General features: G+C 36.6%; 2 protein-coding genes across 12 annotated transcripts; both read left to right on the top strand.

Annotated features, from left to right (window-relative positions):
* The first annotated feature begins 80,208 nt into the window (after nt 1–80,208).
* On the top strand, nt 80,209–430,159 carry DGKB (diacylglycerol kinase beta). 8 transcript variants are annotated; one of them, XM_071805088.1, is made up of 27 exons: nt 80,209–80,351; nt 113,768–114,028; nt 147,358–147,434; nt 152,969–152,989; nt 167,767–167,920; nt 170,766–170,801; nt 172,431–172,571; nt 173,926–173,975; nt 175,301–175,375; nt 175,915–176,034; nt 185,389–185,506; nt 188,249–188,337; nt 188,418–188,534; nt 192,749–192,847; nt 201,303–201,335; nt 205,050–205,166; nt 208,312–208,385; nt 215,628–215,702; nt 229,415–229,500; nt 231,745–231,834; nt 234,269–234,429; nt 291,425–291,489; nt 347,722–347,812; nt 353,446–353,641; nt 416,401–416,521; nt 418,443–418,503; nt 427,731–430,159. In XM_071805088.1, exons 2-27 carry the CDS (start codon nt 113,959–113,961, stop codon nt 427,836–427,838), a joined length of 2,445 nt encoding a protein of 814 aa, XP_071661189.1. In that variant the 5' UTR covers nt 80,209–80,351; nt 113,768–113,958; the 3' UTR covers nt 427,839–430,159. The 8 variants fall into 8 exon arrangements, with proteins under 8 accessions (XP_071661189.1, XP_071661188.1, XP_071661191.1 ...); XM_071805087.1 differs by lacking the exon at nt 80,209–80,351 and adding an exon at nt 80,797–80,934; XM_071805090.1 differs by lacking the exons at nt 80,209–80,351; nt 201,303–201,335 and adding an exon at nt 80,797–80,934.
* Nucleotides 430,160–482,608: 52,449 nt separating this feature from the next.
* On the top strand, nt 482,609–549,350 carry ETV1 (ETS variant transcription factor 1). 4 transcript variants are annotated; one of them, XM_071805095.1, is made up of 13 exons: nt 482,610–482,779; nt 483,289–483,422; nt 484,213–484,300; nt 486,097–486,144; nt 496,068–496,121; nt 516,004–516,133; nt 517,702–517,890; nt 521,733–521,980; nt 533,948–534,014; nt 536,796–536,866; nt 539,908–540,077; nt 543,829–543,930; nt 546,508–549,350. In XM_071805095.1, exons 2-13 carry the CDS (start codon nt 483,378–483,380, stop codon nt 546,727–546,729), a joined length of 1,434 nt encoding a protein of 477 aa, XP_071661196.1. In that variant the 5' UTR covers nt 482,610–482,779; nt 483,289–483,377; the 3' UTR covers nt 546,730–549,350. The 4 variants fall into 4 exon arrangements, with proteins under 4 accessions (XP_065687571.1, XP_071661196.1, XP_071661197.1 ...); XM_071805096.1 differs by lacking the exon at nt 482,610–482,779 and adding an exon at nt 483,009–483,150; XM_065831499.2 differs by lacking the exon at nt 533,948–534,014 and having other exon boundaries at nt 482,609–482,779; nt 536,798–536,866.
* Nucleotides 549,351–576,716: the final 27,366 nt, after the last annotated feature.

A 576,716-nucleotide genomic window follows, 5' to 3' on the forward strand; every position in this document is an offset into this window, starting at 1 on the left:
GTCTACCAGAGCACTTATCTCCTTTAGATAAATTAATAGCATGCCTCATATTTCTTTCTGTGTCTGCAGAGTGCAAGTGCAACTTGACACAAACTATCAGAGTTCTGCTTGGTTTCTACAGGTTGCTCGTGTTTCCAGCCTGTAGTAAGAAACAGCCTGCAGTGAGGGGAAGGAAGTGGGAAAGGCACTGTCTTAATTAGAGTAAGATTTTATCTCTGTCACCTTGGCTGTCAGCAGCTGAACTTTCTTGTGAAACAGGGAAGTGTATCCTCCTGTTATTTTAAACTGGTACATGTGTCTGCCAGCTTGTTAAAAGGCATTTCATGCTGAGAGGACATGATGCAAATGCTCATAAAATTAACTGGCTTACTGGGTAGAGTGAAGATGTTAACTTTAACCTACCTGAAATCTTCAATGCTTCGGAAGTCTAAAATACCAGCAGAGGTAAATGGTGACCTTAAGCAGTGTTAGGAGAACTCATCTTTTAAGTTGTCTAGCTTCATTATACATCTGTATAACTTTAACATAGCAATACTTCCCATGAAAATTGTGGATAGTTCCTCAGGAAAAAACCTAAAGTAGCTTTTAAGCTACCAGTTATCTTCAACATCATGCATGCAGCTGGTCAGAAAGACATAATGCTGATTTAATTTTTTTTTTTCTTCTTCAATGTATCTGCCTCTGAAATGTCTAACTTCTGTAACATTTAGCAGCCTGATTTGTGACTGTCAGGGTGGGAGGTAGGCAGGCTTTGGTGCGAGACTAATGAAATCAAATGTGTCCTTTGAAAATGTACTAGAAGTCAGCAAATTTATAATCTAACAATTTGTGACTCTATTAAAGGCTCATCAAGACTCCTGACCATTTTCTAGAATTCTAAGTGGATTAATATCTGTTTAAATTCTATAGAATGGTTAAAAAGCAAAGTTGTAAACATAGAGGTCACTGTTTTCTTTAGGGATTTCTCAAAGGAGAGTAAAAATCCAATCTATTCTATTCCTTTTTTTACAGGGTAGTTGGTTACCTGCTAGTAAATGAAATTTCACCTACTTTGAGCAGCCCAAGAGAAATTATTTATTTTAACTGTGGTCCTGGTTTGGCTTTTATTATGTTGGGTTTTTTGTTTGTTTGTTTGTTTCCATTATTGGCAATTCTTTTCCCCTTAAGTGCTCCAGAAAAATGGCTAAAAGAGAAAAAAGCAAAAGCATAAAGACAAAGCAAAAGATGATGAAACATAGGGCAAAGCAATGAGTATTTTCCAACACTCAAGGACTGTAAACTATGAAATATGGTTTTTTTCATGCACCAAATACTACAAACACTGGATTTTTAAGTATTTAATAAGGGGTGCTAACAATGTAAAAGATTCTCATGTTCACTAGGTATACATGATGAAGAAATTGAAAGAAAAAAAAAGGTATAAAAATTAAGCTTATCAGGGAGCATAAAAAGTCCAGGAAGTATAAAAGTGAAACTTTATAAAATAGTGACTTGCTTACTATTTTTGTTACAGATCCTCATTATCAACATCTCAGTAATTATGCATTCTCTACAGACACAGAGTTAATAAACATGCAAGATATTGTACCGGAGAGGATTCCCTGCAGCTATGGAGTTAGTTGCATGGGTCACACTTGCCCAATCAAAATAGAATTTTGAGGTTTTGCTTGTTCATTTAAATGGATATTTGGATAAAGGGGGAGGGAGGGTAGAGCTTTTCCTCCCTGATGCTTCTCTGTGAGAAAACATGTGACACCAACAACAGCAGATTCAGTGATGAACTTGATTGGAAAGGAGTGAGATATGTGGCAATAAAGTCTTAAAGGAAACCTGATTATTGTTTTATTACTTTTTAAATGGGAGTGGCCCCTTGGGAATAAGGTATTTACTAGCAGGATTGGTTTTCATATATACTATCTGGACCCTGGATATGATCTTTCCTTTATAGTCATTGCCCCTGTAAAAAGCTTCAGTCAAGTGGGTATAATTAGGCTGCCAGCAAGAGTTTATTTATGTTCTTTTTTTTTCTGTGAAACACCTATATACAGAGATTCATAAAAGGTAATCCTCTAAAATCACCCAGGTAAAGTATGAATCCTAAAAAGCAATTTTTTCATGCTTTCATACCCCTTACTAAGTTACGCTTGTTCCTAAGATGATTAAGTTTGCAATTTTTGTTGTTTGGAAAAGTAATGGTGTCTTTCCCCTCTGCCTATATTTTGAGGTTAATGTCAAGTCAAATTTTAGTTGGAAAGTGGGGTCAACTTATTGTCAAAAGCAAATCTGATTTCTTATTCTTTGCTGCCAAAATCTTTCACTAGAAATGTTTCTCTTTGTTTTCTAAAGTTATAGTTGTGCCACGTCTACATACTCCTACTCCCTAGCCCTCACTCCTGGGATCTAATGACATTAATTTCTGTTAAAATGGAAAGAAATCTTGATGATGAAAAATCGTGCGGTGTCCACAGACAATGTTTAGCTTGATTGAAAATTACACAATAATCCCCTTGGCCTCTATTTTAAAAGTTGCTGGTTTGATGTCAGTGTAGTGTTTACTTTCTGGAAAGCAGAAAGCAGAGTTGTTTTTACTAATGTTTGGCTTTACTGAGGTTGCTGTTAGGGGCTATCATTCTGCAGAACGTAAATTGTGTGTGTGGCTACAGAATGACAAAATTACTTTCATTCATTAGATTACAAATCTCTCAGAAGAAATAGCTCTATTTTCCAGCAACTACAATTCAAATTATGCTTAGTTTTCACTGGTCCGATAGTACAACTTTAGCCTTAGGCTTGATTTCTGCTGGGAGTGGTTCTCTAAGGTGATTGCACTAAATAGGAGAAGTAGGAATTTGTTATCCTTTGATATACATGACCAATAATTATCCTGAAAGGAGGCATATTGGGGAAAATTCTATTTAGCAGAAATTTCAGGGGCAGAAAGGTAGGAAAAATAAATACCACTTACGTTAAATTTGATTTACTGAAGTACTTGGTGTACAAAACTGTGTAAAACATTCAAATCATTTTGAGTATCAGAGAGTCCATGAAGATAAACCTTAAAATTCTGGTTCAGCAGACTGCAGGCAAGAACAGCATCTACTTTATTGGATTAACCTAGAAATGTTTATATACTGTTAGATAGGTCATAACCACAGTTAACGAGAGATGAAGCAGACATTGTTTTTATATTCTAGAGATTTCAATGTGACTTCTGGTCTAAATATACATTAAATTACCTAAAAGGTGAAGAAGAGGCTATGTAGTCATCTAACTGTGTTCTATTTTTCTTTTTTTTTTTTTCTCTGCACAGAGCAGCAGCAGTTATACCTGTATTTCCATTAATTCCTTGAACTGCATGATACAGCTGGTCTCTTGACTACAGTAGATGTTAAAAATTTCATTAATTCAAAAAAGCAACTAAACAAATTCATAGAAGACGAGTTTTGCATTAACTGTTTAATTAAGGGTTCCTAAAGATGTATGTCTCTTCCTCACAGCATTCCTGAATGTCAAATAACTGGAGACTGGAAGAGTTATTTAGATATTGTTGCCATATAAGTGATACGCTGATGTAACTTACTGTAATAAACGCCAAATCTCTTACTGAGCTGATGCAAAATGTCGAAACAATGCTGAAAACAGTTTACTTCATCCTAGAAAGAAGGTATGAAGCAGTTGTGATTAACGAAGGGACAACTCTTGATTCTCTTTTATAAATCCAACAGCTGGTAGGTTTCAGACAATTCAATGTACAGTTATTGCAGAGTTCAAATCAAACTGCCACTGGGTTAAATTCAAGAACAATATATAGAATTCCCCTTCACTGTAAAACTTTGTGGCATAGTGTGAAGATAACTAATTGTCTTTATGTTCATTAACATACTTGATTATTTTCACAAATTGTTTACATTAAACTCACCAGAAAAGGCATCACAGAATCACAGAATGTCAGGGATTGGAAGGGATCTCGAAAGATCATCTAGTCCAATCCCCCTGCTGGAGCAGGAACACCTAGATGAGGTTACACAGGAAGGCGTCCAGGCGGATTTTGAATGTCTCCAGAGTAGGAAGCTTCACAACCCCCCTGAGCAGCCTGTTCCAGTGCTCTGTCACCCTCACTGTGAAGAAGTTTCTTCTCAAATTTAAGTGGAACCTTTTGTGTTCCAGTTTGTACCCATCATTGGTTGTCACCGAGAAGAGCCTGGCTCCATCCTTGACCCCTCTCATCAGGTTTAAATCTAAGGAGGCCTTAGCTTTCCTAGTTGCCTCCCTACACCCTCTGACAACAGCCTTATATTCTCCGCAAGTGTCCAGCCCCTCCTTCCATGATCTATAGACGCTTCTCTTCCACTTGAGCATACCCAGCAGCTCCCTGTTTAACCACACAGGTCTCCTGGCTCCCTTCTTTGACTTCCTATGTGTCGGGATGCTCTGATCTTGTGCCTGGTAGAAACAGTCCCTGAACACTAACCAACTATCTTGGGCCCCTTTACCTTCAGGCAGCCTTGCCCATGGGATTTCCCCTAACAATTGCCTGAAAAGGCCAAAGTTTGCCTTGCTGAAATCCATGGTTACAATTCTGCTTGCTATCCTGCTCCTGCCACATGAGATCCTGAACTCCACCATCTCATGGTCGCTGCAACCAAGGCAGCCCTCAACCTTTACCACTTCAACCAGATCCTCCTTGTTAGTGAAGATGAGGTCCAGCAGCGCACCTCTTCTAGTCAGCTCCTCCACCCTTTGCATCAGAAAGTTATTGTAAAGGCACTGGAAGAACCTCATAGACTGTGGCTGGCCAGCCGAGTAGTCCTTCCAACAAACATCACGGAAGTTAAAATACCCCACCACAACCAGGGCCTTTGATTGTGAGGCTGCACTCAGCTGTCTGTAGAAGGCCTCATCGAGTTCCTCACCCTGATCTGGTGTCGGTTCATTGAAGGTGGACCTGGAGAATTTATCAAAAGTAACTTGCCACAGACAAGTTAATTTGTTATCTTTAAGGTTATTTTGAAAACTCCATGGGATCATAAAAGACCAGAATAAAATTGGGATGTAGGTGTAGAAAACTTGTCATTTTTCATTTAACGGACAACAAAGCCATGGGGAATTCTGGGCTGCAGCATGTAGCAGCTAGCTTGGCTTCTGTTCAGACCAAAAGACATGCCTATGACTTTAACCATGGTGTGTGCATGTGTGGGAATGACACCTGCTTTGTACTGTCAAAATATGAGGATGAAACTTTATAAACAAGCTCCTATCTTCAGTGAAAATATGCATGGCAGAATCTGAGAAACAACAAACCATGGAGTTAGCATGACAAAGCTACGTAAGTTCTCCTCTTTGGATAGCAGTTTATCTCAGGTTTGCTGATCCTACTTGCCAAGTATGTGAAGACACTATCCAGTGGAAACATACTTGAATCCCATGAACATCTACGATTTGAAATGCCTTTTCAATACTGAGACCATGACCATTTGTCATGTTGCATTGCTACTTAGACAGTTACTGCACACTTCTTATATTCGTGTGCTTAAGTTTGGGGTTTTAAGGCAGAAATATGCATAATAATTTGTTGTATAAGCTAACTGTAGTTGCTGTGGAATCCTAATGAAGAGAAACATTGCTGATTCTTCTTGCTCTCTTCACCTGCCTGTTTCTTTGTGTAATTCACATGTGATTCTTTCCGTATCCTGAGATGGAGAGGAATAAATGATCATTGTGGTGTTACTATCCAGCTTAGTGTGCAGCATGGTAGATAAAATTATGACCTGAAATAGGAAAAAGGAAAGGTAAAATAAGTCAAATCTTTTTCCATTTCCCCCCATTGCTTCCCGCCATTGCATCCTCCCATTTCCTTGATGTTAATATAGGCTAAATATAAGCCTGTTTTCACCTTGTTATCATTATGGATAAAAGAAATGAAAAGCAACTGACATCCATTTTTGTGAAGAAGGAATGGTATTCACTGGGGAAAAATATTACTCTAATGTAATAATTTATTGCTTCATCTTTGGGTTTGCCAATAGTTCTGCTTATACAGAGTGGAGAATCCAATTATTTGAGCCCTGTGAGATACATAATTTTATAAGCAGCTTTCACTGGGTGTTGTAGGAACTCTGCTGTTTACTGCTGTGCTAGTATTTGTGTTGGCCAGCAACAGTGGGTACTACTGCATTTGTTAAACATTATACTAGGCCACAGCTTTTTGTGAATTATAACCCTCAAAGGAAGCGTTTATTCATATGTGCAGATAGTCATGTGTTCTTTAAAGTTCTTTGGAGTCTTAAAATAATCATGTCTCATACACTGAAACAATAAAGAATAAAATGACAAGGATGTTTTCCCATGGTATATCTGTAAGGAAGTCTTGGCTTCCATAAAAATAAAAACAAACTCTAAGGGGTTTGTTTGTTTCTTTTTGTTTGTTTTGTTTTGTTTTGTTTTTGTTTTCTGCTATTCCTTGGCCTGCCATAGGATTTGGGCAAATCCTTACTAAAACATCTCTGTCATCAAAATGAGATTCTGTCACTTGACTGGAGATTAATAATGTGAAGTTCAAATGCAAGAGCAGCCAGATAAATACCTTCTCTTTTTGATCTTTGGTATCTTGTAAATCCAACTTACTGTCTTACTTATGATGCAACCAAAATAGAACACATTTCATGTATTAAGTTAAAGTTGCTAGAACAACAGATAAATAGTTCTTTACTCACAAGGAAGGAGGAAAGAATTATATTTTTAGTCTTTAGTCATGAGAAAAAGGAATTGTTTGGGTTTTTTTACTTCTAAACTGACTTGCTTTATTGGCAATAAAGCTCATTTTTTCTTTTAAAGTGGTTACAAAGGCTTTCATCTCTTAATTCAATTTCCATATTTTCTTAATAGGCTATAAACCATCAACTAAAACAAATTGTTGCTGCCTGCAGTATTCAGTCTATCTTCACTGTCATTCAATTATACATTTTTCAGCAGTATTACGTTCTAAATATTTATCTAATTCTGTTTCCTTAAGGAGAGACTCATCTAATTATTTATGCTGCAGGGGATTTGGTCCCATGCACTTGCCATTTATTGTTCTGTTAGTATATAGGTGATGTTTTTTCCAGAGGCAAGAGAACTTTCTCTGTCATAAGAACTTGAATCAAATTCAAGTTACTCAGTAGTTGTTTTTTTAGAAGTGAAGAGTAGGAGTCCAGGTATTAAAAACCCTGACACATTTTGATTTATGTTTCCAGTTTATCAAAAGTTTGGCTTATCTGTTGCCTAATGTTAATAGGTTAATGCATTAACAAGTATTTAACTGCTTTCTGAAATATTTTTAGTCACTTCTGGCTGTATATTTTGTTCTTCATTGGAACTTCTGTTTAATTTCAGGATTTACCTACCTGTTTCTCAGAGATCATTTATTCAGAGCTTAGATACACAAGATGGAAGTTTAGAGATCCATTATTAATAATTAATACATTTATTGCTTCTCATCTCAACTTGCATAAAGGACGTTCTCCCATTTTTTTTTTTTTTCGTCATTCTTTCCCCCATAGCTCAGGCATATAGACCAGACTTTTAAATAAAGAATCTCTCATCTACTTCTTCATGAATGTTGGCAGAAGTACCACCATAAGTGGGCCTTAATCTATTTTGGGCTTTAGGAGGGAGATCCAAATGAGAACAAGTACAGATCTTTATTCCTGTTATAAATTCACGCTTTCTTACATTTTATCTGTAATCTTCACTGATCTCTCAGTCTGCTTGTGTGACTTTCTGCAACTCTCTCATCTTGCATTGACTGGGACACCTATGATCTGCAGTACCAGATGCTTCTGAAGATTTCAGCACAAAGATACTAGTGAAGCAAACCTGCAGTTTCTCAGCTTTCCTAAGCTTATTAGATGGTTGAGTACAGAATTTCCTCTGAAAATATGGAATATTGTGAAAACATTCAGACAGCTGCATACTGACTATGCTTTCAAATATATACAAATAATATTATTTCTAGTCAGGATAGATTAACATTATGGAATCTGATTTGTGTATTGTTGCTTTAGTAGTTCTTTTTGATTCATAGGCAGCTAATTGTTGTCTTATGTGGGGCCATTTTCAAGGCACGAGCAAAACGTAAATACTGTCAATTTTTGTTTGGATCCTTAATCTGCCCTCTGCACTGCAGTGGTCTGGTTTTCTGATTTGGAGCTACGCTTATACAAAAAGTACCTGCCCCAGATAGAGCTGCTTCACCGTTTAAAATAAATTTATTCAGGATTTATTCTATAAACTTCACAAAAATGTCATTTTTAAAAGGCAAAAATAATCTTTGCATGGTAAAGCTGTAGCCTTCAACATTAACTTTTGATTAAATATTGAATTTAAAGGCCAGAGGACCACATTCTGAGAAGAGTTAGATGGTTTGTTTTCATTTACTTTAGGGACAGATCAATGATGCAGGATGACACACTGTGGATTAATCTCAGTTTTTTGAGAACTATGAATATTCAGAGTAAGTCTAATAAGGAGAAAATAAAGCATGTGGCTCAGCACCTCTAATATGCTTTGGCACTGAAGCCTCAAATTAAAATGCGTGAAATGAGAGAAAAATATTCTTTGGCAAATTCTCTAGTTTTTTGTTACTGTATCTTCAGTAATTGTTTTAGCTATTAATTTTTTAATCTCAACTGACTACTGATGCAATTAAGATCATAAAATAGACACGCCTGATAAACACTTATTTTGTACTCTTTAATCAAGGTGAGCAAGCGTGCATTTTAAAATACCTCAATGTAGTCCATTGCTTTCCTTCAGGATTCAGATATAGATTTTAATACTGGGCACACAGTTGCAGGTGGGAAGCTGATTGTGTGGAGGGGGCTGGAACATAAAATTCACAGGGCTTGATTTCTCTGAGTGAGGGAGCTAAGTGAACATCTCTTCAGAACATGGAGAAAGTGAAATATGGAATAATATGGGAACTAAAATATGTCAATAAACAATCCATTAACAGTAGAAATGAAAGATGCCATCCACACAACTATGTGGTTACTAACCTGACTTAACAGAAAGAAAATTCAGGTAACAAACTTTGAAAGAAGAATAACCAAATAAATAAATGTAGTTTAGAAGCTTATGGATATATACTTTATTTCAGCCAAAGCAAGGTATGTCCAATGTATCTTATAGACTTCCCTGATCATTTGGGCAAAATAAATATTTGCAAATTTAACAGCAACGATTAAGCTGATTGAATTGCCTAGTAGACTGTGAACCTAAATTAGGAAAATAGATTCATCATGAGGTAATGGAGAGAGGCTTACAAATGGCAACCATAGGTTGCCATGTCTTTTTGCTGCTTAAAACAAGCAACAGCAACAACAACAACAACGACAACAAAAAAAATAAACAAAACCCCACAGAAACAACCTCTGGAAAACGACTTGGTGTGTCCAGAAGAGATGCATACTCAATCTGCCTAGTAGAGAACAGCAGTTATAAAAGGTTGCCTCACTAGATACCTCTCAGGGCTTCCCTTTCCAAGACTCTGCTTGAGTCTAAAAATGGAGGTATCTTTTGAGAATGCAACAGAGGAGGAAATACTTCATGCTTTTTATGCGATAATCTTAGATTGTGTCATTCACAAAGCAAAGGCTCCTGTTTTAGATGTCTCTAACTTCATGGGGTTTGAACCTAGAGATCCTATAGCCGAAGAATTTCCTTAACCAAAGGGCAAGATTAGGTGAAGGTTTTGCTTTGTTCTTGTTGAAGTGAGGACACAGTCCAGCAAGCCATCCAAATTTATTTGGCTTAGTGGGAAAGCAAGCATTTTCTTCTCTAATCCAGTCCTCCTAACTGCACTATAGTTTCAGGCCAAGGGCTCTTGTGGTTTGTGATATTTGTGTGGGTTTTATTGATTGATTTTTTTTTTTTTTTTTCGTCCCTCCCCCATCCTTACTCTAAAGGAAAATGCAAATACATTTTGCACTGCAGCATGACCAGAAATCAAAACTGCATTGGAAACAAACTTGCTTTGCCTTTCATATTCTTAGAATACAGAGGTTCAGCTTCAACTGGAGGGGAAAAAAAAAAAAAAAAAAGAAAAGAAAAGTTGCTTTAATTCAGAATATTTCAGAGGCTCGAAAATAAGAAACTCTGGGATGTGGAAAACATGGGTTTATAATCTGCAAGTACATCTTAAAATTCAAGACTATTTCTTGTGAAAATCTTTAACCTCTGTCCCTGTTGTGGTCTAACCCCAAGTGTAAACTAAGCCTCACACAGCCGCTCACTCATCTTCCCCTGCAATTTCTTGCCCTTTGGAATGTGGGAGAGAATCAGAAGGCTAAAAGTGAGAAAATTCATGGGTTGGGATAAAGGCAGTTTAATAAGTGAAGCAAAAGCCATGTGCTGAAGCAAAACACAAGGAATTCATTCACTACTTCCTGTGGGCTGGCCCATGTTCAGCCACGTCCAGGACAGCAGGACTCCATCACATGTAATGGTTAATTGGGAAGACAACTCTGTCACTCTAAATGTCCTCCCCTTCCTTCTTCATTCAGTTTTATATATTGAGTGTGACACCATATGTTATGGAATACCCCTTTGGTCGGTTGGGATCAGCTGTCCCAGCTGTTTCCCCTCCTAACTTTTTGTGCACCCCCAGCCTAGTCACTGGTGAGGTGGTATGAGAACCCAAAAAGACCCTGACTCTGTGTAAGCGCTGCTCAGCAGTAACTAAAACATCCCTGAATTATCTACACTGTTTCCAGCACAGATCCAAAACATAGCCCCATAGTAGCTACTATGAAGATAATTATCCCAGCCAAAACCAGCGCACCTGTGTTTATTCAAAATATGTATTGAAACTCTGTTTTGTATAGTTTTAATGATGGAGGTCAGGATTTGTTCTCTTACAAATGCCAAGGAAAGGAAAAAGTATATATGTTGCCATCATCAAACATTTACCACCAAATATATTCTATATCTTAGAGAGTGAGTTGTGTTTGAGTCATCTGAATGAAAAATTAGGGGAATAAGGCTGGTTCTCCATTAGTCTCAGTTAGTGATGATGTATAACAGAATTCCATGTCTCAACTTCCTCTATTATTTTCTCTTCCTAACATGACACGGGGCTACTGTTTTTTGTGAGTGGACTTGACAGTTAAAGAATAGTTTGTCACTTATGAAATTAATAAGAGGGGTTTAAAATATATGTGGATGTTAAATAATGCTGCTTGTATTGTTTCTAATTACACTTCATTTTACTTCTGTCCTTCTAATTGCTTGCATATACAAATATTGCATGCCAAATAAGCTGAGAAATTTAACACGAAGATAAAGTCAGACAAGTGGCTTCTCAGGTTCATGTTTATTTTGTCCGAGCTGTATGTGAATGACGCTGGAGAATTAGGTTTCATGTTTCTTTTTGCAGTTGCATATTTAATTAATTACTTAATACATTAAGTCCTGTGCATATTAGTTCATGTTCCCTTTTGGAGTCAGTTGCCATAGTGTTGCAGTGGAACTTACTGGTGGTATGTTCCTGGATGCCGGTACACTGATAGAAAAATGGCAGGGAGAGTATACATTTACCTTTTGCCAGTTGAGATGCCTGTGGCTGTTCCCTCTCTCTGGCAGGCAATGTAAATCATTAAAAGTAATGTGCCTAACTGTCACAGCTTCCACTTCACCCTTACTTTCTGCACAAATAACTTGGCAGTAGCAAGGAGCTAGTATACATCAAATACTCATGTCTTAAAATGGCAATAATGGTATTTATGCTCATCCTTTAAGTAGTCTTAGTGTCTGTATGTGCTTTAGAAGAAAAGTAAATATTGTTTGATTGCTACAGTACGTAGTTTCTGAATAAAAAAAAAAAACCACAATAAAATATAGATTACAAAAATGTTTTTCTATGGAATTGTGATGCTGAGTTTTTTACAAAGCAGATGCTCTTCAACCATTGTTTTCATAGGTACTACATTCAGTACTTCAGAAATATTTCAAGCACATCACTATCTGATCATACTTTTAATGTTGTGAACTAGTATCTTCTAAAAAAAATAATGCTCAACATGTCTTACTAAAGGGAAGCTTCTTGGGTAGATTCCTACTGTGTTGAAAAGTCTACAAGGTTTCAGATTGCTATAGATGACAAACAATTCCCTCTGAAACTTATGCTGTTACCAAAGCATATCACATTTCCCTTAGTGTATTCCTTTTAACAAAATAGGAATTTATCACAGACAATTTTCACAAAAAGAAATTTAGCTTGTCATAGGGCATTAGATATTTATTGAAGATAAAAGACGAAGTGATCTAGGAGATTATTTATATAGAAAATTCCTGTTAGAAAGCCTTCTAACCCTAGTGGGCAAAGGTATTAAAAAAGGCAATTGAAGTAAGATGAACTCTCAGTAGTAGTAAGGCTGTTCTGGTTTTTAAATTTTAATGAGTATAATTGTATATTTAAAATAATTTGCAAGGGATATGATAGACTATATTACATAAGGCCTTTAAATTGTGATTAAATATGATAAATGGTATTGCAGCTCACAAGTTTTTCTCATGATACTAGGTAGGCTGAAGAAGTGAAATAGTGGAGTCTGCTGTATAAATTGTAAATAAACCCAAAACATCACAGTGTCAGAATTGATGTCTGGAAAGCAGAGAGAAAGCACATTAAAATGCATGTAATCTGAAGAGTTCTGAAAATCAAGCAACTTATCTCCCTTGGTCAGGATTTAAGGTTTTGCATGGCTCTGTATCCTTATAGAGTTTGTTTCATCTACCTTATAATCCTATGACAAGTGAGAATGCTGACATCACATGCAATGTTTTCTATACAGAAAATCCCTTTGAAGCAAGGAAGGAGATAGGAATTGAATTCTATAAAGGCAGACGATGAAAGATGAGTATGGAATTTGGAGGAACTGGAGACCTGTCCTAGGTTGGACATGACATTGGGTAATCCCGTAATCAGTAAATTTGTTTTACTCTTAAAAGTCAATTATTGTCCTCTTTCTGTGATCCTAGTATTTTTGTTTCTCCTTTTATTTCTTTTTTTTTTTTTTCCCTCAGAATATGGCCTTTAGTTAACTAAAATTTCTATTCAGTGACTTCTTGTTAGCAGTTATTGTTTTCTATGAGAGATTTCCTGTACAGTCACGAAAGTTTCATCTTGCTGTGTTCTAAGCTTTACCCTTATTTTCCCCCTTTCTCTATAAGGGAGTCCTTAGAAGGAAGAGCAAAGCATACCCTACTGTAAGCATTTTCCAAGGCTTGCAGTCAAAATGCCTGAAGATTCCTGTACCTGCTTTTGTAGTAAGACGGTGAAGCTGTGTGTAGCATACTAGGTGGCTTTGACTTTCCCAGTGTCACTTCAGTCTCTCACTGGTATCGTAGGATCACAGAATGCTTAGGGTTGTGTCACGGGGGAGTGATTTTAGGGTTCTGCTTGCTACAGAACAATGTCTAGACTTCTTAAAGAGAAGCGTGACTTAAAAGAGTTCAGTGGCAGGTTCACTCTGTTATTTACTGCACAGGGGAAATATGCCAAGCTGAATGCTGCTTACCTTCTCTCCAGGTGCCTGTACCCATTCACGAAGCAAACTTCCAGGTGCCTTCCCTCCCTGATAACTGTTCACTCCAGGGGGCTGTGTCTTGGAGGTCTGGAGACAAACTTTCAGGTGAGGCCTTATGTGTCATGGTGCAAACTATCAGGATTGCTTTTTCCCTGATAACTGTTTGCTCTGGAATCTGTATTTTAGAACTCCAGAGGCAAACTTTCAGGTGAGGTCTTATGACCCTATGCAGAGCAGACTTTCAGGAGACAAAATTCTCAGAAAATAAAAAATGTAATGGAGTAGAATAGCAGAAGGGCTGGCTCAAGATGGCTACCTACGCAGAGATCTGCCCAAGCATAGAAAACTACAAACTTTTATTTCTTTAGAGATCATTCACACCAAGATCCAGTCCAATAGCAAAATTTCACCACCAGGTCCTTTGCTCCCCATTGGACCCCTTTTCTCTGACTCCATGTGGGGCCTTTGTTTTGTTCGGTTGTAGCCATTGTTCTTGGTCCACATCCTTGAAGGTGCTGTTTTGTCTGGATAAGTCCGTCCTTCTCAGTGGAGTGCAAAATAGACCCCACAATGCAGATATTTGTAATGTCTCTGTGTTAGCCTTGTATCGTTCTTTTGCCAGCCAGTTCCATTTTTCCCAGCAAAGTGCAAGCTAGACTATCTTGCAGGCGTTTAATGTAGTTTGCTGTTGCTTTGGTAAATACGAGCTTAAAATTTTAGCAGATCTAGTCTACTAAGTAATATGAATCAAAGAGTATATTAAAAATCATACAACCTTATATCTATAAATAATCCATTACATTTGGTGTGCATCTACTTAAGCTAAATGGCTAATATTGAACTTGATTGGGCTCATCCACTGACATCTGAGTAGTAAAACTACTGCCATACAGCTCACTTATTTAGCAGGGAGAGCTCAAAATGGGCTCATCCAGGCTGTCCTATTTATAGAATGAAGTGGTTGACTCATAGTCAAATTGCATACAGTAGGAAAAGTATGCACGAGACTCCCTGCACCCACAAACCACTGGCATTCAGTGTGCCGTTCTGCTTCCCTGTGGGTCTCCTGGAAGGAGTTCTTAGCCTGGCTAAGGCTCAGGCCCTTATCTCCTCTGGAGCCTGGACCAAACTGCTACCGGTTTGGCTGGCGAAGGGTCGAGTGCATCCACCACAGGTTGGAAGGGATGTCTGGAGATCATCTAGTCCAACCCACCTGCTAAAGCAGGTTCACCTAGAGTAGATTGCACAGGAATGCACCTGGGTAGGTCTTGAATGTCTCCAGAGAAGGACACTCCACGACTTCTCTGAGCAGCCTGTTCCAGTGCTCTGACACCCTCAAAGTAAAGATGTTTTTCCTCATATTCAGATGAAACGTTCTATGCTTCAGCCTGTGCCTTTTGCTCCTCATCCTATCATTGGGCACCACTGAAAGGAGTCTGGTCCCATCCTCTTGACACCCATCCTTGAAATATTTATAAACATTAATGAGGTCCCCTCCCAGCCTTCTCTTCTCCTGGCTGAACAAACCCAGCTCTCTCAGTCTCTCCTTGTAAGAAAGATGCTCCAGACCCCTAATCATCTTCATAGCTCGCCACTGGACTCTCTGCAGTAATTCCTTGTCCTTCTAGCTCCTTGTATCTCTAGCTCCAGTCTGACATGCTTTTTTTTTTTTTTGGTCTGCCAAGCGAGGCAACACTTGAGGCCATTCTACCTAGTTCTTCAAATACTGCCTGGACATACCAGGTAGGGCTATTAATATCTTTGGTATGCTCTTTCTAGAGATGCATGGTTGTAGGTACTCTGTCTATGGTTGCTCCTCCATTGATACTGGATAAGTATTTATATAGGATAAATACAGTTCACAAAGACCAGATGCTATAGAGATTTGTCCATTTGGTGTAAAATAAGAGCAATAGTGTCCACATGCACATGAAAAACTGAAGCTGAGGTTAACATGCCAAACACTAGCCTAATATTACTAGTCCATTAGATGTCAGTCAACAAATACTTCAAATGAATGATGTATTGGTCAACTTCTGCACCCTTTGAAAGTTGTCAGACCAAAACATACTCAGACAAACTTGTGAATTTCTAAAGTCTTCTTTTAAATGCCAGATACTTTAGGGGTTTGCTAATAGATTTGTTTATGTATGTATAGAATTCACAGAATCATAGAATGTCCTGAACTGGAAGGGATCCACAAGGATCATCAAGTCCAGCCCCCGTCCCTGCGTATGACAACTCTAAAATTCACATCATGTGTCTGAGGGCATTGTCCAATCATTGTCCAATCCCAGGCTTGGGGCTGTGCCTGCCTCCCTGGGAAGGCTCCACCACCCTCTGGAAGAAGAACTTTTCCCTAATGTCCAACCTAAACCTCCCGTGATACATCTCAATGCCATTCCCTTGGATTCTATTATTGGTCACCAGAGAGAAGAAATCAGTGCCTACCCTTCCTCCTCCCCTTGTGAGGAAGCTGTAGGCCACAATGAGGTCTCCCCTTAGTCTCCTCCAGGCTTAACAAACCGAGTGACTTTAGCTGCTCCTCACACAGCTTGCCCTCTAAATCCTTCACCAACTTCATAGCCTTCTTCTGGACGCTCTCCAGTAGCTTTCTATCTTTTTTATACTGTGGCGCCCAGAGCTGTACACAGTGTTCCAGGTGAGGCCGCACCAGTGCAGAGCAGAGCAGGACAATCACCGCCTTCAAGCAGCTGGCAATGCTGTGCTTGATGCACCCAGGACACAGTTGGCCCTCTTGGCTGCCAGTGCACACTGTCAGCTCATGTTCAACTTGCTATTGACCAGAAGCCCCAGATCTTTCTCCAAGGAGCTACTCTTCAGCATTTCATTCCCTGGTCTGTAGGTACAACCAGGGTTGCTGTGTCCCAGGTGCAAAATCTGGCACTTGCCCTTGTTAAACTTCATGCAGTTGGTGATTTCCCAGTTCTTCGATTTGTCTAGATCCCTCTGCAGGGCCTCTCTGCCCTTGAGAGTGTCAACAGCTCCTCCCAGTTTTGTTCAGCGAACTTACCTAATGTTCCATCAGTTCCTGTGTCCAAGTCATTTATTAAGACATTGAAGAGTGCTCGCCATAAGATGGATCCCTGCAGAAACCTGCTAGTAACTGGTCACCAGCCTTACATACCCTCATTTACTAGAACCCTTTGAGCCCAACTCATCAGCCAATTGTTCACTCGCTGCATAATGTGTTTATCCAGCTGTATGCTGGACATCTTGTCTAGGAGAATACTGTGAGAGACAGTAACAAAGTCTTTACTGAAATCCAGAAATATCAAATTGTCAGGCTTCCCTTAGTCAACTAGGTGGGTAATCTTGTTATAGGAAAAAGTTAAGTCAGTCAAGCAAGACTTTCCCCTCATGAACCCATGCTGGCTGGGACCAATGACTGTGTTGTCATTCAAGTGTTTTTCAATAACTCCCAGAATGATGTTCTCCATAATTTTGCCAGTCACAGAAGTGAGGGGGACAGGCCTGGTCATCCTCATTGCCCTTCTTGTAGACTGGGACATTCGCCACTTCCAGTCTTCCAGGACCTCTCCAGATTCCAAGGAGCATTGAAAAATCATGGATAGAGCTCTCCCTATGACATTAGCCAGCTCTTTAAGTACACTTGGGTGAATACCATCAAGCCCCATCAACTTTTAGGGATCTAGCTGGAATAGCAAATCCCTCACAACTTCCGGATTGATTTGGATTTGTATGAAATGTTACACAAAATTCCGTTTCCCTTGCTATGCTTTTCCCTTTTCTGTCCCTTTTTCTGCTTCTTTCATTCTCCTTCATTGTTATAGCTCATTTAATTTTTCCCCTTTTGCTTCTTTCTCTACATTGTTTTTCTTCCTCTTCCATTGCCTGAACCAGTATGAACATAGAGATATATTCAGTGTAAGTAACACTAATTACATGCTACTTATAATGCCGCCATAGATTTCTTTTGTATTTCAGCACTGAGTATAAGTAAATTATATCAGTTATATAACACCCTAAACAGAAAACTATTAATTTAAAAATTATTCTCTGAAGAACCCAGTACCATATTGTTAAAAGTCTGAAACTTATATTGCGTTTGTGCAGCAATATGTTCAGACATCTGCACAGGCAAATGCTTCATAAACCCTAAAGTACTAAACAAAAATATAATACCATGAGTCACGCTTAGATAAATAAGAGGCTGATCATGAAAACATGAGGAAAACAAAACATATACAGAAATAGAATTTCAGGGTGAAAGTTATAGTACACATTTGAATCACTTATATAGCAAATTTAATGAGAAAAAAATTTAATCCATATTCTGCTTGGACATGGAGCATAGTGATACACATGAAGACTAAGTCAGTTAAAAGAGATGTCTTGAAGAAAGCACTAAAGAATGCTTGGTGTTAGAGAATTAGGAATTAGCCTAAATGAAACAGTATTGAGATATTTTCTAGTTACCTTTTAAATTCCTTTTGAAACAACACTTTTAGGAATTTGGAATCTGACCAAACCATAGTAAAGGTGCGTTGAATGTACTGGAATGCATTAGAGGCAACTAGTCCAGACACATTTTTTTTGACGATTGAAGTAGTTAGAACTACATTCAAATCTTCAAATGAAAACTGTTACAAAAGTAGAATGCTGCTCTGTTTATTAAATAACGTGGCTTAACTTAATTTCTGAATATTCCTGTGCTGATCATTGTCTTACATATTTTGGTTTAGATTATAAGGTCAGATTCAACAAGTCTACAAGAAAGAAGAATAACTCAGCAAGAAATAGCAACACTCAAGGTTGTATGACTGAAAGGAGCACTCCATTAGTAAAACAAAAAGGGTCATTTAATTATATTTTCTTTTTAATAGCCTCAAGAGAGTATCAAATTTTTTCTTCCCCTTAAGTTTTCTAAACTCAGGAAAATAGTAATTCTGAATTGCAGTTTAGTGGCTAGTGGTTTGCTTTGCTTAAATCTTATCTTCCAGTTTCCATTCACCAAAGTTCTTGCATTCAGCTTTCTCTTTCCTCTGGAGTGATTCTTACTCTGAAATTTGATTCCAAAGAGCTGAATAAGAAAGGATGAAGTATTTGCATTGTAAGAGCAATGTTTGTCAGAAAGCCCGGGACACGCTGAAGCGTCCTTCACTGTGGCAGAAGCATTTTTTCAGTGCTGGATGACGCAGCACAGAGACATCAACATGAATTCTGTTGGCAGCAAAATGAATAAACATGGTTTCATAAAAACCTGTCTCCTAGTTGAATTCTCTCACACTTAATGTAGTGCAAACTACCATTAAAGGTTTCTGTCTCTGTTCCTCTCCCTGCCCCATGGTTGGAGTTTTCATACTCTTTCTTTCTGTTTTCTAATGGGAATTGAGCTCCGTGGGAGCCATTACTGAGTTTTTCCTCTAACCAACCATGTATTTCACAAACCTTTTAAATATATAATGCTGTTAGAGTTTGTAATTCTTTCAAAAATTGGTGGAAATCAAACTAAATATTCAGTTGGAGATGAAGGAAAAAATCTATGTGTATTTATGCATTACAGTACAAACCTCACTTTCTTAGGAAACCAAGCTAAAAAGTGTTTCTGTTAACATGTTAGGATGCTAAAATTCACACATTATAGAGGTCAGACAACAATACGCTGCTAACAGCAAGCTGTGGACTGAGATGTAGGCAAAAGGAATGTAGTGAATAGGGGGAACAGCTTTAATAAAAGATCCTCAGCTACATTCTTCTGCCTGCAGGCAGCTATAGCCATTCTTCATCTATTGACAAATTGTCTGACATTTCTAGGATATAAACTGATTCTGCTTTGAGGATAGTGTCATACTCCTCGGGTCTGGTGTGGACTCCAGCTGAGGGATGTTTTCAGTTCTGTAATACCCCTCTCTATTTTATCAGTGCTTTTTTTAGAATTAACTTTCTGAAAATAAAGCTATTTCATTGCTATTGACAGCATGGGGGGGGCAGGGAGTGAAAAAAAAGCATTCAGCATGCAAGCAGCATTACACTGATAGAACACAAAGGAAGGCTTCAATCCCCACAGCTTTGTCTCTGTAGCTGCTCACAAGCTTTTAACACTTCAACCAGATTAACAATGCGCAGCCTTGCTGAGCATATACACAGAAGCTGCTCCTTGACTAAGCTCCTTGGAGGCAGAAAGATGGCAGGAACTCTGCCCTAATTTCTCTGAAGGCTTTGTAGCTGGAGTGTTGCAGTTAAGGAATGGCTTCACGTCTTTTTCAAATAAAGCAGGAATCACCTTCAACTTCTTACTACCAGACACAGGGTATTGATGATGATTTTAGATAGGAAGACAAGATAGTGCCTGGTGAACCTTCAGTGGGTGATCTGAGCTTCAGACGCCTGCACTGCCACTGATTCAGATGGGCAGGCAAACAAACATGATAAGTATTTTGGACACGTCTTTGATAGGATGTTGAAGCTGGAGAAATCTAGTTACTCCAGTCAGAGAAGGGCAGAGATACTGATGAAAACAAAGTGCATGATGACCGTGGAGAACAGGCACGAAAGGAAAAACCTGACAGAAAAGATTTGTAAATTGTGCTGACGTTGAGGAAAAGAGGATAGGAAAGGGGCACAAACCAGGCCTGGTTTGTTCCTGTGTCATTTTAATAAGCTCTCAGATCCTAGATCTTGTGAATAAAAGGGCTGAAAATGAGGTTTGTTATATGAAGGTTTTCAGAATTGCCACACCTGGCTTGAAAAATGCAGTTATCTGTTGGGGATTATTATTATTATTATTATTATTATTATTATTATTAGTGTAGATGAACAACAAATTTTGAAGTGAAAGGAATAATTTCTGTAGCATGAGTTTTAATACCTCTGTGCTTCATTTGTTAATGAAAACCCAAGGTGATCTGGTGGTAGAACCCAATCCAGATTTTTGTGTACCCAAAGTAGAAGCCATTTAACTTCATACTCTATGACTTTAAAGTCTTATTTATGTGAATTTCTATGAGGGTGTTTAGATCCTACAAATTTTCTTTTAAATATTTGGGTAGGTACTAGAACTTAGTATGTCAATTCGCAGCTAAGAGTAAACCTTCAGTATATTTAGGTTTTTATTCACTGTTTCTTGCTGTGATTTTTGAGTGATGCATAAAATATTGTGACTTAAGTCTTGTGAACTTTCTTTTTCCATTCATCTGCTCTATATTTCTGCTTTTTACACTTCTAAGACATCTTCTATTGTTAACACAATTATACTGCTTTGAATGTAATATTTGTTCAACAGAATGTACAGAAGGTATTGTTTTTTAAAAAAATCTGGTGTATGTTTTTGAGCATTCTCAGAATCATGCTAATTTCTGTTAACTTCAGCTTTATAATCCAATATACCAACAAAAATAAGCAAGGACTCATACCTGTTTTCAGCCTCCAGGTGATTTAGTTCCCATAATGGAAATATTGAGCTGGCATTGCTTTTTTTTTTTTTTTTTCTTCCCTTACCTGGGAACTCCACTATAAGAAAACTTAGTAGGAACTCAACTGAATCAAGTGCCTCATCCAGTTAGTGGATCTGGGCTAAAAGTACAGGTAGTAAAACTGGTTATCTAAAATCGGGATTTTTTGGTAGTGTGCTTAAGGTAGCAAATCCCCCATTATATTATCCAGATTAGCTAGTAGCCATTTCTGTTTCCATGCTAATATGCTAAGCATGCTATTTCAACAGCACAGAATATCCCTGAGCTGTGTGTGGGTAAGCTGGAGCTACCTCGATGGCTCCAAGGGGAAAGCAAGTGTAAGTATTTCCTTTTGGGAGTTCACTAGTTCACATGTACTTTATGCTTTTGCTGAAAATATAGATGTTGATAATTTTAATTAATATATATATTAGAGCAAATTCTTCTTCCACTTCAGTTTCTCTCAAAGGCTGTGACAGAACACAGCTATTACTAAAACTCAAAAAATGTTTTCCACATTTGTTTTTATGTATTCCTCTAACATTAATAGCTTTGCATTGTTCTTTAAATACAATTATGGGTTTATTATTGTAACTTAGGCTTGTAAGAAGTGGACTCCTTTTAACTGAACGTACCAGTATGTATAATTCCTAGATGGAAAAATGGATTTGCCTAGAGGATCTTGTCAGAAGGAGGGGGGAAAAAGCTAACAGTAGCTGAACAAGCCTAGAATGAGTTTCTGGAACAGAAGAATAACAGGATTCAGCCTGTACTGGACATCTACTAGAAACTCATAGCTGATAGAAACAGAGAAGACAACCAAAAGAGTATTTTGCCTTCCTAGGGATGAAGATAGACATTTCTGTTTAAATGGGAGACAAAAAACTGTTACACCACCTTTTTCTAGCTGGTCTTGAAACTAAAGATTTTTATATTTCCATTTCCACTAAGTGTGCAATCCTAGAGTGTTCTACAGAGTTGCAATATCATGATACTAGAAGGACACAGGTTTTTCATAGACAATGCTCATAGGCATGCCATTTGTGTGTAATTTATGCTTTGAATAAGTCAGCAGTAGTGTTAACATCAGAGGGATTGTAATTTACATATTTCCTGAGTAGCTTCAAGTTTAAGCTTATAGCTTGGCGTGAGTGGATGGTCCAGAAGTCTTGCAAGAAACTAGAAAATCAAGCTCATCCAATATTATTGTCTCCAAGCTCTACCACATAGGGATTTGCCACACTAAACTTGCTTACTCTATGAGTTTTGACAAGACCACAGCCTATTGCAGTTTGGTTACAAGCTGTGACTTTGCATCACAAGACACACAAAGAAACATGCAAGAAGCGGTAAATTCAAGTAGTACTGATGTATTACCACTCTTTCAGCAGGCAAGATATAGCAAAGGCATCACCTTTCCAACCGCCATTGGTAAAGCACATACAGCCTGAGCAACTTCTGCAAGTCATAAATTAGGAAATCCTCAGGGGGGGAAAAAAAGTCCTTCCCAATCTCTAAGGCAATTGATATTCTGTAGTAGACCAGAGCAATAATTGTCATATAAGCTAATTCATTAGAAAGAGTTTTGGTTAAATGCTTTCTCATTTACAATTAGAGTTGTTAATCCAATGGCTAAAGGTCAAGAATTACTCATTGCTAGAACTGTGTCTCAGAAGCACATTCAGGAAATGGTCATCAGCACCAATCAGAGGTGTTAATATGCAATTAAAGGTCACATTGGCTGTTGCAGAATGAAATTAGCTGTGTCCCAGAACAACTCTTTCTGGTGGATGGCTGCTTAGTTTAACTGAATATGCCTTCACAGAAACATTCCAGTTAAGCATTCGCATTTTAGAGGACCCAAAGCCTGTGGTGAGACACAGTTTTTGTACCAGCTTGGTATGCTTTTAAGTGTTTCTCCCTCTTATGGATAAAGAGGAATTGAAAAAGGAGAAAAGTAAGTGAATTCACTTTCATGGTTCTTAATGCCGAATAGTTGAAAGAAGGTAAACTTTATATAGATCAGAATTAAAAGTAAACAAAAGAAAGCATGCTTACCTTAAGCTGTGGCTTGTATGTCTACTTCCAGTGCATTTCATACTGATGTTCTGTTAATTAATTTCTTGTTAGTTCAAAACTTCTGTTTGACCTAGTGAATACCACAGCTGTTGAAAATATGCAGAATTACCTTATCAGTTGTTTCCTGTACTGTGTCTGGGCAGAAATGTAAGTGTTCAGAGTTTTCTTAAGCTGATTATGTTATTTTAGACAGCTTCTGCAAAGTTTTTTACTCTCTTTTTGAAGTCTGAGGCAGGTCTTAGGCATTTCTTAGCATAGTGTTGTCTGCAAATTCAAGAAAACTAATTTTTCCATTCTGTCAACCAAGCCATTGGGTGAGGCTGAGATTCTTGTCACTGCTAAATATCATCGGTAAAAATACTGAGCAGAATGAAAGCTAGGACATTTCAACCAGAAACGTGATTCAATGAAGCTTTCCAGCTTAACAATGAACCTGGTAACTACCAAGATGAGTTTCACAACCAGTTCTGAAGTATTATCTGCTAAATTCATCCATACTAGACTGTGTGTTGCTGAATACATAGATACATCTTCACAACTGATTGCAACCAATTCAAATACACCGATGAGGAGAAAACATATAAAGAATCTCAATGACTAAGCATGGCTTAGTAAACAACCATGCTGCATGCTTCAAACAAACAAAAATTGAGCTGCAGTAATCTGCTATGTGTATAGGCTATGAGTCTGTCACCTCATTCTGTAAGAGTCACTTTACTTTGGGTTTGGAGAAGGCAAGGTAGCACATGTAACCAGTCAGAAATTGTGTTTCTGAACCTTCAGATCTACTATGGATTTTTTTTAATACTACTAGGTGCAGCCCTATTTAACTTTGCTTTTCTCTTCAAATTATCAAACATGGTTGAAAACTACCTCTAAGTTCACTGACTTTAAAGGTCACATGTATGACTGAAACCTCTGTGTTACTGTTGCAGCTGCTCACAAACCATATGTTTGACTTGCATACACACAGTGAAGACAGCATTTTTACTCCTCAGTACTTAGGTGTGCTAGTATCACAATCTCTGCATGAAAAAGCATGTTCTCATCAGAAATGCTACTTTGGTACCAAGAAGAGTCTTCAGGGCAGAACTCATCTGCATTTTTCCTCCTCAAAATACTCTTCCTTCCATGTTGTATTTCTGCATCTAGAAGTGTCACAAGTATACATTGTTGCATACTTAACAAAGCATACAAAGATGCTGGAAGTTACTGATTGTTATTAAACTTTCCAAGACCCGAGGGAGTAACCTCCCAGCAGAACAGTCAGACTGTTCTGGCCATCTGCTGTTTCCCACTAGCACCCCTCAGCACTCACTAGATGGCCGTGTATGCTTGTGTTTCCTTGCATGTGAAGTCTAGCAGAGTGGTAGTAATCCCCATGCCTTTTGAGGATGTTTCTAGGTAGTGTAAATTCCAATATATGGCTTGTTTACCTCTCTATCTAGGTGATCTTTCTTCTACTTTGGCTAAAGTGACCCAAGTTAACCTAGACTTTTCTACTATGAAAACATGACAGTCTCTCTGTACCAAGCTTTGTGATGCTTCCTCTACCAACCTCAAACTTTTCCTTTATCAACACAATTGAGTTCAATGGTTTCTCAGTGAGAGTGTTCTGTTCACACATCCATTGTTTGGTAGAGAAAAATAGGTATAATTATAGCTTTTGTTCTCTAATATATCTGTTGTGGTTGTTTTATCAGTCATGAGGAAGAACACAAAATGAGGCATTCTTCAAACAAACAAAAACTTCTTGAAAGCAAACTGATAATATGAGCTCACAAGTTGTGTACTGAAAGAGTCCTTAGGTAACCACGTAAGTCTCAATCATGCTGTGGTTGAGTTAGGCAGTGCAACCTAATGCAGTTTGGAACCACGCTTGTCAACTAAGCAGCTACATTAGCTGAAAGCAGTTAATACTTGATCAGACACAAGATAAATGCATTTTATTATTGTATATATCAGTCTATTTTTTTGTTGTTTTTCCTTCTCATAAGGCCATATATTGCAGTATATATTGAATTTAGGTGGGGGGAATGAGTGTTTCTCCTTCTTGTTTCTTTTAAGCACCTACATCTGTTATGCAACAGTAAGAGACAACTTTCAATCTTTTTATACAATTTATTTTGTCTTTCTTCCATCCTGTTATGTCTTACCTTTCTAAAGCAAACAATCCAAATATATTTAGTCCACTCCTAATGTAAAAGGATTTTTTTCTACTTCTATTAATAATTGTAGTCTATCTGGAATAATTTTTTAGAATGATATTTGTTGAAAATCAAGTCATAAAAACATATTATACAGGGTGACTGAGTAGTGTAGCTTTGACTAAAATCATATTAATCTTAGTTTTATTTCATATTCCTCATTTTATATCTTAATATCTAGCTTGTTTTCATCCTTGTGGTAGGATATTATGTTGACTTTGGGGTCTAAATATCTCCATCACTCACAGCTGTGAAGTTGTTTAAGATACTCAGCCTCAGTCCAGCACACTTGACTTTGAATATACCGCCCCAAATACTATCTACCATCATTCTGTCTAATTACCTTGGTAGGCTGAGGCTCTCTACAGATTGATGATTTTTTTTTTTAATTGACTTAGATGGATTTCCAAATGTTCATATTTTTCTGCAGAAATGCAAATTTCATTTTAAAATAAAGTTGATATAGGGCATAAAGACTAATTATCTTGTGAAATAAATTGGGAAGAAGAGAAAAATCACAACCTAAATTTCTTTTCATATGCATGTGAAAAAAATCAACACTGAGAATGGAAGCCTCAAAATTGTAAAAACAATGAAAATCCAAATGCGAGATTTGAATTTATTGAGAACAAATGAATAAAATTCTACACAAGCAGGAAAGAAAATATGTCCTGGGGTAGCTGAAGTCAGAAGGAGTCATCAGAATATTAAAAAGAGGTTGACTTTTTAAATTTAGTTCCACTTGTGTTAGTGCGTGCATTGCAGTGAGTACAATTAAGGCCGGAATTGGAGGCAAAGCTGTCGTGGGTGACAAGCTGGAGTATAATCAAAAGAATGGAGTGATATGTTAGAATCAGTGCTTACAGCAGGAAAAGCAATCACCAGTGTGATTTGCACGTGTTAATACTTTAAGCTTTAACAAAACAGCAGGGAAACACCGCTGACTTTCTCGAGCACACTACATACAACTTTTCAGTAGGAAATGTATGCTTGACTATCAGTCTGAATGCTGGCAAGTCAAACTGAACAAAAGGATCCTGGCTTTCAGTCCTCTGTGTAGAAGATGGTGCTTCAGGATGATGTCTTACGCTGTCTGTCAGTCACGTCTCTTTCCAGTTTCTGAAGTTCCCTCCACACATAATGTTTTGTCTGCACGAACTGTTGTCAGGATGATCTTTACAGTCTGAGATAGATGTCCTGAACTCTCACATTGCCTTATACACAAAGTACTTGGCAGTGTATTCATCAATCCGTGAAAGACGGCAACCAAGCTGAGAGCATCATCAAGGATAAAGAACTAGTGCTGGACTCTGAAGTAGTATTAGTTACTCATATCTTTCTTTTGTTCTAGAAATGGTAGACATAGTGAGCACTAAAGACAGTATAGCACGAAAAACAATCCAAAAGTACTAGGACTGCAAGGAATCCAAGTGTTTGTCGATTGTATTTTATTGCAACTCAGCAACAAAAACCTGAAAATCTTAGTCTTGTAATGTCCAGATTATCATTCAATGTGAATCACAAGTAAAAAAATGTTAGTTTAGAATAAATTACTCATTTCAGATATGGGCACTGAATTAAAGATAAACACTTGAAAAAGTCTGTTAATCCAGTTACTAAGCAGCAATATCAGTAATGGAAATACATAAGTAGATGCCTAAGAGCATTTAGTCATTTTAAGAGACCTGGAATAGTCTGCTTTAAACCTGTAGTTACTAGAAGCAGCTGGACATATCTTGGTGTAAGAATCCCATGGACTCATCCCCTCCCCTATAAGTTTTTCTATCTACTATTTACATTCTTTATGCTTATAATTCCAGTTAAACATCTGATTGGAGAATTCCCTATTATTTTCTGTGAAGCCAATTATATAGGAGACATTGCATTCAAGTTAGCTGGTTGATGTCAGAGACTTCCAGAAGGTAGGTTAGGGATTTGAAGACACCTGTGTATCTTCATGACACCTTTTCACTGAGCTTGAGAAAGCATCAGTGTGTGTGTGGTGGGGGAAGGACAATTAAAAATAAATTAAAAACTACATGTAAGTCAGACATATTTATCACAGTGTCATGGGTAGAAATTCACTACAAGGAACAGTCTAAAACAGGTTATGCACCTAGCATATAAAAGCAGTAGTGCATTAAGAAGCTACATGCACCCTGTAAGTATTGTTTGTTATGGTATGGCATCTGGAGCAACTGGTGAGAGACACTGTTCAGCATCCTTCTCAACAATATCTATGCAGCCTGCCATGTTTGAACTATTTTGCCATGGGTTAATAAGGTATTTCTCTAAAACAAATTTATTCTGGCTGTTCTGTATATGCCCTGAGTGTTGAATTAAACTATGGTACAGTAAGCAATTTCTTTCTGTATGGAAATGTTTTGCAGTGGGCAAAAAAACAAGAGCATTTTCACCACTTTAAAAATAAAAGACTGGCCTCTGATAGCTGTTATAAACTCCAAGCAGATAGCTTCTCTTCTTCAGTACATCACCCCTAGCGCTGCATGTTTGGTTTATAGTTGTAGTGCAAAATAATTAAAAAAAAAAAAAAAGTGTTATTCAGGATCTATGGATTCAGATTGATGCACAGTACCAGCTTCCAATATTAGACGGCTATAAATTCACAGAAATTCTTAAGGATCAGTGATGTTCAATGGTACTTTATCAGATTGGTGGGGAAATTTTGATGAAACAGAATTGACTTCTACAGTGGTTTGTTCATTTGTTTTCTTTTTCCATTTCTTTCTGCCCTCTGAGATTTCTTAACTGGAACTGTTTTGGTTAATTTATTTCAGGTCTAACATTTTCAATGATATTAGTTCTTTGTAAGAAGTTTTAATATGAAGTTTTTTATTAATATTGCATAAGACTTACAAGGTCATGAATTGAAGGGTTATTGACTCAGGCCATGATCATAAAGCTCCATATTCTCTATCTGTTCTTTAATTACAAAGATTGTGAGGTATGTCCTCTACCCTGATCCATGATTCCATATTACAGAAATCTGATGTTTAATTTCAGTTTTTTTATATATATATAGAGATATATATATATATAAAACCAAACAAACTTACCAATTTTATTATTTGCAAGTGCAGTCAGTTTTATATAACCAAAATACATACTCATTCACAAATCTCAGCTTGAAAAACTGTGAATTTAAACCAAAGTTCAATTAACAACACAAAATAAGTGTAACTGCACTTTTTAATGTGAAGATCTATTTTATTTTATTCTTAACACAAGTAAACTAAAATTCTATATATATTATCACATATTTATTTGTTGCAAAACTACCCTGAATTAGTGATCCTCGGGGGATTTTTTTTCTTTCAGAGATTAAAATTTTGGTGGTTTAGAATTAAAGCTCATAAACCTTGGATAAATATTTTCTACTTTATCCAAAAAAATAATTAGCAGTAATGCCAAACAGGACTAGTAGGAGGACTGCTTTATGATTAGAGAATAAGAGCTCTGTTCCATCATTCTTACTTTTAATATAAAACTTGATCATGATCTTCATTTACCATAGTGATGCCCAAACTAATCATATGGACAGAAAGAGCCGAAATATCCCCTGTGATGAAAACCTGGGCATTTGTGGGTTTAGCGCAATGGAAGATACCACATACATTTCTGCAATGATGGATTCTGTTATTTTAACACCTCTCTAACTAATCTGTATGTTGGGCTGAATTGTAACAATGCTTTATAAAGTGGTTTTTTTTTTTTTTTCTGCATTGTTCTAGCTAGAAGGCACAGTGTCTGCTATTTCTGTCTACTCTTGAAATCAAATTTTCTTGTGCACTCACTAATATGATTTATTCTGAACAAATCCATTTAGATGTGCTTGTTGCATAGAAAGTAAGTGATTTCAGTGAGGAAGACATGCTAAAGATTTAAATATTAAGGTACCATTGAAAAATCAAGTTTTCTTGTATTTTTTAAGCTTGATGTTGTTTTGACAATTGTTCATATTACTTTGGAGAAAAAATATTTCAAATATCACCATGGTGTTTAAAATAAACTCATCTGACTTTTAAAGCAGTCAGTCAAAATGATTTCAGGTCAGTGCTGAACCTTTGTCTTGTATTCTGCGAAGAGACAACATCTTATACAGGGATATCAAGGAAGAATTCAGTGTCAGATGACTAAGTGGAGCAGCTGGTAGATGTTGTCTTTCTGGCCTTTTGGATGAGTAATCCACTAATAAAGATATCAGCTATGAAGAACAACTTTAAAAAATCACTACTAAAATATTCCATTATTTATGATACTATTTGCAATACTTTCCAACTTGGGAATTTTAAACCTGTTAAGTAATTTCTTTTTTCATTTAAGCTTACTTTATAAGGAAACAAATCATGCTTTCTTTGTTTTGAGTTGTTAATGTACCAGAGACTAGAGTACTTATTCCCAATTTGGAAGGTTCAATCAGTAAGGCTGCTGTTCTACTTAGTCTATGCATACTACAATATAAGTGCACTTGACTTTGTGCCAAGTATCACCTCACAGGACAAATGACTCTTTCATCTGTTGCTCATCCTTTTAAATATAGTTCTGTTCAAACTTTTCAAAGCCTATAATATAATAATTTAGAGATAGTTATAAAATGCCTGAGGCAGTCAGGCTTCCCATTAACTGTTGCTGACAGTGAAAAGCCTAAGTCTTGTTTTTCACATAGTCCAGTAATTGCATTTCAAAATAAAAGGTGGCCTTTCTGGTGAGTATAATCTTAAAATAAGATGTGGCAACCTAAGCACTGCAACTCAAATTATTCTGTGAATTTTTTATTTAGGGACTTAATGAGAAAGAGGCTGTGATTTTACCACTTAAGAGTAACCATCGATGAACCTCATTCCTTTGTGAACCATCTTATATTCTGAGTTTCAAAACCCTTTATTTATTTATTTATTTAATTAATTACGAAGTGTTTTGTTATAAGTATTTGGCTAATTATGGATAGCAACAGTTTTGGGATTTTTTTTCCTAAACCTACTACCTGATCATTTCTTTGGATAAAACATATATGAATCCATATTTTTTATATGCCAGGATTCAACAGCCTTTTAAGAGACCCAGGCTAAGCAATGTGTCTATTCTGAAATAACTATACATTACAGTAGACATGAGCAATGTAGACAGTAGTTAATGGGGAGAGAGAAGCACCTTTGGAGGATGAGTGATCCCAGTTAACAATGTTGAAGTGGCTGAGTGAATTGCTTTGGCAGGTTGCATGCAGCATAGGTGACTAGTTTCAACTGCAGACCTAATGTGGTTAATATTAAGTGATAAGAAACTTAGCTCATTTCTAAATGTTATCCCATTTATCTGTATTTCTCTTTATTAAACTACAACTTTTATTTCAAATATTTCGGAGTACAAATACAGTGAATGTTCAAGATAGGAGAACATATTGGATTTATTTGTTGGTACAGTGATATTTCCTTTTTATTTAGAAACTGTATTTGGTTAATTGTCACTTAATGCACTGAATAAACAGGAACAAAGAGGTAGTCTGGTTCAGGATTGACGCTATTGTCAGTATGTGAGTGTTAACATCAGAAAACATTTTAAGTGATACTATTTGAAGGAAACATTTGAAATCAACACCGAAGATTGTCAGCTGTAGTCTGAAAATTAGTTCTATTATCAATAGAGAACACCACAACTAGCACTAATTTGTTGCCTTGACAGATTTCATGTAGCACAAAGATCAGATGGGTAAGAGGGAAACTGAAGCCTTCACCTACTTTTAGGAACAGAGTTCCCAGACAAAAACCAAGGAATATACATTTTCTGTTTCAGGAACTTCATGTGATCGTATGTCAGGTAGAAATCACCAAGTGAAAATCTGAATAGTTTCAGGAAGGTGACAAGTTGTAGGTTGAAGCCAAGTGCTATAATGATGTGAAGAATGACCATGAAACTGTGTGGTTTTAGCAGACATACAGTATTGCCTAGCAAAATATACCTGAGATTGAGAATATATCACCTATTTCTAGGGGGCCGTTTTCTACTCCTTTTATTGTGTGTATCTGCGTATTCTACTTTATACTGTAAGCAACTCCGCATCCTATTTTAAAAAAGGATTATGAATGCAGAGTCACAGAATCAGACCTAGGAGGTGTCTTTTATGCTAACAAATAATCAAGATTTTAATTCATATAAATAAACTTTATAGCCAAACTTTTTTTGCTTCTTATTATTCCAGTTTTGTTTTGGTGTATTTTTGGTTTGGGGTTGTTTTTGTTTGGTTTCGTTTGGCTGCTTACAACCAGAAGAATTAGCACAATCACATTTGAATTAAGGAACAGTGCAAAAATTAAATAATCTGATGAGACTTGAAAAGGAAATCAATACAAAATACACGCAGGAATCAACGCTGATGTTTTCTCCAGATAAATTGCTGGACTGATTGTCATGAAGTATATTGATGTCACTGTCACTATGACAACATTGTGACAAGAACTAGTCACTCTAGGCTACCTTGTAAAAGGATCTGTCATCTATATTTTTTTGTATAAAAAGTAATAGAAATGAAAGCCTCTCCCCCAGCACAAGGTTTCATTTAAGGTTAGACGATTTGATATAGACATCGAATCAAGGTATTCTTGAACAAATGACAAGCTAGCTTTTCAAGACAGGTAAGAACAATATATTATTCAATATGCTTTTACTTTTCAACTAGTAAAAACAAGAAGAAAAAAATTCCATTCTCTGAAACACAAGTATTTGTATGCAGAAAACTAATGTTCTGGTATATTTCTTAAAAGTATGACAAGATTTTATATCTGAGGAAGTAAGAAATATTTGGAAATGGAATGTGTGTAATTTAACTTATAAGAGGATGGGGGGGTTCTGTATGCAATTGTTTCTGCCCTTTTAATTTAAAACAATCTCTCCACTTTATATATTTCTGGTTCTGTGCTTTTTCAGATAAACCACAAAACTGACGATGTACTGCACTTTTTCTTTTTTTTTTTTTTTTTTAGCCATATTTTACCATCACTAGACCTAGATAATTTTCTCTTTGTGTATCTACCTGATTTCTACTGTCTCATAGATTTTAATGTTTGTATTTTCCCACAACGGAAACACTACACTGGTGTTGGTAAAATAGCTTGTGAAAACTGTAGTCTCTAGAAATATCATAATATTAACAAAAACCATGCTTTCTGTATTGTGCTTATTTTTTTATATTAACTGTTTAGAAACACAGAGTACTAACATGATATCAGCATGGAAATACACCTAAATAAAATTTTCCCAGAGGTATTTGTATTCCAAATAAACCTTAACCAGATCTAAAACTCCTATGGGGAATCCTTAGCATTTTTCCTTTGCTACCTTGTAACTATGGAAGTCAAAGTGAGCAGATTCATTAAGCCTCAGCTCTCTTGACCTTAATTTCAGTTAAAATGAATTTAACTGGTGCTGATTTCTAAACATGTGCAAACATTTTTTTTAAAGTGACTATTACTTTAAAAAATAATTTTAGTAATTTATCAAATACAATATTCGAGCAATAATCAGAGCAATGATGACTTTATAAGACTTTATAAGTTCTGTTCTTCAATTGTTCACCGAGTGAGACCAATTCAATGGGAAAGCTGGATAATCCAAAAGGTTATCATTCAGTTAATATTTTTTGTTGAGACATAATTAAAAAACCACAATATAGAGGCAGGATTTTAACATATAGAGTTTAGGACAGGCAGAAGTGTTTAGGAGTTAAAAAGAAGTCCTGTCTGAGGGGGGAAAAACATCAGGGTAACTGTACTACCCATTGCACCATCAGTACTCGGTATACAGAGATCAAAAAATTAGAACAAGCTCTTTTTCCTCTAAATACAAGCTTGAGAACTTCCTCTCATGCTATGGAGCTCAATGTACATTATCTTAATGAATATATGAATAAACAAACAAAAACAAGACAAAAACAAAAAACCACTTCCTTCCTGCACATCCATCAAAAGCTAATAGGATATCTGTTTTTAAAATAAATGTCCTGAGGTCCTGAGTGTGTTATAATAGTTGCTTTCCTCCAAGTCAACTGTATTTAAGTTTTCTCCATTACAATGTGTTAGAATACTTATTTTAAAAGTATTTTAAGCTTGAATTAAAATTCTCTTTCATATGAATGTTGAAAAACTTTAAATGATCATACTGGAATCTCTATTAACAGGCAGAAATGAAGTCACCTGAACATAAAACCTTTGTATAAAGGGTAGTAGTAGCAACAACCAAGGGAGATGGTATGGGGTTTTGGCTCTCTTTCACTCTGTACCATGTGAGATCATTCTAAGGGTGCCTTGTCTTTGTCTAGATGTGAGTTATAAGAAAACTATTCCTTCTCTTCCCAAATGGATTCAATGCTCGTCTTTAGCTAAGACCTTACTCTGGTGCACTAATGGCACAAGATGGGCAGTCGCTCTGTGGGTGAATCCTAGGTACAGGTGAGGTAGGAAGATACCAGGATATTAGACTGGAGAAGGTGGCTTTTCCCATGGAGGAAGCTGAGGAAAAACCTCGCTGTGTATGGTGAAGGTGGGAGGTAGAGTAGGAAGGGCAGAGAGGCTGTTCCCTCTGGTAGCACAAGTTGCCATTGTTTCCGTGCATCCCTGTTGGCTTCAGAAAGATGCAAGTCCAGCTCCTCTGGGCTCCGGCCCAGCTCCAGGCTTTTCCTTTCCAGATCTGTTCAGTCTCAGGCTTGTGTCCTTTAGACGGGAAAATTTAGTTTTGACCACATTACTGAGAAACCCAGAGCTGGTTCTGTCACTCCATTGGTTTTACTTCTGATAGAGTTTAATTTAACTCTGACCTTGCTTTATGGTATAAGAATTGACAAATCACCTTTGGTTACTACTGACAGGTAGTGAGGCCTCATTTAGTTTAAAATGCTGTTTTTAAAACTGCTTAGATAGTTGAGCACTAAAAAGATAAATCATTAGCTTTGTTGTAATTAGTAAAAATGAGTATACCCATGTGCAAGCAAAACTTCTGATTTTGAAATATTTTAGAAAAATAACGACATTAATTAAATGACTATATATTATACAAACATACTATCTCGGATTCTTTGCATGTTTTGCCTCCTAATAAGGTATGTAAATACAGAACATAAAGTTTACAGCATTTTCATGGGCTTAATACTAGAATTTTCAGTTTCTTAGTAAAGCATAAAAAGCAAATGAGGATAGGCAAAGTAAAAAATTCTCATTTTCAGATCCAGGTTTAACTAATTAAACTTGCCAATTTAAAGTGGTATAAGCAATAATCTGTTTCAGAATGTAGAAAAACAAGTAGCAGTTAGTGCTCATGCTGATATATTTTTATGGTTCCATTGTATGTTATATTAATGAAATATATTTCTTAAGTAACAGAGAAAGGATTCATAATCAGACTGATTAATATTAGCTGTGATGTACTTTTACAGTGTAGCGCAAATATGTGAAGCTAAATCTCTCATTAGTGTTTCAAATTAAGCTGATTTTGTGTTGTTTAGAATGAACTTTCTGCATTTCCTCAGTTCTTCCAGCGGTATGATTTTGTAGTGTTCTCAATATATAAAAATACAATTTTAGAGATAGATAGATAGATAGATAGATTTTTTTTTTATTTTACTTAAAGACATAAACTGAGAGCTGAGGGGTTGTGTTTGCTCAAATAAAATATTAGAAAACTTTAGAAATACTGCCATTTTCATTCCAGTGAAGTCTTGCCGTTTGCCAATTTTTGAAAATTTACGGTGGTTCTAATATGGTAATATCTAGTTGGAATAAGAAATCTATGATCACCTCACTCTCTTCAGAAAGATCCAGACAAATTGAAGTATATAGCAGAGCAAGAAGAATTATACACTTCAAAAATTTGACTGATCATGAAAATCTGAAGAAAGTGTTTAACACCCTTCTATGAAAGAAAAATTATTAATTAAACAGGATAGTAATGAAATGTTTCCTACATTATGAGACAAAAGAGTATATTTTACAACGAAGAAAGGTATTAGAGAAAATTTGTTACCCCTAAGGACAAAAAACTGGACACGTAAAGTCTCTCATGGGAAACTTTTGCTCAACAAGCAGCTGTTAAGGGAGTCAGAGTTTTAAAAATATTTAGAACAAATTGAAGTTTATATTGCATATTTCCTAAATCATGTTAAGAGGTGTGAGTCTGTAAAACAGCATAATTCTGAAATAGTTGTGTCCCAGCAGTGCCTTTTTAATAAGCATTTTTACCTGCTGAGTATATTCTAAGTTCCTCTCAGAACAGATGATTTACTATTTTTAATCATGCAAGTGAACACACATGAGGGAATGGAATTGATTTTGTTCTTTCTTTGACTCTTCAGGAGAACTACTGAAGCCCTGTATATGTGTAAAATCAATAAACAGCAGCGTTTTAAGCAAGGGCATCATACAGATTCTGTAGTTACTATTGTGAATGGTGATACACAGGTTATAAAGAAATCAGTCTGAGCCTCAGTTTCCTATAGGTATACATTTAACATAATAATATTTAAAGAAAAAAAAAAAAAAGAAGAAGAATCTCAATACATGAACTACAAAGTAAAAGCATTGTTTTCAAAATCACAAAACTGTAATAAGAATGGACATGTTTTAACTTCAGTCATTTTCCTGCATTTCTAGTTGTGTGACTATACAGCCAGCCCACATTATTTACATGAATGGGAAGTGATGCTGGTTTTATTTGTCACACAGAAATAATCATTTCACTTATGGGGGGAAAAAAATTAAAAGGAAGGGGCTGGAATATTTAAAGTTTCATATAATTAAAATTGTCCACAAAATACGTGAAATACTTTTATATGCATTTTTCCTTAAGTGACTATTTTCAGACTTTTTCATGCCTAGAGATTATTTAGAAGTACAGTTTTATTTGGAGTTTATTTTTTAACGGTAGCAACTTCGCATTAAAAATAATTGCATCTTGGCATTAGTTCAAATCAATTCTCACATAAGAATAATCCACAAAGGAGAAATTGCAAGTCCCTTTCAAATTGCTTTTAATACTCTTCCATGATTGTGTCTTCACAAATTAATGGTAAAGTGATTGTCTATTTTGATTCCCCACTCAACTCAAGAGCAATTTTTTTTACATGCTCAATATTTCATATAAATCTGCCTTTAGTTTTTCAGAGAACTACTTAAGAAATAAATCTGACCACATTTCTTTTACAGATTTCAGATTTTCTCCAGTGTTCTGAAAAATATAAATGACTATAAAAGAAAGTATTTTATTTCCTTGTTTTAATTAAGTCTTTGACTTGATATCTTTTCCATTATGAGATGGAGGCAAGTAAAAATGACATTTTTTTAGTATGAATACTAGGTTTCTATAAAACATGCAACATGTAATGGAAAAACTGCAAAAACACTAATAATGGATAAATTATCTGTTGTTCTGGTTACCAACAAAGGTCTTTGTGACACAAATGCCCTATACTTTGTGTTGTTACAGGAATATTGAATCTGCTGCTGAATGCTGGTAAGTACATACAGTTGGGATCAAACAGAAGATTGCAATGAACTTTGCACTTAATCAGAATCTGGATGCTTGTTATTTTTAAGCAATATTTCCTCATAAGGAAAGAATAATCCCAGGTGTTGATGCATTAGTAATTACCAGAAAGTCTGAGAGCAAATGGGTATTAGTAGCAATGAAACATAGCAATGAGAAATGTATTTCATATCAGACTGTGTTTTGAAAATCTCTGATAACTTCAAATTGATATAGTGCTATGCATGTTTAAAGCACTGTATAAGCACTGATAGTTTTCACCCCTAGTTTGCAGCTAAGCATTACACCAATGTTAAGATCTGAAAAAGTGAGAGAAGAATTAACAATGTAGTGAAAGGCTTAAAGTAGATGTGAAACATTCTAGATAAGATGTATTCCCAAACTCTTAATTAGTTAGATTACAGTTTTGACTATAGTCTTGCTATAAAGCAAATAAATAGAAACACGTATATAATGTTTAGCAATCATGTTAGAAAATGTTAGTTGCAGGGGAACATTTGTAATGTATTCTGTATTGTCAGTGATTTTTTAAATTTTTTTTTGGCTGTGTTTCTGTTTGCTTTTGTGACTGTTAAACTACTATAATTTCACTAGTTTCATCAATGGCATCTTTTGATCTTACATAAATAATAAGAGATACCAGGATTGCTTTCCAAGTACATACAATGGCTTTAGATGTTCTAAATGCTATAAATATGAACAACTTTATGCTTATCAATTTCTGGCAATGGTTAAGGAGAATATTTTATAACTTAAGCTACAAGTAGTTTTTTAATCTGTGAAAACCTTCTCACAGGGCTGTTGCAGAAATAAACCATAATTTAACTACCTTTTTTTTTTTTTAATGGAAAGCCATTTCAGCTATAATTTCCGTGTTGTTCTTTCTCTTAATATTTATTTATTTATTTGATTTGTTTTTGGCCAGAGATACATTTCTTTTGCACTGTATTTCAGCCTGGTTATCTAAAAGCAACAACCTGGTAATTACTGAATAGTAAATATCAGGTAAATTATTAAATTATCTCATTGCTAATAGCAGACTCATTATGTGTATATTTTATTTTCCTTCTCCACTCAACAAGCTATATGAGGAACTAGAGTTTTCCAAACTGGTCAGTGATGGATGTCCCAATTAGTGATCGAACAGGTTGGAACAGACCCAGCCTTTGGCCCTTTTTTCCCCTCTCACAGGAGCATGTTGCCACAGTCTTTCCCACTCTGTACTGAAGCTGCATAGTGGGAGCTGCTGTCAGCTAGATACTTATTTTCTATACTTCATTATATTCATATATTCTTGTGTAAATGATGTTGTAATACAGTCAATTATCTTACATATTTAAGTATATTAATTTAATATTAGCATAAGTGCCATGCTAAATAAACACCTGGAATCTTAATGAAAGTGTCAGGGAATTACATGCTCAATGTTTCCAGTTTTTCCTACGTTTCATTACAGTTGATGTATGAAATTCCCAAGAAGAGTTAATATTTCTATTTTTCTGTAATACTTGCATTATCACAGAATACCAGTTTGGAAGGTACCATGAGGACCACCTGTTGTGTTTCAATATCTTTTCATTGTAATAAAGAAGTTTATCTCAGCAACTTCTATGACAAAATGATGTCATTTTATCCTATATGTAACCTGTGGGCAAAGAAATAATAAAATGTAATGAAATACAGTAAAGTCTGTATTTGAAACAAGTAAATACTGGTAACAGCTGATCTGGGTCTGCATCCCTCCTGCTTGCTACAGGGATTACTGCTGGAAGGTTTCCTGATCTTTTAAGGTGGTACAACACAGAGTAGAGTCTCCTTGGAGAACTGTACTGTGCTAAGGGAATATCCAGTTACTTCAGATGTTAGTTGTATTGCCCTTGTGTGCCGTTTGGCTGAAAAAATGGGCGGTTGTAGCTCCAACAGCATGCTGCGTTGGAGTGGCTTTGTTGTACTTAATGGGAGCACATACAGAACTTGTTTCAAGCAGACCTCTGCAAAAGCAGGGATCTAGGAAAGACTGTGAGATTGCAATGCTCTGTGTATCTTGATGTCCTTGACAATGCTATTTCATGAAATTTTAGTGAAAACCAAAAATAAATTTGTAGGAAAGTCTGTTTTGAGATGGGAGTTTCGACTGGAGTGTAACTTTTATCTGAACTGTCAGGTGTCTTTCAGAAGGGGGAACTCTGAGCTTTCCTCTTCTGCTAGAAAAGTGGAGAGAATATTAGTGGATTGACTGTGTATTAATGTGGCATGTAGTACATTCTTTGGGACAGAAGAATGTAAATGTTTAGAGATGAAAGTAAAGTACCAAAAATTGGGTGGAAGTATGCAGCTGGATTAAGTAAACTCATTAAGAAAAGAGCTCGGGTAGGTAAATAAAATATTTGTCACATATGAAAAAGAAAAAATGCACTGCTAAAGCACTGGATAAATAATTTTAACTTTAAAGTGAAAGGTTTTTAAAATATCTCAAAAATATGGAGTGGTCATTAAAAATTCTATGGGGGTTTCAAAGTAGAAATTATTCTTGTATATGCATGAGTAAATATCCTTTCAGTTAGAAAATGGAAAAGTAAACCTTATAAAGATTAGGGCTACCTCATGACAAGGTCAATATATCTTGTCTAAAACCATTATGAGAGCTTTGCACTGACAGACAAAAATCCCAGCAACAAAATGAAAATTTAAGTGAAAGATTTGAACCACAGTTCATGTAGAAATAAAACCAAGTTTGCCATTGCAGATCACAAGAACCCACAAAGATAAGGTACCGAATGAGATATGGCACACATGATAACTTTGGTATCACTTTCAATTCTGCGTCGCAAAAGGAAAAACTAGGACTTACCTGGTGCTCTGAGACAAATTAAAAAAAAAAAAAGCTCTGATATTAAATACATGCTTTATGGCATTTCATTATCAAGGCTCACAAATCAAGGTTAAAGGAAATTGAGACATTAATTTGTGCAAAATTGTGCAAAAATTTCTTGTGCGCAGGTTTCTTGTGCACAAGAATTTGCGAAACTTCAAAACATGTTTGTAAGAAGAAAAAAAAGGTAGAAGTAGTATCAGATTGAGATTTTTACCTTTTATTTTATCTTCTTCTTTTAGAAATATACTTGCTTAGACATTTGAGGATGAGGCCAATCATCAATTGCATCGACTCTGATATAAAAAATAATTTTTAGGGACTGACACTCAAATAACACAAATATTAAATGCCACTATAAGAATACCAATTTTTAACTAGGTAAGAATGCACCTCAAGTAGTATTGTACATTTTTATTTCTACCTTTCCCCTGAGAATTGTTAAAATCTTAGGAATATCAATATAAACTTTATATTTACATTCATTTCCTTGAGGGTAATGATCACTGAAGGAACATTCAAGTTCTGTTATATTTCTTAGAAGGAATAAATAGCTTAGCCTGCTGTTATTTATGTAAAGTAATCTTTGCTTGTCTATATATACAATAGTGGAGAAAGACTGTTGGAGGAATCTCTCAAATGTAAGCAAATAAAAAAGATATAATTTAAATATGGAGTATAAAATTAATGAAAACATAAAACATTCCATTTTAATTCAGACTGTAATGCTTGCACAAAAAATACAAGATCTTGATATAATATATGGGCTCTTCAATAAATATAGCATCTTAAGGACAATAATAAAACCACCATATTGTCAAAATGTCAACTGTCTCCCAGGAAAAGTAAAATAAATCTGATTGACTTATGTAAGATTATATTTTAGTGATTGCTAAAATTTGAGGGGGTTTTGTTTTATAAAATTGATAAAAGTAAGAACATGCTTACTTTATTTTTATTTAGGAGGTTATATTGATCAAATAGTCACATGAGATGAAAAATAGTAAAAACAGATCTCGAAAAAACCCTTCAATTCACAGAGAAAGGAAAGCGCGCAACATCCTCCTTCATAGTTAGTTTTGGAGTATCTTCAGGTGTTGCTGTCTGTGAGCATGAATAGTTAATATCTTGACAGCTTAAATCATGAAGCGTGAAAAAATTAAAGTAAGCAAAACTTGAGTGAACTTGAGAAAACAGTGTTCATCATAGGCACTTCTGTCAGATCCAGTCAGTTGTTTTCCCTCATACGTTTTGCATTGCTATTCATTTCATGATGAGAAAATATGTGGATTGATGTAAGCAACCTGGATTCTGCAATTAGTAAATTTTGCTGATGCTCTAGGCTTGCTAGCTAGAAGTTCAACCAGTATGCAAAGTAAAGATAATATTACATGTCCAGCAATACAAAAGATAAAAAAGGAAACCACAGAAAAAGAGTGGTTTTCTCAGCTGATCGTTGTAAAGTTTGAAGTAACTTCATCAAGGCCAAACCATGCTCAGTACACCTCTAAGGGACTTAATTACAGTTTTTAGATCCTAAACAGCTTCAGGATATAACCTTCCTAACTTCTTTTAAGTGAAGGTACAATGGACATGACTGAAATACCAGAAATTCTGTTTAAACATAAGACACTTCTTTATTGTAAGGATGGTAAAACACTCGAAGGGCTTGCCCAGGGAGTTTGTGGAGTCTCCATCTTTGCAGGTAGTCAAAACACAACTGGCAACAGCCCTGAGCAACCTGCTGTACCATACACAGATTTGAGCAGGATTTTGGACTAGGTGATCTCCAGAGCTGCCTTTCTATCCCAGCCACCTTGTCATTCTGTGTTTTGGGTTTCCTTGGGCTCTTAGAATACACACAAGTTGCAAATTTAACTGTTTATAATGAAAAAGTAAGAAACATGTCTAACAAGAACTTTAGATCTGCCATGATGTCTGTGAAAGGTGGTATTAAAGGTAAACCAATCACATATTTGAGAAATTTTAGTCAATGTATTTGTTCAGAGAAAAATTCTGTAAATCAGAAGAAAAGAAAAAAAATGCAACAGGAAGAAGGACTGTAGAACCTTAGTCATATTTAGAGATAAGTTTAAATGTTGTATTCTACTTCAAAGGCATAGAGGTAATGTTTTCTTATAAGAGGTAATCCAAAATGATATCTATTGAATTTTCTTCAAGTATTTCAATTAAAAAACTCCAGAAACTTGGACTGAAAAACTATTCGTAAAAACTAGAGGGTTTGCAAGAACATTTTGTTAGAAGTGTATTAATTTCTAGAAATGGTATTGTTGAATATTTAGAAAAAGTTCAATATTTTTATAGCACATGGGGACTCATAGTTAAAGCAGGTAAATGACACAAGACCTCATTCATCAATATTCCCTTAGGTTTTAAGGTTTCTTTACAAACCTGGGGATGGGGGGGGTAAGTATGCAATATTATTGGTCCACCACTAGCTTTACAAAGTGAATTGCTTAATTAAGCACAAAGAGCTGCGAAAGACAGCCTGAAATGAGATTCAGTATTAATTGTTGTATAGCACTGTGTGCCACTTTTCTCCAGGTATCAACGAGAGAAAATTTAAGGGCTCTAAATCTAAATACTGTGTGTTAACCACAGTAACGTGCAGCCCTCTCGTCCTGCACTGAGGCTCCATCGGAGGGATAAACTGGCATAATAAATCAAGAGGTTTTTCTGTCCGAAGTTCTGCTAATGTGAGTTTAAGCTACTGTGAATCAGCAATTAATAATTTGCTTTGAGTGTGCCTGTGACTTTTTAAACCTATACATTTATCTGTATGTATACATACCTCAAATAGATATGACTTCACTAGTTCTGCCATACAATGGAGCCTGGATGTACCCAGCATTAAACAGGAATTGTAAAGGAAAAAGTATTGCTCTTCTTTTAGCTTCAACTATGCTATTGAACAGGAAATTGAAGACCTGAGTACTGTCATGTAAGTACATGGAATTAAAATGTCTCACTTCAGTGTAGTAAAAACATCTGTTCTTTTAGTTGTAAATTTTGGCATGGTGTGTAATCCTCCGAATCAAATGAAGTACTCTCTGGCAAAACATATGAAGTATTCCTCAAAAGTACCCACTGATACTTATCTAAGTAAATCTTGCAATAGAGAAAGTCTGTATGTGAAAATTTTTTGTTGTTGAAACTAAGTTGGTAGTCAAAATAATCTGGCTGCTTATAGCAGCTACATGTCACTGTAAGTATGAGTAGAGTCAAATAAAGGGATTTCCTTGAAAGTTCTGAGTCAAAACCCAACATATTTGGCCTGCTTTTTGTGCTGCTCAGATGTCTCAGACCTAGGGGACAGAGCTGCTGCTCCCCAAGACATGGCTGCTTGCTTAGCAAGTTTATTGAGTCTCCCCACAAAAGATGACCTCTGTGTACAGGGGTCCATTTCAAAAGGAGGACCCATAACAGCCAGCATCTGGTACTGAGAACAGGAAGAATAAACTTGCCTCTTCCCGGGTCTTTGGTAGCAGTGCAGAGAGGAGCTCAGAGAGCACCGGCTGTTTGGTCGCACTCCTTGGTGTCAGCACTGCTGGCAGTAGAGAATTAGACTCCTGAACACCTAGTGGAAGAGGGAAGCATTATTCAAGGGTAACAGAGGAATAAAGCTTTTCTTTTTTTTTTTTTTTTCAGAGATGAGCTGGGAAAAGTTGTAACTCCAACTGGTTGGTTACACCTTCAGACACATGGTGTGAATTTTGGGATTGTTCTATGCAGGGACAGGAGTTGGACTCAATGATCCTTGTGGGTCCCTTCCAACTCAGGACATTATATGATTCTGTGGTTTTATGAAGAGTAAGAAATATTCAAAATATGCATAGCATCAAGTTTTCTTCAATCTACCTGTTTTCTTCAGCTGGCTTTTGTCTCTGGGTCTCAGAACATATAGGAACTTTAGCTGCCTGTAACATCTTACTTTATACTTAAGAACTTTAATCTTACTGCCGGTGTTTAATATTTTATACTTGATGCTAAATTAAGTGTTTGAGAAACAGTCAGGTTTAAATTATGAGGGGCAAAAGAGATTAGGAAGATGGAGAGACAACAAAGAGAAAGACAAAGCAATGGTGAACACCTCAAAGTCCATGAGGAGAACATCATGGCACCTTGGTTTTAATGTCAGCAGGTTCTCTGTCTTAGGCTATATTCTCCCAGCAAGAAATGTTTCTCATTTGAGAGGTACACCTTGCTGAAGAAAAAGTTGAATCGTATGTTCTAAATAGCAGAAAAAGCAAGGTACATAGTGAGCTCTGTTTAAAATTATCCAGGTATCGAACCATTTCAGTCAAAGTAAGGAAATAAGGCCCTCATACAATAGAAAAGTCAATTTATGATGATTCCTGTCACTGGAGTTGTTTTTCAGGGTTGACAGGTCTCAGAGATATTACATTCTGTCTGAAACCTTGTCAGAGAAAACCAATGAAATGAAGGAAAACACTACCAGTGGAATACTAATGTTTTCTTTGCTTAAATTAACTTTATGCTTCCTTAAAATTTCTGAAGATGCATGGCAGTTAGTTCTTCATTTTCCAGAAGCCTTCACACCTTCGGCTAAATATTTCTCTCTTCTTTATCAAACTGATACACTCCTTCAAGAAGGTAGACTTTATTTTTTTTTTAAAGATATTTAAATTTGTGGTTGATATAAACCACATGAAGTTTGTGCTTGATAGCATCAACAAAAACATCTCCACAGAAGCTTATGAAAGCTTCCAAGGCTGTTTCTGCTTTTGTGTCCCGAAGTTATTTTGAAGAGCATATCTTGGGAGCTGTGTTTTCTTGTTTTATTAAAATTAATTAAATTACTCTGCTAATAATGCTGATGAAAACTCTTTTGATATTGCAGAGGGAGTAGTATCTCCTAGTTAAAAACTATTTTGACACTCTCAACTGTCTTTTGTAGACAAAAAAATGGTTGAATGTTATGTAACTGGTTAAAAACCAAACCAATGATTGGTAAGCAAAACAAAATGGTCTCAATCCCGAAGAACTTTGATTGCGGTACTTAATTATTTCACCTTTCAAAAGCTGAAATTTTGAGAACTACAAATCCTTGACACATTTATTTAATTACCCTCATTTTTGAGAATTTTTTTTTTTCCAGTATTATGCAAGCTATTCTCCCCTGTGCTGCTTAATACTATGCAAAATATTTTTCCCTCCGCACTCTAACTACAGCATATGTAGTGAAACACAGTGGGAAGGGAGGAAGGAAGGAAATGTGTCAATACTACACTAACTTTAAAACTCATTAGAATGAGCTTGGTTGTTGAGTGTAATTATAGCTATCCCTTTCTTTCTACATGACTATCTTGATCAAGTTTCTTTCTGTCAAATTATAGAACTTTTAACAGACATTTGGCTGAGGGGCTTCTGTAAAATATGGATGAACTGTTTCAAGTGAACAGAGGTAAAAGGAATTCTCATTTCCATTTCTAGAGTTAAAATTCTTGAGCTAACAAAGAATTGTCACATTATGTCACTACGTGGTATAGCTCTAATATAAAAATTCTTTTTCAAGTAGAGAACAGTGGAGAAGACTCCAGTGAGTTGTCTTTCATGTAGAAATTTTTGATTAATTGATTTTATGATCTTTATTTTGACAGTTAGTCTTACCCAGCATTACAGCAGTGCTTGCAAAAAAAAAAAAAAAAAAAAAAAAAAGTGGGTTTTATACTTGCTGGAATATATCTATAATCATTCACTCTCACTAAGTGTATTTTTAGGTTAAACTAAAGGATATATTCATATTCTAATTTGGTTATATTTTTAATTAATGATAATGGATAATAGAAAGGGGTTTGAGCACATTTATTCTCTATGGCATCTCTTAAAATTTCAAAAAGGCACGTAAGTGCCTTTAAAATAATTGCATAGTATCTGAGTCATCAAATTAATCTTGACACATAGGTATTTGCCACTACTGTAAAGAAATTGCCTGATTACAGGTAGTCAGCTGAAATTCAGAAAAAAAAGTAGCTGATATCCTTGTTCCTCACGTTACAGTAATTATTACTTAAGGTTCCAAGACAGACTTAAATAATATCTTGTATGATACCATATGTCTTGTGTTCAAACCTGAAATGCTTACAAAAAATACTATTTATTTACTGTTAAAAACAAAGCAATGTGAACTGATTTTGAACATTTTTTTCTGAAAAAGAGAAACTATTTTTATACATATTTAGTCATATTTTTCTTGTAATGTTAATTAATTGCAGCATCAGACTTATAGACTAAGCATCAAACTTAAACTCTTTAGTTCCTGACTTCTGTAAGCATTTGCAGGATATAACGTTGTTACAAGATCATAGCTCCAGATGAAATCTTGTAATAAATGTTTGTGGAGGGTTCTTTTATGAGCATTTGAGACCGTGCCCCACACTTTTACACAGAATCACAGAATGTAAGTGATTGGAATGGACCTCAAGAGATCATCTAGTCCAATCCCCCTGCCAGAGCAGGAACACTTAGATGAGGCTACACAGGAAGGTGTCTGGGCGGGTCTTGAACATCTCCAGAGTAGGAGACTCCACAATCCCCCTGGGCAGCCTGTTCCAGTGTTCTGTTACCCTCACTGCGAAGAAGTTTCTTCTCAAATTTAAGTGGAACCTCTTGTGTTCAAATTTGAAGCCATTACCCCTTGTATTTCTTTTCCTTTTTTCTCAAGGTGTAGTCATATTCTCATGGTTTAATTAGCATGTTGAAAAGACAGGTATTTCCATACATCATACATTACTCAAGGAAGACAAAAGTGCAACCCGTGAGGACAGCTCGTACCATCCTGAGAAAGGTCAGATGACTCACTCCCTGTCATTATCTGTAACTTGCCAATAATTGTGAAAGAAGTTCAGCAGACAGCTTTTTAAAATGCTTATCAAAATACAAACTTACACATGGTAGTGTAGTTTGTTTCAGGAGCATTAAACACAATCTCAAGGTAAAGAAGTCTAAATTACTGAACAAGCAGGTTAAACAAGCAGGTTAAATAAGCAGTTTGGACTGTGAGGAAAATGACAAACAGATGGACTTCAGGTCAAGCAGACAAGTGATGAAAAGAATTTCTAATAGTCAGAATTATATCATACTTTTTAATTTAAACTAGCTGTTTAAATAATGCCTAAAAATGTGACAAACCTGTTGTTGCAAGGTTCTCTCTTACCAAAATCAAAGCTTTTTTGGTTGATTTGCAATAACAGTTTGAATGGTTATGAAATTGCCAAAGGGCTACATTGCGCGAAACTTATTTACACTGAGGAGAATTTTCTTATGTGAGCTGCCTGACTGATGTCAGTGGAATTCCTCATACAAACACATTTTACCATGTGAAAAACTGTATAGTCCAGTCTTCGAGTTCAAATGTAGATTGACTCAGAGAAATGAACTGATTTTATAAATTCTTGACAATTTGGTCATGCCACTAGAAATTCCTCAAGATAGTGATTTAGCTTCTTGTAATTACCTGATACCTAGAATATTGTGGACGTCAGAACTAATATATTTTTCCTTTTACAAAGACCACCTGAAGATTACAAGTTTCTTGAAAAATATTTTGCATTTGTAATATTGTTGCTTTTCTTAAGAAACCAGGTGTAGAAATCTTGTCAGCTTTCCCATGTAATAACACCTACATTACATGATATTATATCTCATGTATGTTATCATTCCTGCCAAGCCGGCCAGTATTAGAAATCATAATGCTGTCCTGGTATCAGATTGGGAAGACCTCTCTTCAGAAAACCACTGATTGTCCTCTGTATTTCGTGCTAACATCGCTGAATTAAAACAAATGAAGGCTAAATTGCTAATATATATATACACACAAATATATGTATAATATATGCACACATTTAGTTCTGAACTGAGAACAGATGCATGTATTCCTTGTCACATCACAGTTACAGCTCAGTGAGTCTATTGGAAATACACTTATGCCATGAGTTGATAATTTCATACAGCTAACACCTTTCCACCTAAAGTTTAGGGATGGCTGGGACTATCAAAGAGCGATTTGATTCAGTCTATGGGGTTACTCTCGGGCAGTCATTTAAAGACACTTATATTCAGCATAAAAGGGCTATAGCTGTTAGCTCATTGAAGATGGTGACAGTTTCAATAACATCGTGGAATGTAGGAGTGACTGAATTTCAAAACCAGTTCTCAGTGTTTGAAATGGTGGTGAGATATCTGCAATAGCAGACATGTAGCAATCTGCACTCAGTTTGGGGATGGGAGGGCAACTTTAGATCTTCCTATTTCATTTATTTTAGGATAGATATAAGGCTAATTTAAAGAACTATGATGAAGATTATGTTGAAGATTAAGAATATAATGGAATTGAAGTATAAATTTTAGTTTTTCACTTAGAGGAAATAATTGTTCTGAAGTGCAGGGTACCTCATTCCATACTTTGCCAGAGCAATTCAAAAAATGATCCTGTAGTGTAATTTAGCTTTGTGAAGCCTTGGAAGGAATCCAGAACAAAAATCACTTTACTTCCGTCTCAGCTGATGCTGAGACCTATCAATGCTAGGCACAAGAATGCAAATGTTTTGCAGAGTTTTGTCTGCCCATTGCAATTATGTTATGTAGATAATGTTGCAAAAGCTCTTGCCTTCCAGAGCTTTTTATTCTTCTGCAGAACCTGGTCCCAGTTTTGCTCATGTGAAATTGAGATTTATCATGTTCCTGGACCTATAATTATTTATCTCACATTTGATGTCTTGTCTATGCATTTTTTTTTCCTAGATAAGATGTAAATTAGCACCTGAATTTAATATTGCAATCGGTTGACTTTGGAATTGCAGAATTTACCTCTTTTCCTTCCTAGTTGTTATCCAAAGTGTAGCTTCTTATTAAAAAGATATGTTGTTGGTATACTGACAGAAAGACAAAAAATTGCACATAAGGCAAAGGGCTTTTCAGATTTGTGTTGGTTTTTTGAGAGTTTTTTGGTGTTTTGTTTTTTGGGGGTTTTTGGTTTTTTTTTTTTGTTGTTTTTTATGAATATTTAAGTATGGTAGTTTTATTTACTGTGACAATGAAATGTTACTCATACTAAGGGTGACTCACTTAGTGTTTTGCTGAGTCTCTGTGATTAACAAAATACAATAATGGTACAAAATTGCTGTAATTTGGGGCTTGGATCTATGACACAACTCCACTTTTCTGTTTGCTTTTCTTTGGGGCTGAAAAGGTTAGATGTCTATAAATAGGACATGATCCAATAATCTGTAGAATTGTCTGTCCTTTGCTTTTGAGAGTCTGTGACATTTTCTGTTGATGATACTGGGTTCAATAGCTTTAGAGAAGTACAATTGTGCTGGAAGGAAATGGTACCAAGACTGATTTCAGCTCCATTCCCCTTTTTTTGTTAATACTTGCAATTTTTTTTATATTATCATTTCCAGGAGCCAGTTTCCAGATGGCATATTGTTTGCTGGGGAGTAGGGGGAAATATTAAGTCTAATGGCACAATCATAGTCCTCTTCTACATGCAAGATATTGTAACACTACCCTAATAATAACTGAAGAACTTTCCTATGCTTCTGAGAATGGGATTCATAACATTTATCTAATTATCTCAATGAGGGGATTTTTCTTTGATCTAGTTTTTTTTTTTTTTTAACCTGGCAACTTCCACTAAAATCAAGACAAAGTTTAAAATGCTGATCATTACATAGTGTTAATTTTCTTAGTGGCCATCACTTTAACTACAATAACTGATTTTCTACAGAGTGTCTACAGAGGATTAGTTACTTTCAGTGCATTGCTTCTTTTTTTCAGATTGAAGTGTGGTATTTTGTACCTCAAAATTAAAGGATAACTTATATATTACACATTTTCATAATTTGCCCTTGGTTTTATAGTGTTCAGTGTACAACATGGAAAAGTACATATTCCATTGTGAAGACTTTCTGTATTGCAAACCATAGGCAGTAAAGATGTCAATAAATGTTTGATACTCTAAAATGTGCTTCCAGTTCCTATGTGTACAAGCATATTGAATATCAATCCATTTTGGCTGATATAGGCAGTTTGGCAGAACCAAAATGCTGACACTTGTCTGTCTACAGGCAAACGTCTAATTCCATGTTTAGGCATAGAAGTTTCAGTGAAATAATTTTCAGTGGTTTTGAGCATTGGCAGGTGCTTTAGGCTTGTGGAGAATCTTTGGTTATTTGCTATTTCCAGAATTATTAATGATGGTAAATGGCAGTGAGTGCGCTATATCAATTGTAACTTTTTAAAAGAAAAAAAAAATGAAAGAGGAAATATAGGGATTTAATAATAGAATCATTTTGGTTGGAAGAGATGTGAAGATCATAGAGTCCAACCGTTAATTCTGGCACTAAAACGTGTCCCTAACAACCTCATCTATTTGTCTTTTAAATACCTTCTGGGATGGTGACTCAACAACTTCCCTGGGCAGCCTGTTCCAATGCTGTTTCAGTCACAATTTGTAATAACTGGAATCTCATTTGTGTATTCTACAAATAACTGTTGCCATGAATAGATCATACTCTTTACCATATTAACATCTGGGCAAAAAGTCAGGAGGTGCATTTACTTCAGTTCATTTACATACAGAAGAATAACTTGCATTGGAGGCACTGTGGTGATTAAGGGAAGTTTAAAGCATTGATAGGTGAAGGTCACCTATCAGAGTATGCTAATCCCTGTATTGGATACATACTGTGTTCCAGGTACTCCACTATCATATATCTCAGGAAAAAGCAGCTATAAGAACTTTTAAAAGACTGGTATGGTTTGAGGGCAAAACACTATGGAAAAAGAACAAGGCAAAAGTTAAGTTATTTCAAAAAGAGTGTTTTTTTAAGATAGAATCCTCAAGAAAATGTCAGCTTTTTACTCCTTTTGACTTCACTTTGTCCATATTTAATGTAGAAAGACCTCTATAATCAGTGTCATTCAGAAAGTAATGGAAGGAAAGAATGTCTTTCATCCTACATCTGAGTTCCTTTACAGGACTTGTATACTTAGGTTTATTTTTTTTTCTTTTTTTTATAACCAGCGTCCTTTGTTATACATATTTTGAATAAAATACTCTACAAAAACATCAAGTGCAAATGGAAAATAGTAAATTCTGAAAAAAAAATCATTAACATCAATTTTTTGTTTTACAAAGCAAGTTCTGCTCTGGTGCATTACTTCTGAGATATGAGCTGCCTTATGATGACTTCTCTGTATTTAACTACTTCCAGGATAAGTTTGCATTACTCTTATTTACATCTCATGTATCAATAGCAATTTAAAAATACAAGTGGCTAAAGTCTGATGTGAAGGCAGAAGAGAAGTTCCCTACTACCGTTATAAGTAACTGTGTCAAAAAGACCTGGTTGTCCCATGACTTCTCTATTAAGTCTGAATCAGTCTGGATCTCAAGAGAACAGCAGAAGTTCTCTTGAAGAAGTTCTGAGTAGTTCTCAGTAGTTAAATGGAGTCTGGAGACCTTTACTGTCTGTCTTAGAATATATGAAATTAGTTCTAAGATTACCATGCCTTATTCACTAGCAGGCACCAACAAACCTCATCCTGACAACAAGTTTAGAAGATTAAAGCAGTACTTCATAGAATGTACAACTAAATTTCTCTAATTCATTTGAGTAAACGACCATGAATAATAGAATTTTCAACAGTGCCTCACTGTAGCAAGTGATATATGTTTATTTTATGAAAAGGCAAATATACTGAATATATAATGTTTTAACCAGTGTTTTTAAATAAAGTCATTTAAATAATGAAATTATATTTTCTTAATTAAGAAATTACAACAATTTAAGTGTTTTGGCAAGATTTCTGTCTCTCGCTGCATTTTCTGCTAGACAAGAAGCTCTTGTTTCTGAATTACTTTCTCTTTCGGGAAGCATCAGAAAGACATAAGATTTTTTATTTACTATTACTGGTGAAATCAAGAGAAGCTTTTTAAAATTTAAGTCACTTCCTTGACTTTCTTTCTTATTATTATGATTACCATTAAAATTGAATTCAGATGTTTCTATACTGAATCATGCTTTACTCCTAGACTAACTCTGTTAAAATCACCACATTTGCCTGAAAGAAAACTAGTGCTATTTATCTAGTACTATGTATGTTTTGCTCTTTTCTGTTTCTAATATCAACATAATTACAAGATCGACACCTGTTCATGGCATTCTGACTTAGGTCCACACCTTACAGGTAGCAAGGTTTAAGGGGTAGACTTCAAACCCATATAAGCATAGGTGGTGTAATTAATTTGGAATGATGATTATAATGGCTCCAAAATCAGCTGGATTAAACATGTGCCTTCACCCAGTGTCACTATTTATAACCGCTTATCGGAATATGTCTTCCATTACTCACTACACATGATAATACACTTAATGTTGCAGAGATGAAATACAAATCATATGAATAATAGCTCACAAAAATCTGAATTCATGCACTATTTCAGGAGACTGCTCTTGATGGCATTTAAATCATCAGTGGTGGTCAAAGGTAAGACAATATCCAGTTTTAAAGTCTAGAAAGTAATTATGCAGAGCATAAATCATGAAGGTCTAACTGAAATGGAAACTAAATTCTGTTAAAAAGACATAAAATCAGTCCTATCTGAATTCTGCAAAGATGCACTAGGCATGTGCCATTATGAGCTAAACAAGCAAGCTTGTTTCAGGATAACAGAGTAGTATTAAACCTTCCATTTTTGTTCCTTTAGTTAAAACAATTATAGAATAGTATGCTAATTAAACTGATGGAATGAACTATATGCTTCCTTACATTCCACAGCACTGCCTGTACATCACAAATCACTGATCAACAAGTGTGCATTTATTTTGTCTAATTTCATTCCCCAAGCAAGATGAAATTACAATAAATAAATAAATAAATAAATAAGTAGTTTAGATAGTGATGGGTAAAGTGTATTTTAATAAACCTAAAGATGCCAGGAGCTTCATTTGTTCTGACATATCTTTAGATGATGTATAAAAATAACCAAAGTTTTAGTAATTATCTGAAAATTTACTGACTTTTTGTAATAGTCGAATTATTTTGCCCATGAAGATAACTTCTGATCTGATCAGTCAGATCCTTTATGAACATGTTCTATGTACACGTGGAAGTAGGAACAGTGATGGCTATGAAGAATGTTGTTGAATATTGCATGGAATAATTACTCCATGTTTCCTATGTAAATTCTGCTTATGTATGTTGCAATGTATGACATTTTTCATTCATGAGCTCTTAAAAGGAAAGGCATTACCCTCCCTGAATCTCCAAAGTAGCTGATTGTTCCCCATCTTGTACTTTCCCCATTGAAAAATACATGCTGAACCTATCTTATGCAAAGGATAATAGTAAAGGAAGATGATTGCTGCTATGAATCCATAAATATTAACAATGTATATCAGTAGTGTGAATGATAAGTATAATACACATTAAAAATACATATCATGGATGCAGAATACAAAAAAAAACCCAAACCAAAACAACAACAAAAACCCTTCCTAACTAAATCAGAATGTAACTTCCATTATTCAAACATGTCTACTGTTTATAGCTTTTTCAGTACAGAATTCCCCGCTGTGGTTCATGCTTAATGAAAAACTGTCATCTTTGTGGTCAACTGTTTTTTCTGTTCTTCAACATTCACAACTGAGTTTGTAGCATACTTGTCCTACCTGAAAATATAGCAGTTCTGTAAATTTGAAGCCAACAGGGACAGAAAATCATTGCAGCAGAGAAGGCTGTGGTTTAAAATTCTGCATATTATGAAGCAAATACTAGTTCTGATTTTTAAGCAGTCCAAAATACACCTTTCTTATTACCCCCGTTAAATATTTCTGATGTAGCTAAAATTCATGCAGCACCCTATCTGAACAGGCTGCTTTGACCACGGCAAGTGTTGAGACTGAACTGCACTAGTATAAAATAAGATTAGTTCACATTTCCTGTATAACATGGTCTTGCATATATAGTATTATAAAATGTTTTTGACTCTTAGTGTCTCTGTGGTGCATTACCCTCTGTAAAACTGAAGCGTAGTCAGTTGTTCCTCCTCTTGTATTTTTCCAGCCAGAGATTATTCCTATGTGTGATACTTTGTACTTTTCTTTATTGAATTTCTTCTCTTTCTCTTTTTTTTTTGGATCACTTTTTCAATTTGTCAAGGTTACTTTCAATTCAAATCCTATTCACTAAAGTGCTTGCAGACGCTTTCAGCTTGGTATTGTCTGCAAATTTAATAAGTGTACTCTCTATTCCATCATTCAGGTCATTAATGAAAATATTGAATAATACTGGTTCAGGACAGGACCTATGAAACCCCACTCAGTATTTCCTTCTAGCTTGACAGCTGGCAACTGCCTTAAGTGTAGCTTCACATTTGTTGTGCATGCTGTTACAATAGTGTCATCTGGATTACTTAATTCTTTATTTATGAGAATGGTACATAAGACTGGCAAATCCTTTGAAACAATATGCATGTGACGTATCTACTGCTTCTACCTATCAGTAGGGCCCATTACTAGTCACAAGGAGAAAGTAGCTGGGATTGATGGTTTCTCTCGATAAGTGGATGTTTGCCCTAGTTTGTCTGTAGTCTTTAACCAGACAGATATTCCAGCATTTTTGTGAGAAATGAAATCAGATGGACTAATTTATTATTCTGTGGATCCTCCCATTCAATCTTTTCAAAGTTAAGTACAGCTGTTTTCCTTTTTTGATCCTACTGTCCTCCATATTCTCGGGGGAAAGATAAATGCTGAGATTATTTCAGTTTCATTCCTGTATTGGATCCTGTAGCCTGTAGCTTGCTAATTACTCAGTTTAGCCATTCCTTTTGAATAAAAGCTGAAACTAAAATCTCCAGTAATAAGTTGGTAGCTTCCCTTTTTTTTTTTTTCCCCCTAATCAGATTTTGACATTTTCTTATTATATTCATATGCTTTGTACAAAGAAGTTCTTATTCATGTACACATCTTTATGCTTAAGTGTGTAAAGGTTTTCTTTTTTTCTGGTTTGGTCAGTTTTTACAGGTACTTTTGCAATTCCTTGTAATAAGCTTTTCACTTTACAGCTAGGACTAATTTAACACCAGCAACTTTGTCATTTTACTGTCGAGCCTTTTCTGCTGGCAACCTCTCCCTGCTTTTTTGTCTTAAATAGTGTCCTCCTCACTTTTAGTTATATGAATTAGTTTCCACTCTTTGTAAAATTCCTTCTTGAATTTTTGAACAAGTGTTATTTACCCAACCCTACCCCACTTCATAATTTCAGGGGTTTTTTTAGAAATATAGTTCATGTTGCTCTTTCATATTTTTAAGAAACCAAGTCTCCTGTTCTCTTTTATTAAAATGAAAATTAATGACGTGCCCACAAGTACAGTGTAGGCCAGTGGCTGAGGTACAAATAAAAGACTTCAGGTTGCTAAGATGCATTATTTGTTTAGTTTTAGCTGACTGTGGAGTATTTGAGACATTCCTGCCACAGTCCCAGTAAGGCCATGGAATATGGCTCCATGGCACCCTGTAAAACACAGGGGGAGATTTACAGTAAAAAAATGATCTAAATCTGTTCATGTTCAAGGAGATTGCAATAAGTGCATGAAGTTTAGCGAGAACAAAATTAAATAATTATGAGTGCCGAAGTATGTATTAACAAATGTATTTGCAAATTATATTTTATTTTCATCATCCAGAGAACAGCAAATACAATTTAATTTAAGAGCTCTTATCTTCAGCCACTAAATGACATTTCTTGATTAAAACAACTTGCAATGAATTAGAAAATTTTACTGTCTCTAAAAATATAGGAAGGAGTTGGAAAAAAAATACTCAAAATCTCAGACTGAGTTTAACTCATCAACATACATGGGATCTTCATTTACTTAAACATTAGATTCTGTACTGCAGGCTAAAGAGCAAAACAGTCCAAGAAAATGTCAACAGAAATTTTCTTGATAAACATTCTCAAAAAAATGTATTTCATTGGCATACGATACAGCAACTCCTGATGGAATGAAAAATTCATGTTGAAAGAGTATATGATGTAAATGAGTAGACTCTTAACATCTGATTTCAGTAGGTATAATCAATCACAAAAGTACTTGTCAGACCAAATAATTTCAAGGATGCATGAAAAAAAATCATCTTTGATATTCTCAAAAGAAATTTTGGAAAACATGTTTGCTACCAAGCTGTTTTCAGCTAAATAATGAATCAACCACGAAAATAAAACTCCAATTCCTTTGGCAGATTCCCCATTTATAAAAGCCTTACGCTAATGCCAAAATCTGTTCCACTGCTCTCAAGTTCTATTTTAGTTATGGGAATGATGTAAAATGATACCTACCAAAATTCTGTTAAGCAGAACATACACTCTGATTAGCAATGCATACACACCATCTAATTAGTTTTCAATAAATAATCTAAAGTTACAAAAATTGTACTTCTCTGCATGAAGCTGTCTTCAATAAGGATAGTATTTTGCCATTAATTTCTATGGATTCAAGTTTTTAAAATATTCTTAAGTCTCAAAATGAGTCCAAAAAAGTGCTGTGTAGAACAATGTCGCGTAGGCTGCCGTAAGGGAAAGGCAAATATGTCAGTCTTACCCTTATTCCATGGTAGCAAAATTCTTCGAGCAACGTAAGGGGTTTGTATTTGTATTATTTTTCTTTATATTTCTCTGGGATCTAAAGATTGAACTGAAGGGGTTGATCTTTGGCTATGTATTTCCTCTTTACATTTTAAAAGCTTTCTTGGTTATGGTAAGGTCAGCTGGGAAAGCCAGGGAAAAAAAGCAAATCTTCAGTGGCAAGACCCTCATCTGAAATTTTATTACAGTAAGACTGTGCTAGTGAAACCTTGCTTAACAAGTCTATCAAAACTAATTTCTGATTCTCATTTATATAGGTTATTTCCAGGATAGTGTTTGATTATATTAATGAAAAATATGCAAGTACACAGACTCCATGTTTACACAGAAGTAAAATTAAGGTTCTCAGCATATCTCAGAATCTATTTGTAAAAATTTGTGCATCCTAGCTATCCATATGTGAATATGACTAGTGCAAAACCACTTCCCTCTTCACTTGGGAATACACCAAATCTCTTCCATAACCCTTGACTCTGATGTTCTGTCCTGGTTTTGTTAAAAAAAAAAAAAATTTCTTTTAGTGAATTTTCCTGTCAGCTAAAGCCTTCATATTAGCTGCATTTTCCTGGAGAACCAGACACATGTTTTGGTAAACCTAGCAATGGAATGCAAACTTATTGATAAGCACGGATGGACATCTTGCAAGGGGCAACAAGAAACAGGTGACCAAGAAACCGACCAACTGTGTAATACATTCCATTCACGTGAATACTTCATCTAAAAGTGGGAGATCATGAGGATCTCGTCCCTTTCCCCTTTTTCCTTGTGGCTGACATTAGGAGAGGACCTTGCTGGTCGTCCCTGTGAACTGAGGCCTAGTGACAGACTGAATCCAGCTCCGGTTGGCTGCAGAGTCCAATCCAGGACTTTGGGTGCCGGCTCTGCAGCTGCTGAGACTTTCAAGATTGGTTTTGTGTGTTTTGTATTATATTCTCTATTCTTATTAGTAGCATTAGTAAAACATTGTTAATTTTTCCAACTCTCTTCTCTCTGTCCTTCTTTTCCCTCCCGATCGCCTGTCCTTAGTAGGAAGAGGGGAGAGGGAGGGGCAAACGGGGGAAGGGGGTGGAGAGAGGAGGTTAACAATACATCTGCGAGGGTTTTATTGTCATCCTGCAATCTTAACCCTTGACATGTTCACACCCCAAAAGTGAGCCAGACAGAGACAGTCTTCTCATACCTCTGGAACTGTTTGCTCTGATTGCCATGGATTCTGCTTTTATAGGCTTTGAGCATGCAGCCTTGGTGCATGTGGCTTTGCCTGCCTACAATGGGAAACTGAAAACCCTTGAATTTCTCTTTTGGAGAAAACTCAGTCTTTTACTTTTATTTCAGCACTGTATAGTCATTTGACATTAGCAATGATACTAAATCTATTGCAATACAACATTAATAAATATGTTGTTTTTATCAGACCTGCAATGCATTTTTGTTTGCTAAATAGCAGCTGTCATAGTCATATTAATTGTGGGCCATAAAAAATGAAACATACCTTCTGAAGCCAATATTTATGCATGGAAAACTGGTACTGTTGCCAGTATTGTGGCATTTCTCCTCCAAAGAGCAAGCAGATAGCACCGTCAAAAAGCCTACTTACAAACATGTGTATATTCCAAGTGTTCATTTCTTATTTTATACTTCCAATTTCATTCTCCTTCTGAAGCTGCAAACTACAGTCCCAGAAGGCTTTTAACATCTAGAAGGTCTGTCCTTAAACATGTTATGCTGAGCTTAAGTGGGTTACACTAAGGAGAGATTTCTACAGCAGCTATGAATCAAGATTTAAAAGACTGATGAGCTAAACATAGCCCCTGCTCCTTTATGCATGTGAAATATTAGTAACTGGATTTTGAATACATTATTCACACTTAATCCAGAAATGAGGTGGTTGTCAATTAGGCATGTGCAGGTTTTTTCAGTTGTGGGATTATTGTCTTATGTGCGTGTAGACATTCAGACTCTGCAGATACTGACCAAGATCAACAGTACTGTTCTTCCAGTTGAAACACATGGGAGTTGATTCCTAGGTAAAGAATATCAACAGGCAACACGGGAGAGGATGTGCAGGGAAGATAAGAAATAAATGAACAGGTAGAGGATAAATCCTGAACAGACACCGCTCTTGGATTACCCTGAGGCTCATTTATTCATAGAATCATAGAATCATTTTGATTGGAAGAGGCCCTCAGGATCATTGAGTCCAACCATAACCTAACTCTAACACTAAACCATGTCCCTAAGAACCTCATCTAAACACCTTTTAAATACCTGGTGACTCCACCACTTACCTGGGCAGCCTGTTCCAATGCCTGACAACCATTTCCATGAAGAATTTTTACCTAATATCCAAATTTTTCCTAATATCCAATTTAAACCTCCCCTAGTGCAACTTGAGACCATTTTCTCTTGTCCTATCACTTGCTATTCTAAAGATTACGTCCTAGAAATATTTTTCAAACTGAATTTCCACAGCAGTTTATTTTGATCAAGTAACAAAAGTAAAGTGCTAATTTTTTTATTGTGTGTCTAAGTCTGCTTAGCAAAAATGTTGAAAATTTCTTATTTTTAATTCAAATTTGCCATCAACTTATTACATATACTAATTTCATTTAAAAAAAAAAAAAAAAAAAGCTCCTGTATACCCCTGTGAAAATAGATAAAACAAATTATATTGAATACTGTGTTTAGATTTGGACCCCTCATAATAAGAAAGACATTGAGGTGCTGGAGAGAGTGCAGAGGGCTGGTGAAAGACCTGAAGCACAAGTCTGATGAGGAGCAGCTGAGAGAACCGGGGCTCTTCAGCCTGGAGAAAAGGAGGCTGAGGGGAGACCTTATCGCTGTCTACAACTACCTGAAAGGAGGTTGTAGCAGGGAGGGTGTTGGTCTCTTCTCCCAAGTAACAAGTGATAAGATGAGAGGAAATGGCCTGAAGTTGCACCAGGTTTACATCGGAGATTAGGAAAAAATTCTTCATGGAAAGGGTTGTCAGGCACTGGAACAGACTGCCCAGGGAAGTGGTGGAGTCACCATCCCTAGAGGTGTTTAAAAGGTGTTTAGACAAGGTTCTTAGGGACATGATTTAGTGCTAGAGTTAGGTTATGGTTGGACTTGATGATTCTGTGATATTCTGAAAGAACAATGTAGCAGAAAGGGTTTTCAACCATTATGCAAAGCTTAACTTAAAAATAAATCCCTTTCTCATCATGCATACTTCTGCTCAAGAAATTTATCCTGCCACCTACTTCACCATATGGAATTTTAATATGTGTCTGTAAGCATCTGTGACAGCACTGAATGTGTGCCTAAGTCAGCGAAGAGGTTGAACCTGTAGGTTCATAGCATAGCTGGTTTGATTGCTACTTTATTTTGGAGTCTATTTGCTCTTTGCACGCCTTAGATTTCTCTAACACAGTGTCCTGATGTAATTATTCTTGTGAGGTTCAGACTATCCTTCCTACAGTGCAAGGTTTGATTTTCCTGTTGTTGTTCCAAAACATATTAATGTAACATTACCATTTTTGAGTACCCTGGAAGAAAACATTTTGTGCATATGTTTGAGATGCTGTTATCTTTCAGCTGATTGATCCTCTAAATTTACACATGGGGGATAATCATAGTTGTAATGATATAAAGTGATACTATTTCACTGTGGTAAAACCATTCCCGTTTTTCAAAAGCTATTTTTAAAAAACCCTACAAACAACAAAAAAAATAGCAATAATTATTTATAATTGCTGTAATTCATGTTTGGAACCTTTAATGATTGACTGCATTATTTTCTGCCCTATAAGTAAATATTCCTCTTTGTTCAAAGTACTAGAAGAAGACAACAAACAAGAAATGACATTCCATGCTACATCAGTTTTCACTCTTTTTATTAAATACAGTTTGATCTTTTAGCTGCAGAAAGTAGTATTTGTTACTGACCATTTCAATAGCCATTGTCAAAAGTTTATCTGCAGAGTCCTAATTTTAGCCAGGCATGCTGGCTGTAACTTGCTCCCTTTGCTACGAAAGACATGAAATCGTTTGCTAATAAAAAGTTTTACATGCACAAGCCTGGATTTTCTCAGTTCCAAAGAATATGGTTATTTTTAGTCAAAATGTAAGCTTTTTGCTACACATCAATAACGTAATCCTAAAGATGCTCTAGGTGGTACTATTATAATGTCCATGCTGATTCCAACAGTATTTATTTTTTTATGTTAATAGTTTTCATGTATAGAAGTTCAATAATTTCCCATTCCACTGATATCCTTAAACATTTTAATAGAATAAATAAATCTGTCAAATACTTACTAGTAGCAAGTGAAAAGATGAAGAGTTACACATTATTCTTATAGAAGTTAATATTAGTTTCTTCTTTAACAAAACCCTTTCATTTGTGTTCTTAGTCTTTAGTTCAGCTGGATACATTTGAAAATCTATCGATGACCAAAGAATTATTAAGTGAAAAGGAATTAATTATATGTGAATCAATAGGAAATATGTTTTGATAACATCAGTAAAATAGATTTAGCATTACAGATATATAACCTCTGTCTGATCTTTCTGTGCTTTTTATGCTTCAGTTAGCAATTTAAACAAAGGTTTTCACTCTTGCAGCAAGTTCACCTTCATAGAATAAACTTTCTTAACGAGAAGCAAAAACGTGTGCATTTAGTTAAAATGAATTTTCCAGAAGCGTTCGAATGAACAGGGAGATTCTGAGTCAGCTTCTAGCAAAAGGCTTTTCTAATGCCCCATGTGAATGCTCAAAGTATTGTTTTGATTAAAGCTTGAATAGAAAACTGCTGATCTGAGGTAGTACATGTTATCCAAGATGCAGACAAAGCCGTTTTCAGCTGTGTAAACTGCAAAAGTGTTAGTGGCAGAATAACATAAATTGTGTGCCATTCAGTGGGTGTACAATATGGGTTTGGATTGCTATTCTATGGTGATTAGATATAACACTAAGTACATATAAATAAAGTTACTACTAAATTTATTTGCATATATGTCTTATTTGCGAAGATTGAGTTTAGCAGGAATATCAAAGGATATGTGGGATAAGGAAAATAATGATCAGAGAAACTGTCATCTTTGACTTTTTTGCTGTATCCTCTTTTCACTTCTACAGTCTTTCACCATATACCAACTAGTTTAGTTTACTGTGACTTCACAGTGATTCAGTTTCCTGTAGTTTACACACTTCCATCTCTTTTATAACCAGCCTAGAGTGCTAATTCCACCAATCTTGGTTATTACAATGCACAGCTGGGTTTTGGGCTTTATTTTGTTCGGGTTATTTTTGGCTTAGAACATCGCCCCAAAATGCAGACTTATTAAAAAGAAAAAAAACTTTGTTGAGAAAAACACACTGATTCAGTGATGGAAATACCTTGATTTCAAAGAAACTACATTACAGGTTGAAGTAACTAATTTTTTTTAACAAGGGTACAATTGCTCTCACTGTTATATATCATTATACTCCATATGCAAATGCATTTCAAATGTTTTAACTTGCAGATTAAAGGAGACTGAATCCAGAAACAAAGACGGTTTTAGAAGTCATGCACTGCCCAGCTCAAGTCTGTCAGGTAATTAAATTGTTCTGTTCTCCTCCTGATGTTCCACAGTTATAAATAAATGGAAGATATGCAGAGGCATGAGTGATAAGCGCATTTGGAATAAACAATAGCCTATGGTAGTTATTCTTGCTGCCGAGTGCTCTTGTTCAGATGGTCATCTTAAATCAGAACACACTAGTAAATCAAATATTTGATAAAACTACTGAATTGATAATTCTCTGCATCATGCAGTTTCTTTATTTAGCTACCTGGTTTACATTTTTATGGTAATATATTTTCTTCTTTCCTTTTTGTTTTTGTTTTTGTTTTTAAAGCAAGTATTAAATTTAATTACTTTTTTCTAAAAGTGTTTCAAACAATTTATTCCCTAACTGATGAAACTCCAGGAGGATGCATGCTGTTGTCTCTATACTGCTGTGGAGAAGCAACCTCATGATAAGGCTATAATGGTACATTTTCTGCCTACTGAAAATATTTATCTTCTGGAAAATTCTTTGCAGTATCTCTGATATATCAGAGTGGGTATTTATAATGGCTTTATGAAAGTCTCATGGTTCAGATCATGTCACAGAAAATTCACACTCATCACATCTGGCTGTGGTACTTCATCTATGCCTGCTGCTCTTGAGGTTTACCAAAGGGCAAAGGCAACCAGAGATGATCTCATAACGGCCCTGTTGTCTGTACCAAAGGTGGGTGGCCTTAACAGGCATTCTGAAGTCAAATCAAACTGCCTGCTTGTAAGAAAAATGTGAATATGAAATACCAAGTTCCTGAGATACCTATGCCTCGAGGCCCTACTGAGATCTCTCAGGGCAGAGAATTGCATGTGTATGCATGACATCTGCAAAAAAGGTATATTGTTCACAAAAACTGGACTGGAAAAAGTACTTTTGTCCTGGCAGAGGTTTAGAAACTAGAAGTTTTCCAGTATCAGAGATACCACAGAGACAGAACAACCCCATTGATTGCAACTGATTTGCAAACAAAAGTTAATTACAGGGAGGTCAAGGCTGCATACTCCATTTTAATTAAATACACTCTGAACATTATTTAAAAAGGGCAGTCAAATAGTTCTGTAAAATACAAAAAAAAAAAAAAAAACCACCCACAACTCTCTCTTACTTTCCTCTATTTTAAACACAATTTGAAAGAAGCGTTCAGTGACAGCGAGCAGCAACATTCAGTTTGCAGAGTGAGACACTGGAATTTTTATGCCCATATATAAGTGCAAAAAAATACACACCCCTTATAGCTGGTAAGGATCTGGTTGATACAGCCGAGGCAGATGTCTAGCTCACTGCAAAGTGGGCATGTAAACTGGGGCTGATGAACATGTCTAGGTTCTATATCCTGCACTGGTTCTGTTTTCACTGTCTATAATGGAAAACCAGTAATCTTAAACTGTGAGCTAAATTCCACTTAAGGAATCCTTAAGGTCTATGTTATAGGCTTCTTGTGGGTTTTCAGACCCATTTCCTATGATATTGTGGGGCATGGACAAACCTTTTTTTCAACTTCAGTGCAAGTTCCAGAATTTACTATAAATACGCAAAAATGTGGGATAAATTAATATTGGAAAAAATGAGATCTGTTTCAATAAATTCTAGTCTAATGGGATAATGATGCATTTTCTCTTTTTAAATGATCTTTAAGGAGGAGTATGTCTATCTGGAGGCAAGTTTCTCAACAAATTAATTAATAGTTTTAGTTCTGCTTTTGTTCCTGACTTTTTTTTTTTTCCAAAACTTGAGTCTTCTTGCATTAATTCCATATGGCTATAAACTATTTTGATTGAATAACTTCAATGTTATTGTGTGTTCATGAGCTTTCACTTCAACTTGGTGTGCAATCCCCATGTTTTGTATTTTATTTCAATTTTTGGATAAACAGTATGCTTTAAAAAAGATCAGACTTTTAGAGGTAAATAGGTATGTAATTCATAAAATTTTGAACAGTGTGCAATTATCTTAATGCCTCTAAGTAATGTAACTTCACAAATTACGGTAGTTTAATTGGGTGCCTTTATATATACATAAAATACAAAATACGTAGTCAGTCAAGGTCTACTGAAAATATATAGAAGTGGAATGAAACCCATACAAGATATATATACAAATAGTAGAAGAATCCTTCAATAAGAATCTCCCTGTTTAGAAACAAATTTAAAATAAGAAAATATATACTGACTGGTACCCAGAAGGATGTTAACTACTAGCAATGCAGGAAGTGTTTCTTTAAGACTAGGCTGTACATGTAGTGAAGTAGGAGAACTTTATATCCGTATCTCATGGGTGCTTGCATGTTTCTTTTCAGACTGTGTGTAGCATTTCTGATGTATGAATTAGCTGCCATAAGATATAATTTTGATAATGACATGCACATTTAAAATGGAATGTTTGAAATTACTTTTTAATTAAGGTGGACATTGTTTCCCCTAGTTACAAATAATTTTTATTGTTAGTTCATGAATAATAAAACTAGGCTTTCACTTTTGTATCAAGGCTGAGGATTCATTTTGCAAGACAAATTATTTTGGTATAGCTATCAAGAAATAATGAGGCAGCACTGAAGCTGATTATGGAACATACTGTGGTATAATAATCTAATATAAAATACACGTTACTTTATGTTCACTTCCTCAAAGCAATTTTATTGCTTGAATTCTCAGCAGCCTAGCAGTCTATTGCAGATCTTGCACTAGAAGTCTGTAGTTAAACCTGTGTACTGTGCTTAGTATTTTTCTGTGTTGCTTATAGCTAAAACTTCAAAACAATAAGGACAACTAAAGAGAGCATTCCATATACTGTCCAAGGAAGAAGGGGACTCTTACTCTGTTTAACTATTCTTCCCATTTTCTCTCTCCTCAGTTATGTGTGGCAATTGGCCTAATGCAGAAAGTCTACTCATTGCTCATAAGCTATACTGAAATAGATCTGATTTCTACTTATAAGAATTAGGGCAAAATGTAAATATTAAAGGCAGCGTGTGATGAAACAAAATGAAAAAAACCTACATAGACAAAAATCTTCCCGTATTTTTGAGTAGTTTGCTCAGCCTGGTTTGTAATGTTTCTGTGGAAGGAAATTTCAGTATAATCCAATAGAAATGTAGTTAATGGGTTTAAGTATGTGGTTTCATACTTGCTATTTTCAGTGTTTCTACTTTCATAAAGAGAAAACCAGGAAGAACTTAGAGACCATCCTCTCTGGCTTATGTGGCAGTATACACTTCCAAAAGCTAGATTTAGTTATTTAAGTGCTGTTACCAGAATGTGTCTCAGTTGTCTCACCAGATTTTTCATAAGCCTACAGTGAATTGTACTGCATGTATGCTAGGTGCTACACAGAAAGAAACAGTTCCAACTAATTCGCATTTATACCAGACAAATGAGTGGAAAAGCAGAACTCAGGTAACAGAAACAGGAATCTCAGTTATCCTGCAAGCCAGCATCGGGACCAGGATGTGAAAAGATCTTGTGATTCTCACTGTAATATCCTGGTTTTTAGATCACAAAATCTTTGTGATTCTTAATAAAATAATAACTAATTTAATTAAACAAGCACCTTGAAAGCTTCCAATTGTTTTGCAACCCACCTATTTTTTATTTTTAAAGCAGCAGCTGATTCTTCCACAGAAACCAAGTATCTACACTCGTTTGGTCAACACTGAGTGTCTGAGGAAAGGCAAAATATTCCATGACTGTGCAGTGTTTTTCATTGTTAATCAGTGTCCAGTGTGCTTTTCCCAGGATACATTTTCTCAACAGGAATCACTTGAATATTTGCAGCGGAGCACAGCTTTGCTAGTTGCACAAAAACACGAAGAATCTTTTAGCTGTTGTTACACAGCACCAAATTTGCACATGGAGATAGACCTGTAAAATCTGCTGTAAATTCAGGGAACTCTTTGCCTGGACATTATCTCTGTTAGTAACTGTAAATTTCAGGAAGGGCTTACTATTACATGAATAAAAATCTCAACATTTCAATAAGACCATTAAACTTGCTTTCATCTGCTTTTCTCTTAGCTGGCTTAGTAGAATATACTTGCCCTTAGCTATCTGTTCTAACTATTGCAAGGAAAAGCTGCTGCTCTTCCTTTTCTTCGTTTTCTTTGCTTTGGAAAATATATGAATTTAAGGAGAACATAATTATAATGAAACAATTAAATAATTTTCTTTCTGCATTACAAGTATTAAATTCTGGATTCTACTTCTTTTCTGCAACATATTGAGTCCTATTCTTTCTTATATATTATTTTGCCAGGGCCACAGCTTTGGTTCTGATGTTATGGGCTGATTCCAAATATCAGTTGAAGTGACTGAGATGCTACTTTTTCTCCAGTTGGTACTGGATTATATTTTAATAGCCCAGTGGGGAATTAGAAAAGTAATTACTTTTATTAAGAAGCTTAATTCAATGAAAAGACCCCTTCAAATAACTTAATCTCAATTGGCAGCTCATTGTGCCATTAAAGAGCAATACAGGACTAAGGCATCAGCAAACCGAAGTGTTGCTTCCTTGCAAGTGATTTTAGAGTCAGTGCTAGTGAGTTAGTTCTTTTGTGAATTATGCAAGTTTTTTGAATTTTTCATCTATTATATCAGTTCAGCTGGGAAAACTGTAATGCTTCAAACTGCAGCATCACTTGCTACTACAGTTCCATAGCCTTGACAATTATTTTGAATGCCTTTTAGCAAGAAGATGATTTTCAAAGTTGTTTTTCTTAATAACTAACATGAAACACTTCTTATTAAGGTGTATAATGTTTATGCAGATGCAATATCTATGATTTTGTCCCATTACTATAGTTTACAGCTTCTCAGCACTGTTCATCTCAGGATGAGTAACATCTCATTGCCTGCTTCCTGAAGACTGTATCTTCACTTCTTCCGTTGTTTTGCTGCACTAGTATCTAATGTCAACCATTACTATTACTAAAATTACTCCTAATGGGCCTAATTTATATTTAAAACAAAGTATATACCAAACCCACTGCTTTGTTTGAGTTGGGTTTTTTTGTTTTGTTTTGTTTTGTTTTTGTTTGTTAGTTGGTTTTTATTTGTTTTTGGTTTCGGGTTTTGGTTTTTTTTTCTAGCTGAAACATGACTATTAAGAAAATGGATTGCAGACTGACAGAGCATTCTAACTTGAGGAATTTCTTCATGTCCTTATCTTCCTTTCTGTTTCACAATTCTCCTTAATGTACAGCTCATGAAACAAGCTTTCCATTTCTCTGGTGTCTTCAGGCTATTTTTCTCTTTCCTTTCATTATTTAGTTTCTTAAAAATACGGAAAGTTAACACAAGTCATTTCATTTGGTTGCATCCCTCAGCTTTTCCTCTGACCTCTTAATAAGTCATCTTTCATTACTCTTTGCATATAGTTTGTTGGATTCATTTTTTTTTCTAAAAATGAGGTTAAGTACATTTCTATAATACTAGCTAACAAAGATCTCTCCATTTTCATGTATCTAGGATCTCATCTGTAGCCTCTAATGACGAAAAAAAAACCCAAAACACACCACCCTTCTTAATGAGTATTCAGTAAAATGGATTAATTTCTCCCAATGTATCATGAATGATATAATTTAATAACTTCTACTTGATTAGTGATATCTAATTAAAAAGTTTAAAACAGTAGGAAGTGAAGGATTTTTAAACTATAACTATTTGCTGTTGTTTGCAGTCTAATCAAAGCTCAGCATCACTTCTAAATATAGGGTGCTTTCTCTTTAAGAAGGGGAGAATCAACTCTTAAGTGCTTTCTCTTCTGATAAAATTTGCAAATTTGGCTATTGTGGGAATAGTTTGGTCCCTCAGGCTGAGAAAGTAGCTCAGTTATTTAAGTAGCAGCTTTAAGCAATTGATGGTTGTCTTTGCATATTAAAATTGTTTTGCTGTAACATTTCCATTTAAAATGTAAGTGTGTCATTGCATGGCCAGCTTTGCCACAAGCCCTTAGTGGTATCTTGAAAAAACTGAGAAGATTTGTGAGTCTCTGGCAAGCCTGTGCTGTAACTCTACAATACCACGATGAGCCCTTACAGGAGTAGAGTGCTTGTACAGCATCAATCTCACAAATTCTCCTCTCCATTTCCAAATGCTTCATGCCAGGCATTACCTCTCTAGCACTTCCAGTCTCAAACATACCTTGCACTGGGTCTGTGAATATTAGAATCCTTATTCTTATACAGCAATAACCCAAATTCTCCCTGCTTCCCACTGTGTGCATGTGGGTCAGCTGACAGACTGAACATAATAGACCGAAAGACTGAAACTGCTTCGCTCATGCTGAAACCTTTTTCCCGTTCAAGGTGATAAACTGAGTATCTCTTACTTGCTTGGCTATTGGCTTTTGTAAAATTTATAAGATTTTATCATCCCTGAGATTTCTGTTCTTCTGCTCTTCCTAACTGTTTATCAAATTTAGTTAAAACTGACCACCATATTAAAACAGTATTCAAAGACAGATCCAACATGAAGTAGGACCACATAAACCCCTTTTGTTGTTGTTGTTGTTTCTGTTGTTGTTTTAAAGAATCCTGAACCTGGCTAAAGACAAGTTGAACCAAACCCCTCCCTAGTCATGATGGTATTGGATCATATGTTTTGAAGAGTTTTATACATGAGGAACACATTTTTCTAACTGGTATTTTTAGAGAAGACTTCCAGCTTCAGTTAGTCCTCTTGGCAATGTATACAACACTACACTACTTAACGCTGTTCTTCCAGAAGTGCTCTTGAACATATTTAAAAATTGTAATATATCAAGACCATCATAGCCTACTTCCTGGTCTTTCCAAGTGTCCTACTTCATTTATTTCCCTGTACCTAACTAGAGTACTTTCCTTGTTATTCCTGCTTTCTAATTTCTATACTTGCTACTTGTATCACTGCTGAACTCTGTGTTGTGTGTGAATGTTTTCACTGCAACATATTATGATTCTGGTATCTTAAAATAACTTAATAGCAAGCAGATATGAATAGTATCTACATCTATATTTCCCTGCTAATCTGTTCCTGAGGACTACTCTACTAAGGATTCTCTGTATGAAGCGCCACTGCTCTCATCAATGTCTAAATTCCTCAGTCTCCAGATCGCCCTTGCTGCGCTGACCTTGCATCACAGATAGAATCTAGAGGGTGCAACAGCAAGACCCTACAGCAGGCCTACAAAACTACATTTTCCATTTGATTTTCCTCCTTTGCCTTTTTTTCCTGCATTCTGCACTTCTCATAGGATGAAGTCCCTGGTGAGGAACCCATCTGGGTCTTTTCTTCTCTGCCAGTGGCTTCTAGTAGGTGCAACAGGAAGGACAGCATGGAGTGGCCAAGAGTATTAAAGCCAATGTTGCCCTTCTTGTGTGCAAAGTTCAGTACTACGTTAAGTCCGAAAAAAGTGAATTCTAAAGAGGGACCATAACAGAGAGACATACACAAATACAAATCAACAACTGTTTCATTGTCATTAAGGAAAATGGTACAAAGCAGCAGGGATGCATTTGTAACAATACTTCAGTTATTTTAAGTTCAGCATTTCCACTAAATCAAATGGGGATTAGTTAATAAGATGCTGTTACACGTCTTAGTCTTTCTAACTTTAAAAACAGCTTTGAGAATAATGAATTTTTCATGAAATATTCTATCACTTTTGTTAAAAGCAAACTGAAAGCTATTTCTAAAAGCACAGTACCATTTGAATAAAACCTGAGTTTACACTCATCTCTAAAAAAGTTGTGTTGTACCTTTAAGATGACCATCACAGAATTATAACAAAAAAAAAATAAAAGAAGGAGGAAGTTGGACTTTGGTAATTGCAAGCCGTGTTTACATTTTCTGAAGGTAATGCAGGTGAGGAGCTGGAGAAGTTCCCGTCTATACCTTACCTCAGAGCCACATACATCACAGCAGCTCTGGTGGCTGCAGCACTATATGGAATTGTCAAGCAGGATGATACCTCTCTTTCCACCAGGCCTACTTTCCTCAGTATCTATGTCAGGTGAAACCTCCTACAGAAGGATTAGGGACCAATCAATAGAGGAAAAAAGTGGTGGATAAGGTCTGAAATTCCTACTCACAAGAGCTAAAACACTGCACCAAGGATAACTGTATGCAGGTGGATGACTATTCATACATATGCAAATGTACAATATCAAGGAGATAGTTTCCAGATAAAAAGCCTGAATATATAACTGGTAGAAATAAGCAAATTTTTCAGCATCAGGACTGGCTTGTTTTTTTTTTTTGTTCTGAGATGGGCTGTGCATGTTTATTCATATTAGCAGACAGGCAGCAATAATTTCATTCAAGACAGAGAAACTAGTCTTGAAAATAAGGGCTCATCAAAGTGTTTGTTATACATTGAAACAGACTCAGCATTGCAAAGATATTAAAACTAAAATATAATAAAAACTGCTAAAGCAATTACAGAAAATGGAGGAAGCATTAAATTAGTTGATATAGTCAAAGTCTGAGTATACAATAATTACTCTAAAGGGTGTAATTATGATTTGCATTCAGGCAGTAGCAAATGCATGTATTGTATTTATTGTTTGGTTACCTGATTTTGGTCTCATTTAGCTTTTAGAAGCAAACATTTCCTTTGCCACATAGCTATAAGGTTGGAATTTATATAAGCTGGATGAATATACACAGTGCCATGGACTCAGCTTATATTAGAGACCAAACCAGATTTGATACTCCACTGTGATGGCTACCATGTTAGTATTCACATCACAGAAACTCTCTGCTCCAGATAATTTCAGTCTAGCGAAGTAAAACACATATAAGGAGAAAAAAAAAAGGCTTGCTTTAAAAATAGTGTAAATGATGGATTAGATGATGTAGGCAAACATTTAGAATCTAATTCCAAGAATGTGGTTCTTGCATCTTGCTGCTTAATGCTGAATTCAATGCCTCTTGCTCTTTAAAACTTCTTAGAAACATAGAGTTGCACATATTCACATATCCATAATGGTGCTAGTCTTCATACTTGAGAGAGTTCATACAAAAGTTGAACTAGAGCTAAAAGCAGATTCATACATAGTCCTTCAAACCTCTTTGTCTGATAGACCTTTCAGAGCATATCCAGCAGGTATTCACATCATCTGCAAAAGTGTCACCATTTCTTTTTTAAAATTGTCAAGAGAATGAGAAAGTGACAAAATAAAAATCAGAAGAATTTGTTTCAAACCTTTTCTGAAGGGGTTCAAAGCCTCCGCCTCCCGCTAAAGCAGAATTTTAACATTCAGTCTGGTCTTGATGGCATCTGTTTCTGTCACTTCTTTTGAGTTAAAGAACAGAGAATTTGTTGTATCAAAATTCAGTTCAAAACATGGTTTTACAGACCCCCTAGGTGGAAAACCATCCTACACCCCAGAAAAAAAAAAAAAAAGAAAATACAATCAAGTTCTTGGCCCTTCTGGAGGAATAGTGGTACAGTATCATTGCTGGGGGTTTGGTCAAATTTATCTTTTTTTTGTTGGTTGGTGTTCACAGGCAGTGAAGGTGATTCATTATCTTCTTGTGAGGTAAGATTTGCAAGTTTGTGTTGCTTCAGGATGAGAAGTCTGAACGGGGACACTCAGATCGTATACTTGAACTGCCAGGCAACCTGCTCTTAATGACACTGTTTGAGCCAGGAGGGTTTTTTTTTTTTCAGACTGAATATTTGAGGTTTGTAGTATTAAGGGAGGATTTACAAATTTGCAGTCTTAAATCACAGTGCTAGTTTTATGTGCCTAGATCCTAGATGTCAAAGTCAAGTAATGGGGCAACATCAGAACTAAGTATACAACACAAGTATCTGAGCATGCCACTGACTGCTCTACTCACAGGATGCTGCTGCTCTCAAAAACTACTCCCTTTATTTTCATACTATTTGTATGGTGTGAATCTAGAATAAACTATGTTGGTAGCTGTGACCGTACAAGTAGAACAGAACTTAGCTTTTAAATAGCATGTACTGTAAAACAAAATACAGGGACAAAAGATGTCTCGATAAATTGCTAAATTTTTCCCTGGAATTTGCATGTGAATCTATTTACAGAGAAGTGAGTGCAATATGATTTTTGTTACATACTTTCAAGTGCCTGTTGAAAACATATTAAAAATGTGAGCATAGAAGAAATAATTAAAAAATAAAAAGTTTATTAACTTTTAACCAAACATGTATATAAAAACGCAGTTACTTGAAGTATCTGCAATGTAACACTGATGTGTGTATTTCATATAAGTACTTCTAACAAAGATATCAGTGGGGAAAACAAGCAGTACAAGGTACATTAAAGTAAAAGGTATGTTTCTTTAGGGACCTAATCTATTTTAGATATAGCGAAATATCCATTATTACGTTATAATAAAAAGTGTTGCGTAACTGATTTAAATAGATCCCCAACCTCTCAACAAAACACAACTTCAGAAGGAGAAAAAAATATTCATAAATTCCACAAAAAACTATAAAAGAATCTGAGATTTAAGCGCCATAACTAGAGCAGGTGCTACCTAGCCACTATTTGCTACTATTGCTTTCTCTTCTTTCTCTAATTGCCTTGAATATACCAAAAGTTTCTTTTTGAAGACTGCTGGTGGCTTCCTTGTTACTAACTTCAGAGGAAAAAAAAAGGAACAAAACCTCTTTTTTTTAAAAATTGTTAAGCCCACCTTTTCTGCTTTTCCTACTTAATTTTCACTGATATAAACCATCTTTGGAGACGTTCTTTGACTTCATTCTGTCAGGCCTCTGAAAAACCTTTCTTAAAGTAATTAAATGTAATTAGTTCTTTCTTCTTCTCTGCTATTTATTTTATTTCAATTTCCTTTTACAGATAAGTCGTCTTAACTTTCCCTAATTTATTTCAGCTTTCTAAGTTTGAACCCTCTATCTTGCTTTTAAGTTCTGTTCACTTTCAGTTATAATCATATATGTATTCCTTGAATATGTACCCCAAACCTTAAGTCTTGATGCTGATGGTGTTGTTATTAATTGTTTTCTGCAGTCAGGTATACTGAAGTTAGTACTGATATACGTGTCTGGCATACTAACACAGTATATCTCCTTCTCTGTATTGCTTTTTTAAAAAAATTATCTCCTAAACACATTTAATGAAAATGACGCAGGCCTAATTAGTTAGATCTAATTAGTTAAGAGATACAGGTTTTGAATTCTTGTAGTTCACTTGATTGTTTTATGACAAGTTATGCTCAAATATAGTGAGTGACAGGCATATGTGTGGCTTTTAGTTTCAGCTATACTTTAAAATAATTTCTTACTGGTTTTGTTCTTTTTCTGATGCTCTTTTTATGGGGTATTTTTTTTAAGCTAAGGAAAACTAATACCATTAGCTCTCTATGTATTTATTTTCTTCTCTGCTCTTTACCTTGTGCTGCACCAACCAGGAAAATGTTTCCATTTTATTTTATGGTTTACACGGTGCATATTTTAATGGAAATTCTTAGATTAAATTCACACCATGAATGCTTCCTCCCTTTTGTTATTTATTATTGACTCCTTTGTTCTTTAGTCAACTGTTGTCCTTCTCTCTCGTCTTTGTAAGCCTGCATCTTTGTTCTCTGTCATAAACCACTTCGTATCAATCCATGTTTAATAAAAATCTGTAAAAGTTCTATACCACTGCTGTAGTATATTCTGTTCCAAGCTACCTCTGTCCTTTGCATAAATCAATGCAAGTGTAGCTGTTCCCAGTTCCATTTTGTTTTGTTCCTCTCATCAGAAATAGTGTAGGGAGATGATTCTTACAATTTTCTTCTAAGTATTTACGTTTTAAGACATGACATTTACTGCTGGCCCTTCATTGATCTACCAGCAAGAAGCACATATGCAGGCATGATATTAAATATAAGCAACATAAGCAAAGGGAAATTTAAAGAATATTTACAAAACAGAGGAAGACAAAAAACCAATAATTCCTTAGTATGCCTTTCATTTTAGTTGTGGTTTAACCCAGCAATCAGCTAAGCATCACACCCAGCCGTTCACTCATCATCCCACCCTCCTCAGTGCAATGGGGGAGAGAACTGGAAAACAGATAAATCTTCTGGGTTAAGATAAAGATGGTTTAATAGAAAGGAATAATAATAACAATGATAATAATAGTAATATCAATAATAAAATAATATATGAAACAAGAGATGCACAATGCAATTGCTCATCATCTGTTGGCCAATAACCAGGTAGTTCCTGAGAGCAGTTCCCCTGGCCAGCATCACCCAAGATAAATACTGAGCATGACATCTTATGGTATGGAATATCCCTTTGGCCAGTGTGGGTCAGCTGTCCTGGCTGTGGCCCCTTGCAGCTTCTTGTGCACGTGGCACAGCATGAGAAGCTGAAAAGTCCTTGACTACTTAACAACAACTGAAACATCAGTGTTTTATTAACAGTCTTCTCAAATGAAATCCAAAATACAGCACTATACCAGCTATTAGGAAGAAAATTAACTCTATCTCAGACAAAACCAGGGTAATTTTGTATTTTAGTAATAGGAATGATCTTTCCACAAGATGCATACAATGAACTAAAAGCATCTAAATTTAATACTTTAGGCCATCAGTTTTTTTTTTTTTAATTATTACCATTCAACAGATAATGTATTACACTTGGATTCCTGTTAGATTAAGTTTAAAAGAAAAAGCCTTCTTATAACAAATTACATTGGTTGTTGAAAAAGTGATTCTGCAATATGTGATAAGATTCAGCAAATGTTTAAGGACATGCCATATCTCTTCACACACTTGAGACAGTTCAGTAAACATACAGATGGTAATTAACGTATTAAAAACATATTTTAAAATATAAAGCCATATTTGAGACACTTCATATAAATATATCTATTTTTTTTAACATCTGGTAGTCATATGCTTCTTTTTTTATACGCTGCATATATATATAGAGAAATGTAGTGAAAAAATATGCATGTCACTGCTATAATGCTACATCAAGAAATATGTAGTAAATGGATTTTGCCTATAACCTCCTGCCCAGTATAGTACTAAAGAATTTGTATATTGTCTAATAGTCTTAGAGTTTCAGAATGAGTGAGATATCAGACATCTGCTTCTTAGATAGTCTTTAAGTAAATAGTATACTTTCAGACTGAACAAACACTTCTCATTTAGTACGACTAAAGGCTCATTCCTGCATCCAGCCAAGATCACTGGTATCTTTCATGTCAATTGTATCAGCTTGCCAGCCCATTGCCCTCTGATATATCTGAAAATCTTCCCACTGAGTAAGGTAAAGATGACAGTAAGTTGTAAAGAAAAAAATTATTATAAATTCACTGAAAGATATTCCACTATAACACATTTGTCTTTGCTTCTTTATACTTGTCATTATTTCCTTTGAAGTACTAGAGATAATAGTATAAAACCAGAGTACAGACAAATCCGTTAGTAATTCAAGCATTGTTACACTCATACAACAACCTATATAATGACTGGCTCATCTAGGCTTGTCCAGCCTGGCAAAAGGCAGGCTGTGGGAACACCTAATAGTAGCTTCCCAATACCTGTGAGGAGTCTGTCAAGAAGACAGAGTTATGTATGGTGGGAAGATGAGAGGTAACAGAAGTGAGCTGAAATGAGAGGTTCAGAATGCATACAGAAAAAACTTCTTCCCCAGGAGGACTGGACAGCACTGGATCAGGCTGCCCACAGAGGTCATGCTGTTCTGTCCTTTGAGGGTTTCAAGATCCAGCTGAATAAAGCCCATTGGTCTGATCTCATGTTTGATCCTTGCTAGAGATGTCCTAGGAGCCTTTTCAGTCATAATTATGCTATGAACCAGTATTCAAGGTATGATCTATAACATACTGATTGTAGGGAGATGATAACACCCCTTGAGCTACTTTCTGGCTGTGCTCCTGTTCACATAGCCCAGGATCGGGTTGGCTTTCTCTGCTGCCAGGGCTCACTGCAGGCTCATGCTCACCTTGCTGTCTGCCAAAGCCCCCGTGGCTTTTTTGACAGAGTTGCTCCCCAGACAGCCAGTACCCATCACCGCAGGTTGGGGGGGTTTTTGTTTGTTTTATTTTTTGTGTGTATGTTTTTGGTGTTTTTTGTTGTTTTTTTTTTCTCCCTGTGCAGTGCTTTGCATTTGTTTTTGTCAAAATTCATAATGTTCCTGTCAGTCCATTCCTCTAGCATGTCTTGGTCCCTCTTGATAGCAGTTCTGCCCTTGAGCACGTCAATTAGTCCTCCCCATTTGTGTGTCTCACCAGCAGACTTGAAGAATGTGTACTCCTTTGTGTCCTCCAGGTCACTGATAAAGATGTGAGGACAGATCTTTTATATGCACAGATGTAAGGATAGATTTCTGGGAAATGCCACTTGCTGTCGGGAACTAGACAGAGTACAGCCCAGTGACCACCACCCTCTGAGCTCAAGTGTCAAACCAGTTACTTACTCATCTAGTTTCCACCCATTCAGTCTGTAACATCCCGACTTAGAAGAACGTTGTGGGAGAAAGTGTATAGGGCCTAGCAGAAGTCAAAACAATTACCGTCCCCTGTTCTCCCCTCATCCATATGTTCAGTCAGTTCATCAGAGAGGACAGTCAGACTGATCAGGTTAGATTTACCCTTGGTAAATCCATGTCAAGTGTTCTTACTCACCCTGTTCTCCTTCATGTGCCTCAAAAAGTGCTACAAGAAGACTCACCCTAGTATTCTCCCAGGGGCAGAAGTGAGACTGAATGATGTGTAGCAGTTAGGGAATCAAGGAAATGTATATCAGTGTTAATCCAATGAGGCAGTGATATCCTTATCATTACAATAATTAATATAAAGTAATGTAAGCATGATCTATGAAAGATATTATTTCTGACAAAAAATGTTTGATTCCTTTTTGGATCCTTATTGCCGATTTCCTGTGACTTTGGTATTTCTGTGAGAGAGTAGTACAGTTCTACTGTATATTGACATTTCCTGATGAAAATACACAAAGCATAGATATACTGTGTGAAAGAGGTTTATCACTATATTTCATTGCTTTCACAAAAACCCTCATAAAGTGCAAGAATTGCCTAAATTAGATGAATTAGGTTTTGAGAGGATTTTTTTTTTTCTTTAACAAATTGGGTGTGCTGTATTTGCTTCTGATAACCATGTATTCTGACTCAGAATTTCTTTATATATAGCTTGCTGTTATCTCAGTTGAATTCATGTGGACTTAGACTACTTTTCAACAGTTTGTACCTGCGACTTTGTATAGTCATGTGGCCACTGAAGTCAGATTTGGAAGACCGAACCCTGTTTATCCCAAAAGTACTAATATACAATGACTGCAGATGATTGATATTGTTGCAACTTCTCAATAACAAGTAAAAAATCTTGGAGACTGTGAATTGTTTTTGCTGTCAAGGTTCTTCAGTTTGGTGCTTTTTTCCTTCATAAATTATATAAAAATTTAGGGCCCTGAGTTCATAATAAAGACTTGTTAAATGAGCAACCTAAAGTTGTGCTTAGCAACACAACTTATTTAAATATCCAAACACAGATCTAAGAATATAGTATAATAAATTTAATATTTTAAATTCTGGCTGTGGATTCTAGACATCTGTTATTTTGTTTGCTGTGAGGGAGTGAGCTGTTAAGAGACAAACTTTCTGCATATTTTAATCTGCTTATAGTAGGAGCTTGATTAAAGGAGGAGAGGACAGGAGCATGTTCCGTTTCGGCAGCATTCTGGTTCTAGAACAGGACACAGCTTTGCATTGAAACCAGAACAAAGCTGCTTACGTGAATGTGTGACTCCCAAACACTGTCACCGGGCTCTGTGCTGAGGAAGCAGCTTTTAGCCATCACCCATATTTTATCTATCCCCCACCCTTGACTTACGCTCAAAACTGCATGTCCTACATCCATGTTTCTAAGGCTAGACATGTGGATAGTGGTCTACCTAAGTATTTTCCAGTGCAAATAAACAAACAAACAAATCTTAATTGTAATGTCCCTTTAGTGTAACATATTTTACATTGATCTTTCAGGGAAGAGCTGTAGCAAGCTGGCTTTGGCCTGTGTGAGGGTTGCTGCTTTTCCAAAGCAAATCAAATGTTTAATGAAAAGGTTAATGGTCCTACTCATGTCACAAGACCTCCAATTTAACTTCTGAGTTTTAAAGCTATAAATGTCAGTGGAATTGACATTCCACACTGCACATAAACTTGCTAGACCTCTTCCATTTCAGTAGGAACCGAAGTTGGACACTTCAATATTGTACCAGAAAAGAACAATAAAGGCCCAACTTACGTATGTGAAAGCTATGTAAAATATTAAAAATTATTGTAATTGTGGACATAATTTCACCTAGCAATTTTTACTTTATTATGACCTTATCTAACTGAGAATGCTTGAAACCAAGTTTTAAGGCAATATGGTCATTTAAAACGAGGTCCCTCTCCCCGAACCACTAGATCAACCATATTATTGGAAAGCCTATAAAATTTTTGTGTTCTGCTGGAATGATTTATCACAACTAAGTAACTACTTACTGTACTTCAGTGTTTTGATCCATATTTAGTAACCTGAGGCTCAAATATACTGAGACTGAATTATTTTCCTGGGAGAAAAAGAATCTCCTGAAATCACTGTTTTAAAGTGAAACTGTGTATTAAACATGGGAGAGTAAAGCCAAGTACTCATCATGTGCTACTATGAAGCAGCCATTTGGAAAAATAAGGTTGACTACTGGATCGGAATTCAAAGGCTAATGTGTTTTATACTACACCTCATAGAACACATTTTTCCAAATATATATTTATATATAAATTTTGGGTTTGTGTGCATATAAAGGGAGATGAACAGATTTTGTTTTTATAGGTAGTGAGGTTATTACAGATAACCAAAGCTATATCACACTGAAATTTTAGTTGTGAATGCCTTTATATCACTTGGTGTATGGTATAAATATGTATTTATTGCATTATATAATATAAAAATACATTTTATTTTACACTTGAAGCTAATCTCTATATCCAAACTGCTTGTTAAAGAAGAGCTGGAATGTTAATGACTTTTGGAAACGTGCTGATTGTAAATGGTTACATTTCTTTCACTGTGTTATGTAGAAGCTAATTCATGGACAGTAGGTACTATGTAGTCTGAGGAAGCCACTTACAGTATCCTCAGTGAATTAAAAAATTCTCCTTAAAAAACCCAAAAAAACTTTATAAACAAAATCTGGCTGGTAAGGCTTTACATAGTTACTAAAATAAAAAGGATTCAAAAAATTTCTAGCACTTCTGTGATAAACAAACGCTTTAAATACAGATTTCAGAAAGGAAAATTGGATGCAGTTACAAAATAAAAAATCTTGGTAACTTTTTTTTTTTTTGTATTTTCATACTTCTATGGTCTTATCATTATTATATAATATCTTAGCAGTGTGCTAAATTTCATCTAGGTCGCCTTAAACACTCTTCAAAGCTGAAGCCATTCTAATGTCATACATTAACAAAGTCAATTTAGATAGGAATTAGTGGTCATTATAGTTAACCAAACCACAGGCATCCCAGATGATCTTCTGAGGCTGATGTTAGGGTCCTGAAACTCGATGAAAATGGAAGTTTGGCAACGCTTGTACTGCTCAGAAGTCTGACAGTGTGTCGAGGCAATTGCTTTTGGTCAAGACAAATCGCCATCAAACACACTGGGAACCTGTCAGCGAAAGTTTGATCTGCTCCTTTGTTCTGTGTCTTGCTAAGCGGAAGGCACTGGTATAAATACATTGATTTTCATGCCATTGTTGCTCAGTTTCCTTTTTTTTTTCCTTTTCCGAGTAGATCTGCAAATTGGTACGGGCCCTAGCTCTGTTGTTGAGATTCCCAAACACGTGCTGGCGGAAAGGGGGGGAACAGGGCAGCGTTTCGAGCAGCGAGATTCGTGAAGGTCCCTCAGCAGGGACGGCCAGATGGAGGCTCCCGAGCCGGGCACGGCTGGCGGCCGCTGAAGCGGCTCCTGGACGCGGAACTGGTCACCGGGCCGGCCTCGCCCGGGGACAACGGCTGTCGCGGACCGGCCGGAGTCGCGGCGGTGCGGGAGCAGCCTGCCCCGGCGCTCTTGAGCCGCGGACCCGGGCGGCGCAGAGCCCGCTCAGTGCCCGCGCACCTGCGTGGGAGCCGCTCCTCGGCCGCCTCCCCCTCCCGCCGCAGCGCGCTCAGCCGCGAGCGGCAGGTACGCGAGGGCGGGCGAGCGCAGGTGCGCAGGGCGGGCCTCGCACAGCCTTTCAGCGCCGCGGCGGCTGCGCGGGCGCGGCCGTTGTGTTACAGCTTCGCTGCCTCGTAGCGGGCGGGAGGGCGGCTGGCAGCTCTGCGCGGCCACCGCCGGCGGGGAGACTGGGTAAACTTTGGGTAAGTGTTGCGCGGCTGCGGGGACAACGTCTCTCGGCGCTGGGGTGGGGGAAGGGGGTGCGGAGCTGTGCGCGCGTCTTGCCGCACCACTGCCCGAGCGCGGAGCGGGCGCGGGGCCGCGGGGTCGGCGGGCGGTGCCCGGGGGATGCAGGCGCCGGACAACAGGTATCGCAGCTGCGCGGGGGGCGGGAGGGGCTGCGTGCGGGAGTGTGTGTGTATGTGTGTGTGTCGCCAGTCCCCTCCCCCCTGCCGCCCGGCCAGAAAGGGGGTGGGAGATGAGCTGGCGCACAGCCGCTTAAAACCGGGCGGCCCGGCAGTGGCTGCCTGTTCGCGGGAGGAGGACGGCTACTGGGCTCCGCGCTGCGCCGCGGACGGCGGCGGGGAGTGGGGCGGAGGGCGGCAGTGGCCCCGCGGGGCCGGGCGCGCTGGGCTGCGGCAGTCGGCGCGGGGGTGGGGGGACTGGCGGCGGTGCCGCCGTCGCTGGCGGTCGCCCGGCTGGATGGCCGGTTCCCGTGGCTGCCCAGGGCGCCGGGCTCGCTCGCATCCTAGGGCCGTGCGTTTTCTCTGCCTGCATCGCACTGCAGTAAGTTGCGAGTCGCTGGGCGGCTGAACGGGTTGCATTCGCGGAACTGGGGGGGGCTGTGTATCTATGTGCGTGTGTGGACGTCGTGGAGAGGCTGGGCAGAAAGTTGTCGCTAACCGCGTTGTATCGAATTTGTCACGACTCGTGGCTTTGGTTTCCAGTTAATGCCAATTTGCCTCGTTGACCGACATCACTTTGCTCAACCCCAATCGGTGTCCTGATGCCGCCCGGGCTTTCATTGATAGCCGGGTCCGAATCGGTGAATTGCTGAAGCATGCAGTGGGGGTGAGAACAGGGCGTGCAGGAAATAAAAGATGCGGCCGCAAACTTACGCTTAAAAGGCTGGTCTGCTGAAACTTTGGGTGTTGATGTGACAGACTGACTGTCCAAGGGTCTTTTCAAGAGGGAATTAAAAATCCTGTACTAATTGACAAAACTTTTGCATGTCTGAAGTCAATTCAGATAGAGCTTATTCTTGTTTTATGTGGTCCAGTGTTGTTCTGATTAATTTTGTTGCAAAGAGTTTTATTTGCCGGGAGTACATGTAATTACATTTTTCATTGTGAGTATCCTGTTTTTGAAATGGATGAAAGGCTTTCTCAGAAGATTACTGGATCAGTATTTTTTTTTCCCCAGCTAAACAAGCAGATTAAAGGGTCTTCAATTAATTTTTCTTTCTGTCTGCTTTTCTACAAATTTAGTGAGAACTCTATTAATTTTCAAAAGCAGTTTTGTCTGGTTGGTGTAACTTTAAAAAACAGATGATATAAGCTTATAAAATCTATATTATAAAATTAAAAAAAGGCAAAACAACAGAATGGGGAAAACTAATATTTCTTGCAGGAGAATTAGTCTTTTCAGTTTCTTTTTAAAGCCACTGTATGTTTCTTCTACTGCCCTTTAGGTCCAATGGCCTAATGTAGCAAGGTAATAGTTTTTATTATTTGCATTTGAATGATATAATACTTCCAAATGTATTAAAAAGCCATTATACATCCAAAAAAACACCCAAACCAAAAACATACCAAGAACCTGTGCTATGCTTTATGGATAAAATGACAGGAAATAAGGTTGTTTCTCCCCTAAGTGATAATCCAGTGTTGCTCAGAGTTTGAAGTGCGTGTCTGGTACAAAATGAAAACAAGTATCAAGAAACATGGTGCATCAGGAAGCAGTGCTTTCCTCCTGGGGCGTGTGTCGTCCCTTGTTCATTTGTAAAGGCAAACAGACTTTGTTATTTGTTGTGGCAGGGAAGTCCTGAAACAGTTATTCAACAATCTGAAACGTATGTGAAGTGCGATATTTTATGCCATGGATTTGAAATATTTGGACTCAAATCTGTTAATCTAATTAAGGTGCCTACAAACTACTGAAGCTGCTGCTCTTAAGCAGGTTTAGGAAAATATAAATTTTTATATTTGTTTAAGGAGAAGAAATATGTATGAACTGTAACTTGCAAACGGAAATAATCTTTTGTAAACACCTGTAGGTGTCTCAAACATTCAAAGAACAGTGTTTAGTAGCAATGCATAAATGAACAGAAGTTACTTTTTGAAGAGTTTACAAAGGTTGGAATTAATAAAGTTAATATCTGTTTTGGAGAGTACTAGACATCAGCTTTTTATTTTTTCTGCACTGTTTCTGCTCTGGAACTAAGTGTTATTCAGGTGATAGATTACTGGGACAGGTCTAGGTACTTCTTGCCAACGGAATGAGATCACTGGAACGGGAATGAAGAGAATGGTAAAAGAGTTGTAGGAAACCTGTTAGAGCAACATTTTGATAAAGCATAGTGTAAATAGAGCACATTTGGGAATAGGTTTAGTAATAGGTCAGCATTAGAAAACTTAGAAGTCAGTTGGCTGGCTAGCTGGACTGGACTTTTGCTTTGTGCTTGTATGACAGTAGCACTGAGCTCTTGAAAATAGCACCTATAGAATGAAAGATAATGGATTTAAGTCATGCCTTGTAATTAATCTAACAAATATTAGCACCATATATCATAGAATCATAGAATATCTCAAGTTGGAAGGGACCCATAAGGATAGAGTCCAACTCCCTGCTCCTTGTAGGACTACCTGTAACTAAACCATATGACTGACAGCATCGTCCAGACTCTCGTGTAATGCTCCTTGAATATAGATAATACACGATGTTTCATTCTCTTTGAATTATTATGACCCGTATTAGATCAATGATAAGTCCTCTGCACACATTTTTAACAAGACCTTTTCAAGTCTTGATTGTTTCTGATGTTTCCTTTGTTAAAGTCAGCTTTGTCACAAAGGGCACTTCACAGGATGATATCTCTATCCTTAGTGTCTTTTCTCATCTCTTGTCATGGTGAGGGTTGTGGACTGTTATGAGAAGTGTGTGATGAAATGTTCCCATCTGTATCTAGAATTATGGAAGTGTGACAACAATCAGGAGGGAGAGCGATACCAGAAGATCTTGTTTTGTGGTTTGGTGTGGAGGAGCAAAAGAATTTCAGCCAGACTTTTACCTGTGGAAAGGAGAAGGTACATGGGGAAAGATATCTGTGTTTATTTTAAAGTTAAGTTGTGAAATCTGGGAGACGTGAACAGAGCACAATGCAATTGAAGAACAGGATGCTGTCCTCCTGCAAGCATTATTTTGGCTTCCAGCTTTCTACTTCTTGTTGCTATGGAGTAAAGTTTGCAACCTACTTCAGGAGTTGCCAGTTCAGCTTTGCATTATTGTCTCAAGCAAAAAATAAATCAATAAAATGTACTAGGCCTTGTTCTGGATATCATTCACTTTTTTTTTTTTTTCCTTATACCAGTACAGAATGAGTTTTAAATTTTATTCTGTAGGAATTACAGCATTTCACAGCCAGTTTAATCAACAGGAGATGGTATAAAAAGGAAAAAAAAATATTCTTTCTGTGACAAGAATTCCACATAAAGAATGTGTTGACCTTCAGTTGTGAGTTTCTTCAGTCAGAGAGCTCTTGTGCATTGTTTCCTGGTGCACTTACGAAACAATTAGTAACAGTAGTAGTAGACTTGGGACAATTACTTGTCCGTAACTGTAGTTTTTCATGACAGTATTTTATTAATAATTTTCTCTTTGGGGACTAGCTTTATAGCTGAAACAGCAATTTATAGTACTGGAGGAAAGCTTAAGAAGAGACATGTAGGGTCTCGCTGAAAAGAGTTCAATGTTTGTAGTTATTTTTAATACCTTGTCTACAAGAGTGGAAAAAGTTATACATTTGGGCTTTGAAGCTGTTATAATCAGTTTGTCAACCTGACCTAATTTTTGTTCCACTAGTGATGCTCTTACTATGGATAGAAATGATATGATGTAGGTATTTAGGCCATTTTAGGAAGTCAAGAGGTAAATTTTTATTTATTTATTGAAATCAAGATGACTAACTGTTCACCAGTAGAACAGCTTTATGCAATGTAGAACACATTTTCCTTTTTTAATTGTTTCTGAACAAAATAGAACTTTTCTCTGAATAATGTTTAGCCCTGAGGGGATATAGTCTTGTTTAGTTAGTTTGCCACAAGTTTAAAAGCTTAACAAATGTAAGTATTTGGAGGCTAGTTATTTCTTGTCCGACCTCTTAATACCAGTTTGGAATGTAAATGTACAACTCTGATGCCATTGTGCTGCCCTAAAGTAGTTTTTAAAAAATAAATAAATAAAAGAAAGAAAAACAAATTGCAACACATTTGTCAGTTCAGTGTTACTAATTGAAGTTCTAATTGCTGGGACAGATGAACTTTTTATTTTTAGATTATGTATGTTACTTACTATAATAAAGCATGAATAAAATGACCTCTTAGATATTTCTTTTCTGTCTGTTAATGATTTAATTTTCAGGAATAGACCTTTTATAAATGCTGGTAGAAATATTTAATGCAAATGCCGTTATGGTTTTTTTAGTTGGTTTTCAGCCGCCATTTGATTATTTGGTTTGAAATTGTTGTGATTTTTTTTTTTTATCATATGTTCAATGGTGTGTCTAGTGCTCAGTAGTAGTAATTAGTAGTTGACTCTCTAGTCCTTACAGTAGGAGGAATCTCAACAGATACATATGCATTTTTCACGGAAGTCCATGTTGTGCTTTGTACATCAAGCTCTGCAAGTCTTCTGCTGTGAAATGGTGCTTTGCTTCTCTTTTGGATTGTCATGTGAGATATTACAAAGGATTCTGATGTAGTGGTGCTTTTATTCAGGGAGAACTTGCAAGAATAATGGAAACTTGATTCTTTCTTTCTTTGTCTTGTAAAACATGTTACATAAAGGAAAAATGACTAGTCAAATTTATTCTGTTTGGTCTGAGTGTGTCTCCAGGTGGGCACTTCGATGCTTACACTGGTTCAAGTCTGGAAATTACCTGAAGTCATTCCTGAACACTAATGAAGCATTACACATGTGGCTTTTTCATGCAGTTACACATTTGCATGTTTGTGGTCCTAGATGTTTGGCAAGCTAAATATAAGCAACAGATAGAATTGGCAAATAGGGAGCTGTATCAGCCCAGGAAAGAATTCTGGATGATGTGAAGTCAGCAGACTTTCCTGTCTTGCCTTGTGAAAGGAAAATAAGTGGTGTCTTGTAAATCTGGTGTGTAGAGGATATGGCCTAGACATAAGCGGTATGAACCACTGCATTCCAAGAATCAAGAGTCCGCTGCTTTTTTCTTCTGGCATCTTTTGCCTCTTTATTTGTGAATTTTCTCATATTTCCTGCATGAATGGTTGCACTTATCAACTGAATGGGAGATGATATTAGGATAAGGCCAGAAAGATGTTTTTAAGAAGGGAGGAAAGAAGAAAGAAAAAAAACAGGGAGGTAACACTAAATACCTAAAAAATTGGTATTGAAGTAAGTGAAAACAGACAAATATATGATTACAGGCAGGAATAAATATACAAAAGAAGATTTAATAGTTACTGATATTATTTTTTTTCTTTCACCAGTTAAGTCCTCAAAGAAAAACTTTTTCTGAATTTTAAAAGAACTGAAGCCTGAGAATTCCATGAAAAGGTTTTAGGATTAGAAATGTAAAACTTAGATGAATCCCTTTTATAAAGCCAGGGTACTGCTTCCTTCTACTCTAGAATTTTTTTACTCAAGATTTTTACTTTAGCTATTTCTTCATATTTTGATGATTTAATCATCATTTAGAGTTGAAAGTTTTGATAAAGTTAAAAATACACATAAATTTGCCTAATCTGAACTATATAGGGTATGTAAACACCATCTGGTTACCTTATGTGTCTCTTGTGATTGCTAATGGAAAGACAAAAGCACCTGCTGAGGGAAATTTTAATTTTAAGATGAGCATCCTATATAGGTCAATTGAAGTACATTCTGGATGTATCCAGGTCTCTCAGTTCATTATAAAGGGTGCTGGGCTGGGATGACTTTTTCGCAGTTTAAGGTCTAATTTTAAAGCATCTGTCTTCGGGTGAGATAAATTGTACCCTTGGGTATTTTCTCAGCCAGAAGAAAAAGTGTGAGGAAGAACTGAACCCCGAAGAATGTATCAAATCTTTGTGCATTACTGAAAGTAAACACAAAGTAGAATAGCCTTGAAAAAAGTAGTTGCTTAGAATGGGCCATGTACCAGAAATTAAATATCAAAGGACCTATTTTTAAATATATCTAAATAAACAAGTACTTTGGAATGTTTCTGGTTTTTTTTTCATGTCCTGAAAAAATGGCCATGATGTGCTTCTATTAAAAAAAGCCTCGGTCTTAATTAATTATTGATAGAAAATATTCCAATGACACTTCTTCATGGAAAGTTATGGGATTTTCTGAAAATTCTGGATTTACTTTGAAAATGCAAAGGCTTGCTCAAACATTTAGTTTTACTTTGTTCAACGTGTCACACACATGGAAAAACTACTGTGTCTGTTCCCAGATTTATCTTCATATGCTGTTGTAAATTTAAAATTTTATAGTAGTACAATGACTTCTGCTCAGGTGGCGCAGTGGGTCATTTTGCCTTTGTTTTTACTTTAAAAGCACTCATGAAAAGGTTTGTGTTTAAACAGCTTTACAACTTCTGTGTCAAATAATTCAAACCTAAACAACGTAATTTTTTGTATAACACAGAGATAAAACTTTGTACTGCCATTTGTTGGGCTTAGCGCTGTTGACACAACAGTTTCTTCATGAAAGTGGAATGGCTGGAGGAATTCTGGGGAAACCTCCCATCTTTGAAGATTAGGTGTTGTTTATCGCAGTAGATTACTCTGATAAAAATACTGATTTTCTTCCTCTTTGAATTTAAAATGCCAAGTGGTTATTTTATGTTCCTTACATAGTAAAATACCGTATTCAGTTACAAAATTTTTTTGCCTTTGTGAATTCAAAATAATGACTCATAGAAAAGCTTTATATTCTGTCAAAGGCTGTTTTCTATAAATAATTTAGGCATCCAGAAACTGGTGATGTTACTTTTATGAGTGATCCGGATATTTTTCTACACTGTATTACACAGTCTTTTTTTACATGTCTGTTGGTGTTGAGAAGAATAATCCTGATGGATGATTCGATAATTATATCTAGTTGTATCTCTAATGAACAAGAGGAAATTCAAGTCTCTATGAAGGATTTCTGTGTGTTCTTATTCAGGTCTGGTGAGCCGGTGGTCAGGGTTTTTCATTTGGCAATGACAGAAGAATTTCTAGAATCATACAAATACATTTTTCCCCAATAACAGTGACATATTAAGTAGTATTTCAGTGGAGTTTAAGAAACAGATAACACTAGAGGCATCTAATAAGAATATATGAGCTATATAAAAGATCTCTACACTTTTGAAGAGCACTCCTTTAGGATTTGGGCCATGTTCCCTCTGATCTTTTTTCAGTTTAGGGCGCATTCCTGATCAACTCTGGTCACTTATTGAAGCCTTTTCATTTCAGGTCCTATATTAGTGACACTCAAAATGCTGTCCAGCTGAAGGAAGAGAGGACCCATTACCCTTTCAGTGTCCTTACACCATGATGTATTGAGATAGTGAATTCTGCATGATTAGTCCAGGACCCAAACTAAAAGGCTAACCACTGCTGTGGGGTTGGAGTAATGTGTTCATAATCTAGAAACATTGAAAACTTCTGTAATTCATCCTTAGTTCATCTACCATCTTAAGGTAAAATTAAATACAAGCATTATTTGCAAAATCCAAAATAAACTACTGTGAAACATGGATTTATAATGACCGTAATTACAGAACTGAAAGATATTCTTGATTTGTTTACTTGTACTAAAATAAAATCTAAATCTTCGATGTATCCTGACAAGGTGTACAACTCCTTAGATTTGCTGTGAGGTCAAGGTCTGGTTTGTCTTGCATTATTTATGTTCTTGGCCAGCTTTCACTGGAGAGCATCACAAACAGGAAAAGTTTGCCAATTCTTGTGTGTATTTCTTGGCATGTTCTACAGTTTTCATTCAGATTCAAATGCTTCATCCCTTCCCCTTAGAGATTATTAATCTTTAATTTATTCAGGAAAAGTTTCAGCACTCCTCCCCTTGTCTTGTTTACTGCTCTCCTTCTTTGGAAATGCAAATGTGTGTTAGCCAGAGCAGGTGCTGTCTCTTTCAAATGATGAGCAAATTATTAACCCGTGGAGGAATAAAATGCCATTTCTTTACAGGGAAGTTGATACAAGTATCCCAGTATGAAGACCATCTGTACTTGCTGAACCTTGTATTTCCATATCAACATATACATTGATAACCATGCTTGATACAGACACATGAATATGAATCGTATGTGGCTCGTTATTGCATGTTGATATAAAAACTGATTTTCATCCTTCTTAGACTGAGTCCCAGCTCCATGTTTGAGGGATGTGTGGACACTTAAAAAGTGTATAGAACATCTACTTCCTCCATAGAACCTAAGTGTCTCGAACTCTTAAAACCAGTATCTACTACATCAATCTAAATGTTTTAGGAATAATGCAAAAATGGTAATGCTGTTTAAAGAGTGATTCCTTGTGCAAAGCTCTGGTGATGATTTTCAACCTGTGGGTGTTCTAAAAGGGAAGATAATACTTAGTCTTACCTTGTCTTCAACAATGTTCCCATTGTTTCTGCAAATTTAACACAGATCTCACTGAATATTTATTTTTTGGATAACCTAACGGAACAGGGAAGGGAAAGAAAGGCAGTTCATGACAACATATCCTTTCTGCCTTAATATTTTAAATGCCCCATAATACCCTTAAACACCTTAAAATGCTTGTAAACAGTATGATGTGAAGATCTTAAATATTGTTGTTGAGTTTTTTGGGGAAAAAAATTGGATGTATAGTAGATGGATTCTTCTGAAGAGTTGATAATGCAGATTACATTGCTCAGTATGGTTGCAGTGGAATTCCATAAATGCCTGCAAACACAGCTAGAACTTAAAGGGTTAGTTATTATCTAGTTATTAGTTATTATCTAGTTATTTTTGAAAACTATACTTATTGCCAGTAAAACCTTTTGTTTGTATGCCCCAGTGTTTGTGGCAAGTAAGTGCCATTTATGTGGAAAGTGAACATGCACACTAGAGAGTGTAGTAAATGTTGTAGCGTTTACTTTTTTTTTTTCTCAGAGAAAAATAATTACTATTACTTAGTTTGTCTGGACTTTTAGTTTTTGTGGAATCATATTCTAAACATTGTCCTTAAACTTCTCTGTGACCATTCATATTCATGTCAAGGCAAGGCACTATTGCTGGGGCAGGTGAATGGGATCATTCTTCATCTCTCTTCCTAGAAGCATAAGGCTGGCTTTACTGGGTCAGACTACAAGTCTGTCTGGACTAGCATGCTGTCTCCTAACAGTGATTAACAAGGGAAGAATATAAGAGTAGGATAAGCATCTCCAGAGCCTTCCTCCAGGCGCCAACTCTCTATACACATTTATTATTTTATAGATCTCTGCCATAGCCCATTGCATCTTTTTTGAAGCTGAAAGAATTCTAGTTTAGGCCCTTGTTTCTTGTGAGCAGGTTGCTCCATCTTTTTCTTTTTTTGTCTTTCCCTTTTTGCAGTTTTGCTCTAATCGTTTTGAAAATCCAAAAGCTTTATATGTTATTCAAAATGCAGGGATCTATACAATGGAATAAATTGTTTTATTCTGTTCCTTTCTGAATAATTTTTTTTTGAACTCTGCTGAGCCCTGATCTGATGTTTTCTGATTATAATTCCAAAATTTCATTTGAGTGATAACTCATCACTGATGAGATCACTGCTCATCACTTTCAGTGTGCTGCTAGGACTTTTCTTCTATGTGCATTACTTTATATTCATCAATGCTGAGGCATATGAGACTATTCCAGCAGAAAGTGAAGAGTAACATCAGCAAGAAAGAGAGAGTCAGGCTATTGGGGGAGTTAGTGCCTATATTAAACCTAAATTCTGTTTGAACTCTCTAAATCTTTTCCTGTATCTAGCCTTAAAAATATTGTGATATCTACATTAAAAGTTTCATTGGTATGGGTATAATAGCAAGTGGCAATATTCTTTATGAATAAAATATATAGTGAACTTTAAATGATTTAAAAGATATTATCAGTCTAATGAGTCATACCTCCTGTGTAAACTTACTAATTTAAAGAATTATTAGATATAAAAATGTGTTTTAAGTTATTCTGAAAATTCTGAAATGTGTTTTTTTTTGTTGTTTTTCTGCGTTTGCAAGTCTTCTGACCATAACTTAATACAAAATATTCTGCAGCATAATAAATAGTTTATCAATTTAGAACATGGATGTGTGTGTACAAGTATGCATACATTCTCTATAAATGTATATTGACTACAGGCTGAATATGCCAGCAAATATCAGTTTTGCACACCCTTACCACAAGTCACAGAATGTCTCCATTTAAGATTTGTAATACAAGGTGAAGTGATTAAAACACTAATGCTATAAGAAGAGGACAAAATACTTTGATAATTTTAGTTTAGAATAAAACATAATACTGTGGTTATGCTTGTGTGCCTCCTGTGCTTATCTGTAAAGATGCAAAACAGTTACTGTCACAATTCTTCCCAGTCTGCCATTTTCAATTTAAATATTGAAGCAGGTGGGACAATATTATGTCTAAATTTTTATATGTGACTATTCTCACTGGGAGTCTGTTTCCAAGAATTGTGCTTCTGTGAAACTGCTGGTCACGCTTAATTGAAAAAAAATACATATCCCATAAATTATTCTGTATGAACTACTCATCATTATAAATATTGCTTGTAAATAATAGTGCTTATAAATAATAAAGTATATAGCCTTGCAGTACATAATTTGTTTAATCCTTTTAGTAGGAGTTGCAGTTCTGTGACGTTATATGAATCTAAGAGAAACATTGTCTGCTATTTCATAGGTAGTCTTAACTAATGATAGAGACTGGTGTCACTCTGGTAGGTGTACAGTAAAAGAATTTACATTACAAAGAAATCCAAGCAATTTTACCTCAGTAAGCTGTATTTAATAATAACCACTGCAATGTTCTGGGGTAGTAAAATTAATGAATACTGAACACTGTTAAATGATAGTGTGTTATTCTGTGGATCTGAACTTGCAAAGGTGAATATGATAAAGCAAGGGAATAGTAAATGAGGAAGGCTGATGCTGTCAGACTCCAGTTACTACTCCTTTTAAAGTTGACTTATTCTGAAAATATCGAGGTAGATTGAGCAATGTGTCCTATACTTGGAAGTTTTGAAGAAAAAATGATGTATAGTATTAAATCAATGCATCATAATGCCAACTATTGAGATGTGACCTCCAGTATTGTGGGTATCTTGGCAAAATTTATCGAGTTTATTTTCTGTGTATTTCCCTGAGCTATATTTGTGTTATGGCTTTCATAGCAGATGCACAGAAAGCACATGCAGGCAACTTCTAACCTACTGATGCTCTGAAGGAGTTACTTTAGGATTTAGACCACAACAAATTCATGCCTCTGGAACGGTCCATGTCTTTCCTTCCACGTGTGGAGTGTCTGCTGACGTACATGGGAATTTCACTCGTGCAGAGCAGTTGTGGTACGCAGTCCCTGAGACGCTTCAGTGAACTGGTTTGCAGTCAGTAACGTAGGAGTTGGTAGTGAACCATGTTTGAAATGCCCTCCTCCAATCATTTCTTAATTTGCTTTGGAGAGTGGAAACCAGAAGATGTGTTGAGTAGTTTTATAAACTTCAGATCTTTAGGCGATTTTTCTTTTTCCTCATAATGAACTTGTGCATTTAAAAGAAAGTGCATGTGGAGATGTGAAAACAATATGATTAAAAAAAATAATAGAAGAAAAATATTATTGAACTATTTTTAAAATTATTATTTTTCTTTTCAGCTGGATCTCACTATATTGGAACAGTACTTGCAATTCTGCTTTCTAGGAATATATAAAATATATACATTAATGCTTAAAAATCAATATTTCAGTTATCAGTCTCCAGATACGGCCCTTTGTTCTAGATCACTGTTGTTCCTCTACTGTATGTTATTTATCAACTATGCTTTATACAATAGGCTTTTCTGTTGCATTGGTGCCATGTTGGTAAGAATCTTAGAAAGATGGAAACATATGAATATAATCTAGGGAATTCTTTAGAAGCAATTATGTTGTTTGTGTGCTACATGGAAATATATATTCAGTTATACGTAGAAGTAAGTCTTGTAAAATAAAAATGTTCATCTATGTGTGTAAGCCTCTTCCTGCACCATTATTGTAGAGTCAGTGAAATGTGTGACAGAAGGTGAGCTCACCTAAGAGTTACGCCCCATGTTACCCACCTTTTTTAAGAGCATTTTGGAAAAAAATTCCTGTTATATTTCCTAAAACAAACCACAAAACAGCAGCTGAGGAAAATTCCAACTGTGTCTTTCTCATACTGCCTGACTTAAATCCTCTGACTGCTGGTGCAGTGCTGTTTTTATATCTCTGCTGCTGCCTCCTCACTTCCCATGTCCTTGAGCTGTTCCTGCTTTTTCTTTTCCAGTGGATGTTGATAGTGCTGTCCAGGGATTAGGAAACACGTTTGTTTTTATTTTTTTTTTTACTCCTCTTTTCCTAAAGAACAGGGAGAACTGGTGTGTATGCAAAATTAAGGGGAAAAAAAGGAGGGAGAATTATAAAATGCATTTATTTATTTTCAAATACTTATTGCCTTGAATAAATGGTGAGGGCATAAGCTCCAGGCTTGTCTTAACTCTGCATCTTTTCCTTCAGTTTCTGTGAACGTCAGGTTTGGCTCATACAGGCACAGTAGAGGGAAAAGTGATTTGCTAGCGTCCGATTACCGGTGAGCAGGCACTGACAGGATTGTTATATGCACAGTCACGCTTGGTTTGTGTTTTGTTTCAGAGTGTTTTGGGTGTATTTCCATTTCAAAATATTTACTTTTCTACTTGGGATGATTACAGCAGTTAGTGATATGCAAACAATCAATCTGTGCTCCTATTTACCAAGTGCTGGGGCTAAAATTTCAGCGTTGTGTAAAAGCAAGCAGGTCTTAGGCCAAGATGCTCAGGTTTGAGTGAGTCTTTGCTTTTTAAATGAAGGAATGGACTGTATTATTTTGTGGAAATTGCACTCTGTGAGGATTGCTTCTTCAGAGAGCCAAAGCGCTACTGTTAAAGATAGTTTGCGAGAGCAGACAACAGACTGAATTCCAGAGCAAAGTGGCAGGAAAAGTTGGTAGGAACAACCACATGCAATCAGATAAAATCTGTCACTGGCTTGTCTCCTCTGCTCATCCCCTGCTCTTCTCCTTTTTTTTCTCTTTTTTTTTTTTTTTTAATTTTTGAGAGACATGCTAAGAATCGTAGTGGGGAATTGTTGTGTGGGTTTGAGAGACACTGTGGAAATGCCATCTTGCTTTTGGGAAGACCTGTTGATCTGAGTGGAAGCTTTGTGACCATGTCCTGCACAGGTAGAGCAGGGAAACTGCAGCTGCTGTTGGGTCCTCTTGTGCTGTGGAGGGAGGTGGAAGGATGGGAGAACAGGAGGTGAAAGATTCCAGATGAGCACATTCTTCCTCAAGGGTGAGAGGAGCCAAGACAGCTCTCAGTCTGCAAGTGAGGTGATGTACTGTGGCTTTGGAATGGGTAGAGCAAGGAATTTTTTGTTTGAGGGCATAAACTAAGCTTTCAGTGAATTCCAGAGCACAAGAGGAGCAAACAAAATGTTGTGGTGAGGTTTTGAGCAACATCCAATTACAGAGATGTGAAATGGTGCTCAGAAGAAAGTAGCACACTTGGATCACGGTTAAGTTGGAGGCTGGGATGTCTGGGAGGTATAAAGGGAAAAGTTCTTTGACAAGGGAAAGAAAGATGTGTCTTCATGGTGATGTTACAATTGCTGTGATTTCATATAATGTTGCTAGAAACTTGTTATGATGTTTTGCCTGTCACTTTTTTTTTTTTCTTTTTTTTCTGACTAATATTCCAGTTTGGACCTATTTTGACAGGGGTATCATCTGCATGGCTAAAGCAATTCTGAATATGAAATAAAAATACTGCCTACTTCATTGATACTCAGACAAACCCAAACCAATCCAACCTCAAACCCAGAACGCACATATGAAGTGTGTATCGCAAGCCCAGTTATATCTCTGTGTGATGTGTGGAGGGTGGGGGTTAGATTCAATATTCCTCTTATGTGTGTTAGAACTGTTACCTATATTTATAAAATTGAAGCAGTTTGTGGAACTAGTAAAATGAATATCAAAGTTCTATGATAATGCTCTTATTGTCATCTGGCTACGTTACTGCTGTCTGGACAATTGCATAAAAGGATACAGTACCTTTTGAACTAGACCATTTGGCCAAAATATACTAATAATCTAAGGGCATTGGTTATGCTATGAAAACATAGCATATGCTATGAAAACATAGGAATTCTTAGATAATAGCTGTTTAATGAAGTTAATGGAAGCTTTTTTCCTAATTGTAAGTTGGACGTGAGTTAATGTGAAGCTGTACTGATGCAGAAGGTTATTGTTGTTTTCAAAGGAGTTTCAGGTGATTTCACCAGGGGATTTCTGTGGATGTTTCCCTGTGTATCTGTTGTAAAATAACATCTCTGGTGCTGTATAAATAAGGAGAGTATGCCTCTTAATATAAACTATTTATTTTGGACTTAAATCAGAACTTTGTGATTACTTTGGTATTTTACAGAGATCTCATTTTCAAAAGCAAGCAAACAAGGGAATTCACAGTATGTTTGTGGAATTAAAATTTATAGTTACATTTTGTGTCAGAGAAATAGTCATGAAAGAAAGTAGACAATAACAAGACATGACAGTATTTTCTTCCTTTCTTGATGTTCCATAGAGCAGGTGAAGTGCATCTAAGGTATTTGGCATAATGAAATTTGTTCACTGAGTGATGCAGAGTAAAATAAAGGCTCACCTGGCTCCTCCACCGTGGTCCTTTCTGTGGCTGTGGCATCTGCAGTGTTTGGCCTGTATCCTGTGGAAGGGCTGAGGTGACACCAGTCAAATATGAGGGTGTCACGTCCCGCCTAGAGCTATGACTGGGTGGGAGAAGTGACTCACGTTAGTGGGTCTCCTTGATTGGAAGACAGTACACACAGTACTTAAAGTCTGTAAACAAAAGGCTTTTATTTTGCAGCTTGGCCCAAATGGTATATGACTTGGTGACAGAAGGATTTAAGTTATTGTAGATTCAATTGGTAAACATAGAAAGTTTGTGATATATGCAGGGCTGTAGATCTTATGTTACTATGTTACTTACGAAAAGGAAAGCAGAAAAGATAGAAGCATGGGAAAGAAAGGAGAGAGAAAGATTTCATCATCCTTATTGCTCCTCTTTATGCGTGATGGAGTTTGCAGTCTCGGATCCAGTGATGTGCGGCGTCCTCTGATGTCTTGTTTATGTTCATGTGGTGAGACTGGAGAGTGGTCCTCAGGATGGCGGGTGGGCGCCACCAGTGCTTGCACAAGGTGAGCCTTCAGAGCCCTCCGGATTGCCTGCTTGCATAACTTTTGGTCTTTTGTGGAGGTCTTCTTGTGAAAGAGAGAAAAGTCCAGGGGGAAGGGGTGATTGCAAAAGATTGACAAGTCTCTCGCCATGTTGAAGGGTGTCAGCTTTTTCCTTTGTGCCACACTGTGCGTACCAGAAGGTGGAGCTATGTGCCCTCTGGCACGTCCCTCACCTCCTGTTTGGGCCAGCCTGCCTGGTCTGTGGCTTGTTAGTTTGTCGTTGATATGTAAATTACAATTCACCCTATACTGAATGTATCGTCTCCTGTGGCTGGATGAACTGGTTTTGCCACAATATTTCAGCCGTTATCCTTATCAGACTCTGACAGAGGATCATGTTAGACTGTCAGATCTCCAGCGTTTTCACTCATGGCTATCTGGCCTCTCCAGGTCCGTGTCCCTATGCCTGCTTATTTTGCTGGTATGGATGATGCCATTGGCTGTTCTGCTGCTGCTGCAGTGTTTGTGGGTACCTGTGGCACAGGGTGTTCTGCTGGAGGTGTGAGTGGAAGGGGAGCCAGCAGGACTCGCCTCCAGGGAGACCTGGGGCTCCTCATGCAACCCGAGTGTTGTGGGAATCCTCACCCACCTCTGCAGCCGTGGAGCTGCCCCACGCATCACCTTCAGTCCATGTATGAGTTCACCCATTTGGGAATAGATAAAGATTAAGGGGATAACTTAGTGGTGATGCTACAGCGTTCTGAATTTTTCAGAATCTTTTTCATCAAAAGTATTTAAGCTAGGTAACAAAAAAAACAAACAAACAAACAAAACACTTTGGGACATCTTGTTTCATTTATTTTTGAAGACTGTGCTTCACAGAAATCACTGGAGAGTTCTTAAAACAGATGACACAATGTGGGCCATTGTAATGCAATTTTCTTTGTAAAATGCTGTGTCCCAGGGCAAATTCACCACAAATGGAGAAATCGTGATGTCCCATAAAAGAGAAGACATGTGTTTTTGCAACTTTTGATATATCTAAAAAATATGCATAACTCTGCTGACTCTGCCAAGCAAGCAAAGCTTGCTATTTTCAGTAAAGCATTTTTGGACTTTTGGAGTATTTTGAAGATGCTACTACAGTAACTGCTTTGACTGTTCAGGAAAACTTTCTGCATCCAAAATTTTAAACATCAATAAGTACAGTATTATCTGTAATTATGACTAGCAAGAATGCATGTTAGGTCTCTCTCCCATTGAACTTCTTGGCAGAAAAATAATGCACCTTTATTTGTTAATATTATTTACTGGAACTTTTTCAGTTAATATGTATGGGTTTTAAAGCCATAAAAAAATACTGTATAGGTATCAAAATAGAAATACTTGAGAGTCATAGTTCTGGTTCACAACTAATCAGTGTAAGTATCTAATCTATTATCTGTGCCAACTTGGACTTAGTAATTAATTAAGCAATACTGTTGTGAGCAGTCTGCCACCATTATTGGTGAACCTATTATTAAAAGGTTTACTTAATAATTTCATTATTAAGTAAAATAGGGGAGAAATGTGCAAAACAATATGAAAGGTTATTTATTTTCATCAGAATATTCTGATGTATCTATACCGAAATATATATGTTCATAACTTCACTTTTATCAAAGGTAGGTTTCTAAAATACTAACAAGATATAGTAGCAGTAATGTTCAATATACTTATCCTGAAGAAAAATGAAAGTAGGAAACAAAATTATGTTTCACATATATTTACATCATGATATTTTTACTGTGGATTTTGTAGGTATACTAAGTCTATGTTTTTCATTCTGCTAAGATGCCAAAAGAAATAACTTGCTTATTTTAGTTGTGCCAATTTAGGAAATGTAAGCTAAATCTAGTGATGCAATTGGTGCCTGGGAACTTTGAGAACTGGAAACTACTAGTAAATGTTAGAGAGCTATAATAATCTCTTGAATAATCTTTTAGTTTGTGTATCTGAGAAGCCCAGAGTCTGAAAAAGCCTGATGCACTGAATCCTCACTTCTGAAAGCAGAGTATTCGGCACTTCGCAGTTTTAAATTCCAAGTAGCACCAGCTTTTTCTTAATTCCTCTTTGCTTAAGGTCTCTACCTTTGCCCCGCTCGAGGGGGGCAGTGCAGCAGTTAAGATTGGAGGCTGGGTGATCTTCATTAGGTTTATACCCTAAGGCACCTTGCTCAGAATCTCCACCTTCCTTTTATTTAGGGTGCTTTTACAAAGAAATGGATACATCAGGAGCAGTCTTTGGCCTTTGGAGTGTAGGCCAGGCCCTGCCAGCATTGTTTTGGGTGGGACTTGGGCTGTCCTACCTCTGTGTAAGAGGAGTGGAGCTGCTGGAACTGGATGGGAGCCATGACATTTTCCAACCAGGTCCCCAGTGGGGGTGACTGGAAAACCAGGACCCTGGGACAAACCACAGCACACATGCTCAAGTAATTTAAAAACAGCCACAGTTTTCTGAAATGGTGACATTATTGGATATATATAGTTAAATCTGTTAGTGATAATGTTACCTCAGCAGTATCTACTTCCTTTGAACTACTTCTTGTTTTAATTAATGGTGTATTAACTAAAGCTAGGGAATTTTAATTAAAATTCTGTGGTTTGGATAATTAGATATCAACGAGAATTTTTATAATATACAGCTTTCTTCTGAGTTAAATACTTTTTAAGCATTTAGACTTAAATTTACCAATTGATAGGATAGACAAAAATAAAGCTGTTAAGAAATAGGACCATTTTATTGACTTACATAAATTAGCACTGTTCATGTCTTTAAATATATTCAATTATAGATCTCAATTCAGTTCCTGACTTTTCCACACACTTCCTGTGTGATAGCGAGCAAATTATTTGAGAACAAATGTTTTGGTGTGTCTAGTGAATTTAAAATACAGTAATTAAAGCCAGCTGAGATCTAGCTACTTTTTAAAATTGAGCACTAGGTCTGTATTCATTTTTAGGAATTTCAGTTCTTTACTTAGTTTCTGTAAAATGGGATATTTGTCTTCCTCTTATTTTCTAGTCCTTAAAGTAAGCAGATCTGTCCCTTGTGTATGTTGTACTGTCAGTGATATAGTCAATTGTATCCCAATTTCTGCTTTTATAGTACAAGCACATAATAATTATGTAATTAGTAGTTACTTGACATTTTTCATCTGCTCCATGGACCAAGCCAACTTGTAAAGAATGAGCAGAAAAATGAAGTGTTCATAGGCACTGTTGGGCATCAAAGTGCAGATGCTCCACTTAGGTCAGAAAAGCAACACCGTGCCCAGGCTACATAGTCCCAGTTGCCCAGTTCAGCTCAGCTCTGTGATTTCTGCCTGTGTAGTCTAAACAGCTAAGTCTAAACAATGGTATCCCAAAATTCTGAATTGCAGATTTGTGTGGATGCACATGAGCTGATATGGATGACCTTTCTCTGTGGTGTTAGTTTGTTGGCTTTTTCTTCTTGTGACTAATAGTCATCCTTTGGTCTTGGGTAAAACAACACACGTTACTTGACGTGCCTCAAATGATAAAACAAAACAGAGGTGCTGACTTTCTTTTGATTAGTGCAAATATGAGCAAAAAGAAATAATTCTTTAAGTTACTGGAGTACAGCAAAACCACTTCTGTCAATTTCCGTTGGAAGTTATAAACATGTTAATTTTAAATGCATTTTATGTTTTTGAGGATGGAGGGTTTATGATATCTTATCTGGTCTTTGTTGAATTTTCTCAGAAGTTAAGCTTCTGTTCCATTATAAAGTATAACTTTATAATTAGAAATATAAGATTGGAATAAAGAACTCCTCATGGAACAGTTTTAAGTAACAAATATTTTTTTCTCTCTTTTTATTTTAAAATGTCATGAGCTCTACCAAAATAGGATGAACTTAGTAAACTGAGTGACTTACAGGTCACATAGCTGTGATATTCTTGTGATATAAGGAGACTGCAAGTGGAGCAAACTTTTTTTATGCATATTTCATATGTGGAAGAATTCGGTTGTGCATGTTTTAATACAGAACAGGTGAAAAGAATGACTCATTTAGTAAAGTTAAACACTATTATTTCTATTAGCATAACTGTTTTTAAAAATTCACAAGTTCTGTAGTTGATGAAAGTGAACTTTACATGGGTGGCTTCTGGGTAGAGTGTTATACATGTAGATCCTATGCCTGTTGGTAAGAGTAGACCACACAAAGGACTTTGGAAAATGTCTTTGTCTGAAAACTTTCATGGATCAGTTCAAGATGCAACAATATAGAATAATTCTTAACCCTGAAAAAAAATCTACCTTTTTTTTTTTAGTTTGCATTTATATTCTGTCTTGCAAGATTTAAATGGAATCCAAACCTGTAATATATGAGTTTCATATACAGTCTTCTCATAAACCATCCAGACTTTAGTGATGACTTTGTACAGGTAGATGGAAGAAGAATTACTACAGTGGTTACTAACTAAAGACTGAGCTATGTAAAACAATTATGGGATAAAAATATTGAAAAACAATGAAACATGAAATCTGACTTAATAAACTTGTGCCTATTCATAAGTAACAAGGTGTTCTTCACAGTTTCTCATAATGAAAAGCTGAGCATAAGCCTTGTAGGTAATTTTGACATTTGCATGATCATTGGGAAGGTCTGTGGGGCCATTTTTTTTTAATTTTTTTTTGGTAATTATCGGTATAAATGGAATTTTAAGCATTTCTGTGACACCTTTGGTTTAGTAGAGTAGACCTTTAGTTGGCTCAAGACAGTTATACATCAAGTTCTAAATGTTAAGTTGTGGGATTATGAAGTTTGAAGTAAAGGAAACAATTTAAGAAGACTTGAGGTCCTCACATATAACATGTCATGTGCAGTGTGTACATCCCAGTGCTTCACCTGAGAAACTAACAAAACCAGCAAAACAGATTGCAGCTTGAAAGCAGAAGGACTTCTGTGGATATGAAATAAAGTAATATATACAGGTTTGCAGTCATTTGTGGTTAGTGCTGCTGCTATAAAACAATATATACTCATGGAGGCAGTACATGTGTAATTAGTATTGCCAGCAGTGGTAGCACTCTTATCTGATACCTCTGTTCTGTGTGGGAGTGGAGTTCAGAAGACTGAATTATGTAATTATTCCACTTACAGAAGAGTAAATGAAGGCTTAAAATATTGTCAGAATGGACTAAGCTTTTTTCTTTTTTTCCTAATCAGAGATATGTGTGTATATATGTGTATATATATATATATATATATATGTATATATACACACATATACATATTTACTTTTTTTTTTTTTAAAGGGAAACAAGGGAGTACATCAAACATTGAGTATCTTTTGCCTTTTAAAGCCCTGGTAAAAATGCATTGCACAGAAAATGATTAATTGTTTAAGTGACAGTGTTTATGATTTAGAAGTATACATATCGTGAACTTTTAGTTTATGACAAATATAATAATAGCAAAAGCAGGATGACCTACACTAGAAGATGTCCAGTGCTGTGAAAGGTGTTCCAATATGGAGATGCAGATTATTTAATACTAGTTTGACTCTTGACTACAGTTTGTGGATACCATTAAAACTTTCTTGGGCAAAATCCTATGAGTCCCCAGTGGAATTGCAGAGGATGAAGAAAAATAAGCATCAACATTCAGCAAAGTCAGGGGAAATTGTTTAGAATTTCAAGCTATGGTCTTGTAAACTGAGTTGAGTTTTGTAGCCAACAGTGCATATGCAAGGTAAATTGCTCACTGTAGTATCATAAGGACTTCACATGCATTAATCCTGTGTCTCTTTTTGGGTAATTCAGTGCATGTTTTATTGCTATATCCTAAGCAGGCTGTTCCCAAGATTGTCAGTAGTATAGGCAAAAAGAACTGGAAGATGGCGAAACCAGACATTTGTCTTCACAGGCTGGTGAGGACAGTTGATGCTGTCACCCTCAAGTCAGGAGGCGCAAAGTGCCAGCAGTGGCCGCTCCAGCAGTATATTCAACAGTCTATAGACAAACTGAGCAAAACCGAAACCAAATCCTGCAGGATGTGTGTGTGGTCCAGACTCACAATAGGAGATCAACTACCCTTTCTCTTAAAGTATAAAATAAGTAAGTTAATCTCAGAGTAATTTATTGTAACCTGTGCTTAGCTTGAAGGTTCTTTCATGTGTTCTCAGACTTGGGGAAAGGCTTGTGTGTCTGAAAGCTTCCTGTGTTGGAAAATATTTTACTTCTTTCTACCAGTCCCACACTTCTCCTATCTTTAGATAATTGTACTTACAATAGCAATAAAGTTGAGTGCCAAGGACTACTGTGTAAAAACATAAGCTGAGTGTGAGGAGAATTAATTGCAACATTTAAAGAGAGAAAATAATTAGGTAGAACTCCAGAGAAAAACATACTAGAAAAACATAACAGAAATGCAAAGCCTTTCCTCAGAGGAAAAATATTGTAAAAATGCAAGCATAATATAAGCTAGCTCAGCCAAAAAAATACCCAAGGGGAAGAGGAGACAGGATCAACCATTTTTTCTTCTTCCCTTTTAAGTGAGAAAAGCACAGGGAAATGCAAATTAACAAAAGTAAGATTTCATATTGAAAACCGAGCACCATGGAAAAAGAAAACAAACTGAAGTTGCATGAAAATGCAGTTTTGTCAATTAAAAGCACAACTAAATACCAATTTTTAGTTGTTGAAAAAATCCATGGGAAAAAAATAGCATTTTTTAACTACAAAGTATTCTGGAGACAGCTTAACATGTTTAAAATGATGGGGTTTAGGATGAAGTCTTTGGATCAGAGGCTGAACATTTACAACATAACAACTTAGTATCTTGTAATCAGTAAGTGGAGGCCAGAAATTTCATTGTCATTTTCTCATAATCCTCTGAAAAAAATGGGCACAGTTAGCCGTGAGGATGAGGTGGTGTCCCATCTGAAAGATGGGTTAGTGTGTTAAAATTCTGTCTTCGTGACTGTAAGTCTGTCTGAGGGGGACAGACAGACAAACAAAGGACCTTCAGTCAGAAAATGCACGTCCATCCATGACCAGATATCTTGTGTGATGTTCACAAATGCCAGTTCTCTGTCTCAGTCAATAGCAGTATATCACAGTATTACAGTATGTTTGGGATTGGAAGGGACCTCAAAAGATCATCTAGTCCAATCCCCCTGCTGGAGCAGGAACGCCTAGGTGAGGTCGCACAGGAATGTGTCCAGGCGGGCTTTGAGTATCTCCAGGGAAGGAGACTCCACAACCTCCCTGGGCAGCCTGTTCCAGTGCTCTGTCACCCTCACTGAGTTCTTTCTCAAATTTAAGTGGAACCTCTTGTGTTCCAGCTTGATCCCATTACCCCTTGTCCTATCATTGTTTGCCACTGAGAAGAGCCTGGCTCTATCCTCATGGCACTGACCCTTTATATATTTATAAACATTAATAAGGTCACCCCTCAGTCTCCTCCAAACTAAAGAGACCCAGCTCCCGCAGCCTTTCTTCATAAGGGAGGTGCTCCACTCCCTTAATCATCTTTGTTGCCCTACGCTGGACCCTCTCCAGCAGTTCCCTGTCCTTCTTGAACTGAGGGGCCCAGAACTAGACACAGTATTCCAGATGGGGTCTCACCAGGGCGGAGTAGAGGGGAAGGAGGACCTTTCTCGATCTACTGACCACCCCGCTTGTAATACACCCAAGGATGCCATTAGCCTTCCTGGCCACAAGGGCACAGTGCTGGCTCATGGTCATCCTGTGTTCCACCAGTAGCCCCAGGTCCCTTTCCCCTACACTGCTCTCTAATATGTAATTTCCCAACCTATACTGGAACCTGGGGTTGTTCCTGCCCAGATGCAGGACTCTATGCTTTCCCTTGTTAAATTTCGTCAGGTTATTTCCCGCCCAACTGTCCAGCCTGTCCAGGTCCCGCTGGATGGCAGCACAGCCTTCTGGCGTGTCAACCACTCCTCCCAGCTTAGTGTCATCAGCAAACTTACTGATAATACACTCAATTCCCTCGTCTAAATCGTTAATGAATATATTGAATAATATTGACCATAGGAAACGAATCAGTATATAACATGAGATGAGAGACTTGGGTATGTTCATGCTGTTGAAAGAGATGAGGCCAAGCTTCCCTTAGTCAGTAGTTGCAGGTACTGAGAGCTGTGAAACTGTGGCAGTGTGGACTTCAGCATTGCTTGGACTCATGCACAGGAGGCTGGGCAGAAATGCAGCGCTCACCCTGGTGGTCCTGGTACTTGGGCACCTTGGCCATTCCGTGCCAGCTTTGCTTCAGCAAAACTGCAACACTCACGCTCTGCTTGCGCATCCACGCCTATGGTGGCAGTGTGCATGTGCCATCAGAGCAAGTGCTGGGAACACGCAAGTGGTTATGTTCACAGAGCCTTCACAAACCTAAAAGTTATCATTTCCTTGGAGGTGAATTGGAAGAGGTCAGGAATTGTGTGGGTGAACAGGGAATAGTAGTTTGAGATGCAGCGGCCTTTGGCTGCAGATATGCATTCCTATAGGCAAGGGTCCATCCTAATTTATGATATTCCTTTTAGTAGCTCATTGTCACTGAACTCTTTTATAGTGGCACTAATGAATATGCATGAAACCGTTTGTAGTTGTCTAGAGGACTCCGCACTGTCCCAGTGGACAGTGACATAGTGACGGCTGTATCCTAGGACTCCAATAGTTGCATCAACTTCTGCACGTAACTCTCTCCCTAGGGCAAAAAGAAAAAAATTCCACCTAGTAGAAAACAACTTAGCATGAACTTCTGCTATGAAATCTTTTAACCTGCCTGCTAACATGATCTCTATTCTCTGTACAAATTTCCTATTGAAGATTAAGTTAGGTTTATATTTTCTCAAGTTATTTAAAAGAAACTCCAGTGCCTTGTTCCCACTTTATTTAAAAAGTGCATGAAGCTTTGGAATGAGGACAGTGGTTAACAAATCTTTTCCTCGAGCGCAGTGGAACATTTTTGTCACAAGACTAAAGCACATCTCTTCAAAGGCTTATTTCTGAGCATGAAGTAGGCATTTCTGCCCCAGGAAATTAAGCATCATCAGAAATCTTCCCCACTTGTAAATTACAGTTTTCAGCTTTGCCTTCCTCTAATGTAATCACCCCTAGAGCACCTAAATAGGGAGAGATTAATTAAACCCAACTATTAAAAAAAAAATAAAATCCCTGTAGCTTATTACCAACAAAAGTTAATTGTTATACAGAATTTACAGTTCATCCCATGAGAAGGAATGGAAAGAAAGAGGCAGAACACAATATTCGATGAGGTTAACATGCTGCTAAGTGCTCAGGTATTTCTGGTGCCAGTTGTAGGGAGTTCTGTGTAGAGTTCACATTAAGGGGGCACGTCTGGAGCTGGCTTTCTTGGGGAAGTGGCAGATGCAGAGTTTGGAAGGCAGAGGTTGCCCCTAAGATGTTTATTCTGTTTTGGTTCTCATTTTGGAGGAGGTTTTGGTGAACATATAGAAATTATAGTGGTCAACGTGGAAAGATTTGTGATTAATCCTCTCTGCAGAGTGATTTTTCCAGTGGACAGCCAAACATGCTGAATTGCAGAGAACTTACAAGAATCACAGAATCATTTTGGTGGGAAAAGACCTTCAAGATCATAGGGTCCAACTGTTAACCTAGCACTGCCAAGTCTACCTCTAAACCATGTCCCTAAGCATGATATCTACATGTCTTTCAAGTACCTCCGGATATGATGAGTCAACCACTTCCTTGAGCAGCCTGTTCCAATGCCTGACAACCCTTTCCATGAAGAATTTTTTTCTAATATCCAATCTAAACCTCCCCTGGTGCAACTTGAGACCATTTCCCCTTGTCCTATCACTTCTTACTTGAGAGAAAAGGCCAACACCCTCCATGCTACAACCTCCTTTCAGGTAGCTGTAGACAGCAATAAGGTCTCCCCTCAGCCTCCTTTTCTCCAGGCTAAACAGCCCCAGTTCCCTCAGCCGCTCCTCATCAGACTTGTGGTCCAGGCCCCTCACCAGCTTCACTGCCCTTGTCTGAACTCTCTCCAGTGCCTCAATGTCTTGCTTATAGTGAGGGCCCCAAAACTGAACACAGGATTTGAGGTGCAGCTAGTTATCAAATCCTCTGCTGTCGTGTCCAGATTGCTTTGTTCCATTTATTGAAGAACAGCAGTCGTAAGACTTAATGATTCAGCCTTCTTTTAGGGCTTTTAATTTTCAAATAATATGTTTTTGATATTCATCAATTTCAAAATACTAACAACTGCATGGAAATGTTTCTGTCTGAACAGTTTATTGTCTATTTTCTTGGTGCGGTGATATTTTTTTTTTGACCTTTCTGTTTCAGTATGTTTATAATCAATTACTTATACATTCAAACTATCATACAGTGGTGATCATTTAGTCATAAAAGACATGGTACCAAATTTTAATGGCCCTGTTGATGAGTTTGCTAGTTTAGTCATTCATGTAAAATGATAAGAAGGATGACTAACTCCTCCAATATCCTTTTTAAGCTTTCACTTTTAAAAATCTGTTTTCATAAAATTGTTTTTGAAAAGCTTTTAATGTTGGGAGCAGCTCCATGATTCTCACTTAGAGAAGATTTTTTAAATTATGTACTGTTTCTCTCATAACCGTAAAATAAATTCCAGTCTTAAAAGGTGTCGGTTTAGTTTATTCAGTTATATTATTTAAAGCAAGAAGAAAGCCTTTATAAACCTATGATGCATCAGCACATATATATTCTGGCATTTCCTTGTCCCAGGTTCTCCTTAGGTTTCTTTTACTTTGATATTTCTTTTAGTGAAGAAAACACTGAGAATTTTGAATGTAGTTCTTCTGACTTGTTAGGTAATTAGTGTAGTAGCTTGGAAATAGCTAGCCTAGGAGCTGGAAAAATTTAAGGTCTCTCTGAAGTTGCTTTTAAAGTAGTCATGTGATGAAGTTAAGGTACATGTAGAGCAAAGTAAAAAATAGAATTAAAAAATTATGCCTGTGTTTTAAATGTAAGTAAATGCATTTGGTGAAGTTGCTGTCTTCCATTCTGATCAGTTATTATCGGTGCTCTGGTTTTGTTGCTATCATTTCTCACTATCATAAACTGTAGTATTGGTGAGATGTTCTCTCAAAGATTCAATTCTTCTGCTTATCCTATCACAAAGGTTTTTATGCTGCATGTATTCCCAGTGTTTACTGATATATTCCATGTAAATATTTTGAGGAAGTGAATTTGAATAATTGCTTCCCGGAGGAATGCAGTCCATATCTTTGTATTAAAATTTAAATAGGTGTTTTTACATGCCCCAGACTAGTACACCTGAGGATAAAGAAATAATGAAAACATGCATGCATTTGAATTGTGTTGAAGTCACTCCTTTAAAGGAGTGACTGATTTTCAGCTTCGTAAGCAAATTTTCACTGATTTCAGTGTATCAGTGTTTAAAGTTTGTATTTCAGGGTTATGTTAATTTACATCAGTAAGCATCCTTTGCTAAATTGAAAAAGTACTACTAAAATGACTTCATTTATGCTAAATAATGCGAAAAACAAGAGGATGTTGTTACGTAAGACATGGAATTTATGTAGGGAAAAGCTGTTTTGTTGTGGGGGTTCTTTTTTTTTTCCACCCACGCTGTTAATCCAACAGCAATTCTAATATTTCTGTATTTGAGAGTGAAGAAGTTGGAATGCCAGAATACCTACACAAATTGTCTTGTATATCTGTAGATAATGCCTGCATTTCCAAGAAATCAGAGATTGTTAGACTATTTTTTTTGAGGTTCAGCTGTTTTGACAATAGCAACCTTAGTGGAGAGAATATCCTGTGGGTTCAATAGCAAGTGTGGTCCTCCAGTGCCCAGGAAATATTATGTATTTTGATCTTAACAGCTTAATGAAGAGAGAATAAATAGTGCATCATAATCTCTTACATATTAATGTTACATAGATTTTAAAATATGATAACAAAATAATATATTTTACACATGAAGGATAAGTTGGTCTCTTACAGGGGTTGATGAAATGTTCACTTTTTCATTGTTTGCTAAACCCACAAATGACACCAAGTTTTTCAGAGGAAAGATGCTTTGGTCTTGTCAGTAAAAAGAACGTACTTGCTTTCTGAACTGGTTTCAGTGAAAAAACTCGTGTGTATGTGTCAGGATGTATTGATGTAAAAATTCTCCTTTGGAAAATCCATGTCACCTACACTGAAATCACAGGATCCAGCTGACTGTGGTGAAGGTGTAGGATTCAACTGAAGGAAATACCAAGTACACTCTGTACAGAAAAGCTTCTGAAAAGCATAATTGCTTCAGCCTCCATAGCAATTAAGGTATAAAATATTCTGTGTTATTTATTCCTACTATTCAGGCAAAAATTACTAATCACTCATATTGTGGAGAACTGTAGTTTCCCTGGAAGGAAACTTTTTTCCTTAGGGTTTATAGTCATTCTTTCTCTCTCTTTTTTTTTTTTTTTCCATTAAGCATACTAAACCAGGGAAATGAGAGAAAAGGACTTGAAGGTCTCAGTCTTGTATAGCATGGAAGATGCTTAGTTACGATGTTTTTGTCACCTGCACCCCATCTTGCCATCAGCCTTACCCTCTGGCATGTTTATGGAGCAAGTGGTAATTAATGGTGAAATTGTGAGATGCATATTATGAAAGGGCTGGTAGAAAGCAGAAAATGGTTGAGTAATTCCAAAAGCTGGTACTGCATCCAGTTCTGGGCTCCTCAGTTTAAGAAGGATGAGTAATTACTGGAGGGAGTCCTGCGGCAGGCTATGAAGGTGATCAGGGGCTTAGAGTACCTTTCTTATGAGGAGAGACTGAGAGAGCTGGGTCTGCTCAGCCTGGAGAAGGCTGAGAGGGGATCTCATCAGTGTTTATAAATATCTCAAGGGTGGGTGTCAAGAGGATGAGACCAGACTCCTTTAAGTGGTGCTGAACGATAGGATGAGAGGCAATGGACACAGACTGAAGCACAGGAGGTTCCATCTGAATATGAGGAAAAACTGCTTTGAGGGTGCCAGAGCAATGGAACCCGGAGAGGCTGTGAAGTTTCCTTCTCTGAAGACATTAAAAACCCAGCTGGATGCATTCCTGTGCGATCTACTCTAGGTGAACCTGCTTTAGCATGTGGGTTGGACTAGATAATCTCCAGAGGTCCTTTCCAACTCTAGCCATTCTATGATTCTGCGATGAGTTTTCCCTGTTGTGGTGAACAGAAGGCACGTGTGAAGAAGAGCATCATGCTTTCAGTCGTGATGGTGAGGATGGACCCCAGAAGCAGCCCTCCTGTCTTTCAGGAGGAAGCAGAGGGAGCTGGCTTGGTTAAGAATCTGGATGTGTTTCCACAGTCCTCCTCTGGAATTGAAGTTTGAAGCTGAACCCAGTATTGTTTGGAGGACTGAATGTATTTCAATCCCCCTACTTTCCAAAACCTTCTCTTTTCTTGCAGTGAGGGCTTTATGAGGTGTAATGAGATGATTTGAATGTTGAGGTTGGCCTGTAGAGGATATGCCTTTATATTTGCTTTTTTCCTTCATTGTATATTCCTTTCTCTGCTCCTCAGTCTGGTTTATGCAGAGCAACTGAGGATTTCAGTGGCATGTGAAATTCCTGGAAATCTAAGTTTGTTAACGTTGTTGACTGAATGCTGAGTAATTTGATTTGCAGAGCTTTTAACAAAGTTTTGCTTCCTAGTTTGGATATGTGGCCTGGTAGGAATCCTGACAGAAAACTTAATAAACTCTCAAATCCAGAAAGAAAAACATATTATAAAGCGGAGACTGGCATTATAAGGCTTGTTATAGTTAGTGGATAGAGGAGGAAGAATTAAGATTTTTTTTTTTCTAATTATTTTTGTGATAAAATGGCTTATTATTGTAGTGTTTCTCACTTGTGAAGCCTGCTTTGTGACTCATTGAGAGGACCATGAATCTTGCCTAAGCAACAAAATATGTGCGCAGATCTGAGTTTCCTGCAATAGGTCAGACTCTTAGAGGACTGGAGGAAGAGTTCCTACCTCACATCCTATGTGTTTTAACTATATACTGTAGTGTGTCCTTCAAAGTAACTAACATCTGAATGGAGGGGTAAAATCGTTGTCTGTTTAGTGCTGCTGATAGTTATTTTGCTTGCTAGCAAGCACATTTGATTATTGTTTTAGTTCAAGATTGTATCTTTTTACCACCCCCCCTCCCCCCCCCCCCCGCGATAGTGTTGTCCCTGTTACTGCTTTTCTCTTCATGTACTTATGTATAGGTTTCTCACTGCATGACTTTCCTGAAGTATATAGAGAAAGAGCACTAAAATAAATTGCAAATGAATGCATTTGAGCCAACAGCATGCCCAGGTGCCCCAAAAGGCAAGTAACGTCCTGGCTTGTAACAGAAATAGTGTGGCCAGCAGGAGTAGGCAAGTGATTGTCCTCCTGCACTTGAATAGTGTGTTCAGTTTTGGGCCCCTCAGTACAAGAAAGACATTGAGGTGCTGGAGTGTGTCCAAAGAAGAGCAGTGAAGCTGGTGAGGGGTCTGGAGCACAAGTCTGATGAGGAACAGCTGAGAGAACTGGGGCTGTTTGACCTGAAGAAGAGAAGGCTAAGGGGAGACCTTATCACTGTCTACAACTACCTGAAAGGAGGTTATAGCATGGAACGTGTTGGTCTCTTCTCCCAAGTAAGAAGTGATAGAACATGAGGAAATGGCCTCAAGTTGCACCAGGGAAGGTTTAGATTGGATATTAGAAAAAAATTCTTCATGGAAAGAGTTGTCAGGCATTGGAACAGGCTGCCCAGGGAAGTGGTAGAGTCACCATCACTGGAGGTGTTTAAAAGATGGGGCACTTAGGGACGTGGTTCAGAGGTGGCCTTGGCCGTGTTAGGGTAACAGTTGGACTCGATGATCTTGAAGGGCTTTTCCAACCAAAATTATTCTATGATTTAAATTAAATGCTACTGAAAAAGATAATGTAAATTAATATTTTCTTCTACACAAAGGAAGATATGTTTATAAGATACAGGTGATCTTGAAATGTTTACCTTAACAAATGGCACACATCATATAACACAAATATGCTTTGGTGGCTTTTGTCCTCAGCATCTCTGTAATGTGCTTGATTTTTTTATTTATTTATTTTTTTTAAGCTACATTACTATCCAGATAAAATGGGGAAATACCACTGCTAAAGGTTTAACTATGAAAACTAAAGGATGCAGGGAGCAGTGACCTATTCTTTATTTAGGGCTCCGCTGCAGGAGAACTTAATAGGAAACTAGAAAAAGGAATCTCTGTAAGTTCCCTTTTTGCTGAGATTTTCACTGTTGTTTCTGCATATTCCCACATCACACGCACTGAGATGGTGTGCAGGACCTGGCTGCAGTTCAGACACCAGCTGGGCATCGTCAGGGGAGTGCCTGCCTCCCTGTTACTGTGCCTGAATTAAACTTGGCAAACTAGTTCCACTACAGCCCCACCAGTCTTTGCTTTCAAAGAAAGGAATTTGCATTTGGAGAGTTTTCCAAGATAACGTAGGCTTAAACTCTGTTGTATCTTTCATGATAACTCTGCTGACTTACACACAGACTACATCTTCTTTCCTGTGGGCAGTCATGCCCATACTAAACTTTTCCATTGCTTTCATTCAGGTTATGTACTTTTTCTTGCATCACTGTCTGCAGCTAGCAGAGCCTGGGTGTCTGGTAAAGAGGAAAGGATATCAGAGGCGGTGATTTAGGTCTGTAGCTGGAGAATGGCAAATCAATGAGAAAACATCAGTTTTCACTGCTCATATACTGTGTGTACATCAAATCCTATAGATGGTGGCCAGCTGAAAGTATTGCATGTGAATAGATTGAGTTTAGAGTGCACAGTAGTTATGACCTTGCTAGAGATAGCAATTCTAATGGTAAGATGCTTATCACAAATATTCATATTGAATAATTGAGATCATCTCTAACTGCACAGCATTCAGCAATGTTAGCTTTTGCAGCTAATGAAGCTAATGTAGTTAAGATTTAAAAAAAAGTAATACTGGGTGAAATGGTGGTAGAAAATTTTGGTTGTATTAAATCGGTTATGTAAATAAAAAAACATTTTCAATAAAACCTAATCAGCTGTCAAGCATATGAGGAAAAAAATATATGTCTTTGAGGAAATAAAACTGTCTTCAATACAATCTAATCAAATGCCAGAAATGAAACATCTCTAATTTGATTGAAGTGTCCCAACTGACCATAGTTATTTTCTCTTGTCATAAATAAGAGGACTGAGATTCTCAAGACAGAATTATAGCTTTTCTTACTGAATATCACTTCTAGCTTTTGAAGTTTTGAAGCTCTGACGATGACATTGATTCACTGATGTTTGAGGGATGATGTGCCTTGCACTTGGCCAACATTATCCACATTGATCTTGCATTTTCCATCCCAGTCTCCATGTTACCATTAGTTTTTGTTATTTGTTCACTCAGCATTCTGGATCTTGCCTCTTCCACCTTATTGCGGTTTTATTCTGACTTGAGAAGATAAAGAGCGTAGGAATTTCAGTTCAAATTTTTTTGAAAAAACAAGGCAGATGCCAAGTAATCTGTTGTTGCATTTAGATAGCCTTACTTGCTCATAATATGGGTCCATATGCTTCAGTCATTCACTGAGAAGGGCCTGAGCACCATTGCTCTGGGACTACTGTATCTTTTTCATATGCTTCTGTTCCTAGCTACTCCGTTTCTTTTTTTTTTTTTTTTTTTTTTTAATTCCGCTTCATGACATCTCAATCCATTTTCTCTGCTCTCCCTGCTGCCAACGTCTTCCTCCATAGCACTCTTTCCATTACTGTGTCAGTCTCTTCTCTCCTGAACTTTTCCTTTGCTCTTTCTGTAATTTGACCCTTGTAAATGATACATTGCTAGGCATATAAAGAGATTCCAGTTGTGGTCTAAAATTAGCTTTCTAGTCTAAACTTGTCATCTAGGCAACCTCTGTAATCACCAGCGAAAGATAAATACCGCAAGAAGGCAATTCATAATATTTTAAGATTATGTTTAAACTGGAGGGATTAATTGTTGTCTAGGCCACCTGTCTCTTTGTGCTGATTAAAGAGAGAGCCCCAGGTGACAATCTCAGCTGAGCTACTTGACTTCCAGATGGCTAAAATTAGACAAAAAATGCCCTACCTGTTGTGCAAGGAGTGGTGCTGGTAATGCATTGCCTTTGTAGGATCTGTCCTAATGAGGTAAAAACTGCATAAAATTGGAATGAGATGGCACCCACAGTTTGTTCTTTTTTTTGTTTTTTTCCTGAACTGATTTGCAGTGGTGCCAACAGTTATGTTTGATTTTCAGTAGTGACTTCAGCAATGCTGTGACATTTTTAAAATCAAACCCCTACTATTTTGTTAGAATAGTTAATATTTATATAGCTTGTGTGTGAATTTCTCACCAAACTGTAGAATCTATTTTGTTTTTGGCAAGGGGAGTTAGAAGCTTCAGAGCATTTCTGACAAGGCCACACAGCACTGTGCAATGATGTAACTGGGTACAAACCCAATTACTTGGATCCCGTTTTAAAATCATAGGGAACTAAGTTTACTAATAGATAGTATCTAGTATTGCAGTGGTTTTTACTAAAACAGAAGAATCCCACACAAGGTGTCCAGGTAGAATTTGATTGTAAACAGTTGATATTTTTTTTATTATCAGTGCTGCATATGAGCATTTGGAAGGATCAAGTCTGGAAATACATATAAAACTCTTTATGGACAAATATTTTATGGAAAGATTTTGAGCAAAACTGTGTATAAGAAAATATTTAGAAGTTACATTTATTTCAGTAATAAAATGGATATTTATGCTTCCAATGTTTGATCTTCTTTTAACAGGGCTGTAACTCGCCACTGAACCAACATCTTGGGAACAGTTCATAGCATCAAAAACTTCATCCACACTGACTGATGCCATCCCTCCAGTCTCCAAGCACTGTGAACTGAAGATAAGAATCCTTAGGGAGATTGTGTCACTTGGGTCGAAGGGAATGTTTTTCTGATATTTAACAAGGACCCTTGCTGCCAGGATGACGAGCCAAGAGAAGTGGGTTAACCTTAGTCCGGGAGAGTTTTCTCAGCTTCAGAAATATGCAGAATGTGAGTAAATTTTTAAATATGTGATTTTTATGGATTATTAAGAATACTTTGAATGCAGAATGTAATATGATTGTTATTGATACTATTAATTGTCAAATAAGAGGTTAAATTATGGTTTATGCTTATTTTTTTAATCCAAAAGATAAATTCTCTGGAAGGGAAGAAAAATCTGTTAGTGTCTGTAAGTTCTTTTATTTTTATTGTTACCCAGTATAGTACCACGTAGTGTGACTATGGGTATTTGGAGAGTATATTTTTATGGCCTTGCTGCTTTAAATTCACCGTAAGAATTTGTAGGCCGCTGGAATGGGGTTTTTAGTTAAAAAGAAGACTTCCTCAGTCATGGAGGAAACATGGAGATTCCAGCAGAAACACATCTCAAGATGTTTCTACTATTATAAGCAATGTGAAGGAGGAGTTGTCCTGTGAAAGAGCAGGAAACAAAAATCCTACTGAGCTGAAGATCCTTTTTTTTTTTTTTTAGTTAATTTAAGTGGCTCAGAGTTATGTGCTTAGAGAACAGATATGGAACATGAGAAGTTAGATTTAAGAGACAGTTTATGAAGCCTGGTAAGAACTGAGCTGGAAAAGATGAAGAACATTTAGGATGTTTTCCTATGTAATAAGTAAACTAAATTTGTATTTTTTAAAATGGAGAAAATCTCATGACGTATTACTGTTGCTCATTTATTACTAGAGGAAACATTTGCATATAAGATAAAATGAAGAGTGGTGATTGTGTTTTTTGTGCCCATGACATCACAGCATATACTTAATTGTATTTCAGTGTAGTCATCTAATGGAATAATCATAAAATGATTATTAGAGTTAACTTTAATTGTACATTCCACTGGAATATGATTGAGTTTCTTAATATCTTCATGATATCACGTGAAATAATGAATGATACTTTATATAATGCTATGTCATTGAACAAAAAAAAAATTGGCCAGAAATATTCACATGATGCTTTCTGGAATAGGTCTAGTTACAGTTCTCTACAATTGCGCTATAAAGGATCCTAATTATTAGCAAAGTATGTTTCCTCCCCATGACACCTTCTTGTTTCAAAGGATTAGCTATAGGAATGAAGGAAACTTGCTCTATATACTGCTTTAAATCCTTAATGATTTTACCAAGCAAGGAGCTATTTTGTTTCATAGTGGAATATAAGACATTGGTACCCACCTGGTATTTAATCCATAAAAGAAGACATTAAAGATCTGGTAGGAGTCTGAGAAATAAAAATATCCATGCTTTTTAGTAGTTCTTTTATTTGTATGTAACACACAGAAACATTAAATAAAGGGAATCAAGGTGCAGTTACACAGAGCTTAGAAAGAGCATTGCAAACAAAATTTTGTTTTTCATGTTTGGTGTGAACAAGCTTGTTTCTTTCGAATTATGTCACCAAATGGATACTAAACATAGCGTAGCAGTTTAAAGAAAATATTTATGTCTGAAAACATTTACTTCTTCCTGGGAAAATATTTAAAAATGATTCTTCATTCCTTTTTTCAATACCAGAATTTGAAGACTTCTAACAGAGAGAGAGACCGAGCAGTTATGTGGGTTTTTTTCTATGGATTCTGTCAATTTAAGCCTTCAGTGCGGCATTTACCAAAATATTTGTTATCTTCATTATGGGAAAAAAGGCATTTAATATATTCCTTTTCTTTCTGCTTCCCTTTACTCCTCCAGCACTTCTTGCATGCACCGTAGTTCAGAGCCATTGCTTTAATAGAACTGTTGGTGTCAGGATAAAGTATTGGGTGAAATCGGTTGTATTGGTTTGTGTTCAGATTTGTGTGTGTACATAAACTAAAGACATGGTATCTTTCAAGCTTACTCTGCTTTACTGGAATAGAAGGATGTTAGTTGTTCAAAAATGTGAAATGTGATGTCTTTGTCTAAATAGTACAATTTCTGATGCAATTAGAAAAAAAAATTGTTACTGGTATACAGACTTTAACATATAATACCAAGGGAATATAACATAGATATAGGTCTTATTTTGAATTTCTGAGCTACCAAATTTAATTTTGCTAAATGACTCAATAGCAGTGTCTTTCGATTGTGTGATTTAAGACTTTAAAATGCAATTAAAAAAAAATTTACTTGGAGCCAACATTTTTGTATTTGATAGATTTTTATCTAACATGTAGAGATATGAAATGTTGTGACAGTAGATGCGTTTATCCATTGCTATATAGTAATTAAATTATGTGGAATTTTATGAAGTTTCAATATATAATTGCTTTGGTATTTCATTATTTTTATTCAACATGGCAAGGTAGTGAACTGAAAATTCACCAAATTTCTAGTAGAATTTCTAGCAGAGTTTGGCTGGCTTGGTAGCATTTGATTTATTTAAAAAAAGAAAAAAAAACAGGCATTGCACACTTCTCTCCAGCATGTGACTTGAGGTACTAGTGGGGCTCCTGCAGGAAGGAGTGATGATCTGGGTGTCAGAAGACAACACTGTAAGGAGGTTTGACTTTGTGGCAGTTGCCCACCAACAAGTGTTGGTGATGAGCCCCCAGCCTTGCCTTGTGCTGAGGAGTGGGTTTCACTGAAGGATTCTGGAATACGGCAGGGAGTTTATAGCAAGGTGATTTGGTTTTCACTCACCTGCTCATGTGTGGGGCTGTTTGCTCTGCCTTTCATTCAGTTTGGTGTATAGACTTCATAAATCTTGCCTAAATTACGTTATTTTGACTATGGAAATTTTTAAGAGATACATTTTCTTAAACATACAGAGTATAGTATTTATAATACCTATTTTATTTTGAATCTGGCATAAAATGAGTACTGGAACAAAAAGCATAGTCTCCCAAAAACCTGTCTACCTTGGATGTCAGTGACTTTGGATCATACTCTTAATGGCTGATAGTCACATCTACTTAATGAGCTCACTGGAATCACAATTACTTCTGTAGAATTATGCTAACTTGACCTTGGCTGGATGCCAGCTGCCCATCAATCTACTCTGTCACTTTTTACTTTCTTCCACTGCTCCAGCGTGGGGTACCACCCACAAGCGACAGTCCTCCATGAACTGCTCCAGTGTGGGTCTTTCCCACAGGGTATAGTCCTTCAGGAACAGACTGTTCCAGCCTGGGTCCCCTGTGGGATCACAGGTTCTGCCAGTAGCCTGCTCCAGCGTGGGCTGCCTGTGGGGTCACAGCCTTCTTCAGGTGCATCCACCTGCTCCAGCATGGGGTCCTCCCCAGGCTGCAGGTGGATCTCTACTCCACCATGGACCTCCATGGCTGCAGGGGAACAGCTCAGCCGGCCTCACCATGGCCTGCACTACAGGCTGCATGGGAATCTCCTCTCTGGCACCTGGAGCATCTGCTCTCTTTTGCTGACCATGGAGTCTTTAGAGCTGTTTCTCTCACATATTCTTGCTCTCCACTCTTGGCTGTTGCAGTGCAGCCGTTTCCCCCCCCCCTCTTCTTAACCGTGTTATCCTAGAGGTGCTACCACCATCACTGTTGGGCTCAGCCTTTGTCAGCAGCGGGTCTGTCTTGGAGCCAACTGGCATTGGCTCTGTCAGACATGGGGGAAACTTACGGCATCTTCTCACAGAAGCCACCCCTGTAGGCCACTTGCTACCAAAACGTTACGATGCAAACCCAATGCAACAATAAGCTGAAATGTGAAAAGAACTGTTCTTTTAAGCTCAGTATGCAAACATACATTGATTTATTTTTAATTTTGAATCAATTTATGAAGGTATTTGATAACAAGCTGTGCATAAGCCTGAAAGAAAGTAGTAAAGCACTTCAAACAGTAAGACCTACAGAAAGAGTGTTTTTCTAATGTATTAGTGTACACAGATTTTGGTGTGCAAATAAAAAGTAATTATACAGAATGGTAAAGACTTAATTGAAAGAAAACAAAGTCTTAAACTTTTAGGGAAGCAGTGTACTTGACTCAGAGTTCACGCTTATATGTCTATATCATATTGCCATGCTCAAATACACAAGAATTATGCAACAAACAGATACCTTTAGGAGGTGAGCCCAAAGAGAAGGTGTGCTGTGTTGCTTTGTGCTACCCAGTAGGAAGCTTTAAGCACAGGATATATTTCAGTTTCTCCTTCTCTTTGGAGCCTAAGTAAATTTGGTTAAGAAAGCTTCCTCATTTATTTTCAGGAGAGGAGTTGATGTTCTGCATTTCGTGTGTCTGTCCACCCAGAAAATATTCTTTTTAAAATGCATTTGCTGGTGTTTTGCATATTTGCTTGATGGTCAGACAAAACCCTCATAGTTTCCTTCTCAGGCTGAATCCCTTCAACTTAAGCTGACCACAGAGTGAGACAGTGTTTTGCTTGTGACACCCACAGCTGCTGCCCTCCACACAAGCACACAGCGCTTCTCTGCTCTGATAGCCTTAGTTTTGATCCAGTATTGGAAGGGATGGTACCCCCGACTATTTAGCTGTGTAGCAGACAAGGCATACCTGTAGCAGTTGAGATATTTCAGTTTGAGTCTTTTGAGGTCGAACCTCAGTTTGAACCCATATCCTCATTCTTTCTGCTAACTAGAAGTCAAGCCTGTCTCACTTCTATTTTATGAAGATGTCTGTTGCTGTCAGACTTTGCTGAAATCAGTCATGTCTGCAACCATTATGATAGCAAAGGAATTGATCCATCCAGGTTCTAAGAGAGAAATTAAGTGTCTCTTGTTATCTTTAGACTTCAACAGGACTTAGCAGGAACCTAGATGAGTTGCTTTACTTCTGCATCAGCTGACTTCAGTAATGTAAAGAAATTTTCAAACTATATTGAAAGACAGACTGCAGAGATAGTAAGCTTGAAGTGCTTCCAGGGTTAGGTTTTACGTGCAGAATTGCATCTTATTGACTGTGGATGTCATGGAGGCACCCCAGAAGTCAATTGTAGGCAGACAAGAAGTTCGAAAACAGGCTTCATTCTAACTGGAAGAGTGTAGCAAATAAACTGACTAGAAACAGTGTTTATACAATTATTTAGCACTCCAACAACATAGAATACAGATTTGGATATCAGTTGAGGAGATTGTTGGGGTACGACAACCTAAGAATGGTGAGGATCTGCAACATGCACGCATTCACAAGAAAAAAACAGAGGCCTCTCACTCAAGGGGTTAGGCGAGGGCTCATACTTGCCTGGGCTAGGACTTACTCAAAGGTATATCCAGCAGATAAAAAAACAACCACTCAACAGATGAGGAGGTGAGGCACACTCAATCCTGGGAAGTTTAAGGGGAGGGCTCCAGTTCGCAGACTTGCTGCTCTGAGAAGACCACTCAAAGGGGGTCTTCGGTAGGGACCCCATTTTCTAGCCTGCTCAGATCTGTCTGTGATTGGTACAGTATGGTCCAGAAGCTTCTCAGCTTCTCTGGGCACCTGCTTTGTTGAGGACCCTGTCAACTGACTGAGGGTCCCACCCTCATGCCCCCAGATTGGGGGGGACATGACCGCCAGCACTATCCTAGGTGTGTACAAGTGAACAGGCACACAAAAGGTGCTAAAGAACCATCAACTTCCCTGTTGAAAACTCTGGATCTCATCAGGGAGATGTGCAGTTGCCACAGTGGACATCACAGATCTGGCTGTCCTGTGCTTAGAGGTCTGAATTCAGCCAAAATCCCCTTTTCAGTCACCATGGTAGGTGTATGAATCTTTCACTATAAAGCCTGTTAAACTCCTCCCATGATTTTTAGTGCTTGGACTGGAACATGTGCTTTCCACTTTCTGACTGAAAGACACTGCTTCAGTTTGGTGTAGTTCCACTTTTAATTTATTATATACCAGCTTGATGATAGCCTGTCTGCTCTTGCAAGTGTAGTTAAACATGAACAGCCTGCTCCTAGCACTGTGTGCAAGATACAGGCCTGCATACCCCATTGAGAAGTTGCTACAGCATCTTGTCTGCCGATCTTCATCACATATTTATAGTGTGATTCTTAGCTTGATCCGAATGTATTGTGTGGTGAACACAAACCCTGAATGTAAAATATCTTTCCTGAATACACACCAGCTTTTCCCGATTTCCACAAATGTAACTGAACAACAAAGGAGAACAAGTTGTCCACCACTTGTTTCTAACCATGAAACATTTCCCTTCAAGGACACTCAGAACTTAACAGTGAGTGAATACCTTGCATTAAATTAATCCAAGGAATACCCATAATTTTGTTTTGCTGAATTGTTTTCAAGGTCAATTCAAGGCAACTTTATACTTAAAATTTAAGACCTTTCTTCATCTGCTTGCCATACTTAAATAATTTGGGGCTTCAGATGAATTTTTTGAACACTTTAAATATTACTTTAAAAAGAAGAAAAGTGTATTTCTACAATTCAAAGAGCATATTGCCTAATACTTGGCTTTTTGTAGTTAATGTGCTTATGTGTGGTTTTTGGAATAATAATTATTTCCAGAGACAGTTCCTCTGTGTCTTCCTTGCTGGTCAAATTAAAAATCTCCTCTCTCCTCTAGTTTTGAAGAGAGAATAGTAGAAAATATTTTGCATTAGATCTTTGCCTGGTTTTAAACTGCTTCAGAAGAACACATGAAAATAAAGATAAATAAGTGGTGTCCTCATTATATAATAGTATTATTAAAAACAATAAGAGCAACAACACTTTTATAACCTATTTCTAGGGAAATGTACCAAAGAGAAGAAAATTAGTGTGTTGTTTGTTTGTTTTTTTTTCTTTAGTTTTCATGATCAATACTGGCTGCAGGAAAGAAAGACAAAAAGATGCAGGGGGGTTTCTGCATAGAAATGTCACTTTAGTGCACAGAGCAATGTACATACAGGACTTTTCAGGCAGACACTGTTTCTTCTAAACTGTATAGTACCAGGTATATTCATAGTTCTGTGCTACTCCTAACAGCAGCCTGAATTGTAAGGATGTTAGAGCGAAACAATATAAATAACTTCATTGTGATTATTATCAGTATGATAAATTTGATTAGTTTGGACAGGGGTTTTTGTATCTTTTTTACTAAATGAATTGTGTGTGTCCTTTTTATTTGATGAAGTTTTATGGCTGTTGTAGTCCAAATGATTCGTTAAGGGAAGTTCAGAGGATCCTTCTCTGAAAGCAAGTGTGAAAATACTGAAGGGATTTGAAACAGTTAAAGCAAGACTGTTGCATGATTCAGCTAGGCTTTAAAAGAAAGAGAGAAGGTCTGCCCTTCATTTAGCAGGCAGAGAGAGGTGGAGGCCTCTGAGCTCTGGCAGCATGTGCACTCTGGGGAAACAGATTGGTTTTGTGTTGTCCTTTTGAGTTTGTCAACAAAATGTGCCCTGAGGAAAAAGCCTGAAAAAGACTTTTTGCAAAACTTTTGGCAGTGATTTTTTTTTTTTTTCCCAGGCTGGTGGAGAACTCGGGCAGACTGTTACAGTCTGAAGATAGAAATAGATGTTGGGGTGATACTGAAATGGCTTTGAGAACAGGAACAGCATCAGCAACTGTAGCATCTTTTGCTGTAGCATCAATAGCTACTGGAAGAACTAGACAGAATTTTATAGGTGAACAGGAAGGAGGAGCTTGTGAAAAGGATCTCTGAAGAGAAATGGAAAGGTCAGCACAAGTTTCAGTCCAGAGTTAAATTGCCAGAGACTTTTGGGTGGGTTTGATTCTGTGACCCTCACACATGGAAAAGATTTTTCTTTTACGAAGAGTTTAAATGATAACCTGTGGGGAACTTCATTCAAGTGGCAGCTGGTGACCAGCAGCTATGGACCGTTATGCAATCCCTCATAGGGTCCCAGGCTTCCAGTGCCACATGGCATTGTGCTAATTCTAAAGAGGGAATGGGCCTCGTCAAAGAATACAGAGTGCTAAAACCAGCTATTTTTGGCTGTTTGGAAGGGGGAGAGAGAAAATTGCTTATGATTGCTGACAATAGTTTTACTCCAAGTATTGGATTTTAGGAGCATGCTATCTCTGCTGTTAGTAAAGATGGAGGAAATTAAGTCTCATAAAGTCTGTCTAGGGTAAAGAGTGTCATGTTGACTCACAACTGTGAGTAAGGAGTAACGTTCTCGTGGCAGTCAGGTGGGGTACTCAGGTGTATGCAGAACTTGTTGCCTGCTCCCATGCCCATACTGAAGAAGGGCATCCCACTTGCTTAAGGTACAATAGGTACAATTTAGGGAAAGGGACAATGCAGAAGGGATCACTGACCTTACTTTGAGTAAAGCACCTATCGAATTATTCAAGCGTTACTTTGTTTCATGACAAAGGCAAATGCATTTGAGTCCTTTCAGTCCCTCTCAGGCTCCTATGTAGTCTAATTTAAAACAATATTTTAGGAGCTAATGGCTTTGCTAGAACTTTATTTCAATTGTACACAGTGAATGGCACAAAGTAAAATCACATTGAATGTCTTTTTGGTTATACTAAAAGTGATCTTATTACAGTGCTATGTTCACGTCTTAGCTAATTTTAGGGATCCTCCTCTGTCTGCTGACTGCAAGAAACTTTATACACCAGCTGCAGGGACACAAGTTTTAAGAAAGGAAAATAGTGAATTTATATGTGTTTGTGACTATCAGATGGCAGAACTGGGGAATGCTCTGCTGTTTATAAGATACTCTATTCCTCTGAAAAACAGAGGACGCTCCCAGAAATATATGACTTGTTCAGGTGTTCTCTGAGCATAGAGAGTCATGGCCATGCTTGGTGTGTGATGAATAGGACACTGTCTAATCATTAAGAGCACTTGGTGGCCTCACTGTGAGGTGGTAGTTTACTTGCAACCATCTTGCATATCTGCTTCATCTGGAAGAATGAGGGAGAGAAGGTGATCACAACACTTTGAGCAGATTGTAACAATTCGTCCATCTCACTGAGCAGTGAAACACAATAGTTCAATACAACACAGATATAGAATTAGTTGTGCTAAGACCGGATAGTGTTTGACCTTTATTTTTAGGATAATTGTATTATTTTCTAGATTAGGCTACCAAGTTTCCAGTGTTTTACTGAGGACATACTGCTTAGGTATCTGGGAAAGATTAAGTTAGTCAGAGCTCTAGCACTGTGTTGAAGTTTAGATTGCGGGGTGACAAAAAACTGTGGCAGATGTATTGTTAACCCCTTCTCCCCCCTGCTTCCTCCGTCAGCCCCTCCCTCTCCCCCCTTCCCATGAAGGACAGGCTATCGGGAGGGAAAGAAGGACAGAAGAGAGTTGGAAAAATTAAAAATGTTTTACTAATGCTACTGGTAAGAATGGAGAAAATAATACAAAATATACAAAACCAATCTTGAAAGTCCCAGCAACTGCAGAGCCGGCACCCGAAGTCCTGGATTGGACTCTGCAGCCAACTGGAGCTGGATTCGGTCTCTCACTAGGCCTCAGTTCGCAGGGACGACGAGCAAGGTCCTCTCCTAATGTCAGCCATAAGCAGAAGGAAAGAGGGCCGAGATCCTCGTGATCTCCCAATTTTATATGAAGTATTCACGTGAATGGGATGTTATACTCACTTCGTCAGTTTCTTGGTCACCTGTTTCTTGTTGTCCCTCTCACTAGAGGTACATCCATGCTTATCAATAATTTCACATTCTATTGCTATGTTTACCAAAACATGTATCTGATTTTCCATGAAAATGCAGCTAATATGAAAGCTTTAGCTGACAGGCAAATTCACTAAAAGACAAACTTGTTTTTAACAAAACCAGGACACCCTGCCAAATAGTATCAAGGCTTGTGTTAACTTTTAGACATGCAGTTAGATCCACGATTCTTCATATTAATAATATAGTCAGGCTCCCAAATGGTGCACCTTTGTTGCAACAGAAAAGAATTATAAGTAAGTCTTCAGGGGAAAAGTCAATGACTATACATTTCCATTTTCAAGGATATCACTGCAAGAAGCAAATCTGAAGAGTTCCTAAGAAGTCCGAAATAGAAACCATAGCTCTCAAGTTTCTGTAGCTGTAGGATCCGTAGTGTGCAGTGACTGGCAGCGATACCTCCTGTCTTAGACTTCTGAAAGGCAAATGATGTCATCTCATCTTGACTTCTGTTTCCTTGTCAAAAATAATGATTGCTTTCTAGAATTGAAGCTGCATTAATGTACACTGCCAGTCATTAACTCCTCGTGTTGCAGCATCACCTGTTACTGGCATTGAACACATATTGCGGTTATTAAAAACCTGATGTACAGTCATAAAATTACTGAATGTGTGTTTATACACTGTAAAATGTATAAACATTGATTATGCCTTTGATACATTTCCTATGTTTCTATGTATCTTCCGTATATTTTTTTTCTTTGTTGTTTGGTTGTTTCTATGGACATTTACATGTAAACAGTGAGAAGCTTTTGTTTCTTAAGAGTTCATCTGTTCCTGTTGCTTATTTGCTATTATAAAGGTTTGGGGGATAATTCAATTGGTTGCCATGGAAATGAGCCTGATGTCACAAACAGAGAATTACAGTTCACCAAGCCTTGAAGAAACAAAATGAAGGGAGAGTGGACTAATTGGGGAGTCACGTGACTGTGGCAGAATCTCAACTCTCATTAAAAGCATGTATTTTTAGTCCTTATGTTTCTATAGAAGAGCTTGAAAGTGTAATTCAAATGATGACAATCCATGACTCATCAGACAAACTGAAAAAAATAGCTTTGAGAGACAGGATGATCTCTCTTTGCTTTTATGGGATTTGAACTCAAAGAACCAGTAGCTCATGGTGGGTCGTCTCAGCCCAGCAAAGCTTCATATGCCTGAAGTGAGAAGGGGAAAGCCACTTGTCCAACTCGTCCACTGAATAAATATACTTTGCTATTCGAGTTACTGCTTACGTTGTTCTGCCTCTCCTGGATTTCTGAAGAAAGGAGAACCAAAGCTACATTCTTTGTTGCTATTGAGAACAGGAGATAGGTTGCTCTTGATGGTTGAAATCTAGAATTGGAGGCCTTTGTTTTAAAAAAAGTGGGCTTAGGGCTGCCTGGTGGTGTTAGAAGGCCTCTCTCCCTCTGCCATTTGTCGGGCTTGAAGGACCCTGCATTGCCTTCCTTTCCATTGTTTTCTGCCAATTAAAAGAAGCAAAAATTTTAAATGTGCTTGTAATTATGTATGTTTTCATTGTTTTTTCAAGCACTAAAAATATATTGCTTTTTCTGTGGCTTTGGAAGGTTTTTAGCGGGTGTTATGAAGTGTCACTGCATAGTTTGTTGGCTGCATTGCAAAATGCAGTGGGTTTTTGAGGACACTACTGATTGCTAATTTTTTTTTTTAGAACTGTCAGATTTTATGTGGTTTATAATTTTACTAAAACCAGTATGAAATACTGAGGAAAGAACCTGTGATTGAATTCCCGTATATTATTTTCTTGCGTAGTTTCTAAAAACAGAAATTCTTTGTTTTAAAAATAAAACCTTATAAATAATTTTCATTATTTAGACACTCAATTGTAGCAGTAATTATAGTTATTGATAATGAATTTGTTATGAATAATGTATTTCCCAGGATTACCTGACCTAGCAATAGATATTTTCATTCCCGAAGGCATACAAAATAGCTTTAAAATGCTGTGTTAGCTGTTTGTTTGTTTGTTGCTTGTTTTGGTTTTGTGGTTTTTTTTGTTTGTTCTTCTTTTTGGTGTTGTTGTTGTTTTTAATAGAGGGCCCTCCATTTCTACTTTTAATAAGTTATTTATGATTGAAATTCAGTACAGAGATGGGACAGAGTCTAGCATCCTTATTCATAACAGAATAGATTAATTAAAGACCTTGGGAGTCATTATGGACATCATTGCTTTGGAAAAAAACATAGGCTGTATATTGTATAAGAACCTATGTGTTGTAGAAGTTAAAATGAATGGAAGGAAACAGTGAAACAGTTATGAAATGAGGATGGGAAGACAGTTTGTATACTAAGCATGGGTCTGAGTGCTTTATTGAACAGAGACACTTCAGTACTGTGTACACTCTAAGAGCTTGAGAAATTATTGAAATGATACTAGAAATGATGAAAGCAGATTGAAGAGATGCAACAAAAAAGAGTGAGTGGCAAGATAAGTACATTACTCTACTTTTGAACTAAGGTTACAAATAGGCGGTAAATGTATCATTTTAGCAGCATGAATATAGGTGATTTAGAGTTTCTGGGATGAAGAGGATGAAAGTTCTGAAGGGGAAAAAAATTATAAAAGTAATTCAAGGTTCTGCCAGGAGAAAAAAAAAAACAAACAGATGGCTCCAAATAAAGTTGGAGTCTACCAGCTTTTGGTAGAGCAAAATTCGTGGATCTGTCCTATTTTTATAGCTTACAGGTAGTGTATTGAGTAATTTAAAGAAACTGAGAGAAGAACAAATCTCGGAAAGAGATGATTAGGACAAAGTCAAAGTAGGCTTTTAAAGGGTCAGAACAGCAGACAGGAACCAAAACAGAGCTCAGTACCTAAAGGTTGATTTTTGGAAATTCTTATTTGATTCTAAAGCTTGACTACTTATTGAGCTAGTTTTGGCAGAGTGTAAATCCAAACATGTACTCAAACTGAAATTTGAAATAAGCCACTTGCCTTCCTTTTGGAGGTGTTCTTATTCTAGAATAAATCAGAAATGATTATTTGTTTGGGATTAATTTAGTGGACAAGATGGCAATTAGGAATTAGTTAATAGTTAAAGGAATACTGGCCCATTTCATATTCCTTTGTGTTGTTTTAAGTATAGAACCATATTTTTATATTTTGCTTCAGACACAATGAATCTTGTCATGTTGCTCATCCTGTGATAGCTCCAAAAAGGACCATGGTATTTCCAAACAGTGTATGACACTATCATGTAATTTTAAATTATCAGTCGTTTAAGAGGACTCCGGGAGCTTAAGGGAACCACAGAAATAAAGACAAAATATAATTAAGTTGCCCCAAATGGTACAAAAGCACATTCTGAAGTATTTCCTGGTGTAACTCTGTGTTTCAGTTAAAACATGCGTTGAAATTTTTCTGGATTAGGTTTCCAGGAGCAAATGCTAGAGTAGTACTTCCTTCTAATAGTGTTCTAGAGGTGTAATGACTGATTATTTAGAAGGACTACTAAGCTGCTCTTCCAATTGCAAACTCTCCAAGACAGGCTCTACTCTTGAGATAAATACTTTGTAGCTCAGTGTACGCATTGGAACTTAATTTCATATTTTTAAAAATAACCTGAGTAAGTTTACTCTAAATTCTCTGATTTTTCTACCACTAACAGCCTTCATAAGAAACAGAGTGGTTTTTTTTCCCCTTACTTTTTTCGTCTCCATTTTGTTATCTAGCCATAGAACCTGCGTAGCACCTGTGGTTAACAATACTCCCTTCCCTCCCACCCCCTAAACAAAACAAACCAAAAATCCCTGAACAAATCCAGTCATTTCTATGGCTTAACATCCTGTCCCTGGGAGGCATGCATCTGAAATTTTTTGTAAGGGTTCCAGGCACAAGTATGTTAAACTTTATTTGGGGTCTTGACACAAGAAGCAATATCAAATTTTACATAATTATTCACAATGGGTTATAATCATGTCTCCATTTAATTATTTTAGTGGAAACTAGCAGTATGGTCTAAAACTACAGAAGTTCTTTGGCTTGAAACTGAGTCAGACCTCACTGAGTGCTGTGTCACTGTCAAGGTTTAAGGCAAGGCGGCAATAAACCATGGCAGACGCTCCCTGTTATCCCGTCATTTCCCACCACCTCTTTCCTTTATATTGAAAAGATAAGGGAAAAGGAAGAAAGACTTAGACTTCAAATTGGAAAGTTTTAAAGGGGTTTTACTAATGCTACTAATAAATAGAGAATATATATACAAAATATACAAAACCAATCTTGGATGCTCGATGTGGAGTTGGTGTCACTCCAGCAGCAGGACCTGGGTGTGCGGAGCTGGTGGCTCCAGCAGCTGCAGCTCAGGCCCCCCGAAGTCACAGGCGGGACTTCACAGCAAACCGGAACCTGGTTGCAGGATGCAGGGCCTGAGGCCTGTAGATCACAGGCAGACAGACAGGGTCCTCTCTAGATGCCGGCCATGGTCGAAGAGAGCTTGACCCTCGTGATCACCCTCTTATATAGGGGGTATGACAATTATGGGATGGAATACTTCAGTTGGTCAGTTCTAGTCACCTGTTCCATCCACCCCTCCTCAAACACGCCCCTCTCACAATGGAGTGTGGGAAAACTTATCAGTCTTTCTTGGCTACCATAGTAATAAATCTAAACACGAGCTTCTTCAGCATTCCGTTGGTCTTATCAGCACCGAGTACAGCATCCTAGGAAAAAATATGCAGGCTAAAACTCAGAAAAGTACAGCAACCTAGAATAACTTATCTGAAAGAAAAATCACTAAAAGAGAACCGGTCTTGTTTTTAACAAAACCAGGACAATCACTTCTAGTGAATAAAGCTGCATAAACTGCTCTTAATAGTTTGGATTAATGAGTTGGGAACATATCATGTTGCTGCATTTTTGTTTATTAATCTTGCTAGTTGATGTGTACTTCAGCGTTTATCCTGAAAGATGTTATTTAATGCAAGGAATTACATACATTTATTGGATAGGAATGCCCAGCTGAGATACTGTATGTACAGAAAGTTGTTCTGTCCCATGTAGAGATAATTTGTCATGTCCTGTTTGTCCCCTGCAGGACTTGTGTGGTAGCAACCAGGGGTACACAAGAGCTCTGGTCCTGTGGGTTCACTGTTCCAGCTCCCAGTGGCACAGAAGTTCTGTTCTCTGGCTGCTGGACAAATTATAGTGTAGTGTTGTGTTCTGAGGTGGTGATTAAGGCAAACTCTGTTAGGGTTTTTAATTGTGATTAGTTTTGTTCATAACAGCAGGTGAGTTTTTATAAGCGCTTCTCTTATTCAGACTGCTAATGTATCACTATGAGATCTAACAGATTTCTAGTTGTTTTAGACCAAGCTTCTTATGGACCACATCAAACTAATAGAGAGGTAATAAGAAAAAACATACACCCACAGCTCTCAATTAGTTTTAGCTCAGAAGAGTTGATCATCTGCTTTGTTTTAAAGGTTGCGAAGCGTTTCTAAGGATTTGATTTCTGCATTCTTTTACTAAAGGCACGTTTAACTGCTCAGTCTTTTCTGTAAGTGTTGCTCAGTGACCTATTCCGTTTTAAGGAGTGGATTCTACTGCATTTTCTTTCTCCTACTGTGACATTAAAATGCTTCCCATTTCTCCAACCTGTTTAATTATTACAAACCAATAATTGTTGTGTAAAAATGAAGCAGATGGGAGAAATGGGAAACATTGTTCTCCTCTCCTTTTGTGAAAGGAATAAAAAAGTCCTTTGTAATAGCAGGTTTTTATTATTCTCATTATACATTTTTTTTCTTAATCAGTTTTTAGTGTTAATATTTATGCAGAATGATCAGTCTTTTCCTGATCTTTTGTGAAACAACACTTCACCAGGAGATTCCCACTTTTACTGATGCTGGCTTTCAGTTTAGTGTAAGTAATAGTCTTCCATACAATTCTGAAAAAATTATTTTCTTTACATGCATTTTTTAGTGTGTTTTTTTGTTTTGTTTTGTTTTTTATTCTCCCCCACTGCACACATTTAGTCTTAGATAAAAGTCTTGTAGCTTATGTTGCATAACTTCAGTGATCAGTGGAGCTTTGTAAAAGTGGGTATTCCCAGCCCTTGCCAAATTACCCTCAGTAGATAGCTTTGAAGGTTGCTATCAGAGCTGAGATTTTTTCAAACTGATATTTTGGTTGACATCCAGTTGCATTTTGAAATGTTATCCAGTAATGCAGTTGAACTAGTCATTCTAATAAGTCATATTAGGGGAATGTCGAATGTTCTGCTCTGTTCCCATTTGCAGGGCTGGAAATTCAAATAGCATCTTAAAATTTTGAAGGGTTTTTTAGCAATCTGCTTTTGGAGTTTTGAAAAAAATGAGAAAACAAATTTCAGTAACTGATCTTTTACAGGGTATGCATCACTTTTCTCTTTCAAATTAACTCTTTATCAGTATTTCTTCTGAAAAGACCATTCCATTTCATTTTATCATGGTGTCTCTATTTTTAATCATTATCAGAGCATCATAGATTTTTGAAATTACGTTAATCCTTTGCCTTAAGAAATTGTACAGGTGAAGTACAAACATGGAGTGAACAAGGGGGAAGATAAGCTCTGATTTTCATCAACTAGTTATTTTAATTAAAAATAATTGCAGGCATGTAGCCATCAAGGATAAAACATGAATAGTTAAGCACAGTTGAAGAAACCTGTAGCAATTAAGATCGGAGAAATTTTGGATTAAATAAAATAAAAATAAAGACAAAGAGAAAAGAAAGCTTAATGGGAAGCAAGGTAGTATACGAGAAACGATCAACAGTTTACGTGAAGCTTGGAATAAAGAGAGAAGCTACACATGTGGGAAGAAGCTAAGATGAGAATAAAAATACAACATTCCTCTTGAGGAATTATTTCATTGTGTTTTCAGAAAAGTAAGAAGTAATACTTTATAAAAATGTATTTGTTTTTCTGTATTTTAATTATCTACTGGATCATATGCAAACTTTTAAACAACTTCAATTATAGCTGTTCTGTTTAAAATTGGACAGAAGTCAATTCTTGATCTTTGTGAAGTGTTCGATGTCTTCCCAGGACACACAGCAGGCTCAATAGGAAGCTTTCATTCTGATTTTCCTGCTTTTATGTGGTTGCAATTAACTCCATATGGTCCAGCACCAGCAACCATGTTGCTTTGTTGAGCTTTTGAGATGCTCCGATTGCCCACAGGCTCTCCTCATCCTCCTCCTCCTCCTTCCTCACGCTCTCAGCAGCGGTTAGCAACTCTCTCCATACCCTTCTCAGATGGGTTTCCTCATTTCCACCACTTCCCTGCTGGGATTCACATCCTCTCTGCTTCATCTCTTCTCTGTCCTCTTGCAACAGTGCCGTGCCCAGTGCCCACACAAGCAGCTCTCCATTGCTGCTTCAGGACATCCTTATGACCCAGTTTGTGCAGAAGGGGCTCACAGGTGAGACTCAGAGCCTGCAGGGAACCAAAAGAGGATCTGCCTGCGTACCTGTATCATCATAGAATAGTTTGGGTTGAAAGGGACCTTCAAAGGTCATCTAGTCCAACCCTCTGCACTGAGCAGGGACATCTTCAACTAGATCAGGTTGCTCAGAACCCTGTCCAGTCTGGCCTTGAATGTCTCCAGGGATGGGGCATCTACCACCTCTCTGGGCAACATTCAGTGTTTTACCACCCTCATTGTAAAAAAATTTCTTATATCTTCTTACAGGAATAAAAGGCTGTGATGCTTGGGAATTTCCCAGAGAAGCAGCATGTTTGTGCTGTACTTTGCAGTGCAGTGGAAAGATTCCTAAGCTAGAAATGAGCAGTAAACTGGTGCAGCAGCACAGCTGGAGTCTATTTTCAGTTTATTTCAGGAGCTCTAAAATTCCTCCAGTCCCTGATTCAGGCTAATCAGAGTGTCTTTACATAATAGTGCCATTTGCAGGCACACAGAACAACAAATTCTTTTGATGAAACAAAACATTGTGGTGTTCCTTTTGAAACATTTGGATGCTTGCAGAGTTAAATATTTCAATATTTTACTTGAAGAGAAAAAAAAAAGTGAAAGCTGTCAAAGAATATGAATATTGATCTTATTGGATATGTTATCTACTGAAACATTCGGTTTTCTATTTAACGAGAAATTTCTACTAAAAATTCTGTCAGGTTGTTTTAGTGGAACAAAAGTAAATAGTTTGCACAGACTTATGTTAAATGTAACATTTAACTGTAAGTAAAATAATTGAAGAGGGATTTCTGTATTGTCTTCGCATGTTGATTTGGGTGATCTGATTTCTGAAGGCAGCTTCAAAAATTTAAATCTTTAATTTTTCTCTAAAATGAGTTATCCCCCTGTCTAGTCATTTTATTTATGTTCATATCCATACCTTATATTGGGTGATGGGTTTCTTTCTGGATTTAGAGTTTGGTAGAAGATGCAGAAAAGGGATGTAAATCATAGATTCTTTATTTTACTGTGACTTATATGAATACATTCTCTGGTTTGCAATCTGTGAGTGACACTGAGCCTGAGATATTCTGACAAGGGTCTGGCATATTGCTTAATGGTGCAGAGGATTGTGCGTCACTGCTTTCAGGAGACTGGGTCTTTATTATGTGACTTATCTTGAAGCCATGATCTCATACATATTGAAAGCTAGTAAGTCATTTGTTCACTGTCATTTTTTTTTAATGCACAGTCTGGGATAAGCTGTCTTTTACTCAGCACACAGAACGTTAGAAAAAGATTAGAACCAAGCTAAGTCATTGCTCTGTGAGAAACTTGAGTGTAAATGTGGCTACAGTTTTCTTATGTGCCTAATCAGAGGCACATCCATGCTTAAGAAGTTACCTTTGAAGAGTATTTACCTTGTGAGAGAATGAAAAAGAGCATATGGGGCTGAGGCTGCAAGAGGAGTGGAGCAGCCTGCTTGGATCATTCTAATTGCCAAGTAAAAATGACATAACTTTATTTTTAATTGTATTTCTTAGGGAAGCAGGTTACCTGCTAAATAGTATTCACTAAATTCTGCTTTTATGGTATTTAGAACATGTGACAGGCTGGTACCATTGCTTAAGGAAAACCATGCTGGTCAGTTTATCCCCATAGACATTAGAGTTTATCTTTCCTTGAGATGAAATGTCTTAGATCTTTTCATAAGATACTGCGTATTGTATTTACTTCATGCCTGGCAGGCTGCAGGACTGCCAACGTCTTTTTTCAAGAACAGATTCCTTGTGTTAAAATGTTCTAGAGCAGTGTTTTTATAACGGAAGTATTAAAATGTTTTGCTTTTTCTAATTGTGAAACAGATTATAATATAAGAAAGGAAGAGTCCAGCTTGAAAAGGAAGGACCAAGTCTAAAATGTTGCCTTTACCATCATTTGACAAATCTCTGGTCTAGTTTACTTTTTATTTGCAATATCTAATGTTTTGCAGTGAATAAACCACTTCTCCTCTTCCTCAGCTTTTCCTGAACCAAGGCAGTTTATGCTTAGTAAATCTGATCTCCAATAGCAGTTGAGTCAAAAAGTTCACAGATGGTTTACTCTTCCATTTACTTGGAATGTAGCTCCTTCTCAGCTAGTCTGTTCCCCAGGTTAAGTGAATCTGTTTCCAGTCATCCCCTCACCTCTTCTTTGCTTAAAATCAAGCTATTTTATTAACATGTTGCTACATTCAAATACTTTTAATAATCGGACTTCTGGAACATTTGGAATATTTGGCTACAAGTTGATGATGAACGGAAAAATTTTGGAAAAGTTGAGGTTCTGTTTATGACTATAATTTCCTATTTCTGAATGCTCTAATATTAACTTGTAATATGTGTGTTATGGTGTTTTTTGTTTGTTGTTGTGTTTTGGTTTGTTTTTTTTCCCTTATGTAAAGTGCATTTGATGGAGAATCTTTGTTCTGAAAAGGAAGTCATCCTTTTAGGTCATCGTAAAGTTAAGGTCTCTGTAAACTTGGAAAATTATGAGATCATACTTTTTGATTCTTTAAGGTCTTTGTAAGTGATAAAGCATTTCTGACAGGTTTTTCTCTTTAAAACACATTAGTTACAACTTGGGAAATAGAAGTACGGAGGAGCAAAAGAAGAGAAAGCTGAAAGAAGGGATGAAGATCACAAGAATCAACTCTTCTGTTTTGTTGCTGTTTTTGAAATCTGATCTGCCTCTTCTTGTCTTTCCTTCTCCCCATCTTTGTCATCTCTTGTTTCTTTTATCCTTTTTGGTGATTAACTCTTTATCCTTCTTTCCTTTTCACGTCTTTTCTGCTTGCTTTTACTCTGTCAGGTCATCTTTGCAGAAATTATCCTGATCTTAGAGGCTCTGGTCAGTATCATTGTTAATCTTCCTGACTGAACCATATAAAATTAAATAAACAAACTTGTCCTGTGTGAGCATACTGAGGTAGAAGTGGATGAATTAAGAAGGGATATAAATATGAATCCTGGGACCTGGGGATCTTTTTAGTTCAATTACTGTTACATTGCCTTTTGTCTGTGGCAATATTAGGTTGATGAATGCTGGTGTCTTGTTACTGGTGCTTTGCTACTATGTTAGGTAACTTAATGTGGTTACAATACCTGTATTTTAGAGCTACATGTGCATAAGGCATTTCAATAAGCTTATGTAAATTATTAAGCTTACAGTAAGTAGACATTTTTCTTTTCCTTCTAAATATATGTTGAGTTTAGCTTAGGGACATATCTTCGTAGTTTGATATGAAGGTGACAGATGTTTTAGTTGATTGGTTTATTTCCTTCCTAATTTTTTTCCCTAACCTGTAGTATTATGGATTGGCAAGATCAATGATTCTTCCCCCAAAGGTTATTGATTGTTGACAGGGATTTTGTCAGGGATGATTTAAGGAAAGGCCAAACCAAAGGTGGGGAACTCATTTGTGATTTGGAAACTGATTTTGGTGAGGAAATTCTTGTTGAACTTGCCAGAAATGGCTAAAATATTTTCTGATCATAACAACAGATAAATGGCAAAATTACATTGTTAAAATTAATGATTTAATCGGCAGTGTACTTAGAGTAACTGTCCATGTTGGGCGCTCACCTGTAATAGACCTTTACATGGAATTAATCAGTGCCATGTATGCTCTTTAAGATCTTTCTATATGTACTGTGCCATTTTATAATAGACCTGATATAGGGCTGCATGAAACAAAATGCATAAAACAAGTGATGCACAATGCAATTTCTCACAACCCATTGACTGATACCCAGCCAGTTACTGAGCGGCAGTTCTCCTGTCCAGCTTCCCCAAAAATATGTATGCTGAGCATGACATCGTATGGTATGGAATATGCCTTTAGACAATGTGGCTCAGCTGACATGGCTGTGCCCCCTTTGAGCTTCTTGTGTACCTGGCATGGTGTGAAAAGCTGAAAAGTCCTAAATGCTTAACAACTAAAATACCAATGTGATACCACCAGTCTTCTCAGCCTAAATCCAAAACACAGCACTATACCAGCTACAAGGAAGAAAATTAACTATTCCATCCAAAATGAGGACAGTAATGGAAGAAGGTGCTGGTACTGGTGTATTGGGTGTGCCACTAGTAAAGTCTCTAAGGTAACTGTTTCAAGGATGTTCATAGCAATAGTTACTACTTGAATGGAATCTGCTGTGCCCTGTTGTTAAAGAGAGACATTGCTATGTTTTATTGTAAAGATTCCTGTCCTACTAGGCCATGGAAAATGTCCTAAAGTCTTGTGTTCATCATTGTAGCAACTTCCATAGCTTTGTATTTTCAGTGGATTTTTGTAGATGTGAGCATGTTGTGCAATAGTATTCAGAACAAACATAATAGAAATATTTTGAATAAAACATTTTTTATAATATAATTTGCTTCTCTTGAATCAGGGACTAGTTCCTCTCCTGATCCAAACTGTTGGTTAAATATCAGTCTAAATTACATAGATCGCTAATTGATGGCTAAAAAGCCCATTGTGAATGTTAGAAATGCATTTAAGATGTTTTACTGTTTTGGAAATATCAAGAATAAACCCCAAGTTAATACAGCTTAACTCTTCACATTTTATACTTATTTTAAAAGATGTTTAACTTACTTGGCATAGTTCTTGCTATTCTTGTAGGTAAGAAGCACTCTTAGTATGTATGTAATCACAGTTTGTAGAACTTTGTTTAACCCTTCACTCACTTTGTTATATGCATTTTTAGTATAAGCTGCATTTTTTCCAGTTTATTTGATGGAGTCTTTGTTTTGTTGGGTGGTAGGTTATTTAATGATGTCATTGTGTATATATTTTTTCTATACGCTCAATGAATAAACTTGTTTAGTAAGTAACAGTCACTTGGCTTCCCTCCTCTTCACATGATGCCTTCGTAATTACATCCCCATTCATTCATTCTAGTACATTTATCCAACAGTCCGTCATCTGTGTTTTGAGGCAAAAATCAGTCTAGGTCTGTAGTACTTCTCATTCCTTTCTCAAGACAATTCCCTTTGAATAACGGTCTGACTTCCCTATGACTCAGATTTGCTGAAAGCAATCCATTTTGCATTCCCTATAGTGAAAAACGGTGATACTTTGAAAGACAAGGAGTTAAGTTCATAGGGCTGGACGGGCAAGTTTTAAAACACAGATACCTGTGTACTACTATATCCATCACATAAAAGCTGTTAGCTGGTGGTAGCACACAAAAGAGCAAACATCTGTCCTGAGAAACAAGATAGGAGAGAAATGGGAAAATATGAAGAACAGATTGATGGGATAAAACCATGGAAAACTGATTATAGGATAATTTTAGGATTAAAGATATATCTGAGAGACTAGAACAAAGATGGCTGAGAATATATATATTCTTTTTTATTTGTTTTATTATCTGAAAAGAGAATTCCAGAAAGTGATAACAGAGAAAGAAATAAAGCTTCAGAGGACAAATGGGTTTTGGCTTCTAAGCCTGTAGAGGGCAACTAACCTAAGTGTATAAAACTCTTTATATTATCTAGCACATATTGTTTAGGATGATTAGAGGGCTCTATAAACTTGCTTGAGGGAGCTACTTATCTGAACAATGTTATTATCTTGCCAGGTAAATTTTGATGAAAATGCTGTCTTCCTTGGACTGTCCCTCTCTGAGGACTATATTTGACATTAAAATGTCATTAGACAAAGTCATAAATAGTCCTGGTAATGGGGTTTAATCCTGCTTTTATCAGTGGACTATATTACAATGTTTACTCTTGCTTACTGTCTCCTTAGTGCCTTGGAATGAGCAAAGAATTATCCTATTCCAGCTTCAATATTAAATTGAATATTGGATGATTAAATCCCTGTGAACTAAGACAGAGATTTCAGTTCTAATGTATTTGTAGTGAAATGGAAAGAATTTGAGATGCACCAAACAAATGTCAGTAGAACTTGGCTCCGCAGGAGCATAAACTGATTTTATGAACTTTCCTTTCCTTGATGTCCATGCATAGTACCTCTCTCTGTTTCTCAAGTATTGTCTGTTATGGTCAATATTGTCTGTAAAGTCTCTTAAGAAATCAGTGAGATAAAGAAGTTTATAGATAGGACAAAGTATTTAATGCTAACAAAATTAAGGACTTGATATACCAATGCTGTAAAAGACCTATGTAACTTGTAATTTGGACACAGAGCTGGCTTAGGTGGAAACAGAATTTTTTAAATCTTGAACTCCACAGCTGGAAAATTTATGAAAGTAGTACTTGAAACATATTTGTTTCTCAGAGCAGTGAACATAAACAGACTTCCCAGAATAGGTCTGCAATCATTAAGATAAATAAATATATATTAACCTTAGCTAATGTGTGAATGTATAATATAAATACTGCTTTGTTTTGCAGTAGTAATGGAAATAGGAAAAATCTCATTCCTCCTGATATGCTATTAAGACAAACTTTTAGCCTCTTACCAGTCCTTTATTTAATTAAACTTCCTGGGCACTGGGAGAACAATATTATCCTGAAAGTTAGATCCTGACCTGGAATTTAGACTTATTGATTTTTACCACTCAGTCTGTAACTTTTTTTCTTTGTGTTTTATTTTTTAATTCGATCTATTTAGCAGTACACTTTTTCAGTGGCCTTGTAAGGTGGCTTAATGTGTAAATACCACAGTGGAAACAATCTCTGCATCCGACTGTGCCTTTGTAATTACGCAGTGATTGGGAGCCTGTGACTTCTAGGCAGACATGTACTTAGCAGCTTATTCCTATGGACAACACAGCTCTTATTTTTTCAGTGACTGTCTCTAAACTTTCTATGATATTAATGTTTCCGTGGACCCAACATCTGTAATACTACAAGTCCTCATATGTCCAAAATGAAATTATGACAAGATTCTCAGCAGAAATAGTAGAAAGTTAGAAATGCTGTTGCAGTGTCAACACTTTCAACGCACAAACGTAAAAACCCTCTACATAGGAAATACAAATTGGAGAGACTTTATATAAGCAATATGATTGATATATATGTATTTTATCAGGAGTATTGAGTCATGAAATTTCAGGCAGTTTTTTATTATTTAACTGTAACATAATTTTAACAAATATGAAATATTGTGTAATACCTCAAGTGGCCAAATCTGCTTAGACTGTCTGAAGATGTATAGAATGTAGAGGAGACTTTTTCTCTTTCTCTTCCTCAGGTCATATATGGCAAGCTTGAGCTAATTTTTATGGAGACTTGATAGAGGTTAGATCAGGTAATATTATACCGAATGCAAAAGTTGATCTGGATTCACCAAATTGAACATATATGTATGTGTGCATGTATACATAAACTAAAATGCAAGTGCTTGGCAACATTCTTAGCAGCATTTTATGTATGCAGTGTATATATATCATGTGGAGGCTGCACATCCATTTCTAGTCAGGCTACAGAATTTTGGGTATGCCAGAATAACAGTATACAATAACAGAAATACAGTGCTTGATAGAGTTTTTGATAGTTTTGATTGCCACCAAATGTTGAAAAAAATTTCATACGGGTTGTGCAGGCTTGTTTCTCTGAGTTCTTGGGAGAACAGGTTGTAGTGAACACTTTTTCAGCTACTGTTCACTACTATACCAAGCATGTGATCACAAAGAACAAAAATTTAGGGATTGTATTTAGAACAGACAAAGGGTAAAATAGCTTAATTCTAGTACATATCCTCAGCAAGTGCAGGAACCTTCATCATTTGTAGTTCAAGATCCAGAGCAATGTGTACTTGTGTTGCTAATTCTTTTCGGTTTGTGGTCTATGTAATTATTTGACTTTAAAGACTTTGCTCCCAAGATAAACTATAATAGACACTCGTGTTTGCAAGTGCAGATTTCGTTTTTAAATAACATTTCCTTGCAACAGGAAGTACATCCTGAAATGGAAGACACCTGTATCTTAATGGATCAGAAACCCATAGAGCAAATAAAACCAAATTGAGTTGGATTTTTAGTTTTAAAAATAGTCCCTTGATTCAACATTTATATTCCCGTATTCGTAAGAATAAAATTATTGTGTGTTAAGAAAATTGTCTGGTAAAAGCCAAAAGCATTGCCTCCAATGTCAAGAGAGCTAAAATTTCATCCCTGACAACATAGGTTGTCAAGAGCTGTCACTGTATGAACCTTTAAAACTTTCTAAGAGGAAGAGTAAAAAGAATATGATACTTTGGAAGAAAGAATTATGATAAAGCAATATGGAAAAAAATATCTTCCTGCTTCAAGATTACAAAAGCATTTCAAGAATTGTCCATAACGCATGGAAGAATAGAAGAACAAGATTTTCCTTTATGTCTTGTAACGAAACAGGGGCTTAAAGACAGCCTACTCATAGAAGAAATGGGGAAAGAGGGAAGACAAAGAAATAGAACAAAACAAACCCCCAACTGCACAGGGCAGCTGATGCCACCTGAGGATCTTCTCCCAAGCTCTTTAAAATCAAGACAGGCAATCAAAAGAAGCCGGGGTATCCTGTTAAAATGTGTTCCCAGTTTTGACTCACCCTCATGGTGAACTGGTAAAATGTGTTTAGCTTGAACTCCTTCACAGTTTTCCTTTGCACAGTTATTGTGTTTCATATAATGTGTGATCATTTAAGTGGTTCTGTAAATTCAAATCCACAAGTTTTTAACATTTTTTATATGCCTTTGTATTGCATGATCCCTTTGGCAATTTCATATTTGGGATATATGTGGAAACTTGAAAAACTTGGGTACCACTTTTTAGTAAATATATGTTGAAGCAATGCACAGGAGGGCTGAAGTTTGACAACTGAAAAAGATCAGGCGTAAGAATAACGTGTTAGGTAGAAATGAAGTATCTTAGGCCTAACTGTAGTCTTGGAAAGGTGACATTGTAATGCTTCCACAGTTCCACTTCTAGCTTTTTTTTTTTTTTTTTTTGTGGAATTGTATAAAATATTAATAGGTATCTAATTCCATGTTTGAATGTCTCGAAGTATTTCTAGTTTATGATGTAGAGTATGCAAAATATTCAATTGTAGTCATGTGAGCAATTCTGTGCCATTTTTACTTTACTACTTTGAGCTACTTGTTTTTGTAATAGCTGCAGAAATTTACTTTTTTATATAGACTTATGTTTAAGAACATAGATAAGAGTATACTGTATGTTCATATATCTTGTTCAATAAGTTTTAAAGCCATAGTTAAATAGGTAATGAGTTCAAAGTATACATATTAAAAACTATGAAGGATAATATTGGTGAAAATAGAAGCAAGCAACTACTCTATCTTTTTAAATGTAGATTTCAAAACCAGTACCAATATCTTCAGACCTAAAAGCCCTTTCCCTGTTTCGTCTTAAAATCAGAAAGAATAAACGCTTAATTTCAAACCAAACTGATTTGATTCTTTGCCATTAGAAAGTTAGTGCTTAACGTTTGAGGTGGAATGTGTTGTCAATAGCATTACTTCATTTAATAGCGAGTAGTTTCATCATCGTTCCAACTGGAAAGGTTATGAGCTGGCAGCCTGTATCAGATATTATGACTGGCTATAAATAAGCAGGAAATGAGAAAAGAGAATGAAGGAGCCACAAAGTTACTTGCTAGAAGTTTGTATTAGTTTTCTGACTGAAGCTGGCTAATGGTCTCTGAGGGCTGGAGAGGTCTTCTGAGGTGTCTCTACCTTTGTGAACTCAGGGCAAGCTGTTTCTGAAGTATTGCCCCCCAGGGGCACTTGTGGGCTGACAGCCTTGGCCTTGCCCCATCCCCGGGGATGTGCCTGGGGCTGCCCCCAGGACTCCCTGTGGGAATGTGGCAGGTCCTGGCTGCCAGGCATTGCCCTGCAGCCCCAGGGAGCTGTGGGGTCCACAGAGAACCTTGCAGCACCCTGAACCTTGCTCTCAGAGATGCGTGCTGAGGATCTTTCAAACTGTTTCAGCCTTGATTTTCTGAATGTCAGGAGTCAAGAGTCCAAAAGAAGCTAAGTTAGCTGTAGTCACTTTAAAATGTAGAAGATGAATATTTTTTAAATACACACAGGAATTACCTGCGGTTCCTCTCGAGTCCTGGAGTACATTTTTGTCCTTTACTTATTTCTTCCTCTCAAAGCTCATCACACTAACAGACAAAAATTAAGCTTCTATCTACTCCTCCACAAATCCCTGTTGTTTGTTGTGCACTTTCATTTGAACATCTGCTGCAGGGAGGTGGGATTTGGTGAGCATTTTTTATTAATGTGGACTAATGATGTGTTGACACATGCCATCAATATTATTTTTTTTTTTTTCTCAAAAAGTCCTGGATTGTCTGTGTACATAGCAATGGGTAAATGGGTCAGTCTTTCTCCTGTGATGATGGGCCCCAGCAGGGAGGACAGGTGGAAGAGACAGCTGCTGCATGGGCTGTCAGGAGGGAGAAGTTGTCCTGTGCAGCAGGAGTTGCAGAAGCCACTCACCACCATGTTGATTTAGGCAGCATCATCCAATTCTGCTTGTGGTTCTAAGAAGCTTATTCTTAATTAATTGTCACAGAATCACAGAATGTTAGGGATTGGAAGGGTCCTCGAAAGATCATCTAGTCCAATTTGCCTGCCAGAGAAGGAACACCTAGATGAAGTTACACACGAATGTGTCCAGACAGGTTTGAATGTCTCCAGAGGAGGAGACTCCACAGCCTCCCTGGGCAGCCTGTTCCAGGCTCTGTCACCCTCACTGTGAAGAAGTTTCTTCTCATATTTATGTGGAATCTCCTGTGTTCCAGTTTGTACCCATTGCCCTTTGTCCTATCATTGGTTGTCACCAAGAAGAGCCTGGCTCCATCCTTGTGACACTCATCCTTTACATATTTATAAGTATTAATGAGGTCACCCCTCAGTCTCCTCCAAGCTAAAGAGACCCAGCTCCCTCAGCCTTTCCTCATAAGGGAGATGCTCCACTCCCTTAATCATCTTTGTGGCTCTGCGCTGGACTCTCTCAAGCAGTTACACTTTCAGTGGGAATGTGATTTGCTGGAGGGTGTAGTCACTCAAATTCTGCAGTCTGTAGAGTGTTAGCTAAACTATTGGTAGCAACTAGTTGCGGAGAGGTCTCCTTCAAACCACTTGAAAATAATTGGCTTCCCAGCCTGGCCACTCTTTTCAAGGCTACAATAGGTTTTAAATTCTAAATGTAAGAGAACCAAAATTGAGTGTTTATCCCACTTAAGGTGTTTTTTTTTTTTTTTTTTCTTTTGTGAAATTTGCATCAAAAGGCTTCTTATAAGTCATAAATCAAAACCTAGGTGTGACCTTGCCAGTGAGACTGCAGCCATAAGTATGGAAAGCGTAGGACTTGTAAGCTGCTGCATTGTACTGGGTCAGTGTTAACCATCAGACATCCTTTACCAACACAGACCTACTGCAAGACTCAGCCATGCTGGGTAAATCATATTTTTATTGGAACAACCTGTTTTGTTGGAAGTTGAACAGTTTTTACCCTTTGGTGCTGCATACAGGTTTGGTGGCAGACTTGACCTTTTTAACACACAGGTATTGCTAGACCAGCAAATCTTTAGATTAAGCAGAGCTAGAGCTTGAGCAAAAGCATCTTCCGGTTCTCTGATTAAAATAAATATGCAAAAGGAAAAAAGAAAAAAAAGCTATGTATATAAATTTATATACATACACACAGTTTTTTGTATGGATACATCCACAAAAGAAAAAAGAGTCCATAGAAGAGTAAGAAGCCATACAAAAATTGTGATGTCAACTGAGTGCTGGGTTTTTCCCCATGCTTCTCATCAAGCAAGGTTTTCAGGTTTTAGCTGGGCTTTGGTGACATACAGAAAATACCATATTGAAGCTTGCACTTTTTTTTTTCTCAATCATAATGAGATGCATAGAAAATATCCCTGGAACTTCTATATTTAAATTCTGACCTTCACCATGGTAGGTCTTGGGATGCCTGTGATATTTCACAAATTGTATAAAGTTTACAAAAGTGAAATTGAGATAGAAAGTAGTTGTTACTCTACTTTCTGTGTGGGTGTTAAAGTTAGTTATGGTCTGATAATATGCAGATAATCATGAATTTCTGTTGAAAATGAAAAGCATATCTGGATTTGTAAGGGAATTACTCGTAATCCAGTAATTGCTTTCTAGTACATATTTTCGCTTTAAATTGTAAGTCTGTTTTGTGTATATAGCATGTGATTTATGCTGAATTTTAGGTAGGTTGTCTTGTAAGTGTGTCTTCTTATTTACTTCCTTTTTTTGTTGAGAAAAAAATAATTTTCAAAGATTTTTCTGGTACAATGGGGAGAAAATATAGACGAAGTGTGAGATCTGGGGAAGCTTTCCTTCTGTCTTGTGTTTTCTGATTATGGGAGAAATGGTGCACCAAATTCTGGTTTCAATTGAGTGCTCGATCTTCTTGATCTAAAGTTGAGTCATTTAAAAAAAAAAATCATAATTTTTAATGTGGACTTAAATGGTTTTGAACTTAGTATGTAAATTTGTCTTCAGTGATAAAAAGTATCTTTCTTAGGACTGAAGGACAGTGTAGAAAAAGTCAGAAACTTTGACACTTTTACTGTTACATATGCAGGTTTCTTTTTTTCTGATGTCATTATTTTAATTGTTTTGCCTTTATTCTGGAACAGTACAACATTAGCCCAAGTCTCATCTATGTAACTGTTGTTTTGGAGTCTTTATTTTAAAATAGAATTTCTGCAGCACTGTGGGATCTGGCTGCTCTTCTCCCATGTTTTAGTGATAGCTTTTCAGTTAGCAGTCTTACACACCACGCCTAGCCTGTTTGTTCTGCCCCAAACTCACTGGGGCATGAGGTGGGAAACCGCATCTCACCTCATCCAAGGAAAGGTCCGATTCCTGGACCACAGTTTTCCTTTTTCTCCTTCTACCCCTTTGGCTAGATGAACACTGTTGCATTCTATCCACATTGCGACAGGAGATGTGTTGGATGATAAGAATTTAAATCCATTTAGGCAGAGGAGTGAATTGAAAATCTTCCATGCCTGAAAAACAGTGCAAGTGGGTAATGAAAATGATAAAATTGTGAGAACAAAAAAAAGAAAAATGTTTCATGAAACAAACATTATATTCAAAGCTGTGTGAAATTCATACTATGTCAGCTATAGCTTTGCAGATAAGATGGGATTTAATCACTGAAGTTGACAGGCTATGGGCCATATCTACACCGGTCTAGAAACTCTCTCTCTTAAGAAGAGCTTGGAATACAGAGACTTGAACAAGAAGGAATTTGTCCTTGATTTGGAGTGGTGCTTATGAATTTACTGTGTCTGCTCACAAAGGAGTAAGATGCTTAGTTATGCAGAACATCTGTACTTGTAGGTACCACTGAGAACAGAGGTCTGTTTTGACACTTGTGTTTGCACCACCATGTTCCAGTGCGTATGTAGATTATTTGGATCAGACTAAATAACCGTAATGGAATTCGTAGCATTATTGCTATTTCCTAGTTAGCAAACTTAACAAAAAAGTTACTTCTGTGTATATCTTCTGGATTTTTTTTTTCTATTTGTCACAGAAATCGTGTACTTTTTAAATTAGAATTGAGAACATTTTATTGGAATTTCTCATTCATTTCTTTTTAATGTGATCCTCAATTAAGAGTGAAACTTGAAAAATATGCTATTTTTCATATCCTTTTAGGTCAACTTATTAAAAATGGAACATATGCCTAATAACAGTTTGCCTAGTATAGACTGAGGAAAGAAAATTAATTTTTCTGAGGCATGTCAGCACTGTTGAAGAGCACACATGCAGAAGATTGTCGCTTGCTGTTTGACTTAAGATATCGATATGTCATTTTGAGCATTTTAAAAGACCTCTCTTCATGTTGTTTTGGATACTGTCACATGAACTGATAAAATGATTGAATGACTTTGAATAAAATGGTTTGTGAAAAATGAGTCTGCCTTGGCTGTGAAATGTATGTCATGGTGCTTGTAGTAAATACAACTCCTGTCCAGAATGTGGACGTCTCTTGAAGAGTTTTGCTGGGACAACCAGAGCAGAATTTTCATCCACAGACTCTTTTGCGTGGCAGTTATTTCAAGCATGAAATTAGCTGTGCTTTTTGGATGTCTCTGCTTTAAGCTCAGACATGAAAAAGGTGGATAGTTGTATTGTTGCTGGAATACAGAATGTTTTATTCTTAATTCTACTTGACTCAGAAGAGTATGAACAAAATTAAAAGCAAAGATTTGATTTATTTTTAATATGTAACATAGCACAGGTTTGGGTTTTAATTACAGTTGCATAGGCATAATACTCATTTAAAGATGAATAGGCTTTATCTGGCAAAATATGAATGAAAGAAGCATGGTCATTGCTGGGAGAAAACCTCAAGACACTGTTTTAGGACTGCTAGAAAGTGAGCCATTTCTATGTTATTTATTTATGATTTTTTGGGGCTAGTAAAAGGTGTGTAAGGAGACCTTGCTGTCATTCTGTTTTGGTGTGTATTTAACCTCCTTCCAAAGTTCAGAAAAATCCTTTCTTAGGATGAAGTTGAGTCATTTCTGTCATATATTGACTGATCTCATGCTGCTGCTTTCATCGTTATTGACTTCATTATCATAAAATGCAGTGATTTTTATATACAACTGTACATGACAACTGAAAAACATATTGAAATAATAGAGACAAAGTAAAAAAAGAAATTTTTGTCAGTCATCGATTTGTGTACTTGTGCTGATAAATATCTAATTCATCAGCTTCTTATTACAGTTCTTAATAAAATTGATTTCTTAACGATTCATTCTTTTTTTGTCTTTTATATAAAGCTATAATTATTTCCTGTATTTCAAATGACACAGCAATAAGACTATAGATGACTTTATCAATTAAATATTTGCTATGACTGCTCATGAGACCAGCTAAACTTCACTGCTTGCAGTTGACAGTAACATTGAAATGCATCCAATTGATGAAATTAAGCTGTTTTATTGAGGCCGCACATTGTTTGGGGTGTTTTCATTTAAAAAAAAAAAAAATCATAAAATGGCAAACATTGGGAAAATACATTCTTACTACAATTATGAGGATCTGGGGAAAACAACTTCTTAAACAACCTCTTAAAATGGAATTTTACTGGTGTGTCTTGGTTATAGCTGTTATGAACTGATACAAAGCTATTTTTCAAATCCGTTACCACTGCATGTTCTCCTTCCTTGTCATATAATTTATTAAATGTATTTTTTAGAGTCAGGTTTAAGTGCTGAATTTCTTTATCTTTTAAGAACTATTATGATGCTGTATTTTGTTGGTATAATGAATAAATCCTTAAGACTAGGTCCTAATGTTTGTAGTTGTGTCTAACTAAATGTTCATGTGATAGTCCTGTTCTGGATGCACCCTTTGCTTCTCTCCTTTCCTTCCACATTTGTTTTAGAAATAAATGTGCAGTCATCAAGTTTACCTGTTTTCTTCTTTAATGCATCTGCTACTCTTCACTGCTTGATGGTTTACTCCAGTATTGTGGCCATTATGCACATTGACCATTATGGACTCAACTACTGCATTTTAAAGAAAAAAAATGAGTTACATTAGGAATACTGTAAAAATAATTGTATTTAAGGTAGAAAAGTTTTATGCATGAGGTATTCTAAGAGAGTCTGAGTTTAAAGCTTTTACATAGTGGCTGCTTATTGAAATAACTAGTTTTGTTATTCTGTGTGTAGACAAAAAACAATTTAAACTGTTAAACGTATGTGCTTCTGAACTTCAGGGATTTTCCACATTTCTGTAAGACGAAAGTTGTTCTGAAGTTACTGTAGCTGGCAGTGGTTAGAACATCTGAGGTCTGCAGAAACTGAGGTTTCAATAGCAACATTTGTTTTCTGTGACATGACCACAGGAAAAGATTATTTTTCTTCAAGTTTCCACTTCATCTTGATATTGTCTGGCTCCTCTGACAGTTCCTCTACTCACTGGCAGCTGTGCCAGAGGAGATTTAGTAGCGCTGTTGGGAATGACCATGTTCCGTACATGACTCAGGTCTCAAGGACGAGAAAAGTGACTTAAAATAGTCCTTGCAAACAACTCCTTCAGAAATATGCTACTCAACAGTAGTTAAGGGCTGAGTCAAATAATGTTTGTTTCTGAGCTGATTTTTACAGTACTTGGTAGAGAGGGTATAGTATGTTCTCATTTTCTTTCTGCCCACAGCTCTCATACAGCTAGAGGAAATAACTAATGCGAATTGAGAAAAGCTATTAGCAGTTTGGTTGTTTTTTCTTTAATTACAGTTCATATTATGTAAATAAATTTTCTGTATTTTCATTTTCTCTCTCTTTATTCTTCATCCAGATTCCACCAAGAAAATTAAGGATGTCTTAGAAGAATTCCATGGCAGTGGTGTGTTAGCAAAATATAATCCTGAAGGGGTAATTCTTTTTCTTTCTTCAATGGTCAGAAATGGTGGGGAGAAATATTTACGAATGTTGTAGCAAATCTAAACATCTGAAATAGAAGATTATTTATAAGTCTGCTGTTTGGGGTATTTGAAACTGTTTGGAAAACAAAAATATGAGTATTTTGAAAAGCTAAAAATTTATAAACATTATTTTAGACAGGCCTGCTTAATAGTTTACATAAAACCACGTTTTCTTTTCTAAGATTTAAACAGACAGCCACACAAAAGTAAAGCAAACCACCCTTATGGTAAGGTTAACGTGCTTCCCAATTATTTTTAAGGATTGGAAATATTAAGTATGATTTCTAAAGTTAGAAAAGTAAAATCTGTTCAGGTACGATTTCTTTTAAAGTTCTGTTTCTCTTGTGTTGTTTCTCGTAGTGGGATCCCCATTTTGTTTTAAGACAGTTCAGCTGAAAAAAAACTTTGTGTGTATGCGTGTGCGTTGTCACTACAGATTCACTACAAGACAAAATATTCTGGTTTGGCTGGTAGAAAAAGACAGATTGTTTTGTTACCCTGAACTGCAATTTGTATCTGCTTAGCATATCTCAATAGCGTTATTCAAAACGTAGTTAACCAAAAACGTGTTTCAGTAATGTTTCTAATAGTAATGTCTTTAACTGTGCTTGCATTATGTGGAATTCAGGACAGAAAAATACTCAAACAGTTATGAATATGATTTGATGTTACATTTCAGGATATAAAAGGCAAGAATGATTGTGAATTAAAGTCACTATAACTCATTAAGTATTGAAAAATTATTGGACACTTTGAAGTTTGCAGAGCATAATGTTGATTAATTTTTGTCAGTTTCTAAAGAAAATATTTAATAATTCAGTAAAATAGTATAAGTTGATTTTGTAAATGATAATCTTGAATTCCCATTATTTCAGTTAATTAGAATCTTAGATTATAAAGGGAAGGATGGGAATGCTATGATCATCTAATTTATTCTCCAGTGTAACATTGGCTGTAGGACCTCCCTTAATTGATTTTTGTTAGATGTAGACATGTGTGTTATTTTTTTATTCTTCACTTTCAACTTTTGCAGGGTATTTTTGTGCTCCTAGTGTATGTGATACAATGGTCTTAATTTATTATCCATAGTTTTTCTTAAAATTCTTCACTTTCAGTCATCATACAATATTTCAGTTTTGTGAAATGTAACCTTTTAAAGTACAAAATAATTGTGTGTTTTATGCATATTTAAATAACATACTGCCATGTAGGTAACTCATTATCAAGTTATCAGTGTGTGTGACGTTGTGAAATTTGTCTCTTTTAACAAAGTCATTCCTCCAATTTGGGGCTGTGTAGAGGTTGAGTCATGGCAAAAAGTGATGGGATGACTGCTCTGACTGAAGCCAGGCGAACTGGCAAAATTTGTGAAAAGCTGTAATTAATAAACACAGTTGGTCCTGAGCTGAGACTGTGATTCTGTGTAGCATTTCCCAGACTTCTTAATTGCACGGTTATTTGTCACAGAATCCTACCAGTGTACTGAAGCATCCAGGGCTTACAAAGCTGCAGAGCTCCCAAGCCAGTGAGCAGGATGGGAGGGGAGGAAGGAATGCAAGTCAGACACACTGTGGTGGCTTCAGTGTCTTCAGCAGGGATGGTTCTTCACTACAACTGGGTCAATGTTGGACCTAGGCTGACTAACCCTGACAGCTTTTGTACTTCGACTTCAGGAAGTGCAACATAAAGAAAACACAGTTAGCAGTGAAGCTACTTTGTATCTAGTAGCTGAAGTTTCATGCTATACACTGCTAAACTGGAAGCAAAGAGGATGAGTTGGACTTCAGTTGAGTGAATATACCAAGTCAGGCGGAACTCCCTTTGCACAGGGGTTCCTCTATTTTCGGCATGCATTCAACCGCCTCTGTGGATAAACTCTTTACAGAATGCTTTGCAAGTTGATTGTATCTCGTCAGATGAGGACTCCTGGAGTTGGATGTACTATTTAAGTAATTAATTGGTGTTTGTAAATAAGATGACAAAAACTGACTGATCCAGCTGAAGTCAGTCATAGTGCAGTTTTTTAGTTCCACATATTATAGGTGGCTCTTCTATTTTGTTGCTGTATTTTGTAGGGGACACCATCATGTTTCCGTTTTAGCTCTTTATTTATTTCCTAGATCGTTGTCTCATAAGCACTCCAAGTATTTTTCAAATCTTGTCAATATTCTACCAAAAGGTGGTGCCAGTTTTTTACTACAAACATGGGGCATAGAGCTATGGCAGACTTAGCCGTGCGATGTATTTATGTACTTAAGAAAAAGCCTGAAGAACTTCCTGTTTCAAGTTTCTCCCTGCTTAAAGGGTTCAGGAATTCATTCTACTCCATTGCTTCTATATTGCAGTTTTTTATCACAAGCCAATTTAATGAGACAGAAATAGCAAAAGAAAAGCTATTGGTATTCGAAGCTTGTTACCTGAAGTCATCTGGTTTGTTTTTCCATTATCTTATATCTTGTCTAGTGAGTGGGTTTTGGGCTTAGTGGAAATGATGTATCTGATTATCAGAAGGTCATCCAGTATAGGGAGTTTATTTATGGAGCTTTTACTCTCTGTTTTCAATGTAAGGGAGATGACTGAAACATATACAAATGCTACTAAACCTCTGCCCTTCCACCTTCTTCTCTAAGTCAGTGTCAAATATGTAATTAGGAATAGATTTTATACCTGATGTAAGACACACAGGTAAATTAAGATCAGCCTCCTGGAAAGCTGTGATTTATAAATTTTCTTTTTATCAGTTGAGATTTATTTTAGTTAATTCATTTCAGCCATTTGTCTTTGAGGGGAGCACTGATTAGGCCAGCGAGAGTTAGGAAAGCAGATGGACCTAAAGGCTGTATCTAAATGGGCACTAAGTACACATCATTGTCTGCTTGTGGTCCTACTGTCATCACTTTTGAGGGATCTGTTTGAGTGCACCATAATATCTTGTTTACCTGCTTACCTACTTACTGTCTAGAACTCTTAGAGTTTATCAGTGCATGAAGAGCAAGAGTGGAAGGTGAGTGGAGGTGTCTCAGCCAGACAAGCAGAGTGCAGCTGGGGTCTGCAAGTGGAGCAGGGCAGTGCTCCGAAGTTCCACAGTTTGGTTGTGGATAAAAAGAATAAATGTGCATATGCACAAAGACCAGGAAAGTTATGACACAAGGCACATTCAATGGTCTGATCTGCTTAGAGGGGTGACGCCCTAAGTTTTGCAGAATGTTTGCAGTCAGGTTGCAATCACCTACCTTCTCCAAAGGATTTTTCCATTTTTTGAAGTAGTGCTGATACTTCTAAGAAGCTTTCTCTAGGTTCCTTCTGATTTCCCGGTGTCTTAAAGTTTTTCTAATTTAACTCTGTCAACATATCAAAGGATAAGTCTGGTGACTCTAGTTTAGCAAAAGGCTGGCACAATCAGTGTAATTTATGCAGACAATACAGCTGTATTTGTAATTTAAAGGTAGTACCTCTTACTGGGAAATAGTGATAGGAGTTTTGATTAAGGTAGAAAATTAATACAGCACCCACCTTAATTCAAAAGAAAAGAAATTATTAGAAACTAAAGCGACATATAATGATGACTTTTGCAACAGTGCTTGTTAGTGTTTATAGAATCATTTAGGTTGGAAAAGACCCTTAAGATCATTAAGTCCAACTGTTAACCTAACACTGCAAAGTCCACCGCTAAACCAAGTCTGTGAGCACCACGTATTTTAAACACCTACAGGGACTGTGACTCAGCCACTTCTCTGGGCAGCCTGTTCCAATGCCTGACAATGCTTTCTGTGAAGAAGTTTTTCCTAATATCCAATGTAAACCTTCCCTGTTGCAACTTGAGACCATTTCCTCTTGTCCTATTGCTTATTACTTGAGAGAAGAGACCAACACCCTCCATGCTACAACCTGCTTTCAGGTAGTTTTAGAAAGCCATAAGGTCTCACCTCAGCCTTCTTTTCTCCAGGCTAAACAGCCCCAGTCCTCATCAGACTTGTGCTGCAGACCCTTCACCAGTTTCATTGCTCTTCTTTGGACACATTCCAGCACCACCATGTCTCTCTTGAAGTGAGAGGCCCAAAACTGAACACAGGATTCGAGGTGCAGCCTCAGCATACTCGTGCTGAGTAGAAGGGCATGATCACTTGCTTAGTCTTGCTGGCCACACTATTTCTGTTACGAACCGGGATGCTGTTGGTCTTTTTTGCCACCTGGGCACACTGCTGGCTCATGTTCAGCTGGCTGTCGACCAGCACGCCCAGGTCCCTTTCCACCAGGCAGCTTTCCAGCCACTCTTCCCCAGTCCTGTAACACTGCCTGGGGTTGTTGTGAACCAAAGGCAGGACCCGACATCTGGCCTTGTTGAACCTCATACAACTGGCCTCAGCCCATCGATCCAGCTGGTTCAGATCCCTCTGTATGGCCATCCTACCCTCCAGCAGATCAACACTTCCACCCAACTTGGTGTTGTCTGCATACTTACTGAGAGTGCGCTCAATCCCCTCATCCAGATCATTGATAAAGAGATTAAACAGAACTGGGCCCAATACTGATTCCTGGAGAACACAACTCATGACCAGCCACCAGCTGGATTCGACTCCATTCACCACAACTCTTTGGACCTGGCCATCCAGCCAGTTTATTACCCTGTGAAGAGTACATCTGTCCAAACCATGAGCAGCCAGTTTCTCTGGGAGAATGCTGTGGGAAACTGTCAAAAGCTTTACAAAAGTCCAGGTAAACAGCATTCACAGCCTTTCCCTTGTCCGCTAAGTGGGTCACTTTGTCATAGAAGGAGATCAGGTTAGTCGAGAACCTCTGCCAGCTCCCTCAGTACCCTTGGGTGGATCCCGTGTGGCCCCATAGACTTTTGTGTGTCCAAGTGGTTAGCAGGTTGCCAACCATTTCCCCTTGCATTATGGGGGCTTCGTTCTACTCCCCATCCCTGTCTTCTAGCTCAGCTGCCTGAGTACCCAGAGAACAAATGGTCTTGCTGTTGAAGACTGAGGCAAAGAGGCATTGAGTACCTCAGCCTTGTCCTCATCCTTTCTCAGTGTGTTTCCACTCGTATCCAGTAAAGGATGGAGAGTATCCTTAGCCCTCCTTTTATTGTTAATGTATTTATGGAATTTATCATTGTTTTCACTTCTGCTAAGTTGTTTCATTAACAACTACTCTTGGCAACAAGTAATTTGTTATTTTTTTTTAAGTAAACAGAGATGAAAGATAGGCATTGTATTGATTTTTTTCCTTGGTTATCTGTCATTGCATGGTTAAAAATAAATTGCTTGTGCTCTCTAATCAAGACTAGAATGCTGACTTAGAACCATTTTCTTGTCTTATGTGCTAATGCAAGAAAATGGGATATTCTGTCTAATGTCTTAAACCTGTTCATCTACATCACTAACCTTCCATCAAAAATAGTTCTATTATGAAAGCAGAGCCTGAGTGTTACGACACTTCACTAATGTACATGTGTTCTTTCTTTCCTTGCATGCATTACAGAAACAAGATATACTTAATCAAGTAAGTAATCTTAATTTTATTTTTTATTTTTTTTATTCATAGGAGTAGTGTCTTTTATAGGCTTCCTTTGAGATGTCACTTACTAATAAATGCTGCATGTGTCTATTCTGTCAGATAATAAACAAATATTTAAAGCTGAGAGCAAAGCGCACTCTTTTTCTGCTGGCAGACTTTTTCACCAGGTCAATTCCATTTTGGTCATTCACAGTACATAGTTTTGCTAACATTAATTCAGAGAAATAATTTAAGAGCAAACATTTAACTGGTTTCATACTTATCACAGAAATTTCAGCTTACTAAAGAGACATAAAATACTGTTTCTATAATCATATAACACTATTTATAGGTAGCAGACTTAAAAATGCAGATTTAATCATTTGAATAAGTTTTATGGTGTGCTTTAAGTGAGTGAGACTTTATAGCAATTGCAAGAGAAATGGTTAAAGAGCTGAGCATCAATCCAAGACTTCCTGAGAAGCTTTAGGAGCCTGAAAGCAGGTATAAAAATACAATGATCAAAAAGAACAAAAAAAAAAAAAAAGAGCTAGGGAAGAAGGACTAATCAAATGAACTAGTTTTTTAAATGACCTAGTTATTCTTCCTTTGTAGCACAGAGGTATTAAAAAACCTCTGCTTTGCTGTTCTGGGAAGAAGCAGGTGGAACTTGAGAAGAAAGAAAAAGTCAAGAGACTAAAAGGATTATTTTTGTAGGAACCCCTCAGTTTCTGGGGTCAAAGGCCAGTTGAGCTTTTGGAGGTGTGTTACTGAAAGCAGTCCTGTCTGTTCATAGAAGGGCTCAGTTTTCTTCAGATGACCAACATTACTTTTTTTAGTAAGCTAACAGAGTTGACTGCAATGGGTCCTGAAAGAGAAGGTATTCAGGTTAAAGCAGTGTGTCTAGGACTAGTCTTGAGACTAATCTCAGTATTTTTGCTAATAACCTTGTCAAAAATAGATGGATACTAATAGAATGAACTCGCTAAACCAAATTCGGGAATTATTGCTAAAATGGAGAAAAACCTGAATACTATGCTGGAAAAGCTTGATGACATTATGGACTATAGTAAATGGAAATGGAACAAAATGCAGTAGTGCAGATTACAGTGTGGTTTACCCTGGGACTAGTGGCATTGTTAGATAAATTTCTGTGTATGGTAGTAGATCACAAGATAATTACAAAACATTGTTGTGGTTTGATCACAAAGAGGAATATATTGCTGGGTCATCGTGGTGGTATTCCTGTGACCATGGTGGTCTGAGAACAAGACAAGAAAAGGTAGTGTCTTAAGCCCATTGGCATAAGTGGAAAACTATTTAAAATTTCAAGCATACATAAGTAAGTGTGGGTTGAAAGAAGGATTCTTGTGCTGTTTCCCTCTGCTACATTCTTTGATCTGACAGAAGATAGTAATTTACTGTAAAGACTTTGCCTTATTATAATATATAAAGTGAAGTATTTCTACTACACGTAGGAAGATTTGATTTTCTATAAAAAGGTACTGCAGAAACCACATCTTTCTGCTTTCAACCGAATGATGAGACAAAATTAACTGAAATTGTAACTAATTTGCAGAAGCGTTAGTAGGATGTGGAGAATTATAGTGTATTTATTACGAAGGAGAAGCCTATCCCTCACATGTTGATAAGTGAGGACCAAGAAAGGATGTTGAATCTTTGTAGCTACATAAGTGAAAAAATTAGCAACTTTTGAGTGTCTCCAGCCAAAAACTCTGCCTGTCAGACACTGTGCACTCTGTTTTTCTGGGTCTCCGGGCAGAATTTCTAGGGAAAGAGCTTCCTGGATAGCTGGAGAGTTGGGAAGCCTGCCAGGCTGGCAGTCTGGCTGTGAGCCTGCTTTCTGTGGGAAGTGTTGAGGGCACTGAGATGTAAGATGTTCCAGATAGTCAACTTCTGCTGCAAAACCATTCAGTTTTGAATGTTTTTAATGATCTTTAGTGGTCCCTCTGTCTCCTTCAGTCAGTGCTAACATCTCTCCATCCTTGTTATCTTTCTTCCCTTGTGACACCTCCCTTCTCTGCATTAAGATCCCATTTTTGTACTTTTTTCGCTCTACTTTTTTGTATTGCTCAGTACCTTATGTTTAAGCTTTGTGAGCCTCATACTGCTTTTATTTACCTGTTACCTATTCCCATAATGGGTTAAATGCCTAAATTAAGGACTATTTTCCTTCTCTGATGTACACTGGATACCATTTCAAAGTATTTTAAAAGGAAAAGAGATTATTTGTTGCTCTTGTTAGGGTACCACTATCAATATTTAGATAGAAGTTGTTAGAGAATTTTAAGCTGTCTTGACATTAAGGCCAGAGGAGTATGCTGCTTAAAGCTACACCATTTTTAAAAGAAAAAAAAAGTGGAGGGTTGCACTGATGGCGCTTGTTGAAGAGTAAAACACTACTCTGACAATAATTTAGCTCCTCTAACAGTATGAAAACAGTGTAAATATGGTACCAATTATGATACTGACTTACAAAGTATGGAAAATGCTATAATCATATTTTCATATTAATTTATCAACTAAGTTGTTCTCAAAGTGAAATAAACACAGAAATAAATTCCTTCAGAAAGGGTGCCTTTAGTGTATTTCTTTATTTTTATATTGCCATCAATAAATATTTAAAATTGATGCATTTCAGGTCAAGTATACATGCAATGGTACAATGTGTATGCAAAATTATGAGTGGCAACTATTTTTCTGCTAGTCATTGATGATAGATTTTTCAATGCTTAACTACGAAGATGTGTTCAACATCAATGGAAAAGTATCTGTCTGTGGTTTTAAATAATTGTAATTTTAATTGTATTATGCTGTACCTTCATTTGATCACTATGTGTCTGAATTAATGCTGTGAAAGAAATCGCAGGTGAGGGGTATTTGGCTAATGGGCATTTGGAATCTGTGAAACAAAACCAGATGAAGACATTTTCTTAAGAGAACCGCATATAATGTTGAAATCCTGTTGAATTTCTAACAGGGGGAACTCTGAAGCCATGGAGTCAGTGCTGTGTTGGTGCTATAGTGTTCTTAGGTTTACATCCTTTTTATAACAGTTTGGTAATTAAGGACTATGTGGTTCTTGTAAACAGTTCTGCAGGTGTTTATGTTGCCTGGTCAGAAACAGGGCAGGGGTATTTTATTTACCTACAAAGGATATTATCTAGAAATTGCAGGCAGTGACAAAGCTCTAGAACAGCCTGATTTTTGTTAGTTTTGTTAGTTTCTGGTTTACATTTCTAAACATGTTTAACTTACTGTAGGTTTACTCAGGTTGAATCAGGAAACACAGGTTAAAGTTGCCTCACCCAGAGTATTTAATTATGACTGGGTGTGGTTTGGTGGTGGTTTTATATATATATATATATATCTATGTATGTATTTTAATTTCATTTTTCTGAAAAACAATATATTCTTACACATCTATATAATCATGTACTAAAGAAAATCTGCCAGTAGTAAATTTTTGTTTTTTCTTGCCCAGAAACAAGACTGGGATGAGACTACGGTGATTGGTGAATACATTCCAGATTTATTTTTGTATTTAGCATCAATTTATTACAATAACATGAGAAGATAGTACAAGATTATGCTTAAAAATCTAAATTGCATAAAAATTGAGTCTTCTCATTTCCATTTTGGATGCTTTGTTGAGTTTGCCTCTTTGAAGATACATGCTAGCTGAGGGAAAATTTTGGCAGTTCTATATGTCTGTATTATTGATAATATCCAAATACTATTTGGCCATATGGAATATTTGGTAGGAGCAGCCTGTGAGAGCATGTGATTTTATTTTTTTTCCCCCTTGTAGACTTTTATCTCAGTTTATGAGAATTTAGATGCTGCTTTATCTAAGAAATAACTGTACTTGTTTACTAGGACTTTCAAAATGAATTATGTACAAATTTGATTAAATCAAATTCTTAGATCAGAAAATTCTAATGACTTTCAATTTTAACCAAGCTTCACCCTGATGTACAATGACAATCTCCATGTGGAATTCAAAATTTAATTTGAATTTTTGCCATATAAATATTAGAAATACATTTTAAAGACCAAAAACCTATGCATTCTTATGTAATTCATGTTTTCGAGTTAATTAACCCTCAATATGGTCTCTGCTTTTTTTCCACGTATTTTGGAAAAAGTCAGCTTTTGCAACATTGTCAGAATCAATGAATCTTCAAAACTTGGACTTTTACTGGGGGTGCTTTAACATTGCTTTTCACAGCTAGTCATATAATTGGCACTAATGCACTAGCATTGATGTGTGTGATTGTTGTTGTAGCATTATGTGTGAATAAAGGCCCTCTAACATAAATTCCTTCTCAACAGCTCATTTTTCAGATATTCGGTCAATATAAATTGTTTAAAAGAAAATAATCAATTAAGTGGACCTACCCACAAACAAAAATAACCCTGAGCTATTACTGTCAGTAGATTAAAGCTGATTATACTCTACATTTTTGGCACCATTTGGAGATCAGCAACATAATTTAAAAAGTAATTAACTGACAATTGTATTTCAACATAATTCTCTTTCCATTATCTCTGAACTGTTCTTTTTAGTAAGTAAAAACCATATTTCATGGAAGTCTGCGGGAATGAACAATTTACTTTATTTTTCCCCTCTCTTATATTCTTTTTTTTCAGGATGGCAAAAACAGTGGCTTCTGTTGAAATATTTTGTACCAATTTAAAAAGAAAAAGACCAAAGAGAATGTGGGATTTTAAAAGAATTTATGGGTGGAGATTAATTCCAAACACAGGATCATGTCTTGTTCCCATTTAATGTGGCCAGTGTGGTGGGGAGGAATAAAAGGAGTTATTATTTTACCCCTCCCTGCCCAGACCCACCCACAATAACAACTCTTTTGTCAAGACACTATTAATAAGTTGCTTTTTTGCATCTTGTGAGGAGAAAGAAAGTGGAATGATACAGCTTCTTTTCCTTCCTTCTTCATGTCATCCAGCAGAACTGGTTGTTGCTCTTACACCAGCTTGGAAAATAGAGGAGGCAGTTAGACCTCTTCTTCTGCAGTTTGGTGTTAAGGGTGCCATGTTGAGTCAAAAGCTGTAAATTTTTTTCTGTCTAAATATTTGTTCTCTTCAAACATCTTAATATGGTAGGAGTTAAAATATAACATAGCATAGTTAAAACCTCTGAATAGTTTTCTTTATAATATAATAAGCATAATTAAAGCTTTTGAACAGTTGTCTTCACAGTACAGTAAAGGATGCAGAATTTGCATTACTGATATACATCCTATTTGTAACTGAGAAACTATGTTTTGTGTATTCTCAATATCAGGATATACTGAGTTGTGATGTCTATACTGCATAGAGTTCTGTATATGTTGGCACGGAACACACACATGAATGTATACATCCTCACAATATGCATACTTGGGTTTTTCTTGATCTTACATTCCTGTGTGCCATCGGTGAAGCAGAAGAACAGCTTATAAAATGGCACAGCTTAACTGCAGTAGGAGAAAGGAAGAAGTCAAATATTCACAGTGTAGTATTTCCTTTTTTCAGTCACTTCTTTACCCACCCCATGTGTCAGTTCTGCTCTGTGAGATGGAGGAACAAGGGATGAGTTCCTGGAGCTGGCTTATTTTACCTATAATCACACTCCTAGCCAGGGACACCACAACCTGAAATGCATAATTTAAGGAATATTAACTTCTGCTTAGCACAGAGAGGGGGAAAGCTTAATTGGTTTGGGGAATCCAATAGCTCTATGAATGCTTCATATCTTGCAAGAAGAGTCCAGTGAAAGCTGCCAACAGTGTCTCAAATTGTTGGTTTATAGTTTCCTGTGTGTTCTTTCTTGTGATTCCTGTGGGTCTCATGTACATGATTCATCAGCTCTTGCCAATGCAGATTTTCACTACAAAAAAGATAAAATGTGGGAAATGTTATGACATAACCCATTTGAAGAAAGTAGAAATCAACATTGTTGTGTATGACCAGTCACCTGAGATTGGTCCTATTCAATATGTGGTAGAGGATGAGCAGAACATAGTACGTTTGCTCTGGTTTCTGTTCTCTGCAAAGACACGGGAATTTGTAGAGGTGATCCTGTGCTTTCAGTTAGCCATGACAGATCTTTTAAGGCAGATTTTATAACCTACAAACGTGTTAACGCGGGTGGAGTTCAGCCTCTTTCTCCCTGGCATGCAAGGCGTTAGAAGCCATTCTGCTGTCTGGACAGAATCAGGTATTTTAAGGCACTTCCACAGTAAGAAGATCAGAGACCTGAGCAGACCCTGTATTTTTAGTTGAGTATTGGTCTATATGTAGAATCATTTCAGTTGAAAGAGACCATCAAGGTCATCGAGTCCAACCATAACCTAACTCTAGCACTAAACCAGGTTCATAAGAACCTCATCTGAATGCCCTTTAAACACCTTCAGGGATGGTGACTCAACCACTTCCCTGCAAAGCCTGTTCCAATGCCTGACAACCCTTTACGTGAGGAATTTTTTCCTAATATCCAGTGTAAACCTTCCCTGGTGCAACTTGAGGCCATTTCCTCTTGTCCTGTCACTTGCTACTTGGGAGAAGAGACCAACACCCTCCATGCTACAATGTCCTTTCAGGTAGCTGTAGACAGCAATAAGTCTCCCCTCAGCCTTCTTTTCTCCAGGATAAACAGCCCCAGTTCCCTAAGCTGCTGATACAAAATTAGAAGACACCTGAAGCTGTCGGTTGTTTTGCCAAGCATAGTCACAGCTGGTACTTGGAAACCAGTCTTTCAGTTCCTGTCTTTTCTGAGGCTGGGAGACTCACCTTCTATGAACTAGCACTAAATTAGTGTGATGCACTTATCAGTGACTGCCTGAGAAGAAACAGAACTCTTATCATAGCAACTGGCGATTTTTTCAAGCATATTAAGCATAGACTGACCTCCATTTCTTTTCCTTGGAGTCAGTCTTATATATTCTGGGAATCTGGGATTCAAAAGAAACTGGTGAGTGGGAAGTAAGAGCTCTGCTGGTGTAGAGGAGAAAGAGAAATAAGATATATGCATTCTTTAGTGGTATTAGTAGGTTAAAAGCTTCCCATGATAATTCTATGAGATACATGGGGTAAGTGCAAAGAAATGTGCATACAGTCATGATAGTGGTATCAAAAGTAGTAGTTGTGTTATTGTCAGTTTTGTAGTATTCTGGACAGTAACAGGAGAAGAAAATTCCACACTACTTCTTTAACTGTGAATAAAGTGAGATTTTTAATACCTATAAAAATCCCAAGCTACTTTTAATATTTTTATTTCTTCAGAGTTGAGAATTCTGTAATCAGTGTGATCGGTGTCATCCTGGAAACTCTTGAAAAATGTAGTTTATCCTGAAAATTGTAATTTGTTTATCTTTTAAGCTGACAGAACTTTAATCTCTTGGTGACTTTCAACTCTTGACAGTCAAGATTCCTTAGTAACATTTTTTCCTAGTTCAATGATTGTCATTTGTTTGTGTCTTTTTATGTGTACTTGTTTTGTCATAGGATTTCTTGTGGTACGTTGAGAAGAATACACTAGTGATCAGATTCCTGAGACAGAGCAGAAAAATAAAAGCCCAGGCTAAAGAATTTTCTGCAGAATTGGCTTTGAAAATGTATTGTTATAAAAAAATAGGAAAGCATATCAGAATGCTTGGTTAAAGCCATTAAGGAATTTCCCAAGAGCTTTTAGCAGCTGAGGAAGAGGGAAATATAGTGTTCCATGGAGGGACATTCTTCTAGATCTTAACTCAGTTGTTTGACTAGAGTGCAGATTATTTCTTATAACATTGCCTTCAGATGTGGTTGAAATCTCTCAAGAGTCCAAATCTGGGGTCTGTAGCTCATTTCCAGCCTTCCTCTCCACCCCATACACACTGACGCAGTGATGCCTCATTGCCTACTTCTGGAATGGAGGAAAAGAATTCAGAAGTAGGGATTATGAGTTTGGAAGAAGGATCAGTAGTTGCTGCTGTTTCCCCCTGTGCCTGCCTGGCTCAGTTTTTACCTCCCCACATACTCCCATCTGTGGATCACTGGCATTGTCTCTCTCCCTTCAGATTTTTAGTTTAGATGAAAAAGGTGCTATATGGCATTACCTTGTGCAGGTGCCACTTTGTATATCCATATAGCTAGTGTTGGTTTGGTTTATATTCTTATATTTTACAATATAAGACATTGTAACTGAGTTTCTTGAGTAACTGGTTTTTGTTATTTCAAGAACATTATTATGAATATAATTCTTGGCCTACGTATTTCTGTTTTATCCTGGTTCTTAAAGGGCTCTTTGAGGGAATTTTCTTCAAAGTAATGGGAGTTGGCAGAGCAAATCATAATTGTGTTTGTAGCTTTCTTGTAAAGTGAAGGATGCCATAAGCTTCAGAAAAATTTCTATCACAAGACGTTGGTTGGGTATGGGTTCTCAAACAAGACAAATTTGGCTGAAACTGAAGGTCTGTGCAAATCTGTCTGTTTTTGCTTAGTCAGACATCACAACAGGAACGTTCTTGTAGTGTCTGGAAATAAGACAGATTAGTCTGTCTTGTTTCACTGTTATAAAAACTGCTTCTGCCATTCTTAAAGAGAAGAAAGTAATAGTGAGTTATTTGCAGTGATGAAACTTTTTGTATGTCATATGTTCATGGCATTAATATTAAAAAAGCCCATCAAGTGTTTTGGATTAATGGATATTTGCCAAAATTTAATTGTAAAATAAATGGAGCATGTGAGATGGCATACTAGAGTCCCAGAAGCACTGAATGACCTCTCTGAACAATCTGTAATTGCTGTTTGCTGCTTCATTTAATAAATAACACTGTATATAATAGGTTGTATACATTAACATTTATGTATGTATATGCAGTACATAAATTTGATCTCTTTTAGCATGTACTTAGATCCAAAATGGATTGCTTCCACTCTGAGTGAAGTTAGCACCCAACTGTGGTATGGCAATTTAAAAAAGAAAAGAAATAAAAAAGTTGTCTCAGCCATTTTCTGGAAGATTTACCTAAGCACCTTAAATTCTTTGCTGTGTTCAGAAGTACTGCCTTAACAGGTGCAATGTTTTGGTATCCGTTTTGATATGTTCCCCTGACTAGCCTGATTTCTTAAAGATGTTCAGATCACCTCATTCAAAGGATTATTTCAGTAATTTGTTCAGCAGCATCTTTACAAGTAAATATTTAATCGTTTTGTTGGCATAGGCATACAGAAACTTATTTTTCCCTCAGTGAATCTTCAGCTCTTTTCTGATACTTGGATACTCCCTAGAGAAAGAGATACAGGTTTAAATTTCCCCAGGCAAACAAGGGAATTCAGCCAAGGTAACCCCCACTGGGGAGGTGTCTTTACAGGAGATTTTTTTTTCCCCAAAGGTGGGAATATCCGTTGTTTTTTCTGTGCCTTTACAAGGCCATGAAGGACTTAATTGCACTTGATCACTTGATGCACAGTGCCTTTTTTTTTCTCCCATGAACATGTATAGTGCGACCTGGTTATACAGATTTATCTACCCTAATTGCATTAGATGTGATGAAATCTTCAACCCAGTGAAGACTGTAAATTTTTATTTATGTTCAGAAACACGTCTGTGAACACCATAGGAAGCAAAAGTAAAAAGCATAAAGGGTTTATAAAGTATAAGTGCTTTATGGATTAGTAGCACTTGAGAGAGTCCTTTAAAGTCCCAGTATGAATAAGGCCATCAATACAATACCAATGTCCAGCTTTAGGCTGAAATCAAATAACAGGTTTCTTAGTCTGCACAGTGTTGTCAAGTGAAAGTCCTGCCTTATCGCAGGGTATTCAGGGATGGGCACACTTAGTAAAGGCGTACAAGACACCTTAGGATGCTTTTTTCTGTAAACCTTTTGTGTTATGTATAGTACTTGGATGCAGTGGGGCAAATCCAGAACCTTCTTTCTGTGGTCAGTTAATAATTTAGAAGTCATAAATTTTGGTGTGCTTCTTCTTTTTCACTTTGTTGTATGGAATTGTTTGGGGTGAGCTTACAGAAAAAAAATAGTTATGGATTAAATTCTTGTTGGCAGTTTTGTACTGGGATTAATTTTAAAATTTGGGGGATGGTTAATTAAATGTTATGGATTTTCCCTGACAAATTGTCACCAAAAAAAGGATGCATATTTCTTTATTTTCCTCTGCATTGAGTCATAGTGAGTCCAGTTTCATGTTTATTTTCAGAAAAGCTAAAAAATATTTAATGGTTGTCACATTTTATTTGCTAAAAAGAAATTAAAAGCTAAAACCGTACAGTTTTGCTTCTGGTTTCTGTCCTTTCTCCTTTGCTTTTCTCCAAGGTGGATATATATATATATATATATGGGATTATATCAAAATATTTCAATACTAAACAAAGTTTTATTAATAATATGGATGATTTTAAAGATTTATGAAGTTTTATATTGTAAACTTTATGTTTGTAAGACATAAGAAAATGAGCTTTAGTAAGCTTGGTGAATTAGTTGCTTGTCATATAAAAAGAGGAATCCAGTGGTATATGATTAATGTAGAAACACCTACCTTTTTGTGACCTACAGGCAAGGCTTTTTGGGACCTTTTTTATTTGAATCAAAGCTTAAACTGCACAGATTTTTGTTCTTCCCTCTACCCCTCTCTCCTCAGAACATTTAGGCCAAATGATTTGAAATGTCTTTCATGTTCCTCTGAATAACTAGTGGCTGCTACAACTATGTCCCTTTATACCTCCCTGTAATGTTGAAAAATTTCCTGAGATCCCTAACCTTGTGATCATAATCTCCCTATGCCCTGGATAGTCTCTTGTGAAAGGGAATTAATTCATGTGTCAGGTTAATTGTAGTCAGTGTGGTACATCCTCTCACGCTCTCATCCCCTCACTCGGGAAACGTCATGGAAAATGCCTTCTGAAATGCTAAATCCTTCTTTCTCAAGTTCATTTTAATTCAACTGGAGCTTCTGGAAACCAAGCAACTGTTGAAAATTAAGCACTTAGCCTGCATACTTAAGAAAACAACATCAACCATTATAAATTATTCTAATATTATTGATCTGAACGGTTAAATTAATGCTTGCGAATTCATTAACAGAAATAAATTATTTTCAAACCCTACCAAAAGTTATTGAACTTTTCATCTAGAAATTCTGATATGACAGTGAGATTTAAGGGGTTTACGTAGCAGAGTGAGCATGATTCCTGTTAGTCTGGAAAATTGAAGTCCTCTGCTTTCCTCTTATAGTCTTTTTGGTTACCAAAACATTGTGTGGTTCCTTTGAAGAGTAGCTGGAGCTGAGGGGAAATGCTACTAATAACAGGAAGGATAGTTACTTCCTGAAGAATTTTCATATTCTAGGAGGATAAAGTTCCATAAGGAAAAAATAAAAATACTGCAGGATTGCAGAATTGAGAACTGCTTATAATATTGTGTGTGTTTCTCTCTTCTGTGAAAGACATTTTGAATTAAGCTGAGCAAATGTTTTACATCTCTGAATGTTTTGTTTTAAATGTAACTCAATACTAAAACCTCTACTTTGTGATAATGCTGTAACACCAATAAGTATTCTACAGTGGTTCTCACAGTATGTCTTTTAAGAAGTCACTATTTTTCTACAGTTGTGTAATGGCTTATGTATTTTACAATGAGAGGTGATAGATAAAGCACTGAAAGTAATTTGAAGAGAGCTGTTCTTTTAAAGCTCACCCCTTTTTCATTGAAAGCTAGATTGATAATGTAAACTGCTCCTAGATCTGCTATGGTCTAGCTCAGTTCTGTTGTTTACTGTATATGCACTCAGAAAACCAAATTAGTACATTATTTTAGAGGTCAGTTCTAATCTACAGCAAGTATGGTAGGTCCCCTTGAAAATGTTTTTCATCTATGAAGTATTAATATCACAGATACTGTGGGGTTTTTCATATAGACAAAAGCCTCATCACAGGACTCCATGCATAGATCTCCTTTAGGCAGGACTGTTGCACGTCCTTTGGCTACAGCATGTGGTTTTGCCTCTGCATTTTGGGCTATTATAAACATTTTTGATGTGTATTCAAGTCACTTACCAGCCGCTAACCAACTTTCAGCATCATTTGGAAGCTTTTGGATGTGCAGCATCTGAACTCTGGTCGTATGAATGTTGCTGCTTTCCCAGGGGAATACAGGTCACGGAGCACGTTAGAGCAGAGAATGAAGCACTTTCAGCAGAAGAAATTCGACTGTAGAACAAGCTTATAGTACAACCACCCACTTTCTTCTTTCCTTTGCTGAGCACGCTAATCAGTCGCAGTCAGGGTGTCAAATATAGTAAATGGACACGGCAGCCAAGTCATGTGTTACTTTGATGTCTGTTGTCTTTCCTGGACAGAAAATATGAGGCAATTTGGAACACTTGCTTTGGAGGACACTGGGGTAAATTATAATGTGACCAATTTTAGGAAATATGGTAAAGTTTGAGCATCTTTGAGAAAGAGAATCTTCTGGAAGAAACACATAATTGTGACCTTATTTATTAATCAAAACCTCTGCCCAGGCATAATTCTAAACCCATAAATGGAAAAGATGTAGCATTAAGAGTTTAGTTATTGCTGGCAGTTTGGTGGACCAGTCTCACTCAGGCAACAGTTTAAAAGTTTAAGCTGTAAACTCAAGGAATATTTTTAGCAGTATATACGTAAAATCCACAGGCAAGGTAAATTTAAAAAAAAAAAAAAAGTTTTATGTAGTAGAGATATTTTACGTGTCTTTACATGATTTTTCTTCTGTTTCTCTTTTTCACTTGATCATTCCTCTTTGTATGTAATTTAGCAAAATAGCTAAAACACTTTTTATGCCCAGCTTGAGACTTGTGGAGGCAATTTTCTTCAGTCTCTGCTATTTTTGTGTTCAGTAGGTGAGAGCTTTATTGGTTTCACTGAACCTGTTTCTCAAACGAGGTGTTCCGGATTAGAAGCTCAGCATAATGACTTGCACAAGATCAACCACATTTTGCAATCTGTGTTGTTGGTCACTTGTAGGGACAGTGATACACATTTGAAACATCACCTCGGGTCACTTAGGTCTCAACCTTAGTGAGCAACAGCTTATTTCATGTGGACATAAAATTTCTACATCTCATAAATATATATAAAAAAGAAACAATACAGAGAAGGCAGGGGGAGATAAATCCCTGCTCCAAAGTGTTGAAATGATATTAAAGTTGTTGTAAAAATTATTTATACTGTGACTCAGATTCCAAAGTCATTGAGGCATTTTGAAAATCAAATTTCCATTTTCTTTTTCTGGCATGATTTCAAGCTGATTTCTTGCTAGTTTGTTCCCTCCAAATGCTGCATTCACTGTGCTGAACTAAAGGAGTTGTATTAGAGTTTTCTATGGAGAAATGGAATCTTCCTGAAGCATTGGGGTACTTTCTTCGGGTTGATTTTGTGGTATAATGTGGCTTTATCCCTTAATTTTTAATGGTGAAAACTTGCTGTCCTGTTTCATCTAGAAGCAAAGACAGCAACAGTGTGTTTTACATAGCATTGACCAATAAGCTGTTTTAAAATCCTGTACATAACTGAGTAACATCATTGATAAGTATGCAGTTGTGTCACAGTTATTTCTGAGATAAAAATGAAATTGTCTTAAGCTCTCTTGATATGTTTCATAACATTTTTCTGTTTAGTGGTTAGCAGGATAAAATGGGATCTTAATGTTTTACATTGCTGTGACCTCATGGCAGCCCATACCTTCTGTAAGGAGGCAGCACAGGAGAAGGTGCAGATCTCCTCTCTGGTGACCAGCAATAGGACACAAGGCAATGGAAAGAAGTTGGGTCAGGGGAAGTTGAGGAAATGGTTCTTCACTGAGAGGGGAGTTGGTCATTGGAACAGGCTCCTGAGGGAAGTGGTCACGGCACCAAACCTGTCAGAGTTCAAGGAGCATCTGGAAAACACTCTTAGTCAATACGATTTGGTCCTGCAAGAAGCAGGGACTTGGACTCGATATGAGTCCCTTCCAACTTGAGATATTCTATGATTCTATGGTCCATTTTATTACTTAAAAGTAGTAATTACTTAAAAAGTAGTAATTACTTAAAAGTAATTAAATTACTTCTTTCTTACCAGGAGAAATAATCAATGAAGTTTCATTAATCAGCTCTTGCCTTGCTGGCAAAAGCAAAACCAAATTAACCTAAATGACAAATGTTTCAAATCAACAACGTTTTTTCCCTGTAAGTAACGTTGTGCATCTCAACCCTCTCATTTGACTATTAGAACCTATTTAAGACAGGGTGATCTGTTTCTCTTTGACAAATGCCACCTATGAATAGACAAGTGGCCTTCAATTCTCTGAATTCCAAAAATCCCCTGCTTGTTGTCTGCCTGATTATGGGAAAACCTAAGACTTGTTATGTGTGTTCCTCTGAGCCCCATAGGTGCCTTTGGTTGCAGTTTTATATGTCCTGTTAAGCCATTATCCAATTAATAAACTAGAGAGCATGAAATTTCATTTTGGGGTCCTGATACATGTGCTCTGAATTTACTCTGGGCTGTCTTACACTGTGCTCTGGGCTATTGTAGCAATACTGTGAGTTTTCAAAGTAATACTTAATTCAATAATCAGTCACTTTCAAGAATAGGTATGCCAGCCTATATCGTCAGAAATCAATATTTTTAAAGACAGTCTGAAGTTTTTGTTAACAGAATATTATCTGATGGATTAGTATGAAAGTTTTTGTGAAATATTTTTCTTTTTTTTTTTTTTCTTTCACTTCAGACAATAGATTTAGAAGGGTTCAAGCTGTTCATGAAGACTTTTCTGGAGGCAGAGCTACCAGATGATTTCGTTGAGCATCTTTTTACATCATTTAGCAACAAAATCTCTCACTGCAGCCCATTAATAAAAAACAAACCCCAGCACCTCTCTGGAGGTAAGCATTAAGAACACAGTAATGTAAGTCCTGAAGGTTCCATCCCCCTCCTATTTCAGTTGTAATAACTGTCACTGTATGGAATTCTAAACTGTATGTATTTCTTTTTTGCTCTGATACTTGTGAAACTGGAAAACCAAATCATGAGCAAGAAATATGGTGAGAAGAAATGGAAATTAAATGCTTTCCTTTATTTAATTCACAATAATGATGCAGCTGAGACACCAAGTGGACAACCTTTGTCATGTTAATGCTAATCAGATTGCTATGGTTACATGATCTTGCTGCCTACTCTACTGTATAAACACTTTGAAACCTTCAGAGCATCATGCAGGGGGCTCCTGCTGGTACTGTACAGTTTCTGTACCCGGTTACTGCTGCTTCTCTTAACTGTCTAGGTGTGATGCTGCTATTAATAATCCTAAACACTTATCAGCTATTGATATTTTCAGTGTCCTAGAAGTGTTAGCAGTATTTCTTTTCTCAGTGTAAGGATCTTCAATGCAGTTTGAAATTTTCATGCTAAACTGAACATTTTGATTAAAAGTGATTTTGAGTTCAGAGGATGTAACAGGTTAAAATATTTCCATGAAAAATAGTGTTAAAGACTGTCAACTTACAACATTTTATAAAACTTTTAAAGCAAATTTGGAGAAGAAATTTAAGGTTACCTTCCTAACTTGATATATTTGGTTTGACACATTAGCAATTTGGGAACTCTATAAACCTCCAGTATCTAAAAGCAGATGCCAGACTAATTTATTGAAATAAATTGCATGTTTTGAACAGCTGGGATAATCAAGCACTTAGAGCAAGTTACCGAATGGTTTGATGGGTATTTAGTTGCTTGAATTCTTTATGTGAACATTAAGTGTCTTCAAATTGCAAGTCATCCAGAAATGGTGAATTTGGTACAAGTGCTACTTGCTGAAATGTTAGCTTCTCTTGCACATGCCAAGCACTAGTTTTCCATAGATGCCCCAGTGTACAATACTGATTACAGACTTTCAGATATCGCTGGGTGTGACCTGTTTTTTGTTTTCAGTGGATGCCATTCTCCACTATGTTAAATATCTAAGTTTATTTAAGTTTAAAATACATGTTTTTTTCTCCTTCTTAGCTTTTTATTTCCTGGCAAAAACCACCAAAGGAACAAAATAACCCAAACCACCACATTACATTATCATCTTCTATTATTTGCGAGGTGTATATACTGTAATGATCGTTAAGTGTAGTTAGGCTCCACTGAAAAAGCTTTTTTTCAGCTTGCAGAGCTTGCTTATCACATTAATTGTATGATTTTTTCATATACCTTTTTTTTTTTTTTTTTTTTCCATTTGAATTAAATTCTTTAGCTATCTCGTTTTGTCCTTTCCAGTCAGAACTGCCATGGACGCATCTCCTTCCACAAATATCTGCTCTGTAGACAGTACATCTTCAACTTCTTGGACTTTTGTTATTAGTTATCTAGGTTAGTTCCATGTGCAGAGCAGCAAGCTTAGTAGACTGTAGTGTAATTGTTGTGTGGAGTATTCAAAACCTTCTGTTGCTAGTTGCAGCTCTGATAGTGATTCACTTATAGGTTTGAGGAAGTCATTTAGACCAGTGATTCAGTCCCTTGCCCTTAAAGATGTTTGCCATGGATTATCTAAGGGCATGTCTAAATGTATTCTTCGTTGTATGCTGCAGTGTATAATTTGGATGTCATAAATATTCAGCATTGAATTTTTTTCTGCTGTGAATATAGATTCTGTTTCCTATGAAGTCTTAGCAGCACAATTTCATTTCCACTTCCATTACTTTTAATTTTTCCTTGGTGTTTTTGTCATATTTTCATCAATGAGTAGCACCAGCAATAAACATGCAGTGTACCAGCCACCAAAATTTGTAATCTTTTACCCTTAATGCTTTTTACTTGAAACTCCAATAGCAGCTGTCACTTAGTAATGCATATTTATTTATTATACCACGGTTTTGCATATGATATCTGAGTACTATTGTTTTTAAAAAATAATATTTTATCATTCTGTTATTTTATTTCTATGGGTCTGACACTTCACGTGTAGAAATAACAACTGTTTTTAGGTCATTGTCAGATATACATATCTAAATTCTGCCCAATATAGTCCATGCTCAGCTTTCTTCACTTTCACTATAATTCTCTCAGATTTTATTCTAATGTGTGGTAAAATATAATAATAATAATAATAGTTGTTATTTAAACTGTATGCTGAGTTTCTTACTCTAACTCCTACAGTTTTTTCTTCTTCACTCGCTTTTTCAAGTTTGTAGTTAATTTTCATCTTTTTCTGTTAGTAAGGACTTCAGAAATCATGTAATGTGAGAGCAGTTTAGTAGTCTTTCATATGTATTTAGTGTAGGACCAGAAGGACTGTTTGATAAATTGTTGCATCCAAAGTATATTCAGAGAGGTAATTCAATTCACTTCATGCAAGGGTTCTTGGTTATTTCTGCCTGAAAATATGCTGTTTATTTTGTGATTCAATTGCATGAGGTTTAAACGAGATGTAACATCTTTATAATTGGTAGCATTTAAAGGGAAAAAGTGCATTGGTAGATTTTAATGTACAAATGAAAATTATGGAAAACTTCACATTAGGATATTTAGTAATTTAAAAATGTAACTAATAGTGAAAAAGCTGACCATATCGGGAAATAAATTTGTCAGAAACATTTAACATTCTTCTGGAATGTGGAAAGGTACACAAGAACTAGAGAAAATCCCGAGGAAAGTAGCAGGGTTCATAAATCTCTCTGGCATGTGACTGTTTTTTAGTTAATGTCTCTTGGTCCACTCATGTCTGTTTATAAATTATATTTTCAGTTAAGGTGTCTGAAGAAAGGTGGAAACAGATGCCAGGTAAGCAGCAGCGCTATCAGTCATCTGTAAGTCAGCACATTGCAGTCACCTCTCTCACACCCCTGATTAAGCTGTACTGCTTTAACCTTCAGCTTGTAGCTGGTGATGAGCTATAAGATACCTTAAACTTTGTATGCCTTTTCATTTGAATTTCAGTGAAATCCAGGACTATACTTTTTTGGGATCTGTTAGCTCAAGTTTTATAATTCCTTTTATTATGTGCATAGGCTTCACATAAGACTGGAATGTGAACTATTTGTGTCAATTGTATGACTGAAGCTGGCATCTTGATTGATTAACATTTTATACTGTCTTAATTTTAAGGACACTTACTGACACGCAAACTCATTTAGGAGAACATTGCCCTGTTAAATCTTTTTATTCATTTTTATTCATTTATTCAGTGTTAATTATCTACCTGAAATCATGGACATGAACCTGATTAAAAGATATGTTTTCTGCACACCAAATCGCTCTATTTACTGATTTTTATTTCTGTTTAATGTTTGTAACTCAGTAGACCTTTGAAAATGTCTTTGGTTCTAATGAAGTTTTTCAAGATAAAAAATGGGGTGGGGAGGAAGCCACCAGAATTGTTTTCATTTGCTGCAATAATTAACATGTCCAAGACAAATGGATGAGAGAAATTGTGTATGCAATGATGAATCTGTTCTGAATTAATTATAGAAAATATTTAAAGATAGTAAATCCTTTTGTAAAGATTTATGTTTGGAGTGGGAACTGTAACAATCTTTTCCCATCTTTACAGTGGGAAATGTAACAAACTTGTAAAGAAGGTTTGAAGGTTTTATTGCTGCTTTCTCTCTGTATTCCTGTCCTTCCTTTTATTTTTATTTTTATTTTTTTTCCCCCTCTGTTTATTTGTTCCTGCAGATTTCAGTAATATCATCAGAACTACTCATCAATGTTCTCTTGAAACAGAGTTTGGCAATGTTGAAACTTCTGTTCCAAGTGGCACACTGGAACTGCTTTTGGTCACAATGTTTGAGCAATTATTATGACTTCATTTAAATTATTTGTTTATTTGTCCATTTTCTATTTATATTCTGTGGCTAAGGCTTCCATGTTTTAAATATGTGTTACTATGATACACATCTGGCTGTGTTTATGGGAAGACAAGACATTTGGGTATTATCATTGTTCTTTTACACTAAAACATCTTCAATTGGTGTAGCAAGTGTAAATCTGGAATTTAGACAAAATTCCTACAAGCACAGAGAAGTGGATGCAGCATTGGGCAGGGATTGTTTAAATACTTAAACTAACATGGAATGCAGTAGAATAAAATTTTTCACCGAATTGTTTGTAATCAAATGACACCGGATCAACACAAGTGAAAAAAATATTTGTGCCATTCCCACAATTGATTTTCTTTTTACAATAATTTGCTATGTTGGTGTAATATTTTAAAACCTTACCATCCATTTTAGTTCTGCCTTTGCTGCATAAACTATGAACATAAATTGTTTAAAACTTCTCATTTATATTTAAATTAAAAAGTCATCTGAGATTCAAATAAAACAAAGATGCATGTATCAAGGAGTTCTGCTTTTCATTTTCTGCTTATACCATATATTAAGATTAACAAAGGCTGTGTGTTATTTTCAGGTCTGAGACTTAACAAAGGTACCTCTACATCCCGACCTCCTACTCCTGCCAACTTAAATTCGCCAGACATGATCCAGCTGAAGGATATTGTTTGCTATTTGTCACTGCTAGAAAGAGGAAGACCTGAAGACAAGCTAGAATGTATGTACTTTTTTTTAAGGTCTTTTTATTATTATTTTTTTTTAATTTATTTTCAGGGAAATAAAAAATGTCATGAAAACTCTGTTTCTAAATTTTGTGAGTTTACAATTCAGATCATAGTAGTTGCATTATAAAAATATGATCCTAGGTGACTGTTATTGCAGGAATGATCTTTTATTCTTTAGAATATATTAATTTGATGAAATTTTAACTGAATTCTTCCTATCTAGCATGTGCTAAGATGAGGAGTAAATATCATGCATTCTGCAGTGAAAATAATTCTTTCTATACTATTGTCTGTCGACTAGAATAAGACCTGTGAAAAACAAGTGAAATATACCGAGAATGCTTAGAAATATTTAGAAGTGGTAAATAATCTGCAGATAACCAGTTAATGCCAACAAAGAATAGTTGTTAATATAGGCCATGGACTCTGTAATATTAGTGACAAAAAAAAAGCCAAGAATGACCCAAGTCTCCACCACTGTTGGGAATGAATGTTTGAAGCCAAAACCGATCAATTTCTTTCTGAATTTTTCTTTCTAATTGATAAGAATTTCCTCTCACTTCTCATATTGTTTCCTGAAAACCGCGATAAACTTTGCTTGCAGAATTTATTTGACTGTAACAGCATTTGATGTGGGTCCGATGTGGTGGGATTGTTCACTGTTGACAAGGTTGTATGCTGTGTGTCCAAAGACACCTGATAAAACAGTTTGTAAGCAGACTGCTTTGCTTTTGCTGTCACTCAAGATACTACAGCGTCCGGGACCCACCTGTACATGGACTCTCTTCTTACTCCTTGGAAAATTGATCTGAGGGGAAAAAATTAGCGTTTTGAAGGAGTAGTCTTCAGATTTCAGAGCTCTGACAAACTGTCCCGGATCTATTGAGTTGTGATAGCTGCAACCAAGGCAGTAGAGTAGCATTGTAACTTAAGTAGGCTTAGCAATATTTGCCTGACCAACTGTGTGTGATCCTGTGTTTGGTGAGATGACAAAAGGGCTTTTTGATGGTACTCCTCATGAATACAGACCATCTCTAGGAGAAACCAGAATTAAGTTCACAGACCAAATTAGCTGTTGGAGTGTTTATGTGGAAAAGTGCAATTGCACTGTCCTGCTAAAATGTCTCATTGGAGGCACTGTGGGCAGGGTAGTCACTGAGTGAACTGCTCACACAACATGAAGTGTTTGGTGGGTCTGCAGTTAGTGTGAAAATGTTAACGTTTGTCCTTTCTTTAGAACTCAGGCCTGGCTGTTTTGTGTTTCAGTTTAGGTTTTGTTTTTTTGTGAAACAATGTTGTTACTGTGGTTTCTGACTGAGTTTTCTCCTCTTTTTGTTTTGTTTTTAGTTATGTTTCGCTTATATGATACGGATGGGAATGGATACCTGGATAGTTCGGTAATGTTATTTATGTATTTTAATGGATTGTAAGAGTATGTCATAATGACATACCTATACAAAACTGCATTAATCCAAATCGAGCTTATATCTATCCTGAATTAATAGAAGTAGTATAAACTACAGTCAATAAAAAGTCACCTATATTTAAAGTAACTCTTGAGTTTTCTACAACTGTATGCATTTTCAAATGTTGACATTGCTACAGTGGAGTCCTATTCTATAGTCTTTTGATTTTTAATCGTATTACTGTAGGGGACACATTAATATGATTCCTGAAATTGTAGTATGCTGCTGGTAGATGTGTATGAAAGCACCATTTCTGAAGATTTCATTAAAAGGGGAAAGTATGAGAGTCACACAGTGGATATACATGGAGAGATGTCAGAACTCCCAGGTTGTTATTCAGAATGGAGGAACAGTATTAAAGACAAAGTTTTGAGGAGTAACCAACCAAACATTTGAAGCAAAATCAGAGATCTAGCAATCACTTAAAAATGTAACTATTTTTTCTGTTACCTAACAGAAAGAACAGGAAAAAGTATTTTATTGGCAGCTTTCTTGTTCCTTTTTTTTTTACCCATTTTGTATCTCCCTGAAGTAAGACAGCATCGAAAGGAATGGTAAAGAAGAGGTGATTCCCATAAGTTACAGAGGAATACAGAAGCTAAGTTATATAGAGATATAAAGTAAATACTGAATAACTGTTTTAGACAATAAAAATATTAATTAGGTAACTAGTGCAAAATAAATACACATGAGAATTCAGAACGGTTCTAGATAAGAATTTGATCATGTTTACAAACCAAATTGTGTAAAGGAATATGGAGAAGCGCTAATGGTGTGTGATCAAGGGAAGTTACAACACTGTAATGGTGAGAAAATATCTCTGTATTAGTTTATACCATCCTCTTTATGCCAAATTGGGCATTGTACAATGACTGTCAAAAAGCAACTTTGTTAGGTTTATGGAATTTAAAGGACCTTACATCGTCATATCACAGGGCGGACTTCAGATCATGAAACCAATGCTCAATGATCAACTAGGAAGGAAGAATCTCTTACTACTTTCAAGCCAGAGGCGTTCCTTCAGTTGTGGGGCTGTATTTTACCTCCCTGCGTGCTTTGTGGTCTGTGCCTGATGTTTTGCTAGTGAAATGGATTCACATAGGGTGGACAGGTTCCAGTGTAAAGGACATTTTATTAGGAACATTGATGAAGAAGTGTCATCGAAGGCAGTATGTTTGAATTATAAGTTACTTGCAATAGACTTTTTCATTATAATATTGTATTAAGTATTATAATTCTTCTTCTTTCATCTGTAGGAGCTGGAAAATATAATCGCTCAAATGATGCATGTTGCAGAGTATCTTGAATGGGATGTTACTGAACTGAATCCAGTAAGTACCCATTTTATCACAAGTTTTTAATGTTGCTAGAGATGGTGTTTAATCATTTTGTGGTACTTCTTGTCAACACGTGATTCTATACGTTAATAACATAAAAATAATAATAGAATGTGCTCCACTATGACGCTGTCAATTAGTGCTTTTATGAGTCTTGTTCTGATTAAATCTGATCTCTGAAACATTCTTACTAGAATTTAAGGTTTTCTTTAGTGCATGTAGTAATCAACATTTATAACACAACTAATTTGTCTCTGAATATTTCCTAAAAGTAAGTACGTCTTACTTGTATTGTATATGGTAAGTAAACAAGGGGACACAACTTAGTTTGGGAACTTTAGATGATAATAAAATGTAAATAGGAATATGACACTTTTCTGAACTGTGAGTACTCATTTTACTACAGGTGCCATACAGATAATATTTTCCTTACTTTTTGCATGCAGCTGAGGGAATTAGAGATCTGGACATGTTCTAATTAGAAACTCCTATATTAGAAGAGAATTTATGAGATTTTTCATTAAACTTTGTAGATCCTTCATGAAATGATGGAAGAAATTGACTACGATCATGATGGCACTGTCTCTCTAGAGGAATGGATTCAAGGAGGAATGACTACAATCCCACTCTTGGTCCTCCTTGGATTAGAGAATGTAAGTATTAGCATATGAACCATACTGAAGGACAGAACAATATAGGTTGGAAGGAACTTTTGGAGATCATCTGGTTCGACCTTTTATTAAAGGCAGGACCACAGACTGAATAATCTAGGGCCCTGTCAAGCCCAGTCCTGAATAATTCCAGTGGGGTGGTGTTAGTTGTTCTCAAGGGAATGAGCCTTTTTCCTTAGGCACAGATGGAATTTCCTCTGCAGCAATTACTGCTTGTTGGCTCTTGTCCTGTCATGATACATCCCTGTGACTGTAGTTCTTCTGTCTCTGTAACTACCTTAATAAACTACGCTAAGTAGCAATATCAAAGAGAACACTTACACCAAAGGATAGAGTGTTTCGAAAGAAGAGCTTATGTTCTGTGCATTTACAACTTCACATTAAAGATAAGACAGATGTAATATGATCAGTTTTATACCAGTCCAACACAGCTATTTTAACACTGGCATGTTGCCAGTGCCACCTGCTGTCCTGTATTTGAGCTAATTTTTAGCACAAGTATTTTAGCATATGTTTCAAATGCTTTTCTGTTATTGGAGAGAAAACATTTTTATTCTTCTTTTTTTTTCTGAAGTATTTTTCAGATATTGAGGTGAAATAATAAATATTACTTACTTTCCGTGTATACTGCTATGACCTGAATTAAGCCTAGATTGCTGTAGTTGCTCTATGGTGTTTTAGTTGCACAAAAAATGGTAAGACTTAGACTTTCCATAGGGAAATACGCAATGAAACGACACATTTAGCAGAAGATGCACAATTAGTGCCAAATCTTATTAATCAAATCACCAGCTAAATAGTTGAATTGAGGATAACTTTCAGTACATGTGGATTACTGGAAGTACAAATTCTAATTCTGTATGTGTGACTGAATAACAAAAATGTTGAATTTCTTTCTTGTCATCAAACAACAGATCTTTGTCAGGCTGAATTCCATTATTTCCACAGAATTACTATAAACAAAGGGCAGCAAATGCTGTCAAGCGATCAGTATATAGCGGATAACGTAGTCATTCTCAGTACAGATTTTCCTTTAGTGACAGGTAGTGTAGATGTTCTGGGAGCGTTTTTCAGTGTCTATACTTCATTCTTTCTAAATTTAAAACTCTATAAATTCCATGATAAATTAGTGCAGATCCTTCTGTAAAGGTTTATTTTCATATTAAAGCAAAAGCTATTGGAAAGAAGCTCTGTAAATGTATGTTATCAGACCTTTTATCCTTTTGAGTGTTTTTACTAGTTACTAGATAATTTATCTTTCTGTGTTTAGCTTTAAGATGGAAATAATAAAACCACGTCAATAGCGATCAAAATTCTATGGCCTGCAATCAACATGGGTCAGTGTTTTGGTCATTAAGAGTATTCCCAGTACTTTATGTGTTGAAGAGACATAAATGCACAGTTGTGAAAAAATACTATAATGGTATGTGAAATATATTTTTGATCAATAAGTATAGTTTTATTAGTTGAAAATTGGAGTAAAATTGATGGGGTGGCTTTTAATACTTTTTTAATATTTTACTTTACTGTGAATGAAGTCCATTATCTACAGAACTGTACAAGCTGAATTGCTAGTAATTTGCTAATGATTTACTCAGAAATTATGCCATCCTCTAAAAGGTCTCCAATTTTTTCTTTTCATATTTAAAACTGCTCTATATTTCTTAAACCATTCTCATAGTGTGTAGAGGAAAGCCAGATTTTTAAATTTTCCATCAAACCTGCAAAAACTCACTACTTCTGTTTGTACACAGTCCTAAATGATCAAATCTAAATGTATTTTAGGACATTGAAAAGTTAAATCAAGAAAGTTAAAACTGTAATGCTTGTCCGTTGTTATTTTGTGTAAACTGATAGCATGGTTTTGTTGGTTTTACAGCATCTAATGTATTACCAAAGCAGTGCATCATTCCCGTTAGTGGAATGTTTTTATTCCTTTTTATGTGCTGCTGTTAGATTTTGCCAGCCTAGCTTCCCAGGACTCTGCTTTTTGGCTGGTTTCTGTCTCCTTTTAGTTATGGTAAAGAAAAGTAACATACCTCTTTTGGACTCAGTAAACCAATAATAAAGTTCTGATATGTTAAAGTTTCCTACAGGCTGATTGGGCTGTGAAAATAAAGGGCATAACCTACTTATGGCTTATGCTGCTTAGACCTGTCCAGGTAGTCTTCACATGTTGAAAATAAACAAGAAAACCCTCCAAACCAACCAACCAGTCTCTCACATTCTGTTAACGTGAGCTTTGGATCTTACGCTGAACTCAGGCAATGATGACATTTTAAATCCAAGACATCAATTTCAGAGCTTGTCCAGGATGATAGTGACAGAATTTATTTAAAAACAAAACCAACAAAAAACCAGTGAGGTCTATGTGTTGGGTTGGAATCCATTAACTTACTGTGATACACTTAATTCTTGCACGGAGATAGTGCAACCGATACAAGATTCTCAGCTGGTGTAATTTTTATGCTAATATCAGTGAAATTATGATAATTTATAATATTTGTAATAGTACTTTCAGAATTCAGCTGCATTGTTTATAGTGAATCTTTAGTTTAAGAGCTATGTCAAAAGATCAGATATCATGTAAAAGTTAAGTTTTTATGACATACTATAATAGATACTTTAGTTACAATAACTGAAAAAAATCAGAGAAGCATTTGAGTGAAATATGGAACTATATTATTCAAAAATGAAAGAATAAACAAGTTACTATATATAAACAATGAAGTTGAGATAGCCTAATCTCTCACAGATTTGTGGTGTTTGCCCTCTGACCTCATCAGTAATCCCCTTCTGAGAGACAGGAGTATTAGGTTGTTATTACAAATATTAGTCAGCCAGCTGTTGCCAAGTTAAAAGAAGTAACTGGGAAATCTGCCTGACTTCTGATCTCTCTTTCCCTCTCTCTTTCTCTCTCTCTCTCTCTCTGCTCCCTCCTCCTCCCTTTTTTCTAGACTTCCATGAAACTTCTAGTGCCCTCTCAAATCTAGTTGAGATGACTAAATTAATTTAAAAATTTCTGGAGCAGTTTAGAGTCATGGAGATAAAGGGACAAAGAGCATAAATAAGTCTAATTTCTCTAGGAAATCAGCCTAAATATCCAGTTTATTTTATCCTACTGGGTTTTATGCTGTTTCCTCCTGAAACTTTATCTTAGAGTTACTGTGAAAGTAGAATTTAGAAATACAGAGAGATTTAGCTCTGTGAATGTTCCAAAATGGAAGCAAGATATTCTTAGTTTGGTGCTTTTCAAGGCAATTGATGTGATAATTGTAGTACAAGATAAGGAACTTGAGTAAGAACTTAATTGGTTCTTATTCTATAGGGGTGCTGTGATACACATACTGTTTGGAAATTTGTCTTGCAAGAAAAGACCTTCTAGTTGTATTATGTGTATAATACATTTGTACTTGGGTGACTACAATTTTCCACTTAGCAGAAGCTGAATGTATACTGCATCTACTGAAACCTTTAAGACCCATAATTCTTACTCTGAGGTTTAGTTGTGCCAATTTCATGGAAAATGTTCCAAGAAATAATCTCTTGAAAAGTGAGAATTTCATGTAGGAAAAAAAAGCATCTGGTAACTATAGAGGATTTTTAATTTTTGTGGTACAATTTTTAATAATAGATGTATGATGTAGAGTTTTTTGCGGAGTGTCACACTTCAGCCTGCAATTTTCTCAGTCCTCATCAACTTTCCAAATTTATTTTTCCTTCTTAAGGCAATAGTTTTTCTCCAACCCAAACACAGACTGGACAGAGATGTCCCTGTGTTACTTCTTCTCATTGATAATTACAGTTTTGGGAAGTAGCCTATTGCATACTCGTGACCACTAGACTATTTTACTCCTCCACAGTAGAAACATCATAGTTTCTGAACTTTTTATTTCATTCTGCGTTAATTTAAGTAGATCAACATTGTCAGTGTAGCCTGTAATTTACCCCATTGAGTCGCGTAGCATTGCTTAAAGTGTCTGCTGTAATCTGAGCACAAAATACCTCTTAATGACGGTTTACTCCTAAGGTTTGTTGTCATCCACAAACATAATACTTTTCTCTTCCCTAGGAGTTCCTTACTTGTACAATATATTCCACACCGTTCTGATAAAAGTACTTGATTTATCTTCTGTAGTAATTCCATGCTAGGTATTTTGGTCTCACATGTCTTGTAATGCTTGTAATGGATCATTACTACCACCTCTGTCATAGATTGTACAAAAAGGAGGTATGAACTGCAAGTTCAGAAGTGCTAGTGTTTAAAAAAAATCCCTTGTTTTAGGAGTGGAAGGTATTTTATTATTTTTTCAGTGGCCACTAGATGTCGGAGTTGCACCGTGTCTGGTGCTGTATGGTTGCTGAAAAGCTGCCCTAAGGTGGGCGAGAACTTGAAAAAGAGTAAATGCTTCGTAAGGTCATCAGTAATCTGAAAGCAGGCCACTATGCCTTTCTTTTAAGTCACCAATTGTAACTATCAACCCATTTCACGTTTTAAATCAAGGTAAATCTCAATGGAATAAACACATTTGTGTTGAAGTGTGACTGCTTCAATTAAATCAGAAGCAAATACTCTTACAATTTTATTTTTGAATCCTCAAGGAGCAAATATATAATAATAATATAATATTATATAGAGCTGTTATGCTATTACACTAACTCCTTTTTAACCTTTTTTATTAAATATGGGATGGAATACTCAGGTGTGAATCCACACTTGGGAAATACTGCTTCTTACATTGTATATTACATTATTGTTGGCTTACTTTTTGAGCTCTGAGTATGTGAAAGTGGAACCAAACTGGGGAACTGCAAACATTTGCAAGTCTGGTGTGGGATCTTTTGCACCATGAGAAGTCCCTCTTGGGCCGAAGTCTGAAATGACTGTTTGATACCTGGGCAGTTTTGTATTTCTTTCATTCAGTGAGGAATGAGGGTGATCTGGCCTTTTATTGTCCCCAGGGATATTTTTATAAGTCCTGTCTGAAGTCTGACAGGTGAGTTTTGTAGAAGGCTGAAGTGCCAATGGATCATACGCTGTTTCCATATGTACGGGGGCAAAACCAAGCCCCTGCCAGAGGCAGCAGGGGCTCAGCTTCTTTGGGCCAGCTCCTTGCCAGCTGGGAAGCAGATTCACCTGAAGTGGTAACAGGCACTTTTTTACCTTTATCATTTCACAGCATTGCCAGCAGAGGGGGGAATGTTAATGCTTTGTGAGACTTTGTAGCAGGAGCTGCTGAAAAAGTGCTCATCTCTTTTCTTGACAATGCCGTCTGCTTTTATGTTGCGCTCGCTCCCACTTCTTTGCAGGGAGTTTATAAATGACATTCCTTTCCACAGTCCGCCTTCTCCTGTTGCCTGGAGGTTGGTAAAAGCCCAGCAGATGTCAGGAGTAACCAGAACCTTTTCTGTGTCTAAGGTGTAAAATAAATGCTATTTCATGCAAGTATACAAATTTGCCATTATTTAAAATGGAATTTCTGCAGCATTTTCAGTCTCTGCGGATGACAGGTGACTGGCAATGTAGGGACAGGGAAACTTTGAAGTGTGGCTAATATTGAAGCTTGTTTAAACAAATTCGTTTCCCCTCTTGTGCTCACTTTTCTATGCTGTTGTTTTCTCATGTTCACATTAATACTTAAGCATTTCTGGATGATCAGTATAGTACACTCGTGAGTGCGTGGATAAAGGCTGAGGAAGTTATTTTTTTTTCACTTTTCTCCAGCACACTCAGACACAAAATATCTTGGAAAGCAGAAGCGAGAAGCCCTCCCTAATGCATGTCTCTTGAATGATGGTTCTCCCCCTCCAGTTGAACCAGGACAGCATTAGAACCCACGTTCCCCAAACCAAATGAAACAAAACCCAACATGAATTCTTTTCTGAGAACCACCAAAGGATTATGGAACTTCACTTCATTTGTATTAAAAGGAGGTGGTGCATGGTTTAATGGACGGTCTTCTCACCTTCCCACTGACTGAACATTACACAAAGATCAGTTGTAAAAGTGTCAAGTCATATAAATATTTTTAAAATAAATGAAAATAAAAGTAGGCAGTGAAAGAATGATTTAACAGACTCACTAACATCCTTTTCCCTCGGTTGCTTGTTACTGACTCTTCTTAGAAAAGACTGAGCGTGCTGGTATTTCAGACACTCTGTAGCTATTCTAAGAGCTGATACTTGCTAGGATGAAAATTTATCAGTGATTTCATTACCATTTTTTAAGTCTCAGAATCATGAATTTTGTGCTTGAAACCTTCAGATCTCTTTGCTTACTTTTATTTACAAATGTAAAAAGCTGAGTTAAGTTAATATTACACCAGATTAGGGATGTCTAGCTAAATTCTGTGACTGAATAAAATTTTTCACCAATTCTGAGGCTGGCTCTTTCACAGTTGACTTGCTTATTAAGGTCAGGTCCTTTTGACAATCAAAGCTGTGGTACAAGGGTCAGGACCATAAGTTGAGAGAACCATTGTTGTTAACAAAATAAATGTTACTATTGTCATTATATGCTGAAGTCTGCGTATGGCGTATAGAGACTTCATTTTCAGTGATATATAATGAAGTGAGGAAGATATTTTTACTGTACCTGCCTTGCTTTGAGATCTTCTTAATGACTCTGTTTTTAAACTGTTTTTCAGGATATGGAAGCAAAATGAGTGAACGTCAGTAAAATGCACTGATGTGTCAGAATTGTGGATTTTATTCATACTTAAAGACTTGCATTGAGGGGGCTTTGTTTCATATTATGTCTTTTTTTTTTTTCTTGGCAGTGTTTTAAAAAGTTATATGCATGCATAATCATATGCAGCACTTTATTGCTTATTTTTGGCAGTGCACAAGAGCAAAAATTTAATTTGCTATTTTCCAAAAGTGCATTGTGTTTATGTAATGGATTTGCATCAGTTGCAGCCTGTAACACAGTTAAGTGTTTTAATTGGCAGAACACCCACATCAAGACTTGTTTGTTTTTCTGATAAGGAAAATGCCAGCTAAGTTAGTCCATATGTTCTGTTCAAATAAGAAGCCACATATTCACATGTAATGGCCATTCTTTAAAAATAAAATCAAAATGAAAAAGTAACACAGAAGTAATGTGGAAGAGGGGCAAGTTTATGCATAATTATGAATGTTTGTTAATTTTCAGAAATAGCAAATATTGTAAGGAAAGCTGGTCAGCATGCATTTTAATTGCTTTTGATTCATGACTCTGTCTGTTGATGACCTAAGTAATGTTAAAATTAAAGAGTACATTGTTTACTGTTTTTTCTCAGATGGGTTTACATGGTCTTTATTGTCTAGTGAATAATTGTCTGCTTCCAGAAGGCCTGAAATTCACACACTATATTGCAGTTTAACGATGCTTTTAAAATGTGTGGAATGTGGTAGTAAGATGGAAAGAAAAATAGAAGTTGCAGAGCTCCATTTAATGAAATACATCCTCTTCAGATGCCAGTCATGAAGGAACTTGACAGACTTCTAGTGCTCCACAGCTGCAGAATCTACTTCTGCTTCTTCAGAGAAAATTGGAAAACTTCCACACTTTTTGCCAGGCTGAGAATCCCATATTAGGCATCTGCTCTGCTCTTTCTGCAGCAAGGGGACCCTGACATTGCCCAGATGTCAGAGATGGCATTTGAACTCCTGCTGATAATATCGGGGGAACTCCACTTAGGCTCTGATCCTGATATCTCAATAGTGAAAAAAAAAAAAATCAACTGACTTCAGTTCCTTTTGTTTCTAGGTAATTTGTAGGAATTATTCAAAGTTGGCTTCTGGCTAGGGCCTGGCTTTGAACCAAACATTTTTAATTTCTTGGAGTGATGGTCGTCCTTCAGGACTTTTTTTCTCCCCACAAGGATGAAGATGTCTTCATCTTTGACTTGTTAATGGCTGATTCTTAGCATAGAGAAATACTGATATTTAAGGGCATGAGTCATGCAGTATATGCTAATATAGGACAAAACTGAATTTGTATTCAAATTTATGTTTGCTGACTTACATTGTCCTTATAATTGAAAATTGTCATATTCTTGAAGATGTAGCCGGGAGTATTGTATATACATGACGACAAGTAGTAGTAGTAGCTTGAAGTGAGAAATCAGAAACTGCTTGAGAAATAGCTGTTGATGAGAACCAGAGACTTTCTTCTAGCCATGTCACAATTTCTTTTTGGTAAAGATGACCAAGAAGACTACAGTGTTTTAGCAATACACAATGAAGAATCAAACGGCTGCAGCCCATTTTCAGCTGAGAGTCATTAACTGCCTTTGTTCCTTTGGTTGTTATATTTGGTAAAAAATAAAATATGCTTAAAAAAAAAATCAAATTATATTACATTAGATTAATCGTTTTTTTTTTTTTTTTTTTTTTTTTTTTAAATCAAAACATCTAATGATTGCAAAAAGGAAAAAGTCTGACAGCCAGACTTGCCAAGAAACCTGGAATTTATAGAATTAATTTAACATTGCACCAAGTTCACATCATTGTAAAAACCTTCTAATAACAGTGAGGTCTCAGAATGATTCCATTAAGGAGGAGGAAGAGAATCTTGCAACTAAAAAAGCTTACTTCTGTAAATGTAAATGATTTGATAATATTTTAGTTGTACGCTTAAGTGACAGTAGGCCCCTGAGTTGTAGGTGCTGATGAGTTAATCAGTCTGTTCACACAACATTTGAGTCAAGTGCTACAGCTACCTGAAACCGTGACCTTAAATACAAGGAATTCAGTTTTTGGAGAAAAGGTCCAGAATGTAAGTCTCACCCTTAAATACTTGTTTTTTTGATAAGCTGTCAGCAGTAGATTAACATAAATTAAAGTTGGCCGTAGGTATTATTGTGGGGTGGTTAAATTTCCCACTGCACATATGTTGATACATGGTCCTAATTCTAAGGATCATTAGGAAGGTCTCTGTAGTTTTTAAAAAAATCCTTTCTGTTGTTTGTTTTGGGTGGTTTTACTTTCTAACCTGCAGCACCTTTATTTTTAGAATTAACCTAGAATAAATTTTAGTTAGTTTTAATACTAGTTGTAATTTTATATCAGCCTAGTTTTATTGCTAGCATTGTGTTGCAGTGATGACAGCAGCCTGGTGTCTTTTCTGAGTCATTTTTGAAACACATGGATGTCCGTGAGGTTCTGAAGAATTTTTTATTTTATCACTGCCTGTGTATTTAGGATGATTATACTGTGATCTGGTGCAGAGTATTAAACAAAGAAACAGCTTGTCTTTTATGTTCTTGAGTCAATCTCCAATTTTTATTGGTACTTATATATTTTATTGTTTATTTTATTAAGTCAAATCTGTTTCTTTTATGTCCTGTGCAGAATGTGAAAGATGATGGGCAGCATGTATGGAGACTCAAACACTTTAACAAGCCTGCCTACTGTAATCTTTGTTTGAACATGCTAATCGGAGTAGGCAAGCAAGGTCTCTGCTGTTCTTGTGAGTATCAGCATTTCAGTGTCCATTTGCATTACATGTCTATTCCTAGAAACGTACTCGCTAAATAACAAAGAACTAGTAGCTTCTCATTACAAAACCTTTGCCAACACAATGGTGTCTCCCCCTTTGTCTTCTATGCTTGACTGCTCAAGGTTCCATATTTATTTTTTGAGGATATTGGGCTTTCAAAGCTGTTGTTTGAGGGAGTTTTCTGTATTAGAATAACTCTCAGTGTTAGTTTTCTTTGGAGTCTACCTTTTTTTTTTCTTCTTATAGTTCTTAAGTTTCAACCTTATATTTTTGTTATTCTTCTTTTGTACTATTCATAATTATTCATATTCTTTGATAGGTACCCGCTTGACTAGCATTTAAGTCCCATATTTGTTTATTCAATTTTTCCACAGAATTCTTGTTTTGTTAATTGTGAAGGTGAAAATTCCAGCTTCCCAGAAATCAGGTTTCTATAACGCTTCTAAAGTTTTGTAGGTTTATTTGGTTTGTAATCATAAATCTCAGTTTTGGCAGCCTTTCACATATAAACTGATCATGATGCGAAGGAACACAGAAAAACTACTGCATTTTTGACCTTTATTAGACTATTAGATGCAGTTACTACAGTTCAATTCCTTCAGTTGTATCTATGTATCTCCCAATAATCTGTGTTTGACCAGCTCATAGCCTGTATCTTGAGAAACCAAATCTTGCTGAAAGATACCTCATCTCTGTTTGAATGTTTCAAGAGATGGATGATCCGTATCTTTCGTTTGTGGTGTGTTGCAATGATTAATCATCTTTTTTTAAGACATATTTTCTGATTTCAGTATGTCTGGTAGATGGTTCCAATGATTGGTTCGTGTTATGCTGTGTTCCATTAGATTAATGAGATCTTTAGTACCCACTGTAGTCTTCTCACGATGGTATCAAGTCACCTTTCATTGTTCTTTTTGATAAATTAATCAGTTTCTTAGTGTAACTTACTTTCTCTGGTTTTGGTATGAAAGATAGCCCGTCACAGCTGATCAGAACCTTTCTGTGTGCATACTTTTATTGATTTAATTTGAGATTAGTCTGAATAAATGAGGGTTTTGGAATCAACCATTTCTCTCTCCTCACTGGGCACAGTTCTCTTTAAAACATAATTCAGATGTAAATCTTCCATGTATGCATTTTCTCATCATGTAATTTAATTCAGAATACTATGGAGTGAGAGAGATACATTTATTAAAATTCAATCAAATAGAAATTGCATAACTTCAGATTAATAAATGCTAATGACAGTACCCAGAAAATATATATATATAAAATGCTGAATTGACTATTAGATCTTGAAATGTTACATTATTTAATATTATTTTATGTCAGACTGATGTAAACTCAATCCTTGTGAGGAAATATAAGAATCATATATGTTTGAAAGATAAAATTCTACTGAGCAAATAACATAGATCATCATCCTCAGCAGTTATCAGGAACGTGTAGGTGAGTTACATACAATAAACTGCCCCAGAAAAAACCACCTTACAAGAGCTGCAATTTTCTCTGCTGCAAGGTACCTCTTAAAAATTTATTTGTTGTTGTCTTTGGCATTTATTTGGTGAGAACAATTGTCCCAGAGTATCTGAAGAACATCCACATGCTCCTTTTAGTTACTTCGTGCAGCAAGGGGCATGAGTCTACTTACAAAACCGTTAGACTATTTTCTTATCTCACTAAACGTCTTCTCCAATATATTTTCAAAGCATTGCTATAGATTTTATTATTTGCATTTTAGATTGTGTGGGAGGAAAAAAAAGGAAAGAGAAGACTGCAGGGGGCCTCACCATCCCTCCATGGTCCAATCAACAATGTTACTCCCTGCAGTTTGTCTGATTAATGGCTGCGCCTCCCACTGGGTTTGTGTAATAGGTGCAAGCAAGGTGTTTAGAAGTACTTTGTGCTTAATTGCTCTCGAGGTCAAAAGCGTGAGACATAGACCATACAGGGAGAAATTCATTCTCGGTTTTTAATAGTTGACTATTGAATGCAGGTATAAGCTGTTGCATAATTTCCTTGCCTAAGCACAGTTGTGTAGTCGAAGTCAGGAGAGCTTTGCATTGTACTCTGACATTTATATGCTTTCTAAATGCAGCTAGTGCCATCTTTACAGACCTGGTCAGCAACAGCAGTTACCTAAAATTGGTGTGGAAGGATTTGGTGGAAAAAAAGCTTCTCAGGAGTTAGTGTTTGGAAGAGTTAAAGTTGGGATGATTACATGGAACGCATGGAAACAATTGCTATCTGAAAATGGACTAATCAGCCATTTAAGATTTATATGTCACTAGAAGGAGCAATGTAAATTCATTGGCTTTTATTTTTGTGCTTGCCAGCTGCTCTCATGCCTATAGTTTGTAAAATACAGATTTCTTTCTATAAGCAAATGACACCAAACCCTTTGGCAGTCATCAATTTTTGTTTAATATTTTTGTCATTTGGAAATTATTGTGAAAAAGTTTACTGAGCTCTGATTTAATTAAGCATTTCCTGTTATGCAATAGTAGTGCATTCTTGGATTTCTCACTTGCATAATATTTCCTGTTCTAATTGGCCTTTTATATTCCATGGAAAAAGCAGTCTAGTTCGAGTTTTCATTGACTGGTGGGATTGATTATATAGAGATGGCATGCCGGTAACGTTATTTGTTTCATAAAAATGTAGTCAGAAACACCATTGCCTCAACATCTATTTATGTGTTTCTTTTTTCAGTTTGCAAGTATACAGTCCATGAACGTTGTGTCGCAAGAGCTCCTGCATCTTGCATCAAAACATATGTGAAATCCAAAAAGAATACTGATGTAAGTTTGGGGTAGCATTAACTTTGTCATGTATCTGTTAATTTAGTAACTCTATGTATATCCACTCTTTTCTTTTGCAGGTAATGCACCATTTCTGGGTAGAAGGAAATTGTCCAACAAAATGTGATAAGTGTCACAAAACTATAAAATGTTACCAAGGCTTGACTGGACTTCACTGTGTTTGGTGTCAGATCACAGTGAGTATACTATTGTAAAACCTTTGGCACAGGTTAGAGAGACAAAAATCTGCATATCTTTTTCATAGCCTCATAATTCAAAAGGTCTCGTTCGGTTTCGTCATCAGAGATGGATAGTGTGTGTTTAAGAAACAGTATATGTAGAATATTGGCAGGAGTCCTAAATTGTCGCAAGCAGATACGCTTAAAGGTGTACTCTGCTTCTAGACTATGAATGAAAAGAATATATGTCACTCTGAAGAGCAGAATTCCAAATCTACGTTACAGAAAGATTATAAGTTTTCAATGCTGGTGGAAGTCAAGGTCACTATGACACTGGGGCGAAATCCTAATTTGTGGTGTACTGACAGGCAAATGAAATTGAGGACATGTGGTAGGATACAGTGATTACAAGTATCTGGGCATAATAGCGGAGACATCTTGATAATATACTAATCTGTGCACCAAGTCTAATATATACAACTTTTGTGTGCTCCTTATTCAGCAGAAACCAATAGCTGGAACTAATGACATTCAAGGAACACTGCCTTTATAAGTGAGATCTTCATGCTAGAAGGAGCAATGCCAGTATTTCTGTTCCTAGCCAGAGCAGGATTTAAATCTAAATGGGGAGAGATTCAGCCTTCTTGTAGGGTTTTTGCTTTTTTTGCTGGTATCATTATTATCATTGTTATTGCTGTGGAACACCAGTCGTTTGTTCAGTGTTTTAAATAATGAGACTGAGGCATTAGTGAATGTTTGTTTTCAACACACAAGTTCGGATGTTTTATGACATATTTTCTTAACAGAAGAATGCAAAATATGAAACACCATAAAATAAAATAGATCCAGGATACTTTCACTGATAAGCTGTTATGATTACTTATAAACCAATATTTTAGAAGAAAACAAGTATGTAGTCCAGATTGCTGTCAAAATTTGGATAATTTATGTAGAGAGTGAAACACCCAATCCAAAATTTCACATGCAGATAATTAAATTTAGGCAATGGCTATCTGTGTTTAGACAGATAAACAAGAGTGTTCCACTCTAAATATGAAAGTGTTTACATCTGTATAATATGTGTATATCATTCAAGAACTATGTTTTATGTAAGGCTTCTTCTTAAAGTCAAAGGAAGTTGCAAATTCTGTAGCTCCTCAGAAAAAATATTTTCCCATTATTTCATGCAAATCTGGACCAGATTTGTAAAGGCCTTTTTCTTCTTGATGCATGTAAGCATGTAGAGGACTTCCAGAAGAACTGGTATTCACTGAGGAAATACTGAGGAATGGTTTGTCTTTGGAATTACTGTGAAAGAACTGGTTAAATTTTTTTGAAGATATCCTACGTGATTTTACGCATATTTAAATGCTTAAATACTATAAAAATTTCAATGGAAAAAGGGTCTGATTTTTTTTTACAGCCAAAATTGAAAATGCTGGCACTGAGGTTTAGAATTTTGCAATTGTGTTTGCATCAGTAATTTAAATATTTTTGTTTTCTGTTACATTACTATCATATTTTCAAAATATCTTTAGTCATCTTTTTATTTAATTTTTATGGCTTCACATAAGTGAAAAACGAATATTTTAAAAGTTCTAAAAATACTGCAAATTACTTGTTTTTCCATCACCTATTCACTTTTCTTGCAATTCCATGTATTCTGTATTTTCTATTGCAATAACTTCCTTTGCTAATAGCAGTAACTTTATTAATGAAAAAAGAGTGGCTTACATTTCTAACAGATGCATGGTTTTTGAATGGATATTCTGAGGTCACATAATTATCATCACATCCATCATACATTTTCAATTCCTTGTAAAACAACACATTTAGGGCTTGTTGCTGACATCTTTTTATAATGTAAAAGGGTGTGTTGTGTAAGAGTTCTTACACAACTAATTCTGATCCTCTTTTGTGCATTTTATATATGTCTCTTTTAACAACTTAATCGAGTCACTTCTAATGCCAAATAAGTGAATCAAATCCCCAAATGTAGAGATGTTTTTTCACTAAGGAGGCTTGTTATACTGAGTTCTCAGCCAGACCTGTGACTTCCTCTTCTGTATACTCTGTATTTCACTACTACGGTCTTGTAAATGTTTTTTTGGTTTGGTTGTTTGTTTGTTTTCCTTGTTTTATCTCCGGTAAATATGGTTTTTCATACTTTGCAGGCATCTGGTTGTGAGGGAGGTAGTATTCTACAGGAGCTAGGTTTGGGGTAAGGGAATTTTGGGGAACTGTATTTAAAACCTGCTAAAACATTTCTTTTGAGAAGAAATGCATATTAATTTATTTTGTTGTGTCCAAGTGTTATTTTCATTAAAGCTATGTATCTTCTACCATTTCTCTTGTTTGGTATGCACCATTTCTGTTGTCAAAGATCAGCAGAGACTAATAAGAAGATTAAGCTATTTTTTTTCATAGATAAGTTTGCATGCCACCGAGTAGCAAAGCTGCTAATTACCACCGAATGTGTGAAGATACTTTTATTTGATGTAACATGGCCTGGTGTGCATTAATTATGGTACAAGTAGCTTTACTACTGAGGCAGCGAATTAGCATGACAAATGATTTAGATTACAGGGCTACCAAAATACCCTCACAATACGGCTTTAATACTCAGAGTAAATCGAAACTCGTTAGACTTTTATTTTCTGTTGCTAAGTAACTGCCTGAAAAGGTAACTTTGCAGGATAAATGAATATGGACAAGGCTAATATTAGGTGCCATTCAGTTCAAAATTCAGAAATGTTATGTCAACATTAACTGTACCAGATAACTTTATGAACATCAAATTGCTGGTAAAACTTATGTACATCAGCACCTGGTACAATTTTAGTGTAATTTTAATAGGGTTCATACTGACATAGTTAAATTGTCTAAGGGAAAATGAGTCAGTCATTGGAAAAATGTGATTTATAGACACAGACATTGAACTACGGATTTTGTAACAGCTATTGAACCTGTTGAACTCATGCTGTATGCTACCGATTATATTAGTTAAATCATTTGTTAAATAAGATATGTACTTCAAAACTTCTGATATTTATTATCTTGATTATTTTTCTTTAATGCAAATATACCTATCTTCTCAAAAAAATATTCATCTCAATGGGAATGCAGTTTATTGAATCAATGCACATACATAATCACAGAATCACTTAGTTTGGAAAAGACCTTTAAGATCATTGAGTCCAAAATAATAAACTTTCACCAAATTTCACAATATGATTTTTTTTTTTTTTTTGGTGGCTATCTCTAATAATATTGTGAAGCGCACTAGTTTACTAATTAAATGTGAATGATCCAGACACATAAATTTGCCTTTGTACTGTTTGGCTGGATATATACATTGAAACATTGTGTTTAGAGACATTTGAATTAAATATTAAAATGTCAACAAGAACTCTTGATTATTAATGTAAAATATTTCAATAAATATATCATTATTTGTTGATGTTCTATGTTGATGTTATACACACATTTTCCCTTCCACCTTTTTAACAATAAAGAAGTAAGCCAATGGTCTTTCAGTCAGCAGACCTGAGGATATTCTTTCCATGTTCTCAGAGTAGAACTTTTCTCATTGCTTTCAGGAAAACTGGATGAATGCTAAGAATAAAGGGGGAAAAGGAAAGTAATTCAGGTTCCTCAGCAGTCAATGGAAGCCTGAACACTGATTCAATCAAGCCCAAAATTTCCCCAATATGGCTTAAAGCTCTTAGATATTCCTACATTATTCTCTTATATTTCAGATATATTTTCACAGATATTGATTGCAGTATCACAATTGAATTGGTGTTGACTTTATCAGCTTCAGCTAGGAAGCAGAGCTATACCAATAATGTCAAAGGCTTCCTTGAATTACCCCAGATTACCAACTAGTAGTAGGACAGAAGTTTCTGGCTCAGTGCAAGAAATGAAGGTTTTGATGACACATAACCCTATGCTGGTGTTACTGTACTGCCATGCAGTGTTCTCATTTTGTGTGCTGGACCGACCACATGTGCAATTTCCAAACTGGAAAATATTTTGATCCACTGTTCTTTTCCTCGATAAAAATTAATTGGTTTGGTCAATCCTAAGAGGTTTTCCACTGCAGTGTGTTTCTTTTTTCTTGTAATAACTATTAGATTAATTAAACTCACCCCATTCTAGGATGTCCTTATTCTTAGGCTGAAGTAGAAAAACGTCTAAGTTTGAATCTTTATTTTTTTGTCTATCTGTAGTTGCATAATAAATGTGCTTCACATCTAAAACCTGAATGTGACTGTGGACCTTTGAAGGACCATATTTTACCACCCACATCAATCTGCCCAGTAGTATTGGTGAGTTGTTCTTATCTTTATTTCAGCTGTAATCCTCTGTCATGGGTAACGGCTAAAACGATGTTGGGCTTGACTGCCAGAGTGTTTGTTACGTTCATGGAACTGTGTGAACCTTAAACACGATGGGTAATCCTGGCTGATGAGTTTATAGGCAGAAGCGTGTTGCATTTTCCTTCATGTGAGAATGAACTTTCTGCAGGGCATATTGTAACTGAAGCTGACTCAGGTTTTATCACTTACTCAGACTGTACTTACCAGAAACGGTATAGGCAGAACACTTGTACGTTTTACATCTTTTATAGATCCAGCTTCCCAGAATAATGAAGTTATTCTTATGGACAGTTTTTGCTTGGGATGCATATTGTATATCTGCAATGCTGAGGTCTCTGATCTAAGCCGGAGGTTACATAGAATGATGACACTGGTCTTGCAGTAAGCTATGCATCAACATTATGGTATATTTTATTCTGCAGTCATGAACGGTAAATTTCTCTGTCCACAAAAACAATAACTCAATTCAAGGAAAATAAAAATGCATGCTATGTGTAGGTTGTATAGAAAAGAGCTGACCAGCTTATCATGAAAAAAGAGCTTTGAAATTAACTTATGCATTCACATATTAGATTGGATGGTTTATGCTGATGAAAGTCATAGCCTCATCATTTTCATAACAGAGCAGACATGTGGTCCTCTTTAAATATATTTCATAATAAGAGTAAGAAATGCTTGAACTTGAAAATGAATGTTTGATTGCAGAGAGGACAAACAAGAGAATTATACCTTCTAATCTTAAACCTGTTTCTGATCATTAAAAATAATATTCATGCCTAGTGTAAATTACTTATCTTCGGATTAAGCCTTTCGACTGTTTGTTTATAAATCTACTAAGGGATGAATGTAGACTTTGGCCCTCTACTTGACTAAACTGGGCCTATTCCATTGCTGTCAATAAAGATAAAGCAATGGAAAGCTGGCTTTAATATTTATGTAATTTTTTTTAAATTTTATTTGAAAAGTCAGTAGTTTTGTAGTTTGTTTGTAGTGTTATTTTGATATTATTTGGATGAGTTCTGAATAATAATTGTAAAATATTATTTTAAGTTTGGATGATCACATGCTGCATTGCATTATTTAATTTTTAGCATTTTAGGTCATACTTTAAAAGTTAACATGTAGAAATTATGATTTGTTATTGGAGTGTTTTTGTTTTATTTTTATTTATTGTTTGCCATTCTTATAAACTGAATAAAGCCTAAGCATGAAATTTCATCTTCAATTATATTTGCGTAACTCCATTTTCTTTTCAGAAGAGGAAGAGGGATAGAGGAATTAAGATTTTAATTCCACAGTTGGAGTTTAGTTAAGTTGTTTAGAGGATATATAAAACCACTCTAGAGTCAAATCACCCTTGAATAGGTTTGTTTTATCTGCGAATTTTGAAGGCATAAGCAGAAGTAAATATGTTTTCCTGTATCAGAATCCTGTTTCAATATTACATACTAATAATGTAACACTAAACATGTATTTCAACACAATGTATGTTGTTAGGAATGGAAAATACATTTTACTGTGATTTAATGGGAACTTTATAGTTTTGTAGTATATTTGTTCATCTAGTAGTTTCTTCCAAAATGCATTAAAATCCTGAGTATACTTAAATTACAAATAATATATTGGTGACCTAGCTAATACAAATTCCTCATAGAAACTATTGATTACTATTGATTATTAATTAGTTTCTCCTATTTCCTGTTATGGGGACTCCTTTTGAGAAACATGATGCTTCCATGTATGTGAAATCTGCACTCTCAATAATGACAGTGGAAACAGTGAATATATCCATGTTAGAATTGTCTAAATATAGAATGGTAAGTGTTTGTTAATAAAAATGTTTCACCTGACAGTGAAAGGGTCTTTCACCTATGACATGCATTTTGGGGGCTGATGTTGTCCATCTGTCAGAGAAGGGGAAGAGCATTTCTTTGGTCATAGACTTGCCAAGCTGGTGAAGAGGCTTTTAAACTAAAGTTGCTAGGGGTAGGGGAACCTCAATCCATCCCAGTCCTACCAGTTGGATGCCAGTGCCAGCAACAGATGCCCAGGGCCCGGAGAAGGATCACAGGTCAGCAGGAGAGCATCTGAAGATCAACACAAAGGAATTCCAGCCACTCCAACCAGTAAGTCAGCTCCTCGGGGGCCCAGTTGAAATGCCTCTATGCCAACACACATAGCATGGGAACAAGAGGAGCTAGAGAAGTGCACATGACTGCAGGGCTATTATCTTACTGGCCTCATGGAGATGTGGTGGGATGGCTCCCATACCTGGAATGTTGCAATGGAAGCATACAGGCTCTTTCGGGAAAAAAGGGCAGGGAAGTTATCGCGCTTTATGTCACTGACTGACTGAAGTGCATGGAACTCTGTGCAGAGATGGAAGAGGAGTCACTTGAAAGCTTATGGGTCAGGATTAAAGGAAGGGTTGGGACAATGGGGATCTGCTTACAGGCTACCTGACCGGGAAGACCAAGCTGAGTGGTTGAGACTCTCCATGAAGAGGCAGAAGCAACCTCACATTCAAAAGCTGTGGTCTTCAGGGGTGACTTCAACCACCCGAATATCTGTTGGTGGGACAACATACCAGCATACCAAGCAAGCCAGGAGGTTCCTGGAATGTGTTGATGGTAAGGTCTTTCTCCAAGTGATAGAGCAGACAATGAGTACAGGTGCTATGCTGGACCTTGTTGTCAACAACAAGGAGGGGCTGATACAGAATGTGAAACTCAAGGGCAGCCTTGGCTGCAGTGAACATGAAATGGTGGAAGTCAAGATCTTTAGGGCAGCAAGGAGGGCACACAGCAAGCTCAATACCCTGGACTTCAGCAGAGCAGACTTTGGCCTCTTCAGGGCTGCTTAGTGAAATACCATAGGATAAAGCCCGATACAGCTGGTTAATATTCAAAGATCACCTCCTCCAAGCTCAGGAGTGATGTATCCCAGCAAAGAGGAAGTCAGGCAAGAACACCAGGAAGCCTGCAGGGATGGACATGGAGCTCCTGATCAAACCCAAACAAAACAAGGAAGGTTACAGAGGGTGGAAGCAAGAACAGGTATCCTGGGAGGAATACAGAGAAATTGTGCAAGCAACCAGGAGTCACGTTAGGAAAGCTAAAGCCTGGCTAGAACTAAGTCTCACCAGGGACGTCAAGGGCAACAAGAAAAGCTTCTATAGATATGTCAGTACTAAAAGGAAGACTACGAGAATGTGGGCCCTCTCCAGAAGGAAACAGGAGACCTGGTTACCTGGGAGATGGAGAAAGCTGAGGTACTCAATGACTTTTTTGCCTCGCTGTAGGAGTTCTGGTTTGATACCATCTAAGGAACCCAGTCCATGGGACCTGATAAGATGCGGGACCTGAGGGAACTGGAAGATGAAGCTGCAATCCACTATCCATCTTATTTGAGAAGTCATAGAATCATAGAACCAAACTGGTCTCTCCACTGCAATCTGTTGTTCAGGTCCATACCCTCTCAGTTGTTCCATTTTCTAGGTGTCCATTGATGCCCCAAATAACTGCTGCAACTATGAAGAATAAATAAAAAAGTATCCTTCCTGTTTGAGCATCACAAAGGATGACATTTCTTCCTGCACACAGCCATCTTAGCTAAGGCGACTGTTCTGAATTACTTATTTAGGGTTTCTTTTGAGTTAAAAGATATTCCTCTAAAATAGAATAATTGACATGATCCTCCCATACTGTCCCTTCTCTTAATGGCTAGAGAAAGAGCATAAATGCGTGGTCATATGAAAGTTAGATGGCTGATCTAAGTTAAATAAGAGGACTCCATCTTCAAAATGTCACAAAATGGAACTTGCCAAATGTTTTTCCTAGATAGGACAAGCTACATTCTGAGCTGAAAAAGAAACCAATTGATACTGTGTGTGTGATGAAAGAATCACATATCTGACTAGGCTCAATGCTATATGAAGATTTTTAATATATTTTTAATATATCTTTTAGTAAAGTCTGTCAACTTTAAAACTAGTCCTTTTTACTTTTCTGTTTGCCATCTACAACGCTTGTTGTATGGGGAAGTTTTTTGTTCAAGTTAAATGAGTTTTGTTGTAAACTGTGTGTGCAGATCTCAAGTGATAGTCTTTTAATAGATGTCAGATACACTTTAATGTTACTCTATTTTATTTCAGTAATGTTTTAATTAATTCATACTGATTGAATAAATGTACATTGAGACTTGTTTCCTAATGAGGGCACATTTAGAGGAAAGGTTTTGCATCATTCTGATATCCTGTGGGTAATTATATTCTAATTATATGGTGGGGGGAAAAAGTCTATAACTCAGTGCTGATATTGTTCATTGGACCCAATTAATTACATGCACATAATGAAAGTTCATGATAAGGTTGACTGGCAGTGAGTTTAAAAATCTTTAACTCAATTGAATCCTTGCCTACCAAGAGTACAGAATTAGATCATAACCAGGTTAAAAACTGGGTATTGGAATGAGATGAGTGAGTAGTGAAGAAAAGAGATTTGTCTCTCCTTATGATACAGTTTCTCTCCCCCACTCCTTTGTAAGACAAAAAGGGAAAAACGCAAACATACATTTTATTATAGCTTCTTCATTTCATGCCTTCCTTTACTTTGCTCCATTTATTGATGAACACACATAGGATGTTCTAATTTGTATTTAAGTTTGTAGAAAAGTAATTAGTTTTCTGTTTCCCACCAAAATAGATATAGCCTTGGGTAATGACAAATCAACCAATAAAAGTCTACTATTTAATAAGTATATATGTAGTTCATAATGTATGATGATTTTGAGTCTCCTGTTTATGTGAGTTTTAGAATGAATTATTTTGTACTTAATTATGGTCTTCAAAATCAATGTTAAAAATTAAAACTGTAAAGCATGGAATAAAAAGAAAATTATGGAATAAATTGTAAAACATAAGGTACCCTGGTTATGGTGAGTGTTACTATATGGCAGTTATCACTGTCTCCATAGTAACCAGTTCATTTGAAAGTAGGAGGGTCTTCTGTAATACTGAAGACAAGAAGTGAAAGAAAAAAAAAATATACCTTTCCTTGCATTTGATTTTCAACTTCATTGTTCAGCATTCTGGGGCAAATTGGTAATAATGATAAAAAGTTTGGAGCAACTCGCTTTATGTTTCTTTTTTCTTAGGAATCAATTTGACTTTTATCTAGTAAAGATTCTTCTAAGTTTTTAGAACAAAATCATTTAAGCATAAGTTCTGTTCATAAAAATATAGAATATATATAGAGAGAATTTGGTATATGTAAAATATATCTAGAATTTTTATACATCATAGAGTAAATTTGTTTATGTACATCTGATATAAAATGCCATTGTAAGTCAAATTCACTTGAACTCTTATTTTAAAATGGTGGAGGAAACAGATGCATCTGATACAGACTGGGTTTGGGTTGGTTTGGCATTTTATTGTGCAAGAACATAAGTGTTCAAAACTCTTTTATAATGAGTTCTAGTTAACCATGTAAAACAATATGCACAGCAGATTATGAATGTTTTATCTAAGCAATGTGCCCTGTGCAACTAAACAATTTATGTTATGATCTGTAACTTCAAACTTCTGTGTAAATATTGCAAGTGTGTTGAGATGTTGACAGAAAGTAATGCAGAATTAGACTTGGAAATAACGTACAAGAATTTTCTTTGGCTATCAGAATTTTGAGAGACTAGATAGAGTAGCTAATGGCTGTGTTATAATTGCAACATAGTTCAATAGATATTTTTCCATGTCTGATAACATGTCTTACTAATACTGTTTTCCTGTGAGGTAGATAAATGTTACATTGGAAAGCAGATGTAGAGAGAGAAAAAGGGAATTAGCAGATTCTGGTTGAAGAATGATCTTTTTTTAATCCCTTTTCCAGTGTTTAATCCTAAAATGATTCTTCTGGTTTTATTATAGTAGAGATCAGTTTTAACTCAGTTGAATTCAAGCTCAACATAGAGTGCAGAAAGTCTGTGCAGTGTTTAAGCATCTTTATGAGCAACTCGATCCTTTGAAGATGACTACTAGCCTTATTCTGAGTTTTTGAACAAAAATACTAACTCCCTCTCCCCCCGTTATATGAATATATATTCTTCTATGGGGAGGGAAATTTTAAAAAAATGAAACAAAACACTTTTTTCCTTTTCAATTGCATATCATATTGCAGATTCAGTTCTCTGAGAATCTAAACTGGACTTGAAATATAATGGTGTGCTTATCTACACTAAGATTTCTTTGAAGTCAGAAGGAAATTAATAATTGCCCTGGAGGAAAATGTATCTTCCTAACTAATTATCTGTTCGGCAAACACAGTTCAATGTTAAAATAATAAGATGCTGATAAACTGGAATGGCAGCCATTCAATCATTTTAAGTTATATCTAGTTGCCTGCCCACAACTTATCACTACTGTCTGTCCCTAAGTTTATTCCTTACATCCTCTCCTGTGGGAGTTTAATGTGTTTTGATTTTCAGAATTCTTTTCCAACTCTTTTGTCTTTCTTGGACAATGTATATAATTGCCTGCTATAGCCCAAGTTCATTTTAGGTTGCAAATGGAAGTCTTGGGCACTACAGCTGGTGCATGTTGATAAATATATTGAATGAGTGCAAGTTGTAAGGCCAACTAGATGAGCTAAGACTGACATGCTTAATGAGAAATACTTGATTGTGATTTTGATGTGTAATTCTTTATATCTTTATTAAGACATATTAAACAATCATCATCAAGTATTTTTTGCTAGTGAATTGGTTGCTGATCTTGTCAACAGGATGACTTATGGCTTCAACTCATGGATGTAGAGCCTGGGTATTGTGCTAAACTCTATGAGCTATCAAGGCAGTATGATATGATGTCCTAATATTGGCCCTTCTGATTAGTATGTACAAAGGGTTAGATCTGGAAAGGTGGAAAAAAAATCATGAAGTAAATTTTGAAAATATTTAAGCACATGTAAATCATAGTTATTTGGATGTGATATCTAGTAGGTATTACAGATACATTGCTCCCCAGGGTTTTGAGGTAGTGATGGTGGGTTGGTTTTTTTTTTTTTTTTGCAGTTTTGAGGGTTTCTGAATCTTTGATTCTCTTTGGTTGTTGTGTAACTATGGACAGAAATTGCATAGAATGGAATTTTTGTAAGCAAGCTCTTGAATACCACATGGGTTTACAAAATGACAGTCTATGAGTGCTTATTCTATTATTTCATTGCATATTAAAGCACAGTTTTTGCATCCCTTGGAGATTCCCGTGTCATTAAACAAAATAGCTTTAATGAATCATGGAGCAATCTTCCTCCATGATTCTCAAAAAACCCAAAGCGTCAGTTTGGTATTCAAGTCACATATATAAACTTCGAAGACCTTCATCATGCAAACATTTGATGATACCTTTACACACTGTTCTGTGCGTTCCATCTGATCTTCCATGAGCAGGTTCCCCTTATCAGTGTCTTTCAAGTTTCAGAGTTCTACAGTAAGATATTTTTTAATAAACATTTCAATTTATGCATATTAATATAGAATTTGGTTCTTGCCTTATGCACCCCCATCCCAAGGTTAGGCTTTAGGGTATGTGCCTCATCTGAAGGTATAGAGTATAAAATAAGTAATAATCATTCAGGACTTTTAAGTTTTGAGTAGCTACTTGACAAACTGTGTAATGTTATTAACCATTCACTAATGGCTTTACAATCCTATTTAATGTATAAATTCTTGTTTAATGTATAAAATAAACTTTTAAATAATCTCTGTGCTGAGAGAAAATCCAGAAAAATATATTAGCGTTTACTGATTAAGAGACATGGTGAGAAAAAACATTTTTTGCTGCATTGGCACTGGATTCTGTGTCAGCAGTTAAAATGTAAAGGAGTAACTAGTTAGTAAGCCATTAGTTACTTAATCTGTTTCCTTATAACAGTTACATTAGAGTATGGTATTTCTAAGTGTCAGTGTTTTGGTAAAATAAAAAGACTGTACCTCTACGTAAAGCAATACTTTTTGAGGATGCATGTTGTATAGCTTGTCAATTGTAGTAGAAGAAAGCTCTTTAAATAAGCTTCCTTGCTTTGGATGAGGATTCAAAGACTTGGAAGAAAAAATAAAAACAATACTCCCCAGGTACCAAGTAATTCTTATTACTATTCAAAATAGTATAGTCCTCAGGTATTTTTTTAGCTGGTGATAAAATGATCCCAAACATACTTACTGGAGTATAAATTATATAATATGACAGCCAGAACACTGGGGGAGCACAGTTGTACAAATGTGTAAAAAAAGCACTGTGTATGTTTGTTAAGTACAAGAGCTGCAAGGTAATGTTCCCCAGGAGCGCACTCCGCCCACCTTCCTGTCCCAGCTGTTGCTGCTGCAGCCTAACGTTCTCTTTTCCCAACAGACGCTCCCCGCTTTAGGAGGTTTGCTCCCTGAGGTGCGTAACAGGAGGCATCCATGTACGCACGAGTACTAATGGATCATGATATCATACATTCTTCTTGCTATAAAAGTGCATTTTGGGGCTGAACTAAAAATGTAGGCATGGTAATCTGTGTTGTCATTTGAAAGGCCCAGTCTTATTTACCAATTCTATTTTCTTATTTGGGTGAATAAGAGATAGATACAATTTAATAGTTCTTATCTGATGGCAATCTCTTTGGAGCAATACTACATGGTAGAAGCTCCAGATAATGGATATTGACTTCAAAGTGGGAGTTCAAGGGGAGAAAAGGTGACATGGGAAGTGCAAAAATGGATGGAAGAAATTTTTGTTGCAGTGATTACTATTTTGAAAGATATGTGCTCTGTCACATACCAAAAGAACAGAAAAGCTTCATTTTTTTGAGCCATCAAAATGTACAATAGCTTTTAAAATGCTGTATTTAGTAGCTCTTTCAACCTCATGCATGTCCACTAAACCAGCTGGTTCACAGATACATTTATCATTTTGAATGCTTTGATTAACAAGATATTAAATACAGCACAACTGTTGTAGAAACATTTCTTAGCTTGAAAAATAAGTTTTTGCATTTTGTAAAGTGATTTATTCAGTGCATGTCAAATTTGTCTTAACATTGCTAGAATTTGTAGGTTATTATCCACAGGTGATTTTATTAAACTGTTATTCTCTCATAAAAAATGACACTGTTTAGTTCGTGACGCTCTTGGATAGCTTAGTAATGTTGTAGTTCCTGAAAGAAAGTTATTTAAAGGGTCACGTACAACTATAGATTAGAAAGACAGCTTACTATTTCATATATAAAATAAAATATCTCTTCAAGAATATTTAAAAGATTCTTTTAATAAAGTGGTAAATCTTTTTCTGTTCCATTGATAGATTTATTCAGTAGAATTAGGATACGTATTATTATATGATTTCATACAAAGTCGTATCCTCACTAGTATGACATATATCTGAAAATTATAGTATATATAGCTCTAGAAAATGTAGAATCTTCTGTCAGCTTCTTCAGAAACATTTCAGAGAGCACTGTTGGTATATGTCATGGTATGTATTGTGATATATGCATATCAGATGGACAATACAAAATAAATTTCTACTTTCTTCAAAAATAATTGCTGAAGCAAGCAGACCTTCAGTAATAATGAAATCAAGTATTCGTATTTAATTTTTTTAATAACACTCATTAACATAGGTGGGTTTTTTTATATTGTGTAAGGTGTATGGCCTGATCTTGTGTAGTCATTGCTTAGGAGAAACTGTCTTTGTGAGTCCAGCAGTTGTTTTGCTTATGGAACAGGTGATATAAATTGGAGCAGGAATGTTGCTGATGCAGCAGTCATAGGGTCGGGGTATTTCCTGCTATCTGCATCATGCTGGAACAAAAATAAACAATATCCAAAACTTTGCTTGAGGTAATTTTTACTGCATTTTGTTTGTGAATGATTGATAACAGCAGGCTTGGGCACTGTGGTAAGCATCCTTTATGTAAAGACAGTTCTCAGCAGTTTATAAATACTTTTCCTCTAAGTAATAGCATGATATACGCAAGAAGATTTTTAGTGCCACGCTTTATAAGGAAGCCTCTTTTGAACAGGGTATTTTTAACCTCTCTTAATGCACATACACAGTGTGCTGGATCTGTTCCTTTCTGTTACCTTTTCTTCGAAGTATCACGAATATGTTGTTTGGCTTAGCATTTTTCTAGACTTCTTAAAATTTGCTCTCCATCTCTGATTTTTGTTGGAAATCAGGGATTTTTTACTAGCTGTGTGTCTGCATTACTGACATATGATTTTTTTTTTTTTTTAAGAAGTTACAATATCCAAAAGCCAGATTTGGTCATAATACAAAATCCTGTTTAACATGGTATGCTTACTTCATATGAAATGTAGTGGCTTTTAAGGGTAGTTATCCACAAAGTTTTTCAAAACCCCAAAGCTGCTGTAATGAAATATGAAGCTTCCTTGATACTGGTTTCTTACTCTCTGTCCTTGTCACTAACCAGTGCCATTGTGCATTAATGTTTTGTGTTAGTTACTCTGTTTGGATGCCTTGTTCTAGTTTCTAAAAAAATCATCAAATAAATAAGTGCAAAGTCAGTAGTTTCTTAGGCAATGATATCGACAATGCTTTTCTGTGTTTTGAAGGTTAGGGCTGAGATGAATAGCTCTAATTGGTTTTACTGTATTCTGTTTGAAGCAATGATATTGTAGTCTAGACTCCTGGACCTCCTTTTGAACTGATCAGGTTACTCTAAGCATCCAGAAGTTCAGTTCACTAACCTCTTAGGAATCTCACTGCATGCGGGAAACAGTCCAGACTGCCCTGTGTTGTGTTTTTTTTTTTCCTCTGTGGCATGGGTTTGTCAGATCTTTTATAGGAAATGTCATCAGACTGCCAGAGTTCCCCAAAGCACTTGGCTACTCAAAGGAAGCTGGGATGACTTGGACCATGATTTGCAGCAGGGCAAGACTGAGGCTGTGTCAGTTTGCAAATTTAAGGAAACCAAAGATGGTATAAAACCAGTGATGGTCCACATCTGTGTTACAGTAATACTAGGAAAGCACTCTATTAAACTGGGAGTTTTTCCCTTCCTGCCAGACAATGTGTCAATGTTTCTTACCAGTTTAAACTGCTCCAAGCTTTATCAGAGGTACCACAGAGATGGATTTGGCCTGGTATGGAAAATAAATGGCGGCATGTAATGAATTTCTTCCTGAGCGCAGTTGCAGCAGGGGGTTGCACCAGTGTCCTTCACGCTCCTTTCTAGTGCAGCAGATTCATGCCAGCCAGTTCCTCTGGCCAGCTGAAAGTCTTCTTGCGCTTGTGAAGTGAGGAAAGTGGCTGGGGTGCAGTCGGGATTGGAGACACTGATTCTGTTTGATAAACATCTGCTGCCTGATTTTGTGGTGCATTTTTGGACAACATATAAGGACATGCTGGGTGAAGCCTATAAATAGGATAAGTAAGATATAAAGAGCAAGGACTTTTTTTTTTTTTTAATTCCCCTTCAGAGTTCTCTGAAATGACCTGACAACAATTGAAAATCTGATTGCAGTAACATACTGTTGAGCTTTCCTCTTTGAAATAATCATCTGATTGTGCTGCATGTCAGCATAAAAAGTTACCAGTAGCTTAGAATCTGATGTAGATTCTCTTTGCTTTCTGATATAAAATACATACTTTATAAAAAGCCACTCAGCCAATTGCTTATGATACATTTAGAACAGGTATATTTTGGCAGAGTGATACAGTCCTCTTGAAGCATCCAACCTTTACTAGGAGTTAGGATGAGATTGTGATAAATTACTGATCTCTTATCAATGTGCTTATTAAATGATCAGGTATTTTGTATGATTGGCTTTCAAGTTTCAAAATGCTATCCTGGCAATGTCAGATTATCTTTTCGCATCATTGCATTAATTTGTGTTGTGATTGCACACTTTTCATCCATCTATTGCCTTGTCACTATGGAATGTCCAGGCACACAGGTAGATGTTATGTGAAGTGGCCAGACATGGTGTAATAGTTTGACTGAGATCTCATTTCCATTAAAGCAGAATCTGACCTATCTGTGTAGTAAAAAAAAATCTTTGTGGAGGCACAGTCTCAGTTACTATTGTATAGCATTATGTCTTGTGTTAAAATGTTCCATTTTCTCCTTTTCTCTTCTTTTTTTTCAAGGAAAGACAGGCAACAGTGAAAAAAGAAAAGACTTGTCCCCAGCAAATGAACAAACTGGGAGAACGGAACAAAATGCAAAGAGCAAATTCTGTCACCATAGATGGACAAGGTCTTCAGGTGTGATTATTGTTATTTTAATTTTAAGGAGATGCTTGTAGATATGAAGGCAATGATAGAATGTGTAATCTTTACGGTGAAATATTTCCTATACATTCACTAGTCTCCATTTCACTTTTACATATTTTAAAAACACAATAAGTAAATTTTTCTATCTGTACAGGAATCCTGTGGTGCAAGTCTGCTTCTCATGTGTTTGGTAGGATTTCCTAAGACATTAAAGGGGAGGGAAGACTAGCTCTAAAACACTTATATTGTGGCTTGAAGCTGAATTCAATTGTTTTAGTATCTGTTGTGCAGCATTGTGTGAATTTATGTCATAAATCTGAGTCTATGTCTTGATAACAGTTCACTATTCTCATTTGGACCTGTTAATTAATAGCTGGATGGAGTAAACTTCAAGGATGTTATTTGTCCAGGTGTTTCCAAGTAGAGTATTTGACACATCAAAATGAAAAGTTGAGAGAAGCAAGATGGTTTCAGTAATAGCGATGTTATACTATGGTATTTGTTTTTCTCTGGTGCATAAATTGGTTTAGAGTAAAAAGAATCTATCTTAGCACCAACTATTAAATTTTTGGTCAGTATCAATAATAATAACCTGATCATCGTGAAAGCTGAGTGGATCTCGAAGGATACCATAGTGAAAGTTTAGCATCAGTGATATAGAGAGGTTTTTTTTTTTCAATCACATATGGTATAATTTTGGAACTATTTCCACAAAGATGTAAGAGTCCGTAAATATTAGTATTTAGCCTAAAGATGATCTGGAGCAAAAAAAAAATTCTGTAGCAGATCAAAATATACTACTCTAATTCTCCCATATCTGGTCAAAGCATGCTTCTCTGATTCTAATACTCGAATTTTGCTGGCATGGTCTCATTTTGACATGAACTTTAGTGAACAAGAAAGTTTTTTTTTTGACTTTGTTTTGAACCTTTATAATTCAAAAAAATGATTGTTATGTTAATTGCATTTGTTTATAAGTTTCCACGATAATGTATCTTTATACTACTCCTTTTAGAACCTATATTCAATGTGGGAGAAGGTATATATAATTGGTCCACCACTTTTTTTTTTTTTAATTTTATTTTAAGTCACTTATCTAATAACCAAGTAGAGATTGCCTTTAAATCACACTAGATGAAGGCTTGAAAATATTAACCAATTTAGTCAAAATCTTTATTTGCATCATTTGTTATATGGAAATTATATGTTATCCAGAAAAGTAATTTGGAAAATTTGTAAGAAATTAATTGAAAGAGAACTTATTTTGGAATTGAATGGAATACAAACTGATTATTAGATTTTTTTTTATGGTCCTAAACCATCTGCTTGTGATAATATGTTTAAGTTTCGAAATAAAGGATTTAAAATAGAAATAAGTTCATCAAATAGCTTTTGTTGAGAAAAGCATCAAGACCAAACATTCCTTCCATCAGACAGCCGTGAGCAGATAACTTAGTGGCAGTGGAGATCTGCACGACTTAAAGATTATTAATCATAGTTAAGCACATTCATCTTGCTTCTTTCTAGCTAACCAGCTTAATGATCAGGATTATTATTTCTAATTAGAGGAAGTAATAGATCATGTATAACCTTAAGATGAGTCTCATTAATTAACCTGCGTGCTAAGGAATTTCAGTAGGTAGTCCATCTCTGTCACAATGAATACCGTTGGTTTACACTTAGTTCACAGGAACAAACATCATGGAAATTGGCTAAATAACTAAAATTGATTAAAACAGTAGATAAAAATTAAATATATGATAAACTTTGCTGTATCCTGAAATTTGATATATGTTTCAACATACAGCATTTTACTGTAACAACGTACTATGCCAGAATGTGATGCTGGGTTTGTTTTATCCTAGGCTTAATTCAACGAAGTTTGCTGGAGTTTTTCATTATTTGTTGTATATATTGGAATGGATTTGGATCTGTTTGTGATGTTAGGGCTGGAGCTGACACACTAGTGCTTAACACTTTCTACTAGAAGAAAAGTGCTTTTAGATACTTATAGGGTTATATGCATATGTCTGTAGGATACCTGTAAGACTCTTTCGCTATCGTGTGTCTTGGGTTCTACCTTAAATTAAATTTTATGAAATCTGCAACTGAAAAGATTTTGTTATTTCAGGTATTATGAATAAGGATTCAGAGCAGGAACTTTCAATGTATCATTTTGAAATGGAGACAGTCTAAGCTTCATCTCTGAAGTTGTTAGTGCATGACTTTGGAGGTCTAGACTTCGAACTCTTCATATGCTTTTAAACGTTCTAGAATTGATATTATATGTGCCTAAAAGTGATAATTTGAAATATGAATAGTCTAACTTTGTGGTTTAAAACCAGACATTAGAGAAAAATAATCCGATGTAATTTTTTTTATGTTGAAATCTTTAGAGCAAAGGCAGTGATCACTCACATCTTAAAGTATCTGAAAGTGCAAACTCTATTACTTTGAAAGGTATTAGTTTGTAAAGCTGAACACTAATGGAAACATGTAAAATTTTCCATGCACAAAATAATTAAAATATAGACTAGAATTTGTTGTTCCCTTCAGTATATCCTGCTCTCCGTTCTTTTCCTCAGACTTGTCCTTCTTCCACATTTTCTCTCTACTTTTTACAGTTTTGCAGCTTTCTAAGTTGTCTAAAGGGACTGATTATTGTTATGTTTGGTGCATTTTAAGAGGTGTGTGATTTCATATCATGTCAAATGTTCCAGGTTTCTGTCATAAAAAAACTGACAAATTAGAAATTTCATGTATCTATATTTGACCCTTATATAGTGTAGTGTTATTTCTCACTACAAAAATACAGTTTATTCATAGACTTTTCCATAAGAAATTACCATCAGAATTAGTTGTGCATTTCTACCATTTAAAATATCAATATTTCAATGGAATTATAGGTTAAAATGGCATCGCAGCTGTAAGACAGCTAGCATAAAAAAAAAATTCACCTTGCAATTTGTGGCAAATTAATGAAGTGAGGATTATTGCAAATTATGGTATTGCTTCCAGCTGGATTACATAGCATAACATAGAGTTTGCATTAAGCTTTTTGTTTTCTGTCTACTATAGGAAAAAATGAATGCAACACACAGCATTAATGAGTGGCTGTGTTATTCCCTTCTTTTAGATCACTCCAGTTCCAGGCACTCATCCACTTTTAGTTTTTGTCAATCCTAAAAGTGGTGGGAAACAAGGAGAAAGGTAAGGTTTATTTTCTCTGTTTATTCCTCTCTTTCTCTACTTTGATCTCTGTGATATGTTTAAAAATGAACATTGAAAGTTTTTATTTGAAAAGAAACCTAATGTTTTTATACTGTTATGCCTCACATTTGAACATCCCATTGCCCTGTTTAGAAGAAGTACAAACTAGCATATAGTTAAAAATTCTGTGGTTAAAAACCAGAATGAGCTCTGTAGGACAGTTTCATATCACATAAGAAAAAGTAGATATATTCAGTATATGGGTTTGTGACTTGCATGAAGGTGTGAATTGCTGTATTTTGCATTGAAGCTTTGAAGTTACAGCAGTTTTCTTTTACTCTCTGTAATAATATACAGGGAGGCCAATTTTAATTGGAAACAGTATTCGATTTTCTAATGTATGACTTGCCTTTCAAAGATTTAGGGAGTTAGACTCTCCAGTCTCTCTGTCAGATTTCCTACAGTGAAGAAACCTTTTGATTTCTGTAGATAGGAAGCATTCTAGCAATCCAGTTAAGTATTAAAGTCCAATCACACAAACTTTAAAGACATACTTAATTTTATATACATCATTAATTATACTGATTTAAATTCAAAGTGCCTAAGTTTATGTTTAAATGTCAGTGTATCAGAGCCAGGATAAAACAGAGGTAAGGAGTGTTCCCTTTCTGATATGTCCATCAAACTCAGGCAGAAATGCTGAATCAGTTACCTCTGGGCAGATTTTTTCAGTATCTACTTCAGAAACACAAGTGCTAACAATGTGGCCCTTTTTGATCATCACATAAATCCCCGATTTTTTTATAGACTAGCTTACCTTGTCAATGCTGTAATTTATGCTTCAAGTTTTGAAAAGAGTTACGATCTTTTGACCAAGATCAGGCTGAAGATGACACCTGTGGATACTCAATTGATGTGGGTACCAAAAAGCACAGAAGGAGGGATCCAGTGGGATTCTAAATCTTGGAACCAAGCAAGTAAACTGCAAGTGGGTCAGCTTTCCCTACCTCCCCATTACCTCCATTAGGTCCCTTTTTAAAAACAGTGTCCCTGAAACTGACAAAAGGGAGAAATTCTGCAGAGTAGGTGTTAGGGAAATTTTCAGAGCTGAAGAGCATTTAACCAAAAATGCATTTTAAGACCTCTGGGAGAACAGGGTTATCATTTAAGAGCCGATAGTTTAATCCCTGGGCTGGTAGTATGTAGATGTCGGCAATGCCAACAATGCTACTTTTGTTAAAGGCAGTTAATGATCAAAAAGGTTCATTCTAAGCAGTTTCACGAGCATGCCTTTGCGATCACAGCAAAACAACATGAGCTGTCCTGAGCATTCATGTTTCAGACACACAGTAGTGTGAGGTAGCCCTGGTCGTCTGTGCCTCGGAGCATGTGAAACACAGTGCACTGACACTAAGCTTGGCTTTTTTGTAGTGCTAGAATGAAGGGAGTGGATCAGGGATCCAGTCTGGAATTCTGTAGGCGAGAGGCAGGTTAGAGACCTGCACTTATGTAGTTAGTTGTAACGCAGAAACAATTTAATGAGATGCTGTTTCACGGCTTTTAGTTCATGGCTGATAATTGGTCTCAAGTGTTACTATCTGAATGGGCTTAATGCATGAGGGATGTCATATAATGTTAGATATTCTCCAGGGTAAAAGCAAGTTTAAAACCTGATCCCTTTCTCAAGCACCTGTTCCCGTTCACATATTGCAGTCTGACACTTCCCAGTTTATGTTAACACAACTGTTGCTGAGACCAAGCAGATTGCAGGAATTATTTGGATTTAAAAAATGAAATCCTTATACACATGTCATTCACTAACACCATTACCTATGAATCTCATTACACACTGAAGTGTATAGCATGGGGGCAGCCACCAGCGACTAAGTATAGTGAAGTATGAGAAGCTCTTAAACGGGCTTTGCTGCCACACAAAAGAAAATGTTAAATTGCATACTAGTGAGTCAAGATTGCACTCCATATTTCTGTGTTAGGAGGAGCATGTCAAAAGGTTGACTGCATAGTCATGTAGACATATCTCAAGTCATTCACCAGCAGGAGATAATATCTTGTGGTTAGATCTAAAACTAGATCCAAAAGGTTTAAAGAAGTCCACATATGGAGTGTTTGAGAAGGGATTTGCCCTCTGCCTTTTAGATGTTAATGTTTCATGTCAATACCAGTATCATAATAAAATTATAAAATGAGGGTGTTAAGAGCACATATTAGCTTGAAGATTAAATCTAAGGGAAGAAAATGTTTTCAGGAAGCAATAATATTGAACTTTCTTACTTTTCCTGGTTTTAATCTGGCTGCTCTACGGTCAGTAACCAGAAAGAAAAGAACCCCATGTTTCTGTCCACGTCCCACCTTCGTCCAATTTTGTGGCAGTTATATGTTGTGAAAAGTAAAATGACAGGACATTTGAAGATATAAATAGATTTGCAAAATGCACAGTTATGGTCGGGCTTTTTGATTATAATGATGTTATAATCTGATCAGGTATTGAGAGGTTAGGAGTAGAGAACAGGCTATAACAGAAGTAAGATTTCCACGGCAGGGGAGGGGGTTGGGGGGATGGAACCAAAACCTACTAATTTTTGGAGATGAGAATTTCATTATCTTGACTCATTTAGATTTAGGTTCTCTTTTACTGAAAGCTGTTCTTCAGTCTTTACTTAGGATTTTCTGTATTTGAGAGATCACAATGAGTGAAGTTATGATTTCAAATTGACTTTCATTGAACACGGAAAGGTTATTGCAGATACTGTCAAGACTCCAGTGCTCCCACAGTTCCCCATATGAGATTTTATGCCTTGCCATATGGTGACCCAGCCCATTTCATTGCCCTCAGACTTGGAGAGAGGAGTGTATGCATCCATCTGACAACCAGTTGAATAAATGCATTCCCCCAGTGATACTCTGTTGTTTCCTTTTTTTATTTTGCATTTTTTTTCAAATCTCTCAAATGCAAAGGAAAAGAACCGAGGATCACTTTAAGGCAGAAAAAGTTAGGTACTTTAGTTTTGGTTTTTGAATGTTGGAACAGAGCAGTGGTGGGAAACAAATGGATAATGTAGAAAAAGTGTATTCAGAACACAAAAATACTTTCTCTACAACTATATCCTTATTGATACATTTTAAAAATTCAATTTTGGTAGAAAGCTAGCATTTTATAAAATGTGTAGTGACAAATATGTTCTTCTTGAATAGATTTCTCTTTTAAAAAACAGTGCTATGACTTTCAGATATAATTGCAAGATGAAGTATGAAAACGACCCAGTTATATTTTTTCTCACTTTTTTTTTTTCTCAAGACTAATACTTATTGCCCATCACAAGTACATTTACAGCCGTTTGGACTTAATATAGTCCAATGGGTAATACATAGGGTTAAAATAAAATAGAACAATATAATTTGATGTTTATTAAGAAGATGTTAGCAAATTAGAATTAAAGTTCATGAGTTTAAGCCTTTCACACACCAAGAAATAGTTTTTAATTAAGGATGAGATAAGATAGGAGTTAAGTAAACCCACTCAGGTGAATTCCTTAGGCTGTATCACACTGTAACATGTTTTCAGTGATTATGCATGAAGTGAACAGGTATCATTGACTTCATCAGAAAAAAGAATGGTAGTACACCCATTTCATCTTAGAGCTCACAGTTCAGTATGTTGGCGTTTAATGTCTTCACTAATCAAGACAACAGCTTTCAGTAATCTCTGAATAGAATATTTAATATATCATTAACAAAATAATTTCTTTAAACAGAAAGAATATAGAACAAGAATGTAATGCTTCCAAAGACTTTTATTGTTAAGGGTAGTGCTTGTCACATGAGAGTCCTTCTAAATCATGCTGTTGTTTTGTTATACTCATTACTTTGTTTTCTACTTCCCTATTCTCCAATTTATTTGCCTGACCAGCAGGTGAGTTTAAACAATTGTTTCCTTGACAAATGTGCGGTTGGATGCACTGGAGATCAGCTTCCGTACACTGACGTTTCCTGCTGACTCCACGTTCAGTGTCTATGCAGCACAGGCTGATGATATCTTTGACCTTTGTTGTGTGCAAATAACTTTAGTTCATAGTATCTCTCCCCTCCTACTCTTTTATTAATCTGGTTTTCTAAGCTTTCATTTAGCATTGAGACTAAATGTAGAAGCAATTTCAAATTATCTTTTTCTAATGTTGCATGTCTAGGAGAGAAGATCACTAGCATTCTTTCGCTTTTGGGAAGGAGTCCTTGGCTTCTTTCTTTTCTGCCATTAGGGTTAAATTAAGCCTATACTGTTCACATCTTGAGTAGTCACCTCCTAAATGCCTGAAGATGCACCCCCCAGTTGGCACAAGACACTTGTATGGCCAGCTTCTTCACCAGTGTAGTTAACTTTAGTGCTAGTTTTTCTGTCTGTCTTTTCTCTTTCTAAACTAATGCTCTTATGAGTTCAGAAGATAGCTTAGTCTAATTCAGCTGAAGGTGCGTTCAAGAGTATTTTCTTCAGCAACAGAGCTGTTTAAAGATGATCACAGCCCTCTTGGACACTCCTGCTGTGATTTTTCTGCCTCCTCAGTCGTGCTAGTGCAGCAGTTTTGAGATTCATATAAGATCACAGGCATGATTTAAGTGAAGGGAAAAAATGACAATAGAGCAACTTTCTGAGGATTTGTATTTCAAACTGGATCTTCTTAGTTTTCCAGATCACAGAACAACCCTGCAAACAGATACAGAAGCATGGAGAACTGTTTGTTGAAAAACTGTGTCATAGGATAGGAACCAGCTGGAGGTGGTGCTGACAGGTGGTAGTTTCATGAACTGGCTTTGTTCATAAAATTGCACTCCATCATAAAAAAACTGTCTTTTGGGGCATTAATCATAGAATACCAGGTTGGAAGGGACCTCAAGGATCATATGATCCAACTCTTCTTGGTGAAACCATGGTCTAGACAAGATGGCCCAGCACCCGGTCCAGCTGTGCTGCCCCATGGCTTTGTCTGCACAAATTTCCAGTCACAAGGAAACCATGTCCAATTCCTTCCTTACATGCCAAAGCAAGACGTTCAGAGGCACATCAGTGTCAGTGAGCTGCTGGTACTGTAGATATAAAACTGGAATACTAAACTACTGTCCATTTCCTCCTCTTGCATGTGTTGTGCTGTTAGTTCTAGTTACAGTTCAGCGTGAAGGTAAGCATTTGTAGACAGCATTTTCCTCTTCTTTGGAAAACGTGTGAGTGGAAATGAACCATCAAGTTATGAAGTTTACACAGACTAGCATACATTAATATGTTATAATAACTTAAATCATGATGTATCATTTCCAGTGAGTCATTACAGTGTGATTATCTGATATTGATGTTCAACTACTACCTATGAATGGCATGCACTGAATCAAGTAGGATTCAATGTAATCTCTTCATTATTGCAGGTGGGCTTCTGGGTTTTAACTAGAGATACCTAGCTCCCTCTTAATTTCTTAATTAAGAGCCTTCTTAGGCTTTTATAGCATTTCACTTATACCTGACAACACTATCATGAGTGTAGGTAATGGCTAGGATGTTTTCTAGCACCAAACCTTTAGGCAAATAGCTCTTAAGCCTTTGAGACCTCATAACAATATATGACTTTCTTCTGGTCAGCTATACAGATTAAATTATCTGCACCTTTGACCAGGTTAAATCCTTTATATTGCTGTGAAGCAACTTACACTTTAGCAACTAGAAAATCAAAAATAAGATCCTTTTACCTTGGTAAGATGCTGCAAATCAAATGGAAATATACTGTGTTGTAAATCCACTGTCAAATGTCTGATTTAGTCATCATTACAACCACTGACAATGATATGTGCATGCTTGTAAAGTGAAACCAGTCATTTCACAATGACTTTTACTGTCAGGAACGGCATAATGAAGAGATTGTGTGAGTATGTTTGAATACAATGCTTTATGAGGAACCTGATAGCACTGAAAAATTGAGAAGTTAAGAAAATGTTCAAATTTGCCAATTTTAGTGTTTTTTTTTTTTTTAATTTTTGTATTCAGTATTCTTACACCCTTGTCTTCCACCTTGCCTGATAAATTATGCATTACAATTAAGAAAAAAAAAAATCTCTCAGTGTGCTTATAAATTGTGTCTAGACTTTTTTATTTATCTGAATTTGAAAATGTGGACATCTTAACTTAAAATTTAGCTATTATTGTGCTTCTGTTTTATTTAAGGCAGTAAAAAGAAGTGAAGAGTTATGTCAATGGGAAAAAATAAGTGCTTTCTTAAAAACATTAAAATATTGATTAGCTTGAGGAAATAAACATTAAAATTAAAAGCAAGAAACAGAGGTTTATAATTCAAACTATTGTCATATATCTTAGGTATATATTTATTAATTCTGAGCTCCAACATCTTCATGTACTGACTTGTTTCTATATAGAAATGAAACAGGTACCTCAGTGTAGTCAATGTAGGAAGTTATATTTTTAATATTTATAATAAAAAACCAAAATGTTTGTCTTACTTTTAGGGCAAGTAACCTCAAATACATAAAGTTGAAGTTTTTGAAATATTCTGCCATTTGAAGAAATATTTGCTGGGGGTGGGACAGAGAATGAGGTCCTTTATGAAACAGTATAATCATTTTCATGCTGCATCAATAAATTGGGTCCTGTTATTCAGATAATTTAACAATATGTGTAATTTAAGTAAAACAATGGTTTTGAATCTTTTGGTTTCTTCCCATTCAAGTATAATCCAAAGGAGATGTAGTTGACAACAGATTTGCTTTCCCAGAATGTTTTTCAGTCTATGGGGACATTTTTGGTGGATGACAAAGTCGATTTGCTGTTGCAATTAATTATACTTGTAATTTTGTGTTAGCAATAACTTTCAGGCATAAATCTTTGCTTTACCGTGGGGTTACTTTAATAGGAAACAATGTGCTCTTCCAGATTATTTTTTTACCTTTTCTTCTGTCATTATTCCTCCTTACCCCACTTTTATTTTCTGTTTATATGCAGCATTTGAATTATGGATAGCTTGTAGCATTTCTTTCTCAATTTTATGCCCACAATGCTCTGTATGTATGAATTATAATTACTGTGTTCAAATATTTGACTTTTTATATAAATGAGATAGTATGTGTTAAACTCTTGAATTCTCTCATTGATAGCTTTAAAATAACAAACGAAACAAACAAAAAAACCCCATACATGTAACTATTTTCTCCTTGTCTCTTTTACCCCTTCAGAATTTATAGAAAATTTCAGTACCTTTTAAATCCTCGTCAAGTTTATAGTCTTTCTGGAAATGGACCAATGCCAGGGTAAGTCTACAGTTAATATTATTACCAGGAACTCATTTAATAAAATGCTACATAATCACATGAACAGCCTCAGGCACATATAGCATATTTTGAATGTATCAACACTACAGACCTCTGACTGGCTGCAGAAATTTATAGGTGTCATTTGTTTACATGTACTAGTACAACAACGTATCATATGTTTTACTTATAACCATGCAGTACTCTTTAAGAACTGTGTGATAAATTTCTTTCTATTCACAGCTTTTACTGCTATATCAGCCACCCAAGTTCAGGCAGGGGTTACTTTCATTATAAATATCAAGAAGCCTCAAAGACTGACTCGCAAGACAAACATTTCTTTTATGTAAACACACATATGTACATGCTTACTTGTCTGTCTAATACATATATAGCGTACATATATATTTTTATGCATGTCAGATATAGGGTGTTTCAAATTACAGTGGCTGTGTGCTTCTTATCAATTCTGTGATTGGGGGGGACAGGTAGGGAACAGAAAATGACTGGACAGGCTTGATTATGCTGTCAGTGACTTTTTACGGGGACTGAAGTGTTCTGTGAACCCGGCTTTGTTGTAATCACTCCCCTAATGTGCTGCTTCCGTGCATTTTGCATTCATTCATTTGAAGGCAGGAGAATTACAGATTTTTCCAAATTCCAAATTTTTCCAACTCTCTCCTTTTTAAGTAGTGGGTACTTTTGTAGAAGAAAACAGGAAGACGAGCATTGAACATCTGGTCTGTGTATCATTTTGAATGTATTGGATGTTATTTAGTTATGTCGCTGATAACATGAAATTTTAGATCAGTGAGAAGAGTGGGAGAAAGATAAGAGGGGATATATATTCACTAACATGAAGTTTACACTGTTGTTTGAATACTTTTTTTTTTCTTAATCTGGGGAGTTTTTATTAGTTTAGAACATCTTTTCATTTAAGTTGGAGGAAAATAAGGTGAAGGTGCAAACGTGCATGGCTTATGCCTTGCAAAGTTATATTTCAGTTATCAGATATATTACTGGAAAGACTATGTTCTGAGAGTTTCTGCCAGTACTGCTGATTTTAAGGCCAAACACACAGGAAACTATTCTCTATTACAACCATTATACAACTGTCCATTTATTTATTGTGTTACTCAGGATGGGTATAGCATTAATGAAAGTGAAAAGCTGAACAGACCCAATTCTTCTTGAAGTTTAGATTCTCAGCATACATTGTACTACGGAGTAGCTAACATGCCACCTGCAGAACAGTATAAAACCCACTCAAAAAGTGAAATAATGACATACATGATTTCTTTCTTGCCTGTAATTTTATCCTGTACCTGAACGTTAGTCCTCTTTTATTTCCCAAATTATATTTGTTGTCTATGTTTTGTTATGCTAATCTTGACACATATGGAAAATTTAAGTAAACTTAGTCCAAAGAATAAGTAGACTAGAAAAATTGCAGAAACATAGCTCAGGAATTAATAAAAAAATTTACCTGAGACAAAACTAGTAACCAATACTGTTTTATATACGTTAAAATGGAAACACCATGCTGGAGATTGAGATGATGACTTAAAATAACTGAAATGTTTTTGTTCAAATACATTGTGTTTCATTGAACTTTAAAAAAACAAACAAACAAACAAACAAAACAAAACCAAAAAAATAAGAAAAAGTAGGACCTCACTGGCTGCATTTCTGTCTGTTACTGACTTCTAGTTTTCGTGTATCTCGTGATGTAAAGGAAAATGTATTTTAAGGGAGAAGCACAAGAGGGCAGTGTTAAGTTCAAACTGAAACCCTGCGCTGAAGTGATTTAAACTTTAGTCTTTTGAACCAGGACAGTGTTTTTTAGAAAATATTTTCAATTTCTTTTCCTATTAGGAATCAAAATAGTTTTACTTCAGAGTCACTTTGAAGAAATTTCTAATTAATTTTCAAACAGACACTATATTTTATTAAACTTGTTTTGGAATATTTTTTATTCATTCCACAGAAATGAATAAACCTAAATTTCCAGTTTATCTCCTGCCATCACTTCTTGCCCCTGGCAATACTGTGTAGACTGCATATAATTTGTCCCTGAAACGAGCAGTTGAATAAACTATGTATTTCACTTACCAGTCCTTGTTACCCTTTCTGCAAGGGCTGAATTGCCTCATAAAACCTGCCCATCCATCCATCTGTCCATTCACTCATCCATCTCTATAATGCCAGTTATACTAGATTGTCAATCAAAGTGTTACATTTATGTAATATTGTCATGTGTGTCATTTGGATTGAAAGGGAACAGCGTGGGGGATTGTATAGCACAGATAAAAACAAATGTACATTCTTTGTGCAAGTTACTGTTATTGAGTGGAAAGGGATAAAGATAGATAATGTATATTTATTTTAAAGCATTTATGATTATTGTAATACATTTTAATTGAGTCTATTTTGCGATTTTTAAAAAATTTTATTTTGAATACTAATATCCATCATGTTTACTCAACCTATAGAATGTTTGTAGTATTAGGGGAGAATTTACATGTTTTTGGTAGAACCAGACTCTCTGCTTTAACTTACATGTTAATGTTTTAAGTTTATGATGGTATTTTTCTCCTGGGCTGCTGTCATCAAACAAGAAGATAATATTCACAAGTTTTCTATCTCGACATCCAAACATATGTGGCTAACGTGAATTAATAGTCCCAATTCATTTCTGTCAAAAATCTGAGAGTCTCTTGTTAAGGCAACAGGGAGAAAGACAAGAGAACTATGACACCAGTAAAATTTTAGGTCCTAGGAGGACTGTGGAACTTCTGTATAAATAAAGAAGTCAACAGCTCAATCACTTCTTCCTGTTCAGTGGGATAACCATGTTCTTGCACAGAAATGTGTTGAAATAAAGGGCCTGAGCTGGAATAGGGTTAAAATAATCTTTGTTCAGAGGAAGAAGGACCATTACTCTAGTCTTATATTTGAATTTCTTTGAAAACTAGGAATAAGACATTTCATTTTCCCTTTCAGTCCTCTCCCTTAAAAAAAAGAAGAAAAAACAGCAACAACAAAAAAAGCACACAAACCTGTGCCCACATTTCCTTGTATCAGTAATTATGCGGTTTTTTCTAAACATGCTGGCTTGTAGCAGGTCAACAGAAAAATATTTTGAACAAGTTGAATTTTAGTATTTCTATCTGTATGTGCAGTTACTCAAGAGAATGTCACCTACTTTCATAATAGATGGGACGGTCCTTGGAGAACTGCAGGGAGAGCAACAAAGACATTTCTTGTAGCTTCTTAGCATGCCTAAGCTAAGGTTTTCAGAGCTGTTTATGTCAAGACTTGTGTACATAATCTATATAAAAATATGTATGTGGTGCAAATAAATTGCATGGCAGTTACTCTCTGGCATTGATTCCATTCCAACAATGGAAAACGACCTGCTGGGAGGCCTGAAAATCAAGGAACTCTCAGCCAAACGGCAGCAGTACACTTGAAACATGGGTATGATAATTAATGGTTTAGACATTCTTTCTTTGGGAGTAGAGAGATATGGGTGAGCTGGAAAAACCGTGTAGGCTCTGCAGCTGAACACAGGCATAAGAGGTACTGTGCAGTTATAGACTGCCAGAGTTAACAAAGTGACGTGAAAATTGCCAGGCTTATACGTTGTGTAATTTGTGCCTAGCACCTGTGTTTTCAGCTTTGAAAAGAGTTTCCCTCTTTGGTTGTTACATCTCTATAGGAGTCTTCTACTTCTGACAACAACTGTTATTGTGGATTTAATGATCTTGAAGAATCTGAAATTCAGTTATTGTTCACTTCACAGAGAGGTAAATAATAGCTGGATGAATAGCAGTCAAGCCACAGACACACATGACTCTGTAGAGAGGTCACTGTTTCACAAAGGCTTTGTCCCTCTAAAAACGGTCTCGTTCTCTTCAGTCTATTATTTAAAATGCCTAATTTATGTTATTTTTATACTCTATAATAGAAATTATATCCACAAAAGTTGTATTTCTTTCTAACTCCCTTAAGCATTTAGTTTAGAGACCACGTATTTTTAAAAATTCTATCCGCAAGTTTACCTCAACAAGCCTGTTAAATTCTGTCCACTTTAAAGATGTCCAAGGCAGCCAAACTGAATCCCTACAGTTTACTCTGTAATCTACAGCACCTGGGCCTTTATAACTTCACAAAGCAATAGACCTTTTTTGAAAATTACACTATTTTTCCTTATTATTGGAATTGATTGCTAGAGCATTTCTTTACTGTGGGACATTTGGAATATACAGAGTATTCTGGGAAGACATATACGCCAAGAATATTTTAGAAGATAATAACTGCATAGTTATTTTCACCTGAACAAAACCTTGAATCTCGTCCTTTTTTCTTTAGAAGAATTACGTTTTTGCCAAAGAAGGGCAAAGCAAGCCATGGTGAGTTGGTTTTACTCTAATGATTAAAATTACAGATGTGCACGATAAAGCAGTAGTACTTAGAACACAGTAAGTTTTCATATGTGAAACTTCAACCTTGGGTTTAAAGATATATTTAAAACAGCTATTTAACAGTATTTTTACTTGTATGACATCTGTGGTGTTTGCTGCATACGCATCACAATCTTTAAGTATTGTAAATATCAGTAATTTCCACTCTTATCTCAGTCTAGACTTCCAAAGTTGTGCGACAGATACATTCACCTCTCTCTTAATCGTTGTAGTTGTTCAGTAGTGAGTTTGCCACACACAGCCTTTGTAAATCTTAGGAAAACTTACACGCACAGGAGCAGGTTGTCCCCGTGTACCAGAAGATGAGCCAACAGGGAAGAAGGGTGGCCTGGCTGAATAGAGAACTTCGGTTGGATCTTGGGAATAAAAGAATTTATAACCTTTGGAGGAAGGGGAAGGCTACTCAAGAGGACTATAAGGATGTTGTGAAGTTATGCAAGGAGAAAATTAGAAAAGCCAAAGGCCAACTAGATCTGAGCCCAGCTATTGCTGTAAAAGGGAAAAAAAATTGTTTCTATAAGTACATCAACAACAAATGGATGGCTAAGGAGAATCTCTGTCCTCTGATGGGTGTAGGGGGAAACATAGTGACAAAAGGTGAAGGAAAGGCTGAGGTACTAAATGCTTCTTTGCCTTATTCTTTATAAGACCAGTTGTGCTCCAGGGACCCAGCTCCTGAGCTGGTAGACAGGGACAGGGAGGCAGAATGAAGCCCCGATAATCCAAGGGGAAATGGCTGACAACCTGCTGCACAAGACACACACAAGTCTATGGGGCCAGATGGGATCCATCCAAGCGTAGTGATGGAGCTGGCAGAGGTCATCACTGAGCCACTTTCAATTATTTATCAGCAGTCCTGGCTGACCAGGAAGGTCCCAGTTGACTGGAAGTTAGCAAATGTGACACCCATCTACAAGAAGGGCCTAAGGAGGACCCAGGGAACTACAGACCTGTCAGTCTGACCTCAGTGCCTGGGAAGGTCATGGAACAGATCATATTGAGTGCCATCATGTGACACGTATGAGACAACAAAGTGATCAGGCCCAGTCAACATGGATTTGTAAAGACAGGTCCTGTTTGACCAACCTGATCTTCTTCTATGACAAGGTGACCTGCTTAGCGGATGATGGAAAGGCTGTGGATACTGTGTACTTAGACGTCAGTAAAGCTTTGATGCTGTTTCCCACAGCATTCTCCTGGAGATACTGGCTGCACATGGCTTGAATGGATGTACTCTTCGCAGGGTAATAAACTGCTGGATGGCTTGGCCCAAAGAGTTGTGGTGATCACAGTCAAATCCAGTTGGCGACCAGTCACAAGTTGTGTTCCTCAGGGCTCAGCACTGGGGTCAGTTCTGTTTAATCCCTTTATCAATGATCTGGACAAGGGGACCGAGTGTACCCTCAGTAAGTTTGCAGATGACACCAAGCTGGGTGGGAGTGTTAGTTGGCTGGAGGGTAGGAAGGCCATACAGAGGGATCTGGACCAGCTGGATCAATGCGTCAAGGCTGATTGTACGAGGGTTAACAAGGCCAAGTGCCGGGTCCTGCACTTGGGTCACAACAACCCCAGGCACCGTTACAGGCTTGGAAAGCCAGCTTGGCAGAAGAGGACTTGGCGGTATTGGTCAACCGCTGGCTGAACATGAGCCAGCAGTTTGCCCAAAAAAGCCACCAGCATCCTGGCATGCAAGAAGAATAGTGTGGCCAGCAGGACAAGCGAAGGGATCATCCCACTGTACTTGGCACTGGAGAGGCTGCACCTCAAATACTGTAGTAAGTTTTGGGCCCTTCACTACAAGAAAGACATTTCAGTGCTGGAGCGTGTCCAAGGAATGCAAAGAAGCTGGTGAAGGATCTAGAGCACAGGTCTCATGAGGAGCAGCTGAGAAATCTGGAGCTGTTTAGCCTGGAGAAAGGGAAGCTGAGGAGAGACTTTATCACTTTCTACAACTGCCTGAAAGGAGTTTGTAGCATGGAGGGTGTTGGTCTCTTCTCCCAAGTAGCAAATGATAGGACAAGAGGAAATGCCCTCAAGTTGTACCAGGGAAGGTTCAGATTGGATATTGGGAATTGTTTTTTCACAGAAAGTGTTGTAAAGCAGTAGAACAGGCTGCCCAGGAGAGTGGTTGAGTTGCCATCCCTGGGGGTGTTTAAAAGATGTATAGATGAGGCTCTTAGGGACATGGTTTAGTGTTAAAGTTTGATTATGGTTGGATTTTATGATTTTGAGGGTGTCTTCCAACCAAAATGATTCTATGATTTGTCTGGAATCCATTTTAAAAGCCTCTGCCTCATCCTTTGGTTCGCTTACTAGTTTGGTCTTCTTGCATTCTTAAACTGGTTCTCTTTTTCAGTCACCCCAAGATAAGCTTTTGACTGTCACAGTTAAGTTACTTCTGAATGTATGACATCCAGCATCTTTACCCACTACCTGCATATATTGATTCACTCTTCCCACAAATGATTCTGTATTTCTTCTTGTGACTGGCATACATCTCTCTCAAATCTTCAAGGCTGCTATCCATTATGCAGATAAAGCTAATTTCATTCTTGCAGGGAACATAGATTTGATGCTAATCATTATTGTTTAGTACCTGTATCAGAATGATTTGGGACCATCTACTGACACTAATGCTATATTGAAAAATAAGTTGGGTTACATCTTAAGCAGTAGTTAAGGAAAACTTAAGTTTTGGTTGGACAGGGCTCTGAGCAATAAGATCTAGTGAAAAATGTCCCTCCTCATGGCAGGTGAGTCAGACTAGATGATCTTTAAAGGTCTCTTCCAACCTGAACCATTATATGATTCTATGATATTAATGTTATTTTTGAGTGTGAAGCATACCATATGGACCAGTGTTTTCAGTGTTGCATACCTGACTGTTAAATGTCCCCTATGTTCATGGGGTCCCTCAATATCCAATGTGATCACAGACTGAAGGACTGGGTTTTTTGTTTATTAAATATGTTGTCATGGGGTTTTTTTGCAAGCCTTTGATTTTAAGTTGACAGCTGCCTTTATCTTTAGATAATCAATATTTTCAGCTGCCATATATGCATCTACCAACAAACTTTTTCACATTAAAATGCTATTCCAGGAGGGTAATATATTGCCTCATGCAATGAGAAACTGAATTTATTGAAACTTTTTTTATTAGAGTGATTTACTGAAATTACTCTTATGTTAATAGTGTCATTACAGTGTACAGAAAACTGTAACTCAGAGTTGTAATGAGGTTGAATTGTATACATTGTCCAGTTACGTGGCCAGCTCAGCCTGGCAGTCTAGAAGAGGAAAAACTGGTTTTAGTTTTCATTCATAGGCTCCAGTAAATAACCATTTGTCAAGGAGTGTATTTGCTTTGTTTAGTAAAATGACTACAATGAGGTCATTACAATAAAGGTGTAAACATTGCAACAATGCAGTTGCTTTGTCTTTGAACTTGGTGGTTTCTTCTGGACAGTTAGTTTAAGAAGACTCAGCAGTGAGTTAGACATCTAAATTAGTGAAATTACTAGATTAAACTCAGCATTGTGAATCCACTAGAGGATGGAGTTTCTATGTGATAGGGTTCACCTGGAAGTGTGAGGTATCTATCAGATCAGTCCTGTGTCAACATGAATCTGTTAATGAAGATTTAACAGGCTCTGCTTTGCTTTGAGTTCATAATATTTAGGGTGAACGTTTATCTTTCATTCACTTCTGTTCACACACAGCATAAATTCTGTTCCGATATGCAAATGTCATACTAGTGAACTTGTAATTATCAAACTGATAAGTTACACATGCCATTCAAGAAATTTTTTATAATATGACTATATTTTATTTCTACCATATTTTATGAATTAATGATTTTACATATTTTTTGGTTCAGTATTATTGTCCCAATACCTTTAAGGCCAGCATACTTTATTACTGCAAATATAGAAGTTTTGAAACATAAATAATAACAGATAACTTTTAATACAGTATCTCTGTAAATCATAATACAGAGTTTCTGAAGTCTTGCAGCTTATTACAATTAAATGCAAGTATAGTAATTGGCAAAGTTCATGTACTGTGTATAATAAATACCTTCTGAGAAGCTATGAGGCAAAAGTATTTGCAAATTTTACTAATCATCTATTTCTAAGTAATTCTCCTTTACCAAAAACTGAATCCACATTACTCAGGGGTAACTGTAAAAGCCGCTGAGGAAAAACATGGGTTTAAGCCACAAGAACTGAATTAGCTTTAATGCTATGTAGGGTCTTTAAGAGAAAATTTCTCTGATGTAGAGAGATTTTTTATTTTTCCACTTTATTCTTCTCTGCAGTGGAGAAATATACCAAGTTGAATAGTATTTTTCTGTCCACTGGTAATTTGCAATGCACCTCACATTTAGCCAATACTTATGCTGAGATACCAGTATATAGTGGATTATTTTATGCTTGGGCACTTGATAGTTTTGACTTTTGCTTCCACTGTAAGTGAAAACAACTGGCTGAACGAGGTCACACAGGGCTGTTGTTATTCTACCTTGTGTGGCTGAGCACCTGAGATCTCAATGTAGTGCACTGCTTCTGGGCGTGAGGGAAAAAGTCATGTGCAGTCACCTGAATGGAAAGCATTCCAGCTTCTCTTTTAAAATAGTTTTAATGTGAGTGAGACTGGGTTTTCTAAAACTATACTATAAGAGTAAGGGGTGGAGTATGTGTTATCTGTGAATAAATCAATTAAATGGATGATTTGACAGCAAACAGTTCAGTCCTATACTGTTGGTGGTTTTTTTTCATAGTTTCTCTGCATTTGTATGGATTTGATGAGATGATTACAAGAAACTGAATTAGAGTAGTATAGGTAATTGAAAGAGTTGCCATGTTTCAAGTAGAAATTACTGATTTATCAGCAGAAACTCAGTAATTGCTTGTGTGTGTGATCCGTGTGTCTGACAAAATAAAATAAAAATAGGTTGGTATCAGACACCTTGAGTGGTTTATTTGTTTTACTTCTAGCAGATAGGAAACCAGATTAGTTAAGACTAAAACAGGTCAATATACAAGGGAACTATCAAGATGAAGATCTCTATTGATAGGTTTTCCAACTCAGTCTTATGACTGAGACCATTAACTATATTCACAGTTGACCATGGACTAAGAACAATGTGTATGCTTATGAAATTTATTGGAAGTGGAAAGTTGGGAGACATTGTAAAAAAAGGGAAGCTGCATTTTAATGATAAAAGAACTTGATCATCAGGGAAGAATTAGATGATCTTGTCGATTTTGATGATAGAAATACAATCAAGTGTAATAATCTCTTGTAATCCAAATTTAGGGATTGGTTGTATTGACCTTTCTTAGTACAAAGAAAAAGTGGTTAACTCTCCAGAATCATCTAACAATTCATCTAGCAAATATCCTGCTCTTTTAAGGTCTTAGTGTGCAACCATGCATTTTTGTTCTCTTCTTGTGGATTATTACAGTTGTACCTTTTCATCTTTTATTCCCAAATGTATCAAGAGTTTTGTTTGTCCTGTGGTAGGAGGTGGTAGCAGAAGTTCTGCTGATCTTTCTTGTTGCCTTTTCGCCAGTGACTGAAGAATAGGTGTAACTTGGATTACAGACTGTACCAGCCTAATGTTCTTATGTACCATTCCAGCTCTACTGACTTCTGTTAAGTGATGTAGGAAAGCTTTTTACTATAATGTATACAAAAATTAAATCTAAATAAAAGAATATCTACCTATTCTAATATTCATAAGTAAAAGGGGAATTTTTGTTAGTGGCAATATTTTTCCTAATTGAAAAAAAAAGTCAAAATTACGTGTAGTTGTTTAAATGATTCTGTGTGAATTGTAGTACAAATTATTTGATACAAATAAAATACATGTTTTGAAGTATCATTTACATGTTACTCATAACCTAATTAATATCTCTCAAGGTCATTGATGTAATTTTTGTAAAGATTATTGATATAATGAACACCTGTCCTGAATGTCATACTTGTCATAAGATTCTTATCTGCATTGTGCTGTGTAAAGAGTAATTGTTGAAATTGTTTAATAATAATAGTAATAATTTGTTAAAAAGTAGACCTAAAACCTTAGAGGAATAAACCCATTGTAAGTACTGGTGTATATTTTTCTCTTATTTGATTATTATTACATATACTTCGAATACTTGTAAAATTTTATAAATCACTTCAAGAAAATAAGACTGCATCTTCTATTGTGGTCCTTTGCCTTAGTCTGACAGTGCACAAAGCCTTTACAATTACTTCCGTTTTTTAAATTCCCATTTCACACCACTTTCCAGTCCAACAGTTTTTTTCTTTTCAAACCATATAAAATGTTCTGTGGCTAAGAGATAACAGGTGCTATTAAAACACTAATTGACTAAAGCTGTCTTCATAGGCAATACATATGCTTTACCTTCAGTTCTATTAAGAAATCTGTCAAATTCTTTGTTTACAGTTATAACACTTACTGAGTTTGAATGGAACCTTATACATAGAAAATCATGTTCCCTTACCAACTGCACATTCTAATTCAGTGAATGAGATTTATTTACATATATAATTATATAGCTATATTTAATTTTATAAATTAATTTGATTTTATAAATATTTATATTTGTTATAGTATATTTGTATACACTATCTATATATATGCAAATATGCAATGTATGGTACATTATACTCTATTTTTATATGATATATAATCTATGTATAATATTAATATTTAAATGTATAAAAAGAGAACGACATATGAACTTAATGCTGTGCTATGAAAATGTTCGGAAAATTCACTGTGTATGAATATGAAATGCTCCAGGGGAAAGAGGAGACTGAGGGGTGACCTCAGTAATGTTTACAGATATATAAAGGTTGAGCGTCACGAGGATGGAGCCGGGCTCTTCTCGGTGACAACCAATGGTAGGACAAGGGGTAATGGGTTCAAACTGGAACACAAAAGGTTCCATTTAAATTTGAGAAGAAACTTCTTCTCAGTAAGGGTGACAGAACACTGGAACAGGCTGCCCAGAGAGGTTGTGGAGTCTCCTACTCTGGAGACATTCAGAGCACGCCTGGATGCCTTCCTGTGTAACCTCATCTAGGTGTTCCTACTCTGGCAGGGGATTGGACTAGATGATCTTTCGAGGTCCCTTCCAATCCCTAACATTCTGTGAAATGTGAATGAAACTTATTGAGAATTTTTTTGGCAATATGGTTTCGTCACATTCTTCAATCCCCAACTCTCTTGGAAAGTTACAGTTTTTTTGCTGAAGATGAAATATACAGTCAAAATTAATTTTGATATGGTGGGGGTGCTTGCTTATAAAAAGGGAGATGGAGGTTTAGGTCTATGTTCTCGCTATCTGGATTAATGCTAGCATCAACCCTGGACTTTTGGTGTTGGTTTTTGTGTGTTTATTTTTTCCAGGCTTTCTTTTGACGTCGGTTACATGTGGTGGAAATGCTTAGATATTTATAGAAGTTAGTACCCTACCATCACTTCTGGGCTATAATTCAATTTTAAATTAATCTGAAATACCCTCAGTACTGGAAGCAATATAATTAGATCTGCTAACATTCTACAGCCCCATCACATTGGGTCTAAGTGGGAATGCGGATGATGGGAGGCACTTGTCTCTTTGTAGGGGGTGGTGAAGTGAGAGAGATGCACACCTGTGGGCCAGGGCATATCTCAGTGGCAGGACATGACTTCCAGCAGAGGGTCTTCCAGCACATGTGCATATTAGAAGATATGTTTCCCCAAGTGTACTCAGTCAGATTTGCCACATGATGTTTTGGATCACAAGGGGTCCTATAGTGCTTGTCCTGCAGATGTGGAAACTAAAACATAAAAGGTGAGAAGGGCAAACAAGGGTTTAATATAGAATGAGTAAGCATCTTTCAGACATTGTACTTGACACTTGAAATTGTCTAAGAACTCTTCTGAGCAGAGAATATCAGAGGGAGTGGGATCAACAATGTGATGGGCTAAATTCTGTGTAGCCTTGCTAACCCTGAAATTCTGGTCTAAAACTAATAAAACAAAAAGTTATCCTGTTGTCTTTTACATCTTAAATAACATTTTTTGACCTCTGTACTTTCCCTTGTTGTATGCTCTTTCTTTAACTCTCTGGTTTTGTGTTTGTTCTTGATTTTATCAAGAAACCTAAAACAATTTTTAAAACTTTCTATGGACAGGAACACCATTCTCTGTGCAGCATTGAAGTTTCGTATGGAAAATAGCTTGAATTAAACACCCGCTAGTTATTGTGTATTTGAGAATTTGTGCACCTTTTTTACAAGATTGCAAACTGCAAATCAGATCTGGTCACTGTCATATAGAACATGCATTAAGATGTCCACAACACCAGTGACTAGAACATGTATGATTTTGCATACCCACACACACGGACTGTCCAATCACAATGTATGTGTAAGGACTAATTTCAGTATGTGTCAAAAGCTATCCTGAAAAAATACTTTTAAGTTAAAAATATTGCAACTTAGAATTGTTCTAATATATCCTCACTTTTCAGCATTATGAAACATTGGTATTGAATGAAGTGGATAATGATATGATAATACTGTCCAGTACTCAATGGAAATGGAAGCAGAAATAGCCAGGCAAATATTACCAAGATGTTACACATGTAAAATACAGTTTGTAGGTTGATGGAATGACTGAATGCTATTTGATACTTACTCATTTTGTATTAAACCATGGTGCAAAATTGTTTTTATCAACCATAAGATGCTCAGCTTATTACGTATTAGTGTACTATCAGAAACATGCTTTTTTTCATATGCTTTTATAGCCAGCACCTCACAAGGAAATGTTGTGGCTAATGCATTTATCCACCTTAGACTTTTCTGTCTAGAGAGACTACATACCCATTTACAACTATGTAAACAGAGAATGTTTTCTGGCAATAGTTTCAAACAGCATTTGGACTGAGACAAAAATTTGGGTTAACAATGAGGTCCAAGTTATTCTAGTATTAGCGTACCATAATAACCCTTGAATTAATGATTTCATATTAATTTTTTCAGATAATAGAATGTTGGAATGTTTTTGTCTAAAAATGAATGCATGAGCAGAGGTGATGATTATTTCGAGTGTTCGCTTGCCATTTACTATTAAATAAAATACCTTAAACCATAAAATGTATGCATAACGCACAGTGCATTTATGTTAATTAAATAGATATCTTCATTTACTGTTTTTAGGTTAAATTTTTTCCGAGATGTTCCTGAGTTCAGAGTGCTTGCATGTGGTGGAGATGGAACAGTAGGCTGGATTTTGGATTGCATAGGTAATCAATAGTGTTTACACAGTTTTTCTTGACTCATGTTTTTAATTTTACTACTCCTCCGTATTTACCAGCTTATGAGTACAGGTATTTCAAACAAGATATTGTTAATATTTTTTCTTTTTTTTGTATGTGTTAGTTTGGGACATGAGTATTTTTAAGGTTATTCAAATTACAAGGGATATTCAAAATTTCTAGACAAGCCCAGTGTTCAGAGTCCTCTGTATTCCCAGAAATCAAGACTTTTGAATCAATCTGTTTTGATTTAAATTAGAAGTCTGTTGCCCAAACTGAATAAAATCTAAGTTGTTTCTCTTAAGACCATTTACCTTTGCTCATTTGCTTTTACAGTTTCCAAATTTTTGTTTATGCTCCATTATCTCATAATGGAGATAATGGGATAACAGTCCTTTGAAAAGGACTGTTCTGACAGCTGTGTAGGTACCTGTGCAGTGGGGTATGTATGTCATTTGAGTTTTGGAGTTCTTTTAGTCAGTCGACTGTAAAGTCCTCTTTACAAATCATTAGGAAGGCCCAAAAGTCAAGATATTACAGACTTAAACTTCCTCAGGCTTATTAGGGAGAATATCTACCACCCCATGTGATCATTTATTTGGCATAAGAAAGGCTGCAGAGAATAAAAAAAAGGGAACATATGAGAATGGAAATTAGGAAGAAGATTAAGAGAGGCTGAAAGAATCAACAGGAAGTTTGAATGAAGAATATTTAGAAGTGTGTGTTTTGTAGGAGTTGTGGACTAGGAAACCTTCTAAAGTTCAGTGAGAAGTAAAAATGGTGTCATGGAGGAGTGAATGACAACAAAGGCATATTTTTAGTCTTGGTTTGAAAGAAAAGAAAACAACGAACTTTTTGCAAATACAAACTATTGATTGTAACTCTCAAATAGCTTTCAAAGTTGTAAATCCATGAAGTTTTGCAGCTGTTAATTGTGTCATCACTTTTTTCCTGAAGTTTAAGATGCTATACTGTTATTTTTAATGGTATGATTTGAACTAAAGACTGCATTTTGTCTTATATAAGATAATGTCTTCTGCAACAAATTTTGTGGTACAGAACTAAGAAATAATTTACAGATCCAGGATCCATTTGTTTCATAGGTGCAGGAATTAGATTTTTGAATGCTGTCTTTTAGTGAACAAACCCTTTGGCACAAGTAGCACATACAAAGTGTAAGAAATCACCTGTTTTGAGAAATAAACAGTTTCTACTGGTTCTTACTTTTACTTTTTAAATATTAATTCTACTAAATGTTATATTCTCTATTGTAAATGCTAAGTCTTCCTAAAGAATTGAAGGGAGAAATTGACAAATAACAAAACGTCCCTGCTACATCCATTGGGTATAAAACCTCCTGCTGAGAGTTTTGTATGAACAAAATAGCTGATTGTTTAACTATTCAAGTATAACTTTTAAGCTAGACATGCTACTAATTCCAATTAAATGGGGAATTTGACAAATTTTATATTTTAAATATTATAGCTGGGCGATATCTACCCCACTTCCAGCTTTCAGAAAGGCTGTATTTCTTGACAAAGTTTTTCCCACCGGATTTTGAGCAGAGATCCTTTGGCGTGAAATGCTAGAAGAGTACTGGTAAAGAGTCAAAAGTCACTGCAAGTTCATACATTTCAAAATATTACTTATTAAATACAAAATGCTGACTAAGAGGCTTGATCAGATAGACTAAGGCTCATTTTGAATAGCAGGTTTAATTCCTGATGGCCAAACTCCTGGTGTTAGTTCCAGTGAGTTCCTGGTAATGGTGCTCATGTGTAGACGTGAATCCAAGTGAGTACACAGTTAGACACAAATTTGGTCACCCAGATGAAAAAGTACAAGATTCTTTCTAATTGTTCATGCCCTTAACTTCTTTGTGTTTGTAGCTGGGAATGGCAGAGCTGAAAGCAACAGAGAGCACGACGTGTTCAGTTTTGGAAAGATCTTGAGTATCGTTGTTTATAAATGTTTATCACATTTATGGATTGCAAAAGTCCTTGTGATAACAGTCGAGTAAATTAGGATTAAGAACTGAATGTTGCCTGAGGAAGGGGCTGCATAGTAGAGTGACTTGGTAAAATGCCTGTTGCTGAGCAGGCAGCGTAATCTCATACACAAAACATGTATCACTGTCTTTCATGGAAACAAAACCTAACACAGTTACTGCATTAGTACCGTATGATTAGATCTTTTTGTTTCTTAGTTATGTTTTTCCTCCTTTATTCACAGAGAAAGCAAACTTAATTAAGCATCCTCCAGTTGCTATCCTGCCTCTTGGGACTGGCAACGACTTAGCAAGGTGTCTAAGATGGGGAGGAGGTAAGCACAAATTAAAATACAATGCATTATGTAATTAAAAATAATAATAAAAAAATTTTGCAGTAAAATATACTCTCAGTATTTGGATTTCTTTGTTATGATGTATGTAAAGAACTGTTATTACCTTACCTTTTTGTGGAATTAGCTGTTGTAAATGTTATATGAACAATTTTATAAATTTTAAAGGTTACAATCACACTTCATATCTTATTTGTAGTTTCTGCTAACACCTCCAAGATGCAGTGCATAGCAGCAGTATATAGCTATTTGGTTGGCTTTTTACCATCTATATTGCTGTTATTTCTTCAATCAATACCTTATAAAGGGAGTATTTTTAAATGGATTTTAATTGGGGTGTTCTGAAAGGTTTACTGAAAACAGCTAATAATGGGTTTGGAGTGGTTTAATCTTTTTTAATATTCATAAATATTAAATGAAAAATTTGTCTCAGCCTCAGACTAGTTCCTTTGATGCACTCCCCTTCTCCTACAGAGGATTCCAGACAATAAGTACTATTTATCAGGAAATGAGAAGACAAAATAATGCTGGAAGGAGAAGTCAAACCTTTAATAGCCTTTGCATCCTTTCCTGGATGTATGGAGCCTTACTCTCAGCTCCTCCAATAACTGATTGCCATTCAGAATTTGTATTACAGGATAACTTGAAGGGGACATGAAGCAAGTCTTAGTCAAGACTGTCTCTGGTGAAAGCACTTGAATTTATGGTCTCACAGTTCTAGTTCAGGATTCAGTTGATCATTTCCATCAAGATGTTGTGTATTGGGACCTTGACTGTTTATTGGAACTTCTCAGCTTTTGTAGATAGCTCTTCCTTCTGTCTCATCATAGCAAGTTTCCTTTCCAAATTTCTGTCCTTGTGACCAGATAGTCTTTAGCAAATTCTCAATATTTTCCGTGCTATAGAACTTTTTGTTAACCGTAATGTTCCGTCAGATCATTTGAGGACCTCCTTTATTTTCTCTGTCATGACTGGTGATTGTTTATTCACGTAGTGTTAGGAAAGAAAATAAGATAAACCAACCCAAAAGCCAATGAAATCAGCCTTGCTTCACTTTATGAACAGTTCATAGAGTAGAGTCATAGAATAATTCAGGTTGGAAGAGGTTACATGAAGTCGGTAGTCCTATCTCCTGCTCTAATTAGGGTCAGCTGTGAGAGCATTTGATTACCTTAGTCAGGACCTGGCTTTCCATTCTGTTTATTAACCTTCTGTTTCGAGTGGTTCCACCTGAACTAAAGTAGAAAAAGACAATATTAAAATATTCTGGCTTGGATCGTTCTTTAACTAGTTGCTTTGTGGTAGATAATGCCGTAACACAGTTTGTCTGGAACTTCCGTAGATGGGAGAGGAGGCAGGGCTTCCAGAAACTAAATTGCTGGGAAGTGATCTCAAGGATGCAGACAAATGGAATTGTGCAGGGTGCTGTTACATAACTAACAATAGCTAACAAAACCATACTATACAATCATAAAGAAATAGATCAGCAATGACTTTACTTGCTAAAACTGTTAGTGACCCAGGAAGTACATTTTGCTTGAATATGAAAATTAATTTCTAAATTGAAAAAGGAATGAGTCCACAGGTCTTAGTTATCTATTATAAAGTCATTTAGTCTGAATAGTATTCAGAGTTGATAATGTCACTTAGCTAAATCCCCATACTTTTTATGCATGTACACACGCATACTATATAGTATTTACGCGCTTCTGAGTATGCATAAGTTTTCTACTGAGTTTAATGTACAGTGTAGTGAACTACTACAAGTGAATTACCTAAAGACATGTGGGCGGGCAAGATCTCTCTACAGGGTGGGATGAAGCTTATAAAGACATTACTGAAAGATGGAAACCTGTTCTTATAGTTCTGCTGATAAGTTAACAGTTATAGATTTTAAATTTTGGATTCGTTATGATTAACCACATTGAAACAATCAACAAAAAAATAATAGACAGCATTTAACCTTGTCTGACATGAATCAGAAAAATCTACTGTATGTCTTTTTTCCAGAAATTTTGAAATCAAAGGAATTTAAGCATTAAGATTACCTTCATAACAAGAACATTTTGCAAAGTATAACTGTAGCTTCTTGGATAACTGCCATAATTGTTTGAAAAATTCAAGAGATTGGCAGATATTGAACATCAAATTATCTTCTCCAGTATAAATCTGATGCCTAGTGAAATCTGCGGAGTTAATCTAAGTTTACATTAAATGAGCTGAGCGCAGAAATTAGCTTTGTATTTGTACTCCTTTTAATGAGAGGTGCTGGAAAGTTGTCAATACTTAAAACAAAAACCTGGTTTTCAGGTCTTATGTGCATACTTTTTGTTTTTCCAGTCGTCTAGAAAAAAAAAAGAAAATTGAATGAAACTTTATTGTATTTGATTAAATAACCATTTTCACGTTTTGCTAGGCTATGAAGGTGAGAATTTGATGAAGATCTTAAAAGACATTGAGAACAGCTCAGAGATTTTGCTGGACAGGTGGAAATTTGAAGTAATACCCAATGATAAAGATGAAAAAGGAGACCCAGTGCCTTACAACATCATCAATAACTACTTTTCTATTGGCGTGGTAAGACTTATGCTTATCCTTAAGCTATTTTCTTTTTCTGTTTTGAATAAATATTTTCATTGCATGTCTTCAAGTGAAGAATTGTTGGCTACAGACCATTTGTAATGTTATTTTGCCAGTGAAATGAATACTTAGATGACTGACAGCAATTTACATAAATTTACTTTCACACATTCAAACCAGAATTATTTTTCGGGACCTTCTACCTTCCCATCTATAAAGAAGATATTTGTGTTGTTCCTAATGGTTTATGAGCAGTCATAGCACTAAATTTACGTTGTCATTATGAAGAACCTATAAAAATATAAAGAAAAACTAATCAGTTAGTAAGAACTCTAGGTAACCTTTTCCATTTAAAAGAACAGTGGCATAATTTATTTCATCAGGGCAGTTTTAGATCATAAAATAAAATAATATAAAAATAATCCACAAGTATCTTCTTGGTTCTGTCTTATGGGAATATTCACAGTTTGAATGAAGCTCTTGTGTCCTTTAAACTGCATCTCTGGCTTATGCTTCACTTTGGTTTCCTGTTGTATCTGCTATCCACACTGCACATACGAGGGGAATTGGGCATGTCCAGTCTGACTCTTCAGCTTTTTGCTATGGATGGGCTGTCAGACACAAGCAGAACGGGGACCATGATGAGGTCTGGATTTCACAGATTTAATAGTTCGTAAATAAGATTTTTAACTCAGACACAAATGAAGTCTAATTAGCTTGGGAACATGCCCTGCAATAGCTACACTCGTCATTCTGAAATCAGCTTGTTCCACATGAGTCTGTATATAAATTTTTTACAAAAGTCAAAATCCACTTGTACAGGATATCTAATTCTGCAACTCAGTGCTTCAAAACGCTACAGAAAAGTGTTTTAGTGGGAAGTACAACATACAGCATTGTAAAATCCAGGGAAATTAAGGATGTGTTCTTATTTTATTCAGTCACTGTGCTTCAGCATTAACAAGGTTCTTCCCCAGCTTTAAGTGGTTGATGAAATTTTTACGTTTTAATTGCAATTCTTAATTTTGATAATGCCTAGGAGCAACACACAGAGACAGTCTATTCCTTAAAAACTTTCCTTCATTTCCTGTACTGCATAGTCCTAAATGCTGGAAAAACAATTCATCAGGTCTCCCCAAGGTTAAGATATTTAAGTAATAAGAAATTGCTGTTAAGTTTGATTTTTTTCCTGAATAATTTGGATTTTAGCCTCTTGTTCAGAGTGAGTGCAGAGAACAACTAGATCCAACATAAATAACAGAAATTAGTATATAAAAGTACATAAATGCAGAGTATATGCACCAAAACCAGTGCAAAATTGAATTCATAAATAGGAGAGAAAGTACAAAGGAAAAAACTTTGGTTGCTGTAAAAAAATACCATGATAACAGAAAATGTCCAGCACAGGGGGAAATATTCATTGACTTTGTCAAAAGGAATTATTGATGCTAAAGCTCACAGATGAAGAAAGAAAATAAATGTGTTATACTAAGAAATCAAACAAGAAGTGAGAGGGAGGAGAGATAAGATTTTACACCTATATATTAATACAGTGCAATTTAGTTTCTAAAATGTAGAGTACTACTACATGTAAAGACACACCACAGAAATGGGAAATTGAATGCCAAGTAGATACCTGGACATCTGTGAACATGCTAAGCTTCAAAGAAGCCATTAGCATTTTTAAAGGGAAGAAAACAGAATTGAAAAGTTGAACTGAAATTATAGTGGAAAGATCATAATACTATTAAGGATACTGTAAATTATTTGTAGAATGCTGCAGGAAAATAGCAGGCTCCATGGACAACTGGAAGACTCAGCTTTTAGTTAAAAACTTTCAATCCATGAATTTAATAACACAGAAATTCTGATTATTCACATAATAGAAATGTGAGCACCCAAAAATTATACCAGGAATGGACAATGCAATATGTTGCATTGAGAAAAGCTTCTAAAATTGTAAAATCATGTTTTTGAAGGAGTAAGATCTGCCAAGTTTGTCATGCGTGGAACTAAATGTATGCTTCTTGATTTTGTTCAATAAGAGAAAGTGAATGGTGAACATCAGAAATTGGATTTTAGACTTGCTAAAATTGTGTAGTTCATATATTAGGTAGCATTCATAATAACTTTTGAAAAGCCAGGGAAAATTTTTATCTGTGTAAATAGGCTAAGTACTCAAACTTGGGTACAACTAAAGTAAATCTAATTCATGAAAGCAGCATTGTTTTCAATACTTGAAGCCTAATACAAACTTTGGCAAGTACTGAATTGGGAAAGAAACAATCTACCACTATGTTACACACCAGTCCATAGCTGCTGGTACCCAAGACCTTAACTGGAGTCAAGCCTATAGCAGAAAAATACTAATGCTGCCTACAATGTTATATTAAGAGAAACCAAAAGGATTGATATCATATCATAGAACCATAGAAAATCATTGACTCACTTATCCATTCCTCTCCATAAGGTAGTGTCCATGGCTCTTGACTAGTTCCTGACAGATGTTTGTCCAGTTTGTTTCTAGACATTCCTAATAAAGCAGATTTACCTGTGGTGACCTACTGTATTACTTTTTTGTCTGTACTCTGAAATATCTTTGTCATATCTAACCTGAATAGTCTTGGTATAGTCTGGCTCCAGGTCTTTTTGTCTTGTACAGAGTGGACAAGGAAAACAAATTATTCCATTCCTCTGTTAAACTACTTATTACCTACTAGAAGGTCTATCAGATCATCCCCTAGTCTTGTGCTCTGTAAGCTTTCTATATCCAATTTCTTCAGCCTCACAGAAAGTGTTTTCTAGACATCTGATCATATGTGTCGCTTTTATCTGTGTTCAAATAAAACAGGAGAATTCAATCCAATTACTCCCTTTGGACCGTATCTCTCTGGAACCATAGTGCTTCCAATTAAACACAATGCTGCAGTTGGTGTCTTATCAGCACTGAGTGGAGAAGAGGAATTAATTCATGTCTTGTAGAGGATATCTTTATTAAGAAAAAATAACCTTCTTAATATTAGCATGAATTTCGTTATTCATATTTGACTCGTGGTTCATTGTTAATTTCAGATACTCTTCTGAAGAACCACTACTTCAAATCTCACTTGGCTTTTTCATAGGTGATTCTTCCTGCCTACATGCAGAAACTTACACTTAATTGAATTACACCATCTTCTCATTTTTACTGTTTCTCCAAGGCCCTGTGAAAATTAATGGTAACCTACAACATATTGCATATTGTGTCATAGATTCATACCAAATAATAAGCACAGCCTCTAATCTGATAAGAATAGAACCTGCTGTATGAATTTTGAAACAGTACAGCAGAAATTGTATTCGACAACAAACAATCCCAATATATATTTAGAAATGCCAGGGGAGTAAAACTCAGTTAAATGGTTCTTGTGGTGGGGCTCTTTCTTACTGCTTTAGGACCATAATTCAAGTTGGAATAGACCACAGGAAGTCATCAGTCCAGTCTCCTGTTCTAAACAAGGTCAGCTGTGAGAAAAGGTCACATTGCTCAAGACTTTATCCAGTTGGGTCTTAAAAACCTCCAAGGATGGAAATGGCATAACCTCTCTGGGCAACCTGTCCTGGTGCTCGACTGTCCTTATGATGATGTTTTTCCTAATATTCATTCTGAATCTCTCCTGTTTCAACTTACGTTCTTTGTCTCCCATCCTCCCATTATGTGCCACTATGAAGAGCCTGGCTTTGTCATCCTGATAACTTCCTCACAGGTACTTGAAGGCTGCTGTGAGATCTCCCCAAAACCTTTTATTGTGGCATGTCAGCCAGGTCATCCAGCCAGTCTTTTTTTTTTTTTTTTTAACTTATTTTCCACCAATCAAGACCATAGTATCCCAACTTGGATACAAGAATGCTGGGTTGGACAGTGTTCAAAACGTTGCTGAAGTCGTGCATGGCATCCACTGCTCTCTCCTTGTCTGCAGTCTACTTTGTTTTATCATAAGCAGCAATCAGAAGGCAATTTATCCATTGAAAAGAGAATGGTGCACTAAGTTGAAAAGGAATGTTTTACAGTAGTAAGTGTAGGTGAAAACTTCGATTAGTGTGTTCAAGGCAAAAAAGGGCATATTGGTACAGCAGTCTCAGAGCTCTAATATGTATGTAAGTATATGTATATTTATATATACATATATTTATATATACATATACCTATGTATATATACTATGCATAAGTACAGGGAAAAAAGAAACAAAGTGAGATGCAGTAGTTGAATGTGTAGCATATATGCGATGTTCAACCTAATGAAAGCACAAAGCACAGAAGAACCATATAAAGCATAAGCCAAGCCATGTGTCACTTTCAAAAAAACAGGAGCTAGAAAACCTCTAAGAGCAATGTAGAATAAGATAAAGATTTTTCAAGTGCTCACATCCATCATTCTGTCAGGATGGCAAGATACCAGGAGAGAAGTTCCATCTGCTTCCCAATAATACTGGAGTCACTGAAACAAGCTAAATATCCAAGAAAAATGCTTATTAAAGCAGTCAAATCATATTTGCTTTAAAAAAAAAAATTCCCTCCTCAAGAATATAGTAGGACCATTCGAAAATGGAAGCTTGTCTTAGAAGTTCTCAGATTCAGTGAGCTGGACAAACATAACTGGTAATATTAGAGGACAGATAAGCAGGCATACTAGAGACAGAAAACATTACGCCAACTGTCAGACAGTAGCAAGTAAAATCAATGACATATTTTTGAGAAAATAAAAAATTATTTTCCCCATAATCTATACAACCTGCTTTAATAGTCATAATATCAGTGTTGTGCATGAATGTATCGCAGTGATCATTGAAGACAGAACTCAGTAATGTTAGTATTGGCGTGTTATCCCAGACTGTATTCTAGACAGTGGGCTTGCAGTGCATTCCTGCAAGTGCTGCAGTAATGGAATTTCAGTCATGTCACATCATTTAGCTAACTTGCTGAGGTTATAAACAATTTACTTAGAGGGAGTGTGTGTGTAGATAGAGTGTCAACTTGTGCATAGTGTTTGTCATGGTTGTCTTTTCCCTATGGATAAAACAACATAACTTATGCTACTTTCTTCAAGCATTCAGCTGCTCACCAATAGTGGGTCAACATGTATATGTGGATGGTGACTTCACGTAAGTTTGTGTACTGTAATAGCACATCTGGTTTATTTTATTCTAGCTGTTTTCCCTATCTATTTCCCAGGCCTGTATAAAACAAACAAGCAAAAACGAACCACAACAACAAAACAAACAAACCGCACTTCACTAATCAATTGCATAACATGCTATCTTAGCATAGAGAAATATGTTCACAAAATTCAGTCATAAGTAATAAATCATCAGTTCAATGCCTGAACTTAAAAACAAACAAACAAACCCCACCACCACCAAAAGAACCAACCAAAAATGCCTCCAAACTAAACCCATATATGCTCATGACTGAATGCCAGCATTACTCTAAGTGGCAAAAATAAGAGGAAATAAGTGGATACAGATGCCCACAAAACTAAACCATGTTTTCATAAACAGTTGCTCACAAGTCTAATCCCAGATCTTTCCAGGATGAGATCGCTTTCACCAAACCATCATGCAATCACAACAAAACATAGATACACATTGTTAATTACAAAATATACTAGTAGATGGACCTATATTCCATGAAATTCAAAAAAAGTGCGCTCAATTCAAGTACATGCAAGACATATAAACATTGAAGATGATTGTGAAATAATAATTTGTTGAGTGAGACCTGAACAGTAGGACATGGAGAATGAAGGACCAACAGTCAGCAAAGCAAACTCTCACATAAAGCCGAAAAACACAAAAAACGTCCAGGACAGTCTTCGTTACCTTGAGAAGGACTTGTGTCTGCACCATCATCAGGCCGCATAACAGCATGGTCAGATATTTTACATAATGCGAAGATGTGAAGAAACAATCCTTTTAAGCTTGGGGAAAAGTAGCTTAGTTTTCGAGCAATTTTACTTAGATAATAATCATTAATTAAATTGGAATGACTGTCAAGGCTATGCATCTTTTATGGGGAAGCTGTTAAAGAAAGTTAAATATGGAGGGAAGTTACAATGCTTGTTTTTAATGTTTTCAAGTGATTGTCTCAAATTGAGACAAAATGCCTATTTTGATAAAAGCTTTCTCGAAGAATGCCTCATTAAATGTTCAGTTGTGATTAAACATTAGAAACCTCGATGTTCACTAAATGCCTAGTTGAAAAGAGCATGTGGAAAGGGGGAGAAGCTATCTTATATACTTAGGGGTAGGAAAAATGTGAGAGAGAACAAGAAACCTCTGCTACTTAGGCTTGCTGTGCTTTCTCTTCAAGGTGGATACTCTGGAGAAATGACTCAGTGTTTCTCTCTACTTGGGCTTGCTTCTAATTCCTAGGAGGAGCAGGAGAACCACAGGAGTTCTAGGAATCATCCATAGATATGCAAGATGCAGGATGGAGGCAGAGTTGTATAGGCAAAATTACTGTGAAGGTGTTGGGTTTGAATTAGTTGATGAAAAGCTCAGAAGTAATATTGGCTAAGCAAAGTCTGGTCACTGATATGATTATAAAGAATAGGAAACTCCTATTCTGTGTTAAATTCTTTTTGTAAGGCACTTGCACTTGGATTGCCACTGAATTAGAGTTTAGCATTTATGGAGCTAAAATTAGGTCAGCATGAATCAGTACTGAAAATCTTTTACCATAAACATTTTCTTCCTTTGTTTTCTTTCTTTTTTTTAACTTTGAAATAAATAATAAATTTGTCTGATGTTAATAGGAGATAAACTTAACAATACTGTTTAAGTTTCATTCAGATTTCTGTATACTGCATAGGTTATTACAGAGCATATGCTACTAAGCCACTTGCTTTAGTTAGAGTGTTGGACCATAAGCAACTTAACTTGCAAACATCTTCCTTGTCTTTTAGTACAAGTTTGTATAGAAAGATATATTGCTGAGGTAGATTTCAAGGCAAATTATACTAGCTGAAGTGTGGCACAGTGCAACCTTCCCTATGTTAAAACAGTAGATACCACTCTGATATGAAAGCCATTCTCATTGCTGTCAGTGCAGTGTTCAAGGTCCAAGAGTAAATCAAATGCTATAGTAATGATCGGTATTTGCAGAGAGCAACTGTGAAGATTATACTAGCAACCATTGTATATCCTTGTGTTTAATTAAAAATGTTCTGTAATAATAACTGGTTAAGTAATGCTGATTTTCATCTCAATTTTGTTCCTCCTGGGCCAGATTCCATTCAAATTTTAAACTGACTCATATTTTTGACAAAATTATGTAGCTGTTATGTATATAAAGAACATACATATTATCTCAGTTCGCACTTAGGTGGATTGTTTGATGGTCTGGCCAGAAGGACTTCAAGGGATGTTGTCTCTTAGGATAACAGCAGAGTCTCTTAGAGTAGGGATGTCAAATTCATTTTCACCTGGGGCCACATCAGCATCGTGGTTGCCTTCAAAGGGCCAAATGTAATTTTAGGACTGTAGAAATGTAGGAGAAGTTACATTGAGAAATTTTGAATTGCTTCTCCCTGGTGTAGGCTGATCGGCTGAGTGCATGCTTAGGTTTGAGCCTACTTGGGATCTTTACTATTGGTGCTCTTCTGCATGTATAATCTAGAGAGTCATTGTCAGCAGAATCAAGCTCCTTAGCAAGCTTAAAGCTATACCTACTATTACTCAAACTATTTCATTTGCACAAGATAATTGAGATGTGGAAAACATCCTGTCTAGTTACCGAGAGAGGATTTAAATAAGAATCTTCCAACATCCCTTCAGCTGAGACTTTGAATACATGTGCGAACACATACCCCAGAACATATTGGAGGGAAAAAATGAGTGGAACGCTCTAGGACAATAATTAAGACAGTAACATGGAAAAGAACTGTGATATGCAGATTTCTGTTCCATCTGTTGTTTTTGTCCATTTGATTAACTTGTCCACGGCAGTTCAGAAACTTCCACTACTATGAATGACTGCTTTTCTAACATCAATAGATACAGAATTTTAATGCCAAAACAGAACTTAGACAAGTAGAACACCTCAGTCTTTCATTCAGTTGTTACAGCATTTGATGATTGACTTCATAGCAATACGGTGATATTCTCACTTGGATGATCTTAAACAACAGTATTTTTTGCAAGTGTATTTAGTACAGGCAATAAAGGTATCTGAATGTGCCTCGAAATGTATATGCTGTTAAAAAAAATCAGTTATGAAGTAGAAGGAAAACTTCTTTAACACTAGTAAGTAATACTACAATCAGGATGTGTTCTCTGTGAAATTATTATCACAAAGTAGTAAAGGTCTATGACAAAGACAAGTGTACTTTTATGACACCTAATATGTTACTATCCAAATGCACTATCAAATAGATATTTGTATGGTCGTGATTTAATATCCTTCAGCCTTAACCAGTCACTAAGAGCCTCTTATTCTGCCAGTGGGGAAAAATATGACTGCTTAATTCTCATAATCATAAATTTGAACTTGTTACGGATCTTCTTCATCATCACTATATTCTAAGTCATCAACCTCCACTTCCATTACATCTCCTTAATTATTTTTTTTTTCAAAAATGCAAAAAAAAAAAAAGTGTAAGAAAAATCTCACATAGAAACTATATTTTTAGCTTCTCTCATGAAGGAACATTTCATTAGCATCAATAGAAACTTTAGCTATCAGAAATTTTAGTCACAAATACCAGAGTCTAAGTAGGGTTGTTTCTCTAACCGACAATGTGATCCCATAATCTTTTTTTTTTAATCTATGTTATTTCAGGATGTATGTATTACTAAAAAAAAAGTATTTATTATGGTATATAGCATTTACAAAAGGGAATGAATTTTAGTTTTGCTGTAGCCGTGCATTTTGAAATTTCAAAACCTCATAGCATTTTACTGGTTGTGGTGGTTAGAGGGATTTTTTTTTTCCATAGGACATTTGCTGTTTAGACTCTGATTCAATGCAGAATTTAAGCACATTCGCATCTTAACACCAATTCAATGTGACATTTGAGTAAGTGTTTAAATTTTGCTGGTCTAGCAAAGCAGTTAAATACTTGGTTAATTTTTTAACCATTTTCTGCAGTTACATTAAAATGAGTAAAAAAAATGTACCTCTTGAATCCCGGAGTATATATATATGAGTATAAGCACATGCTTAAGTGATTTCTGAATCACAGTAATCACTTGCAATGTATTAATGGAATGCTGTGATATACTGGATTATTTCTGGGCCAGCAAGGGAGAGAACATTTCATAATAAACAGTATTATTGCTTCGTAATTCACATCACCTTTTTTCTTGAAAAAGGGCTAAGAGAATGAGCAATTCATCTGTATGTGAATGTAAATATAGTTATAAAAGAACCATATTGATATTGGCTATATCATAGCCTCAGTCTTGTAGCCAAATCCGTAGAAGTGATTGCTCTATCTGTGGAAAGAATTCTGCTGTCTTTCAGAAGAAGCATGTAATTGGTAGTACAATCTATAGCTAGCTTGTTTATTCTCCAAACACTATTAGTATTTTACAAATTATTCTTACATGCTTTTGTCATTTACACATTTGAACAATTTTTACTCTTTTCAGCTTTTGTTGCTATTGGAATTCTGCAGAAATTTTGAACGTAATATCTAGCAATTAGAGGTGATGCGGGTTTTTTGGTGCAGGTTTGGTTTTGTTTTGTTTTGTTTTGTTTTTCCATGTGGCAGAAGACCACAAGCACGTACCACATACCATGGAAAGCTGGATCTGTAGAATAAGTCATAGATAAACAGCAATAGGAGCCACTCTGAAGGCTTCTCATCACTGCTGTGCAGCAATATTTCCCTGGACTTGCAGAAGGTGAATTCCATAGTTCGAAACACTAAGCCTTAGAGTTCCTAATATCTGTATTGCAACACTGCTGTTGTGTTTTCTGCTGGCTAGTTTCCTCCTACCACTGTGGATCAGGTTTACCTTGTAAATCCCTCTTGCCATTATAACCTCCTGTCATTCATAAGGTGTATCAGGGTATCCTAATGAGCGATCTGCACTTCATGCATGTGTAAGGTATGTTCATGCAGAGAACCAGAGCTTACTGTACTACTTAATGAATACTACTAAAAATTATAGTTTTCTATTATAAAATTTCGTGTCTTTCATAAAAGTATAAAGAAATTCAAAGAATTTAGGTTATTCCTACTGTTTGGTTATTTATTTATTTTAATTCTAACACTAAAATGTGAATGTACACCAGTCTGTGCTGGAACTTCCTGAAAATATGTAGGTATATCATATAGATAGATTGAGAGTTGTGTTTATGATTTCCCTTATAACACAGTGAAGATATTGAGGAATGTGCTGAATTCACTGAAGCTTTTTGTCAGATTCAGTGAAAATACAGTTCTGTGGGCTATATTTACATTAGCAAGTAATTTTGCTCAGTAGGAGTTCAGCAAGTGATGCTGAGTCCCTTCTGTCTACAAAACATGCAGTTTGGGAGTCTTAATTCAAACTGGATATAGTCTGTTCCCCTGCCATGAACTCTTCTGGCACGTGCTTGTCCTAAAGTGACCTAAAAAGACTGCTCATCAGTTTGGCCCCTGTGTCCCCATAATAAGGGAGGAGCACATCAGCAGCGTGAAAGGTGCTTCCATCCAAAAGTATCTGGCTGAGATACACCAGTCTTCACTTCAAACCAGATCACAAGAGGTGGGGATGATTAAGAGATTTGCTTTAAAATTTCATTGCTGCTCCAACAGTTTCTCAATAAACCTGAAAAAGTCATACAGGAGTGTAGTATATCTAACTTTGACCTTCCTTCTTCCCCTTGTATTTTCCCACATAGATTTTTTTGTTTTGTTTTGGAATTTTAGTTATTTGAGACTCTCTTTAACGTTTCATGATGAGGTTAGAACAGTGCTGAATACCTTCAACAAAGAAAAAGACTCCATTGTTGCAGATTTATGAGTAGCTCATGCACTTCGAATCACTTATTACCCATTCTTGTCATGTAAAATTATTCTTCCGTTGAGAAACAAAGGCTAGAAAGTGACTTATTTCCTATTGTTTCCTATAGTCAGTAAAAACTTTAAGAAGAATTGTTGGGAGAGTCTTCAACAGATACCTAAATTCTTCTCTTTAATTTATAAGGGATTTGGAAAATAGAACAATTTATAGAATTGAGAAGATGTTAAATTTCATTATTGAAAAAGCTAGTTAAATAAAATGCAATGAGGCACTATAGTTTTACTAAAGAGATACTATAAAGGGTGTTTTGTGAAGTAAAATGAAACATGCAGTCCTCCAATATTTTGCCTTTGCTTACCTGAGACAGTAGAGCTTTTGAGTCTTGTGTGTTCCGGGATTTTGCTGGGGCTTTTTGTTTGTTTTGTTGTTTTGGGGGTTCATTCATCTTAATAAAGGAAGGATCTACAAAGCAGCCTAGCCAACAGCTACTACTGCAAGTGACAGTTATAAATGAGAGTATATGCTTAAAGACATAATTAATCTGCATTGAGCTCAGAACAGCTCCTTAGCTAAATGCAACTAAATCAGCTACATGGTGTGTAATTAACTTACAACAGTATTAGTCCTGGTACAATATTATTCACTATATATGTAAGTTATTATTTTCTCCATGGGAAATTTGTAGTATACTAAGTAATGATTAAGAGCTCATTATAGTATTTCATTCATATTATCATAATATAATTGTGATGTATGTTCATCTTGTTAATGCTGTTATTCTTAGTTCTTAAAAGAAATGTCAAGGATATCAGGAAAATACGATGTGGCTTTTTTGCACACAGACTGAGAAGCATCTGTATTCAAATGAAATTGAAATTTTAGTCCTTGTCTTGATTTCTTATTTCTGCTTGTTAGTGATTACAGTAATGTATTGAGGAATGACAGCAGCCAACAATGCTTTCTGTTGAAGTCAGGAGTAAGGTGAATAAGCTTGAAGTTTGGTCATAAGACTCATGATGAGCTTGAAGTGGGAAGAAGCTTAGAGAAGGGAGAAAATGACTTGAAGAAAAAAGGCCAGAATTTTGAAGGCATATGAGGCTAGCCATAGAGGTAAACTTCATCTGGAAAAGGAGTTTTTGAAATACAGGAGTTGTATAGAGCATAAGGTGGGCTGAGTGTACACTGATACCTTAACCTGACTAAGCTACAAAACATGCGTCTCTGTGTACGCATGTAAAACTATCCAAAAAATAGCTCAGATTGAAATTCTAATCATTTTGTTTTCAAGTGAAAGTTAATCCTGATATGTGTAAACCAGTTTATGTAAATGAGCTGCTTTAACATCTTCTCCCTGACAACATTATTTACGTCTTTCCCGTGCCATTAAAGATCCTGTCTCGGAACTTTACTTTCACAGGTCTACCGGAGTCCTACTGGGTCTTTACAGGTTGCCGTCCGTAGCTGAGGGTGACCAAAGAAATCATGATCATGCTGACTCAGGTACTCACTGAGGACATCCAGTAGTTATTTCTGAGAACGTAGTATAAAACCCAGTCTATTACAGGTAACAAAGAGGGAGATCCATTTTATATGCATTTTGTATCAAATTAAAGTTAGAGATATTCAATTATATACATTTAAGAAATAAATTCTTAAATGAATGAATTGGTTAGAATTACTTGGTGGTTAGAAAATGAACAGCGTGATAGCCAATGGAAATTTTTTTCTCTGCCTTGGGCTTAGTTTAGAAGAACAGTCTACTTGTTGACTGCATTCAAAATTACAGTTTAAACTAGAAAATTCATCTGAGAAATTGATCCTTTGAGTGCATTATGAGTATGATACTATTTTAGCATGTGTTATGTAGTCATAGCTGTTGTGTTCTTGATGTGATAAAGAAGAAAGATAAATCAAAAAAGAATAAGAGAGGCATTCTGGCCACAGACACAAGGATGAACAGGATAAACAAAGACCGTTATAATGCTGAGATTTAAAGTGGGCCTCTCTGCAGATTTAAAAGAGAAACCTGATGTGTGAATTGGGTGTTAAACAAGAACAGGGATTTTTTGTTTTGACATCTGCCATATGTACAGTACATGTCTGTGCTCCATCTTGAGCCCACATAGCAGGGACATTATTCTTTTAAAAATCCAACGAGCACTATGTAGGAAGAAGTTTTTTGTTCTGAGAGACTTGTATAGATCTGAAAAGAGTTCACATTACAAAATGTATAAAAATAACAATGGTATATCAGCTATTTAAATTATGTGCATTATTAATTTTATGTTGTATGTTATATGGGGGGGAATATTATTGGGGAAATATGTAAAAATCTCAGAGACCTGGAGTTGGCTGCCATTTAGCATTATTTACTTATCTAGAGATTTGATAGCTTAATAGACATTCCAGTGCTACAAAACTATTCTTTATATTTCCAGATCTGCGTGTTTTCTACATTTTTATGGCAGAGTCCCAAAAGGAACATGATTTAACTAAACTGAAAGTGGGTGGATTTAGCCAAGAAACACTTAGTCTTATGTTACCATCCGAACCAGGTGGAACTAGAGGCAAATTACTGAACATAAGTTATTCCATGTCCTTACTGGAACAATTTGTACTAAAGAGCCTCTACAGACACATAGCCAAGGAACTCTCTATTTGCTATTTGTGATTTTAGTGTTTCTTCATTTAAACTGGAGTTCCGAAAGTAAAACATAACATATTCTTTGTTTCTCTGACAATCCCAAGAGTACTTAGGCTTATAACATGCCAAAGAATGGATCAAAATTTTTGCCTTTATGCTGTCATTTTATATAACTGCTGGTAGTGTCACCAAGGCTGAATGGGCTGATGTGGCATATCAGAGTAAAAGTCATAGGACCACACATTTCAGTCAGTGCTTTCCAGTGCACCCTGCTCAACCGTCTCACCATAAAGGATGCTCTCATCAAGAACCATGCAAGTACATCAACACATATTACCCAGTAGTACTACACATGGTAGGCCATGCACCCGCTTGCACCTGCACCTTAGTTTAACATCACCAAGCCGCATACACGCTCTTCAATAGCTGTATAGTGTAGACAGGGCACCCGTGGTACTGCCATGATGGAAAGACTGGTCATGCAGCCATTCCGGTCCCTGTGGTAATGAAGGAGAAGCTCCTTATTTGCTGGCTTGTCTAGGGTGTTCACATGCACCTTCCATACTTTTCTGCTCAGGCTTTTCATGGTTTCATTTTCCCTATACTCTGTAACTCATAATGTTACGCTTCATAAATCATAATACCAGTAACTAAGCATCAGAATTGGCGCTCGTCATTTCAGAACTGATTGTGGTATTAGCTCTTTACAGTTGCTGTGTAGAGCTGTTACCCTAAATTCTTTGCCACATTTGTCCTACATTTAAAAAGTAATTAATCCATATTTATTGGATGTTACTGCATTACTTCTTTCTTATTTATACCCCTGGTACTCAAACAAATCGGATAATCCAGAATGTTAGAGGAAATAAATAGCAGAAATCCTGGTGTTGTCTGGAGAAGCAGGTGCAAATTTGGATTATATGGAATTTTAAGCAACTAATACTCAGGAACAGCAAGGTACAACAGATCATGTAGATCTAGCCTTGCCAGTCTTGGCCAAAGGGGAAAAAAAAAAAAAAAAATCAGTGAAACACACAGCCTGGGAAGTCACTTCTAACCCCTACAGGGCTTGTCTATGTTGCTGCAGCATTTTGATCCCCTTAGAGACTATCAGGGAAAAGGTCTGCTGCTTTCATCTATAAAATCCCAGAGTTTGTGACTAAGATAACTCCTTTTCCCATTATTCCATCTCCATGTCATGGGGATGGTGTCAGATGTTCATTGCCATATTTCCCTGTTTGTAAAGGTTGTCTGTCACCTGGCATATCCAACCGATATATCACCTACCTGAAATATCCACCCACATTCGCTACTGCTAGAGTTACAGAGAAGAAAGCATCCCCACTTCACCAACAGCAGTGGCTGAAGAATCTTCAGGGGAGTGAATATACCCAGCCATAAGCATTGATGCCTGGGTAGAAGTTGAATAATGCTAAAAATAATTTATCTTTGGACGCTGGGTTGCTCTTTTCCTCTCTTGACTTCAATGAGAGTTTCACTGTTGTGATCCTATTTCTTTTGTTCTGTCACTTTTACGCTGAGTATGAGACTGAGAGGAGGAAAGGCCCTGCTAATGTCTAGAAAAATCCTGTGTTAAGCCAAAAAGAAACACGGTGACAGGAGGGTTCTTTGATAATTCCTTAGTTCAGGAAGATAAGTATCACGTCAAATGATGACTATTTTCTGCTTTCATTGCAAAATATCTCTGAGAAAAGTTAAGCATTTTTTAAGGAAAAAAACTAAACAAGAGGGATCTAATAAGAAAAAAAGTCATTTTCTATGATCATTTTTTAAGTTATTAGATTAATAAGCACAGCCTTAGTTAAATGACATTTCTCTTCTTAGTAGTGTTATTGACACTTTGATATGAGACAGAGAGACCTTTAATGAGATCTCAATCAAAGATAATGTTTATATAATGATACATGAATTCGTAAATGCTAGTCAAATAAAAATGCTGTAGTCCATTTTGGCCTTCACCTTGTGGAAATCTGTACAGGTCATGAGATGAAAAAGCTCAGTGAATGACGACTAATACTGTCTCACTTGACTGTTTAATTATGTCTGGCTAATTGTGTGAGTTAATGTTTGAAGCTGGATCTTGCAATGTAACTTAATCCATCACCCAGACAAAATGCATGGAAAAAGATATTGAAATTTTCTCCTTTGTTAGACGTATGACCTTTTCATGAAAATACAAGAGGTGTTAGTCAAAAAAATAAAATAAAAAGGCAAATTTTATGTAAACTGTATGTTAACTACCAAAGAAATCATCAGACAAGTGGACAATTCCTTAAAATTCCTGTTTCAGACCTTTGTTTATACTAATGTTTTTTCTTAGGAAATGCTTTGTTTTACTAGTTGAAATTAGGGTCTGTTACATTTTGTTGTGGCTTCAGAGGGCAAAAACATATTAAAAAATAAGCACAGTGAATTTATTTCTTCACTGCTTGAAAAGGAGGAAAGACGTGTGAGCTGCTGTTTCACCTCTGCTTCAACAGAGAATAAAGTTTGACTGGTAGAAACTCTCTCTGTTAGTTCAGCTGTTTTTAGGAATAGAACATAGACACCAAATTAACATCCTCAGTGATCTGAAGCCATGACAATATTGAAGCCTGAGTCCAGTTATAAGCAGTGTGGCACCAGTGCCAGAGAGGGAAAAAATGCAGGTCACTTGCCTGTTTGCTTCTAGGCACTGCCAACAGTAGCACTTACTAGTACTTTACGCCCTCAGAGCACTTGCAGAAGAAGCAGGTTTCATTATCTCTGTTTTATTCATACTAAAGTGACTTTTAAGAGGCCATTCAGGAAGCCATGGGTAGAACTGGGAACAGAATCAGATCTGTGGAGTTTTAGACAAATTTTCTCTAGAAGTGAACTGTCTCCAGAGTACTTTTATCTCAGACTCTTAAGTCCACTCCTCATATGTGGAATAAAATTATTTTTCTGCCATAACTTTCTTTGCATGGTTTGAATTTTCGCTATTAAGTATAGATAAAATAGTGATGTTATTTTGGACTTTTGATCACCTGCAAATTATCTGTGCTCTGGATTTTCCGTTACAACGATAAAGATGTACATCATGCTGTCTGAGCGTGAACCCAGAATCAGAGCAGCCCTCTTCATGCGATACTGTTCTATCTGTGCATAGCAGATCAGGTCAGAGATAGTTTAGGGATGCACAGTCATAGCATCACTGGCTTTTTTTCTTCGTGACGTCTTTTTTCTCTATGTTTATAGCTTAACTGATGTATGATTTAATTCGGTTCTGTGTTAAGTGATCTGAAGTTCAGATCTTTCAAAAAAAAAAAAAAAACTTATAAATTTTGACCTAAAAATTTATTTACTTTGTTGTATGATATATAACCATGTAATCCTTCTATTCTCACAATGGCTTCAAAATCTAAAGCAAATAAATAGCTTAACATATTTCTTGACAGGGCAAGGAAGAATATCGTATTTGGAATTTTTCAATTTATAGGCTAGACAACTTTCAGAGATGAAATCAAGAGAGAGTAAATGGGTTGTGGTTGTATTTTTGAAACCCTGTTTTCAGATGACTTGTTACTCAATCTAGCTTTTTCTGCTTGAATGAGAGGTACTACCTAGGCCTCAAGAGGAAATTTTCCTTTTCAGGACTTCTGAAAAGCTTTGGGCCACTTCAGTCTAGTCAGATTTATCTGTCTAATTTTAGCATTTAATTCTGATAATTTCATGCTACCACAGCCGCATTCTTTTTGTGGTGTTGTGGGATCTTTCCCCCTCCCCAGGATTTCAGAGGTGAAAAAATGTCCATGCCAGAAAATGGTATGAACAGCAAATAAGAAGGAGAATCAATATTTCTGGATTGTCAGAGGAGATTTTAAAATGAAGCTTACAATGCAAAACAGCACTTAATCTTGTGTGCACAACATTAGATCTCAGTTTTTCCTATATGGCACCAACATGTGTGTATACAAGGAAAACTTAAAAAAAATCATGGAGCTAATGAATTTGGGTTCTTGTAACTTGTTGCCACAGTATACCTGCATTTCATAAGCAATTGTCAAAAATTAAAGTAACTGCCTTACCTCATTTAATTTTGTAACCCCAGAAGTACACTTGATGTCACTTGATTCACAACTACATTCATGTTACTGGTTATCCCTTAAAAATGGTTCTCATGAATAATGAAAATAAATCTCCTTTCTACTCCCATAGCAAGAGGTTTTAAGTGCTACCACCTGGCATCTTAGCAAAAGATCATAATAAGCATGTTTTCTTACAATAGTTCATTGAGATAGTACATGGCAAGAATGAACAAATTTCCACTCTTAGAGCCAAATTAGAGGCTCAGTCTCTACTCAGGCAAAAATCAATAGCAGCTTTGCCAGACCAAGACATAGGTGGTTGTTCTTAGAAGCGTGATTTATAAAATCATTATTTTGTCTTCTGTTCTTGTTTGTTCTGCAAGAGGTTTAAAGTCAAACCTCTCTTCTTTCTCCACCGTGTGTTTGGCCTTCTTTTCTATTTTATCTATATATCTTATCTGTTCTGTCTTCATTTGTATTCAGCCCTTCACTCTTTTCCCCTCTTCATGGTTCATTCATTTATCCTGTAATACCCATTTATTATTACCTCATCTTCACCACTCTCTGTTTATAACTCTGTCACTTATCTGTCACTTTTGTGTGACAGGAATTGTTCCTGCTTAACAAAATCGGTTTCTAATTCCATTTAGCTAAGTAGGTTCAACTGCTTTGTGTGGACATTGAAGCAGTTTAAAAGTGGCTAGAACAGTTTTAGCTTAACCCAATTAAACTAAATCAATTTTGACCACTCTTTACCGCTTTAAAGGCAACCACACAAATGACTCCATCAATTTTGTCTAAATTAATTTAGATAAATCAGCACATTTCACAACTGTAAGCCCTTAGAATCCCTTTTCCCATTCTTTCTCATCAGAACACAGTGTTCCATACATTTGGTTTCAGTACTTTAATCTCTGGACCATGCTGATTCTGGAATACCTCTGAAAATTATTTCAGATGAACAGACTGCAAAATACAAAATTTCAGAATAAAAAAAACATGGTTTCAGATGAGCTCTGTCTTGCACAACACTGTGATTAACTCAATATTATGTCACAGAATGCATTCTTGGAGATTAAACTCACTGTCATTAATTAGTGTACACTTCAGCCTGTCAGAAAGGTTTGCAGGTCTTCTCAGATACCTAATATTGGAAATTACTAGGGCAAATCTCGAATAATAAATTAATTGGCAATATGTTATCTGGATCAGCCTCTGTTTTTCCCCTCTTCTGATTTCTTGGGTGGTAATAGCTATTCTTAACAGCCAAGATTAAGGATTTTCTGTTATAACACTGTCAGATATCTAGAAATGAAGCACGGAAATTACAGTTAGAAGGCTGCATGCTCTGAAGGAGAAACTCTGAACCATTAACTGGCCATGTTCGGTAATCACTTGAATATAAGTTGTTGCTAGAAAGGCAAATACGATCCTTGAATTTCTTTTGAGGGGAACACCGAGTAAACGTAGCACGCACTGGATAGTCTTGGTAAATTTGTCCAGCTGTAGCATCCATATTTCAAAAAGGATGTTGAAAGATTCAAGGAGGTTCAGAAAAGTGTGACAAGAGTGATTTGGAAGGTTTAAGAGCTTTATTGCAAAAGAGCAGTGAAGAGACAACTTCATCAGTCTAAATGTACCTTAAATGGGAAGAAAATATGTGGTAGTCAGCAGTCTGTTAAGATAGCAAAGATCCTCAAGATATAAGCTGAACCTAGACAAATCAAGGTTGGGCATGAGTCACTGAAATGTAAAAATGAAGCTAATTTATCAGGGAGACAATCTGCTTACTTTCATCACTTCAGCTTTCAAGTCAAGACAGTACTGTCTCTAGAAAAAAAAATGTATATAGCTCAGGAAGAAATGGTATTTATTTATTTAGGAACAGCAGTATTGAATGTTTTTCCTGTTTAGGCAGGAAATCGTAATGAACTCTGGATAAGCAGTGAATCCTTGGTCAGTGAGACCTTTCCCACGTACTTCAGTGATGCCAGGAATTCCTGTTCCAAAGGAAATGAGGGGCAGTGGCAGCGCACAGGTGGGCTGTTGCTGGTCCTTCCCCTTCCAGCTTGCTGGAGCTCCTCTGACTTCTCAGGTCTTCTGTCTGTCTAGAGTCATTCGGTGCTCCAGCACACATACTGCTCTACTGCTGCATATGTACAGCAAAGGACATTTGAAATGCAGGGTAGATACACAATGCAAAGGAGGCATAATCTTTTGAAAGCAACAGAATTGAAAAATATTGCAGCAAGTATAATAATAAGATTTAAGTTTGTAATAGTATAAAATAAGATGTAATATTATGATGATAGGATCACAATGACTACAGTACTTATTAAGCAACCTTTTTTTTTTAATACGTAATACTGTGAGCTTCTGTTTTATCTGCCAGTTATCATGAGAAGGAATTTTTTATGTAAAGGAAAATGTGTGGAAAACTAGTAGGCAAATTTCTCATTTCTTGCAAAGCTACGATATATAGTGATTTGATGTTAAACAAGCTAGCCTACTTGATTTGAACCTTATTACATATTTTTTCATGGGATGGTTCGTAATGTTCCCATAGTACTGTCAAAGCAAATACTTCAATTAAACACATTCCATTCTTTGAATGTCCTCCTTGATCACATCATCTCAGTCAATCTCTTCAGCCTTTACTCCCTTTTCTGTTTGAAATCTCAAAAAGTGATTGGAGTTGATACGTGCCATTTGGGGCTTCACTGAAGCTATTTAAAGACGACAGTTTTAAAAGGTCCAATTGATTCATATGACAATTTAGAAGTGGGGTTAATGGCAAGAATAATTTTTTAGTTCAGAGAAAAAGAATAATTGAAAATGCTGCAGAAAAAGAGCATGTACATATGTGAAATTCAGTTGAAATGCAGCATGGAATAATTATAAGTTCATCCTCACCCTTGGCTCACTGCTTAAACTGTGTGGAGCTGTGTCGTTTTGTGTACCATTTCTCTTTAACTATATTTGAAGTTAAACAGCATGTATGGTGTCTTTTTTCTGTCAAGAAGAGTGACAGCTTCTATAATTCCCTTGTTTCACAGAGTATAAATATTCCAATGACTGTTTTGATGGCTACAGTCATTGAGTTTTAACATGTATATTTATTGATTGCCTTGTTCTGATAATTTATGGTCAGCTGCCAAGAACAACTAAGCCTTGCAGTTAAAGATGTTTTTTCAAGTTAGACTAAAAAAATAAGGGTTCTAAATGTAAAACATGTGTAAAATAACACAGATTGCTTGTATTTGGGTGATAAAAGCAGACTGGGCAATTGATAATCCCCAAGATGTGACTTTCTGGAAGCCCCTGCCTGCCATTAATTTGCATAAAATTTCAAATGCAGACAGCAAACATTTATGAAAGTGCTGCTAAGTAGTCTGTAGCTCCAGGATGTATTATAGAGCTTGGCTGGTCAGGTCAAGCTGGAAGATTGCATACGGGGCCCTATATTTCTGAAAATGTGTAGACATTTACCCCTTGTGGGCAGAATATAAAATCCCTCTGGATGGATGGCTGTAAAATTCTGCATTTTCTACTAACTCGGTTACACACATATATATGGAGCAGCTAGCCAGTTAGAAATGCCAGGTAGATTTAGGATTCTTATCTTCGGGAAAGTTTTATTGCACTTCCATTCCTGATCTAGCTCATAGCAGCATAAGCAAAAATTTGTATTGTTAGTTGAAGTACTGTGACAGCTACAGGACTTCAAGGTCAAACTGATAGCTAGTGTCTCAAATGGATGCAAAATGCATGGTAATCACAATAAATAATAATAAAAATTTAAAAAAATAGACTACAGTTTTAGCTTTGTAACTCAGTATATAAAGATGTCTTGTGTCATGCCAAATTTAGTGAAATGGTTAATAGGTCTATAGCCCTTTTTTTTTCCAGTGCTGTGCCCAGAGCAATGCATATCTTAATCTTTCTGGTAGTCAGCAATTTCAATATCACAGAAATTTGAATATAAAATCTTGTGTGTAAAAGCTGGTGATGAAATTGTACATTAGTTTGTCCTGGCTTAGAACAGGAATGAAAATTTGTCATCTTCTAGATAAATACCTAACTTCATTACCACACTTGACAAGGATAGCATTATTATGCAATATTATTTATGTCATCTGTAGGCCAAAGAACTGGAGCATCCAGCTTATGGCCCAATCAGATAGAGGAGAGAGTCAAAATGTTCCTCTCCTGATTGCTTTTCGAGCCAGTTGGCTGAAACCTTATGCTCTGCTTTGTCCACTAAGTACCACCCTAGAAAGAGAGTGGCTCAAAAGCTTGATAGAAGGGAGAACCAGGGTTTGTTTTCTCAAGTTCGGGTCAAGCTGCAACCTCTTTGGAAATAGGCACTTTTATGCTACAAAGGGTAATATGGCTTACAATTTTGTCATGAAACTTGCTCATGAATTTGCACTGTTGTCTTAGGCTCTGTTTAAGCTATTGCTTGCAAACACATTACTGTGAGGATCATACAGAATTTCCTTGGGTTTTTTAAGGGTTTTCACAATAATTCTTTCTTTGGACCCAATTGTATATGTTTTGTTTGTTAAAAAGTAAAAGAAACCCCCAAAAGATATTATCACAGTTCTGTTTTCTGTGGTGTGTACCTATATTTAGCTCTCACAAAGTCAGCCAGGTGAAGTCAATGTTCCCTAGAAAAGCCAGGGGAACCTTTTTCCACCCAGACTTTCTAATGAACTAAAGGCTTGTCCCTTTACCAGGCCAGAGTGCTTTTAACTGTGCTTTTGAATTTGCACTGATATAAGAAACCTTTATATACTGACTGAATTACAAAGAGCCTCACTTCAAGTAAAACTATAGTCTACATTTTTTTTTCATTACCATTAGCAAAGTACCTGCCAATAGTAATTACAACATTGATTAATTAGTAGTCACTAACAAGTCATAAGTAGTTAGCCCTTAGTCAATGTTTTTTTCTGCATAAGGGATCTGATTGTGAAGTTTTCAGGCACATGATCAAGGTCTTCCTGGTTTCATAGGTCTGATGAAAAGACATGGTCCCATGGAATCCTTAATGAATCATGTGTTTAAATTCTAGCTATCTTGGTCATCAATCTGACTACTGGTTAAACTACTGAAGGTAATTCTACTGGTTGGTGCTATTTTAATATTAATTGTGAACGATGAATACGTCATTACAAAAAAAAATCTGAGATTTACTGTTTTCCTCTTGCACATGATCAAGTTTTAAATAACATTTTTGCAAGCATCTAAGTACAATACCACATTGAACCTGGATGGAGTACATCCAAGTATCAAAGGGTACCAAACAGCACTGCCAGTGTGCCATCTAGACATTAATTTCCCACATAAAGGGTTTACTAGCACTTTGCATGTGAGTTGTATAACTTGTGACCAGCTGCTTCCATGTGCGGTGCGTAACTGATGGGAACATATGGCTTTAATTAAGTAGCCTATTCTAGCTGATTTTTAGGCATCTATCCACATGGCATACAATATTTGTTGAATCCAAATCAAGTTTCACAGCTGTCTCTCGAGATAAACTGATTGACTGGCATGAGCTGCTTTTTAACACTGTCAAGTTAGTTCCCATAACCTCAGGAGATTCAAACAATGGGAAAAAATGGCCCAACCATAAGCATTAAAGCTCATATGACTAGGCCAAATAATATAGATGTATATATGTTTAACATTTCAGGCTAACCTTAATGTATTTCTGTAGCTACTGATGCTGGCAGGCAGCAACAGAGAGCCCAAGTGATCAAGAAATCTCGCTATTTTTCTTTTTGACCGTATTATGTACAGTGGCTCGACACCAGTCTGAAATTTAAGGACATGCACAGCAATTACGAAGTGGAAAAGGATATTTATCGAAGTGCAGAACTGATGCTTTGCTAGTTCACATCAGTGCAGAACTGGCTGGTGTTAGCTATGAGGAAAAACAGTAAAAAAGCCACCCACCAAATACAACTCTCATTGTTTTAAATGAGAGTTTATTTATTGAGTGCATTGCACAGCAGCTGAATGAATCTGCATATGATATACTCTGATTGTGGGATGTACTTGTAAAGGGAAGAGTATGAAAATCAAGGTTATGAAATATGAAGAAATATTTATAGAGCTTATGAAAGTGGAAGTGTATTTTCAGTAGTCTTTGGGAGTCATCCATGCTGAAAGGGAAGACAGATAATCAGAGCTGATCTCACGTAATACAGTAACCATCAATTTTACTAAAGGTTTCAGATGTAAAATTAGAAGTTTTGTATTCTGTTGGCAGGGCTGGGGAATACCTTATGTACCTGAGTGAAATCTCTACGTTTGTTTCAGAAGTTTGTGTGTTATTACACATGTAGAAAGTGAAATATGGGCTAAAAAGGATTACGAAAATAATTTTAGAGGCCATGAAATTCTTCTTGGGTAAATTAAGCACTTGGAAAACTGATTGAATCTTATAATGAATTCTGATTTACTGATTTTCTATAGTATAGTGGTGATGGCAAGAGCCCAAAACTGACAAGTGCTGTGAGGAAAGGGTGAGAGCACTCTAAATGCCAAGTTTGAAGCTCTGTAATTAATAAACTGTGTCTGGTCTCCGTGAAGATATGAAGATGATAAACTAAAGACTGGGAATTTGAGAAGATGTAGTAGTAGTGATAACTTGTTACAGTTTGTGATTTATACATCTATGCTAGACCTGTGTTCTGTGACTTGTAACACTTCTGAAAATATTGTGGTGACCTGGAATATTATTTAAGCCAGAAGAAATAAGCTTAGTCAAAGGATGGAAGTGGAAGATACCTTTCTTGACACATCTGTACTGAATAGTAATATAAGCCAGACTGAGAGGAAAATGGGTATAGGACCTTTAAACAAAAGAATAAAGAAAGTGGATGTAACCCGTAAACCCCTCAAGGCTTAGTTGTGGGGATTAGGGGTGGAGAAGTTTCCTCATCTTTCCTAAACCAGACAACATCATATAACAGAAAAGATCTTTAATTCTAAAAATAGTCTTGAAATGTGTTTTATTGTTATTTCTTGTTTTATTCCTCTCTTGTAATGACTTCTAAAATCTTTTTTTTTTTTGCTAAAATAAATTTATCTTCACATTTAAGCTTATTTAGTATTTAGCGTGAACTGTGAAATACATAAATTTCAAATGCCAAATTTACCCAGAACTATTAAATCCAAAGAAATGATGTTTCAGATAAAGCTTTTAATGGCTCTGAATGAGGACAGTCGTGACAAGAACTGACCCTTTCATTATTCTGTGTTTGTATAGCTCTTCTTTGTGCTGGGAATCATTAAAATCATTCCTAAATACTGTGTTAATACAAGTAATAAATAACTGCATCCTGGCACAGGGGAATGGGAAGAACTTTCATGGAGGCAGTCACAGTATTTTCAGCCACAGGAGGCAGTATTTTTGTAGAGCAGGTAATACTGCATTCTGTGTTCACACCAACATTTCTAACCAAAGAGATTTATTCTTTTAGAATTAATCTCTATGTAATTAGGTTCAGCAGCCTGGGGACTCAGAGTGTGTGTGTCAAACTGCTTTGCTCAGGGGTTTTCTATTTTAGAGATGTTTGGAATAACATATACCTGCAGACTTTATGTTTCTGTCATTAGAAGCCATCTTGCCATCTGGAAATGGTGGCAGAGAGATATGATGATGTCAATGAGAAAATGATGACGTGTCAGAGTGACACTAATAATGGTTAATAAACTGAAGACAGTAATTTTTTAGAGAATTAAATAATATTGAAACCTCGTATTAGAAGTACTTTTGATCTGTGATCAGGGATTCTGAACTGCTGAATTTGACTTATGTAATTATGTGTAAGTAACTGAGTGCTGCCTATTTTCCAGTAGGAGTGTGTGATAGGAACTTCACATCAGAAGATCAAATTAAAAAATCAGTATGATGACAGAAGAAAGATTTATATCTTTCTTTAAAAATTGTTAGTTTTAATCTAAAATTGGCCTGAAAGTGTTCTTTAAGCAATGACTTTTAGTGCTGATTTACCCCACAGAGCAAAGAGGAAAGCTGAGTGACAGCACAAATGTGATTTTAAAACTTGCCTTTTCCTTGAAATCCCTTGTACACTGTAGGTTGCTGAGAAAAATCCCTGTATGGTTTTACCTGTGATTATTTGGCTGTGCTCTCTACAGTTCTAGTTTTCCATAGCTCATGGACTAGAAATGTTGTTTCACTGAGGAAAGCTGTATATCACCTGCCACCATGAGATAGGAAGGTTTGTTTGGAGGTTGGCTTTTTGTGTGGGTTGGTTTGTTTTATTGTTTGGGGTTTTTTTGTTTTGTTTGTTTATTTTCTGGGTTTGTGTGTTTGTTTGTTTTAGTTGTTGTTTGGGTGTTCTTGTTTTGTTTTAGGTTCTGGGGTTTGGGCAGGGAGGGGAGAGGGACGGGGACCGTTCTTTCCTGTACAGTCCACACTTGGCTGTGAGTTGAGTCCGAGGTACTTTTGCTTGTTCTGTTTTGGCTCTCAGTAGGTGCATCTGTGTCAGCAGCCCTGTCAGTGTGAGTGAGGGGTCTGCTTCCCTTTCTGCTGTCCCATGCTATCTGCTTCACATGCCACTGGGACTGAACCAGCCTAAGCCACTTTTGTGTCATGCTTATGGAGGAGGGGTGCAAATTCAAGCCAGGCCCTAGTATGCTTCCTGAATGTCAGTGATGGTTTTCTTTACCTTGGACCAGGAGAAGCTGAAGTAAGAACAAACAGACAGGTGGTGCAAGTGGAAAATAATCTGAGATCAAGGTAGCAGAATGATGTAGAAAAACACTAGGCAACTTTAGGACACTGGTCAGTGTACCAAGTCCCCCTACGAGACAAGGAGGCTAATACTTAATAAATATTGTCGTGCACTTTAGCCCTATTAGAGTCATAGAGAGTGTTCCCGTAGACTTTAATAGAGTCCACAGAGAGACTTTGAGATTTTAGGTAAAAGTATTGGACAAGGAACCCATTAGTGTTGCCATTACCACTGTTATTGTTTTATTAAAGAATAAAAGTCAAAAACAAGCAGAAACAACAAACAGTACCATTTAGTCAACACATCTGAGGTAGTATTTTGACTGCTTACAGACTCGTTTATATTTCTGGTGGTTTCCTCTGACAGTGAATTCCTGACAGAAGGGAAAAAAAACAAATAGCAAATAGACTTAAAGGAGTCACTTAAAAAAGAAACAGTAACTGCAATATTATTGAGAGTATAAAAGATTCTATATCTCTTTTTAAGGGTAATAGATATTTTACACTCCTGATTATTTGCTTATATGTACACACAATTATGTATAAAATAACTTTTCTGAATTCTTAGAATCATTGAATTGTTTAGGTTGGAAAAGACCTTAAAGATCATCAAGTCCAACCATTAACCTAACACTGCCAAGTCCACCACTAAACCATGTCCCTAAGCAACATATCTACACTTCTTAAACACCTCCAGGGATGGTGACTCAACTACTTCCCTGGAGAGCCCATTTCAGTGTCTGGTAACCCTTTCACAGTGAAGAAATTTTTCCCAATATCCAATCTAAACCTCCCCTGGCTCAACTTGAGGCCATTTCCTCTTGTCCTGTCACTTGCTACTTGGGAGAAGAGACCAACACCCTCTACGCTACAACCTCCATTCAGGTAGTTGTTGAGACCATTGAGGTCTCCTCGCAGCCTCCTTTTCTACAGGCCAAACAGCCCCAGTTCCCCCAGCCACTCCTCATCAGATTTGTGCTCCAAACCCTTCACCAGCTTTGTTGCTCTTCTCTGAACTCTCCCCAGCACCCCCATGTCTGTCCTGTAGTGAGGGGCCCAAAACTGAACACGGTATTTGAAGTGCAGCCTCAGCAATGCCAAGTACAGGGGGCAATCCCTTCCCTAGTCCTCCTGGCTACACTATTTCTGATACAAGCCAGGATGCTGTTGGCCTGTTGGAAGTAGTGTCAAAAGCTTCGCTACAGTTTAGGTAAACAACATCCACAGCCTTTCCCTCATCCACTAAGCAGATCACTTTGTCATAGAAGGAGATCAGGTTAGTCAAGTAGGACCATTACTACATTAAGTTTGATCATGTTAATATGTGACTATATGCTCCATTATTCAGTGCATTCTCAGCACTGAACCTCTGTTTTCTAATGATGGGGTGAAAAATATGTATTTCATACATGCTTAAGAAACAAGAATAAGTATCATATGATAAAAAGGGATGTGTTGTATAACTAGTTCATATCAAAAACAGAATTTCAGTGTGATGAAGAATTATTTTCATTACAATTGTAGTGATAAAAGTAGTATTCACTTAATGTGTAGGGATTTTTCAATCATTAATTCCACCAGCATTGAATGTTGTGTATTTAAAAATCCAAATATAGAGAGAAGAGTAGGCTTCGGATGAATCACTCACACTTCAAACACTTGTGTAGTCAAAAAGACACAGAAAAATAATGAGAAAATGCTTTTGTTGCTAAGGATTGAATGTGTGTGTGTTGGAGTAAAAGAATTGTTCCAGAAATACAGATGTATTTACATGTATGTACGTGATGTACAAAACGGTGATTTTCACTACAGTAGCTTCACAATAATTTCATATTTACTGAAGTGTGCAGGTAGTTGTGTTCAGAGTACTTTTACCACTATGAAAGCTTTTACAGTCTACTGCTTTGGGGTTTTTTCCACAAGTAAAGGCCTCTTCTCTTTGAAGTTGTTAAAATAAACTAAGCTGCTAAGTGTCTATGTCTTTTGTTACAATAATAATCTAGCATAACTGAAAATGGAAACCTGAGTGAAAGGAAATTTGTCTGTAAAGATCAGAAAAATTGATCAAGTCATCAATGGATATGAATATTTTCAGTAACAGTCTTCATTTCATTCTCAGGAGCACTTTCTACCATATTACTGGTGATAACCTGAAGTAGAAAAGTGGTCAACTCTTCTCCAGGCAGGGTGAGGAAAGCATGGCAGCAAGTTAATTATTGAAGAGAACATTGCTCTGATTTTGTTACTCATATATTTTTAGGATGGTGTTTAGTGTGAAAAGAATGCCCAAAAAAAGAGTTTTTATTTGTAACAATCAGAAATTTTCCCTTAATCAGTAGCACTAAAGCTATCTGATTCTAAGTGACATAGGTTGAAGTTGCAGCACTGGATGATTCTTTTTAGGTAAATAAGGCAGCCATCTATTTGTTGATAGCACTGAGGCCAAATCTGTAAAAGGCAGAACTAAAATTAATTTTATTCTTCTAATGTCTTGCAGTATTTTTTCTGTGACACGTAAGATACTTCCTGTATGTGTTGTCTCATGTTTCTTCCTTTACAGTTGCTTGAAAGCACTCTATTGATCTAATCAAGGGGTTTTAACAATTCTTTATTAGTTATATTCTATAATACATTAGGTAGCAAATAAGAAAACAGTTAAAATGCTGTACATGTGGTTGTCCTAAGTTGGATGTTATGAAATCAGTGTTGCCCAGTCATTTTTTGGTGTACCTGTATTCTCTGATGTATTAATTGGAAAATAAACTATTACATCAACACGTTTGTAACATCTGCTGACATTGGCTTTCATAAACTCCGCTGCAGAGGCTTTCAGGAAAATACATGAATTCTGCACTCACTAACACTATTGAGCTTTGGGAACATTCATATATCCGTGGTTTGTCTCCGTGAACATAGTTGCAAGTAGCGATGGTTTGTCACTATTTACTTATTTTCAGATGTTTCAATATGGAGTCCTCTTTTGTACAACTGACTATCAGGTGGTAATGGGAGTGAAGGAGGGGGAAATAAATGCAGAGAAATGCAGTTTCCTAGGAACTGAGGTAAATTTTGAAACATCAGTCTACTATGATTCAGTTGCTGAATTACTAGAGCAGGAAGTCTAAATTAATGTTTCTCTCTTTGCCTTGCTGGCTGGGTTTCTAGCAGGTTAATCATCCTTTTTCAATCTACATTTTCTGTTTTACTTGTATTATTTATCCTAGTGCTTTTAAAGATATATATATATTTAAATTGATTAAGAGTCTGAATTGGCAGTACTAATCTAGTAGGTTAGAGTGCGAACATATGCTGAGTGTAGAAAAGCCTTTAGTAGCTTTTAAGATTGATTAGTTAAAATAAATAACTATTCTGTATTCTCCAGTAGCCAGAGAAGGTTTTACTACACAGCATTTTACTGTGGATATTTCATATGATTTAATAAATTGAACTTTTAGTCATGTTTAAAAGAGAAGCAAGAGTAATTTGTATGCGTTGGCTACTGATTGTAAATTATAAATCTGTGGGATTGAGTTCAAATTTCTAATTGGTGGGGAAAAAAATCAGTAATTAACTGGGAGGACAGAAACGATTTTCTATCAAAGCTGTCTTCCACAGAGAATTCTACTAAAGCTGTTCACTATTGTAAGGGTTATGATACATGGAAACACTGTAATTTGTATATAAATGTCAGCATGGTATAATCTGATTATAGAATGCTTTTGGAAATTTGAATGTTCTGATTGGGTAAAATAGTTGAATGCACAACTGTCTGCACAAAAGCAAAGAAAAAAATTTTTGCATTCTCTGTAGTTGTAATCTGAAGGGTGCCTACAGAACCGTAAATGCCAACCATCACATCACCCACCGTCCTCTATTCACAAACAACTGGTCCAGTGAGGCACCTTCCCTAGTTGAGTTGGCTCACTGACCAGCAGTATCAGGAATTTGTCTTCCATACACTCCAGGAACCCCCTGGACTGTTTCCTCTCCTCTGTAATGTATTTCCAGCAGATATCTGGTAAGTTGAAGTTCCCCACGAGAATGAGACTTCTCCGAGTTGCTTAAAGAATATTTCATCTGCCTCTTTGTCATGGCTAAGTGGTCTGTAACAGACTCTCACCAGGATATCTGCCTTATTTGATTTTTACCCATAAACACTCAAATTCTATCATCAACATCATCAAGCTCTAATACACTCAAAACACTTCCTAACATACAGGGGTACGCCACCTCTTCTCCTTCCTCGCTGGTCTCTTCTGAAGAGTTTATAGCCATCCATTGCAGCACTCCAGTCATGTGAGTCATGCCACCATGTTTTTGTGATGGCAACTGTATCATAGGTTTCCCACTGCACAGTGGCTTCCAGCTCCTCCTGTTTGTTGTCCATGCTGCATGCATTTGTATAGATGCACTTCAGCCGGGCTACTGATCCCACCGCCTTTTTGAGGGGAGAGGCTCTCATTCCTACATGACCATTTTCAGATGCTTCCATGGTTTCTAACACATTTATAACCCTTGGAAGGAAGGAAGGAAATATTATGGTAAAAACAAACCTTTTCTTCTAACATCAAGTTGTTAAGAAAATACAACTACCTAGATTTCTTCTCCTCTTTAAACTGTATATTTCTGTGTTCAGTACCATGAATTTTACAAAAATATCTATACAGATGTGGACACATATAATTCCTGAATATGTGGAAGTATTGGTTTGAATGAGGTCCGGGACCCAGAATCTGGTTGTTCTGATGGACAAATGAAGAAACAACATTAACTGTGACAAAATTATAACTCTAACATCTGGTTTCTTTATGAAAACAGTAATGTAGGAGGATTCCATTTCTTTATAGTCCTGTGTTGTGCTGCATTAAAACTTCAATTGAGAAGTAGTTGCTAAGGGATCTGGAAAATAATAATCCACATATCTCAAACTATTGCAAGAAGGTCTGTAAGAGCTTCATTGTGCTTTTCATTGTGCTTGAAAAATGTAAGATATACTCCTATGGAAACTCCATGAACAAAATCTATTGATATGATGGTAAATTTATTTTTAGAGAAAAGCAATAGTCCTAAGAATTAACAACTTAGTGAAAAAAAACCCCAGTGCTAATAGGCAGAGCAAAGGTAGAAGACAATTACACAGTAAATAGAAATCCCCAAATTCTTCTCTTGCCCCCTTCAAAAATGCTTTTGAGATGTAGGGATTTGGTCTGGTGTTAAAGGAAAACGCAAACAGTTGTAGCTTTGAGCTACCATGTTTATTTAAACAGCAAATGAACAACGGAATGGTTAATATGTCAGTAGCAATTTCTTTTAGTTTCAGTAGCAGTACTCAGCTGGGCAAGGTGGGTTTCAACACAGATTCATAATCCCTGCTGGGCCACTTGAAGTTGGGCTTGGCACTAGAAACAGACCTACGAATGACAACAGGGTCACGAATGGTGGAAGACAAATGTATCTTTCCTTACTTCTCTTGCTTTGTTGTTAATTCACTGCATTTTTTCGCTCCTCTCTCTCTGCATGGTGTTCCTGAAGGCAGAACTGACTACCTTGTCCACCTTGTCACTCTGAGGAATCTGGGTGCAGGGGGAGAGCTTGAGGAGAGAGCAGGAACAAGTGCATGGGTGGGAGCAGAGAGTATCATACCTCTTAAAAACAGGTATGAAAGCACAGACGTAGAATGTCACAATACCTAGGAGAGACACCTTGCTAAAGCCTCAAGGGTGGCAGGAGGTAAATCACAGATAAACATCAGGTGAAAATTTTACCTGACAAGAATTCATGGCTTGTTTTTCCTTACCTGAATCTATGTGTGCTGTTATCACCTTCAGCTACAGAGACCAGGGGACTATACGTGAGCTGAATCAGTCCTTGTACCATTTTGAGTATCTCAAACTAATTTATTTGTCTCTGCACATTCTTGTACAGAAGATAAACATATGGGCTTTTATCCTTTGAGCTTCCAAACATATTTTTTGAAGCAGAGTTGCAATCTAGTGTGGGCAAGTATTCACAGAATAAATGGGATTTACAGTGTAGTTTATTTATAGACTTTTATATGCCTCTCTTTGCAGTAGAAATGGTTGCAAATGAAGATAATTTCACAGTGCGTTTTGATACAAAAAGAAAAAAATAGTATTCCCATTTTACAGAACCCAAGGCCTGAGAACAAGAATTTAACTGCATTTAAATCTTCAGAAAATCATGTTCTGTGGTGAATGCGTTTAAAGAAACACAGGAAAGATTAGATAATGCTCTAGAAAAATTTTCTTTATTTTAGTTGTTATGTCGGCATTCTGCAGAAGAACTTGCTATGTAAGGTTGTGTATCTAATTGTACTTTCTTTAGAAACTGCTGTGCTACCAGAGAGTTACAGAGATACAGAAAGCTGATGTGCTAGTCTGTGTCAGTCTGAGTCCAAAGAGTGTCTTGAAGTATTGCTGGTTTTAGCAAGACCATTGTTGTATGAATGTGACAGGTTCATTTTAGTATGGGAGTTGATCTAAAATCTATTAAGAAAGTATCTTTAACAGCTTTTCTACTGTCAATTTTGTTGAGTATGAAATTCTTAGACAAAATATTTACTTTCAGGAGGTCTTTTGTCTGAGGTTTTTTTGTGCTAGTTTTTTGTTTGGTTTTTGTTGCTGTTTTAATTAAAGGGATAAAGTACACCTACTGAGGCTTTTCAAATAGGCTGAAAGCAAGGTTTCCAGGACGTAAGATCTTAAACTCATTTTAGTAGTCCCCCATTCATTGGAAAATATATGAGTGATATGCTCTTAAATTACTTGGGAATTTTTTTAAGTCCAGTTCTTTGTCTGAGCACCTCTGCTGGGGAAAAAAAACCAACTCTTTTATTTACATTAAACAATGTTCTGTCTATTGGTATGATATTAGTGTAATTTTCCTGAAACTATTGTACATTTTTGTAGAAAAAAATCGAAGAATTCAAAATAAAATTGTATTAATTCTGACTGTAAGCAATCAATTAAACAAAGAAAGTCATTGTAGAAAATCTAGCATAATCATAAGTAATAATTCTTATACTTGATATGAATGAGAAAAATTAACTTTTGCTTTTAATTAAATATAATGCCAAAAGGTATTCAAGCCATTCTGACATATCTAGAAGATAGAATAATAAAGTACAGAACCAGTCTTAATCACTGTGCATTATTAAACATTAATATACTGTCATTAACAGTACCTGTTATAATCCATGTCATTTTGTGCCTTGCAAGAGCAGCACTCATCTCCTTTCAAATACTAATCACAAAAGCAGATGCCTAAGCTACTTAAATAACCCTTTTATTGCCATGCTTTGCACATGTGATTCCAAACAGAGTCCAAGAAGTGACAGTGAAGTATATTATAAAAAAAAAAAAAAAAAAGGTTATGCTTTGGCTGTGGTTTGGAGGACTTCTTTAATTATATTGTAGGTTGATTCCAATAGTAGATTCCAATTTGGATCCATCTCAAAAGCACAGTTTGTCCTATACTGTTGGTCAAGGTCCCTAGAAATTTGATGACTTGCAGTTCTGAAAGAGATCTGATTTTTTTTAAATTGTTTTTCTACTTTTCTATTGTTTTTTCACTTGAGAATTGAGGTTTCTATATACTGCCATATTTTCTATTAGTGAACTGAAGTTGATACACTGCTTTCTTGGTGTGAACGAAACTAGTAGATATTGTAAAATTGCCTAGTTGACTTAAGTGAAATAAGTTACTATGCAATAGAGCTGAGACAGTGTCCTGCTCTTCAAACTACATAAACCTTATTGCTTGTATGTAAGGATTGCAACAGAATAGTACTTTTTTCTCTACCTTTCCCTCTGTGATGTTAAATCATTTAACATTAAGCCTTATATATCTGTAAGTTGACCCCTTGTTGTGAATGGATAAAGTTAGCTTCAGAGTACAAAAAGTGTGCAGTTAAATCCAAATCTAGGCTATTTGAAATACAGATGTTCACGTGGTCTCAATCATTACACCTCTACTTATATCTCCTACAGTAATTCTTAAGGATTGTGGAAGATAAGTGGTCTTCATTTTTTTAGGTATTTATTCCTTTTACTGTCCTCCATTGCTGTCGTAACACACTCATTCCCGAGGACAGAAATTACACATGTAAATACCAAAATACAGGAAAAGACTTCTGAAGTTCATAATATTAGCAAAGTGGAAAATGGAGAATGTTACTTTTCATATACATCTTAATGGTAGTAGATTCATGCATACTAATACTGGGTGAATCATAATAACAGGAGTTAAGTCATTTTGAGGTAGAAGTGTATGAATTGCTTCTTGTTTTTGGTTGACATTTCCTCTGTAAGTGACTTGGGCAAGATCACAAGGACACACCAGTACTTTGTAACCCCCAGAAGGTGCTAAATGACCATAAAACACCCTGCCCTTCACTGTAAGCGCATCTTGGATTTCAGCATAGAAATTTTTGATCCGCTTCTGGTAGAAGCTGCTGCTTTGGTTTTAGGACTTGGTAGGAATGTGGTTTTGCCAAATGTCCAACTGAAACCCAAGGGCTACATAGGTTCCTTATTATTATGGGAAGACATGTAGTATTTGGATTTTTTTTCCTGGGTTATCAGTTCCAATTCCTTATCATTTTTTTTCCACATTTAGATTCACCACTGGAAAAGGAATAGTGCTTAACATTATTCTCTACCCTTGGATAAGCTGAAGAGATATTACTCTGGAATGCAATTCCATCACTCCATCCCTGTTTTCGGTCCTCAGCCATCTTTTCAACTTCATTGTTTTCAGATGTGTTCTCTAATGAAATAAAACGTACATGACCATATTCTGTATCTGTGTGAGCATCAGGCTGATTCCAACAAAGTTAAAGATATGTGAAGATCTCAGTAATCCGTGGAAATCAGTAGCTGGTGTAGGAGAGAGGCTGCCTTTGAAAGAAAAGCAGATAGAATTCAGCTCTCAATTTAATTCATAGTAGTAGTGCATTAACTACCATACATTTAGTTTTGAAAGAGCTACAATAGGCACACTTTATTGGCCAGCAGGGTTGTCTTGGGAGTTAGAGATACGTAAGCATAACAACTGTGTAAACATAACAGACATACATTAGTAAGAAACCAGATTTTGTCAGCTCTGCTGCTTGGAAAACAGTTTCTTGAAGTTCATTAATCTATACCATTTTTTATGTGTTTTGTTGAATACATCATTGGCATAATCTCATACAAAGAGTGATTTTGATTTTTATCTTAATGTCTTCAACCTTATAGCTCTTGCCAGCTTTAGTGCAGCAATGGCTATTTAAGTTCCTTCTTGACATCTTCATAGTTGGTATTCTTCAACACTTGGTCTCCTAAGTCTGTGGTTTTCTGAGTAGTACCAGCTTTTTTGTCTTAAACTTTTGGTCTCTTCCTCAGATATAATATTCTGTCATTGGAGGTTTCTCATGGGTCCTTATTCTGAATTTTTCTCTTTCTCATTTTAATCAGTGCTTTTGTTTGCAGGTCCTCAGTGAGCCTGGAAAGATATGTTTCGTTCATGAATCTCTTTTTTCACTCTCCTCCTACACAGGACAAATCTTCCAGTTTCACCTTATAATGTCAAATCCATTATGGCTTCCAGGACTAAATAGGGCAATTTTGGGAGAAATGTGCTTTCTTTTGGATTCCTGAACCATATTATACAATCTGCTGTTGTTACAGCTGCCCTAGACAAACAGAAAATTTGAAAGGCTTTTACTTTCACAGCCATTATAAGTATTATAGTGGACAGATGGATGCCATCACCAAATATTTATCCCTCTGCTCAACACGCAACATCCCTGTCATCTGCATAGACAGGTAATTTGTTCTCTCTTTTGTGCCTGATCAGTTTAACAATCCAGGCAATAATCTATGTTTCTGCTGCCAGTTCCTAAGCCAAACTTCTTTTTCAAGGTGTAGTTGGAAGAGAAGGTTTAACTGATTGTACATATATGGTTTACTAAAAACTATTTGAAACTTTTAGCTCTGTGGGTAAAAATATTTTTCACTCATGTAAACTTCATCTCTGCTAGCCTATTTTACATGTAGTTGTACTGTTAAATCCTTTTAAGAACAGCAATGTCCTTCCTGTAAGGTTAAAGGTAAACTATAATCACAGTTTTTTCTCCAAAAATATTCCTACAGTTCTTTGTGATTCCATATATAAAAAACTTGATAATCTGGAATGTTTGCAGGCCATTTCTTGACCCTGTTGAAATTATTAGGCTTTCTGTTGTTGTTCTTGTTTCAAGGGCACCAAATTTGTCTTCTTGTTTGCCAGATTCTTTGGCATATGCAAGAGGAATCCATCAAGAAATGTCTTGAGAGACTATAGTTGATGGTCTTTTGTGTATTCTATTGAACATTGGTAGGTACAATATTGAATCAGCCCAAGTTATCTGCAGAGGGTCAACTTATTTACACTGATGAGTTTGGAAGGATGGATCGTTTAGTACAACTAAATAAATTGCAGCTGGTAACATTTTCCCTAAAACATTATAGTACTAAATGTTGTATAAGCAAAAAGATCTTTGGATGGATGCTGATATAGAACACAGTAATGTTGCTTGAAAATAAAAGTTTAGTAAGCATCAGGAGATTGGTTTGATAAAATAAGTGAAAGGTTGGTTTTATTTTTCAGATAGTCAATTCTCTTTACAGAATAATATCTGTCTTTTGTTATGTGGATTTTTGTCCCAGCATTCAGAAAGATAAAAATGATAAGTAATAGTAATGTTTTTGTGGCATGGATGAACATTTACTAGCAGGAAACATTTTTAAGGAAAAAAAAAAAAAGTTTTTTGCAATATTTCATTTGGAACAAAAGTTTGTGTCAAAACCTTAATTGTAAGAATTTCTGTTCATGCAAACAGGGTAAAACCGTTGTCACTAAGTTTTGTGTACAGTCAACTCAGCTCTAACTTCTAAATATAGATAATGAAAATCTGTGGAGATTTAAGGATAAGAACTAACCACTGAAATGACATGGAAAATAATTTCAAGTAACTAACAAGTAGAAAGATAACTTAGTCTGTCTTGGGACAGTTTGTAAGCAGAAAAGGATTCATTCTGTTGAAAAAAATAGCTGGATAGTAATTATTAGCTGTGCTTGAGTACTGAAGAATTTGAATGAAATTTGCCAAAGCAAAATCATTGCTTTGGATCTTCACATGTAGCTGAGACATGCTGTTTGTAAAGATGCCAGGGAAAGTTGAATTAGAGCTGTTTTGTAGTTCCATGATTACAGGATAGATAAGGTTTGTAAAGCTCCAGGTACAGCTGATTGTACCCAGCCATGGGTGTGTTCATAGTGCTTTGAATAATTCCTGTGAAGCTCCAGAGCAGAAGAACAGTTTGGTCTTTTATTTCATGGGAACAGTTGAATAATTTGGGAACAAGAAGAAAGAGGAGGATATTTGCACCATGTGCAGTTTTGCAGCACAGGCATTCCTTTACCCAAAGGCTAATTCTCTGCACTTTGAATCAAGCTCTTTGGCTGCAGAGTGTTACCACAGCAGCAAGCAACAAGTAGAATGAGTTTGGGAACCCAGGACCTCTTTCCATAGCTGTACCTTTTTTAATAATAATAATAATAATAATAATAATAATAATAATAATAATAATAATAATAATAATAATAAAATGTAATAGTAATAAGGCTCTTTCCCATAGGATTTCCTCTAAGAATCAAAAGCTAGTCAGTATTACTTATGTGAAACTCCGAGGAAGGGCTTTGGCAACACCACCAGATTATAATCAGCAAAATATCATACCTCCCACTAACCAATATATGGAAACTCACCCACATAAATTATATCATCCTGATTCAACTAAGCATGCTCAAACTGAGAAGTGACATTCATGCACAGGGAGAAGTAAATAATAATAATAATAATAATAATAATAATAATAATAATAATAATAATAATAATAATAAAATGAAGTAATAAATTAATACAATAATTTTTTTGAAACTCAACTTTCTGCCATTCTCAGCCCCAGGAACTTTTTTATTGGAAAGATAATTTAGTACAAAGCTGTATTATTGATGACAATTCTCTGTAAACATGAACTTGTAAGATCAGGATGGACAACTGTAGACCTTCATGGCTGGGAATCATGCCATTACTACCCACAGTCGATGCACATACATGGCTATTTGGCTGTGTACCTCATGCCATCTGTTCAGATGGCATTTTGCCTGTTCACAAATTGGCTAAACCTGTGCCAAGAGCAATTGCTCTAGATGGTTACACTGCAAAACACTGCAAGTGGCTCCTATTTTGTACAAAGTCTCTCTTTTGGACACCACTTTAATGCTTTGTTATATCCTGTAGACATACCTGTATGCTGCAGTGATTTGAAACAGAAAAAGATCATGTACTCATCCTCTCTTTTGCTGCTGAAGATATTTCTTCTAAACCCGAAGAGAGGAAAACAAAGTACATGTAATTTGAGTTTAAACTATTTCTACTTATTTTGCAAATGAAAAGTACTTGTTCCTTTTAAGTTGGTAAAATCTAATCAAAAGTTCACAGAAGTTACTAGGAATATTTGACTGATAGGAGTTTTTAGCTGGAGTTGTAAATTATAGTAAATTGTGTGCTTACTAGTGGACAAAAACAGGTCAACTGACAGTTTCTACATGTGGCTGATTGATTGTTTTCTGGAATAAGTTTCTGAGAGATCTGATGGGTTACAGAACTTTTCCTTTCTAGATCAGTTATTTAAATTCAGCTGAGGTATACAGTAACCAAAAGTTATCACCAAGTGACATTTATACAACCTATAGAATAATTTTGCTGAGTCTTCTCTATTGAGTAGATATCCATGTCATTCGGTTGGCACATTTGTTGACAGCCTCAACTGTGAACCATGGAAGTGAACTTATTGCTTGCCAGCAGAAGTAGCTCCCGTAGGTAAAAGCCAAAGGATATTGTCAAGGAAACATAAGCTCAGTGGATAAATATAGGATTTTATGTAGAAAATGCTGTCATCTTGCCAGTTTTCGTAGCCATTAAAATTATTTCACAATCAAAACTCAAATAATATTTTTGTTACTAGCGAGAGCTACAATGTAGAATTCAGGGTATGTGCAAGTCTAAACGAATTATTTTCCTGTTTCTCTTTGAGTGTAATTAACTGTAGGAGTATTGTTATTTTCCTTCTCTGAACTTCTCCCTGTGCATGAATGTCACTTCTCAGTTTGAGCATGCTTAGTTGAATCAGGATGATATAATTTATGTGGGTGAGTTTCCATATATTGGTTAGTGGGAGGTATGATATTTTGCTGATTATAATCTGGTGGTGTTGCCAAAGCCCTTCCTCGGAGTTTCACATAAGTAATACTGACTAGCTTTTGATTCTTAGAGGAAATCCTATGGGAAAGAGCCTTAAAAAGGAAAGTAAAGAGATCAAAAGTCAGAACTTCTTGAGGGGAAGGATGTAGTTTGTTTGTAATTTGAGCAGGTTTTTTCTTGTTTGTGTAAATCACTATAAAGATAAGATGAAGTCTTTATATATAAGGACTATAAGGTCCTTTTAAGTCAGTTATAAATTGTACATTGTTCAGCTTCTGTGTTGTGAGGTGACTCATAAAGCTGATGACCAAATCCTGACCAACTGAATATCTGTGAAGAAAATTTTCCTTAATTTAAAAGAGGCTCAGTTGTTTTACTGCTGTTGTTTCTCACTGAAATCTTCACTAGTAGAGCAGTTGCTGCTTATTTCCATGATTGAAACCATTTGCTTCCGTTACTCGTAACAGCTGAAATTTTGTCTAAGGACTGTATCAGTTCTGAAGAATGTGGAGAATGCTTCATGAGGTCTATCACTGCACATTCGTACTAGGCTGATACAACCTTTAATCACATTTTAGTATCTCAAGCAAGCACCATTGCATGTTCCATGTTCCAGTATGATTTGAGAATTCAATTTTTGTTCAGTAAAATAAATGATGAAAACTATAGAGACGAAAAATATACTAGTTATGATTTTGTAAAAATTGACACATTTTGTACGTTGGATTTATCTATAGGAAAGACAGTTAATACTGAAATCTGTTGTGTTTACACTGAAGCTCGCATAGTGCTGTTCGGCTAAAAAAGAATATTTTACATTTATTTGTATTTCCATGGTAGAAAATAGTCTTCTTGTGGAAGTGGTGAAACCTCACCATTTTATGTCACATAAGCATACTAGCAATTCGATGGGCAAAGTAAACACTGGTAAATTCTCACAGGTCTAGTGTGCACTGCATTCTAAGCTGAAAATTGGACATGGCTGAATACTTAGTGACCCTTTAGCTGAGGCATTCTGAAGTAATCTGAATAGCAGTATTCTTCAAAAATCCCTGAAACATTGGGAACTGATTTGTTTTACTTCCATGCAGATGAATGGGAATTTCCCTTTCACTTCACTGGGAGTATGATTGGACATTTCTTGAGTTGACCAGGACAAAGTAACGTTTATAGGCAGAAAAAAGGGAGATTTTTTCAGCTCCAACAAGTTCATTTTTAAAAGGCACTTTGCTGTAACCATGTAAACCTATGTAACCCCACAGTTTGTTAACACTGAACTTTAATGAGTCCTGATAAGAAGCCAGTCACTGGATATCCATTTAGCTGGTGATGATCTGAACTCCAGCTGATTGTCCTAGCAGCTGTGTGACTTCATTACCATTAGAAAGGCAGGCAGCCAAGCCAGCTGGAATCCAAAGAGGCTACTCAATTCACATAGCATGTCAGTTTTTTGGTTTACGTATCCAAATTACTCCTTTTTAAAAGAAAACTATAAGAAAGATTCTTAATGAAGATGTAGTTTAAAGTCTAAGTTTAAAATCATTATTATACGAAATGGAGGCTACTTTGTCATATGGATGTTTTATTTTTTGTGCCATGTTATAGCTGATTATATCTCTTCATTTAATGAAAACTAGGCAGAACATTTGTACTGTTGGTTACAAACACAGCCCTATCCTATAATTCCTAATTTCTTAGTTAAGAAAACAACATTTTATTGTGTTTTGTATTAATGTTTTGAGAATACATTATTAGTGTATTTTATTGTTTTCAAGGAAAAGAACTGTGAAAAAGAACAAGCTATAGCTGTTGTAATGAATAGTATCTGACTGCTAGAGACAATACCCCTGAGGAACATTTCTACCTATGCCCATGGGTATTTTTGAAGTGTAGAATGGTACAGAGTGAATGCAGAGGCCTTAGCTCTGGTTTGTACATAGTACCATATAATAATCCTCTGTCCAAAAAACAAAACAACAACAAAACCCCAAACAAACAAAAACAACAAACAAAACAACAAACAAAAAAACCCCAAACACACACAAGGGAAGCAAATTCCGAATTCCAATTTACAGGAAGGGCATGAGGGAAGACCCAGGAAACTATAGAGCTGTTCTTAGTGTTGGTGCAGACTCAGACACACCTTGAGTACTGTGTGCAGTTCTTGGCCCCACGATTTAAGAAGAATGTTAAGGTACTTGAATGCATCCAGAGAAGGGCAGCAGAACTGGTGAAAGGGCTGGAAGGAATCTCCTAGGAGTGGTTGAGGACACTGGGTATGTCTAGTTTGGAGAAAAGGAGGCTGCGGAGTAACCTCATTAGTCTCTACAGCTTCCTGCGGAGGAAGATATGGAGAGGGAGGTGCTGAGCTCTTCTCCATGGTATCCAGTGACAGGATGTGTGGTGATGGTTCAAAGCTGCACTGGGAGAGGTTTAGACTGGACATTAGGAAGCATTTCTTTACCAAGAGGGTGGTCAAACACTGGAAGAGGCTTCCTAGAGTGTTGGTCAATTCCTGAAGCCTGTCAGTGTTTAAGAGGCATTTGGACAGTGTCCATAATAGTATGCTTTAACTTCTGGTCAGCCCTGAAATGGTCAGGCAGTTGTACTAGATGATTGTTGTAGGTCCCTTCCAACTATTATCCTATCCTATCCTATCCTATCCTATCCTATCCTATCCTATCCTATCCTATCCTATCCTATCCTATCCCATGCTACCCTGTTCTACTCTACTCATCACATTTGGTTGAAATTAAGGACGTTTCCATCAGTCCAGTTTCTGAGCCAAAAAGTTTTTGGAGGCTGAATATTCTGAGTAAGTATCACTTTGTGCTTGCCTTTCTAAATTTTGCCTGAAGCATGCCCTTTTAACTCCAAAAGGAAGCAAGAGACTAGACTAGATGGAGTTATTTTATAAACTTTGGTAGACTCTTTTAAAGAATAGACATTAGTACCTCTTTGCAGGTCTCTGGATACTGAGTGAGTGGAGGAACTTTGCTGAAGGCTCCAGTGAAGAGGACACAGTGGTATGGCCAGATATATTTGACCTATAAAATGTACTGTATTTTGAGTCAACTTTTGAAGTACCTGATTAAATAGAGGTTTGGGTATAGTTCTGGGGATTGGGTTCTACTCTTGGGCTAAGCATCTGAAAGCTAGGTATTGTGGATTTTTTTATGTAATCTAAGTTCCTCAAAGAAAACAATATTTCAGAGATCTTTAAAGCAGAAATCAAAATTTGCCCTGCATAGATGTTTAAAAACTTGTGTCAGTTTGGCAACAGCTTCACTTTCGGCTCTGAGCTGTGTCTTCAACTTGTGTGTCTCTAGTGTTTAGATAGTTTTATCATTGGCTTTGGAGTCAGACAAACTTGAATATTTTCAAATTTGTTACTGTGTTTTTTTGTTTGGCTTGGTTTGGTTTTTAATATATGTTGCAGGAGTAGTTGTGAAGTAGAAGAAAAATAGTGCCTGTAAAAAAATTTATTCTTCTTTCCCCCCAAAATAAATCAATAGCAGTATTTGTAAAATAATGAGAATATTCTTCTTGAACAAAAGTTGAGAACCAAACTCGTGATCAAGTGCAAGAAGCAAAGCACTTTTCAAGATGACTTCGACATGACAAAACCAAACAAATAAATAAACAAAAAGCCCACGCACCAACAAACCCTATCAATTTTGCAGTATTACATTGACCTTCACAGGAATTAAATCATCTATGTCATTAAAATGTTAACTTTAAGTTATATAATTGTGTCTAGAGTAGGAGGAAAATGGCACAGCCAGAAAAATTTGAAATCACACTTTTGCACAAAACTGAAAGATTGCAAAGTTGTCAGAAATTTGTAAGGTAGATATGCTTAAAGGCATCTAATATTTCATCCATGCCAAGAGTAATTAAAAAAAAAAAAGCCTTTCATGTAAATATTCTAAGTAGACATCATGACTTTTGTATTAGAAATTTTTCTTTCTTGTGTATTATGCCTCCAAAGATGATTGATATTAGACATTACAAAAATCTGGTTTATGTTGCAGTTGATAGTAGACCATCGTTATTAAAGGTGAAATAAGAAAAATGCTGTTTCAAAAGGAGGAAAAAAAAAAAGCAAAGCATTAGGTTAAATATTAATTTGAATGTCTACAATAATGGGTACATACGCTATTTAAGGAAGTCATTATTCCACTGTGTAGTCAACAAGAATATTGATTAGAATTAATTCACTACAAAAAGTCTCCAATCATTTTTAACATAAGTTTTTCCTCTTTAACAGTACCCTGAAGCTTGTCTTTTTCGTGGTCAATTTAGCAACAAATTTGCAATTAATCATTTGTTGATTGCAATGAATGGTCTGTCGATAATATGCAGCTTACATTGCTAAAAGGGTTATACAGAGCTTTATTGTTTTCCTTTTGTCTTGGGAACACTTTGTCTAGCTGTGTTTCCTAGAATGGATTTTGAATAGATGTTTTGAAGTAACGCATGCCAGTTTTAAAGAGACACCATGGACTGCTCTGAGAGTATTAATCAAGATATGCCCTAACTTTCTTCTGGCATTACAGTATTTGGACATCTGTTCTGACTCCTTATATGTGAAGTAGGACACATTGGCATAAATGAAGGGTTTCATTATCTTAAATGTCATAACATTTGTTTGAATTACTTTGTGTAGATTTTAAATGCTGAAATTGTAATCTTGGTTTTTTATAGATTTCATTGTCCTTTCACAAGACTATAAAAATGGAAGCCTTTTAAAAATTCCATCCATAATTCAGAAAGCATAATTTACAATTTGTGCAATAACAGTGAAATTGCTGTAGATGATACTTTAGTAATTTCAAACAATGTAAGTATTTTTACTGAAAGAAAACTAAGGGCAAAAAATGCTTCTTATCCCAGAAACAGTGTTATTGTCACAGATAATGCATAAATGAAGGGCATTATGAAATGCCTTTTTGAGGAATGTTAACATGGATTAATTTCTTTGAAAAGTCATGGCAACTCGACCTGCAACTTCGATTTTGTCAGAAAGAAATATCTTTTATGCTCCAAGTTGTCCTTAAAGGAGTGTCTCAATAGTATATTTTATGCATCTGGATAAGAAATGGCTTTGAATACAATGTACATGGCTGAAACTAAAAGAAAAAATTAAATTCTGGTGTTGAACTTTTCGAAAAGTTTGAAAACATTTCATTTGCACTGATCTTTAAATTACATTTGGTTTTGTAGTTTTTGATTGTTCATTAGCAAAACTAAAACATTAATAAGTGTAGGATTTAACTGATTTACATTGCCCTTTTTAATGCTATTATTATACAAAAGTTATAACCATTAAAACATTGTTGCTCCTAGATAACTTCTGATGTTATATGGATGTGATATTTATGCTCAAGTAAAAGTTAATATTAACTACATTTGTCTTCACTGTAATTACAAGGATAACTTATTACAAACATTGGGAAGACAAGTGTCTTCTTACTGTGCAGCAAATTTGTCATTTGTATTGGTTACATTATTTAAGTAGCTGATCAAAGCAGCACTTTACCAACAGGTGCTCTTTGATTTGCAAATTTTTAAAAAACTAGGAGCAGCTTTCAGCCTACTGGATGGTTGGTTTTTAAGTTGAAAGTTGAAGGGTGACTTGAATATGCTTTCATATAGACCAAAGATTTATTTAGGACTTCTGGCTCATGAAGCAAATTGAGTTATTTTTATCAAAAAATCAGTGTGGTTCTCTATCTGTAAAATATGCTTATATCTAACTGGGCTGGATTTCAGAGAAACTGTCCCACTCAAGTTGTTTGTAGTGAAATTTTTTGGACCTGACTTTGACCATGCAAATAGAAAAGCATAGTTCGTCGTTCCTGCATACTTACAATACATCTTATATATATGTGGCTGCATATTTGTCCTGATTTCAGCTGGGATAGAGTTAATTTTCTTCCTAGTAGCTTGTATAATGCTGTGTTTTGGATTTAGTATGAGAATAATATTGATAACACACTGATGTTTTAGTGATTGTTAGGCAGTGTTTCTACTAAGCCAAGGACTTTTCAGCTTCCCGTGCTCTGCCAGTGAAGAGGTGCACAAGAAGCTGGGAGGGGGCACAAGCCAGGACAGCTGACCTAAACTGGCCAAAGTGATATCAGTATATAAACTAGAGAAAAGTTAGCCAAGAGGCTGTGATCACTGCTCAGAGACAGGCTGGGTATCTGGGCATCAGTCAGTGGGTGGTGAGCAATTGCGTTGTACACCACTTGTTTTCCATATTCTTTTAGCATTAATATTATCATTATTTTGTCATCCTTTCCTGTCCTATTAAACTGTCTTTATCTTAACTCACTAGTTTTTTTTTTTTCCCCATTCTTGTTCCCTGTCTCACTAAGGGGGCAGGGGTTAAGCAAGTGGCTGCATGGTGCTTAGTTGCCGTCTGGGATCAAACCGAAATAATATTCTATGGTTTATTTCAAACTAAGAGCATTATTTTAATGGGTACTGGCTTCAGAGAAAAAAAAAAAAAAAAAACACCACACAACTAAATAATTTATTTTCTTATTCTGCTTGTTCCTGCTTTTACACTACAGCTTACTGCACCCTAAGCTGATAGTTTTGGGAGTAACTCAGTAAACTAGTTAATTAATTTGCAGAATTGTACCCCAATGCTTAGTGAAAACAACTTAGCCTGCTTGAAAACCTCGTCTCTGTTGGAAATCCTGAGTAAATGGGACTTATGCAAGGAGGTTTTATGCAGATATAGTATCCTCCCAAACAATTTGAGGCTGAGAATAGGATACTGGTATAATATATTCAAAGCTACCATGAAAGCCAGAAGTTGCTAAACAACCATGACGCACTGAGCCTGTCCAGATGGTTAAGCAAAAAGCATTATGCAAGTGCACAATTGGGAGGGGAATTTTTGGGGGGAGAAAATTTAAGGAATTTCTAAGTTCTACTCATCATGCATTTCTCTAGACTTTTTCACCAGTCTTCTGCAAACTTGGATCAATGTCATGTGAAAGGCAACCAAAACGTTCCTTTAGCCCTCTCTGAAGGATCAGTTAGCACTTTGAAAATAATTTGGATATTTTGATTTATTTTTTGATTTCTGCATGTGTGACATCATAATAATGGACTTTATTGCAGTTACCAGGATTTCTGACCACATCAAGAACCAAATTTGTTATGTTGCTGTGAGGTTGCTTAATTCTTGGAGGCTTCTCAGTTGTCCAGTTATTTTCAAGCTACCTGTTAGATAGATTTTTCTCCATTTAATGCAAAACTCTTCTGCCATTTTTCCTATGACCTCGCACTGCTGTAAGGCAATCTGGGTCTTTTACATTAGCAGTGAGCACTAAGGAGTACCAAGCCATGTGTAGGTGCTTCCATTAGTCTTCTGCTACTTTGTCAGAAATTGGAAGCCCTTAAAGGCTGTACATATATTTAACATGCTTAGACAACTGAATAGAGTAGGATGCCTCTCACTCTTCCTTCACAAAGACAGCATTACCTGGGGCCTACAAGCATGCTCTGCAGTTGTTGTTGTTACCTTCCCACAGCTTTGTCGTACTTGGACAGATCCTTAAGGTCTGAACTGGATCCTAAGGGCTTACAGGTGCAACAGTGTGGCCTAGATCAGTGGAGGAGAAAGGACTAAGTAAGCTTGAAGGAACCTCCATAGAATCCTGTGTGGGAATTAGGAAGCTTATACACTTTGCCAGGACAGCAAGCCAAGACTTACCACCAAATGATGGCAAGAATTGAAGGCCAAAGGACAAAAAGTCTTTGCAACCATCACCTACTCAAACTGTGGACAAAAGAGTTTGCCCTCATATATATGGCCCTGATCTATAGTCCTTTAGAAGTTACATGAGGCATTTGGAGTAAGGACTTTATTTTCTTTCCAAATTGGAGTATTATGCAGCTGATCCCTTAACAAGAAGTTTATGGTATAGGTAAGATTAAGACTGCATGAAAGACTGGCAACATAAAATTGTTGCGAGCTATAACTCAAAAAAAAAAAAAAAAGAAAAAGAAAAAAAGGCTATGCTTGAGTTAACTGTGCTTCAGGACCAACAGTATGTGAGCCTAAGCAGTCTTGAATTCTATGAGAGAAAACAGTGCTTGTTCTGCAGTTCCAGGTATTTTGCAACAAGTTTTTAAATAACAAGCTGCAGAAGTAAAATATATGAAGAAAAAACTAAGCAGGAAAAGCAAGGGGGAAAATGAATATAGTAATCATGCAAGCAGTATCAAATGAACATATTTTTTTGAGTGGAGGGGGAGTGAAATCGTAAGTAACAAAGGCCTCTGGGTCAGTACATTGTTGGTAGGTGGATATCACATGTGAATATCTAGCTTTATGACCCAGGTAAATTTGGAGATGGTGGAAAAAGTAAGTCTGAGGAAGGTGTTTTCTTAGACATGATGCTTATGATGAATACAATAAATAAATATCTTAGTCATCCACAGATTCTCTGAACTCATCACTTAATCACTTGAGATACTCTGTAGTCATATGTAGGCCAGTGGATTGGCAGGGGCTCTTTTCCTGTAGGGCAGACAAACTGTGGTGAATTTATCAGCTCAGGGAAAAAATGGGGGGTGGAAAAGAAGAAAAGAGTACTGACGCTGCTCCTGGAATATGGTGTCAGAGAGGGAAGTTCTGGAACAAGATTCTGGAAGAAATTACTGGAAGGGAGAGAAGTGGTGTTAGTGATAAAGAGCTGCTTGTCCAATAGTACAACTATCATTTTTTAGGAAAAAAACAAAACCAAAACCAAACCAAAACAGAAGCTTGACTCATTGACCACAAATAAAATGGAGAAAATTAAGAATGACAATGATAGTGCAATTAGAACAGGTGAACAGAGCAGTCCTGAAATCTTTCGAAGTAATAAGTGTGACACAAATTAAAACTACTTTAAATTGAAAGTCTGACTCATGAGGAAACGAAGAAAACCTGTCTGATAGCTGTATGTCTCCTTAGTTTGGAATAGCACAGGTGAAGATAAAAACAAGAAAACAAAGTAAAAGGATTCAGAAAATATTTTGATCAATGCAACACAAGAACAAGTGCAGATATGGAGCAAAAGTCAGGGAAGTTGTTTTTAGGCCTATAAGAAAGAGAAAAGAGGCTATATAAAAGATGGTTGTCGTGAGTCAATGGAGACAGAACATCTGCAGCTAAATAATCTAACATCTAGCCCTAACTTATGAGTATGTTGTTGTTTGTTTTTTTCTAAATTAATGTTGGTGCAATAGGGAAGATAATAAATAATATTCTAATGCAAAAATTTAAATTTCAAATTGAAAACATAATGAATGAGGAAAACAGTGACCTTTTTCAATTAAGAGAAAAATATTCTTTCAGACTGTAAATCAATGGGAGATGTTTCAGTGGTTTGCATACTTCTTATAAAAATAAATATCTGCTATGAATATATAAATATGTATTAAAATTATAAGGCTCTGTTGCCAAGGCTTTGACTAGCAAGTTATGGGAAGTTGCTAAGGAGAAGTCAGGTGAACATTTATTATTTGATCCCTATCAAGCAAATGAGCATATAAAATGAGTGGTGAGACAAGATTTGGCTTGAACCCCAGTGAAGGTTTCAAGAAGACAGCTCAGACTGTTCCATTTCAGGCATAGCTTCATAAAGTTAAGAAGCTAGATGCACTCAGATTCTCGTGTGATTACTAACAAAATATTTACAAACAATGATTCAGAACAGAAACTTGTCAATAGGCCTTTTGGAAAAATCTTTCCAAAGAGCTTTATTCTTGCTGTTGAGCGTGCTGGGAGGATAGAGAGTTTATCCTGCCAATTTAGGCACCTAAAGTAAGGGCCTAAATTTAGCCCCTGAGAATAGTACTATAATGCCCGAAGTTCAAATTGAAAATACCCAGAGGTTTGTTCTTGTGGGGTATTTTTTGTGTTTTTGTTGTTGTTTGGTTTGGTTTGGTTTTGTGTGGGGGTTTATGTTGAGAAGTTTTGGGGTTTTAAAAGGACTGTGTTTGAAAACCCTGAGTAAGTTGAGTTTAATTTTTCAAGACTCTGCACAGGCAATTATTCCTTACCCCAAATACAAATTACTCTTTATCTTAGGTTTTTAGTGTGATGACAATAATTATTTCACCAAAAAAAAAAAAAAAAAATTTAAAAAAAGCTTAGAAATTGTTTTTTGGGGGAGAATTACTCCTCTCGCGTCAGAACTGCATAAGTGCTGCGCATGAAAGTCTAGGCGTTCATTTCAAGCTAGACAGGCTCTTAGTGTGAACTTTCTTCTGTGCTTTTTACTGAAAATATCTGTGGGTTTCTGAAGAACAGCTAACGTAACAGCCAATTGTACTGTATTGCATTGCTTATATTGACTTTCAGTCTGAGCTGTGTCCTTGATTGTGTTATGCTCAAATTCATTCTGCAGAATAATTTGGACAGTTCCAACATAGTTCTTCATCAGCAGTTATCAGAAATGCGTCTGAAGGTTTACCACAGAGATCTTCTTAATATACAAGATATTTAATACACCCTCTATATGGCTGTGTTGGCTAATTGCCATGTGATCACTTTTCTTCTTTTCTTTTTAGTGACCACATAAACACTCAGCATGGATCTAGAAGAACTCTTCTCTAGTTACAGTAAATTTAGGGTGACCAAATATAAAGAAAGGAGGACGTGCTCAGTAACACAGTGTGTCCTCAGCAGAGCTCATCTTACAGGGTACGTGTCCTCTGCGTCGTATCGAGGCATGGGCACAATATGTGTTTTAGTCATCTAGTCTGATAATGACCAAACTGCCTTATCTCCCAGTCTTCTTTGATGGCCCTTTAATTTGATTAGTGACTTAAAATTTAAATACTAGAGATTTAGTGTCAGTTTCTGAAAACCAAAATAGCTTCTCAAAGAAGGTCCTTGAAATAGCGGTACGAAGACTTGTCTTACAGGACTGAGCCCTGGACTGTGCCCTACACAGCTGGGACATGTGATCACCCTATATGAACTGATCGATAGTAAATTCTGACAAATCTATTTGTTGTATATGTCCGTTAGTTGTATGTTGTAGAGTTATGCATAGACAGAACATAGATGTTGTTTGGGTTTTTTTGTCCACAAACACATCTTTTCCTGCAAAATAGATTCCACTTTGTGTGAAACATTTCTAGTACCAAATTGTTTATATATAGTGTCAGAAGCTCAACAGACTTCAAATGAAAAGGGAGAGGGAATATGCTTACATTTGAAGGCCTCTTCCAAACATTTTATTACAATTTCCAGATATACCATCCTCTTGTCTTTTGCCTATCATTTATAAATGCTGCGGTTACTGATGTGTCATCTTGGGTTTAGAGATATTGCCTATTTGAATGAGTGCTTAAAACATGAACTGTCACTTGACTTAGTATTACATGTACAGATGAAATGTATTTAAACATGACCAACAGGGGCTGACTGTCAAGAATATCACTGACAAAATGGATAGCATTATCTTGACCGTTTATCTGTTTTTCTCGGAAAGCCAGAAACACAGGTTTCTCAGATTTTTTTTCTTAGGAAAGTGAATTATCTTTTACTGGAACTGTATCAGAAACAGCTTGAGATCTCTTCTTACGCTGACCTTCTCATACTCTCAAATGTACTGTCTCATAATATCAGTGAAAACTAAGACAATTACATTAACCAGTGTTTCACCACAAACTAATGAATTAATGAATTTTTTGGAAGATCTCTTACTTTATGTCTCAGGTTAACACATTTAATTTAATCAAAAGTACCTGGGAGTCAAATATGAAATGACAGCTTGATTCAAACAAGGCAGGACCTGAAGCTTCTTGGGTATCTTTTTCTAGACTTGGATAATTGAGTGGTTCAGTACTAGACAGGTCATTTGCTTTTCTGAGACTGCTGATTATTATGGGGTGGGAAGTGTTGAAAACAAAGGATGGATCTATGGCTTTTGCTCTTTGTGTATATGGGCAGAAAGTGGAATGCATAAGCATAAGGAGGTTTGTTTATCAAAAAATAATTTTTAGTCTTAAGCCACTACTTCAAACTTTTCTTAATTTATTTTCAATTATATTTTTTGTACATCTGTACTATTCCACATTAATAACCAATGTGATCTAACTGGTGATTCAGGTTAGATTTGCAGTCTGATCCAAAGATTACAGGTTGCTGAATTATCCCTTAAGCCTCCTAGCCTTGTGGATCCATTAGGCCTTAATTAAAGAAGCATCTTAGAAAAAATAATCAGGCCATTTATATCCAAAGAAGATGCGTATTGGTCATTTGTTTGTTCACCAGCAAAAAAATTATTATTTAATGGAAATTTTAATCACAGCAAGCTTATAGATAGACATATATTAAATGCATTAATCTTTCTATAAGGTTATTCACAATGTATAAGGTTACTCCTCTGAAAAGACTGCTTCAGATTGCTTTCCGGTAATGCTAATACCCATTAAAAAGATGAATATATATGTGTGTGAGTCAATCATAAGGTATTAAAGAGGTGTAGCAACTTAAGCTTCTTTTCTTCTTGGCAGGTCACTTTGAGAAATGTCCTAGTTCAATTAAAATATTTTTTCCATTTCCTAGGAGTGGATTCAGATATGCTCTGTCTGTTCTCTATCTTATCTTCACTGTCAGGATTTAAAACAAACCTGAGTGAGATATAAGAAGGGTAGTCCAGCTGCTTCAGACTCTGAACAGGTTCAAATTAAGGGTATATATATGAGTATATGTCTTCATGTTCATCACACATATGTCCAGCTTGAATATTTGGGAGATATAGAGGTACTTTTTTAAAGAGTCTGTTTGCAATTTTGTAGAATTTAAACTGGGATGAACTGTGTCTTTCATTCTCCAAACACCCATTCTTTCACTTCTCCTTTCAAAATGCTACAGTAGTGAGTAGAAACCATCTAAACTAGAGAGGCATATGAAAGAGAATAAGGGGTGGTATTTTTTATCAGATGAGTTTGGTGATATTATGAAATGGAAGTTCAGAGAAGTTATCATAATCTAGGCTGTTGTTATCTATTGCATATGGCATGTTACATGACTGTAAAAATCTGTATATCTTAAAACAAGAAACGAAGTCTTTTAGAACAGTAGCACAGAACTCAAGTAGTCATATACTGAACACTGAATTGTCTAATTATAATAGTTACTTCTGTTCTTAAATGCTCTGTATTCAGCATTACTTCATGCACTATTATTGATTCTGATGCAAAAGTGTTCCTGAAAAAAATCTCCATTCTTGGATGATTTGGTGAAAAATATTACAGTGCTTTAGGTATAAAATGGGCTTTGTGACTGAAGCACAGGTGTAGTGCAATGTGCTAGTTTCATATTACAGTGATCCTGTAAGACCTTCCTCCTCCTTTCACCTTGCAACAAGCCTGACAGCATTGTGTTTCCTCAGATTATTATTAATAATAAAGCTCCTGTGCTTGTTAGGCATGTTTGTGTGAACTTACGCTGTGACTTTTAAAAATAGAAAATATTTAGATTCAGGTATAGTACTGCTGGAAAACGGTATTTCAGACTAGCCTACCTATCAATTTATTAATAAAAATGAATAAATAATGCCCACAGGTGATCCTAATTATAGACCAGTATCTGACTTTCAAATGACCTTTCTGCTCACTTCTTACCTTGCTAGGTAATACAATGAAGCATGTGAGCTTGGTTTAGTGACTCCTGGGTTTTCTGTTTTACATCAGTTTTATTATCAAATACAAAAATATTTTCTCTCATTTTACTGGCCGTGCACAATATCAGGTACCAGGAAAGGTCAGCATATTAAAGCAACAATATGCAAACAATATTCAACTTACCATGCATGTGGTTATTGCTCTGTTTCTCAGTCTAGTTAATTAGGTGATTTTAGCATAGTTTGTAACACAGAAATTCATTCTCCGTTGGTCCAACAACAGTTGCATGCGTTAAATAGGTCAGACTAAATGCCTCTTTTTGAAATATCTGAATGAAGTCTGCTAAAATGAATCCTATTTCAAACATAGCCAAAGCAGCTCACAATGAATGACCCTTTCTTCTCCTCATCCAGCAATCCAAAACTTTTTGTGGTTGTTCCTCAGGATTCAAGGTTGGCATCTGGTAATTCCTGTAGCTCTTAGGAGACAGAACTCAGTGTAGTCTTTCTTTTTTTTCCCCTAAAGCAAAAGATTATTTTGCTAACATGCAACTGGTGTGGGCTGGTTATGGGGTGGTTTCAGATTTTCCTGTAGTGTGGAGTTATGGTTGCAAAGAGGTACTGTGCTAAAGCATCTAAGGACTCTGTGCATTGAATTCAATTAAAGGTTCAAAAGAGCAGTTGGGCATTATAAAAAGACGAAAACCTTAGCAGCTCCCCTACTTTCTAGTTTATCTGTGTGTAGTTTCTACTCTGTTTACAGTTTCCATTAATAAAAATAGCCTTTCAACAATTTTTTAATGAAATGGTCTGACATGTGCTTGTCTTGTGTTGTGGCTGTCAAAATTAGCTTTGTGTATTACTTTTTTTTTTTTTTTTTTTTAATCTCTCAGCTCATTAAGTTAGTTGATCTGGTTTGGAGTCAGAAAATGTTCAGGCAGGGGAAAATTTTGATCAAATCAACCTTGCATGAAAACAACTGCCTGTTTGCCATCTGCAGCAGGCATTGATCCTTAGCTTGTTTGTGCCTTGCATTTGTTATGCATGTGTAAGCACATTAGCCTTTTCATTTCATTCATTAGACAGTTAGTCCTTGATTAGTGTTTCCTAGTTTCTGTCGAATACCCTACTACTCCTTTATTCATTTTGTCTTAGGTCTCTCTTTTTCTTTTGCTTCAGTGTGTAGAAAAATAGTTAACCACAACAGTAGCCCTTTTATTTCTTTTTCATACAGAAATGGCTACCAAATATACTTTTCTAATGTTGGCACATCTAATGTTGGGATAAAGTATGAATGATGGGTCTTTCTGAAGTTAACAGAGTTATTATTTTAGTTCAGCTGGCGGGCTTTGTTTAGAAGTGTGATGTCTCAGGGTTTACTGTCAGCTTTATTTCATCCCTCTCCAAGAACTGTGGGATCACCTGGATACTTGTGGGTATTTGCCTTATAAAATTGCATTACACATTAAAATAAATTTAAAGTAAAGTTGGAGAATATAACACTGAAATTTTCAGGTGACAGTTTGGATGACAGGGCAGAAGAACACGGCATTTTATGACTAACACCAATTCACTCAGTAAGGGATTTTGCTGTTATTTCCTTGTAGAACAGTCCAATGTTAATGACAATTCCATTCTTAAATGCAGTAGGAAAATAAAGAAATAATATTTTGATGTGTGTAAAGCAACAAGCTATATACGTCTTCAGAACCTGCATAATGAGATCATGAATAAAGTGAGTATTTCATTGGAGTCAGTACGTTTAGCAATACCACTAATACTTTATTTGATCAGTGTTCACAAGTTTTCCCTAAAAATTCTATACTCTGCTACATCATTGTGTAGGTACAGTGTGTGTAAAATCTAGTGAGTTATTTATTACTTTTTTTATTTGTTATCTTAAAAGTTTATTTAAATGTTATCAATCTATCTGAACAATTTGAACTTTGACATTACATTGAAGTTGATTTTTTTTTTCAATGTACCCTTGAGTTTGTAAAGCAAACCTGAAGGCTGGACCGGCCTGTTCTCTAGAGCATGCCCTGTTTAAGAAACTAGTAGATAAAAACCTATTTTAGTCACAAAGAGCTGGAGCCATGTTTGATGTTATTTGGTACCTATACATCTGCAGTGAATACTCACTAGCTTATTTGAGATTTATATTAACACTTATTGCTTTAAATAAAAACTATTTTAAACAAAGTATTTTAATGTTTGGAATCAGCAAGAAGGTAAAATTTAAGTATTTTACTTAGGTTTTTCCCCAAATGCTAATCTCATTTTTTGAAAATCAGTTAAAACGTTGCTAGATACAGATTTTATACTGAATGTGATACTTCTGAAAATTCTTATTTTTTATATTTCCATCATCTTTTAGGTTGGTAAATAATGTTTTTTTTTTCTTATACGTGATAGTTGATCACAGTGATAGGTTTTTTTTGGTTTTTTTAAGTTTTGTCAATCTCTATTTAAATGGAAACTGGAATTCATTTCAATTTCCAGCTAACTGAATTAATATGTATCTTTATATATATGTAGCATTTTAAGACATAACTATAAAACATGATGCAAATGTATTTCTCTGTCTTTACTATCTTCTGCAAGAATGAAGAGCTGGTAGATTTCATACTTTAACATCTCATTTAATACATACATTAAAAGATTAAAAAAAATTACTTTCCTAATTCCCAGTTTGTAAATTTTTCATTATTAGTCTGTGAAATAAATATTACATGGTTTGGAATGAGGAAAACATTGTTTTCATACCTGCAAAGGAGATACAAAAGTGCTGTAAAAACTGATTCTAGCATTTCCGTTCCAAATATTCTGTTTTCAACAACTCCCACCACCACAATGGTTTAATTATTTTTAAAATGTTATACACATATAAGTGTTTCATACAGCTATTTCCTTTCATATACACATTATTTAAATGTGTTATTAGCATAGTTTGCTCCATTGTAAAATATTTTGGTAAAATATATTTCATTTAATTAATAAATATCTTTTTTGTATTAAAAATCCGTTTTTTCCTCTACACGGTTTCACATCCTGACAAATGCAAATGAGGCATCTCCTGGCATTGATTTCCATTTTTTACCAGATTTTAGAGAAAGCTGTTGAATAGCCATATGCAGGTATTAAGGTATATAACACAACTGACTCTGTCACTCAGCTTTACTAAAGGAAGAGATTTTGCTTTATTTCATATTCCAACAAAAAAAGAACCATATGGATGGTCTTATTGTAAACCTGCACTGGATCTGGATATTTGCTGAACAGAAATTGAAGACACTTTCAGTAAACATAACTATCATGTCTGATTTGTAAAAAGGAATAATGGAGACTGTAACAAGTGTAATAAATTATTAAGTTCAGATATATCCCATACTTGGAACAGTGTACCTGTAAGCTTTCTAAGTGATGACTATTGTTCTTGTTGAAAATGACAGTTCACAAAGCACCTTATAAATGTTACGCCTTGTTTACAATTTTGGTCTTCTGTTTTGCAATTTTCTTGTCATGATAGATTTGTGGTTTTCTTTTTCCTGTTAGGATGCTTCCATTGCCCACAGATTCCATATCATGAGAGAAAAACATCCAGAAAAGTTCAACAGTAGGTAAGAATCTAAAAATATTTTCATATGAAAGGATTCTTTCGATGTCATTAAGGTATGTTCTGTGAGGGGTTAAATTTTACATATCCTTTAAAATATTGATTCTTATAAAAGAGAGGAAATTGTTGCATTTTATATTAAGTATATGCTCCCAGACTGCTTGTAGTGTAACTGTTTTATATCTGGTATTTCAGCTAAAATGAATAACATTATAAATAAACTGTTCTTACATGCGAAATGTTTGACTTGTAAGACTAGCATGGACAAGATGATGCATTGTGGTATGTGAGGATCCCTGAATTGACACTTTGCCATTAGGCACTGAAGAACACTTATTAGACAGCTGCAGATGGTGATCCTTATGTTTCATTCCCACACGCACACTGGTACATTGACAGGGGGCTCTTCCATATATACTCTTAGTAAGGGCAAGTGAATGCCATTTTACATATAAATGCTTTTATCATTAAACAACTTTGAATGTGTAAAAAATTCAGGAATGAGACTTTGCATCCGTTCCTTGTGTTGCTTTTTGAATTTGCAGTGTTATCTTGGAGCTTTTCTGGAGATTAAAAATGTATTACAAGATGCACTGTAAATTCACTTTCTTTCAATATCTGGTTTGTTGAATAGATAATATTCATAATGCAATGCTTATGTTTGTCTCTTCTTATTTTGGTAATTTAGCATTGTAAGTTGTGATGGGGAAAAGCAACATTTCAGAAACTTCAATGAACATTTAAAGGCATATGGGGAGATGAAAGTAAGATACGAAGTTAGTGGGAATAAACAAGGAATATCTAGAAATAATTGTTAACACAAATGTTTTGTCATAGTGAGCCTATCCATATACTTTCTTGAGTTTTCCATGGGAGTGACCTGTAAAGTCTTGTGCAGATGTAAACCTTCATACACCTTAGGATGATAAAATATGCTGTTTGTGCTGTCATCTTAGAGCTGTACAGATTGATGTTTGAATATGCTTGAATATTACCTAACTTCTTACTGTTTTCATGTTGAAAGTATAAATTTTACATTTAACAGTCAGAGATGGGTGCTTTTTTCTTCAATACTCAATCTGTTTAACATCTGTGCAATGACAAATTGTGAACTCAAGTGTATTTCTTTTGAAGTTCCACAGTAAACATTTATTTTGTCTGACCTCCTGTTCCTACCTCCAGTGCTTCTCATCCTGAAAGAATTATACTGTGAAAAGATTTGAACTAAAGCCTGATCTGCTCATCCTAATGTATTATACTCATTCAGCAGGACTAGAGATATTGGACATTTAGCAAATGCAGATATTCTAGGCCCTGAAGATGAAACTAGTTTATCAGTGGTCTTTCTGCATATTTTCAGCAGTTGGCAATTATAATTTATAAAAAGCTCAGCTAATAACTTGAGTTTCAGATCAGATTTCATGTCACAATAAATCATATGCCATTAATAACATCTGATAGCAGACTCACCTTGAAAGTCATCTATATTTTAAGGAACCTGATGTTTCTAACATTATCTTAAGGAAATTAATTACAAAAATATATAGTTCCAGTCCCTACGTGCTTTGGTGCTCTGATATTGAAAGAACTTGAGTCTCTGCGTATTGAAAGACTATTCAGAAAGAGTATGCATTTGTAAAAAAGAATGTAAAATCTTAAGCAGAGCATTACAATAGAAACTGATGTTTTAAAATGTTTCTTCAGGTGTAGTGAGAAAAAAAATGTGGATTTCTATTGCTGTTGAATAGAATTTTCCAAATAATGTTAGTTCACAAATAGTTTGTTCCATTAACAGTTATTTGCATGTGGCAACACTCCATAATATGTTTCAGCAGCATTTTCCTGCAGTGTCTGAAAATAAAACCCTTTTTTAGATGTCTGCTAAACCACAAGACTTAATTCACCACAATGGGAATTTTCTGTGCAATATCTAAATGATTTAGGATCAGCAAGTCCAACTTAAGTCAGGTGCATAGTGGGCTCCATAGTTAGTAGTACTTACACATTTGAAAACCTGACATTACTCGTTTGAAAATCCTGAATTGTCACGTGAATATCTCTAGTGATTTAAAAAAAAAATTATTATTTTGTGAGTTTATGTTAGTTTTCTCTTACCTGATTTTCCAAGGTTTTGAGCTCCCACAGCTATCATTCAGTTTTGTAAAGCAGATCCTTGCACTGAGGCTCTACCCTGAAAACAAACATGTAAAAGTTTCTCTTCAGCAAGGAAACTCTTGAGTTTATACTGTATGCAGAGATGTTCTGAAACCCAAGGGTGTTGTATTTGCTTCAGTGAAGTAAGTTAGGTTAAGTTTGGGGCTGGAGAATCTTTTGCTTTAAATCCCGGTAATGATCCTCCAGTTCCTAAGGTCATTCCTTGACGTGCTGATCCCAGGTTTTTTTTGTAAATAGAGCATACCAACAGGGGAATTCCTGACACATACTTTTCTGTGGAAGCAGTATCTTGCTGTACTTGGTCACCTTCTCAAAACGAAGATGAGAACGTACTACAAGGCTTAGAAGGACTTCTTAATGACTACTACCCAATATTGTAGAATCCTCTGGAAGCTGGTGACTTGATTTTTAGGAGCTCTGGCACATTTTGAAGCTGTGCAGTCTTCATACACTTTGGACACAAAGACTTAGTCTTACTGACTTATTACAAATAGAAGGGAATACATTAAGGTGTGCATATCTAAACTGCCTAGAGATACTTCGACATTTAGGTCTTTGGAAAATATAAGATTAAGTATGTGTAAATACTCGTGAATTAAAATCCACATTATCTGTTCTTTCTTAAATCACCACATGACTTAGGAGCTACCTTGTGACATTTCTTTTCAGCGAAGCACCTGTTTTAATTTCTCGTGAAACTGAAATCAAGTCCCTTTGTTAAAAGGGTCTTCTATGGACAGAAGCTTAAACTTCACTGAAAAATGCTTAGTACTTGCCTTAATCACTTGAAAATGCTATACTTGTAAGCTGCCATATGAAATGGCTCCATATTGTTTTCCAAATAAGACTCAGCATAAATGTCTAACAGTGTTTGAAAAAATATTCATTACTTGTTCCTAAAAATGGATCTGCAGGAGAAGAATTTTTCTGATGATGATGGTCAAATAGAAAGGAATGAAAGTGAGAAGACAGTAGCATCCCCACCTCTGTCAAAAGAATGAATCCTAATATACCATTTTAAGTAATCATATCTTATGATCACTAGCACACATTATCAGAAAACACTACTTACTTTGCATTAAGATCTAAATGTGTTCATAAAACCCAGAATTTCAGCTGTCACATTATCCAGTCTACAGATCTGACATACTGAGAACCCTCTGTTGAGAATGCAGAGTTTACTTCTTAGCATCTCCAGCTTAAGAGTAGGATCAGATTTTCTGATTGCAGTGTGGAAGGGCTCAGTTAACCCCAGAGGGGAGAAAACTTGCAAAAGACAGAATTTCAAGTAACAGTACCGTTAAACTAGGGCATACTGTTGAAATAACAATTCCGTTAAGCCAAAATGGCCTGCAGGGAGATCTGTGTAAACATCATAGACTTGATGCTGGGAATAACAGATGTAGAGTTATGTGACTGGAATATACACAGTGAAATTAAGAATACATTCAACAAAAAAATAATTCAAGTTGATATTAACTATTCTAAAATAATATTCAGTTAAATTAGGCATGCTAATTTGACTCTCTGACACCCTGTAGTATAAAATATGTTTCTTAGTCTGAATAAACTAAAGTAGGACTTACGGGTTGCATTCACACTCTTAGTACATCATCCTTGAGTTTTTCAATCATCAATCTATTTTCATCTTTTATGAAGAAGAAATTTTAAAGCAGAAAAAGTTCCTATTCATAATACCTCTATTTGTATCATGTTCTTGACCAAGTACTTATGAGATTCCCTCTCAACTTGCACTTAATCTCCAAGGAAATATGTAAGTAACAGCAAGTACTGATCTACTTCATGCAAGTAGTCTCCAGGAGAATAAGTATTCTTTTAATGAATATGAGGGAAGGAGGTTACGCCTTCATTTTGATCTCCATGCTATGTGGCACTTCTTTAATCTGGAAAGGCCTCAGAAAGAAAAGGTGGGAGAAATGACGGACTAATGAATCTTTATCAAGTTCAGTTTAAGTGATGGAGTCTCTTGGGTTGAATCACAACAGCATATTTGCAGTGAATGTAATAAACATCAGCACAAAATTCCAAACTTGAATTGCAGAATTTTCAGTCTCTTTCCTTCAACCTCTTCTTTCTTCCTGGTTGTGACTGAGCTGAAAAGAATTAAAAAAAAAAAAAGAGACTGCCCCCACAGAGAGACCAGATTGCAGAGATCTGTTACCTGTCCCATTGAACCCACAGGTTTCTTTTCATGAAAGGATAAGACTCCAGGGCACGATACCTCAGAACTCAGGTAGTATTCCTGCAACTGTAGTCAACGGAAGAATTAATGCAAGGTGAAAATTTTTGTGATAGAGCGTGCAGTATTTCCACACGAGCAGGAAATGGCTTGTAGTTACACAACCTACTCTGCCCAACTCTTGATTATAATGGGTATAGACAGAAAGGAAAAAAAAAAAAAATCAGCATGTGCTTTTGTCACACTTGAAACATATAATATCTCATCTTTAGAAAAAATGCTTGAAGTGTATAATGTATATGAGAGTTTACTGAGCCAGGACAAAATAAGATAGTTGGAGTACATAATGCTGAATCAGCCTATGTCTGTTGCAGAGCAAAATGACAGCAGTCTCTGTCTGCAGTATCTGCATCTCTCTCTGATACGAGATTTTATATTTTTATCATTTCTCTAGAAAGTGTTAATGGGCTAAGGCTCTCTGTTTGAGAGACTTCTTACTCTCTTAAACGTTACTCTGCAATGGCAATATGGGAGGCTGCGGTGCTTGGGGAACCTTATGTTCAGATTCACGAGTATCAGAGGCAGTGTGCTGTATAAATTACATTTTAAGTAGATGTCCCTAAGGCCTGAGCATCCCCTGTGATTTCAAAATATATCTCTGAAAGCTTTGCGCTGTATCAAACTCTCAGCAGAGCACTGAATATATGTTTATATTTTCAGGATCCTCAGCTATCAAATTCACTACCATAGAGCTAAAATGGGGTCATTTTTTGTAGTGTTGTAATGGTAAGGGCTGTCTGTTTATTGGACACTTCCATTGGAAGAGGGTTTTGTGAAACACCTGCCCTTCTGCACTTTTGAAAACAAACAACTGAAATATGTACTATTAATATTGACAAGATATGTGAATATTATTTTCTTTAAGGAAAGTTAAGTGTTTTAAAGAAATGTAATTATAGCCAGTTGTTAAAGAAAGAGTTGCTTAAGAAATTGTCAAGTAAAATATATAGCCGTATTAAAGGGTGAAAATCATTGTATTGTCTAGGAGAAAGGATTGTTTAACACGGTGCACAATCATATAGACGATTGGTCTAGTGTGCTTTCTACAAGTAACAAACTGTTGATTCACAGCAGGTCTATCCATATACTATAGGCCAAAGTCAATAAAAATTTTGTTCAACTGATGACAGGTTGGTAAAGGAAATTATAGACGGTGAAGTTTTGTTACTCAGAGTAGGTCATTAGACCTTTTGTACGGTTTTAAGTGCTTACTGGATGTTCTACACATTCTTTAATTAATTAAAACTACTGCCTTTTTTTTTGCAATACTTTGAGGCAAACTTAGCTATGTACGAGTTAAATCTTGGTGTCTTCCACTGTTTAGTCACACCATTTGAAAAAACAATTAGTAACACAATGATAGAAAAGGGTTTCTGACTACTTTCATTTGTAATAAATTCACGTGTGAAGAGAGTGTATAATACATATGAGAAACACTGTAACAAAACTAGTAAACTGCAGCTTGCTGTTTATTGCTTGTTGATGAAGTATGGGCAGGTATTTATATACAAATGAATAAGATTATTATCTCTGATTTTCATGCATGCACATTAAATAGAATGCATGAAGTATTGCTTGCTTTTGCAAGGTACGACAGCTTTTTTTTTTGTAGTTAGAATTAGTGAACACTAACAATGTAAATTTGCAACTGATTTTGAAACTTCATTTTGGATTAATTAAATTTAAATCTCTGAAGTAAAGGGCAAGTCTTTACATAAGTTTGATGTGGATATACTTCATGTTTACAACAGATGCTTGGCTTAATAAACAGTTAAACAGCAGCCATTTCTAATATATATCGCAAAACCAACAAAACCTTCTTTCAAAATCCAGTCAAGGTTGCTAAGTGGCCACAGCGCACTTGTGTATAATATTATTGACAATATCCAAGCCATTAAAAGCAATGAAATTAATTGTTAAGGAATAAATTTTACATTTCCTATTTAATAAACATAAACACATTATTCTTTAATACAAAGAAATTAAAATTTAATCACAACATGAGAACCTTTACTCTGAACTGTGGGTGCTTTATGGGACTTTTTTTAATCCTTTAATTCCTGTAATTAAACCCCTATTTTTAGAGGATGTTGTTATCCAGATGTGTACTACAGTACCCATAGATAATGAGCAGAGCCCAGATACTCCTTTAGTATAGCACAGAATTACATGATATACAACATCTGCTTTTACTTGTCTTGGACCTTAAGTCATGAGAAATTGGGTCCTGGATTTGCTTCAGATCAAGAGTCTTACAACTAATATACCCCAGGCTTCCAACTCTACACTCTGAAATTGCAAATTAGTTTGTGTCATATTACAGAGACTTAGGTAATTGGAGAAAAAAAAAAAAAAAACAGCCAATCCTCCTAACCCTATTTTAATACCACTGTTAAAAATTCAATTTTTAATAGATTACCTGAAAAGTAATCCTTTCAACCAATATGCCAGCCCCTGATTAAATAACCTGTAGTTCTTACCTTTGCTAATTATATAACTGAAGTGATTTTAAGTACTCAAAATATCTAATAAAGAACCTGTGTCACCATCTCCATCACTTCAGAAAACATTTTCCATTTTTCTCTTTATTATTTTTTGAATGGTGTTTGCCTGGCTTATGTTTATGTATTTTCATGTAAATAATCATACTGCTTTCTTACCTGATTTCAAGTCTCTTATTTTGATTGCAACATGTTACATAGCCCTTTCTAAGAAATGTGCAAAGCTAGAAGCATTTCCAAGCTAATAGTGTACGGTAAATCTGTGTATCTTAGAAAATAAGTTCAAGCTTGTGGATATTCCTCCAGTAAAATGTTGAATCTCTTTAGGGTTAAATCTCTTTAGTATTGATATACAAAATATTATATTTTTATTTTTAATTATATTTTCTTTATATTTTTATATTATATACCTTATCTTAAAATATGGATTTTTTTTCAATATCTTGTGTGTTTGTGAAATGGCTACACGTTTTTAAATAGATTATTGCCAAAAAAGTACAAAACAGAAAACACCACCAGGGAATTATATTGGCTGACTTGGTGATTTAAATGGAATGGCTGTTCCTTACTCTGATATGTGACACTACTACTACTATTGAAACCAAGTTTAGCTAAAAGATAACAGTAGTTTAAAATTATATTGCCTGTCTTTCCGTCATTGCACTTCATACTTTGCCTAACTGGAGATCTGATGTGTTTTGGGAATACTACTTCAGTAATTTACATCTTTGGGACTAAATCATAGAATTCTTATGTTCTTGCCTAAGACAGGCTTACTCATATTTGGTTATTTGCATGTACTACCCTAGCACTACAAGTGTACATCTCTGGATTCTCTTGTAACTGTACTGCTGAGTGATTGGTCACTATTGATCTGCATCCATTTCTGAAGCAGGAGATTAATGGACATTCATTTGCTGTCTCACCAGTGCTCAGGGCACTTGTATCCCCCTTTCAACTTTTTCCTTTGTCAGACAGAGAAATTGTGGAAATTTAAAAAACGTTGCTAACCTGGTTCAACAAAATTGTTCATGCTTATTTAGGACTCGACTGACTCTGCACTTCAGGAAATACACATTGTACGTATGTTACCTGTCTCTGTTGAGTAATCTGTAATTTTCAGCTCTGGTTTGGATAAAAGGGTTCAGATCAACAAGGAATGTGACAGATTGTTGGCTGAAGAATCAGAAAACCCCCTCTTCCAGCTCAAAAGGCTCAGGAAGGCTCTCTGCATAAACTGTAAAGACAGGATACAAGGCAAAGAAACATGGAGAACAATATAAATTTGGTATTGTTTCGCAGAGTTTTAATGAACAGTAATTACAGAATTCTGAATTCATTTACCGATTAGTGGTTGCGAGGATGAGTCGTATGCTTGTGGTATGTTGATATGTCATAGCATAAAATAGTTCACAATATAAAAGCAGAAAATCATTGGACATAACAACTGTTATCAAGTAATTACTTGGAATTTATTAGGCTTGGAAAGTTTTCAAATTATATCCAGTTTCAATCCCTGAAAGTGTGCTTAGATATGCCAACAATTAATATTGTTCCTTCGGTTAAGAAATTAATACAGAATTTCAACATCATATTGAATTTACATTAAATTGTTTTCCTGATGTACCTAAAATTCAGGACAAGGGTATCATTTGAATCCACATGATGTAGGTGGATATGGTAAAAGCTGCCTAGGATTTTGATTTAATAGTCAGAGGAAGAGGCCGTCTGTTAGATTTGCCGTTTTTTTGGTTTTTTTTTTTGTTCAATTTAAACTTAGGGAACAGCTACAAGTAATATGGTTTCCTGGTTCTCAAGAACCTTTCAGTTATGCTTTTTTAATAAAGATTTGTCCATATGAGGAACAGCAAGGTCTGTTAACCTTTCTTGCAGCGTGCTATTTCTGAGTCAATTATGAAGATGTCTAAAGGCATCGAATGCTCTTTGGAACAGTAACTTGTGATTTGGGAGTATAATGGCTAACTGAAGAACTTTCTCTGTGGTTAGAATATTTGTGCTGACAATATAGTAAAAACAAGGCCAGCATTGATTTTTTTATGAGCTAAAATACTTCTTGGATTTTTTCTTTTTCTTGTGTGATATATTAATAACTACAATAGCAGCAGAAGATTCTTCAGTCATTTGTATTTTGATAGTAAAACCTTGAAGGCTGTTTTAAGCTATTAATCTAGTTCTTTATCAAGATTTTGTTGATGTTCAAAGGATGAAAAAAGTGTGTTAAAGAAATATGTTCTTGCTGGTATGAGGCAGCTGACAGCTCAGTCTGAATGAAATTTCAGTATGTTTAGCTACTTGGATCTCCTAGAGAATTGCAGAGTAGATGTTCTGTGAAAGTGATTTGGAAAAATAAATTTAATTGTGAAACTTTTGTAGACTTTTAAAAGTTAAACCTGAGTGGATTGACTTAACTTAGTAAGGCTTGTGCTTAAAAAACGTTGCAGTAGCAAAGCTGCACAGCAGCCATGGTACTGCAGCCAGGGGACTGTTTTTATAGGGGCTTCATAGTGAGGGTGCTCACCCAGGAAGAGGGAGACTGGGATTCAGTTCCCCCCTTCTGACAAGGAACAGTCGGATGCACTTGCTTACTTACTTGCTTGGGAAGTGTTTTAATCACTAAACAACAAAATAGCAGCTGGACTACAATGCAGCTACAAATGCCATAGTTCGCAACTCTGGCAGGAACACAGCAAACAAGTTAGCAGGTGTGAATTTGACTCTGTCACCAGGTTGCCAGGGCACTAACCATGTGAAAAGGCATTTTTGTACTGTTTAAGGTCTGGTAAAAGACTAAGTTACTGACAATACTTACCCACTGCTTTATTCACATAAACAAATAGCATGGAAACTAGACACACTTTCTATAAAGTTGATGGTTTGTGTGTAGCATACTAGTAGCTACATGCCAGAATGAGAGACTCTCAACTGTTTTTGTTAAAGAGAGGATAAAAAAAGCTAATTAACCTAAAGTATTTGCTTTAAGTGCACACAGTAGTCTTCCTTCTGTCTGCTAAAGCTCATTTGACATCACCTACAATGCCTGAAGACACTAAAATTGTGGTATAAGGGTATATGGGCATGATGGAGAGCAGTCCCTGTTGGAGAGACGTTAGTCAGACACAGCAAACACTGCCAAAGAGAGAATTGCCTAGAGTTACAGAAAGAAGATGCCTGTCAGGGCTACTCTGAACTTTCTGTCTCTGCCAGTCTCTCAAAGTGATGCATGGACAGTCACAGCTGACCTCCTGCATAACAAGCTGCAGGTCTGCTTCTAAGGTGGATGATACCCCAGGGCCTGCATGGAGCACACCACGCATTCTTCTGCGATTTAGAGTAAGTTTAGACTACCTCAAGCACAAAGCAGTACCCTGTGGCTATCTTGTTTGTGTTTCCAGAGCCACCTCAGCACTAGCTCTCCAGTCCTGGCAACGTGCTGCCTCACACTGGCGACACCGCTGAAGTGTGGGATGAAATGTGCAGTGGTTGAGGACACTGGAGCACAAGCTGGTAGCCACTAGTCTCCCATGTTGTACTAGCTTCTGTACCTTATCATATATGTTGAACTGTCTCAAGTGAAGGAAGTCTTGGAGATGAAATTTTAAGGGATAAGTCTGTTCTTGCTAAAAGACACATTAAACTTTTGCCTGCTTTCCCTTCCTCTTACAACTTCTGTTGTTTCTCTTTCTGCTTTTGAGTCATTTTTCCCGTGTCTTTCTTGACTTTACTTTGTTCCTTCACCTTATAAAATAATCAAGGATATAGATTTCAACAAAACTATACTCCTGGTTAAGAAGGATTTCAATTTTTATTATAAAGCTAAATTAAGAGCTGCTTAATGCTCGTGGTTTAGTGTTTTAATAAAAAAGGAAACGTAGAAGCTGACAGAGCAAGAGGGATGTGCTTTTCAGCCATGTCTCTTACTTCAAGTCTGAAGTGGTGCTTTGTTTGGTCTGTTTTGATTTTTTTTTTTTTTCCCCTGAAGTCTTTAGTATATAATCTCTGTCTTTTTCTTAACGCTTTTCTTCTCTATGAACTTATAAGATGGTGTACAGCTGCATGTGGGATACACTTCTACTAGAATACTCTTTGTTTGACAATATAAAGTTAAGTAATCATACCATTAAGTGTGCCGATTCAGTGCCCTGCACTGGTAGCACTCTAAAACCTGTTGCCTGGAAGAGGACCCAATCAGTTGCTGTGCCCTTCTAGAGATGCAATCTCTTTTAAAGCACATAGTAATGAAAACCCAATGCATGCTGTAAAGAATGAGAAAGTGACAATAAGGTTTAGTGGAGTGTTCCTTCCTCACTAAAGTCTGTTCAGAAGTATGAGGCAAAGCATCAGTGCCACTGCAGGCTAAATAACCGTGATCCTGTTTTTCTAGAATTAATCACTTCTATGCTTTTTTGAGAACACTTTGAAATACCTAACTGTGAATATTATCTTGTTCTATTCTCCAAGAATTTCGATTTGGGAATAAACCTAAACCTGTTGGAAAAAAAAAAAATAGTTTTAATAGGTCAGTCAGTGTTTCACTGCAATACTCATCTATCTGAGCTTTTATATTTTTCACTTTTTATTACAAAACATGCTTTTGATATTCACATTTGTAAGTTAAAAAATGCAGAGGTAGAGTTTATGGTTTGTTACAGTAAGTCAAGTCTTGTATATTAAAATTAAGTAACCTTCCAATATTTCAGACTGATTATCTTATTTTACAGACTACTGGTAATATCCCATGTATAATATCACAGCATATTGGGTATTTTTGATGGCCTTACCTTACCCATAAGTCACAGGAGGTGAACATTTAACTCTATCAGATAATACTTAAGGGAATCAGTATCTTTATAGCTGAGGCTTTTCTTCACAAAGAATATAAATGTTACTGATAACCAGAATGACAGTTTTATGAATGAAATAATTATTGACTCTCATGACCAGTTTGATCCATCTTTCTGATGACAAGACAAATAGACATGTAGGATTTTTTAAATTTTCTCTGTGAATAGATTGTCCAAACTTTTATGACAACTCAAAGCTTTATATTTTTATGACTTTTATACTGTCTGATAGGATAAAAGAAAAGAATTATGTAACACTTGGAAAGAACAAAAACCTGAGTTCTTTACCTTGTGAAATTCTGGATTATCTATGAGGGCAAAGTATTGTGGAAGGAGGAAAAAATACGTAGCTGGTAAGCCTCCTTCAGAAGATAGTGCTGGGCAGGAAATAGTTTCCCTGATGTGAAAATATTTTTCCTATTTAAAAGAAAGCTAATTTAGATTTAAAAAATCAGAACTTGCTGAAGCCTCAAGGACAGAAAGGGAGCTTTGCTTCTCCCATGGTTACTGTTATCCTCAGAGCTGTGGTGTTTGTTGGAAACAAGAGAGTCCCAGCTTCCACATCCATACAGAGACCCACCTTCTCCCTCTGTGCTGCTTAAATACAAGTTGCCTTGATATGAAGTTAGCCAATGAGAGAAGGCTTGGGGTTTGGTTTGATTGTTTGTTTATTTTACATCTGCAGTGGTGAACATTTATTTATTTGTACAAAGCAGAGCACCTGGACAGCTTGGAACTGGTGCATATAGTATAGGTCCATCCAAGGGCGTATTTGTTCTGCTGTCCTGCTGGCAGGGCGAAAATTCCAGCAGGTAACATTGAAAATCATGGCTAGAACTGCAAAAATAAAAGCACTTGCCTGAGATGTTGGAGATTAAGTTCAAGCCTTTCGTGCAAATATACACACAACTGTGTTGCCTAAATCCCAGGTGATGTATGTTGACTCACCAGAGACAGTCAATAAGAGGTAGCTAAGTATGTTTTTACATGTAGCTTTAAGCTGATATCCCGTCTGTTAGCTAACACTTTCTATATGAAAATTCCATTAAAATTGGCTTCATTTTATGTAGTTTTTGATTTCACTGAATAATATAGCCTGATCAAAGATAGCTAAAAATAATCCTGGTTAGCTCTAAATGGAAGTCATAATATATATCCTGAGAGGGGAAGAAAGGCAACAACAGGGCATCCTTTGCAGCCCTTCAGATTATTTGGGATTTTTTTGTCTTCTAGGTTGAAATACAGAATGTGAATTTTTTATTTTGCAGAAAAAGAGATAGACGAGAGACGTCAGTATTGTTCCCACAGTTTGTAATTTAGATCAAAAAGAAAAAAAACCAATACTTTGTTTTTAGGACAAACATTGGAAACTAGCGAAAATAGTTTAAATGTTTGCTAAATTATAACTCAGTAATAAAAAATGCACATAGAACATATTTGTTTCTTACAGTTTTAGAAACAGTTGATATCCTCATTTATACTTCATAATCCACCACAGTGAAGGCTTAATAGACCATTAAAGAAACGGTGGGAAGTTAATTTTAATATGTAATGGTGTGAGGGGTTTTATTTTTTCCTTAATACAATGAAGCTTCTAACAATTTTATTTGCAAAGAAGATGATTATTTAATAAAGTGACAAACTGTCCCACTGATAGGATACATTAATTTTCTTCTAAAGCTGTTCCTTGTACTCCATAAGAAGGTGATAATTAGGTTTGCAGATTAGAATAACATAATCAGACCACTTGTGTGGATGCTTGTTAAAATATATTTTCCTCTTCATATAAGCCTCATAATAATTAAAAACTGTTCAAAAGAGAACCATTCTTTTCGGCATGGACTTTTTAAATGAATCCTAATAATATATCAAGTTATTCTTAAGCTAATTCAACTTTTTAAAAGGTTAATATTTGAAAAAGAATATGGGAAGTGATTAACTGATGAGTTTAAGTATTAGCATTAGGTTTTGCAGGAACACCTACAGTATAAAACAGCGCTCATTCATATCCTGATTTAATTTCTTCCACTGTCGCTCCTGATTGTTTCATTTAATCTTTCTTAAGTCACATAAAATTATCTTGTATGTGTGAATTAACAATCATTTTCTAATTCCACTGCAAACTTGAAGCACTGTCAGAGAAAAAAAATATATTGACAGTGATTAATTCTCTATTTTAAACAAAACTAAATGCAGTTACTATTGAGGTAGAGCACACATAGACTGGGGATTTTGGTGATTCTGGACTCAAATAAAGGCAATAGAAAAATAACAATGAATGTGAAATGAGTGGTTCACTTCTAAACAATCAGGTCTTGTGTCTGTCACATTGGATCAGTGCAATATCCACTGACCTTAGGTTTTAAAACACTGAAGCCAATTTCCTTTGCTTGGGATTCGTGCAGTATTAAATGTTTCTTAATACTAACTTCCTGGCCTAAGCCCAAGGTGGGAAGTGTGTAGGCTAAGATCATTTCAAGTGCCTTTAAGTGTTCCAATTCCATCACTTTTAGTAAGATTGAGAATTTTTTTTTTTTTTGTATAGTTGAATGAAGTCTTATTCTAGGGAAGAGTGGAAGGTGATTGTTATTTTGTTGTGGGTGGTGTTTGTCTTTTTTTACAACAGACGTGAAATTAGTCTTGTACTAAAGAAGAAAAACTCAAATATATCTTGATATTTCATCAGTGTGTTGCAAACTTTCAAGGTCTGAGATGTTTTATTACAGCAGTTATGATCAGTGTGTTGATAGAGGAGGCCTGATTTAAACACTGAAAGAACGGCATGTTCTGGCTAGAAATGATTTCAATTTCAAATAGCTGAATGCAGAAAAAAAGTGTGTTACATTAGCAAGGGTTCACAAAGTTATTAAATATTGCAATCATCTAATTTGTACATACGTTCTTGTAAGCCCTACTTTGGGTGCACGGTTCCATATATATTTTTGATATACCAGCTTAATCAAATTCAGGTTGCTGCGGGGACATTTTTTATGAACAAGTGAAAAATAATCAGTTTATTTTTATTACCATTATGGAAAAAATGGAGGAATATTTTTTCTACCGTGCTAAATATACATACTGAAAAGGACAATTATTCAGTCATTTACAGAAGGGAATGCAATACTGACTGATTTAACAGCACTAGATTAATATTATATACTCAGTCATGAAGGGATTTATAAAATATATTTTTAATATTGGTAAGTCTTTTTTTTTTAATCATCCTTGGATATTAACCAGATCTTCTTATCATTTGAAGTAAATCATATGACAAAGATTACGTTGTGTTCTTGCCCAGAAATTGATCAATAATGGCTCTATAAGCCTATAGGTCAGCAATTTAGAAACAATTGACCACAGTTTTCCCTTTCTAAATAGACCATTCACAACAATCATGGTAAATAACTACTTTGAATGGCATTTTGTGTAACATTTAGTTCTAGATATTTTTAGTTGGAGAAGAAGTGTTTACAAGGCATCCAAAAAATTGCATTTTAAAGATATATCTGAACTACATAAGTCCTCAAGGTAGCAGTCATTAACTGAAAGTCCTTCTCCTGTGGTTTAACCCCAGCCAGCAACTAGGACCATGCAACCCCTCCCTTACCTTTCCCCCATCCAAAAGGGGTAGGGAAGAGGATTGAAAGGCAAGGGAGAAATTAGTGGATTAAAGTAAGAACAGATTAATAAGATGAGGAAACAATATAATAATAATAATAATAATAATAATAATAATAATAACAACTGTATATATATATATATATATATATATCAAGTGATACACAAGGCAATAGCTCACAAACACCAGCCCTGTGCAGCCAATTCCAGAAGAGTGGGAATCCGGATGGCACTCAAACACAACTGCACTGAACAGCCAGTCCTGGAAAGCAGAGCACCCCAGTCCTGAACAGCTGATGCTGAAAAGAGAGAAAAAAGGAAAAAGGCCAAAAACAAAACTAGAACTAGTGAGCCAGAAAAGCCAACTCCAGCTATATATGGAGCATGATGCTAGTTTTAGGGAATACCTCATTGAACACCCTGGATGTCAATCTGGGTGCTGTCACTCTGTGTTCCCTCCCAGCTGCTATGTGCACCTGCAGCTGGAAAGCTGAAAAAGTCCTTGGTCTCCATGGCAGCAGGCAAAACAGTGAGTTCTCACATTCTTTTCATACCAACACCAAAACATAGTTTAGCTTCTGGAAAGGAAACATTAACTCTGTCCAGGCAAAGCATGGGAAATTCAGTATGTTATCACATTATTCTCATACTAAATCCAAAACAAATGACCTGGATAAATACTAAAAAGAAAAGATTGTAATTACTATGAAGACAATTAGCTCAATCCCAGCAGAAGCAGCATACCTTCTTTGTTCATGTTGAGGGAAAAGTTGATAACAAGCAGGGTGTTCTAGGGGCAAGTATTCATCCTTGGTGTCTGGAATCCAAATCCTGATAAGGGTGCATGTCAAGCCTTCCTTTTAGAGCTTTTGACTTTTATAAGTATGCAGACAGCACAGAGACAGCAGGAGTATCCCATCAAATCCTGTCTAATGGATTCTGAACACAAGACACCTGCAAAATGCCGTAACTGAAACATTACTGGAGAAGCATGATGGTCACCCATCGACTTGTGGGCTACAAGCCTTTCTATTTATAGTAAGCTCTCCTCAGTTTAAAAGGACCTGTAGGTGCAAGTAAGTAAAGAAATCCTGTCACAACTCTGAGTAGGACTGCCTGTACTAGCTCTTTATTGCTTAGAAACATTGTTATGGTGCAAGTAGATGCTTTATAGGGACCCAACTTCAATTCCAAAGCATTTCTTGGCAGTAGGAAATTGAAAGAGAAAATGCTTATGGATCCATGGTGTCCTGCCCTGTCTCTAGTTTTCATGTTGCCTTTAGAGACCAGGCTTTGTCTTTCAGATAATAATCTGTGGGTAAATACCCTAGATATGCAAAAAATAAAAAAATACTGAGGAAGATAATTTACATTTTGATTATATTTGCATCATTAGCTCTATGTGTATTTATATTTTTTTACAGCCCATGAATATATAAGACCTAAGATGATGTCTACAAGATAGTGAACCAGATATATAAAGATGTAAATGATTTTCCAGAGAGTCTAGGACTGAAATGATATCTTCTGAAATCCAGCCCAAGGCATGGCTATCAAAGGGTATTTAATCCTTTTTATATATGTTAAAATTACATGCACTAGTGAAAAATGTGATGTAATTTATTAAAAGAGTTGATGAAATAGAAATATATAGTGATCATTCTCCCTTGTTCCCTTTTGCAACAAACTTACTAATTATTGTGGTGTTTCTTCTATTGATTTCATTACTGTCCTGAGTCTTCATCTTGCCACAGAGAGCAAGCAGAGTGTGCTTTCCTAAATGGAAAAATATTAGGTATTAGGAAAATTATTGTGGGACTTTAAATGTTAAAAATGTCTTAGAGACTAATAAAGGTTAGAAAGTTTAGCAGGTCACCACATCTTTTTCTTATTACTCAGATTTTAAAGCGTTCAAGTGTTAACCTTTTGAAAAGGGGAATAAAGATAGAGGCTAGATGATTGGGAGATACTTAATTATCTGGTTTTTAAAAGAAGATACAGTCAGGTCCAACCTCATTCAGCTGCCAACACTTGCATAAAGCTGCTGGAGAGAGCTCTTACGAATACATGATTGCATGGCCCTAATTTGAGATAAAATAATGCATCTAACTATACTGTTATCTATAATTGATGGGCACTTATGAGTGTAATTCGTTGAAGTCTCACCTCTGGCCCAACCTCTGCCACTCCAGGAAGCAAGATTCATAGCACTTTTCTTTCTGGTTTTATCCAAATCATTGTGTGGGCTTTATAGGGGGCTTAAGCAGTAAATTGTACACAATAAACATACAGAAGAAGCCTAGCATGAAGTTGAGCCTTTTAATAACAGAGCCTGCATATATTTGTTTTCTTTCTCCTTCTTTAAGAATATATATAGAAAAAATATCACTTTGTTTGGTCCCCTGCTAAGACTAAGCTTTTCTTCGAATGTCATCCATTTTCTAGAACTGTAAAAAATTGAAGAGCTTTGACCTTTTGACCTGCTAATACATCTCAGTCACAGTTCACTGAGAAGCTGTGACAACATACACACTGGTAACAAGGCAGACTGTTACATCCCCCTTTTTTTAATCTTGGGTAGATGAGCATTACTGTGATACAACTCATCAGATTTGGAATAATGTAATTAATTTATGAGATTTCACATAATTAAACTAGACGTCTGTGAATATATCAAAAGGGATTTTTTTATGTTCCTAATCTGATTTTTTTAATTCCAGTTTTGTATATAACAAATTATTTAATCTGTGTATTATTGTTAAACATTCTGTTGAACAACCACGCTTGATCAGCTGTTGACTAGGACAGTCGATCTGTTTTTATCTCTAGACTGAGGGAAGGGATTCTACCCCTACCACATGCTATTGGTTCAGGTCTTTCATGTTTTAAGAATTCCCTGAACAAGGAGTCATTCATTTTTAAATCTATCCCACTGAAAATCCATTTTGTATTCCATTTTTTAATTGTATTAGGGTTGGAAGATTTGAGCTTTTTTTATTTTTTTTCTGCCAGTCAGTGTTAATTTTGAAAGTAATTATTACAACTCTGTGTGTGGATTTCTTTTGATTTAGCAGGAATAACCTTGATAAAATGCTTAGTTTTGCAAAGGTGCCCTTTCAAGATGCAAATTAACACAATTACCTTAGTTGAAAACATATTTTGGAGGTATGCAATCAAAATAATAAACTAGTTAAATAAAGCTTGACTGTGCAATCACATTTGGTAAATACAAAATATTTTCTAATGAAAAACTTGATACAATTTGTTTAGTGCAGTTTTTAATTCAGGTTGTTTCATGCTGTTGCAAAAGTAGGTGCTTCTGTGCATGACAAAGTAGGGGATAGAGACAGCAGTTCCAGAAATGGCTTAAATAAAATGTCTGGAAAAGAAAAACAGCAAAGCACAATATCCAGGTCTTCCTTTTCACCCACACTCCGCAAAATAATTATGTGGGACAGCAGGATGGGGGGGATTAAGTCAGCACTCAGCAAACAGCAGATGCACAGGCTCAACTTCGTTCTTCACAATCCCTCATCTGAGATGCAGAGCAAATAATGCTTCTTAGAGAGGGAGAAAGTACATAATTATTGTGATTAACCCCACAGCAGTTCATCTTCAGATGAAGGTAAAGCAGGCGAAGAGTCTTGCCGGTGGCTCCCAGGCAGCCACAGGCAGAGGAGCATTCCTACAGATTCGCACACTGTGCAGCACTGATGCCCTGACTCTCTGCTTTCTGTGTGGGTGCCAATCTCTCCCTTTATGCCGCTGGTGTGAATTTCCCAGCAAATATTTGAGGTACCAGAAAAACTGTGTGACTATAGTGAATATTCTGTTGCAGGACCTGTTTTGATAGTATTTTACTCTTTCTTTTTGGTTGTTGTTGTGTTTTGTTTTGCTTTTTCTAAGTATGGTACTTTGCGACTTGAGTTTTTTAAAAAATATTCTTCCTGACCATCTCATCCCATTTACTTTAAATGGCAATTTAGAATATGCACTATTTTGGTGTCACAGACAGATCTGTAATCTGTGTTGCCCTGCTTTCCTAATAGCATTATCAACAGAGTTTATTACTGGTTTGGCTACAGAAAGCTAATTCCTTGTAAACATAGAACCGGAATCCTAATGAAGCTGCTGAACTGCAGTGCAAGCTTTGATATTGGAAGTGAGGGGGAGAGAGTTGATCATATTGAGTCAGAAGGAATGCACATCTCGTAATATCTGATAGAGAACGTGAGTTGACTAGATTATAGGGCAACAAAAAGCTTTTGTTTTTATGGAAACTGTGTCTGAGTAAGAAATGCAGGATTTCGTCTCTCACTAACCTGTACTGATTAGGGGATCAGCTTTGTTTGATTATCCCAGGTATACACATTCTCATTAAGTAGCTGTCCAAAGGTTTATTATGGATAGAAGAGTCAAATCTATTAGTTTTCAATTTCTTTCTATTATAATAATGAAAACATATTTTTAATAAAATAGGCAGAAAGAATCACCTGAGGGAGTAGTTCAAAGCATTCTGACTTAGAATTGGCAATCTGCAGAATGACATAGCTTTTAACACTCAAAACTGAAGGCAACGGACAACCTTTCTTGATAAGAGAAGAGAAAGGTAACATGTTCTTATTAAATCCTATTAAACAAAACTGTAACTGAATTCTATTCTGTTTAATTTCTTAAAGTATTTTGTCAGCTTCAGGATTTTAGAATCCAGACCAGCCTAATGGTAGATCGAATGTATTGCCTGTGCTTTCTGAATTTGTAGAAATCAGCTTTAACTAACACTGCCATATATTTGAAGTCATATTGTTAACTTCCCTCAAACAGATGTCCTTTTACATCTGACCACATGTTCATAAACTCAGCTGACCATCATTGTCAGGTTCTGTCATACTGTCTAAATATCCAAGTAGCCTTTCCAATCCTCTGGTGCTGCTTACAGCCGTGTACCTACCACAACTGAAAAACTAAATGCTTGTATTTTGGCCCCTCTTTTGGCTGTATTTGAATGAACCCTTACTTGTATGTGAGGTTATTAAATTCCAGATTTACTCATTGGAGACATACAGAGCTCTTAGTGAAGAGTATGTGGGCTGTTAAAAAAACCCAAACAAATAGACAAAAAAAACACACTACCACCAACAAAACAGAACAAACAAAAAGACTTTCCCTTCCAGTTGTTATATGGAAATTTTGATGTATGTTTCTGACACTTCCGCTGTTACAGTCAATCAACAGTATTGATTTTGATGGAGTAAAGCTCACTTGCAAAGCCAGTGAAGATCTTATTTTCCAATAATGAAGTCACAACTACTTTGACCATCAGAGGGAACATAGCTTCTTCTCTAGTGGTGTAGGGATAAATACCTGTATTGTCCACTGAAATTTATCAGCCATAGCCTTTACAAGCAGGCAAATGTCAGGATGCTGCAAAATGTAACATTTGTAAATAATACATCTGATATGCATTCCTAGTGATTCCTCAGTTCCTTAGGCAAACTATATATAGATTGTGTTCCATTTCTGAAAAGTAACTTATAGCTTGTATGTCCATGGATGAACATAATACTTACAAACTGTTCCATGAGCAGCCGAACTAATGAAGACTGATTTCCTACAGATGTATGTCCTGTGACCCTTGGTGTCCTTGCTGTGACAGTCCCGTTTTCACATATGGTCTAATTCCACATGCTGATCTGTGCTGTGTGTTTCTGATTAACCAATCTGTATTTGCTGCTTTCTGGGCTTTGCTACAAATGGAAAAAATGCCAGACACTTTATTTAAACTGTAATTATCTTGTTTGTGTACAGGCCATGTATCCATGAAAAAAGTAGTTAATTCTTTAAGGGCTCATCAACTATTTGGTGTCTTGTAATTTTGACAGTTCTTCCTCCTCCCCACTCCCCAATATAAATCATTTATAGCCTTATACAGTCAGATTCAGATAAAATTTGGAATTTGATTGATCCACAGTATGGCATCCAATTTAGACATATTGTATGTGATAAAACTGTAAGGCCTTAGAGTAATTGACTCTTGAAGATAATGGGTTATAATGCTGTCATTAAATGACTGATTGGTTGTTCTATGCTATTGCAAAGAAATCCTGTGGAAAGGAACGTCTGGAAAGTGCAGATGTTCATCTATCGCAACTGGGGGTAGATTTGTTTCTTTTGATGTGTAATTGCAACTGATAATTGTATAGAAAAAAAAAAAAAAACAGGATGTTAATGTTTCAGATCTCTTTCTCTTAACATGCATGACATCTCTATCTATACTAATGTTTTCTTATCTCTGACTCCTGACACTATCCCTCTCACTAAGCTACGTTGTATGTGCATACCCACACAGGAGTGCCATTTTCAATAAGTCTTAATTGTATTGTCCATGCTCCCCCTAATCCCACCTACCAAAGTTCTGCTTGCTCTCCTTTCCTCTCAGCCCAGCCCAGGACTCAGGACATATCTTACTATTCATGTTCCTTCCAGGAAACTGGTGCCTACAAATGCCCCCAGGAAAACCTTAGGATGGAGAGGGCACAATGCAGGTTATTTCCCAAGCCCCTACATGAAATTATTGGTGTTATACGACATAAATCAATTTGATGAATCTGTATTAATTTGTTCATTTTTTCAATGAATCATTTGAAGGAATACACTTCGTCAATGAACTATTCACCTAAATTGGGTCATAACTGATTGATGACAAAATGAGCAAAGATCATCTCCTACTTCAAATTTTGTTCATGGTCTTGTTAAGCCCTGATTTGTGTCTATACCTATAGATCTACCTGTCTATATAAATGCACATCTGTTTGTGAACTGGGTGTTCCTTGTAATGTGTACCTTCCTTGTACCAAACATAGCCATTGCACCTTGCATGTGAGCACATCTTAGGACATCTCTATAGTGTGCATTTAACTTTTCGTACTTTCCTGAACATCGGGGCTCTTATAATTTCTATGAAACTTAATCAGTACATTCATGGCTACATTAAATAGGAAATAACATTGTCTGGAAAAGAAGGAAGAAGTAATCTTAACATCCTATGATATAAAGTAGGATTTCTGCAATTTAATTGTTTTTAATCCTAATTTCATTTACTAACCATTTTATAAGACACTGTCTTATGACATGCCTCTTTTCCTCCTAAGTATATTTAATGTCCTAACTGAAAGATTTCCCTGATTTGCTAAGTTATTTCTTGTTTCCTTTGACATCTGTCATGATAAATAATTTGGACCCTTTTATCCTGCGATCGAAAGAGGGTGCCCCAGCTTTAGTTGGCCGAAGTAAGGTAAAAAACAAAAGCAGCCAAGGTAATTTGTAATCTGTCTATGACTCTAGGGCACTATAAACTGCCTTATGTTTACTTAGGTTATGAACTCCAGTTCACATCACTCTGGTTTTAATTGCTAAGTCCTTTTAATGCCACTATTGCAGCTCTTCTCTCTATAACTGTCTACAAAAATATTCTGTGACAGTTTTTCTGGCTCTGATGCTACTGTATATCTTATAGATCCATATTTTCCATTTGTTTTGTTTGAGAAGTATTAGATACTAAGGTGAGGACAAGTATCAGAGATCATATGAAGTGAGCAGTCATAAATCAGCTTTACTGAACCTTCATTATGACTGAAACAGCCTTCCTCGTTCTTTGATCTTTTTATATTCTACTATGGAAAAACATTATTCAGGAATTAAAACTCAGTAAAATAGAATGACTTAATAAGTTAAATTTAATATGAACCCTGTACTATTTGTTCAGATTCAACATTTTTTTTAGTATGTTCCTGTGAAGGAGCACCTGTAAATTCACTCTTTCCAGACAAGAAGTGATTGAACACTTGGTGTTCTGTGGGCAGCTATCTGAGTAAACTGTATCATCATTTCTCTTTGGTTGGACCTGTTATTGTGGAGTTACGACCCCATCATCAACTAGTTCAGTAAAACGTAACTGAATAAATTGTGTAGCTGCCCTGAAAAATTTCCATTTCAGTGGTATTATTTAATGCTGTTTCTGTAATCTATAGAAATATATAGACATGCATATGCATTACAGATGTATGTAAGAGTATGACTACATGCACTAGTACAATGGGAAAACTTAAAATTCTATTCCATACTTTGAGAATTCAAATATAGACTGCAGCCATGGAAATTCTGGTAGAGAATGGTAGCGATCATCAAAAAGTTTTGTTTCAGTTGTATTTGATATAATTTAATTTGTAATATATGTTTTCTTGTTATATGTACACTCCCATATATAAGGTTTTATTTTAATACAGTTGAGTAACTCGGTGTGTATATTATTTGTTTATCAAAATAAGAATGCTGTGTAGTTTTGCAATATCCTCTGTTCTCTTGCTTTCCTGCAACAGTGTCTATTTTGTGTTGCCTTTCTAATTTTCAAGAGAGTATCACCAAAACTGGGTAGGCTTCATTCTGAGAAAGCTTATACAAGGGAACCCAAACTCTGAATAACACTAATTCAGCTAGAATTGAACACATCAGATATTGTACATCAGGGTTGTACGATAGTAAAACTATGATTGTTGTCTGTGTGAAGTTTCATAATTGTGATTAGACCTAATCATTCTGTTTTGAGCAGCCATAATAATTTCAGATTCTTGTTATAGAGCCATTTTACAGTGTATCCAAAAAACTTAGAGAAAAAAAGGCTTTTGCAAAATTGTGAGAAGCTTTTGCATTTGTACAGAATGAATTAGGCCCATTTTCTTTGCTGTTGACAAAGTACATTCCTTTTAATCTAGTCATTATAGGGAAAGTCAGCAAAAGCGGGGAGGAAATGCAGAGAGATTATAGGAAATGACTGTTTAAAATACATCTGCAAATGAGTAATGCTGGGCTTGTGTTGCAATACCCCATCATTTTTTCTGGTATTGTATGCTACAGATATGTTGCACTGTGCATTTCTGTGTCATTTTTTTTAAATCTTAAAGGTGATCCTCTTTTACCAGACATCACAGCATTATATAACCAGAATTCAAGGCATGCGTTATGAACTTGATTTAATAGGAAAAGCACTGATTTTATAGGTTCGTATATATTGTTTTACTTATGATTGTTTAGAGCCCAAGTTCATTGTCTACATTGGGGAAAATACATCTTGGAAAGTACTAGCAATTCAAACAAATGGATTTAGCTCAGAATTATTAATGATGTAATATATAGAATTGGTTCCTTAGTTTTTGTTATGTTAGATAGCAATAGTGTTGCCCACTTTCACAGTAAGATGATCTTTCAGTTTTTGTTTCTACAGATACTAGCTTATTAATGCAACAGAGGCACTAACTGTTCCTACCAATTATCTTATGAACTTGTCATTGAAAACACTCTGACCTGTTTTTAAGAAGTGACATGTTTGGATTTTTCTTCCAAGATAACGAATCAATTAGTACTATTTACAAATTATTTGCCTCCAAAAACCCATTTAAAAATCAATTTTTTTTTTAAGCTTTAAGTCATTCATTCCTGTGTTTTATTGAAAACTCAAAAATAGATACATATTATTCATTACTAAGTTTTGTAAACAAATTCTTCCCTAGCCCAACTTTTAGTGGCAAGTTTAAATGAAGAACATATTTTTAAGAGCTAAGAGTGAGAATTTATTGGTAAGGAAAGGGCAGACTGCAGTGTATCTTTCACTGTAGTGTATCTGGACAAATCGTACTGTTGTGAGAGTGATAGATCTAGCCGAAGAAACCGTAGGAAACAGAATATAGAGTTCCAGAACAAAATGCCAAATAGCTGTGAAGACTGACTATTTTTAAATAAAAGCAATGTTCACTCTGGAGTCCAAAGCTCTCTCTTTTAAAGCTAGAAATAAACATCTGTTAGTTTTTCCATTGTAAACCTTCATTTTTACGGTTTATAATAGGGTCATAAAAAGTCATTCCTTGCTGAAACTTGACATCATAAAAGGCTAGAAAAGTCCTTTGGGTAAGTAATAAATAGATTAAAGGATGATGGAAAGGTATGTTTGCAGTACAAGGACACCGAAACACACAGAAAATCTCACCCCATTGTCCATTTGACTTGTACCCTTTAATCATAGTTCAAAGCTAAGCAGAATTTCTTTCTGAAAAGTGTACTTATGGATTCAGGAGGTACTTTACCAATTCCATCCCAAAGTTAAGGAAGAAAACTCAGGGGGAGTGAACTTCTACAAGGATCTGGCTCCCTCAGCAGAGGATGCCTGGAGGTCATAAGACCTCTCCCAGAACTTCATCAATTCTTGACCAAATTCTTGGCTCAATGTATCTTCAAACCTTGAATGTCACTTTCTTGCTTCCCTCCTCATTCGAGCTCATTAAGTTGTAGTCATATGAATCCCATGAAAATCTAGTATCTTGATATCTGCCTTACTAGTAAAATGTAGATTTGCAAAAGTAAACAAAACAAAAATACATGTTCACAACACAAAAGCCTTGTAACCCAGCTGAGAAAATTAATGATGGTGAGTTTTGCTATGTACAAAATGACAGCATAGGCCAAGCTCCCTGGAATGTCAAGATCAAAAATTTGTCCTTTTTTAGTTCTTTTAGGTCGGGATGCAAAAGTGGAAAATACATGCTATTTTCAAGCATTTAAGTATCCTTTTAAGAAATCACTGGCTATTCTTACATGGTCTGTTTTCCTTAGGTGTGATATAGCATTGACTGAAAATCAGTAAAAGAGAGGTGCAGAAGCACATCAGTGGTGCTGCTTTTAACTCTTCAGACGTGATTCTAGCAAGCAACTACTAAATAACTCAATTAAGTTTAGCCATAAATAAGCCAAGCAAGCTGTGAAAAAAGGCCTTGAGGCATTGGTCTGGACAAATGTTTTAGATTCAGTTACCAGACTACTTAGATCTTAAATGGAGACAAATCCCTTAGAACTGAATAATGACAAAGTTAAATTTGAAGTATCACTAATGTGATCAAATAGAGTAATATACGGAATAAGCTGAAGAGAAGGTGCTTATCTGGCTCCTGCTTTGTATTATAAGTGGTTGACCTGAGTACTCTCAGTCTCAAAGCCCAGTGCCTGGAAACATGCATGTGGAAAAGGAAAGTAATTATGTTAAAAATTCAACTTCATCGGGTTGTCCCTCTTTCTTTTTTTAAGATGTAATTACTTCATCTTCATTCACTATTTTTAAGTATAAAATTTTAAACTTTATTACTCTGCATTTGTGTATGTTTTTTGCTTACTGTTTCTTAGTAACCTCCATGTATATTGCTAGTAGTCCATGACTATTTAAAGGATTTTATATGATTAAGACATATTAAAATCAGTTGCATGAAACAGACTCTGGTAATTTCAGACTTCTTTTTATGATCCTTTTCTTTATGATGACTGATCTACTTGTGAATTACTATGTGGTAAGGACTGATCTGATATTCACAGTATATTTTGAAAAAATGAGGCTTCTACAGCACTTAATACTAGAACTTCCTCTGATGCTGAGTTGTGCATCAGCATTAGGAAGGCAGGTATAAAGAAAACTCCTGGTTGATGCAAAGGACATTATTGTTTAAGCTCATAGGTAGTTTCACAAGCAATTCCATGATGGAAGGACTCGTTCAGGCCGACTTTTTGGTGATGATAAACAAGACTATCAACTGTAGCTTCAGAGAGACTGAATTGGCATTATGCACATTTGAAATGCTAGTCCAAGAGATATGAAATATACATTTGGATGACTGATGACACTCTATGATTTAAAATTCATAGCTAAGCACTGTTATGATGAGGTTTGTACCAGAATCAGAATGTGGCTTTTCCTTCCTATAACTACATCTCTGATTATGAATCTAGCAGAAGACAGATGCCACAAATGAGAAATAAAAGCAATCAGATTGGAGGAACATTTGCTAAAGAAGAAGTTGTTTGTTAAGTAGAGTTAGATGATGTTTTTCCCATAGTAATGCCTGTTCCCAGTTCATCATAACGTAATGTAACTATTTAATAACAAAGATAATTAAAATTGCCAGAAGAAAAACTGTTAGATAAATGTGAAAGATAATGAGGTATGGAAATAGCCCAGTGGTTAGTACAATACCATTTACTATAGCAGCATTTGTTTCATGTTGCTATTCACAACCACAAATACTAATTGAATTAATTTTTACTAAAGGTATCAAGTTTCGCACTTTGAAAAATGGTGGGAGAAGAAGAAAGGAGGAGTAATAATGTTAGGTCTGTCTAGCTGGTGTCTGCCAAAGAGGAGAAGTGAAGCTAAAGATAGAAGTAGGTTCAGGCTATTGACTCTGCTACAGTTGTTTCAGTGCTTAAGAAGCATATAGTGCCCAGTAATTCATGGGAGGTGGTCTGAATCCTTCTAAAATTAGCATATCTAAGATCTGCTTATATAGATTTTGGGTAAATTTAAGAGATCTCAGTAATATCTATGACACGAATATATCCAGCAAAACTAACAGATTAGTCCTCTGTACTCATTTGGCTCTGGACCATTTACCTTGCTAGAACATATTCTATTTTGGAGTGACCATCCTTATTAGCACTGTCAGTTAAGGAAGGAAACTGGAAAAGAGGTCCAGAATATTTGCATTAGCAATGCTGTGATCTATATAAAATCTAAGGATTCAGTAATGCAACTGTATGTAAACATTATTTACGAAGAACAATTAAGCGTTTGCTAGCTTTCCCTTTTTGCGTCACCCTTTCTAGGGAATTTACTTTTAGTTAAACAACAGCAGTTCGTTTTATATCTTTCATACATGGCAGACTCAGAAATAAAAGATTTATTAAGCAAGCTTCGACATGTCTGTTTGATGTTTTACTATTACAGTGTGAATGTCTTCAGAAGAGATATAGATTAGCTTATCCTCACTTAGAGAAGAAACTGGTTAGTGCAATGCCAGATCAGGGTTATTCTATCAGTCATGTGAATCTTCTAAAAAGCCAAAGGCAGGCAATAGTATTTACATTTAATGAAACAGTGATTTTTGTAATGTAGCTAACTAAGGGAAAGAAAGATCTTATGCCAATAAAAATCGCATCAGGTGATAGCTTTGACAGAGCATCTCAGTATCCTTGTCACCCAGAGCTGTCGTAAACAAACTACTGATGAGACAATGATAATAATTAACATAGTGTTAATGGAACGTAGATGCTTACAGCTATTTTTCAGCTACAGTGAGCTGAATGAATGCCAGGCAGTGCATGTGGCAAAGCATCATAACATGTTTCTTTTGTTGTTTGCTGTGGTAGCTGTTGGATCTTTTCTTATTTTCAACCACAGATCTGTGGTGTAATCTGATGGTGTTCATTTTTGCCCTCAAAGAAACTGTACATCAAATCATAATATTTAGAAATATCTAATGGAGCAGAATCTAATATATTGTTCTTTCAAAAGCTGGCTGGTTTTTGAAGCTGGTTCGCCAAGTCAAAATTCTCTCCATTCTGTGGTTATAATATAATAATAGATCATTGTTAGTGAAAATTAACCCTATCTACAAAATAATATTTTTACTGATAAAACTGTTGTAAAAAAGAAACAAAAATAGTCTTGTGATGTTAGATATAGCAAAAAGCCTCAGACAATTTTCCTTTTCCTTTTCTTTTTCCTTTTCCTTCCTCTCTCCTTTTTTCCTTTCATTCCTCTGGGATGAGTGGAGCTTCAAACCTGAGTCTTAGTGGCCACAGATCATTTTTTGCTAAAATGATGGGATATTTGGCTGACAGCCCAGATGTGTTCCCTTTCTGGGACTTTTTACATCAATGGTAAGGTTGTTTTTCATGGGTAATTTACACAAATAATGAAACACATTCCACTGTGTTCCTAGACACGAGGCAAAGAAAATTAATATTGCCTTTTGTCTTGACTTGCTATGTCACCACCTAATCTCTGATAGTAAAACGAAATACCACCTCTTTGCCTTTTCTTTGTCAAGGTATTACCTGACTGGCATTTTGTACTTGTAAATGTGGTTTGGATCTGTCCAGGTTCCACATCTTAACTTCTTTTCCACTCCTCTCATGCCTTCGCCTTGGTTTCCTGCGTCTCTTTTCTAAACATGTTAAGTCAGACATATAGACTCCAACTATTTAAAAATAAACTGATGAATAAATATGAAATGAATGCAAATTAGATGAGAGAGTTACCCTCTCAGGTAACACACAATAATATTGTTCTCAGACTTTAGTGTTCCTACCTTTCTTTGTATGAACCTTGGCCTGCTCCATGCAAAAGATCCCTGTGCAAATAGGAAGTCTCACCCAAGGACTTTGCCAAACTGTCCTCGACTTACAAGTGACTCATGGAACACAGGTTTTTTATTCTAGTGTTGGCAAATAGTGCTGACTTTTTGATTAAAATTTGTGTGTTTGAATGTTTCTGGTCTCAATTCTAAATTCTTCATTATAAAAAAAAAAAAAAAACCAAAACCCATTGCCTTGAGTTGCAGATCTGTTTATTTGTCTTTGTTGTGGTAGAGAACTTTTTAAAGTTATGGTTTGAACACTCCCTTAGGCAAAGTAGCAAAGGACAAATATAAAGTACCCAATTTTTTTTTTTTTCCAAATGACATGCTTTTTGAGGCCTGATGCATGATTTTTTAATATTAGAGTTGGCATTACCGCTGTTCCACATTGGAAAACACCATTATATAAGAAATAATAACATTGGCATTCTCTCAGAAATCATCTATCCTTCTAGAGAACGGAAGCCTCTTATCTGATCAATAATGTGGAAAAAAAATCCATTAAATGTAAGGGGTTTCTGATTCATAGACCATCTCTTTGTCTTGTATTTCTGACACAATTGTGTCCTGTTCCATGACTGAAGTTTCTTATTGCTGTAGGAATACGAATGACATCAAAAATGTTCCCATAATTTTTTTTTTCTCTGTTGTGACCATCTGGTCATTTGCACTTCAATTTTGGAAAACAAGGTCTCAAAAATATGCTCATAAATAATTTTAAATAAGCCTACTTGAAGGCTTAGAGTACCTGGAGTAACTGATTTCTGTAAGACACCTTTCTTCGAAGTCAGGGCATTTGCTTGGAAGGTGTATAGTTATGTAGTCAGGAAAATGTTTCCAGCATGTGGGATGCAGAGCACAGTCGAGCAAAGCTCCAGTCTGAATAAGACTTCAAACTTCTGGCATAATTTGAGGATATAGAACAGACCAATAGATGTAGCAGACAATCCTACTGTGTGCACAGCTTTACCATCCAGTCCCAAGGAACTAATGTACACTGACAGTGACAGCTTTGCCATCCTAGACTATATGTGTAATACATGTTCTACTTTGTAGAGCATGGATCCTGGCGTGGGCTGCATCATACTGTGTCTTGTACGTGTGCAGCTACTGCCTTCCACTTCTGTAAGCTGTCTGAGTATACTCTTAGTCAAATCTCAACCCTTTTGAGGAGGCATCTCAAAACCATTACTTAGCCCTTCTGAGAAAGCATCTAGGTGATTTATTTGGGAGTCCAGCAACATGAAGCAACCACAGCTTTCTCTTGAGCTCTCCCACAGATGTACAACAGTTTGGAAGCAAGGCATGTCTGGGCCTGAGTACAGGCTTCAGCTCATAGGCAAGAGATGCTATTGATGTAACCATGGACTATTGTGCACCTAGAAGTTACTTAAATCTTAAGAAACATATGGCAGTTTGATTGACATAAGCTACATCAATTTTTTTTAAACAAGCTATGTTCGGTAATTTCATATAATTAATTTAAATTTATTATTTTGCACTTAAGATGACATCAAAGAATGGTAGGTAACAGAGCTCTAGTTCACAAAGATTCAAATATAGATGTTGTGTCATCTTTCCGTTTTTAGGTTAGCTTAAAGTATCCTTTGTGCAGAGATTTAACACCAGAAAGAATGATGTATGAGTTTGAACCTTGATGTTATTTCTGGTATAAAGCCAAAAGATGTTACATATTTGCCAGAAAATAACTTTTCTTATTTATTTAGATAAATAATGCAAAATCATTATGTACTTTTAGATTTCTTGCTCATAATAGAATAATATTCAGGCCTGTCCTTGGTCCCTCTTGTGCACAGGCTGTAACAAGTGATTTTTGTTTATAGTTTTCTTATAAAAAATGAAAGAGTATTTTTTTGTTCAGACTTTTTTTTTTTTTCCCCCAACAATATTAAGACCTTGAGAGAGATTGAGAAAGTAAGGGTAGACTTTATTTCAGGATTACAACTTTCTGAACTTGAAAACAGCCTATAGACATATTTTTTGGGAAGTTTTCAGAAATTACCTGATACTCACATAATTGCTCCACAGTGAAAAGAGATTGAATCTATGGAAAAATACAACTTTCTGTTAGACTTAAAAATGAGAGCTGATGAATAACATTCAGTAATTCATTTGTCATCTCTGTATCAACTTGCAGTGCTTGGACTTGTCAATATTTTACTCCGACTAGCCACTGTTCTTGCACAGATACAATCAGGTTCTCCAGGAGAGCAGGCTGGTGGAGAATATGCCTTGTTGCCCCTTCCTACCTTGAAAGATGGAGGCCTTTATAGATTGCTCACACTAGCACTACAGCACTATCAAATTGCGTCTTGCAAACAAAGATATCTGATGTGTATGAATGCACAAGCAAGCATTAATGCTGATAGAAACCACTAGATCTATATCTCTCTTTGCTGACACGTGAGCTTGAAACACTATGACAGAGTCCTCCCTCATCCTAGACAGCTCACTGGGCTTGACAAGGACTCTAATAGAAGATGAGCAGTTCTGCATCGTAAGGCTTTTGATGGAAAATATTGAAGTACTGCTCTGTCTGACCGCTCTCTGAACATGCTGGAAAAATGACAGATTGTCAAAATTAAGTGCAATGTTGTTCAAAGGAAAAACAAAGCAAACATGATGAAAGCTTTTAGTGATAGGTACAGGTTTGGTTTAGACTGTTTTGCCAGTGCCTTGCAACTATGCATTAATGATGCTTTATTCAAACAACTGCTTGTGCAGAAAGAAAGATTCTTTTGGTAGGTTGAAATTTGCTAAGTTCTTTCAAAACCAGCTATTCTTTTCTCTGAGTCATACAGGATAAGTAACTGTTTTTCTGTGTTAAGGAAATGGCTATAAAATCCAAACTGAATTAAGACACATATATTGAAAGCCTAAGCTATGGATGTTGGATTTCGGAGCACTTTGATTACATCAGTGACAGAAACATTCTTTATATCTTGTGGTTATGAAAAAAAAGTTGGAAAACATGACCTGGTATATCCAATACTATTTCTGCCTTAATCTAGCAGTAGATTGAAACAATAATTCTAAAAAGTGAGAATTACCCCATTTTCACTTTGCAAACTAAAAACAATGCAAAAGGAAAAGTGCATGCGTTTTGATAGATGCATTTGATTTTTCCAGTGTCTTCATTTTTCTACTCTTTAAGCTGAAATTGATTTTCTTCTATAAATCAGTTTTGGTTTTCTGATATTTCTGGGCTTATCATGTATAGTTTTATTTCTGGTTTATGAGCCATTTACTTAATGTTAAATATTTTAAATTAAAATGCCTGATACATTGTTTCTAATCTTTAACTTAAGGGTTTAATAATATTCCTTTGTTAGAAGGGAATTGGGCTTTTGAATATTTTAAAGTCCCATAAGATGTTTTTAGTAAAATCCAAGGCTTGCCTCAGTTGTAAGAAAAGCTGCCAGGTTTTGTTGAAATACTAATAACCCCAAATGGGAAAATTTGCAATAAATACATCTTTTTAAATGAGTGTGTTGCACCCTTGAAATGTCTGGTTATGTAACTTAGATATTTAGGGACAGTAGTACAAAAGGAAACATCAGCAGCAAGACAGAAGTCTGGCTCTGATATTGAAGAATAGAGGTTTTTGTGTTCTACAATGGAAAAGAAACAATAGGCCACTTTATTCTTCTTGTATACTGTTCTTAATCCAGATGTTTACCTTTACTGCTCTAAAGATTGTTTGTCTTCTAATGCTCTTTATGTTGATGCTTGATTATATCATACGTGCATCTTTTGTTCCAGCTAACCCAAGTTAGATGATAGTGAGAACTGCAAATATTTTGCCATCATAATAATCATCATAAATCATAGGCCATAAGATCTGCCTTATGTTTAGAGGAATCAGCTTTTTATTGACTGTCTTCCATAATTAATAGCACTTTACTTTGTAAATCAAATTAGCCCACATTTTCTATAAAGATTTAGTGTGAGATCATTTTTTAAAACACTAAATGACCTTGACAAAAATATGGGATCAATAACATGTTGATTAGCAGTTTGTTTTCTGTAATATTGGATGTTTCCCTTGTCGTTAGTTTTTCCTGTTGCAAGACTTGTAGAGGTTGAAGGTCATTGATACCTCCTGGTAATGCTGTTTTCCATAAATAGTTGATTCTACTCGTGTCTAACACTGATGGATTCACTTAGGCATCTGTGTAGATTTTGCTAATGTGTCTTTTAATCTACACTTACTAAATTACAAGGTTCTGGGGATACTGATCAGCTATTTTGGCAGAAATAAATACAGTTTGGGTTTTAACGGGAGATAACTTAGGCTCTGACTGTTCCCTGAGATTTACTTCAGTGCTGCCATGGCTGAAAACTGTACCAGTTGCTAAAAAAACATGTGATGTGATGGTAAAAGCAACAGACTTTGGGGTGTAGATTCAGCCTTCTTAAGAACAGACTTTCCAGGTGTTAATTAATCCTTCTATGTCTTAATTCTTCATTCATAAAGAAGAGCAATACAATTACCATACATAAGGGAAGTCTAGGTACATTCAGATTGTAAGAGCCTCAGTTAAAATGGCAATAGGATACCATAGGATACCCAAATACTGAAGGTAGACTTAAGTATCTGTTTAGTTAATGAGAGACTAGCAATTCTATTAGGAATGAAATGGCAGTACTGACATTTGTTCCTGTCTCAAGCAGGCATTAAGTACCAATACTCTTCATTGAATGAAGAGACTTAAAAAGCAAATCTGGAATATTTTTGAATATTCCAGTCTGATTCTTAGGCTTTTAGTTTCAATGTTAAATTCAATAAAATTTCATCAGGCTGTGTTCTCCCACATCATTTTCAAAAGTTTTCAGTGTATGCCTGGAGAGGGAGCTCCAGGACATCAGAGGTGTTTGCAAGGCCAGTGACCCTGCCCAAAGAAAGCACAGTCCCTTTCCCTACTCTTACCTAAACATCATCAGCACGTGCTCAAGGATGAAACAAAAAGCCCAGTTCAGGTCCTTTCTGGCTGATTGGGATTGATGGTTTTTAGTGGAATATACACAGAACCTTACCCTCTTGATCCACAGTCCTGCTCGTATTCAGAGCTGTGGGATATTGTCCTGGACTTGTCCAGGTCTCTCCCACATCCGTGCCCAAATCCTGGGGCCAACTGTGAGGCAACTTGCTTTGGGCTTTATGCAATCTGGCCATGAAAATCTGAGAGGATGGAGACTGCACAGCCTCTTTAGGCAAACTATTCTGGTGCCTTCAAGTGTTTTTGGTTAAAAAAATTTCATAGGTCCTATCAGATCCTCTCTTACTTCAGTTTATGCTCTCTGTTTCTTCCTGCCACCATACACCATTATGGGATCCCGGCTCAGTTCTGGAGGCACTAGAAGGCTGTTATTTCTTCTCCCCAAACCTACCTCCTCTCCAGGCTGAGCCAAGCATCTCCTCATCGGACAAATGCACCCACCCCAGCCTCCTTGGTCACCTCTACGGGACAAGCTGGACTTGTCTTCTTTGATGGTAGGATTGCCTGTGCTCTGTTCTTTACTGGTGAGGTTACTTGGTTCCTCTGCCTGTCGTTACTCCTTGCCAGGTTTTTGTGTTTACTTTGATTAGCCTTCAGTTGTATAACCTAAAACAGAACTCCCTATGCCAGAAGCCCATGGTCGATTGAACTTGACATGTAGTGTCCCAGAGGGAATATGAGGCCAGGACACTGCATTACATTCAGCAGAGGCCTTAATACCAAGGAAAGTCATGCTCAGAGTCATATTCCCAGCTATGAAAACTTCTTTAGTCACTTGAAAGCAAAAGGCTGCCACATGACCATGCACAAGCACCTTTTCCTCAGTTACATGACATGAGCTTAAGAAATGCTTTCAAAAGAGGAATGTTAGAAAATCAAGAAATCTCTCAAGTTCAACAGCTGCCTGCCTGCTCCCAAGTGCTGAATATCTCAAGGGAGCTGTAATTTAGGTGCTTTTGTCCCATTTTACCCCATCGTTAAATCACCTATCCTGGCTACATCTCCCATGGTGCCTTAAGGCTGTCAGGATGCGTTGTGTGAATCCAGCTGGATGAGTGACCGTCCTGCCAACACCTAGGGTGCCTGTCCTCGGAGCACACTGCTTGTCACATGCTAATAGAATAAATGCCGCTCTCTCGCATTGTCTAAGCACAGCAAAGAAAAACACAAGTGTCTTGAAGCTGGGCTCCCTGTGAGGTCTTTGCACTAGGGATGGTCTATTTACCTCAACCTTAAAACCATTTCCAGCAGGAGGATTTGCTGCCGCTGCTTCTGAATAATTGTTAGCACTTGTGATGCTTCTGTTTTGTTGATGCCATGGTGCTTTATGTACATTGGTGAGACCGCTCATTTTCTCTTTTATCTGCAACATAAAACTACTGCTCCTGTCGATAAACTGAGAAGGGTGATCAGCTCTGAAAATTCAATCATTTACTTAAAATCTTAACTATAGGTAACTTTGGGTATCTTGTTACACCTCATCAGCAAAGCTCTGAGAAGAACTTGTTTTCCCGAGTCCCTGCATTTGAGTAAAGCATTCTGCTTTAGACCCAAAAGAAAACAGGAACAAATTAGTGAATAGGAGAATGTTCGTATAGAGCTCATTTTCTTAACATAATAGTATTTTAAAATAACCAAATTGATTGTATTTTATTTGCCCTCTGGCTAAAACCAAAAGAAAAAGTTTACAAACATATGCATTGTACAAAGTAAAGAACTCTGCTAAAATCAGACTTTCAAGAGTGTGTTAGGTTAATGCCTTGAAAGATCAAGATGAAGATCCTGACCTCATTGAAATTGGTGTGAATTTTACTTTTGAATTATTAGGGTTAGATTTCATTCTATATACAAGATATTAAGTTATAAGTTCCCTTATCAGCTGATAGTGCCTAAAATAATTATCAAATTCTGCAGTTTTTGAAGAGCATTTAGTTCCTGCACAAAATTTTTGAATAAGAGTGAGAAAAATATACAAAACTGAACACAGAAGTTATAATTTCAAAGAAATATCTGAAGATTTTAGTTTCTTTAATGCCATTTAGGTTTCAGCATTTTTTAATGCAACAGGAGATTAAAAATATATTGATTGGAAGGAACCTATAATATGCTACATGAAAGCCAGAACTCATTTGATGTATATTATCTTTCTAGTACTTTCTTATAAGTGTGTTATAAAAACTAAAAACGTACAGCCTACGCAGGCTAATCCATAGTTATAATTACTATTATATATTTTTATGTCCAAAATATTTATGTAGAATTAAGTAGTTACTTTTTTAAGTAAAACATAATGTCTTTGTCAGAGAGCTGTAAGAAAACACTGCTAACAAAGGTTTCATCTTATAAAAATTGGAAGAGGGGTAAATAATAATTCAGAAAGGTCAGTAACAGTTGTCTGGATTAATTGGTCTATGTGTGTTCCTAAAATAGCTAAGTGCAGGGTCAAACATCTAGAAATCACAAATGTAGATCAGATGTGGTGAACGAAGAAGTTTATTTTAGAGAACACTGAATCTAGAAAGGACTGGATGGTCATGCCTGGTAATGAACTGAACAAGAGCTTTTGAGGGTGATTCTGTGGCTTACAGAGCAGATAATAGAGAGCCCTACCAGAGGGGCAATACTGGACCTGATGGTCACCAGTGCAAGTGAGCTAATTGCTGACGTCAAAACTGGAGACAGCCTGGGCTGCAGTGATCACCCACTGGTGGAGTTTGCAGTCCTAAGGGATGTGGGACAGGCAAAAACTGAAGTGAGGACCCTGAATTTTAGGAAAGACAACTTTCCAGCTCTTTGAGGAGTTAGTCAATAGGACCCCCTGGGAAACTGCCCTCAGGGACAAGGGAGTGGAACAGAGCTGGCAGATCTTTAAAGATTCTTTCCATTGAGCACAAGACCTCTCAATCCCTTGGTGTAAGAAACTGGGTAAGGAGGGCAAGAGGCCGGCATGGCTGAGTTGAGACCTACTGGTCAAACTAAAGGGCAAAAAGGGAATGCACAGGCAGTGGCAGCAGGGACAGGTATCCTGGGAAGAGTACAGAGATACTGCCCAGTTGTGTAGAGGTGTGGTCAGGAAGGCCAAGGTGCACCTGGAGCTGAACTTGGCAAGGGATGCAAAGAATAGCAAGAAGAGCTTCTACAGGTATGTCAACCAGAAAAAGAAGGCCAAAGAAAGTGTACCCCTCCGCCTCGATGAGCAAGACTGGTAAACTGGTAACAACAGACAAGGAGGAGGCTCAGGTACTCAGTGACTACTTTACCTCGGTCTTCAATGGCAAGCTCTCTTCCCACACTCCCTGAGTGGATAAACTGCAAGATGGGGACTGGGGGAGCAAAGTCTCTCCCACTGTAAGTGACAATCAGGTTTGTGACCACTTAAAGAACCTGAACATACATAAGTCTATGTGACCTGATGAGATGCATCCCAGAGTCCTTAGGGAACTGGCTGATGTAGTTGCCAAGCCACACTCCATGTTATTTGTGAGGTCATGGTGACTGAAAAAAGAGAAACATCACATCCATTTTTGAAAAGAGAAGAAAGGAGGACACTGGGAACTACCAGCCTGTCAACCTCACCTCTGTGCCTGGGAAGATCATGGCATAGATCCTCCTAGAGTCTATGCCAAGACACATGGAAGACGGAGGTGATTAGAGATAGCTGTCACGGCTTCACCAAAGGCAAGTCCTGCCTGACTGACCCACTGACCTTCTGTAATGCAGTAACTATATTACTGGACAAAGGAAGGCCTATGGATGTCTCCTATCTGGACTTCTGTAAAGCCTTTGACATGATCTCCCGCAACATCCTTCTGTCTAAATTGGAGAGACATGGGTTGGATGGGTGGACTGTTCAGTGGATGAGGAACTGGCTGGATGGTCATACACAGAGAGTAGTGGTCAATGAGATAATGTCTGGATGGATACTAGTAACAAGTGGTGTCCATCAAGGGTCTGTACTGGGACCAGTACTGTTTACTATCTTCATCAATGACATAGACAGTGGGATTGAGTGCACCACAGCAAGTTTGACACCTAGCTGTGTGGTGCAGTTGATACACCTGAGGGACAGGATGCCATCCAGAGGGATCTGGACAAGGTCAAGAAGTTGGACCCATGCAAACCTCATGAGGTTCAGCAAGGCCAAGTGCAAGGTCCTGCATCTGGGTGGGGGCAACCCCTGGTATAAGTACAGCCTGGGGGATGAAGGAATTGAGAGCAGCCCTGTGGAGAAGAACCTGGGGTACTGGTGGATGAAGGACTGGACATGAGCTGGCAATGTGCACTTGCGGCCCAGAAGGCAAATTGTATCTTGGGCTGCATCAGAAGTAGTGTGGCCAGCAGGTTGAGGGAGGTGATTCTGCTCCTCTGCTCTGGTGAGACTTCACCTGGAGTTCTGTGTCCAGCTCTGGAGCCTTCAGTACAGAAAATTTATGGACCTGTTGGAGAGGGTCCAGAGCAGGGTCACCAAGATGATCAGATGGATGGAACACCTCTCTTATGAGGACAGGCTGAGAGAGTTGGGGTTGTTCACTCTGGAGAAGAGGGGGCTCCGGAGAGACGTTATTGCAGCCTTTCAGTACTTAAAAGGAGCCTATAAGAAAGATGGGGACAGACTTTTTAGCAGGGCCTGTTGTGATAGAACAAGGGGTAATGGTTTTGAACTAAAAAAATATAGATTCAGACTAGATATAAGAAGAAATTTTTTACAATGAGGGTGGTAAAATACTGGAACATGTTACCCAGAGGGGTGGTAGACTCCCCAGCCCTAAAAACATTCCAGGCCAGGCTGGGCAGGGCTCTGAGCAACCTGATCTGATTGAGGATGTCCCTGCTTATTGCAGGGTGTTTAGACTACATGACCTTTGAAGGTCCCATCCAACCCAAACTATTCTATGATTCTACGATATGGTCTTTGTCTCTACAAGTAGGGGAATAAGGCTTATTTGTAGGAAGGTGATTCTTTAAACTTTATGTGGTGTTTGTGAGACCATTGCTTGTGATGGTATATGCAATTCCAGTGTCCAGTCTTTAAAAAGAACATTGAAAATTGAGAAGTTTTCTGAAAAAGCTGCAAAAATTGTTAGAAGTTGGGGAAAAGCCACCAAACAGTTGAACCCTAAGCATTCGTTATAAAATAGAGATTAAATTACCAAATGATGAGAGGAAGTATCTGCATGAGATGTCATTTAATTGTAGAAGGTTGTGGTTTTTGATAGATGAAGATATTACAAGGCGCAGAAGCTGCAAGTAGGTTGATTTGATGTAGCAATGAAGAACAGAAATGCTCATCAGTAGGCACAGTGAACTGGTGACAGAATTGTCTCACAAGTCGTTGCCACTACAGCTCCCTGGGAACAAACATAACATGGGGAACAGGATCCCACTATTAGAATACCAAAATCAAACAAATACCCACTCCTAGATTTTCAGTTGCATCACTATTTACAGTGATATGAACCCCCAAGTCCGATACAAAAGTAGAGATTTAAGTTACATCTCGCATACCAAAAAAGAAGTAACAAGAACCACTTTTGTGAAGTATTATGGAAGGCCACCTTTTATGATGCTTTTTAGATTCTCCGTTCTGTGGCTTTGATTTCTTTGAATTCTCTTTTAACCAGACCTCATTCTCTGCCAAAGATTAGTGACATTCAGAAGACCTTAAGGCTCCATTTTTAAGGTGTATAAGCATTATTTCACACAACGTTAATAGATATTTTCAAAGTGACGTGTATGTAGGAACTTAAGTTCTATTGATTTTCGTTACACTGCTGTGTGGAGTGATCCAAAAAACTTCACCAAACCAAGTGAATTCCTTTAGGAGCAAAGCAAAGTTGTTCACGAGAACATCAGAGGGAACTCCGGGTGCTCTCCAGCTGTCACCTAATGGTGACCCCAGTACCAACAGAAGCTCACCAGAGACTAAAGCTTCACTTTGGGAATTGCCACTGTCATTAAGTTCCATTTGTCCTTCCCTACAGCATTGCTGTTTAGACTTAACCTCTGAATTTAGATGACGCATTTTAAGGATCAATTCCATATTCTTTATTTAGGACACTGTCAACTCTAATTTGATTTGAAAATTGTCACTCACCTAAATGCGGTTGCAATCCGGATAAGCAATTCTGAAAGAAAAAAAGAATGGTTACTTATTATAGAAACTATTGCTCTTCAAACTACTTGCCTGAATAAAGCCATAGCCCCCATGCTTTTCTTCTTTCATTCTTCCTAATAATTCCTGAATTAGAAAAATAACCTGTGGCAGTTGTGGCTGTGACTCTTATGTATATTTGTGTAACCCCTCTGAGGACCGAGTATGAGGCTGTAGATAAAATGCAGCACATTCCCCAGCAGACAGCAGTCTTCATGTTCATAATTTACAGTATGGATCTAATCACAGTAACTAGTAAGTAGTAAGTGGTGAGTTTTTTTAAATGCTCAGAGTATCTAGAGAATAGTTACTAGGTATTTTTTTAAAAATGTTCAATGGATGCTAAAGTTGTAGAAATATTGTTTTGCTTGTCATTTTGTGATGGTCTATATACCTTTATCAGAGAAAGGTGTGTACACAATAAAACGGAGTGCTCAGCTCGGAGACTGCAACTCTCTCTGGCTGAGAGCACAGATTCTGTGCTCCAAGAGTACAGCCTTTTAAAACTTCAGAGTTTAAAAATGAGAGAGCTTTCTTATGCAATCCTAGGTAGAGGGAGCAAAAATCATTTTAGCTCAGCAAACATCTGGTAGCTCAGGAATGAAAAAAATGTACTGATTGGTTCTGACAGCTGCCTACTTGGCAACAGTATTTAACCAGAAATATTTGAAACATTGATATGAATAATGAAAGATTGCATGATGTATGACAGAAATAAGCTTTACCACAATTTAACTTATTAACAAAGAAACAATGTTACATATAAGAAAAATCCTTATTTACTGTTTACTTCATTTGTGATATTTTATTTTTAATAACCTGACAACAAATAAGACTTTTATAATAATTTTCTCCATCAGGTATTGCGAGTATTTCACTGTGAAATAGGTTGAATGGGATGTCATTGTCCTTTAACTTTAGCAAGTGCTGCTGATGGATGTGGTCCATTTAAATGTACAACAGAGAGCTGAACTAGATAACGAACTTATTATTACTCTCTGAGGATTACAGGTTAGTCCCAAAGGAGTGCAGTAAGCTAGAGAAAATCCATATCTACTGGCTAAACAATAGCCAGAAGGCTGACTGGAGATATTGATTTACTTTCTAGGCCATTTAGACCTTAATGGTGGAGAAAAGCTGAAGTGCTGTTTACTTTTCTGCCAGAATCGACCAAACAACCAGTCCATTTTTTACAGACTTTTGATTGATTTCGCTTAGAGGAATTAGAGGTGATTTATTTTTAAGCTGAAAGCAACTCGTAAATATCTCCCACTACATGAGTTCCCTGAGAGTAAATGCTAAGTGGAAATATTTACTGAGAAATACTTTGCTGCATATCAATGTGAGCAGGTAGTACTCCTTGGTAGGAACAGTCAGGTGTTGGACACCTTTCTCAAGCGTGGTCAGGCCTCCTGTTGTCATGCATGAGATGCAATGCTTCTAATAGTCTCAACTTTAGCAAACAGGTATGAATCTGGTTGCTTGGCTGAATTTGTGCCAGCTGTGCCCTGGTGACTTAGAAAAAGGACATGGCTGTGGGAGCGTAAGTGGTGCTCAAGGTCAGTAGTGAGCACCTTTAATATTTGATGGATGAGAACAGTAATTTATCATGTGACAATTGCCCATGATACTTCATACTCACTGCAAATATATAGCTGCAAGGAACAACTCAGAGAAGAAACAGGCTTAGATTTTTGCAATTAAGCATGTTCAAAATTAGATTAACTTTGAAAAATGCTCTTGAGCATACTGCTACATATAGAGACACAGCTAAAGAACATCTAATATGTTCATTATTTCCTAGAGGTATCCTGTCTGGAAAACTTAGGTTTATACAAAAGCCTGTCAGGTGTGTTAGGGCTGTGAATGTAAAAGATGGGTTACTGAAATCAAAGGAAAAAATGATTTTGCATGTTCTCGTTGAACTTACAAAAGGGAAGCTGGTATGTTAATAATCCTACACAAAGGTAAAGCCATAATTTTATAATAATTACAAACACATAGATTATAATTGCTACTTAAGAAAATTCTTCAGGAACATTTTTTTGAAGTCCACTTGCAAAGATACAACCTTTTTTCAGAAAGCATTAGTTCTGCCTTAACATAGTATAATAGCCTCTGTTGTCTACTGAAAACTGATATTTTCACTGAACAGGCTTGCCTTTTTCCTTCCTCTCCACCCCCTTCCCTGAAGGGAGTTTTACTTGGTTAATCTGCAGCTTATATCTTAACACAGAAACATGTACCTGTTGCCTGAAAATTCTAATTGCAGTCAGCTCTAGGGCTCGCACAAGGATGTATAAATATGGAACCCTTCAATCTTATAGTTGTGTTTCAAGTCCTACGTGTGTCTTATGTCACCTTTCCTACCAGCTAAATCATTAAACCTACGTGGATACACTTGATTCAGTGTCATCACCATGCTACATAGCTGAGAACTGACAGGAAGAAGGAATATCCCAGTATCTTCCCTTTTTTCTGGCCAAGCCCCTAAACAACAATAAAGTTGTATTGCTGTGAGGTAAAAGTCATTAGGATATTGTTATATGTGGTGCAATGATAGTCAATCTTACTGCCCCTTTGTGCTTGTAGACTGATGCAGAGGAACTACAGAAAAGCTGAGAATTTCAGTGTGTACTTCATCCTAGTTCTTCACTCAACATTAAAATGAAAAATGATGAATTAGTGTGTGTTCTCAGTAAAAAAGCTGAAAAGGTTTCGTACACCCTATATTTTTAAGCATATCTTTGTAGTCATCATGCTAAGCTTTTACTTTGGAATTTAGTATATGCTGGTTTGAAGTCCCATGCAGAAAATTTTACAGACTTTTTCTTACATGGTTTCTCTGAACTTTTTTGTTCGGCAAGATTTGGAAAAGTTCACGTGCCCTTTCTTAGATGTAATATTGTAGAACTATATTTTACATTTATTACTTTTCTTCACCCTAAAAAGTTTATGGCACAATACATTTGGAAAACCTGCTTTAGATGCTAGGCTTATATACTTTAATATATCTCAAGATTTGGGTTTTTTTTGAAAGAAAGTCAAGCCTGTAAAGTAAATACAGCTTTATGCAAGTACAAATGTCAGTGGAAGTGTTAACTGCGGTTCTCATGTAACTGCAGCAAGCCCAGTGAAGCAGCATTTCATGTGCTGATAATTTGTATTTCCTTACTATTGTGTTCACAGTTCACAAAAAGCTATGAATGTGTGTTAACAAAAGATGTGTAGTTGATGTTTTCAGTATGTCAAATAAGATGGCTAGATAAAAAAAAAAAAAAAAAAAAAAAAAAATTGTGCCAGTTTAATATGAGGCTTGTCTGTTTGTTTTGCCTTGTTCTTGTTACTTTTAAAATTTTCTTAATTGCACTGGAACAAATGATAGAAAAGATGTATCTTAACTATCATTTAGAGTGGCTTAGTTTGGCTTAGTTTAGATCTGTTAGAAAATTATTAACCTAAAATTATGAAGTTTTATATTGAAATAGAGTCCCAATTCTGCAATCACTGAAGTGCTTAATTTTATCTGTATATATGAGTAGCTCCTTTGATTTCCATTTCTTAGTTTAGTGGCATACACCAAACAATATGTGCTTGTTTGTTTAAGTTTAGAAAACCAGTTAAACTGATGCAATTTTCAAGTCAAACAGTCTTTGGAATCCTACAAATTTGAAGAAATCAGATCAATGCCTCCAAATGACAGTATCCTCATTGACCATGTTTGATTTCCTTATCAAGTTTAAGTTCTAACGTATTGCTGATTTTAAAGCAAAGAATGATTGCTTCCATTTGTCTCAGGAGCTGAAAAGCAATGTGCAAGGATGAAGTTCAAAGAAATCTAAAACTATGGAGTTTTTTGGTTGTTGTTTTTTGTTTTTTTTTTTCCTTACAAGTGAAGTGTGTTAGGAAAGAAAACAACAGCTGGTAGCATGGAGCTGTGTGAGATTTTAAAAAGCCAGGGTGAGTAATCATTAGAAATGCAATATGGAGCTGTAGTATAAGAAGTAAAACCGAAGGCACAGAACAAGACAAATATAGTTTAGGCACAGGTCTAATTACTAGGCTTACTTGATAGGATGGAGTTATCACCCATAAAGGTTGATTCCTCAGCAGTTCCTGTAGCATATAATTATCCAAAAATTAGAAAGAAGATTTCTCGTGATCTTTGGGTATAACTCTGTGAAAAAGGTCTATATCTATAGACTTCCCCTAACTAAAATGTATATAATCACCGTCACATTCTGTAGAAGGCATATAGAGAACCATTTTATAGATTTATTTTAAGTATTCTTTAGAAAATATATCAATTTCTTTCTTGATTGCATGTACTTTAAATTGTAATGGGCTGTAGGGATTAAAAAATAAGTGCTCTTACTACAGCATTCTAAGAAATGAATGGCATGCAGGGTGCACAGGTAGTTATTTGCTGATAATCCAACAAGATTTTTGGCAGAATGAGTCTTGGTCACATAGATTTGCACAGGGATGCAAAACCACTAGAGTGTTCTCAGCTGTACCCTCTGTCTCCAACCTGCCTCATCCTTTTAGGTGCTGTTCAGGGTAGAAAGTTTTCAGGATTTGTATTTTGAAGGGTAAGGTGGTAAGTAGTTATAGTAGTAGAATTTATTATTTATACAGCTACCATGTGCATTTTCAATGCTGAGTTCTGATTTCTACTAAGTAAAGACCTTCTGCCACACTAAAAATGCATTTTGAAGTCTCTGCACATTTGCAGAACAGCATTTTTAACCACAGCTGATGACTCTGTTCAGTTTTCAGGGGAAAAAAACATTGCCTAAAAATAAAGACTCACAAATACAGCATTAATTGTAAGATTTTCAGGTTTCTGAAAAGTTGGTGACCTTTTAAGAACAAAACTCATCCCATCCTACCCTACAAAATAGAAATGAATGTACTGTTATTTAATAACTATGAACTTCTTTTGTTTCACAAGCTTGGCCCACGTGTTTCACCAGCCTGTTTTCTCCTGAATGCTGTGCACCTGAGAGCTGGCAGCTGGGCTGGAACCCTGCTGTAGAAAAGGAGGTAGCACAATGTCCGTGCATTTCCTGGAGAGAAAGATAGGTTATATGCCTATTTAAAAAATTCCTGGAAGACTAATGAGGAGGGACAGGTTATGTTGCCTTTTGTATTTAAAGTGCTAGAGGGAACACAGGTGGACTGGGTTCCATTGCTGGGTTCTTCTGTGGTAAGTCACTAAAAGCCTTAGGTGTAATGATGCTTGGAGACCTTGTCCCACCTAAGTACTTTTAACAGTATGGATGGAAATTATGTTTTAGCAAGTAAAACGAGGAATAATGAGACTTCATTTATCTTGTAGGGGTTAAGGCGGTTGTAAGTGTTTTGAAACAAGACAGGTTTTCAGTTTGAGATTAGACACCTCAATGTAGGCTTCTGAAGATAGAGAGCCAGTAACTTCTGTCCATGAAGCCTGGAGAGCAGTTCTGCTTACTGAAGGTTGGTGAATCACACCTTCAGTTCTATTGAGTAGATGTCAGTTCACAAGTGGACAAAGGCACTGACATGACTAAATAAGGAGTTAAGCTGAATCACAGGCAGGCCATCTAATTGTTAGAAGTGGTCTTCTTATATGGGTGGAATCAGGGGCAATGAAGCTTGAAAACAGTGAGGCTTCCTAAGCTTATAAATCTGCTCTTTCAGGAGGAAAAAAAAAAAAAAATATATATATATATATATAAATTCAAAGTCCAATGAATTCCAGTCAGGGAGAGATGTTTAATCCTGCCCCAGTCCTGACAGGATTAAATATTTCTGGAGGGATCCTAAGGAGAAAAGATTTTGTCAAAGATTTTCTCCTACACAGAGTCTGATGTTTCTCCTGTGTGTTCTCAAAAGAGCTGCTCATTGTTTCCCTTGCAGCATTTGATTGCTTACTTTTTTTTTTTCTCTCCTTAGTTTCCTCATTGTGTCCTACTTGGGAATGATATAAAGCATAGTGTTTCAAGTATTTTAAGGGAATGGAAGGATTTTTTGGCAAGAATTGAATAGCAGTATTGAGGTACATCAGTTTTTCAGTGGGAGTTAAAATATTGGGTAGAGAAAAAGATTATTTAATTACATATAATCACCTGCATTACAGGGAAACAAAACTGGTTTATTTTTGTTTGTTTGTTTCCTAAAACAGAGCTACAATTGTGCATGTGAAGCAGCCACTGAGGAGTTGTTCCTTGCAAACTTGTCCCTGAACCTCTGAACGGCCTTAACAATGGTCTCATTAATATAAGTACTACTCAGTGTCATATCTGCTTTTACATATCCATATTAGTGGGCAAGGGGAAGGAAAATTGTTTTATTCATCTGACATAATTTAAAGATGAAATGTGAAGGTCCATGACCTTGCTCTGAGATAGTAGGGGTGTTTTTTTAACAAAGCTTTCTTGGTTCTCTAGTACGACCAAGGCTGGTAAATGTGGAACCGTTTATAGACTTTATTTTTGTTCATGGTAAAAAACCTCTTCAGATTAATGAGTCATTGGTGCCTCAGCATCTGCTCCCAAGACTGGGGAATTTGGGAAAGAAACTGAGTGAAAATATGAAGATAAAAATAAGTGAAATGTTAAGAGCAGAAATCTTCATGATGGGGAACGGACATAAAGGATTTAAGAAGTGTTACAGAAATGTTCATTTAGTGGAGAAAAATGACAGATAAAATCACAGATATAACGAAGACATTTTTTAAGTAAAGGCTTTGAGAAACTAAACTGTGTGGGTTTTTGGTCCTACTAATAACAGTTGTTGTAATATATTGAAAAGCAAGTGTCAGAATTCCTTATTTAAAACAGTTATTTCTATCACTGATGAGAAACAGTACCCTCTTACATGGGGGAATATCTTGTAAACTGTATCAGTCAGGTATCACACTGCTTTATAATAGCTGGTTCTTATACCAGGTGCGACAGGTTAAACTCCTATAATTTGTGTCAGTGGAGTGTACCACTTTTCTATAACTCTGGGAAAAATACATTATCTTTTTTTCTCATGAACATCCTGTTGCCTATTGGCACAAAACAGATGCAGCCTGAGGCACAGCTTAAAAGTTATTGAGTTCCTCCTGCATTTTAGCACCTAGCGCATACCCTGAGGCTCTTAAAATTATTAGAGTTTGGTGTTCATATTTCAGTATGGGCATTGTTATTTGTATTTTAGGATAAGATTCTCCTCTGCATAGATGTTAGTAGTAGGCTTCTCTCTGCCAGACTCTGTAGTGTGAGGAGGCTATATGAGAGATACATCATAGTTAATCCAATGAGAACAGGTTTCATAGCTAGTTAGTGAAGGATATGGGTTATGGATGTGACTATCATCCTGGTTTTGCTCTTTTTTTTTTTTTTTCTGGTAGCTCTAGCAGAGGGAATGCTTCCAATCTGGCTACTATTTCTCTCAAAAACCTAGACAAATTACTTTCTGATGAGTAGCCAAACAAAACCAAGAAACAGTGCACAGACCTCCAGTGAATTTGTTGCACCTCTTGTCTTCAAATATACAGATACTGGATGATTTTCAGGAACGTCAGTACCTGTCTGCAGTGCATGAACTGACTGGTACTCATACCTGGACTCTCTGTACAAATATTTCAATCCAAATATACAGTTGGATCCTGAGATACAAAGTGGTAAGGGGTGGTGAGACATTGATTGAGGAGAAATAGGTAATTCTGCAAAGATAGCAAGAAAAAACAGGAAATGCAGTTGGGATCACAAACATAAGAAGACAAAAATACTCATCTGATGTTAGCCATAAGGTCAGTCTAGCTAGCTGCTCTTTCTCCAGTGTCATCTACCAATGAGTGAGAAGAACAGTAAACATGTAATATATTTCCATATTTGTGGTGCTTTTGTTATGTGGACTTCAGTGGCTATTTCTTCCATTAATCCTTCCAACCATTTTTGAACCAATGAAAACTATAACATCCTGTTACAAAGAATTGAACATCTTAATTGCGTTCTGTGCAAATAAGCCTTTTGTTTGTTGTATCCACTGCATTCTTGGTCCTTCTCTTCTGTCCTAGCTTTTTCTTGGGAGAGATGGTGACTAGTCACACCATATTCATCCTCCCCATGGCATACCTGATTTTAGAGAACTGTTATACCTCTCTCATTTGTCACCTTTCAAGGCTGAAAAATTCAAAAAGTGCTCAATATCTTGATTGTCCCCATTTTCTTTCTCCATACTTTTTCCAGTTCTATTACACTCTCTCTTTTTTTCTCTCTCTTTTTTTCCCCTTTATTTCTTCCCCCTATTTGCCCTTGGGGGAGTTGGAATAGTATTCAGCGCATCACAACGCAATTCATACAAATGCTATTGAGCACCAATCCAACACTGCTATTTATTGTAAGCCAAAGACCTTGTCCCTGAGAAGGTCCCTGTGAAATTAGGATTATTTTTCTTTTTCCTTTGTGCATCACCTTACATTGGTCCACATCAAACATCATCTAAATTTTAGCACCCCAGTCACTCAGTACTGCGAGGCCCTGTTGCAACTCTTCATGGTTTGCATTTATTACTGAAAGTGGTCAGAGTGAACAGGGTGTCCAGGAGTGGGTTCTAGGATGGATGTGAGAGCACAGCTGAAGGCAGGAGTAGAACCGAACAGGCAAGGGGGCAGGGTGGTAGTTATAGCTGGAATAAACTGCAGAAAGTTTGAAGAAAGTTGGGCAGAGAGCTGGAGAAGTAGCATGGACAGGTGGACAGCAGAAGCTGCAGACAGCTGCCCACAGAAGTGCAAGCTGCAAAACTGGGCTGTAAAGCAGGAGAGAAAATGGAGTCAGATGCAGCTTTGCAGAAGGAGAATTAATGTCAGGAAGAGACAATCTCACAGTATTGCTTAATGGTATAAGTTTTTATGGCATAGCTTTCTAACTATGGGTGCTATCATTATATGATAAGGTGAAAAATTTATTTATTGTGTAAAACTAGAGCTGTTCTTTCAGGCTTCTAACTTTTCTGCACTTATCTGTGCAATCTTTGCTTATGCTATGTGCCATAAGAGATTAACACTTGGACTTGACATAAGTACAGTTGGTAATGGGAAAAGAAAAAATTGACAAAGATGTCTCTATTAAAATCATGCCAGTCACACATAAATCTCTTATGGATGTGCATCTCCACTGCCTATTTCCTTACCTTTGCGTATGATTCATTATAAAGCAGAACAGGAATTATATGATTGTTAAGACAGAAGTGGAAAGAAAAGAAGAACATTAGAAAAAGTCATACATTCTTATTAATATATATTATGTGCTGCAATGAAATCATTTTTACCTAAGTATAAAATTACCTAGATAATAGATTTATGAACAGTGAGAAAAGATGGAAAATATGTTTTCTCTTGAAAACTTCTGTGAGAGGGATAGGACTCGATAAGGATATTCTTTATGTTGAATTGTACAAAGCATTAAAATATTTTTCAGTTTTATTTAATGCATCAGATATTTAGTATTTAGTTAAATAAAATCCAGTGTATCAGCACACTTTATTACCAGAAATAAAATGTACAATCACAATGACATACAATCTGTTGTAAACTTTACTTCACTTGCTCCTGTGTATATGTCTCACTGACTGGGACTCAATAAACCAAAAGCAGCAAGTTCAGACACACCTTGAAAACTTTTCCTTGACCTGAGAAAAATCAGATGGTAGAGGTTCTGGGCGCCATTATTCCCAATTGCAGAAACAGACTGCCATAGCTGCTTCTGCTTCAGTTGTTCCTCAGTGAAAACTTATTTTCCCATACATTGATAATGAGCACTGGGGCATCTATATTGGTGGTTTTTTAAGTGCAATATGAAATTCCAAATTCAAATAAAGCAGGACACAGCCATGGATTAACATAAACAAGTCTGGGGGTCTTTGCTTGATGTTTTTTTTCTCTTTAAAAGGAGTAATTTATTCCCATGAATTTGTCTATATATTTTTTTTTTTCCCCCATATTGCTTCATACTCTAAACTGTCAAACTGTCTAAAATAAAATCATAGCATCATAAAATGGTTTGAGTTGGAAGAGACCTGTAAAGATCATCCTGTCCAACCCCCCTGCCTTGTGCCGGGACATCTTCTACTAGACCACATTGCTCAAAGCCCCATCCAACCCAGCTCTGAACACTTCCAATGATGGGGCATCCACAGCTTCTCTGGGCAGCCTGTTCCAGTGTCTCATCACACCCATCGTAAAAACATTCTTCTTTACGTCTAATCGAAGCATGCCCTCTTTCTATTTGATAAAATCATAAATAATAATAAACCTTCGCTAAGGCTTGATTATTCCCAGCTGTATACTACATGGAATTTTACAGTGTTCTCCGAAGTCTCTGCTACTAATGCTGTTAGTGACGGAATATTGGAACAGATGTTCATCTTTTGCCCAGTATGGTGTTTCCTGTACTCCCAGTTTCATTTTTAGACCTTATTATCCGTATTTTCAGACTTCAGAAACAGGTGTTTTTACTTGAGTCTCCTTTAGGATTATTTTATTTTTCTTCCCTTGTCTATTCTATTATCATTCATCTTTCAGCATTGCAGAACTGGAGTGCATTTTGAAATTAGATTCCTATCTTTTTCTCATTCTTCTTTTTCTTGATTCATCTATTTTCCCTTACAGTGATCCCCTCATTTTTTTCACATATGTTTGTCAACCACTTTCTGCCCTTGCACTCTTCACAGTTTCTCCTCTGTGGACATACAACACTGTCTCACACCTCCATTTCTGCACACTTCTCTGGTTATTTTTTTTTCCACATGCTGTTCCACATTTCTGTGGAATTGAGGGCAGAAGAATAAACAAGGGGGAAAAGAGAGCCAGTGAGACCTGTTGCATTTAAATACTTACACTGGATCTGTGGCTCTGAGCACCTCCTGGAACAGTGGTGAATGAGATAATGAGCATCCACTCTATGTGGCTTCTTTCCGACTCTTTTTTTGTTTTCTTTGTTTTCTTTTTTTAATCCATGTTTTTGTGAGTTTTTAAACTTAATTACATTCTATACACTGTTATTTATAAATTATGCTCTTAGAATGAGAGCTTCATGCTGCAAACCGTATGAGTTTATGATATAGACTGAGAGCAACTCTTGACACTCACTGACAAACAGTATTTCTACAGCAAAATTGGAATAGCTTTAAAAGAAATGTTTTCAGAAAACAGTGCTTAAGGATTGTGTTTGGTGGAACAGTAGAATTTATGGAGGAAGCCAAATGCTGCTTGTCCATGAGCAGACGTTCTTGCATAGATTTCTTGTAGAATTTAGAATTCTAGTAGTTTCATGGGTAAAAATCCTTATACTTTGTATGGGTTAAAGTATGACAGATGACAGAACTAGAGACAAAAATTTGTTCTTTTTCTGCCATATGAGAATATTGAAAATAAAGCTTTCCCGGAATGTATTGCCAAATGGTCATAATATGGTTAAATTCTGTATGTATTTTCATGCAGATGGCCAGAAGCATATTCTTGATGCAAGGCCATCCTTGTGCTAAATTTAAAATCTCTACTCTGAAAGTGTAGCTGCATTAAAACAGTTCAAAGTGTATGTTATCAAACACACTTGATACAAGCAAATATACTTTTTTTTAATCCAGTCATTTTCAAAAATCGTCAAAGTATTTCAGCTGAAATTTTATAAAAATTACAGTCAGAAATTTCATGATGTAGAAGTTTTTAGCTCAAGTCATTGCAGCTTGACACTGAATAATTAAAGTGGAAATAAATATAATAAATAGAAATAGTAAATACAGGAAGTGTAAATAGAATGTAACAGAAAGTGTGACAAACTTCAAAATGTAGCATAAGTTCTCATCTCAACTGTATAGCCTTAACACCAGGATAAATTTGCTTCTTATATTTAAAGATGCTTTATTGTTGTGACCTTTTATTAGCAACCTATAGCTAGTCTATTGTTATGCATGTTATGACAGAGTTTTCATACTGCAATGAAGTATAGATGCTCTTCAGGTGTAGAATAAAGTATTTTCTATTTCCATATTTAGATACAGGACAATTTTTCAATGACATGCCTTGTAATTGCTTAATCAGAAAGGTTATATAAAATAGTTTTAGCAGTAGGGGGGTTTCTGATTAACTGATAATGGAGCAAACCCATATCACAGACTATTTTGATCATTTTGCCTTGATTACCAAATATTAGCCTGAACTTTTCTAAGAAGCATATCCAAGTTTCTAAGTCTGATATTTATGCACAATATAGAGACACTGTCAGAAATGGCAGTATTAGCCTTCCCATACTGTCCTGACAATTTGTTTCATCCCTGTTTAGGTCAGCCTTTAATCATGATTGATGTTTTATTTATATTGTATTTTTAAGCACAAATTTGTTTAAGAGTTTATGCACTTTGAAGCATGTGCAAAAATGCTTCCCTGAAAAATAAGCTATTCCCTTTCCTATACCAACAAAACCAGTGTTGTAAAGAAAAGTGCTACTGTATAGCGCTCTTTTACTGAAATAGACTTCATCTTTATTTCAGTCATCTCTTATTAAAAATTGTAACAAATCTGAATCATCAGCTCCTCTAGGAGAGAGAAAAAAAAATAGACATGATAGCAGCCTGTGATTCAGTTTCTTACAGTTTCAATATCGCAAAATTTTCATTAAATACATATTTATTTACCAGTCTAAAATTTACTTCCAGCGTTGTGAAAGGAATAGAATGGTCATGAGGGTAGTTCATTAATCTTCTAAATAGACACTTCTACTGCTGCTGCTGTCTTCATAAGCAGATAAGCGTCACCTGTTTGAATGAGGAATGCAAGTGGAAGATATGAATTTTGATATTTTTTTATTATTATAAAAATTAGAATATCTTTTATAATGGGAAGACAGATCTTGTTTATGGAAATTTTAGTATAATTAAGCTTTATTTCTTTACATTTTGCTCTGGTTCATACATGTAAGAAAAGATCTAATGCTATTTTCTGTTCAATAAAAATATATTACATTTGAATAAAAAACATACTAATCTATCTCATGGCTGATAAAGGGAGCTGGTAAATCCTTTTGAAAAATAAGAATAAAATTATTTATATCTACATCTATCTTTGTACAGGAAAAGCTGTCAAGTAGTTGGTCTTTCTACTCTTAAATCAGATATATAGTCTACTAGAGAAAGGAGGACACACTCACAAGACTACAGGTTTTGGGCGGATAGAATCTTACAAGGTTTATTACAACGACAAGAAATATATCTACCATCAAAACCTCACCCAATAAATGTACTTAATCTTCTACTGTGTAATGCTACAAGGTTTTGATTCATGGATCTAAATTTTGTAGTAAACCTTGAGTGCACTGACAATGCTGGGTTTTGTTTTGCTGAACTCAAAATACATGAATTTAACACAATATACTGAATTACTCTAAAATATATCTGTCTATTTTATCTTTGTGCAAGTCAAAGATTTTATCATATACAATGCTAAGAAGTCAATTTAAAGCAGGCTTTTCAATAAAGCAAAAGAAAAGATGCTTCATTTAAGGTAAAAATAACAGAGCAGCAAGAGGAAAGGCCAATAAAGGAGAAGTCGCAAAGGCTTGTTGATCTTAATAATAAGATCAAAAGAAATTATGAAACGTTTTTCTGCATACGTACATCAGGTTTTTTAATTGTTTCATTATTCAGCATCTCTGTATACAAAGTACCAGGAATATAGTTGCACCCAGATTTTGTAAAGGAACCCAACAGGAATTCAGTATTTTGTTCACACTTGTTCGGAAATGAAAGTACTACACTTTTCTTCATATATGTTTGCATAAATAGAGCAGTCAATCCCAGGTCAGCACATCAGTGTGCTGACTAATCTGCAGGTGTGGAAGGAATGTAGATCAGATCACTTCCACTCACAGACTCATCGAGTCTCGAAACTTAATCTGGTCTGAACCCTTGGGTTGTTAGAGCTCTTTGAGAATATGCCATTTATCCTCAAGGGGGTTCTCAAAACCGGGTTCCAAACATTTTCAGATTTTCTGTGCAAAGCCCTTTGGAAATGCCTGTGCCTTTTTCTACAGAAATGTGTCCGTTTCTCTCTTCTTGTTCACCCTTATTATTATTATTATTATTATTGTTGTTGTTAATAATAATAATAATAATAATAATAATAATAATAATATGTTCTGTGCAGCTCTGGTACTGCACAAGGAATTGTTGGCTTAGGTCAGCAGGTTTCTGGGAATGGCCAGTACTGTAATATCCCTTCTCCCTTTGTGACTTCAAGAGCTGTTAAGTGGACTTTAAGAGCCACTAAGTACACTTCTATGTGTAATTTAAAATAAGTATCAAGAGTAGGATTTGTACTTTTGCTGGCATTTTTGACAGTCATCTACATCTGCATTTCATTCTTCACTTCTAGCTCATAAAACTCAGTCATTTTCAAGTTCCAAGCACATCGTGCTGTGTCTGTGTCAGAGAACAGTTTATCCAAGTGGATGAACTGTGTTCATATCTGATTCCTAAGTGTGAATAATGAATTCTAATTCAGTGTCTTTTTTTTTTTTCTAGTTTAGCTTCTTGTTTTGTTACGGAATAATAATTACTCATGAGAGTTAAACAAAACTGCATATACTTACTTGAAATGGTACTGCTGGTGTCCTGATTGTATTTAACAGTATGCAATAAATCTGGTGAAACAGAAGTACAGTCTTTATATATTTAAGAAGAAAAAACTGTAATCTCTGCCTGCTGTCATTATAAACTAAGCAATTTGCTAGCATTTTTATCCAGTTTTATTTTTCTGTAGAATCTGTTAATGAACTTCAGAATGCAGGTTCCATCAGTCATTTAAAATGCATCTACGAGTTAATTACTGGGTAACACAGCTCTCCTACTGCAAAATATCTAAAGATTGTTTGATCTGGAACTTTTATTTTCTTCTAATATCTCTTCTGTCCTCATGAACAATAAGTATTTACCTTTACGGAACTTAAGGCAAGCTACACTTTTGTCTTGCCTCTTCATGATGGGAGTGCCCTGCACATTCTAGTATTCTGCAGGATAGAGATTTTAACCATGAATCAGAAATCATATAGTAGGTGTAATACATGAAATGAAATAAAATTGATACATTTTTCTGAGGCATGTCACTGGTTAAGTGACAAAAAATATTCTGATAGTTACTGAAAAAGAAAAGTCAAAGGTACATTTGAACCTGTCAGTTCAACACATTCCTGTTATCCCTTTAGGGGATATCATACAACTTGACACCAACATTTAAGCTTTGAAAATTATGAGCTCATCTATTTCAAATGGGATGTCACATGTTCCCAAGCCTTTGCCATTACTTATAATGGAAGACAGGATGATCACTTTTGTCACATATTGATAGTGAATAAGATCTTTCTTTTTTCTTTTCCTTTTTTCTTGTTTCAGAATGAAGAACAAATTTTGGTATTTTGAATTTGGCACTTCGGAAACTTTCTCAGCCACCTGTAAGAAGCTGCATGAATCTGTAGAAATAGAAGTAAGAAACTAATTGTTGCCTTTACTTGTGAAATGTCACTAGTTTGACTGAAATGCAGGGAGCAAGGGTGCAGAGTGCCTGAATCCAACAAGGCAAAGCAGTGCACATCCTTTCGACCCTATATTCCAAAATATTATTTTTATCGTGTCTATTTGTAGTGTGGCCCTGCACACTGGAACAAAGTTCAGTTTGATGATTAGTGAAGTCTTAATACAGTAGACGAGGTCAAGAGGTGAAATATAACATTAGAAATCAATAGGGAGTGTGGCTAGGTCAGATGGAAAAATGAAAGACTGTCGAAGGGAGTGAGAGCTGCTACAGGATTAAAATAAAATAAAAAAAAAAATCTTATTATTTCTAGGTCCCAAGTTTTTATAACCTTTAAAACTCAATTCCCTAAAATTGTACTTACTTTCCTGAATAAAGGTTAAAGAATATCTACTTTTTGGAATCATTCCCCTTCATTAAATAGCTTTTCTCTCTGCACAAGGGTTCGTCTTTCCATTATACATTGAACACTAACTGAAAAGACACAGGATAGTTACAGACAAAATAGGAATTTAAAATAATGTGTCACCGCTGCTTGGGTGGCTGATGATAGAATAAGTGGCTACATTACATAAACTGTTTGCAAGGCTGATATTTATAAGTAAGTAAATGAAAGATGTGAAATGAGTGAAGATACAACCCTGAGAATTTAATTGAAATAATGAAACCATTTATGGATTATGGTGTCTTTCCTTTCCAAGAGTAATGAGAAACTGCACCTGTCAATGGAGTATTTTTGTAGTAGCATGAGGCACTTGGAGAGGTATGGTGAGAGCAGTAGAAGTCTGGCCAAAGGCCCCTGAAAGGCAAAGTCTGAAATTATCTGACAGGATCATGGATCTGGTAGTAGAACAGTAACAAAGAATACTGAGACTGGAACTTTAAGACCTGTTGTGCCAGACTTGCCTGTTTTGCTGTTATATTTCTCTTTAAAGTAGAAACATGCTCCATACATGTTAGATTAAAAAAATGAGAAAAAAAATAAAGCACAACAAGACACAAGGCAACACCAATCAACCAACCAAAAACCCTGGGAAAAACAAACCAGCCAAACAAAGTCTTGCTTCCCAAGACAGTGCTTCATGCATTTGGGTCTAAGTACATGTAACCTGAAAAATATTTGATTAGTTATTGGAAGAAATGCTTGACTGATTTGTTCTGAATATACTGCAAGTTAAATGCACCTTTTCATCAAATAAATATTGAAGAGCAGGCTTTCCTGAGAAAATACTTCTATCCAGTAAAAATCTTACAGAACCTGTAAGATGTAATGATCTTAAACCATCTAATTGTAACCATTGAAAGGATGACGAAATGTTAACATCCCAAAGAAATCAAGTATACGTACAAGTTTGTGATGCTGCTGATGCCACTTGTTTAATTATTACTAATTCATATCAATAACACTGTTATTACCAATGAAGTAAGACGTTGCCAGTATATGAGACATGTTTGTTAATATTCTCTTCATCTGTCCTGGTCATTATCGTTAGTCCTACAATTAGGAACAAAGATAATAGGGGAAATAGTTTCCAAAATGTTAACTCAAGAAGTGCTAGGAGGTATTTACAGATTTATTCACAATGAGTAAAGTACTTTTAAATGAACAATGCTTGACAATCTGCTTGTGTCTAATGTTTCTTGTTCATATGTTCTAAACACTTGGGAGCAGCACTGTTTTCATCTGATTTTTAACCTGCTGCCCCTTGCTTGGGGCTGTAAATGAGAGAGCTTGGTGTATGATACCATATTTCACTCTGAATAAAATGCACAAAGAATGCATTTACTCTACAGCCAAATTCTGAATGAACAAAGCCCATGAAGATTAAGGATCAGTATCTCTCAGCTGGGAGACAGCAATCAAACATTCTGTGGGCAAACCGTATATTTAGTTTCTAACCTAATTAAGTTGATTTTCCTGATATACATTAATGTCTCTCGTGTTCTGTATATTTTCTTCTGTGTGAGATGCAGAACAAAGTTTAGACACTAAATTCTTGTGTTATCCAGAATAAGATACATTTTTATTTCCAAATTGGCATCCAAGAAGGAGAGGAATGTAAGTTCTAAAGGTAAAAAAAAGGATAAAATTAAGGATTTAGTTTTATTAATAGTAATGTTTCAGTAAATGAGGCTTAAGACTTTACAGTTCAGAGCACTTACATGTCATTTCCACTTCAGAAAAAAAAGAAAGATGTCTGAAGGGTATTTAATGAGAGTAGGCATAGATGTGGTGTAAGCAGAGATGGCACAGTCCATACCTGCAGCACTGTACATGCCTTGTGGGACCAGAAGCATCCTCCTATACTATCTGGTATTAATGGGTGAGGGAAAGGAGTTTAAGTGATCACATGGTCTTGCATGATATTGAACTTGGTTACAGAGCAAAGCCTTAGTCTCAGCTGTTTTCAGGCATGGATATGTTCTCAACTTCGAGCTGGTCGGAAAAATTTTCATCTAATGCATGAAGTATGAAAGATAATGCCTGAAAAGGGACTGAGGCCAGGAAAGAAGGCAAAAAGAAATAGAAGTGCTAGTGTTTATTTCTAACCTAGGTAGGCTTGCTCCAGATTTTGAAAGTATGCTTTTATTTTTAGCAGCATCATTGCATTATTTGAAATGAAAAAAGAAAAAGGAGCAGAACACATCTGTGTTTTGTTGTAGTGTATGAATGTGTTAGGACAACGCAGAGCTACCTGTAGTGCAAACTTCTTGTCTGTGTATGAACAAAAGAAATCCTCCTTTACTAATTCAGAAAGTTCCCCGTCACTGTGGGATTCTGAGGCCTCGTCAAATAATTGTCTTAGTGTACTACCTGCTGTGTTCAATATTGAGTGAAAATGGAAGCCAGACCCTGCGCCATTCTATTTCACAATTCTTCTTTTATTTAAATAATTCCAGTCAGTTTGGGGGACGCCAGACCTTTATAAATTAACAGCAGGGAAATACCAAAGGTGTCAGATTGCATATTTATCATCTTTCTCGTGTAATACTTAAATATGTATTAAGAAGTGACTGACATAAATTAGGCAAATTTCAGAAGCCACAGGCCGTGGCTTGTAGAGGACCCCCTTCTGCTTGACATTTCATCCTTGTCAAAGATCAAATTATTTTAATTTAGGCTGCAAATTATAAGGAATGAAGACTTCTTTGTGGGAATTCCCTGTGGTAATCTGACTTTTGTTGTTACTGCTGCTTGTCAGTGTGCAAAAGATATAATATGCATGCAAATAAGGTTAAAAAATATGTACTATCTAATTATCCAGCCAGTACATTCCACTTGATGACAGTGGGAGGCCTGACACACAGTATGTGTTTGATTCATTGAGGCCTGCAGGGTATTTACACAAGATTACTTTTAATTATGAAATTAATATCTGTTTATCTAGAATGTATAGCAGTAAGTGAGCATACACATGAGCAGAATTTTTAGTAAAATAAATCATCTTGATATTTAATACACATAAAATATAGGGGGGGAATCACGAATTTGCTTGCAAAATAACATTGAAGACCCATGCCTTTTTTCTTGTAAGAAAAGTGTGATTAAAAAGTTACACTTTCGATTACAGTAGTTGCCACAACTGCCTACTCTCTTCCAGATATGTCTTTTAACTTTAAACCTTTCCCTATATGAATATAATCCACAGGTTTAAAATTTAATTCTTGAAAAGCAAATATGAAATGGAAACCTTCATGCTGAAATTCTTCTCTCTCCAGATTTAACCTTCTTAGGAGAATTAAAAACGTGCAGAGTATGCATTATCATACAGTTCTGTTTTGTGATCTTAGAAAGTTTAACGATAAACAAATAATTATGCACAGTTATTTTTGAGTTGTACTTTCTTTTTCTTCTTCAAAGCTATGATAAAGGTTTAGGCAGAGAGGAAAAAGTGCCAGTGACCCACAGAGCAGCAAGCTGCAAGATGTCAGTGGACTGTTAGTGAAGCATGGTTAATTATTTTTCCAGTTTTCTTACTGATTATTGTATATTGGAATTACAAAATAAGACCCTTCATCAGTTTTAAATGCATGACTGGACCCCCTACTGGCTTGCAGAACATTGCAGGAGGAGAATCTAATGCTTTAAAAATATGCTGTTATACACTATAAGGTGCATGTGACTTGCCTGGATATCTATATACTCTAGCTGTGTTGTAAGGCTCATCTACTTCTAGCCAAGGCGTAAGTATATGAATCCTGGGAACTTTGGCTAGTTCATTGAATTAATGAGTAGACCTGGATGCTTCCCCTTCCACCTGCAGGTTCAACTGTACTTGTCTGAGGTTGGGTCTTTTTTTCTTCCGTGGAGGTTCTTCGGTGTTTGCCTGTTAATGTGTTTTATTTGAGTTAGGAGCTTCCCCGATCCCAAAATCATGTGGGTGACGAAGAGGACTAGGACTGAATAAATGGTAGTCAACGAAGACTAGGTCTATCCTATCAACCTCTCATCCAATGTGTGTCAGGTGAACTTTGATTGCAGATGTTATAGGCTTTTGCCACCTGAGAAGATCCTGCAGTTTTTCACTGAACAGGCTGATAAGCTAAGGTCCCTGAACCATTCTGCTGAAGGTGAAAATTATGGTCCCTTTATAAGATATGATTTGAAGCCAAATACAGCAAAGGAATGTTCACCTATAAAATAGCTCAATGTCCAGCATTGCTGTAGGAAGCAGGATAGATACACACCAGTGACACAAGGTGCCCTACAGTAATGATTCCATCACTGAAAGGACTATCTCACACAGTAAGACTTACTTCTGTTTGTCCAGTAAGTCTGGAAGGGCTTTTAGAGCACTGATACCTCTTCTTTAGCTCCATATCCTGTGTTTTCCTTAGGCAATGCTGAGAACTTCGGCAATTCAGAGAACTGCCTGATGGAAGTTCTGGGATAAGCTTTTTGCTGTACCCAGCTTTGCTAGTCTTGCCCCTCAGTAGGAGTTATTAGTCAGGCTTAGCCCTACGCTGATACACCAGTTGTGCCTTTGGATTGAAACTAATGTCAGTGTGGTGGTCTGTGCTCCCGGGGCCCACTTAGACTCTTTTATGAAGCTGTATATGCTTTGTATGCAGGGACTTTCATGTTTCATGTGGAAGGGACTCAGGTGTTACAACAAGTATTATTGCAAAATCGTAAGGCAGACAACTTTGCTTGAACAAGCAACAAAGATACTCCAGTTATTGCTATAGAAATTTTTGTAGTATAAACATTTTTCTGCTAATAGCTGTAGTGAAGCTACAAATACATTTCACTTGGGTCAATTAATAGGTATCAGATAACATGGCTCTGCCAAATGGTCCCACACTTAAGCAATCAAGAGCTGAATAGGAATCATGTTTTGCCTGCTGAATGAAGATCTATTCCTATCTCATACTTTCTTTCCAGATATAAGTATATATCTTGGGTGTAAACGTTGAATGAACCATTAACAGTGTTAAGAATGATGAAGTGCTGACGAAAACTACCTGATAGGTAGAACATTCTGACTTTTCTTTCTCTTTTACTGCTTCCTCTCTCCTTCTTTTTTCTCCTTTACTTTTTTTTCTTTCTTCCTTTATTTTTTTTTTTCCTCCTTGCTAATCAGTGTGATGGAATTCAGCTAGACTTAATCAATATTTCTCTGGAAGGAATTGCCATTCTGAACATCCCAAGCATGCATGGTGGATCGAATCTTTGGGGAGAGACAAAGAAAAGACGCAGCCACCGTCGGACAGAAAAGAAGAGGTCAGATAAAAGAACCACTGTCACAGATGCTAAGGAATTGAAGTTTGTATGCCAAGGTAAGCTTACAGATTAATATAGGCTATCTGGTTTCAGACAGTCAACTCAGTTGTGCAATTGCCCTTGTGTTGCCTCTTGTCAAGAAAAAGGATTTGACAGTTCTTAGCTATTTGTTTTCTTGTGTATTTAGCTTTTCTGATGGGAAGCACTGGGGCAAAGGTATAAGCAAAGACGTACTGATGATTACAGTCTATATACTTGCAAGCCTGCCTCAGATTTTACCTGTTAAGCAGACTAAGCACACCATGTGGCACTGTTTGCTACTATGATGTTCAGTCTGGAAGTACCTGGAGGTTTTGGAGTCAGAAAATGCTTACTGAGCACTTATAATGCTTCTTAATGTCAGTATGCATAAAACTTGGGGATAATAGTGCCCTGTTTCTAGCAAACTTTTGCCAGAGGCTGTGGAAGATTACTTCGGAGTGACAAGAGCAAGCTGTCTATACATTTTAAGTTACTATACTGTGATGCTGTATGCAAGCCTTGAGTGCGTATGCTGTAGCTTACTTGCCTGGGCATGATCCATCCTTTCAGGGCTTGTGTACTTTCTTGGTGATTAGATGCATTTGCTCTGTACATTTTATTATTAATCATAACTTTGGACAAAACATACAGTAAATAGTACTCTCTGCTCTACTTTGTGGAATCTGAATGCTATCCATTTTATGGGTCCTGATGCTCAGGAGATGGAGGCAGGCTATTTGGTAATGTACTCACGAAAAGTTCTGCTTTTGTCTTGCTTCTGAACATAGAGAGACAGGACATTTCAGCCTATTGACAGTAGTGAACCAAAATGTTGTAGTCTCTTTAACTATTGAAGTTTTGCATGTATTTGATACATACCTAACAGGAATTTCATACTACTGACTATTTTTGGTGTATTAGAAGGGCATTGCTACACTCCATTTCCATTTTCCTGGACAGGAAAAAATAAAATAATAATAAAAAAATATTAAAGACTGAACAGAAGATCCTACATTATCTGTTGAAGTGTTCATAATGCAGACATTAAGCACCTTGCTTGAGAAAAACTAGTCATATGTCTTAGTTTCTAATCACTTTATATGCACTGTGGATGGCAGTAGCTTCAATCAATGTCGAAACAGAGATTGACTTCTCAATATCATGACCTAGAGCACCTCTATCTCGTCACTGAGCGCATGGATAGTATTACTGTTAGCATCTACAGCAGCATTTTAGTGCTTACAAGGAGTATGCTTTTTGGATTTCCCAGTTGTCCATGTCTATTGCATTTCAGTTTGCAACACTGAGCTGTCCTGAGTTTGCAAACTGAATTCCCTTTAAATGGAGAGAGGACACATTCTCTGATAGCAAATGGGTGTTCAGTCCATGGAGCCAGGTTAAAACAGAGTAAACCTCAAAAATGAACGTGGTGTCAACATTTGAGAAGCAACTGATTTGCTGTATAGATTCACTCTTGTGCTAGCTAAGATAGGTTCCCAGGTCAGAGTATGCTGCTTCATCTCAGTATTTGAGATTATTCCTGGATAATGGAATTAAATAAATGTTATGTCTAGGCTTCTCTAATAGTTTTGATGAATCTGAATCTACCCACTGCAAAAATAACTGCCTGGCTGTCATTTCTAAAGCACAATGATTCCTTCACAGCTTTATACAAGCATATCTCAGAGCCCTGTATTCTCTAGTAGTTTGTTTTCTTAAGTCCATTTGGATTGTACTTTTTAGTTTGAAGAAAACATTTTACAAAATGTTAATGCCCAGTGCAGAAATAGATATTGCTGTTTGAGAACTATGGTAAATACATACCTCTTTGTTAACTTCTGCTTATTTATTTACTTATTCTGAATAAGTGTCTTTTCAGTTTGTTTTATGTCCAAGTAAAGCATCTATTCACTTGAAAACTGAACACCAAACTTTCTAGGAGACAGAAGTCAAACATCCTCATGTTTTCATGTGGATATACATAGAGATATTGATATATGTCAGGTGTTTGTTGGGTGGGGTTTTTTGGTGTGTAGTGTTTTGTTTGTTTGTGGGATTTTTTGTTGTTTTTGTTTGGTTTGTGCTTTGTTTTTTAAGTCTGCTACTTCTGAGAGACATGCGCGTATGCAGTGCAGCTGTGGGGTTTTTTTAATGGTATATCAGTCTGTATTCATGCTGTCTCTCTGCTTTTATGCTTTTATGACTTGACCATAAATACATGAATTGAATTTTAGTATTCAAAGTCTGAGCCCTTAAATGGGTTACTCGCATGGACTTGGGAGAGCTGTCTCCTCACTCTGGGTAGTTTGTTGCCCCTGAGCATGTTGTGTTGCTCCTCTTGGAACAGCCCTAGCAGGACTTGGAGAACTTCCGAAGAAGAAGAAACCTCTGTGAGGTCCTGCTGCTGTCCTGCCCCGCTCTTGTGTGTGTCACTTCACACAAGGCAAGTACATGCAGCATGATCATCGCTGCAGGAAAAAGGGTCAAAATTCTGCTGATTCTTTTTTCTTTCTTATATATCTGTACAATTCAGGGAAGGTATATTCCTCTGAGCCTACTCCCTTCTTTTTTCACCTGCTTACTGTTGTCAGCTGTTGATGCAAAAAGGCTTTTATTTTCTTTGTCTTTCCCGTTATGCACCTCTGCATACTCAATAGCCAGACCACGATTCGGATGTTAAGTAATCAAAATGGACACCTGCTTGGAAAACAATCTGATTATATGCACATAGTATGAAAAACAGTATATTGAAATGTAGCCATTTAAAATGTGCACTATTTAAATACATTCACTGATTATCTCATTAAGAGTTGTGCACGTATGCTAAAGAGCAAAATTTGTCACTGATAGCATATAGATATGTGTGTCTGTGTGTGTGTCATGTGTTTCTGTCTAAGTAGTAACTGGCTTTGATATTCTCATGTAAAACATATATGAAAATATATTTGTCTGATTAACTTATAACTCATGGGAAAGAAAACCTTATTTAGCTGTAATGTACTAAATATTATCCTATTATCCTGTACAGTTTTAGTTTCAGGTACTGTGCAGAAGTATAGAGGGTCTTTCAACAAATGTTGTTAGAGGAAAAATCAAATTACTTTTTCTTCTAATTTAATTTCATTTTAATTTCTAATGTGTCATTATCATTTTTATTGTACAAAATCAATGCACTAGGAAAATGTAACTGAATATATATCTGACAATTCATGAAAGTAGTTAATTAGTATTTTGAATTTATGAATCTGACACTTGCAATGTCTCTATTTGTTATGTTTCAGAATCTTGCAGTATGTACATATATATGATATATCTAGCCACAATGAATTTTTTTCTAAGTACAGATTTTAGATGTGACTGTGAACTATCCTTGAACATTATTTGGGCAGGACTTTTATTTGGATATACACAGATATTGATAAATGCCAAAAATCAGTGCTTTAAAAAGATGAACATACTGCATAGAAAATAAAATATGAGTTGAGAAACATAAATGTAAATAGCTGAGCTACTTGATGTTTGGAAATTACATCCAAAACATAAGTTGAATCATCACAACATATCTTATATGAAATACAGACCACTTATGTTAAGTGTTAAACAGAAAAATTTTCTTCCTCGCTGAGATACTAATTAAAATTTTCAAACCTTTTGTGGCAAAAAAGAAATTATTCTTTTGAAAATCTCTCTAGTAAACTTTTTGCTGACTGGAGTAGGATTCCTTTGGGGTGGATGCTGTTATGCTTTGATTTGCTTTCATTGCTGAAGTTCAATTAGAGCCTTGTCCTGAAATGGAATCTTTTTTAAAGTTTAAAGCATGTTGCAAACATATCCGTAACTTGATTTGCATGAGTAGTTCCATTCACCTCAATGGATTAGTTCTTGAAGACAGTATCTGTGAACTATTAATGGATGAAGCCTTTACACTATAAATATTTCAGTGCAATACTTTCTTCCCTTTTTTTTTTTTTGGTACACCACCGGGTTCAATGATACTTAACCAAGTATTTATCAAGTTGATCTGTACATCTTGTTAAGAGACCTGCAGTGCTATTACTTAGCAACATGCCAGACTACTGAACTAATTCAAGACAACGTGCATTTGCGTCACAGCACCTAGGCCTAATCCAAGCTTACCAATATGATTCAATAACTCCATGTGAAAATCTGGTATAATAGAATAATGTGTAATACAGACAGTTGGCTATAGTTAGAAGCAGGGGACATGCAGAGACTCTGAAGGCCTTAGAACACTTCAAAATATCTGTACATAGTAAGAAAGAAAAAAATACTTTTCTTACTTGATATCAAATTCCACTTGACAGGAGAGAGGGAGAATCTTTCCCCAGGCTTCCCTATGATCAGGGAATTCCTGCCAAGAGTTCTCTAAACAACTTATAAACTTTGTGGGCCAGCAGATTAATTGAATTTATGGAGGTCTTTATAAATTACACTCTGGCCAGGTGACTTCTCCTTGCTATTTATAATTCTCTAAATTTAAAATGTTGACACATTATGAATTTTGAGATATCTAAATATGAATTAATTTCATAAGTTGAAAAATGTTAGAAACTGCATTCTGGTATCAGAAAAAAATTGTCAAGCATTGGAACAGGCTGATTAGGGTTGCGGTGGAGTCACCATCCCTGGAGATATTTAAAAGATGTGTAGATATGGTGCTAGGGACATGGTTTAGAGGTAGGCTTGGCAGTGTTAGGTTGATGGTTGGACTCAATGATCTTAAGGGTCTTTTCAAATCTAAATAATTCTATGATTCTTTATGCAGTGAATACACGCAGTCTATAGACTTCAGGTTACTTATGACATGGTACAAGGCATGTACAATGAACTCTGTATAATAACATTTTTTGTTAAATGCTATGGATAATGTGATGGCTAGCTAAGTTAATTTCCCTTGTTTTGTATCTTTTTTAGACAGTTTTGGGCAACATAGCCATTAACATATTACTACAGAGAAAAATTACTAATTATAGATGTTTCATAGTGGGTCTGTGTTAAGGCACTCAGCTTATAGAAACAATGTTCTTTAGACAGAGTATCTAAGAATAACCATTCAATTGCTCCCTTGACAATCCTAACAAATGCAAACAAATAGTAGGGATATAACCAAGTTCTACCAATTTTAGTAATCAGTGTTGTAGGTTATATGTGTAACTGTAAAGAAATAAAGAGGTAAATTAAGTTGATCACAATATCTGTCTAAGAACTTGAGGTAATACATTTGGTATTCAGAATTCAAGGAAGCAGAAATACGTTTAATGAAAACCAGTGACTAAATCAGTTAAACACTGAAGGAAATAATAATTACACACTGTTCTGAGCTAGACTTACTCTCACTAGAATAGATAACAGGGGTATATAAACACCTTCTTTCATTTGAGATAGCTTGAGAACCATTTATGATTCTTTTCCAAGAAGTCTCCACACAGACTAATATATATATCTCTATCCAAAACAAAGATACAGGCAGGGCATATATGTTGGCAATACCTTGCTGGTAATAGACATAAAGGTTTATATTTCTGTGAAAAACAACAGAGGAAGAACAGTGAACCTGGGAAAAAAGGAAGCACCAGAGAAGTGGAAAATCTGTTGAAGCGTGTCTTAGGAAAAGTGAAGAGAAAGACAGCTTTCTGAGCCAAATTTTAATGATAAAACTGTTAGATAAGCAAAGAGACTGCCTTCTGTTCGAGTCTTCCTACATGTAAGGAAAAAGATCTTTTGTCTGTAATGGTAAGGAAGTAGTATAAAGAATGTAAATCTAATGTTGGTGTTCTTTTCCTAATGAAAACAACTCAAGAAGACCTACAACTGATCTAACACACAGATCAAAAAAAAGACGAAAAAAGTTTCCCTAATAAATGGTAAAATTTTCTGTAATTGCTCTGAAAATAGCAGCATTTTTCATGGGTTTTGGCACTTTACTTTCTGTCCTTGGTTGAAACTAGGAATAAAAAAATTGCAAAGTTAACCCTTCTTCAAAGTTTAAACATTAGAAAAAAAAATCCGAAATGTATTCAGGCAGGGTTTTTTCTTGTAAGCGTGCACCATATTCTGAACATTTTACAGCATAAATTGAAGCTTCAACCTAAACTTCACATATTTCTGTGTAGAATTTCACGCTGCAGTTATATGAGTATGTGTTGTTTACAGTAAATCAAATTCCTGTGAGGACTGTCCAAGTTAGGGTGCCATTAAGTTTAGTGTCTAAAAATCAACCCTATAGTCAATAGATACATTCACCTCAAGAAAAGTGTTTGTCTCATGTTCAAATAAGGATGTAAGCTAGGCAGAATAAAATGCTAAAATAAAATAGAGGTGACTCTGTCTCCATTTGTTGTAAGTAGAGCCGAAATAACAGGCCAGGTTAGACACCTCCCTTCCAGCTGCATAGCTGGTGAGATGAATTTCTGCATGTGCTGCATGGAGAAACAGCCCATTAGATGCCTGAATAGTCCTTGGAGCAGGGATGGGAACCAGGTCTCCCTCTGCCAGATAAGCCTGATGAAACTGAGCTGTGCTTGCTTCCATGGATCTGGTGCTGATGTGTGCCACGTCTTCCATGAGCAGTGTAATCACTAATCTGCTGAGCAGAAAAGACCATGTCAGTATACGTATTCTGTCTTTAGTTTGGACTGCGTTATTTTGTCACCTTTTAAAAATCTTCACGGTACACTGAATGTCTCATTTCCTTTGTGTGCATTGGTGTTGCGGCACTCGGCCATCTTGCATTGTCTCTTCTCTGCTGAAAAGCAGTAGTTGGCCATGGTGCCAGGCATTTTGCTCCACTTCTCAAGCAAGAACTGTGGTGGGACCTGCTCTCCCACCACGGGCAGCTGCATGGGGGAGGTCATTAGTATGCAAGCTGTTGATCTCTGGCTTTGGTAAGGTTGAAAATTCAACAAGAGCAAAGAACCCTTGCTGGTTTGCCCCTGTTCCTGCTAATCCAGGACCTGCCTAAGGCAGGATGCAACCGAGAAGTTCCTTCTACTGCTATAGTAGTTCCCAGGTTTTTTTGTTCCTCTAGAAGCTGTGGAACAGTGTGCTTCATACTGTGCTATGTTACCACTAAGCAGTATTTTACCTCTGTGAAAGCAGTGGTTTCAGTTGGGGGGAAAGGGAGGAAGAAATGAATGTCACAGTTCTTCCGCATTAGTAAATCCCCACTTCTTTAAGCAACGGGTTGTGAGTTTAGACATGCTGGAGAGGTGAGACAGGTGCTGAGGTACTCAACATGATAAAGTGATGGCACTGGTAATTTTCCTAACTCAGAACCTAGATTTTGGCTGAATTTAAGAGGGATGGGTTGCTTTTCAAATACTTTTGTCCCTTATTAGCAACTGAAGATTGTGTGGCTTTGGCTCCTTATTTTTACTGCATGTGCACATTCACTGGGATGACAGGTAAATGGTACTTTGTCCTAGCTGCTTAGTTAAATTGTGCATTCCACCAGTTAGTTTTAAGATCTGAAAGGCAAACATTCATTTTAGAAAGCTGTTAAAGATAGCTGGTTTCCTAGTAAGAGAATGTGGGCTGGACAGTCATGATTTGACTATGCTATTAAAAAGAGCCTTTTCCCCTCTTTTACACTTCCCCTCTCCCCAGCAACAAATCTTTATGGTTCACTCTTTTCCTCTGGATACCTTTCTTACTGAAGAGGTGCCGTATTCAGCAGGAGCCGTATTCAAACAAGTAGGCCCATCAGTCTGGGGGATGGAGTCTATAATTCATAATACAGTTTGAATCTTTTAGAAGTATAAATACAATTCATCGTTGCTGTGAAATACTGATTTTTATTGTTATTAGGAAGTAGTAGGACCTTGAAAAATGGCTTGATAGTCTGATTTGGTTTTATATTTATAAAGCATGTATATATGTTTCTGTGCAATATAGATCATCACAGAAAAACAATTTCCTTTTATTTACAAGGCAGTTGAGATTGTCATTATATTATACCTTTTGGTGCACAGAACGTTCATTTTCTTTCAAACGTTATTCATCGAAAGAGGATAATTGTAGTGTATTTCACAGACTGCCAGAAGGAAAATGTATCTTTGCAAAGTTTCATTTCCCTTAAGTTGCTCATTTTCTATAGGAAGACAGAGCTATTAAGTAACATACCCATGACAAAGATTGATTAAAATGGCATAAAGGACTATCTTATTTCTAAGTACAGGGATTTACACGTATAACTCCTATGACATTAAATGCAGTAGGTAAAATTAACTCTAGCTATTGTATAAAAAAAAGCCCCAGTAAATTGGTTTGTACAGAGAACGAGGTGAGGGTAGGAGGGATGGCATGTTAAGAAGCACGTGGTAAGTATAGTTTTAGGGTACACCTACAGTATAACATGCAAATGATCACACCAACTTCTGTGCTAGCAGCATTAATGCAATTTTCTTCTAGGACTCACTTTGGCTGCCAAAAAGTGGGCAAATCACCTTGCTGGTGCAGCTAAGCTTCTTGTATTCAGCCAGCTCCTTAGAGCAGCTCAGGCTCCTTTCCAGTGTTCAAATTTTAGCTTGGGTCTGGCTGACTTTGAAGGAGGGACATGCCCTGATGCACAGCTTGTGCAGGTCCTGTGGCTCACCTGAGCACAGGTGTCTGCAGCAGGCTCGTAGGACCTGTTCCACAGAGCTCCCAGGGTTTGACTCTGCTGTGCTGGGAGCCCTTTGTGACTCCTGCACCTTATTAACCAGGTAAACGAGTATTCACCTGTATGACAGCCATTAGTTAAGGTGTAGTAAACAGCAAGGGACGTGAGTGGAATATAAAAGATTTGGATTTTTTTTTTTTTCCTTACTGCAGAATTAGTAGCAAGTGCCATTTTTCACTGTAGCAAAACTCTCCCGTTGCTAGTACTGAACACAACAGCTTTGCTGGTATTTGTCTGTGTAAAGACTTGAAAATACACTTTAAAGGATGTAAAGCACTTTAATAATTAGCTCCTTTGTACATGACAGGAGAAGCTAAAGTTTGACTCTTTTGGAGTTTTTCCTCCCTGTTGATCTTTGACTATAACTTTTGCTACCGTGTTTCAGCAGCTTATCTTCAGTGGCAACAGCACCGTGTGGTCAGTCTGGAACTCAAAAGTTTCCTCGTATAGTAGCTGGGTAGTTGTTATTTAAAATTTATCATGCCATGCATCAAATCTGGGTATTTGTATGAGAGCATTAGCACAGGATGTAACTTCTTTTGGGGGCAATTGCACTAAAATTGTCAGATTTATATAAATGAATAATAAAATACCATAGCTTAGGGCAGAATTTCATATTTTCTATATATTGAAATATGAATGAGAAAAATTAACAAGTTTCAGATCAAAAAACGTGAGAGTGTGTGTATATTTAATACCAGACATGTTTAATTGACGTTTTGTAATCACATAAGTATGTGCCTTTTCCTCTACTTCAGCAAGAATTCCATAACAAACAAGTGAATAAACTTTAAAAATTATTTGTTGGATAAAACTTCTACATTGTGTGTTGATTCATATACACATACTTACATATATATATATTTTTTTTACAGCAGCATACCGTCTCGTATTTTTGTAGGGTTTAATTTTCATTCCGTACCACTATACATGTAACAATTATTGCAGAACTGTTAAACCCATCTGAGAAAAGAAAGTAGCCCCGTCTTAGTTTTAAAATAACCATATGATATAATTGTACTTTGATACAGAGTTTTTCTTTAATTAACAAAATGAAAACATCTGCTACTGTCTCAACATAGTTTTTGTTTTTCATACCAGTTTTATAATTCATGTGTTTCTCTCCTTCTGAGGTTTTTCAGATATAAATTATTTGTAAATGTTACTTTTCTTCCAAAAGCTTACAAAAAGTCAGCAATTAACTAACTGCAACAGGTGTTTCCTTTCTTGGGGAAAGGAATGCATATGATTATTGTAATTTAGATTCCTGTGTGAGTTAAGGAATTGGCCTGTTATTAGGAAACATTGCAAGCACATGTAAAATTATAAAAATGAAGTAGAAAGGTTGGATGAATTTAAGATTGTGACAGTTTTAACCCCTTCAGGCTCTTCACATGTGAATGTTGTGGGTGCCGCTGTTCTCCCCTGGCTCCCTCCCCAAATCCTAACTGTGACTTGATATGTGCCTATATGGTTTAGATTTACAGTAATATTTTCTGATGCCAAACATATGTTCTTATATTGTGACCTTTGTACAAAAAGCTGCAATAACCATTCTACAATATTCATTTTGTTTAATGGCAGACAAATATTCCCTAGGAATGTCTGATAGCGTATTACTCAGACTGTTTGCTCATTTAACCCTGCCCCAGGTGCCTGAATCTTTAGCTTAAAGATACAAAAATAAAAATAGAATAGCCTAGCAGATAATTTTTTGCTGCTGTAACACATACTTGTATCCTCTGATCCATTCTAGTTTTCTATGACTTGTTAATAGAAAATTTCAAGTTCCTTGAGTATTTGCAAAAGGTGTCAGATTGACAGCAGTTTAATTTTGAGTAACAACAGGAGAGATGGCTTCAGTTAATGTACACAAAATATTACTGATAAAAAAGATAAGTAAAATATTCTAAAAATTTTGGTGATATGAAGAACCCTGTAAGACCACAGGTTGGGTGTATATACACTTGCATTACTCACTGGAGATAGAAGTGGAATTTACAGGAGAAAATCAGTGTTTGTGTATGAGACAGGGAGATGCAAAAAAAAGCAGCATGTATTAAAGCAAAAATGTCAGCTTCAATCTGTTGTATTAAAAAAGCTGAATTTTTTCTGTTTTGTTTTTTTTTTTTCCCCTCACTTTGCAAAGACTTGTGTTAACCAAAGCATTCAAATATGTGTAGCTATAAATAGATATTGGAATCATGCAAGAATTTTACTAGTGCCTAATTATTCTGTAAGGAGAGAGGCTGGTTTTTATTATTATTATTATTGTTGTTGTTACGATCAATTCAAATACTTTTTTTTTCTCTTTCTCCATTTTTCTTCATATAAGCACCTGTGATCTGCTAGCAAATACACTACTAGCAGAATACTGTGTAGGAAAAGCCTGTGTCCAACCATACCAACAAAAATCACTGTTTGGTAGTAGTGTTGTTTCAGTCACATATTTACAGAAACTGAATATAAGTCTGGTGATTTTGTGCACTTGTGCTGATGATAAGTCAAATTAGAGGAGAGGGGGTCCAGTCAGACCACGTCATCTCTGTGACCTGCTCCATTTTTACCTGCTGCCTTTAAATCGCAGCCTCCCTCCTGACACTGTTAAGCATTGCCAGTAAACCACCAGGTTGTTTATAAGAGCACATTGTAAAGTAGGTTGTCGTGGAAAGTCTGAGCTGCCCAACAAATTAATGGCATTGTGAGGTGCTGCCTGCTGGGGTGAAAATAAATTGTAAGAAAATATAGGGAGACAGGTAATGGGCACTAGCTATGCTGCACAACACTTTTCAAACTGCTGCTGACTGTGTGCCAATAGATATGGCAATAACTGTCAACAAGATTTACAATACTTTCGCATTTACACAGTGAGAGTAGAAAGGTTGAAAGAGGTCTATAATTTTATTTAAAGTTTAGCGCCAACTATTTCTGGACCTACTATTTCCAGGCAACAGGGTTACAAACACACTGCTTATCTTTCATATGTGTCAGTGGGAGGGTTTTTTATTATCATCGGAAGTCCTTGAAATTGGACATAAGAAAAATAGCAGTAAAGCAGAGGTATATACTTAATTGTAAAATCCAAGTAGGTACAGATTTTGCCATTTATTGTATATGTTGTGATTTCTGATAGCACTAAATCGTGCTACCTATGTGTAGCTCCAGTGGGTGGTTCCTGCAGGCAATACATTTTCTGGCTGTGCTACTTTCACTGATGTTGAGAAGGTGCAGCTTAAAGCTGCTGTGTTGGCTTTGCCATCCCCTTGGCAATGGATTCCATGCTGCAGAAACCTGCAAGAGGCTAACTGAAGAATTTTACAGGTCCATTGTGCAGGCCTCAGGAGTTGTCCCATCATCCTCCTTATCAGTATTCAGACACATGTCTTTACACTTACAATAACATTTAATAGTTGTTCACACTGCAGAGATGGTAAAATTATGGGTTTGAGCTGAATTTTCTTTTTCTGGTTTGCACATCCTCAATGTAACTCAGAAAGACCTTCTATATGTGTTTTTTTATAATGAAGACTCTCATTACTAGTTAAATAACTTCTTTTCAACTTATCAGAAAGGCTTGCTTATGTTTTTTCAGGGACTCCAGCTGCCAACCAGTAAGAAAGGTTCTTTAAAATATGGACTGGAGCAGCCATGGGTTTGTAGTAAATCACAGACGATATCTGTGTAGCTTTTTTGTGTGGGTGGGTCTAAAGTAGTATTGAGTACAGGAAAAGCAATATGTTTAAGAAAAAATAGCCTTTTTAGAGCCCATAGAAAATCTGAGGCTGACCAAACCATTCCATGTGTTACTTCATGTGAACTGTATGAACAAATTGGCAGTTAGTGATTATTATTTATTTGTTCTGTGGTAAAATCTGAAGGTGTCAGACACTAGACAATTTATAAACACAGATCAAATGAACATTTCCTGCTTGAAGAATCACAGAACCAAAAGATAATTTCATTTGGAAGAGACCTCTAAAGGTCATCTAGACGAACCCTCTCTGCTCAGAACGGATCTAATTAGATCAGGTTGCTCAGAGGCTTGTCTAGAACTTATACTCGAAAGAGTCTAAGGATTTATGATCTAAAGTTCATTTGCTAAAATCTAAGGGTTTGGTTCTTGAATGCAAGTATGTGACCCTAATTCAGGCAGTCAGTATGTCACTTGTTTTAATTTCATCTCTCTTATTCACTGGATCATAAGATTAGCTGACACAACCATCCAATCCCAAAGGCTCCTACTGTTCTCTTGCAAGTAAGAGTCCTCTGCTGGGAACTTGCTATGTGCAAAGGGCTTCAGTATACCCACCCATAGTATCTTCTAGAAGGCTCCTCCTCCATTTCTCTGGATTCTAGATATACTTGAGCGTATCATTTTCCTTCTAAAGTCTTTCAGTTTCTCCCATTTACCTTCTTCTTGTTTTTTTGAATTTCGATTTTATTTTGTTCTGAGCAAGTAGCTGAAAGTTGAGGATATCTGCAATCCCAAAAGGCTTACAGACCTATAAAAATAATGGCGATAAGCTCCCTGGAGTGCAAGGAGCCCCAAAAAGTCAAAAGTTTCTCATAGGTGACCATCTTCTCTAGTCTGTACAGAAAAAACTATTCATGACTCATGGTTTTAAATTTGTTCAGTTAAAAATATTCTTTGCCAGTTTGAGGATGTCTAGAACCATTACCTGAGAACTGATAAAATGGATGATTAAGTCTTTAGAGCATGAAAAAGTTATGTTAGTAAGAAACAATCAGCAATTTTTGTTATAACATCGGAAATCATATTAAGATGTAGACACTTTGAGAATTACTGAGTAAGACCTAATCAGAAGACATTTAAAACATCAGAAAATAATTGCTGTATAATTAATTTGGGGGTGATGGAGTTGATTAATGTAGCTCTGTCTGAAGCAATTTCTGAAACTTGTTTCTACAGGTGAAAATCTCAATGGTTAGTCTCATATATACTGAGAAAGCTTTTCAGCTATAAAATTGCCACTCAGTTATCAAAATCTACAGATCTAGTTGTTTAGATATCAATTCTTGAGGTTATAGACAAAGATTATTTTAAAATATTCTCAGCCCACAGGCCCTTTTTCTAGAGAGGAACAAAGAGTCAGTTTGACTGTCACTGTGATGTCCTCACTCTATTTGTTTATATGTGTCCAGGTTTGTAAAACTTTGTCTGATGAGAACCTAAGCTCTGTCTGGGTGTAAATACTAATAAGGTAAGACAGCATACTACTATATTACTTCGCAGTATCTTGTATCTTAAAATGTAACTTGTATTTTAAAATGAGGGTCCACCTAGTATTAGCATAAAAAGAAAAGGAAAAAAAATTCTAGATTACAGAAGCCCACTGGGGAGGATGGAAATCATTATATGTACCTGCAATGTATATTTAAAAAAAATAAAATTACTGTGTTCATTTGGGGTTTTCAAGTGTATGAATTTTCTGCTTATGTTATATCAAAATAATTATTTGAACATAAAGAATTAAGAGGTCACTTTGATCAGACCTGTATGAAATAATTTCTTCCTTCTTGAAGTAAAGAAAGAAGGACATCAAATCTAATATTGTTTGCTGTCAATCATTTTAAAAGATCTGTGTTTATAGTGTTTGAAATGAAGACAGTCTGCTGATTACTGGTTGGATGGTGACCCCTACTAAAGCATTTTATTATGTTGCTGCAGGATTGTCTCAGCTGTGATTCTCATATATATGAAAAAGTCAGTTTAGTAAAAGTGAACAAAAAAGATTGCGGTGCAGCTTATGAAAATCCCAAATATTTTATCCCAACTAGAAGGAACTGCAGTCATTTTTCTTGCACTTTATTCTTCTCATACTTTCAACTATCTTTATGGAGAAAAGAGAATGCGGATGAATGGCTGACAGGGCGTTATCACCTGGGAATCTCCCTTTGGTCCCACTAAAACTCTTTGGGAAAGGAGTCTTAAACAGCTTCTATTGACCTTGTCTTCTGAGCTGCTGAGACTGGTTGCCAAGGTCTGTGTGATACACAGAACGTTGCTTGTTTGTCTTTCTTTGGACCTGTTCTTACTACATGAGATATATTCTAAGCATGAAAATTTGACATTACATAGATAACCTCATTCATTGGTCCAGTGACAATTTTTAAATAACTCCCTTTTCATGTGAGTGTACCTTTACAAAATATTGTCTACTCTGCTAAATTGTTTTAACATTTTGTGCCTTGTATTCTGTGTTGAATTATGAAGTAGTCATATGTCAGAAAATTCATGGCAGTTTGTTGGTGGTACCAGAAATGACACAGATCAAAAGGGCTTTGTCCATGTTAATCTGGATAGGGTTTCATGTGGTTTTCTGGAGCAGAGGTTTTGTGGGTGGGTTTGCAATTCCTTCTTTGAGTGATTAGAGGTTCCAGGTCTTGATCAAGTTCACTTTTACATGAATTTGACTCAGCCAGGGTCAAAGGACATTGATGGTATAAAACTAGTACCATATTTTTGAATTCTTGTCTTTGTCTTTTTCTGTATGTCGCATTTCTGTGTTTGACTCTTATTTTTGTTATAAAAAAAAAAAAATTTGTATTAAACTAAAGTATGTTTAATGACATATTATCTGCTTAAAACACCCTCCAAAACTGTTCAGGCTGCCTAGACCAATTTGGTATTATATCTGTTCAGAACATTGGTGTTCCAACATTATTTCTTTACTGGCTAACTAGAAAATTTTATAAAATATATTTTGAATAACTTTAAAAATGTGTTGAATAGTGTGTCTTGTCAAAATCTGAAAAAAATCCCGACATTGTCAGATGTTTCTTGACAGTGGTATCAAGGCTTTGAGTAGATTTGAGAGACAGTTAGTTAAAGAAAATTTCACTTGGCAGTTGGCTCATGGAAAAAGATTTTTTTCTGCTGGGGAAATAAAAGGACTGTGTTAAAACAAAAGCTAATAGGAGAGAAGATGGCCTTTTAGCTTTAAAAGCAGAGGAACTACTTGCAACATCTTGAAAGAGAGAGTGACATTGTGACCAGTGAATTCAAAAAATCACTAGATTCCTTTCATTGTACATGCATTAAGTATCTTTTGGTCTAGGCCACATGTTTGATTTTTTTTTTCCTTTTTTTTTTTTTTTTAAGGGATTTGGGGGTCTTCTTAACATATGTTCCATCATTATAGGAATCCGACAGATCTATGAAGTTTATGACAAGTCTTGCCAATGCGAGCTGCTAGATAATTGACAAAATGTTGCTAGATAATTGAAAAAGAAAAATCCATTTAACTAACATATATTACTTGTACAGCATGGTAGATGACACTGTTACATATCTAGCAACAAAAAAAGTGTCAGAGCATGTGAAGTAGCATAGATAGGTTATCTTGGCAGGAATAGGAAGTCAGATTAGTGTGTGTTTCACCCACTCATTAGAAAATGCTTCACGCTGTGTGTTATGACCCCAAAGCAGGCATTACATGCAGCTTGGACATTGCTGTTTTGATGGCTTTGCATAAGGACAGTGGTCCTGCAAGATTTATGCTGTAAAGTATGTGTGTTTACAGTTGCTGTGTTTTGAATGTAATCTTGAAGGCCACCCTAATCTGAAAAGTTAATTAAACCAGTAAACAAAGTAAATCTCTTAATTCAGTGTTATAAAAGATATTTGTGCTTTTTGTGCATCAGCTGAAAACCTCCCAACAAGTATTTCATAAACACCTGTGCAATCACAGCATCCTTCCTAATGAGTGTCCTTAGTTGTGTAACAACTTTTGTATGTAAACATTATCTCCCAGTAGTCTTTACTAATGCAGTCTTCTTAGTAATATATATTATGTGCAATAAACCAACTGCATCTTGAGATCACCCATCTTCTCATGTCAGTGACTACTTTTCCTCCTCTTTGACTTCCTCGACCTCCCACAGCAGCTGTTCGTACGGTGATTATCATCCAGTGGAGTGTACTGCTGTAAAAAAAACCCTTGCATTTTAAAAATAGACCTGTTAATTTAGTGCACACTTTCATTTTAAAAGAACAAATGTAAAATTTGAAGAGGAGGTTAAGAAAAAAAAAAAAGTTATTTTAAAGCAGTTGTTTATTTTCCTGGAGTATTTATGTATCCCCTTTTCACCCACCCATAACAAAATACTTTCTAGTTGGCATGAGTTCAGCCCACTCAGAATGGGTACATGAATACAGACCTGCATAGCTAATAGTTTCATTTAGGGGACCACACACAGTTGCTGCACATGTGAGGGAGGCAGGCTGACAGATGTCCACATCCCCTGGCTGTAAGAATAATAATAACCCTCCAACCTAGCAGGCTGCAGGCAGGAAGGGCTCTCAGAGCGCTGTCACCTTTTCCTCCCACTGAGAATCAAGTACAGTCATGCAACTTTTTAGGTTCTTTATCCCCAGTCCAGGGGTAGAAGTTACATATCTGAGTGGCATGTAACAAACTCCCTTAATAAGAGGAGATTAATTTGAGACCCTTTATAATACAGAAATATTGTCACTTTTCTCTGCAATAATAAAACTGTGAATGCCATCTCTTGGTCTCCTGGAAGCAAGAATAAAAGGTGAGCACGCTTTCATACCAAGAGGAAGACTGATGTAATGGTTTAGTAGTCACCTGGAATTAGTAGGTAAAGCACGTTCTGTCTCTCCCCTTCACGGAAACACAGGCATCTCCTAGTTTATTTTGCCCCACATTTAGTCTGCACCAAGATCTTCAGGTCTTCTGAAAAAGTAAGGAAGTAAGGAAACTGGGTTTTGGCTCTTTTGGCTCTTCAAAAACTAGAAGGAAATAATAAAGAAGTTTATGTCGGAGGGGATCAGAGGGGAATCTTGTGGCTTTGGAATACTACTCATGTGTTCTAACTACCTGAAACTGGTGGCACTATCAATCTTTGCAGCCCATAATAAGGAAGAATAGCAAAAGTAGAATTTCAGTATTTGTTTGGATTTTTGGAAGAGAGGCAATACATCATTTACCAGTAAAAATTCCCAGACCCAAAAGTTAGAAATACTGTTATAAATTGAAAGTTCAGAACATCTAAAAACTGTGTGCTTTCACCTGAGGTGTTCTTTCAGTTCTTCCCTGACATACCAAGATTTTGAAATCTGCATCACTGCATGAGATACTCAGGAAGAAATGTTTGTATAGGAAGACCCATGGTCTTTTAATTACAGACTGTGTTTATACTAATATCACAGCCATCAGCAACTGCATCCATGCAGTGTCAGCAGTAATTAGCACTGAATATATAGACCTCTACTTAGGAAGAATTGCTGAATGTATGATTTAACAGCACTGGATGTGCTCCTTCACTATGGCACACAACAGGATTTTTAGTATGAACTACAAGTGTCTAAAAAGCAGTTGCTGTTTTAGTACAGATCCCAGCTTACTTTGCAGGGAGGCAGGATCGTATTTAGTGGAAGACTGAAGGTAAAAGACGTATAAGCAGCATGAGAAGGGTCACAGCTCATTTGACATGAAAATTTCAGTCTCTGTCCCATTGACTTTCATACAGTTATGACCATGGTTATGCTTGTTAAGGAGATAGCCCAGTGTTAAGGCGCTGATATAAGTGCTTCAGTGGACTTATTTCTGACTTGCAACGCAACCTGAGTTACTGTAATGAAGGCTTAAATCCTCTGTGTTCCAGTATATTGCAAGTTTAGTATCACAAGTTACTTCAACTAATTTAGTTACTCAGATTTACATGAGCCTCTTCTTCAAAAGTGTGGGTTTTTTTCTCCTTCAGTACTAAACATATCTCTGCAACATTTGTTTACTCTGTCATTGGTATTCAAATCTGAGTTGTTTTCTTAAACCAAAATCCTGCCTCTTCTTAATAGCATACAGAACATAGTCCCAAAACCACAGGGAATGTAAATTCATTTTTATTTTATTTTTAAATAATGGAGCCTTTATACATTCTGAAATGAAAGTCTGCTTTCAGCTGGAGGTTTTTCTCCTTCCCTCAGTCATGGGGTTTTGGGTTCAGAAAGCTCACTGAAAGATGGGTGAAAATTGTAAATAATTAAAAAAAAATACCATACATTCTAAAATCTCCTGCTCCTTGCTGAATTTGTTTTGGCATGCAGAGACAGTAATGCACCTGTGGAGAGAATGCTCTCTGTAATGGATGACATCTGGTTTGAAGACAAAAGTGGGATGTCAGTAGGCATAGTTAAGGGAATGACAGTGGTAAGAGCCAGTCTTGCTGGTAACTGCAAAGAGGTCTCCGAACAACTGTTTGAAAACACACGCAGCTTCCTCAGAAAACCCTTTTTTTGTTAGAAGGAAAGATCTGCCTTAAATTTCTAAGATGTTTCAGAATTAGACTTGCAACAGGCTTTCACTTCCAATGGTGTATAGAGCAGTGCATCTGTTCATACAGGCAAAATCCTGCTGCCTTTCTTATTTCTTATTTAGGCAAAAGTAAGGATAAACTTGTTTGAGATTTCTATTAAGTTTTGAAATTATTTTTCCTATTCTTTCTTTGTTTAGCCATAATAAGGCCAAAGATTTGTTCAGCCTAATCTAACCCCCTTAATTTCTGTTGGATTACTGACTGCATGTATGACTAAATACACGCATGGTCCACTTAAAATTAGTTTGTTAATGAGATTCTAAAGATTTGGTCAAAACTCATTTGATAGTTTGACCCAAAATTAAGATACAATGTCAGGTTAATTCTTATCTCTTATGAAAATCCTTGAATTCGTTAGCTAGGAATCTCTCAGAAATCATTCCCTTTTTGGATAGAAATAGATAGTGATGTTTGAAGACAGAACATTCTCTGTATTTATGTACTTAAATGTGTATAAATCAAAATATTATACAAATGAGTGAGAAAAAGGAAATAGAATTATCTCTACTTCTAAAGTTCCTTCATAAAAAAAACAACTCATAACTCACACTGGTGGCACTCCTTATTACTGCACATCTTATTATTAGAAATAACTCAAAAATAAACATTTATTCGTGTTCATTTTTATAGTGAATGCCATGTACTTCTTTTAGAAAGCAAGCAGTAAATACTAGACTATATTGTTATATGTGACTGACAGTTCTTTCTTGCCACGCTGAAAAGATACCTGCCAAGAACCAGCAAAGATCTCTTCCTAATTACACTTCATATTCTGGGTGAGACCTAGGTACAGAAAGACCTCCCAGAAAAGTAGCAGTGGAAAATGAAGAAGACAAATAGACTTTCTTAGTTGTACAGTCTAGGTCTTGCAAAGCTTGGCATAGAAATCAGCTCTGTTGTTCCTCACACCTGCCTTTTTACAGCAGCTACACAGTAGCTGTCCACCTAACCAGGGCATGGTTCCTCTTGCCCTCCTGATGTAGATCTTTGAAGTGAGATGAATTATTGACAGGAATATTGCCTTCAGAAATATTTGCAAAGACATAGTCGATGAAACAAATGGTGTCCCTATAGCCTGCCCAGCAATGCAGCTCTGACAGGACAGTCTAAAAGGGGAATAAGATAAGCCTGGAAGACTTTCCGGTAGTCATCCTTCTTCCTACTGTCTAACAGGTTCCTTAATGTGTCAATATTTCATTTGCATTTGTGTGACTGTTCTGTGAAAGGAATGCTAATAAAGCCTCTAGATGCTGAAATCGTTCCGAGTTAGTTCTGCGTGTGAGAATCAATATGATGCAAACCAGGTGAGAGACTCTGTTGAATCAGGCCATGCCAGATGCATGGTTTTCCAACAGCAGTCCCAGAAATTTCTGTTTGTACCCACCCCTACATTGAAGACAGGCCACAAGGAGCAAGTGGGGGCCAAAGCAACCCTAGCTGAGGTAGCCAGACTGAGATGGAACATCTGCTCACACCTTCACTGTACAGTGGATCAATATGCTGCAGAGCTCCTCAGTAATGACCAAGAGTTTTTGATGGCTGTTGTTAAAGATATCTGTTTCTCCTGCAGAAAGATCAAGAGTTTCTGTTCTGTTTCCAAAAGCAGCAAGTTTTCTGTGATCCTTTTTTAAAAAAAAAAAATTCTTCTTTTTTAATAGAAATTGGCAAGTAAGACCAAGGAATATCCAGTCAAAAGTCACTGTGATTATTGTCCCAACAGGTATGGCTATATAGATGTAGCAATACTAATCTGATTTAGGAAAAGAAATATGCCTTAGGACTGATTGTGGTAATAACAGCTTTATGTGAAGATGGAAGTGGGCATGAGTTTCTTCCTCTCCTCTCTACAACAGTGTCAATATATAATTTCTGCAAACTAGCATGGAATATTTTAAAACATATAATAAGATCCAAAGTACATGTGAAGCATTCACCATTCAAAAATAAATTCAGAGTAGAAATAAGGCTAAGTAATTGACTGGAGTTTCTTTTATTTATTTTCAGTGGAGATATGTTTGTGAGTATCATTACTACTAGGCAAATAAAATATTTGCAAGTTTATTTGTCTGCATCTAGAAAGTTATGCTCACTCATTCAAGCAGACCAAGAGCCCGCAAGTGTTTGGACTAGGAGAGACAAAGAGGTTGCGTCTGAGTGATGGCAAATTAAATCATTCAACAGCATTCCTTATTTTGTCACCTTATTAAGTGAAAAAGTATAAAACATACAAGCACCTGAAATTATTTATGCTATTCAGAACCTTTTTAGTAACAGGAAGATTTCCAACACTGTAATTTACAGGTGTTGTTCAGAAAACCTAATCAATATATTATATCTTGTTTTGAATAAGCCTCTGTACAAGCAAACAATGAATAGCCTGTTTTGTTTAGTTTACCTGATTTTCCTTCACTTCTGGGAAATCCCAGATATATAGATATATGTTTTGATTTTTTATGGGGGAAAAAAGAAAGTATTTCAAGGATTAGAAACTTCCAGTTCTCTAACAACCAATATGTGATATTAATGGTCAAATTTCAGAGTATTAATGAGGCTCCTAATATCAGTCAGGAAATTAGATATTAATAACGGACCTGAAACTAACCCAGGGAAATACTCCAGAGCTTTGGAAGCATTCATATTCTGACCTCAACAGGAGAGAAGCAGCTTATGTCTCCATTCAAACAGTCCAACTAAGTCACTTGTGTACAGGACAGCCTGCACATGGCAGCCTAATCTCACAAGTATCCCACAAAATAAACTGTTTCCACATTGGAGTCCTATTTTCAAGGCAGGGCAGTTAACTTTCCAGATGTTTTCAGACCAGTATGTCTCACTGTCTAAGGAAGGACAAATGGGAAGGACTGTTTCTGTGCAAAACATATTCCTGAAAACCACCTAAACTGAGAAGGTAACTGAAACAGTACAATATATACTGTTGGTTTTGTGTATTTTGTTGGTCATGAAAGATATTTTTAGACTAAAAAAACACTATGCTGTCCTGAGGGCCTGGCGAATGACCTTCTGTATCAAACTATTTGAACTGGGAGATTCTCCTTATTTTCCATCAAGGGCTACAGCCCATTCTCATTTTCATGATAGCATCTCATTTTTATTAGTTTACAAAGACTCCAGTTCATAAAAACCCCAAGAGAGTAATAGCAGGCTTGATGTCAGTAGTAGTTATAAAATGTATTGGAAATAAGTATTTTCTCTAATTGAATACATTGCCTTCGGCTTTGGTTACCAAAACACAGTCTTAAGATAACTGTTTTCCTCCAGGCTATGTTTTGCTCTCACCAGATTCTAAGCTGGTCATCTAAAGTATCTTTCTTCCATATCTTAACAATTTACAGTAAAAGCAATGTTAATTTTTGTCTTTTGTTGTTTTTTAAATGATAGACCCGCTAATTCTCACATATATAAATGTGGTGTTCCTTCTCCAGAATAAGACTTACCCTTTTGGGGAAAATGCATCTGCTTGAATAGTACATGGGAGGTTAGAGAGTAAAGGACTCAATCCAGATCTGAGTGTAATACATAGTGTTCTCCTGGGACTTGTTACTGAAGGGAAATACAGCATGGCTATAAGAATTAGCAAAATTCAGATTGCACTTTGACAGAATAAGTCGTATTTCATACTCTCAGGTGTAAAGTCATTCTGTCACAAAGCACTGATCACCCTTCACATTCAAATTGAATCGTAAGACACTGATTATCTATTTACCTCTTTATGCTATATTACACACTGTACCTCCATACCACTCTGATTTTAGCCAGATCAGGTCCTGCAGTAACCAGAATGGTTTCCAGTATACCCAAATGATCTGAATAATTCATAGAATTGCGACCTTGAGTCCTTGTGTGGTATCTCTCATATACATAACATTCGGTGATCTAGAGCTGGTGACCATTCCCTGTTACTGTTGAGATGCTGCTTGCAAACCTGTCTTCCTTTTCCTCTCCCAACTACATTTTCCACCTGATTTAATACACTGTCTGACTTGCAGAATACAGAGAAGGAAAATATCAGGAAATTTAGAAGACAAGCCCCCTCAATAACACGTGATTCTATTATCCATTCTTCATCAGTTTAGACAGACTCTTTTTTGCATTTTTTGTATTTTTTGCATCCCTAGTAGTTTTCCATATTGGTACTTAGAGTAAATGAGATGTTTTAAGAATGTGTCTTGGTTGGATATAAGGAAGAAACTTACTGTAGTAGCAATTAGATAGCTGGGACTGTATTTGGTTTTTTGTGCATTACACCATACTGATGGCTTGTCATTATGAAAAGTTGGTTAAGAAGATCAAGAATTTTCATTTTACGCATTGACTGATGAGAAATGGTTTCATTAGGCTGACAGGGCCAGGATCACCAGTGAGAAGGACTATGAAAAACACTGTCTGCCCTTTAGAATTTTCATTAGAAGCAAGGTTCACATTCACAAAACACAAAAACCCAACCTGACCACATGAAAAAGTGGCAAGAATAAGCATTTATTCCTTGTTTGTAGAGTGCCCATCATAGCCCCTGCCCAGGCCCTGAATAACATTGTGTCTCTGTGGTAATTCAGATGAGAAGTAACAAAAATTAATCTTCTTTGTAAATTCTGGTGCGAGAAATATTAAACTTTGTTCACCTGAGTGTAGAATTAAGAGGTGCCTAAGTGCTATGCAAACCTAATAGATTGCAGATGTCTTTGGAGGTCATTTCTAGGAAGAAGGGCATTTCCACTGCCTAACTTAGGTACTGATGTTAGGCTGTTTTGCATTGCTTATTGCCTCCTGCATGTAATTAGTTTTTGGAAAAGATGATCCTAGGGATACAGGTCTCATTATTTAAATACTTCATTGAGGTTCCTAACTGTGGGAAGCCTGTTCATATCTGTTGATTTCAGCTGGTGCATCACCATGGAGTGATATATAATGCTACCAAATGTATAAAGGCATTTGATCTGTGAACTAAATATGCAGACAGTCTTTCCTTAATGGTTCTTACTTTGTCAAGTTCCTTTTGACAGAACTCATTTATTTTGAAATTCAACAGCCTTCTATTGAAAAAGAGGATTCCTATGTTTTATGCCTGACCCTGCTACAGCAAACTCTTCTCCTATCTACTGGGATTCTTCCATACACATTAGTATTACCCTGCTATATCAAAAAATAGATATTAAACAGTAAATCTGCTATGGAGCAAGGGAAAAGATGTATGACAAGACTTAATGAAAGCTAATCACTGTATATTTTATAGGTGTAAAGTAAGTCTTAATCATAACCCTGGTAGGTGCTAACATTTAGTCTAGCTGAAAAATGAAGTGTTGCAATAATACCAGGCTATTATATTGGCCACGCTTACACTAGGGAGTTACTAAAATTAACTGAGGAGAACTACATGCCCACTTTTACATGAGCTGCAAGCTCATTGCTTATTATGTTGGTTACACTGTTCAGTGCAAGCAAAGATACTATAAACTGCAGTCACAGTTTATGAACCTCTGACACAATGACTGACAGTACAATGTCCTTCACTTGAGGAATGAGAAAATTCTGAAATTGATTTGAAATTTGTAGTAGGTGGAAGCATCAGCCTAGTCCACTTTCCATGTTTCTCAGTTTGTCCTTTGACTGATTGTTAGAGTAGTGTAACTTTACATCTACAAACATAAAACAGTAGTTAAAAAGTAACATGTTGCACTTTTTCTTTAGTAAAATTATTATTAAAGACTGTTCACCTTGGAAAATCCAAACCCTCATCATAAACATAATAGTGCTTCAAAGGAGAATTAATTATATAGTTTATGAATTTTAATGTCTGTTTCAAAGTCAGCAAGTGCACGTTCTATAAATGTAAACCATCTGTTGGCACCTTCTAAAAGACTAGAATTCAGTTCATCCAAGTATGAATTATTTATTTAGGATTTTTTTTCCTAAGTAAACTCTAGGTTTTCTTTTTTTCTCCCTTCCATAATAAACCATGTTTCTGTGAGATGTGAAATTTCAAAATCAACACATTTGTAACAGTAACTTGGGTACAACGTGAGACATTTTGAATCATGATTACATCATAAATATAGAGGAGAGTAGTTTCAGTTTTCTCTGTGGAAGTATATTGTGTAACCTGTCAAATTATGCTGGTTTATATGGGCATTTTTGGCTTCAAGTATCATCAATTTCAGGAAAAAAGGCAATGACAGAGTTGCTATTGTAGATATATCACAATGCCTTGGAGAAGTGTGTTTCTTACATCAGTCTCCACTGGCCTAATGAGAGCATATATCTGTGTATACCAGTTTAGTATTCATTACGTATAGATTCTTTCATTCATTTAACAGCAGGATTAAACCTGTAGTAATACACTTCCAATACGCCTGTATGTTGAAACTTTGATGCAGAGGTATATTCATGACACTTTCTTTGGTAGGAATTCATTGCAAAGTGCAGCTCCAAATTCTACAGAAGCTGCAGTTGATGCTTGCTAGTTTTCATTACACTTTTCTCTCATGTGGTTTATTTATTTATTTATTTCTTGGCAGCTGTTCTTGATGAGATATATTTGGACACTTGGGAGAGGAAGCAGAAACAGATGATCTATCTTGTTGCACTTTGCTAATTAGAACAATTCCCAGTGACCTCCATCTGCATAGGTTCAATTTTGCCTTCGAAGCAGGAATCAACACACATTTTTTCTATTTGGCAGTCCATCATTCCTTGATCCTATGATGAAATAGAATGTTTGCCTTGTCTGTCTTTTCTGTGGGCCCCCAAAAAATTCCTTCCTTTGCTGGTAATGGGCATTTATTGCAATAGGACCTGCAGAGGCTAGTTTGGTAGCAACAATGACCACTTCATGAAATATAAACCAATTTTATCACAGCACAATTGGCACTAACATGCAATGTTATAACTACTTTTAAAAACCGTCCTTGTTACAGACCTTATTTCTGTTAGAGCTTTGCACCTGTCATTCAGTGGCCTTTCACATTCAATCTCCAACCATTTGTTGTCTTTACTGAAAGTAGTCTCTCAATTGCTAATATTATGCCATTCCTTTGGTAGATTAATGTAAAATGCTTACTCTCCTGGAGTTATTACTACCACTTCCAGTGCAGTTAATTGCAGCAGCGAATGGATTATGCTGGAAACATAGATCAGTAAAAATTCCTTTCAGATTAGAAATATGTGTTTATCTCCAGCTCCCCAAATCTGTGTGTCCCTCAGCAGTGGTTTCTTCATAAAACGTTAAATTAACATCAGGAGTCTTTATTTCGTCTAATGTCTTCCTGGTTTGTAGGAGTGTCAGAGTTGAACTGAGGTGTGATGAGCAGTGTCTTTTACTGACTCTGTATGTCCTCGTACAGTGTGATGAGTTTCCTATGTGTCTGCAGACACCTTGTGTTTTCCAGTTGATTAGAGGAAGGCTCGGGAAGGCAGAACTCACAAGTATTTAATCACTTTGAGGCTCATACAGGGTCACCATCTGGAACTGCCCAATTCTCTCCATTTGTTGTAGAGAGGACCTGGAGTGATAAACAAACTGACTTCAGGTGTTAAGTGCCTAAAATCAACTGTAATAAAGGCACCCTTTCTCCTCCCCACCTGCCCCCTCTCCACCCTCCATACTTTAACAAGTTTAATTTCCTGAAATAATGTATATATGTTGTATTAAGTAATTCCTGAGAGCTGTTGTCCTTTAGGTTCTTAAAGTACTTTCAAAATTACTTTCTCCAAAATAATATATTTTTACATAAAAGCCTTTGTGATCTCATTTCAATTTCAAACCAAATTCAATCCTGTGTAAATCTTAATTTGGTAAATAGTTTTGTGTGTCCTCAGCTTTAAGAACACACTCCTGTCATGTTATTTTCAATTTATGTTCACTGGGTTTACACAGATACCTGAATGTTCTCATAAATAAACATTTATACAAAACACCGCATCCTTAGAAGTCCTTAAATATATGACTCAATGGTTGATCCCTCTTTGTCACAGTAAGAAGAAGTAGGAGGGAAGCTATTAATATCAACTGAATCATTTGACAGTACACTGTACCTGAAGCACAAGCAATTAATTATTGATCTGTCTCTTTACAAAAACTGGGACCACAAGGAAGAACACAAAGCTGTAGTAGGGGATTTCTCACTTACTTGTAGTTTTTCCAGGAGTTTCGGATGAGAACTGACCCACTTGACTGCCTGCCCATGGCTGTATGAAATATAAACACCAGAGGCAGACCAACTTCAGACAAAAAAAAATGGCAAAAAGACATTTTATGTGAGAGAATACGTACTTTGATAGGTAAGCCCATTGCTATCCTCATTTGAGTAAGAACATGAACTTATCTCACTAGTTTTAGGAGTCCAATAAAAGCACGGACAAATCTCAGCACATGAAGTAAAACAAGAAAAGCTCAAGAGCATCAGCAAGAAAGTAACAAGCATTTGCTGCTTCTTTCCTGCATCGCTAGCAAATCTACTATGTTAGTTAAAACAATGAATTAATAGTACAGGGAAATAGTAGCAGAGTTCTATTTAAAAATATATCTGCAGCATGTTTTTGACCTGAAACTTCATTTAAAATACATGTTAGGTGATTTACTGAAATAAGAGTTTCAATGAAAAAAATAAATGTAATCATTTTGACTCTCTTACCATTACCATGTTTTGGTAATGTTGAAAATTATTTATGGTATTTATCCTGCAATAATATTAAAAATATAACATGAATTGAATTTATTGCTTACATAATACAACAGGTTTGTCAGCATCAAAATAAGATGTTTCAATGTCATGAAAGCAAAATATTTCGTTTTTGGAACTAACTTTGTTAAGAATTTTAAGAAAAATTCAAAATTTTGAATTTTTATTCCGAAAGTGATGGAAACATTCTTTCCTACACAATGGAATTATTAGCTGGCTACTATTACAGCTTTTCAATCTCAGTTTAGATTTGGACTCAACATAGGTAAAATTTGCATTTCTTTCAGCTAACAGCTATGTGGGTTTTTATCTTTGCTAGCATGCTTTGACACCGCATTTTCACAGCATAGCAATCTTCTAGATCAAAGTAAATGAATGACCCAAATTCTATCCTCTTAATTGGCATGAGTGGTTTTACTTTTCCAGTACAATTGTTCAATGAGTAGCAAAGACAAACCAGCAAGCACAAGAATTAAGTAGCTTTTATTTAAGCAATTTTGGTTTTCCTTTGTTTTTCCATTCTCCTGCCCATTCTTCTGGAAGTAAAAAAGTCAGTGAGGGAAAAGAATGACAATTTGAATTTTAAGGAATTATTCCAAGCAAAAAGTGGTCATATATGTAAAGCAACCACTGAAACAAAGTTGAGCGCAGCATGCAGCACGGTTGCACCAGTTCGGTACGATCCATTGTTTAGATGGGAACAGAGCTGCTCTGCCCCAGCCAGATTGAAGTGGGCTCTGCTGAGACAGTGACAGCGCTCAGTGTGTCTGGGATGCTGCACATTGGTGAGGATGACACACTCCTTCTGCCTTCACCTCTCTGCTTGGCCGGATAGGCTCTTGGTTGAGGCAGAGGGCTGAGGGCCAGCAGAACCAGAGCTCTGCCGTGTCCACTTTGGAGGAAACGTGAAGCATGTTTTCACATGAGCTCTGTATACTGTGGCATCTGCTGTTATCCTGATCGAGTTTCTACATAAACATTTGAAGTCAGAGGCAGCTTTCTTGTGCTATAGACATGTAACTTAAACATTTATCATTATGCTATAGCAACTGTGCGAGGCCAACATCTCTCAGTCTAGTTGGCTTAGGGGCTTGTTTTGTAACACTCTCTGAGCTGCCAACTCTCAAGACATTTGGTGTTTTTCTTCAGTCCCCAGATCATGGAATCACATGATGCAGTAAGAATATCTTTCATTTTATTTAAAAAAAAAAAAAAACCCTGTAAGATAAAATAACATTTTTAGCCTTTGTGAGCACAAAGGAACACTTAGAAATACTTCTTTCATCAACACCTATACCTGAATGACTCTTCCTCCAAGCTGTATGTTTGTGTTTTGAATAAAGTCTCATTCTGAGGGAGCAGACGGATGATTTCTCAAACAACTGAGAATGCCTGTTCTGCGCTTGAGACACATTAGGTGTTCTTGGGGCAGAGCCAGAAGACTTTTTCTTTTCCTCTGTTTATTGAAGAGCTTTCATGTCTTTGAGTATGAGATCTCCTTAAAATTTACTGTCACTGACATTTCTATTGAATTTAGAAGGTCTAACTTCATATTCAAACATTATTATTATTGATTTGGGAAGTCAGAAGAGGGGTAGTTGTATTTTAGATATTAGCACTTCTGAGGTCACCAAATACATTTTATGGAGAATAATTTTCCTCTGTTATGTTAGTAATGTAAGTTTTGAATAGTCGTAAGTTATTTCTCAAAGGTTTATTTCACATTTTTAAGAGCTTGATGGGTCTGGGGTTCTGGTAAAAGCCTGACTTAGATTGCCTAGGATCTAAGCTTGATAGGTCTCTGTCTTATTTCAAATAACAACCCACACCTAAACAGAAAACCTGGTCGCTGTGGATTTTACCATTGGTTCTGTAAGGGCAACATCTGCGACTGCAAATGCAGCCAGACATTGTGGCTGATACTCTGTACTGAGTGTGTAGCCTGAATTCTCACTGCTCTAACATAGTTGGTCTGGAGCTCACTGCTATGGCAGTGTAAGGACTGTTTCTTACAATTGTTTTGGCTTGGATGATTTATTTGGCCTAATGTCCAAATCTGGATTGCTCTGTAATTTACAGAAACATAATTTTGTAGAAGATGAAGTCAAAATTGGTATCCACCAGAGACTACTAATAGTGAAGGAAAATTATATCAGCCTGCAGGCAGGTCATTGACTGAGTTAAATGAAATCTATTTAGTTACTTGCATGCTTTGAACTAAAGAATGTAGATTTGCCTCGCACTTGAGCTTTTATGTAAATGTGTGTGACAATGTACAAATTACAGCTGCAACTTGTTACACTTTTCTGTCTAGTTATAGACTAGCTGCTGCTAGTAAAATGCTGCACAGTATTTTATTTTAGTTTCCTTTTTTTTTTTCTTACTTTTTGTAGTCATCTTGAAGAGTGGCACTTGACACTGTCTTTCTCAAATATGTGCTTTAGGCTTCTTATCCTTTTTAAGTTTTGTATGTGTGATGCCATGTAGTCATAATAGTTTTCTCAGACACTTAGTGGGTGTATTTTCCCTTTAACATTTTCTGAGACTAGAGAATTGTTTCATGCAATAGCATCTCCAATTCAATAAATAAATATATCCACATACAGCTGAAAAATATTTTTTTCTAAGAGCTTTTCAGAAAAAAAAGTAGTGAATTATTTTTATATGGAAGGCACAAGAAACTTAGAAGAGTCTATGTCACTCACTCATGGACCCAGCTCATCTTTCTCTGAATACCTACACTGGTTGCTTAACAGAGATGGAAAGAATTCCCAAAACAGCTAAGTATGAATACCTGAATACAGAAGCTACTTCCATACCTCAAGTAAATTATGTTTGCTTTATGTCTTGAGGCATAAAGTCTCTATTCCCCCCAAATTGTACTCATAGCTCAGTTAATATTTCTATTCAGTTTATTTATTTAAATTCATTAAAGAATCCCCCTTTACTCATTCCTCCAGTAGTGTTTTCTGCTGTGGGTTCAATAGTTTATTTCATAAGAAAGATGTTGCTTTTTATTTTTTTTAAATTTTGCTTCCTTTTAGTTGTCTTTGAGTGTTTCCCTTTTCTTGCATTACAAAACAGTATGTGGGCCTAATTAGGAAGCGATGAAGTCTTGTATTTAGAGGAAGAGCTAAGATGAGGACTAACCATGACAGAGAAAACATGACAAAATGATGCTGATGTTCATATGAAAAAAATTTACAGTAGAGAGGCTGATGGATCTCTTTTGGGCTTAGTGATACTTACATAAACTCTTAAAAAACATTTTCCCAGGAAAAATTGTAGGTAAAGAGGGATAGTGTCTGTGAGGTTACGCTCAAAGAGTTTGTTCTCCTGTTTGAAGGAGTTCTGTTTTGTTGCCTTTACAGAGCATAGCTAGAGAGCCTGTAACGTATTTCATATTCCTTGGCATCAGAAATCTGTTATGATTCCTACATCTTCGGTCCCTAGCATTTTTCATTTATCATGCCTTGAGCCTCAAACTTTCTAGCAGACAATTCTTAACACTAGTGTTCTCTGACATCAGCAAGTTGTAAAAGCTTGATGTTCAAACTACACTTTCTTTTTTATGTGTTCATACTCCTTCTTGGCTTGATTGCTTATATAAGTTTCAAAAAACAGCAAGTTGGAAACAAAAGCTGCAAAAATGATGTGAAAAGGATGCAGTGGCTGCTCCACCATTACACTCTAGATGAATAATAGACTAGTATGTATACAGATGCAAGCCAAAGATGAATGCAAAATGAATGAGGGGAAGCAAACAGAAAGAGAAGTTAGGAAAATAGGACTTGGGAATATTTAATCCTTTTCCTGGGAAAACACTGTTCCAGTGGCATGACAGATCTGTCTCTTCACTGTGGTTTAATCAGAATTTCACAAGTACCTGTCTGCTTTGGTCATGCTTTTGTTGAAAAACAGGCAAAAATCTACATGTGTACTTGCTGAACATTTTTTTGCAGGGGTTCAAAGTGAGCCATCGATCAGGTAAGTAGCTCTAGGTTATTACTAGACCAAACAAGGTTCTGCTTTGTGAACTCAGACAAATAAAAATATCTTGCAAGAATCATGTCTGTAGCAAAACTGAAAAACATTATCTTAAGAATTTATAACTAAAACGTGGTTTAACTCAAATTTAGTATCACCACCAAAACCTGAAGGAAAATAGAGGGAAGGTATGGAAAAGGAAGGCAGTCAAAGGGAAAACACAGAGAAAATATGAAGAAAAGTAACATTCCAGTATAGAAGAACTGATGTGTGTTATTTCAGTCATGTTAGTTCTGTTGATGTTGACTATAAACAAACTGATAGGGCTCTAATTTTGAGTTAGCTATGATTCAGGTGAGATTAAGTTATTTACCTGCATGTCATTTTGTGACTATCTCAGGCAGAGGGCATTGAAAGTCATACTAACCCCTGACACAAGGGTAAGATGGAGCAAGAAGAAATATCTTGGTTGAAGTAATTTCAATGTAAAGAAAAAGTGGTTTGACTTGCACGATCATTTAAGCCTTATATTTTTTCTTTCAGTTGAGGACGTCTAGGCTGGGAAAGTTTATCTTAAGTAGGTACTGAGCATAATTCTGCACAAGTGTTCCCTCATCACAAGATACACTATTCTGTATTTGTTCTTCATAATCTTAATCTTCTCTCCACAATCATTATAGAAATGTGTGCTGTGTTAGTTCTGGAATGGTCTGTAGCTCTCTGCTTTTGTATCTTGGAAGGTCTAGCAGCCAATGTATCATCTGACCTCAGTAGTGTAATATTCAGCTGTTTTTATATTATAGTAAACTATCATTAAATAACTATATACTTCTCTTTTGCTTTCACTGCAGATTTTTCAAAATGTTAAGAAACAAGCATCTTTTTTGTTTGTTTTGAAAGGCATCGTGCTCTGATGGTCATGTTGAGATTTGAACAATTAAAATCCCATTTTAATGATCTCTTGCTGTCATCAGTGGTCCCTCTGACAACTGCAGGAGTTGGATAAGCATAGCAGCATTTTCTGTAGAGTTTTCACATACGTACGTTTCAGACCAAAAAGTACTATATGCAGTCATTCAGGGGGCATAGCTAAAATTAATTGACTCAGCATATTTGTCACCTTAATAACTTTGACACAAAGTTTTTGTAAAATTAGCACCAATGTAAATTTAATGAGACTGACACTATAAAAGAAAAATAAAACAGGCAGTCTTGAAACATTTCTGTGCAATTTATGCACATCTCTCATGTTTACTGTCATAAAATTTTATGGCTGCATAGAGCAGCCAAATTATCTACAGGAAGCTAAACATTAATAAATACCTCTTTAAGTATGCAAGAATAGATTAGGTCTTTTCAGGAGAGGTGAAAGCAGCATTAGACAAAGGAATCTACATTCACACATGTGCATGTTCATCCCCTCCTGCTCCCAGTTTAACCAGTGGAGAGTTTGCCATTGTCCAAAGTAGGTGCTGAATCAGAACTGTAATCTATGTAACTCTCTCTAGTCATCCACTTTTATTCCTACTTGGAACAAGAGTACAAACGGCTAGGATGTCGGTGGAGACTGAGGATACATGTCAGTGCTGGGTTGGACCATCCCAGTGCACCCAGAAGGCACAGGGGGAGAACATGTGCAGTCAGCTGGGCACGATAAATCTATAGCTCTTCTGGCCTTTCCTTTAGTCTCTGTATGAGCTGGGAGATCATCCTCTGTGGTCTCCGATAGCGCACCACCCACATGTGCTTTTAAAGGGATTATACACACACGTGAGAATTGATGGAGTAAATATGACTTGTGTGCCTTTTAGTTTAGACTGTTCATAGTAACAGTTTCATACAGGCTGGTGTAAGCCATACAGAGTTTTCTAGTGTTTTCAGACACCATTGTTTCGTAGCATTTCTGCTCATCAAATAACCAAAGTCATTTTTAAGCCAGGATTGCTTCCTGTGTTTCAGGGGGTGATTCTGAGGATATGCAACTTTGCATGAACACAGTATATACTTTTGAAAATAGAAGCACAAAGACACAATTACTGCTACTGTTGCTTAATGCAACATTAGGATTTATCAAAATCTTTCATCTCTTTGGATATGAAACTTGCTTATCTGGAAAAATCTGGGCAGCGGGTTCTGCAGTAACCAGGTTGTCAATTGCTGCTGGGTGCCATTTGTTGTGTCTTTGGAGCTCTCCATCTGCTTGCATCTCTGCGACAGTCTCTCACCATTTTTCCTTCATTTGCATGGCCATGCTGGGCTCGTATAGCATGTCCCTTGCCATCTTTGTGGCACAGCCCTAACAAATCTTCAGAAATTTTCTCTAGGATTTTGTATTACATTGGCTTCGGGATCACTGTTTTCTCCTCAATATGGAATTTGCCTTGTTGGCTGACCTAGCTTAGCCTAGCTGTGTGATTCCGATGTAGTCACATGCAACCTCAGACTATTGGAGCATAGGGAAGCTCAGCCTTGTGCTGTCTTCAGTTTTGATGTTGCAACAGTCAAGATTCACAGAACTAAGATAAACTAAGCAGGCTAATATTTAATGTTTTCAGGCACAGTCTGATTTTTAGCTTGTTGTCTCTGCCCATGAATAGAATGACAGAGGTGCAATACCTTTCAGTAATTTTCCTCAGCTTTCTTAACGGGACAGTGAACAAGTTATTAACATGTTTATGAGCATACGTCCTGCTTCCCATTCCAACTTAGCATACTGCTAAGAGATACACCATTCAGAAGAGTTAGAAGAGAGCACTGGAGCTTTAGCTACCTGGGAGCTCTCCCAACATGCCAGTGCTTTGCTACAGGGGGGAGTTTAGTGCCTTTTTTCCTTTCCTCATAACTGACAAGCAGTTATTTGTTCTCTTCCAGACAGTGGTTTTCCTTTGGTTATTTTTCTCAAACACAAAAAAAGTCCTTGAGATTACAAACAAAATGTGAACTTCAAATCAGAAATTCTCCAGGTGTCTTAAACTTCCTCAGTATTTTCTTGTAATTATAGCAATGTGACTTATTATGGATAATCGTACAGTTCTTTTACAATGGCATAAAAATTGTGAAATGTTGTGGCATGAGACAGAAAAGTAAGGTACTTTTATAACATGAACTCTGCAGAGACAGACAAGAGATACTCTTCTCAGAATATGGCTTTGTGGTATGACTTTCTGAGAATTTTTCAACTTGAAAGATACAAAGATTTGTATTCTCAACTTTTTCATATATTTTTCAAAACGTTCCCCCAGTGTGAGAAAAGAATGTCAAATGGGTCAATTCATAGCAGCTAAATAATTGAGTGTTTTCTGGGCTCACAGTTTGGCAGTATGAATTTGTCTTGTGCATTGGGGAGATTTGCACAAATTTGGGTGAAGACATATATCCAGTCTCTGAAAAGAGCCTGGCACCATCCACTTTGCACCCTCCTATTAGGTATTTATGTGCATTAAGAGCCACCTGAGCCTTCTCCAGGCTCAACAGTCACTGCTCCCAGCCTTTCCTCATATGGAGAGATGATCCCGTTCCTTAATCATCTTCATGGCCTTTCGCTGCAATCTTTCCATGTCAATGTCTGCATGTCCATCCACTGAGGAGCCCAGAACTGGACCCAGCACTCCAGGTGTGGCCTCACCAATGCTGAGCAGAGAGGAAGGATCACCTTTCTCCACCTGCTGGCAGCATTTGGTCCAGTGCAGCCCAGGATACCATTGGCATTCTTTGCAGCAAGGGCACATTGCTGGCTCATGTTCAACTTGGTGTCCTCCAGTACCCACAGGTTCTTTTCTGCTGAGCTGCTTTCCAGCTGGGCATCCCCCAAATGTACTGGTGCACGGGGTTGTGCCTATTGTACCTATTGTATTTACAAGTGACGGCTGAGTTTCCCATCTTGTACAGAGTTATCTATTGCACACATTCAATCATATCCTTTTCCTGTAATGTGCCTCATTTGTGCTCAAATCATTTCAGTGATCCCAAATCCCCATATGTTCAGTTATCTTTATCCACTCCCCAAAACCACTTCTGTACGAATTTCAGAATGAATTCATTAGAACATTGTGATCAAATACTCTATTAGTGGATACACACACTAAAGAAATGTGTCCTTGCAGGCTTAAATATCAAATTCAGTGCATAGTGCATTCAGCCACCAGTATGGTTGCACAAGTTCAACTGAAAACTGAATTTGACTGCCCGATATTACAAAAAAGTACTATCAAAATTACCTGGAGTATGGTAAACTGTGATCGAATATGATGTTAAATCTTATTTTAGAATACTTAAAAAATAATAATAATATAATAAAACATCGAGGTAACAGTATGGAATGGATTATCTGAGAAAAAGATGAATAGGCCTTTTGAGTCTGAAAAATAGAAGGTCTAGGGATTATGATAGAAGCCTGTAGGATCATTGGATTCTTGCAGAGGATGAATGGGAATTGCCTGTTCCTTCTCTCTCCTCGTATAGAAATGAGGAGCTATCAGACAAAGCTAGTGGAAGTCAGGCGCTCGCTTTAAAATAGAAGAGTCTCATTTGTTCAAAACAAATCAAAGCACATTTTTTACACAATACTTAGCAAACTTATGGAACTCCTTACCAGAGTAAGATCATACTTGAACCTGATGGAGACAATTTTAAGAAGGTAAGTTCAAGCCAAGATGGCAGACCAATTAGCTTTTAGTCCAAACAGAGTGCAAGTGAAATGCTCAAGATGAGAACTAGTCAAGAGTTGAATTTCTGTTAATAGGTAACAAATATTAGCATAATAAATCAAAGCAGTGGGAATAGCCACAAGTACAAGACAGTGTAAACAATTAGAGCTCAGCTGGCTGACGAAATATTTAAGACAAACGTCTTACTAAATTGTATAAAATTGTATCACATGGAAGTGGTAGGGTGGATAGAGGAGGTGATTTGCCCTCAATGCTGACAGTAGTTTCTAGAGTCAAGAGATGACCACAAGTTACAGCTTCCTCAGTATCTGGAGCTGTTCAGCTCCTGCATGTCCAGTGTTTACAGCCTATTTTTTGCATGACATCAACTTCCACAACAGCTTCAGTACATTTAGGAAATATGCTTTTTTACTTCTTAGGAACTGGGAGAGGCCACAAAATTCAAAGCACTTCTGATGTAATTAGAAAATCCTGATCCAGCTGGAAGATTCACATCAGCAGAGCCTACCTTAACTCTCATGGTGTGTCTGACAAGGGGATTTTGCACGGATGTACACCCATCTAGAGCTCAATGCTTATGCTACCTAGGAAGCGAAGTAAATAGCCTGGTGGCGTCCAGCAGTCTGGAAGTGGCATAAGTGCTTTTTCTGAAGGTTTTTTCTAAGGTGGTTGCTAACCTCAGGAACTGAACACCATCTACTAAAGGGTTAGTGGCCATAAGCTTCTAGCATGGTAGGGTCAACATCCTTGGCTGCATGTAAATTAAATGGGAAGAAGCCTCCAGCCCTGGCACATGATCATTAGCAAGAATACTCCCTGGTGGAAACTAAGTTTCCTAGATAATGTCTGGGTACAGGCCAAGGACTGCTCCCAATAGGCAGTACTGACAAAGCTGTACTGTTGGCTGGGATGCAGGAGTTGAACTGTATGGAAGGAAGCCGTTCTGTGCCGGTTAGCCTCAGGATCAGAGAACCTGACCTTGTTTAGTTTGGTATTGCAGACAGAATACTTTTATTGGAAGGCAAGAGGAAAGTAAGACAATATGCAGGTGGAGAATAGAGGCCATCGGATCCATGGGTGTAGAAGGCACTGGGTGCTCTGAACAGAAATGTTGAGATCTGCTTGTGCAGATAATATTTATTGTCAGATGATCCAGTATTGCACAGATCCAGTCTTAATGATCACCTAAGTATGGTTCCAGATCCTAGAGGGCATTTCTTTAAAAGATCCTTGCACAGTTTGGAAAGCCTGAGAGCAAACATGAGTACGGTTTCCAACTCCTTAAAGCAGAAGGGGATCATCTGTTCTGTATGTACATGGAGAACAGAACAATGAGTAATGGGTTTAAATTCTGTGAAGAGATTCAGCTAGACTAGAAAAACTTTGTAATGGTAATGAGAGCAAGGAACTGGAATAGGTTGCCTGGGGAGATGGTGGAGTTTTATCGCAGCAAGGCTGCAAGAATGGCTGAGTGGCATAGATAAGGGGCTCCTGCAAGTCCCTGCTTTTTTTGTCTGTGGATCTTTACGAATGTCTGTATTAGTAATTCTTAAGATTTATTGTAAAAGTGTTGGTTGCAAGGGAACATCTAATTCTTCCTGCTGTTGTTGCTCAAAAACTGCATCTTAAAACATCTCAACACCCACTGCCTAGGTTAAATTGGTGCAGTTCTGTAGCCTGAGAGGCCACCATCCAGTAGCTCCTCAGAGGAAGCTGTGCGAGTACAAACCTAATTTTACACCAAGGGGGTACATCCGTGCTGCACATCTACGTTAACATACATTTCTTTAATGGAGAGAAGCTTTATTCAATTTTTCTGCTTTACTTCCTTCAAATTGAAGCCCCACATGAGAAAAGAGTGGCTAATGTCAAGGCAATACATTGAAGGGGATAGAGAGGGGCTAAACAAATAACATTTGTATCATTTGTTTTCTAAATTTACACATTTCCTGCTTTGATTTAATTTTTCTTCCACACCCCCATTGTGTATCGCTAATATGTCTTCTGGTTTTCAACAGCTATCTTCTGTTTTCTCTAGGAAGACACAATTCTCATTCAGAGAGCAGGGCCTCTTAGGGTAGACATAACTACCATAAGCTCAGTGTATCGATAGGAAGTTATTCATGATACTGATAACAGACTCAAAGCAGTTTCCAGAGTGTTTATATTGGATTTAGTGTCTTTCCATATTAGAGATTTCAGATTTTACTAAAACAATAATGAGATTAAAAATTCACCATCATAACAGGCAGGTCCTTATGACTTCTACAGCAATCTCTGGTATTAAAATGATAATAGCTACATGCTATGAATTAATTCAGAGCATGCTGCAGTGGACAGTGACTGGCTTTGCCAGAAACATAGAACAACAACTTAGCCTTTGTCCCTCAATATTGTTAGCCTCCTGCTTTACTTCCTTTAAATTGAGGAAATAATCAATAATACCAGCTGCAGCTGTTTCTGTCTCTTTGTCTGCCAGCCAATCAGTTTCAATTGCAAAATCAAAATCACAAAGAAGCCTGCAGTCATGGAATTAGTGAAGCCCAGAGACTTATGACATAATACAGTCTCTAGGCTTTTAAAACTAGAAATTCTGCAATGAGACCTAGGTAAGTCCTTATACCTCTCTGCCTTCTTTCTACCTTCATGCAAATGAACATATACCCGCATATGGATACACATTTTACATGTTTTTAGTCTATCAAAATAATGAAATTAATATTTGAAAGTTTCAGTGGGCTTTTTTGTTTTCTTTTCCCTTTTTTGTTGTTGTTGTTATTATTTCTTACAACTTTAAAAGAATGTCCACAGCTGTAGGTGATGTATAAAGGAGAAATATTTGGATATTGGACTTTCGTATATAGATTTCCAGATATGGATTTTCCAAAGCAGAGTTGCATGGTAGGATATGTGTGCTGGACCATTATAGAACCAAGTCACTGTAACTTAGACATTATATGAATACAGATACTTATCTACCTGTTCTCGTCGGACACGAATAGTTCTAAGCATTTTGAAATGCCAGTTCTATAACTTCAGTATTAATGATGCTAACCTAGGACCATTTACCTTCTTTTGAGACATTCAACTTAATTTTTGAGACTTTTTAATGTTGTGCTGCTCACCTGGAAATTGAAATGTTATGCTCATGAAGATGATCATAAAAAGGACTTCTTCTTGGTTATAAATACAGAAGGGTAATACTGAAATAGATTTTTATGGAGAACTTGCAGTGGGAGCAAAGAGGTAACCAAGATCCACTAGCTGTTAAGTTATGGTTAAGTTCAGCAGACTGAAGGAGAGGTAAATTGGTAGCTTATCTCTGTTCATTAAAGTAGTTTAATGAAAGGGAATGGGCTTTTTTACTGTTCAAAATAAATTTTCTTATATTTTATTTATTTTCTAAAGACACTCTGAGATAGACTGCCTTCTAAAATTAAAAATTTGGTACTTAATTAGGATAGTGTTTTAAAACATACAGCGATATCATTCCCAAATCCAAAAAATACACATTGCATGCTTTGTTATTCCTCTGCTAGATCTCACAGAACAGCTTTCATGGTCATTTGTGCCACTCTTCTCTGACAGAGAGAATAGAGAAATCTATCCTGTAGTAGCTGCTCTGAATGCTCTTCCCTTCTCCTAGCAATGCTCTTCCCTTCTCCTAGCAATGCTCTTCCCTTCTCCTAGCAATGCTCTTCCCTTCTCCTAGCAATGCTCTTCCCTTCTCCTAGCAATGCTCTGTAATGGTACTCGGAAACTCAGATCTGTACCAGGTGGGCAGCCATGAGTCCTGCCTGTGCCTGTGCAAAGTGAAACCACGTGAACTCTGGTGTTTTTTGCTTTTTGGTTTTTTTTAATAAGTAAATAGCAGTTTATTCATAAATAAAGACATAAGCAGATGAAATGGCAATATTCAGCTCTTTTTGAAAATTATTTTCAGTGATCGGAAAGTGAAAATCCAATTTATTTTTTTTTTTTCTTTTCGGGTAGGTCTAACAGGATTCTCTATTGCTATTGCAAATGACAGTTGCAGTACATTTCTAAACTGTCAGTTTATTTTTGACTGATATGCATCATACTGTGTTTTAATGGATCGCTCTTTACTAAAATCTTTGATTGAAAAATGGGATAGGAAAACATACGTAAGTAGCTGTTGTTAAAATACTTGCAAATTTTTTTAATTTCAAATTGTATTCCCTTAAAATTGATGTCTTGTGGAAAAAAATATTTTTCTTTTTTGGGAGGAAGTAAGAATATCATTGCAAATTAATAATTGTCAAATAGTCTATTGCAGTGTTTATAGAAATTACAATACTATATTGTGAAAACTAGGGAATTGAGGGAAATTGCTTCAGATATCATGACTGAATAAATTTGAAGACAAACTTATTATCATAATATTTTCAGAAAAGTGCTAACTATCAAAAAATCCTTTTGTGTAGGAAAGCTATAAATGCAAGCAGTGTGAATGCTGTGAAACAGAAAAGCTACATAATAGAGAAATTTGGGGATTACCATCACTTGTGTGTTATCAGTACTTAAGCCCTTTTAGCCTTTTGTGTGTTATTCCTTGAGAGACATCATTACATTATCTTATTAATTTATTGTAGATAGTACTTAACGTAGCATACAATTTTAATATCGGTACTTTATTCCTGATGAGTCTATGGACCTTGGGTCTGTTCAACACAGCGCCGTGCTCTGTGTGGGCAAAGTCTTGTAAAGTATCAGTGAACGCTCTTGTCATTATCAGTGTGCTCTGCTATGGCCGTGACTGCTATTCCTGTATCTTCTTTTGTTGCAGCACACACTAAAAAGCAGGTTCTTTTCCCATTTGTAAAAACATAATCTGCTCTGTCTGGCTGGAAATGTGTCTTTTACCATGAATATAACCTTTTGTTACGTCACAGACCCTTAATACTTTATCACGCTTAAAGAAATGTTTGACCAGGATCGGGGATTTATGTTTCAAAGTGGTAAAGATAATATCATGCTGTATTTCATTCCCCTAACTAGGTTAGATATTTTCAATTTTTTAAAATTTGGAGTTTTTTTGTTATATGCACTCTTTTTCTGCGGACATTTCAAAAGATGATGCAATAAAATATATGTTTCAACTTTCATGTTTGGGTAGAGTAGAAACTAATCAAAAATACAGGTTCTGTGGAGCAAAACAGAGTTCCTGACCAAAAACACATGTGACCCAACTGAAGTTTGCTTAGCCAAGCTAGCAAAGAGGTGGCTGAGTTAAATCTGAGCCAGATTTGTCCTTTAATGCATACAAATCCTATAGTTAATGCCGCCAAAATTCTGGGAACCTGAGGTCCTTTAATCCCTCATGACATTTGCTAAATGACCTCTTGTAAGTTTGAGTTTTCCCTGGAGCAGAAGAGGTGGAGGGAAGCATTCGCATATATATACACAATCTAATTCTACAACTGCAAATGCAAACTTACTTAAGCAAATCAGGAAGGGAGATCTGGCATGTTGATTATTTTAATTGAATTGTTTCCCGGATCAGTCAAGAGATCAGAGCTTGTTCATTTATTTTTCTCAAATGCTTTTCTATGTGGAAGTGTAATACGAGGATTTATCCATTTTGCTTCCTCTCCGTCCCTCTTTTACATCAATACTTCTCTTTGGGGCAAAATTTCTCCAGTTCTTTCTTATGTAAAACTATACACTCTACTGCAAACGCTTCCTTTGACCAGGTTTCCATCACTATAAAAGGTCTACTCTTTAAAAATCGAGGTCTATACACTTTGGTTCAGAACATGTTACTTTCTGTCTTATTGGTTGCATTTATTTTTGATAGGCGTTCTGTGTGTGGATTTACACGTGCTCTTTTCTTCCGAACACATGATGCAGATCAATTTGGGGAGAGAAAAAATTGATACTCTGTGTAACAGACTAACAAAGCATATACTGAGGTAGAACTTCTTTAGTCCTTACTGGACCTCAAGCACGCTATAAGCAAACAGTATATATTTTACAGGGGAGCAGCATAAACCATGTCATTTTTATGTAACTACTTTGAAATGTCATAAAAACTGATTTGCTGCCCGCTACCATGGGATGAAGTTTTCCAGCATGATTCTCTGTGTCCCTTGAATCAGTATCGTTTATTGTTTTCATTCAGTATTTGCTGAAGGAGTGGTTTTGTTTTCACCATAAGGTGCAGTGTTCTTTCAGATCAGTAGAGTATTGTACTGTCACTGTCTATTGCACAATAATTCAGTGTTTTCATCACTCTACCAAGAGTTTATAATCCAGCTACCGAAATTCCCCAGGCCAAAACATGACATTCAGGGAGTTTCAAGGACAAACAACGTATTTTAAATCTCATCCTAGTGTTCAAATTATAAAAGTGTAATAAGTACATATCAAACTTTGGTAGGTTTATTGTATTTAATTTAGCAACTGTTTCATTTTCAATATAACCTCTCACTTTCAAGAAGTTAAAGGCATAATTCTTGGGCATGGGTCATTCAAATTAATTAGTATGTAGCATATGCTTCACTAGGGCTCACAGCATTTGGTAAGATCTACAAGAGGAACTCATGCAGTCAGTTCTGTGATATAAACTTTAATATCAAAATATTAGTATTAATAAGTACATGAGATCCCATTAATCTAAATACAACTTAACTTGTGATGGAGGTGCATAGAAACCATCTAAACCACAGACAAACATCCAAGACTTTTCGTTTATCCCACTGTCTAGACCCTTCAGGCACTGAAATGCTTTAGGCACTGCTCATTGCCTGAAACTATCTGCTTTGTTGGCTGCTGATACAGCCATGACTTCTAGTATTAATCTGGGGAGACAGGAGAGTGTTTCCTACCTCAGGCTTTGTTGTGACTCAGTTCAGACAAGGGAGATAGCTAAGTGCCATATTGAGCACTTACACATACTGAACACAGATAACACTTTCTGGTCCTTTACCTTTTCCACTAAGGACTGCAAGTTTGGGTCCTCATCCAGGAAAGATGTCTGGGTTCTGCACTCTCAGCTTGCCTGTATCTGACTCCGTGTTTCCTGATTTCGCGAATACTTTTTCTTGCTTTCCTCCTAATCCTATGACCATTATCTTTCTACTTAGACATTGACAGCCCCCCAGCATGCTCTGGAAACCGATGGGCACTCTTTTGTAAGGGTTAAACTCTGACAGTATTGCCTGGTACCAGGAACTAATCAGTAAGTAGTGCTGCTGTGGCTATGGTGCTCTTTCCTAATAAAAGACAACCTTGATCCAAGAATGCCCACCTTGTAACATGGCTGGAAAGATCAGATCCTGAGTGGAAGGGTCTGTGTGACACTTGCTACTTCACTCTGCAGCCAACGAAGAGAGGGACCAACCTAACCTGGGAGTCTTGAGAATTAATTGAGGTAGACCTGTCTTTGTTGAGATGGGGAACTTAGGTGTGTGTTTATAAAAGTGCTGGATATCCTCATCATCTCATCTTCCTCCTCCAGTGCCCCCGTGAACAAGGTTCTGGAATTTAGATGCAGTGGATCACGATCTGCCACAATAATGAATAAACCAGTTTAAACAAAATGAAAATATACTGCATTTTAAAGAGAGATACTGTGACATTAAAAGAATCAGTGTGCCAGGATCCTGTAAGCAGTGTTAGTAAGAGGTGACAGGACATGGAAGATGGCAGAGAATAAATGATACAATAATAAAGGCACAGCAGATGGCAGTTCTGGTACTAGGAGTACCAGCATGGTTCTCTGTAAGCTGAGAGAATGAAGGAATTAACATGAAATAAGAAAAAAAGGAGAAGGCCAGTAAGTATATATTATTAATTTTGCTAACAGAAAATACTAGGCCAGAAAGTACTGGCACTTTCCAAAGGAAAAAAAAGACAGTGATATAAGAAATTTGACATAAATAGTAGACTATAAAAAAGTTAATACGTGTTTTACCATAAGACATAGTCATTGTTATTAAGGGTTTGGATTGAGACAAGTTGGTTGGTCATTTTGAATCTTTTTGCCCTGTTTTTTGCCGTGTAAATTATGGCTACAGTTGCATGTCTGGTACTTAAGAAACTATCAGTACTATTTCTGGATTATTCCCCCTGAGAGTAATTTGTGGGCGTGGAAGGAGAAGGGAATGGAATAGTGAGTGTTCCAAGTTCCCTCGTTTGTTTGCAAGTGAGGCTGTACCTGCTAAACAAGAACAGTCACTATTCTCTGTTAGGTGGCTGTCAAAGGTTAAGATTGCGGGGTGACAATCAGTGGCATATCCATGCACCTGCATCCGTTTAACGTGTTTTGGTGCTAAGCAAGGAGAAGTGGGGAACTTACTGTTTTTTTGGAAATATTAATCCAGAATTGATTTGAGGGTTTTTCAGGGTTGGTTGGTTTTGTTTTTTTTTTATTTCTCCTCCCTCCTCATCCTGTGTTCAGGTTTGTTTTCTTTTTCAATATGAAAACACAGAACAGGTAGTTAAGTTTTAATGAGGATCATTTGGAATAAGTGACAAGGAAGTCAAAGAATACCTGGAAAAACTAAATATATACATAAATCAGCAGGGCCAGATGATGTTCAGTCAAGGGTTCTTAAAGAACTGTCAGAATGAATTGTGTATCTACTCGCCATAATTCTGACAAGTTATTAAGAACAGGTGATGTACCAGGGGTCTGAAGAAGAGCAAATGGTTTGCCAATTAGTTGTAAACTGGCAGATTGGACCACCTGGTCCAGCTGTATCTGAAATGCATTTCCCTTAAAGTTTTCCTCCCAAGTCTTTATTCCCAGGCTACTGGGTTCACAGTTTGTAACAAAGAGAAATAACTGAAGATTTTTATACAACACAGAAAAGGGAAAGAATACACAAACAAAAACAAGCCCTACAAGCCTGATTTGGTCTTTAAACCTGGTTGTATATTTGCTACTTGTGAAGCTTGCTCTCTTCAGGTATTTTTCTTTTTCATTTTCAAAGGATCTTTTTATACCTTTTCTAACTTATTTCTGAACCTCAGCTGTGCTTTCAGCACAGAATCAAGTTAGAGAGATGTAAAAATATAAACGGTCAAAAAGATACTAATATCAATGATTGGTTTTGACCATGACCTAAAAGTAAAATGCTAAATAAAATGTCTTCAGTTTTTAAATAAGAGGGCAATAAGTACGCGGAAGTATTATTATTGTTGTTCATTTTCAAACACAGTATTTAATTTATTTCTAAAAGTGAGCATTAACACACACAATTTCAGGTGTTGAGTTGGAGTGTCTTAGACCTAATGTGATTTTTAGATTGTAACAGTCACAATTTGGTTGAAACTGAGGAGGGTAGTTAGATAAGGAAATATTATGAGATACTCCATATTAAAATTTTAGAAATATTATAGCTAAGTGTCTGTCTAGTAATTCTTTGGGTTTTTTCAATGGTTAAGACTGGTTTACATACTTTGAAATGGTGTATTTAATTTGGTATGGACAAAAATTGTGCTGGGGTGAAAATAAAATATATCAAGCCAAACATAATCTGTAGCTTTATCAGCTTTTGTTGCATTGTATGAAACTAAAAATTCAGTGTTGATCCAACTTGCTTCCGTACCCATTCAAGTGTATGCTTTAAAATGACCAGATAGAGGTTTCTGTTTGTCTGTGAAAGACACAAAGTATCATGCCAAACAGCTAATTGGACTTTAATTTTTTATCATCATCCATACGGGAAACTATATGGAGGAGTGTATGAACATTAGTTTATATACGTGCTAATGGGAGATAGGATTTTTTTTTTTTTTTTCAAATTACAAAAGTTGACATCATGCTTTGTGTATGGCAAAAAGCCATTAAAAAAAAGAAAGCCTGGATGTCTGAGCAGCTGATGTTTGTAGCAAGAGGAAGAGCAAGGACAGGCTTAATTCTGCAACCAGTATTCACATTGAGTAACATCTGTTCATGTGAATAGTCCTATTGAGCTAAAGGCACACTCACAAGCTCAGAGAAAAGCCATGCTACTGTATACAAGTGGCTTTATGATGGTCAGCCTAGAAAGAGATCATTGGCATTGTCCAAATGAGCAAGGACTAGTCAGCTTGAAAAAGATGTGAAGCCTGGATGCCAAATTAATAACTGAATTTCAGGGTTTTCCTTTACACCGTGAATTTCTTTCATAACTGTCCTCGTTCACTCATTCATGCCTATTAAAATCCCCATGGATGAAAAAAAAAATAGTTGTGAACAATAAGCTGGCATTTGCAAGAAGGCTGAGTGACTGAGCTGAAGTGAGGAACACTTCACAAGTCAGCCAAGGAAAATACAAAGTAAATCATCAGTCTGCACTGGGATAGAATTTCTGCTGGACTGGGGAGGGAGCACTGTTCAGTGACATGGCCTTATGTGCACATGTGTGTACGTTCTCTTTGACAAACCACCCTTGGGAGTCAGCAGTGTAATACAAAGTGTGTAGTTTACATCTTAATCTCTTATATTAATAGTAGCAATTATTATTTTTTTAATTGTCTCCTCTTGCTTATTATTTATGTATATTCCAGTACCTCCTAAGGAGTCTAATCAGATAGCGGAGTTATAGGGAACAGAGTACTGCACACAAAAAAAAAAAGCAATCTGTGCCTGGAGAGCTCACAGTCTGCTCAGTGCTTCATTGATGATCATGACTGATCATTGATTTCACATGTGAAACCAGAGCTATTGGAAAATTTTGAGGAAATGTATGTGAATTAAGGTTTCCCCATTCCCATGAAATCCAGAAGAATCCAGGCCTATAGCAACTTTAAACAGTTCTAGTGATTCAGGAGGTACAATGGGATCAGGGTACAAAATGGCATATGGTGGCTTTCCTGAAGTTACACAGCAGTTATATGGTTGAGTTGAATGGAATTCAAAACCTCTGCCTTTTCTCTCTGTGTCTTTGTCTGCAATTAATATTTAGTTAAAAGCAAAATGGAAGTGTTTTAAGTGATAATATATTACACAACTTATCTGATATTACATCCATTTAGGAGTTAAGATACTAAACACATGGTGGTTATTTTATTCCTGCAGAACTGGCAGGCTTTGGAGCAGATCCCAAATAAAGGTCTATACTTCATATTATTAGCAGTAGTCATGATTCCTATGATACAGCCTCAAAATATGGTCCTGTTTTGTGAAACAGGAAGAGCAATAGCAGGCTTTGTCTTAGCCTTCACAACCAAAGTGTCGCAGCAAGAAAATCTCCATGTGATGGGGGCTAAGCAAAAAAGTACTTTCAGTTTGATAAAGCTTAATTAAATTTTTAACCAACAGCTTTGGCCAATTAAAAGATTAAAAATGTAATTGAAAAGAAGTGACAAGTAGTAGGATTAGATAAACAGATAATTTGTATAAATGCTTATCGTATATCCATGTGGAAAATTCTGTAAATTTACAAAAGATAAGTTAAAAAACTTATAAAAGTTAGAAGTTATAAAAGGTAAGTTAAAAGAACAATCTTAAGGCTACAGAGTTAGAACTCAAAATGATAGAAAGTGGCAGTATTCAGGCAGTGTGATCTTAATTCAGTCCTCTTGTGAAGAGTACAGTTTTCTGGACTCCATATAGTGTTGTACATTGTATTTTCCATGCTAAGCGCCATGAACTTCAGTGTGTATACTGTGCTTTGATGATATAAAGAACTCTTTAAGCACTGTGAATTAGCATTGGCAATGTCATATTCCAGGATATTTTGGAAGAAAACATATGATGGAAAAAAATATCTCAAAACTTAGCAATTAACTCTGTTTTCCCTCACTGTTCTCCTTCTATCTTCCTCTTTGTTTTTGTTTGATTGTTTTTCATTCTGTAACCAAAATAGCATTGATTAATTTTATTCTGAGAGGATACTTTTCCTTTTATTCAAAAGATTTAGGACTGGGTCCAGTTCTCATTATGTTTGAATACGAGTTGAGTCAAACTTTTGTTGAACTTTCTCTATGCTTGCTATTGAGAGAACACTGGTTCTTAGACTTTGATTTTGTTTGATTTTCCTTGCATAAGTCAGGATGAGGAATCTTAGTTGAGTTTTTCAAATATTAACTATATAGGGATGTTTCTACTCTTGCTCATTTATGATTTTGTATATCTGTTGAATTTGACAATATATGTTTCTGTTTTAATTAAAATAAAATACCTTGAATGTATGGTTGTTTTTAGGTTTTGCAGCAGCTTGGGGTTTTGTTTCTGTTTTTTTGCAAATTCAAAAAAAAACAAAACAAAACAAACAAACAAACCACAAACCCCTGAATTTAAAGCTCAGGTTGACTTGGCAGTTCCCTTTATATTAATTGTATACAAAACAGTTTCTTACAAGTAGTCAAAACACTAATGTTTTTACTTGCACTTTTTATAGCTTTTTTAACAGAACGTTGCCAGAAATTATAAGAAGCTGATAACTGCCATACACTGTTACAGATGTTTCAGCTTCTGCAGTAGGACTCAAATAAGATTTTCAAGAACACTGGTATTTTTAGCATTTTGTAACTCTAGTGACCATTATTGAGTAAAGGCCCTGAGAAATGAGATATTTTAAAAGTAGCAAATGGCAGCTTTTACAGTTATTAAATAAAGCTTTGATTCATATGGGTTGATGACACAATTACAGCATGTTCAACCCAACTCTTGAAATATGATTAACATAAGCTGATATTGTAGTTAAATATTTAGGTGATGCACAAGACATTTTTTCTCATTGATTCCTGATATTGTTTTTCTTTTCTGGAAATATCACAAGCTGTGTCACACATACCCATAAACCCGGATGAACTCCCCTTTCCTTTAATTTCTCCTATTCATATAGGGGAGGATCAAAATTATACTAAATTTTTCATAAGTCTAATATCAATAAATGAATATTTAATGAAATACAAAAACAGGCATACAGAATAAACTGGTTTCAGCAGCTGTGAAAAGGTTTCATTTAGTGCATGGCACACTTACCTAGGACTCTTGGCTCAAAGAAATTAGGTATGTTATAAATGGATGAAAAGAGGACTATGAGTATTCATGCTTTATAAGGAAGTCATTTTTTTTTTCTGTCTAATCCATCAGTTGTGAGATCTTCTTTCACAATCCCTGAAGCATTCTTCCTTTTCATTCTAGTCAGCCAAAGCAGCTGGGTCTTTATAGCTGCAAAATGTTTGCTCACGACCAACTGCTGTTTTATATACCACTTTTCATCTCTAGCAAATATTTTGTTTTCCCTATTATTCCACGTTTGTCATAACTTGTCAAGGGGCAACGTTATAACTTGTATCCAATTAGTAAATGACTTCTTTGTCTCTTTTGGCTTGATTCCTCCCACGATGTATGCCTAGGGAGGTGTGCACACTCCAGAGGATCCCCCCAGATTATCAAATGATACTGTGTGGACACAAAGGTCCATCCATAGTACTCCGGCAACAAGATGATATCCTCAGACCCTGACAGCTTTGTGATGGTAGATTGAAAGTAATTGCCTGGCCAAAATTATTCTCAAGGTCTTTTGAAGTGTGATTGATATATCTCATGACAGGGACACCTGATCCACTTTTGAAATGGCTCCTAAATAACCATAGCCATTTGGTCTGCTATAAAATAACCACATCAGCCATATGGTTTGTAATCTGTTGCTGCAGATCCATCAGGACCCTTAGGCTGTGATCTCTTCCTACAAGGTAGTGATTCTGATGAGTCTGTGGTGCTACTCTTGTCTAACAGTAGTAGCAATAATAATGCATACAGTAAATACAAATGAAACATATGGAAATGTGCATCTGATACTGTATGACTGTGGAAGCTCATCAGGCTGGCGACTGCCAAGCACTAGATGCAAGACTGTCTGGCAATCCCAGGTCCTCTAGGCACACAAAAAGTCATAGCTCAGAAATTGAATGAAGTGAGTTTTGCTGACGTATAATACTTATTTACGAAATATATTTTAAAGCAACCATCCAATTATTTCATTTATGTAGAATTGCAACATACTTTTGCCAGATGGTGTTTCATATCAGGTCAAAAAATAATGAAGGAATTTGGCATTAGAACTGAAGTAACAAGAAAAGATGAGTAACTAGGGATTGCAAATTTGTTATAACTTTTTTTTTTTTCTAAAATCAAGCTTTTGTAATGTTTTTGAGTCTCTTCCCTGTGACTTTATTTGTATTTATTGCATTTTTGTCACACCTTATTAGAAGTTAGCAAAGATAATTTACAATGTTCCCAGAGAAGTGTAGACTTAAAATAATTTGTCCTTTTTTAGATAATTTTGTAGACATATTCAAGTGTCTGTGGATGGAAGGAGGTGATTTAAAATTGCCAAGAGAAAAAAAAAATGTTTTCCACAAAGATTTCTGAAAAAATTTCATTAGAGTGCAATATGTCCAGTTGTATTATTGACAACATTTTGTTCCTGTCTTGAATAGAACTGTAGGTCTTGTTAAGTGTGCCAGACAAATAAAACATGGAGAACTGTGATTTGGACACATTAACAGTGCACCAACAAATCTACTCATACTAGAATACAAACATTATATTTCCTTTCCCCCTCCCTCCTTTTCCTGATTCTTTCTTGAGAACAGCTTCAGCTTTCATTGATGACTACGCCATTGACTTCCACTTTAACATGATCACTGGTAGTTTTTTATTTGTGAAATCTTTGCCTAATTAAGAAATAAAAGATTGAGTCTGAGCCACTTAATACAGAAGCAGGTCATGGTCTCAATGGACTCTGTAAGAATTTCAGAGACTATTAGGATTGGACTTCAATATGTACATCACAAATGACTGGGTTTGCATCTCCTAGCAAGCGTTTCAGCCAGCTCTCTCATTCTTTCAAGTATTTTAAGTCTTCTGCTAAATATCGTCAATATTTCTATGAGTCAGGTATGTCACTTGAAATGAAAATTTCCATGTTATTTTGAAGGTTGATTGTTTTAAAAGTGAGTTTACATTAAAATCTAGAATTTCTCAGAAGAGTGGACATTCTCAGAGAAATGTGAAGTTTTAGTCCCACTTCAGTATCTTTGAGAGGAAAAACTTTCTCTACAGGCATTTTGATCAGCTTTTAGTATATCAAAGGTACTATTCTTCCTTTAATGTTTCTTTCCCAGGGAGCTCTTTTTCCTTAACCATAGATTTGGAAAATACTGGTAACTATGAAAATCAAGACGCAAATTTAAAAAAAAAAAAAAAAGAGGCAAAGAGCCAGGAATTGAAAGATTACAACCTGTCTTTTGCTGTGCTAGAACTGAAAGCCAGATGTATAATACAAATACTCTAGTGGAATATGAAGGGAAGAGGAGAGATAATCTGACATATACAGATGCTAGCAGTCAAAATTACTCAAGCTGTAGTGAAATTTCCTTTGCACCTGGCACTGGAGGTGTTAGCAATGCCAGTTCAGTCCCCCAACACAGATGTTCTTGTTGTACCACTTCTTACGTGTAACATTTAGGTTTATGTTTAGCTCGGCATAGCACACATAAATACTGTAATCCAAAGACCACACGTTTATTAGTGCACCTGCATCTTCTACTTTCTTTAATTCCCCTAGTATATTGCAGTCCCTTTGTGCTGTTGATCCTAGGGCAAACTAGTGTTATGGAAAAGAATATTCAGCTACTATTACTATGCATGAGTTACAATAACGAAAAATATTTTTCGAAATCAGTCACACATTATATTATACAAGTAAGGCTGAACTTTCAGATGCTTCAAATATGTAAATGCAAAACTGTTTGCTGTATACAACCTTATTTATATTGCTTTATAATTAGTGTTCTGAAATCATATACCATGAAGTAGTTACCATAGAGACAGGCCTGAATAAACAGAGCACTTAACAGTCATGCTTGAAACATGTATGTAGTTCATTTGATATCACTGAATATCCATGCTTAAGTGATTTGTTGGCAAAGACCAAAATTAACATCCTTTAAAAATTTGTCTCAGACATTTGTTGAAATTAACCTGGAAGGTGAAAATTCCAAAATATTAATGAAAATCTTCTGTCCTTCCAGATTAATTTTCATATATAACCAAAAAGCAACCCTCCTATCCTTACTTTGCAGTGTGTAGTTGATCAGTAGAATGGAAACAAACCCAGAATGGACTGTTTTGGACTGGAGGCAGGACTTGTCAGTCTGAAGGGTTTCTTTTCCTTCTGCATCAGTTGGCATGATGAGGGATATTAACTCTCCCTACAAGTATTGCCAAACAATATATGGCATACATTGTGCAAATGGCACATGAAATAGAAGTAACAACATAAACAACACAACAGCATGTCCTATCGTGGCCCACCTAGGATCCCATGCACTAAATTAACCCCAGGAATCACAGCAGAACTTTTTTCAGAAACTCCACATGTGACGGCTACTCTTCAGAGCAGGATGGCTACATTCAGGTTTAGCATAGTCCAGTCTGAAAACAACTAAAATGCATGTGTATTCATGCAACTCTGATTACCTTATCTGTTTCTCATGCACTTTCTTTTACTCTCCATTATTCAGAACAAAATGAGACTGAAAAATGAGAATGAAAATAAGACAAGAGTCGTTCCCTTAGTTTTTGAGGTTTCCTAACTGCATTAAAGTCCAGGGGGATATTTTTCTTACCATGTCAAATCTCTCTGAAGAAAAATTCAATAGGGCTCCACACTTCAGTATAGATTTTCAGCTCAGGATCTCAGGATGAGTTACCTTTGGGCAAGGACTTTGCTTCTGTATTTCTGCGATACCTGAAACATCATGAGTGGTGTTACAGCCAAATAATATGCGTTCGGATCGTTTTTTTTTTTTTAAAAAAAAGATTACAGAACATCATAAGCAAATAAATTATAACCAGATCTAGTTTTGTTTGTAAGTCATCTTTTCTTGTTTGGAATTAAATAAAGTTTGTATTTTTCTTTTTGATATTGTTCAGGACCAGAGTAGTAGAAATAACTTGAGTCTCATTACTGTGATACTTGTAGCTGACTCTGGTCTTTTTGTCCTTGAGAAGAAACATGGAACCGTTCTGTAGTTGTCTTGATTATCATTACGGAAATATCTTTTCTTCTTTTCTTATGTGTGTGCTGTAAATAACTGTTGAGGAAAAACTATTGAAAAGTAGCTTGATGTCAGTCATTAATGCTTAAAATATTGAAAGGTACAATAACAAATTTATTTTTAATTTCTTTGTGATTCTTCAGAATGTCCTTCCGCATCAAGCGCGTCAAGCAGACATTTATTTTTTCTTGCAGCACTACTAGAGGTAACTGTCCCCTTTTGCTTCTCCAATAACAAAGGTTTCCTTGTATCCCAGAACAGTCGTCTTGTAAACCAATAACAAGTACAAAATATACTGAATTTTTAGCAATGTGTGTAGTTCTGATAGGAAGAAAAATATCTGCAGTCAATTCTACATAACTAGATTAGATAAGATAGACCAAAACCCACAATGACAAATTATGAGAACGGAACACATTCAAGGAAAGTAAGCACTGGGAAAATCTGCTCACATACTTGGAGCTCAGTCCTGGAGGTCGCAAGCACGCTTGTCTCCAGTCAAACAATGCATAAATAGAGGACGTATCACTTCTGCAGGCCTTAGGCTCCGCGGATAAGCCAGCACGGGTGAACGTTGGAGTGGTAGATTAAGCAGAAAGTTAGCTTTAGACATACTGCTAAGTTGACCAAGCATGCTAGGCTGTTTCCCAAGATTCCTCCTGGCAACAACAGAGAAAAACATGCTCCTCCAGAAAACCAGACCTTTTAGATTTCCTCTGAATCACTGTCTGGAGAAATCTCTGAGCGTGCTTCAGTTCTGCATATCCACATTACCATTAGAGTTCCTCTTAAGATACTGTCCTTTCATCTGCTGCTTCTGTTGCTCCTGTGTCAGGCCTGCCAGCCCTTTGTGAATGTCCTGGAAATCCTGGGCCACCTCAGACAGCACTAAACACATTTAATTTAGTGGGAAACTAAATCAAAACTTTTTTTTTTTATTTACACTGACTACAGGAGGTTTGAGAAGATTGTCTGTTTTACTTAGATGATATGAATACCTGCCCCAGAGTTTCCTGGATTTTACCTCATTCAGCTGACTGATGTTCCTTCTGTACAAAGAGAAGGTGTACAATGTTTGTAATTGAAACTGCAGTCTGACGTGTGATTGTAGCAATTATGTAATTAAATTAACCCAAGTACTAAGAGAGTGACAGCACAGAAGCTTAGGAGGCCAACCAGCCACTAAGCACTTGGGAGTCTCAGCAAGATCATATACACTATATTGATGCCAGCACTGCTGTGTTTTCTTTCCTTTTGGTACCTATCAAAATGATGACCTTGCTAAAGACTCCTCCCTCAACTGCAGGAGAAACACATAACCTTGAATACTAATGCAGGTATTCTAGACCATCAGAAATGGCTAAAAGTGATTCATGATACATCACATTGATTTTCAGAATACTTGTCTGGGATTAGGCTCTTTGTTAATAACTAAAAATTGCTGTTCAAACCAGTATCCATTCTGCATACTGGGATCTCCAAACAGCATGGAATGCTTGTGTGATAGAGGAAGCAAATGGAATTGGTTCTCATTAAGAGAAAGAGGAATGAAGATCATCTTTGAGGGGTTTCTGAAGTCCTGGACTGAAAGTGTTATCACTTTCATCAAAAGGACTTTTAATACTCATGTAAATGGAATGAAGATTTCTTTCCGGCTGATAACTGTAAAACCCTTTGGTGGATAAATATAGGGATAATGCCATTATTAGAGTTTGGTAACCTGCAGAAAGGGAACATTTATCCCCTGTTAGTACTATTCCTTCTAGAAATGAACAAATCAAAGCTGGTTTTCATTGATCAAATTTCTACATTTCCATCAATATTACTGTATTTTTGTTTTCTAGGCTGTGGCATTTTTATAGGCTAATCAAATATCCAATATTACTGGGAGCCATTTAAAGTGAATGCCAGAACTACTAAGGAGTAATTTGAGAATTAGATCTATTTTTGTGAGTTGAAATGATCTTGACTTGCTCATATTGTATTGTACCTGATGCTCGGTAATATGATAGTACCAATACAAATAGAAAGATATCTGCTTTGAAGTTCTTAAATATCTGTTAAAAGTGGTGAGCAGTCCAAGTGCATTAAAATTCCATTTTCCCCCATACGAGTGTTTGCTGCAGATGACCCCCACTGATCTTAAATATATTTCTGTATCTGTAACTGAATAGAGGTTTTCCGTACAGCATGTTCTAATGGTACTCTGGCCTTTAGCCAACAAGGCACTGAATAAGGCTATTTTTAAAATACAGAAACTGGGAACAGCTGCAGCAATCAAATTTGATAAAAACAGAGAGGAACTTTGCTTTTTTTTTTTTTTTTTTTTTTTTACGGTTTGTCCAAGTTTAGACTCCTTTCATAGAACAGCTTTTGTTCTGTTGGATGAAGGGGGTCTAAGAGTAACACAGTGAAATCCTTTTGAACAAATAACCTTTAAAAGAATACAGATTAAAATAATAGGGGGCTTTTTGGTGCAGCAGCATGTTCAATGAAATTGTACCTCAGACTACTAAAAGAATAAATCTATAAAAAAAGAATACATTTTGTCTGCCAAGCTTTACCATAAAAGACTTACCCATAATGATCTCCTGAACTGGAATATGAAACCTCTTGTTTCAAATGTCGAACATCTGAACATTGATATTTGGGAGTCGTTTAGGGGTAGAAGTGATTTAATTTGAATGATCTGGCGTGGGTTGTTGTTTTTTCTTATTATTTTTCTTCTTTTACTACTAATCCAAAAAGTTTATGTCTCCTTCCCCCAGTAAGCTTAAAAAAAAAAAAAAAAAAAGCAAAACCAAAACAACAATGAAACAAAAAGTTCATGTAAGGATGTTACATGACAAGTTTTCCAAAGGCCTTCTGTGCACATTAAAAAGTTTCATGAAATATTTAATTATAAGGACTGATTCTTCCTTGTTTGTCCTCCTATTTTTTATAGGAAACTTGTCATTCAGTGATATTATAATGAGAGTCAGGAGATTTTTATATACACAAAAAAAATCCATTGCACAGTAGTAGGCTGAGCTGTATCTGTTAAATGATTCCATCTGAGGATGGAGTCTCTGTGCTAGATGGATGTGAGACACAAGATACTGGGTGAAATCTGGGCCTTACTGAAGTCAGTAAAGGTTTTGGCACTGAATCCAGCAGAGACAGGATTTTATTGATTGCGTTCATTTTAAGTGTCAGAAATAACACTTGTGCATTCTTACCCCATTAAAGCTATTCAGTGAATCATCAGTTTAGATGATGGAGCAAAATGCACTGAATTTCTCACATATGCATAAATATGGATATATATCTGTGTATATGCATATAGATATAAAATGTGTGTGCATCTTTGTGTGTGTTTATATACATAAAATATCTGCTTATTTTATTATCACCATATCTGAGTATCTCACCAGGGTGAAAATTACAGCAGTGCTATATCTTACTTTCTTCACACCAAGACACAGGCTTAGCTGGTTTGGTTTTGTTTTGTTTTAGAAACAGGAAAAAATAGGAAGACAAGTAAAGACTTGAGATTCAATACTGACATGAAATACATGTATGGAGCCACCTGAGATTTTTAATGTTTGCAAGCAAACTCAGCAATGCAAAATACTCAAAACTGGGCCAAATACTATAGATGTAGGACTTGATAAATATTGTTGAATTCAATATTGAGAGAGAGGATAGACTTTTAAAAGCAGAGGGTTGATCTTGGCCAGGTCAGTTCTGCAAACTCATGTGCTTAGCTTTACATGGTAGAAATAACATTATGACTCTTGTGGGTCTACACACATTATACCAAACTGAGTGTGAGAACAAACCTTTTGCAGGGCTTAAACCTGTCTGTATAATTTTCACTTTGTAAGATGAACATAATAATGTTACTTTTCCTCAATGTTTTGTCTGTTTTGTTTGCCTGTAATATTATAAATTCTTGGAGACAAGAGCTGTCTTTTGTTGCATGTCTGGGAATCAGTGAAAAAAATGGAGCATTGATATCATCGGGACCTCCAGATACAACTCGGATATAAATGATTATAAGTGTTGAGGCTTAAGTTACTTCAGGTAGCTTCCCTAAAGCAAAGCATAACAAAAAACAGGATGGACAAATCACTCTTGATTTACTGCTCTTGTGTAACCAAGAATCTAGAAAAAAAAATCATTAATTTGAAATTAAGGGGAATACTGTGACATTGAACAGTTTTGTACCATTTTATACAACAGCAGTCCCTATCCCTGCATATGGAAATGACCCCACATTCCTGCATAATGGATAACTAGAGATTCAACACATGCCATGTTCTAGGAAGATACTGAAGCATTATAGCCGTGCAGAGCATTGAGCTCAGGAGTCTCTGGCATTATACGAGTTTTCAAATTCTTATCCAGTATTTTAACTGGAACCAAAAAAATTTCCAGCATGATGATTACCAGGGTGTGATTACATTTTGTAAGCCCCTTCTCTTCAAAGACAAACTGCTGCCAGAGACAGATTTACCACTGACCAACAGTGTTTTTATGCAAATGTGCCTGAGTGAGTGCAGTAACCCCAAGTTATAATAGAGTCATTCAATCTCTTGCCAGGACAGCAATATTTATATATTGCAAAGATAAATTGGATATCAAAACCGGTTCCATTACAGAGGGAAAGTTCTCTATGTAAATCAGTATTTGTAATCACACCATGCTTCTTCCCACCCCCTACCCCATTTTACTTTCCTTGCTTTATCTTCATAGATGAATTCCAAATGTGTTTTTCTCTTGTGTGTTCACTTTGAATATTGAAGCATTCACCTAATGCCAAGCTAATGGAAAACATAAACTCCCCACTACGAAACTTTAAAGTCTCTAAGTGTGCTTCTTCATGCCTTGGGGAAGTGCTGTAAAGGGCTTATATTCATGTAGAGTGTTTTGTCTGCCGCCTGTGCAACTTTTTGTTTGGACTTCTCTTTCTCCCGCTGCCTGATGGGACGAAATGTGCAGTCATCTCCCGAGTGACTTTATCTCCCCATCAGGAATGAGTGCAAGGGGTCAGATGCCCCTCTGCATGCTCGTCACCATCTGCTGACAGCAGCGCTCCCCCGGGAGAGCCGCCTTTGTTTATTGACAGGGCTAATATGAGGAGACACGTGAAGTACTTTGGTTTGTGGAAGAGGGCAGGAGAGGCATGGTGCTGTGAAAACATTCCCACACACTCTAATGGCTCATTCACATAGAAAACAAGCGAGAGCCTTCAGCTCTTTCACAGAGCTCCAAGTAGAACAAACGGACTCAAGAACCCCAAGGCACCAGTCAAAAAACACTTTCCTAATGCACTAATACCGAGATGCTCTCCATAATAGCTTACCTGTGAGACTTCAGCTCTCATTTAGGCAACTAAATGACCTGGCTAGATTGGAAAGCTGCTTAGTATCTGGTAGTTGCAGTTGTTCGCTGCTAAATTATTTTTGAAAAACATTCCATTTCCTAAACCTCTTGAAACTGGTTGTAATAGGTGAAGCATGCATTGGGAATTTTTATCATTGTGGTCATCAATTTATTATTTTCTCTTTAGAATAAAATCTGTAGAATGCAGATGAAATACAACATGCCTAAAAAGAGATAAGTTTTTTGCTCTGTAGTTAGTAGAGACACACACAGATGCACACATGAATGTGTAACTTTAGAATATATTCCAGTTTGAGGATTGAAAAAAAGTGACTTTCTGAATGAGGTTTCAAACACAGTTGGGATACGTGTCATGGAGAAGTCCACATTTTAAGCTGTTTTAAGCAATGAATGGTGTTCAGTGAACAGCAGCATTCATTATTGTGGTCTACAATTTATAAGATGTATAAGAAGACAATACAAGCGGTGATACTAGGTCAATTCACAAGTCCGTGTAGCTCAGTATTTGTCCTCTAACACCATCCTTTATGGCATGATTAAAAATAAAGCGTAAGAGAGCAAACTTACAGTGATTCTTGCGGTAAGATACCATGCCAGTTTGTGATTTAGGGAATTTTGAAGTCTAGTATGGCATCATGGCTTAGCAAAGGATTTTCTGCATGTTCGAGAAGTGCTATGGAACTCCTTAGGCCTTGCATTTTGAGAAATATTTAATTACAGGACTATCTTTACCTACTCCATGACACTTGTTGTCTTCTTATCTTTCCTCCATTGATCTGTTTACTTCCTGAAGGGTCCTAGTCTAATTTATTTGCATTTAGGAGCTCTTCCATATTTTTGCTATGTTTGTTGCTCTTTCATTTCCAGTTATTTTATATCTTCCTGTGCATTGCCGAGTGGACCAGAACTACAAACTCCATACTATATAGATGTACGAATCATAACATTTTATTGTATTTGATCGCTTATGAGCATTCAGCTGATATGTTCATAGAAGTAGCCACACTAACTCCATAATCTTAATTCCTGCGTGACAATATTAATGGTAGCCCAGCAAAATAAATATGCGTGTATATATGGATGTATACACACAGATACATGCACCCCATGTTTAATTTTCAAATGTAAAATATAAACATATAACAGTTTACATATCTGTAGTTAGGTGTATTGTATGTAGTTAGCTCTGCTTCCCCTCACAGGCATTAAGTTACATGTATTGAATTTTCTGCCTTCATATAGCCCTATTAGTCAATACTGTAAAATTCGTAAACTTTTTTTATAATTGGCTTTTGTCTTTACTTTGTTGAATCCTCAATAACTCATTATGTACTTATATTTGCAGATTATTTAGGGGCATGTGTTGAAACAGCACAGATATTTCTGAGAAATCAGTGATAACCTTCCGCCAGAATGAAGAATGACTTCTCCTTTTCTAGCTCTTCATTTAATAGAAGACCTGATCTCTTTTAATAGAGCTTAGTCTCTTTCAGAGTCTTTGGTGGAGACCTTTTAAGAATAAATGTAATCCATTCATTGACGTCTTGACCCTTTATATTCAGCCAGTGTACCTATAGCCATGTAACATCTTTGAAAAATGGGACTAAAATATACACACTCCCTTTTCCACTTTTGCTCACTCTGAGTTCTTGTCAAAGTCAATACAGCTCAAGGATTTGTTGAAACGGATATAACTATGTAAAATCATCACGTCAAATATATTAGCAAGGGCAGGAGCGCAAACTAGCCTTAAGTCGATAATTGCATGTTACATTTGCTTTAGTTTTTACTGCTTCTGAAGGAAGGTTATGTCTAATTTAAGCTTGATTCTAAAAATATTTATATTTGGCCTAAAATAACCCCACTTTGGGAATGTGCCACTGCAAATACGAAGTTTTGAAAAGGCTTCACTTTTTCAGTAGATAGGAGTATTGTTCAGTTTCGTCTTCCAGTGTTTCATATATGGCATTTTTTGAGATGTGTGGTATAGATCAAAGGGCAGGATTTGGCCCTTAAGTTACCTGCTGTTACTGGAACTAATTTCACAGCTATTGAAAAATGATGCATCAAATTTATATCACTGCAAATGTCACTATTCTGCATCTTGCATATGTTGCCTGAGCTGTCAGTAATAAAAATCTGTTCTTAATTATTCTTCCTTTTAAAAAAAATAATAATTTTCTAATAACCCAGTGAATAAGAATTTGATGTTTTCTTTGGCTGGAAACATTTTAATGATTGAGTACATCTATAAAGTTCTGTGTGCTTTTAGCTTTTGCAAATGAGTAGGACTTTCCCATTTAAATCCCTGTGGCTATCAAGAAAAGCAGAATTTGTTTAAATCTAAGTTTAGAAGTGAGAAACTTAAGGAAAACATTTTAAGATAAAAACTATTCAGCAGAAAGCCAGACCTTCAAAATTGGTTTCACATGTGTTACAAGGATGCAAACTAAAAAAATGTACACTTAAAATTAATCATATTGTATAATTTAATCTTTTGTCCATTTTATTGTTTTTCTGAAAGAGAAAAGAACAGAGTTTAGTTTTTGCTTCATTGATATTATAAGGAACTGGTCTCACTATGAGAAAGTGAAAATAGTGAAGAATATTAAGAAAGTATAAGAAGAAAAATTAAGGCCTTGGACACTATCAGATTTTCTGATTGGAAGCAGAATAATCCAGACCATAAATCCTATTTGCTTTTAATACTTCCCCCCAATCACAATACTTCTTTCAGTTAATTACCTTCATTCAAAGCCCAAAGAAGTGAACAGAAAAGACTCCGTTTATACTTTGGACGAGTCTCATAGATATGATAATTAGCTTGAAATTCTACCTTCATTAAAGGTTGAAGGGTTTAAAATATACAAAGAATAATGTGCTCTCCTTTCTTTGTTTTTCCAATGTGATGATAGACTCTAGCACGTTAGCTCAGCTTCACTGAACAACGTACCTTTTGGAAATGTGGATATTAACAGCCAATCTATAAAGTACACATGCAGCTAAAAAAATGGTTTCTTTGCTTGTCCATCTGATCTTGGCAACATGTGTTTAAACAGGAGCATGTAAAATGTTTAATACAAAACACCCAAGTTGATTCTGAACAATATTTCATTACCTTGCTTGTTCCTTCTCAAACCAGACTGCTATATTACTGTTCAGGTTTCTGGTTGTATCTGTGTTTGTATCTGATATTCTAGACAGAATTTGTCCTTGCTCCTTGAAGTCAAGCAAACTAATATTTATCTTGCCACATACATTATTTACTTAAATATTTTTTGAAGTTTAATGCCAAAATACTATGTAATCAAAAAACTATGTGAAACAGAAATATGTAACTGGGTGCAAACAAGTACCACAAAGTTCAGGAAAGCTAGATGAACAGTTGCTGATACAAGGTTTTTCCTGCCCTTTTTGCGTTGAATCTGTGCACTATTTGAGGCAAAGATTCAATGCAAAAAAATTTGTGGTCTCATAATTAAGGACTGTAATAATGCGTGCTCACAAAGGCTGAATTAGAATTGTACACGTCATCTCAAAAGAATTGTATAGAAGAAAATTCAATACGGTCTGGAGCACTAACTTTTCCTTTACTAGATTTTACAGATCTGTTGAAACAATGGTCAGCATAAATTTCTAAACTGCAAACATCTCATTCTATGAGTATCAGATAACCTAAGTGAAGGAGTCTCTCCTATTTTCTCATATAATAAGATTATTTGTTCAGTGTTTGTGTATTAAAATAGACCACGGAGATTATTAGTGTATTTTAGAATCATTTTGATCAGGACATTTTAGGATTACGTTACAACAGGCCCAGATTTGCCCAGCCCTAAGGGTGCAATCACTTCTTAGGAAACGTTATTTTTGCCTGTTCTGTTCTCCACATCTTTTGTTATCAGATGGTCTTCTGACAATCCTTGCTGTTTAGGATGACTACTATCAAAATGCTATCTACAGAAAACATATTTTTTCAACTTTTGCAGATCTAAGTGACCAGCTTATGGAAGTGGTTGGTCTAGAAGGAGCCATGGAGATGGGACAGATATACACAGGTCTGAAAAGTGCTGGAAGACGGCTTGCCCAGTGTTCATCTGTTGTCATCAGGTATAGGCAGCTTTAATTTGCACTGCATTGTCGTATTGAAGCAGCAAAGGTTTTTATTTTATCAATTCACTTTCTTTGGTAGTTTAATAGCCATAATTATTTCTTGTGAAAGTCTCATGTTTGTATATGAAATATATCTATTCCATCCATATCCTTTGCCCATACATCTTCCTTTCTTTAAATCTGTCAAAAAAACTAGAAAAAAGATACTTACATTCAGTCTTCACATGTTGTATTCAATTATCATTTCATCCTATGAAGAAATATTGTCAAACAGTTGAAGCAGAATGAGTAATGCATGGACATCTTGGGTTTTATTAGTGACATACACTCCACGCAATTTTGAGCAAAAGTCATTTAACATTACTTTGACACATTTTAACCCATTTATAATGCATATCTCACCAGGGAGTAGTAGCATGTAATTAGTATTTGTAAAGCATTTTTTTGATCTGTAGAAGTCAAAGTGCTCTGTTTGTAATTTATTTGTTATTTACTGGGCACTGACAAGTCACTATTAATAAATGCGTTGGTATGTGTAAGCCACTAATGGTGGAGCGTGCTAATTTTGTTGTGTTTTATTGTTTACTATGCTAAAAGTGACCAGAACATTCACAATAGAGGAATCCTGGATTAGGACTCAAAGAGAAAATAATTATTCTATCTTCAAATTAGATAAGGACTGGAAAAGAGAGAGATGCTCAACTCTTCTCCAGTGAAGAATCTCACAGGAAGAATTTTCCAAAATCTCAATAAAATCATGAGATATACAGTTATAAGCGCCAAAAGCCTAAAATGAGCATAAAACAGAAGAACAGCAATAAAAACTTTAAGAAAATAAGTAGGATTTGCCAAAGCACCTGGCATATTTTTGAGATTCTCCTCAAGGACTGGGTGATGTTGAGTTCAAAAGTACTCTTTCTTCTAAATAAGGAAGAGAAATAAGATCACAAAAGCATTAAAATCTTCTCTGGATACCAAGACATAAATTTTATTGTCCCACATGAAGAGAACCACAACTATAAAAGATTCAGAACCCTGCCAAACCTATAGAGTGTGAGATTATTGAATGTTCGTCCCTTCCTCCAGTTGTGGCCATAGATGACATTGGCTAATCCAATGGACTGTTAGTCATTTCCAAATAATGTTTAAGCCAGAATTTCCATTGACCAACATGAATGCTCAGTTGACTCATTTTTCCATTATTAGATTTACCTACTCCATGTTATTTCTAATAGTCATGTGTGCAAACTATTATAATGCAGAAATACAGGGTTGGAAAAGACCTCAAAATACTTTTTTTCTTTTCTCATTTGTCTATACTTTTCTTAGTCTGGTATCCAAAACTGGACAGGGAACACTGGCTGAAGCTTGATCAGTGTCACTTTACTAACAATTTAAATTAAGGACATGGTATGTTAAAGTCTCTGGTTATAGTACAATTGTCACATTATGTGAGTGCTCTTTCTAACCCAGAGTTAAACACAAGGGTAAATACATCTTTTATGGTTCTAATAAATGGTGATGATAGAGCTAAAGTTTCTTATTTCCTTTATAGTAGGCAGTCTAAAATATAAAAAGTACCAGAGTTTCCTTTGTCTTTTCATTTAATAAGGTTTATCCCTGAAGTTCTTGAATATTTCACTCTTTATTTCACAAATTACAGACTATTCTCCCATGAGAGAGTTGTGTATTATTAGCAAGATGTGTGAATGTTTGCATTGTTTTTGCTTTGTGTGTTGAAAATCGAACTAAGCCTACTAAGTGACTAGGTGACTTTTGTGAGCTTGTTGGATCATACTGGAGATTACACAGAAATTTAGGGATTATGTGTGTTTACTGTAACATGTATCTCTCCTTAATAAATACATTTATCATTTTTTTGTTGCTTTTACTTATACTGTGAAATATATCACTTTAGGACCAGCAAGTCTCTGCCTATGCAGATAGATGGGGAACCTTGGATGCAAACCCCTTGCACGGTAAGGATACTGGAATATGAGCATACTGGGATACTCTGGGAAGAGAGCTGAACAAAAAATTCAGGAACCTTTAAAATGAGTAACAAAAATTACAATAATCAGAAATATTAACTGATTTATTTACTTTCACTTTTTCAGTGATGGAATCATTCAGTATAAAAGACAACCATTGGCATCAGCATTAACTCGGTTTAATTAAGTAACATTTTCACGCGTGGTTATTATACAGTTCAACACCCACTGCCTTTTCAATTTATTATACTTTTTTTTTTTTCCCAAAGGTTTGGATGGAATAAAAATATTTTTATTTCAAAAGTTTCAAAAATACTCAAAGGGTGTAGTTACCCAATCTGATCATTTATTATGGTGTATCAGATTTTTAGTCTCCATTGCTGAGGAAGAGCCAGTGTCAGTTGAGATGCTAAAGTGTATAAAGTAACAAATTTAGGAAGCTTTTCCATTATGTTTTTGAGAGTTTATATCAAGGATTTATTTTATAGAAAGCTGAATTCTTGACTGTGCTGATTGAATTACACAATAGAATTAATATTAAAAAAAAAAAAATTAAAAAACCTTATAGTTTAAGAAAATTATTTAGTCTCTTGTTTCAGTGCCCACACATACGAAGTGAGGGCAGGTAAACATTGATTAGGCTAGGAGGGAGCTTTTTCAGAGGAGGGTCTTTGAGTAACTGTTTACAGACAACACAAGAAAGGTGTAGCTCTAAGAACTCCCTGTTTTCCTCTCCAATAAATTAGAGGCTAACCAAGCATTTGGGGAGATGTTGAAGAAATTTAAGCTCTTTATTATTTAATATAGTCTCAGTAATACATTTGAATGTATAATTTTACTGATTTTGTTACCCTAAAGGAGACCCATGTTTTTAAGTAAATGAATTGCTGTAGCCCTGCAGTTTGTAAGTATGACAAAACAGTAACATGCTAAGGAAGAAATCCCACTACAGATGGGAGAAGTTCTCCAGACCGGGGTGCTGGATCACTTTCATGAACTGTAGTAAAATTAAAGACTACACAAAAAAGTAGAAGGGAGTACCTTCAGTAAGGAACTAGCAGGTGTGGCAGCTGATAATGTATGGGTTAGAATGAAATAAAAGGGTTGTGATAGTTCATGTTTGCTAGATACACCATAGTTTACAGCTGAACAGCGGGAGGAGTGTCTGAACTCTAACTCTCAATGATAAGTGCTCAGATGCTGTGATGAGAGGAGAACCATGTGAACACACACTGTATGAAGGCAGAACAGTGGGGATTTTATGAGATTTATTCCAGGAAGCCTTTTGGAGTTTAGAGATATTATCTTCCCCTCTTCTATAGCTATGGGTCAGTGCAGAGCAACGGTACTGAACCCAGCAGTTACTTGTTCAAGAAAAAGACATGTAATTTTTCAGTTGCCAGATTACAGAAGAGAACTTATGGAAGGATTCTGGCAATAACATGTGCTTTTTTGTCTTGATTGCTTGCTCTGTGCAAAATCCCTGCTATCTGATTGATAACACTAGCAGAAGCTGCCTGCACAATTGAGGACAAACCTGGAAAAAGAGACAGTTCTTGTATTTCAATTACTGCCTTGAGGAAACAGTAAATTATTACTGATAATTACTGCTGTCCAGTTCAAGTAGCAGATAGAAATGGCATATACTTTTCTGTGGAACCCATCCTTTTTGCTATACCATTGTTAAGAGAATAGAGTTTGTCTTTTATATAAGAAAACCATACTGTTGCATGGTTTTATTTCCTCTGAGAAGAAAATATATGAACTATTTGTCTAGACTACTGCACCTCTATGAATTTATATATAGAATTATTTTTTTGTGTTATATTATCCATTTTTCAGGAAATGTTTTTTTCTCTGATGAGGATCTTAATGTATTTATTGCGATTGCTCCTCGGATTATTGTACATTTACTACACTGTTATCTGTGTCTTACAAAGGAAAAAACATGTATGGTCCAACCTCTCCCCTGCCCACTAATTCTAACTACACTACAGTTTTTCTTGAAGTTCTCTGCAACATACCTAGGAATTCCTCTTGGGACAATGACAAAGGTGGATGTTAGCTTTGTCTCAAACAAAGTTTAAGATTTGATTTCTAAGTGTGTGCTTCAGAGGGGTCTTTGTTTGGAAACCAAAATGTATTTGATTACATTATCAGGATGACACCTCAATTATGTGTACTCAAAACCAGAGTCTGAAAGAAAACATAACGTCAAAATAAATTCTTATGTGTAGCCAACTATGTAGCCAATTATTTGAACCTTCAGGAGCTCAAATTTCAGAAAGAAACATGGGGAGACCAACGTCAGAATCACAAGCTTTTTTCTTCTCTAGAGTCAAAACTGCAGTTTTGTCCTAAAATTATCTGAAAATAATGATTGACTGTTTTTTGAATGGAACAAAATTCTGATGATCAGAAAAAAGAAAATCTAGTTCCTTATGAAACATAGGAGAGTTTGGTTTTCCTTTTGTTTCCCCTGTTAGGAGATTTCTTCACCAGTTCTTACAAGGAACCGAGACTCTATACAAAGATGCTGGCACTCCTACATGGAGACATGGGGGACATTCCCATTCTACCTTCTGTTTCACATTAGTTTGCTGAGGGAAAGCACTTATTAGTTTACTAGCTGTATGACTTTAAGGAGAGAAACTACTGTCTCGACCCAGTACTGGTCTGCTCGAATATACCATCTCACTAGTTTTGGGGGGAGACCCCTGCACCTTGTTCTATTGCATAGATCATGTACATGGGTTAGATACATCAGCTGAGCCTCAGGTTTTTGGTTCTCTGGTCCTCCAGCCAGAAAGCTGATGTTAAAAACAAACAAAAAAATGGATTGCAATCACATTTTATTTTAGTGTGGTCATCTCAGGAACTTCAGTGTCATCCAAGTTCAGTAGTTTTATGGACTGACCTATAAAAATTATAGAGTTTAAGTGAGAAAGAAATTCATACAATCAGCACATATTGAATCAACCCTGGCCCAAGATGCAAGTGATTAAGCTCAGAAGTCCTCCTCTATTTCTGCTTCAAATTTTGGCACAAATGAGAGTATTTGGCAATGATTTTTCAAGAAATTGAATTCAACCTGATCAAAATTCTCTTGCTATTTCATTATGCAGATTAAAGAAAACAAGTTCTGCATCAAATCCCTGTTACGTATGGGATGTAGGCTGCACGTGCAGCCTTGGAAGTTTATTTCCTTTTGAAGAAATCAACGAGTTTATCTTTGCCATTTCTTCTTTCTGACTGTAAAAGTTTTATGCAAGTAGTATGACTTGCTCAGACCTGTCCCTTCTACTGCATATAAGGGATCATGTTCCCTGCAAATTTTCTGAGAAAATACTGTGAATTGCAAAAGACAGTGTAGCAGCTACCCAGAAGCTGTGATCTGTGATTTTTTTTTTTCATTCCTGCTATCAATTTTAGTACTGAAGAAATTGTAATGTGCTTCTTTTAGCATCCTTTATGATCTTCCATTAGCATCCCTAGACAGGAGCAGGAATGTGTTCTGTAGGTCCTGTGCATACTTAAACGTATGAGTGGCCTGGTCTAAAGATCTGTCATCCAGAATTATTCAGTATGTTGAACACATGCAGACTGCAGCGTCTGGCAAAGTAACTCTGCTCTGGTATAATAAAATGCAGAATCTGAGCATCAAATTGTATTGTTTTCACTGGTTTTTATAGAGCAGTCTTTGGGAGAAGGAAAGATGATAATAATGTTATGTTAAACATCTCGTCTGATTAGCTGAAGAGGAAATTCTATCAGAGCTCTCCCAGACAAATATAGCAACATGAAAGATATCTATGGTTTCACCTGATCGCCAAACGGGTCATTAATAGTAATGAAACTTCAAAGACTCTCAAGTTAATTCAATAAACTTCTAGCTTTAGCCATCGGGGTTTTTTTTAAGAAAAGTAATCTTTCAATTTAGCTACCTAACTTATTAGCATTGTTTTGAAAAAAAATCCATAATATTCCATCCTAATTAGAAATAACTGCAATTTCAGTTCTTTCATTTATTCCTTACTTGTTTGGCATCATATCTGAAAAAAAAAATATAAAGTTTCTAGCAACATTAGATTAAAAGTAGAAGACAAAAATGTCTGTATAAGATGCAAGGATATTGCCTAAATGAAGGAATGAAATTGAGAATCCATAGTCAGAGCCCACCTAATGGACTGCCAGAAATATAGTTTTATAGACATAGTATTTTTAGGATTATTTTGTGATAGGAATACTTGTAGTAACTTATTTAATAATAAAATTCAGAAGTAATGTTTCAAAATTTTATAATTTCAATGCACCTTAAAAATAAGTTATGAGTGAATGAATGAATGAATGGTTCCTCTCTAGCCTTTTGTTTAGTCTCTAGTGATGTGATGAGCCTGAGCTCAGAGATCCAAGGAAGTTCTACCTTGGTAGTTAAATCCAGAGAAAAACAAGAACTGAAAACTAACCAAAAAAGCTTTTGCTAATAATCACTACACATCAGGGCTGGGTGAGAAAACTAAAAGACAGTCACAGGTTTGCTTTCATGAAGATGCACTGGCTCCAACACCCCATAGACTGCATGGAGAAGTTGCAAATGTATTTTAGACTCTGTCTATAAAGTAGCTTCTTTCCATGTCACTGAATGTAGTAATATTTTCTTATCAGCTTTTTATAATGGGACAATTTAAACCTTTGTGTCCGTTTCTTTGGAGCAAAGAGGAACTGGGTCCTAGATATAGTGTTTTATTTTAGTAGAATATTAGTCAATTATTACATAGTTAACCCATAAATGGAAGTCAGTTGCTAGAAAAAGTTTTTGGGGTTATACGAAAATGTTGCATTTTTGCCCTTTTGAGCAACAATGTGCATACATTTCTGTTTCAAGGCCAGAGTGATTTATTGATTTTCTAACACTTTCTTTTGCAGCTGAGCATTATTTTTTTGTGCTCACAGGTACATTGCACATTAATTAGTTTTGTTTACCTATGCATATTTTTTTCTAAATTTCAAAACAGTAGTTTTTGTAATTGACAAAGCAATTTACTGCATGTGTGCTTTCTGCACCCCAGACAAATACTCTAACATACAATGCACCTTTCCTTCCACTTCATATTGTTAAGAAAAGAATTAGTTGTGACTAATTGCCAATTAATTTGCAGTGGTTTGGGGGGGCGGGGGGGGAACAATTGCACCTACTAATTAAAATTTAAAATATTCCAAGTGTCATCTTTAGGTGTCTGTGGAACACATAATTTCCATTTTAGTTCTGCACTGGATCTGTAACAACCCTGAGCTTGACAGCTCTATTAATTTAAAACCTCAGTGATACCTATTAGTACAAAACATGAAAAAAATGCCATTAATCATTTATTTTAATTTTGCAGCTCTGTCATTTTCTCAGTATGTTTAAAAATTATGATGACACCGTAATGTTTTCCAATCTACCTGTGTGAAGGGGAAACGGATCACACTACTTAGGAGAGAGACTAGAGTATATTATTAGAGCTTAATTAATGCCAAACTGATTAGATTTGATTGCACTTTGCACAATAATATTGTTAAGAAATCTATTTAAAAGATGTGTTACATAATGCTGTATTTAAAACAACTGATCTAGATCTGAAGAGATTTTGACCAAAATGCCACATAATGCAAGTCACAGGTTAATTTTGTTTAGCACTGCCTACATTCCATAGGTCTTATTCGTATCATGATACCAAGTACAGCTCTTGATCACCTACGAGAAAATACTCCTGTGATACAGAGGCGTCACATCCATCAGGTTCCTGTAAGGGGAGCAGCATATGGGCATCTAGACTATGGAAAACCCTCATACCCTCAAAGCTCCCAACATCCAAACCCTGTTGGTAGTATGAAACAAAGTGACTGTAAACTAATATATCCAACTTTATAAGTTTTTTCTGACAGTTTTTTTTCCCCCTCTATCCTTAAAATACAGGATTTCTTTCTTTCACATTAATTGAAATAGTACAAGCAGAGGTGATTACCTGTGTTTGCAGTTTTCTGTTGTCATTTAATGTTGTAGTCAGTACCTGTATTTGTAGCATCATGTTCTGTGGTAATAGTAAACATTTAGGCATTCTGTGAAGTCAGGAACATTTAGGTAACTGGTACATATTGCAGAAAAAGGAACATGAAAATAAAACCGATGGACCTAAAAGATACAGTTATCATACTAAACTTACTGATGCTCACTTCATTTCATTTAAAGGGTGCGTTGTATTAATGTGGCTTCAAGGCATATTTTGAAACTCTGACTTGCTCCTGAAACAAATAAGTGTCTGTTTTCTGCATTTATAAGTCTGTTTAGTATCACAAATTCAGGCTTCACCTTTATCAGAAAATTTGCTGTTGACAAACAGGGAGCAATTACCATCTCTTCTTTTAAGAATTATGCTATTTTTAATTATATCTGGTGTTCCTTCTCTCACATATATCATTGGAGACACTTTCTCATACTGGAAAGATGATTTAGAAATTGCAAATGCAGTATTTTCCTGCTAAACCTATTTACTAGATACACCAGTGCTTTAAATTTCATAGAATCATTGAATGTCCTTAGTTGTAAGGAACCCACAAGGATCATTGAGTCCGACTCCTGTTCCCGCATAGGCCAACCCCAAATTCACACCATGTGTCTGAGGGGGTTGTCCAGTTGCTTCTTGAACACTGTCAGGCTGGGAGACAATGCTGCTTCCCATCTCGAAGTGTGTGCTGTCACTTGTCACCCAAACTCACAGCACCAGCTCTGGCAGCGCTGCCAGTATGAAAGCAGAAGCAGAAGCAAGAGTCCAGGGCACAAATGCAGTGCCTGAAAGTCTTGAAAAAGACAAAAATCAGCCTATTTCAGGCAAGCTAGTGCAGTGGTCCAGCATGTATTACAAACATACTGATCTCTTTTTATCACCAAACCATAAGATTTTTTTTTTCAAGCAGGAAAATAAGGAATCGATTGTTATCATTATTAAGCAATACACCATTACCATACACTAGCATGCATAAGTAAAAAATATACTTTAGGTTTACACTTTCATTTTTGTATTTTCAGAATGTGATGTATATTTTACACCACTGGAATTGTGCCAGTTTATAACAGTTGAAAATATGCCTTGGAGAAATGCGTAGAGGACTCCATCCTCATGCACATGAGTGGTTAATCGTGTTCAGGCATCTTAGTTGATCTCAACTGATAGGATACAACATACTGAAGAGGTCACGGTCACTGAAACAGATGGCTCAAGCCAAAAAAGCACATTACAAATGATAAACATTTTCTCAATACGTGATTGCATTCATCCTCAGCAGCATTGAACAGCCCCAGTCCAACAAACAATCTGTATGGGGTCTCAGGATTACCTCACCTCTTCATACTAAAGCCTTCTTTTGAGCTTTGCTCTTTTATTCATTTTAAGATGGAATTACTATGATTTACCTCTGAAGCTATTCCTACTGCTGCATCATGGCCAAATCTTGCAATAAGCTGAACCCTTATGTCTTGAAGAATTCACAGCAGCTGCAGATTACTTCATGTATTGATCCTCAGGATCAGGTTGATGTCATCACTGTTCCTGAGCCCCAAAATATGTCTTTTAAAGTAAGTGAAAGCTCCAAAAATCCTAGAGGCGATTTTTCCAGGACCAGATCATCATCTGGTGTAAAGTGACATCAGCGGAATGATGCCAATTTACACTAACTACAGGCAAGGTGGTGCCTGAAGCAGAATTTCTTGTGGAAAAATGTGCTGATGCCAGTCTTTGAAAGCAGGAGTTATTTTCTGTGTGAAATTAATCTAGGTTGCCAAAAAAATCTCGTATACTAAATTTGATACTAATGAACAGTGTTGACAAAAAGAGGTCACACATGAAATTTGAGACTAATGAACTAGAGGTGGCATGGAAATAAGCATTTGGAGAATAAAGTAAAGGCTCTAATAGAGTTAAACCACCCCACTCATTCTGTTGAGATTTTTATGTTTCTGTCTCCTTATATTGTGAAGTAAATTTCCACCCCAAGAAGTGTCCTGATCTATATTTTAATGAGCCTCTCCACATCACGTACATTTTTTGTTTCATTACTATTAGTGAATGACAAGTGAAGGATATTCATTTTAACTTGAAAATGTCAGGTATGCACTTTAAGAGATGTATTTTTCCTAGTTTTTAATGAGGTGGTGTTTCTTTTTGAAAGAAATACCCATCTCTGATGTGGGTACTATGCAGGTGACAACTGATATTTAATAAGTGATGGTTCTTGTATTAGTCGTAGTTCGCTAAAGAAAATGTCTCAGATTGCTTTTGAAAAACTCTTAGCGTCACTAGCCCAAAGGCAAGATGTGACCTTTTTATTACATAATGAGAATCATTTATTATCTAACAATGTATCTTAAAGTCACAGACAAAATGCCACTTTGATAATTGCTTTCAATTAGCTTTGAGCATAGCATACATTCATAAAATGTCTTCTCTAATTTAGACTTGAATTAGAGAAAATTGCAGACATAATCTACTTTAAGGTTGTCTCATTTAAGGTGATTCGTAGTTTTATATCAAAGAAATCAAAACGGGTGGCTTTAGAGCAGTCTTACAAAGTGTTTTAAATAGGCTTTTCAATATTTGAGTCTGTTCTATTAACAATTAATTAACAATTTAGAAAGCTAGTTCATCTTTTTTGACCTTTTTTGTGTATTAACTTTTGACTTTCATTCGTAATGGTTATTTTGGAATTCAGCAGTGTCCTGCATTAAAAGAGAAGTACAGCTTGATTACATTTATAAATAAAGCATACAAAGAAATAACTTATATCTTAATAATAGGCAACAGCTTGGTCTGTCAGCATGTATGTCCTTTCCAACTTTCAAATTCTTGTTCATCTTGTAGATATGTAAAACACTCAAAAGCAAGCACTAATTCCCACGCTCAAAATGTAAGATCACATTTCGGCATGTATAATATTTTATTACATATGATTTGTAATATTGATCATGCTTATAATTTAAAGTATTTATGGAAACAATGATTATACATGGATTGGTTTACTGCCTATGTAACATTATTCATAAAAAAGGTATTTTCCTTTCATCTCTGGTAAAATGAAGAAGGTTTGGAAGTCACATACAAAGTAAATTCAGGCATCTCAGATACTTGGAATTGAACTAGCTCAAGGGATAACTCTGTTTTTCTTCTTTCTTCCCCCAGATAAAAATTACCCACAAGAACCAAGCCCCCATGTTGATGGGACCTCCTCCAAAAACCGGTCTTTTCTCTTCTATCATCAAAAGAACAAGGAACCACAGCAAGGAATAAGCCTATGTAGTTTAGTTTTTAGCAAACCAGTTAGCTTTGTTGGGCTTTGGAATATTTATGCTGGAAATCTTTCAAGAATTTTAGAATATCTTCTACTTGCAAAATCATGGATTTTGGTTTAACTGTTTCCATAACTGAGCTAATGTAAAACTACGCTATTAGAAAAAACTATTGTCACAGTTTTGTAGGCATTTTGCATGATGAAAGCAGATGTTTACATAAAGTGATACAGCATATTTTTTGTTGCATGCGTTACCATTTACTAAACTACGGGATAATTCTGGCGTGGTATATGGGAAGAGAATGCCATGGGTAATTTGATTTTCTCTCATTTTCATTTCAAGATTTTCTGCTACAAAAATCATGTGCCATAGGTTCAGTAGTATACCTTGAATCACACATCTTCACCTCAATGGCTAATTACACCTGTTTCAGAGTAAAATTAATAACACTTCTCATTAACCTGTACTTTTACTTTATCATGTCTTTCTACCCTGAGAATATTTTTGTTCAGCTAAGCATTAAAATCTTTTATCTTATTCTGACAACTCCTATGTATGTGAGTAACTGTACCTGCTGAAAACGTCTAACAACATGTGTAGTATTCAAATGATCATGATTACTTTTGCGTAAATTTTTCTAAGATTGGAAGTCAAAGCAAGTTGGAGCAAAACTATTAGGCTAAGGAGATCATGCTAAGAGTGAAGATAATAATACTTGCAAAACTAGCCATCGGTGTTTGTTGAAACACTAGAATTATTTTAATGAGCAATACATCTCTGTAACGTGGCAAACTTTAAATCATTCTGCATATAGACTGATAGTATAGTGCATATGCACACACATAACCAAAGCTCATGCCTAATAAAGTGCATTTCCCACCAAAGATTTAGTGAAGGATGCTTCAGATAAACGGGTTAATGCATAGTTAACAAGCTCACTGGAGCAGACTCACTTCTGAAAATTTACAGTTATTTTGATTACATTGGCAATGTCCACACAAATGTTGGGGTAGGAAAAGACATTAAATTAATTGCAAGTAAATGCTCACTTTTCATTTGTTTCATAAGTTGATAGACATAGGCACACACTCTAAATATTGAGACATAGACACATACTCTATTGGAAAACTCAACTTATATCTAATTTTATTGTCATTATTATTTATAAATTTATGCCATCTGTAATTTACTCATGCCCTAAATTAATGTCTTAGGGAAAGGATAAACTGGTGTCTATTCTGCTTTTGTAGTCTGCTGTCTGGAAACAAAACATTTCTTGTCATAAATTTTAGGGAGCCAGTGGCTCAGGTTTTTACTTTCATAGCCCTCTGAGAGACTTCCTAACAGCTTAGAAATCATAATACAGGGATTTGTCTGAGGTTTGCACAGCACTGTCTAATGTTGAAGGGAAGTCCAAGAATGGCAGTTTTTTTCAGTCTTGCATATAAAGAGTCTGAATCAAAACTTTTTGTGCAGTCTTAACATGGTTCTTTGTTCATAGTGAGCTGCTTCTCAGCTCTGCATGTCTTAAGTTCTCAGAGATTTCATCAAAAAACAAACAAGGGAAAAAAAAACTTTGCTTGAAATGCATGATTACCCATTTTTATCTAGACTTTAAAATGTTAAGGATTTATTAAATCTATTTTTCTATTGATTCATTCATCCATTAAAAATAGTATTTCATCATTCTGTAGTGCACGATACTGTGCATGTATTTAAATAAAGTTACTGTCATTTCTTCCTCAGTGTAAGAATTCAACAGAGTCCTAATTTATATAATAGACATTGAAAATAAAGTCAATATATAGTTGGTAAGGATTATCTCTTTGAAATATACAGTCTGTGTTCTGTAAACATTAGAAGGTAAATACCAATTAATGTTATGTTCAGCATTAGGTAGAAAAATATGAGGGCAATTATTTGCTAAAATTAAGATCTTGTAATTCCCCATTCTTTGGTCCAGCGATGTTGACCATTACAGTTACCATAGGAATAAACTACTGTTTTTCCTGTGCATTGCAAATACACACACAGAAGCATTTGATGCACTTCTTAACTGCAAACATACGTAAGTACAGAACAAAAGATGTTTGCAAAAAAAAAAAAAGAAGGAACTTGCTGACATAATATTACATAAAGTGTACATTGGTTTTATGAAATTATGGTTACAGGTGATAAATATTTTCACATAACTTGACATAGAATTTTCTAATGATGCTCTCAACTTTTTGTGGCAAAAATGTGTTTAACAATAATATATAATGTGCTCTCTATGATTATCTCATGAACATTGTAACTCTGAAAACAAATAAAATTATATATAAGCTATTATTTGATAATGTATGCAGTTTTCAATGTGCCAGTCTGTGATGGTAAATTGTTCATAACACAAAAGAGGGATAGATAGGTTCATGCAATCACAATTACATACAATTCTGACTGGACATATCAAAGGTAGCTCAGATCTGTTTGTCAGTATGTATCAAATTCTCACTGTAGCAGAACATAATGGAGCAGCCATTTCGCTATATTGGCACTTATCGCAGCAGTGGCAGTCTGACTTTTTATTAATGTTGGTTGGTTGTTTTAGCATAGCCTCTAGTAATTTAAAACCACGCTCAGGTTATCAGTACTGATGATGAAGAGAAAATGTGAGAGTACATAAAACAGAGTAAGAAAGGAAAGTGCTTGATTTAATGAAAGAACTTCAGAGGGGTCCCTTTGTTTTTTCACTTCAGTATGTGGTATGTGCAGAATTAGCATCGTGAAATTATACATTGATGTGTGAAGTGAAACAAAGAATATATGCGTGTATCTTCATATAGCTGAAATAGATACAGTGTTCTTACATTGACTGAAGAGTGGTAGCTATAAACCTACCACTGTTTACAATGAAGCATTCTTGAAGGCCTCATTAATGATATTTGCAATATAAATGGAAATTACAAATATGTAGAAATTATATCTGACACTGGATTTGCAAATTGTTCATCTCCCTGCTGGAGAGTTGTAGCTGGGCAATGTGCTGAGGAAAAGAACACGATAACTCAGGAAGAAACCTTAAATTCTGAAATTGGTTAGCATTGCTCTCACTTCGCATGAGTTCCTGTTAAAAGGAGGTGAAAGAAGAATTTGTTGCAGACTCAGATACAGAATTACTGTTTCCAGTACTTGCAAGATATTTGTATGCATATCATCACAATTATTTAAACCTAGGGGGTTAGACCTTGTGATTTAGGCTTATTGGTATGTGTACGTGGATGTGCATGCTAGATCAGGTAATGTGCTGATAGTCTTAGGAGTTTGGTGAGCTAGGAAACGCTCGCTATTGGCTTCTGAAGCACAAATAGATCTTCTGTAACATTTCCTCACTCTTATCAGCTCCACTTATTGCACATATATCACAACAATGATTAGCTAATATCCAAAATTATTTAAGGCAAATGAAGTCACAGACTTCAACATGTTTCAGAATATCAGTGTAAGAAGTAATATAGTCAAAGACCATGTGGGTTTGGTATAATTATTGTAGAAACAGGAGAAAAATACTTTTTTTTCCAATCTCTAGGTCAATATTTGTTTGCTGAGATTCTAGCTATTCCATGATTATTAGTAATTTAGGGTACTCGCACTATTCTGTAACTTACTGCATTCAACCGCAGCTGGCTTCTGGGGCTTGTAATTCAGAGGTGGATCATAGCAAGGCCATGGCTTTAGGGAGCCATTAGACAAGTGTTGTCCCTCACCTCTCTGGAAGAGTGACTAGAGAGGATGTCTAAAAAACTGGAAAGACAAAAAAAAAAAAAAATCTCTGGACAAGGAAGCAAGAGAAGATCAGAAAACTTGCTCAGGAATGACAAAACAGATGCTTAAAGTGATATGTGAGGTAGCCCACAGAAATTGCAGTGTGGGGCCTGGGAGGCCAGATGAAGATACTTCTGGCTAACGAGCAGTGATGTTCCAAGGAAGTAAATTAACTAGATTAATCTAGAGATCTGTTCTTTTTAGGGTTGGAGGAATTAGGTAGTGCCTCTTTCCTTTGTGGGGACAAAGTTTGGCTGATCAGTTAGGCCCAAGAAAATGAGAAACAACTGAAAGCCTTTGTGAAGAGGCGAACCAAAGTAAGTAAAAAGATTTGCCAGGATTTTGTTCATTTCTGAATATTTTTGTACCCTGAAAAAGTGAAAACATTTGTACTTGCAGTTAAATAGCAGTTTTGTCAAGCTGTTCAGTAGTTAGCAGAAAAATAAATTAATAATTGTGGAAAGCTGAGGTGGGCCTGAGAAGCACTGCTCAATGTTTTATGCAAGAGTGGTGAAGAACATGTCAGCCTCTTGTCAGATAATTGCTGCTTCTCTCTAGCTCCGTCAGGTCTGAAAGCATTTTGTTTTCCTTCCCCTGTCCATAAGGAAGGAAACTTCTTGTGGTCCTGCTGAGGTGAGTAAAAGCCTTACTGTAGCCCTGGCTGGAAAATAAATAAAACATAGGTGAGATCTGGAAGCTGAATCTGTTAATGAGCTATAAAAAATAGGTTAAAATCCACAGCATGCAGGGGTGTGCTGTGCAAGAATGGCTGATGGTACAAACTCTGTTCAGGTCTGTCAAGGTTTGCTGGTGTCTGCCCAAACCAGGCTTGTGCCATAGGGAGCCTCCTGGCTCTTATATCCCGTTTATACTCAGACTGTGGATTTTCAGTTGTTTTTGAAATAAGGAAGTTTGACCTTTCCGGATCTGATCTGTGTGTCTGTGGCATAGATATGGATAAGCTTTCCCATCATCAGGTTATCTTAATTTTACAATTATAGCTGAAGCAGAGAAACTTCTGACTTCCATTATGTGAAGCTGCCCGACAGCTTGAAACTAAAAATAGGTTACGATACGTTCTAGGCATCTAGAATCTGGGCATGGCAATGTTTCAGAGGCTGCTTTTTTTCCTTTCTGATTCATGATTCAAAGAGACTACCTGAGAAGCACGTCAGGGTTCTCTTCAAGTATGACTCATACGAAGAGTAAGTGATAATCATCAGGCTTTGTTATTTATAGAAAGGTGATAGCTGTGTTGATGGTAAAGCAGCAGTTTTGTAGTGAGATGTCCATTTCTAATAAAACTGGAAAATTATTGTCCGAGTGTAACTGAGTGAGAAGCAAAGATTTTGAATTTTCGTGTCAATTTTTTGGTCTACAATTAATAATGAGTGAAAATACCAAGCTGCCAGCTAGCCTGTGTGAAATAAAAACCTTTGTGTTTGGTTTTTTTTGTTGGTTGGTTGTTTTGTTTGGTGTTTTTTTTTTTTTTTTTTACCTAGGGTCCAACTCACATACTGTGAAGGAACATAGCAATTTACATTAATAAGTAGCTTTTCTTGACAGGGAAGTGAACACTTCTTCCTTCCTCTTTTGGTGAAACTTGTACTTATGGGCCATGTTCCCCCTGCCAAGAAGAAAATACAAGTTGTCAATCTTCGGGCCTGCCAGTCTGTTTACATTAAGTACAAAAAAAGAACACATAATTAACAATTCTTCTTTATCTGGATCTGCAGAAAGATGGTGGTGATCTGTATATGCCTGAGTGAGGCAATTTGACTTAGCACTGTGCTTTCTACCCAGCCATGAGTGTGTGTGGTGTGAGGTTTTTGAGTGTAATGGTTTATTGCTGTTTTTTTCAGTAAATGTGAGTTCCAAACCTCTCTTTTTACCCCAAAATTGTAAGGACTATAACTTTAATTCGGACACATATTTCATATGTTTATGATGTACATATAAGTAAGCAAGCAAATTCAGGAAGATCTATTCTGTTTGATCTGACCTTTACTTTCATGTATTTAAATTCAGTCCTATCACTGAAGGAATAGCCAAAAACTCATTTATTTTAGATAGCTTGGGAGGATTTTGGGGAAAAATGAGTTTGTTGGTTTTTTCTCCTAAGTAGTAGATTGTTACAACGGTATGTACATGCAGATTAAGGCATTTTCACCTCATTTACGTCAATCACTGCTTTCTGTGACTATATTCTGAACAGTGTTCGTTTTTTAAAACCAGCTTAATCTATCTGTTAATGGTTCAATATAATTAGTTATACAAGAAGAATAAGTTTGGAAAGATTTGGTCCAACTATCTATTCTACGAAGTCAAGCCTTGCACTGAAATTCAAATTTAGGCCATTGTACTTTTTCACTAATTCTAGTCAAAAATTCCTTAGTACCTTTTTCATCAAAATACACAAAATTGTAGGGAGGAACCCGGATTCCCTGATCAATCTACTTTTTACTGGATTCCTATTTCAGAGCAAAATCAGATTTACCTTTTTAAATGTCAAAATATTTTGTGCTTGAATGTGAAAAGGAAATGTAAGGTTTTCATTTGTTTCATTAATTCTGTTTCAGTAATGTAGTGATGAACTAATACTGTAGTATAACTGATTCTTCACTTTAAAAAAAGTGAATGAAATTATGCTCTTATTTTATTCCAATATGAACATAATTATCTTATTTTCTTTAGAAGACTTTTTAAATTCTTAATATTTGTTCAAGATCCTGAAATGAAAGCTTCGATCTCTGTGCTGCTCTAATTGTCACCAGACTAAAAGACCTCACATCAAATTCTAGTCTTCATGTTAACTTCTCTGCATTTTTATGATTCCAATAACTGCACAGCTCCTGAAAGTTATCTTCAGTGAGCTGATTTTTGATCCATAGTTCCTCCTGTTTCAGGTTAATTTGTCAGTACAGGTCTATCTTGTCACTGAAGAAAAACAGAGATGACAGAATGATGTTAAACACAAAATTATTTCACATAGCCTAAAAGTCTACCAAATGTCTTTATAATTCCCTCAGAAACAGCAGTGGATTCTGATTTTCAAAGAAAATAGAGTGGATAGACAGTTAAGGAAGGGGAAATCACCTTATTAAATTATCCTCATTAGCATAAAATAAGTGAATAACAGAATAATATTATTGACAAGGTAGCTATAATGCTTTTAAGTGTTTCTTCTGAGGTACTGAATACACTGTGACTCAATTGACAATAATCGTTCAAACACATTGATAAGGCATTTGTTGCCTCACTGTAATTCTCAAAATCCCACAGCCCTTAATGTGTCTCTCAATCTTTTGGGTGAATTAGCAGCTAAAACAAGTATGCTGTCTGAAGTTTTGCTATTCCTCTTTTGGTTGCTAGTAGTGTTAGAATGTCTAACCCAATTGACAGCATGTTAAAATCCTGGCTGTGACAATCATCAGTCTTATTTTTGTGGTCTTGACACAAGAGGTGAGAGGACTCACATGAGGTTAATGGGGCTTTGAGAAAATGTTGTGTTCCTTCAGCACAAGATAAGGTTCTCCTCTTCTGAGGGGAATCCTGTAACTTTATCAGATATAACAGCTTTCTCTGCGAAAGAGTTGAGATATTAGTCTGTGTGAAATGAATTATAGTTTTTCTTTGGCTTGCCTGCTGAATCTCGGACAAAAAAAAAAAAATCAATCTTATGGTAGATGTCAATTGTTCCTTGTTGGTCTGTGTGTAAAAATACATACTACCATGAGACTTGGTCAAAGTATTCAAGTATAACCAGAACAGTTGTGTAGACATCTGAGAGAATACCGGGGGACGGACCCACAAAGGCAGAAGTTTATTTAAACTGTTAGTTCAGAAAAGTGTTAAACTTCCTGTACTCATTTTTAGAGTTACATTTATCTAAAAATGTGAGTGTACAATACATACGTCTGTAACTTACCACTGATAACACCCATTCTCTGCACAATATTTGTGCTATTTCTTATCTCAAATATAGCACAAATGGTAATTTTTAACGATTACTGCTGGGTGCTTCCTCTTCAAAACACAGTTCAATAGCATAACATATAAAGGCAGATTTTAACAAGTGCAATAAAAAATATTTTAAGGAACCCAACATACCTTCTGGTCCAACACCACAGGATAGCAGAGGGATTTGCAGGAAAAAAAAAAAAAATCACATAATAATTTTTCCACATCTGCTAAGTAAAATCTGCAGAAGAGGAGAGGTCTGGCCAAATTGCAACCTCCTTTGTTCTTTCATTCTAACAGGTTTATAAATTAATTTGAAATGTCACTATGATATGAACCTTATCAAAGTATGTAACCACAACTGTGTAAGGAGGATTGAGAATATTTTGCCAGATCTGGTTCCCCTTACATGCAGAACATTTTCTCAAAATTTTCCTTTATGAGAAGCAGTCTACTTTCCAGGTACATAACCACAGAGATAGACACTATTTTTTCAAAGTTGGTTCCTCTAAGGTGTTAAAACACTTTTTTTTTTCAATGCAGCTCTTTGGCTACTGTGAATATTTTTTTGCAAGAATAATCAACATTGAAGAACGACTTGTATAGGAGATGGCAGCAGTCAATATAGATAAATTCGTGTGTCATGTTACTTCTGCTACACTGATGTGGTTCCTTCCACTGAAGAGCATTTGAAGTCCTAATGTAGAATGTGACACTAAGTCATAGCATTGGAGATCATGTCTGAAATAATGTAGCCTTCTTTGAGATAATGTTCAAGTGAAGTAGGGATGCAGAAATGAAATCCCAGCACTACTGAAATCATTGGTTTGCCATTGCAGCAATTTGAAATTTCTCAGATCAAGGAAGAAATAAAATATTTCAACTTTGCAGCAAACACTGTAACTGCTATAACCAGTGTTATGAGTCCTGTTCAGTTAAGGGCCTAAACTACACCCTTGAATCTCAAAGGGATCAGAATGTTGAAGCTCCAGCTAGGTGGAGTTCACACACAGTGTTTTATTTTGCATGTGACAATTCACATGCAAATTTTATGTAAATGTCCCTTTCCTCTCACTATTCAGATCCTTAAAAAAAAAAATCTACCCTTAGTGCTTTGAATCACCCTGCTGGTTAATGTAACACCAAACTAGAGTACAAATAAATAGCTTCTTTGAACCTCACTCTTAAGACTTGTGTGTTCAACAGAATATTGTCTTGGTATCAAATTCTGTACTGTTGCCTTAAGAGGCCCCAACAAAGTGCTGCAAAATCACAGCTATGTACAGCATAACACAACCCACTCCTAATTATTTCTGCCTGGAGTAGCTGCTGCTGTTGGATTTCTTGTCTTTTATGCTTAAAACAGCAGTGACGCAGTAGTGAGTCAGGCCTTTGCTGGTACTTAAATATCCAGTGCTAGGTGCTATATAAAAACGTTAAAAAGAAAAATAACAAAAAAAACGAAGCATGTGTGCAAAACTTGACCAGCACGTGGTATGTCAGAGCTATGCAAATTGTGTACAGAGTGTGCATATTCAATCTCTTGTGTTTACATACAGCTTTTTTCTTTTTTTTTTTTTCAGTATTGATTAATGTCTGTGTACTTTGAGTGCTGTTTTGGCATTTCTGGCAGCTGTTGTGCACCTTCAAGCTTGTGCTGTCCTAAGGTGTAAAGCCAATCTCATACTTTTTTCATTTCAGTGTTACTAGATTGTTAACTAACATTTAGTGTAAAGCAACGTAGTAAAACATAACAACAAAATATATTTTGTGGCATTTTTTTTCCTCCATGACAATAATCTGCCATGAGACAGAAAGAAAAAACAAACATGTCATTAGGCTAGACTCCTTCTTAGTATTTCTTTGACTTGTGGCTCATCACTGCTGTCTCTTTACCTTCAGTCATGAAATAACTGATTGTCTGCATTCTCCTCGATCTATGAAGTTTTTGTCAGCTTTTCCACAACTTTATTTTCCTTCTGCTAGTTTGCTTCCTTTGCTCTGTTCACGCATTTCTAATTAAAGTACTTGTTATTTTGATCTCAGGCACAGCCCTTGTAAATTTTCTTTCCTGTTCAGATCCATTCAGAGTTCACCTCTAAAGGATTCCTGGTCTGTCAGTTCACAATCTTATCTTCTCTGAGGAAAGGTCCTCAGACCTTTTTTCTTTTTGTTGCTGTTGTGTTTGGTTTTGTTTTTTCTTCCCCCTTCCCTTCTGGTTACATTAGGCACAGGCTATTTGTCTTCTACTTGTGAGGACTTTAGCGGCTTATGCCTACCTTAACAAAAGATATTTTTGTGTCTATACCTAAAATCACTTTATGTTTAGAGCTCCCATTGTATCTAATCTGTTCAATACAAAGGCAAGTACCTATTTGTATGATTTATATCTAATCAAGAGATGATCACATTCTGTAATGTGTAGTCTTAGATTTTAAAGCAAAGGTTTGGGGGCTTTTGGCATATAGTCATCTTATATTTTCTTAAAATTCCTATGAAAATGTCTACAAAGCTACTCCATTACCTTCTTTCAAATCCTTCCTTCAACAATCTAGAAAAAGACCATGTTGCAGATATTACCACAGAAGTCAGAAGCTGTTTTCTTTCGTATTCCCACACAGCTGTACTTTAGTGTTTTTGAATTAGAAGCTTTCGTTTAGGGCTGGGAGGGAAGGAAGCTCCATGTTCTGTGGTGTTAGAACATTTGGCACAATGTGAGTTCTGATCCACAGCTACATCACTTAAACATTAGAACAATGAAATATATCCATGTCATTTTATGTTGTCAGATGCATTCATAGCCTGCTGATGATTATGTTGCATGTCCCGTCTGCAAGTGACCTGCAAGGAACATGAACCCAGCTAGAGGGTTCACTTTGTCACTGTTTCAGCTTTCTGTTCTGAAACTTTTTCATTCATTCCCTCTTATGATGGCCCAAACGACGACTGTGACATACAGTGGCATTTCACTTCTTCCTGCTGCGTTCTCCCCACTAGTAGCAGGAACTGTGAAACCTTTGTCCCACTAGGGCCTGGTGGATGTGCTTCTTTAAAATCTGCCCCTGCCCCCCCATCCAAAAAGCATGAGGGGAGGGGAGTGGAGTGCAAGGGTGCAAAAAAACTGTAGCACAGATCCAGCAACCTTGGAGGTTTTTTAGAGAAATGCTGAATAGACCAAGAACACACCCTTCCTTTCTTTACTGTATATCACAGGGAAACTGGCCTTGCAAAATCTTCTGACGTGATTGTTTTGCCAGTGACCTGACCCAGGGTCAGAAAGAAAGATGCAAAAAATCTCACAATCTGTATTTTGATCTGAATTTTTATGTAAAAATGCAAGGCCCTTTACCCTAACTGTGACAAGCAAGGTTAGAGCTTGAAGGCCAAATACAATTACCTGAAGTCACAAAGAGAGATTCACAACTTAAAGTGCCTCTCTATAGCCTACAGGGTGGCACAGTAGTGGTGGAATGGAGCATATACTCCTCTCTTTTGATATGCTTTATCTTCTGTTTTCCCTTCAGTGGATGTTTTATTTTCATTCTCCCAGTGAGAAGCTGCATTTTTAAAGCTTATTCCATAACTTCAGCGGGGAAAGTCTGCAAGAATAAAGATGTATACATATTAAAAATAAAGAGAAATAACAAAATGCAGAGTTTGTCATGACTTCTGTTAAGCTACCTCAGTTTGGTTGCCCCCACCTGTTATTTCCCATTGGTGTTCACCCAGGCAAGATGCATTGAGGGATAAAAGAGAGAAAGTAAGATTACTTGGAGTCAGGGGAAATTAATACATTATTTGCAACAGAGCTGAAGTGCAGTGCATTGTATAGAAGGTAGCTTTAATTAAAACCTTTATTTCAGGAATAAAAGATGTAGGTTGAAGTCCATATGAGAGAAAAGAGGGGAAAAAAGTTGTGTTGTCTTGCATTTTTCTGTTTGAGAGACTGAAGGCACACTGAAGGCACTATCTGTGCCAGGCTGCTCCTGGTATGTGTCAGAGTCCGCAGCCGGGTGAAGGGAACTTGGGCTGACTGTGGCCTCCTGAATTGGTAGCCTGGGTTTCTGCAACTCTCTGTCTGCTTTATTAAGGAAGTACTATCTTAAATCTACATAGTACTGATTAATCCACCTCCTCTCTACTGTGCTCTCCTGCCCTGACACCTTTTATTAAAACTTAGGAAATGTATTTAAGTATAGTCTAAGGGTTGCTTTTGGTATTTTGTTCTTTCTTGGATGCAGACTTTCAGGGTGTTTTACGTCACTGTATGTATCTGCAGTCCTTGCTTCTTTAAGTTTTCCTGTATAGCTAATTCTTCTCCTAGACCCCAATGAAGGAACTGAAAATTCAGAAAAATAACTTCTTGTACAATATTTCTTTACCATATGTTTTTGGCCAGGGAAATGGACATGTTTTCCCTTCCACTCATTTGCTGGCCAAGTAATATGTACAGAGAAAGCTAAATACTAAAAGGGTTAAAGATTTCACTTCTCCTAAGATTCCCAAGAAAATTTTTTGTTTGTTAAAATCTGTTCCCTGAATAAAAGTATAGAGGAAATGTCACTATTGCTGCCTTATGCATTTCCTTTACAAAAACTACAACATTTGGACTGGAATCTCTTTCATTGTAATGTAAGTCCATGGCAATCAGCTAAATTGTTCTAGATCTTACATGAGATTGGAATCTGACCTGAAATATTAGTTAAGTAAGAGTAGGATAAAGGATTGTTCTAAAAAGCATTTCAGACTGCATCTAGCCATCTGGATTGAGTCTACTGCCATCAATGTGTTATGCAGATGTGAGAAGAACTGCCAGATTTTGATAGCTGTGCTGGCAATGGTGTTCTTGCTGCCTTGAGTGGTCCTTCCTTTCAGCAGCAGTATGAGTTGCAAAGTCTGGCTCCCATCCCCAAGGTGACCTATCTGTTTTAGAAGAGATCTTTTGTTCAGTCAACTGGTCTTCCTTGAGAAGCAATGCTTGTTCAACTTCATAGAGGATTATTTATCAGTTATGTCACAGACACTTTAGTAAAGTGAAACAGTGTTCAATACATGACTTGTGGTTTTCATCCTGTTTGTTGGGGAAGAGGAAAGCCAAGTCAAACTTCTGGTATTAGTGTCTTCAAAATAAACTTACTTAAGTAACTTTTTTCTTTTTAAAAAATTACATTAAAGGTATAAAAATTGTTTTCCTTTGACTCTAGAAAATTAATTTTTAGGAGACCCTTCAAATTTTCGTTGAGAAATTGCTTAACTCTTATTCAGGCAAAATTCCAATTGGGTGATGTTGTGATCTCACCCCTACTACACTTGCAGTATTCAGTTTGTTTCAAAGAGAGATTTCTTGTTGATGTCCACAAGTTGCAAGCTTACTGAAGGATTGTTTGAGAAAGAGATACAAAAACTTGACTGAAGATTTTGCAATTTGACTTATAGTTTTACAGAAAGGGCATTATCAAGAGAACTCTAAAATGAACAGAACAACAAGCTGTAGCCTACAAAACCCACAACACAAGACTGATTTTGCCAATTAAACACCTACTTCACCACAGGCAGCCAGGACTCGGGACCTAACCTGAGATGTGTGGCTTTGCTTGTTCTTTAACTCCCTGTGAGCATTTTTCATTTAGTGCCATGCAGATAATGCATTGCATTTCACAGCACAGCAAGTTTAATCAGGACATGTCATCATTAATTTGTACGGATATGCACTGATGGACAGGGTTTTCCAGGAGCATGAGTAGCTGTTTATCAAACAATCGTCAATTCTGGAGAAGAAATGGTGCAATCCCCCTGTTGTTTTACAGCATCTGCTTTATCACCTGCTCACAGGAGCACCTTTGTATTTTGGGGTTTTTTTTCTTTTTCTTTCTATTTTTTTCCCCTCCTGCTTCTCTGAGTTTCCCTTTGTAGCTGTCACTTGTAGACAGCTTCATTTATTTCTGCTGGTTTCCAGCTCCTTTAAGAGAGAGGTCTAAAAGACAAGCTTGATTTATTGAACCATGTTATGGAACTGAAAGGGTTAATGATGCCAAGACAAGACTAAATACCACAATCTGCATTTGATTTCTGATGTTTTCCTGTTATTTACAAAGCCTCTGAGTATCATAAATAATTTGCAGTTCAAAGTGAATACTTCTAAGTACTAGAAAGCCAAATTCACGTTTATTTCATTTGCTAATGTCTCCACAATACAATACAAAGCATAAAAACCCCTCTTATTGCTCTGCAGTTTAACAAAAGAGCTATTAGATCAGCACAGAAACTCTAAAGGACTCATAACAGCAGGTTAAGCAGAGGTGTGAGTTGTTCGATCTTGCAGTGCCTATTATGGTAAAATTATAAATCCAAGCACAGGGGATTTTACCTGACTAAGGACATCAGGGTTAACTTCTTAGCATGCATAAGTCATTATCTTACAAGTGTATTGTTTTATTGCTTTGGGGAGTTACACAGTGGGAATAGCTCTGAAAGCTAATCCTAGAGAATAATTATTTCATTTCAATTGGACATACTGTGAATGGCTTGTAACAAGTAGAAGTAACATGCAACTTCTAAAATGAAATCACAATCACAAATATTTGAAGAAAAAAGATATTACATAAACCAAAAGTTTTGTCACTGATAGGCAGTTGGGCACATCCACTTTAAATCCTTTCTGTTCTTGTTACTATCACATAGTCTATGCCAAGTTAAGGGATCTGCTAGCAGCAGTGACTGGTTGAACGATTTCACTACTTTATCTATAAAGACTTACATGTTTTAACGCCTAGTTCTTTTTGAAGCTAAACATCCCGAATGTCATTGGCACGGAGGGAGGCAGAAGGGAAACAAAACAAAACAGGCCATTAATCCCAGGGGTAAAACCATAAACTAAAAAAGGACACAGAAAGCTTACTCTTAAAAAGATGGAACTTAATAACTGTATAGTAATTATTCTATCTGAAGATAAGTCATTTCATTGAAAGATTTGCTAAAGGAGATCAAACCCCACCCCTCTTTTTTTGGTGAAAAGATAGATATAAATTCTGTTCCATACACACAGACAAAAGAAAAATCATCCTAAGGGACATCACGCTTCAGCTGAAATAAGATACAGGCTACATCTGTAAGTGATATCTAATATTTGAAATTATATATAATTTTGATACTATAGCATCAAATATTGACAAAAATAATCAAATATCTGCAGAATTTTTGTAAAGAGAGGGAAGATGTTAAGGATCTCTCTATATTCAGTTTATTCCAACCAAATAGTCTTAGGACTACTCACACTGACTTATGAAAGTCTTGGTCCATCAGATGTACTTATTGTCATTTTTTATATGCTATTTTTTTTAATCCTGAATGATCAAAGTTATCTTTGCCCACCAAAGTTGATACAAAGGATCTCTACATTCACCATTAAAATAGTCTCCATTGTCTAACATTAACTAACAACTTCACACAGTTGTGTTAAGGGGGAAGAGGAAAATAATCAATCCCCAGCAGGAATTTTAGGGAAATGGATACTAACTCGTCAGATCAACGTTTCGGCACTGGGGACAGGTTCTTAGCCGAGGTAAATAGGAGTAGTTGCCTCAGAGTCAGTGAAGTTGATTTATTACCAGCTGAAAGACTAGCGCTGGACCGACAATGTCCCAGCCCCTGTGGAAGGATATGTGCTATTCTCAGTGAATACAAATAGGGTGGGCCTTTTAAATGGGCTTGAGTGGAGGTTTTGTAGTCTGTGTGATTTGGCAAGGGGTTTGTTTTCTGAAGCCTGAAACGATTTGCAAATTTGGAGAAAGAATTCAACTAGAGGAAGGGAGGGGGAAAGAAAAAGACAAAATTTTTGGTAAATGAAACTGTAAAGACAGGATGCCTGTGAAACCCTTCTATCAAGTGGGATGGAGCTAAAGGCACTTTTGTGGTGAGAGTCAGCCTCCAAGCCTGTCTGCCTGAAGGAACTTCTGCCCTCATACTCCAGGTTCTATCAGAGGTCTCCATCATGAATCTTGATATACTGGGGTGGAGGGTATCCTTTCCTCTCAAAGTTACACTTTAAAAATACTTTGGAGCAAGCCTAGAGTGTGTTTTTGTGGGCAGGAATTAGTAAACAGAATGTCTGTTTCACGGAGGATAAATGCCTCAGGGCAAGGACTTGAATTGCTCTCTGAATTGGTGAGTTTCACAGAAGTTGTAATTAATAAGTTCCTAATTTCTTCAGCTGTCAGTTTGTGCTTCATACCAAGCCTCTAGCCTCATCTCTCAGGGCCTCTATTCCCTCCAGGATGGTCAGGCAAGAGTGCACAGCGGTGCAGGAGAGGAGCAAAATGTCTGTGGCACTTTGGACACTTAGGCTGCAAGTGCTCAGCTGTAGTTAAAGTACGCTCATGCATAGAATGAGATTCTAAAGTAGTATATTTGATGTAGATATCATAAATTCTAAGTTTTCTCAGGTGTATTTGATGCCATTGTCCTTCATAATACCTTAGCTGAGTAACAGAAGTCACAGTGTGTGAAGTGGGGAAGTATTGGTCGTGAAATATTTAGTTACTTCAACTTTTTAAATTAGTAATTCATCAGCATTTCACAAGAGACTTATAGATTATTGAATCTGGTCCTTATTTCAGCTGACAACATTTAGCAAAAGTATAATATTTATGAAGTACAAGAGGTTCCACTTAAATTTGAGAAGAAACTTCTTCTCAGTGAGGGTGACGGAGCACTGGAACAGGCTGCCCAGGGAGGTTGTGGAGTCTCCTACTCTGGAGACATTCAAGACCCGCCTGGACATGTTCCTGTGCAACCTCACCTAGGCGTTCCTGCTCCAGCAGGAGGATTGGACTAGATGATCTTTTGAGGTCCCTTCCAATCCCAAACATACTGTGATATAGCCACATACATGTATATTTATGCAAACTAAGTGCAGTGTTTATAAGTTTAAATGTAACAACTGATTAAGAGATGGAGTTTCCATTAATAGAACTATGGGATTAGTCTTTAAATCTAAGTTTTTCTCCCTTTAAAATAATCTTTACTGTATTTATATTGTCTTCATAACAAAGGATGCAAAACATCCCTCTTAAAAAAAAAAAAAAAAAAAAAAAAGATGGGAGAGCAAGGGTGTAAGATGCCAGAAGACCTTGAGCTGTATATTCATAATCAGAAGGGCGGTTGGAACTGCAGGCAGCGTTAATGATAATGTTAATTTCCCGACCCCATCTCTGCTAACATTCAAATCCACTCGTTCTTCTGGATTTGGTTTGGCAGTCACATCCCACTCAATATGAAGGCGTGTGAGAGAGAAAAATCAGTCTGCTAGCATACTATATTGGACCCAATTTCTTACTCATTTCATGGCACTAAGACTTCTTTTATCTGCAGGAATGCCAGCTGATAGAGCAAATGACAGATGAAGGAGTCACTCGCAACAGTTTGGCTACAAAATTCAGGATACTTTTTCCCCATTGTGAAATGGCCTTTGGTACTAGCCGGGGGGAAGGGGGAAAACCACCAACAACAACAAAAAGGAAAAAAAAAAAAAACCCAACAAACACCACACACACACCCCACCAAAACATTAACCCAAAAACAACCAAAAAAGGCAGCTTGAAAAGACAGTCATATTTTTGAAGGGACCCAAATGAGCAGGCATCCAAATCTCAAATTCCTTTGTACCATGCCATGAGAACTCCATTTTTTTTTTCTAGATGCACAAATTGTTGGGGTGAAAGCCATTGGTAACTGACTTGTTAAAGGAAAAGAGCAAAGCGTGCTCAGTTTCTGAGAGGCTTACTCTTATTAACTAATAGGCTTTTTGTCTAGTTCACCAATATGCTGAACACCACGCAGCAGACTGCACCATAAGGAATACACACAGAATCACAAAATGATTTAGATATATGCCCATTGAGATCATCTGGTCTTAGCCTCCAAGGCTTAAAATCTCTGAGTTCAGACCAAGGCCTCATCCAGTTGAGTTTTGAATATCTCCAAGGATATAAATTCTACTATGTCTCTACTGCAGTGCCTGACTGCCAACTTTAGGAAGAACTCTTACTAGTGTCTAACTGGAAACTCCCTTCATGCAAATTAAGTCCATTGCCTCTTCTCTGCTCCATGGGTTAAACTGATCAGCTCATAGTTCTCTAGATCTGCCCTTCCTGAAAAGCGGTGTGACATCTGCCTGTCTCCAGTCCTCAGAGAGCTTCAGAGTCCACAGAGACTGCAGAAGAGCATGTCTCAACGAAACTTGCTGGTTCCCCTAATGGCCTCTGAGATTATTCAGTCTGGTCCCATGGATTTGTATGTCCGATTTGTTTTGCGTCTTTCACTATTCATTTTAACACAAATACTACATTTCTCAATGTTGCTTCCCAGGACTTAGGAGGCAGACCTGGAAGTAATCTTTACAAATTAAAGCAGAGCAAAGAAGATATCATGTACCTCATTCTTTACTTGTCTTCTGCCATTAACTTGTCTGCCCCATTCAGCAATGGGCCCACACTTAGTATTTCTTTTTCTTCTGAGATAACAACAGGTTCTTGTTGCCTTGTGCATCTCCTGCCATCTGACCTTTGGCTCTCCTAATTTTACTACTGAATGCACAGGAAATGTTTTTATAACATTATTGGGTAGCCCAATATTGCTTCCACTTTCTCTGTACTTCCTTTTTGCATTTGAGCTCAGTCAGGAATTACCCATTCAGCTGAGCTGGTTATGCTTGGCTTTTTGCACATTGGAATGGACAATTTTTGTACTTTGAGGAGACTGGAGGTCAACCAGCTTTCCTGGATGCCTTCGTCCTTCAAGGCTGTTTCCCATGTGACTATGCCTACAAATTTTATTTGACTATTTGACATCCTTATGTCTTCCAGGATCTTAAACTCTACTGTCTCTTGTTCAGTTCTGCCAAGGTTACCCTTGACTACCACATTCTCAATCAGTTCTTTCTTATTTGAGAGTAGCCGCTGTGCCAGGAAGGCATACCCTTCCTGCATCTTCACTGCCTGTGTCAAAAAATTGTCCCTGATAGAGTCCATAAATCTTGTGAATTCCTTGCATCCCGAGACATCCCCATTCCAGCAGATATCAGTGTGGTTAGAGTTATCCTTGATGAACAGGTTGTGCAGGTCTAAGCCTTCTTTCAGGTTTTTCAAAAAGCATTTTTTCCTTTCCTATTCTTCACCAAATGGTCTGTCCTTCATCCATTGCGGTCTTCTAGTCATGGTGTTGCCATCAGTTGTGTCAAAGTGTAATCTTTGACTGTGTCTATAACTTCTGGGTTGTTTGTTTGGTTGTTTTTTTTGGTCACTGCAATGTAGGGCAGGTCCACTTCACACTATTTATTTATTTACCTATTTGCTCATCTGTTTACCTTCCTCATCCTCTCTGAGACACATCTTACTCAGATTGAGACTTGCTTAAAACATCAAAATCTATGCATTTCAATGTTCACAATTTTGCTGTCTGGGATGCAGATTAAACCAGTTTTTCTATGATCTGAATGCCCCGAGTTTGTATTTGGATGAAGTCTAAATCTTCTGAATGCTGAGAGTCCTCCAGTGACTCTCTAGCTCTCCCAAAAGAACCTATACACAACTGATGGGACAATGAGGAAGGACATCCTGTCTCTAAAAAACCACAGGATACACCACATTCAGGAGTGTGCACAGGGACAATAACAGTATAGAAATCAGGATATGGTATTACAGTTGGACTTTTGCACAGAGCTAGCTTGTGTTATCTCAAGTACCAGTCATCAAATTATATTATGCAGGTAAAGTTGTTGTGTTTTTTAAGGTATGACTATATTATGTCTTGAAAAATAATTCCCTCTCTTATGTCATGAAAATTTAAAATGTACAGACAACCTTTTGATTGACTGGAATTTGTTCTTCACCTTTATGGTGAAACAAAAAAACCCCAATACTCCAGGTTATATGTTTCACAAAACGAGAACAAAATGTTAGTTCTGTCTTGAAGGAACCAAAATACTTTCATACATGAGTTCACAGCAGAGGAACTGAATTTGAAGAAACAAAAAATTGGTCGTTTCATAGTCCTGTGTTTATGTTCCTCTTACCTATTCTGTTTCTCAAAGCTTTCACCTAGCAGCTGCTGAATATCTAGAAAAACCTGAATTATCTCTTGGAGTAGCAAAAAGGTAGAGATATTTAATTGCAAAGACCAGTAGCAGTCTAAGGGCAAGAGCTGACTCCGCAAATCTTAATGAAAGTAAGACTCACTTTTGAGCTTCTAAATATACAGACCTCATAGATGGTATTTCCACTGGTTTCTTGAATTCTGGCAACAGTCGTGACATGACAGTGTCCATGTCACTTGTCTGCACTGAGTGGAAAACTCTGCTTCTTTTTGGGCAAAGTCCCTTTTGTTGGGGTTGTTTTTTCACTTAAATACTTCAAATAAAACGTTCAATATTTCCTTACCTTGCTTAAGCTGTTTGCTGGCTAGATAGATGGTAGTTTGGTAGATGATTTAACACAAGTTTTTAAGTATGTGAATGCTTTCATTGAAGACAAGGGGTTTATCAGCCTTCTTCAGGTTCAATGTATTTTTAAGTATTTTAATGTAATGTGATTCTTCTTTTCAGACAAATTTCATTACCCATATTTTTGCAAGTAATCAGAAGGTACTCAGCTACTACACATAAAAATAGCAATAATTCTTTCTTCCCCTTCAGTAGAGGAAACAGCTCAATTAGCTATTTTTATTTGCTTGCTTGTGTGCATGAGAGAGTAGTTACCATCCATGCGGAAGTTGGATCCATCCAAGACAGTGGGTCTAGTGAACTTCATCATCATCAAATTATACCCTCTATCAACATCTCAAGACAGATTTTGATGTCTAGGAACTTATGGATTGGTGAATTGTCTTTCAGGTTAAATTTGTTTCTGGTTTTATAGATTTAAAGGTCTCTCTGAGGACTGCATTTGGAAAGAAATTGCCTTGCATTTCAATCCAGACAAAAATTTTCTTTTATTTTTTTTTTAATCCTTCTAGCCTCGTCTCCATGGGTTAAGTGCACAGCATGAATTGGAATACTTGTTTACCGCCTAAGATCTGAGCAGAGGAGCAAGTTTCCATTAAGGCAGATCAAATGGGGTTATTAGATATAGATAGGAAAGTAAGGTTAAATTCATCTAGCATCAGTCAAATGAAGCTTGGACCCTAGATGGTTGTATGTAGATAAGTAACTGCTGGGGAGGGTGGAAAGTTGACAATTAGGATAATTTAATGTTCTTACCTCAGTGCTGTGTCTTTGACCTAGGTCTCCCATTTATTAGCTCTTTGATGGCCATGATTACTTACTCCAGCTTATTTCTGATTTTGAACTGGAATGCATGTTGCAAATTTTGGAGTACAGAATGAAGGGGTTTTTTTAGTTTTCTGAAACCAAAAGCAAAACTGAATAGTGAGAAACTGGAAGAGAAGCCTCTCAGAAGGTGTACAGGAGAGCTCAAGGAGAATTTCCAAGTTGTTTGGAAGCCCATATCATTAAAAAAATTAAACAAGCAACTTACCAAAACAATAAGGCAAAGATCAGAGAGAAAACCAAGGCTTAGACTTAGTAAGCATAGGAATAAACTACTCTACTATTCCTGTTCTCATTTCTGTAGCTGCTTGTCTGCCATACTGTCTGGAACCCTTTAATTCACAAAAATCTGGCAATAAAACTTGGATATTACCTTTCATGCTTTCATCACTTTGTCTTTGAGTCTTTGAGTTCTCTGCTGCCTTGTCTTTCCAAGAAGAAATCTAAGGCTTTTTGAAAAATTTTGCAAAAGTTCACAGAGTTGGATTTCACTTTTATGTAACAACACAGATATTTAATCACTGCAAATGAGTTCCAGGTGTTGCAATCTTCACTGCTCAGGCTAAGAATATCTTTCTGGAATAAGTGTACCTCAGCAATTTTGTTAGTGTATTGTAATTCTTCCTATTTAAAAAAAAAAAAAAAAATTCATTTTATCTCTAGCTCTCCAATCAATTGGTGGTAACATTCAACTATCCTGGTATTTTTTTTTTATCAAAGCTGTCTCTTTTCGTCATACAAAACTGCATTAGCTGTTTATGGCTCCAGCAGTATGAGTTATGCTTTGTGTTTCTTTAGAATATTGTTTAATTTTGTCAATTAACATATGAAGCCTTACAGTTTCAAAGAAGTGGAAGTTATTTGAGAATATAAATCTACAAGACATGCAACAAGAACAAACAGCTATAAATTTTGTAATAAGAAAAAAATATTTCTGGAGAATTTTGGGTAATCTTTGACCCGATGTCTGTATTTTTAAAAATGCAACACTCCTTTAAAACAATAGTATTGTAATTTTGGAAACTGTTTGGGGGTTGTATGCTCTTTTTTAAATTGAGCCCTAGCACTTCTGAATAGGGACATTCATCCTTAGAATTATCTGTTACTTATTTGATCCCTTTTGTTTCAGAATCAGCTGCAGATTATTTTTTTCTCAAGCAAATTTTTAAGAACTGTGTTGATTAGCTTGTTTATTATATGACTCAGTATTGTTTCTGCTCTGAATTTTAGCAGTTTTCTTTGGTCAATGGAAGAGAGCTAAGCCCTGTAGTGCAGTCCAGCTGCTGTCTCGCCATTTTGTTCACTACATGCTCCACAAGCGGGAGGGAAATCATAAGAGGAAGCAGTGCTCTGAGGGAACTGATGGACTTCTGGCATAGAATAGGTTGAGGATCTGGGGGGTTTGATTCGCTTCAGTATAAGGTTCGTTTTTTTTGTTGACAGCAAGTTGAACATGAGCCATCAGTGTGCCCTGGCAGCCAAGAGGGTCGACTATGTGCAGGGGTGCATCAAGCACAGCATTGCCAGCCTCTCAAAGGAGGTGATTGTCCCACTCTACTCTGCACTGGTGCGGCCTCACCTGGAGCAATGTGTGCAGTTCTGGGCACCACAGGATAAAAAAAAAAAAAAGATATTAAGCTACTAGAGAGTGTCCAGAAGAGAGCTATGAAGGTGGTGAAGGGTTTGGAGAGGAAGCCATATGAGGAGCAACTGAAGTCACTTGGTTTGTTCAGCCTGAAGAAGACTAGACCTCATCACGGTCTCCAGCTTCCTAACAAGGGCAGGAGGAAGGACAGGTGCTGAACTCTTCTCTTTTGTGACCAATGACAGAACCCAAGGGAATCACAGGAAGATGTGCCAGGGGAAGTTTAGGCTAGACACTAGGAAAAAAGTCTTCACCCAGAGGGTAGTGGATCACTGGAACAGCCTCCCCAGGGAGGTGACATGGCCCCAAACCTGACAGTGTTCCAGAAGAGACTGGTCAATGCCCTCAGACACATGGTGTGAACTGTGGAGCTGTCATATGCAGGGACAGGAGTTGGACTGGATGATCCTTGTGGGTCTCTTCCAACTCAGGACATTCTATTATTTTTATTGTTTGCTTGTTTGTTTTTTAAATCTCTTTTCTAGATACAAATCACAGTTTGACGAACATAAGGATCATCTTAGCTCACAGCAAATTAGACAACAAACTGCAGCCCATCATTTTTCTTCCTAGTCCCTCACCCAATAAGGAAAACATTACCTCGTTTCCTTGTGCAAACAGGTTTCTCTCTGATGTACTTGGCCTACTACTCAAAGCCTTTTCTTTACTTCATTTGGTCCTTTCTTAGCTTTTTGTCACTGGAGTCACAAATCAAATGCTGCTGAGGGAGGGGAGCACTGTTTCCCTGATAAAAAAAGCAGTGACAATCTCCCTCTCTTTTATCAAGAGAATTGTCCTCCCTTGCATTTGTAATTAGTCAACAAGAATCTGGGAAGGATGGGAAAACAACCTGCAAAAACAAAGAACTTGGGTTTTGACCTGAGTTTCTGTCAGGTCAGGAGCATAAATAGGAGTACTTTGCTAGGGAGCACAACAAATCCAGTACTCTCTTCACTGTTTGTTCCTTGAGAATACTCCAATACTCAAGTTGTTGCCTTTGAAATGTGTGTGGCATGTGTGAGGGGTCTTTTGAGGGGGCCAAGAATCACAAAGGCAGCTTTTCTCTCTATGAATCATTAGAAGTTTGGCCACATCATGGTCTTGGGGAGAGGACAGATGCTGTGGCTGTAGTGCAGATAACAGACAACTCTCAAGCAGGTAGCGTTTACAAATAATTTTCTGGCATTCCAACAGAATGGCATTATCTCTACACCTTACATTATGTTAAGAGTAACAAATAAATTAGTGTTAGATTTCTCAGTTGTTTGATCTGGGTTGTTGGGTTGTGTTGTGGTTTTTTTTTGTGGGAGTGGGTTGGATTTTTTTTGGAGTGGGGCCAGGCGGAGATTCTTTTTCTTTTTTGTTTTTAAACATTGATGTATTAAGACGCTTTTGTTACTCAATCTAATATAACATCTATTATTGAATTTTTGTTTCCGAATTTGATCTCCATTCTTTACTCAAACTTTTCTTTCAGTGCATTTACGACACAAGAAAAACACATTTTCACTCGTCTCCGTCTTAATTTAGAACACAGTGTACTTTTGATGTTAGTTTGTTCCTTTTCTTGACTTAGAAAAAAGAGCATTTTGTTCTCTTTTTTTTTTTTTTTTTATTTCTGTTCTTTTTTACATCTGCCTGTAAGTGGAATTTTTTGTTCTCATGACTTAAAACACATCATATTGTGACACTGTTTGTTTTTTGACATCTCCTCTGTATGCACTGTGAAAAGTGACAACTAGACCAAGCCTGTGAAAGTGAAGGTTTCTGACAATACATAAAGCAGGTGATCATAAGCAACAATGGGAACTCTCATTCTATTGCATATTATTTCAGCGTGAGCTGCTGGGATATTTATAAGGTTTTCCCTTGATATCTTGAGTGTGGACATCAGATATACAAATGATGGCTAATTTGACTGAGGCAAACTAACATACTTGTCTTATATTTATAACAAAGATTTGCCTGTCAAAAGCAATTTGCATTTTTTTCTAGCCAGCCAGCTGATTTAAATTCATCTGGTTTAATTTCACTCAGCAGTTCAGGAAAAAAAGTCATTGATTACTGATTCTTTAAAAATTCCCGGTTGTGCTACTTGTAGTAGACAGTTTCCACCTTGTCTTTTTTGTTTGTATTCAAGAAGCTATTTCTAGTTCTAATCCAAACACTATGCCTAAAGTGTTTCACTCTTTCAAACAGTTTAATGATCCCTATTTAATTTTTAGTTTGATAGCATATACTCTTGGTTAAAATAAGCATGTGGAACTTCTGCAGTGTTATGTCTTTTTTTAATTGAATTATTCTAAAAGGTTACATGTTTATTGATCATTTCCGATACGCGTTTTCAGATTTTTGTAATAGATTCTACTATATTTATGTTTCTCTTTTTAGAGCATTTATAACTACACATTGCATACTTAAGCTTCTAAAGCAGTTTTGCATCATGTATGAATGCTCTTTTGCAGTTCAACAGGTGTACTGTACATTTTTTATTTACTAAGAATGTACCTATTCATTTCATCAGTAGGGACTGCTTTCCTGTATTTATTGCTTTGTAGTGGCATCAACTGACTTCCTTCCTGCTCTCTACATCAACAGAACCATGAGCCAAAGATAACTTTTACTTCCCTTTTTTGGTGATGATGATAACCAAGGAAGACATAGTTTGACTTTTGGATTCCTGGCTGACTCTGTTGCATCTATTTTTCTTTGAGTCAAGCACACTAGATGTGCAAAGTACTACATGGAAAAGAACTTCTTACTGAGAACTTCAGAATCCTTACATTTCAGATTTCAAATTTAGATTCCCTCAGTTTAGAGTGAAATTTGTCATCCTGCTGAGAACAATCTCCATACTAAGATGTAACTGCTACTTAGTAGGTCAGAAGGAAGAAACATCACCCAACCTACAGCTTTTGTATTTAAAGTGATTGAATCCTAAGTATCCTGAATACACTGAGTTAAACATTTCCTGAAGGCACTGGAAAGATAAACATTATCTTTACTTGGGGATGAGTTCGTTCTAGGAGTTCCTTGTTTTGAAACAGACACAAGGAAGAGCACTTTCTCAGTCTGTAGACGAAACATGTTCCACTGGGCATCTAGATTTCCTGTACAATTACATTAGGAGACTTCATTACGCAGTTCACATACTCCTTGGTGTACACAGGCTACACAATAGCCTTGTAGGATCTGTCGTAGTCTACTTTAATTCAGGAATTTTACCATCCAGACTAATTTTTTTGAGACTAGAAGACTACCATGTGAGTGTATCTTTTATCAGCTCTCTTGAAAGAAGGTAAGAATATGCCCTTGGCCAGCACAGTTGACTCTTGTGTCTGCTATAGTGGGTCCCTAATAGTAAGGAAAAAATAACAGCACTAGTGAGACTGAGGATGCAAGTTCTCTGGATACACAAAAGACTGTATGTGTCTCAGCATAGTAAGCACCATTTTCGCACAGTTCAGTTCCACTTCTCATGCCAGTGAATCTGCCACTCGAGTTGGTTAAATACAATATATAAACCAGCTGAAGAAACTGCTCGGTAAAGCAGAATATCACTTAGATTGTTTGTCTGTGGAGAATTTTGGAGAAGAGCTTGTGTTTCCAGAAACACAGAAAAAGGAAGATTTCTCTTTGGAAAGGGAAATACACTTGCCTGAGATGTCTCTTGCAATGTGCTGAACTATAGATAGACTTAAATGAAAATTTCAGCCGCAAGATTTCTAGCTGAACTATGGCATTGCCAAGAAAGTTAATCATGTTACAAAAATATACCTATTAAAAATAAGTTATGATGTTGTTCTCATCATAAAACTACCACATATACGTGTCATTTCTACTCATACAGCACAAGAACACAATGGACCCAGAAACTTCATGGATGTAACAGTGAGTGCCTTAAGGTTTTTGACAGCATTTGCAAAATTCATAGTCCCAGAGGAGGCACAATAGGTATTGGTACTATTTCAGCTCAAGTTGTTGATTTGGGGTTCAGACTAACCACAAACAATTGAATACTAAGCATGTCAAGCCCCATGTTAATATTGCCAGAGAAGACACAAAGATCTATGAAAAATTGAACTTCTAAAGTAATGAAGGAAATAGCCCAAACCCTTGGAGAAAAAAAAAATTAAATTATGCTATCTTACTAGACGAGGAGGAAAAGCAAAAAAAAAAAAATTACCCTTAGATATTCTTCTAAGTACTTGTTCTTGGTGACTGGGAACTGTCTTAGATCTTGCTTCTCTATAATAAGCTAAGAAAATTAGTTTGAAAGTGAATGAGTAAAGAACAGTTGAGTACTTATGTAATATGATATGTATAACTCTGTTGCTACAGGCAATTGCTGACCTAAAACTAAATATCTCTACAAGTATACCAGTTTAGAAATACAATTTCACCTAACATTTCAAATGTCTAACAATGCATCCAAATATTTAAAGATCTAAATGAAATTTAAATTTGAACACTTAGAACACCTAACAACATCACAGTGTGTCTGTCTACAACATTTTGTCATGTTGTCAATGCTTATGTGGAGTTGGGCACTATTCAGCAGTGGAATGACTGTACAGAACTGGGAAATGTGGTCAACAGAGTCTATCTACTGGCAGTGAAAAGGCATGCCTTAAAAGCAGAAGTTTTTATTTACTTGCGATTGGACCCATACTTCGACTCTGGTTTTGTGAATTTCCTATATGTTTTGATTGCTGTCACCTAATGGTTCGCATTTTGTACCCCAAAACAGAGATAAAAAGTGATCAAACCTGAGAATATATGCACTACAATGAAACTTCAGTTTCAAAAAGGCATATTCTTTTTTGCTTCCTTATCTTTTAAACCTTACCATTTATGCCTGTACAGCGTATTTTACTACTTGTGCAACATTTATTTTGTTGAGTTAAAAACTTAGCAACAAGCTAGCATGGTACTTTTTATTTCTTTTAATGCTTTTCTTTCAAAAAGAAACATTTTCTACTTTTTTTTTTTTTTTTTTTTTTTTTTTAGTCTACTGTGGTACAGAAGGTGGATCCAGGTGCCTTTTTGTTCTTACGGGTTTTGTGACTTATAAAGCAGAAGAGTCATTGCCTGTACTGTTATTTAGTCTATGTTTCATGATCTTTGATCTTTCAACCTTCACTCTGTTGCAAATTGAGTTTCCTCTAGTACAAGCAGCTCCTGAAGCATCCACTTTGGCCATATTCAACCTGCACAGGTTTCTTAAGGATGTTCACCCTGTGGTTTCACAGATTTTGAAACAGGAAACAATTTAGCGAACTCTATTCACTGGAAGGGTCAAATGCCCTCTGCTTAAAAAAAGACAACTGACCTAAAACACATTACCACCCGAGTGGAAATCACTACTTGGGTCTGCTGCCCAGTAACTTTTATTGTCTTTATTATAGTATTAAACATGTTGTCTTATTTTCTACTGGTCCTTTACATTCTTCACAACACTACTCCTTTCAATGCATTTTCTATGTGAGCAAAGTTGAAATTTTCGTTTCACATCTCTACAGAGTTCATATTTAAATATGGACAGATACACATAATGCAGTACTTGTTCTCTCATTCTCTGTGTGTTGGGGAAAGGAGTTAGAGAAATTTAGGAAATTAACAAGCGCAGGAGTCGTCATTCTGAAGTTACCATTTAAGATATGTGAATGATGGCAGCTTTGAAGAGAAAAGTAGTTGCTTTCAAAGCAGTTTATTTTCACTGAAGTGGGAAATAATAAAGCTTGAGGCTTTTTCCAAAAAGGCATATGTACATTTTCACTCTGCTAGAGGCAGGAACAGAACTTGCAGAGGTTTGTAACTATTGCTTCATCACCATACTTTTCAGTGAATAAATACTGCTCATCAATAAAACCTCAGGCAGACAATCAATAATGGTTGAATATTAGGTAAGGCTACAATGAGAGGATTGATAAATGTATAGGTTGGTGGTAAAGGCAACAGAAAACTCTGAAAGCTAAAGAGAAATTTTTTTAAGCATCCTGTAGAGATTAGAGCCAAGCCATTCACTGGAAATCAGGTAGTTGCTTACCCCACTGTGAAACTTAATACTAAAATACCATGGAACTCTTACAAATGTTAAAGAACAGTTATGTCAACAGCATTGTCTTGTCCTAAAGATTCTTTCTTAGTTCTATATAAAATTGTATTTTTACTTGTTAGTCCCACTGAAAAACAAGATAGATGTTTGTTTACTAGACATTTAAAATGAGTTACACCTTGCACCAGAGGAAGCTTCTTTTAAAAGTTTAAAATGTAACATGTGGTACCTTACAGCTATATACACATACGCCAAGCCATACTTTAACAGATTGTATACCTAGTAGATGAGGAAGTAGGGTAACAGCAGAAGTCACCTTCTGAGGTGGGTTTATGCCATGTTAGAACCCTTGTTTCTAATTCTGTGCTTAAAACTTCAAATCTTTCTTTCCTCTACTTATAGTAGTGGACATAGAGTAAAGCTAATTTTTTTCTTCGTGGCACCTAACAGGCAAATTATCCATTTCTTTGTAGAGCTGAGTCCAAGTTAGACACACACACAAGTAGTCTAAACTTATATGTTTGAAAATCTAGGCAAGAAAGAGAATTTTTTATTTGTCCTCCTGCACTATAGGTTCACACTTGAGAGATCTGTTATCATATGGTTTGGTTTTCGTTTGCTTGGTTTTTGGTTGTGTTTAGGTTAGAGGGGGTTTTGGTATGTGTGCTTGTTTGGTTTCTTTCTCCTCCTCCGTTGGGGTTTGGAGCCATTTGATCCGACTGCCAAGAGTATTAGAGAATCCTCACTTACCTTCTGTCTGCAATGGGTACCAAATGTAACATTGTATAGAGCTCATCTGTGTTTGTCCTGGAAAGACAGCACCACCACAAATAATCTACTGCAGAGAAGCCTTTCTGCCCATCTCTGAAATGTTTTCAGAAACTTCTCATTGCTCACCTGTTTTGATTTCCTTCTCAGCAAGTTGTGGACAGCAGAATACGAATTAGTGTTGTTTGTGCCTGAGCAGCCTTCTTGACTGATGCCCTTTACAGTTCCGTCAGGAAGCTCTGAATGACTTGTGTAAAATAATATTTTCAAGTGTAGAGCAGTCCTGAAACCTGCTTGTACACCAGCACCAAGATAAAACTGTAACTGAGGTTCTATAAAATGTAGAACTGAAACCCATGTTGTAGATTTCTTTATAATTACCTCATCCTTTAAAAATTATCATGACCCTGGACTGATAGGCACCAGGATCCCTAAGATATAAGATATAGTTCCTAGGAAGGGAGAAAGAAAAAAAAAAAAAAAGCATGCACTCACTTTTCTAGCAGGAAAGGAATGTGTCACAAATCGGAACATTCCCTGAACCTACATAATTAGAATATCCAAATATCATTTTGTCATTAATTACTGATGTCTTCATTATGTCTTCATGAAGACAGTTACTACCATTTTCAGTTTGCATGATCTTCAAGGGACATAAAGGGTCTCTTGGGGGGACTGTGGGGAACCCCAGAAAGGAAGGCAATTTAGAAAGAACTGTTGTGTTAGAAGACAAGTGTTTCTACAATTTGGAATGAGCCATTTAAAAATATGATGAGGTGGCTTAATCTGTTTTGCACGTCCTTATCTACCATCATCAGCCAGTTGTTCTTGTATATCTTTTTCACTTTGGCCTGGAGACTGCTCAATGAAATATATTTTCTTCAATATGCAGGATTGCTTTACAAAGAAATGAGTAGAGTTATCTACATAAAAGGGTAGTGTTGAAAACATAGGAATGCCCACATTCCAGCACATAAAAATTATGAACCTGCTAGAGGTATCATTTTGGAGTTTGTGTACAGGAAGATGATATCTCTTGATAAAGAGGAGTTTATGGCTATTGGCAGTTGCAGATGCATTCTCTGTGGGCCACATAAGACTTTCTCTTTCTCTCCTTTTTCTCCCTCTCTTTTTTTTTTTCCTTTTTGTTGTTGAAAGGTAGCAATATATTACAGAATTTTCTGGTATGATGATGCTACTCTGAATCAATAAGTGAAACCTCATGTTACACAAAGGATACTGAGCAATTTTATTTTATAATAGGCTGAAGACAGTGACCACACTTTGCATTTCCTGCCCTTACAGTGGGTTTTGGCTTTCAGAGTCTCCATCAATATAAAGTAAGAGTCAAGTGAGATACAGCATGCAGTGAAGAGACGTGAAAACTACCAATAAGGTAGGAAGCAGACAGATCTATACCAATGTTCAGGTTACAATTGTACCTCTGTCTCCATGTATGTTGTCACACCACCCCAAATGCTGGAGGCTGCTGCATACTGAAGAAGCTATTAGCCTCTGAGCGACAGGTGCTCCATCTAAAGAACAACACTTGCAAAAGATCTCCATTGGGCTCTGCATTATCACATTGCCTTTAATTAACTAGCAAAACACCCTGAAGTAAAATTAAATTAAAGGTCTCAAACCAAGGAAGGTGAAGGATTTCAGAGTTAATTTGCCACATGGCATTTCACTATTTCAAAGGTAAACCGCAGCTCTTACATTGGATCAATTATGGCTAGCTTGGTCTTTGACATTGTAAAAGCTTTGAATGGGTCTGTGCCTTAAAGAGAATTTTCTCTATTTTGGCAGAAGTAAGTTTACATCATTTCCAAAAAGTTTGTACACCAACCCCATATTGGCTAAGATGCCTTATGTATGGCATTCTGGGAGCAGCAAACAGACTCGCTGTTTCTCTCTTTATTTGGATGGGTGAGATAACAGTTGTGAAGTTCTCTTTCCCCCTTTACTTTCGGGAAATCCTTACAAAGACAGAACAAGCTAATTTGGAGTTCAGAAGGAAGTTTTTACTTACTTTTTTCTTCATGCAATTTGTGTGTGTGTGTGTGTAATCAAAATCACGATCTATCACTCAGCATTTCTACTACAGAAGAAAAAAAAAAAAACAAACAAAAAGCCCTCTTCCTGAAAAGAAATCAGCACCAGCTATCTGTTCACAACCAACAGAATACATTGGAAATATAAAGTGAGTTTTCATACTGACCTTCTCCATTTTTGTTGTTTAGATAGGCTAGTGACATAGCCTATCTAAATATGCTGAATATTTACATTTTAAATATGAAAGAAGATTATAAAAATGTCGTTTTACTTTTCCCTTTCAGTAGCCAAATGATGTATAGAGTTTTCCCATTGTCACCGTAATGGTTGAGAAGGAAGGTCAAAGAAAGTGTAGGAGATGGTGGTCTATTAAAATATCAATGAAAGTATGCGAACTTGGCAATTGGCATCCTCAGTGGAAGTTTAAAAGTCACTTGTCAGAAGTGTAGGATACATTCATTGACATGTATGGAATACATCTATGGATAGAGTTGGTCCAGTGTCATCCTAAATTATTACTGCATGTCTTTCACAATTATATCATGTAATGTATAAAAGGTCATAAAAATATCTACAGTGCACACACATTAGCTTTGTTTAAAATACTCACTTTTTACAACATATATATTTTGTATCTGTTATAGAACTTAATAAATTCAGTTGCATGAAGAGTGGATGAGTTGCATGCGAAGATGGAAAACTTGAAGCTGTTTAGTATAGAAAGCAGAAGGTTCCAGACAAATGTTAGGGCTTCAATGCATAAAAAAGTTGATGCCAAAAGGGAAAGAATAAGCTCTTTGTGGATAGGGCTAGAAGTAATGTGGTTAGTCTGACCATTAAGAACAGTCTTATGGTAAAGGACAGTTAAGCACAGGAGCAGTTTGTTTAGGGAGATTGTGGAGCCTGTTTTGCTGGAGTGTTTAGGAACTGTTTCAACAAACGTGTTACCAGTGGGTTTTGTGCCATGTGTGGTCTGGGGATGGACTAGATGGCCTCCTGTGGTGTATTCTATTTCTTCTATAAAGCTTCCAGGACAGATTGCATGAAAACCTGTACTAAAATCTATTAAACCAATTACAATCACTTTACCCAGCAAACCATCTCTTTTAATTTTTTCAGAGATGGCTTGTGTTTATTGTGGCCTGATAGGCTTTATTAAATTGATTCTTGTCGTTTATCATTCACCATCTATTTCTCTCCTAAGTGTTTATGTATTGATTCCTATGTTACTTAAATTTGATAGGGTAAGAAGAAAAAGTAGTTATCATCTTCAGTCCAAAGAGCAACAAAAAAGGTAACCAACACCTGTAACATGCGCTTCTATTCCTGTCATGTTTTTTGTTGATGAATCCATTCAGCATTTTCAGTGGGTCTCATCAGTGGTGCTTTCTTGGCCTGAGTAACCCCTCAGATTTCACAGTAAGGAGGACTTAAGTCATGCAGTTGACATTAGATACCCTTGACAGGATTTACATAACTTTCATCACCCCTGAGAGGAAGAGCTTTGATTTAGCTACACTTGAGACTTTCACAATATCAGAAGTTTTAGTCCTTTTAATCACACAGTGATTTGCTATTTGTAATGTAATATGAATTTCTTAAAAACAGAAATATTATATTCTACAGTACCCATATGAAAATTGGAAAGAGAGAAAAAGCCAAGAACAATTTTGTCTCAGCTAGCTACAAAAACTTGAAAATGGAAGAAAAATCTCAGTTGAAATCTGTTTTAGATCTTATAAATCAATGATTTGAAGCACATTTCTTTAGGATCCCTCAACTGTTATAAGCATTTTACAATAAAAAAAGGTGGAAGCAAATTTTCCTCTGAAGAGTGAACCATTAATTTAAAAGACAAGTGAATAGAAACTTATCATAATTTAATGATATTACTTTATTTTAGCATTCCTTGTCCTTATTTCTTACAGTTCAAGTGTCTGTTCTCTAATATTGGCAGCTTCAGTCCTGAACTTAAAACCAAGCACAAAGAGTTGTGTGTTCTTCCCACTACAAAGTCAGATGTGTTTTAGGTTTTTGCCTGAACTAGGCACAACTTGCATCACATGTTTACAATAGCATTATGTAATTACACTAGTAATATTTGCATTAGCAATAAAGTTTCAGTGGGTAAGATTTTATTTTTGTAAGGTGTGGAGACTGTAAAAGCCTGACATTACCATCAGCCAGCCATGCACCTGAAAACTGAGTGTACCCTTTTACAGATCCTGTATTAAGAAATTCTTGTGGATTTATTTACTATTAGCAAGTCCTATTAACCCAAATAAGTATTTTACAGGCATTTGATTTTTCTAATACAGCATAGCTTTCCAGGAAAATTTGTTATTCTGAATTGAATTACTGAAGGTTCAAACGTTAAGTAATGAAGCAGCTTTACTTGAAAAATTACTGTGGCACATTTCTATAGAGCCATTCAAAAGTGTGCATTATAGCTATACAAAAATCAACTCTAGTTTGTTTACCTCTGTGTCACTATATTGCATATTTCCTGAACTTCTCTAACACTTTAATTTGAAATAACTGATGCAAAGCAGGAAAATGGAACATTGAGAGTAGAGGAATTAAAATTTGCATTGAAGTGTATTGACATGGTATAATCTGTAGTGGTTATGAGTTTGCAACATTATGAAACACTATCAGATAGGGATAAATTAACCTAATACATTGTCTTTTTCATGACACAACCTTATTTTTACAATGGAATCCAATTCACTTCCCTCTGCATGTCCTCAGCAACCTACTAGGGATGTGCCCAGTGAAACAGGGTGCCAAAGGGCTTTGAAGCCAGTCTGAGGAGAGCATTTTCAGAGCAAAAACATCACAAAATTCCCTGGCATCCCTTCATTTTAGCCCTGTCCTCCAGAGTAACAAGTACTAAACTGGATTACTAGTGTGAAATACCTCTCTGTTGCAGTGTGCAGCCTCAGTGAAACAGTAACAAGCTTCTTATTGTGACTAGTTTATGCTAAGTGATAACAATTACTGCAAGCAAGTTTATGATATGACAAAAGCTGACATACTTGAACGTTCAAAGCTAATGCTCATGCTTTCCCTTTTGGCACTTTTTTTTTTTTTGGGGAGGTGTGGGGAAGGTGGGGGGTGGGGAGAGAAGGGGGCAGAACACAAATTAAGCACAGTGTGAAAACTGAATGGATGATCTTTTGTGCCAAATTGTTAATCTACTATCAGACCCAAGGAATAGATCTTCCATTCCAAATAAGTTTAAAATAAGTAACTCCCTACCTTCACCTACAAAATGCTGCAAATTTGAAATTCACTTATAGAGGCAATTTTTACTCGCAATTCCTCACGAAAGTAGAGGTAGCAGTAAAGCATGTGACGTATATATAAACACTTTATATGTGACATTAGGGCAAATATTCCTTAGAAAAGATGTACAGGAAGGGTGAAAAAAAAATGAACGTATAAAGATTTATTTTCATTGTGCTCAGAGTCTTCTGAAGTTAACAGAAATATTTTCACCAACTTAATATGGCTTTACATGAAGACCTAAGGGACAGATCAAACAAACTTGGTAACTTACAGTGAGTATAGGAACATTTGTTGCCAAAGTTGAGAATTGTGAATTCCTACTTCTCTGCTCTGTTTCTCTGGAGGATGTCAGTAGAATAGGCCTCTTTATTCCTTCTTATTTTGAAGTTATCCAGAATTAACTTTCAGTGAATGTGTAGAATTTAACAGACAAAGCAGCTGAAGAGTCACTGTGCAGCCAAGCTTATCTGGTGTCCAGAAACTATGTTTTTCTACCAAAGTAGCAGCATGCAATCAGTCCAATAAACATTCCTAAAGCCTTCTCCAGAGAGGTAGGAGTTGTGTCCACACCACTGCTTGTTACAGCTGCTTGTGTCCCATGTATCGGTACAAACCAACCCATCATGTGACTTCACCTGCATGTGTTTAAAAACTATGGCACTAAAATTAAACAAGTTATAATGGTCTGAATTGGACCAGTTTCCATATATTTAGAGGCCATATGTTGACTACAGTGTAGTGAGTTACAATAATTTTTCGAGAACCTTAGTCTTTTATAGAATTAGACTTGAAATACATGGGGATTACATTGTTTCGAGAACAATATACCAAAATTTTCCACGTGTCTGTGTATCTAGTGGCTACAGTGAAATCCAGTAATTCTACAAGGAATGCTATCTTGGTATGCAATATCTATACATGGAAGTAAACTATTTGCTTCATATGAAATTATTATGCAATTATTTTTGAGATGAAGAAGTGTTTTAATGCTGAAGATGAGAGGAGTTACACTTTCTCAAGTATTACACAATGACCTTTTTTTAAAGTCCTCTTAAGCCATCACTAGAGAGTTGATGATGCTCATACAAAACACTCAATTATTGATTTTTAAGGACTTTCAAGATTCTCAAGATGTAGTTTATATGCTTGTATATTTAGAAGATGCACCACAGCTCATGCTTTGGAAAAGATGCCAGATATTTATGGTTATATGTCACACATGACCTCCCAAGGAAGTACTCCTATAGCTGAAGTGCAGTCAAATCAAAAGAATGGAAGAAAGTGAAATGCATTACCAATAATTAACAGTATCTAAAAACATCAGTCTCTAAAACGCAACAGACATGACAATGAGAAGCACAAATGGCACTTTTCTTTCCTTCTAGTTTCTTTCTTAAATGTTTCTCAAAATCCTTAGGAATTTTGGCAGACACTTCCCTTCTCATTCTTCTGTGTAGACAGATGTCAAACCAGAAAAAGGTGTTTAGCCTGTAGCATACTGTGAAGTGTTTCTGTTGTTATTTGGGGCTTTTTAGGGCATTTTTTTTCTCATGTTAAGGAACTTTATATAGAGCACTTTTACAAGCAGGCAGTAATGCTGCAGTATAAGATGAGCTGAAATTTGTATGTGGTCTATTGGAAAATCCATGAGAAGGGGTGCCTTTTTTACTTGCTTAAGCAGATGTGGATTAAATTTCCCAAACAGGGAACACAATCGCATTCACATACATTGGTAATAACTTTTTCTTCCAAATTGTTGACATTTAAGACTAGATTTATATTTGTCTTTAGGCTTCTGAATATGTTGGTAACGCATAGCCCCTACTGATTTCAATATGGGTTAGGAGCTACATATCCATCTGTCTTTAGACTCTTTAATATCTGTTAAAAACATAGTTTTAATGCTCTGAATACAAAGTGTTTCCTTTCAATAACATAGGCATTAAATCAAATTTTTAATGAGCTATAGGAATGAATGCTCTAAACCAAAAATCTATTTTTCACATGTAAGCATAGACCTAAATAATTTTCTCAAGTAATTGTAAAGTATTTCTCAGCTTCATTTTTAGACTGAAATTTAGAAAGTGAAGAAAGATAACCTTTTATTAACTTACAGATGTGACAAAATTTTAAAAACCTATCATTTATATGCAAATACAAGGTGTACTTATGCTATTTCCAATTTCTGCTTGTAGTATGCTATCAGAAATATTTTAATAGTTTTCTATTTCTTGGTTAGCAATCTAGTCTCTAATAGAATCTTAAATAGAGTTAACTGTAATTTTTGATGTAAGAAACATATTTTCACAGACAGCACTGAAGTGAATTCTTTTACTCACTAATTTGATTTTTATGATCAATGAGAATTTTAAAATTATGCCAACAGCCAAAATTGTCAGTTCTAATCAATTAATTACACTAATATTTTTTAAAAAAATATTTTCATACATAATTATTTTTGCATTGCTTCTCTTTGGCAGAGAATGGGTTGCACAATATATCCAGGAGAATAAAGAGGGTAGCTTGAGGACAGATAATCTGATTTCACATGTCCTGACAGAATGGTCAATTTCAAGTCTATATATGTATAAAACAGAATGTTTCTTCAGAGATTTCAGGACCACCAACCATATATGTGATTTCATGACTGAGAACTTTCCCTCCTAGGCTCTTTATCTGTCTTGTTTCTTTCCAGGCTCTGTGGTGCTGTCTGTTAAAAGTGATGTAGTTTGGAAAAGGGATGCTTGTGTGCTTTGCCATGCTGCTGGATACTGGGTGGGGAAACCTTCTATATGAAAGGGGAGATAAGGCTTTTTCCAAGCACAAGTGATTGTGCACAGTTGGTGGAACCTTCTGGGATGCAGCATGGAGCAGTCAAAGTGCTCGATTAAAAAAATATTACTTATTCCAAAAAAATCCACCTTTGAAAACATGAAGCTTTTCATTTTCAAAGAGGATAAGTGAAAAGCACTTGTTTCAATCACAAGTTGCAGGAAGTTCCCCTGAAGATATTGGCAAACTTGACATGTCATTGTGCAGATAAATAACTGACTATTTTGTCAGATGCCATTTTACAGCTGGCTGTGCTCTAAAAAAATGCTCTACTGCTTAAGGATAGTACTTTGAAAAGTAGATCTTACTGAAACTTTTTCCCAGGTTTTCCTATTGACTTAGAAAGACAAAAGGCAAACCAAACCCTTTCGCAAGATCAGTTGCAAATAGCACAGATTGAATGTCTGTGTGATGCTACCAAGGGTTAATCTCTGCTCTTAGGGACCGATATGGCTGCAGTGTTGGAGGGCAGAGGGAGGTTTACTATGCAGCACCCTAACTGTTGTCTTATTGATTGACATGGAAAATATACAATTCTGAATAGGATATCAGGCATGGGTGACATCCTTGCCATCCTCCTACTTTTATGTCATCTGTCCCCAAATAAATCCTTTTCTAATCTTTATTAGAGATCCAAGACTTAGCATTTTGTTGAATCTGTGTGGCACACTAGTTTATCACCTACAGAAATGAAGTACTGGCTCAAGTGGAGATTATAACTGAATGCAGTGGGTACTTGTTAAAATTATCTATTCTGCCCTATTGCAGTTTCATAGCAGAGAACAGATAGATTAAAATGTATGCTGATTACTATACAGCTGGGACTTTTTAACAAAACGGCTGCATACTTGTGGTATGCCAAAGAGCTAAGCTATGTTCTCAGAAGCACTTAAACTGTGAATCTATGAGGACTCTTACTTGTGGGAATGACATCCCAGCTTCAGTCCCTTGGCATGCTGGGCTGTGTTCCTTCTGTAGATGACATTTCTGAGAAGCACGGGAAAGTTCTGGGAGTCTCTTTGGTTTGATATGGTCAAAAGGAATCCAATGCATTCTGATGCTTTCTGTCTCCTTGCCTCTTCCCACACACTTGTTCTGTTCAAATTCAGTAGAAGGAAAACACACCATATTGCATAAAAAATTCTCAAACGTTTGAATTGCATTCTCTTTTCACTTTGAGGAATTCCTTTACTCCAAATACTAGGTGAATTAGGTGAACTGAAACATACAATAAACACAGCTTGCCATGCCAAACTGACCTTAACTCTAAATATGTTCGTTGCTACCACCTCCTCAGTAGTATGTGGTGTGTGTGAGCTGAGGATTAATATCAAAATTTGTTTTGACTTGAAATGTAAAAATATTTTTTTTCCTGTCATCTCCACCAACATATTTCAAAACTTTACACTGGAATTCTGAAGTATATATGGAAGTCTTAAGAAAAAATTCTTACTGTAAAAATGCCAAATACATGTTCTTTTGGCTATACCTATTCCCTCTGACTGTCTAGTGTTGATGTGATGACATTTTTTACTGCATAAGCTCTTTGTTTTGCCCACCTCCCTGGGGAAGAAAATTATTCAATTCCTGTAATTCAGACTTCTCAAGGGATATTCTCCATCTCCCACCACACACCTTTCAGGAGAATGTTCTTCCTTTTACCAGTGTCAGTGAACACAAAAGCTACAGAAAATGTAAAGATTTGCCTTCTGTCCTTTGGTACAAAACTAAATAATTGCATATGACATGTATATGCTTTCCTAGTTGCATCTCAAGATCTCTAGACCCCACTATTATTATACACTGGGCATTACCAAGGACAGCCCTCTAGTTGTCCTACTAGACAAAAATGTCCTGAGCTCTTTCTGCATAATTGCCATCTCCTCTATGGAAATGTTAGTCGGAACAAGAAAATTAATGAGTTAGGCTGGAAAATTAAACCAGTATCAATCATTAAAATTAAAATAAAACCTGTTGTATCAAATGTGTATCGACAAGGTAAATTTTGGTTTAGAATTCATGAAATGTGCTCTGCTCCAAGGGTGATTCACAAAATTTGACCAATGAAAGAAACAACATTCTTAGCCTTTAAAAAAAAAAAATAAAAGTAAAAAAGGAAAATGAGACTTTTGTCTTTTCAGGTCATGCCAGAAGCCATGCAGCTGATTATTGTGGAGTGAAATGGTCAGCTCTTGCAGTTTTCCAAATCTCTTCTTTAGAAGATGTGCTAGATGTGATTCATTTGATATTTAACAGTTTTAATCTAATGATTACTATGCCAGTGTTTAAAAAGAAAAAACAAACCCTGCTATTAATACACAGTCTAGGACACTATCATCATCAATCCAAGTATGCAAGTTACTTTTTTTTTTTTTTGTACTTGTTATTCTGGTATTTACTAATTTACTTTAACAGTGATAAATAAGATTAATGTGGCTTTGTATATGGCTGTGGTGAGTTATGGTAGTGTTTCACTCTAAAGTTGTGTAGTATTTTTGTAATAGTGCATTCTGGAGATGTTTGTACAGATAAGAGAAGGCTTCTGAACATGTTTCTGTATACTTATATTGCACCATTAAACATTTAGAACAGCAAATGATATCCATATGGAAAGCATGACGAACACAAGAAATTCTATATTCAGACAGAAAATTAAATTGTGTTTAATGGTCTTAAAAAAGCAACACTACAGTTGGCAAGAATACCTTTCTTGTTGACAGTCTTTGCTCAAAAGCCTAAGCCTAAATGTTCATCAAGACTCACCTGCACTCTTGCCTTAGACATGTTCCCCGTGGAAAAGCTGAGGGATGTTTGTCAGACAGTACTGGCAGCACAGATTTCTCTGCTATATTAAACTTAATATCAAACTGCTACTTCTTAAATGCACAATGTGGATACTTCTTTCAGTTGCCATTTCAGCATTTTCCCAATGCACTACATTTCCTACAAGATTATGTGTTTTCATTTATGTGTGTATATATATATATATATATATATATATATATATATATATATATATATATATATATATATATATACATGCACATATATATATATAAAGTAAATGCCAGAAGTATTTGGTGTCTCTTAGCTCTGATCAGGGAGGTGCTTGTGCCTTCAGAAGAAAACTCTGAATTTAAGCTCTGATAAGGACTTTCTGAGTGAGCTTGCAAAATTTCACAGGCTGTACAAACCTTTAAGCTACCTTTAGCTGACTGTCTCAAACGCAATAAAAGGTCTATTGTTCAAAAGAGCCGCAGAGTAAATTACAAATATTTAGAAGTTGTAATAAATTATGTCTAATAGTCTTGACTTACTATGCTGTTGCAGCAAAGTGGCATGGAAGGACTATTGAAGAGCCTAAGCTAGTTTATGTAGAAACTACTTCTGTATCATTGGGTACCTTCTGGAGAATCAAAAGCCACTAGGAAGCAACCTTTAGTTGGAAAATGGTGAAATCACATCCCTTTTCTAAAGCTATTGAAGGAATTTTACAAACACTGCCTCAGTCTTTTGTGACCTGAGATCAAGTCCTTTCTTCAGCTCTGAAGAAACCAGTGCAGTCTACAGTTGCTCTTTTTTAGTAAGGAGGAAAGCTAAAACAATTATGGAAGCACTAGTTCAATCATCCTTTGTTACTGTACCATATACTGGAATTTAGGCCAGTATCTCTCTTTGTAGTTGCTGGTCATTTTGGATCAAAACTATGTGAATAATTGACTTTTCTTGGGGCTATTCCAAAAACTTGAAAAGTGAATTTGTTTCAGAAGAACTAAAATATATTTTAAATTCAGTCATCAAAACTATCTACAAACTTCAAATCTATCATATAGTGCAATTTGAAATATTTCTACCTACTATTTTCAAACACTTTTTAAAAGCAACAAGGATGTTTCGAAAAGAAACCTAGTAATATTTAAGTGTCAAAACAAAAATGTTTTGACTTGTTCAGACTTGGGTGGTGGGCTTTTTTGTTTGGTTGTTTTGTTTCACTGTTGTTTTGTTTGTTTGGGTGGTTTTTATTTGCTTGTTTGTTTGTTTTTTAGTGGGAGGAAATCAAGAATACTTATGAAAAACAAATCAGCAATACATTTTGATATACCTGAAAGTGGGCTTCTCAGCTAAATAAAAAATTAGTCTCATTTAATAAATTTAACTAAGAGCCAGTGTAGCAAAATACTTCTGGTGAAACCAGAAAAACTTTATGTGGAAAACACCAGAATGTCTGCTACATAGAGTATCCAATCTACCACCTTTAAAAGTGATGCTGCAGCTCAACCATCCATCCAACATTTTCCATTGTTTTACTTATTATCCAACATGTGAAAGCATGCAGGAAGTGCACAAGAAAGGCTGAGGGAGCTGGGGCTCTTTAGTTTGGAGAAGAGGAGACTGAGGGGTGACCTTATTAATGTTTATAAATATATAAAGGGTGAGTGCCACGAGGATGGAGTCAGGCTCTTCTCAGTGGCAAACAATGATGGGACAAGGGGCAATGGGATCAAGCTGGAATATGAGAGGTTCCACTTAAATTTGAGAAAGAACTTCTTCTCAGTGAGGGTAACAGAGCACTGGAACAGGCTACCCAGGGAGGTTGTGGAGTCTCCTTCCCTGGAGACATTCAAAGCCCGCCTGGACACATTCCTGTGCGACCTCACCTAGGCGTTCCTGCTCCAGCAGGGGGATTGGACTAGATGATCTTCTGAGGTCCCTTCCAATCCCAAACATACTGTGATACTGTGATACTGTGAATTTTATGAAGGATGACTTAAAACCAAGAACAAATATCTACTTAATGTCTGTGGAATGTTTTTAAAATCACGATGGTAACTATGAGAATTTCACCGATGACTTACTATTAGAGGAGAGAATCACCTTTAGAGCCCAAGGACTGAGTAACTTTAATCCCTCCAGTTCTCCACAATACACAGTATACAGTGATACAGAGAATGAACCGAATTAATAAAAAACTGGACTAAAGCAATAATAGAAGAAGTGATATGCATGAGCCAAGAACTCAAATATATTTCAAGTTCATGCTGAGGAGCTGCTCCAGACCCAACAGGTAAGACAGTTCAGGATTAGAGGTGGGGAAATGAGACTGTATGTGCATAATCCTAATAAAGGAATGGTGGAAGGAGAATGCCTTGGCAAACCTTTAAGTGTTCGGTTTCCATGTGTTGGTACAAGAGAGAAGGAGGATGGGGAGGATTTCTAGTCCCATTTTTAAACTCAGGATGATCTTCTAGGGTCCTGATATAGCTCTTTTTTATAATCATTTTATTTATAAATGCCTTTTTTAAATTCAATTTTAATTCTCTGATTTCTTTGGAGAAGCAAAATTTCAATTAAGTCTTAAAGCTGAGTCAGAAATCATAGTTCAGAAAGCAAATCTAGGCAAAATTCCCCACAAAAGAAGATATATGTATAGAATGATTACTTGTATAGACCAACAGATTCTCTCATGATCCTCTTTAGACTGCGTGAGGAAATTTGGTTTTAACCAGCTAGTGCAAAGGGCTTTAAGCACAGACGAAACTTTCTATATTCTTGTCAGTGAAAATGAGCACAAACACATGGAGATCTCAAGTGCTTAGGAGATATCAAGTAGGTGAATAGAAAACATTTGATTTGCGTATGTGTAAAAAGTTTATGTGGTGGAAGTTTCTTTAAAGAGGACACTGAGCTGGTGCTTAGTTAGCAATATCTGGCTTGAGAATAATTACTCTTTGGATGATTAAGGCACCTTTGGTTTATTCAACTGCAGACTTTTGACAGAGAGTGGATTCATCTTGCTTTTTATCAAGGTAAGAGAAGATGACTTGATCAGAATAAATAACATAAGTGATAAATATGAAATTTGAATGACCTCATAATGAAACATGATGACTGTTACTAACATTTTGCTACAGATTTGTGAGATTGTGGAAAAAAAAAGGAGAGTCCTACAATTTATAGTTTTTGTAAGCAAACCTTAGAAAGTTGGAAAACCACTTTTACAGAATCTAACAAAATAAATAAATCATAAGTAAGTATATATCATAAGATTTCTGACTGATCTTTTCAAGGGAACAAAGTATTTTTTTACATCTGAAATGATAGGATCTATGGAGGATGTTTTCTTGAGCCTACACGACAGATTGGTTTGTCTCCTTTTTTTTAATCATTATTTTTTATTTTTTTTTTTTAATTTCCAATGCTACATTTGAAATAGAAATGTTCATAAATTGTTTGCCAGTTTTGAATATCCAGAATTTCCAAACATTTAATTCCTTGGATTTTTTTTATGGTTGATCTTTCTTCTTTTGCCTCTTTTATTTTATAAGGATATACAGAGTATAAATCAGGAAATGTTAATTGTAGATATATTTATTTGAGTTCTTCATGGGAAAGTTTCAGCTCCATTTAATAATAAAAAAGGTGTTAATACCTTCCTATATGAATAAATATGGGAAGATGCTAAATCAGGGGTGGGAGGAAGGGCATTTTACCCTGCTTCTGTACAATCATTTATCTGACATTTGTTTTATTTAAGAGGTGACACCTTCTATTTTAGAGAAATAACTTCTAATTTCACTTTCATTAATTTTTCAAGCTCTCAGCTTCAAGGCTTAGTTTACTTTCTGCTTTTGCTGCTCTGGATTCAATATTTAACTCTGGAATATGGCTATGTACTTTATGGACATTTATATTTTTCCTGTGTGATTCAGCCAAAATACTTCGATATTTTCTCATTTTATCACTACAAGTAGTTGATGGCTTTTTGAAATAATTTGGCTTTATGTATATAACCATAGCACCCTTGCTATCAATAGTTTGACCTGAGTTGCATTATGCATGGCTCTAACAATTAACTCATTGCTTAAGCTTTTGAATGTCCAAACAAACCGACCAGTATCTGTCAAATACACAATTTTTCCTATCGTAAGGGTAGAATTGTGAATGGACATTTAGTTTTTGAATAGTTTCAGGTGTGTCTGTGTGTACGGGTGCTTCTTTGTTTATATTACTGCTCCTTTGATCTGTGTCATCTGTGTAAGGAACTTGTACCAAAGATGGCATCTTCATGATGACGACATGAACTTCCCTAGAAAGCAAAGATAATTTTCATCCTGTATCTATTGGATTTTGAACTTAATATTTTGACACTCTATGAAGAGAACTTGACAGTAAAGAATGGCATCCAGTCCAAAGAATGAGGCAACAAAACCATTGTTTCAACTTAAAGGACTGAAAGTCCTTCTTGGAAGGTTTTTCTTTGACTCATAGTCAGTGCTAGCTCTCAAACACTTGGTACCTCTTTATGCCATAAATTATGTTTTCAAAACATAATATAGTAATCAGAGTTGATAAAACAAATCAACGTTAAGAGAAAGCAGAGAAGAAAGTTGCATAATTCAGGTATGTTTTCCTTTGTATGTTCCCTGTGCAGAAAAAAAAAGAAAAAAAAAAAAAACAAACCACAATGACTCAGGTCACTGTGCTTAGTAAATTTGAGCTTTCCTTTATAAGACGTGAATAGAAGCCAGCTTTCTTCCTTAGGCCAACACGGAAAGCATGGTGATGAAAATAGAGTCAACAGAGTTTCTAATAGGAATGTCCTGAATAAAGTACCAGATTTCAGAGATTGTAACCTTAGATATAAGAAGCCTTACATTCCTATGGCTTTCCTTAGGCAAATCTACAATCTGAGGACTTTTTATGTCATTCTGGGCTTCTGTTCTTATTTGCACTGTATTCTAACTGAATGAGAAGCTGCTTTTTTTTTTTTTTTTTTTAATATAGGCCAGCCCTGTTCACAATGGGATTCCAGCATTTCCTGTTAGAATGTGATTTACCAGGAATTTCATTAATCTCCAGTTCAAACTGTACTACAGGCCTCTAAAATTAGAAAGAAAAATAAACATAGCAATTAACATTGAGAGCTAAACTTAGCACTTGAAACTTAAATTACAATAAATACAGATGAACCCAAACCAAAATTGAAAAAATGAATGCCAGTGAAACCTATTATGTTCAAAAGCCAAATATGATTACTGTATTTTAAATCTTAGGCCAAGAAATCAAATGGATCATGATATGAATGGCATAATGTAATTATATAATCTGAATTCTATCAAACATAAACTATACCTTTTATATTGTTTATATTACTGTTTTTCTTAGAGATGTTTATTTCTTCTCCTTCCCTCTTTCTCAACCAAGATGTGATTTCAGAACACAAGCAAATGTCAAATCCTCCTGCCTCCGTTCTGCCATTCCATTTCTGAACTTCTGCCAAACTGAAAATTTCCATTCAGACTGACTGGCATTTGTTGAACTGATATTTCTATTATTATTATTCTTACTTTTATTTTACCACTCTTCTTCAAAAGTAGTGGAAACTTTGTGCAACCCTTTCTGTGTCTATGCATGACATTTTAAGAGCAGCTGCTTCTGTGGATCTTTTTCACAATAGTACATTTTTTTCCTGCAGATGCTCTGAAAACCCCTCACAAAAAACTTCACATGTAAGTCCTGGTCTATGATATTTCCAAACTCGTATGTAGAGCAGGTACCACCCAATTTAACACCATGCCAACCTAAAAAATACAGAGACAAAATAAAAAGCTACAATGAAGAGTAAATAGGATCAGTGGAAAATTTGTTAAAATCTCCTCCTCCTTTAAAGCAAAACAGATTGTACAGACTTTGGATTTAAAAGCTCTGCTCTACTACTCAGTTATACTCTTTTATTATAAAAATGAGTAGGTAGAATAATATGTACAAGAAAATAGATGGAGCAGAATGGCTTATGAGGAATTTCTTATATAAAAAAAGGCTTTTCACATTTACTGTAATTTCTCCAGCCTGTGATGTGTTAAAAAGAAATGTAAGACCATGAAATGTCGCTATGCTACAAGAATCCTTCTTGCTTTTTGTGGACAGTACACAGGCTGTTTGCCCATTAAGGCAGCAGACAGTTCTTGAAAGATGCATTATTTTAGTTACAGAACCAATTTTTTAGAAATAAAATAATGAAAAGTCGCCGGTGAATACTTCTATGGTTGTGCAGACCTGAATAGACTAAACTACTTCTGTGTGGACCCATAGCAAGATATTTCAGCAAGATGCTCCTTTTCTGGGCAGCATCCTTTAAGCTGCAGCCATCTCATCTTCTGTGCTTCCCTGTGGTGAACCTGGAGCAGAATAGCAGCAGTGGCAGTTGGAGCTAGACCATATTTGTCCTGTGTGACCCTTGTTGCATAAAACAGGGCTTCAATTCCACCTCCTGGCGGACACTTTAAAATTTGATTTATTCTTCAAAACAGACAAAAAAATCTTTAGGGCAAAACAAAATCCAATATGAACTAGTAATTAAAGGAAAGAATGCCTTATTAAAACGCGATACTGAAAAAATTAAATTCCTAACATTCAAAGATTACATGTTCTTCCCTTCTCCCCTCTTTTTCAAATACTGAAAACTAATGAATTGCAAAGTTACAAATGATGGTAACCTTGTGCACTTTATGTGGAAGAAGCCTCTAAAATCAGAGCTCAGTTTGGTGACCCAATATAGCAGGTCAGAGGAGCAATGAAGTCCTTGAATATGACTGAAATCCTCCCAGCATGCACCATTTTTCCCTCTTATTGATCCTTGGTATGCTTGCAAGAGCCTAATTTTCCTTTTCCAGAAAACAGGGGTAATTATGCTTTCCTCTCTTGCTAACAGATTTTGTGAGGTGCAAATGAAAGTTTTTAAGCACATTAAATTCAGTGCATGAAAAGATCACTTCCTGCTTCTGAATGTTCTGTGCCTGTTATCTTTTATAATTTTAAGGGTTCAAGAGTGATTGTGTTGATATATCCTCTGTGACATTTATTATTTCAGTGAAGACTTGCACAATTCATTTGGAAGAACTCTGGCCTGTAATTCCTGTACATCCTATTCCACCTGTATGTGTAATTTTAGGCTCCATTTTTAGGTGATTTCTTCCCACTGAGGAATTCAGTTACCACATGGTTAAAATAGTTGTTTAGTTCTCAATCTAAAACTTGCTGAACATTATCTTTTGTCAGTGACTGCTTGCCTTCAATTTTCCCATCTCTGAACTTCCCTGTTTTGGCCCCTCTGCCTGCACACGCCAGGTAGTGCGACTAAGCATGAGCTCCTTGTCTGTCTTGCCCTCCTTCTCTGGTTTCTATGCTGTCCTCAACCATCTTTCGTTGAAGCACTCTGCCTTTGGCTCTTTGTAATATATTTCATCTTAACTGTGATGTTGTCTGCTCCAGGTAGCTGTGTAATAGCTGTAGTAGCTGAACGATCAACAATGAAGGCCTGCAGTGCCCCACATTTGCTACTTACTTTCTGCTTTGTATGGGAAAAGTTCCCACAGAAAGCTCAGGAACCTCATATGTTGTGTTCTTTCAAATGCTGCCTTAAAACCTCTGCTTTAAAACACCTCCGTCTGGCACAGGTAGACACCATACCTAGCTGCTGCCTGTTTTGTTACTTCTGCCTCTCAAAGATACTGGTTTGGGTGTGGGAGGGAGTACATATTTTCATTTCTGTTTGAAAGAACAAAAATGTTCTCTTGGGCAGAGACTGGCATCTTTATTCAGCACCTTCACAGACACAACAGTGCCCTGCTGCAAGGCTCGCATTCTCAGCAACTAAAAAATTACAGAATCTATTTGATATGTCAAAACTGAGAACATAATGTATATGATCTGATTATCCTCACGGGAGTTAACATAGTTCCTTTCTCCTACATTAGCTATGCCATAACAAATACATGTTCCATGCTGCTGATGAACACAAAAAATTAATGTTCACCTGAATACAATACCTCTCACCTTCTTGCCAGCAAAGCAACTTCCAAATGCTGGAGACTGGGGCAGGGTTTGTCTCTGAAAGAGAATTTACAACAAATATGTTATTCAACTAATGCCATGGTTTACCTAGGTCTTTATTATTTGTTTCTGCTACTAAGACAGGCCTTTACTATTTAGACAAGCATTAAGAAATACTGTTCACTGCCTTTTAATTTTTTCCTTCTATAAATAATCTATATCTGCTTTTCACTGTGGTGTTATTTCATGTGTTTGGAGCTGAGCTCAGATTTTGTTCTCTCTCTTTGACTCTAATACTCTTTCTCTCGGAATACTCAGATGTCGTATTCAGACATCTGGGTTTCAGGATGGTAGGCATGCAAAAATGAATGGTTATGTCTTGATGATTATAGGCATTTATGATTTCACATGTGTATATCTATTAATATTTCCAGATGGAAGGACTAGGACATAAAGAGGAGAGAGTCACAGATAGTAACATACTGATAGTGCAGGTATGATAATGCCAATAATATGATGTAGTATCAATATAGCCATTGACTGCTAGTAGTAATAGTTTTTGATCATCTCTGTAACTGCCAAAAGGCATCAATTAACATTTATAGAGAGGACTGACTGACTTACTTTTTACTAGAGCAGATAAACTGATGGCACTTCTTTGGTTCCAAAAGCTTGTTTGTTTTTTTGTTTTTTTCTTTTTCTTTTTCTTTTTGTCATTATAGCCACTCGTTTAATAAATGGCACTGCTTTTTCCTACAGACCTCTTGCTGCTGTGTTAATATCTGTGCTCAAGCTCTGAGCATGTCCAATAGTGATCTTGAGTGGGAGTGTGTAATTCTGAAAGGGCACTTCGTATCATCTCTGTCTTCTGGATTTCAGGCTGTCAGGAGGGTTTAAATCATGGCCAAACCCATTTAATGTGTACTGAACAGCTTCTAAATGACAGATTTTCCAGCAAACTTAGCAAACACAATTTTTAAGCGTTTCTCTTCCTTTTCCTTCCTTCATGTTTGTCTTAGACTATAACTGCACCAGGAGATTTGAAGTTTTCTACAAACCCTATGAACTATAGTGGGGCAGAAATCTCACATAAAGTATGTGAAGGATTATGAAGTGTTTGCATGATTCTCTCTTGGTATTCATAAGGGAGGACATGCAAATTAAAGCCATCTGTGAGATTAGGGGTTGTGCACAAATTCTTTGACTGACCTGATATCCAAATGACTTCTAGGCTACTTCATTATCACTTAATCATGACCAGTCATTTCATAAGTGTAATTGCAAGGGGAGTAAACTGGGAAATTACTGACCCTGCAGAAACCTATTACAATTTACACGTACATGTTCCTACTCGGTTTGTTCTTCCAGTGACTCATATATTGCTATATTAGGTCCTGGGCTAGTATCTTTTTTATTTTAGTTTGATTTGCTCAGTTGGCCAGGAAATGAGCATTGTTGAGATGAGGTAGTAGTGATTTATGAGAGTCAATCAAACTGCCATTTAACTTGTTCTCTGGTAGTTTGTGGTAGAGGGATGCTTACTGCCTTGGTTGTGATGGCACACAGAACTGAGCGTTCTTTCCTGAGCATCATTCAGCAGGACTTGGATAATCCACTCCCATTCTGTAGCAACTATTGTTGAAGTTACTGCATCGACACAGCACGATTTTTGCCCTTTACCAGTTTGGAAGGAGCTAGATTAAGACAGTCCAGGGAACTAGGTGTAGCCAGGATCTCTACAATCAATCATCATACACTTTTTATCATTTTCAAAAGTAATTCTCGAGTGATGGAAGTATCATTGTCTCATCAATGAGCCCAGTGAGATGATAGGGCTTGCCCATGCAGGAATTACCCAGCAGACTACTAGCAGAACCAGAACAATACTGAGGTTACTTTGCTCCAACAAATGGACCAGTGCTCTAAGAGAGTTGTTAGGCCTTCTCCTTTCTAAAGCTTTTATAGTCAACCCTCAGTTTGAAGTCTTAGTTATGAAAAAGGCTGAAAATATTATGAAAGCAAATTTTCTTTTCGCCTTTCTGCAATTAAAAAATTGGTTTGTCTTTTGTTTTCTTGCACTGTTTGTGGAATATCTTAATTTTTGTTTTCCTGGCTAGCATAAAAGGTTTACTGAAAGTTGCATTTCACTGCATTGCCAGGTAAATGGGCATTTAAACACAGTTATTTATGGGAGCCTCTAGGTTTGCACAATGCTAGTTCTAAATTACAATGACATAGGCAATATGTTATTAATTCATATGCTAAAAACAGTCAAACTGGGATTCCTCCTTTGTTTTATTTCCTCCTTTCTTTGAAGATCTTTGCTTCCATGTAAATTCCACCTCTGATAGTTTAGTGTATGTATGTGTTTTCTTCCTACTGGTACCTTCTTTTTTCCTAATTTAGGGTTCACTCCTTGATGCCACATTTGAATCAAAAGCTTTACAGAAAGCTCTGCTGTTAGGCAGGTATCTGCACTATTCATTCCTCTGTTTTTTTCTTTTTAATTTTACTATTATATACTACTTTGTTGTATGCCAGTAGTGTCACAATAAAATAATCCCTGTTAACCTGCTGAAAGAGTCAGCATCTGGAGGTTAAAATGTGGTCAAGGGTTAATTTACCAGACAGAAATCTCATTCGGTTTTCATGGTTTTGCTGTAGTTGGTCACACGTTTAGTTGTTATTTTACTGATTTTGCTATAGACCATGTTTTAAAAGTTGCTGCTCAACAGTTGTTTGGATTGACAGCATGGGCAACCCTTTTGTTGTATATCAGGCCCATAAGTACATCACCTTTACTGAGGAAATGCCTGGAAGGGATGGTTAGGCTAAACAGTTTCAGAAAAACAAGTGGGATTTTTTTTTAACTGAATGTTGTTTTGAAATATACTTGCCTTTTACATTTCAACTGTGACTATTCTTTCACTGAAGGATCTTCTTTGATGTATATATAATTTTACAAAGATGTCCCAAAGGTTTGTTTGTTTGTTTTCAGTATAAAGCATTTCTGAGGGTAACTCTGTCTTGTTATTAAGTCAGTTTGTGTTATTTTTTTTTTCCATATTGAATTTAGATTTTATCATACTGGATTATGATTTTTCTTTTCTTTATTTGAAAATGTGGTTAAATTCTTCTCACATTTTCCAGGAAAACCAGAGTTTATCAAATCTTCTCTTTGCTCTGTCTGCCTGGATTTATTTCTGGTTTTTACGTTATAGCAATTATTTCTAGCTCCATAGTGTGTCAAATCAAGCAAGAAATGTATCATTGTCCTCTTTCAGATACGTATGTGAAGTATACATTTACATTATGAAAATGAAATAATATATAATTTTCAATATATAGTGAAGCTTTGTAGTGTAATTGAACATATCTGTTTCTAAAAGAAAACAAATATCTTGCTTGTAAAGCAGTAACATTACAAAAGCTGAATTTTTAAAACCATTTTTTTTCTAGTAAAAGAAATTCAGCACACTTTTCAGAATGTTTTCAACTTGGTAAAGCTGTTCAGTCTGTTCAAGTAAAAAACAAAGTGATTTTGAGGTTACTTTTTAGTTTTCTAAAAGGTTTATTTAAAAAAAAAAATTAAGAGTACTGTTTCCTGAAAATAGTAGTTAAAACATTAAAACTTTATTAAAGAAGTAAAACAAAGCTGCAAGAATTTTGCACAAACATGCAAAGTTACAAAATAATTACTGTGGCTGCACCAGTTCACATGCAAGAGAAGTCTGACTGGTGATGGCACAAAACTGCATTTGTGCACACAGACCTTCAAGTGGGTTGCCAGTAGATATGTGGGTTGCTTTTTTTTTTTTTTTCCTTTCCTGTAAGCATCTACCTCTTAATAGTTAATGAAGTTTCTCTGAGTACCACTCAGCATAGTGCATGAAGAGAGATGAGGATGAAGAGGACTTCAAAACAGCTTTACTCTTCTGTTCCCCCACAGCATGCCTGAAAGGGCCAGTTGGGGGAGGAGGGAAGAAGAGGCGTGTGGTGTGAGAAGTGACAGCAAGCAGTACAGCTTGTCTGCTGCCAGGACACCTTTAAGTCACAGCTTCTCTTGGAGTTACAGCCCAACCACGAGCACAGAGAGCTTGGCTGTTACAGAGTGCCAACCTCCCCTGGCTCCATAAACTGGAGTGTCAAACGTGTAGCTATGGCAGGGTGTGTGCTGAAGGGTGGCCAAGGTGCTGTGCCAGCACCCTGTGAGGCTGTGGTGTAGGGAAGCGCAAGATGGGATCCAGTGGTCCAAATGCCACAGGCGGTACCTAGTATCTGGTGGGTACAAGGTCCCTTGGAAACTTCAGTTGGGGCTGGCTTAATTAGCTTTGTCTGACCGACACACTGACAATTTTTAGTGCGCTGCTTAACGGTAATTCATCACTGGTTTTGGTTTAGAAGAGTATGTGGTAAAGCCTAGCGCTTCTGGAGATGGTCGATGAGTGGCTCAGACATCCGCTTGGCAGGGTGGGGTGGACAACTGGAGACAGTAGCTTCATCAGCTCTGCTGTCCAGGGGTTAAAGTGGTCACGTGCTCCCCAGGGACAGATCTGTAGCCACAGCCCTCCCACAAGGCCATCATCCCTGGCTCAGCAGCTGCTCTAGTCTGGATATGGGTATAAATAAGAAAACGATGGCCTCATTACCCAGGAAATTTCATTTATACCTGGAGCATTTGGCAGAGTTTTATTCCACAATTACATCACAAGAGTGGCTTACAGGAGTAGCAAGTCAAGAGATGTGGCCAAGAACACAATAAAATGATTATAGATTTATACAACATTGAGAATATCATTACTTTCTTGTAATTCCAGGAATGCTGGGTTGCACATGTGGAAACACAAGCAGCAAGAACACAAAAAACAAGCTGCTAGTGGCGAACATTTTCCCTGAGAAGGCAGCATGGGAAGGACAGAAGTGGCAGGAACATGGTGCTTCCCTCTTCCTTGGCTGGACAGGGTTAAGTGGCAAGTGAGTATGAACAATGAGATCAGAAAGGAGAAAAGGGGAATGGTTGTGGCAGAATGTAATATGCTCCAGAATACAGTGTAGCGAAACAACTGTAACTTTGAAAAAACAAAGTTAGTATAGAAGAAGTAACCTGAATAATGTTACTACTACTGCAGAGGATTTATGTAAAAGCAGGTTTCTTTAGTTGCCTTTATGCCCTTAGCTGTAAATAAAACCCTCAGGAAGGGCTGTGGGGAAAGCTGGATTTGCTAGCTTGGGGCTCTGTCTGTTAATTGTTGAACTACATCAGATCATAAAAATCTGAAACTTCATACCACACAGCAAGATGATGTCATGAATACCTAAATTTGCCACCTGATTGCTGTGATACCTGAAATTCAGTGCTCAAAGAAAGGACAAATATAGTTGTTATATGAAACCACACAATCTGCTTTGGTACATTTTGGCAGTTTAGAAAAAGCAGGTTTTGAACACTGCCCTCCAACAGTTCCTCTATACAGAGGAAAGAAAGCTCACTTTCTTTCGGAAGTCCTCAGAAATCCTGAGCTTGATAGGTTCTGGCACCACTGCACCCCCAAAAAAACCAAACCCAAACCAAAACAAAAAACCCCTCAATCTAGATCCAGTGCCTGGATGCTGCCAAACTACGTCCACAAAACCTAGAAATTATGTCATCCTAGTACAAATAGCCATTGCTTTCTATGATTCAGTTTAAAAGGAAAAAAAAAAAAAAGAAAAAACAAACCCAAACCCAAAAAACCAACAGCCCTGGGATGCCGCCAGATCCCAACGGAGCGGTGCAGCCCCCGCCGCTGTGGCTTGAGCCTGTCGCTGCGCTCACCTCTCCCTCACCTCTGGGCTCCCGCGAAGTTTTGCGGGACTGCTCTACCACCAGAAAAGGCGCGCGTGTGTGTGTGCGTGATGATGTCGTTTTGCTTTTAACACTAGAGGACAAACTTTACTTTTTAAAATAAATTATGTGAGGGGAGGGGGTTGCCTCGTCACTCGGGGGGTGTTGTGGACACGGTGTGCCTGCGTGGCGGCACCGGCGCGCATCCGAGTTGCGATTTCCGACCTTCCCCCCCCCGCCCCTACACCCCCGGCAGTGGAGCCGAGGGGAGCACGGAGACTCGCCCCCCGCGCTGGCGGCGGGGCCGGGGCCGGGGCGGGCGGCGCGGCGATCCGGCGATCCGGCGGGGGGCGCGGGGAGCCAATGGGCGGCGGGGATCCGCCGGCGCGGCTCGGGGGCCCCTGGAGGAGGAGGAGAGGAAAAACCACGGGATTGAGCTCTGTCAGTGGCGCTTGCTGCTTCCAAGGGGGAAGTGCTGGGGAATAATTAATGTTTTTATTAAATTTGGAGGGAATTTTTTGCAGCCGATCGCCGCGCGTGGCCTTCAGGTGGGTCTTCCCCGCAACTTTGTCCGCCGCCCCGCAGGATTGCTTGGCGGTGGGCTGCAAAAGCGAGCCTGGGGGAGAAGGTGGCTCGGTGCGGGGGTGTGTGTGGGGGGAGGTGGGGGGGTGTTTAGGGGGGTGTGCGTGGCTGCGGCTGGCGGGCGCTGCCGCGCCGCTGCCGTGAGGTGCGCGGCCAGCCCCGCCGTTCGCCATTACGAGTTGAGCACACGTTTGCCAGAGTCGGGGCTGCCACTTGCGCGGATCGCCCGGGGGATACGGCGGGGAGTGTAAATAAACCCTAGCCTCTCGCCTCGCTTTCTGCTGCTGCCTCGAAGTGCTTTTGCTCCGTGTTTTCCTGGCAGAAGCGTGTAACCCAGGTGAAGGCAGAGAAGGGAGGGTTGTTTTTATGAATGGGACTCTTTGAGGTTAATTAGCTATGCAAATTCAAGCAGTTCATTCATGGCCTTTTTTTTTTTTTTTTTTTAATCTAAAAGCCATCTTGTGTTCCCCTCTAGGCTGATTGGAGTCCAGATCCCGAGGAAATCTCCAGATCAAATGCCCAGTAAATAAAACACTGAGCTAAGACTTGTGGAAGAGCTGCAGAATGGATGGATTTTATGACCAGCAAGTGCCTTACATGGTCACCAATGTGAGTGATCGGTTCAAAGTTGGTGTTTGTAAACTTGACTACGACATATTTCTGTGGGGGAGTTTCACAGACTGAGTATCTGCTTTGTTATTGCTGTAGGGACGACTCTTCATCTGGGAGATTTGCCTGCAGGATGAGCCTATTTTCTTAGCTCTTTCAATAAAGCATCATGTTCTTTAAAAGACAGTTTTGAGATGGTTAAAAAATCATGCACATGATTAGCGGATGAGAGAGGCAAGAACAGCAGCAGCTGCATTCAAAGTTTCTGGCTGCATTTGCCTGCAACACTCAGAAGAATGAACTTGAGGCAAACGTTAACATTTTTTTTTTTTCTTTCAGGACTTTGCAAACATGTTATAAGTGACACAGAGAAACAAAGCAGTCTATTATAATTTTATATCTGGGTTCTCCTGCATAGCGTGTGCAGAGGGGATTTATATGCTATTGCGTAGGTTTGTGTACTTTAGATGCTAAAAATACGTGGTTGGTATTGTGTTGCTGCTTGAACACATTATATATGTATCTGTACAAATAGATGTTCACATAGATACATACATAAAAATATGTTGCATTTAGACACAGGAATCTTTCAGGGAATGTTAGGTGCTCAGCAATATCTTTTGCTAGAAACTGGAGGCAGCAAGCCGATCGTTTCCCTGTTTGAAAATGTAAAGAATTAATGCCAGCTTTGAGTATTCTTGATTAAATAAAACAACAACAACAAAAAAAAACAAGCCACCAACCAACCAACCCTCAGATTTCTGAAGTAACTGATCTTTCCTGTTTATAGAATCCGCGTGGGAGAAACTGTAATGAGAGACCGACAAATGTCAGGAAAAGAAAATTCATTAACAGAGACCTGGCTCATGATTCAGAAGGTGAGGGCTTGTTCCCCCTGTTTCCCTCCCTCCCCCCCCTCCGCCCCGCTGCTTACTTACTAATGCAGAAAAGCTTTTGGAGAGCTATTTATTTATTTATTTTGGAGATAAATATATCTAGATCAATCTGAATAAACAAGACAAGAAAATTGCATTTACTACTGCAAAACAAACTGGTAAAGGCAATAAACTGATAAAGTTGGTGTTCTTTCCTTGACTTAGCCTGTTGCATTTGAGGTACTGCTGCACATGTGGCACATGGATATCGTGCACTGAGGCCAAGCCTTTGCAGCATCCGACACAAGTCATGGCACCTGGCTTTTTCACCTCCAGGCCTCTCGATGTTCAGGGCTTTTCCTCATTGCTCCGATCTTTTAACATCCTTTTCACTGGTGTGCATTCACTGGTGGCAGCAGGCATGAAAATGCTCTTGTAGAGACTGTTGGTTTTCACTCTGGCTTTTCTGTAGAGTCAGGCTCCGGGTGTCTGGTAGCCTGTTTCTATTGCTGTGTAACACTGGTAGGGTTAAAAATCCTGTGGAACTCAATTCAGAAATTCTAGAGTGGAGTAAGTTTTGTATGGCCAAAGATTTGTAACTTGGTCCCATAGGTTGCCGCTTACATGACTGTAGTTTGAGAATTGTAGTCTAGCAATAGCTGTTAACACTTCTTTAGGTTACTGTCAGTATCGATGCTGCGCCTACACCCTTCTAACTATGTAAGACATATTGGAAGGCATATAGGGCCCTGCACCTTACCCCTTTATAAATCTTACTGGGTGAGGACGTATTGATACATTTTTCAAAATCTCTACATACTTGTTTGGAAATTTTATTCTAGGGTAGATTGAAAAGAAGGCAACTTTCTGATTTTTCAATTAAATGATTTCCAGACATGAACATGAGGTAGCAGTCCACAGGGTAAATAAATAGCCTCTGTCATTTAAGTGTGTTTAAATAGCTATCTGTCAGCATTCATAAAAGAGGAAGTCTCTCTCAAAATACAGTAAATTAAAAATAAACCATTTGTCAGTTCAAATATCCCACTTAGTAAACAGAATTTTCATAATTGAGTTTCTGAGCTTTGCAAGTAAGCCAAATGCTGCCCTGTTTTACACCGATTATGGGCAACTGAGTTCAGTGAATTGCAGAAAAAAAGAAAAGCTGCTGCAGAACTCAGTCCATGGAGAAAGTGATTTCACTTTAAAGAAGTACAGCGAGTATAGACTAGAGGAAATACTGGTGATTCTCTTGTCATACATAAAAACATAAGGGGAAGTACAAAGGATTTCCAATTTCTGTTTACTATTGCAGCATCCCAGGTCTTTGTTTCAAAATTTTATATAATGTTTACGACCTGACTCATAAAAATAGTCAGTCATTGCTCAGGCAGAACTCTTGTTGAGGTCCGAGAGAGCTTTATAGCTTTATCTGGGGCAGATATTGCAAGTGGAGGCCTGAATTGTATAAGGAGAAATAGTTCACCTGTAAGAAAAATTACAATTTAAAATGTTTCTATGTGTTGCTGAATGAGCCTTTTATACAATAGAACTTGGTTAAGATTCTGGCTGGTATTTTGGGAATTGATAAAATAGTACAGTAATTACTTCTTATTTGTTAACAAGTGGAGAAAAATCATTAGCTGCAACCCAAAAATACCTACTTTGTCTGTATGTTTGACTGGCCAAAATAGAATTCATGTACATTGTTCATCAGGAAAAATACATTTTTGAGCATATTTTAATCTTACAAAGAGATTAAAGGTGTGAGTCTTATCCATGTCTTCATCTTTTTGCAGAACTCTTTCAAGATCTGAGCCAATTACAGGAGACATGGCTTGCAGAAGGTAAGGGAAAAAACTGCTTGTAAAAAGAGGAAAAACAACTCTGGAGGGAAAAAAAAAAAAGTCCTGAACTTGCTGTCTTAATGTTCAGCCCAATTAATTGAGCTCTAAAAGAGCCACCTCATGTGTCATGCATACATTAGTGCCTCTGATGAGTTTGTCTTTGGGGACTCTGGGGCTGCTCTACCCAGTGTCATCACAAATTACCAGGAGAAATTGCTTCCAGCTCACAATCACATCTGCTTTTGGCAAGAACTAATGCACCAAGACTTCAACTTCTAAGCCTCTGTTCAGATTTTAATTGCAATTGATCAGGTTTATATTATTGTACCTCGAGAGACTACATACAGCCAGAACTGGGCTTGCCGTTTCCTTTAGAGCAGCACATATAATTATTTGGTGTTCTGGTGGAGTACTTTTCTGATGGCAGAAATTAGTTTCTCTGGGTTCATCGGGACGGGATGCTTCAAGATTTAAGTGCAAGTGTCTTCTTTCCACCTTGTTCACAACACAGAGCATTAGGTGTGTATGGAATACTTAAAAAGTACCTTTTTTTTTTTTTTCCAGAAACCTTTAAATATTTTGCATGTTATTTTTATCTTCGTATTTGTAGTTGTGAGATTTGTGTACTATGTGATTAGAAAACTGACAGCAGTCTGTTTTACACCTGGTTGTGCTTTTAAGTATTTCAAATAATCTTGCAGAGCACATTCTACTCAAGAGAGAAGGTTTAAGAACAATAATGTAGAAATCTGAATTTAGAGTAGATGTTGAGAGATTCATTTAATAACAAAAAATGAACTGCTATGTTAAGAGAACTTTAATAGAATGCAAGGTAGTTTTCTGTTTGTTGAAGTGTATTTGTTCTCTTCAGCAATATTTTCTTTCTATTTTTCCTTTGATATTTACTATGCTGCTTATTTCAAGCATAAACATTGTTATACATTGTCTGTTCTCAATATTTCTGGTTGAAATTTTTATGTAAACTTCTGCATCTGAAATAAACAGGATTTTGATGCAAGTTAACATAATCTCTCTAAATTTATCCTGATTTAAATGAATGTGAGTATTCACGTATGTTAGATTTTTATAATGTACTGGACTATGCATAGTTGTTTATAGAATAGATGTTACGCTTTTTTAGGAAAGGAGGGATGTTGGGGTGAGTTGCTTACTGCTGGTTTTCATAGAAAAAGGGAAATACTGCTGAGGACTACTTGCCTGCATACTGATTTTTGTTTTAACAGCTTTATATATAATTAGTCAAGTTCTTAACATATAAGCAAGTTGTGGGGTATTGTTAATTTTGCTGACCTTTTTATACTTCTAGCATTATTTTTAGCATGTGATTATTCAGTATATAATGAAAAAGTCCTCTTTAAATCAGTGGATCAGAGCATATATTTTTATGAATTAATAAGGTTCTTTCCTAATAACTGAAAACAGAATGTCCTGTACTGAGATCATTTTATAGTATAATGATCAGGTACAACTGTAGCTGTCTCCCTGTGGTAGTTTTTCTGAGGATCTCTTTATTTTGTATTATCTCATTCACTCTAACAAGCCAGAAGTATGTTAAAATACTACTCAAAAAATACTGTTTTTTGATTGAGAGGAGAACTTTTAGTTTGATTTTTCACTGGTGTGGAGGTTTTTGTTTCTGAAAATGATTAAATTTCTTTGATCATTAATCAGAAAAATACAGGCAGATTCATAATGCATGTACAGATAATAATGTAAGTTTGAAAAATAATAAGGAATGTGAAACTGATTTAATAATTTCTTCAGGTACATAAATTTCTGTAATGGTGATTTTTATTCTAGAGGCACTGCTTATTTTGAACTAGAATGAATATTTTTAAAGCCTTTTTTTCCTCTTTAGCTGAGTCTGTTTCACTTAATAAATGGAGATAGGTTTTGAGAGAGAAAGGTGTCTAGTCCTGCGACAGCTAGGTTGAGGAAGCTTTGTAAAAGCAGATAGCATCATCTGGTAAGTATTTAAAAATGAAAAAAAAAAAGTTGCCTTTTCATGTAGCAGAGGGTAATAAAGCTAAAGAATGTTACATTTTTCCACAACATATTACAAATTAATATTACAGATTTTTCAGTGTTCTAGAAATATTTTAAGAAACCTGTGTGTTTCAGGCCATGCCGTGGTCTTAGCTGGTCCACAAAACACAAACTTTTCACAGCTTTTCTGAAGACTAAACTAAAACTGAAATAAAAAGTCAAGATGAGAAAATCAAGTATTGAGGTATTAACTTGATCTCAAATTTTTGTTAAAAAAAACCCAAAACAACTTTTGGTAGTCTTTCCAATATACTAGTGTTTGAGAATATATTGTTGTTCTGCTCGAGTGTCTACATGGATGAGCTTAGCCAGGAAACAGATTTTGAAATCAGACTTGTTTACCCATTGCTAGATGTGTCCGTTTATGTTCTTCTGGACCTTCACAGGCTAGAAGTCTGCCAATTTGGCAGCATCAGTAATGTTTACATATTTCTTTTCATAATGCTCTGGAGCCAGGGAAATGACCATGAAATTTTAAAACATCTTGACCCTTTTTAAGAAAAGCAGTGGCAGCTGACCAGGTTTCTCCCACGAGTTCAGATCCCCACTGGGGAGTAACCAGGTCAAAAATCTACTTAGTAGTTAGGAGAGGAAAGTGAGTTGGATTTTATGACATACAAAAAATGCTTGTGGATGTCTTTGTTTTGCTTTTCCTGAAGCTATCCTTACTACATCAGATATTTTAGCCTGGAGATTTTTACAGTTAGTGTCACCTGTGACAAGTTGGTGGTAAAGAAGTAAACACGAAAGAAATGTAGTTGTTTCCTATTGAAAATAGTGGGAGGTTCACATGTATTAAAGAATTAATCCAAAATGTAAACAATCCAGTAACCTCTTGAATATTTTAATACTCCATAATTAACAAGCTGAATACTACTTACAGAAAACTTACAAATGTATTCCACGAGCCGCATACTAGATTTTTATGGACATGAGTTTTGCTTCTTTCTCTGTGTAGTATTAAATGTGTAAGAAAGAATCGAAACTATTTTAATGTGAAACTTACACTGACTAAGGTTTCCTCATGTCAATTATTACTCTGGACAGAAGATAAATTGTAATTATTTCCTTATGTCAGAAATTGAAAGTTAGAAGCCTTTAAGAATTGTTTCAGCTTTCAAACTTGAAAGGAAATAGTTAAAATTGGCTATTGCTAACCAAGGCAAATATTATTCAGACATTATCTTTTGTTTTATATTTAAATAACTTGATGGCAACATTTTGTTATGATAATATTATAAAATGACTTTATTGATTCTGTATATTTGGAATCAGATTGGTTTTGGCAGATAGCAGTTGTTCAGTGACTTGAAAAAATGGTTCAAATATTAATCTAATGTTATCTCATCATGATAGCTGTAACTTCCCATTCTGGCATAAAATGAAGAGAGGGAACAAATTCTTAGTGTCCTTTCCATGGTAAAAGTATTTGGTTTTAGGGATATAATCGATTAACAAAAAACAGATTTTTATTTCAAACAACCTTTTTAGGTACTAGTTTCTCCTACAGCTTGTGAAAGATACATAAAAGGCATCCCAAGCAAAGACAAATAATGAATTTATGTGCTAAAGCTGTTTCTTAGAGCAATAAATAATACACTTCTCAGATGGTAATAAACTGAAAAATAAAATACAATGTTATTTCGGTGACTTGAAAAAATACGAAAGATAAATGAGCAGTAAGTGGTTTGAAATAATAGTTAGAGGTAACACGTTCATGCCTCTATTGCCGTTTAGCTACATTTAGTGGATGGCTCCTACAACCTACCAGTATTTAGAAGCCACTTTTTGGTATCTGAATGTAAGTTATTTCTCTCAAATAATTATTATCCCAGTTTGGAATGAACTTTTGGAAGTAAGTTTCTGCCCTCTGCTATCATGAAGGACGTACCAGTGTTGCGGTGATGTGTAAGTAAGTTGGTGCTGACTTCTGGTTTATTTCTTAAATGAGTAGCTATGACAATAAGTAGTTTCTAGTTCTCAAAGGATTATTTTTAATAAAAGAAAGTACTAGATCTTAAAATATTGGTCTAGTTAGAGCGACTTCGTTTAAATCAGTGAAGATGCATAGCAGCTTGCTCTGACTAACTAGCTTGCCTCTGCCAGAAACTTGTAAAATTTACCCAGTGTAAGGCAAATGCTATGTAGCCATATTCAATAGCTATCGACATTTTTACAGGAGCAAAAATAGTCAAGAAATTATAATTTAATACCTCCATGGCTACAATATGTCTGATGGGGTCAGACACTCTAAAACACAGTGAAAAGATTTTTCTTTTGGATTTTGTCATGCAGAAAATAGCTGCCTTTTTTTTTTTTTTTTTTAAATTTTTGATTCTAGTGATCTGGCAGATCTGGCTTTCAAATACTTGTAACTTGTTAAATATCTGTGCACAAACAATGAGAAAAGTTAGATGAGACAAAAAGGGGGAGAAATGGAGGGGATGTTCTTTTAAAAAGAAATCCAAAAGAAATAAAGCCACCAGAAATCTCCAAGTCTGAAAGTCTACGTAGTAGTAAACTTTTTAACTTTTTTTTTTTGTTTGTTTAGTCGAAAAATATATGCCTTTTACTCAAAATAGTAATTTTCAAAGGCGTAGTGGGGTTTGCGAACCATGAGGGATGTAGCAAAATGTCAAATGCGAGTGTTCTTTTAGTTAACTTTTTTCTCGGTTTTAGTATAGCAGCAAATGAAGAGCAGATCCTGCAAACCCATCCTCATATTCCTAGGGATTATTCACATAAGGAAGAATTTTGAGATCTGGAGCTAGTTTTGAACTGCATTTAAGTTTATTAGTCAGAGCATCTCACTGTATGTAAAAAGGGTTTGGGGTTGTTTTGACAGCAAATCCGGTGCTTATGGGAAATAATATTTTTTCACCATCTTGAAATTTGTCACTGTTTTGCCTTCTGAATGTTCCTTTGTTAGAAACAGTTGTTCCCATAGGGAAAAAAAAAAAGCAAGCACCACCCAAAACATCCCCCCTACCCCACCGCCCTGTTCTTTCAGGAATACTTAAAATTTATACAATCTCTCTGATACTCAGAAGTGACAATGAGTCAAAGAAAACTCAATAGACTCCTTACTGTTGAGGCCTGAAGTCTTATTTTAGCTGAAGCCAAAATACTACTGTTCATATATAATTTCCTGCCAATTTCAGTTTCTTTTGCCACTTTGAATAAATCATTGATATTTTAAAACAAATTACTCTTAGCTCTAAAAGTGAAGCGTGAGGTCAGAGAACACAATACCGCAGGAAGTGTTCTGCTACCCAAAATAAAGTTTTAAGTGAAGCGAGGAGGTTTGCAGCTTCTTGTTTTTCTGGAAAGTTTTTTTTGTTTTGTTTTGCTTTGTTTTTTGTTTTTGTTTTTGTTTTAAACAGGAACACCTTTTCCTGGAGTGCAGCTGAGCTTTTGGAAGCAGTCTGTGATTTTGAGAAGGAAGAGTTAAATTTAAGCCTTTTATAGTTCACTTAACTTTTCATTTATTAAATACGTTCCTCAGCAGGTCTGCACTGCATCTTGAGACAAAGCAGTGAAATCAATGTGTTTATGCCTAGAGTTCAAGTTTACTTTGCTGTAGCTTTCTGGAAGGGTGTGACATGAAAAGCTTGTGGTTGGGGCCACATGGTTCATGCTGGACTGTGTTTTTGTGAATGGAGGCAGAACTCCAGTTCTGACTGCTTGTCTTGAGGAATTGCTTCGGAGATCAGCTGTCTCATTCACTGGCAGAAAGAATGACTCATACATCTTCTGCCTTGTTTGGCTCCAGGTCATTGTTACAGTGGATAGAGCTGGTTTTAATTAAATATTAACTCCTTTTGTCCTGGATGCTTGTTAATGGGCACTTTGTTTTTTGCTTACTTGTATTGAAAGCAAGCTAACGGGCCCTAGTTTTAAACTTTTTTTTCCCAATTTGCTTTCCCTTTGTAAAATGTGCTGTCAGTTTGGCTTTTCAAAAGCTTTTTAAAGCTCTGAAAACTACAAACGAGTATTAAGTAATTTTGTGCCGTGAATGCTTGCTTTTGGCAAACTGATTTTAACTCAGTAGGTAGTGAAACTGTAAAATCTAAACTGATAACATCCTCAAGACAGTCATTAACATTTCTGTACACTTCCCAAATCCTCTTGAGACATTATAGCTATAATCAGAAGAAAAAATAAAACTTTTGGTAATAATCTAGACTGAGCTGGATGGCTTATGCCGCAGATGTTGTCTGCTTCAGGAGTCTGTGTCTTGATGGCTCTGAATGTGGAATGAACTAATGTGGCTGCTTCTGCTATTAGCAGTAAAAGCCATGTGCTTAATATCCTTCAAAACCTTTTATTAGTCTTTTGGAATATACTTGCCTTCTCAAACCCCCATAATTAAGTAGCTCAGGGAAATATTCTCATTCACTTAGATGATCATTTCAGGTATCTTTTTCAATTTTCGTCTGAATGGCAAAGTAAAAATAAAAAAAAAAAAGGAGTTTCGGTGATTTATGCATTGTGTCTTATATTGAGTATGTTAACAGAAGACCAATGGAGATTTTATGGCTGCCTTGCTGAATTGCATTATTTGCAAATAAAAGAAAACAGGAAATGAATGGCGTATGTGCGTAAATGCGCAGACGGCTGCAACGCTGTTGGTTATTCGGACATTCAGGTTGAAGTGTCCTTACCTGTCTGTGTAATTTGCCACAAAGTCTGCCTGTAATTATCCAAACTCAAGGTACAAAAGCCCTTTGAGTAGTGACATGGTGTATCACAACAATTTGCCTTCTCACAGCAAGAGGCTGGTGGAAGAAGTCTGTGGATTGGGCTGATGATGGTTGCTTGCATTTCGGCAATATGATCCTGTGTGAGTTTCAGTTCTGCTAGTTTAAAATCTGATTAAATGAAGGAATAATTTAAGTCCTCATCTCCAACAGTTAGTAGGTCCTTTTAATTTCTTTCTATATGCGTGTGGGCTCGTTTCTAAGGTACTGATGCTGCTAAAGTTAGGTTCCAGCAGGAAATCTTATGTTCCTGGGTTTGATATTTTGAATATTGTTACTTGTTTTGTTTATATTTGGCAGGCTTGTAAACACTTTCTAACTTGCTGTATTCCATTTCCTATAGAGGCTTTTAAGTCTCTGTCAATATTGTATTTAAAATATATTTGACAGCGTAGTCTCCACCTATTTCAAGAGTACTGATAAAGTGGTCTGCCTTAATGTCTATTAAATATCCCTTCATAAATTTTGAGGATCTGTGAATGAAGTTTATTTTTCTTGCTTACTCCAGACCAAATCAGGGGTAGTGTCAGTATATACTGTTTTTTCTTGACAGCTGAACCAGATGTATTTTATTTTTACTTACTCTTCGCCCATAAATAACAAAGGACCTCATTTACTGATACATACATGGGTCTTTACAATGGAATTGTTCTGGAGTAAGTCAGGTTAAGCCGATGAAACAGGAATAAAGCATTGGTGAAGCAGTCTCGTGTACGGAGTACGCTCTAGGAAGTTACATAAGACTGCTGTCCCAGTTCTGCAGTCACTAAGTGTGGCCTCCCAATTTCAACAGGAGGGGTTTTGTTTTCTTTTACCCTTTTCCAGGTATCCTGGATTTACAAAATAACATATATATAATGGTATATATTAAAAATGCATGTGTGTGTATAACACATGAGTCATACTAGCCTCCTTGCCGCATTCGAAAATGATAGCTGACTTAAGAAAAATGTGTGGGATGTGTCTTCTGTAAACAAGAAATTACTTGATACAATTACTTTAACTCTGAATGTGCTCACAAACCCTTCAAAAACAATTGGAAATGTAAGAAATCCTTAGGAACTGATTTTTAAGTAGGATACTTTGATTTCATAATTGGATTCTTCTGTGGCAGTCAAATATTTGGCATTTTTGTAAGGAAAATAAATGCCTAGCATTTGCATGTAGTGAACTGCATGAAATGTCAGAAATTGCAGAATGTTAGTGTTTGTGCTCATATCGTCCCTGAGTTCATGTCTGGTAGAAGTCCTATGATTTGTCTGGAGGAAAGAAAAATTAAATGCATCAAAAATACTGGGAATATTTGACTTGATAAAATACGTATTTCATACAGTTTCAAACTTGGAGGAGCTAACATGTCCTCAGAGGTACTGATTTCTTCTAAAAGGATAGGTTATTAAAAAAAAAAAAATAAAGACAACAAACAAAAAAACCCAAACAACAAAGCAATAATAGCTATGCTTCTTTTTTTTCAGAGTAATGCTAACTACACTTTGTGTATTTATCTTACTCAAGCTTCTTTTCAAATCTGTATTTGCAGATTTCCCAAGGTTATTTGTTCTTAAGGGGTGTTTGCTGCAATTAAGACAGTAGATCTTAAAACATTTATTTTAAAACTGAGAGCAAATAATTTTTCGGTACAATGAGCCTGATTCTGAACTCTTTGCCTGGGAAAAAAAAAAAAAAGAAATCTCACTTCAGTCATTAGAAATACATCCTGAGTAAGGAGCGGAGGTCTGTTCCATGAAGAGTACTGTAGTGCACATTCAAAATAATTGTGAGTAATTAAGTATGTATTTTTAAGTAAAAGAAATTATGTTAAAACTAGTAGTGAATGCACTTATGTGAAGGGGAACATACACTTCCTAAACTCACGAAGTGTTCTGAATGGCAGTAAAATAACATTTTATCATTTAATATATTTAATGGTGTGATAGTCACAGTTTTGATACATGATTATATAACCAGTATTTACCTCTCAAATCTTGTTGGGTAACCGGATCATGGCAGATGTTAACTTTTAATTAAGAACATATGAATTATTTGCTTGTGTTTAGACAAGAACTGTGTAAATTGAAATATTTTCAAACAGATAATTTAATGCAGCTTTGCTGTGATGATTCTTGTTAGTATATGTTGAAGACAAGATTACAAAGTTCAGAGATGATAAGCTGGGTCTCTCTTGGGATGTACCCAGCACCTGTCGTGCTCTCAGGACGCCACTTCTCAGCATAATGTTCTGCAGTTATTTGAATGTATTCACCTGTAATATACCTTCAATGGTATTTCAACTTAAATGGTTTAAATGAGTTTACAACACAGTATGAGAGATGGCTAATGTCTTAGATATACAATGAAAAGGAACTGTGGTACCACAGACACAAAATTATGTATCAGCAGACCGTGAAACGATTGTATTTTATAGCTCAAGTTTGTGATGAAGGTTTCTTAAAAGCGGAGATGATCTTACACAAGGTGAATGGATGATATAATGATTCCTGCTTTAAGTAATTTTTTTTTTCAGTGTCTGAAATGTTGTCATTTAACCAGGACTCCTGTGATCGGGTCAAATAGTTCTATTTGAGTATTTAAAACAATAACAAAAAACCCTACCGTGTTGGCTAACTGCTGTGAAAAATGGGAATCACTTTCAAGGAAGCCGAAAGTGTGGTAGTTTGGGGTTAAATATGCCTAAGTGTAAAACACTAGGATTGGGTTTTATGCAGGCTTTCCGTGCAGTTATTTTGAAAATGAGCACGGATGTGCTTTACCAGTGGCATGGTAGGTCCAGACCCTGGTGCAGGGAGCGAGACAGGGCCAGCACCAGTGTCAGCCTTCCCGTCCTCCCATCCCCATCGCTCCATGCCGTGGCTGCTCTGGGCTCGCACCGCACAGCTTCACCCCAGGGTTTATCTGATAGTAAAACGATGCACTTGCCTGATTTTCATACTCAACAATGATAAGAAAAAAAATCCTAGTTTTAATCTTGGCTGTGCTTCAGATTAACCACAAGAGTCTTTATGCTGTAATGGCTTCTTTTAATTCTTTCCTTGTTTTTGTTTTTTGTTTGTTTGTTTTTTGTTTTCCTTTTCTCAGCTCAGGTACCTGACAATGACGAGCAGTTTGTGCCAGACTATCAGGCTGAAAGTTGTAAGTATAGTATGAATCGTCACTTTCTTAAAAATATGTATTTGTGTATTTATATTTGGGTCTTCATATTTGTTATTTATTGTGTCATCTGCGATCATGTGATAGTTCCTTTTGCCGGTCAGTGACATCAGCGTGATGAACAGATAAAGCAAGTGCCATTTTGATACGCAGCTAAAATAAGTGATGTGGGCTGAAGGTATAACCTTTAGCAGGGGCCATCTCCTGTAATTCCTACCCGCCAGCCCCATGGAAGCGAGGAGAAATGTGGAGATGGAGGGAGCTTCTCTGTCTATAGTGTGGGGAGAGGAGCGTGTTGAGCTGATACGGATTGGATACTATGGGACAGAGGAGGCAGCTCTGCTGAGCAGGAATCAGGCTGCTCAGTATGTTTTGTGTATAGGCAGATAAAATTCTCCACACAACCAGTCCAATACAGCCACTCCTGAAGCATTTTTAAGTTGTCTTAGCATGTGGCATGTTGTTGCTGAGGCAAAATATCTCTTTGAATTAATGGGAGGAAGCAGGAATTTTGTTAAGCTCGATGCTTTGTGTTGTTTGCTACTTTACTTAACAGATGCCCGAACTTTTTTTTTTTTTCAGCCTGTACCCCTCAAATCTTGCTTTTGCCTGCTAAAGTGCTACTATTCTGTTAAACGCTGGCTCTCCTTTGCTGTACCTGCTGTTCTGTGGTTTTGGGTGGTTGCAAGGAGGGAGTAAAGAAATGGCAGGAGAAACATTCTCTGAAAAAGTCACAGACTTCTTGGAGCATCTTTTTTCCTCATGACAAGGTTTCTCTCCATCATGAGAAGTCTCATCTAAACAGTGCCTGCTGATAGCAGCAGAGCGCATGGTAGCTTTTCTGTTTCGCTAAATAACTTAAATAATTTATCCTATCAGAGTGAATTGCTGCAGTTCACTAAACCAGATAGCTATTAAATACAGTATTAATGTACCGAAATGTTAGGATTAAAATGAGAAAAATTAGAAAGAATTGCATTAAAATAGTCTTTAACCCAAAACCCGAATTCAGACTTGTTTACTTATAAATCTTTTAGAGGATTTTTTCCAGTTACTTAGAAACTTTCTAAAGAACAATTTATTAAGAGTATTCATAACAATGTTTTGTGGGGAAAAAATTTAAAAAAATGAAAGTTTGTTCTTTTTTTTTGTGTCCTCTGGACTCCAATAGTATACCTGCACAGAAACGATTTATTTTTATTTTCCTCTGGCAATTCCTGTAAATACACCAACCAACAATCCCGGTCACTTTTAAAGTTGCCCTTTGTAACAGCATGTGTGTGGTGTGTTTTTTTTTTTTTCTTTTAACCTCTGGCTTCAAAGACTTGTAAAAAAAGTTAAATTATAAAACGAAAGCCAAAACTATTCTATAAGTTGAGAATCAGATATGTTATCCTACATATGGAGCTGTGTCCAAATATAGTCATGTATGCATACGTCCTTTGTGTAAGAGTACAAAGTTCAGCTAGGGCTTCTATTAACCCACAATTATCGTTACACAAGTCAATGATTCTTGGAAAATAATTTGTGAACTGTGAATGAAAAGCTCCATTGAAGCTGGTCACTGCTTTTGGTGATAAAGAAATTCTCCTAATACGGGTATTTTATTAATGCTGTTGTATTTCAAAGTTCCTTAGCCACAGCTTACACAGTATTATCAAAGGAACATTTATTTCTTCATTTCACTTGGTTTCTTTATCTTAAGTAAAGGTCAGGAGAGCTTCCTGGAGAGTTACTCTGGCAAAGGTTATGGAGTTTCAGACATACACTTGGATATAATGTATGTAGCTGTGGGCTCTGTAAAACAGGAACGGAGATCAGCATAACCAAAGCCATGGGGAAATTACTGCTGCAGCAGTAGCACAATTGTGACTCTTTTCTCTAGGATCCAAACCTGCCTTCAAACTCTTTTATAATGACTTACTATATATAATCTGTAAGCCTGTACAGTGCTCACCCTGTTACTGGCAGCAGGCTGGCAGGAGCACTTGTCGCTTTTTATTTTTTGTTGTGTTTTTACTATTTTTATTTTTAACATGGGAGAGGATGGGCAAGCTTTCCTAGGTTCAGTGTTTAATACACTTAATTGAGCCAAAAGTGGTGAAGGACCGAACTGTAAACCAGTGAAGGAGTTCACAGCCACTTTGTAGTGCAGGAAGAACCAAATTGTGGCCATGCACCTCATTTAAATTTGCTGCACGAATTTCATTCATGGAGCTGTGTATAGCTGTGGGGAGTGGTGTGTGCAATTTGAGAATATGATAAGAAAACGGACGTGTTCCACTGAAACAATTACAGTCTGCAGTCCAGGTACAAAAAATAGTGACATTTTATTTTTGCCTTCATTGCTTGAGAAGTGGGCTTTAAAACTGAGGTGGATTTGTGGTTTTAAATTGTAGCTTGCAACGTTGAAAGGAGTTGTAAGACACTTCAGTAACATTATCAGTGCTGGAAAGCTCTGGTTAAAACTTCCTTGCCAAGACATCACCAAGTTAGCCAACTCTTGAAGTGAAGGTGTGGAAGGAACTGATACTGCCATGAGCATGTGCTGTGTCCTAGCACTGAGCAGGATTAAATGCCCCTTAAAGGGCTGTGGGCTTCACGTTTCTGTTCTGTAATAATGATTCTAACTAGTGAAACTGCACTGGTATTAGTAAGTAAGGGAAACATTTAGTTTAGATTAGATATACAGTCCACTTTATCCACGTAGGGATTTAACTTCAAAGCCAGCTTGGGACCATGAATATTTCACTTATGAGTGGCTATTAAACTTCAATCAGTTTTCAAAATGCAAACATAATATATATATTTATAGTTAGGTGTGGGCTTTGGATAGTATGAGTGAGATCAACAGCTAGCATAACTTCATGTGATATTATTGATGTCATTGGAATTATGCATATTTCTACTAGCTAAAGATCCAGCATGTCAAGCTTCCCCTTAATGCTTTAAACTTCAGTTTACCTGTTTAAAGTTGAATTCATTTTGTTCCTCCACTATGTTTTCTGGAAAGAGGTCTTTCCTGCTGTAATAATCTTAGAAATGTCTGCACTTCCAAACCTTTCTTTTTTGTCAAAGCCTCATCTTGTACTACCTTTTTTTTTAGAAAAAAAAAAAAACTATGAATACGTGTCACAAAGAACATTTTTGTTGTTTAGCTCAGAGTGAGCGGAATGAGGAGTAGATAACAACTAGCCTGTTCGGGTGAAATTTGGAAAACAAATCACCATTTAGTTTCTTTGAACCTTCGGCTTTCTGCAGTGACTGAACTTTTTGAGTTCTAAGGGAGAAAAATGTGTATCAAAAAGACTTCCTTTTGGCTTGCAATTACACTGCAAAAATATTGCATTTGCATATTAAATAGCACATTTTTCTTACTCTTTCATTTCCATTCTCACAATAAATAAACATTCCACAAGAAGACGAAGGCATCACTTTTTATAGGCATTTACTTGGAAATTCTGTGTTAGGCAGGTTGGTTTTGCCCCATTCTGAATCTGCTTCTCCACTTCAGCTGACCTGTTTGCTATATATTCGAGTGGCTTCCTAGTGACTCTTCTTTTAGCAATTACATGAAAAGTTGTGTAAAGCAAAAATGCAGAATCTGTTTCTCCAAAAAGGTGAAGGCTTTTTGAATCAGTGTTTGGTATGTGACACTTTTTACGAATTGGTATCTAATTCATAAGACTTAGTTAAGCTGTTTTTCTGTCTGCGTAAAGTCAGTGTTCACGTGTCCAGAAGGCTGACCTGTGTTAACTTCCTTAGATAAGGTTTCCTATTGTTTGAAGTTCATTTTCATATACTGAGGAGGAGCCAGATCCTGAGCTGGTTGTAATCAGTGGCGAGGCTTTCAGATACTGTAGAACAGCAAGGACTTTCCCATCTAGGAGTAAAAATGAATAAAGTGTTCAATTTGCTCGAAGTCAATAGCTGTTGAGGTGAAGATTGCTTGCTCCCATTGTTTGGATGGTTTCTATGGCAGACACAAGAGGAAGTAGGTAGGATTTGCTGATGTTTAAAGGATGTAGTTGCCAGAGAATACTTGGTGTTGTCAACAATACACTGATTTGTAATTTGACCTTGGTACAATCGGTTATAAATGGGGATTACCCTGCCCCAAACCAGATTGTGTCTTGTCTTAATAGCATAATGGTACTTTGTTTTGTTTTATTAATATATATTTACATTGGGCTGTCCTTCCAGAGTTTTTTTCTCTTTCTTCTTTTGCCCTAAAATGTAGGTTACCCATTTAAAATTCACGATAAACTCTAGCTTTTTGCTTTCTATTTGTTATTGAATTTCTGCTAATGAGGATTTGTGCTGTGCTTCACCTTTTCAATCGGTTTCCTTCCTTCTCTTTCATTTTGTTCCTGTATTGTTTCCCTGACCATCACAGCCTTAACTTAACACTGCCAAGGGGTAAACGTAAGTGTTAGACCACAGCTGTTCGCAATAAATGGGGAGGACTGGCTGTAAAATCTGTGCTCCTCCATGTCTGTTTAAACTTTAAGATAGGAAAAATACTTCTTTAGTAGTGATTTTGTCTCTGATCTTTCACGACCTCTAGTCTTTCTCTTACCTCTGTTTTTTTTTCCTCCAGGTTTAGCAAGGGAGCTCTTTCAATGTACATGCCAGGAGCCTTAAATTATTCAGGGATGTGCTTTTTAGATGCTCTAGCTTGCAATCTTTAAAAGCCTGTTAAAGACAGATTCTTTACATAGGCTTCAGGTAGCTGTATTGTTCTGTCATTTTAACTAATGGCTTGGGATATTCCAAATGCAGTTTTAAAGAGGAAAAGCTTTAGTATTTATTTACATGTTTGCAGCATAAATGCATCATTATTTTATTTTTCACTATCAGGCAAGAGATGTTCTGTTTTCTTTTTCTTTCTGTGACTTAAGTTTCAAAAGAGCATTTCAGAACTAGAAGAGCATTTCCTGTTTGGTTTAGTATAGCAAGAGCTGGTAAGCAATTTTGTAGTGGTTAATTTGCGCTTATTTTGACATATTTTGGAGGAAGAAACCCACATGACTAAAACAAAGTAGAAAATACCAGAATAATGTAAGTTCTCATGGGCCTTCTGAAGTCAAAGGGAGATCTGTTAACTGCGTTTGTTTTTGTTTATCATGCAGAATAGTTTAATTTTGCAGCTTCTAGAAGAAATGTTATTGAACTGAAAAAAACGACAACATTTTTTAACGTGATGATTCACTACATAGGCAGCTGGTAGTCATGTCTTGGTAGTGCACAATGTCCTAGAAACGGCAGTTGGTAGAGTTTGGGTTTTTTGCGTGTGTGAAGTTGCACACACTAGTGTGTTTTCCGTGGTGTGTTTTTTTTTTGTGTGTGTGTTTGTGTATTTTTATTTTTTGGACTCCGTGTGACTGGAATGACTTTAAGTGTAGCTCTGCAGGTGTCCTACTGCAGCAGGCAGCCCGACAAACGCCCTGGAAGGTGGTGCTGGTTGTTGCGGGTGTTTGGCTATTCCCTGATAGGGCTTTCTGCTGCAGCTATGTTTTGTTTCTTGCCACTTGTCTTGAAACTACTTCCTTTCACAGGTCAGACGTTGTCAAATACAGAGACATTTACTTATTTATTTTATTGCATGCCTGACTGACAGATTCTTTCTAAAGGGCTGTGAGAGTCGAGGCTCTGTGGTTTGTTCCTGCCCTTTGCTTTGCATGACCTTGGGCATGTTGCTTAACATCTTTGTTTCTCGGTTTGAAGTAGGTACAGAAATGCATGTATCACTCTGGTGTGAGATACACAGCTTTCTTAATGATCACTTATCTAGAGATCTCAGAAGCATTTTACAAAGAGAGTCCAGTGCAATTGCTGTTGTAAGAGCTGGAGAGGTCAGACTGAGGAGTCAATGCTGACCACCTTATCTCCCTTCATAGTTGCCTTAGATAGCCCCACTTCTTTCATTGTGTCCCTAAGCACTTGTTTCCTTTGTTTAACGCAGGACTGAAACTGTTACCAGCTGTTAACTTCCTTTTTTTTTTTTTTTTTTTTAATTCTCATTCAAAAGAAATTAGGAATCAGTGTCTTTCAGAGAACTTTGTGGGCTGATTTTGTGGTTCATTGCCAAGCATTAGCCTGTGCTAATATGGATTTTTCTTTCCTCCTTCTTCCTCTAGAGGTTTTTTTGGAAATATTTAAATATGCCGTAGTCGCGACCTTCTCCATAATTGCAGGATTTAATTCTTGAAAAAGTTTTACCAAGAGGCAGACTGTTGACCGTAATGCCTTTAACTTGTGATCTTTGTGGGTTTGCTTTGACTTTAATAAGCAGTTTCTGTTTATTTGCTTTTCTGTTTGTATTTTTATACTAAATTTCCAGCTTCAGAGGTGCAAGGACTTGAGGTTCATCTGGATTGTAGCAGTGGTAGTGACTCACAGTAAATACTGATGGTAGCAACAGCACTGTGAAACAAACGACCTCGTCAAAGTACATAGCTTTTGATTTTTAAAACTTCTAAAGTGGAAGCTGTTACTTTCAGAGTGTCCTGCAGCAATTTTATTGCTAACGAGAAGGCACCTCTGGGCATCCCAGCAGAGAGAGCAGCCGTGTTATGCATGTGTGGTTTAACGGCACGGGGCCACTGTGAACCTGATGGTCTCCAGCGTTCTGGGGCTTGGAGGACCCCGGAGCAGCTGGACAGGGCTGTTCTTGGGGGGTTTTGTCCCCCTGTCTGCCCCTTGGCCTTCAGCTCGACCATGCTGACTTAGTTTCCTCAGAGCCTCATCCTCACTTGCTGTTTTATTGCAGATTAAAGGCTTGGGTTGCATGTGGAGGTTATCAGCTAATGAATAAACTTCAGTCATCCTGTCCTGTGATAAATCTGTCTCTTAGATCAAAGATGAAGCATGTAGACCTTTTTTCTTTCAAATGGTAATTTCTTAAGGCTGTCAGATCACTTCCTAAGGTCCGTTTACATAAAAACAAAAAACATTAAACATATTTTATTCAAAATGTTGAATTTTCAGTTTTGAAAAAGATTTCTGTTTACTTTCTGAGGAAGCCTCCCCTCCTCTCTTCCCCATAAGGAGTCTATGAAGATCCCATCTGTGGAAATGCAGGAGAGTCTCACATTGTAAGTTGTAGTCATGGCAGTATTTTCTTAACACTACAGTTATTTCTGTTATAAAACAGATAGTTGTTTAGTTAATTTCATCAGGAGTATGTATATGTATTAGAGCATCTGTTCAGTTCCAGTTGTATTAAACAAAGTATGCAGAAATTTGTTTCAACTGTGTTTTCACACAGAAACTGTATTTTCCTCTGCTTGCTGCCTCAGCAACTGAAGACAGAAGTCAGGCTCCCTCACAGATGGCTGTGAAGTTTTCAAACGGCATAGCAGGAGAAAAAGAGAGGAGAGAGTGACAGCCCTCAGAACCTCAGTTAAACATTGGCGAGTCTGTGACACATTCATTTTGTGTAGGACCGATATTGCTGGCCCTCTGTAAGCATACAGGAAAAGCAGGTCTTGTTTCTGGTTCTGTGTCCTTTTGTTTTGGTTCTATACATTTCAGTACTGGGAATTAATTATGGTGCAGCCATTTATAAACAGATAAATATGCATAAATTATGATTTTTTTTTTTTTTTGAGTTTTAAAAGTTGTCAGTGTTTTTTGTAGGAGTGATCTAAACCTAGTCTAAACTGATAAATGGAAAAATGATTAGTTTTCCAAGGCATGTGCTCCAGTCTTTTCCCTGAGAAGGATTCTTTTTTTTTTCTTCCCCTTTCACTTGTTCTTCATGTTCTCCTTGTCTCCGATACAGTACTCTTACCCGTTCCTGGATTATAGTTTGACCTTGATGAGGTGAATAGAGAAGTGAACTGTCTTGGTAAAGGAAATCTTTATTCTTACGTGTTCTGTAAACTGAGGATTATGCATGTTAGAAAAGAGTGAATCATTAGCAACTTTATTTCTGGTTGTCTTTTTTTCTCGTGGCTGTTTATGAACTTATTCAGCAAATGTGGTTGCCAGTAAGTTAATGTAGTGAAATATTTTTTAGCAGTGACATTTACTGCCAAGTCCTGTACTCGTTGAATAGGAAGGTTACTGACTGGCCAGGTTTTTGTCTTTATGTATTATGAGTCGTCATCAAGGACATTTGAAAAATTATGTGTGTAAAAACGGTTCCTAGTCTTGCTAATTTGATCCTCTTTGCTCAAATGTTGTTTCCTTTCTGCCTCTAGTATATACCTTAAAAAGATAAACAGTTTAATTTTTTTTAATGCTCTTGTCTTTGTGCTGAAACCGAGTGCAATTTTTCTGTATTAACCCATCCATAACTAAAATTTCACATGACTGAAGCACTAACATTGGTGGAGACAAAGGAGACTTTGAAAGTGTCAGTGTTCAGTAGAGACCAAAAGTTTCAAGTATTTGGGAGCTGGACTTCTACGAGTGTATGTGTATATACACAGTGTATACTCAGTGTGTGTATGTATGTATGTATGTATGTGTATATATATTCATACGTGCATATAAGAAATATACACGCCACGGAATTGTCAGTCTTATTGGTTGCATGCACGTTTAAAGTAATCATACAACTTCAGGAACGGCAGGCTTCGGAAAAAACATGCTGTGTGTGTATTGGTAACGTATGTTCAGTTGCAAGTCTCATATACAGTAAAAATGCTTTAAGTAGCAGTAGAAGCCTTAAGTATCTGTGCTGAGAACAAGAGTCTGGTTGCAGGTGGTCAAAATTCCACCACCTCTAGAAGGAACACTTTGCTAAGAGTCTTTGAATATCAGGCTCCTTATTTAAGTCCTGACTTTATGTTCCCAGACGTAACCACTTCTGACAATGGCTTCTTTGTCTCTCTGTTGAATCAGTGATAAAACTTGTGAGCTGAATTTTGTTATTGACTTATTTCAATGGCCCACGCCTTTGCCAGTGGAGGCAGCAGTTTTTTCAGTGTTTTTTGGTTGTGAAAGATTTAGATTTCAGCCTTGCTTTAATGGTAAAATAAAAACAAATTGTAAATAATCTTCTAAATTAGTTGTTTAATTCATGCAGAGAGAGCTCACTGGGTAGTCCATTTCATTATTTACTTGCTTCTTTTGGTTTTGCGTGTTCTTGAGTGGCTAACTGACAAACAGGCATGATCATCTTTAAGAATAACTTTTCATTATGATGCTCTTTTATTATCAGGTTATTCCTATCTTTATAGGGAAGCAAACTGGCACCGTGGTTATGGATCTCTGAAGGTAGTCTCGTAAAACTGAGCTACTTCAAACTAAGCAGCAACTTTCTGACACCAGTTGTTCAGGTTATGAACAACAAATGGCAGAACCAGAGATTAAATCCAGTTTCTTTCACATTTTGTCCTGCTGCAACTACAGGATCAGCAGCCTTTTCATCTATAGCTGGCTGTTTGCTCTTTGCATGAATACATCAGAAAAGAACAACGAAAACATAATAACTAGATTGATGTAACTTGAAACTTTTCCGTAAGACAGGAAATGAGGCAGAATCAGTTGCTGTTTGTTTTCTGCTGTGGGCATGCTCTCCTAAATATCAACGTGATGATACCTTTGAAACAATAAATACAAAAAATACAGAATCGTTTATTTTAAAGCTTACTGTTGCTTTTGGCAAAACCACTTGTTATAATTTCCAAAGTTCTCCTTATCATTCTGTTTCTAAAAAACCTATTAAAATCCAGACCTGAAACCCTCCAACTGCAGATTTATCTGAAGTGGAAAGTGTGTGTGTGTAAAATGCTGGGATATTATCTCACTTGGATACTTTAGTAATGGAAGCTATGTAGCACTTACCCATTACCTCTCACAAGTTAAATTAAATTTTGGAAATTGTAGCAAATGGAAGTCGTGTCCCCAGAAGAGCACACAGACCCTGATTTAGTGGCCAGCTCCTCTCTTTGCATTTAACTTTGTTGATAGTTCCCAGGTAGGAACACAACTTAAGTTTTCTCCCAGGCTTGGTTTTACGTTAAGACCTATGTCTTTAGCAGCAGCTCTAAAGGTGGATTGCCTTGCCTTGCACCCTGCCTAGGAGCCTTTGGAGCCACATATATTATAAGGAACTATAGGAACAAATAAATGGCTGTGTCTCCTCAAGGATTTTAACACCGAAAGCTGATGAAGAGCAGTCCCGTTTCTCTGTGGGGTCCTGGAGGCTGGAGATCCAGTAGAGAGGGATTAAAAATTCTTTAGATTATTTTTTTAACCCTAGTTATCTTATGCAGTCCACAGGTTTTAGATCAATTGCTATGGAACCCATCTGGTTTAATTTTTATTAGTTTACTGCTTCCTCTTCCAGAGAACCCTAAGCTTCTGTTTATTTTGGGGGCAGGGGGAGAGGGAGAGCCCTTCCTCTTGCCTCACCTACTCCCCTGAGACATCAAAGCAAGTCAGTTTGCTCCTCCTAGCTTAATCCTCCCTTCCTCCCTCCCACCAGTGTTCTGCAAATTTCCTTGTATTCTTCTCAGAGTTATGCAGTGTCCCTGCTATTCATCAGCAGGTGAAATTTTGCCCCGAAGGCACTTGTTGGGAGGCAGAACCCCTCTGGCAGCGCTTTCCCCTCACTGCCTGCAACTGCGAGTCCCATATAGCTGGACAGGTAACTGTCTAGAAAACAAGGAGAGCATTGTATGAAGGGGATATAAATCTGAATAAAACAATGCCCATGACAGCATTTCTGCGAGATCGGTGCTTTCAGAGGCTAAGAAAGTGTGTCGGTAACTGCAGCTCCCACTGCATGAAAATGCCTTCTAGACAATTCTTAACAAGAAGCTGAAATCTTTTGGGGGTAGAGGAGAAGAGGGGTCAGCTAACCAAAACTGTGTCAAACTATTCCTTTGCTTGGGGCTAGAGGAGTGCAGACAGTCTTTTAACACTGTGTGGCAGTTCAGCTGGTTAGCAGCTGCCCAAATACAGTGTCAATTCAGGCCAAAGGACCTATAGCATCCTGGCAAGGTGTTTACTGGCAACCTCTTGAAAAGTTTACCTTGGAATTGCTTCATCTTTGGGTTTAGGGAATAGGTTAACTTCTATTGATATTTGCTGAAAGCATTCTCCCCTCCCCCTTCTCTAGCCAGGTGGCTTACCCTTTTTGGTGTGCTGTTTAATTTTTGCTATTCTGAATATACTCACAGACTTCAATTTTCAACTGGCGTGGTCCTTTTAAAGGAGATGCCAAGTAGCTACAAATATCTGAATTATCTCAGTGGTGCCTTCAGCACTTACAGCTGCAGGTGTACCCTCAGTAACTCTAATGAATATTTCAGAAATTGCAGTTGCACAGACAAGCAAATAAGGGATATCTTGCACTAAAAATGGGGATTTATAGCATTGAACCAATTATCAAGCTGTATGGGTGAAATCTATAATATTTTGCCCCCTTTTGCACACTGGCTGGGAACCCCTCCACCTCTCAGGAAGGCTGCAGCTGTCGTGGCAGGGGGAGTCTTGGGTTAGCTGCCCAGAAACAGCTAAACTGGCAAAAATTTTTAGTGTCTTAGCACACAAGCTTTAGAAGAAAACATTTCAGTTAAAGAATGAGATTTATTTCCATTTGTGAAGATGTAGCTTGGAAAATTTCTTTGCTGAACAGAGAGGCAGGAGTGTCATGTTTAGGAGTTAAATAAGCTGTGTTGTAGGAAAGTGGCATATGTCTGCATTATAATGGTGATTTTGTTGGTCACGTTTCCCTGTGTACAAATGCCCTCATATAAACTTGCTTTATGGATAGTGTTGCAACTTTGATGTGCTGTAGGTACACCGAATCCCTCTCTGTTCGCTACTTGAACCTTTCTTTTTTGGCCTCACCTGTTATTCTCAAAGGTTTTATGTTAATAGCAGATCATAGCAAAACTAGGGAAAAATTGTGGTGGGTATATAGAGTTAACATAATCTAGGGATGAACAGGTGATTTAATTAATTTAAAATTGATTTTCATCAATACCTGTTTTTCATCTTTTAGTCATTAATCTGTAATACTTTTTGCTTTAAAAAAAAGGAAAGAAAAAACCTCTTCAAGCAAGAGAAAGTTATATTAACAAACAAGGTTTGTTAATATGAATGCATTACTGCAGATTTTAAGGTCCATAATTTCCCAATATCCGTTGTAGGAAAATGTGCTGTTATTTTCCATCTTGAAAGTCTGTAGTAGTAAACAGGAATAAATTCCAACTTCCAGTGCAGTTTTTCTTCACCTGCTTGCTACTTTTCCTAATTCAAATTCAGAATCAGTGTTTTTTCCTTCTCATGCCATGTCATCTGAGAACAGTCCATGTAGACTTTGAGGAAAAAATCCCACAATTTTGGGCTGTCTTTTATTCTTCACCCCCAATTCCTTCCCCACCCCCTGAGGATTTTAAAGACTATACTATTATGTAGCATTTGTGCAATGCTGTATTCAAGTAGACCGTTAATTGACATGCACAGTATTGTATGTTTTAGGCTGGAAGAGAAAATAAGCAATTTGCTTCATTTTGCAGAGTGAGTTCTAACTGTTATTAAAGTGCATTTGTAGTTGCATATTTTCCAGTAAAGGTGACAGATTACTTCAAAGCTGGTATTTTCTTTTTGTTAAACAAGGTTCTCAAATAGATCCATCTTGCCCACGTATTCTATTCTTGCCAGTTGGCTTTGAAAGCTGGTGCTTGGGCTCATCGTTCAGAACTAGCTTCCAAAAAATGAGGTCCCATGCTGTTTCTATCTATTGAGCTGGTAGGGGCTGGAAGGATCTGATCTGAAGCCAAGACAAAGGCTGAATTGATGGAATCATATCTAACAGGTTTGCCAAGTACTGCCCAGCCTTAAAGTTCCACTTTCTGGGAAAGAGCACTGAGACGAGGGGTGGCAGAGCATTTGCCATGATGCCGGCTATCCTCAGATTTCCTCCCCTGGACTTAAAACCAGGACACCACGTAGCAAAGAACTAGTTTTTTGTTGAATGTTTTTTTAAACATTTACATTTTGTTCCTCTCTTCTGCTTACTGCTTCCCCATTTTCTCCCCAGTTACATATATACATTTGAAGAGGAAAAAGCTTACTGCCATTTATTACAGTATTACATATTTTGACCATACATAAGGTATTAAGGCAGAGGCACGCTTGCACATTTGGTATGCTTGCTTCCATTTGACTCTGTGTGCACAGACACAAACAACATCCAAACACATACGCAGACTCAGTTTCAGGTGAATGGTCACCACTCGTGGGACTAGATGGAGGACAATTGTAGGGCTGAATTCTGCATCTTAAGAAAGTTCTAGTTTTCTAGGTGCAGCCATAAGATGAAGAGTAATACCAAGATCATGCACACCTTCAAACAACTACTTGACAGGATCGCGTAGATTTTTTTCTTCCCACTTTTCTAGCAGCTTTCGTTTGTGAGATAGTGAACGCTCAGGTCTCTTGTCTATGTTCAGTTTTTATATAAGCTGCCAGGATAGTCTCTGAAACCACAGTGGTGATACACATCTGTGTGTCAGATATCCAATTTGTCACCAGCTTCTTCCAATATCTGGCAGAGAGCAGGACCTAAATGAAATCCACTTGACTGGAGCTCAGCTAAGATCTGATAGAGGTGACTTTGATAGATCAAATGGTTGAAGAACTCAGTGGAGTCAGTGTAGATGTAATCTGTTCAGCCACTTTTAAATCAGTCTATAGTCTACAAGTCTTGCTCATCTCTGCAGCTGTTGGCAGTGGTCAGAAACAAAAGGGGGTTTTTGCCATTGTCTAGGCAAGAGATTGACTGGGGTGAAAGCAATTGCCTCAGTCATCCACACTTGCAGTCAGTTCTTTCTTCAGCTGTTGCAGTGGCCTGTATGCATAGCCTTTAATTTAAAATAATTCAAAACAGTTTAGCTGGAAAGACTCGCTTGCCAGCCTTCACTATCTTTCCATCCTCCTACCTCTCTTCATCTGTCACCTCTCCAATGTGATGTTTTCATTTCAGTTTTTGTTAGTGTACTTGGCTGGGTGCTGCATTCAGCTGCAGCAGCAGTCACCTCCAGGGTATGAAGGAATGATCAGCTGGGTCTCGTACCTGCTTCAGCTAATTCCTCCTGTGCATCCCAGAAATTACTGGTGAAATTTCTCATCTTAATGTAGAATGGAATAAAATGGAAAGAGCACCCTGCTTTGGCATCCCATTGTCTTTAATCAGATGCCTATTAAATGGTTGTTGAAATTCAGAGTGCAGCTCAAATCATAATGATCTAGAAATAAATAATCAATAGCCTCCAGAATGCAGAAGGCTATTGTTCCATAAGTTAAATACACATTTTTGAAACCTCTTCAGAAAATACTTATAAAGCCTGGCACTCCCACCTTGAAGGTCATATAGAAAGTATTTAGTTTTGTAGCTCATTGCATCAGATACGCAAATACTTGAGCTGAATACGTGGTCCAAATGGTGAATAGCTGTTGCAGAAATAGAGCATTTCAGGCCTCTTAAGAACCTACAATGTTGTGTTTTGATTTTTTTTTGTAATGTGTACTGGCCTGAACACCTAGGTCATTACTATCACCTGAGAAGTAACCAGCACTTTACCATTCTTGATGAACTGTTCAGTGAACTGTTTGTTTATTGAAAGCAGATTCTTTTTATTATTATTAAAATGCCTACCTGTTGTACTTACAGCATGAATAATTTGTTTGAATCATCAGGTGAGTGTTGTTAAGCTATAGTGAGCGAGGAAAATTGCAAAAACACAAATTAGGGTCCCTGTCCTTAAGTGTATTTCAGTTTGCATTTTGATAGCAGTTTAGAAATGTTATCGCCTGTTTTGTCACAGACATAATTCACATCTTTCTTCAGGCACTGTAAACAAGAGAAATGGTTTAATGGCTCCATAAAAGGCACTCTGTGCTGATAGCTGAGATTAGACCCTTTAGTAATGGATTTTTGTGTGTTGGGGGAAGGGGAGGGCTTGGCAGAGGTAAATGTACTGGAAAAGAATCTTGGAGAGACTCTGATGTAGCTGAAGTGCCTGCTGCATTTCTGTGTGTATTGGGAGACAGATTTAAAGTGTGACAGTATTGGCTTTATCAGTACAAGGGCCTTCTTTTCTTGCTTTTGAAATTTTACCAAATACTCACTAGGGTCACCTCAATCAGTCTAGCACCTGGAGTTGTAGTGATATTAACCTAAATATTTTTACATTTTCTGTCATTTCATCTTGCTGTTAAGAAAATCAAATACCCTCGATTCAAATGTGTTCAAGAAATCTCTCTAAACTGACTTTGTGTATTAACAGTTTTGCCTCAATCGATCTTAAAAATGAATGAGTCCATTTACTAGATCAGGTTTAGAGGGTGATTTGAGAGCATAAATGTGGAAAGAAATTCAGAAACAGGCAGCAGAAATGTTTAGGGCATGATTTTCTCTGACTTCTCGGTTAGTTCCTTTTCTCTGCAGGAACACAAAGTCCTCAAACATAATGTGCATGAATGTAGTATTACTTAGGAGACATCGGAGGTCAGTAACACGAGCAAAGTTGTTGCTGTCAGTTAGTTTTCTACCATATAGGAAATGTTCTTGCCTTCTGAGTGCTGATAATAAGACATTTTCGTCAATTTGGTCAGTGGAGTCAGGATTGCCTGCTGTTAGCCAATGTCATTGAATTGCCAGTAATACTCATGCCTTTTAAAAATATATTTAAATCAGTTCTTCTTCAGAAAATCAGATTTATTTTGTGTTCTGGGCAGGAAACTGAAGTTTGAAAATTATAAAATAACTTTTTGCTCAAAGGAGAAATGTCTTCCAATTTCATGCAAAATATCTCTCATTTCTTCTTAATCTTGAATAATCGTCTCTTGAATTGAAACATACTTTAAACCATTGCTTTTATATTTGATGCAGTGAATTCCTGGGACTCTCTCAAAAGAAGTGATTCAGTTCTGTCTGTTCAGAGTTGATACATTTCTTTTTTGTCAGGCTACAAAGTATACAGATCAGTCTTCTCTGAGACAGTGATTCCTTCTCTAATTTCTGAGGTCTTAGTAAACTTGTTCTTCATTTGAGTCTTAAACTGAGTGTTACTACAAACAAAATGTTTGGAGATTAGGCTGTTGACAGACAGCAAAGCGGAACAGCACTTCAAAACAAGGGGTAGCAGGTGTCACCCTGTGTTTTTGCAGGTTCTTTGCAAGTTCTCTTCGTGGTGAAATTATTTTTGTGTTGTATAAAATCCAGGTCTGTACAACAGCCCATTATGTATAACATGCGAGCCCTCTTACTCTGCAGATATAGTTATATTTATGCACAGAGAATATGCATACAGTAACATACCTTAATCAATTTGCTACAGATGGTAGCAGTCCTCCTGCTTGCCTTATATCTGCATGTTGGCTGCAGAGGAGCTCCAGGGAGGGTCTGCAGATTGAGTCCGTTCTGATACCGATAAGCCTGATTTTCCTCAGTAGCAGAGATGAGGTGTTGAAGCCATCCATCTAAATACACGTTGTGAGATAGTTTGCCTTTCAAGTTGGGAGGTGGTTATCTGTAAGTAATCGCTCGGGATGAAATCTTGGCCCTTGGTCACTTCTTAATAAGATCGTTCTGAAGGGAGAGTGCCCGTTACTTTAATAGGGTTGAGACTCTGTTCTGGGGTTAAGTAAAATAAATTTGCCATCAGGAAGAAAGAAGTGGTGAGGAGCCGGTTGTTTGAAATGTCATTTTGTTAATTTGGATGTGTTGGTAGCTTGGGTAAGCTGCACTAAAATTAGATTGTATAAATAAGCAATCTTGCTCTCCTCAAAAGAAAATGAATGGAAAACATAATATAAAATCCAGCTTACCAAAACGGTGTATGTTTAAAATCTGTTTTAATAGGTGCACTATTAAGTGAGTGTCACACTAAAATGAAGAGCGACGGGTGGAGGGTTTCAGTGATGATACGAGAACTGGTTTGAATGTTCGAAATTTTATCATTGGAGTAAGTCTGTCATCTTCAGCCACACTTAAGATTTGGTTTAAAAGGTCAAGTAGCCTTCAAGAAAGCCCCCCAAAAATGCAGTAAGTGTTCTTAGGCTATCTTTTTTTCCTTTCTGGCTCTAAAAGTGTACACTTAAGGAGCTACAGATAAAGCTTAGCATGGTGACTGTGTCAGGGGACTGCCCGAGGAAGGCTTTAAATTTTACAGCTACATTATCTTTCTGGCCGTAGTTAAGATAAAGATCTAATATAAAATCACTTTGGACTGTAATGCTTTCCCTAAATGAAATGAAGGCGTTAACCTACTTGATTTGATACACTTTGCCCCAGCTTATAAAGCTGGGAGGAAGGTGAGGTAAACTTTAATTAAAACTACAGCACAGATGCCTTCTAGCACTGTGCCCGGTACCTCGGTAGGACTGTACAGTAAGCAAAATAAAATGTACCTCGCAGCCGAGGCAGCAGGCTGGAGCCGTGTTCACTGAAAGTAATTTAATTAGTGTTGATCATGACTCCAGATGATGGTGATTTGATAAGGAATAATTTAGTACTTAACAGCCTTTTACATGCACCAACTCCATGTGGGAAGGTAAAGCAAATTGCACAAAATGAATGTGCTGCTTTCACTTGTGCCTGTGCCAGTGAGCTGGAAAACTGCCTGTTAGCAGACGTTCAGGCTCTCAGCGCTGTGATGAAATACCCAGCCAGTTCTCCGCGCAGGGCTGTGGTGTGGGAGTCTCTGTACTCCCGTTATTTAAAAATAAATAAGGGAAGTAATTTTTCATAACAGATTAACTCTGAGGAAGTAGCAAAGTTAAAATAAAAAAAAAAAAATAAAAATAGAGCAGCATGTGGCCTTTGTGTGAATATGTGATACTGACTTTAAAAAAGAGTCTTGTTGCAGTTGTGTTTTAATTCTCTGATTCAAGTCAAAGAGATTGCCTACCTTTGCATCAGAGCCACCGTCCTGGAGTTGTGGGGCCCATCATATGCATGAAATGTGCGGCATGTGTTATCTGACCAAGACATTCAAGGAGAGTCAGCGGTAAAAGTTCACTAGCAAAAACCTAAAACGAACTGCTGGATGTCAGCCTGCTTTGTGATTACAGTGGAAAGCTGACTGGACTGCATTTTGCCATATTATTTAATTTGAGAATCTTTAAGAAGTCCATATGGTCTTTTATTTTAGTGCAAGTTCAGACAGTTCTATTCAGAAAGAGTTCTGTCTTTGCTGTGGCATTCACCACTTTTCATGTTTCTTAAGTTGCTGTGCTGTGCATATGTATTTGTGTACCTGTTTTGCTGTCTGCTTTTCCTTTGTAATCTTTCCAAATAATTGTCTATTATCCACCAAATAAAATAGCTGGATAGCAGGTTTAGAGGCAGTTCTTGTGAGTTTTGTAAAAATAACATAGTGCTGTCTTGTATATGTCTCAACTGAAAGGCAATAGTAGAAGCTGTCATGTAATAAGGTACTAGAGGACCTGTTTGTGAAAGAGTTCTCTGAACATTGCTCAACCGTGGGAAAAGCCGTGGTGAGAATCTGGAATCCAGATCTTGCACACAGATACTTATAAATCAGTGTTTATTAATTCTGATGCTCACTTCTCAGACAGCATTTCATTTACCTCCCCCTCCCCAGTGAACACGTGTATGTACGCAGGTGCATTAGCATCAGAAACTATGTAGTGTGTGTAACAAATTGTCTTTCCTAAGTTCAGGTGCAACAGAAGGGACAAGATGCTACTTGATGATGTATAATAATGGCCTGATTTTGTGCTGAGGTTCTCTAACAGGAATGGCTGAATGTATGTGGATTTCCACAGGGAAACAAGTGTCTGTCTCAGCCTGGAACATTATGTTCAATCTACGGTGTTTTGGTGACAGCATCAAAAATTAGTGATAAAATTGATCTCTGAACCCTAGGCTTCCCAGAGTTCAAAAATGTTTTTACAACATCGTTTTATTTAAAACTTGAAGGGTGTGTTTTCAAGCTCTTTAATACCTGTCTTTTACTCCTTTGTCCTCCTTGTGACTTACTTTAGATGTGTCCAAGTCAGGTGAACTTTGAATTTTCTTCTGCTTTAATTATAGTTAAGGTTGGCTATGAAATAAGGAAAGTTATCTGGCTTAAACTAATATGCTTGTTAACCTTGTCTTTACCTTTGGCCTTTTTCTTAATCCAGACCAACTTGTGCTTTTAATTAATACTGCATTACTGTCACACTCTCTCTGTTCTTTTTACCTTTTAAAACAGTATGATTATTTTTTTTCCTCTCAATTTGTGTCTATATCACATTTACCATTGACTTTTGTGAGGCCAGGATTTTTTATTTTGTATTTTTGAGAAAAATTACTGAGGCCATTTTTTGTGTATTTTTTTCAGACATTATTTATAACTAAAGGCACATGTAGTCATCCAGTTTCCTGAGTTTCACTGCAAATTTCCATGCATTCTGTGGGATGAAAAGATCGCCGTTGATATACTTGAGTTTGACATATGAGAAATTTATTTTGGAGTAATTTGTGTGGCACTCTTCAAAGTGGACTACTATTGCATTTATAGCTAAAAGCTACCTCACTAATATTACTTAGAAACATTTTGTGCCTGAGAAGTATTTTGCCTCTGACAACATTTACAGTAGTTAAGCCAAATATAAGTGGGCTGTTATTTTCCTGCTAATGAGATGGGATCCTGGACATCATTCTAGTAAACAATAAAAGTGCTATTAGCCAGTGTGAAGGATCTCTGGTGTCTATTTTTCAGTTGACACCCGAAGAAATATTTGAAATATTTATTTCCTATATTGTTTTTTAATATTACAATGGTTTAATTAATCATGTGTTTAATTAGCAGTGTCTGACTTACTTGAGAAAGCTCATTGTTAATATTGTACTTGGGTTTTAATTACATATTCTTTCTCTTTCCAGTGGCTTTTCATGGTCTCCCTGTGAAAATCAAGAAGGAACCCCATAGCCCATGTTCGGAACTTGGCTCTGCTTGCAGTCAAGAGCAACCATTCAAGTTCAGTTATGGGGAAAAGTGCCTGTACAATGTCAGGTAAAGCAATCGGGAGCATGTTTGCAGTGAGAAGTGCTGATTTAAATGAGGACTGACTAAAGAGTAATAAAACCATAATAGAGTTCTTATAAAAGTTACCTCTTCAGCAGATAACAGACTGATTAGATAATGCATTTAGCTGATGAACACTGATGGAGTTGTTTACAGCTGTATCAAACACTTATATAACCATTTTAAAGTAGTGTTTTTCATCAAAATGCATATTCTCCATTCCTTCTCCATGGGAGACAGCCAAAGTTTAAAAACCCAGAGTGCAAGCATGAAACAGAAGGAAGGAGTATCTTGTTTTCTGCGAGTTGTGTTGAAAGTACTTTCAAAATGCATTACTCACATTAGGAAAAAGAGAGATCTGTGTAACAGGCAAGAGATTGGCAAGTCTGAGCAACACATTAGGCATTTGACAAGTTTTGCAGATGTTATATGTGTGTATTCATGGGGGATTACAGTTGAAGATACTATTTCATTAGTCTCTGCATCTTTGTTACCTATTCAAAAACAAGTTATCTTCTCTTATAGGGGTAGATAATAAAAGCTTTATATATTTGTGGGAGTGGAGAGACTTGATACTACTGCATTCTTTATTGACTTTCTTTTGGTTTGCACTTACATGTCACTCCTTCCTTTAGTGTCAGCAGTGAAGGGTTTCTTATTGACATTCCAGTCTATTTTAGAATCTTTCATCTAGCTTGTGAGTTTTTATTCTCATTAATGTACTACAAAACCTGTTAGCACTTAAAGCATTTACGTTTAACGTTTTGGATACGAAAGGGGAAAAAAAAAGACTGGCACCTTTGCCAGTCATAGAGGAGTGATTTTGATTTCAAAAATGAAATGCATACATTGATCAATTTGATGGGTGATAGAGGATCTGACATAAGAAAGTATGCAAGTTCTTGCTTACTCTCTGCCTAATGTCTGCATTTTTCCCGTTTAGAAAGAGGGATGATCAAAGTGTGCTCAAGTCATTTCCTGATTTAGGACAACTTTGAAAACAGCATCTATGTATCTGAAGGGCCAACGTTTTATTTTTGAGAGAACAGGGGGGAAAAAGAAACCTTCCAGGAGAGACTGCTGACATCCTAGTGTGGGTAGCTAAGCCAACATACCATTGTTTTTCTGGGTCAGATCCCTTCCCTCTAGCTGTATTGTTTTACTGTCTCACTTTGTGGTTTGTGCAAGCTCTAAAAAAGTCTTGACAGGCACTGCCAGCTCTCGTGCTCAAGTCCAGGTGCATCTACTTTTATGTATTTTGTATGCCTCCTGTTGGAATGTCACTGGAAGACCGAATCCTTTAAAAATACATTTCTGTGCCCCAGAGAAGAAAATGCTGTGTTGAACCACTTGCCTATAAAATGATTTTTTTTCTGTGCTTTTCGTAATGTTGAGAATTCCTCTGCCCTAAACTGGTTAGTACGGTAACTATCATAAAAAGCTTATAAATGTGACACTTGTTTGTTGGTTTTTTTTCTGGATGTAGATGCTACCTTCTTTTTCTTTTTTTTTCAGAGAAAATAATCTGACCTTCTTTCCCCTTGCTTTACTGATAGTGCCTATGATCAGAAGCCACAAGTGGGAATGAGGCCCTCCAACCCACCAACGCCATCCAGCACTCCTGTGTCACCGCTGCACCATGCCTCCCCAAACTCAGCTCAGACTCCGAAACCTGACCGGGTTTTCCCTACCCATCTCCCTCCATCGCAGTCCATTCCAGACAACAGTTTCCCTATGGACCACAGGTAAAACACAAAACATGAGGGACCTGTGCAGAAGGTATTTCAGTTGTGGCTGCAGGTCTCTTACATAGGGTAGCACTGGCTTCCTACCCGTAACTATTGTCTTGTGAGTTGGGGGACCAAGGTGAAAACCAGGCACTTTCAGAGTGTCAGAAATAGTGTTTTGGGAAAGGCTGGCGCCCGGCTTGATGCACTTCAGTAGGAGTTCATATTGGCAGTGACAGAGTTTTAGTGACTACCTTTTTCTGTCTTGTGAGGATAATTACAGGGTTCTGGATAATCTCATGTAGGCTCCCTTTCCCACAAAAGGCTGGAACAGATGGTCTTTCAAGGTCCCTTCCAACCTGGGCTATTCTGTGATTCACTTTAAGTTAGTTAGCCCTTCGACATAATGAAGTCACTAGTAGGCATGATCCTGGCTATAAATGTCTGGTCTCTTGCTAAACAACTCACCTATCTAACAGATAAGTGGCCAAGTTATGGTGTTACTGCTTCAGAATATTCTCTGGAAGGGTGGATAATTTTTCCAACCCCTTTTGAAATATAGTATTTCAAACAAACTAAGATGCCAACATAAACTGTGCTTAAATAACATTAGTCTGAGTAAAAGCCACAGGAGCTAGAGACTAGCATTGAAGCTTAAACTGTCCTTAAGTCACCCTGTTTTGTTTTGATATGTTAGAAATCCCCAGACAACTGACTGTCTTTCTTAGCTTAGTTTTGCAGCAGATACGCTCAGTGGATTTCACTGAGTTTTGAGACCAAACCCTTGTTTGTGGAATTCTATTTATCCTAACCTTTACTGCAAGAACCTGTTTTTGTCGGTGGTGTTGTGTGGTTGCTCCGAGCTTTTAAAATTTCAACTGTATCTAAAGAGATATGTATGTTCAGAAACTCGACTTAGCTCTTAAACGTTAGCAAATTAAGAAGCACCTGAAAAGAAAGTCACAGTTGCTGAGTGTGTGATCTGTGTGCTTCTGCTCTTATAAGGACTATTATCTCCAGGGATTTGTGCAGATCACTTCTGAAAGGGGATTGCTATGGTGTATGTTGCTGTTATGTGCTCTGCTTAAATAGTTTTAAATATCATCCAAGGTTCTCTACAAGCCGTTCTGGGGCTGGGAGTGAAGAAACACTGAATTGGCCCCTTCAGCTGCCATAGTCACCATCTTTTTCCCCTCTGTGGACTGTGGTCTAACCACGCAGGCCCCCAGTGAAGCCAGGCAGTGGTTTTGATTACAGGATGATGGATAAATGTGTTTCTGTATATACAGCAAAGTCAAGTTGTCAAGAGACTGAAATCTCTAGAAGCTAAATAGCTTCTGTGCAGAGAACAGTAATAAGATTTTTCAGATGAAAAAATCTTCTGTTTTAGAGCCACTTGTAAAGAGAGTATTGAAACTGAATGTTAGTCCTAATTTGTATTTATAGAGATTTGCGTACACCTTAGTATATTTTTTCTATAGCTATAACATTTGCTCTGCCCAAGCTTTGTAGGCTCTTTACATCATTTCCCCCTTGCTGCCCCTGTCTTTGATATTCATGTTCTTTAGGGCATTTTGCACTAGTGCTTCCGTTCCGTAATAGAGCATGATGTGTTTTAATGAAGTCCAAAATAGAAAACTCTGGCCCAAAATATCTCTTTTTTTTTTCTTTTTTTAAAGAAAGCTACAATTAGTTTTCTTGTGTATTGTGAATCTTCGCACTTAAAATTGTTTGAAGCAAATGTACCTCATATTTTTGTGAAATTCAAATCGTCCTAATTTACAAGGTGATCTGCTACTACAATGAGTGTGTTCAGAAAATGTCATTTAAACAAATGACCTACCTACGTGATTTCGTATATAAATTTGAATCTCAAGGCATATTTCTATGGAACATGCATTGGTGCCACAAGATTGCATTAGTATCTAGAACATACAGCCCATACATCTTCATACAGGGCATGAATATATGAACGATAAGTGGTCCTAACAAGTACCAACAGGAATCAAATCCACTTGTATAAACAAATGGCTTGATTCCATACAAAGCTTCCAGTACAACAAGTATTATTAACTTCCTTTGAGGCTTTGTGAGTGAGCCTGTTTCTTATTTTAACTTCAAGTTGCAATTTTCTGATTCACTCCTTGACAGTTCTTAATGATAATTTCTGCTTCTTTTTTTGGCTAATGAAAAAAGGAAAAGAGGGAAATGAATGCAGTGCCAGTCAGCCTAACTGTTTCATAATACATTTGAGTTTCTAAGTTTATTTTCTGCAGGTGTAGGTGGAATTGCAAAACCCAAGGTTACAGTGCAGTACTCTTTCTACTGCAAAATATAATATTTACAGCAGCATTAAAAAAAATAATTTCGTCTCCACTACTACACTGTAGTAGTGTCTACCTCTGTAACTCCCACAGTATTTGGAATTAAGCTATGGCAGTGAATATTTTTCAGACCAAGTTCACAGCAGCATTATGACAGATGTTATCAGAGTTTAAATTGTTTCAGAAACATACACTACATATGAGTTGATAGTCATGGATTGTATTGCCTGTGCAATCAAATATCTGAATTCTTCACTCACTCAGTTTTCTCCAAAAGAATGTCTGGTTTTGCTTGCGTGAACCGAAGTTGGTTCAGATCCAAAGTGCAGGAAGCTGAGGAATTATTAGTTCTTGACTTTTTTTTCTTTTTTTTTTTTTTTCCTTCTAGTGTGGCACTGAGAAACTTGCAGAGAAAGGCACAGGTTTCTTTCTTTTTTTAAAAAAAAAAAAAGTGTGCCTTGTTCATGATGAGTGCTAACAGGACGAGTAGGCAGTTTGTTGAAAGAACGTTGCGTCTGCTGTGGATTAGTGCAGACCCAGTGTTACTGCAGTGGTGGTTACCACTACTATGGTAATCTGCAGGAGATGACAGGGAGACTTTGTGCAGTTCATCAGGGCACTGTGGGAAAATAGCATCCTTTTGCTCTTCTGTGTGCTTCTGAACCTTCACATGTCCAATACATTCAGGCCTTTTAGTTCAGGTAGATACAAGCATAGGTTCTCAAATAGCACGGCATGTAAATGAAGTTAATTTAAAACTGAATTATCAGATTTTATACCTGCTGAAGAGCATTTGGGAGTAGTCGATGGCAGAATGGCTTCTATGGATGACTTCTTTCATGTAGAAATGACTAAGGGAACAAGTTGAGGCAGAAGGGAAATTCTTAGACATTATTTCTCTTAGCAGGAGTTTGCACGCTCTCCTTTTCTGAGATGCTTATATTCCCTTTCCATTAGAACTGGAATGCAGTGCAGCCTTGCAGGTAGATCTCACATGGCACTATCCCGGAGGAGACGGGACTGTGGACTTTTATCCTGGAATGATTCCAGATTTACAGCAGACAGTACTCTTTATGCAAAATGTTTGTGTTTGTTGTGGTCAGAATGGTTTCCGTGTAACAGTAAGAATGATAAGAGTAAATCAGAGTACAAGCAGTATGTTGCCGATACTCATGAAAGAACAGAGAACTCTGCCTAAGCCTCCTTTGTGTTACTGTGGTAGGATGTCAGTCTTTCTGCTGGTTTGAAGCTGATGCAGTTCCTATTTGCCTCTTCTGTTGACAGAAGATAGTGAAGGCAAAGAGGATGGTGGTGGGGATAGGTCTTAGAGCTGTTATTAATAGGTGGGGTTTTTTGTTTCTTTGCTTGTTGCTGTTCTACAGTGCAAGTGATCCTGATGGGACCACTGGGCATGATCATAAGCAACATGCTTTCTACTGAGAAAGCGATACAGCCACTGATCATGACCTGTGAAGATCTTTGGGAAATGGAATGTATCTCAAGTCCTTTACATGACCTCTCTAACTTGTGTCCTAGATTTCGCCGCCAGCTCTCTGAACCTTGCAATTCTTTCCCACCTTTGCCTGCAATGCCAAGGGAAGGACGTCCAATATATCAGCGCCAGATGTCTGAGCCAAACATCCCTTTCCCGCCTCAAGGTTTCAAGCAGGAGTACCACGATCCAGTTTATGAACACAACGCTATGGTTGGCAGTGCAGCCAGTCAAAACTTCCCCCCTCCTCTGATGATTAAACAGGAACCTAGAGATTTTGCATATGATTCAGGTAGGTGAGACTTTCCTTTAGTTCTGCATAGCAAAGTAATAAATGAGTGCAAGCCAGTGCTGTTGATGTTTTGATTGTATGAATTGAAACTTGCTCTTTTGGCTTCTAAGTCTCCTGAAATAATTCATGTCTGAGATAGCTTAGAAAGTAGTAAGATTGCTACATAATACAGTGTGACTCATTCCACCATTGCTTGTTCTGCAAAGGACTTCGTTTTCCAGAACTCTCTGTCCAGAAAGTACACAGGTTAAAGAAGCTGGAGAAGAAAAAATCAGGGATGCAAAATTGAGCTTGGCTTACGAGGGGGCTTGTTCTGTGCTGTCTCATCTCTGACCTCTGAATTTGTGTGCTCCATTTTATGAGCTCTTTCATTTATCTGCCAGAAATAGAGGACTCTTTCTCCTCTTGCTTGCGCTACTTTAAATCAGGAATAACTCCGCTGAAGTGGGGTTTATACAGCTATAAAACCAATGAGGGAGAAGAATCAGCCAAATTGGTGTCAGCTTCTCAGTTTGTGCATACTGCTGTGTTTTGTGCAGGTACATAATCTGTGATGCCAGGTTGCTGATGTAGAGAATACATTGTTGCTATTAATAATGTTTATTGTGATTGTGCTTATAGGGCAACTGGAATGGAGCCTTATTGCTCTATGGACGGTACAAAACCGAGGAGGTGGTGGCAGAACCTCCTCTCAAATAGCTTCTGGTCAAAGTAGAAAAGCAATAGAAAAGAATAAAAGCATAAATCAAGGGAAAAGCATTGTAAATGGGAGAATCAGGAATGCAAAAAAAGGAGTTTAGTAATGAGTACCAAGTTACAAGGAGACAGAAGCTGGAAGGATGGCATGGAGAGAAGCTGAAATTAAAGCAGCATGGAGTGGGCTAGGTGGGGTAAACAGTCAGCCACTGTGGAGCCAAGAAAATACAATCAAAACACAGTTTTCAGTTTTTTGTGTAAATGATTTCTGCAACTCCTCGTCGGTCTGTGCCTCTGTCCTGCTTTGTGTCTGCCACACTGTTGAAAGGGAGGGATTTCAGTGAGTCTTCACTGTGCTTCTGGAGGAGAGTCCATTGCTGTCACACACGCTGAGTTGGGCAGGGGGAATGGGTGGCCCTGCCTGACTTCAGTCTGACTCTCTCTTCTGGGTGCTGCAGCACCTGCAGTGCTTTCCTGCTGGTTCAATCTGTGCCTAGATGCTTTTGCAGTTTATTTCTCAGAGGCTACGTGGCCGCTGAGTTGAGGTCTCCTTCGAAATCTTAGCCCATGACAAGCTATCTTGCAATTTGATGCAGAACAGAACTGGTTCTTATTGTCATTTCTGTAGCTAACTTAACATTGTCTATTTAGGGGGTAGTTTGTGGTACCGTTAATATAAAGTGCTTGTTTTAGAATTGATGTCTATGCTAGAACATGGGTATTTGGAAAGTAGAGCTGCTTTCTCGTTTCTAGTTCTTGACAAGCAAAGAACCAATCCTTACGTAAATTTCAGTTATGCCCACACAGGTAGGGGACCAGGGGTGAAATGTTTCTCCAAGTTTAAGTATAAGACAAGATGAAAATGAGTTCAGATTATAAAGATGAGATCTAGAACTCAGCCTGTTCATTGATGAAGGTTCTTTGGTAGTTGTGTATCTTTAGTCTTACGGACCAGCACGGGAAAGCCAGTCTGCAGAGTTCATGTGGCAATGGCTAATAAATGGGGGAGCGCAGCTTCAGGCACTGCCAGTCCCTTACAACCTTCACAAGCACTGTTATTCATCCTGCTAAATTGAAGACTGAAAAAAGGCTCTTTTGTAAGCGTGCTTCATATTTGGCTAGAAAGTGGGATCTCCTTATTGCATACTATTACTTTAAATCTGGGTTGGCTGCTAGCATTCATCCTTCTTTGGAATATTATTTTTGGAATAAAGCAGGAAATTTTATTCTGAAAGGAAGATGTGCAACTTGTATCCAATCCTGTCATGCCTTTTTTTTTTTTTTTGTGCCAGCAAGAACACATTCCACTTTATTGTAATGACGTTCAAGCAAAATTGTTGTTTCTTTTGCAGATGAATAATTAGTTTTTAAAAATGTAATAGCTGTGTAACCAGTGGTCATGAAAAATTAATCTGTTGGTATCAGGAAGTACTTTTATTGGCCTCAGAATCACTGCATTTAAGTTGACACATCTGTACACTCCATAAATTGCAGTCAACAACTGTGGTCTGTTGATATTTTGTCTTGTTACCATCTGTTCTCTAGAAACCATCATTTTCCATCCTTGCTAAGAGTACATTAAATAACCCCTTAGGAAACATAATGTATTTGTCACTGAATCATTGATTTCATTTTTCACCTATGGATGTTCAGGGAAGGAGGAATGCCAGAGTGAAAAGTCTTTTTTGCTTGGTATTTTATTGCAGCTCAGATAAGAATATAGAAACATATTTTAAAAGTTCATTGTAATACACTGAGATGTTCCTTTTGGGATGTTTTTGAAAGAGCCTCATAAAAGTTCATTGCTTTTGTGCACTATACTTTTATACTTTGTGGGAAGCTGGTGAATGAAAAGCATTATTATGGAATGATTATAACTCTATTAAAACATGACATTAATTATGACATGGGAAATGGCAGATCAATTAGTTGTAATTGTAATTGCAGGTATGCAATTTCTACTGCAGAGTGTTTGAGATAATGGAAAAAGAAAAATGTCAACAGAGTAGAAGCCCACCCTTATTCGTCTACACTTCTAGAAGTCACAGAGCATCATATATGTTCAGTCAATCAGGCCTCATTTTCCACCACAGATTTCTTTTTTTGTCATGGCTGCCAGTCAGAGGTATTTAGTACTTGATGCTGTATCTAGCGGCTTTAAGCACAAAGATGCAGCCAAGGACATGTAGAGCTTTGAGATTTTTGCATCATTAATGAATATACTCCAGAAGGCTTCCCAAGACCTTTGTTTACAAGGGCAAATGGTGAGCATTTCTGTGCAGTTAGCACTTCTAGAATTCAGTTAATGTATTTGAGTACTTAAACAAAACGGCCAAACTTGAGATACAGCATCTATTCTGGGCTTTATTTTTAAGCAGGATCTTTTTAGACTTTTCTTAATGTCTTAATGTAGTGTATTTGCAAATATAGTAAGGTATGACTCTAGCTATGTGTGTATCAATTAATACTAAAAATCTAGTTTTAAAATGAGAAATTATTAAGTTTAAATCTAATTTTGTTTTGCCAAATTGAAATAGTTATTTTGGTTGGAAAGTTCTTTTATGACCATCTCTTTAGCAACTTTGAAATTTGTCGCATGATGATGTTAGAGGAGGAATTGTTGTTTGTATATTCTTATTACTGGTTGCTGGGAATTCAGCTTCTGAAATCTAAATAGATTCAGTCTTTCCTGAGCAGGTTAGAGCCATTAGCAGGACTGTCTTCACAGTTACATTTCAGGGTAGCCCCACGATTAAATGCTTGAACAGACCTTAGAAAATTTAGATTCTCTCCCTGTCACTTCCAAGGTTTTCTTCCAAGATTCTAGTCACATCACTTAAGACTGAACTATCCAGACGAATTATTAGCCTCCATGTCTTGCTTTCTGAGTTGCTCATCCCTTTAATTCCTGAGACGTCAAGCAGTAAATACCTCGTATTCGCATGTGAGAATGGATAGGGACCCTTTGTTAAGAGAGATCATAGAATCATAGATGAGCAGAGGCAGAGAGACACATCAGATCTATATACCTGTTTATCTTGGGTACCCAGTTAGGACTGGATGGTTTTTAAAGAGCATTATGTATTACATATGTTAAAAGCTTAGCTCCTATGGACTTTCTTTGTATTTCTAGGCAAGGATGTACAGGAACATCAGATTAGGGTCCCTGTGTAAGCACTGCAAAAATAAGAAATAACACGAAAAATCTGGCAGAAGTGATGTGACTACTTTGGAAAACTTCATTGGGGCTGGAATGGGTTTTGGGGCCTAAAATTCAGCTGTATTAATCCTGAAGGACATATTTTCCTTTCTTGAAATGTTCTGCCTCATGAAGTACACAACTTCCAGCCTCTGTAACAAATGAAGCAGGGGCTCCACCTGCAAACCTGTTTACAGCATGGCTCTCCCTCCCCCAAACAGTTTTGACTTGTGCACTCAAGAAACAAGAGTGCCGAGGCAAATGGCTGTATCGTAATTAATTTGCGACAAAGGAGTTGTATCAAGGTTGTGCAGGAAGTTGCAATTATAACATTTCTTAACCTCCTGAGTTTGCTCTTACAGGTTAGGATGTTGTTAGCATTCTACTGTCCCTGTTATAAATGTGTATTTACCTAATGACTGGTCACAGAATAAAAAGCAACAGTCCTTTCACCTGATGTGGTGGTTTTTGAAAAGCAAATCAATGCGAGTTGATGTGGAAAAAGATCCCTAGTAGCACATTCTTCCCTAGAGGTGAGCTGGCATGTCCTTCAATTTGGGAATTTGCAGAACAGCATAAGAGAATGTTGTTGACTTAAAATTTTAAGGGAAAATAAAATTAAATTTATTTTGTGGAAGAGTATTTATCTGCAGATTGCCTTTTGTTTTTCTTTCCTTTTTTAAACAACAGTTGGATATTATATTTTACTTCTTGGAGGTAAAGTTCAGACATGTGGAGATGCTAGTGTGAAGGAAAACAGGAAATCTTAGCTGTCGGAATCAGTGCCAGTTTGCTTTTTCTAGGGTATTTTCTAGTGTGTTGACCAGTGCAGCATTTAAAATGGCACAACTCGTGGTGCTTCTACTACGGTTTTTAATTATATTGGCTAATTTTTGTACCGTGCTTTGAAAACATAAAGCACTGTATGAGTGCTAAGTATTATTACTACAGTTTTCCCTTGGGAGATTATTTCACAGACTAATAGACTTCACAGTTACAAAATATTTTTTGATCATAAGCCTAAATTTTCCCTTTGATCAGCTCCATTCCTTTGCTCATTGCTACACCTCTTTGGCTCATCCTGAACAATTCCTTGGTATTAATGTACCAACTCTAAATCTCTGTAGACAGTTTGCATGTATACTCTTAGTCTGTCTGTGTGACTCGTTGTTGAGATCTTGCTTCATAAATCCTCCAGCTGCTTAATCTTTTCCTCAAATTCTGTCTAGGTTTTCTTTTTCTTTCCTTGTCTCTCTCTCTTTATTTTTGATCAGGCTGCAGATATTTGCAGTATTTTTGAACACAATTTTATAAAAAGCTCTGTGAAACAGAAGTGACTCCATCCTTTTCCTAGATATGGTGCTTCAGTACGTACACCTCAAAACTGGATCTCCTTATGGCCTCTACCTTCTTTTACACAGCAGTACAATTGTTCTCAATGAAAATCCAGCTGGCATAAAGGCAGGAGGGGAGAAGCGGTGGCGGTTTGCTCTTGTATTCAGTAGGTTTAAGAAGTCTTCCCCTCCTCGTTTTTGGTTTTGCAGTTTTCCTGAGTCTCACTTCTGTGGTTTAAAATATTTCACCCTTCTGTTTCAGGAGCTTGTGTTTGCTGTGCTCCTTCAGTGAATGAGTGTGGATTTTTTTTTCAGTTGTTAAGCTGCACTGCGCTTTGTATGTGCCCTTAAGCCACATAAACACAAATCTGCTGTTGGATGGTATGACAGTAGAAAATAAGAACATCAGAGGGGGAAACTTGAGAAACCTGGACTTGAGAAGATAGCTATGAATGGCAGAATTTTAACTTCTCACTTGCTTCCCCTCTAGCTGATTTGCTCTATTCACTAGTTCTGTCTGAGGGAAATCTGTAGTTAGAATATAATTCATTTGTAATATTATCTTCATGAACAAAGGAAAACCTGAATACCACGCTAACGTGAGCGTATAGGTAGGAGACCATACATTTATTCTTTCTCTCAAAGCAGACAATACGATCTGAAAAATTGTCCTGCAGTCCCTGTTTTTCAAAGAAATGGATAAATTTCCTCTAAATCTACAGTTACAGTAAGTGGCACTGGCTAATGATTTGATTTGAGGATTGAGAGCGCAGTCTGGATTTACTCTTTGTGCATTAACGCAGGTCAAATGGACACAGGCTGCATTTTAAATCAGTAATGGAAGGCTGAAGCCTGCCTTAAACCAATCACATCAGCCTTACCCAAGACCGATTGATCCCGAGAGACTGAGCCCTGTGAGCATAGCTTTTATATGAATGGACTCTGTGCAGCCTGAAGTTTCATTCATAAAATGGATGCTGAAGGGAAAAAAAAAAAAAGCACACACGCCAAACCCTGGAATGTCCATTTATGCGGAGCTGAAGGGTGTAGTGTTCCCTCAGCTGCTGCTTTTGCCAGTTGCCTTAAAGTAATGATTAATGCTCCTTGGCCCTGCCTGCCTGTAAGCTGACACCATTTATGGCCTTGGTGTGTTTCTAATGTATAGTGAATGAGAAGGCTACATTCTCAAATCAGAAACATAAACAGGAACTGGTTGGTCTGAATTCCATTCAAATATGTCACTTCAGCCGTGCAGTGTTTGTCCAACTTCGATTTTACAGGCAGGGGATGGGGCGGGGGAGAAAAAGCAACACAGACATTTTTGCAGTAAGATTACCAACAAAAGGAGCGAGGCAGAGAGAAAATACTGATGCATTCTTTTGAATTCAAAGGGAAGCGATGTTTAAAATACATTTTACAGTTACTGAGGTTAATAAAAGCAAATATATGATTTTAAAGTATGCTCAAAAGATCAGCTCCATGTGGAATTTCAATTCAGAGCTGAATGTATGAGCCTTTGTTTTCCTGTTCTGCTGTATAAAAAGTTACACATCGCCTAGACAGGCTGTTGACATCTGGTCTCAGAAAATGCATTAGATGTTGTCATAGATCTAAAACCCAATGTTGTGGAAAGGAAGCTGTTTGCTTAAAGGCTTTTTTTCTGTATGTGTGTAATAATTCCACTTAGACCTGAGCTGGTAGGGCTGAATCTAGTTCTCCAGTAGGTTTTTGTCAAGTGAGATGTAAGAAATTAAACTGAAGAAATTTTAATTAGGTGATTTTTATAAGGGGATGTAGGTGTACCTATGAGTACATATACTTGGAGATTTTTTTTTCTCCTAATTACTGGTACGAAGGCTAGTGACAGACAAAATGGTGAGCAAAACCTTCAATTCTAAATGTTTTAAAACTGCATAATGATTTGGGAAGAGAATGCTTAATTTTTATCAGAGAAGACAGTGACTCTGTTTTCACCCATGTAACTTCAGTGCACCTACATTTTTCATGCTGAACCTGCTAATGGAAAAATAATGCTGACTTTTGTGTTGCCAGGATTTTACCAATATGTAGGACTCTCTTGTAATTATGTAGCTTCTGAGGGGATAGTGCTTTTATAGGTGGTTGAACTAAAACATGGTCCACCAGCATTTGTCATTGTGAAATACACTCTAGTATTTTCTGTATAGGGGGATTGTCGTAAGTTCTGAAGGTCTCTTTTTGGAGACCCAGACTAGTTTCAATCTTAATGTGTTCTGCAGGTTTACAAAATCATAGGTTTCATGATCAAAGAGAATCATTTGGTACTTCACCCTGAAAAATACAGATCATGCATCTTTCTTAGTGATGTCTGGTGCCACTTTAGCCACTTGTTGCAATCTGGTTTGAAGAATTGTCTTTCTTACCTAAAAAGCCCTGTCTGTTTTCCAGTAATTTCGGTATTGCTCCTCACCCTTGGCCTGGCCAGAGCTTCTCAGTGGTGGAAAACAGCTGCTTTCCACCAGGAGGCTAAATGTGTTTCAGTGGTGGATGGAAGCGCTCCTTTGTAAACAGTTTGTCAGTGTTCTTGGAAATCCATCAACAGAAAAGTTACTTAGAGTGTGATTATGATGTTTTAAGTTTGAGGCCAGAAGTATGACATGTTCTAGCATGAGCATTTTATTTTAAAAAGGCTACCTTTGTCTTTGCACTTGGAAAAAAGTCTCTCCCACTGCACCAACCACCTGTTCGTGTACCAGAGAAATACTTGTGTTGCTCAGGTAAGCCCTTGGCAGAGCTCTGCAGGGCACTGAAGGCAGGACTGGTGTTCTTCTCACCCTTTGTAGCACAGGGTCAGGCTGCCATGTGCCAGTGGTGCCTGGCAGCTGGGTTGGTCCCAGCTACTTGAAGGGCTTGTGAGTGTCCTCTGCTCAGCAGCACACAAGGGAGGAATCCGCACGTGCCGTATTTCTTGCCTACATGAAGACAAGTGACAGAGCACGTGTAAGTCTCTTTGTACAGACATACCAACTCTGAATTGCTGAAATAGTCATGAAAATCCATGTAATTACATTTTGGAGGATATGGTGGAAGTTAAATTACAGGACTGGCTGTATACACTGCCAGTGGAGTCCCTCCAGAGTTTTGGGAAACTTCCCCTTTGGGAGCAGTTCTTTTGGGAACTGTTCTTAATATGACTTAGTTCATAATAAAGTGTAAATTGGAGAAGTAAATGGGCAAATAGTAAGAAGGTTCCAGTTTTAGTGTCATCAGTTTGGTTTATACTGGTAGGGAAGTAGACAAGTTTCACATATGAGTTGAGGTGACTCGGTAGCAGTCTGCTCGCCAGGACACCGTACCATTCCCCAGAGCTGCCACGTGGAGAGCAGCGCCAGGCCCGTAACTCGACTTCTTCACCGACACTATTTCAGATTGTCCACACCTTCTAAGCTCGGCCTCCCTCTCTCTACACATGCGTGTATGTATTGTAATAGCTATGTATCACACTATGCTTTGTCACATGCACATAGGCAGTGCCCTGGGCCTCCAAATCTTCTCATGATGTTGATAAAGCGAACTAAAAAGTAATTCAGAGTTAGAGTGTAAGGTAACAAGGAGTACTTTAGATAGAAAGGCTATGTAAGTTCAAAACCAGAAATGGACAAAGAATAAATCCTGGTTCAGGTTTCCAGGTCCTGCTTCGCTCTGCTTCATTCAGGAGAAGATGGCCAGTTTGTCCTGTTGCCCACAGAAGCTTAGTCTTCCCCATATCTCACCTGACTGGGGACACGGGCTGAAATTCTGTTTGTTTCTGCGCAGGGTGTGATTGTGGGTCTGAAACCTGGTCCTTATCTCTGAAAAACAATCAGAAAAGGGGATTTAAGGATTCCTTACCTATGTTGAGTTAAAGAGGGCTGAGACAACCTAACCCTTTAAATCCTGATAGGATAATTAATATTTAAATCTTCCTTACCAAGGGACCATTCCAGTGTCTTCCTTGATATGTCTACCTGATAATTCAGTAGTAGATTTTTCTTGTCCTGAAGAAGTCTTTTTTTTTCTGCTTTGATGTATTTTGATGAAGGCACAGCAGAGCTTATTTCCAGTATTCTTGTTTGTGATAGTCCCAGACGAGAACGCATTTCTCCAGTGTCTAGGTTACACATATTTTTGATATAACACCTACTGGGAAAAAATTGTTTCAAACCAATATGATGTAAGACCCTATTCATTGTTTTAAGATGACTACTATGTTGCTCTTAGCAAGGCGAACGATGACCTCTAAGTATTCCAAATTAATAATAAAAGAGAAATTAATTTTTTTTTATGTCTCTGTATTTTTAGAAGTTTGGGTTTTTTTTAAAAAAAAAGTCTCTGCTGTTCTTGAGATGATGTAACTTTACAATGTGAATTATTTCATTAAAAGCCTGAAATAAGTTTGTATGCCCTAAATCAAGGCACATTTTGCTTAGAAGACTACAAATTGTTAGCAGGTGATAGAATCAGTCACCTCAGACACTTGGATCCTACCCTAGAAGTGTTTTATGCCTACTTCTGTCTCATTTGTTGTCTTGAAGTAATGCTTTCAGGAGAAGAAAACACATAATTGCTCTGTAATTTCTGCACTAAAATGTTTTCTTTTGAAGTCGCTCCGCTTAGCTTGTAAAAATACTTCTGGGTCTTAGTCAAGCATTTAGTACAATTTAAAACTGCAATGCTAAATTTCATTGGTTGGACTTTTTATTAGATAAGGTAGAAATGAAAGCAGCAGGCAATTTAATTAGCAGTAATTTTTCTGGGCAAGTCATTACTTTGATGAACTTCAGAGCAATGTTTATGGCTCCTAATTAACCATGTTAGTCATTTGATTGAATAATCACTTTGGAAATGTTTCTACAATTTGATTAGAGTCTGACCCACTCTGATAGTCATAAATTAACTGATAGCACTTTAAGATAACAAGACTCTAGTTACTTTACGAGAAATAAACTCTTCCTTGCTGTATTTTTTGGTCCTCTGTGGACTGTTTAAGCACAAGCTAACCAGAAGATTGAGTAATGTTGGTACAAACAATGCTTGCCTTAAAAAGACTCCAGATGTTAATTATAATTGACTTAGGAACATGGGAGATGAAACCCCAAATTGGCTAAGAACACAGCTTCTTGGATGTGTGCATAATTATTTGTTCTGTATACTCTGCTGTATCACTTTGCAGGAGTGGAGTTCATGAGTCAAAAAAGGGTTTTGCTGCCAATACGAGTGGATTTTAACCTAAAATAGAAAATAGCATCTGTTTCAGTTCTTCAACTTCCTCTTTTTTTACGTAGATTTTTCCATTCTCCTTAAAATTCAATCTGCTTGGTAACGTAAGTGATTCCTTGCAGGTGAACCACTACTTGTAGCCTTGACTTCTCGTGTACAGAGCTGTACTTGACTCTGGTGATCACTGAGTCACTGATTCCTGTGGTTGCTCAGAATGGCTGCCTGAGACATTAGAGATTCTCGAGGCCTGAGCAGGCAGGCACTGAGTGTTTCATCCAGAGTAGGTAATGAAGAGTTCGGCACAGATGTGCAAAAGAGACTGTGGATTGTTAGAGGAAACTTATTATTACTGCCCTGTGTTTCGCTTGTTTTGTGAAGTCAGTGTAAAACCTCATGTTCTTATCCTGCCAAATCTTTGATACTCATCACTAGTCAGTGAACAGTGAAATTTGGAATCACAGCCTGAAAGAGTCTGTAGGCAGTGTTGGAAAAATAATGTCTGCTCTTTCGACCTCTGTTTGCATCTCTGAAAGAGTTACAAGTTACTGGTAACAGATTGCATAGTTTAGGGTAGGAGTTTATCACAAGATCAAATAGACTTTGTTAAGCAGGATTTTTGATATCCAAGAAGTGGGTTAAACATGATCTAGAAGGGCAAACATTTATGGTATATTTCTGTTTGCAAATCCTAGTGCATAGGATGTAGCTACTTGGGGACGGTGCAAGACATGGGGAAAAAATAGAAAGATGTTTAAAGAGCACCATTTTCATTAGTTCTGTTTGGTATTTCTTATTCTTCTTGCAGATTTGAGTAGAAGTGGGGAATGGCAAATGTCTGTATTACTGAAAATGTGCACACTACTTTTTTTTGGGGGAGAGAGGATTTGTCTTTTTTTTTTGTTTAAGGATGTACAGGTGGAGGGTGAAATTGGTGTATCTGAATTCCTACATGAAATGCTTAGTAATTGCAGGAAATTTCATTAACCCTGAAAGTCCTTAACTGGAGTCTAAAAAGCAATATCCTATTCTAAATTCACTCTGGCATTCCTTGTATTAATGTAGAGTTTATAAGTCTCCAGTGTGAGTGGCAGGCTTTTCTGTGTAATTTATTAAAAATGCTAGGTTGAATTAGTTACAAAGGTAGATATACAAGCACAGAGCTTGAAATATTTATACTGTCCTGTGTGGCTTTTTTTGATCTGTGAATGGTATAAAGTGTGATTGTCATGAAAGTCAGCTTTTAGCAAAATTGATTACAATAAGTGTTTGAGTTCAAGTGCCTATGTTAGGTGGGGTCTATGATCCTCACATTATGATTTTATCCTCTGCCATGGCTTGTGCATGCTGCTCTGAAATGCTGGCTGTGTGTTGACAGGTTCCCCCTCACTGTAACTTGCATCCTTTTTGTTGCTATTCTGCCTGCAGTCTGTTTCATTGGTAACCTGCACACCTTTAGTTTCAGACAGTCTTTTGACTAGCATTGTCGTCTTCTCCTTTCAGAAGTGCCTAGCTGCCATTCCATTTACATGAGGCAAGAAGGCTTCCTGACTCACCCCAACAGAACAGAAGTTAAGTTTTCTATTATGTATCGCTTTTGTGTGAGAGAAACGTAAAAAATTAAAAAGCCTAGGGGGATTTGGGGTTCACTGGTTTAATTCTGCTGCTGAGAAGACTCGCATCATCTTTCTTTCCCTTCCCATTCTTGAGTTTCTGATTTTTTCGTAGCTTCTTTTAGTGCTACAGGTTGATCAGGATAGAAGCAATTTTATTATGAATTTACTTGTTCTGCTTTTCAAGGCCTCTAGCAGTTGAAAGGAAGAGACACTTAAAAATTTGTTCATTTCACTCATTCTGATCAAGTGATTTTTTCCAGGCTATTGGTGTGACAGGCTCAGTTAACTGTTAAACAATCAATTTTATTCAGTGAAGGTTTTTGGCTTTTCCTTTTGTTACAATTTTTGCAATGTTTTGGTGCTGCGTAGGCTCAAACTATGTAGCCATTTGATACATACCAAAAATCTTGATGACTTAGAATCATTTAGGTTGGAAAAGATCTTTAAGATCGTCAAGTCCAGCAGTTAACCTAACGCTGCCAAGTCCACCACTAAACCATGTCCCTAAGTGCCCCACCTACATGTCATTTAAATGCCTTCAGGGTTGGTGACTCAAGCACTTCTCTGGGCGACCTGTTCCAATGCTTAATAATAAACCTTTCGGTGAAGAAATTTTGCCTAATATCCAACCTAAACCTCCCCTGGCACAACTTGAGGCCATTTCTTCTTGTTCTGTTGCTTATTACTTGGGAGACCAACACCTTCCATGCTACAACCTCCTTTCAGGTGGTTTTAGAAAGCAATAAGGTCTCCCCTCAGCCTTCTTTTCTCCAGGCTAAACAGCCCCAGTTCCCTTGGCCACTCTTCAGTAGGGCAGAACTTAGATCATTGTCAAAATTAATAATTCTGAGTAAAAGCGCTTTATATGTATTAGAAAAGAGAAGACCAACAGAACTAAGAAAGAAGACCATTGAAAAAGATGATGTACTCTCCACTTCCCTGCTTTGGTGTATCTTTCTTGTCAATGTATAATTTTTGTTTGCTTGTTTAGGATTTATTTGTTTTTATTCCAAGGGGCAAATTTCACAAACATGAGGGAAATTGGCTTTGAGTTTGATGAGAATTTAGACAGATGTATGAATCAAGTCCTCTAGTAAGACTAGTGAATGAACACTAGTGAAAAGACACAACTGGAAAGATAACAAATCTGGCTGAAAGCCCAACTGCTTCTGGGGTGGAATAAAGGCAGAAAATAGAAATGGAAGGTGGTGTTTAACAAGGAGGGTGAAACAGGAGATGGAAATTTATAACAGTCTTGGTATATGAAATTATATGAAGTATAGAACCTTGATAAGAAAGGTGAAAGACATCAGGGAAAAATCCACAGGCTGCAGGGCTAAGGGCAACAGTTTTAAATTTTAATCAGAGCACAGACATGGGAAAAACAATCTTTGCCATGTTATACACTCATGAGTACTCGGAGATGGTAAAATTGTTATGAATGACGTAGAAAAAGCAGTGATGTTCAATAAATATTTGTTCTCTCTATTTGGAAATCACTCAACGTGATTTTATGGAAAAAAGGTCACGTCAAATCTGATTCTATTCTTTGCTAAGATTAAAAGTTTGGTTGCTAAAGATACTTGTATCGTATATTTAGACTTTTTGTGGCATTCAATTTGCCACTGCATTACATTCTGATTAAGAAGTTAGCACAAAGCAGTATCAATAAAGTACACATTAAATACATTAAGACCTGGCCAACTGACAGATCTAAAAGTGGCTGTCACTGGCCAGTCATCTCTGAATGGATTGTTTCTATTATAGTTCTGTAGGAATTGATATCAGGAGTGTTGCTATTCAACATTTTCAGTAAAGATACGGGACAAAGTTAATAGATAACTTTATGGCACAAAGATAGGCAGAGTGGTAAATAATAGGCAGGACAGGGCAGTCACAGAAAACAGTTTGAATTGTTTGGTAATCTGGGCACATTAAACAAAATGGTTTTTTAATATGTTGAGTGTAGACCAGGCCTATGGAACCGGGAAGCAGTATATTGGAAAAAATGATTTTGAGGTGGACCTCCTCCTCCTCGGCTTCACAGTGGGAAAACAGCCCAACCAAATACTGTGACCGTATGGCAAAAAGGCCGCTTGTAGTATTTGCACAGTCAAAAGGAGGGCCGTAGGGAGGCAGGAGAGGAGGAGATGTTTTGTCTTGCTGAGTAGCACTGGTGAGGCTGATACTCGCATCCAGTGCAGTTCTGGTTAAGCAGAACATTAAAATAATACTGAGAAGTGGGACTGTGTACAAAAGAGAGTGCTAGGAGGAACGTAGGGTTGCAGAGAGTGTCTTTTAACAGCAAAAATAAATTCTACAGAATTATCTTATTTGGAGGAAACATCAAGGGGGGTGACTTCTGTGAGTGTGAGGAAGAGATATCGAGTAGGACATTTTAGTCTCGCAGGGAGAAGACCCACAGGAACCAATGGTTACAAGTCAAAGCCATGCTAGTTCAAACAGGAAATGAGACAAACATTTTAGAATAAATCATAGAGAAAAAGGGGTGCTTTTTTGTTTTTGCAGGTAGAGATTAACAGTCTTTTGGGAATGCATACATTAAATAAACAACCCTGTACTGAGACCAAAATGTTGCGATTGGGTGGTGTGTAAAGGATGTGAGATATTAATCTGATTCCTTTGTGATTTAGTGTTCCCTCTGGCATTAAACCTATGGTCTCTTCTTTCTCCATGCATCTTTTATATAAACATCTCTCTCTTTTTTAACTTACAGGTTGCATGTATGAAAAGGGACCTAGGCAGTTTTATGATGACACTTGTGTTGTTCCAGAGAAGTTTGACGGTATGTATGACACATTTCTCTTTCTTTTTCTTGTGTCAGGAGATGAAAAAGGAATAGGTGAGGGACTTTTCTCTGTTGCTGATCAAAAAAAGCTCAGTAATGTTCCAATGTAGCATTCCTTAACACACCATTTGCGGTGCGCCCAACCAAAGCTGACCTTTGTTTCTTGAAACCAAAGTCTCCTTTTCAATAGGATGTGGTTTGACTTTTGCCAGTGAAAGATGCTGTATCCAGAGTTGTGGCAGAGGATCTCAATTCCTGTACAGTTGAGAAGTAATAGGAGGATTTCCATTGCACTGATGATCACATACTGCTTGTTGTTTGGGATTTAATGAAAGCTGTTCTTATAATTAACAGAACGGTGGAGAAGGCAGCAGCTTTGGTTTTACTGAGGATTAAGCCTCTTGTCTTGCTGTCTGTGAAGTGATGAATAGTGGGGAGTGGGTGCATAGGGCATTTTTGTGTTTGTGTCAGTATATTTGCGCCATGTTAAACATTGTACTATTGGTTTATTTTTCAGTGGGATTGATAACAAATCAATGATCTTTTCACAGCAGTACCCATTACAACAGATTTTTTTTCCAAGAGGGATTCTGAGGTCAATTAAAATAAATGGCCCAAATTATCCTCAGTTACTCTGATGTAAAATCAGTTTCCTGGTGTAACTCAGTTGATTTCAGATTTATTTTGTTATAGACAAAGTAGATGGACTCAGTATTTCTGACTGGTGACTCTGTTAGTCTGCAACTTTGGGAAGTAATTTGGAGATGGATTATTTAAATATGCTGAAGTGGTTTCTTTGTGTTAGTGAATGCATGTATGGCTTTATTTATTTTACCAGGAAAGATGTGATACCTTCTGATAAACTTGTGAGCAGCTCTCTGACCATAGCTAAAAGTAGAGCTGGAGAACTCTTGGGGTTTTTCTCCTGCTTTATTTTGTTTGCTTTCCCCCGAGAATCACTTAATATGGATTACAAAGCTATTGCATGTCTGGCAGCATTTGTTGTGTTTGCTGAAGAGTGGGAGACTCTAAAATGAAGGTAACCCAAAGAATTACACCTTCCTCAAATGGAGGTACAACATGCATTCCAGGGTTGGTAAGGAATGGCAAGAAATAAATAGAGGATTTGAAATAGTGTTAGACCTAACTGAAATACGCTCAATCCAGAATTGCACTGTCACTGGATTGACACATTCACTGAAAGGGTAGTTTATTGAAAGTCTGCTGGCTTTGGATGGTCTACTTTCCCCCCACCCCCTTACCTTTTTAAAGCACATTGTGTCATGGTTTTATCTTCCCCAGAAATGATTGTGAATGTGACCTGTCTTCAGTGTCAGTGGCAAATTCATATTTACATTTATGGCAATGGGATAAGACCTGTCTGACAAGAACTTAAAACTCTTCAGGAGTAGCGTTTGTCCATGTCTTTCTTGAAAATCCTTTTTGTTTGTTTGGGTTTTGTGCAGGAAAGGGAATGAAAATGGAAAAGAAATACAAATACCATAAAAGAAATAAATGTTTGGAAATATTTGTGTGCTTGCAAAGCAAGCGGTCTGCTGCCAGCTTCTGTGACTGTCCATTGAGAGGATACCTTGTACTCTAGAAGACTGATGTTGTAATACAAATAGGTGTGTTTGTACTTGTAGCATTATGACTTTTGAGGAAAAAATAACGGATTTGTCGTCATGTTTTGGCCAGTAAAGCAAAAGTGGTATTAGCTCGGCGCTAGTCATGATGTTTCAGAAGTAGGTTCTCAGCTGCTTCATTTCACATTAAAGATTGACACAGGCAAAGAATCTGATGCTCTGTAATACTGCACTTGCTATTTGTGCATTGCTCAGCTATCGTTAAAAGAAAAATCCTGTCCTTGAAAACAAAGGCCTTTCAGGACTGGAACTTGAACCTCACATAAACCAAAAAGCTTTGTGTTGATTTATTTGTTTTCCACAGCTATTGACTCAATTTTCTTTCCTGATTACAAAAGGAAGTGCTCTATTTTTAATATTATTATTCTTACTTTGACTACATGGAGCTGTTCTGTAATGGCCATCAGAGCATCCTAATGTTTTGGTTGAATGTGAAGTCCTGGCTTTCCGTATTAAACGCTGCTTATTGGAGAGTATTGCTGTTCTGGTAGTTGAAATTAGGAGTTTTACCAGTGTATCAAAGATTGCTGTCATTGTGTGAAGAAAAAAATATTCTCTGCTTCGGCATCAGACCTTTCAGCTGTTGTTCTTTGCATGAGTTGTTTAGTATAAATATGATTTTAAAACAACAAAGACACAGTATGGATGTAGAAGGATGCTCTTTCATTGGCAGTTTGTGGAACTGGTAGCAGAGTATTATTATTGTTTTTAAAAGCTTCCTCTGGATTTGAAATTTTAGAAAAATTAGCTTACTGCTTTTCAGGGGGAATACTAATCTAATATGCAGATATGAGTAAAAGTAATATGTGCTTATATGCAAGTCCAATATGCCACAGAGGAACTCGCATATCTGCAGGATTTGCATAGCTATACATAAAGCACATGCTGTTTAAGTCCAAGTCAAATACTTTGTCAAATTTTCCTTAGAAGCATTTGCATGCAAAAGAAGTTTCACTCAATAGGGTTTTGCAGCTTTACGAAGCATACATTACATTTCCAAAACTGGGCGTTGTGCAAAGTATAGCACACAAATGCAGTACTCAGACATCGGAGTTGCCTACAAAAATAGTTCATGCTCTTTCAGATAAAGGATATTGCAAAATGGTTTGCAAGCGAGATTTGCATGTATCAGAAGTAAATGGGGATAGGATTAGGGAGACTTCCATAAATCATGACTGAATGTAGGTAATTTTAGTATATTAATGTGTTATTGTAAGAGTGTTTACAATTAACAGCAGACAGAGGAATGTTGCGTTTGTGGGTGGCTGGGTAGTAAGCAATCTTTCCCTCTGTTTTATTAACCCTAATGATTGCTTTGCCAGTTTTTCTGACAAATGGAGTGATGATGCTTTTTGAGCATTGCTCATCTAACATTGTTGCTGTTCTGTGCAGGTGATGTCAAACAGGAGCCAGGCATGTACCGTGAGGGACCCACGTATCAACGGCGAGGCTCGCTTCAGCTCTGGCAGTTCTTGGTAGCTCTTCTTGATGACCCATCAAACTCTCACTTCATAGCATGGACTGGCCGAGGCATGGAATTCAAGCTGATCGAGCCGGAGGAGGTGTGTTAGACAGCGTGCCCCAATATCCACTGCCCCGTTGTGCAAATTTAATAGTACTCCTTTGGACTATAGGTCTTGCTTGCCTTCAGTGTTTTGTTTCATTAGCACTTTAGAAGGGTGACAGAAAGGATGGCAGGGGTATTACTTCAGCTAGGACAGAGGTGTGGTTAAGCACAGACTTAATTTTCTAGTCCCACTAAATAGTAAAAATATTGCAAGTACTAGAGTTATAAAATACTTGGCATTAATTTTAGGGCCTGGATTTTTCGGAATTGCTTCATGGATAGAGCTGTGTTCCAAAATCCTTTGGAAACTTGTCCCTGAATAGTCTTTGAACACCAATTATTCTTTGGTGTGAAGATATGGGAACTTGGAACTTTTAGGCTGTAGAATGAAGGACCCCAAGTCTGACATATGGCAAAGGAGGAAGTTAAGATTGTTAGGCATTAAAATCCCATCAAAATTATATAAATCCCCCCTTTCTAGAGTAATCTTCAAGAGTCTTCCTGCGCTTATCTGTATCTTCAGATTGTTTAGTGCACGCTGAGATCCTGGACTTGCAAACACTCAGGCACATGCACAGCTCTCCTGAACCATGAAGGACTCATGGGGCAGATAAAATTACTTGTATTCATGACTATTTGCTGGAGCGTGACTTAGTTCACTTGTGTGATAAACAGGAATAAATTGAACATTTTATTATGTAAACTTTTTTTGGACTAGGTAGCATTAAATAATCTATCCTGTGTTCTAAACAGCCGTGGAAATTGTTGGAAAATCTGGCATCCGTGAATTTTATTGTAATACTGATGCGGCTGATTTTATTAGGGTTGTTAAAAAGCAGTATCTTTCTGGTTTACATTTTAGCCCCTTGGACAGAGTTGGGTAATAGAGGAGATCGCAGCATATTTTCCATCAGGATCCCCTCTGAGCTAGAGCTGAGTAAGAGGGTTTGGGGATGTAAGGCTGCTTCTGTGTTCCACCAGCTGTTTCTGCTGTTTGCCATTCATCTGCTGGCATAAGCAACCTGGAAGCTTTCTTATATTTAAGGTACATCATCTGCCAAGAGCTCTTAGGGTTTGATAGAGTAGCTGGGGATGGCTACAGGACTGATGTCCCTTTCCTTCCCGACATGGTCTGGCCAAGGGGCAAGTTGCTGCAAGGACTCATGTGCTCACTTTCATTTGTCTGAGCATCCCCCTCACTAGTGGTAGTCACCGTGGCAGATCCTGGCACTGTGCATCTGAGGATTTGATGACAGAAGAGTCTTAGTTGATTTGACACTGAAACTTTGCTTGCAAGTCTGCAGCCCTAGCAGGCTACACGAGCTACTTAGTTGTGTGACCTGGCCCAGAACAGAGTGAAATCTCTGGAAAGGCTTTCATTTGATTTTGTTGAATGGGGTATCTAATTTTTCCTCTGCCCCAGTCAGAGTATTTTTTACCATCGTAGTTTTGTCTTGTCTTTAAGGTATGTTAAAAGAAGTTTTTCAAGATTAAAGAGATTTATTGAAAAATGGTTCCCAGCAGATGGTGCAAAAACTTAACAGGATTTATTGGTTAAGAAAGGGAAGGTAGCAAAACAAAACCCTAAGACTTCTTATTGTGCAAGTCCCTAAAGAACTGCTTATTTTGATGAACTGGATCATCTGCTTGTCAGGGTTTCTAGCAGTTGCCTTGTGTTTTTGAGCAGCACTACATCCAAGATCTGGTTGAGGCAGGCTGCTTGAAACTTCCTTCACTCCTCTGTGCTCTTAGGGAGTACAAAGTAGCCTAAGTTGTTTTCATATGAATGTCATGGATCTGACAGAAACTGTCGATTAAAATAAGAATAGCCTGTGGGAAGTTGCGGACTTCTGTTGGTTGCCAAGTGTAAATTGAAGGGAGGTCAAAGAGCTTGTTGGTTCAGCTGTGGCAGGTTAGGATGTCAATAACATGACCTTTCCATCCCATCCTCTTCTGGAGGTTTATGCCCTTGTAGAAAGGGTGACAATAAAAATGAATATGTATCAGCTCCTAGAGCACCATAGTTCATTCAGAAAGTAGATAATGGTGAACTGTGGAGGCTAAGAGTTGGGCATAGGTGCATTTCTGCTGTCTTGTCACAGGGCCAGCAACCTTCAGCAGGAAGGTGGGGTGGAAGGCTAGAAGCCTGAACCCCATTCACAGAGCAAGACTTGATGAATGCTGTGCAGTTCAGGGACAGGAAGACTTGCTTACCAAGACTACTTCTGAACCTGTTAGCTTATTTAGGAATGTCAAAATACCACATAACATAGTATATACTTAACCATTATTTTGTTGTAGTTATCTTTGCAGTGTATTTAGTTATTATGCAAGCCTGTTTTGTTGGAGACTTTTAGGACTGATTCATGCAGAAAAAGCTTGGCAGGAATAAACAAAGAGTGATGTAGGCATATGTTACAAAGATGAATGGGCGAATCAAGGTTATACATGTAGGCCAAATCTACAGCTAGAATAAATTGACATGATTGGAGGTATGTTTCAACACAGCTATAACATAGCTGAAGTTAGCAGAGCCATGATAATTTGCATGAGCCTGAAAAGCTGCACCATTGAAAGGAAATAATGCTTTCAAAAGAAATTTTTAGAATTATTGTCCAGATGGAGATCAAAGTCATGGATTTTGGTGTTGTTATTTAGTCCCCTTCAATTCTCAGTGCTGTATGTCATCTATGGTTTGCATCAAAAGGCTCCAGACACCTATGGGAAAGTTGTGCAGAGAAACTGCTTGGCTACTCTCTCCTTTTTCCACATGCACCTTTCAAACATTTTTATAAAATGTGCTTTAAAGAGTTCATCAGCTTTGACTGTTTTTTCCCCTCTGGTGACATGATAGTCATTTGTACGGCCAGTAATTGAAATGTCACCAACAGCCAATTATGATTTCAGGTGGGGAATAAACAGTTAAGCTATTTAAACAAAAGGTCTCTTGGTCCAGAACTACCTTTGGCAATAAAACAGGAAGTATAAAGGCAAGTAGAAATCGTAAGTCAGAGCAGAAGGCATATCGTTCTCTATGGAATGGCTTCATGAGTTATTTGCAACTCCCCATTTATTATTATTTTTAAGGGACATTATACAACTGTAACTATGAAATTTCTGTCCCATTCTTCATACTGACATATAAGTTCTTCCAAGCAATTACCCCGCCTCCTCTTGATAATTCGTTTTCTTTGCTGACGTAGTATTTAAGACTGAGTTGGCTTTTCACTTGTATCTCCTAATAATCTCAACATCAGTGTCATTCCAAGTACATACAGTCTGTATTAGTTCATGAACTAAGTGTGTATGCATGTGTGTTTAATATAACTTAGTGTTCTGACAACAAGGAAAACACAGGAATAATACAGTTATCCACAGTGTCAAACTAGAAGAGTTTTCATCTTGCATGAAAGTTTTCTGGTGGAACATGATAGATATTTTTTGTATAGAATCTCTTTATATGGCTTTATTTTTTCATCAGTTGATTAAAAACAAACAAAATCCCCCCCAGTGCTCCACTACATTTGCAAATAAGTAAGTCTGCTTGAAGTTTAATGGATGACCATGTGTCCAATTAAAAGCCATAGAAGTAAATGGGAAATTCAGGTCATGGCAACCTTTTCTCTTGTGTTTATTAATTGCACCTGCAGGGTTCCCCCTCCTCCATCCCCAAATGAACTATCTGATGATAAGATCTGCTTGTTAAATGCATTTAACAAATCAATGCTAATCCATTTTTGTGGCAGGTGGCACGTCGCTGGGGGATTCAGAAAAATAGGCCAGCTATGAACTATGATAAACTTAGCCGATCGCTTCGCTATTATTATGAAAAGGGAATCATGCAAAAGGTGAGCAGCTCATTTTGTATTGAATTTCACTGGTGTGTTGCATATTAATCTGTAAATCAGTTTATGAGGAGTACTTGTAACTGCATTGCTTAGGTAGGTTTTTTCATCTATTTAGGCAAACACTAAACTTTTTCACCTACCAGGTCCAGTATATGCATCAAGATTTTTTTTTTTTCTATGTAAAAAATGTCTGTGGTTTTACTTCACACAATACACATCATGATTATAGGGAAAGAGGTAACATTCAAAAATATCCAAAAAAGCTTCCTGCCACCTGGGAAAGGCAAACAGTAGAGTATGGTATGAATAATGTTTTGCAGTTCTAAATTAGCTGCCCAGTGCTTGGGTACTTTGGTAAGTGCAAGATGGGGAGAAAAATGATACCAATTAACATACCAAATAATTTAATATTTTACCAATAGTGTTGTAATAATACAATTTCAAAGTGGAATTTAATATTTTATAATAGGCTGAATTATGAGAAATATTTAACAATAATTTATATATAACAGTCTGGTTGTGCTGACAGTATTCAAGCCATCCTTCTAATTGGCTTGCTGATTTATACATGTATATTTCTAAATCTTGCCAAGTAGTACTATGGAGATTGACTGAGAAATCAATAGGAGAGACCTGTCTGTTGCATCTGCAAAACTGGCAGGTGTGATCGAAGATCATAATGAACACCTTGTGCTGTAAATCTTGTTCCATCTCTTTTGACTTTAGTTTTGTGACATTTAATGACTGACGTGTTTAAACCTCCCCTTTACCAATTCCATGAATGGAAACGATGCTCTTGGCTCGAGTTTCTGGACAATTTTTCCAGTAGGTTTTGTGAAACCTCAGTTTGGAGTTACCTGTTAAAAGTTCCCTTGCTTCGATTATGGGATCATTGTAGTGTTCTCCTTTTTCACTAACCAGGAGGCAGCTGAGACAACAATCGGGGGTAGTATTGGCTTGTGGTACTTCAGCGGCACAGTCCCTCATCCATTTCTGTGTGTCACATAACTCTCTGCATTGAGTGTTTGTGAAGTGGACTGGAGACTGGTCCAGTTGGGGAAAAGCTGAAACGCTGGATTGTGCTGGGAGGTGCTGCGGGCAGAGCCTTGCTGCAGGTTCCAGCTCCGCTGCACAAGCAGTCCTGCCAGCACAGCTCAAGGGCAGCACAGAGGCAAGAGCGAGTCGCAAAGAGAGTGAAACAGTTGAAAAGGTGGGGACGGGAATATTGTAAGGCTGATAATGCTGCCCAGCCCACACATCCATTTAATATGGAAAGTTTACAAGTACTTCTGACAGCTAGCTTGCTAGCTCTTAAACTACTACTTTATTATCCACAAGAATGTATTTAATACACATTTTAAAAGCTAATTTGGATGCTTATTTTTCTGACGTAGCAATGTTTGAGGTTTGCCCTGGGATCACTCGTATCTGGCCAGTTAGTGTACGTTAAAAACTAATGGTGGTTGTAGATTCATAGCAGGTTTCTTTACTGAAGGGTTTGCAGGCACGTTTTTCCCCCTTTTGTTTTAAGTTAAGCAATGATAATAGGTTATGCAAATGCCCAGTTTCTGAATGCAACCTTAAGTCTGTCAAACTCGCTTACATTAATTTGATGAAAAAAATTCTACTTCAGATACATCATCTACCAAAATTTTACATTGTTTATATAATAAATAAGGTGAAAATAGAGTCAGGTGCTTCAGACTGTTTTGTACCCATTAAAACACTTTCGCCACCTTCATTCACTCACTCCCTTCCAGTGCCATGCTAGCTGGAGTTGCAAGAAGCAGGCAATATGATCTTTATGTTAAAATCATTTTAATAAACTGTGAGCATATAACATGGTTCATATTTTTAATGTAATTCTTTAAGGTCCTTGAGAAGACGCTATATTGACTTCTTTTTTTTAATAAGACACAAATTCTTTATTGTTTTTACCATTCTCCAGCTTCTAGGAAGATGAAACACAGGCATTTAGTGCTGTTTTTGAATAAAGGAAAACTTTAGGATCTTTGGACAAATTGCCCCTCCATAAGCAAATCCAAATGTCCCAGCTTTGCATGAGCAATTGCTAAGTACATATTAGCCTACGTATTTGCTTATGCTGTCCCTGTACAATCAGCATGCACTATAACTAAGTGCTTTTATACTTAAGTGTGAATCAATCTGCGTAGAATGAAGTTCAGATCTCTATCATGCAATGTGATTCTTTTTTCCACTTTGCACACAGAATGTTGGACTTAGTCATTTTATTTCACCACTGTAGTGACAATTTGTTTACATTTTCCAATGAGAACAGTTCCATTTGTGATTAAGTAAAGGAAGGGATCACAAACAAAAGTTTAGAATACCTAGTTCATCTTCCAACAGGATATCACATGTGGCAAAACCGAGAGCGTTCTGCACAGTCTATTTCTGCAAAACCCTCTTGGCTTTGCTAGGTCATTGCCTTACTAGTTGTGCTGCTGCATTATTAATTGTTTAACAAAGGTGAATTCTTCACAAGACTGTTGAACTTGGAGTTGGAAAACCACAAGGTCTTACGCTGCACCTTTTTGTCCCTTCTGTTGTCCTAAGGTGGCTGGAGAGAGATACGTCTACAAGTTTGTTTGCGACCCTGAAGCGCTTTTCTCCATGGCTTTTCCAGACAACCAGCGCCCCTTACTGAAGACTGACATGGAGCGTCACATCAATGAGGAGGACACTGTACCTCTGTCCCATTTTGATGAGAGCATGGTCTACATGCAGGACGGTGGCTGCTGCAACACCCACCCCTATAACGAAGGCTATGTCTATTAACAACAGTGACAGTGAAGGGGATGTTTCCCCCCTCCCTTCGGCTTCTCCTCTTTCTCAAGACCCAGAGGAAAGCTTAATCGACTTCAGTTCGTTTTTTAAATAGTACACTAAAAGGGGCTTTTCCTGTTGCATTACTCCTATGGTCTGCCATGGACAGCGCACTTTATTTGAAAGGGGGGTTTGGAAACTAAACGTTGTTCTGTGTAACAGGAGGAAAAGGGTGGGTTTGCTTTTTACTTAAGTTTGGGAAGGGAACATACAGGTTTTAAGTACAAAAAAGCTATATCATGTCTGTTTTGTTTCATATCAGCATAAGATATTGTACATTTTCTCTGGGTATCCGTAGTACAGTTAATTCTTATTGTGCAAAATAACCACTTGATGATGATATCAGCACAACATGCCTAGGGCATTTGTTTCTTGCCATTCTTAATTGTCTTTCTGCAGTTCTAAAAGAGGAGTGAAGCATATACCACAGCATTTAATTTAGAAGCTTGCAGCGGCAGACCTTGCACCTCGCCTCTGAAAACAACCCAGATATCTCAAGAGATTTTCTTTTTTCTCTCTTTCTTTCTTTCTTTTTTTTTTTTTTTTACCTGGTGTGGCCTCAAAAGCCTGGTTAATGCCAAAGTGGCTGTATATACAATGACCAAGCAAAATCCCTGACTTCAGACTGCAAGCCGCATGCCATATCAGGTGCCACATTGCTATACATGTATGGCCCATGCTATGGCTTAGACCTTTCAAGATCCATTTGAGGGTAGTAATTACATATGGTAGGCTTTCTGATGATCGTGTCAGCATTAAATACAGGATCATGATCAGGAGGGAGAAGACATTTTGTATCCTTCCATTTCCTTTGGTACATAAATAAGTTATTTAATCAATAGAAATTAACTGTACTAAGTCACATATCTAATTATGCTGTTTAGACACAGCAAGCACTCCTTGAGAAAAATATCCAATACACTAAATAGGTACTTTAGTAATTTTTAGACACGGTACCCAATAATATGCATTTAAACCTTTTACTGCTGTGTTATGTTGATAACATATATAAATACTAGATAATGCTAATGCTTCTGCTGCTGTCTTTTTCTGTAATGTTCTCTTTGATGCTGAATTTACTATGACCATTTATAAGCAATGCTGTAACTACAGGTAGCATTTCAGGACAAAATAGATGACTTGAACCATTTATTGCTTAGAAAATAGCTTACGCCATAGCTGTGCTATAAGCAGCTTTTATGCGCATCCACAAATGACTAGTAAGCTTCAGCTTGCTAAGGAAAGCTCTGCAGAACCTTTTGTAATTTTCGGTGGAACGGAGACTTAGACAAATTGTCAAAGAATACCATGAAGTTGCTGTATGACGTTGTAGTGCTGGCACTGATGTTACCAATCAACTTGTTTTGGACACTAAATGTAAATGTGATCAGATATGCTTGGAAGACAATTTAAATTTTGAGGGGTTTTTGTTGTTGTTTTTTCAAATTTTATTTTTTGAGAGGGGCAATCCTGAACACAAGCCACACACACTATTCTCTATGTAAAATGGAAAGAAAAAAAAAAAAGCCCTGACAAATACCCCAAAGTTTTAAATATTTATGAGCACCTTTTCTGAAATATAATATTTCCTAGTTTGAAGGGAGGGAGAAGGGGGTAAGATCTGGATTTCTTTTTTTGCCCAGTGAAATTTAAATAGGTGTTATATTGAGTACATCATTTTCCTATATTCCCAAGAAATGGGAGGAAAATGAATGCATAACCATAAAACAACAAGAAAAATTTTCATCATAATGGATAGATTTCAAAGACAATCCTACATGGTGAGTTAATTTTTGATCCTCTGTGAGTTAAGGCACTACTTAAGCCATGAATATTCTAATATATAATTAATCAAAAGTAAAGAAGCAGTGCTCACTAGAAACCACAGGTACATAAAAAACATTTGGGCAGTTATTTAATTTACTCAGATCCATAAGAGAACGTATTTTATGTATATATGCCTTAATATGTCACCTAATTCTGTCATCCATAAATCTCAATGGCACTTAAATTTCCAGTCATCAACCCAGAATCAGAAGTTTAAAACTGCAGAATTAGCAAAAACGGAAAAGGAAGAGGTTGACTAAGATTGTTTAAAAAAATGTGGTTTCCATTGAAATAAGGTTCAAATGAAACATGCTTTGATGAAAAGACCTTGGATTGGTTTCGATTCTTTAATGTCAGCACGGAGCGCCTCTTGCCTGTGGCAGGATGTGGGTATTTGGGAAAGGGGTTGGGCAAAAAAGGCGAAAAAAACAAAAGAAAAAAAAAAGAAAAAAAAAAGAAAGACAAAAAAATGCATAAAATGTGTAATATTTAAGAAGAAATATATATATATCTGTATACGGTAGTGACTCACTGAACAAAACAAGCAATCAGACCAACATTACATGATCTCTCAGCAGAAGATATAAAAAGTCTTTCACTGAACTGATTAACCCTTTTAAAAATGTACCTAAGAGGTTTATTTAAAGTCTGTTTTTATTCCACTTTTTTGTTTGTTTGGGGTTTTTTGTTTTGTTTTGTTTGGGGTTTTCAGGTAGAATAATAAATCTGGCAGCTGATTTCTGCAAGATTGTTGTGTATTGGATTCCTAACCATTTGGACTGGAGAGGCCCCCGCAGTAAGGTGGTTCTTTTGGAAGAGGCTGTGGTCTGTTCCCAGTGCCTAGAATGGCTTCCTGCAAAATGTAACCAAAAAAAAGAAGTGAGGAGTATGTACAATTCATATATATGTGAGTTATAGCCAGAAGTTAGATATTGCCAAAGCATCATATTTGACTGACAAAAGGGAGGAGGATGGTCTCTGTAAATTTAGAGGAAGACTGATTCTGACGAAGAACACATACACATTTTCACAGGGTGCTTTAATACCCTACTGAATTTGAATGTTGGGTGTTTGGGTTTTTGAGAGGTTGTTTTCAAGCTGTGCCACAAGTGGAGGGAAAAATGCAGGCTTCACCTCTTGTTTTTAGGAGCAACTGTAGTGGAATTAGCTTGTGTTTGCTTGTGTGTCTCTTTGCTGCCCAGAGCAGTGGGCAGCCCAGGGAAGCACTGCTGTGAAGCAAATCCAGGAGTCGTCACTGCAAGACCCAGGTGCTGTTGTGTGGCTGTGAGCACTCGGGCTTCCTCTCCTCTGACTCTTCGCTTGCCCTGGTAGCTGAACAGAGATGAAATTACATAAGGACTTGGCAGATCCCCTCAGAATCCATTTGAGAGAGTTAAAATTGCAGGCTTAGGGCAATGCACAAATTTTGCTTTAGGGATATGACTTTACATGACAGAGAGCCTAAGCCTTTTCTCTCCGAGGTCGCACCAGTCTTAACTTTCCCACACACCAACTACCCTGCAAATCTTAATGTTACATTCTTGGAAAGCATGAATTTCATATGCCTGTCAGACCAAATCTGCCTGCTTTACTTACCGTTGGCTGTTGTGCTAACTAGGGGATATTGGGATACAGGAACATTAAGGATCATTTTCTCTGATAATTCCCTGTGAAGAACCCTTTGCTGTGAATCTTTTCATCTTTGGGATTCTCTGGTACCTTGAACCAGGGATCACTGCTTAGTGTTTTATTTGCTTTCACATCTGACTGGTTTGGGCTGCAAGTCCATCTTCAGAGGACAGTATCAACTAGTAAATATTTTTGCCTTGTTTGTTTGTGTGGGTTTTTTGTAGTTTGTTTGTTTCTTAACAGCAAGAAATAGGTCAATGTGTACAAAAGGTATTATGAGGCAATCTTTGAATTTGTTAATGGCTGTACTTTCTCCTCTGAAGAGCATTAGCTTCAGCTCACATACTACAGGTAATAGTGGACAGTCCTATTCAGTGCTCACATTAATAGCACTGAGGACTTTTCCAAATATCCTTCAAAGATGTTTTGGGAGTCTTAATGAGTATGGTGGTTTACACTCTTAAGAATCATAACTCTGAAATACTCCACTTGGAGTATGTAAAAGACTAAGAGGTTAATTTCTCAGTTCACTTGTTTGGACTTTTTTTTGTTGTGTGTAGGGGTTTTTGTGGTAGGGGTTTTTGTGGTGGGGGTTTTTGTATTTTTTGTTTGCTTGTTTTTTTTTAATCAGAGTCTACTCTGCTTGAAAAGGAGGTAGCATCTGGGAGCAGGTGCTTCTCCCACAGAAACTCCAGTTCAATGTCCTCTGCATTTTCCTAAGATACCAGGCTGAGAACTGGAGCACCTACAATACATAACTGAGCCCTGTCCACTGTGTTCTCTTAAGGAACAGGGAGCTACCGTGCATTGTCTTTCTGTTTCATCTGCTACAGGAGTGGTAATCTCTGGCAGAGCAGTAGAAAATTGGGGCAGTAGCATTTTAAAACTACACAATTACCCAGAGGATGTCTGTCAGATCCCTGAGAATCATCAATGCATCAGCAAAGCTCTGTACCTTACCACCCAGCTTTCATGGCTGTGTAGGTAGGTAAAGTTGACTTCATCTTTTACTTACAGAAGGTTGGAATATTGGTTTCTCCCTTGAACATCAATTTGATTTCTGTGGGAAGGAAATATCATTGCCATCTCCTTATGTAATAGTCTAAAAATGGCTGTGAAAAGTCTCGTTGACATTTCCCAAAGGACTATTTTTGTGTGAAAATGACACAACAAACATCACCAAAAGAAGGGGTAAATAAACTCCAAGAAGGTACCCATGCAACGTTTTCCAAAACTATAGTGTTATTTACCCTATAAAAGTATCACGTCTTTAATACTGCTGCAATATTTTCCCTATTACATACTTTCATTAGACTGACCTTAAAAACACAGAGCATATCCTGAAGTTTTGGGTTTGTGTTTTTGTTTGTGGTTTTTTATTTGTTTGTTTTGTTTGTGGTGGGTTTGTTTGTTTGTTTCTTTCTTTCTTTTTTAAATAAGCTTCCTGCTGTTAATAGAGGTTACAGGAAGGTACCCCTGAGGCAGGGTCAGAATCAAACATTTGGATCTGGTAAGCCATAATTCTATGTCTTTGCTCTTGCGAAGCTCCGTGGACATTTCTGCCTATGTCCATGCTTTTTAGTTGCATGGTAGAGAGGCACTTACAGCCATTGCTTGGGGTTATTTTTTTTGTTAGTTTATGAGTAGCTATGATTTGTCTTGTTTCAGAAGAAAAGTCTCTATCTATCTCTTTCCACACTCCAGGTAACCAGGTGAATACTTGGGGTCCAAAGTAGCATTTTTGCTTTATAATCCACAGTATGGGCTTTGGCACTTCCTTGCTGCTGTCCTAGAAAGGAAAGAGGAGAGGAGATGTCACTTCTTTCTTTTGCCCTCCTATTTGTGATAGGACCCAGCTGGTCTTTCTGAGGATAGTTCGTTCTTCACTCACCCCTGATATTTTAGTGAACAGAATGTTCTCATTAGTTAGTACAGTGGCACTTTATAGAGGCTTAAGTAGAGAGAGCTGAGTTTTAGATGTACTGCAAAGGGCTCTGTAAAGTGAGGCTGAGACAAAACCTTGCATGGGGAGTGGCATATGGCTGCAAAACCTAAATAGAGGTGGAAAGAGGTGCTTTTGCAGAGGCACCAGCTCCTCAGAGCTTGAGGCGTTTGCTGAAATACGCAGTTAAGGCTGCTGCCTGGCCGGCTGGGGTGAGCCTGCCCTGGAAGACCTGATGAGGAGCTTTCCGTGCATGTAGAAAGTCAGAGAAAGCATCATCCCAGCACACCTGGCTAAGGCACGGAGATGGGAAAAAGTCTGGTGAGGGCAATCTGGCCTCACCAACTAGCTAATCCAGAGCTGATTAGTACAGGAAGGAGGAGGTCATATGACCAATATAGTAAATCACAGAGATAATTATTTGAAAGACATCCTGCAGGAGAATCATAAGAAATGATGGAAAGTAATAAACTCTGTAAACAGCAATGATCTTTTAAGACCCCAGTGCTTCTGGGAGTGCTTCAGGAAAAGGAAGAGAGAAAGTAAAACACTGAAAGGGACAATAATATTAGATGAGAACAACAGGAGTCAAGTCATGAAGAGCATTAGGGGACCTGGAAGATTGCAGTGTTTTAGATAAGGAAGGGACTAAGATAAGTACAGAGTCACTAAACTGAGATAAGAGCAAGAGAGAGAAGGTAATTGGAGGCAGTGCACTTTGTGGTCAGTGGGCCAAATGTGTTAGGTTGAGTTGCACCAGGGATGTGTTTGGCCCTGATCGTATATCCCCAATGACAGGAATATCAGAACTGACTTTGGAGTGATTGATAATTTAGTGAAACCATCTGCACAGTGTTTGGTAGCTGTTAAAAGAGCAAACAAGATACTGAAATATGCAGAAGGCATTCTGGGCTATAAATGTAGCGACTTTATTGTCCCACTGCATTAAAAAAAAAAAAAAAAGAAAAAAAGAAAAGAAAAAAAAAGAATATAGGATAATGGGTCAGATTGTGGCTTGGTGTGAATCAGCTTGGTTTACTTGAAGTTAGCTAAGTACCTTTATGCTAACAGATTCTGTGGCCTGTTTTTAGTAATGTGTATGCCTGTCTGTGTGGTATGTACACAGGACACTTGTTACATTATTCAGAAAGATTTACAAATGATCAAGACCTGGAGCATAGCATGAGACCAATAATAAAAAATGAAATTAAATAAAAATGTATGTCTTCTGAATTCTGCTCATGTAGCAAACTTGCTCCATTTTTGTGTAAAACTCTCTGCTGGAGCTCTATATGTCCCTTTAATTCTTACAGTGATCTTTTGTGATTAATACTGGCAAATTGTAAGTTCTGGAGTCCTTGGTACAAGTGGCTCAGCATTGGTCTCTACAAAGGTGGCTGGGATATGTAGGGTCAGGCTACCTTCCCAGCTATTCGTGAAGATCACATGGACATTTAAAAACTTAAGGAGTACACTAAGCTTCCAGCCATTCTTGGGAGTAGCAGATTTCAGGTACATAGTGGATTTAGCCACAACGGCTAGACTTCCAAAGACATTTCAGCCACTTTTCTACTCCGTATTACAAGGCTCTGTGAGCCCAGCCATATTTAGGATATCTAAAGTGCCTCCACAAAATCTTTCAAAAGCTGGTCAGCTGAACCGGGGCTTCTCTGCTTCCTACAGAAATGAAATGGGGGAGAGACAAACCAAAGACCTAGATCTGTGTCTACAGAGAAATAACACCTTTGTATTATTATTTTCAGGTTTCAGCGTGACGCTGCAGGAGGGAGTTCATAGGAGCTGAGGCAGTCAAATGTTTCCTTGGAGCCCAGAATAGATGCATACACCCAGAAAATAACTGTTAGTTTGCAGCAGTGCATGCATGAGCTTGCTCAGCATTTGAGCTTTCATGAAATTTGTTTTTTGGTGTTTAATTCTTCCTAATATGTAGGGAAATAGTCTGCTCAGTAACAAGTTATCTTTTAGACATCCTAATGCTCTACTTTATAGTATGTGAAGTTTCTTTGTGAATCTAGCCTTAATGACCAAAGCAGCACTGCCACACATGGAAAGGTCAGTTCATGGTATTGTGCAGTCCATTAAATGGAGGAGTTTCTATGATCATGATCTAGCCTGGGATAAATGACATAGCTTGGCCATGTCAAAACAAGTCCTTGATTCTCAGCTTGGCTTATTAATGCTTTATGCCAGCTAAATGCCAGGAAAGCAGCTCCATGCACCACATGACCTTCTCTTGCCCCCCTGACCACTTCTACAGTGCTGATACCCACATCTAAGGTTATGGAAAACCTAGAAAGATACTGAGAATAAGCAAGAATAAGCAAGGCTTACAAATGGCTTTTGTACTAGCAGAAACTTAGAAGGATTCAACTTGGGACAGTTAGTAGAGAAGGTCTGCAACATCATGAATTGTTTGGAGAAGAATAAGGAATCAAAGTTACTGAGTCTTATAACAAGAATTAATTGGGGGGGCAATAGAAAAGAAAAAAGTAGAAGCATTTAAAGAACATTAAGGAAGGATTTTTTCACACAGCACAATTATTAACTTGTGGAATTTCTTGATGTAAGCTATTTTGGGTGGCACAAGTCTTAAACAAATTAAGAAAAATTGCTTAGACAAATCCTTTGAAGAAATGGCCAAGAATGATTTTTGACTATGATGATGAAGTTGAACTCTCCAAGTCAGGAAGTCCCCAGTACAAAGACTATCAGACCTTCAGAGGACATGCTAGGTCACCTTATTCCCATACTCTCTTTCTAAACACCAATGCTGGTGTTCCCTGGTATTCCCTGGAAGTGAGTATTGTTTGAAATGAAGGCACAAAAATCTAGTGGCACAAGGTAGTGTTCTGCATCCTACATTGTATATGGGTCCTGTGACTGAACTAAAAAGGATGTAACGTGACTGTCTTAAGTAGTTTGGGTGTTTTTACACGAAATCTGTAAATTTGAACCTGGAATCTTTTGCCTCTAGGATTTGTTTCCCTTGCTAACAAACACACCCCTTACAAAGAGCTATTGTCAACTTGGGCATGATTACTAAGCTGCTGACATTGGGGTCAGAGTTATTTCTAAAAGCAGAGAGGAAACTGCCTCATTTGTGTTTAACTGGAAACTACGTCTTTCAAAAAAGAAGAAACAAATTAAAGAAAAAAGAAAAAAAAAAAGAAAAAATTGGCCAATTAGTGAGTAATATGACAATTTTATATACCTGTCACTTAACACCTAACATTCCACTATGATGTTTTCTCCTTGTGTGGCACTTTTGCATACAGTAAGCTAAGACTATTTAGTAACACAAAAGGTTGAAGCAGGACTCAGAAGTTATCACCCCCCCCCCAAATAAGGAGAGAGAGAAAATCACATTAATGAAAGTCTTTCCCTTCTCATATTGCCTCTAACTCTATCAATAACAATTCCATAATGCTCTAAGTTCCATCCTCAACAGATAACATTAAGCAGTACATATCCTAATTTCATCAGACTTGGACTCTTGCTTAAAACCTTAGGTGACTTCATGCATTTATATCAATTGTATCAACAGACCAGTGCATCCGAATCTCTGAAACAGGTGTGGATCCACAGAGAGATTTCTTGTGACAAGATGGTTTGGATTATGATGGGATGGCTATGGCAAACACAGACAGCAATACACCCAAATCTCTCCTGTAAAATAATAGAAAAAACGCTAGGAATACTGTGTTTGTGGTGCCTTGAGTTAGTAATATTTTTAGAAGACAAAAGGCAGGTTTGTTTGGTTGATTTGTGTTACTTGGGGATGATCCTGTGAATTAACTGTAATGGGAAATTGGTATTTCTGAAAATTTATGTAAGAGGATCTAGCCATAGAAGTGTGGCCTGCTGACTCATTGTCCCGAAATGGTGTCAGTTTAAAATATCATTGCAAGTGTGAGCTGAATTGTCTTACAAGTCCTGAATGGGATAGACAGCAGTTCTACACATTAGGAGGACAGAGTATCACATATGGCTCTATCAAGTAGGAAAGAGCAAAGAAAAAATCCTGAGACCATTGAGCATAAGAAAAGATTATAGCTCTCAGTCTTGCTGCAAATTGGCAACTGCAAGCTGTAAAGTGTAACTCATGAGAAGTAAAAATTAGAACAACTTGCTTAGAGACCTTTAATTCTGGGGCATCAGATGAGTTCAACTTCTGTTGAACTGCACACCCAGCATCTCCTTTCTATCTAGAGCTGTAAGTAACTAAAGCAAATCGATTTTTGTGCTATATGAAGTGGTCTCAAATTTGCTTAGAAAAAGTCAATCTGGAATGTTCAGACAGATACCATAAAGAAAAACTCACTTGTTAAAAAAATACACCTCTGTATTGATAAGATTAAAAAAATGGGAATCAGTACACAGGCAGCAATGTTATTGCTAAAGAAAAGGATCCAGAGGGGCTTATGTACATAGCAAAAAAGACACTGAGAGAAGCAAGCTCACTCTCTCAGGTTTTTAATGTTTATATGGATATGCAGTAGTTTCCTTTTTGCATGACCCCGCTTTAGGAGCGAAAAACAAGCTTCCCCTTAAAAATTTAACAGCTATCATCAAACCTCCTAATATTTTTCTTTATTCTTATTGTTGAAAGATGAAATTCAGATTTAAAGCTGAAGCCTGTAATCCACTCTTAACTGAATGCAGTTGTTGCTATGCTATAATTATGGAATACATCACAGGGCAATGTGCTATAATGTTTTTATTGACATGGATGTGAAGGATATGTATTACCCTGCCTGAGCTGCTTGTTATTTCCATGCTGTTTATTTGTGAAGGCAGAAGGACATTTTACAGCTACTCCCCCCAAAATAAAAAAGGCTTTTATAGCAACATTCCCAAGCATCTTTTATTTTCTCTGAGCCTCATATGCTGAAAAAATACCAAAACAATAACAACAACAACAATTAAAAAACCTAGAGAAAACTATTATTCCAATGTTTAGAAATTTTTGAATAGTGGCACAGGCTTCATCGTTTGTCTAACTATGAAGTTAATGACTGTGATGGAAAGTCTGAAGTCCTGACAAAGGATTTGAAAGTGAGATCAAGGTGGAGTGTCTTAGAGAAGCAGCACAGATGTGTTAGCTAATATTTGGGCACTCACACATGTATTCAAAGTCCTTCTTTCAAGGAGAGTTATTGATGGTTTCAGACATCTATAAGATAGAAGTTGGTGGTTTCTGTCCTGCCTAAACTACTTTTAGAAGCTGAGATAATGTTGAATCTATCTCAAGTTGTTTTCCTATTCTGTTTTGTTGAAGCAATAAAAATCTTCTTGGGTGTCTCATATCATGGGTTTCTTTGGGCCCAAGTTGTCTGAAGAAATCTAGAAACCTGTCCAAACCTCTTGCAATTGTGTCGTAGCTGTGGAAATTGAGAGAATGGCAACAGGAAGGAAGAAACCTTCCATCTGCAGAAAATAGGGCTTTTGAAACTTTCTTATAGTTTACTGTCATAATCTATTTTCTGTGGAAAGTCTTGGAAATAATCACCTAATGTTAAAAATTTATCACGATAAGGCTATAGGAAGCTTTAAAAATGCCTTGAGAACACAGGCTTTGGGGACTTAAAATTGTATTTTCCCTATCCAAAAATCTCAGAATCTAGCAGCTTACTAAGACGTCAGTTATCATGTTCTGAATGGTTTTCTAGATGTAGAAAACTCTTTTTAAGGAGGATCTAAGCTTTAACCAAATTATCCTGTTTTGAAGGAAGGAAGGAAACTCCAGGTTTTGTTTGAAAAGGAGGGAAATTTTATCAGAAAAGAAAATAAAAGAAAACTAAGTTTTCCAGGGTGCTGGAATGTGAGGTTGCACAGTGAAACAAGAAAAAGAAAGTTAAAAATGCATGGATAATTACAGTTGACATATAGCTTTATGATTTACTACATGGATACTATTCATGTACATAGACTCTATAGGCACTTTATACAATAGCCATGTAATTAATGTATACATTATTAATATAGAAGTGCTTCTATTAAGAGGCATCATTAATGATCCTGCCATCCTGAAGCTGTAAGATACAACTTAGTGTGATCCCCATAAGACATTTGTTCTGGTCTGTCAGAATTAGACAAAAAAGCTGGAGTAAATTCTTCCCAGTAGATAAAATCTACGAATACAACTGTGTGATATTTCAGAAGCAGCCAGTCTCATTGTCCTGGAAAGGGAGCACACAGGTTGATTTTTGATGAGGCAGGTAGAAAAGCTGTGCAAGTGGATCAAGGAGGACTTAAACTGACAACAGTCAGATCTCTAGGAACAGACTGGAGGAAGAGCTTCACCTATGTATAATGTATTCAGAGTAAAAAATATAAAACTTTTTGTTTCTCTTTTCTCCAGTTTCAGAATGGAGGTGGAAATGAGAAAAGGACTGAGAAGCAGTTCTGAGGGGAAGAACATTTAACACATTCCTAACACTGCCAAGAGAAAATCCATTTATTTGCTTCAGCATTCTACATAACAATAGAAAAGTTTTCAGCTTCCCCTGAGAACTGTAAAACCAAGTGTCTTCACAAGACTTCAAGAAAAAGAACAGTTAGTGAATTTAAGGCTAAGTGTAATAATTACAACAGGTACCAGAGAGTTTAGGACTGTAAATACCTTCTGCTCTGTCGAAAGAAGTTAGAGATAGATAGGAATATTTAGTCACAATGTCTTACTATAAGCATTTCAAATGCTTTCTCTGAGTCTGCCTTAAGGTCTACAGCCTTGATGTGACTCTGCCTTTTTTAAACCCATATGTGATGTTCAGTTTCCTGAATGTGTGAACATTCTCTGTGCAGGTGGAAGCCTGAACCGTGACGGGGCAGAGATTAAGGGCCAAACAAAATCTGAAGCATCAGTTTTTGTGCACATTTGCTGGCAGCAGAACTCCACTTAATGACTCGGTAAGATCTCCAGCATTTCACAGTGGTGCTATGAATTTTTCTGTACAGTTTGCATAAAACAAGAACCCTGAAGTCCCTTGATATCCCTACTCTACCTCATTATCATAGGGAAGAAGCTAATCTTGTATGGCCTGGGGTTTTTTTGTGTTTACTTGCTCTGAGGACACTGATTCATTCTGCCTCTGCCCCTTTTTTATGCATTTATTCTTGTATAGTGGGTGTGAATTGAGCAAGGTCAAACTAATCAGCACAAATGCAAATGAAGATAAAAAGTAAAGAACTGGGCTGTGGCATCCAGTTGTTTGCTGCCTTCTCCATGCAAATCCAAAAGTTTTTCTTCCTCTGTGGTGTTTTATGAGCTGTAACAAGCTATTATTTGTTTTTATTCTGTATCTCTGTCACCATCAGAACACTGTAATCTGCTGTTTCTTCTCTTCAGATGAGAAAAATCCTTTTTCTTTTTATCCCATGTACTTCACTTGGTTTGGGTTCTTCTTCCATGTTTTACACTCTTCCATTGTGAAAATCCCTTTTTCAGGAAGCTAAGGCAGACCTATTATCTTATTCATATGAGTTAACATATCTTACAGAGAGTACTGTGGCAGACAAATGATACAAAATACAAGTATCTACAATATTTAGTCTTAGTGTATGAAATATTTGAGCATAAACATCTCTATAAGTCTATACCAGGATATTATGCATTCTTAAGTATGTCTTCCCTGCTGAAACATGTGGACAGAACAATTTCAAACCCTTGCTTGGGTTGCCAAATTGAGAGGAAGGATGCTCGTCATCAACTTGTGACCCAGGCAGCCTGGGTTGTGTTTACAGCACTGTGTGTGCCTTTTTGCAAAGCTCCTTATTTTTCTGTTGCTTCTTGTGACAAGCAAGATCCTCCTGCCTTCGTAAAATACATAGAGATCTACAGATAGAAATATTATATTTCTATCTATCTGTAAGAATTAATATTATTGCCTGCTTATGTCATCCATTGACGTTCAACTTGCAAAGTTTTAGTCCTGTCTAATACCTTTGGATCAGGGGTTTCTTCTTACTAACAACCTAAAAGATCTAAAACTAACATCGTATTTCAGGTCTCAGAATTTTGGGGATATCAGGCCACCTGCAATTGCATTTGAGAGGAACTGAAATATGTAGTTTATATATGTAAATAGTTTTACTGAGCCTCACTCAACTCACTTTTTTCTTACCTATTGATAGAGTCATAACAGTGTTTCTTTATTGAAGCATGTCCTGCTGACCCCTAAAGAATTACTGGTGAGAAGCTCCTGAAGGAAATGTTAAGTATGTGACTAAGACATTATAGAGATTACAAAAGAAGGATAAAAATATGTTTGCATCAGAGATGGTGGGAAAAGGTGATTCCTTTCCTAGCATGTGTTTCAGCACATTTTGCCTTCAGTCATGTAAAAAGTTATTTTATAAGACATTACCTCACTAAAAGTCACTCAACCTCAGTCGAGGTCACTTGTGTACTTTGGAGATACAGCCTCATGAAAAAGATAAGCAATTACCTGAGGTTCTCCATATTCCTTACTAGTTATGAGCTTCTTAACTGCACTGAGTGCTATACAATTTTTCCTTACAATATTATGGGATCAAGAAGTATATTTCCTGCTTTACAAGTACATATTGATATATGGGTGAGGAACAGTCCCACAGGGATTCATTTGATCTGGAGCTGAATCCAGCTGCATCCAGTTCATCATCTATGCAGTGGATGCAATTTCCTGCTTCTTCACACATAGAGTCTCTAAGCAATTCTTCCAATGATGGCTACGTGACTCTTATAGGGAGCAGTGGATTCAGGCAAAGCTCCTGCACTGAATCCAAGCTTCACCTCAGTTTTCTGCTGTGGAATTCAGCATCCCTGCAGAAGGGGTTTCCCAGACTGCAGTTCTTTCCTAGGCTGGAGGTCAAGATATCTGGCAGAAGTTTGGTGGGAAGGGAGCGAGAGAGATACAGGTCCTGTGGAAAACTCAGGGCTGTGTTTTCACTGAGCAGCAATTTCGTGCCACTGTGTGATGCAATGAGTTTTCGGAGCCACGAACTCCACTCTCATGTTTTGATCCTACTCCTATGTAAAATCTGCACAAATTACATGACATCTGACATATGGGCCGATCCCTGATCTCTGCAGGAGTGCTCTCAGGACAGGCATCTCCTGCTAACCAGGACCCATAATGGCAGCTCAACTAAGTGGAAAAAGATAGAACCAAGTTGATGATTTTGGAGGCTTTGTAATCTTAATAAGAGAAAAAAAAAATCAAGCAGAGTGCTTGCATATGGTATACTCTGTGTTTCCTAGAGGCTGTCCTGTCCTCATACAATTCCCTTGACCCCTAAGGTATTTGTGGAGTTGAAAGAATGATGGAGAAATACTGAGTAAGTGACTTTTTTACTACCATTCCTTGGCTCACAAACCAGTATCTGCCACATTTCCATTGTTTTTATTCATAAAGGAGGAGAATTCAGGACAGCTCTTTATTTTTCAGATTAACTTTTAATAAATTAATTTAGTAGGTAATGATATCAGGGGCTGAATACCTACTATGTCATCCATCCAACTCACAGTGGCCTTTCTTTGAACATGAGCTATCAAAAGTATGGCATAAGCGTGGATCATATGAGACCTCAAAATTTGTTTGCTTTTGCACTTAATGCCAGAACTTAAACTCTGTTCTTCTAAGGCTGAAAGGCTAATGTACTAATTTACAGTGTCATGCAGCTGCCTATTTGGTTGAGTTTCCTTTTCTTCTCACAGAAGGTTAATTTCCATAAAAGGGATTTTGATTTGACTGGGCTTGTTTGGACAAGATTTTATGGGATTTGGTTTCAGTCATGGTGTTTGATGTCTCATTACATAAAGAAATACGGCACAAGGACAGAGAATACTGTTTAATTTTTCACTAAACAAGCTTATCAAGTGTCTTTTTGTATTAAATGTGTGTGCAGGTATGTCGTCCTGGGCTAGTGAAGTATTTTCCTTTGTTTAATGCTTAGCAACATCATGTTAACCCAGGGTTCTTTATCACTCTGGTTTTTGTGCTTATTTTCAAAGAATACATAGCAGAAGATAAAACTGATTAAACTAGATGATGGGTAGTAGGAACCAAATAGTTCAATTTATCAGGCCCTACATTCAGTTATCAGAGGAAAATATCTGATTGCTAGAAAGTCACTGCAAAAGATTTCCTCACACAACAACCCCAAGAAGACAAAACAAAATGAAAGTAGTCGATAGATATGCACTTGATCAATGCATACAGCTCGTGACGAAGTTAGTTTCTAACAGTTGTTTTGTAATTAGACCTAAAAACATTGATTAATAATAGAAGAAAGGTGAAAGGACCTGTTGATTGTCATTACTTGGATTTCTTTGGTGTTCTGTGCTCTAGCATGCAAGAATTAAAATGTAGAACAAAAATTTCCATCAAGACCATGTAATATAACTAAAGTAGAAGAAAGAAAAGTCTTAACATCAGTAAACAAATTCATCTTCTTTAACGCTACTGGATGTAATCCAAGTTGAATTCAATCCTCTACAACCTTGCTGAATTTACAGCCATCTGCAGGGGGGTAACCGATGGCAGCATTTGCCCCTGCAACTCATTTAGAAATACATCTTCATTTGGCACAATCCAGCAGAGATGAAAGGCAGCAGCACTTTGTGAGCTTTACTGAGAAAAAAGCTTTAAAGCAGCTGACAAGTGTCATAAGATATTGTTGTACCAGTCTGTATTGATTGTGCTGGAGGGCACCTCCTTGTGGAAGACGATTGATTTTTGTGTGTTTTCACAAAGAGATTTTAATAGTCTTTGTGCTTGCTGCCATGTCCCAAAGGCCTGCAAGCAAGACATGTCTGATGCCACAACTTTAAATGATCAGCCCTTCAGCCTCCAATGAGTATCAATTAATACTGTATTAAAAACATCTCCAATGCAGTTATACCAAAAAACAATTTTTGTAAGTTATAAGGTCAAATTCTATACTCATTCAATAGTAAAGAAATCAGTGCCATCCAGGAATTCAATTAGCTGAGCTTCAGGGAGAGATTAAGAGAGAGAGTACTCAGTTTCTGATTCTTTGTTAAGAAGGTCAAATTTTTTCTTAAACTCATGAAAATGTGAAAGCTGTTAATTGCAATCATTTGAGTCATTGGACAGGAAATCGTTCCTAGAGGTTTTTCTTTTGTTTCTTTACTCAGAAATTTAATGACTCTATCACTTGCTGAGGTAAAAATTCACAGAGAAGAAATAACTAGCTAGCTTTTTCAAATTTGGGCAGAAAAAGCATCGAAGAGAGTATGTGTTTTCATGCCTTATATATGTAGACATGGTCAAACGACTATAATATTCCTCAAGGTTTATCATAGGTCAATGGCACTACTATAAATATGACACAAATTCTCCATATTAAAAACCCCCATAGAATTTAGCAGGGCTGAAACCATTCGGTTTCTCTTGGCTTTAATGTAGTATTAAAAAGTTTGAATGTAATTGAACACAAAATATTAGGTATAGATTTTTAAAAAAGTCTTTTCAATAATAGGCTATCTACAGTAATACAGTGTGTCAGAAAATTTCTGTTCACTTTCATTGGACTTTTCCATAAGATGAGGCAATCCTTTATCTGCAAGTCCATGTCCACCCCACCATCAGGTGCCAGTTCTGTTGGGCTGCAGTGCTACATCTGCTCCAGCAGAACCAAGGCACTGCTTGTCGCAGTTGCTCTGAAGAGTGAGTGGTGCATTTGTGGTTTCTCATGGCTGCAGTAGGTGATGTCCCCTCCTGAGTCAGCAGGAAGTGCCTGGCTCCTTCAGCCATGAATGTGCTCATGGTGTGTGCCATGAAATGGCAAGCCCTGTATCCCAGCTACGTGCCAGCCAAAATATCTTATTCTTTTCTACTTTTATTCCTTCTGTAGTTGTAATTCTCACCTTCTTACTTTATGTATCTTATAGATCTGGAACAGAAACCAAGGTTTTGCTACAGAGCCAGCAGGTAGTGAGATTCTCCCATCTTTGCTTTTCCGATTTGGCTTTTAGAAGCAGCACTGATAATGCACAAACCTAAATTACTTTCCTAAAGTCAGATGGAGAAAATATTCACTGCTGCTTTATCTTCTGTTTTGTCATAGCTGTGCTCACAAAAGCCTTCTGAATTTTCTGGAGGTGTATATGTGAGTTGCTGCCATTATAATGCAAGTTACAAATTGAACGCAGATCAACATGGAGGCAAATAAAATTAATAGGACTGTTTCCACGGATGTCCATAGTAGGCTGATCTGAGTTAATATGGTTTCTGAAGTAAAAGCTTTCTTTTACTATATGTTCATGCAGTATTTTGTGAAGTGGGTTCTGGAATCTGCTTTTATACTGCTGCTGCACTAAAAATAACAGTGATGTAATGTACTTAGCAAACACTGAGCTTTACTGTGGAACATACATTTGTAACTTCTAACTTCTACTTTGTTACTTTTATTTGTAACTCTCCCTACATATTCACACAAGGAAAGTTCAATTGCTTAACTTTTGAGAAAAGTAAAGAGCAAACAAGTGAGAAGATGGAAAATGTTGGATAACTCTTAAAACATAAAAGTGGCTTCTATCCAAAATAAATCAAATAAACCTCCATTTAGTTGCTTGTTTGTACGGAACATCGAAGATCTGAGGGTGGACAGAAGTGTCTTATTTTTACTGATGTACAGATCTGGAGTATTTCAAGACAAATCAGACTCTGGTCATTATCAGAACCATCAACGGTATTTTTTCTAGAACAAAAATGCAAACAAAGAAAAGACTGCTGCTTTTGTACAATACTGATCAAAAAAAAGAAAAAAAAAGTAGAGAAAAGAGTAGAGAAAATGTGGTAGACAGACAAAGAATGAATGACTAACAAGACTTTGTGAATCAGCAAGTATTGGCAGTGCTCCTTAAACTCTTAACCAGCTGGAAAAAGTTGGCTCTGTCTGTAAGCTTGGATACAGAATATTTATATTTTGCAGGATAGCAGAATAAAAAAGAAAATAAAGTAACTAATTGTTTTAACGTGGAAAAAAAGTATAAGAATTTATAAGAAATAAGAAATTATCAGATCATATAAATGTCTTTTCTTATATACTTCATGTTGTATATTTTATATTTTGCATCTTGTACACGGGGAACAACTACTGTCTCCTCCAAGCATGTCAGTCTTGATTTCTGATATAAGATGATGGTAGAACTTCCATTATAGTGCAGTTTTCATCTTTCTTTCAGCAGCTTTTTTTGGGGAATGGAAGGATAAATTCATTTGAAAGAGACTAGCTGAACAGTAGAAGAGTATTGAAGTGATGATATTTTTTCCCATATAAACCCTGCATGAGAACTTCTTGCCTCAGAGTTAATTTTGAAAGCCCGTGTTGTTTATGTATATATATATATCTCTCACAACCCCAGAAGTTTTTAAAAGAAAGTTGCAATATGAGAACAATGCTGATGTTTTGGGATTAAAGCACTTTACCTATTTAAAATAGTGGATCTTAAAAGTCAGTGTAAGATTTCAGGGACCAACTGCATAATTCTGTCACTCAAGGGTTACAGAAGCCTGATCACAGAAGCTTATGGGTTATCTCACCCAGCTCTCTGCTATGTGACTGTTTCATACAATATGCATTCTACTGTTTTAAAAATATCACTATTTAACTTCCAACTCTGCCTTTAAAAACAATGTTGAGTAACTGAGAAAGTATTTCCATGCAATATGATGTTTTGTTTTTTGAATGAGTGTGGAATAAGCAATAAGAGCTAGGTAATGAGTTGTTGTGGTTATATCGTTGATACTGCATAGAATTTAACAGCTACTATTGCATGTCTGAGATACATGTGAAATCTTTTCCTATGCAGTTATCAAATATTTCATGTGATCTTGTACAGAATTAAAGGAATCCCTAGTGAACTCTTTCTAGTCCCTCTGCGCCATTGGAGATGAAGCTGGAATGTGGTTGTAGGACCTTGCAAAGATCTACGTGTGTATCAGCAGATGTATTTGTCTGTCAGGAAGGCAGGATGATGGCAATTACAGGTCAAGCATCTGAGAAAAGATGAGAAATGAATGAGTCCTAGGGCTCAATTCTTAACTCAGAAACATGAGCATATATGGTTGGTTTGCTCTGTTCCTTGTTAGTTTAACTCCTTTGGTTGCATGATGTTATCAATGATGTAGAACGTTTTCACACTTAATGGTGGAATTGCTTCCTAGATTATGTATTTTCACCTTGGTAAGAAGGAATGTAAATAGATGACTTTTCTTAATGTTTATCAGGGGAAAGTATGCTTAAAATCTGTTGTCAAATATTTGTCATATGAACTACAGAGAGCTACCAAAAATGAACAAGCTACAGTGCCGTGTGCCCAGAGGCCTGTCTTCGTTCTGATCTTTGCCTGACCTACTTTACAGGAATGGCCACCATATTTGTTTCTCTGTGCTCAAGTTCTCAGTCGGCAAGATGGGAGTAACTGCAGTAATTTGATATTCCCAAATGAAGAATATTATTATTAAGCATGGCAATTGATTGCACAGCCTTCTACAAAGACTAAGGTTTTCCAGAGATGGCTCCAGTGGGGGTTGAGGGAAGAGCATCTAAGCATCCAAAAAGTACTGAAAACTCAGTAACTTCTATTAAGCCGTTGACTGATTTTTGGAGCATAGTTGTTGACATCCATAGCACACATGGAAGTGTATGATCACAAGGGACAGACAGAGGACTGGCAAGTAAGGGGTGGACAGACGTATACTTCCCTAGAGATTATCAAGGGGGAAATGAAGTGAAAAAGAAAGTGAGGTGGAGGGAAAGTGAAGAAAATGAGGAAAGGATCATTCTGTGACTAGAGCCATATAAAGAATAAGGGCTCTTGGAGAAGGAATATAGTTTATGAGAATATCTAGAAAAGACTAAGAATGGAGAGAAGAGAACTAGAGAGTCATAAATGAAAAAGAGGCAGATACACATGAACGAGGACTCCTTATTACTAATTAATTTCTGAAGCACCTATTCTTGCAGCAGTTTGTATATAGATGTAATTATCTACTGCAGCAGGATGTGATGTGGTCATGAAAAAGCAAACATGGTTCTAGACTGAATGAAAGAATTTATCACCATCAGAAATTGAAAACCACCAGTCCCGTTGCTGCATTTTGCTGTGTTGGTTATGTACTTCCAAAAGTACCTGTAACTATTATGGATGCACAGAAAGGAATACTCAGGGCTTGTTTTTTCTAGATTGGCCATGGGACTGGAATATCTCTTATGTGCCAAAAGACCTGGATGAGGACAGTGGTTACAGCAAAAGCGCATATGATTAGCACCTATAAATAATTTCTATAGTTCTAGGAAGCAGCTAGTGCCTCGAACTGCTCCTTGGTTCTGGTTTCTTGGTTCCTAGGTCTGGCCTATGTGGCTTATAGTATCTGTTTAAGATGCTGATGGAATAAGTGACATTTTCTAGGAGATGCATCTACTACTCTCCTTGTGAAACTGAAAAAAACACCATAATATGACTCATTTAATGTTGGGAGGCTTTTGGCTTTATCATCAGCAAATTTTACTAAGTAAGTTCCACATATGCAGTAGATCTAATTGTACAAAAGCTAAATACAGTGTAGGGCAGTGTTGTCAGTGGTGGAGGAATGCTAAAATTGCGCATGATGTATAGTTTTTCAGGTGAGTCTGTCATGGTGGAATCCAGTCAGTGAAAGCCTGCTGAAAGCTACCTTAGTCAAAAATCTGCTGAAATCACAGGTGTTCAAATAAGATTTTAAAAAGGGGAGTATTTAGATTCTGAAAGTTATTAGAAGTTATTGCTGTCTAAATGAGGTGGATTTAGTCTCAAATGTATGTGTTTGGAAAGTAAAAACCCAGCAATATTAACCTAATGGTTTGTTACACTTTGAATAACTGTAGAGTATTCTGGGGAAAAAAATGGTTATATTTAAACAGACCATGGGAACTAATTTGTAACTAAAACACTGATGATATATTTATGCTTAATAGCTCCTATCATTTCAGAGGAAGATTAAGCTTTCCACAGAACCCATAAACATTTAGCTTGTTGTAAGTACAGATTTTAATGGTTGAAAAACAGGTTCATCCATCTGTTGGAGACCAGCAAAACAAATACCTTGAGTTACCTGTATAAGCTGATTTCTCTGTAAATGTTGTTCTAAATAGGCGCAACGAGAACTGATAATACTGCTCGTTTTTTAGACAGGATGTCAAATTTAGGGTAAATGGTGCTAAAAAATATTGTAAAATGGTCCCTAGTCTCTGTCAGTGCAATAAAATTATCACAGCAGTTTTTTTTTCTCATCAAAGCAGATGGCTTTAATGATTTTTCAAGCCATGCTTAATTCATCTGCAAACAACAGAGATCAGTTTGGAAATGTGTGCTGAAAGAGAGGGATGTTACTGTTCATAAATGCTCTGCAAGTTTGTTTTGCCCCATCATTAGTGGCAAATGGTGTTTGCTTAAGGTAAATTATTTTTGTGAACTGTCTCAGAGTCAGTGTTGCAGTTGTAATAAATTACCTGTAAAATGAAATGAGCATCCCCTGGTTAATGTGGCTAGTATAACTGACCTGATGGAATAAGTAAAATTATCTATTTTCTTTTGAATTAAAATTATATTATAGAAATAATTGCCATTTTCCCCAAATACTTGTTTTCTTTGCACTATAAAACTGAATCCTTTTTTTTTTCATAGTTTTCTATTGTGAATTTGTTGTTGCTATAATGTTGCTCTTTAACACCAAGCAGAGAAAAACAATCAATTCACATACGGTTTAATATTTTAAAAATAGCTTTGTTCTTGCATAGTATGAGAAGTTAGTCAGAGAACAACTGAAGAACCAGTCTGTATATGATAACTTAAAGACGGGGAAGCTTTAACACATACTTAGTAAATAAAAATGTTGATTCTGGCTTCTTTATGTCCCTAGAAGAGGAAATTCAGTTATTCTTAAAATTATACCATTTGTCCATTTACCTAGTGACTGAAAAATAACTGGGATAAGTTTGTGTTTGGTGAAACAATGGATGTATTTCTGAACACCGAAACTTAGTTCTGAAGAGGCTTTCTCCCATTAAAAGCTTTGGATTTATCAATTACTGTGTAGCTCCAGGCCATAAAGAAACTGAAAATGCTGTTTCTGTCTATAGATATATATACCATAACTCTGAAGAAAGTTTTCTTTTCCAGAACAGGCATTTATCACTTATAGATGTGAGTAATGTACCCAATTAGGCCATACAAGACTTGTTTTCTTTCTAAACTGGTCTTAGTTGAAGTTAAAATATGTCTCATGATTTATGATTGATGGCTTGCCAACTAAACCATTTAAAATGTAGCAAGAATAGACAAAGGTGTTGGGATGACACTGACTGTAATAAATAACATGAGATATGTGTTAAGAAAACTGTGAAATTAGATATTGAAGAGCATTGATGCTTGGGGTTGTAGATGTTCTTGATTTCAAACTGGAATTATAAACAAAAGAAAGTTGTATTAAATAATTTAAAAGAAAGTTAGTTGCAGGTGACATTCCAGATATGAGCATTGTATGTTTCTTCATAATGCTACTCTTGGACAGTCTAAACATTCGCACTCAAGCCTCATCAAAATGTTGAAGTGTTTATGCAATTAATATGAACCATTCTGTTCCTTTCTGTGTCATATTGTGTACTCCTCCAAGTCACTCCCATCTGAAGGAGCTGTAAAAAAACATGGTCTCCACACCACTCAGGTCAGAAAGGGAAGGTCAGAGCTATGCCTGCTCAGAGAATTTGGGTATGCAGAACACAGCTAATCTCAGAATTGAAGACACTTGACTAAATCAGTAGCTACAGAAAAAGAATTTACTGACCATGCTCATTTCAATGGGTGGTTACGCAAAAAGCCTATTCTGATTTCAGAGGGCAGTTTTTTCAGATCTTGGCTTGCAGTTCTGGTAAGATCAGCAGTAAGAGATACACAATGCTTATATGCCAATATAAAATTTTCATTAGGCAGACAATAGAAGAGACATCTTCAAAATAACCTTCTTGTTTCACTGTTAGAAAGAATATTTTAAAATCATCCTTATTTTGAAACCTTGCTGATATAGCATTATTCATGAGGTCAGTTGTCTGCAAGCCCCTGCATGCGAAGTTGTGACATTTTTGAGGCACAGCAATTAGTTCAGTTATCTAACACAAGTGAAAGTGAGAAAGAATGGGCCAGAACAAGAATAATCCACAATGTGCCTTTCAATTCAGACAGGGGGTCAGGGTTATAAAGATTGCATTCAAGATATCAGAAACAGTGTTAGAGAGCGTAATTTAGCAGTGAGGTTCATGCCTAATGCCAGGAAAGCAGCTGGCATCCTACAAGAACAAAACACCGTTCAAGACATTCAAGACCTTTCTGAGAGGTGAAAACCTAGATGAAAATGTAGCCTCAGAGTATAAATGCAGGATCTGTCTAGCACTATGCTGTTGACATTCTGTTGTGTTTTTTTTTAAAAAAAAAAAAAAAAAAACACAACAACAACAACAAAAAAAACCACAGTTGGAAGGTGGGAGGAGGGGATTGTATCCTGCTAAACTGTGAGTTTCAGTAATAAGGCTTCACTAAGAAAAGTGCAGCATAACTAAATTTAACATACATTCTAGAAGAGCAATCAAATCATATAGCCAGAGCTTCAGTGAATAATTCATGTGAAACCTGATGAGATAAAAGGACTGACATGAGAGAACACCATAAATAACATACTGTAAAAAGACTGAAGACCAAAGATCTAGTCTTTCATCAACAGATATAAGGCAACATCCCCGTTTGGAAATGCTGGTTCTTCTGTGCTCAATCTAGTCTACTTGATTTTTCACAGTTTTCAGCTGGGAAACTGACAGAAGGCAAATTTCCCAGCAGACAAATTTAGTATTGCTAACTTGCTACTAACTCTAATTCTTGCCAATTCTCTAATTTTCTCAAATTAACATTTTGCTGAACAGCATAATAAATACGGGACCTTCTTTCCATTCCCAGCAACCGTGAACACCATGTCTTTCCTGTCTGAACTATAATCTACACGAAACTTTTACCCACTTCTTCTCTTCGATGTACAGAATTCCACCCCCTCATCTGACTCTCACCACTTTTCTGGTTCTGGTCTTCTTGGTTTGGGAAGAGAGATGAAAAGGACACACACACAGACATGTAAACACTGAAAGAATGAATATCACTTTGCTGGGAAAAATAAACTTTTTTGAATATGTGTCTGCTGCAAAAGATTAATGGAAGTGAAGAAACACTTTAAAAATGTGATAATCCAGCACTGCAGTGGAACTATTGACTGTATTATATCTGCTGCATTGCTTAAAAGCCCATCTCTGTCTCTTCCACCGCCATGTAGCTGTGTTGCTCTTATGTGCAAGTTTTGGTTGTGGTATTATGGTATTATAACTAGGACAGTCTGTTTCTTTGTATATTTTCACCACTTTTTTTTTTTTTCCTCCTGGCTTTTGCAAGAACACCTGGGTGACCTTTGTCAATATACACCAAAGTGCAGCAGGGACAATCTTTATCATTGTGTCTCCTAATCAAAAAGGAAAAAAAGGACACGTATGCTAGTGTAGTTTACCACAAAGCCATGCTGAAGATGGTTGTAAAATTTCTTTGTGTTGTAGGTGTGTTTTGCTATGTATGAACATTCCATGAGGTGCAACCTGCACTCTTCCTTCCCAAGAGTTCACCTTAGTCAACTTACTTCTGACTACCTGTCATGATGGGATGTGAATGTGGTCCCTCGTTTTCTTTGTAAAGAAATACTGATACACAGGCAATAACAGAGCATTTGTGACTCCAACAGGTTCCTTTGGTGTAAGCAATTGAAGACCAGGATGTGTGGTGGCCAGTTGAATGTGTTTCCACTGATGGGAAAGGGACAACTGGAGACCACAGTGAACTGGGAAGTAGCAGGTGCAGTATAGATGCTGGATTGTTGTTGTGTTTAAAGTTAAATATACTTATGTGCTTCACTGGACCAAAGCCAAAAAACCCAGCACTGTGCAGACCTAAAGAGCTTACAGCATTTAAACTAGGTCTAGTCACACTTTTTTTTCCATTAATATGTTGATTCTGCTGAAAAATGCAGAAGTCAAAAAAAGAAGTAATTTTTTTGCAGGGGGAAAAAGAGTCAAAACTACATATATCATTATGTTATGATAATTCTTATAGTCTCTTAACAAAATTTTATTTTGACAAATTAAATGTAATTAATTTATTTTCAGATAAGTTTAATTTAAAATATCGTTTTCCATTTTAGTTTTCCGGGAATGACAGTTCAAGCAACTCACTTTCATACAGCCTGGGTGGTTTAGAGCATTGTCTTATCCATGTTGGAAAGTGAAATTCCACTTATTCATACTGCTTACAGCATCTTCAGAAATCCAAAAAGAATTGGAGGATACCATATGGGGCTGTGAGACATAATCAAGCTAGACAAAAGGTTTCATATAAGAAAAAATGTCTGCCAGCTTCACCTCTACTTGCTATAATGCGGAAATGACAAGAAGCCAATTGCATTTTTTGCACTATACTGTACAAGTAGTTCTGTTTCAAGTTGTCACCCCAGTTTGGAATAATGATAAAGTCTGACATATGGGGATTGCCTATACAGCATCTCCCTACTCCTACTTAGCTCTTAAAACCTTTTCTTCCTGGTCTGTCAGAGTCATGGCATCTTAGCAAATGTTTTCTAAACCATCAAAATGGCCTCCCACAGGCCATTTGGATTGCTGTGGTGGACCAGTGTCTGGTTCAGTGCAATGTCGTGGTAAGCCACAATGTCCCAAGAGATACTGGACTTTCTGGAATGCAAAGATGCCATTTTTCATTTTAACCTCCTTCTTGTACATCTCACTGAACAGCTCTGCCAGTCCCAAGGAGAAGGGTCAGAAACTAACTTTGATTAGCCATTGGATTCATCCATCTGGAAGTTCCCTCAGCTCATACTCTTTCTTTTTTTTCAATCTGGGAACTTATTTCCCAGGCTTTCTATTTATAATGCATGTAATGTCCCCTACTGGTAGTTTATTCATGGAGAACAGTGGTACAAAAATACGTATTAGAAGCAGACAACATTAGTCCTAGATGTGCTGATATTGTCTCTGAATTTTATTGAGCAATTGTTTCTCGTGCCTGCAGGCACTGATTCATTGCAACCCAGTCCAGAAAACAACCTTGGATTCAAACAAGTAACTGAGGTCAGAAATTTGGCATGAAGCACTTAAACCAATAGCAGAGGAAATTACTTTATTACAGAGTTAGGCTGATATTTTCAGAGGCAAGAATAATTCCTATTAACATTGTTGGCAGTCACGCAGCCTAATCCCAAGCACGTAACTTAGAAAACTTCCCCCTGTGCAGACAATTGTTCTCAATGAGTTTCTAAATTTATAGAAGCCTCAAAAGCCCATAGTCTCTATGTTTTGTTGTTGGAGTCTACATTTAACTCCCAAAGGTGGGACTCCAGCATAGCAGCAAGCAGCATTTTTACTAGGCCAACAACATTGAGCAAAGAAATATTAGCATGTGTATATTATACATTCTTGTTTTTACACATAATTTTCGTGATTCCTTTTTAGCTCTATTCCCAATAGATGTCTGAAGCACCATTGCTCTAATCTCTACTGACTAAGAAAACATGCAGTAGATTAGGCAGTAGTAATGATTACCAAGTGCAGGGCCCCTGCTGTTAAACTCAAATGACAAGCTCATCATGGGCTCTGTTTCTGATGTTCAGCTGCTTTACTTCATTATTCTCCAAGAAGCAAAGTTGGCAAGTCACCACTCTGCTCTGAGAACAGAGTGGCAACATAACAAGAAAAGTCAAGGCTTAAATGCATGATTTTCAGAGCACAAAACTTCCAGCAAAATGTCATCTTTGTTAGTATTTGTTGTTTTTAACTTTCAAGGACAGTATGAAAATGACTTATAAAATAGCAGCAACAACACCAACAAGTTGCCATGACCTATTCATTCTCTATGGCTGAAACAATCTGTTTGAAATCATAACACGAGTCAGGATCTTAGTATTGTCATGTCTTGGAGTTCATGAAGCAGAAGTTCCTTGTTGAACAATTTTGTTCTTGAATAACAGAAAGTTGCAAAAGCTGTTAACATGTCAGAAAGAGAAGCTGGAGCAAGAACCTAACATCTGAAATATACCGAAGAAGCTCCCATTTCTCAAGGAGGTGAGGGATTTTATTTCTTTGCTTTTTTTGGTATTGCGATTGCTATTAATTCTCTTCAGAGCTTCCAAACTGTCTGTCGAGAAATTTTGAGTCAGAGAAACTGGCAACTCCTCCATGTTTACTGTCTTCTGGTTTTGAGGCCTCAATCTGTTTACATTCATATGTATCTACATTAGATATATTCCAATGACTCCTGAAACACTGGTCTGCTTGTTGCTGGCAGACAGCCCCCATATTCAATTATCATAATTTCTTCCTGGGAGGGAAAATGTGGAAGAGAGACAGTACCGTCTGCAAAATGAATGAATAAATAAATAAAATGCACAGAAGAGTCTTCTGAAATCCTCACCTTCCTCTGTCCTAGTTCAAGCAATAAAGGCTATGTGAACCATGAATGATGGATATTTCCCATCTAGTATCTGGCAAAATGATTGCACTCATTTTGCATTTTAATATGGAGACCAACATAAAGATATTGCAGTCAGGAGTTCTCAGGATCCCAGCTTCCTCCAAGGAGGTAGGGATTACTACTGAATGATAATGCCTAGGTGGCACCAGAGCTCGCATGGGATTGACACAAAAACAGTCCTGAAGCTGTCTCTTCTCTCTTTGGTTGGTGTTTTGGTATGGAAGAAGCAATGGCTACAAGGAGCTGATAAAACCTGACGGGAGCAGACCTGGTATAGACTACAGAGCTAATCTGGATGGTGACATGAAACGGGTGGAGACCTACAGGGCTCAACCCTGTCTGTGAATGAGAGTAGTGGCGTGTTCTTACTGTTGTTGTCTGGGTTTGGCCAGGATAACAGAAAGGCTATTTGGTCTTGATAGAGTGAAAGACAAATATTTGGAGTGAGATAATATTTGTCTGAGAAAGACAAATAGGGTGTGGATGATGAGTTATGTATGAAAGAAGATAGGAAATCTGTGTAAGTCATGAAGGACAGGTGGGTAGGCCAGGTAAAGTGGAAGAAAAACAGTTACCACTTCACAGTTGGGGGGACAGAGATGATAAAATGGTGGGAGGGAAGAGGGCAAGTGGGAGCCTTTATAGGAAAGGAAATGAGAAGATTCAGAAGTTTCCAGTATTTTTAACGCCATTGTGAGTGAAAAGGTAACAGTGGCCAGAGAAGGAAGTTGTTGTTGTGGCTGATCAAGCCATCTTCCTGCAAATAATTTGACAAAAAGATAGACATGACTCCAACTTTTTTTTTCTTTTTTTTTTCTTTTTTTTTCTTTTTTTTTTTCCAAATAAGCCATTTAGAGATGAACTTTCATATTGCTATTCCAAATAGATGTCAATTTTGAAGACTCTGGAAAATACAGAAAGTCAGCTTTTTGATACACTCATTGCTATATTGGGTTTTAACCACATCATTCTAGAGAGGATCTAATATTTTTAGACTAGGAGAACCAGATATTATTCCTTACTAAAATTTCTGAAATCCTCTCACTGTAAATTCTCCATTAGTTTGATAGCTTCATCCTACACAAAGGTGCCTTAAGAAAGACCTGTATGACCAGAGGAAGTCAGTTCAGGTTAAATAAAATATTTACTGTATTACTGTGGCAAGAAAGAACCACTTTAGTTATAGGGGTTTTTTATCTTATTGTCAGTGTACAGTTAATTTTTTTTTGAAAAAGTGGAATCTGTTAACTGTGCTTCAATTTTACTATGTGTAGAAACAAAGATGATGCAGAAGTACTGCTCTGGACTGGATACACAGTCCTGCTTGTGACAATTGCCCAGCTTCTTCCTGGGAAGTCCAGTCCTCTTTGTGTTCATTTCGAAGCTGATAAGTGCAAAATGCTTTGCAGTGGTAATAAATACATTCCTGGTAAAAACCAAAAAAGTAAACAAATTTCCTCTTTAAAGCTGAGGTTGGTGATGAACAGTGCAGGCTTATACAGTAACTTTCTAAATTCTATTGCTGCTAGGAAGGTGATTCAGGACCCATGACTCAATTTTTAAGGTACTGTATCCCTAGTTTAAGAGCACATGCTGATTCGTAAGACATCCCAGTAGGCATGAGCTCAGATGTATAGCTGGAATGAAACATGGTGCTATGAGCACCACATTTGGAAAACTGATCAATATCACAGTATGGGTGATGTTAATAGAATCAGAATAGCTGAGGTTGGAAGGGATCTCTAGAGGTCATTGGGTTCATTCCCCTTGCTCAAGTGGAATTTACCCAAAGCCAATTGCCCAGTACTGTGTTCATGCAGCTTTTGAATATCTCCAAGAAGGAAAGTATATAATTAAACTTTGAATTTAACTTTGGAGCTTCTGAAAGTACTCCTCCCATTCCCCTTT

The sequence above is a fragment of the Patagioenas fasciata genome, chromosome 2 (assembly GCF_037038585.1).
Source record: "Patagioenas fasciata isolate bPatFas1 chromosome 2, bPatFas1.hap1, whole genome shotgun sequence".
Classification (NCBI taxonomy): domain Eukaryota; kingdom Metazoa; phylum Chordata; class Aves; order Columbiformes; family Columbidae; genus Patagioenas; species Patagioenas fasciata.

What these genes read in the sequence shown, in the direction of transcription:
- DGKB (XM_071805088.1), top strand. Translation starts at nt 113,959, where the DNA reads ATGACGAGCCAAGAGAAGTGGGTTAACCTTAGTCCGGGAGAGTTTTCT. An exon ending in CAATCTGCCCAGTAGTATTG is followed by an intron (nt 192,848 to 201,302) that starts GTGAGTTGTTCT and finishes TTTTCCCAACAG; the next exon opens with ACGCTCCCCGCTTTAGGAGG. An exon ending in GTGTCTAAGATGGGGAGGAG is followed by an intron (nt 231,835 to 234,268) that starts GTAAGCACAAAT and finishes ACGTTTTGCTAG; the next exon opens with GCTATGAAGGTGAGAATTTG.
- ETV1 (XM_071805095.1), top strand. Translation starts at nt 483,378, where the DNA reads ATGGATGGATTTTATGACCAGCAAGTGCCTTACATGGTCACCAAT. An exon ending in CCTGGCTCATGATTCAGAAG is followed by an intron (nt 484,301 to 486,096) that starts GTGAGGGCTTGT and finishes ATCTTTTTGCAG; the next exon opens with AACTCTTTCAAGATCTGAGC. An exon ending in AGACTATCAGGCTGAAAGTT is followed by an intron (nt 496,122 to 516,003) that starts GTAAGTATAGTA and finishes TTCTCTTTCCAG; the next exon opens with TGGCTTTTCATGGTCTCCCT.